At 39.3% G+C, this 524942-nt stretch overlaps 4 protein-coding genes, 1 long non-coding RNA gene and 1 other non-coding gene across 14 annotated transcripts; 2 read left to right on the top strand and 4 right to left on the bottom strand.

The window, feature by feature from the left end:
• Positions 1 to 1344: 1344 nt before the first annotated feature.
• Positions 1345 to 19786, bottom strand: LOC123649613 (putative neutral ceramidase C). The gene is made up of 9 exons (XM_045567760.1): positions 19633 to 19786; positions 18451 to 18545; positions 16765 to 16804; positions 15871 to 15966; positions 13069 to 13164; positions 11070 to 11216; positions 7311 to 7370; positions 3540 to 3628; positions 1345 to 1609 (listed from the first exon to the last, which is right to left on the bottom strand). Exons 1-9 carry the CDS (start codon positions 19771 to 19773, stop codon positions 1420 to 1422), a joined length of 954 nt encoding a protein of 317 aa, XP_045423716.1. The 5' UTR covers positions 19774 to 19786; the 3' UTR covers positions 1345 to 1419.
• An 83419-nt stretch (positions 19787 to 103205) lies between these two features.
• On the bottom strand, positions 103206 to 383540 carry SGMS1 (sphingomyelin synthase 1). 7 transcript variants are annotated; one of them, XM_045569232.1, is made up of 12 exons: positions 382160 to 382430; positions 347430 to 347524; positions 283305 to 283398; positions 259714 to 259835; positions 245078 to 245120; positions 239393 to 239536; positions 213882 to 213962; positions 142609 to 143461; positions 126158 to 126275; positions 112921 to 113074; positions 105579 to 105745; positions 103206 to 104933 (listed from the first exon to the last, which is right to left on the bottom strand). In XM_045569232.1, the coding sequence occupies exons 8-12, from the start codon at positions 143229 to 143231 to the stop codon at positions 104754 to 104756; spliced, it is 1242 nt and encodes a 413-aa protein (XP_045425188.1). In that variant the 5' UTR covers positions 143232 to 143461; positions 213882 to 213962; positions 239393 to 239536; positions 245078 to 245120; positions 259714 to 259835; positions 283305 to 283398; positions 347430 to 347524; positions 382160 to 382430; the 3' UTR covers positions 103206 to 104753. The 7 variants fall into 7 exon arrangements, with proteins under 7 accessions (XP_045425188.1, XP_045425187.1, XP_045425185.1 ...); XM_045569231.1 differs by lacking the exon at positions 259714 to 259835 and adding an exon at positions 177636 to 177855; XM_045569229.1 differs by lacking the exons at positions 259714 to 259835; positions 382160 to 382430 and adding an exon at positions 383518 to 383540.
• On the bottom strand, positions 222568 to 222707 carry LOC123650534. Its single transcript, XR_006739394.1, has one exon. It is a non-coding gene; the product is annotated as a U4 spliceosomal RNA (small nuclear RNA).
• A 63219-nt stretch (positions 383541 to 446759) lies between the features above and the next one.
• On the bottom strand, positions 446760 to 459260 carry LOC123649769. Its single transcript, XR_006739129.1, has 3 exons — positions 458485 to 459260; positions 452255 to 452474; positions 446760 to 446841 (listed from the first exon to the last, which is right to left on the bottom strand). It is a non-coding gene; the product is annotated as an uncharacterized LOC123649769 (long non-coding RNA).
• A 3-nt stretch (positions 459261 to 459263) lies between these two features.
• MINPP1 (multiple inositol-polyphosphate phosphatase 1) lies at positions 459264 to 524395 on the top strand. 3 transcript variants are annotated; one of them, XR_006739128.1, is made up of 6 exons: positions 459265 to 460005; positions 462784 to 462981; positions 468280 to 468377; positions 476409 to 476542; positions 494044 to 494503; positions 524113 to 524395. XR_006739128.1 is itself a non-coding variant. In XM_045567936.1 (5 exons), exons 1-5 carry the CDS (start codon positions 459369 to 459371, stop codon positions 494438 to 494440), a joined length of 1464 nt encoding a protein of 487 aa, XP_045423892.1. In that variant the 5' UTR covers positions 459264 to 459368; the 3' UTR covers positions 494441 to 495422. The 3 variants fall into 3 exon arrangements, 2 of the variants coding, with proteins under 2 accessions (XP_045423892.1, XP_045423893.1); XM_045567936.1 differs by lacking the exon at positions 524113 to 524395 and having other exon boundaries at positions 459264 to 460005; positions 494044 to 495422; XM_045567937.1 differs by lacking the exons at positions 468280 to 468377; positions 476409 to 476542; positions 524113 to 524395 and having other exon boundaries at positions 494044 to 494147.
• On the top strand, positions 522856 to 524085 carry LOC123649768 (complement component 1 Q subcomponent-binding protein, mitochondrial-like). The gene is given in 2 exon segments (XM_045567938.1): positions 522856 to 523736; positions 523738 to 524085. Coding segments are annotated over 2 exon segments (777 nt in total). The 5' UTR covers positions 522856 to 523169; the 3' UTR covers positions 523948 to 524085.
• Positions 524396 to 524942: the final 547 nt, after the last annotated feature.

The raw sequence follows: 524942 nt of genomic DNA, 5'->3' as shown, positions 1-524942 counted from the left end.
AAAGTATGATGTGGGGTTTGGAAATTTATTTGACAGTCTGGAAAGCTCCTAGTTAACTTAAATAATAATTTTGAATGCAATTAGTACTTTGAAGCAATTGATGTCAGATTGTCATACTTAATTCTTTGGGACATTAAGCTGGGTATTTCACAATGCCCCAAAATAACTTTTAAAACAGTATTTATCAAACTGTCTGGAGCCTCTTTCTACCAAAATTAGAGTATCCAACACAAATTATATGTAAGATGTGACTTGAAGATTACTGATTTTTTAATGCTTCCCCAGGATTTATATATCAAATTCAATATTTTCTCCTTCAGATTAGTCACCTTTTGACACTTACACATACATCCCAAATACAATCACTAATTGTCAAGGCCCAGGTACTAGTAAAATTCAGGGCATATGAGTAAGTCTTAATAAATATTCTATGATTGAATGGGTCCATGAATGAATGAGTAAGCAAGTGATAAAAGAAAAAAATGAATTTAGAACCCCCCTTTTAAGGACTTCCTTCCCAGCCAGTAATACTTTCATTTTAATATCTACACTAATGGCAAAGCTTTGTGGTTTGGGGTGAATTGGATTAACTAAAACAGTCAAAAATCATTTAGAATAAGCCTTGAGAATAAGAGACACAATCCATTGGGATAAGGACACTTAGGAAAACACAAGGCATGATCAAAATATTACAAGTCTGACTTTCTCATAATTGGGCTCTGAAGGCAATTCCAGAAATGATTCGAGCATCAACAACTCTGGACTAGGCATGTCAATTGCAGGGTGACTGATTGGAAAGGCTATGGTCATTTGAATGTAGGAAAACTGGCATGCTAATTTTCTATTCCTCTGATTAGGCTTATACATTTAGGGCCAAGGTTTACATAATATTTTGTAAATGTGATTGGGGCAAGGTCCTATAACCTTATTCTAATCTTAAATCCACAAAACCTCATATTTCCAATCTGTATAATGAAGAATCAAACTAGATTCCTATAAACTCCTCCGGTGCTAACATTCAATAATTTTATAAATAAATATGCTAAACATTGCTCACATATCTTCAACCATTTTTACTGTCATTTCAGAGGTTTTGTATTGAAGGAACTGCCCCTTAAACAACCCCAAGGCCTTAAGGGAAATCATGCTTTAAGCTGAAGACCACGAGGTACATGGCTGCCAGAGCAAGAAAAATGGGACAATCTCTCTTTCTCTCTCTCTCTCTTTCTCTCTCTCTCTCTCTCTCACACACACACACACACACACATCTCTGTCCCATTAGCAGCAAACTCTCTCTGTCCCCAAGCAGGGACGATTATAGAGGTCAACATGGTAATTCACTAGTTCACATTCATGTGAAATCACTTATATAATGTATACAGCATAAAGCTGCTCTTCAAATGATTTGTCAACTCTTCACTAAGTAGTTACAACTTCAAAAGCGGAGGAAGTGCCTTCAAATGAAAGTATGACAGCGGGCTTCAGAATGTCCTGCTTCCGATTGTGTCCGAAATATTTTATTCTGTAGATTCCAGGCTGGGCAGTGTCTGGAATATGCCATTCTATCGTTGCATTGCTCTGACCCAGTAATCCCTTGTGCCAATGAAAACTGTTGGTAGAAAACAAACAAGCAAAATCCAACTTTACTCTTAAAAATGTGTAATTAGAAAAATGCATAATTATTCATTTAATGAATATTCAGGAAGTACCTACCATGAGCAAGTCACTATTTAGACACTGAGGATACAGCAATGAACAAAACGGACATAAATACCTATTTTCTAGAAGAGAAACTTTTAAAAAGAAACAGCTATTTGTAGAAATATCTTTACTTGTTCTACCTTTCTAACTACCTAAATTCTATGCATCCCAGGAAGCCTTACCTGATACTCAGAACACAGGATGTCTCCTGCTTTGGAATTGCTACAGCATCCTTTTAGACCTTATCATACTCTGTGTCAATTCACACTTCTTTTCACATCTAGACTCATTTGTTAAAAATACATATTTAGTGAGCACGTGTGCCAGACTCTTTTCTAGAAGTACTGCGGATATAGTAGTGAGCAAGAGAGACACGGTAGAAAGTTTCATGCAGCTTATGTTCTACTTGGGCGGAGATGGAAATAAAGGCAATAAACAAACCAATGCATTTTAAAATTTTAAGAATGGTAAGTGTAATGTAGAAAACAAGACAGAAGCCTCTCTAAGGAGATTTCATTTAAACTGAGTCTACAGAGATCTGGAGGAAGGACATTCTAGGAAGAAGGAACAGAGAATACAAAGTGTCCAAAGCAGGAACAAACTTGGTGCAGCCAAGAAACAGAAAGCAGGTCTGCAGGTACAGGGAACAGTGAACTGTGGAATAACAGTTGAGATGAAAGAAACACATGGGGTCAGATCATGTTGGCCCCTGTAGACCACAGAAGAGAGTTCAGATATTTTTAAAGATACAGTGAGATACAATGGGCTAACCGATTGATGTCCTCAGGTAGAAAGCGAATTCCTTGGGCATAGAGAGCACACTCAACATCCTATGTTTCTCAATAATAGGGCAGTACTCTCAATACATATTTGATGATACTGCTACTAATGAAAAAAGCAGAGGTCTAAACATATTCTCAGTGTTCATTGCTATTCTGACTTTTAGCTTGTGAAAATAATCATCCTTTTTTTATTATCTGCATAACCTTTTTTTAACAGTAAATATCTATTACTTGTTAAAAACTATCCATTCTCTAGAGTTCTAAAGACCAAAGAAAAAATTATGCCCATGTTTATATATGACTATCAAAATGGGCCACGTGGCCAAATCCCTACTTTCAGTTAATCATCTGAACCAGACTAACATACAAGTAATCACTTAGTTTGAAGCAATCTGAATTAGACACAAATTACCAAAAACTTTTCCCACTTACATGCCACTGTTGTGTGGTGTGAAATTTATAGATCTAGGAACAGAAATGTTTTCTTATTTCAGCTACATTGTCAGATCTTCAAAATATCTATCCAGCATAGGAATTTAGTAGCAAAAGGCACAGAGATATGTCATATTATCTCCTCGCTTAAGTCAGTAAGAGTTAAATACCCAAGCCTCTAGTAACTCAAATGAAGAATCACTGGCCATATACAAACATGCCATACATGTCAGGTATAAATTCATTATTTTCCCAACAGAAATCTCAGGCTCTACAGAGATATCGCAACACCCTCACCCAACATTCCTTTCAACCAATTTGCAAGAAAGCTAGTTAGCTTTTTAGGAGTAGTACCTGTGACCATGGAAAAAAGACAGAACTAACAGATGTCTGTAAGAAGAAAAGCCATAACCTCATTAGCACCTAATCTTACATAAGCACACTCCACATTGTTTTGGAGAAAAACAGAATCAAAATGAAGTCTAATAAATCAACTAAATATGTCCAGAAGGCAGTTTGATATCATTAATATCATGTATTGAGTCAGCCTTCCCATTTATCTTCCCTGCATCACAAACCAACTGTTTTCAAGGCTTGAAAGACATATTTAATAGACATGCTCACCGGGTCTCCCAGGAGGCATCATTATACAGTGTCTGCCATGATGCTGAAGTGGCCTCATATTTCTCCACAGTGAGGAAGGTCTGATGAGTCTGAAATGCAATTAATACAACTGATCAGGAACTGCACAGTCACAGGAAGGAAACTGGTTTTAAATAATCCCCTTGTTGACCATATGCTAATTTACCAATACCTTGTGTGAAAATATATTTGCATTTCATCCAAATTCGTAGGTGTTCCTCTTAATATTCTATGCAGTGTCTTCAGAATGTTAATTTATCTAGTCTATTAAAAACCATGACTTTTTTTAGAAATTTGAAAGAACCGTAATTTTGGATCTGATTGCAAATTTTGGAAATTAGGGCAAAGAAGAGACTGGGAATAAAACTTGAGATTTAAAAAAGGCATAAGTCAAACTTTTTCATGACATGTTCATTGATCTGTATTCCAAGACTTTCTCTAGTCACCTCAAGATTTAGGAGGGAAAATGGTAAAATTTCATCATCTTTCCATCTCCAGGTAAATGAATCATTAGCTAATGTACCTCCCTGAGTGAAAGAATTGAAAAAAATACATAAATCTTTCTTGTCCTGGGGTTCTAAAGGCAGTCCTTATATTTTGTTGTAATGGATTCCTAGAAACTAAATCATAAGCAGATTTTATTTCCCCATTGGAAGATTGTTATAATAGAAAAATTTGTTTCAGATGAAGAATCAGTTTAAAATAAAGCACAGATGTGAATAATATGACAAGTTAATAGAGACAAAGGGCATCAATCTGAAGTATCCCTTAAAATTCTTTAGATTGTAGACCTTAAAGGCAGGAATTACGTCTAATTCACCTTTACCCATCATAGTTCTTTACACCTGTTATTTACTGCTGCTCAGAGAACTCTTGGGTGGATGGATCACTTATTTACAGAAAGGTCTTGTATTAATAATTATTTAAAATTCTTCTCTAATTATTCAACTGATGGATTACATTCAATAAAGACGTTTTCATAAGCATGATAACCTGTAAAGAAAGCTCTTTCTGTCCATTTAAGGCAAAATGGCATTGGGAAGGCCTTAGATGGAGCAGGAGATAGGGTGGGCTCTAATGAGTAGGTATAAGGTATAGAATGGAGAACAAGTCTAGGCTTCTGAATATCAGGGACAAAGCATGTGACTATCCTTTCCCCACCTCCCTAACCATAATCTCTTCCAGATGCATAACTAATTAATACAAGTTACTTAATCTCTCTAGGCCTCAGTTTACTCATCTGTAAAACAGGGATAATGAAACTTATTTGGTAGCAGTGAGGATTAAATTAGATTCATGCAATGATATACCTAAAGCACCTAGCCTAGTACCTGCAAATAGTAAACATTCAATAAATAGTGATGATGATATGATGATTACTAATAAAGGAGGGTACTGGAAATTGTTTTATACCCAGTCCCAGAGTATTCTTAGAAAATAATTTTATTACCATTATAGTGCTTTAATCATTTTGTTCTCCAGCTTCTCCATGACAATAATGCTGATAGAATTTTTTCTCCCTAAGGATATCAGATAATAGCCAAACCTAGAGTTTTGATATAACACTTTGATATCTTGAGGAAATATTATAAACATTATAACATCATATATTTATAATATGTAAATATTCCAGCATAGCTTGACTTCCTAGAGAAATTATTTCAAACAGGTGCATATTGTTTATCCAAGCAGCCCAACATTTTTCCCCAATGTTGTATTGGACAATGTCATATTGTCACAATTGTTATCATTGCAATAAATTATATTTTAATGAACAGAAATAGGAAGGCTCATTTGGAAGAAAGGTATTTTGGATTATAAGTGACTATGCCCTGGGAAGAGTAGCTCATTGATAGAGTAAATGCATCCTCAGCTATAGTAAAAAACATGACTTTGAAATCACAGTCATATGCCCACTCTCTTTTGCACTATAAATTTCTTTATTGTTTGAATGTTTACAACTAGATGTCCAATTATTGCTTGTATATTTATAAAAACATTTTAAGGAAGTTATGGAAGAGTAAAATTATTTTATTTTATTAATAGATATATATGCATATAATTTATCATGTCTATGATAAAAACAAAAGTCTGAAATGCTTTGTAAGAAACTGTTAACAGTGATTATCTCTGGAAAGCAGGTTTGTGGGTAGAGGGATATTTTTACATTCTATTTTATGCACTTTTATATTGCTTTTACATTGGACGTGTATTCCATTGTACCATTTTTTAAGATTAATAAATAAATGTCCTGTTAGTGCTAGTGGTAAAGAGTAGGGAAATGGCCAATGCAAGATAAAGTAAAGCACATGGGTCAGGATTCCAAACCAGGTGAGCATCAGGTAGAGAGCTGTGATCATCCTGCAACAGTAGAGGCAGGCCCAGAAGTAGCAATGCTGGAGAAGAAGCCAAAAAGGGAGGAAGGAGGCAAAGATACACTTCACTAGATTGGTCCTTTGGTTATCTGACCATATTTGTAATAATAGAGTTCTAAATTTGAATACAGTCACGTTAGATCTGATGGAGGGTAAACAGGTGGTAAGAAAGTGGCTAAGGGTGGAGAGTGGGAACTGAGCTGTAGCTAGAAACCAAATTCTGGCTAGGAACTGTTCCCTGGTGGAACATATGTGGTAAAAGTTCCTGGTAACCTTTAACTGACCTAGAGCTCATTGCCATCTAATTGGCATGGCATGGGTGGAGCATCATGAAGGATTATGGGGAAGACGTATACATAGAAAGGGAAACTGTTACATAACCAACTTGTTATGTACTTTGTTATATAACCTGTTATATAATCATAACCTGTCAATCACCCCAAAGGGCAAGAAATGACAACCAATCCAAGCAGGAGAAAGGCAGGACAAACTAATGAGCTTAAAAAAAGCAGCTTGTGCTCAGACTTTGGTATCTTCCTCCAAACGGGTGGAGACTGACCCGTTCTGCTCTCTCTGGGATGTATTTTCACTTTGTGTAGCTTCCTTCTTTACTTTCATTCTTTCGTTTATGTGATGAACTGTTTGTATGACATTGTTTTGTCTTTGTGATCACTCTGTCATTGGCTCTACTTAGTGTCAGTACTTATTCTTGACACTAGGAACCAGGGTACCAGAGAACATCCAGAAAAACCTAGCAGTCATGTCTTGGATGCGTATGGAAAAATGTGGCATTAGGTGATTTCATTATTGTGTGAACATCAAAGAGTGTATTTACACAAACCTAGATGGTACAGTTACTACACACCTAGCCTATATGGTGCAGACTATTCCTCCTAGGCTACAAACCTGTACAGCATGTTACTCTACTGAACACTGTCGACAACTGTAACACAGTGGGTATCTGTGTATCTAAACATATCTAAACATAGAAAAGGTAAATAAAATATGGTATTATAATCTTATGGGACCACCATTGGCTATTCAGTCCATCATTGACTGAAACATTATTATGTGGCCATGACTGTACATAAATGGGATTGTGTTCAAATTCACCTCTTCTTGAGAGAAAATTCCATTCTATATGCATTGTGCTATACGTGGTCCTAAGAAGAGCCAGTTATTTTTCTCCTGTGTGCTTTTTCCCAGACTCACTTCACATTAATTGTACCCACTGAAAATATTTTCACACCTACAAAATAAGATGGAAAACAAGTTGGCACATTTTATCTTTATATTCTTAACATCTAGAGGGATATTCAAGTGAATGAATGACTAAAAAGTGGATTTGAATTTGTAAAAGAAAATCATTGATACTTACCCGTTTCTCTGCTGAATTCTTCGGGTTAGCACCTACAAATACAACTTCAGCAACTTCTCCCTGAAAATAAAAACTCATTTGATGACTTTTAATAAAAGGATTTTTGCTGTATTCATATTTGAGGCAATATCTATTATACATTTAGGATTCAGGGTGCCTGTATGGATTCTATTCTACTCAATCAGTGAATTATCTTCTGAGAATATTAGAGAGAATAACCTTTACAATAATAGACACACGAAGTTGTGACTAGTAAATTACTCCAGAATTTTTGGCCAATGAATTTGCTTTTGGTAGACTCAAATACAGACAAAGACCTAGAGCGATAGTTCCTATTGGGTGACAGCACATTAAAAGGGCTTCTTTAGCCCTTATTATTTTCTTACACCTCCCTCCCACATAAATACGGGGGATTGACTGAGTCAAATAAGAGCAGTCAAAACCTCCCGTGAATGACTTACACTTACATTACACTTATATTTATAATTAAACTTATATTTATATAAGATGGAGTGACACCAACCAAACTGAAAAACGTCATCATTCAAAAGGATTTTACTTCAATATGTGTTTGGGGGTGGGGGAGGTGGTGCTAGGGGAAGTAGGGAAGGGATTTGCCGGAGACAAAAGCTGCCCTGGTCCTGCCTAAAAAGCTTAATAACAGGTAAAACAATAGGTAAAAGCAATGAAACTAAGAGCTAGTTCTTTGAAGACACAAATTTCCAAAATCAGGAAGAAAGAGGAAGTATCATTAACAACCCCCAGAAATTAAAAGAATTATAAAGAAATATTAATATTATGAACAACAAAAGAATAAATTTTATATTATATCAACAAATTAAATAACTCAGATGAAATAGGAAATTTCTCAGGAAGAGGCAAATTCCTAGAAAGATATAGATTCCTAAAAAGACAAATTAAATTCCTGGAAAGACATGTAATTGACTCAAGGAAAAAAAACTAGAAAATCTGAATAGACCTATAACAAGTAAAGAAATTGAATTAGGAACTGAAATTTTTACCATAAAGAAAAGCCCAGGTCCATATGGCTGTGCTGGTAAATCCAATTAAATATTTAAAGAAGAAATAATAGCAATCCTTTGCATACTTTTTAAAAAAATACAGAAGTAACCATTGTCCGATTTATGCTTTGAGACCAGTATTATCCTGATACCAAAGGCAGACAAAGACAACACATGAAAAGAAAACTGCAAGTATCCCTCATGGAGATGAGTAGAAAACTCCTTAGCAATATATTAGCGAACATATAGTATTACATGCCATGACTAAAGGGCATTTAACAACTGAAAATCAATTAATGCAATGTACCATATTAAAAGAATAAAAGACAAAACCACATCACCAGTTCAGTAGACACAGAAAACTATTTGTAAAAATTCAACACTCTTTCCTAACAAAAACCCTCAGCAAACTAGACATAGAAGGGAACCTTCTCAGCATGATAAAGGGCATCTATAAAATCCTAAAGAAAACATCATACTAAATGATGAAAAACTGAATACTATTCTCCTAAGATCAGAAATAAGACAAGGAAATCCAGTCTCACAACTTCTATTCAACATTGTGTTGAATCTTGAGCAAAAAGAACAAAGCTAGAGGCATCACATTTCCTGACTTTAAAAGATACTACAAAGCTATAGTGACTAAAACAGTATAGTGCTGGCATAAAAACAGACATATATACCAATGGAATAGAATAGAGAGCCCAGAAATAAACCCATGCATTTATGGCCAATTGATTTTTGACAATGGCGCCAAGAACACACAGTGGGGAGAGGACAGTGTCTTCAATAAATGATGTTGGTAAAACTGGATATCCACATGCAGATGAATGAAATTATACCCCTATCTCACACCATATACAAAAATCAACTCAAAATGGATTAAAGACTTAAACATAATACCTGAAACTATAAAACTACTAGAATAATACACAGGGTGAAAGCTCCATGACATTGGTCTAGGTAATGATTGTTTTAATGTGACCCTAAAAGCATAAGCAATACAAGTGAAAATAGAAAAATGGATTACATCAAACTAAAAACCTTCTGCACAGCAAAGGAAACAATCAACAAAATGAAAAGTCAGCCTAGGGAATGGGAGAACACATTTGCGAACAAAATATCTTAATAAGGGGTTAATATCCAAAATAAATAAGAAACTCAAACAACTCAATAGCAAGAAAACAACCTAATTAAAAAATGGGCAAAATACCTGAATAAACATTTCTCAAAATAAGAAATGCAAATAGCCAACAGATATATGAAAAAATGTTCAACATCACTAATCATCAGAGAAATGCTTCACACTTTTTTGAATGGATATTATCAAAAAGACAAGATATAAATATTGGCAAGGATGTGTAGAAAAGAAAACTCTTTGTACAATGTTGATAAAAATGTAAATTAGTATAGGCATTAGGTAAAAAAGTATGGGGGTTCCTCAAAAAATTAAAAATAGAACTACCATATGATACAACAATACCACTTCCAGGTATATATCCAAAGGAAATGAAGTCAACATATCAAAGAAATACCTGCACTCCCATGTTTATGAATTATTCATAATAGCCAAGATATGGAATCAAACTAAGTATCCAACAATAGATGAATGAATAAAGAAAATATATACACTATGGAATACCATTCAGCCTTTAAAAAGAAGAGAATCCTATTATTCACGACAGCATGGATGAACCTGGAGGACATTACACTTAGTGAAATAAGCCAAGCACAGAAAGACAAATACTGTATGATCTCACTTATATATGGAATCTTAAAAAGTTGAACTCATAGAAGTAGAGCAGAGTGTTGGTTACCAAGGACTGGGAGGTTGGGGGGGTTGAGGAGATGTTGAGCCAAGGATATAAAGTTTCAATTAAATAGAGGTAATAAGCTCACAAGATCTATTGTACAACATAGTAACTATAGCTAATAAAAATGTGTATCTTGAAAATTGCTAAGAGAGTAAATTTTAAGTGTTGTCACCACAGAAAAATAAGTATATGAAGTAATGATAAGTATGTGTGGAATGGCCATTTCACATTCATACATATTTCAAATGTATAAATGTATTACACACTTTTATACACACATACATATTTCAAAAGAGCACACTGTACAAAATAAATATATATGCTTTTTATCAATTTAAAAAACTAAATTAAATTTTTAAAAACCAAAACATTCTATTGGATATTCTAGCCAGTTCACTAAGAAAAAAAAAAAACTATAGACATCCAGAAAAGAAATCCAGAAAGAAATAAGTAAATTTATTTGCAGATGAGATGATACAATATGTAGAAATTATTAAGGAATCCATACCCTCCAAAAAAGTATTGGAACTAAGAAATGATTTAGCAAGGTTGAAGGACACAAGACTGATATAAAAGAGTAATGGTATAATTCCTGCTTCATTCTATATCATATGCTTTTCCTATCCTTGATTTAAGAGACAACTTAGCCCCAGTGAATGGTTCCATGACCATCCATTTAAGAAAAGGAATAAGTTGGATTTTAGAAGTTCAAATTTATACATTTACCCCCAGAAAAATAATTATTTTCCCATTCTCATTACTTTTTCAGAGTTCTACAAAGATAAGAACAATTAATTATCATTATCATTGCTAACAGCTGGTTTATGGCATGATTAGAGGCAGATGGTGACATTAAACAACATCCTTCCCCTCATCCCCAAAAACAGCCCTCTAAAGGATTCAGAGACCTCTGTGAGTCTTACCACTCTGTATTCCAGTTTTGCTGGCTGCAGAACATCCCCAAAAGTTCTGCCTATTGGTGCTCTATCCACAGTATTAGGAATTAATGAAGTTATTAGTTGTTTGAAAAATGGAGGCTCTGGACCTCTGCTCAGGTTGGCTACTGTGTCCTGGAACAGAAAGTATTTGCTTAAGGAGTGCACACACAGAGCCAAAGGGCTTTTCCCCAGCCCTTCACTCCCAGAAATGCCTTCACTGAAGGAAGTATGTGCATGCACATGCACGCATGCATGCACACACACACAAATACACACACACACACTCCAAGAGCCAACAACGTTTAACAAAATGTGAGGGCAACCTTGCTAAAATGTGAGCCTAGAGGTCCATAATTTAAACTTTCGTCATTAGAAGAAAATTTTGGTTATAGGTAACTGTACATTCCCCTAGGCAGTGGGGTTTAGTGATCCAAGTGCAAGCTTGGAAGCACACTGCTCAGGTTTAGATTCTGGGACAGAGAACTGTGTGACTTTGGACAGGGGCCTAACACATGATAAGCAAGCTTTCATAACATGACACAAATTCTCCTTTGAATTTTCAAAAAGTATTGAGCTTCTTTCACCCACAGTCAGTATCAAGCTTTTTTTTCTTGCAGCCTTGTGCTAATACAAGAATATAATAAATACTTTCTTTATTTAAAATATTTAAGATCAGCCTACATCCTGACTGGTTTAATCTATGTTTTCCAACAAATGTACCATTTTAATAGTGCCATTAAAATGCAAATCTCAATTTTTAAATAGCCCATGATATATATTTAATGTTCTTTAATCCTCACATTATATATTTAATTTTTACAACAGCATGTGAGGCAGGTATTCATTACCAGTCCCATTTTACAAATGAGAAAATGGGCTAGGAGATAATGGGTTTTTTTAAGATCACATAGCTAGTCTTAAGGTGTACAACCATAAAGTTGACTGTGAAACAAATTTCTGCAAAACGAATGCATTTTTTTAATCACTGAAGATCACTATAAAATTTGAAGAATTTATTTTTGTGGGAAGAACTATAGACCTATGACTGTAATGAAATTTAAACAGTGGCTATCTCTAGGGAGGGGTTATAGGGTTATACTTTCCTATACAATCTGAATATCATATAAGTAGGTTTAGCTTTCAGGATATAAATAAATAAAAATAGTTCTACTCTGGAAAAAATAAATGTTATTATATAAGGGTCTGTTTATTATTTTAAGCTCTTTATCCTGTTTGTTGAGTGATCCTCTGGCACCACAATTATAGCTTCATAAATAACTACATCCCAAAAAGAAGATTTCAGCAAGTGAAGTTGTTTTAAATCAAGTAAACTTGTTCAGCTTTATGTATTTTAGGCATATGCAAGGTGTGCATTCCAAGGTACTGCTGTACTTCAAATCTAAACCCCCATTGATTATAACAACTTACATTATTTCTTGAACCACTAAGAAAGTAAAAACATGCTACAAAACATAAGATTCATCGGATTAAAAAGTGCATCCCAATTTCAAAGATATTGCAATGTGGAAAGTGGGCCTTTCAGAAGTGATGACCTACTCAACTCTCGGAGGGCAGAAAATCTGGCAAAGATTAGAGAACACTGGTCCAAGTCTCGGTTACACTTAGGGTTATAGCTATCTTTATAATTACCTTGACCACTTATCTCCAAGCCCATTTGCTCACCTGAAAAATGGGGGAAAATGAGATCTCCTTACTTCACGTGATGGTTGTAAGGATAATAAGATGCCCTATCTGAAAAAAGCTGCCTCTACTAAAGAATGTTAACTAAATCTGAATTTTACTACCAGTAAAATTTCGTTTCTTTTCGTAGAGATACCACATTGCTATAACTTTTTTAAAATATAAAGGCTGTCAAAGAAACGGAACACTGAAAGCTAAGGTTCTCTCTCGCTTCACCATACATCTGCTCACCCTAACATCCCCCTGCCACACACAAACACATAGGCACACGCTATTCGATTACCGTAGCAATGGCCTTAGCAAGGCCTCTGAAGAGCTGGATGTAGGCAGACAGAGTGTGTGGCCCGTAAATTGTAGATGCTGCCTCGTACCGTTGCACCTGCAGGAGAGGGAGGGGAAGTTGTACATAGTTCTGCACCTTTCTATCTGTTTATAGTGGTGTAGCATTTTAGGTGAGGGTGATGCTTGAACATCTCACATAATTCAAAACTGACAGAATCTTCGAGATTGTTTATGACAAAAAAGGGTGGGCATTTCCATTTACCAGCCAAAGTAAATGGCTTCCATCAACTACTTGTTAAAGGCACTGGATTCTCTTTGCTTATGCTATTTAGACTGTCGCTCCATTTAATCTGAAAGAGAGTGCAAGCTCCTGAGCTTTGGTCAATTGCAAGTATTTGCAATATTGATGTTTCCCCCCAGGGCATGCATCAGGAGAAAAATCAAAGAAAAAAGTCCTAGTCACTCTTGGATAAATTGCACGCTGATGGTACTAACTGGAGAAGGACATTTAATCCATCATGGAGCCGTGAAAGAGAGCCAAATGCATCTCCTTTCACCGGCCTCCAAGCCTTTGGTTGTTCCACAGAAACCCTGAAGTCGTCTAATCTAAAACAGACCTCATCGTTCATCACAGACATACCAGCTTCCCCCCCAACATTCTTCACCTCAGTGAATGACTGAGGTCTCCCATGTGAGGATCATCTGGCAGTTACCTTAGACTCCTCTCTCTCTCTACATCCTGTAAGTTTCCAAATCTGGCAGTCCTACCTCCATAAAATCTGTTCAGTTCTTCCATTTTCCTGTCTCTACTGCTTTTCCCTTATTCAAACCCTGATCTCTCACCCAGATCTTAACTACAGCTTCTTAATCAACTCTCTGCCTCTACACATTCCCTTCCAATTCATTTTCTACACTGCCATCCTATTGTCCTTTCTAAATCATAAATATGATCAGAGAATTTTCTTGCTTTGAATCCTACTGCAGGTCCCCAAAGCCTTCCTTATCGAGTCAAAGCCCTGTAGCGTAGCTTATACGACTCCATCAACTAACCCCTGCCTCCCACCCTAACCCTGTCACATTAGCATCACCCTCAACATACTTACCCCATGGTACTCAACTAATTGTGGCCCATTGATGTGCTGAGTCTGCCCATCAAGACCTTTGCATATGTAGCTCCCTCTATATGGAACACCTTCTTAATTTTTATTTGCCTGACTAATCCTCACTTTTTCTCAAGAACTCAGACAGATGTTACATCGTCCTGAACAGTCCCATTCCTCAAATATCCAGTCTAGACTAGTGTTCTTTCTCCTTATTTTTCTATCACCTTGTGCATCCCTTTCATGGAAATGTAATCATCTGCTTTCCTCTGTCTTTGTACTAGACCATGAACTTCCAGTGGTCTTGAGAACAAGGACAGATTCTTTTCATTGTTATGTCTCAGAAAGTGGCTAGCACAGTATCTGTCACAACACATATCTGTTAAATGAACAAATTGGCTAATTAATAGTAATCCTTGCAGAAGCCTATCCCTCACCCAGGAGACAAGATAATAGGGGTTCTTAAGCTTGTTTGTGCTATGGACTTCTTTGGCAGTCTGTTGATACCTAAGGACCTCTCTCAGAATAATTTTTCTAAATGCATAAAATAAAATACATGGGATTGACAAAGGAAACAAATTAGATTGAAACACATCTACCAAACTATAATAAACCAATTTTGTGACATAGTAACTTATATGCTTCTTTATTATGCTACTGAACAACAAGATCTAGCTGTAGATCTATTAACTACTGTGATTTTAAAATAGCAATAAAAGATAGATCAACTATATGTGATATGCAGATATCCAGATCTGCAACTGTAGGTGATATGAAAATATCTAGTTCCTATTGGTGACAGTGAGAGGTACTGCTAATATTATTTTTTGTTTGTTGCCTACATTTAAAATTGAAGGAAATGCTAAAGATAGAGAATAGTGGGAAAAGGATGTAATTATTCCTATCCAAGTTCACCTCAGTTAAGACTTTATTCAACAGGATTTCCTAGAAGACAGGGACCTTCAGTAAAGCCAACAGGGGGCAGCAGGGCAGATTCCACTACTAGTATCACTGAATATTTGCCAAGAGACTGCAAATGCCTCTGTCTGGACTCCCATAATATTCCAGCAGATATATTAGAAGTCATTAATTGTGGGACTCTAGACTGTTTTCATATTTATAACTACTATGGTTAATAAGTACTTCGGCTGCTTTATAAGCATTTATAACTATTTATAAGCAAGGAAACATTACCAGCCACCATCCTCCACCAGGCTCTCTGGGACTCTGTTTCTTAATGTATGTCATGAATATAATAATACCCTACTTCAGGACATACTGTGAGGATTACTTAAGATTACACTGGCAAAGTGCTTAACTAGTGCATTCAATAAACAGCAGCTACCAGTAGGACTTTTCCCAGGTTCTATGAGACTTAAGGTATCGGATGCATTATGAATAGAGTTAGGAATATTGTATGGCACAAATCAGGCCTATTATCAGTGCCCCTGACAAAATAATCAATTTCAGGGAAAGTGGAAGTCAGTGAGACTAGAATTCTGCCTGAACTTGGAAATGATAAACTTGAAACTCCCAAATGATAAACGATAAGCTTCTGACTTAGCATTCTCTTATCTGTCCTACCTAAATACAAAGTAATCTCTCAGAAACGAGTTTGGGGAAGTTTAGAAAGAAAGTGCATTTAACACAATAGTCTTGATCAGGGTGCAATTCATTTAAATGATGAGAAATTTTTGCTTTACCTGGTATTCTTCATAAGTGGCAATGTAATGAGTATAGACATTGCATAGACCCGAAATAACGACAGTCATATTCTCCATCCCATACAATGAAAATTCCTAGGAGGGAAAAGTAAAGCCCAATAAAATTACTCTTCATCTTAAGAGTATATTATTATCCCAGTTATATTTAACACACAATCATTAATGTGAATTTTTAGTGTAAGATGTCTCTTTTAACAAAATTCTTCCCCATGATTAAAACTTCCTGGGAATGCAGAGGTATCAAAGAGTCCTTAATGAAAAAAGTTAGAGCCATAACACTGCATTACAGTTGGATAAATCAGTGGGTCTATGAAAATCTTAATGATCACATTTGCAGGTGTAGAATCTTCTTTTTGCTAAAATAGAGATTTTTTAAAATCAATTTCCTAAAAAATATAACGGGTAGGTATTAGCTAACCAGAATAGTTATTTTCAGCTCCAGGTAACAAGATATTTGTTAGGTCATTTTAGAAACATTACAATACTACTTGAATGTAAAAATAATCATAATACAGTACAGATAAAATACAGAATTCCCCAAATATGATATACTTTATTTAGACTGTTCATAGGAATTTAGGATATTAAGGTATGTAGGAGTTATTTACTATTTAATCTATAAAATAATTATCGTTTCAAATTATTAATACATAAATATCAATAGAATATTTTTAACATAATGATAGTTCACTTATATTTTTTAAGTTTGGTTCTTCTTCCACCAATATTTCATATTCATCTCTAGCCAATAATTTCAAGAAGTGTGGAAATTTAGTTGTCTTAGGAAGAATTAATTTAAAAGGTACCAGATAGGGAATTCTTTCTTCTGTACAAATATGAATGTGTAGATATTTTATTTCATTTTTAACTTACTGCTTGAACTGCCTCTCGAAGTCTCCGTCCAGACATGGTCCTGAGTCAAGAAGACAGAATTACGTAAATGCTTTCCTATTCAGAATGTGTGCAACGATGCAGAAAGACTTTCAGTGAAAGCCAAAAAGTCGCCCTGGCTCGTCACACAATAGTAAAACAAACGTAGGAATTCAATGATGATGCAGAGCTAACCTTGAGCTTTTTTCCCTGACTATCCTATCTTTAAAACAAATTCTAAACTGAAAACAGTCCACTTGACCAAAGGAGGGAAACAGAATCAGCGAACATCACTGGCAAAAGATTACCATCATTTCCCATTCTTGAGTCAACAAAATATATCAGTTGCATCCTATGTTATTAAAATAAGTAAGAGCCGAGGCAGGTAGAAAGTGTACTACTGTTGCTGCCTATGAAAGAACTTACCATTTGTTTCATTCATTGAATCCTTCAATAAAACACTGAGCATCTACTACATACCAGGCCCACTTCTAGGTGCTAAGGATTCAGCAGTATGGAGCTTACATTCTAGGGAAGGGAGATGGTCAATGAGCAAATAAAAAAGTGAGATGACAATAAGCGCTATGGAGAATAATCCAGCAGGCGAAGGATGAAAGGGAGGGGTGGTGGCCACTGTGGTGATGATGGTGGTAAGGCAGGTGCTGGTGTGGTGGTGGTGGTGGTAGGGGTAGGTGGTGGCAGTAGCAGTGGTAGGTGAAGACTATTTTATACAGGGTGAGCAGGACTGGCACCCCTGTTAGAGATTTGAGCAAAGAATTGAAGGGAAAAAAGACTTGGCCATGGGGACAACTGGAGGGAAAGTGTTCTAGGCAGAAGGAACCATAAGTTCAAAGGCCCTGAGACAAGAACATCCCTGATGAGTCTGGGAAGTACAGTGAAGTCAAGGTGGCTGCAGCAGAGGTGAGCAAAGGGGAGAGAGGTAAGAGACTGGATCAGAGAATTTGCTGAGGACCAGAGTGTGCAGGAGCTTGTAGGTTTGAGGGTTTACCTGGAATGAGAGGGGAAGCTGTTTTGAGCAGAGTAGTGGCATGATTTAACTTATGTTTTAAAAGGTTTAGTCTGGCTGCTATGCTGAAAAAAAAAAAGACTATAGAGGAGTAAGGATGGAATTAAGTAGACCAGATAGGAGGTTATTGCAATAACCTGGGTGAGAGATCATGGTAGCTTAGACCAGGGGGGAAGTGACAGAAAGTGTTGGGTACAATATACAAAATTTGCTGAAGGGGTGAAAGAGAAAAAAATAGAAAAATAGAGAATTCAGGGATGACTCCAAGGCATAGGGCCTGACCAGCCGGAAGGATATAAAATTGCCACTTACTGAGATAGGAAAGACTGCATAACCAGCAGGTTTAAAACATTCTTTCAAGTGCCTCTATTTTAATATTATTTCAAGTCTTTCTACTGACATAATAATTCATGGCATCATTTGCATTTGGAATATGTTTTTAAATTTTCATATTTTCTTCAAGTTACCCACCAGTAATAGGCAAATGGAGATTTATTTTTCAGAGGCCCCACCAAAAGAGGGTCGGAATATTTGTCATTGTTGCCAAATAGTTCAGTAGGATACCAAGAGGTCAGTAAAGAATTATCTTCCCATGATAAGAAAGGATTCCAATAGAAATGCACACAAAATAAACACACTTTTAACTAAGAAAAAGAACTTACGTAAGCTCCCCAGGAATGGCAGTTATGGCCAAGGACCCAAGAGTAATAATCTGAACATCAACAATATCTGGATGCCAGGGGTGAGGTATTGATAGCTAAGAACCCAAAATAAACAAAAAAAGTGGTGTTAGGAATGTTATTCTTTCTATGATGGTCACAGCAACTCCTTTATTAAAGCATTTGAAATGTCTCAAGCTGATTTTTGTTTTTATCCTATTATAGAATTTATTTCTAATTTATGATATAATATTAAACATTCTATATGGGTATTTATGTCCTGGTCCTAACATGTAAATCTCAAATGTCAATGACCCATTAACCTGGTCTCATTAATGAAGTTTTTGGCGGGTTTGTCATTATGCAATCACGATGTATAGCAGATAACTAAGGGTTCACCTAAAGTATTATGAGTGACTATCCTTATATGAGATAAATAAGGAATTCCACTTAGAGTAATTGAACTTAATGATTTCTCTTTTTACTCTACTAACACTTTAAGTTTACAGTTCCCAAGTCTTGCCTTATTTTCCAAGGTTTCTCCAAGAGAATCTACCTTTTCCATATTCAGATGAGTGTAGAGTCTATCCCTCCCTTCCTTCCTTTCCTCTTTTTCTTTTTCCCTAAGAATTTTAATAGATTCTGAAAAAAATCTATTTTTAAAATGTTTCTATTTCAACAATCCATGTTTTTATGAATACTGGAATGATATTTTGACATTTAGAATGTGAAAATATACATTCCAAAAATGTTAAAATTGTTTTAGTTAATAATGTTGCCTGAATTGTGAGAAAATTTGGACATAAACATGTTTCTTTTTATATGACCTGAGATGTTTTCCTCGGTGGAGTATTCTATGTTCCAGAAAGGACTCCCTTCCTAGAACTAACATAAATGAATTCTGAATAAAATAAATGTTAATCTTATTCTTCCTTTCCCATAATTCTAATTGTTTCATTTATTTATCAGAAATGCTATAAGGGAAATCAGTATATTTACTAACCATAACCCTTATTTCTTAGAGTTAGACTTATAGAATCCATATTTTTAATATTAAAAATTCAATTTGAAAATATCTAAATAGAACCTCCCATCTCAGTAGATGTCTATCATTCATTATCTGACAGTTCACAAATTTAAAAATAACATTATACTAATTTCACTATGATAATGAAAATGCATCACCTCTCCAGTGTGAAGGAGGATTGGCTTTGGCTTATGACATTCCTTGATTTCTTCAGATGGCTTGCCCAGGAGCTGGTCCCGAATGGTGTCCCAAAATGGATCCCCTTCTGTTTTCCCTATTAGGAATGTTATGATTAACATAATTCCCTGAAACAAGTCATTATTCTGATAAATATTGTACAATAATCCTTTTAGGAGTTTCATAGATTTTATTAAGGTTGTTGTTCAATGATTCCAAACAGTTTGAATAATATTAATACAAGAGACAGAATTTCCTGTGCATCATAAAATAAGAACCATTATTTAATTAGATCCTCAGTGTGGTCAAGGGAATAACAGAAGATATTTTAATCAATATGCTTAAAGTTTTATTTCTATTACTCTTGCTCATCCATGTTGCAGATAAAACAATCTGACATAATTAACTGTAGATTTATGAACTAAATCACCCTTTTCCTGTTTTGAGAACTAAAAATGACACCTCCAACTCACAATACCAGTTGTCTGACTTGTGTTCCCTGAAAGAACCTCTCCTGAATCCTTATTTAATTCAACAATAATAGTGGAACTTTCAATAAATCATTTTCAATAATGGATAGAACTAGGCAGAAGACCAACAGGGAAATAGAAAACTTGAACAACACTAGAAACCAATTAGACCTAATATATAGCCCATAGAATACTCCATCTGACAACAACAGACTATACATTCTTCTCAAGTGTACATGGAACATTATCCTGGATATACCATGTGCTGGTTATAAAATAAACCTTAATAAATTTTAAAGGGCAGAAATAACACACAGTATGTTCACAATTACAATAAAATGAAATAAATAAATAACAGGAAAAACTTGGGAGAACTCACAAATATGTAAAATTAAGCAGCATGATCCTAAATAGCTAATGATGAAAGAAGCAGTCAAATGAAAATCCAAAAATACTTTATCATGAAAGAAAATGAAGACCCAACACATCCAAACATATGGGATGTAGTGACAGCAGTGCTCAGTGGGAAATTTATAGCTCTAAATGCCCATATTAATGAAGAGAAAGATCTCAAACCAATAACCTAACTTCTACCTCAAGACAGGGAAAAAGAAGAGCAAATAAACCTAAATCAAGCAAAAAGAAGGAAATAAAGATTACAAAAAATTAATTAAACAGAGCATGGAAAAATAATAGAGAAAATTAATTAAAACAAAAGCTGGTTCCTTGACAAAATCAACAAAATTGACAAACCTTTAACTAGATTGACCTAGAAAGGTAGAGAGAAGATTTAAATTACTAGAATCAGAAATTAATATTAACTTTAAAGAAATAAAAAGAATTATAAAGGAATACGCCAATAAATTAGATAGCTTAGATGAAACAGACAAACTTCTAGAGAGATACAAACTATCAAAACTGACTTAAGGAGAAACAGGCAATCTAAATAGGCCTATAAAAAGTAACGAGATTAAATTAGTAATATTTTAAGAAAATTACCTACAAAGAATAGCCCAGTTCAGATGGCTTCACTGCTGAATTCTACCAAAGAAGAATTAATACCAACTTTACAAAAACTCTTCCCAAAAAATAGAAGACGGAATACTTCTTAACTCATTCTGTGAGGTCAATATTACCCTTATACAAAACCACACAAAGATATCACAAGAAAGGAAAACTACATATCAATGTTTCTTATGAATGTGCACACAAAAATCTACAACAAAATACTAGCAAAGTGAATACAGCAACATATAGAAAGAATTGTTATATACCATGCCTAACTGGGATTTATTCTAGGAATGCAAGGTAGGTTTAACATTCCAAAATTGATTAACATAGTATAATAAACATACTAATAGAATTTTTTTAAATCACATGATCATCTCAACAAACAAAGAAGAAAGCATTTGACAAAAATCCAATACTGTTTCATGATAATAGCACTCACCAAACTAGAAATAGAAGTCAATTCTTCAACCCAATAAAAGGCATCAATAAAAAACCCACAGTTAACATTATATTTGATGATAAATGACTGAAAACTTTCCCCCTACTAGCAGGACCAACACAAAGTATTTACTCTTGCCACTTCTATTCAACATTGTGCTGAAGGTTGTACCCATAAAAATAAATAAAAGACATCCAGGTTGCAAAAGAAGAATTAAAACTGTGTCTATTTGCATATGACATGAGCTTGTATATAGAAAACCCTAAACCGCGCATGGTGGCTCACGACTGTAATCCTAGCACTTTGCAAAGCCAAAGCAGGAGGATCACTTGAAGCCAGAAGTTCAAGACCCTATCTCTACAAAAAATTTCTAAAATTAGCCAAATGTGGTGTCATGTGCCTGCAGTCCTAGCTACTTAGGAGGCTGCGGATGGAGGATTGCTCGAGCCAGGAGTTGGAGGTTGCAGTGAGCTGTGATTAGGCCACTGTACTCCAGCCTGGGTGACAGAGCGAGACCCTATCTCTAATAGAAAAAAGAAGAGGAGAGGAGAGGAGAGGAAAGGAAGAGGGGAGAGAGACAAAAAACAAAACCCTAAATAACCCATAAAAAAAATAGAAGAAATGCATTCAGCAAGGTTGCAGGATACAAAGTCAATATACAAAATCAATTGTATGTGTGTATACTTTCTATGAAAAATCCAAAGATGAAATTAAGAAAACAATTCCACTTATAATAGTATCAAAAAGTATAAAATACTTAGAAATAAATTTAACAAAAGAATTATAAAATTTACACTCTGCAAACCGTAACACATTGTTGAAAAAAATTAAAGAAGATGTAAATATATGGCAAAACATCCATGTCCATGGATCAGAAGACGTAATATTGTTAAGATGGCAATACTTCCCAAATTAGTCTACAGACTCAATGCAATTCTTATCAGAATCCCAGCTGACTTCTTTGTAGAAATTTATAAGCTGATTCTAAAATTCATGTGAAATTACAAAGGACCCAGAATAGTCAAAACAATCTTAGAACAGAAAAACAAAGTAGGAGGACTCATACATTCCAATTATAAAACAGTGACCAAGACAGAGTGACACTAGCACAAAGCTAGGCATGTAGATCAATGCAATAGAATTGAGAATCTAGAAATAAAACCACATCTATGGTCAACTAATTTTTAACAAGTATGCCAATATTATTCAGTGAGTAAAGAATAGCCTTTTCTTTTTTTCTTTTGTTTTTTTTTTGAGACAGAGTCTCACTCTGTCACCCAGGCTAGGTAGGGGCTAGAGTGCAGTGGCATCATCATAGCTCACTACAACCTCAAATTCCTGGGCTCAATTGATGCTCCTGCCTCAGCCTCCCAAGTAGCTGAGACTATGGGTATTCACCACCTCATCTGGCTAATTTTTCAATTATTTTTATTAGAGACAGGGTCTCATTCTTGCTCAGGTTGGTGTTGAACTACTTAACTCAAGCAATCCTCCCACTTTAGCCTCCCAGAGTGCTAGGATTACAGTGAGCCACAGCACCCAGTGTCTTTTCAATAATGATGCTGGGATAACTGGATAGCCATATATAAAAATAACAAAGGTGGGCCCTTACCTCACACCACATACAAAAATTAACTTAAAATGGGTCAAAGACTTAAATCTAAGAGCTAAAACTATAAAACTTTTAGAAAATAGGGGTAAATTTTCATCACACCAAATTTGGCAAAAGATTCTTTTATATGCCACCAAACCATGAGTAACAAAAAAATAGATAATTTGGACTTACTAAAAATTAAAAACTTATGTGTTTCAGAGAATACAATCAAGAAGGTGAAAAGACGACCCACAGAATGGGAGAAAATATTTTCAAATCATACATCTGATAAGGGACTTGTATATAGAATACACAAAGAACACTTACAACTAAATAATAAGATTAAAAAATCCAAATTTAAAAATGAGAAAAATATGTGAATAGACATTTCTCCAAGGAAGATATACAAATAGCCAATAAGCATATGAAAATATGTTTGACATCATTAATCATCAGGGAAATTCAAATCAAAAGCACAAAGAGATATCACTCCACACTCACTAGGGTGGCTAGATTTGCTAAGTCAGACAATGACAAATATCGGTAAAGGTGTGGAAAAATCAAAACCCTATATATACACTACTGGTGGGAATAAAATGGTGCAGCCATCTTAGAAATAGTCCAGCAGTTCCTCAGATGATTAAACATAAAGTTTTATCATCCAGCAGTTCTACTTCTACATATATACCCCACAGGAAAAATGAAAACATACACTCACATAAAAACTTGTTTATGAATATTTACAGTAGCATTATTCATAATAGCCCAAAATGGAACAACCCAAATGTCAATCAAGTGAGGAATGTATAAACAAAACCTTGTATATCAATGGAATATTATTCAGCCATAAAAAAGGAATGAAGTACTGACGCATGCTGTAACATAGATGAACCTTGAAAACATTTGGTGATGGTTGCATATATCTGTAAATACATTAAAAACCATTGAATTATCTATGGTTGGATGAATTAGTGGATAAATTGAATTATGAATGGGTGAATCTCACTGTGAATGAATGATATTTCAATAAAGCTGTTTTTTAAAATAAATTATTGCTTCAAAACATTAGACCAAAATGGACAAAAGATTACCAGGAATTATGATGTCAAATATATCAACTTACAACTATACTCGTTAATTTTTAAATTAATGATTCCAAAATAAAGTTGACCCTTGGACAACATGGGTTTGAACTGTGCAGGTCCACTTCTGCATGAATGTTTTTCTGCCTCTGCCACCCCTGAAACAGCAAAACCAACCTTTCTTCTTCCTCCTCCTCAGCCTACTCAACATGAAGCAATGAGGATAAAGATCTTTATGATGATCCACTTCCACTTAATGACTAGTAAATATATTTTCTCTTACTTATAGTTTTCTTAATAATATTTTCTTTTCTCCAGCTTACTTTATGGTAAGAATACAGTTTATAATACATATAACACACAAAATACCTGTTAATCGACTGTGTATGTTACCAGTAAGGTTTCCAGCCAGTAGTAGGCTATTAGCAGTTAAATTTGGGAGGAGTCAAAAGTTACACACAAAGTTTTGACTGTGCAAGGGGTCGGTTTCCCCACCCCCCAAGTTGTTCAAGTGTCACTGTATACATATATAAAAGACAAGAATGAAAGGAGCCAAAATGATGCATGTAGGCGGTACTCTTCAATTTTTTTTCACTTTTTCTACTTTACAATGCATATTATTACAGGGATATTTCAGTCAGGGTAAAAATATAAAAGCTAAAATAATCAGTCACAAATTTGTGGAAATACATGCAGGAAGAGGACCTGAGGCCACATGCTTTAGGCTCCTAAAGGCCTCTGCCCTGAGGAATACTGGCTCCATTAAAGGAATCAGAGAGATACTACATAATGAGATGGAAAAGCCAATTCATATTGTTGAAGGTTCGTATTGTTGAACAACAATCTCCCTCCCTAGCCCCTCAACTCAGCCCAGCCCAGTGTAAAATTATTCATCGATACATTGAAATGCAAAGAGAATCTGTCTCTGATTATATTTGAATTAATGACAAGCTAAGTCACAGAGACACCTGTCCCTCGGAAATCTGGCCTGTCATGTACAAACCTGGAAAACCAGCAGACCTCTGAGTTTAAAAATAAAAATAATAAAGGTATTGGCTACAGTGAAACCTTATTAAAGAACAGAACCCTGAAGCTTCCGAATCTGGAACCACAGGTTTCACCAGACTTCACCTCACCCTGCGTAAAATTGAGGCCTCCAACTCCATCAATTGTGCCAGCTGCAAAACTGTAGCCCAGCGCTGGTTTACATGTTTTTGCCTGAAAAAAAGTTTTAAAAACAAAACAAACAAAAAGAAACAGAAGTTAAGCTGACAATAAATAAGGAGATCAACCCAGAGTTTTACCCTCGTGACATAACCAGTGTGACGCGGTGACACTTACCGTGTGCGTGGAATTGAGCCAGACGGTCACATCCGTCATGTTCACCCACTGGTGCGCCGATGCCAGTGGTCCGGTCACCTCCCGGGAGGCGGAGGCACTCAGTTCCTAGAAAACACACAGGCTTACTGTGCCAAGCAAAAAAGGTGACGTGGATACTACCAACTGTTCTCCATAAGTACCAGTGTGGAAAAGCATCTCTTCACAAAGCTGTTGTTTTGCTGGCTTCTTACAAACAGCCACCACCCAGGTGCATCTCTCTACCAACCCCAGTAGTCTCCCAGAAGCTTGAGGTCTCCCAGACTGTTGACCTGTATCTACTCCCCACAAAAATAAAATTCTAGCGATACAGGCTATGGTACAAAAGGCCCCAATCTCACTTGAAAGACCATCAAGAAGATTAGGAATAGGTGGGCCAAATTACTTGCTTTGCCAAAATGAGAGTGTATCCTAGGGTGTGCTTGTGGAGTCTTCCTCTCAGAAGCCTTCATTCTCCAACAGGACTGGCCCCTGAAAAATCAGGCTGGGAAGGCTTGAGACCCCATTTCATCTGCATCAGTTTCCCCGCCCACAATCCACCCTTTGGTGCTTTTGTTTTTGTTTTTTAATATGGTCAATTGATGCTTTTTCAATCTTTTGAGAAATGTGAGTCAAAACATGTTTAGAAACGTTCGTTTCTATTGGTCCGCATTATACAATAGGCAAATCCTGTTTCAGCACAAGTCCCCTTGCCTGGCACCTAGCTCATTTCCGCTCTGTCGCCACCCCAATTTCAAAAGTCACGTATGAGCGCTCAGGATAAATCATCAGCAACACCAGCTGCAGCCTGTCTCTCCTAATTAACAGGGAAGTTGTGCCTTGCTGAGAAGAGAATCCAGAATGTGGGACAAATCTCTATGGCTCCCGGGCCCAGAACGGGAACAAAATTTTTGACACTAAAGTGTGTCATGGGTGCATACTCTAAAGAGAATCTGTTAATTTAGAATAATCCACTGACAATACCACAGTAATTCAAAAGAAACTGCAGCAATTAGGCTGGCTGCTGCTACCAATTTTGCATCTGATGTTTTTAAAGGCGCTTTTCTTCTTTCTTAATTGCTCCTGAAACATTTTAGACCCCATGGGATAAATTATTTACTTAAACACAAACACACACACACACACACACACACACACACACACAACAAAGGTCTGAGTAAGCTATAAAAAGAAAAGGGTTCAACTATCGTTATCAGGGACATCTCAGTTCAAAGTCATCTTTTGTCTTTCATTCAGAAATCTGTCTCCACAGAAGCTGAAACAAAATATGGGGACAAAACGGTAGATAAAATTTAGGAGGGGGAGGAGGGTAGAGTTAAGTCATAGGAACCTCACTGGAAAGGTTGAAGGAGATTCTCCCTTCTTTTAAAAAGAAAAGAAAGACTAGGAACTAACTTGAATCTAATGGCAAGAACTGGGAGTTGTGCCAGTTCAAAGCTTTGCCTTGTCACCAAAGGAAAAGTTAAGAAACACTCGGGTGACTTTTGGCAGGCAAAAGCCTGAGAGACTTCTGAGAATCTGGATCAGTTTGGTCATATCTGAAGCCACATTAATTGAAAACTTTACAATCTACCTATCTTCCTGATGTCTGAAGCAAGCACTCTGGCTTTCTAAACAGCCTAAAATAGACTGTTTTCCTGATGACTTGGTTTTAGATGTATTTCCTGTAAGAAGTCAGACCCGAGCAGTCAGGGAGAGGTTCCCGTGTGGCTTTTGAAGGTGACCTTTCAAGCTGACCCTTCCAGACTCCCCTGCACAGCCTGAACTTTTACTGTCTTCCTCACAATTCTTAACTTCCTAATGAGCACTGTCAGTGGAACTTAAAGACCAATTTCAAAAGAAGATGAAAGGACGAGGCCCATGGCTTACCTTTGCTCTCTGATAGATGGCCCGTCCTATAATTCGTGTGCTGTCAAGCATGTCCTGTCCAGGTCCCATAGCCATACACATGCTAGGCTGGAACAAAATGAGACAAGGTGCATTCTTAGTGAAATAAGCAATTATTTTAGGGAATGGAAAATTGTATCTGAATCTACGCAAACAGGTTTTTTAAGCCACATTCTAGTATTTCTTTTCAGATATTAACTCAACGTATAGACTAGAATAAACAAAATCATACATGGAATTGGGGCAGTGACTGTCTTCAGAAATGATCTATTCCGGCACCTTTTAAAAATAAGAAAATTGAGGCTCAGGTGGGTTCAAGGGTTAGTTGGAGACAGTACAGGTAGCTAATGTCTGAGCTAAGACTTGAAGCCAGGTCTTTGCATTGGCTGCACATCTTTCTACTTGCTTGTTCTTGCCTGTGATTCTTGCTCATGCACCTTAAATTGAAACTCAGTTAAAATTATATTGGAGCACCAGCCTGAGCAAGAGCGAGACCACGTCTCTACTAAAAATAGAAAGAAATTATCTGGCCAACTAAAATATATATATAGAAAAAATTAGCCGGGCCTGGTGGCGCATGCCTGTAGTCCCAGCTACTCGGGAGGCTGAGGCAGGAGGATCGCTTAAGCCCAGGAGTTTGAGGTTGCTGTGAGCTAGGCTGACGCCACGGCACTCACTCTGGCCCGGGCAACAAAGCGAGACCTTGTCTCAAAAAAAAAAAAAAAAAAAATTATATTGGAGCAACTAGCTGACCCTCTAAAAAAAAAAAATCAATAAATAAACCTGGCCATATTTCCTACTTCTTACATCAGAAAAATTGAAGATTGATGGAACACTCAAATATTATAAATGAAATTTAAAAAGTACTAAGTGAAAATATGGGTGTGGAAGACCCTTCTAAAAATTATCTAGAACAGGCTTAGTTAAATGTGAGAGCTTAAACATTTTAAATATTTATATGGGGGAAAAACATAAATAAGGCTGAAAGACAACTGATAAACTGGAAGAAAAGTTTGCTCTGATTTGACAAAACTAAGACTTTAATATATTAGGAGCTTTAAAAAGTCAATAAGAAAAACATGCCCTTATTCATTCTTTCTTTCTTTTTTTGAGACAGAGTCTTTCTCTGTCACCCAGGCTAGAGTTCAATGGCATTATCATAGCTCACTGCAACCTCAAACTCCTGGGCTCAAGTGATTCTCCTGCCACAGCCTCGTGAATAGCTGTGATTACAGGCACATGCTGCCACGCCTGGCTAATTTTTTTCTATATTTTGTAGAGATGAGGGTCTCACTCTTGCTCAGGCTGGTCTCAAACTCTTGGCCTCAAGCAAACATCCCGCTTTGGCCTCCCAGAGCGCTAGGATTGCAGGCGTGAGCCACCTCACCTGGCCTACCTTATTAATGCCTTTTGATTCATTCATATTGAGTTGGGCTTTCTCTTACTTGTGGTAGAAAGCATCCTAATGGATACATCATAGCATATAGATGAAATAGGTAATTCATAATTTAAAAACAAATGTAAATTGCCATTCAGTATTAAAATAAGGTCCATCTCGAGAATAATTAAATGTAAATTTAAATGATGAAGAGATAACTCTTTGCATTTTGTGTTGCCAAAGATTACAAGAGTGACAAACCTGGTTTTGGTGAGGGTTTGGGGAAACTGTCACTCATACATTGTGGGTGGAAATGTCATTGAGAGAGTATTTGGGCAGTTTAGCATATGTTAAATGCACTTTCTCTTTGACAGCAAACTCACTTTTAAGAATTTATCTTAAGGTGAACTCGTGTGAAAATATGTATGATAAGAACAGCGATCATAGTATGCTTATATGAAGGAAGGATGGAAGATAGTTGGGAAAGACCATGTGAAGGAAGGAGGAAGTAGGAAAAGAAAATACCCATCAGTGGGAGATGGGTTAACTAAATTATGGCACTTAAAATAGAAAATTATAGAGTTAGTTTACACAGTGTTTTAAAGCATATTTCTTAGAAACAAGAAAAACAGGTCATAGAATTACAGTATCCCATTTATGTAAGTGTGTGCTTATATATATGTGATAGAGACATAAAAAGCTGTCTAGAAGGTTGTTTACTAAAATTTTAACAGTAGTGATCATTGTTGGGGGAGGGGGTGCTCCTTTGGGGTAAGTTTTTCATTTTCTGAACATTTCAATATTGTTTGAAATTTTTAATGAGCATATATAATTTTTTAAAACATTAAAGCTAATTTGTAAATTTTAAAAAAGCGTTTTTAAAGAAACCACATCAAAGCAGAAAATGAGGTAATGTTTGCCCATTTCTCTCTTTCTCTTTCTTAAGAGAACCCCAATTTTGTTCAGACAGCCATCTCTCTCCCTGTGGCCAAAGTGACTCAGAGGAAGCTGATCCCATTCCTAGTTCCAGATAAATCTAAGGCAATCATGGCAATTTCCTAGGCCTTGACAGACATTGTTTCAGGAACCCCAGCTTAAGCCAAACAACGCTTGCCATTTCCCAAGCAACTGTTTTCGCCCAGAGATGGGCATGTGACATAAATTGGCTCATTCAGAACAAAAAGAAGAACATTCGTTCCATGGTTCAAGGAGAAGTTTCCTCTCACTTCTACTGTTGGGAGCGGTGGGCATACTGCCTTCCTTACTGCCAACAGCCACCTGGCAAACCAAAGGGAAAACAATCCAACATGTGGAGGGTACAGAGGGAAACAGGATTCTATCATGGGGGAAAGGAGGTTTGATTTTGTTGTAATTTTTTTCCGATTATAAAAGTAAAGTATGCTCGTTGTAGAAAAAATGCATAAATGCATAAATAGGAGAATAAAACTCCGTCACAATAGTGACAAAAAGAAAAAAACATGGTTAACAATTCAGGATGTTTCCTTTTGTCTTTTTACTATAATACATGTATTTTAGAAATTTTAATAATAATGAATATATAATATTAAACCCTGAGTTTCTCAACATTGTGTACTATGAGCTTTTCCCTACATTATTCAATATTCCAATATAAGACATTAAGTTAATGCATAATATCTTATTGCAAATAAATATCATATTAATAATTTATTTAACCATTTAAGCTATGAATGTTGGAATTTAACAAGTAATCTTAAAATTTATCACAAATTAATAATGTGTGAAAATTTTGCAAATGGACAGCAACAAAGACTTGCAATATAAAAATAGTAACATACAAAAGTACAATTGTGAAACTATATTGTTCATTGGGTGAGGCTGACTGGGATAGAATAAATAGCCCAGAAATAGTGTATAATAAAAGTAATATTACAGATGAAACCTACAAACACAAGAATAAGAGCTGAAAAACTAATATCTGCTGTTCATATCAAAGTTGAAAACAAATGTAAATGAACACTGGAGGAAAGCAATTAAATAAACTATAGTGTAGCCTTACTTGTTGTCTTTAAAAATTGCTACACAGATCTAGACATAATTATAAAAAGATTTCTAAGACAAATTAGGTGGAAAACTCAAGTCCTGGACCAATAAAAATATCCATAAATAATTCATGAAATTTTGTTTTTGAATAAGTAGATAAATACATAGGAAGGGGTGTGAAATAGTAACTGCTGGGAAGGCCTGAGCAGAGAGGAAAGGAAAATGACTAGGGACTTTCACTTTTTACTACCCGCTATGCTTCCACATTGTTTAAATTTTTTACACCAATATGTTTTGTTTGTAATTTTAAAAGAAATGAAAAGGAATTTCAACCTTACATAAAAAAAACTATAGATTTTAAATCAGTGATAAATGTCTCAGGCAGACACTTTTTAGTACAAACTTGTGACTTCAGAAATGCCAACGCAAAACATTTCATATTGTCCAAGTTTGGGGAAGGATAGTTAATCTCCGACCCTTACCAAATTGTCTCACCATTCGAAAAACTTAACAGTCATTCATACAGAAAAATAGAACTTTACCAAATCAAAATTTAGTGGGTTTGAGTAGGTGCTTTTGAGAGGAGCAGATGCTAGAGATAAGTAGGCTAGTGTATACTTGAAGACAACATATTTGTAAATTAATGATAAATATTCAAACATGAAGCACAAATAAGATGAAAAAACAAAGATTTCATGAGCCATAATTACCTACCCCACCAATGGGACAAGTGCTATTGGCGTTATCACAAGACTCTCCCGTGTTGATGCAATGTGGCCCCAGAATGTTGGGGGACACATCTCCAAGGTTTGATGAAGCAAAAGCTGCTACATATGGTCCCTGCCAAAAGAAACACCCAGTTGCCTTTTATTCTTTCTTATCTTCTATAATGACTTCCTTTTAAAATGCAAACATTCAATCCACTCTGGTAAACTATTCAAACTCATTTTCAGACTCTAAAAAGAGGATATATAATATTCTGAGAATTTTTTTTCATTTCTGAAAAGGCTCCCAATGCAGTCAGTATACAGATTATTATTTAAAATATTCCAATTATCAACAAAACGATTCCAAGCATGAGGTTTCACATTTATGCCTCCAACAGAAACATTTTGACAAAATAAAACAGTGTGCAAAAACAAATTACAAAATGCTGACCCATCAATCTAATCTCTGGTGTTTTATCTGGAGTTCAGAGATCCATTTGGTCTTTAAAAATAAATATCCTATTGACTTAAAAGAAAAAAACAAATACAGACTTTCCTGTTATAAAACTGAACCTAAATATACCAGCCACCATCTGGACCTGCCCTCTGTGTATCTTTTCTTTTCTCTCTCACTTCAGCCTTAGAGCAATCAAGCCATCAGCCTCAATCCAACTGGTCTACCATTCCACCTCAAATGTCTTAAATTTTCATAGGGTAAGAAATAACAAAGTATTGGAGATCATATGTCTTTTCTGATATTAAAAAGATAATTTATCTCCAAGTGTCTAACACTCAGGTAGTGATCATAAATGGGAATCTCTTTTCTTTTCCCTACAATGCAGGCTAAAATGAGAAAATAGAGTGAGTTTTGTCAACAAAGCAGCTTGCTATGGTTTGGATGTGATTTGTGCCCCCTAAAACTCATGTTGGAATTTGATTTCCAACATGGCAGGACTGAGAAGTGGGACCTAGTAGGAGTGATCAAGTCAGGGGAGTGGATCCCTCATGCATAGATTAATGTGCTCCCACAGGGTGGGTGCATTCTCACTCTCTCAGGAATGTACTACAATAGCTCCCACAAGAGTGGGTTGTTAAAAAGAATCTGGCTTCCTTGGTTTCTCTCTCTTGCTTCCTCTCTCATCATGCGATCTCTTTGCACATGCCGGCTCCACTTTCCACCATGAATGGAAACAGCATGAGGCCCCCACCTGATGCAGCCATAAAATCCTGAACTTTTCAACCAACAGAATCATGAGCCAAAATAAACCTCTTTTCTTTATAAATTACCCAGTCTACGGTATTCGGTTATAACAACATAAAACAAACTAAGGCAGAGCTAAAAGTTCAGACTGAATGTTAATGGGAGCTAATACTTTTAGAATGGAAAATTAATTCTAAGCAAGGGCCCAGAACTCTCATCCTATCTTCTATTCTTCTGCATTTTGTGCTTGGATTGCTGGGGTCAAGCAGAGCAGGCTTCCTCTTCTCACTGATCTGTCTGTGGCCACTAATTTACCCAAAGATGAAGAGCTTCCTGGAGTACATGGAGTGAGTTCCTGCCCCCGTCCCATGTCTGATCCCATCATTCACTGAGTTTCAAAGCTACAAAAACAAGTGTGGAGGATTCAGCTCGTCTCTGACTTAGGCCTTATTGCAAGAAAATAGAGCAGGGTCCTTGAAAGGAAATTCACCACTAAGAGGGAAGCCTGGATGAGTGAAAAGGACACATCACCCATCCTCATTCACGGCTCTTACACAATTAAAAGGGTGCTTAGTACTTTCCCAGCTCTAAAAACAAAAGTAAACAACACAGTTTGTCATATTTTCAGCTTGATCAAAAACTACTATATTGCACAAACATCTTAAACTTGCCCTTCCCTCTTTAATTATAACTTTATGAAACCATCAATATGGGTAATATCTAACTCAAAAAGCAAATGGTTTATTACTTATTTTAATTTTTCTTTCCCTATTAAGGAGGATGGTGAATGCTTTCTATCCACACATATCAGTATGTGAGGTCCATCATGACACTTTTTCCCGGAGATTTGAATCAGCTATTCTGAATATTGCATGAAGCTTTCAATGACATAAATTCTCACCTCTCCAGGTAGATATCCTCTGTTCTTCTCTTGTTCAAAAAGGTAAGATGCATAGCCCACGTTGTCGCTATTTACAAGATGGTTGCTACTGTTCATGCTGACTGGGTGGATGGCAAACCAGCTGCAAAAGATCAAGAAGCCCTAAGTTAATCAATAGAACCAGAGAACTGGGGCCAAAAATGATGGCTAGGGAGCTTAAGTTTTCTCCAGCAAGAAAAAAAATATTTTAAATGATAGGCATTCCACATACTCAAGAAGTCTGATCATTTACTTAAATTAAAAATACAGAAGTCTATTTTCATGAATATTTCATTGTCATCACCTTCATCATAAGACTGGTCAGTTACTAGATGTTATACCTAAAGAATTGCATAGACATACACTTTGTCCTTCAAGAGAGGCACACGTAATAATTGTTCAAATCAATCCATATCAGTTCAGTAGACATTTACTGAGAGCCAGCTGTGTGCCAAGCACGGAATAAACTATGGTTTATGCTCAGAATCTCACAGAAGACAGAAATGTAAACAAATGGCTTTCATAGGGTGTGACAAATGTTGTAAAGAAACAGACATAAAGTGTTTGGGGACCACAAATGACTAGCAATTAACTCTTGAGAGCATTATGAGGAGAGGGAACAGCAGAGCAAATGCACAGAGGTGTGAAAGAGGATGTTATGCATAATTCAGTATACCCTATGCATAGTAATACATTAAATGTAGAGCTACACAGTTTACAAACTCATTTCACATCTGTTACCTTATTTGAACCTCACAGCAACCCTGAGAGATAGGCTGTTTTACCTCTACTATGTATAGGTGACACAGAGAAGCAAAATGATGGTCCATTGGACATTTCACACTTAATAACCTAATATAATCAGGGAACACAGACTGGGTGTTAGATCATATTAAGAGATCAATCTTAATTTGTTGGTTGTGATCATTGATTGTGGCTATATTTTTAAAGTCTTTATCTGATAGAGATGCACTTTGAAATATTGGTGAGTGCAATGCATGATAACTGGTATTTGTTTTAAAATACTCTAGCAAAACAAATAAGAAAGGGAGGGGAAAGGATGAAACAGAATGACAGAGTATTGCTAATTATTGAAGCTGGATGATAAGTTACATGGAGATTCATTACACTAATTACTCTATATGGGGATGTATTTGAAAATTTCTGTGTAGTTTCTTTTTTCATGTCGGCATACATTTTGAATTTTTTAAAACAGTGTCAGGCCAAATCACCAGTCAGTGGGCTGAATTCAGCCCCCAAGATGCCTATTTGCCCCTGTGCAAAGGAATAGAAGTTTATGCTGAAAGTATTCTAAGGTCATCCCCTAGAAGTGACTGGCAATATTTCTCAATTTAATAAAAATCCTTCTGTTAAATGTGTGTGTGTGTGCATGCATATGTGTGTGTGGTTTGTCTCTCTTAAAACTCAAGTGTCAGGGGAAATTCTAATCGAGTGTTTTCTAGTTACATGGATTTTGCTTTTTTGGAGTTTTTACTTTGGAAGGAAATGGTAGTGGCATGGCAGTTCCATGGTTTCCTGACCCAAATATTTCCGTTAGAAATGATCACACTGAGGCCAGCCAGATTTAGCCACAATGCAATCTGTCCATTGCAAATCAAAGAAAAAAACAGAGAACAATTCTCTCAACATTGACTACTATTTAGCACTTATTAGGCAAAGGATTTTATATACAGGAACTCATTTTATTCTCACAAGAATCCTTTGAGTCAGGTACTACCTTTATCCCCATTTTGCAACTAAGGACACGTTAAGTCTCAGAGTGGTGAAGTAACCTGACCTAGGTCACACAGCAGTAAGTCAAGAATCCAGACGTGGCATACTGTATAGATATGCTCTTCTCCACTAAGGGATACTGGTTCTGTCCCTTCTCTTCACTCACTTGCTCATTCACTGCATATTTAGTTATCTTTGCCTCTGTGTCAGGCACCGGGAACATAAAGATGAATGAGGCATCATCTAGGCCTTGAGAAATGCTTTACAAAAAAATATGACATTTGAGCTGGGTCTTAAAAGATGAGAAGGAACTTGGCAGAGGAATCACTAGAGAAGAGGCATTCCTCGCAGAGGAAATGGCATCTGCAAAGGCACAGAGATGTGAAGCAGTGTGGTGTGTTCAGAGAATAGATAGAGCAGAATGGATATGGGCAAGGAAAGATGGCAATTGTGCCATTCATTCAATCAATATGAATATATTGGGAGCCAAGTGTGTGATTGGCATTGTGGTAAATCCCAAGAAACATAAAGAGAAATCAGATATGTTCTCTACCACCAAGGGTCTTACAATTTGCCACAGTGGAGAAAGCAAATGCTAAGAATTCCAGCCTACTAATTAGGCCACAGACTTGATTTTTTCTTTATTTCGTTTATTTTAGGCCTTAAAAAATAAACTGAACTTCTTCTCTACAAAATTGAAAAAAAAATTAATTATTCAAAAAAAGTTATTTGAATTGCAGGAAAGTAAGATGTATTTTTCCTCCTCTGCCATTTGAAATGTGTGCTATTAAAATATCAGGCTCATCATGGCAAAGTATTATGGTAAAGGATGAATATTTATAAAAATATGCAGAAAGGTGGTCATTTTAGTTTAAAAGGCTGTACTTACAGCTTATTTTATATGGTCAAAAAATATCCTTCAAAGCAAAGTTCAAAAGAGAGGAAGAAAGGTTTAGTTAGTTTCAGGAGAAGTTAGAAAAAAGACATAAAAGGATGAATACAACCCTGATAATAAACATTTTTAAATAAAGATATCACAGCCAGATGTACAATAGGAAGCAGGGTTCTACGTGAGCAAGTATGATATAACTAAGAGTACCAAGGAAAGTCAAGAGATCGGGGATCTTATACTAGTTTGTAGTAAAGTTAGTTAAAATTTCTGGATCTCTGTTCCCAAAACTGAAAACTAATAGATTTCAACTATGCTTTGAGAATCAATAAGCATCATATTAATATAGAATATTAAAATTATGTTTCCTCCTGTGCAAATGAGGCATTTGGAGCAAAAGATCTCTAGGCTCTCTGTCAATTCAGACATTGTGTGTTTCCTACTCCAAAAAAGAAAATAGCCAAATGTAAAATAAAACTCCTTAAAGATTCTATAGCAGTAACAAATCCATCCCAGGTTCCATTTTCTCAGACCTTGGGCACCATGTCCAGTGTGCAGATTGTGCCCTGTACAAAGGTGACTGTCCAAAGGGTTAAGTAGAGGTTTAATTCCAGCCCCAGCACGGCTCACCAAGCCAGGAACCTCAGTCAGCCCAGAAAAGGCGGTGCCTTTGTGTGATTTAGACCAAGGCCCTATGGCCCTCTCCAAACTAAATATCCACAAATAAGAAAATAGAATCATGTACATCCAAAGTTGGTGTTCATGAAGATTAATGGGAGTAAGAGTAACATGGGAGCTCGTCCTATATAAACACAATATAGAAGGCTGTGGTGGGTTGGGTGGGTTGTGGTGGGTTGAATAGTGTCCCCACAAAATGCACGCCCATCCAGAACCTCAGAATGTGACTTATTTGGAAATAGGGCCTTTATAGATGTAATCACGGTAAAGATCGAATGATATTATACTGGCTTAGTGTGAGCCCTAAATCCAATGACTAGCATCTTTATGATGAGAGGAAAGGAACAGAGAGACATTCAGAGATATCAAGAAGAAAGTGATGTAAAGATGGAGGCAGGAAATGTAGTGATATGTCTACAAGCCAATGAAGCCAACAATTGATGGCAACCTCCGGAAGCTAGGAGAGAGGCATGGAGAAATTATCCCTCCGAGCCTGCAGAAGGAACCAATCCAGCCAATGCCTTGATTTTGAACTTCTGGCCTCCTGACCTATGAGAGAATAAATTTCTATTGCTTTAAGCCACACTGCAGTAATGTGTGGCTTCCCTAGGAAACTAATAGAGAGGCCATGTATTACAGTGGCTAAGCATACTACCTCTGGAGTCAGACACAAGTTACTTAACCTATTTGAATCTCAGTGTTCATATCTGTAACATAATGATAATAATAGTATCTACCTCACATCATATGACAATTAAAAGAACTAATACATGTAAAGTGCTTAGCACAAAGACTGGCCCATACTAAGACGTTGACGATGCTGATATTGATACAGCTACCACTGCAGCTAACGATGATAATTATGATGATGATAAGGAAAAGAGATAAAAAGCTCTGAGCATAAACATACATGTGATTCATAAGATTAATACAATGTTAAATACATGAGGGGTGTTCAACATATGCAACACATGTGTATTCAACCCATGCGATATGGGCATGACATGATTAAATGAGAATAACCTGCCCTCTTATGGCAGAGACTCGCGTGCTCACAAAACGCCCATGTGCTCTTCCATTTCCCAGTCCCAGGAGGAGGGTGGGGCCAGTAAATAGCTCTGACCAATCACAGGTGTGCAGGAGGACCACCCAATCTTTATTAGACCTTGCAAGGGTGGGAAATAAGCTTTTAATGTGCTAAGCCACTGGAATTTCACATTCTATTGTGGCACTTGGCATTAATTACTTTGATTAACACACCTCTTTTTCACTTCTTTCACAGTTGTCCTCGCCCCACCCCATAGCAAACCATTGGGGGAAAGAGAGAAAAGGGTGTTCCATTGTGTTATGCTGTAAGGATTATTGCGCCCAGAATTTTACCCAAAGGGCAACCTGCGGTAAATTTTAAACGAGCAGAAGTAATGAATAAAGACCAGAAGACCAGACTGCTCAGATTTAAAAAAGACAATGAGCTGTGGCCAGAGGAACCCTTCGAAGTTCCAGGTAAACCCGGGGCCAGCCTCGAGGAGTGTATTTCTAAGATCTCTGCTCCAGAGAAGAAATGTGCATTCTCAACTAATCCTTCTGTTATCTTTAAAAATGTGAATGAAAAAGTCTCTCTAGATAATAATATTGGAGGGATATCTGGTTTGGGTGGATTCCATTCGGTCACAGCAACCAAAAATTCTTGTGCCCTTATATGGTATGATTAAGCGATCAACAAAAGTAAGAGAGGAAATGGCCAACAACAGTATTTTTTTAAATTCAGCCTAATTACGTATTGAAGAAATACAAAGGAAAACAACAGTGATTTGGCTTTTTTGAACCTGTTACTTGGCAACAATTATAAAGCATAATAATACTGAAGTTGGCAAGAGCACGGGAAACAACATTCTGCTCCTGTCTGAGTAGCAGGAGTATAAACCAACAAAACCTTTCCAGAGGGCTGTTTGGCAATTTAAAGGAAAAGCTTTAAAATATAAGCATTCTCTTTGGCTCAGCAATCTCATTCTAGGAATTTAGCTTAAGGAAATCATTGGCAAATATATGAGATATCTGTTCAAGAATGTTTATCACAGTGTATTTTATGATGGAAAACACTGTAAACAACCTAAATAGCAAATGATTGCTGATTAGTTGAGAACATTATATTGCATATAAGAGAGTACTACACAGCAATTTTTAAATGGTGATTTTAAAAATACTAACTGGCATTGAAAGATATTCATAAGGTATGGCTAAATGGAAAAAAGAGAGAGTTGCCAAACTGTGTATACAGTAAAATTCTTTTGTAAAAAATATGCTTAGAAAAAAGTCTAAAAGGCTATGTAACAAAATGTTAAGAGAAGCTATCTCTGAGTCCCAGGATTACCAGATGATTTCTTAACTTTTTAATTTTTTTCTTACTATTGAAATTTTAGAAAACATATAAATGAAATGAAGAAGATTTTTAAAAAACCACTTGATACAACACCAAGAGGGAACCCTAAGGTAAACTATGGGTAATGATGATGTGTCAATGGAGATTCATCCATTGTAACATATGTACCATCCTGATGGGGGGTGTTGATAGTGGCAGGGGAGCTGTGTGTGTGGTAGGAGAGGACATGTATGAGAATTCTCTGTACTCTCTGCTCAATTTTGCTGTAAATCTAAAATTGCTTTAAAAAATAAAGTTTATTAACTTTAAAAATAATAAAGCCTATTTTAAAAAAACTATGCCTTGGCACAGCGTCACTTCTGCCATTTTCTATTGATCAAAGCAGTCACAGGACCATCCAAAGTTCAAGGCTGGGCGTGGTGGCTCACGCCTGTAATCCTAGCACTCTGGGAGGCCGAGGCGGGTGGATCGCTCGAAGTCAGGAGTTCAAGACCAGCCTGAGCAAGAGTGAGACCCCATCTCTACTAAAAATAGAAATAAATTATCTGGCCAACTAAAATATATATAGAAAAAAAAAAATTAGCCGGGCATGGTGGCACATGCCTGTAGTCCCAGCTACTCGGGAGGCTGAGGCAGTAGGATTACTTAAGCCCAGGAGTGTGAGGTTGCTGTGAGCTAGGCTAACGCCACGGCACTCACTCTAGCCAGGGCAACAAAGTGACACTCTGTCTCAAAAAAAAAAAAAAAAACAAAGTTCAAGGGCTAGAGAAATCATCTCCCTCTTTTGCTGGGGAGTGGCAGAGTCACTTTGGATAAAGCATGTGGAGGAAGAGCTACTGTGTTGTTGCGGCCATTTTGAAAACTGCCATCTGCCATTTGAAGATTTTTTTTTTTTTAATCTCTATCAATACAAAAAAGATGAGAGGTGAGAGAGGAGGAAAAAGAAGCAATGAACAAGTGAAAAAAACAGCACAAAGTGAAGAGATACAGAAAAGTCCAGATATATGATAAACGCAATCCCTGAGAAGAGACTGAATTCATTATTATAAAAGACAAAGATTGTCATAATACAAAACAAATAACTAAAGCTATACGGTATTCATAAGAGACGTGCCTAAAACTTAAGAACAAAGAAAGATTGAAAGAAAATAATAGAAAAATATATGTTGTAAATTCTAACCTTGAAAGAGCTGAGTCAGCTATATTAACATGAGACTTCATAGGCTTAAGACAACAAAATAATTATTAGACATGAAGAGGATCACTAAGAAAACAAGTGAACAAAAAACCAGCTTTATAGTCTCAGTACATGGAGACAGCATTGCTAACATTTTTTATGGTATTTTCCAGCTTCTAGTGGCCCAGAGTGAGTAAAACCAAGCAAGCATCCACTTTTACAGAATGACCTTTTAGTCATGCTTATTTCTTACTATATATTCCACATAGGGAAATGAACAGAAGCAAATGCCCCTGATTATTAACTATGGTTGATTTGAGATAGTATAATTTTGAGTTAATTCTTCTTTCTTTCTACTTTGTTATATTTTTCAAGTTTTCTATGATGAGTATATATCATTTTTATACTGAAAAAAAAAGCAACTTGGAAAACAATAATAATCTTCCAGGTATCTTCAGGTTAAGAACTTTCCAGAAATCCAACAATCAAGTAGGTCCAATATGTTCTGCCAACTGGTTTTTATGGCTTTGGTTTCTGAAACTTCGGACAATTTAAATTACACAAGGCTGATTTATCTGTTATCAGTCAGTTGTCATCACAAAGCCCTTCTTAAGCACCTTCACTGGGGATGGACCAGACACAGGCTGAGAGCTCCCTACACAACCATGGCCAGGCTCCACTGGAGAAGAACACAGACAAGCCATAGAAAAGTCAGAGCCAGGAAGATATCATCAAGCTTCACAACAACATAGAGGGGGCAGAATAAGGAAAAATGCAGTGAAGGATGTAGAAACAGAGAGCAGGGCTTTATGAACCAGGGTTAATGCTAATGGAGAAGGCATTTATGAAGACGAAGACAAGGTGAGATGGAGAAAAGAGAGCAGGTCAGGAACAGTTTGGGGAAGGGCAGTTTCTGAGGTTTCAGCATTTGTGATTTGGCTGGGGGTGGAGGTTAAGTGGACTCAGGGGAGAGTGTAGAGGGAGAAGAGAGGGAGCTATGAGAATAGTCAGATGTTAGAATTCAAGAAGTCATGCATCTATTGTGTGTCAATTAAAAACAAAATTTTTAAAGTGAAAAGATTTTTTTAAACAGAAGTTATGGTTATATGATAGAGATTTACATGCATTAACTGAGTTCTGTAAGTTAATATCATTTGAACAAACTGGTGTAATTCCACAAATTGGATTTTTCTAAGTTTGTACACAAATTATTTAAATAATATGCACACAACACTGCCCTTGTTGTTTTTAAAATGTGCCTTTAAAAGACCCCCTTACAAGACCCCTTTCTATAAGAATAGGATTTGCAATATATAAAACAGAAGGCAATGGAGCCATCATTCAAACACCTGCTGAGATCTTCCTTACTGCTCCAATGAATAGAAACCATGTCATACTGATTCCTAGAGGGCTGAGAAGGGGAGAAGGGAGGGGAGGAGGGAAGGTGGGGAGAGGGAAGTCCATTTCACTTCTGCAAACAAGGAAGAGAACTCGGCAGAAGCAAAGAGGTAGGCAAAGGGAAGAAAAGCAAGACAAAGCCTATTCTGTTGCCACATGCTCCAGGAAATAAGCCAGCCTCCCTGCACCCCACCGCCCCACCATCCTCCCCCTCTCCCACCCCTCCCAGAGCTGGCTCCACAAGGGTGGCTGTGTGAGAAGTGCCTCTGCCAATGACCAGATCTGCCATTCCGATTCTCCGCACTTGTGACTTTCTTTTTGATGCAGACATTTGTAACCTCTGTTTTGCTTTCTCCCTTCATAGTTTCTTCATACACACGATGTCTAAATACATCGGGGGATCTCTCAAGATTCCATTTCTTCTGCTCCATTGGATGGCAAACTCTTTGAGGTACCTTCCAGAGTCTCCCAAAGTGAATTTTATAAATGCTACACAGCTTATAGTTTAATTCAGAATTGAGAACATCCCAAACATGTTGCCCACGTCTGGAGAAAAAAATCACTTAGTGTTTTTGTGTAAGGGGAGAAAACAGGCACAAAGATAGAAATATTATTTTTATATACGCAGTTCAACTGGAGCAAATGGTGGCCTCACCATTGTAGAGGGCTTAATAGTTTATGGAATAGTTTCAGGAATATAGTTTTATTTCATTCCTCAAATCACTGCTCTTCCTAACCCTTCGACAGCCCTCACCCCAACCACAGCTTAAAAACTTTAATGATTTTCCATTCCTCTTGGTATAAAGACTGAAACCTTTATCATGCCATCTAATCTCTGGCTCTGACTTTATCTCACAACACCCCGCCCCACTGCCCTCTGCACTCCAGCCCCACTGACCTTCTAACAGTTCTTCAAATGGACCATGCTTCTCCGTCTCTGTACTTTTCCACGCCTCACCCGCATCCCATTTTGCCAGTTAATTCCTACTCTTTCTCCAGTTTTCAGCTCCATTGTCCATTCCTCAGGAAAACCTTTCCCAATCTCTCCGGCAAGGTCAAATTCCTGTAAGATAGCTCTACATATTTTCCTTTCTCAGCATCTAACTCAAATATAATTTAATTATACAATTAGATAAATCTTTGCACTTAACCCAATTATTAATACAATTTTCCATCTGAATGTCTTCCGTTCCCATCAATAGACTGTAAGTCCCATAAGGGCAGCAACTTCATCTATTTTTGCTCATCAGTATATCCCTAATACTAGCTCAGTTCATGACACATACATTCCACAGACATTTAATAAATGAATGAGTGAATAATAAGATCTGTGTGGAGACAAGGTCTTATATCCACATTTGAGAAATGTGGAAACTGAATCTCAAGGGTTTAAGGGGTTTGTTCAAGGAGCACAAACATATGCATTAGACTCAAAGGTATTTGATTGCTGATTTCAAGGCTAGGGAACTCATCATTCCAAGGGCTGGGAAGTATTTCATTGTAAGAGTAGGTGCATAGTGCAGAATTGTTGAATGAAGAAAGGAAAACAAAAATGAAAGGAAGGAATGAATTATGAACTCCAAAATGGTTTTCATTGTGAAAATGATAGTCTTAGCTGTGGCACTGGGCAGATCACATCACCTTTCTAGGCCTCTGTTCCCCAGCTCAAGGTTGAACTAGATGATCTCCATGCTCTGCAATTCTGAGTTTCTCTGCTTCCAAACTCCTCACACCTTGGGATTCTGTCTAACAGCAGGCACCTACATATGGTGGCTGAGTTACTTAGCAGCCCAGATTTAACTTTATGTTTTAGATCATTTTTAATGTATTCAAAGAGCAATTACACTGTGCAACAAGAGGCAATTGCAGGAGCAATTACATCAAAGATAACATATGGCAGCTATGGAAACAATGGGAAGTTATTACAGGGTGTTAAGCATAGCAGATGGAAAAGCTTTGCTATAACCTTGACAGTTGACCCTGGAACTTCCAGATATGCAATATAATTATATGTAAAGAAGCAAAGAACATCTGGTCAGAAAAATCATATTTTTGAGTTTTCTGTTCCCATCGTTAAATGACTCAGAAACTAATAAAAGGGAATCGTGAATGGCCTCAGTCATTTAGTCAAAAGTGAAATAAAAATTATAAAGGTACAGCCACCTTCTCCTCCCAACAAATTTGGGATTCTCAGTCTAACTAGTCAAGAGATGTAAGCTCTTATCCTGACTAATCGAATTCCCCACTAGCATGCTCCACAATCTAGAGCTGGCTTACCTTTCCAGGTCACCTCTCACGCACTTCCTGACCTGGCCCACACTCTGACCTCACAACTCACTGTTTTTCATGACTCCTTCAAGGTCCAGCTCAAATGGAATTTTCTCTTGGAGGCTTTCCACAATGCTCTCAAAAAGAACCCAGGGCTACCTCCTCCAAACTCCCACAGCACTTATTCACTCCCATCTGATGGCGCTGTTGGTCATCTCATTTATGTCATAGTTGCCTGTCTGTCTCTGTCTCCTCCCAACCACCCCGTAGCCTGTGAGACTCTTGAAGATAAAAACCATGCCTTATTCAGCGTAATATCCCCAAGCACACAATTGCATGCCTGACATTTAGAAAGCATGTTGAGTTAAATGCTAGACGGCAACTAATCAATAGATGAATTTATTGTAATGGAAGAGTGAGTCCTATTATAACAGCCCAAATAGCAAATTTTATCAGGGAGTTTTCAGTGACCCTCCTTCAAACCCGAAAGAGGAACTCCAGTGCTAAGAATTTCAAGCACTCTGGCATGCCAATAATGAAGTTATTTAGCAGAGGTAGAGTCTTATTCTATTCCTTACTTTTTAGCTAAAGTGAATAAACTCTTTTTCTGGCCAGGCACAGACCTAGGGCTCTGCATGCATTATCTCATTTAATCCTCAAACAACCCTATGAGGAGTTATTATTTCCATTTTCAAATAGGATAGTTGAAGTCTAAGTAGATAAATTACTTTCCGCAAGCCACAGGGTTAGTAAATGGCAAGCAGGGCTGAGATTTGAACCCAAGTCAACCTCGCTCCAAAACCTGAACTACTTATCACCATGTTATTGTCCATCTAGTCTCAGGACCAACCCTGGTGTGTGAACTGTGAATCATAGTGTCTAACGTTTTTCTTTACCACTGTGTTACTTTCAATTTACTGTTAATTTTATCCACATACAGTCTTTCACTTAGATATTTCATGATTCCACTTGGCAGACACTTCATCACTTTTATCACACTTATTATCAACATTTTAAAGGCTCAGTTTATCCCACAGTGTGCTCAGAAATGTTTAGGGAGGGGAAAACAGAGAAACGGAGTAGTCACATAACCTCTCCAAAGTCACAGAGCTAATAAGGGCGAGAGCTCAGGGTGAACCCAAGCTATTTGACGCTAGCACCCAAGCGCTATCCTACACTCCCTCAGGGCATCTGTGTATCACCTGTAAGTCCACAGGTCAAGGTGTCTGGCACTATGTTACACACCCAGTCAATCCCTGAGTCAGTCCAATTACAGTGACCAAAATCACATATGAATGCAAATGCCTTTTTTTCAAATAAAATAAAATCCATGTTTTCCTATATCTGTCACTGCCAGTTAATGGTGCTAAAATCTGTACCAAGATGTAATTTTACCTCATCCTCTTCCTTTAGGTGGTCTCAGTCCACTTTTATCCCTAATTGGCATTGTCCTGCATTAGACCTAATCCTTTTAGGAAAACACAGACAAATAATCTCAAATGTATCATTACTTCCCTGGTTGGTCAGATTGTTTTCTCATTGTACCAGGAGATAACTGTCCGCCACCATAGAAGTGCTACATATGAGAGCTTGATAAAGTGGTAAGTGCTAACGTTTACTGAGTTTTTATATCATACGCCAGATGCTGTGCTGAGCTCTGCACTTATGTCATCCCTCTATAACCTGATTTACAGGTAAAGAACTAAGCCCTGAAAGGCTGAGAGCCCTGCCCAACACCCCATGCCTGCATTCCAGTTGTATTTGACTCCAGAGTCTGGACTCTAAAGCACACAACTTATTCTCAGCATCTGTTGACACTTCTCTAGGCTCTTTTTTTCCCCTTTATTTAAGAAAAGCTACCCAGACAAAAAAAATTTTTTTTTTTTTACAAAAAAAGGAAATAGAGTACCTGATAAGGCCCAAGTCGTCTCCATTCAAATCTACCATTTTCAAGACTATCATTTCCTTGTCTGTATTTGAAGAATACCTAGTCAGCAAAACAAAGAAACTTAGTTCTATGTTAGAGTCTGACCCTCAAGTATGACAAACAGCAGAAGCTGACACAAAAACAAAAATACCTCTCGGTTAGAGAGGCTCCCTGACAAGCTGTAGTCCTAGGAACTGCATCCAGAACCTCACTCCTAAGCTGAGATGATCTAAACTTGCGATCAAAGTTTGGGGCACTAAGTCAACTAACTGGAGCTAAAATATATACTTTTTATGTAAGATATATATATTATGTAATATATATGTATTTCTTATAAAAAGAATTTATCTTTGAAATTTTTACTCATATCAAATTTTAATGGAATTTCTTAAAAAGAGCAGGGAATATGCAAAATCAAAAATATTCCAGACCCACAACTTAAGCGTTCTTTTATGACTTTTCAAAGTAAAACAGATTATATTTTCTAAAAATCAACTCCCTTTGAAAGCTATTGAAAAATATGCAGACAAATGTAAAATGTCAAGTGGCCAAGTTAAAACTGAGATATTATTTTATACTGCCATAGTAACCAAGTACTTCTGTCACAAACCTAGTTAGTGACTTAAAAAAAGATTTTAAAAAAAAGAAGATAAAATAATCATCTCCCTTAGTTGTTCCATTCAATTATGTGGGTTTTATTTCTTACTCTTCCGTCTGTTATATATTCTTTTATTTTTTTCTGTCTTGCCATACTCTCCTGGGCTAAGATGATTTCTTCTGCATAACACATAAAAGAGCTATTCATTAAACTCAAAACAATGTGTTATGTATATTTTTATCTCCATTTTACCAATAAAAAAGCTGAGAGGCAATAAATTAAGATAAGTAAATCACTAAAGGTCACATAACTAGGAAGTGATAAAGTGAAGATGACAGCACAGTTGTGGCTGATGTCGAAGCCCAGGGTCCTTCAGATATCTCCATGGGCTCCCATACCCAACAAAGTGGAAAGATACGGTGTTCTTTTCTACATTCACTTTTTGTTTCTACTTGTCTTAGGTTAGAAGTGTGGTTTTTTTTTTTATTTTAGTATATTATGGGGGTACAAAAGTTTAGATTATGTATATTGCCCTTGCTCCCCCTCTCCCCCCGAATCAGAGGTTAGAAGCATGTTTTTAAAATATTTTAGCTTTAATACTCTCCTAGGATCTCATCACATTCATCAAGTAACAATCCTGTACTTAGATTTTGTTTCTGTTCCCTAAAGGAAACGCAAGGATTCCTTCTCACCTTGCTCTCTCTGATTGAGGATTCTGAAGGTAAGAATAGGGGCTTCGGTTGATCTGCGCACCATCCACATTTCCTTTATTGATGAAGATTTTGCCTGGTTTCATATTTGTGTGTGCTGTCTCAATGCTCTGACGGTTTGAAAAAAAAAAAGGAGTCACAAGCTTAGAAATCCTGGTGGGGATGATGACTTAGTCAATATAAACAGAAGAGCCCTGTGGACAACTTCCTTTGTGGACACAATTGGACAGAAGCTGGAGAACCACATGGCTGGTGCCATTCAGGAGGTCAACAGAAACGGCTCTCAAGGGTGAGACGGAGGAAACACTGTGTTATACAGATGTGCTGAACGATGCCTGTGCTCACAATGAGCCCCACCTCCTTGCCTCTCACAACTGCGACGTCAGGCAGAAGTTGCCATTTCGGATGACCACAATGGGAGACTTGACTTTTGCCACCACACTAGAACATGACTGGTTAACATGTGAGTGTTCCCACCTCCCTCCCCTCTCCATCCCACCACCCTCTAAGGAAGAGTTTTTCAAACCTTTTTTACTAAGAGCCATGGTGAGAGATAACAGTTTTCGTCATAACTTAACACACGTCAACATACGCTTCCTAAAACAAAAGTTCACAAGCAAACTATACCCTTACTATGTGTTGTGCACTATGATAGTTTACAATTGATTTTATTGGAGGTCTTTTTTTATTTAATACTTCTTGTGACCCATGAAATTGATTTCATAAGCCATGAGTACATTGCAAGCCACAGTTTAAAGAAATTCTGTTGTAAAGAAATTTGCCTTCGCCAGCTAGATCCCTGATTTCGGGGCTGACTTTGTGAGAAAAAATAGAGAAAGAGTAAACCTAGAAGGCAACAAAATGAAGAAAAATATTAGCCAGGACTCTGTGTAAAAAATTAGTTATCTGGCAGACAGTGGGGAGGAGACTGCAAGCTACCCACACCAGGAAGGGGAGAGAAGTTGGAGGGTATTTGCTATAGGAGCACCAGGGAGGTCTGGAGCTGCTATAGAGGACTTGAGAAATGAGGATGCATGTTTATAAAGTAGATCCTCTTTGCTCTTCAGGAATACAAAAAAGAAAAAAATAGAATTATTTGTAATTGCATTTGCCCCCTTGATGGGTTCCTTTTTGTGTGACTTTGTGCAGAGAACAGACCCTGAGGAGCCCTGTAGTTGATAAGGAACCCCAAAGCAAAATTATTTCTGTCTCTTTAGATGATTCTATGGGGCTTACTGCGATAGAATCCTTCTCTTCCAATCAGTCAGTGCCTCCGGCCTCACAGCCCCGTAGTCAGGACCAGAAGCTCAGGGAGAGTCAGGGAGGAGCAAGAAAGGAAAGTGCTAAGACTGTGCTCAGGCCCAAATCCTACAGACACCCTCCATAGCACACAAACCTCTCCCAAAACCCCTGTAAGCCACGGGAACAAACAGCTGCCTCTGAAGGGGCTTTTCGCCTACCTTCATGATACCAGTGACCATGTACTCAAAAGTTCGATTGCTAAATCCTTCACTGGCAATGACAAAGACAGTGTACTGGAAATATCCCGCTGGGCCCGAGTGTGTGTGAGTGCCGCTCAGGATGACGTTGTCTCTTCTGTACAGGGAGCCATATTTACTGTGTAGTCTGTTCAGGACCTTCAGAAAAAAAATTGAACTAAGATAAGGGATAACATAGGAGCTCAGCATGAGAACAGGCTCTGATAAGTTTAATCACTGATCCGTACCAATGACATCACTTTCCAGTGGCCTTTCACTCTGTGTTGGAATATATCATCATAATAACAACAACAAAATAATAATAGCAATAGCTAACATTTTACAGATTCTTGCTATGTGCAAGCACAACACTGGGCATGTTATATACATTATGTCATTTAAAATTCTTTATGACAACATCAAGAGATAGGTATTATTAACCCCATTTTTCAGCTTAGAATATTGAAGTGCACAGAAGTTAAATAATTTGCCCATTAATCTAATAAATAGCAGAGCCAGACTCCAGATCCAAGTCACTTAAATTATAGAACCAGTACCTTTATTTGTTCATCATTCACCCATTGTATTAACATTCAGACATGTTCTAAGTACAAGGAGTATATGAAGTACTTAAAAACATCTTATGAAGATGCTTCCTTGTATGCTAAGGAAGGAGAAAGATAATAAACAAACAAATAAATATCTAATATTAAATCATACAGTGAATAGACAATGCAAAGGCCTCTTAGCTACTCTACTGCCTCACTTCCCAAGATGAAGAATTCAATATTCCCTGAAATAGACTCTGACACACACTGGTCTAGGGAAAGCCATCCACTATGATGGAAGGACACCCTAATAATCCTGTGGAGAGGCCTATGTGGACGAGGACCATCTTGTCAGCACTAACTTGTTAGCCACGTGGGTGAGCAAACTAAGCAGTAGATTCTCCAGCCTCAGTCAAGCCTTCAGACAACTGCAGCCCCACCCAACATCTGAGTGCCATGTCATGACACAGAAATGATGATGGGTGGCTCCTGTTCTAAAACAAGTTAGAATTGCAGAACCCAGCCACTCTGGGATTCCTGACCCACAGAAAACACGAGCAGCAATACATGATTATTGTTACTTTAAGCCACTAAGTTTTTGGATGATGTGTCCTACAGCAGTAAATGTTCATTGAATTAGTCAATCAGTGAATATCCAAATTCATGGCTAGTGTCTTTGTAAAGTGCACACACAGCAAGAACATAACAGAAAGAAAAATAATGATGTTGCTGAGTACCTGTTTCAGATTATGCTTTAATTAGATGCAACCTGAAGTTTGGCATTATTGTGACTTGTTTGTGAAAGATCATTAAAATGATCCAGCAAAAATGCCAAACCCAAAGCAATCAGTAGCAATGTTCACCTTGGCTATAGCATAAACAGTCAGATCAACTGTCTCTCTGAAGGAAGGAAAAAAAAAAAAGCCCTCATTTGTATTGTTTGCCAATTTCTGTGGTGTAAATACTCCCCCATGTTCAATTTCAAGCTACCAAAAGCTGAACAGCCAGTTCATAACATCCCTGAATATTTAACAATTGGCTCTCATGAGCTGGCACAAGCCAGTTCCAGAACACCACTGGGACATAGTGGAAGAGCAGTTTATGTGCTGTGTACTGAACATACATAAAGATGACCATTAGACCTCTTTAATTTTAGCTGAAGAGCTACACCACTCTCATTCCAGTCATGTGGTCATTGAAGCAGGAAGAAGATTTTGCAAACCATCCTGCCTTATTACTCTCTCCATGCTCTGAAGACTGATTGTTAAATTACTATGTCCACATAAACAATCCTGTGATACAAGGAAAATATGGAAAGAGAATATGATATAACCAGACTAACACCTTCTGTGTCTGTTTGATCCTAACTCCAGCCCCCAAAGCCTCATCACTTTCACAGCTTCTTCCACACAGTAACTACCACACTTATGAAGGAGAAACGTCTATAAAGAGAAGGGGAAATGATCAGTGAAAGCTGATTCCATGAAAGCTGAACTAAAGTCAAAAGCTGATGTTCTTACAATTCTGCAACTAAGATAGGAAGGTAGTGGAGAAAAAGAACTGCAAATCAACTTTAAAGCTCCCCTAACCGCCCCCCAATTTTATTCCTAAAGAACTATAACATGAGGATTTTAGACTTAAATGCATTTCTTTGCATTTAGTCAACAATCAAGTTCTTAAAACAACAGTAATTATGAGTCTTAAATTTTTTAAACAACAAAAAGACTATAAACAGCACACAAAAATTTTATTTTAAATCACAATCTCTGACAGGAAACCAGACACATGAGACTTCTAGGAAAAAGAAAAGAAAAAGAAATTAAAACCCCAATCATACAACAATGCCTGCAAATAGGCATTATAAATAGCATGTTTACCATTTCATGGAAGGAGGAGTATTTTAAGACAGAACAAAGCAGTTACATTAATATCTATAGCTCACTTCTTTGTCTTCTGTTTCCATTCCATTTCCTGTGGCTGACACTCCTGGGAGCATGACACAGAAAGAGTTACAAAGTCATTCTGTTTTCCTGCCCTGCTTCACTGCACAGAGATCTTCCCTAATCTTCATTAGATGCTGAAATTTCATCAATCTTAAAGCTGAGTCTAAGAACCTACGTAAAACCAGGTGTTATAAATAAGCTTAATGGCACTTATTTAGCTGCATTTATTTTTCCCTCCTTCCCTTGGGTGAACTTGGGATAACTAAGTGGGTTAATTCCAAGTCTTTCCCACTGGGTCTCCGATCGCATGGGGAAGTGAAACTAGGAAGAGACAGTTAAATGGTGCCCACTACGGCCTTAATAGCATCTACAAACCAAGACATTAAACTCCTCTCCCGTCTCCACTCCACCCCCAAAGTCTACCTTTTGACTCTTCTATTTCTGCTAATGACCCTTCAATGGTAGAGTCCTAATCAGAACCATCCCTGATTCCTCAGAAAAGCAGTATAGTGCAGTAATAATGAACATGGACTCTAGCACTAAGATACTTGTTTGAATCCCAGCTCTGACAATTCCTAGTTGTACAACCTTGGATAAGTGACTTGGTCCTCTGAAACTTGGTTTCCCAAGCTCCCAAATGATATGATAATGGTACTTTCCTCATAGAGTTGCTTGGAGGATTAAATAAGTTAATATTAATATGTATAAGGCACTTGGAACAGTGCCTGGCACATCATGAGTCCCATGTAAGTGTTAGCTTTTATGTATATTCATCTCCAAATCTCATTAGCATCTAATTTCCTACCCCCATGTAGCCTCACTGCCATCCCATTAAGACCTTTGTACCAGCCTCACCTCATATAGGGGAAATTGTCAGGCAAAGTAAAAAAAACACTTTTGGCAGCCTTAGCTTTGTGGCTGTCTTGTCTTGTTCTTTCAGCCTTCCAAAACCTTGTAAAACTCCCCTGCATGAAATCCCCTCCATTTGAAATACCTAGTAGGATTATTGCTTTCTTGACTGACCCTCACCAATAAAGCCTCAATATCGACTTAAAGAATCTGCTGACTTGTGTCCTCGCCTCTAGTTCCCCTCTATTCCAATCTATATCAAACATCACTGTCTGATTAATCATCCTAAAACAAAACTATGTTTACATCACTCCACCACTCAAAAGTTTTCTAAGACTCCGCATCACTCACAGAATTAAAAAACAATTATGACAAACACACCTTCCAGGTACATCTCCAGCTCTGGCTCTGTATGTCCAATAGAATCCTCTGTTCCCTCAAAAGAAAGCGTCTACATCCCTCCCTTGTGCTTCTCTGGGTTCATGCTGTCCCCTCCATCTGATCGCTCTCCCTCCCCATTTTAACCACTCAAAATTCTGCTCACTCAAGTGTCATTTCCTCTATGAAAATGTTTTCCTAATTTCTACTTCCTGAATCCCCTTGTGATGGTCTTAAAAGACTGTATGCCCACAAATTCTCCGATACTGCTCCCTTCAAGAGGTAAAGCTTAAACGTCCACCCTTGAATGTGAGCTGGACTCAGTGACTTGCTTAATGAATAGAACAGGGTGAAAGTAATGGTGTGTAACTTTGGAACCTGGGTCATAAAGCACTGTGATTCCCTCCTTGCCCATTATCTTGGGCCACTTACTCTGAGGGAATCTAACTGCTATGTCATGAGAATGGGAAGAGGGAGGAACTGAGGCCTTCTGCCAATAGCCACGTTGCATGAATCATCTTGGAAGTTGATCTTCCAGTCAAGTCAAGCCATCAGATGACTGCGTCCTTGCTGCAAGACAACCTAAGCCACCCAGCCAAGCCAGTCCTGAATTCCCGACCTACAGACCATGTGAGATACTAAGGGTTTGTTATTTTAGGCCACTATATTAGGGGGTAATTTCTTACACAGTAATAGATCACTAATACACCATTGTACTTTATTCCAATGAATGACAGCTGTCTGTGCATTTTGGTTCTAGGCCTTTCTTCTATCCACCAACTAGATAATGACCTCACAGGAGACATGGATTGTGACTCACTTAGCTATGTGTCCCCTGAAACGACTAGAAAAGTACCTTACAAAAAGCAGGTGGTCAACGCATTTTTCCCTCTAAGAATAGAATAATGTCACTTTTGAGAATGTGGGCTCTGGGATTCGGCATACATGAGTCCAGAATGCAGCTCTACCATTTGCTAACTATGAGAATGTTGGAAAGTTACCTACCTTCTCTAAGATTCAGTTTCCTCATCCATCAAATGTGGATAACAGAGCCATCTCCTAGTTTTGTTGTAACTGTAATTACAGGAGTGGGGAAGACACTTAATCCCCTGCTCCTCATGTCTCCAGAGATGGAAGAGGCTTCCTTCCATTCCACTCCACTCCCCAAGAGGAAGAGATGTTGGAGTGCTGTCTTTGGGCCACCTCATCACCCGTCTCACTGGCTCCTTCACACAGCAGGAGGAGCACAGTATTTAATAGGTGAGACTGACAGAACTTGACATTGCATGATTGACACTTACGGTCATTGTTCCAGTCACTGCTCCAGCCTCTCCTCTTTCTCACATTGGGGAATATGTGAGTAGACATTAACAGAACACATTCTCCCTTTGTGACCTTAACCCACGCAGAAAATATAACTGGGTCAGGGCTTAGAAATTGGCTTAGAGAGAGAGAACTGGAAATCGTGTCTATCACTCTATTTTTCTGTCCTCCTCCTCCTCCTCCTCCTCCTCCTCTTCCTCTTCCTCTTCTCTCTCTCCCTCTCTTCCCCTCCCTTTCCCGCTCCCTTTCCCCCTCCCTCTCTTTCTCTTTCTCTTCCTAATAAGGCCTCAGGCAGCCCAGGACCTTCCATGCAACTTTCTGCTAAGTTCAACTGTCTCCATAGGTCAGTAACAAGATCTAAATTCGGGGAAAATCATAGAAAAGCCTACCATTTTTTACAATACAGTTTAATTATTCAGAGAGCTGATGTTATAGTCTTGTTGCAGAAATTTTTAAATCCGTACAAAAACAATCAGGATAATATAATGAACCCCCTTGTGCCTAACACCCAGCTTCTGCAATTACCAGTTCATGGTCAACCTCATGTCAGTGTTGCATTTTAATTCTCATTTGATTCCTTGCATCTATTCTCAATTGTCTGAGAACTTGACAGAGAGATTAGTGGTTCATTGACTCTCTCCAGCTTCTAACAAGGAGGATTAAATGAGAGAATATATTGAAAGTCACTTGGAACATAATAAGTTTTCAAAAAAACATTAGCATTAATAATGATGATGAGCTATCAGCATAACTGAAAGCAAGTTTGGACCAAGATAACTTAGACTGAAATAAGGATCATTCTTGTAAGATTGTCTGCCAGTGTGTCAAGAACTTATAATGTTCAAGGCGGTACAAACCCACTGGATGAGAAACCAGCAGGGCTTAGTTTCTGTCACATTCACCCACAGACTTTCCTTTAGACCGTGTCATTTCTTTCTCCCCTCAATCACTTACCTCCAGCCTGAGCCTTTGGGATACCATGCCTATGTCGATGCTGACAAACAGTACTCGATTGGACCCATCAGGTTCTGCCAGGATGAAAGCACGACTGTACAGCCTCGTGAGGATTCCCCGTGCATTCTGGCCATTTTTGCTATAGCCCATCTAAAGAGGAAGAGAGAATCAGAGCCATTCTGCTCACTCCCCTGCTCCCAGGAACCAGGCACAAACCCATAAGTACAGACTGCTTCAGACAACCCCATTAAAAAGTGGGCAAAGGACATGAACAGAAACTTTTCAAAAGAAGATAGACTGATGGTCAACAAACATATGAAAAAATGCTCAACATCTCTAATCATCAAGGAAATGCAAATCAAAACCACAGTGAGATATCACTTATCTCCAGTGAGAATGGCCTTTATCAAAAAGTCCCAAAACAATAAATGTTGGCATGGATGCAGAGAGGTAGGAACATTCATACACTGCTGATGGGACTGCAAACTAGTACCACATCTATGGAAAGTAATATAGAGATACCTCAAAGAGATAAAGGAGAACTACCATTTGATCCAGCAATCCCATTACTGGGCTTCTACCCAAAGAAAAAAAGACACTCTATAAAAAAGACATCTGCACTCGAATGTTTATAGCAGCACAATTCACAATTGCAAAGATGTAGAAACAGCCTAAGTGCCCATCAATACATGAGTGGATTAATAAAATGTGGTATATATATACCATCGAGTTCTACTCAGCCACAGAAAACAATGGTGATATAGCACCTCTTGTATTATCCTGGATAGAGCAGGAGCCCATTCTACTAAGTGAAGTATCCCAAGAATGGAAAAACAAGCACCACATGTACTCACCATCAAATTGGTATTGACTGATCAACACTTATGCGCACATATAGCAGTAATGTTCATCGGGTGTCGGGCAGATGGTGGGGGGGAGGAGGGGATGTGTATATTCACACCTAATGGGTGTGGTGTGCACTGTCTCAGGGATGGGCATGCTTGTAGCTCTGACTTGGGCGGTGCAAAGGCAATATATGTAACCTAAACATTTGTACCCCCATAATATGCTGAAATAAAATAATAATAATAATTTTAAAAAAGAATAGATTTCTTCAGAAAGACAAAGAAAAGAAAATCCATATGACACTATGGCTCTGAATGAGATAATATATGTGTTTTCAAGAATTATAAAAAAGAAGAAGAAGAAAGCCAAAAGCATAAAAGAGGCTTTAATCTTCTGTGTAGAAAAACGCAAAGGCAAAGTATCGCTCGGTCATTGGCAGAAGCTATTCCCTGGCCCGTGGGCAAGGAAGGGGCTGGTGCGGCTCTGGAACCCTGTTGCTACTACACCAGAGACCTTTCGGGACCTTTCTGTTTTTTGGAATGAAATCCTTTCTCCTGCCTAAGGTACTAGAGAAGAAAATATTTCCCCTACCTCCACCCCACATTGCCCAGGAACATTCTGAAAATTGAAGGCCTTCTCAGGTTGGTTGTTTAGTGTGTGGTTTAGTTTTCTGAAGAAAACGGTGTCTTTCTAATTAAGTAATGTCTACTGAGGGTACCTCGCCCTGGCTTTTACCGTAGTGTCACTCCCTAAGCGAAGTCAGACCACTACGCTTACCCCAAGCCCCTTCTCTCGCTGTGTCATAAAACCCTCCCACAAAAGCGACACCCAGGTATTGAGAATAGCCCCCCTATTGTTTGCACTACCTCTCCTGGGAGTGTCCATTCAGGGTCACTGAACAAGCAGCTGGAAAAAATTCCTAGCATCTAAAGACTATTTGGCAGGATGGAGCGAATTCCATCAGACAACTTCATGCTCTGGTTTCCTAGGGAAGTGTCGACACAAATGAATATTTCCACCGTCATAGCCAAGAAGTTGCACTAGCGGTCAGTAGGCCACACCTGACATGTAGATGTGTTTTATTTGGCCTGCACAGTGTTGGTCCATACAAGGTTTCCAGTTTTAACTAGAGTTGCCCTACATTTTTGAAATGAGAGATTTAAATCTTCTAATGTTCAGTCCAGAGATTTTCTCACTTCTCTTGAAAAAACTTCAAGGCAGGGCAGCAATCAAGTAGAGCCATACACTTTACTTTTACTTTTTAATTTTTTTTTTGCCAACATTTTCTACGCCCCCCACCCCCACCCCGCGCCACGCAAACTGCAGATTCACTAGACATTTACCATCCTACGCTGGCCTGAGACAGTCATTTATGGTATCTGCCCCTGTAGTATTTAAGTTTGCCAACTCTGCCACTGCTGTTTGTAAAAAATGGCCAACTGACTTTATGAGGGAATTGTGGTTGAATAAAAGTTTCCTTCTTCCTTCTAGTATGATAATTCATAGCGTTAAATAGAAGCAAAGTCAGTGAAAACACTAGAAGAAGATGATGATGATATAATAATCAGGAATGAATACAGTATGCAAAAATAATAAACATTACTTATTTCACAGACTCCTTAAGAAGCCCATCATTTACTTACCAAATTGATATCTGCTACTTGTCCTGTGCAGTCAGCTCGCCCAACACCAATGTGATAACCACTGAAGTTCTGAAACAGAGGCGGCTCTGGAGTGCGTGTCACTGAGGAAGCCTGGGTGGCCATGGGACCGTGGGTGGCTGCGGGGCCCTGGGTGCCCGTGGGACCGAGGGTGGTTGCGGGGCCCTGGGTGGCCATGGGGCCTCGGGTGGCTGCGGGACCCTGGGTGGCCGTGGAACTCTGGGTGGCCGTGGGGCCCTGAGTGGTTGGAAAAATATGGCTTCCTGAATCTAAAACAGAGTGAGATTTTTGAGAAACAAGATTTCAGCCCACTTATTTGTCAGCGTTAATCAGAATACAGTACATAGGATGGGGTTCCTAAGGGAAAATCTTTGTGTATTTTTTTATATAGAAGATATGCAGTAAGAAATATGTTAGAAACCTGTTTGAAATCATAATCCTAAACAGGATCTTTTTCTTAGACTAGAGATATTTCAGAACAACAATCAGGGCCTCATGACAAGCTGTTCCTAGTCAAACTCACTCACATCCTGCTCTTCTTGTCCCAGCCAAACTAAACAGGTGTCAGATTTCTGGCGCATAACCCGCTAAGCCCAATCTTGGGCGATTGGTTTCTTCCATTCTCTCTATACAGACACTCATGCCTTTCCTCTCCACCAGCCAACCTCTAGCACCCACTTCAGAGTTGGTGCATTTCCATCACACCTAGATCCAGCCCAAGTGCTCATCTCTGGGACACCCCCCACCGTCTCTACCCTGCCTCTGACCCTCTTCGACCTTCTAAAGACTTCTATTTTTAATGCAACCTAGATCGTTGTACACTTGATGTAGTTTCACCTTATTTTAATTATTCTTATATCTATATATTCACATACAACTGTGTGTAAGCACATATATTCCATATTAATATGCATGTATCTATATTTCTCTCTCTCTCTCTCTCTCTCACACACACACACACACACACACACACACACACACACACGAATACGCAGGGAGGCAGTATGACATGAAGATTAAGAAAGGAGATGTCAGAAACAAACTGCCTGGATTTGAAACTTGACTCTACCACTTACTAACTGAACAAATTGCTTAACCTATTTCACCCCAATTTTCTCATTTATAAAATTGAGAGAATAATATCTTGCTTCCTAGGGCTGTTTTGAACAATATGTTCATATAGGTTAAAAATTTAGAACAATGGCTGGTATATAGCTTCGATTTGCTTTATATAGTTAGACATTTTATATATGCATTTGTTTGTTTCTTTGTTTCCACTGCCCAGACAATAGCCAGGAGTAGCTAAGGCAACAGATATCAGTGTCACAAGGCATTAGTTGTCAGAAAGTACTCAGGCAAGAGATTTACAGCTGATTCCTTCCGAGATCCTAGAATTTTGGAGCTCAAAAAAACTTACGGATCACCTCTCCTCAGTTTTACAGATGAGAAAACTAAAACTCGGAAAAGCAACAACCACGAATTTATGGCAAGCATGTGAAAAATCTAGTATCCAATCCAGATCCTCAAACTCAGAATCTGATGATCTTTCAACCAAATTCTAGGTGGAGTTAGAATCTATGTCTTCTCATCCCCAAGCCCACGTTTTCCATCAGATATTGCAAGGAGGGAAGCAGGCACCTTTGCTATCACCTCATTGTCACCAGCCTAGGAATGTCATGCCAACAGGAGCCAAACCTGGCCACATAGCCAGGGGCAAGTTATTTGCAATCTCAGAGTCGGGGTTTCCCCATATGAAAACTGGCACAAAAGCAAAAGGCAGGACTAGCACCTACCTTTATCGAATTTTTGTGAGAATTAGATGAGAAAATTATGTAAATGCCTTACTATAGTGCTCCACACAGAAACCATTCAACAAACAATAACTACTGCTATGAGAATAGTTACTGTAAGTATTAATAACCTCCCTGAATCTCAACCTCCTGAGTCTCTAATTTTAAGAGCTAAAACTAAATAAATTCTACAGATCCTTTCATTTCTATCAGTCCCAGCCCCTGCTCTGCCCACTGTGGGATCAGAGGATCTCTTTTCCTCTGTTTTCCAGGAACTCCAAGCATGGGAACATGGTAGAGAGTACACTGGAAAAGAGATGAGGCCACCAAAGGGAAAACTGAGGTGAAAAATGCCATCGTCTTTTCCATTTGGACCGAGGCCAGCCCTCCCTTTACTTTGATCAAAGCATTCAATCCCCACCTGTCCTCTCCACTCATTTTCCAGGCATGTAACCTAACACTGGCTGAAGCAGAGGCTCAGACAAAGACCCATTGCCAATATTGCCTGCAGACATAGCCTACAGAGTTTTCAAAAACTAAATTTGTTGCTAACATTTTTAAAAATCAGGAGGTGTCTAAAAACCCCAATTTCCAGCTTCTATTGAAATCTCTGGAGATCTGAGACCATGTGACATCATGACAACAAGCAGCTGGCACTCTGGGGAGCTGTGGAGCCCCTTCCCCAGAAGTGTACCTGTCTCCACCCTGGTCCACCTCCTCATTCCACCTCCTTTACAGAATTTGGTTGGAACCTGTAAGGATTTGAGTTGGAGACCCCTTTCTCTAAAGCTTTTCACATACTAATTGACATTCAGTGAGTTTTTTTTTCTTCTTTTGCCCCCAGGAAAAGATGATGCCAACAAGGAGGCAAAAAGAAAGATGAGAGGCTCGAGGTTGACATCACTGGGCCTTGAAGAATACTAGGCTGTGCTTGGATCAGTGGAAAAGCTAATGGCAAGCACGTACATGTCAGAATGCCTGTACAATGGCTAATTAGGAACAAAGGCAAACTTGATAAAAACTGCTACCCTTGCAGAAAGGGCAATTAATGTAAAGGGAGATGGCCATCCCAGGCTGCTTAAGTGCACATTGAACTATCAGCAGACACTGTTTGCCACCCTGGTGTCCCCAGTAATCAAGAAATTTCCTACAGGCCTAAAAATAGCATCCAAGAGAGCCCATGATACTTGCCTTTGTGGTTTTCAATGGTCCCACTGGTGATAAACAAGAGGCTGAGAAGAGCCACTGTGATGGCAGTCATCATTACAAGGAGGAAAATCAGGAACATCTCCAAGGTAGAGAAGGTGCGCTTGGCCATTTCTCCTGTGGTAAAACAGAGAGGCAAGAAGAAAAATGGAAGAGGAAGAAAAAGACTGAACTGTAAATTAAAATGCATAGGCTTCAAGCTGCCCAAGGCTAAGGTGTCTTAGCTCTTTCATATCAATAGACTGTACCAAGGATGGCAAGTACAGGGCACACTTACCACTAGTTCCACATCCCAAGCCCATGGCAGATGAGACCAATCAATTACAGAAGTCTTTCTGAAAAGCTTGGATGTGGATTCCAAATCCTACTCAACACAAGGTTCCTCCTGGCAGCCATCACTCATGATTTGGCATTGGCAACTGAGCTAAAATCTACTTGCATTCCTTAACCATATCATACTTCTTTCATTTATGGTGATGGTGCTATTTATGAGTCTGTACATGAGTGTGGGCTGGAAGCGCTTCTATCAACAAGGATGACTGATGCACCCATATTGTTTGTACTTGGTAGAAGGCTGGCTGGGTTTAGGGCTGTATGCTGTGGTCATGGAATAAGTAGAATTATCTTGTCCACATGGAGGGAAAACTCCTAACTTTGGCCTTTAAACTATATGTTCTAACTTTAGTTACTACCCGGTAAAAAAAGGGCATGGAAAAGGAGAATTAGCATCTCTGGTCTCAGGCAAGGCATTAGCAAAATTTTCCTCTTTGGTGATTAGAAGGATCCCACACATTTTGCAAACCCTGTATCAAAGGATGAGGATGAAGAATGCCCCTATGCTCCACAAAAGCATAAAATGTCCATACAGATTCTTGAAAATGTTTTAGAAGGAAAATTCATCATCACTCAAAGCAACTATACAAGCTAAAAACCCATATAATGTTAATGAAAAGAAGTATAATAGGGTGGTTAAAAATTGAGTTCTAAAGTCTGACTCCAGAGTTCCAATCTCATTTCTGCCACTTATTGTGTGACCTTGGAGAAATCCTCCCCTAATACTGAGCCTCAGTTTCTTCATACATAGATAGGAATGCGATGATGATCATTTTAGTACCTATCTCATAGAGTTCCTATAAAAATAAGATGAGACAATGCAGCAATACTTCCTTTGTTCCATGGAATGTAATAAGTGCTCAGATTGTTAGCATTTATTATTATATTTCAAAATAGCGAAGAGTCTGGGCTCCTTGCTATCCTTAAAGGGAATTTATAGGGGGCTAGTGATAAGGTATTATCAGAATCACAAATGCGACCTTTAGAGCCCATTTTCTTAACCTGTGCTTTAGGAAGCCTGAGCAGTGAGATGGGAATCCCAAGATTTGCCCCCAAAATGGGTAATTTGTGGCTAAGATGCTGGGATTCCCAATAGTTATAAAATGGCAACAAGTAAATATACTTAGTATGACCCAGATGATTTTTTGTTTCAATTTGATTTAGGTGACAAGATAAAAGATAGTATGTATTGTTTATCTGTAAAGATAGAGTTTACATTTACAAATCTGAGATTTCAAATTTTCTTTTAAAATTGTTCATAAAATATGGCAATATTGAGCCAGCATTCCCATGTGCCAAGAGTTTCCTAAAACTCAGTATCTGCTGTTCTCGTAAGATGGGGGCATTCGTTCTCCAATCTGCCAGTCTCTACCCAGCAGGCCTTATCCATCTAAGTTATTGCCTGTTCTGTGCAGGCATTTGATTTTGCAATCCCCAGACTGGAGGTCAAAGATCAGCCTCACAGCAGACACTTCAGAGGTAAGGCTGAAGTGGGAGTGGAAAAAGTGACTAAAACATCTTCCCAAATTTCCTGGTTATTGAGAAGCTTTCCTCATCCATTTCACCACCATAATCACCTTCACCACCACCAGATGGGACAACTTCAAATCTAGGGCAAAACAAATTAGGTCTACGCCTTAGTCTCCAGGAGTGAGGAAACACCTCTAAGATGTGCCTCTGAACTCTAATGATCTACAAATGTTTATTAGTCATTAGCTACTGTTTCACTAGCAAACCTCAAACCCAGTATACCTAGTTCTTGCTCAAAGTTTGAGTTTCTCTGAGCCTGCTTGCTAGCCAACATGATCAACAGCTGGACCTCCCAACCTCAGAGCATTGACCCCTGGATTGTGTATGCAAAAGTGGTCACGTGATAAGAGACTGCGTATCAAACAAAGAGGGTACAAAATAACACTCTTGTTTGTTTGTTTCTAGTTTTGCTCCACTGAACTGATCACTACTGCCAACCCCTTACACAAGTCAACAATGGCAATTAATTTCACCTTAGTTTCCACCTCTCATGTGTTTTACCACTCTGGTTAGCTGCCAGAATTACTGTTGACACATTACCATTCTTTTTGAACCACTTTAGCTGACTCTACCATCACCTTTAGGGAAATTAAAATTTGGATTAGCACTATTTATTTCTCATTTATGATTAAAATCTGAATTCAAATATTAAAGCAGATGCTTTGTCTACCTTCAGAATGCAAATACACCTTGGAGAGCTGAGCTGATCATTGTATCTTAAAGGATTCTAGATTTCATAATGGTTCCCATTCAACCTGTCATAATCCTGCAAGCTCAATAATGAGGTTCTCACAACACAATAGCAAGCCATTTGCCACATCTGCACCACACTGAGGTCCCTGGTTTTCAAGGTGACGGTAAAAAGTATTGATAATAATTTGGCAAAGGGGGTTTCCAAAGCTAAGAAAATGAGCTGAAGCTTTAGGGTTCCTTTAAGATCTCTGAGACATAGGATTATTCAAGATTCCTCCGATCCCTCCCTCCCCAAGAAAAAACAGTCATTCTTACCTGATTCTCCTATTCAAAAGAGCTTTCACATCTCAGGAAAGCAAACACCCATCCAGAACCTGTTCTCTTTCCCCTTGCACGTTGCTGGGCTCAGACTTCTTAGCACTTTCTGAAACCTACTGAAAAAGGATTTTTACAGTCAAGTCCAGGAGAGTTAAAGTTCCCATTAGCATACCTCTGTGAGCTTGGCACAAGGATAAGATTAAAGTGTATTGATAGCAAAAGGCTTATATACAAACTCTCTCCCAGGACAGCCTGTTATTGGAGGTAGAAGTTGCAGAAGGCCTGCTGGACTGAAGGTCATTTCAGCCTTGATATAACTCTTCCAGCGTGACAAGTTCTGTGTGAGGCCTATAACATGGATCTCAAAAAAAAAATGCACCTGTTTCATTTACCAATGGTCATTTTACCCGCAATCAAAGGGACATTAGTGTGGGCTACGGATACCACTGGGTAATATTTACAACAATTCCAGTACAGAAAAGTGATGTTAATTTTTAGGAATTCACATAAAAACCCAAAAAATTGTAGATTAGCTAAGAACGTGAATAATAAATAATACAATAGGGCAAAAATACTATGCAACCACTTAAAATTATACTGAAAAAAATTTAATGACATGAAACAATTACCAAATGTTATAAAACAATATGATCTCATTTTTGTAAAGTGTACATCATTTATATATGTGTGGTCATTGTTATGGTCTGAACCAAATCAGGAGTCTTTATTAGCTGGCCAGCAACTACTCCCGTGCTGCAGAGAGTATAGGCACAGAGAGCAGCCCTGAGCCTTTGAAACAGAAGGCTGTTATTGGGGGTGAAAAATCACTGAGGCAGAGCAAGCATGATGACAGCGGCAAAAAGCAGTGTTACATCACTCTCATGTCCTGGTGCAACAGGATCTGGGCAGTTTAGGGCTTGGTCATGCAGAACACGGGTGTTGCATTTCCACACTTGGGGCACTGTCCTTAGCAAGGAGTCTTACAGAAGCGAGATAGCAGGTTAATGATTTTTCGGCATGAAACTCACACTGTGGCATTACAGAAATAGCTTTGACAATGTTAAAATTTCAGCCTTTAACATTATATGGCCAAAAGTTATAACAGTCAATAGTCTTGAAGCTTTTGGCCCTTAATATTCATAAAGACTGAAAAAGTACAGCAAAATGTTAAGAAGTGATTATTTGGTGATCATGGGTGGGTTTTTGTTTCTATATATTTGCTTGATATTTTCTAAAATAGCCATACTATATTACTTTTGCAATGGGGAAAATAAAATGTTTTTCCTTCTCTTGAAAAATGGATACTATAAAACAACATGAAGTTAAACAATGGACCTCAAGAGACAAAGTTAGTCCTAGTAAACCCAAGCTGTCCAGCACGCAGTTTGCACAAAGCCATGAAGGCTGCTTAGTTCCTTTCAGAGTTTGAAGAGAGGCCCACAAAGTTCCAACTGAAATGTTAGAGGTATAAATGCCTTCAGACAGGGCATTTAGTAATGTATTTTAGATTCCTCTCTGCTGCTACAGAGGGGAACAGGTTAAATCATGGTATTGAACAAGATTTTTTTAAAGTACATTTTTGTTAGAATCCTTGGGTACAAGCAATGGAGACCAAAGCCGGCTAACTTAAGGCAAGGGGAAAACAGAGAGAGGAAAAGTCAATTCACCAGACGGCAGCAAGAAAAGCTGCAGATCCAGGCTCACGAAGGGCAGGAATTAGGACAGTCCCATGGATGTAGGCAGCAGGAGCCGTGGGACAGTATCTTCAGGGCATCACCACTGGGCAGGACGCCCTCCACTGCTGAAAGCCTTTGCGCTACTGCACTCAGGAGCCAGGTCCTGAGGACAGCATCTGACTGGCCTAGCTTGGGTCATACCCTTATCCTGTCCTCTGAGGGGTGCCTAAATGCAAATCTTAACAAGGACTATCCCCAAAGAGGGAAGGGTAGTTCCCTAAAAAGAAAATCAAGGTGGTATAGATGTTGGGCAGTAGAAATAGCAGATACCCATTGGTGACCTGCCATTGGATTTCCTTCTCACTCCCTTCTGCTTTGCAGTGGGAGGCCTCTGGACACCCCCTGTGATCTCTTCCAGACCTCTTCAGACATCTTCCTCCGCATGAAAAAGAGCCATACCACGGCCCATTCACAGGGTCCTGCTCAGTGGCCAATAATCTAGTCAGATGAGGTCATTTTAGGTAGGGTTTTAGTAGATGATAATGGCTTCACATATCACCTTTCCTAGATGACATTTGAAAGATCATACCTGAACAATAAGGGGCTGAGAATCCAAGCACTATGGCAGAGCCAGTGGAGAAAAGCTGCTCCTATAGCCAGGAATAAGACTAGCCTGGGATGAGATGAAGATACAGTCATTGCAAATATTTTAACTTGTGCACATATTTTATTTCTGTCTGAATGACCCCCACAGAAATCCTATTAGCTAGGATAACCGAACTGTTCTTCTCTACTCTCCACCCTGACAAAGTCACTCATGTACACATACTCCACCCATTTTTACAGACGAGGAAACAGACACAACTTTCCAGAACAGGGAAGAGTAGCTGAAAGTGAACGTGATCCTGCAGTGGTTATTTTAGGATATAAGCCTCAGTCTCCAGACTCCTAGAGAAGAGCTTTTCCCCCTCACCAAACTCCTACTGTCAACATCACCCTTACCTGGGCCCTGGCATGGCAGCCTCTGGAGATACAAAAGTCAATGTGTTCACTCTTTATTAGTTATGAAACAAAGCTATGTTCTCTATCCCTTGACACTCTATCACAGAGGGGAAAACTACACAGCACAAAGTAAAGGCAACTGGGGGAAAACTGTATTCAAGACATAAGAATACTTCTTCCAAAACACAGCTTCTAAACCATTAACCAATAATCACTAGCATCACAAATTTTCTTAATATTCTACTTATGCCTACCAGGTTGGACCCTTAAAAGGCACGGTGATAATTTCATACACTCCGTGCTAATGGCCACATTCTTCCATTCTTTAACTCTTAGAGTACTCAAAGATTAAATTGCTTCTAGAAAACGTACTATTTTATGTACATCCAGACTGTCATCTCTAAACACCATTTCTTGCTTAAAGGAACCAGAGATGCTTGGAAAAAATGCTGGGTTTGTGTATAGGGCAGGAATCACATAAACTAAACTTGGAATATTTTTATCATACCAGAAATTTTTAAAAGTTATCAAAACTATATCAAAAGAACTAAAGAGGCTCCAACTAACCAAAGAGCAGTTCATTGGAGCATCAGTTAAAAAAATATTAGTTGAAACATGTCATATATGCTTCAGTTCATGATGTCATAATGATACTTTTTAAAAGATGCTAGGGAATCAATTCGTTATTCTGAATATTTGGTTAAAAAAGTGGGGTGGGGTAGAGTAAGAATCAAGGGTGTACTCTGCTTTTTCCTGTATACACGTATCTTGGAAAAGCCAAACAGTTGATGAGGGTCAGTTCCTCTAGATCGAAGTATTCCAGCTAATAAACAAGGAGACAATGACAAACTTGAATCTCTGTATTTTCGGATGGATCTGGGCAAAGATTATCAACAGCTGCTTATGTCACCAAAAGAGAGACAACCAGATATAACAAGCCTCTGAACCATGTACACAACATTCTCAAGTATTCTTACCAAAAAGTGAAACCTAAACTGGATCTACCTCCAGATGTCAGTGCCTGTTTGTAGGACATACGAGACACATGCAGACATATGTCAGAGTACAACACGGGGGTACAGTAAGCCAAATCTAGACTTTGAGAAACTGTATGATGAATGAGCCAGTTTCTTTAAAAAACAAATGGGAAATGGAGAAGAGAAAGAAGGAGGAGCAAGAGGAGGAAAAGGGGGTGGGGCTGAGAGAGGCAAACAAGAACAAGCAAGGGGGGAGGGGAGAGAAGGACAGAGGACAGAGGAGAGCCTGGCCAGGGAAGGGTGGTGGGAAGAGGACAGGAAAGGAGAGAGATAAAAGCTCTGCACTGAAAGAGGCTTGAGAGACACGTCAATCAACTGATGATGTAGGCTCAAAACCAACATTGGAACCTGATCCAAACAAACTCTTTTTTTATGAGACCATTGGGGAAATGTGAACACTGCCTAGATATTTAACAATGTTAAGGGATTGTTGTTTAAAATATTGGTGTGAGAACGGCATTGTGATTCTACTTTTAAAAGAAAGTCTTACGTTTATAGAGATGCATTCTGAAACCCAGAATTAAAAAAAGATACTACAAGTGCAAAAGTAGGATGGATGGACAGTTAGAAGGACAGATGGGAGGGCAGATGAATAGATGTAAGATTTGTTCTTGAATCTGCCGGCTAGTGGGAGAGAGGTAGGTTAAAAGCATGGTAGCAGATACTGTGAAGTGGTTCACTCAACACTCATTGCAAATCTTTCTAGCATGCAGAAACTGAACTCCCATTTGCCTGTCGTTCCAGATGGAGTTTAGGTTCTGCCTTTCAGACACACTGGCATGAGACTTGGATTCAGAACTCAGCCACTTGGGGAGAGATGCAGGGCATGGGGCCTACAGGTTGCTGGCTTGGATCACGGCAGCACAGCTCTGAGTGGCAGCTGGGTGGCTGCTTCCTTATTCCATGACCGTGGCTGAGACAGCCTCCCTCTAAGCAGCTCAGTTCTGCCATTTAAGTTGGGGTGTTGTTCCTGAAAGCTCAGCCTCAACTGTCTGTCTTTGGCCTTCACAACGATTCTGTGAGTTATCTCTATCCCTTAATAAATCCTTTTCTTTTTAAGCAGAGTAGATTCTGTTATCTCTAACTAGGAACTTGGCCCAGCTAAATCTCACAAAAGTGAGATTCTATGGAGGATCTACACATTCCAATCAACTGGACCCCATGTGTGCCAAGCTGCCTCTGGGAACATTTCTAAAGTTAAAAGTGATGAGCAGTTTGACACAATGGATTTTTTTATTGGATCCAAAAAGAAATTTGTTTTAAGTACACAGGGCTGCTATGGTGATACCTTGACATCTCGAGGGTTTTGTGCAGGACTGAAAAATCCCTCTGAACTTCAAATCAGTTTCATATTCAATTAATGACAGACTCACATTTTCAAGGGTCTGAGTTCAACCTTGAACTCAACCAGCAAGCAGTAGGAGGGAGGCCTCTTCTGTTCCAAGCTGGAATGGTTGTTTCGTACTTAACTCCTTATGGATTCATCGTATGTTCAGCCTGAGACGGCAACTAGGGATGTGCCCCAGTGCGCTGGGGAAACCAGGTTGATTCCATGAGGGAGGTCCCGGCTCTAACCACAGTGGCAGGGCAAGGAAGAAAGTGGAGCAGGCCAGGGGGCACACCATGGCTCTCCTTCCTCCAGGGGATTTAAAAAGTCCATGTTCCCAGAAAAAGTAGATGATGACAATCCTTCTGCTTTTCTCAGAGAACAAGGCAGATAAACTACTCCAGGATTACAGAGTTTCTCTCGTCAAATTTACCCCAGTCCTGCTTTCAGTACAAAGGAAAAAGATAAAGGGAGGCATCGAGGGTATGAGAAGAACTGGCATTTAAATCCAAAATCTAAGATTTATATGTTTGTTTATTTGTTTGTCTTCAGTACCCTTAATCATTCTGAGCTTCATTTTCCTTATTAGAAAAAGAAAGACAAATAAGAACCTACCTTGTTAAAAGACCACACGATGGTATGTTTTTAAAATTACTCTGCTAACTCTGTAACAGGATGCAAATCAGTTATTATATTAATTATGGATTAAAACATCATGGGTACCCAAGAGTGGTAGGTTCTGTGCATTTTAAACTCTATAGCACAGTTATTTTTCCTTGGTGTATTCTTCATGCTTGGTTCTAAAGATCTTCCTACTCGAGTTGGATAAACTCAACCTTAAGGGAGGAGGAGTGTCTTTTGCTATTTTTGACACATACAGAGAGTTTAAAATCTAGATAAAACTGGAATTGGAATTGCAAAACTTCCCTATGTCTCTATTGTTACATAAACAGTAGGGGGGGGCACTGTATAATCTTTTTCAGAATATTTGGAAATTATTCTCTGATGATTTATCTTTTTCCAAAGGCACATATAAGAATTTATTTCATTTGGCAGTGACAAATTTGACCTGTTTGCTATACAAGATTACAAAGGCAGATTGGGAGGAAGCAGGCTGCAGCTGCATTTATCATCATTTCAGGGACAGAGTGACAGTATCATTTGATGTAACTCTTGCTCTCTACATAAATCTCAGCTGGTATGCAACTCCCCCTGTACTGTGCACCTGTGGGACAAGTACCACATGGTCCTTTGGTAAAGCTTGGAAAAGAAAACCACGAGAAGCAGAAGGCAACCTGATCGTATCAAGTCCACCCTGACACTAGCATGTTCTCTCTGCCAACTTGAGGGGAGAGGGAGGAGCATGTGAATGGAGCTTAGCAGGAAGGCGTATTGTCTTTCTTGTGTCGGGCAGAACCAGACCGGAGGAGAACTCTGCTGAGTAGGCATTGCTCCCTTCCCAGCCTGGAGCAAACTCACTGGCAACCAACCATTCAGGGAATCTCCCATTAGATCATCAAGAAGTAAAAAGGAAGGAGAACCAGACCATCCCTGTGCCAGAGGTGAACGCAAACCATTTCTCGCATTCTTTCTTGATGCAATTGTCTAAATCCTCCCCAAAGACAATCTACTTAACACTCAGGGAGAAAAGGAAAAAGTTCTTGTTAATATGTATTACCTAGAGGGTAATGCATACAGGAAGACTTAACATCTTGGGTTTGTCATTGATTTGGGATGGTGATAAGAGCCAGGTGACATCTGAAATACAAGGCTCAAAGGGTACAGTCAATGAAACGAAAGTGAGTGTCTATCCAATGATCCCACTTTGTGGAGGCCAAGACCACGCCTTTGCATGACCTGGAGGCTGAGGCATGGGTAGGGAGTCCTCAGGACTGAGGTTAGGGTAGGACATGCCAAAAAGTCAGAGGGAATCAAAGGTCAACGAGAGACAGCCAGAGATCAATGACAAGAGAGAAACCAGGCTGGAATCTTGAGCTTGCAGGAGCCAAAGGCAAGATCCCACTCTAATGTCAGAAACAAGACAGGGCCAGGCAGGGGTGGAACCTAAGCTAAAGCAGACAAGGCAAAAGTCCAAAGGGGATGGCAGTCTTGGGTCCAGGTCACCTACAGGTAGTATTTTTGACTCCATTTTATGAGTCAGTAGATTAGAGAGACTTGTGTGGGTTGGGCTGGCTTATCCAGCCAGGACAAAAAGGATGATAATTAAACAACAATTTATTGAGCTCTTACTATGTAGATACATATCAAGCTGGGGCAAGAAGGACAGTCACCTTTATAAAATAATAAAAAATAAAATGAAATTAACTTATTGAACTCTTAGTATATTCCAGACACTGCTCTAAGAACATTGCATGAATTACTTCATTTAGTTCTCACAGTAACTCTATGAGAGTAGTACTATTCCTATCCCCATTTTACATTTGAATTACAAAACAAAAACTAAGTCACAGAGAAATTAAAACAAATAGCCGGAGGTCATATAGCCAGTAAGTGATCAAGCTGGATTCAAAACCAGATCATCTGCCTTCAAAGTTTTTTAGCTTAACCACCAGCTACACTATGCCACACAAGCATCTGCCTTTTATAAGTATCAATATACTTCACATCTTTAGAGTAACAATAAGATAGTTTATGCAAAGTAGTCAAAACCACAAAGCTGTTATAAGAAGAATCAGGCCTTTAGACGCAGGGGAGGTGAGAAGAGGTAAGGATTCTGCAGTCCTCTAGGCCAACCCCTTTGGAGATAAAGCAAAGTTACCTGCCCGAGCTCACTGCGGTGAAGACTTGAGTGCTCATTCATAGCTGGTTCTGCAGTCCTTTACGACAATATGGGAAGGCTATGCTTTCTAGCCCCCTGGTAGTTACTGGCCAATGGACTGTGAGTGGCAGTGACATGTGTCACTTCTGGGTTGGAGTATTTAATGCTGAGGCATTTGAGAGGGGGTGTGAGTTCTGCATAGTGTCCCTTCCTCCACAGTGGTGACCCTGATTGTCACGAGCCCAGATGACAGGTTACAAGATCCTTGAGATACCACTTGGAAGAAGTATGTCAAGAGTTGCCAGACCAGGAATGGGCTTTGCATAAAGAGGAAATAAATGTTTATGTGTTAAGCAACTAAGATCTGGGGGGTTTATTTGTTACTACAACAAACTTCTGGCCCATCCTGACTCTAATACCATCACGATGCCAGGTAATGAAGATGACTCCTTGTCTAAATTATAAATCTTTTTAAGTTCTTTTGATCCAATAAACACCTCAAATCAAATGGTTTTGTTTCTACTTTTCAAAATATATTAAAATCTCTCTAATTCAGAGATCAAATTTCATGCAATCTCAACTCCAAAGCATAGTTAAAAATAGGAAGGAAGTAAATAGCAAAGGGCTCTAAGTCACAGAAATTCATGAAATAAGGTCCATGCATGTTATATGACAAGAGAGACTCCTAGGCTCCTTCAGATGGAGGAGAATTTTAATTTACATACAATTCCAACCAACTGTTCTTTCCCTTCCAATCGCAGAAAATTAGGACAAGCCAGGTTTGTGCAAGCAGGCACACAGGTAGCAAAAGTGGTAGATGAAAGAGACTCAAGTGAAAATGACTCCATCCAGGACAATAATCAACGGTCAGAGTGACAATCTGAGTCATTTTTAACAAGCTTTAAGACACCATGATGTGGAACACATTTGAAAACAGTTTCCTCCAGGATATTTTTTCTAAATTTGGGGGTTTGAAAGAAAGAACTGCAAGATTTAAAACTATCAGCCGTACAAAGGGAAAGACAGAGACAAGAGATAACCAGACTAATCCATTTCAAAATGCAACACCGTTTTATTAGAGTGGGATTTGGGTATTTTTTTTTTATTTTATGCATTTTACTTAACCATATTTTAAATTTTCCTGCAATAATCACGTATTACTTTTGTGATATAAAGGTAATGTTTTTTAAGGGATGAATTCGGGTAAATGCAAAAGTCACACAGAGTGTGACTTAAAGTGTAAATTTAAGTCATTTAAAGGGAATACATTAATTCCCCAACTAGGCTAAAAAAAAAAAAAAAGAAGTTGTCAACTGTACTAGCCTATTCTTATGCGTTCTCAAATGAATAATTACTACTAAAAACAGAGTTTCTGCTTCTTATATATATGAGGAGGATGGTGCTGACCTCAGAAGTCAGTGGTCTGAGTGCATGGGACTTTTATTTCACCAATTTAGTCAGGACTAATGGAACAGAGTGAGTTCTACTTGCTTATTCACATCACTAATCAGAGATCAGGTTCAGCTGCCTTTTCATGCCCCGGTGAGCTGAACCTTGGGTGCATCATAAGAGATAAAGGTTCTTCTGAACAGGATAATCATATCACTGTTTACATGAGGGATTTGATAACACCAGGTTGCACAGAGCTGTGACCAAGTTGCCAAGCCTGTTGCCTCGCAACTGAGTCCAAAGTTGAAGACAGGGTTGAAGACTAGTATTTTTTCCATTCCAACGTGTCGATTCCAGGGTTGATGTATTCAGAATGTGTAACTACTGGTTCAGCCTGGGCACTGAGCAATCAGCACAGATGCCAATGTAAACAAGTGGTAGAGTAGAAGTATAAGAATGAATTCCTGCTTAACATCAGCCAACCTTGGTGGGTTTCTTTACAAACCTGGAACTATGCATTGGCTAAAAGGTTTCTTCCTTCAAATGCTCAATCATTGAATTAGAAGCCTTGTGCACAGAGGCTGGTGCAGTGGCTCACGCCTGTAATCCTAGCACTCTGGGAGGCTGAGGCAGGTGGATCGCTCGAGGTCAGGAGTTCGAGACCAGCCTGAGCAAGAGTGAGACCCCGTCTCTACTAAAAATAGAAAGAGATGATCTGGCCAACTAAAAATATATATAGAAAAAATTAGCCGGGCATGGTGGTGCATGCCTGTAGTCCCAGCTACTCAGGAGGCTGAGGCAGAAGGATCGCTTGAGCCCAGGAGTTTGAGGTTGCTGTGAGCTAGGCTGACACCACTCACTCCAACCTGGGCAACAGAGCGAGACTCTGTCTCAAAAAAAAAAAAAAAAAAGAAGCCTTGTGCACAGAATGAGTAGTCATTAAAAAAAAAAAAAAAACCTTTGGTAGGCCAGGTGTAGTAGCTCATACCTGTAATCCCAGAACTTTGGGAGGCTGAGGCAGGAGGATCGTTTGAGGCCAGGAGTTTGAGACCAGCCTGGGCAACATAGCGGGACCCCACCTCTACAAAAAATAAGAAAATTTATCTGGGCATTGTGGTGCACACCTGTAGTCCCAGCTACTTAGGAGGCTGAGGCAGGAAAATCACTTGAGCCCAGGAGTTTGAGGTTGCAGTGAGCTATGATGATACCACTGTACTCTAGCCTGGGTGACAGAGTGAGACCCTGTCTCAGGAAAAAACAAAATAAAACAAAACAAAAAACACCAAACTTTCCTATCTCACCTCACACTGCTGAAAAATTACTTCAGTCTGTCATGGGGGGGATATGCCACCAACAGCAGTTTTACATAGAGTCTTAAGACATGAGACTTTTCTCACTAAAGGGAAAAACATCATAAAACTGGCATGATGTCCCTGGCAGGCCTGCCAACGCTGCTGGGTGTGGATACCTCCAGCCAAACCACAATTACTTCCATAACGAAACTGAATTACATGATGAAAGAAAATACCTTGCTCTCGTTCAGGCAGGTTATAAATTGAATTATCCTTGAAAGCCCTAAAGCGTAAATTGGGGAGAGAGAAAACAAAGCCAGTTTATAGGGGCAGAAAGTGAGACCACAAGCAATGGTTAAAATCTTGCCCAGAAAGAGGGAGGCTGCCTGCAACACGCCCATAGTAAAGGCCAGAGTTAAAACGTGGGCACATTTACCAATTGCTCTCCTAAGTGTTGAGTGCTTTACAGCAGGTAAGTGTGGGACGGAAACTTACAGATGTCTGCAGACAAACAAATGGCCAAGAAACAGATGAAAAAATGTTCAACATCACTAATTATCAGAGAAATGCAAACTAAGCCACAATGAGATATCATCTTACACCAATCAGAATGGTTATTATTACTAAGACAAAAAATAACAGACGTTGGTGAAGGTACAGAGAAAAGGGAACTCTTACACACTGTTGGTGAGAACGTAAATTAGTGCAACTTCTATGGAAAACAGTATGGAGATTTCTCAAAGAACTAAAAATAGAACTATCATATGATCTAGCAATCCCACTACTGGGTACCTACCCAAAGGAAAAGAAATCAATATATACAAAAAAATACCTGCACTTGTGTGTTCATCACAGCACTATTCACAATAGCAAAGTGATGGAATCAACCCAAGTGTCCATCAGTGGAGGACTGGATAAATAAAATGTGGTATATGTACACAATGGAATACTATTCAGCCATAGAAAAGAATGAAATCATGCGTTTTGCAGCAACATGGATGGAACTGTAGGCCATTATCTTAAGCGAAACAAGTCAGAGACAGAAAGACAAATACCACCTGTTCTCACAGGTGTAAGCGGGAGCTAAACTCTGTGTACACAAGGAAGCAGAGTGTGGAACAATGAACAATGGGGAGTCGGAGGGTCGGAGGGTGGGATGGGGTAGATAAGGGGAGGTTGCTTGGTGGGTACAACGTGTCTTGCTTCAGTGATGTCTGCACTGCAGGCTCTGACTTTACCACAATGCAATAGATTAATATCAGTGTAGCAAAATTGCATTTGTACCCCATGAATATATACAAATAAAAAATAAATTAAAAAATCAAAAATCAAATCAAATCATCAAATTTTAAAAAAATGCCAATAAAGGTTGAGGAGACAATGGGGATGACCCCGACTGTCAGGGTCAGAAAGTGTGTGCCCTGTCTAACGGGGACAGCCACCACTCATTGGTGCCATGTGGAAATGCAGGCCCAGAGTTGATGGATCTTCCCATTTTTTAACAAAAATCAATAATACAGGTGTTTTATCTCAAATGTCTTGATCTTCAAATGTAGGCCAACAATTTTGGGGATAAAACACATTTTTATCACTCTTTAGGTCAACACTATGCAGGACAAACTTGAACATATGCAGTCCATAAATTGCAACCTCTGATTTAATCCATTCTTTCTTTTATTCAATAATATTTCTGAGCATCTATGGGGTACCAGATACTGCTCTAGGACTAAAGAATATAATTCATAAGGCGAAGTTCCTGCTCTCAAAAATCTTACAATCAAATATAAAATAGAGATGAAGTCCAAGTAATTATGATACTGAACTATGTATACCTCTGGGGTCCATAAGAGGAGGCCCTATCCCAGGCTTGAAGGGGCTCAGAAAAGGCTTTACCAGGTTGGGACCAGAAAGGTAACTGTTAAGCAGAAAGGTCAGCTAACGTTGGCTGCGTAACAAAGCACCCCAAAACCTAATAGCTTAAAATAACAATATTTTTTGTTTAGCTCATGATCTCGTGGATTAGCAACTTGGGCTGGGCCCAGCTGGGCAGGTATGATCTGGGACTTTCTAAACTATCAGCAGAGAGGTTCTGGGCTGGTTGGGGGCTGGGTGGGAGCTGGTCTAGGGTGGCCTCAGCTTGGACGGTTTGTCTCTGCTGCGCGTGGTCTCTCGTTCTCCAGCAGGCCAGCCCAGGGTCCTTCACATGGGCAGGTAGGAAAGCTTCCAAGAGAACAAATGGAAACACGCAAGCCTTCCAGTGCCTAGGCTCAGAACTGGCACGCTGTTAACTTCTCTGCATTCTGTCAACCAAAGCAAGTCCCAGGGCCCAGCCCAGATTCAAGAAGAGGGAAAAGGGTTTCCACCTCTTGATGGGAAGTCACATTACATAGGTGTGGTTACAGGGAGGGGTGAAGACCTGTGGCCATTTTGGTGATGCGCTTCACCTGGTAAGAAGGCATGGCATGCACAAAGGCCTGAAGATAATTGAGAGAGGAAATGGGGTTCGGGAAACTCCAAGTTGTTTGGGATGACAGGAGCAGAGAAGGCAGAGGGGTTGCAAGGGGAAGCGTGGTAAGTGTGGTCAAAAACCTCAGACAAGGTCAGTCTGGAACAGCAATCAGGAAATGTGGGTAGCAATAAAAACAATATTGAAAACAGTTCCAGGAGATTCTCTGAGGTCCTTGGGGGCCTCATTTCTTGGCAGAGACCCAAGAAGCTCCCGTTACCCTCCTGAGCAGACACTAAAATTCTTCACGGTCACAGGTGCCATTATCTGCCCTGCCCTCCTGTGGCTTCGCTGGCTGCCATAATCTGGTGAGGGTGAACCCCCTGACCACTTCCTTCTCTTGAAATGTCTCATTGTGGCTGCAGCTGTTCTCTGTAAGGTGTGAGAAGAAGCCTCCCTGAATCACAGATACAACTGTTATTGGACCCCACCTTCCTGGAGAAATGTGGGACAAATTCCCTCATCCTGAATGGGAAGACAGCCGAGGAGAACAACATAGAGTCAAAGCCAGAAGTGTCCGTTGCTGCAGGGAGCTGGGGTGTCAGAGTTTCCTTTTTTCTAGAATGATTCCCTGACACTCAAATCCAGCGATATGGGGTGATCCCCGTTTCAGAGTCTTGATCCTGGGGATAGAGAACCAGCCATTGCAAAGCTTCTATTACCATTTTTTTTTCAAGGGTATCCGTTCCTCCCTGATGCCACCAAAACTCCCGGTGCCTGCCCTGAGGAATGGCCAGATTAGCTCGGCTCCTTTCCTGCCTCTGCATGATGTACATGCACTGGGGATCCGATGTGTCCTCCGCTTTTCTTGCTTATGATTGACTTGACCTTGCCTCTTTGCAGAGAAGCAGGCACTTCTTTCTCTGAGGAGGAAATACAGAGATCCACAAAATGTCACTGCAGAGAGAGGCTTTGGAAAGGTGCCAATTTGGAAGCTGTTTCAGAGCCAGCTCCTGGCTTTACCCGACGAGGCAAGGTTTCCAGGCATCACTCCACCTCACTGCTCTTTTCCTTTGTCATGGCCATGGAGGTGACTTCCCTCATCCTCCTACCAAGAGTCTACTTCAGAGCTGTGGAGCCAGCACAGACAGGATGTGTGTGATAGTGCTGTGTCAACAACAGAGTGTTCTAAAGATGTCATTTATTAGAATGGTGATCTCCCAGAGTTAATTGCCTAATCCATGTCTTCCTCTTAAACTTTATACACCCTCGTAATCTGACACTTAGTATTTGATGACTGTTTCTCCATTAAATGATTTGGAGTTCCTGTCTGTCTCCAGCACGAACTCAGAGCTTAGCAAACAGGATCCCAGTTCTACAAACGAAGCTACTGAGGCTCCAGAAAGTTCAAAGAGCTACTAAGTTGTAGATACAGGATTTGAATTCACCTCTTTTGAGTCCAGCTACGGCAATCACGCCACCCTGACACATGATAGGTGCTGAAAAAATGCCTGATGAATACATTACTGAATAAACCCTCCTGTTCTTTAACCCTTACCTTAGGAAAATTGCCTGCTTTATCTTCACATTACTAGGCAACTACTGAACACATCAAAAAAATCACCTAGCTGGTTCACACGAAGTGCTGTGGAGACTGACACAGGGCATTGCAGGACCCTAGAGTTGCGGGCAGAAGCTAAAGGATGCCGGAGGCACAAGACCAAGAGTAGACCGAGGGCAGAGGCACTTCCTATCAGAAATGGTTCATCTCACCTTAAGGATACTATACACTGGTGACCTTTATAAAACGCCCTAAAAGAATTTTTTATATCATCTACTCCTTTGCACATTTTTAAAGGTGACAACGAAAACTTTTATATGCTTAGTTAGTTGCAGAACTTGTACTAACCAATTTTCTGCATTGTACACATACGTTAAATCTATTTTGGCCAAAACCTTGAACAGCAGAATCAATCGATTAAACATACAGGGAATCTCCACCCCCAACCCTAATTAGCCAAACCAACTTCATCATCAAATCAGGCAGCCAAATCAAAATTGCTGTTAAAAATCATCTGACTTGATTTTTTGTTTTCAATAAATGCATTCATACATATATTCTAGCCCCACGATAACCTTCTCTCTCCTTACCTGTAATTCTGAGATAGAGAGCCCAGAAACAGAGCCTTTGGCACAAATTTGAAACGCGGACAGAATGAGATGTGGATGTGGTCTGCTTCTGTCTGCTCTGCTCTTACTTTACTCTCCCTCTGGAGCAATGTATACAGCAGTCAGCCCTTTGCGTGATGCCAGATTTCTCTGCACTTTGGGACAATGCCCCACAGTGAGATTCCAAATGTGGGAGAAGTTTGCCTTTATGTTCTGAAGCAGGAGCCCTCAGATGAGTTCATAGGGGGGAAAGAAATGTTTGGAAAGGAGTTCAAATGGAAACTGGGAATCTGGACACTGATTCCCTTGGATGCTAACTAGGCCCAGGCACCCCTGCAAGTCTTCAGGTGCCTTCACCTCTATCTGCCACCATGCACCGTGCTTTCCAGATCCTGCTCTCACATCCCCGTTGCCCTCTTCCCAGGACTCAGTATTCCTGAACTGGCCTTTTTGACCACTGCAGATGCATCTGGATTCTTTTGCCTGCCAGCCTCCAGCCCGCAGAGCCCAGGCTCCTAATTCCTTGTTCTCATCACCTTTTCTTCACTTTGGCAAACCTCCATGACCTCAGGGAGAGTGATTTTAAAGATGCATTAAACTGATTTACATGACAACACTAATGACTAGTAGCTTGCCCCGGTTTTGAGGTACTGTTTGCATTTTCCCAAAGAAACTTATTTACCAAAGGAGTCTCCCACTGGTTGGAAACTCAAGCTAACGTAAGAGAAGCTCTGAGCACTGAGGAGGAAATATTCTAGATGATTTCAAGACATTTTAAGACCAGTTTTGATCACTGTACTGGAAAGCAGTAACTTGTTAAGTAGGATCTAAGCCTGACAAGCAACATCCCATATGTTAAATCTGCATTGGGTGCTAACTGGGAAAAAGTCACCAATGTCCCATAGTCATTTGGTGGCTGATACTGCAGTGCCAGAATGGAGATAGAATGAGATCCACACAAACTTCACTTAAGTCCCTATATCCTTAGAAATGCCATCACATTGAAGTCTTTGGGGGTAGTTCTAGTCTACTCTGTGTCTCAGATATTTCTAATTGATAGAACAGAGAAAGACACCCAAAGTGTTGGGAAGGCCCAAGTGATCTAATCCAGGGGAGTCATTTAAAAGAACTGAGATTCTGAAGGTTATTTCCAGTCACGCTGCATACACTCGAGACCGAAGTTGTCAGGTTGTAAGAAAGAAAAAGGCCATATCCAAGAGGATGCTTCTCTTACTCAGGCATACGGTAAATTTGGAGAAGTTTGCTAAGTCTAAGGATTTGAATCTTGCCTTCCAAAATGTGGTAGGAAGATGGATTCATGCCACTTGGCTTCAGAAATTCAGCAAATAACTCTTCAAACCAAATCCATATCTCTGAATGTAAATATGAAGATTCACAGAAAGAACAGCAAAAAGATCATCTTTTGAATTCAACTGTGACCGTGACATTCAAATGACCTGACCACGCTGCACTGGAATTCAGATAGAATTAAAGAAAATCTGCCTTTGCAATCAGAAATAGAAATGAGTGTGAAGAATCTACTCCCCGGCTGCCTGCACCCCTGTTACTTATTTTCATGATAAACAGCAGGCTAATAAACATCTGTTCCTTCTCAATGTCCAAGGGATCTTGTTTGCAAACATGAACAGCCATCGCTTTGTTCTCTCGGGAGAAAACAAAATAACTATTAATCAAAGCAAAGCTACATACCCAAACCTGCTGCAGCAGCTGCTTGTTCAAAACCGCATGTCATTCCCCTGCAAGCCAGAGTGCCGGGACGCTTTGGTATCCTCTGCTCCTGCTCCTCTGAGCAGTGCTGCAGGTTAACTCTTGGAGGCTGGAGGCTCTAACCAGGGAAGCCAAGGCTCGCCAGCCAGCTTAACCACTTGCGTGCTGACTCATGCACTGGGCAGGACGCACCCCTGGGGGGCCCGCTGATGGACAAACTCCTGCACCATCCTTGGAAGGTCACACCTAAAGCTCGTCATTTTGCAGCCTGCACAAACCCAGCCTGGGAAACAGTCATTCATTTTCTCAGACAGACCTGCTTATCCGATTTGATTTGGAAAATACTCAATTCATTCCCTACCCTATCAACTACACACCGCTGAGAGGAGACTTCACAGGACAAATCAGCACAGAGATGTAAGTTAAGATCATTTTGGATGAATGAGTTAAACTCTGGGAGAGGAGACGCCCCCACTTTTCTAGGGAGATTGCAGCTAAATGGAGGAAATTGACTGCACACCGTCACCTTGGTAGTTTGGGGAAGCAAATAAGACAGTGTTTACATTTTCCCTGGAGTCTTATCTAGGCAAAACCAAAAATCAATTTCTGGCCCCTATTTGAATCCACGTGGAAGTTACTGGGATCCCTAGGGTGAAAGTTTGTTATTCTAACCCTTTTGGGCTCAGGTTAGCAGGTTTCAAAGGCAGGAGGAAAAAAGCAAACACTTTTAATGTCTGAACAGGTATCTGAAGTCCACTTCTTTCCACCCATGCCACCACGCAAGAAGCTCAGAAGCCCAGAATTCCTACAGAAAAAAAACAAAAAAATTGTGCTGCTTCTTCAGTTGTTGGTACATCACTTAGAATAACATCTATAGAGACAAAAACTTGCCTCCCAGCCTGGGGCTAGTCTCTGGTTTTCCTCAGGCCATAACAGGGTCCACTGTGGGACTCACACGGAAGGAGAAGTTGGGTGTGAGGCAGACAACAGTGGTACATGTGTTTGGTAAACAATGAATTGCTGAAGGTAGGCATGAAATAGACACGCGGCCCTGTGGGAATTGGGGTTAGGGAGTTACTGCACAGGTTCTGTCTTCTTCCCACTGATTGGAGCTACAGGGCTGCCTGCTGAGGTTTATTAGCTACTAATTGGGCTCTAAGGCTCTGGGGCCTCCTTTGCATCTACCTTGGGGGCACAAAAACTCCAGAAAAGGGAGTGCAAATCCATCTGTGCATAGAACACAGCTTGTAGGCTGAATGTGTAATAATAATAATAACAGTGATAACCACAGCAGCAGCTGCTATGTTGAATACTTACTGTATGCCAATAAATGGGGTGATTGCTTTACTTGCCTTCTATAGCAAGGACCGCTGGCTCTTCTTCAAAAGCTGTGTTTCCTCCTCCTTCCTGGCCTTCCCTGAAGTCAGGGTAGCTATGTAACGAAGATCTGGACAATGGAAAGTAAGCAAAAATGATATGCACTAATTCCATTCTTGGCCTATAAAATCTTCCCCATGTGTGATCCTCCCTGACCCAGGGACAGACGTGGAGGGAGAGATGCACCATGATCTTGCAGGGTATGGGAGGAAGAAAGGGAAAAGAGCCTCTATCAGAATGAATAATGACATGGAAGAGGGCTGCTGACTTCTGCAATTACTTTTAAATTATGGAGGAGAAACATTGGATGCCAACATAAAAATGTGTTTTTCCAAAATTCTTCTAGGGATATGTAAGCAAAACAGTTTGAAGATTGCTGTCTACAGAATACAGACTAGACTCCGTAACCAGATATTCACACTCACCCCAGCCCAAGCAAGCCTTTCGCTTTCTATGTGACTCTGATATCTCTCCTGGTCGTTCTCTCATTTCAGGCATACAGGTCTCTTTACCGTTCTTGAATGTATCTGTTCTTTCCCACCTCTGCTCAAACTCTTACTCTCCTCCAAAACGCAATTCCAACTACTCCCCTCTTACCTGAATCTTACCTCGCTGCTGAGACAGTTTAAAAACACGGCAGCAACATCTCTGATACTCCGTCCATCGAGAGGTGGGGATCTGACGTCTGTCCTCTCTCTTCAGTCTGTGTAGGCTGTGACTGCTTGCGACTATCAGTAGAGAATGTGAAAGCGATGCCAAGTGACTCTTGAGACTGGGTCACAGAAGGCCCTGCAGTTACCGCGATGCTTCCTAGAAAATTCACTCTTGGAGCCATGAGTCACCACGTGAGAAATTTGGAAATCCTGACGCTGTCATGCTGGAGAGACCGCATATATGTACTTTGGTCACTGTCCCAACTATACTCGTCCTTTCAGCTACCCCCACTAAGGTACCAGACATGTGAATGAAGAAGCAGTCTTAGCCCTTCCAAACCAGTCCATCTGAATACCCTGGAGTGAACCCTACCAACGCCACATGGAACAAAAGTGTCACCCAGCCAAGCTCTGCTCAAATTCCTGACTCACAAAGCCATGTGCTATAATAAAATGGTGGCTGTTAAAGCCACTACGTTTGTGGTAGTTTATTAAGTAGCAAGACATAACTGGAACATACTCCTTCAGGACCCAAGACAGGGCCATGTATTTTAAGAAGCATTTTCTGACCATTTTATCCACCTACATCACTCAGTTGTCCAGTCCTTTTTAATTCCAGTCTTGAATAATTTTTTTTTAAATAAGGAGTTGTCCTATTCCACCTGGAGTCCAAGCTCCTTTTATTTCACTATATCTCTTTACAACACCTTATATAATAGGCCTTTGGTGAATGTTCATTGACTGCTAAGAACACTACTCATGTGACAGGGGGCATATCTGTAACTGCGAGGTGGAGGGGCGGGTTTGGGGGATGGTGGTGCTCCCTGACTGCTTTTGCTTTCTGGGCGCCAGAGTCTTGACTGTAATTGTCAGGTAGTATTTACCCAATCTAGTATTTATTCACGTATTTACTAAGTGCCTACTATTTGCCTGACACTTTTTTAAGCCCCTGTGACAGAGTCATAAACAAAACGAAGTCCTTCTTTTCATGGTGCTTCTATTGTAAATGGAGAAACACAAACAAAAAGTAAAATTACATATGATTTGTTAGGTTATAAGTGCTAAGAAGAAGAGTAAAGCAAGATGAGAGGGAGGGAAGTTGTTTTGTATAGCATAATATTTTATATAGCATCATCAATCCTCTCTGATAAGGTGATATTTCCATGGACAACTGAAGGAAGTGGGGAGAAAGCTGTAACAGAACAAAACGCATGCTTACGCCTGGGGAAAAAACATTCTGTAATAGGGAAAAGGAGTGGCAGCACACAAGTCCCCAGACAAGACTGTGCTTGCTAGGTTGCAGGAAGAGGAGATGGCCAGGGTGGCCTTAGTAGATAGAGCAAAAGAAGGAGCAAAGGGTATGTGGTCAAGATGTACAAGGTGACATTCAGGGGATGGAGGCCAGGAAGGGCCTTGGGGAACAAGGTAAGGACTTCAGTTTTCCTCCCAGTGTGATATTAAGTCATTAACGATTTTTGAGCAGAAGAGTGGGACAATCTGGCTTTTAGAAAACTTATTCTATTATCTACTGTCTAGATTCTATGCACAATACACACTGTAGAGAGGCAAAGTTAGAAGCAGCGAGACTAATTTGGGGTATTTGCAACATCCAAGCAAGAGACTTGGACTAGAGAGCTACAGGTGGAGACGATGTGAAGTGGTCACAGTATCAACACGTTTTGAAGGATTTCCCATGGGGTTTAGGATGTGAAAGAGAAATAGGAGTCAAGAATGATTCCAAAGCTCTGGACTTAAGAACTGACAGAGTGGACTTGACATTGCTGACGTGGGGAAGAATGGGAGCGAAGTAAGTTTGCATTAAGAGAATCAAGCCTTGGCTATCTCTGCAAAACAATTCTGGAGGGATTCTTTAACTCAAGACCTTGTTAAGATGACTTACTGAGATTGGTGGAGAATGATCTAATATCTATAAAGATGATAATAGACAAAGGTACTTCCCAAAAGGTGACAGGTTTTTAGGTGGTACAAAGTAGACACTTATTTTAATTGTTACATATTGATTTTGATGTGAATTAGAAATATATAGAGTTAGGCTAAAGCAATGTTTTAATGATGCCATTTAAAGAAAAACGTTAAGTAATAGTCCAAGTTATAAACGTCATGGGAAAAAAATCACATCAGCTGTATGCTATGAACTTCGGGAAATACTGATGTTCAAGTTAATATCCAAGTAATTTAAATATCTTTAAGGTCAGTCTCTGCCACTCTTCTGATCCACTCCAAATTCTTATTCTTCCCCAGTTGGCCGATTGCATCTATGACTCCCACCACCAAATTTTTTTTTCCCCACACAAGGTCTGCTCAAGGGTAGTATGTCCTATACCAAAAGCCAAAAATATCCTTTGTAAGATTATTCTCACTCCATGTTTATTTGTAATTGCTCAAAGTTTACTCTCATTGGCGTCCTTATGATTTCATTGATTTCTAGAAAAGAGTTTGCTTTCTTCCAATAAACTCTGCACAGGGCCAGTTGCTCCCTCAACCCCTCTGCCCAGACAGCTAAAGGCTGCAGGCAGCTCTGCCTTCAAACCCCAGCAAGTGGCCCGTCTGGGTCTGCACGTGGCCCCTGTGCTACCAGTGGTTTTCAGTCTTTCAGCTGATGGCGCTTGGTGGGAAGAATCCTGTCCTGCTCAGGGTGGAAACTGGAAAGAAGTTATCCCAGGAACCAGAACATGGTCCTTGCTACCTACTGCCCGCTTAGTAATGTAAGCCCTTCACACTCGATCCCAAAGATGACCCTGTGAAGTAGATGCTATTATTCTACTCATTTTACAAGTAAAATAACACCCAAGATTCAAATAGCTGAGTGTCCAAAGTCATCCGGCCAGTAAGCGACTCACTTATTCTCTGACTCCTTAGTTTTCCAACCGGCTCAGTGGGACCATACGCACTTTGCAGGGTGACTTTATTATAGTAGCTCCTCCTCCCCAACTTCCCTCACCCTGCATCCAGGAGAAAATTCAGTGATCACTGTTTTAGCTAATTATAGGGCTTTTTGCTGTGCAGAATGGCACATGCAAGCTGAGAGGATTTGGAGAGAGAATGGGGAGAGAGACTGGATCAATAACACAGCAGCAAGAGGAGGCTTGGAGGAGCTAGGAGCCAGGGGCAAGAAAGAAACTGTGAGCAAGAGTGAGGGAGGTCTCATTTCATTTTTGTAGAGAATTGGCTTAATTTCTTCCTTAAATGTTTGGTAGAATCATCTACCGGTGAACCCATCCAAGCCTCTACTTTCATTTTTTCATTTCTAATTCTTGTGATGTGGGAGATACAGCCCCATTTCCTCAGGGCCACCCTGATGCTGATAATGTTCTGTTTCTTGACCTGGAGGCCAGTTACTGGAGTATATTCAGAAAATTAATCTGTATGTACTTTTCTGCACGTATATAACACCTCAGGAAAGTTTATAAAAAAATTTTACTCTGTAAAATAAAAAAAGAATCTCTGACTCAAACTGGCTCAAATAATAAGGAAAGCTGTTAACTCAAGAAACAAAAAGCCCAAGGAGGGCAGCCCCAGAGTTTGTTATTTCTGTGTCCAGTGACATCGTTAGGACCCAGGTCCTTTCTAGGTGTCAGCTCTGTCTGCAGAGCTGCAGAAGTCCTAAGCACCATATCTAGACACAATCTTGCCCAGAGGAAGCGGTTATTTTCATCAATGGGTCTCTTTTCAAGAGCAAGAAAAATTTCCTAGAAGCAGGTCTGGTAACTTACAAAATTAAACATACGTTTACTCTATGATCCATCAATCCTATACCTGGGTATTTATCCATGAGAAATGAAAACATGTGTACATACTCACATACACGGGTGCGAGCACACACATGCACAGACACACACACACACACGCACAGATACCCACACACATATGTATATATTCTTTGGAATACATATATATTTTCAATGAAATTCTTCTTTCTAATAAAAAAGAATAAATGACTAATACACAACATCAATGAATCTAAAAATATTATGCAGAGTGAAATAAACGCCACACAAAGAGTATATATGTGTATGTGTGTGTATGTGTGTGTATGTGTATATATACACATATAAAATACATGGTGGGAAAAAAAATCTATGATGGAAAAGAAGGGTAGATTCAGTGGGTATTGACATGTGGGGGTGGGGGAGTGGAGGGCTAGCCAGGACTGAGTGGAAAGGGGTGGATGGAACGTTCTGGGGAGATAGTAATGTTCTATATCTTGAGACATGTTTGGGTTACATAGGTGCATGCATTTGTCAAAATAGCAAATACACACTTAAGATTTGTATATCTCATTGTCTATAAATTTTACCTCAAAAGAAGAAAAAACTGTGAACAAATTTTGAGTTTTAGTTGATGATATGCATGCCAAAGGATTTAGAGAGAAGTGAACTGAGATCTTAAATTAACTTCGAAATACATCCAAAAATAAGATTAATTGATTGCTAGATAACAAGAGGACAGACAGGTTGATACGTGGTAAAGCAAGTGGAGTAAAATGAGATGGTAGAAACTGGGTGTGGCCACACGGATTGTCATTGTGAAATTCTTACAAATTTGGCATATACTTAATATTTTCATCATACAGAGTTAGAGGAGGAAAGGGTTTGTACAAAAAAGGGTTTCAAGGTCAGATAAATTTGGAAAATAGTAGTTTAATAAAATTTAAGTAGGTTTCTTTAAGGAAAGATTTGTCAGAGCCTTAAATATACTGATATTCATGCTAATTTTGTGTGTGTGTATATTCTCTAACACATTTTTATTTTCCATGAAAATCAAATTGAAAGGCTAGAGAGAACTGGAAACAAAACTTTGTGTTCTCTAGTACCTAACATTCACCCTCCAGCACCCTCAGCGGCCACCGTTCAACGATTCCTGTCTCCTGGGCTTCAGCTCTAATCCCACTAGCTCACTTTCCTTCGGTCCTGGGCATAGGAAACAAGCTTCTCTAAATCAGAACAGAAACCAGCAGGCCTCGCTAGTGAGCTTGGCTGCCTCTCCTCCTCTGACCTCCTTTTAGCAGCAGGAAGATTGCCATCAACTCCACATCATTTTTGTCAGATGAGAAAGACTTGGATTTGGGCCCCCTTCGTTTCCAACAAGAAAATGGATTTCCTGAGGCCTGGGCAAATTCATTGTTGTTACTGGTTCTAATTGGTGATTCAGCCCTGAACATCTTGAGAATTTAAGCCAGTTTTGATAGCCCAGATCTACAGGAAGCCAACTTGTCCCAGTTCTCCATATTTGCCATGTGTTAAAGTGACATTTCTGATACCTTCCCATCTAATTTTGGGGACTTTTTGTTTGAATTCGCACTTGGTGAATGTTAATAGCATGTGGGGGTTATGTGTGCCGAATACATTGACATTTTCTCTCCTGGAGGAAGAATCGTTTCTCCCTCTCCTCCCGCCCCCAACAAATTTTGTGGTGTGCTGGGTGTAATTGGTACAGAGGATTGTGGGACAAGACCTTCTGGCTATATTCCTTCCTTCCATCCCTCTGCTCTCCCGCAGCTGCATCCCTCTGTGCTCAGAAACCAGGAGCCCTGGGGGAAACCTCGTTAGGCAGCCACTCACCCCAGGAGTTTCAGAGCGTCCATCGTAAGCTGCGTGGAAAGGTGATGATGCTCTGTCAAGTCATCCGTCTGGTATCATCAGCTCATGAGCACAGGCATGTGCACCAGGATCCGGTGCCAGAGACACTTCCAGAGGACACGTGCCAGCAGCACTAATTGGACACAATTCCTTTGCAAGCCGTTTGCTGTCCATGTTCGTCCCTGGAGCCTGTGGAGAAATAGAGCCAGTCAACGCCTGCAAATGTATCTGCTGGCATCTGGGATGGAGCCCGTGAGGCTCACTGAAGTGGCTGTAATGTTGCCTGCTGTGAAAAGGAAGTTTGTGCTAGGAACACACTGTGTCCTCACCTCTTACCCCCTGCCGGGGGCCCCTGTCACTGCCAAACACCAGCCAGAGGTTGAAAGGCTCCCCTGGCCAATGAGACATGTAATGAACACACCTCCCAGTAGCCTGGCAATGGGGTGTGACTATGGCCTCTTCAAATTCAAAGCCAATGATCGCAGAGAAGCCTTCAAAACAAACATTTTTAACAGCCAGGTCACGCTTGTTCCACGATGATTTTTATTTTTTGCTTTTGTTTGCAAAACATTCTAAAATATCAGGGAGCTTTGGTACACATCCCCAAAGGGAAACCATCTTTTCATAGACACACGCCCTTCATTAAAGAGAGAATGCTTCAGAGATGGTGTGCTTTGGCCGAAACTTTTCTCACGGTGGTAAGTACTATTAGCAGAAAGCAATTCAAACACTACCAGTTCCTTCTTGTGATAACACAGAGCTGGCAAGAGGAGGAGAGTTTAAGTGCCAATTAATCATGTTGGCCACATGTTTCTGCTTCATTGTTACCCCATATGGGTGCTCTTCATCCAAGATCCTATGCCATGCTATTTCAGAGGTTGCCCCATGCACATCAGACTTCCACCATGCTAGAGCAATGATTGTACCAAAGGCAGTAAGATGTAAACATGTTTGGACTACTGATAATATATACCCAGAAGCTCAAATAAAGGTTGAGTACGGGCTTGCACTGGTTTCTTGCCGAGTCTAGCTCTTTCATGCTAGCTGGGGACAGTCTTCCCATTGGTTAGGACTTCTGTCTTGGCTCCACAGGGGCCTCCTTTCATTTCTCTCTTCTACTTTCCTTTCTCTAACAACAGTGGTTGTTTACTGAGCACTTAACCAGTACTCACAAGCCATGACTGCCCCATGTTACACTACGAGATAGGCTAAATGATCCCTATTTTGCAAGTTGAGAAACCTAAGGCTCAGAGAAAATAGTCATTTTCCAAGGGGCACAGTGCCTGTAAGCAGCAGAGTTGGGATTTGAACACACATCTGAGTTCCCAGTCCGTGCCCTTGTGGATACACCATACTTCCTCTATCTCCTTCTGGAGTTTCTCTTTTGCCCTGGGCAATTACTGTCAATCTTCATAATACAATGGAGCCATTCATTCATCAGTCCTTTTAGTTATCAAACCTTTATTCAGTGCCTAATACACAAGTTAAACAGAAGAAAGGTGCTTAGCTCACTTTCCAGGCAGAAGGTATTTCTTTTGACCCTGTTACTTTCTCTGTTATCCACTCCCCCAAGGCTTTTTGATTCCCACAGACAAGCAGGTGCCTACACTATCCACGATGGCCTACAGAGTCCATTTCATTCCCAAACGCACTGACTTGAAGGGTTTCTAGTTGTGAAGTTATGAACCAGGACAGCTTCCAGGTTCAGGAAGTCTCTAGGAGGTTAGATTGCTCTAGCAATGACCGGAATGATTCATGTCCTTTCAGAAACTACTCTGGAACTACTCTGGGTTTATACAGATGCTCCTCAACTTACGATGGGGTTACGTCCTGATAAACCCATCTTAAGTAGAAAATATCGTAAGTTGCAAATGCATTTAATACACCTAACCTACTGAGCGTGATGGCTTAGCCTAGCATACTTAAACGTTCTCAGAACACTTACATTAGCCTACAGTCAGGCAAAATCATCTAACACAAAGATTATTTTATAATAAAGTGTTAAATATCTCATGTACTTTATTGACTATTATACTGAGAGTGAAAAACAGAATGGATGTATGGGTAGTCAAAGTACGGTTTCTACTGAATGTGTATCATGTTCAAACCATCATAAAGTAGAAACATTGTAAGTTGAACCAAGGTTATGTTGGGGACTATTTGCATTTGAAAGTGACTACACCTCTCCAAGTACTGCCCCACCTTAGACTCAAGCTCATCTGAGAAGAGTTGAACAAAACCCTGGGTGTGAAAGAAAAGTAAATGTAGTATTCTGGTTGAAGCATTTACTAAAAATAATGCAGACTGGAATATCTAAAGAAATAACAACCACTGCTATTTCCTACTCACAGTGAAAAATATTTTGGGTCACCAGAGTTATTTTAGAGCCTATCTTGGGTCACCCAAGCCAAAAAAAAAAAAAAAAAGCTTCATCAAAAAAGAATGAGAAGAAAGCAATTGACTAAAAAAATAGAAAATATTGTACACCTAACTTTGTCCAAGCATTACACACCATAACATAGGCCAAGCATTCATTCTAGACTGTAGGCACCTGACATTTCCTCCTAGTGTTCTAAGTTCCTTCTAAGAAATTGGATTTGTTACTAACCAATGTGGCTGACAATTCTTTCCCGGGTACCAGCTCAGGATGTACCCACCCTGCTCTCAGACTACTAGAGTAGTCAAAAGAAAGAAAGAAAGAAAGAAGCCTGAGCTCTACGAAAAATAAAAAAATCAACCTGGTGTGGTGGTACGCACCTGTAGTCCCAGCTACTTGGGAGACTGAGCCAGGAGAATCGCTTGAGCCCAGGATTGGAGGTTGTAGTGAGCACTGTACTCTAGCCTAGACCCCCTGAAAGAAAAGAAAAGAGAAAGAAAGAAAGAAAGAAAGAAGGAAGGAAGGAAGGAAGGAAGGAAGGAAGGAAGGAAGGAAGGAAGGAAGGAAGGAAGGAAGGAAGGAAGGAAGGAAAGAAAGAAAGAAAGAAAGAAAGAAAGAAAGAAAGAAAGAGAAAGGAAGAAAGAAAAGAGAAGAGGAGAAGAGGAGAAGAGAAGAGAGAAGAGAAGAGAGAGAAAAAAAGAAAGAAAAGAAGAAAAGAGAAGAGAAGAAAAGGAAAGAAAAAGGTATTTAGGAACAGGTATGGAGTTACGGAGTTTGGGCTTTGCTTTAATGCTAAGTTTTTGACAAATAAACTATTTTCCTTGCTACAGACTTATTTCTAACCATAAGGGCCCACCTCTACCTGGAGTTCAGGACTATTGGAAAGAAATCTCTGGCAACCTCATTTTCTTAGTCTAAAATTTCCCAATATACAGGAAGCCCTGATAGTCATGAAGCTGCCTGAAAGGAATTTGCCATCAGTCTATGGAGATGGTATTTTAGATATTCCTTGCTAATCTTAGAATGACCCATATACCTGACTTGTTGATTTACATATCAAGAGAAAATGAAACTCCGAGAGAGCTCTAGTAGGAAGGAAACTAAAAGATTGAAAAAGTGAACTAATATGTGGGGAGAGGTGGCACCTGTGGGTAGTGAAGAGAAGCTGAACAGTAGCTTTAGGTCTACGTCAGGGATCACCTCCATGCTCTCCTTGGGGGCTGTGCTGTTAGACTGTGGGATGGCCGGGCCACGGGTCTCAGCGTGGAAATTCTTACATTTATGTGTCTAAGGCTGGATTCTATGGACATTAGACAAATGCAGAATGCAACTTCCAGGATATTAACATGTCCTTTTGGGAAAGGTTTGTCTGCAGTCTGGAGCAGAAGTAGGAATCCTACAGATGGTTCTCAAGACTCTCCTAAAGAAAAGTCATTCAACAAATTTGAGAACGTGCCCTGAGCACTATGCGAGGCACTGCAGGGAAACAATCCGAAATCAGACAATCTAATAGGGGAACTAGACACACTGAGCAACTAACTCATTAGACTTTTATCACTACAAATTCTCCCTCCTCGTCTGGGCTTAATCAGTAAGTTTTCTCTCAAGTTCTTTCATAAAATCTCTATTACAAATTGGATTAATGGGATATTCTGGTTGATCAAAATTTCCAGTTTAATTAGGGCTTATTCAGCAAACCTTTTTAAAATAGAAAGGTCTTTCCAAAATATCTATTGTCTGCTTTTGGAAACAGAGCAGAGTGAAAGCATTTAATTATTTCCTTGATGGCTAGCAGATATTCCAATGTCTGGACACGGATATTTTTTGTCCAATACTAAAGACACATACACGGGTGTCAAATTTCAAGAGCAAGCCCAGGGCATTCCTAGGAGAAAGGAAGGAAGAAATAATTCCATATGTCTGGTATATTTCTTTTCTTAAAATTCAAAGAATTTGGTAGAGTCCTCATTGAGTTTTACTTTACTACCCTTTGCAAATAACTCAGATCGTAAGCTTTTATAACGGCAGGCACCCTTGTCTGCTTAGTTTATCACCAGCTCCCGGTGTCAGCACAAAAACATTTGCTGAATGAGTAGAGGGAGGCAAAGAGAGAGGGGGGAGATGATTAATCTATAAATGATTGGAGGAATGAATGGTTAGCCTTGAAATTCACAGGGTTCTGTGGCCAACTTCAAACTTGGGTATCCCTTGTTGTCAGACTATTTTTATCCCTTTATTATCCAAGGATGCAACTGATCATAATTTGCAAAATCCCAAGGGTCTAAGAGGCAAACTAATACAAGGGTTAAGAAAGCAAAAATCAAAGATTTTGACCCCTCCACCCTCCAAAAGAAAAAAAAGCAGAACCATCCACAACCACAAAACCCTGTGAAGCACTGTATTTACAAGTGCCCTACAAAGTTAGCCACAAGAGGACACCAGAGGCTGCTGGTAAAAGTGTCATGCTGGGAGCTGGGCAATCCTTAGGGCTCGGCTAGGGTTCGGCTCCATCATGTGATCTCAAAGCGTGTTTGTTTTTCTGTTTTTTGTTTTTTTTTTAGCCCCTACCCAGGTTTTAAATTTGCTACATTGACAGTAAAACCACAAACCACAAAATAATGTTCTATTACACTTCTCACTATCAATCAACCTTGCATAAAAAGCCTGGTGTGTTGGGCTACCACAGAGCCAGGAAGCAGCGCCATGTTCCCACCCACTATTACAAGAGAGTTTTATTATCATGCAGTGACAATCCACAGAGGCCCAGTGAGAGCTGGTGTCTGATAATCAAAATTCTTGAGAGCTTCTGAGGAAGGAATTATACATCAGTCTAGAGCTGACCTGAACTTATTTCCACAAAAGCTTTTATTAAACAAAGGCTAACAGAAAGAATTAAAAAGAATTAAAAAAAGAAAGAAAGAAAGGAGCAAAAGAAAAAATAGAAAAAAAAGATAAAAAGCAAGGGTACAAATGCATACCCTAAAATTCTGCACAGTTGGCAAGGATGGACAATAAATTAGACTCAGATTTCCAAACACCAAGAAACACAATCAGTATAAAATTTAATGGCCATGAGATAGAAAACAATCAGTTGCAGAGAAGAAATTCAATTCTCCTTAATACTAAGGCTAAGAAAGATCTCTGCCTATGGGGTATAATATAGTATGTAGTAAACACAAGGACCAAATAATTTCTTATAATGGTCTTCAATGAGTTTTTTTGTTTTGTTTTGTTCTATTTTTTTTAAACTTAAAAGATGAGTTGTTATTCATCGAGTTTTAAAAGAGCCACAGTTGACAATCTGGCCTGTTGGAGGGGTGGTGTTGGTGATGGTGGTGGTATAGAATATCTTAGGGGGATTGACTTAGGTGATGGAAGGTTTCCTTCATAAAATTCTGTTTAGGTAGTAAAAGTTACAATTGGGCTTCTGATAAAAATGCAGTAGCTCAGCATGTGGACTTCTATTTTAACTTTGTGCCACAGATACTCCATGCCAATTAAAAGGCAGATCCATTTCTGCCTTTCGACAATCTAAAGGGAAAGGACAGAACTGACACCTGGGGATTCAAATGTCCACCAAACACTCTGACGTTTCTGAAGTGAAGATAGAATTGACATTGCCAGAGGCAGCCCCGGACATCCGGCTGTGGGCAGTGCTAAGAGGCCTGAACCCCACCACGAAGGAAGCTCACTCAGAGGACGGAACTCACCGTTTTTGACAAATGCTGCTACACTTCAGCATATATTCATGGCACCCAGCATAGTTATAAGGTATTTTGGGATTCCATTTTTAATTAAATCTCTTGAGAGATAATTTTTCCCTGACGAAATTATTTCTGGAATGTACATTTTTCATAGAGCAGCATATCCCCAACTAGCTTGTGTAAGTTAATAGCTGGTCACAATGCACATTAGCTCATTAAAGGCTCTGACAAGTCTCACAGTTAAGAAACCTAGAGAATGGCCTCGAAGTTCCCAATGCATGCTAGGTAGAAGATACCCAAACGAATCTCCTTCATTTTCCACTCCCGTGTAAATTTTTCTTGTGTTCTTCTAGACATCTGTGTTGAGAGTTGGAAGCCATTAAAGCAGACTGATAGATGTTTTTAGCTCTTCAACTGTTGGGACATAAACTCGTGCATCCAGTCATTAGAGACACTATATAGAAAACTGCTTATCTGTTGTCTCCCACATTTATTTGACCATGAAAACTATGTCACCAAGGTCTTCTGGTTTCACCTTCTACATATAAAGAGCTTGGGAGTCATCACTACCATCCGCACAATAAGAAAAAGCTAGACAAGCTGAAAAACAACCTTTCTTGGACCCATCACAGAACTGAGGTCATAGGTCCAAACACCATGCCCCAATCTGGAGACACAGGTGCATCCAGCGTCATGGCCAAGATCTGCTCACGTGGAGCAGAAGCCAGCAGGGCCACAAACTGAGAGGAACACCTATGCGATAACTGACAAATCGTGGAGGCTGCTCCTCCTGCCCCAGCCCTTTGGAGCTTTCCCATCTGATGTAGGGAGAAAAAACGTAGGCAACAGGGGTCAAGGCTTCAAGGAAATAGACCAGGGATGGTACAGTCAGGGAATAGCGTCAGGGATGGGTTTAATACCACACTTGTGTAGTTCAAGCCTGGAGAAACCGGCCCAACAACAGGCTGAGATTCACGACTTGGCTTCAAGAAGGCTGACCAGAGGTACCTGGTACCTGCCGTCTCCACAAAGTAGAACCAAGATAGTGAGTAATCACACTTTGAATAGATCACCTGAGGGAGAACACTGGAATTCAACAGAGACGTGACAGGAAACATCTCAGCCAGGATCAGCTGAGGTCTTGAAGAGGCTCCACAATGTGGGAAAGGGTGAGTGAGTGACCCTGTGGTCCACATTCCCACTGCAGACTTCTGCACTTCTTCCACAGGAGAGTCCCTTGACCCACGTGGGCCCTGAAACTAACATAGGGAGCTGCCAGGAGACTGTGCAATGGCATTGCTCCAGTGAGGGGGCTCACAACAGATTCCACACCCCTGCACCAAGTCCTAAGCAGCTATGGCAAGGAACCATTTTGAGAGCCTAGACTGCAACAGGCTGCATCGTGCCCAAGGGCTCAGCAGCCCCTGCATCTCCACATCACTGGAACCCCACTGACATCCCCCACATACAGCAGGGCACTGCTGCGGGCTGCTCCCACCACTGGCACCAACCCCACTGCCCTCAGGAACAGGGCCACTATGAATTTAAAAGTGCTCTAAGGAAACGTTACCCTGCTTATATAGCCACCACCTGGGGCTGAAGCATGTGCTCCTCAGCCACCTGGTTATAACTGCTGCCACTGAAAGAAACCCCACCTTCCCCAGGAACAGGCCGCAACACAGTCTCTGCTGCCCCCACCCAAGTATTCCACCAGGGGACTGGGGATCACCCTTCCCCTTCCTACCACAGCCAGCACACACATGTACCACTGAGGGGCCCATGGACATGCCTGCTTGGCCTAGTTCTACCCCTTTAAGTACCCGAGCACACTGTCTGGGGGCCTGTGGATTGCCCTGCCCCATCCACCACTATTGGCACTTGAGCACTCTTCCCAGGGACCTGAGGACAAACCCACCCAACCTGCCACTATCTTCACATCTGGCACCCACTTGCATGTGTCACCTGTGGGCCTGGGCACTGGCCCACCCAGCCTGATGCCGCCACTGCCAACACCAGCATGGACCACTTGGGAGCCAGAAGGTTGTCCCAGCACTGCTACTGCCCTTACCCACACCATGCCAACTGCCCAGGGGCCTGAAGACCCACCCACTTGTCTGGCCACCACTACTGTCAGCACTCAAGCAAAACACCTGGAGGCCCAAGAATCAGCCCACCTATACATACTAACACTAGTGCCAGCATATACCACCCTGAGGCCTAAAGACAGTCACACTGAGCCTGCTGGTGCCACCTCTGGGGACTGAAAACTGGTTCATCCTATCTCCAACAAAACTTCATCACATCCTCCACTAACAACCACACTCTAAGCCACTGAAGAAATCACAGATATTACTGGTACTATTTATAGCCAAAGAAATCATATGGAGACTACACTCCTGTATACACCCTGAACCAAAGCCAAAGTGCCCCACCCAACCAGCATCACAGATTTATACTCAGGAAAATGTCCTCCCTATGAAAGGAAATTGAAAAAATTAGAAGAAGCAACTGTTATACCAGATGTGCAGACAGCAACATAAAGACACAGGAAATAGCGAAAAGCAAGAAAATATGACACCTCCAAAGGAACACAATAATTCTCCAGCCACAGATTCCAAAGGAAAAGAAACTTAGGAAATCTCAAAGAATTCAAAACAATGATATTAAATAAGCTCAGTGAGATAAAAACTCAGAAAAAGAATACAAAGAAATCAGAAAAACAATTCAAGATATGAATGGGAAAATTACCAAAGAGATAAGTATCATAAAAAAGAACCAAACAGAAATTGTGGAACCTAAAAATACATTGAATGAAATAAAAAAATATATTTGGAAGCTTCAACAACTGACTAGCAGAAGAAAGAATTTCAGAACTTGAAGACAGGTCTCTTGAAATAACCCAGGCAGATAAAAATAAAGAAAAAAAGAAGAATGGAGAATGAACAAAGCCTACGTGACATATGGGACACCATAAGGCAATCAAATATTCGAATTTTTGGAGCCTCAGAAGGCAAAAAGAAAAAGGAAGGGTTAGAAAACCCATTTAATGAAATAATAGCTGAAAACTTCCCAAGTCTAGCAAGAGATTTAGACATTCATAAATAGGAAGCTCAGAAATCCTCAAATAGATAGAATTCAAAAAGGTCTTCTCCATGGCACATTATAGTAAAACTTTCAAATGTCAAAGACAGAGAGAATTCTAAAAACAGCAAGAGAAAAGTGTCTAGTCACTTATAAGGGAAGCTCCATCAGATTAACAGTGGATTTCTTAGCAGAAACCTTACAGGCCAGGAGAGAATGGCATGATACATTCAAAGTGCTAAAAGAAAAGAAAAAAAAAAAACCTGTCAGGAAAGGATACTATTAATATGCCCAGCAAAGTCATCCTTCATAAATGAAGGTGAAATAAAGTCTTTCCAAGACAAGCAAAAGCTGAAAGAATTCATCACCACTAGACCGGCCCTGCAAGAAATGCTTAAGGGAGTCCTACACTTGGAAGTACCAGCCCTGCAAGAAATGCTTAAGGGAGTCCTACACTTGGAAGTGAAAGGATATTATCCACCATTATGAAAATACACAAAAGTATAAAACCCACTGGTAGAGCAAATACACAACTGAGGAAGAGAAAGGACTCAAATACTATAGAAAACCACCAAACCACCATGATAAACAATAAGAGAAAGGAAAAAAGGATAGACAAAACAACCAGAACTCAATTAATAAAATAACAGGAAAATAATTCTAAAATCTGCATGGAACAACAAAAAAGCCCAAATAACTAAAGCAATCCTGAGCAAAAAGAACAAAGGTGGAGACATCACACTACCTGACTTCAAAACATTAATATATTACAAGGCAATATTAACCAAATCAGCATGGTATTGGTATAAAAATAGACACAGCCAATGGAACAGAATAGAGAATCCACAAATAAATAGATGTGTTTACAGTCAACTGATTTCGACAGTCAACAAGAACATAAACTGGGGAAAGGACACCTTTGATAAATGGTGCTGAGAACATTAGCTATTCTTTTTTTTTTTTTTTATAATTTTTTATTTTTATTTTTTGAGACAGAGTCTCGCTTTGTTGCCCGGGCTAGAGTGAGTGCCGTGGCGTCAGCCTAGCTCACAGCAACCTCAAACCCCTGGGGTGAAGCGATCCTACTGCTTCAGCCTCCCGAGTAGCTGGGACTACAGGCATGTGCCACCATGCCTGGCTAATTTTTTTTTTCTATATGTATTTTAGTTGGCCAGATAATTTCTATTTTTAGTAGAGATGGGGTCTCGCTCTTGCTGGTCTCCATCTCCTGACCTTGAGCGATCCACCCGGCTCAGCCTCCCAGAGTGCTAGGATTACAGGCGTGAGCCACCGCGCCCGGCCAACATTGGCTATTCAAATGCAGAAGAATAAGAGTGGACCCCTATCTCACACCAGACCCCTATCTCACACCATATACAAAAACTCAAGATAGAGTAAAGATTTAAATATAAGACATGAAATTATAAAAATACTAGAAGAAAATATAGGAAAAATATTTCAGGACATGGGCCTAGGCAAAGATTTTATGGTTAAGTCCTCAAAAGCACAAACAAAAACAGATCAGTGGGACTATATTAAACTAAAAAGGTTCTGTAAAGCAAACAATCAACAGAATGAAGAGACAACCTATTGAAGGGGAGAAAATATTTGCAAACTATTCATCCAACAAAAGACTAATATCCAAAATATACAAGGAACTCAAACAATGGCAAAAAAATTTTTTTTTTATTAAAAAATGGACAGGCCAGGCGTGGTGGCTCACGCCTATAATCCTAGCACTCTGGGAGGCCAAGGCGGGTGGATTGTTTGAGCTCAGGAGTTCAAGACCAGCCTGAGCAAGAGTGAAACCCCATCTCCACTAAAAATAGAAAGAAATTATATGGACAACTAAAAATGTATACAGAAAAAATTAGCCGGGCATGGTGGTGCATGCCTGTAGTCCCAGCTACTCGGGAGGCTGAGGCAGAAGGATTGCTTAAGCCCAGGAGTTTGAGGTTGCTGTGAGCTAGGCTGATGCCACAGCACTCTAGCCAGAGCAAAAGAGTGAGACTCTGTCTCAAAAAAAAAAAAAAAGGACAATGAACATGAATAGACATTTCTTGAAAGAAGACATATAGTCAATGCGTGTATGAAAAACAATGCTTAACATCACTAATCATCAGGGAAATGCACATCAATTAGAATGGTTATTACTAAAAAGACAAAAAATAACAGATGCTGGCAAGGATGTGGAGAAAAGTGAATTCTTATACAGTCTTGGTGGGAATGTAAATTCTTACAGCCACTGTGAAAAATAGTATGGAGATTTTTCAAAAAACTAAAATCGAACTACCAAATGATCCAGCAATCCCACTACTGGGTATTTATCCAGAGGGAAAGAAATAGTATATCAAATGGATAGCTGCACCCCCCCGCCCGCCGCACGTTTACTGTAGCCCTGTTCACAACAGCCACAATATGGCATCAACCTAGGTGTTCATCAATGGACAAATGGATAAAGAAAATGTGGCATATATACACAATGGAATAATATTCTGTCGTTAAAAAGAATGACATCATGTCATTTGCAGCAACATGGATAGAACCCAAGGACATTAAGTGAAATAAGCCAGGCCCAATAAGAATATCACATGTTCTCACTCATATGTGGGAGGTAAGCAAGTTTATCTCACAGAGGTAGAAGAGTATAATGATAGATATCAGACACTGGGAATGGTCTGTGGGTTGGGGTGGGAGGATAACGAGAGTTGGTTAATGCATATATACATACAATTAGATAGAAAATTTCTAATGTTAGATAGCAGAGTGACTATAATTCACAACAATGTATTGTGTATTTCAAAATAGCTAGAAGAGAGGACGTGAAATGTTCCCAAGACAAATAAATCATAAACACTCCAGGTGATGGATGTAGCAAAATATATGTATCCCATAAATATGTACAAATATTATGTATCAATAAAAAGGTAAATCTAAATAAGAAAGACTGAGATTCAATCAGATGGTTAGAGGACTCTCCCCCTACCAAACAACTAATCACCACACCAATAAAGCTACAGTAAGAAAAACAGTGGCTTGTAATGAAAAGAGATATAAGACACAGACTCTCTCTGAGAAGGACTATTAAGAGAAGTCCAAAGTCAAGAAGGGAGTTTCAAAAAAGTACACTAAAAGGCAGAATTTGGAGCCTCTGGCACTTATAGCTAGAGCAAGGCATTAAACACTGCCCAACTCCCATACTGATTAACAAATCCTCACACTAAAGACTTATTTACCTCAGTCCTCTTTCCTAATACAGTATGTTCATTTTTCAACAACAAAATCACAAAGCATGCCAAAAGGCATGAAAAAAAAATAATCTGAAGACACAAAGCAAGTGTCAGAATGAGACTCAGATATGATAGCCATGTTGGAATTAGCAGACAGGAAATTTAAAATAACTATCATTAATATTTTAAGGGCCCTAATGGAAAAAGTAGAAAATATGCAAGACAAAGCAGAGAAGGAAATTCTAAGAGCCAAAAGAAAATAATAAACACTGTAATAGAAATTTCTGTAATAGAAATGAAGAATGCCTTTGATGGGGGTCATCACTAGACCGGACATGGCACAGGAAGCAGTGAGTTGGAAGGTACATAAACCTCCCAAACAGAAATATTAAAAGAAAAAAGAATGGAAAAAGAGAACATCCAAGAATTGCGGGACAATTTCAAAAGGTGTAACATGTCATAATGGGAATATCAAAAAGGAAAGAAGAGAAAATGGAGAAATAGTAGAATAATGGTCAATAACTTTCCAAAATTAATGACATCCAACCACAGATCCAGGAAGCTGAGAACACCAAAAATAAATACCAAAAAAAAAAAAAAAAAAAAAAAATCCTGCATCTAGGCATGCCATATTCAATCTACAGAAAACCAAAAACAAGGGAAAATTTTGAAAGAAGCCAAAGGAAAAAAACATATTACCTACAGTGGAACAAGGATAAAATTACAACAGACTTCATATGAGAAACTATGTAAGCAAGAAGAAAGTGGAGTGAAATATTTGAAGTATTGAGAGGAAAAGGCCAGCCAACCTGCCCTGAAGAAAATGGAAAGTTCTTTAGGCACAATGAAAATGTAGGTTAGAAGCTTGGATCTACATAAACAAAACAAGAGCATCAAAGAAATAAATGAAATGCAAACAAAATCTCTTCTTTTAATTGATCTAAAAGATAGTTGCTTGTTTAAAGTAAAACTACTAACAATGTGATTACAGCATATGGGTGAGATGAATGACAGCAATGTCACAAGGGCAGAAATGAGGAATTGGGAATACATTGATATAAAACACTTGCATCACACTTAAAGATAGGTTTAGATTAGGAAAAAATGTGTATTATAAACTCTATAGCAACCATTAAGAAGTTTTTAAAAAGTGTATCTGGTATGTAGGAGATAAAATGGAATCATAAAATGCTCAAAACTAGAGGAAGACAGAAAAAGGGTGAAGAGAACAAATGCAACAAATGGATGAGTAGATATTCATTCAATTACATCAACTGTCATTTTAAACGTGACAGGTTCTTTTTTTTGAGACAGAGTCTCACTATGTTGCTCAGGCTAGAGTGCCGTGGCGTCAACCTAGCTCACAGCAACCTCAAACTCCTGGGCTCAAGCAATCCTCCTGCCTCAGCCTCCTGAGTAGCTGGGACTACAGGCATGCACCACCATGCCTGGCCAATTTTTTCTATATATATTTTTAGCTGTCCATATAATTTCTATTTTTAGTAGAAATGGGGTCTCACTCTTGCTCAGGATGGTCTCCAACTCCTGAGCTCAAACAATCCACCCGCCTCAGCCTCCCAGAGTGCTAGGATTACAGGTGTGAGCCACCGCACCCGGCCCAGGTCCTTCTGATGGCAAGGATCACTTAACTTCCTTCTGACTTGCATTCTGAACTAGAAGATAAAGTATTTCAGGTGCCAATAAATAGAACATCAAGTAAACAGTTTTGATTTGTTCAAAGCAAGTCTCTTTACCAGAGGAGAAACAGATAAAAGATATCAATATCTAGGGATCCAAGCAGCAAGTTTCCCAGTTAATTCAAAACCTGGTTGACTTTTTGTACATCGGTGGTCAAATTAAGGTTGGCATGCATTCTCATCTTACATGGCATTTATTACGTTTATGAGATATATAATACTTATCAAATTATCAATTTTAGTATGTGCCTGGGACAGAAAACACAGCAATTAGGGAACTGCAAAAGTCTCCTGTCACACCTCAGGGTGTGAATTTCTTGCCACTCAGTCCAAAGTCAGAGTCATTCTACTTAGCTTTACTATCATAGGCAGAGATTTCTCTCACTGCATACTTACTGAAGAGTTTATGAAAGCACACAGTATTGGTGGGGGTGGGGGAAGGGTAGAAACTTGAACTCTCATAGGATTTTCACTACTTACCAATTTCAAGTTAATATATCTGAGTCACCTTGGTTGGTGTTAGGTAGACAGCAAGAAATCTCTGGCCCCTCCTGGGGACAAAGGCAGGCACCGGAGCAATTGCTACATCTGGGGAGGAGGGAATGCCCTACGAATCTACCAATCAGAACTTAGCACACCTACTGCAAAAGAATGCAGAGGATTCTCTAGCCCATGGGCCAAGCAGCACAGGTACAATGGGGTCCGGAAGGTGATCTAGGACAACCTAAGGCTAGTTACCATATCAGTAGCTTCAATCTACATTGCGGTTCACCCTCCCAAATGGGCTTTCAGAGAGGCTCATGGGAGATCCGCATGCCATAGTAAGACTCAGGTCATATAACTCTCAACTGTCCATCAAAGTGGCTGGAGGGTGACTCTGAAAAATAAGGAGGGCCCAATCCAGACACTATAAAACAACACCCCAGACCATACCCAAGGCCTTTTTTCTTACAAGGGGTCCATTCATCATCCGTGTTAAATGAATCCTGCTCTTGCTCCATAATCTTATCTTTCTCCCCTCCATAAACCTTGTTATGTGCTTACCTTACTTTCAGGGTGACTGGCCATTCTCTGGGCAAGAGCACACCAAGGACCAACATTGTCAGACTGCTGACCCAACAAAAATACATTTTAAGGAATTGCATGGGGGGAAAAAAACACCAGATAATTACTGAAAATCCCACATCAAACATACAATGTCAGTGAAGAAATTCCAAAACCCATTTTCTATCTTGCTTTAATAATTCACATACGGCTTTTGTGAAGAATGTAAACACACTAGAAATAATAGCCATTTATTTTAAGTATCAGTTTTTATTAAAAAGTGCATTTTGATTAATTTATGATCTAGGTAAGCTGTAAGATATCAGTATATTCTCTGGAATAATAACTTTACAAAGATTTAAAACAAACAAAATTTTAAAAGCCTTTTTATTTCCTTCACCATTATTGTTTTACAATACAAATATCACCTTGTGAATACACAAAAAAACCCTACGGAAGATAATTCTGCTGCACGTAAAATACAGGATGGATATATATACTTCTTCATTCTTAAAAAACTATTTTGTTCTCCACGTTGGCAAGTATAGAATAGAATACTTCCCCGAACATACATATGTTAGGAGTAAAACTTAGAGTTACATGCAGTTTCTGCACAAATATATTTTAAAGAAATAGATCTCTTTTTTGTTGGTCATCAACAAAATTGTCATGAGAGTATGGATAACTAATTCATAGCTTTCAAGTTTTAGGTAAGTGATCATTTTCAAAACTCTCTTTTAAAAAAAGATATTCATGGCTGTTTTCATTGAGTAGTTAAAATTGAACTACCAAATAGACGATAAAATAATTTTAAGTGGTACATGTCATTGCTACCTGTTCACAATATGTGAACAGGCTCTGACTCTCCAATTAACATCCCCATTCTTCAGTTCACTGCAACTTTAAAACCGTCCACAGTCTTCTGATTTAATTTAGCTATAAATGCAAAATTGAGTAGTGTATACATACATTTATATTTTCAAGGAATACTTTATTTTAAATAAAAACATTTAAGATTGCCTACTGACCATACAATCAAGACAAGAAAGGCACTAGAAACATAGACAAATTTCTCTCCCAAGATGCATTTTTAAATTTTAACTCTCTTCTCTCTGACATGTAAAAATCTTTAAATTTGGTTTCATAACATCATTTTGAAAAATAAAGTTAGGAAATACTTAGAAAATCACTTTATAACAGAATCTTTTTTTTTTTTTGCACTTTTTGACACACCGTCTCTGCTGATTTTACAAAACGCAAAGTTACCAAACCTTTCTGTGTCTGTCATTTTTATTTGAATATCGGTGCAACAGGTAGAAAGATTTCAGAATCAAACCCCATTCAGGTACTTAGAAACCTTCATAGAGACATTTGCTAGAAAATGGCTTACAGCCCAATCTTTGGGGCAAGAGATATGAAAAGTATGTTTTCCCAAGAAAATAATACGCTTTATTTCCAGATGTGACTGGAAAGACCAGAACTTATGATATAAAAGCTTACATTTATGCTGTTGCATCATATACAAAGGAACATGGTGGTCGCAGGTTATGTAAATCCCAAACTTATGAACAGGAAATGTGTACAGTGCATGATAGGTTAAATTTTTCTTTATTGTTGTCCAACTCAGGTCCTTTGGAGAGAAAAAAAGATCACAGTGCTGACCAGGTAACTCAATAGGTTAAGTCAAGGTAATCATTGAAAGATAATAGGACTAGGGAGGTGTTTATTTTATGGCATCTTCTCTCATGGAGTTCTTAGCACTTCGGACAATTCGTCTTTCCCCCACTTTGTACAGCTGTTATGTGTCGTTCACCAGCCGGCTGTATTTAACTTGCCTACCGAGGTGGACGACTGGCCAGGGGAAAGGCCAATGGTAAGATCGAGGTACAATTCCTTGGACATTCTTTTCAAAGTACTGAAATGGCCTGTACCACCACACCCTGGCCAGGAGGTTCATCTGGGAAGCTTCCTTTAGCACCTGAGACAACAAAGAAACGTACAAACTTTTCTCACAATCTTTCACTTTAAGTTCAAATACTTCTCACGTTAAAATTCCCAAAGGTCCCCAGACGGGCCCCACGCCCAGCTTCTCTCTCACAGCACCATCCTGCACTCTGCACTCCTCTGCACACTGGGCCGCACCTCAGTAGAAAAACCACCCCGGTTCTGGGAGGAAGGGAGAACTGTAGCTCACTTGCCTCTTGCCTATCAATAAATACCTTGGTTAGCTCTTCAGTTACTCTTTTGCACTAAAAATGGAAAAACTTAATTAAATGTTGTTAAGCAGTAAGCTGGTGATGGGCCCGAGGCAGGGAGAAGAGGGTAGAAAAGCAAATCAAGCAATGGGGGGACGGACGCAGGTTTTCCATGGATAACAAGAGTGTGACACCTGTTCTAGAAGGAAGCAATCTCCTATGTCATTGTATTCACATACTTTTCATCTTGATTCTGAGGAGGATCAATGTCACAAAAGACAACAAAACCTTAGCTGAGTACCCCTTAGACAGAGAAGCTCAAGACATCCATGCATTCCATTCCTACTCCCCCCATCCCTCCACCACCCAAACCAGCACTGCCAAGCCAGGGGCAACAGAAGCCAGAATCAAATGGGAGCAAAACTCACTTGCTGATTGGCCATAGTGTGATACCACCAGAAGAGTCTCGTGGTGATGTAATATGCCACCACCACGTCCACAGTGTAGTGGTCATGCGCTAAGAGAATACAGAAGATTCCAACTACGCTGAGAAGCCAGCAAATCCAGTGATACCACCAGAGCCGTCGAGGGGAATCTGAAAAGAAAAGAAATTGTGATATCCCATTATTCAAGTAATACTAAGGGCACGTACCCATGCCTCTAATACTGCTTCTGAATCAGTTACCTTTGGTCTTTCTCTCTGAAAATAGATCTCTTGGGCTAGCAAATCTAAGGGCTTTTGCTTATCTGTAACCAAGGTTAAAATAGAAACAATTTTTTATGAAGTGATTATACCAGCAATAGTAATTCACATTTAGTGATTACCTGATTCATACAATCATAACCACAGTTTAAAAGATGAATCTAATCAAATAAGGATAGGTTAATGCAATATGCTCCATTTAAAAAAAACTGTCCATTGACATTTAATTAAATTTTCTTATAGCTAATCTGGGTTAGTGTTCTATACAAAAATCAATACCTATTAGTCCAAAGACCCTTACATAAGGATTAAGCAGTTATAATTGACATATCTGTCTTATTTGCTTTCCAAGTTCTGCAAATAAGATTAGTACACACTAATCTGAAAGTCTTTGGGATTTCCACTTCTCAAATACAAATAGTTTTCTTTTGAATCCAAATGCCTGAGAATTCTAGTTCAAGTGCTTCCCCAAAGGTAGGACAGTGTCAGATAAACACTTGTCTGTACGCTCATTTGGGAAATCGCCCAAGGGAAACATGAAAATCCCTATTACTGCAGGCCTTTCTGCCTTGCATTCTCAGTGAATAGAAATTCACAGGGTCTGAAATTCTAGGCAAAACATTTGAATGTGATCTACCCCTCCCACATCATTTGGGAAGTTTCAGGCTTTTAATGAATTCTCAAGGGGTCCAAGAATCAGTCATTCATTCAACCAACATTCATTGAGCATCTTACATGCCTGGGACAGGCACGGCTCTAGCACCTGGATCAATGAACAAAACGGGCAAAGAGCTTGTCTTCGTGGAGAGATCCCTTCCAGTAGGGAAGAGAGACAAGAGACAATAATTGGAATACATAAGGAAATTATACACTATGTTAGGTGTCAAAGGATACAGAAAAAAAAAAAAAATATATATATATAGTCATTAAATATGAAATGTCCAATTTCATATCAATAGTTTATGTCTTAAATAAGCAGTACAATTAATCAAAGTATGTACCTAAACTATCAGCACAGTTTTGTCATGTTAATGATAGCTTGTTTACGTCAACAGCGAAGAAGTTTAGAGAGTGAACAGCTTGTTGAGAATTGAATATTTTTCCTTGTAAGAAGTGGCCCAAAGTCTGGGAGAAGTGGTAGCCAGTTGGTGCAAGGTCTGGTGAATGCAGTAGATGATAGAGAGTTTCTAAGTCCAGCCTCTGCAGTTTGAACAGTGTTATTTGTGGGACATGTGGTTGAACATTCGTCTTGTAAGACGATTGGCCTGTCTCTAGTGACCAATCTCGGCTGCTTAATTGCAAGCATCCTCATCATTTCATCCACTGATTGTAGTAGACATCTGCTGTAATCGATTGACCAGGTTTCATGAAGCTGTAGTGGATAATACCAGTGCTGGACCACCAAACAGACATCATTAGCTTTTTTTGATGAATATTCGGTTTTGGACTATGCTTTGGCACTTCATCTTTAGCCAACCATTGTGCCGAATGCTTGCCATTGTCAAAACGAATCCATTTTTCATCACATGTAACAATACACCGTAGAAATGGTTAGTCTTTATGTCATGACAGCAAAGAAAGGCAAGTTTTGAGACAATTTTTTTTGATGCTTGTTTAATTTATGTGGTCCCCATCCATCCAGCTTTTTTATCTTGCCAATTTGTTTTAAATGGCCTAATATTGTTGGTATAGTAACATCAAACTTTGTTGTTAATTTACACGTAGGGCTGAGATGGATTTGCTTCTACTACAGCTCTGAGCTCATTATTATTCACCTTGGTCTCATGTTACCCACGTGGCTCATTTTTAAGATTCAAATCACCAGAATGGAACTTTCCAAACCGTTGATGTACTGTGTGTTCATTAGTCACATCTTTTTCAAACACTTTGTTGATTTTGAGCTTTCTGCACGATGAAACTCATATTTGAAAATAACAAATTTTTGACTTACCTGTGGTCTTACAAAAATTGTTGAAAAAAAACTTCGAAAGATAATCACAAGTCAAACTGTGTATTTGAAAGACTGAGGATGCACCTTCACAATAAAAATAAGACAAGCAGCATCAAAGCGAAATGACGGGATATCAACTGCTGAACTCAGTACTTAAGGAAATCAGACATTTCATAGTTGATGATTTATAAAAAATATGAGCTGGATAAGGGGGAGAAGGAGCAGAGGGGGTGAAGGGCAGTTTATAATTTTAAATGGCAGTTAGTGTAGAAATATATCCTAACAATAATTGTATTTGATGCCTTAACAATACAAGTAGCAGCTACCATTCATTCTCTGTGCAACTCCATTAGTGCCCAGAGATGCCATCCATTTTAATTTTAATTTTTATAACCTCTTCCCCACTGTAAAGTAGATATCAATATCTCAATCTAAAGATGAGAAAACTAAAACTTAGAGATGTTAAAGGTTTTCCTCAGGGTCACAGAGCTAGTAAGTGACAGCACCAGGATTCAAAATCAGAGTTTTGTGACCTTAATGCCTCTATGTTTCCCCATATAGCACACGACCTTATCATCACAGATAAGCCTTGATCCCATTAAAGGATTTCAGGTATCGACCAGCAGGGGGCAGGCTGCTGACATCTGGCCTACATGGGGCCCGCTTTCTACACCCAGTTAGTTATATCCTGGTACAAGCGCTAGACATACCCTTAAGATTCTGAATACACATTGCTAGAATGCACTATATTTGGTCACATACGAAGCATAAGCAGAAGAACATCCCTTCTCTCTTTTCTATCTCAATGCCCTAAAGTGCAACTTTTCCTCCCTTCCAGTACTCCCTTATCTTAGTTCGGGGGTGGAGAACCTGCCACCTTAATTAAGGCCATAGGTGGCCTTCTAGGTCCTTAAGTGTGACCTTTTGACTGAATCCAAATTTTACAGAACAAATCCTTTTATTTTTATTAATATATTTTTGTCTTTTATATTTTTATTTTTAAAATGAATGTATTTAAAATACCAAGGAACAAAATAAGTTTCAACAAAATAATCCTCCCAGATTCACCGGCACAATTATAACATTAGGAAGCCACGAGGGCTAAAGTGACGGCTGCTACGCCCATGATTTAGCTCCAGCTTCCCCCACCTGATTGGTGCTACAACCACACAACACTGGTTGGTGAGAGTTTATGGGGGTCGAGTACACCAGTCTGTTATTAGCTTTTGACGACAGTGCCCTGTGTTTCTATTTGAAGTGGAATTTGTGAATAGTTGCACAACTCAACAGTATTTTTTAATTCTGTCTGCTTAAAAGCCCATCATTTCAAAGAAGACTAAGAGAATGCTGAAGGAGGAAAACAGATTTAATAATATTGCAATATTATCTTGTTTCTGCTAAAGATAAGATGATTTGCTTGCTTTGTGATACTGCAATGTCAACATTAAAGAAATTCAATGCTCATCAGCATTACAACTCACAAGGACCACAAATACTTTAAATTTCAGGGAGAGGCATGAAAGGTTATATTGCAGAAATGAAAAGATAAAAAGCAAAAACAAAGACAATTCTTTCAAGCAGCAATAATACCTGGAAATAATGCCACACTGAAGAACTTATAAAGTAGCTTATATAATTGGAGAAAAAAAGGGAAGCCATTCAGTGATATAGAAATTTTGAAAGAATGCCTGATCGAAGTTGTAGAATGCTCAGACTCCAGTAACATTTCCAAGTACAAACAACTGCCTCTTTCAAGGAGAACCATGACTGATAGGCAGCAAGAATTAGCCTTCAACTTACCAGAACAACTTCATGAAATACTTCAAAAGGAAAATATGTATTACACAATCTCTTTGTGTGAATCAACTGATACTACTGACTCAGCGAAGGTTTTATCCTTCATTTGGGTCATAACAGATTTTCTTTTTTACGAAGAGCTACTTGCTTTGGGCACTCTTTTGAACAGAACATGGGGAATAGATATCTTCAACAACTTTCAAGATAAATGTCATGAAGTTGGACTGAATTTGGTAAATTTAGTGAGTGTATGTACAGACAGTGCACCTTCCATGACAGGAAAACATAAAGGGTTTATTGCACAGATAAAAAAAGTATGAACAGATCCAGATGCTCTCATTTCATTGTATCTTACATCAGCAGAATTTCTGTGCTAAAGCTACTATTTTAAGTGGCACTTTGTAAGAGTTGCAAATGCAACAGGGCATTGTCAGTTTCATAACATGCTAAAGTTGAATGATGTATTTGGTGTGGATTTGCCATATCATTCTAAAGTGCGTTGGCTATCACAGGGACAGGTGTTAGCCAAAATTTTATCTCTGTAAGAACAGATACATTTTATGAAGAACAGAATTGGCAATTTGAATTATTGAAAGCAGATTTCTATAGGAATGCAGCATTTCTGGGTGATATCAAATCAAAATGACTTGAATATTTCTTTGCAAGGTAAAACTAAGTCTATATATGTATGACATGTGGCAAAAACTCCAAACATTTCGGAAACTATCTTTTTTCAAAACACTTCTTCAAAAGGAAATTTCGGATGAACATTTTCCCCAGTTGCCAAAGGTCACTGATGAGCAGGATGATATATGTAAATCATTTGAAGAATATGCAGCTGTTATAGACCTATTAATTGGAGAATGCAATGAAAGCTTCACTGACTTTGAGAATCATGACATCATACTCAAATTGGCATTTCAGCCTCATCTCGGTATCACCAAGGCACTTGAAGAACTACAGATGGAATTGATTGAACTCTCGGTAGATGACATTTGAAACTCACTGATGCTAAGAAAGATCCGATTGAAATATGGAAAAATGCAGTAGAATGCCCACACCTTCGGGAACATGCTCGCAAAATGACTTCTTGCTTTTCAACCACTTATTGCCATGAATCTACATTCTCCTTCCTAACCCAAATCAAGAAGCCCTTAAGGGCCGGGTGCAGTGGCTCACGCCTGTAGTCCTAGCACTTTGGGAGGCCGAGGAGGGCGGAATGCTCAAGGGCAGGAGTTCAAGACCAGGCTGAGCAAGAGTGAGACCCCGTTTCCACTAAAAATAGAAACAAATAATATGGACAATTAAAAATATACATATAGAAAAAATTAGCCGGGCATGGTGGCGCATGCCTGTAGTCCCAGCTACTTGGGAGGCTGAGGCAGGAGGATCGCTTGAGCCCAGGAGTTTAAGGTTGCTGTGAGCTAGGCTGACACCACGGCACTCTAGCCAGGGCAACAGAGTAAAAGTCTGTCTCAAAAAAAAAGAAGCTCTTAAGGTCACAAATGACTGATACCCCATGTAGAGGATCAACTGAAACTGTGGACCTCCGGGCTGCAACCAAATATTCAAATGCTTTCCAACAAAAAGCAGACATAACAAAGTTATTAAAAGGTTAGTTAACTTTAAAAGTAACAAACAGTTTTCATTTTTTGAAATTATTAAGTATAGAGTAGTTAGATTTTTACAAAATAATGTACATTTTAAAGTATATCTAATTAAAGTTTCTTAAATTTGATTACAGCTAAGTTAATGCGGCCTTCCAACATGAAAAGGTTCTCCACTTCTTAGTTTCTCAAGACCAAAACTGGGCTTTTGCTCAGTCCACCACCTCTCTTCTCTACCCCCACAACCCATTCTGCTGACTCTCCTCTGTTCCTCTCTCAGGGCCTTCGCTTCTCTCCATCCTCGATGCCATCATGGTAGTTCATGCCACTACCATGCTTTTCCTTGATTGTGGCAGCAGCTGATCTCCTTTCTCCTGGTCTCCAATTTTGCTCCTCTCCAATCTATCCTGCAAGCTGCTGCCAGAGTGGTTTCCCTCTCTCTAAAGGACAAATAAGATGACGTCTCCTTGGTCACAATCTCTCAGTGGGCACCCCATGTCCATGAGATGGAAGTTCAGATTCCTTCTTACGGCTTAAGGCTCCCTCCATGATCTGATTCCTACCTACCTTTCTACTCTCATTGCTCATTATTACCCCAACTCTGATTCCAACCACATCAACTTCCAGGAGTACCATGTGCTCCCAAGATACCTCCAGAGGGCAAAGCGTCTCCCACCTCTGTGACACCACAGCAGCCTGGTTTTACTCAGCGTTTTTCATGGAAACTTCCTGTATAATGCTCATTAGACTGTTTCTAACAATTAAATATTGAGGACAACAGAATTTTCTCTAAGTAGAGAAATGAATAAATAATCTATGGTTCATTTATAGTACTGAAATACTAACAGCCGTTACAGTGAAATAACCAGACTCTTGTGTCTCAAAAACATAATTTGAAAGTAAAAAGTAGCAGAAGACTATATATATAGTATACCACTTATGTAAACTTAAAAGCCCCCACAAAACAATAATATACAAGTACAAAAACATGGATGGAAATGACACAGGAAAATGAGAGACGGAAGGAATGAAGAGGCTTTAATCATATATTAACATTTCCTTCTTTAAAGCATTTCCTTATTTGAAGCAAATACGGCAAAATGCTAATATACATTACATCTGACCCATGTATAGGGCTATCTGTGATATTATCTTGTCTGTGTTTCACAATAAAGTATTTCAAGTACATTTCTTAAGGGAAGTTTCCCATTTAGTGTCTGCTTTACCCATGTGTCCATGTTCTTCGTGAGGGCAGAGATGTCATCTGACCCATCACTGCACCCTCAAACCTACAGCATAATGCCACATGCTTGACAAATGACTACGGAGGCACCAATGACCTACCACCATCCACTCCGCCCTGACCTGGATTTCTGTGTTCTTACGAGATTTCCTTCTGGCTCTTTATGCAGCTGTACAACTGGCTCGTAACGCACCCTATGCACTGTGCTCCAAACTGCCCCCACCCCAAGGCTACAGCTGATGCTCCAGGAAACGAGACACCCCCTCCTCAAGAAGAGCCACTATGTCCTTCCACAAATTTCCCTGGGTGCCAGCTGCATCCCAGGGATGGTGACAAGATGAGGCTGCTGCCCCCCTGAAGCCTCCAGCCTTGCTTCAGCAGATTCCAGAAAATATGATTTATCAGGGGCCCAGAGACCATGGGGAGGTGGCAGGTGAGGAAATTATAACGCAAGCTGTTTTAAACTTACACTCTTTGATAAACAAGTAGGTGAGTGTTAGCATGACCGTGTGGCCGCTGTACAGGTAGTCCCCACACATGTTGTGGGAGCCAGTGATGGACAAGCCGCCTCCAGCAATGAGCTTCATTATTCTCCGCAGTTGGGCTTCCCAGTCTCCAAAAAGCTGGCGAGAAAAAAGTAGAGATTTATTTGCCCACGTGAAAGTGTGCTATGATTACTATTCATATCCAGAATTAAGCTTACATTAAAATCCCCACGATCAAGTTCACCCACTCAACATTTACCATTCCATGGGTAGTCTTCTGAAAATGTATGGTCCTACAGATGAATCATGTGGCTTCAGAACTTTTTTAAAGCACATTTTTGTAGATGTTTACATAACTTTTTTTTTTTTTTACTATACCAATAGAGAAAGACTACCTCTATCTGACTAGCTGAATAATCGATTTACCAGAACTGCCATTTGGAGAAAAGAAAATTTAAACCTCTAGTCTAGGAAAAATTTAGAGATGTATTTTTGCCACGTTTGGTCTAGAGGACAATTACTCTACTAACTTAGCTAGAACAGCTGGAGACTAGATAGTCAAATGCATGAATATTTTTGGTATGTAGATGTTCAGGGGCCAAATTGAAACAAGAGACATGCCTTTAATCTTCAGAAATTATGTGGGTAGTATTGGATGATTTTCCTTTTTAATGAGAGTGAAAAAATTTTATAAATTAATCTACCTGTCTATGATACAAGTTTAGGCTGGCACTAGAGTAATAAATGGCTTAAACAACTCACTCGTTGCAACTTTTATTTGCTCTGTCAAATAAAATGTTTTACAGTCTATATTTTATGCTTGTCAGCACTCTTAAAATCTCGTTGGCCAATTTAATCACCATGATCCCTTTTCAACATTTAACTGATAATAATCCAGCTTTGGGAAACATGTTTCATTATGATTTCCCTTTAAAAAAATTATCAAGATTTCTACTTAAAAGGGCAGGTTGAATACACCACACAGAAAAATATGAATTTCCAAATTCAAAGAGATTATTGAATGCCCAATACAATAGAAGAAATGGACCTACATAGCAATACATTAGTGTTGTGGAATTTTAGAAACTGGGAGCTAAGAAGAGACCCTAAGGCCTCCAGAGAGTAAAGACAAGCTTTATACGAATGAATGTTAGAATAAGACTTTTCAAACACAACACTGGAAAACAGAAAGCTTTGGGAAAATGTCTTCAAATTCTGACGGAAAACGATTTCCAACTTAGAATTCTATACCCAGCCATATTACCACTAAGCATAAACTAAGGATAAACTAAAGCCTTTTTCATATATGCAAGATTTTAAGATATTTATCACTTATATACTCTTTCCCAGGAATTACAGAGGATATGCTCTACAAAGCAAGGGAGTAAACGTGGAGAAAAGAAGAATCGGGACTTGCTAGGATGCCAAGGAAGGACAGATGAAGGACTACACAGTAGCGCCCATGTTCGGACTGGAAAGCAAACAGCCTGAATGCTCTGGAGAGGTGTTGTAAGGAGAGGGGACTAATAGAATACCCAGTGCCTCTGTGCATAGAAAACTTTTAAAGCATAACCTCTGATCCAGTTACATTGCTTCTAGGAGTCTACCTCAAGGAGAGATCCCAAATATGAAGAAAAGCTTCATGTACCAAAATCCCACTGCAACACTAGTTATGAAGGAAACGAACTGGCAGCAACCTAAATGGGAGCTGTTAAATGACTACTCCCTTCCTTGCTACTCGAAGCCTGGTCCGGGGACAGTACTAGTAAGACGGGGTTCTGCTGTAGATTCACCCTCAGGGCCTAAACTAGACCTGGTGAACCAGAATCTAAGCTGATTTAAATGCACATTAAAGTTTGAGAAGCCCTGAAAGAGGCTATAACTGCTATAATCATTAAAAAATAAGTTTACAATCATTGTGTAGTAAGATCATATCATAAATATTTTCCTTTATTAAGTAGAAAAATAGCAGATAAAATGTTTGGTATAATTATAACTGTTTTTAAAAAACTGTACTGAAAACATCTAGAATGTAACACACTCAATGTGAACAGGGTCAGCATGGAAACTAGTAGGACAGCTCCCAGTCTCTGTCCCAGGCCAGCCTCCTTTGCTTTCCTTCCTTGGAGCTCTGTCTGTCTGCATCTTGTCTGCAGCTCTGGGATTTGCGTTGCCTTTGAGTCCAGGCAGGAAACATGGGTGGAAAACAAAACAAAACAGGAAACTCAAGGGCTAGATCTTTCATACATTGCATTTTGGTTTCCTTCCTCAATCTGCTTGCTACCACTTACTTTTTTTTTTTTTTTTTTTTGAGACAGGGTCTTGCTCTGTCTTACCCAGTGGTGTCATCATAGCTTATTGCAACCTCAAACTCCTGGGCTTAAGCAATCTTCCTGCCTCAGCTTCCCGAGTAGCTGGGACTACAGGCATGCGCCACCACACCCAGCTGGTTTTTCTATTTTTTATAGAGACGGACTCTTGCTCCTGCTCAGGCTGGTCTCAAACTCCTGGCCTCAAGCAATCTTCCTGCCTTGGCCTCCCAAAGTGCTAGGATTACAGGTGTGAGCCACCGTGCCTGGCCTACCATTTACTTTTGAGTCCTCAAATAGCTGCTCCATATGTTCTGCCCAGTGTTTTCCTGGTTTTGTTCAATGGGAAAGGATGGAGTATGCTGACTCCACTGTAACTGGAGCTGGAACTTCACATGTCAGTAGCTTTTGAGTGTCCGTTTTTGAAAGCAGAGATAACTCAAGGGACACTTACATAAAAACTTGCAGTGGACACTACAAAGCTGTGATAAGAAAGTCTCATATCTACAATCCTATGTGAATTATGGTCCCCCAAGGTCATAGAAAACCAGTTTCCAATAAAAATAAAGCAATTTTCCTCAAATTCTAATGAATGGCCAAGAAATTCAGTAAATTGACCAAATCTCTTAAGCAGTACTCAAGCACAGAATAAAACTCAGAGCAGAAGGAGGGAAAGGCTTCTGAATGAGACACACCATCGGGTACATTTAGAACCAGTGAGCCTTGGTTATGAAAAAGCAGGTTTCCCTGAACAATTTTCCAATGCTGACTAACATAACGCGCTGTTGACAGTCTGTTCTCATCGCTCAGTTTGCAGATGCCGAGAGCATTTGCCTTCTCTAACTGCGTTTGCAGAGCAGGGGCATTTACTGCACTTTAGCCCCTCACTGGCAGGACAGGAGAACCGGAACTAAAACCCATCAAATAATGCTGCACAAATCAAAGGCTTTGGCATAGCTTTGATGAAAGGCTGAAAGTGAGTGGTAAGGAGAAGAAATGCAATTTAAAAGAATCCTTGACCCTCACTGACGCTGCAGCTTAGAGCAGCCCAGTAAAGTTAGCAAGGTAGATCCTATTAGTCCTAGGCCCCAGTGTCGTAGTGGGTTTGAAATCCAAGTCCTCTGGCTCCTTGTATGTAATATGGTCAAAATGACACGCTGCCTTGTGCACAGCCAGGCCCTCACAGGCTAGGTAAACCAGGAACTGGATACACATAAAGTATTACAACTTTTCCTTCAGCAGGCTAGGTACCTTGCAGAAGTAATATCATACTATTCCAACTACCATGAATAGTCAGGCAGCCCTCAAAGTACTCATTCATTCATTCATTCAAGGAATCTACCTACCAGGACAAATTATTTTGTCTTGTTCCTGAAGAACAGTCTTCCACCAAAACTGAAAGTTCATTATCAACCCTGAAATGCCAACAGAAGCTGCTCGTAAACACTCAGACCAAAGACCAGACCTGGAGAAGGAATCAAGCATCGGGAGCAGGACTGGCAGAGTCCTCATCAATCCGTGTCTCCAGAAGCCCATGAGAGTGACGTGCTACACGCCGTGGCCTCCCTCCACGTCAACTCCCCAAATGGACCAAAGCAGCAAATCCAGGCCACTTGCCAAATTTCAACTGGCACGTAGCCCTCCGTAAGTTATGATATGTCCTTTAGCCTAACCTTGCAGCCCCCACTGGGAAAGCAAGGCGTCTGAAAGTGTGATGAACGTTTCAGGTTTCACAATAGTAGTGAGACGCTCAAAGCCACCCCTTAAAATTTCTCCTGCCTCATTTTATTGTTACCTGTCTGGGCAGTTAAAAAAAAAAAAAAAAGGAGTGGTGAGGTGGCTTTACAAAATAAAACAATAGCTTTTGTTTGTATAGAGATTCCAACTTTTTTTTTTTGAGACAGTCTCGTGCTCTGTTCCCCAGGCTAGAGTGCCATGGCGTCAGCCTAGCTCACAGCAACCTCCAACTCCTGGGCTCAAGCAATCCTCTTGCCTCAGCCTCCCAAGTAGCTGGGACTACAGGCATGTGCCACCACGCCGGGCTAATTTTTTCTGTTTTTAGTAGAGATGGGGTCTTGCTCTTGCTCAGGCTGGTCTCAAACTCCTGACCTCAAGGGATCCTCCCACCTCGGCCTCCCAGAGTGTTAGGATTACAGGTGTGAGCCACCACACCAGGCCATTTGGGGGGTTCTTAAGTGAGAAAGCAATGTCTAACAGCTAACAAGTGAAATTTGGATGATTCTCCTTAAATACACAGCCCTGCAGGATTCTCATCTGTGGTTCTCTCTTGATCACTCGAGATTTTTCTGGATTCTTCCTCCATATGGTAATTGCTGTACTCCTGGAAATATATTATGCCCACCACAGCTGATCTGAGGTACAGAGATTTCACTATGCACTCCTCCTAGAACTCATATAGACAACTTTTAAAAAGAGTTTTCCCTCCTCTCAGCTCTGAAGAATTTGGCTCTCTCCATTTCTCCATTCTCAAATGTACTCATCAATTCCTACACTAAGCAGGCTGCTTTTAAGGGGGCTGGAGGTGTCTCTAGGAATTATCAGCAATAAAACACTCATCTCTACCAGCCTCTCCTTCCCTCAGCAAAAACTTTAACATTTTTTCATAGCCCCTAATAAGGAAACTTATCAAAGGCTTCATAAATCTAAAATAAAGGTCAGCTACAGATTCCCATTACCCACATTCTTATTGTCACATTAAAGTAATTCCAGTATTTCAGCCAGGGAACAGCTCCCTTTAACAGAATTACATTAGCTTTGAGTGTTGTGGGGGTGGGGTGGGGAATGCTTCAGCCTACCTGGTCAGGAAGTGAGACTCGGAAACAAAAATCGCCCCCGCCTTTTTACTTTGAACAATTCTAAATCTGAAGCATAGTAAATGAACACCCATAGACCATTCACTTAGGTTCATTAATTATCAACATTTTGCCACATTTTCTTCTCCTTTCTCTCTTTTTTTCCTGGGTCACTTGAGAGTAAGCTGAATATACAACAACCCCTCCATTCTAAACACAAAAACAAAGATATTCCCTTCCAAAATCACACTTACGAAATTTATCAATGATACAAGGCCGTCCCACTTCGTAAGTCCAGGGAGCCTCTAAGTGTCCCGTAGAGCCCCCCCTTCAGTCTCGGTTCCAATCAGAGAACACACATTGAGGTTACTTGTCATGCCCTGATAATTTCTTAGTTTACTACAGTTTTGCAGGCTTCTTTTTTCCTATGACATTGACATTTTTGTAGAGTACAGTCTAGTTTCTTTACAGAATGTCCCTCAATTTGTTTTTATCTGAATGTTAGCTTCCACTTACATTCAGGTTAAACACTGTTGGCAGGAATATTACAGAGCGATGCTACGTCCTCCTCAGGGCGTCACATGCAGAAGCATCTGATACCATTTGTCCTGCCATAGGTTTGACCGCTTGGCTATGGAAGTATCTGCTGTATTTCTCCACTAAATACACACCTTTGCCCCTTTACGACTAATAATCAATCTGTGATTTTTTAAAATTATGTAAACATTATGATCCCCAACTTTTTACCCAAAGGCTCTAGCGTCCATTGATGATTCTGAACTATAATTTCTGAATTATTACTATTGTGGTTGTAAAATGGTGATTTTCTATTTCTAAAATTTCTTTTAGTGAGGTGGAAGGATTTCCTGAGCTCAGGGGAGTTTGAGGCTGCAGGGAGCTATGACTGTACTCCAGCCTGGGAAACAGAGACCTCATCTCTAAAAAAATAAATAAATGAAAAGTAAATAAGATTTCTTTTATTAATTTTATTGTTTTATTAATAACTATTAGTTTTTTCTTTAAAGAGCTTCCTCTCACTAATCTTTAAGTGTTTTTATTGATTTATTACAATCCAATACTGTCATTATTCATTGTGATGCTCACATTGTCTCAACGTTGGCCAGTAGGAGCCCCTCAAGCAGGACCATATGGCTTTTGAATGGAACCTGCTGGTGGCCTGTCATGTCCGGGCAGCTCCAGACACCCTTCACCAGGATGAAAGCCCCACTGTCCACCCACCTGTACTCTGACACGGTGGGTACTGCTTCATGTAGAGTCACACACTGACACCTCTGAGGCTCTCTGGAATTCCCCAGGGAATGCTTTCCGACTCTGGTGGCCTCTTCACACTGGATGGCTGCTGATGTGTAGAAAATCTTCCTCACCTTCCCAGTGCCTCCCACACATGGCCCTCTCTTCCCTGGTCTAGGCCTTCCTCAGCTCTAATTCAAAAAACCATGCAAAAGCACCATCTGTCTCCCTCATGTGAAGTACCAAGAACAGGGGACTTGGCCACATTTCTTGCCTCTGCTGCTTAGTACCCATGAGACACATCAGGCAGGTCATTTAACTCCAAACCAACTGCAATTTCCTCCCACCCCCTGTTGTGAGATTAAATGAAAACAAAACATGGAGAATCATAGCTGGCACAAAACAGGTACACACAATTTGGCACCACTCTAAGTCCACTTCCCTCCCTCTCTCCCAGACACCCCACTCTCTGTATCACTGGAGAGAAATGTTTCTAAAAGACAGATGTGATCACATAATGCTACCTGCTAAAACCCTTCCTGGCTTCCTACGGCCTGCAGACAAAGCCCAACCTCCTTAAAAGGGGGTGCCAAGGCCCTGTGAACTGTGCCCACAACCTGGCTCTCGGGCTTTACCTCTGGCCACTTGGCCCATAGGATCCCATGTCCAGGCTCATCTAACTTCACCTCTTTCCCCGATTCCCTTCCATACCCTTTGTTTTCTCCATTTCCACCCAGCAAACTCCTACTCGTCCTTTTGAGACTTGGCTCAGAGGCACCTCCACAGCACAGCCAGCACTCCCAGCAGAGGTGCCACTGTCCTCTGTGCTTCCATGGCAACCGGGCTCACGTGTCTACTACAGGGAGCACCGAACAAGTCAGAAGTCACATGTCTGTCACGGCCTCTGGATGTCCGTTTGTGAGAGGAGAGCGAACTTGTCTTACACATCTGTGTACCCTCAAAATTGACCACTATACTCACATAGGGTAGGTTCTCTAGAAAGGTTTGCTCAGGAAATAAAGCAACCTGCTTGTTTATGAAATCACATCAACAATCTGGCTGCCTTCGGTGTGGGAAAGTGGTGTCTTCCTGTCGTCTTTTCAGTGAGAAAACCATTTAGAAAGGTTAGGGCTTATAAAATCAATGTAAAAATGCACATATCAAATGTTAAATGTAAGGAGAGAGGAATAATAAATAGCACCATCAGAATTATGTAAGAAAAATATGCATAAAGGATGAATATACTGAAATATTAATAGTAGAAAGGGCCATAAATGATTTTTAAAATCTTCCTCATTTTGTATTCTTTCAATGTATCTATAACGAATGCGCAGTTTCTTTAAAATAAAAAAAAAATTTTTTTAAGTGAGAGAAATAATTCAGTGCATTTCTGTTTTTTTTCTTTAATCTCTGAAAAAGGAAGAGAATTACTAGCAGTGAGAGAAAAGGAAAAGTGAAGAAGAGATTTGAGATGGGAATTGTTACTGGAAATTATATGCAAGAAAAAGGAAAAAAATAGACAGTAAATAAAAAGGAAAATTTTACTTACAATAAGAAACTGGGAGGCAAGCAGAAAATTATGTAAATCAAGCACTGACAATCAAGGTTCCACACAATTCAACAGGATGACATGAAGTTCTTTTGGTAATGGAACACAAGCCATATAGTGATAAGGTCAGCAGGAGCTAATCAGAGCATCAAACTGTGTCAGCGTGGAGGCACCTGGAAGACTCTAACTGCCACCTGGGGAAGCAGGAAAGAACTAAAGAAGGTTATAGGATCCTAAAGACCAATGAGTCTTTTGCCTTGTAAGACTGAACTCGTGCCAGAATGGGCGACCCGTTAGGCTGACGATTGCTACTACACAGCTCAGCTGCAAGTCAAACGAAGTGCTTTGATCTTTCTAATCCACGCGCTGCAGAAAAGCTGACAGTGGCAGAGGAGAGTATGAAGGCCGTTCTGCTGCTGCATTTGTATTGTATTGTTTCATTGAGCCATCAGCCTCCGATGTCACCCAGACATCACCCTGTCCGAAAGTGGCCTGTGTTCACACGTGTTCACGGCAAAAATAAAAAAACAAACATACTTTTCAAGTTCAAGAGAATCATTTCATTGAAAACTCCATGTCAGATTAATGCATTAGCCAGCTAAGTGCCCCTGCGGTTAACATAATCTTTCTCTTCTCAAAGGTTTTCAAATCTAAGGTCACCATGGAGACCATAAAACACACCCAAATATGCATCTCAGTTGACTGCTTAGTCACCAACAGATTAACTCCGATTACTAAAGTGAGAATTGAAAATGTGTAAGTTATTTCTTCTCTTCCATTAGGATTAGGCTGTCTATGGGGACTAAGGTAGGTGGTCTTTTTTTTTTTTAAGAGTTTGCTAAAACTCTTAGAAAAACTTTCCTACAGGAAGCTTAGAACACCAAAGAATTCTCAGGTGTTTCAGCCCTTTTTTCTTAGGAAAAAAAAAAAGGAATTATACAATAAAGAGTTGGGAAAAAGAAGAGAAGAGGTTGTTTTCAGGTTAAAACACATGCTCCTAAGAGAAAATCTGGGATGAGATTAACATGGGCTGATCAAGGTGTCCAAAACTTGGCGGCCTCTAGTTTAAGCCCTGTACATGGACACACTGGGATATGGAAGAAGAGCTTCCGAGAAATTGGTAATCTAGTAATGAAACACACCTACTTCCCTTTCCACTCCCTTTTCCCAGTGTCTTACCATTCTTGCAGCAAGGTTTGCTGGGAAGTCTGCTTTTGTTCCCAACTCGATCACCTCACAGGATGATTATTTCTCCAAGCTGTCACATTTTATGAACCAAAGAGTACACGGCCATCAAATGAATGAGTAAGACCAATTTTCATAATTACTGCTGCATACTTGTTGGGACATTTTTCTTAGAAACTGGACATTTTGAGTGTTGGCATTAACGGAAACATTAAGTACAATTATGGGGTTTAATGTGATGTTAGAACCAAGTTTAAGTTCATATGAGTATGTTAAACAGGAAGTTAATGTACTCTAAAGCTCAACTCTCCCTAGAGTTTAGTGATGACTAACTAACTGTAAGAGTATCCACCAACTGACAGGGCTTAACTGGTGTCTCAAATCACAGAATATCTGATAATATCTGATTCTGGAGGCATTGTACTTTCTATATCCTGTCTCTGGGCCTTCTCTTCCATACCCATAGCTTTAACCACTACCCAGAATATGATGATTCACAAGTATTTATTTTCTAGCTCTGTTTTTTCTCAACTTTATACCTACATTGCTAACTGTCCTGGATACCACTACTTAGATACCTCACAGGTATCTCAAACTCTATGTGTTTAATCCAAACTCATTAACTCCCTTTTTCTCCCCACCTTGTAATTATCCCAGTGGTAAAATCCAGTCTTTCAAATCTTTCCCTTCTATTCTCCTTCCCTACATGAAATCTATTACCGAGTTGCATCGATTTGGCCTCTTAAATATTGCTCAAACCCGTTTCTTCCTATCATTAGGGCCAGAGTAGCTTAGCTTGAGGCCCTTATTACAGCATTTATTACATAAGGTACAAGTTTAGACTAGCTGATTTTAAGGTGCTTTTCACAAAGTCAAGGATTAGCTCTACATGTACCTAAAACACGGTAGGTACTTAATTCATGTTTGTTAAATCAATTCTCACTGGATAAATACAAGTCTAGGGGTGGAAGGATGATGACAACACCAAGTTCTCTTCTTATTTCCGTATGGCACTTTACGTTGAAAGAGCCCCTATATATTGTCTCCTTTCCCACCCATGACTCCTTAAAACAGATACAGAAAGCGTCATTAGCTCTGTTTTGCCGATAAAGGAACTGAGGCCCTGAGAAGTTAAATGATCTGCCCAGTGCATGTGCCACACAGCTAGTAAGTGGCTGTACAAGACTGCCTTCACCCTGACCTCCGTGTTCTTTCCACTACCAGGTAAGTTTGTATTTTTACAGGGGTAATACGTTCCCCCTCTGTACAATGGTTGAGAGAGAAGCTGATGACGATTTGGTGGCAATGATGTTCAGACATCAGATAGAACATTAGACTGTGTGACCTTTAATAAGGTTCTTCTGAATTCTGATTCCCTTAGCCCTGGGTGGCTCTAGAGGGGCAGAGCTGTCATCTGAGGTCTCCCTAGCACCACCTTCTCTCCCTTCCACACTGGTCCTCAGCACAGCCTCCCAGCTCTGGCCTGACCACTGAATTCCTCAAGCTTTATCTGCCATCCGCAGGGCAGCACCAAGCCTTCAAGGCCTTTCCTAGCTCTCACATTTAGCTTCAGAAATCTTTCTGTCCTACCTAGGAAGAGTTCTTGCCAAAACAGTTAAAACTGAATCCAAGTCTCCAGAATCAATTTTCTACTCAGAGGAAATGTGGAAGAAAGAGGAACAAGCTGATACCACAGAAACAGAGAAATCCAGAACATGGTGGGATAGTTCACAGGACAACTAATCTGGCAGGGAAGAATTGAACCAGGACAACTGATCTGATCTCCACGAGCTACTGGCAGTGGGGAAAAAGGGGAGAAAGGAGTGCTCTGGAATTACAGACCTGACACAGACAGAACAAGCAAATGTGATACATAGACTTTAGATCTTAATTTGTACAAACCAACCATAAAAAGGGGGGGCACTTTAAGACAATCAGGATACTCTGTGAAGTGGTAACTGCCAATATCAAAGAATTACTGTCAATTTTGCTAAAAACCAACAGTATTATGGTTATACAATAAAATGTCCACAATTTCTAGATGCATACTAAAGTATATAGTGATGAAATGACACTGTCTGGGATTTGTTTTAAAATACTTCAAAAAGGAAAAAAAAAGAGATGAAACAAATGTAGCACATCTTGATAATTATTGAATCTGGGTGTTATATGAGAGCTCCTTATACTAGTTGAGATACATTTGAAAATTTTCAGAATAAAAAATTGTATTCTGAATCCTTTCTTCCAAGAGTCCTATTCTATATAAAAATAGTAATTAGATTTAACAAGTTTAAACTGATAATTTTTGCTAAGGTGTGCTAATAATTCACACCCTACAGTTTAAGATTCTAGCTCCCAGAAAATCATCACAGAATGATGGCCCTAGTTGGAATTCTCTGGCAACATAGTAAATGAGCAACATGTTTTGAGTTTGGTTTTTGTGAACAGTTTCTGCTATTACCTCTCTGCCTTTACAAACCCACAAGCTATTCTTAGCCACAGGATCTTGGTTAGATATGTTGATGACTCAAGCTGATCCTATAAGTATCGATGGCTTACCAAGTCTGGAATTGCCAGTAACTGCGTGGAGCTGCAGAAATCCTCAAGAAGAAACAAAGCTAGAACCAGAGTAGGGAGAAAGTACATAGTATAGCCCCTTAATGTTGGATACATCTTAAACCTGCGCTCAGCCAAAACCCATATTTACCCACTTCTTGGTAGCAAAATTTCCCAATACACAGGCTTTTATGAGGAGTGGAACTAAACTTACGTGAATGTCCTGAACTGTCACTTTACTACTTAAAACAGGCTGCTTATCAAGTTAGCCTCCCAGCAAGAGTCCACGTCACTGGCTTCTCAATGATACCTAGGTATTTCTTATAACTCAGGAGCTGAAGGCAAGTGCTTGAGAGCTTTTACAAGAATAAAAAAAGATGTGAGGGTGGCCTGTTTGGAAGGGCAAGGAGAATGCAGGGAGGCAAGACTGCCGATTGAGAGGAGTAAAAGGCTGGGAACACTCATTCTGTATGACAGCTTTTCTTTCCAGAGTTAAGGAAGTAGTATATAGCAAAAAGTAGAAAAAGTCAAATAAGAAACTAGCTACCTCTATGGCCATGGGGGACCACAGTATTCATCAAACTAAAGGGATTCAAAATTTAATATGATAAAGACACCATTTTAAAAATCCAAAGTGAATTTTTCAGCCCTTTTTCCAAAGGTTCCATCAGAGATAATGTGTCCTCTGGAAGAAACAGAAAGCACAAAGGGATGAGACTGAAAGTGTTACTCTGTTTCATCAGCACGGGCGCAATGCAAAAAATGGTCTGAAATCCATCACACTGTTTCATGTCTTCTCCTACCAGAATCAAGGAGAGAAATTAGCCTCCACTATTTCTATTGCATTAAAGAGCTTCAATGTAAACATTTTAAAAATTAAATCTCCTGTTAATTATTTTATGAAATAATTTCAATGATCTCCCTAGTTAAAAACTCTTTCAAGGTAAAGCTGAGGGGGTGAAGAGTGTTATGTGAATCTGATAGAAAGGCAGAGATAATGAGAGAGGAATAAAATTTATTTTAAAAAATACATCTAAGCTAAATAAAGAAAATCAGTAAGGCAATACATAACTCCAGAGAACAGTGATCTCATTTGGGTTGGTGGAGGATTGCAAGGGGACAGGAATACTTTCTCTTGCTTGCTCTGCTGTAGGGATTAATGAAAGAGGGAAAATGGAAAAAATACATCATTTGTAATTGAGCTTTCCCACTAAGAGAGGGAAAAAGCGTATAAAAGCTTCTGGATGCGTGTCAAGGGAACGAACGATATTTTAAAAGTTTGGCTAGAAACCAAAGAGCTACACCCACACGCAAAGCTTAACTGCTTCCCAACACGCTAACTAGACCACATATTTCCCCAGCTGGGAGGCATTGGCAGGGCTGGGAAATGGTGAGAAGGCTGGGGCTGCCTAGCTCTATTGCTTAGGAACACCCCCAGATGGAGGTGGAGGGACCTGACTGTATTCTGAAGAAATTTTCACCTTCAGCCTCAGTCAAAGGACCCCAGGGCAAGACAAGAAACAAACAAAAAGGGAAATTACAGTGAGGAATAGTTTACCTTGGGAGAACAGTTGAAATGCATACCAGGTACTGGGAGTGTAGTTACATACATTGTAATACACCGATACAGGTACAGCGTGCCAACTATGCAGAAAAATCTTCTGCTAATAATAGACCTAGAAAAAGGGAAAAACAGGGCAGATGCTCAGTCAAGAAATTCCGCAGGTTCATTTACTTTAAGTTTTCAATGACACAACAAAACAAATCCAAAAAACTGCTTGAGTGCTTGAAACCAGAACGAATATATGATGAATAGAACGATAGCTAGTAGCAGATTAAGGCAAAGATTTTGAGAATAATGTTCTGTTGTGCTTTTTTCGAAAAACATTAACTGGCCCAAAGAGCTTAAACCACTCTATATTGCTATTAATTTGGCTTCGTAAGGCCTTAAACTTGAGTTGACATTGAGTTGATGGACAAATGGAGCCCATTCTGACTGGTTAGAACTCAACTTTTTGGGGGGCTGGGGTTGGGAGGGCGCTGACTGTTGAGTACAGGAGTAGGAAAGGTAGCTGGGTCTGGTGTGGAAGCAGAGGTGGCAGGTCATGCCAGGGCATCTGGCTGCCAGGGCCATGGCCCCCATCCTAGAGGAATGGCACAAGCTCACTATGACAGGAGCAGCAAGGAGGTGGACAGGAGTGGCAATGTCCCCCCAGGACCCCGGGCAAGAAGTGGCAAATGAACTTGGCACAGGGGCCTGAGGTGAGGGGGACTGGGGTGTGGGTAGCCAGGGGGAAGGCTGTGGGGTACAGACTGTGGTGGTGGCTGCCCGGTCCCGGCACCTGGGAGAAGAGCAGAGGAGCGGTCCTCGTCTGGCTGACCCACACCAGCCCAGCTCACGCCCAGTGGTGCCACACCAGCTGCCAGAGCCTAGGCTGCCCGACACGCTGGCGCCCTCGCCCTGCTGCACTCCCAGGAGCAGCCCTTCTCACAGTGCCTGGCCCAGGTGAAGAAGGAGGAACAGGAGCCAAAGACCTGCCTGCAGTGGCTGGTGCTCAGGTCCTGTGTGTATGTGGGGGGCTGGGGGGGGGGTTTGCAGTGCACCAGGAAGAAGCCCACCAGCAGGCTGGCAGGCAGCAGTTAGACATTTAGAGAGTATCTTTTAGAGGGAAGATCTTCAGAAAATGAGAATGTCATTAGAATGAGAATTTAAAACTTTTATGCCATTTAATGAGTCAAAGACATTAAACATTTTACTCCCAGAAACTGATTCTCTGAGGCAACATGATGCCAAGGAAAGTACCTATCTGAAAGACAGCATCCAACCCTGCCCCACTCCCTGATGCCTAGGTGGCCTTGGGAGAGACTATCTACATCTCTGAGTCTCAATTTCCTAATTAGTAAAATAGACATAATAACATTAGAAATAATGTATGAAGAATCCCTACCATATAGTAGGCACAAATGGTAGCCATCAATTATATAGGTATGTAGATGAATAAAAATATAACCAAGAATTAGAAAGTTTTATTAGTGGTTCTAACATAATTACTTGATATTACATATACTGAAATTATTTGATACATACATGTATATTATAATCAAAATGCATATACATACATATTAATGAGTTTGATAACTTCTCCTAAGATCAAATTCCACATAATGGCCAGGCACAGTGGCTCACGCCTACAATCCCAGTGCTTTGGGGGGCCCAAGGCAGGAGGATTGCCTGCTTGTGGCCAAGAGTTCAAGACCAGCCTGGGCAACATAGCAAGACTTTGTCTCTACAAAAAATTTAAAAATTATCTGGGCATGGTGGCACACACCTGTAGTCCTAGCTACTTGGGAGGCTGAGGCAGAAAGATCACTTGAGCCCAGGAGTTCAAGGTTATAGTGAGCTATGATTGTGCCACTGCACTCCAGCCTGGGCAACAGAGCAAGACTCTGTCTCTCTTAAAAAAAAAAATATTCCACCTAAGTTTGTACAATATAAGCTCATTATACCTTAGTGTATTCTTGGACAAGCATGTTCCTTTCTTCTCTACTTTTCTCTTCTTCTACCACAGGCCAGAAGCATGGTTCTGTGGGTCTGCTCTTCCTCAACTTTGAAGAGTTCAGGTTTTCCTTGATCTGGGATGATCTGAGTTAATTTAACAAGGAAAGCCTGTGGACAGGCTTTCTTCTTAAAATACTGAATGTTCAATCACTCTACAATCATACAGTGTAGCTCTATTTTTATGCAGGACGGGAATGCCTGGTGAGGTATGGTAGTCAGAGGAGAATGTGTCTCATTTGTAACTTTTGTTTTAACAAGAGGAACAAAAAATAAGTAGCTTGATTACAAATTAATTTAAAAAAACAACCCGTGCAACTATATTAGCAGTTCATTCATACCTGCAAAGTCCATGCAAGTTATTTAGGTTTTATGAGTAGAATTTGGGGTGTCTTCTTACCTAGATTTTAGAAACTGGGTCAGAATTATTTACCATATGAGCCATCTTTGCTTATTTTCTCTTAGTTAAGCTGTGTATGTCACCTCCAAAGGTAAGAATTTATTTAGCATAAAGCTGCCTGGAGAGGTATATGCCTCTAATTTCAGTATAATAAAAAGCATAGTATAATTAAGCAATATAAAGAGAGACAATGCTAGAGAAAAATATTGGCCTATAAATGTCTTTGCCAAGAATACCAAAAGAGAAATACCTAAGTGAATTTTACATTGTAAGGTATCATGGTCATCTTTCTTAAAAAGAAAATGCCCATTCTAGCCATCCTGCTCAAACAAATTACTTGCAATTTCACTGGGACTATACAAAAAAACACCTGTAACCAGCTCCCCATTGAACAAATGTCAATGACACTATATAATCCTATCCCTTAAGGAACTATTTGACTTTTTGATTTATTTCCCGGAAATGGTAGATTTTCTGCAAGACAAAGGAGCTGAGATTCTGAAGGCCCCGGGGCAGACTTCCTGAAGCCAAGATTCACCATCTTCCACAACCTACCCTCAATGTAACTAACACCTTGTTAGTTATATCAAGACCTGCCCCAAGGCCTGTGGCCCCTCCTTTAAAAGCCCACGATCTCCTTAGCCAGAGAGATGGGCTTGAGGCTTCTCCTATTCTCTGAATAAGATCTCTTTCCTATAAAAATTTCTTGGTAATCCTCATTGTCTTGATAACTGGATCTTTGTGTGATGAGCAACTGGACATAGACTGAAAACCCCTTGCAATTTCGATAACACGCCTAAGAAAACTTTTAAATCTAGATCTGTTGAACTCTTTAGTGGAAGAAAAAGATTACTATCTTAAAATCACTTTGCCTGATTATTTCATGGTATACAAAAGATACACACACATACCCCCAGTAACTATTTCCATGTGTCAAACATGAGTCACCTGTGAGTACCAATGAAATTATTTCAGAATTATCTGGGAATGAAGTATATGAAAAAATAATAAAAGATGAATTTTTAAATTTACTTTTAATTAAAACATTGAAGGTTCATTCACATTTATTATTAGAATTGCAGTGAAAAAGTCAAGTGAAGTAATCCATATGAATTTGTCAATGTTAAGAATAAAGTAACAAGTTAGAAGTTTTTAAGAATTTTCTGATCTTTGGCATGTATTTTTTTTTATTTTAAACTAATCCTGTGAAAGATTATGATCTTTGGCATTTAATCCTTTTGAAATTAAGCTTAGAATGTCTTCAGTGTACAATGTTCAACAAGGATTTCCTACCACAACCTTTGAAAAGCAGAGTATAAAAGTGTTTCAAAGAATTGCATGTACTTCTGGCATTCATTCCTTTAATCAAAGAATCACACACATTTAGAATTCTTATTTACTTAAAGGCATAAAAGTTCAAGATCTGTTTTTAAAAAATAAACACAGAAGAAATGTTGAGATATTGCTAGAGATTAAGCAGATGTCAATAAGATGCATCATGTAATTTTCAAGATCACAATGGTGTTCTTCTCACATGCGATACACCTCTCCTTTCCTACTCAAAAGAAGCCAGTTTCCATCCGCTCACACTTTGCAATGACTGTCATCTCAGAGACTTGTATTTGGGCACAGATATCTATTTTTCTCCCAAGTGTTTGAGCACCGGGCTCATTACCATCTTTTCTGAGAGAACAGAGAAATGTACCTGTTCAATTTGATTATAAGGAAATAGGAATAAAAGTGTTAACATTTTATAGATAAGTATTAAGATGTGCTAGAATAGTATGTGATGTCCATTAACATAATGGTGGCCTTATTAAACTTTTTAATATCCGTTTTTAAAAAGGAAAAGGCACTCAGAACTTGATTACATACTATCAAAATCAGCCTTAAAACAGCAAAACTACAATGTTTTTGGCATCTGGTAGGACGATCTAAAATTCTAAAGGAAAATGGTGACAGAAGGAAATCAATATACTGGAAAGTAAAATTAAAATACCAGAAAGTTCTTTGTGTTTCCCACAAGTTGTCTCTCTCAATTAATCCACAGCAGCAAGACACAGACAACTCTCTTGGTGCTCAGACCTGCTCTCCGAGCTCTTTCTGGAAGCTGTTAGCTTTCAGAAACAAACAGGCCTTGATGCACAGCAGTGGAACGAAGCAACAACTCAAAACTAAGCATCAGTAAACAAGGGAGCGCACGTGGAGCCGTAACACAGACTCGGGGAGACCCAACCCTCTGGAGCAGTCACGGAGGCCAGAGCAGGGCTCGGGGCCCTGATTAGTGATTCCAGCACTGAACTGTGGACAACACAGCACTGAGCGGTATCTTCACTTTGATGCTAGTTCCACCTTTAACAAAGACTCACTTGGTGACCTTGACTATCTCAGTTAATTTCCTTGGAAATTAGCATCCTCACCAGCAAAAGGAGGAAAAGTACACCATTTTCATATGAGTCACAGAAAGGCTATGAAATAGTACCAAGAATGGGTACCAGAACAGTCATTTTTTTTTTCTTAATATAAGAGGTTGGAAAAATAAAGTAATTTTATTTAGAGCCAACTACCACACTATCAGAAAAAAAAAAGGAGTTTTTATTGAGGTATTTATTTCTTCTGGCATGGTACTAACAGCAGAAACTGTTTTGCCAGGATTCTCCTATATGCCAAGCTCTGTGTCAGCTTGGCAATGTGTGGCCACGATCCTAATTTTACAGATGGGAAAACTGAGGTTCAAAGAGTTTAAGTGGAAATATAAACGTATTACACAAGACAAAAATATTCAGGAAATTGCTGCAGATTGTGTAAGAAATCCCAATTTTGAGTGCTTGCAGATGAGGCAACATCCTATCACATTTCATTTACATTTCAAAAGCTACTTACCTCACATTTTTTACTTAGTTCTTTCATGTCATATTTCATACTGACCAGAACTCCATAAAATAAGCACTTTGAAAATAATTTAATAACTCCATTAGTTATTAAAGTACTGAAAAAATCCTTCTAGTATCATACAGATATCCACATTAAATGTGTCCATTTTTCATCACTGTTTGCAGTCTGTACCAGTCAGATTTGCTTATTACCCACCTCCCCATATATTTAATCAGTCACCCTGAAATGGCATCCATTTCTGAACCCTCCATCTCATCTAAACTTCCACAATCACCTTCTGTTGTCCCTAATACTCTTGCCTCCTGTTATGGTCTGAAAAATCCATATGCTGAAGCCTAATCACCAGTGATTAGGTCATAAGGGCAGAGCCTTCAGGTTTGGGCTTTGTGCCCTTATATTAATAAAAGAGACCCCAGAGTGCTAGTGCAACCTTCCACCATGTGAGGATGCAGCTAGAAGGCACCATCTATGAACCAGGAAGTTGGCCCTTACCAGATACCCATAAGCCTATGCCTTGATCTTGGACTTCCAGCCTCCGAAACAGTGGGAAATAAATTTCTATTCTTTATAAGATATCCAGTCTACGGCATTTTATTATAGCAGCTTAAACGGACTAAAGCATTTCCCCTCAAATTCATTCTGCATAGAGCAGCCAGGATCATCTTTTTTGAAACATTTAAACAGAGTATGTCTTTCAAAGCCTCCCAATGGTTGTCAAATGTATTTTAAATGAAATCCAAATCCTTTCCCAAGACCCTGATGCCTTAGATCTAGCAGCCTCTCTCCCACCATTCTCTAGGACTCCGCCTTCACCCCATGCCCTAGTGCTCTCTGAACACACCTTGCAAAGTCCCTCCTGCCTTAGAGAGAGCTCTGTGCAGGCCATTCTCTCTGCCTGTCACTGATTCTGCATCTGGGGTCATCTCCCAGATCGCCTGCTCTAGATAAGTCCCTGCTCCTCTCCACCCTACCCTTCTATTTTAATTTCTTCACAGCCCTCCCAACAATGTTCCCCACCCCAACATGAAGCTAACTCCAGAGATTCCAAAATCTGTCTTCCTCCCTTTAATTCCTTGCTACTAGCCCCTGAATTCCCTGAACTGTGACAATTGTTCGCAAGACCCTTCAAACTCCCTTCGACATGGCACTTCCTCAGTCTTTCCTTGCAAACATGAACCTCATTGATCTGGGCAAAGGGAGCCACTTATTGTTCCTAATCACAACCTGTTTCTTGTTTTTGCCTGCCAATCTTGTTCCCTGGCCTCTCCCATTATCCTGTCTGCTATAATCCTATCATCCACCACAAGCCTTCTTGATGTCCCCAATTGGACAGAGCTACTTCATCCTCCCAATCACTTTAGAATGTTGTTTCTACCGAGTGGTATCTTTAATAGTGAGACTATGACTATCACCACTACCAACAGCAGTGAAGTCTTATCCCCTCTATTAGAGGAAGCTCTCAAGAAGAGTTGTGTTCACTTGTCTTTTAGTTCCAGGGAGACTAAAATGGCACCTGTAATATGACTGGCAGTACTGCAGGAGGAAAAATTTCTGCACTTCAGAGCTTTACTTCTTACTCCTTCCAATAGTCCTTTCCTACTTCTTTGTATATACAGACACTTGTCCTTTAAAATCCTTTCATATATCTGCCAGGAGTAATCTGCCCTGATGCTCACTATCCCTGCACTCTGCATCTTTTCTGCACTCTTCACTTTTTCATTTAAAATGGAGCTGAGATTGCTCCATTCCTCCAAACAGGACGGTAACCCCCCCAGAGACTGGCACTGTGAGTTCTGCTTCCCTCCACCTCTCTCTCTTCTCCCTGCTGCCCTGGAGAGCTCCCCCCATCACAGCCTCAGGTACCTTAATGCAAACCCCCCCCCACCCCTGCGCGCCAAAACTCAGTTCTCAAGACTTTGAATTAGCTATTCTTCTCACTAGTGAAATTTTCAAGTTAAAAAAATTTTTTTTCTTTTTCTAAGCCCTGTGTAAAAAACCTGGAAGATAATGCAATAGTTAAGTTTAGGAAATGATCCCTACTTGTTTGGGGAATTTACAAAGAAGAGATCACATTATAAAACTGCTCCTGTTCCACCTGCTTTTTAAAAAAATATCATTTCCTGATTTAAACACAGATTATAACAGAAAGTAAAGGAAAAATGTTCCCCTTTTAAAATGTGAAAGAAAACATCAATACAATCTACTTGGGATAGTTATAAAGAATTAAAATCAAGAATCCTCCAGAAACTGCTATATAAAACTGCGTAAACAAAAGGAGTTACATTTCTTTGTTGGTATTTTAGGCTATTAACAGAAATAATATATATATACATGTACATATATGTGTGATGTAACTATATGAGTGTATACATACACAGAACACAACTATATATATAGTACAAATGTGTGTGTGTGTGTGTCTCTTCTCTCTATATATAGACACACACAAACACACCCAGGTCTCTCCTCATTCCTTCCCTTCATCAAAACTTACCCACCCTGAATCACATTCTTAGGGGCTTGTTCAGTCACAGCTAGCAGAACTGAACAATTAATATTTGCTTTTGGGCTAATGGATTACCCTTAAAAGTAAAACACTGTCATTTTATAGATGGTTTCCAAAAATATAGTAAACAAATACATCACTGGCAGTGGCTAACATTGAATTCTAAGCACAGGAACTAGCATAGTGTAACACTTAATAAATGTTAGCAGCTACTATTATTATTTATTCATTCACATAACAAATATATATGTGCTAGGCATTGTTTTAAGTATGGGGAATACAGTAGTGAACAGAATAGACAAAAAGCCTGCCTCGTGGTGCTTATGTTCTAGTAGAAGAGGCAGAAAAAAACAAGTAAATAAGTAAAATATAGAGCATGTTGGATAAGTACTAAAGGGTAAAAGTAAGGGAGAGTGTCACTGGGAGAAGGGAGGTGACAATTTCAGCTGGTCAGAGCAGGTCTACCTGTGCATGAGGGTCAACCATGAGGATATCTGCGGGAGAAGAGTACAGAAGCTAGGGTGTGCTGCTGTTTGTCAACAATCAAGGGGGTCAGGGAGCAGGGTGCATGTGGCAATGAGGTCCGCGAGGACCTCCTTGATCACCACGAAGACACTGGCTTTGCCACTCTGTGAGGCGGGAGAAGAGTGATATATGCTGACTCACTCCGTCAAGGGGACAAATCACTCAATGCAGTGGTCCCCAACCCTTTTGGCACCAGGGACCGGTTTCATGGAAGACAATTTTTCTGGAAGGAGGGTACAGCAGGATGGTTTCAGGATGATTCAAACACATTACATTTATTGTAGAGTCAAACCTCTCTGCTCATGATAATCTGTATTTGCAGCCGTTCTCCAGCGCTAGCTCCACCGGCTCAGCTCTGCCTCAGATCAGGCATTAGATTCTCATAAGGGGCGCACAGCCTAGATCCCTCGCATGTACAGTTTGCAGTAGGGTTACTGCTCCTATGAGAACCTAATGCCAACACTGATCTGACAGGAGTCGGAGCTTATGGAGCAATACCAGCAATGGAGAGCGACTGTAAATACAGATGGAGCTTTGCTGCTCACCCACTGCTCACCTATGCAGCCCGGTTTCTAACAGGCCATGGGAGCGCTACCAGTCCACATCCCAGGGGTTGGGACCACAAACTTAACAGAAGCAAAAGCAGGTTAACCCCGGTAAGAGATGACAGTGGTTAGACTTATGGCAGCAACAGAGATGGTGGGAAGATTTACAGACTGACCAGACGTGGGGTGGAAGAAAAAACAAGAGGAGGAAAAAGGAAGCAAAGTAGAGGCCTGCAAAAGGCTACAAGGTTCAGGTGATCTGGTAAGAGAAGGGGACAGGGAAGGTTCCCAGCAAAGAAAAAACAACAGGATCTGAGCCCCAGGCTCTGAGCCTAGATAGATTATAGGTTGGAATCACAGGGAGGAGAGAAAAGGTGCTAGAAACAAAAAGAAAAAGAATTAGGTGGGGCACCCCGGGTCAGCGGGCTTCAGTGGAGAAACTGATTGACGTTGGTGGCAAAGGGAACGTCCCAGGCTGGTGGTGAGTGGGGCCCACGCCACACCTTGGACGGCCCAGGACAGCAGTCAGCAAGGACAGAGCTAAGTACATTTCCCACAACCTACAGGGGAGAAGCAAGACGTGACAACTATCAGGGTTGGCAGGACCATCCTGGGGCACATACACACGTCTCCCAGATGGAACATAACACACAAACCTTATTATTAAAAACTGACCTGATCTGTTTTTATTCTACCTGTCCTATGCACGTGGAATCTATGCCACTATATCTGCTAAGAAAATGTATTTCCAGAGGACAGGTGCCTGGGAAATTTCTAGACTGGATTTATACTGAAGAGCCTTCAATCCCCAAAACATGCCATTGTGGGATGCTGGGCAAGTCAATAGCTTCTCCGCGCCTCAGTTATTGTTACTGAGAGAGAAGAATAAAACTAGTTATTTTAAGGTTTGATTGAATCAATGACACAATGCACATACAAAATTCTTGTTACTCAGACGTCATCTGGTTTGGAATCTGCCTCTTGAATAGGGTGATAATGATTTTTGACAATATGGATGAAGAAGAAAAACAGAATAAAACAGACTCTGAGTAAGCACATAATTGATGCAACTACATGTGCAAGGGGAAGAGAAAAGAGGGAAAGAGACAATCCCTGAACTCTTATCTTGCTTAATCGCTGGAGAGGAATATAACAACTTATCAGCCAATTAAATAATGGGAGAGCTGACAAAAAAACCTGCAGTAACATGAGAGAATTCTGTCTTTATGAGTTTTATACATGAATGGAGTCTGGACAAAACACTTTCAAAAACTGAGACGTCACTGTGAGACCAAACATTCCCCAGAATATAACCCCTATGCAACTGTTTTGCAAGCTGCTGTATCCCTAGCACACATTGTTGGTAAATAATGAACGTAAAGATGTTCTGAAGTTCCAGCAGAGACTACCCTTGTGGTCTACAGCATAAGGCTAATTTATAATAAAATGAAATGACCTTAAGAAAAGGCTCTTCTGGAACTTAGAAAATAAATTTCTATTGAATAGTAACCCAAGGGAGACTTGATTCCTATCAAATGCTCTATATTAAGCACTTTTAAGAACTTTACTTAATCACAACCATCAAAGACATAAAAACAATGGAAAAAATGTTGACAGTATCTGTGGTCATAAAATACTTGGGGAATAGGAGAGGAAAGAGTAAGTATTTTGATCCAATCAACTTAATGTGCAAAGAAACACTGATGGAATTAAAATAGGGTAAAATGAAAGATGTCAGTGGACAGTCTAATCGATTGAATAAAATACAAACTAAAACCGATCAAATTAGCATCTGACAGCGCAGTTGCCAAACAGCACAAAGGTTGTATCCTTGGAAATTAGATTCCATTCACAGAAGAGAAATGCTATAAACTTTCTTATGTTGGCCGATACCCACCTAATAATTAAGGTCGCCAAAACCACAGGCTTTATATCAAAGGTTAAAACATAAAATAAGTCTTTCCCAAAGTGATCTCAGAACATAAAATATGGAATACTGGTAAACATCTAAAAATCCATCCCGGTATCTCAGAGCATAATCCCAGAAAAGCCACACTGGAAAACTGTATCTATTCCTTCCTGCAGGATCATCAAAGCTCCTAGAAACAGTTCTAAACAGAGACGTCATGGCAGGTCCTAAGCAAGATCTGCTGCCATCACTTTGCTTCTCTAGTTCCTTCCCTTTTGGCATGGGATCAATTTTCAAAGAACGTAGTCAGTGACCATTTCTATCTCACCAGTCTCTCCATAAATCTATGCAACTGTTTATGCCAGAATGTTCTATCCCATCCCCCAAATGTATCTACCACTAAGCTCTCTCAATTCCATCCCACATCCCAACTGTCCAATGGCTCTTTTCTTTTTTCTTCAAATCTTTTCACCACCAGTGGACCAATATACCCTGCAACATTTATTTCACATTTATACAATCCGCCCCTTCCCCACCAAACTGACTTAAACTACTTTTAGGTAAATGTCTGATCCAAAAGCAGCTATGGTAGAAAACACATATCAGGATATACACGTGACTTGACTTTGCCCTGAAGTAAAATACAGTTAAGCAAATTTGTACGATTCCCTCAAATTACTGTTACCTCTCCATTAGATTCCATATACAAATCAGGGATTCACAGAGAGACCCGAAAACCTTGTATGAGAAAGATACGGCAACAGAAGCCAGCCCTGTAGCTATGAAAGACAAGCAGCTCCGAATGTAATAGAAGCCACAGCTTCTAGAAAGAGATCAGCCCTTCCTCCTAGACTCAGCACAAAATTTATTCATTGCACAAATGTGACCTGAGTTTAAGTCATGATCACCTTCTCCCTGGACTACTGCAATGGTGTCCTAACCAGGCCCCTTGCTTCAACTTCTGCTTCCCTAAGTCTCTACACTGCAGCCATGGCCATTGTTTTAAAATTCCAGTCTGTTCTTTCTATTCTCCCCTAATGACTTAATACCACACTGGGAATAAAACCCAAACTCTTTATCCACGGCCCAGACCTCACTGACCTCCTGTATCAGGGCTCTCCCCAACTCATTCGGCTATCCAGGCCCTTGACTGTTCCTCAATTAAGCCTCAAAACTCTGCACTTGCTGTTCCCCTGCCTGGACTGCTCTCCCCCAAACACCTGCATGAATCTCTCTTATTTGACTCAGGCGTCTCCTCAACGGTCATCTCATCAGAGGCCTTCTCCAATCATTCCATGTAAAATATCACCCCTCCCCACTAACTGCAACATTTGCTACCCCTTTATACTGCTTTATTTTTCTCCATTTCCCTCGTACTAGCTGACATATATTCATTTGTTTACCGCCTGCCTTAATCTGGCCAAATATAGGCTTCATGAGAGCATCGGGGTCCTCTGCTCATTGCAGCATCCCCAGGGTTTGTAAGTACCTGGCACTTAGTAGGCTGCTCAATAAATATGAATGAATGAATAAATGAATTTTAAATGAGCACTTTCTATATGCCAGACTCTGTGCCAGGCACTGGGATATAAAGATGAATAGGATCTAGTTTTTTCCCTTGAGGAACTTAAAAATCAAAAGAGACACATACACAAATAATAGAATGTAGTGTGAGATGAGCTTAAAGTGTTTGAGGAAAACTGTGCAGTAGCTAGAGACAAGGCAGGTCAGGCTGGGACTGCATTATCAAGAACCTTAAGCTAATGAGTTGTTTCACCATGTGCGTACTCGCTACGGAGCACTAAATAGGAAGGCGAAGAGGAGATGTATCTAATTTAAAATTAGAACTGACAGAACTTAGTGACTTTCTGGATGAAAGGAACTGAGGAGTTCTAGGTTTCTAGGAAATGATACCGGCCAGACAAGAGGAAGAACAAGTCGGACAAAAAAGATAAATCCAGTTTTAGATAAACTGAGTCTGAGGTACCTATGATCATTATACCAAGTCATAATGATTTCTTTCTCTGGTGACTTGGAAACTCTACAGTCCTCTCCCTTGGCTTTCTCTGTCAGGCATTTATAATGTCCCAATACAGCTGAGCCACACGTATCACACATAGGTACCACTGTGTTAGCCATGATTTAGCCATGCACGAATAGTCCTTAAGTCTTCAGGCTTTATAGAATCTGTAAGTTTAATATATTCTTTATCATGCTTTCTTAAAACAAGGGATACCTGTTTTGCAGTGAAGTCTGACACAAATGCAGAGATTTCCCAGGGATTTTTCCTAGTCAGTGGCTTGAAAGTCCAATTCTAAATGGGGAGACAACATTATTTACAATTTTAAAAACCAAAAAAAGTTCTCAAGGACAGGCATTATTGTTGCTTTCCACTTGATAATGTCATGGAAATCCCATGTGGATATATGTATACATAAACATATACATACAGGCATGAGGGGGAAAAGTTAAGAATGAAAGGAGGGGAAAAATTAAAGTACAAAAAAATCAAAACCTATGTTTGACAGTAAAGGACAATTATATACAACATAGGGATAAAACCAAATGTCACAATTTCACAAATTCAGCATCAAGGTTTTCCAGCACCTCAAACACTGGTTAAAGGATTTGCTGTTAGGGGATGCTGGCCAAATTCCAGTGATCTCATTTCTCAGTAAGTCATCCTCTACGGTTCCATCCCCTGGTTCTTCTCTAAAAAGTGGAAGAGGCTAAAGTGAGAAGGGATTGGCTGATCTTTTTTTAAAGGGCTCCAGGCCTCTTAAAATCAAAGTAAAATGCCCCACTGGAAATTACTATCCAAACAGGCTTAATTCTGAGGAGCTATGTAAAATGGGATCCTTAGTGGCAAAGCTCCTATGGAAGTTGTAGAAAGGTCAAGACACAGAAGAGACAAACACAGAAAGAGGGAGAGTTTAACTCTCTGTTAAACAGAATATCCCATAACCATAAGGATCCATTTCTCCAAAATACCACATAAATACAATGACTACACCGCAATAACCAATTAACTAGAAATAAGGGGTCTCTCTGACACTACGAAAGATTTTCTCTTCTTTATGAGAGCCAGGGGAAAGGTAGTTCATCCACACTCACTGCCTGACATGTCATCTGTATCCTTCTTCCTACCTCTTACATGCCTGGTAGGCCACAGACACTGACGAGAGGTCACAAGGAGAGCGATGGGAAGCCAGGGATGTACCCAATAGAGCAACAGGGTAGGAAGATGCTTAGGGTTATCAGACAACAGTCTCCTTCCATTTCTCACATTCCTATCCGCCAGAGTTGGAAACCAGAGAGGACTTTAAAGAATCCTTAGTTGGATGCATTCCGGATAAAAACACTGAAGCTAATAAAATTCAAACATAATTAGTTTATCCAATAATGTTAGAATCAAATAAAACACAGTTGTATAGGACAACAGAAATAACCCAGACTGAGAGGCCCTTGTTTTATCTGTGATAAAAACAAGGCTCCTAAGATTTTGGGATTCGCCCACACCAGCATGTTAGGGTCATGGCTGCCTGCATGCTAATATTGGGTTAATTTTGTCCAAGACACAAATCAACAATTTTACTGCTGTTGAATAATTTAAATGTATAAATGACTATAGTATTGGAAATAAGTACCAGGAAAACACAAAATTAGAAAGCTTAAAGATAAACAGATTTGAGGAAAATTCCTTTCTAGGAAAAACATACAAAATAATAAACATTAAAGAAATTAGTCCTATAGTTAGGACAATTTCTTAGAACAAGAATAAAATTACTTAAAAGCATCAGTTCTGTGAAAGATTTGGACTTATCCATGTTATGACTTACTCAAAATTATATTCTGGGGTAGTAAATTATTTGCTTGCATGTAAAAATTTTGATGAAAAACCAGAAAACTCGTAGAAACAAAACAACAAACAGGAAAAACCCAAGAAGCAAAATTTGAGCTGACCTTGCTTTGTAAAGGTAAAGTACTAGCATTTTTTTCCAATAAGTTTTTAGGGAAAAAAAGTTTAAAAGTCAAAAAGGCCAGGAATGGTGTCTCATGCCTGCAATCCTAGCACTTTGGGAGGCTGAGGTGGAAGAACTGCTTGAGCTCAGGAATTCAACACCAGCCTGAGCAAGAACGAGACCCTGTCTCTACCAAAAAAAAAAAAAATAGAAAAATTAGCCAGGCATGGTGGCATGCACCTGTAGTCCCAGTTGCTTAGGAGGCTGAGGCAGGAGGACTGCTTGAGCCCAAAAGTTTGAGTTTGAAGTGAGCTATGATGATGTCACTGCACTCTAGCCAGGGCAACAGAGTGAGACTCTGTCTCAAAAAAAAAAAAAAAAAAAAGATCAAAAGTAGGACTGAAGTTCGGCAGCCAAAAGAATGAAAATATTTAATAAATTTTGAGCATCTCATATTTATAAAGCCTATTCCTGTCTACTTAGCCTCTTAAAACTAAAGCAACAAAAAAGGTCCTTCACCAAATCAAATGCAGCCCAGACCATCAATTCTATTTCAAAGTTCGCTTCAACTATAGGATTGTCAAACCAGCCCTAAATAAACACTGCCCAGTTAAATTACTTCCTTTACACAAGTTAAGACAGTCCTTCCCTGTAAAAGAGTCAGGAACTGCTTTTATTTCCATTTGCAGATAATAATGTATAAGGTTAAAAAAACACAGTTCTCATAAAACATAACAGGAAAAAACTCATCGTTTGCTGTCCAAGAAAGTTCAGCATGAACTCTCAGTCTGCATCTGTTTTCTTGATTTAAGATGATTTCCTTAACATTCAACCATGCTGTGGGTCATGAAACACAGTCCATCAGCGAGAAACTCAGCTCCGTAACCAACCCTCCTCCAACCCCAATGCGTGGAAGCCATAAAGATGGTCCAAGAAAGGGAAAATCAGACACCAATGAAGGGCAATGTAGGTGTTTATTGGCTGTGGGTGACCCAAGTACACAGCCTGCCTGAGGGGTTCTGTGCTGAGTTTAGGGCTTGGGATGTGAAAGCCACTTTGGATCCACCTGAAACTAAATGGGAAATGCCTACTTAAAACCCTAGGAAACTCGAATGGGATAGCTGCATACTGCTTTAAGTGCCACACACTAGAAGGTGGGAATTCATTCAGGCCCATCTGAGTCCCACCTACCCTGAGAGTATCCTTTTCTCTACAACCCCAGCCATTCAGAATTTTATGTGTGAAACATCTTTAAATCCATATTGCCGGGGTTCCAGATGTCTGACTGTGTGTGGGAAACACTACACAGCAATTCACAGTGCTTAGAGGCCTAGTGTCAATAGTTTATTTAATGGGTTAATTAACCAACCAAAACTAGGTGGTTTATCTGTTGTTCAATAGCCTGCACTCTGAAGACATCTGAGGATTTTTCTTCTTGTTAAGTGAAAACAGAACACCATCTCTAACATTCCATCCCAGTCATCATTCTACATGAATCTTGTGCAAAACAAGCAACAAACACAGCATTTGCTTAAAGCTGCCAGAAAGTGAGTTAGTTCAATAGGGCATGTGGTTAAAAAAGAAAAAAAAAAAAAAGGAATTAGTATGTGTTGATTCCAACTACTTGATAAATCTCATTTCTAAATAATAATTAGATGTCGGGAGTGCAAACCCCACCATCGTTGAATCATAGAGCTTTTACTTTACTTACTTGTATTTTAAGAGCAGCCACTGAATTAACCAGAGTCCTACAAGGATCATGCCGTTAATTTCACAAATAGAAAAGGCCCACTGCACCCGGTTAAAATGGTCAAAAAACGTGTCCGGTAGTGGAGGCTGCACCTCCTTAGGAGGTACTCGTTCATGGACGACCGAGATCATCACTGTGGTGAGAACAAAACAGGAAAGTGCATAAAGAAAGGCCAGAAAAGTCTTGCCCCACTCCATGGGGTATTGGGAGCGCTCTGGCTCTGGCATGGGGATCTTTATCATCTCCTTCCTATATCCGTTTGGCATTCCGTTGGGTTTCACCTTGATGCTGAAGCTGCCGTCGGGTGTGGGGACGTCTACGCCGATGCTGAGGTGCCCGTTGGCATGGCCGTTCTTGTGTGCTTCCATGTGGTGTTCCATTTTCAGGGTCTCTATCATGTCCAGGAGCCGCTGCCCGTTGTCAGAGGAGACTCTGCACAAGGGGGGTTTTTTGAAATCTTCTTGGGTCAGGTTGATCAAATCCCGGCCTGTGAAATGTTCCAGAGGCTCACAGTATTCTGGCATAGCATTCTCCAGCAGCCAGTCTGCCACCTTCTTGGGTGACCAATACACCACTTCCTTCATGGTACTGGCAGACAGCAGGCAGGCCGAGCTCGCTCTCAGCAGGTCAGCAGTCACCGTTCCTACAGGGCAGGACGCCGTCTCGCCTGGGCTCACTCATCCTGTCGGGCCTCATGAGCAGAGACTTGTTTGGCAAGATGGTCAAGGAAGTTTTTAAACACCTCATGTAGCTCTCCAAGGTTCCTGAGTGCCCGAGCATTAACTCACCTCATTTTTGAATGGGACTCTTCCTTCTGTGGAGGCAAGAGAGAAAAGATCAGGATACTGGGATTTCCGGATCAACTCCCTCAAAAACCAAAGCCTTGACATGCACAAGGAAAATGGAAAACCAGTTACTGGTGAATGCTCCAGTTTTCAAACATGTATTTGTTACAGGGATGACTGATTTCCTGGTTATTAGTCTTCCATGACAGAGCATGACATTGTATCTGAAAATGGATAAGATCGAAGGAGACATGTTTTACAGGATTGCCATGGTGCCTTTTCTAAGAAATAATTCAACAGTGCTTTGGACATTGCTCAACATAGACCAGTGATTCTCTTTGTCCTTACAGGCTTCCTAAGATAATTTGAAAGAATATGGCAAATCTTTTAATCTACCATTCTATCTGGTGAAGAATGTTTAAAAATGTACATAATACACAGCAACTTAATAGCATAGACGATCATAGAAATGCTGAGCTTCAAGATCACCTGGTATAATAATTATATATCCTTGTACCAAAAAATCAGTGAAGCCCTTTTTCCAAATGTGCTTAAGCTCCAAATATATAAAAGAGTTATAAATGCAGCTGCCTGGTGGAAGCACCGGTGGAGTGAAGGGCCAAGCTCCTGCCTACTGCTGATCCTTCTATTCCCAGTCCCCAGGGGTTCTGTGGAACCCCACAGTTTGAAAATAAAGAATCTGATCAAATTCCTTCATTTGTAAGTGAAGAATCTGAGATTTAGAAAGGTCAAGGAACGTTCCCACAGTCAAATTGCAACCTGTATAGAAGAGTTACAAGTTTCTGAGTCCTAGTTCAGCATATTTATTTATTATTTGGCCAACTATGTGACAATAAACAAAAGGCATATGTGTAAGGAAGATTTGAAGGCAGGATTCAAAATTTTATAAATTTATGTATAAATATAAATATATATAAATAATGTATATATTATAACCACAATCGTGGCTAATGAATACAGGCAGAGCATCTCTAATCCAAAAATCCAAAATCCAAGATGCTCCAACATCCAAAACTTTTTGAACGCCAACAGGACACTCAAAGAAAATGGTCATTAGAGCATTTAGGATTTCAGATTTTTGGATTAGGGGTACTCAACCAGATGAATTCTGCAAATATTCCAAAATCCAGGGAAAAAAAGTATCTGAAATCTGAAATACTTTTGGTCCCAATCATTTTGGATAAGGAATATTCAACCTGTACAACATTGCATAAAACAACTGGAAAGAAATACATCACATATTAACTGAAGCTATACTTGATAGTTCTGGGGGTATTTTGTTTTTCTCTCATCTATTTTTCTTTAATAAGCACATTACTTTTATAATGAGCATTTAAAATAAAAAGAAAACTTAAAAGACCTAATACTAAAAAAAAAGCATCACAGTTAATGAAGCATGGCCTTTGGCAGGAGGCAGAGCACGGTTCCAACTCTCAGCATCGCCCATGTATTCATAACCCATTATGTGAACTTCAGCTTACTCACCTGTAAAATGGGATAATGACAATGAAGTATTTCTTTCATAAGGTTGTTGTCAGTACTTAACTAAGAAACCAGATATGAAAGTTGACAAAATATGACCTAGCTCAAAAAGCAGTGATTTTCAAAGGGGTCTCTATTGGCGTCCATATCCCTTTTATTTTCCCTTCTCAAACTGTCTATCATATCCAATAGCCACTGTCCACTATCTCTCACTAGGAAAAAGAGCTGCCAGTGGGCTATTTTTTTTTCCTCAAATGATGAATGTTATGTTAATTGCAAAAAGCTTACACAGATCTGGAGGTTTAAGAGCTGAAAATTACTGATGATACTATTTCCCTAAGTATGTTTCTATGGAATAATAATCTGATAAAATGTTTTGTGCTTTAAAAAAAAAAACAAACTCTGTAGGCAAATAAGCCTAGGAACTGCATACTATAATTTCTTTCCTGGGGCCAGCAGTACAACTAGGATGTTAAAAGCTCAAGAAAGTCTTCCAGTAGAGAAACTACTACCAGAATTTCTCAAATTGACTTCATCAAGGCTGTCCTACTCCCTGCCCTTTTTTCCACGGGATTCATCTCTACTGAACCCCAAAATCTGTCTCGGGAATGAGGATGGTCCATTCCCAGTTTTCTAGTCCAAATGATAACCAATCAAACGGCAATAATAGCTTTAAAAGAAATTCCAGACCCTGCAAAAGAACTGGGCATTCCCTCTTCTGAGCATCCGCACCGTCCGTATCACACCCTCTCGTGATTAAGTGTCTGTCTAGACCACCCCCACCAAAGCCCACCAGTGAGTGTGGACAAACTACAACCTCAGAACGTGCGCAACCAATACCTGCTCAATATCTTCAGAAATATTCCTTAGACCTAGCAATACGTAGCTGGTTTAATGGAAAACAAATCTCCTAAAAATGTCACTGATATTGAAAACTGCTTTAAAACAATTTGGATGGGCAAGAAGAAAAAGACAGGCATTCTCCAGAAAGAAATATAAAACCAAAGTGAAGCTCTGACCACTTAAAAACCACTGCAGAGGAATTTCAATTGCCACCAGTACTGCCCAGAGTGTCGAGAAGACACACACGCCAAATGGGAGTTCTGGCAAGAGGTCGTGCAGGAGAGGCGATCTCCTTGGCCTCAGACCCAAGGCCTCTCCTCAAATCCTCCCCAGCAGTAGAACAACAGCCAACAGAACCCTCAACATTGAGAAGTGGTTATGAGAACTCTAAAGAAAAGTCTTCAACGGAGTGTTCAGGCCCCTGACCACAGCCTATTCACGTAAGTTCTGCATTTTCCCCCTTGCCCAACCCAGGAAGTCTGCCAGGACGGGAAACCCCCACAGAACCACAGAGACCAGACCAAGGCCAAGGTGTTATTTCACTTCTCTCTGATGGGAGGAACAGTCATATCATCTCCTCTTAAGAGATAATAAACCTTAAAACAGAAAAAAAAAAATCAAATGGTAGAAGACAATTTAATATAAGCATCCACCTAAATGAAGGAACACTAATCTTGCAAAGGCAAGCCCAGCAGGTAGTTTCTGAGAGCCAGAAAAACTCTTGAAGGGATGGCAAGAAAAATTAATGGCTTCCATTAATTAACTAGGACAAAAAAATCATTCCTTCCTTAAGAGGTGATTCCCATCAACAACTTGGAATTGTCCAACTGCTCCTCTTCAACAAGTCCGGATACTTCCCTTAGTCTTTAAGGTCCTTCTCTGCAAAGCCTTACCTGGCCACTCAACTTCAAAATTCTTTGAATTTCTACCTGACTTCTTTACACCATGAATCCCTGTGACACACGATATAATTTAACAGTCTTGTGTTACATGGTATATAGAAAGAGCATTAGCCACATGAGTCGACAAGCCTGTGTTTGAGACCCAGCTTGGCTACTTCCCTTCTTGACAAAGTCCTTTAACCTTGCCAAGCCTCAGTTTCCTCTGGAAAATGGAATTGACAACTACCATACCTATATCTCCACACAGGCTCCTACTACTGTGAGGATCCAATCATGTAAAAAGAATACAAGCTATTAATTACTCCAAGAAGTATGCCCTGGTCTTTTTTTAATATCCTACTTCTTTTCTAATGCCCCACTGGGCCTATGGTGACATTTCATAAATATTTACCAAAGCTGCCACTTCCAAATGACATTTTTAAAACCCCATCATTCTGACACACATGAATAAAGCCAACCTTCCAAATTTCGTGAGGAAATAAATCTTTATTTTTCAAGCAAGTTTTGAAGCTTGAAAATAATGGTAGGCATATGTTCTCCTGCAGTTGATGCTGAAATCGTACAAAAGGGGAAAAGCTCACTGCTATGAAAGTGAACTGCTAGACAGCTACTCAGTGTTTCAAAGGCCACTGCTAAAAGGTGGAGACTTACTCAGAGACCCTAGAGCCCACCTGTACAGGGAAAAGTGAGAGTTACTTTCCCTGGGACCCATACATTCAATTTAGAATATATTGTGGTATTTTTGAGAAGGGAAAGGCAAAGTGTTTTCACATCTAGGCCCAGAAGACTGTATGTTAGCCTGGGCTCAGAACACAACTACCACCATCACCTGGAAAAGCTATCTGAAATCCATTATTGGGAGAATGTTAAAAAAAAAAAAAAATAACATACAGCCCAAATTATTAGACTTATTTCTCAGAACTGGGAAGAAATAATAGAGGAGTAAAAAATGTATATAAATTCATTATCCCAAAATATCACAAAATTCATGAGACAGAAGAGATGCTTAAACTCTCATTCATCTGTAATTTTTGGAAATAAATAGTTTTGTGAGATTGCGATTGGTCTAAAATCTCATGTATAGCAAAAAGTTGGCCTTGGGGCTAGATTGAGACCCAGGATGTTTTTCAGGGCTCTCTCTCTCTCTCTCTCTGCAAAATATTCAATGGCCTCACTGATTTGATAATGTATGAAAGATAGTCTTAAAAATCTTTTTAAAACACAGTGGTACACATTAGGATAAAAGGCAAGAACAACAGTACATGTTCATTATAGATTCTAAACACAGTAGGATTTTCTATCTGATTTGAACTTAGTAAAAAATAAATCTGCTAAATTAAATTTGGCTCCAATTCTTAAAATAGATATTCTGGTCTTTAATATTATAAAAGCCATCAGATAATATGCCATGACACCATATAAACTATTTATAGTTAATTATCAAAGCCAGGCAGGTCGCTAAAACAGAAAAATGAGTTAAAGTAATTATTTTGGTAATGAAAAACATTAACTAAGCAAAATCACTAAATACATCATTTCTGAATTTTTTTTTGCCCTTACTCAAAAAGAATCTATTATCTTGCTACCTGACATTGTCTAAAAATAAGGCAGTGTTATATTATCAAAAATCTACCATATGAATTACACACTGGATACAAGTTTAAGAATTAGAATATTACAAAATGCACGATACAACTAGACATGGAGCAACTGCTCAGAAAATCCAATGTTTTATCACTGACTTGTACTCCAATCCTAGTACCTCAGTCCACCAACTCATTCCATTTGATTTCCAAAGCAATACATAAAAATGTAAGAAGTCATTATACTGAATGTAATTTATTCTTTCCTTGAAGATTCAATAGACTTTTTAAATAAGTGCCATGAAATTAAGAATTGAATTCTTATGACTTTTTAAAGACATGAAGGACCCAAGATTGAACAAACAAGCCGGCATGTCAGCAAAAAGACTACCAGGAACATATAGGGTTTCAGATGTTTCTAAATGCTGACAATGACAAATCAAAGTAGGAAGTAGTACATACATAATTAGTCTTATAACATATGATGAACTACACTTTCTGCTTCACATGTCAAATCTCTAAAAACAAAAGCAAAAGTAATGTGGAGTATATACATGATTTTACTTTAATAGCTTATAACCAAGTTAATGCAAGATCAAAATCTGCTGGGCATGTAGCACTTAGCTCAAATTTTATAACTCCAAACTGGGCTTTCAGTATTTTCTAATTTCTCTGATAAGCACTTATTACTTGTATTTAGAAGGGGGAAAATGTCTATACAAATCAAGAATTGATATTAGTTTATTATGAAACAGACTGACTTTTTGGAAAAGCTTCAAGTTCAGATAAAGGTCTTTACATCGACTAGAACTTTCCATAAAAGTCAATACTAACCTAATTGCCCTTTTAAGGCAATGCAGCCCACTGAAACACTCATGAGATAGGTTTTTAATTTTTCTCTAATTTGGATAGCTCCTGAATGCTTTTCTCCAAACCAGTCTAAGCTGTAGATTTTTTTAATTTAGTATTTGAAGGGTTGAGTTAAATAGGCAAAGTTCATAAAATTGTATATATTTGAAGAACAAAAATGGTTAGATAATGAGAACATAGTTTCAGCTGAAGGACCTACATATTTATTTCAATCTACAGTTGAGGAAATTTTAGAAGATTATTTTTGATACCTTAACCTTTAAATTGTCCTTTATTTTAAATTGCTATTACCTGCAGTGCTCACAATTCCACAATCCAATTCCGAGCAAATAGAATCATCCCTTATGAAAGGGCCCCTTCACCTAAGTGTGTGCTGACCTACTTTGCTTAGATATGAGAAGAAGGGCCTGCTGAAGTGTACATATTTGCCTTTTCGTCCACTTATGCCGTTAGACATTAGGCTGTAGAAGAGCCTCATTTAATGACATCTTCTGGTCTCTTCCACACTTTATTTAATAAACTTAGATTTCACAATATCTGAAATGTATTCCTTCTAAACAGCTGCCTGTGGTAATGTACCCAATTGATAGCATCTCCTTCTACGGCCCCTATCCCAGAATGACCCATTCCAATACAGTAGCTTTCAATGTTCTAGAAGAGACAATATTTGGTAGACAAAATAGATATGACACAATGACAAAGAAACCAGCCATGTCAACTACATATCATAAATCATGTTGCTAGGTGTTCTCTAAAGGTGTGACACAGAAAACTATTTTATTCCTTTCACAGAGAGTCCTTCCACCAGCAACATCAGCTAATTCCTGAGCCTTCATTTGAGTTACTTCATGATGGAATGTTTGTAAATATTTAGTGATCAGAAAATCCAAAGAATCATTTATTACAGAAAAAAATTAGAAACAGTCTAAAAATTCTATAGTGGAAATTGATTAAATACATTATACAACAGAATACTAAGCTTCCACTAAAAATTGTACTGTATCTGTATTTCTATATCTACAGTGATATTTATATTTATAGTTTTGTCATATGAATAAACAGTTTACAAAACATAATGATATATTTTTTGTAAACACATATGTTACAAATATCCACAGGAAAAAAGTCTAGACGGTATACATCAACTTCATAATTCTTACCTTTGTGTTACAGAATTATAATAACTTCTGCTTCATTTTTTCAGTATTTTCTGATTTCTCTGATAAACATATTACTTATGTTTAGAAGGGGAAAAGGGCTGTTTTTCTTTCAAGCATATTCTATGTTTTCAAACATGTAGACTGCACTGTAAAATTAAAAATAAATGCTTACTACATTAGTTTTCTTTAAAAACATGAAATGAGCCTGCAGATTTCCTAAATAATTGGAACCTTTGCCTTTTGTGTATAATTAAGTTCCCAAATTCTTCATATTTCCAAAACATAATGGTTCAGGAATGTGAGCCAAACCACCAATAAAGATGAAGCTGAAATTCAAACCCAATTGCATAAGGAAATTCCAGTCTCAGATATTTCCCATCATTCCAGGAAGAAAACAACAACAAACCATCAGAATTCCAACTGTTGTAGCACCTAGGTTTTCTTCAATATCTATCTACCTAGGTTACTGCAAAATAGAAAAGACCATGTGAAAACTCCGTCTGCTGTCTTTACAATAAGGAAATTTACATAGCTCTACTGATAAGTAATCACCATTGTTTTCCCATGGGAATTTATTCTTAGCACTCAATTACCAGAAACTCCAGAGATAATCTATTCCCACTCAACTGATTAACTGCCTAAGTATGAACCAGCAGGGCTATTTTAATATTTGTCTGGTTAATCTGTGGAGCGTGGACACAGATTCACTGTAGCAGCACTCAAGAATGTAGGACACACTCAATGTTTCCAAATTCCATTAGCTCTCACTTGAGCTGATGTGCACTGTGCTGGTTTCATCTGCCCAAGAAGCCTAGGAAAGGCTAACCTACGCTCTCCATTTCTATCACACAACCCCTCCATTCCTTTCCTTTCTTCCCATTCTTCTTTAAAATGAGAGCCCAAATCCTTCTAATTTACTGCTCATTTATTGGGAATAAAAATATTACGTGCACTTCGGTATCCATCATAAAAGTAAATTAGGACTGTTAAAAAAAAAAACTCACATGGTTTAGGAAAAGGATGGGGCCAATGATTTACTATCCTCTGTTTTTAAGAAACTTCAATGCCGTATTCTAGGGCATATTGGCAGTGCCCAGCTTACTTAAACTGTCTCAGTTTACTCACCTATGAGGTCAAAGTAATCCTGTACTCCTATAAAGCTATAAGAAAGTTTGGAAATCTGACATGGAATTCAGTAGGTGCATAAAAACAGCTTTTCAAAGCATCTGTGGGAGAAGATTAGATCCTCCTCCTTTTGCTACCTTTCCCGCAGAAAATCCAATAGTGTTCACTCAAGGGACTGGGATGGGCATGGGGGTGGCAACTGGAGGCTGGGGATGGTGGCAGAGCCAGCATCAGAGGAGAGGAATGCAGTCACCCTACCCTCCATGCCGTGGCTCCTTGCTCACCCTCACCTGTCTCTCTTCATACCCCCGGAGATAAACAAGTGTAAATTTAAAAGGCTTTCCAAGGAAGTCATTTGACCACACCCTCAACTTCATATATCTTCAGGGACCAGGCACATAGAGTCAACCTGGGTCGCAGAGAATATGAAATGGCAAGGACTGTGGCAAACAGGACAGGGCAATCCATACACAGTGCAGTTAGAGTTCAATTTTTGTAAATGGCAAAACCAACCAACCAAACAAAAAATATCCAGGGTGAACATGGCCCAGGGGATTGCCTCTTTGCAACGTCATTGTTCTCTCATCCACTACATCTAGTCCACCACAAATTCCCAGAGATCCTACCTTGAAGATTCTCTCAAATCTGTTCTCCTTTCCTTATCCCCGTTTGCTTCTGCCTTAGTTTCTGCCTCCAGTCTGTCTCAGTTGCAACCCCCTGGCATACTGCTTTCAGATGGGCCTTTCCAGGGCATAGTCTGATCTTCTCACTTGATGTTTAAGGCCTCTGGTGGCTCTCACAGCTCCCAGGATGACGTCCAGACTCCCTGGCTTAGCTCCACCACAGGCCTTCCATCACACAGCCTATTTCTTTGCCCTGACCTTTCAGCCTTCCCCGACAAGCCCTGGGCCTGTGTTATACTCATAACTCGAGTGGTTCTGTAGATTCCCTCACAAACCAGTCATTGCATACCTCACAATTTGTTCTTTCTGCCTGAAATATTCTTCCCACCTTACACCCTCATTCTTTTAGGGTTACCACCTTCCAAAAGCCCAGTCACATTTGCATTGCAATCTCTAGAGCCTAATACACAGTGCACACTTAATAGACATTTATTGAATATATGACTAAATGAGAATGCAAAGGAGATGGCTTATGTTCCACAACACGGACCCAGTGATGTGTATCTTCTTTGTACATCAAGCGTATAAAAATCTACCTAAAATATAACAGCTGAAATTTTAATAGCATAATCGGTTTCAAAATAAGGAAAAGGAACTTCCCATGTATCAGAAGAATAATCATCTCAAAGCCAGAGTGGAAAGACACGCTAACACTTACAGCCCACAGGGACACAGACTTGGACTCTCATATCTAGGGGTTAGGTAGGGTCTTGAGAGCCCAGCCTGGGCAGGGGCTGGAACTAAGACCTCGAAAAAAGCAAGGATCACTGCAAGACCAGAAAAACTGGACCCATGAAATTGGCACACAATGATACAGAGTCCGGATTTGTACTACCTGTGTGGTGTGAGAGTACCAAACTAAGATATTAGTGTAAATACAAAAGAGAAATAAATGCAAAATAGCTCCTTAGAGACCCCTCAACAAACAAGGGTTCATAGGATTCCCATGGAAAAAGTAATTCTGCTGAAGATGAGTAAATAATTGAAAATTATACATCACATAAAGAAATGATCCACCATGAGGGAGATTTGACAGGTGTAGCAAACAGGAAGTTTACCAAACCATAAATTTGAGAAAATAAAACAGGTTGAAAGAGACTGTGAAGTGAGCATACTAAAGAGATGAAACAAACAACTGAAACCATAATGAAAGAACAAGATATGATTTTAAAAAAAGAAAAAGGTGTGTTTAAAGATGATACAGGGTAATGCTAGATTCTCTCCTCTGTGACCCTCTGGTACCTCAGGAGGAAGGGGAGAGAGAAAAGATTAAGAGCAGGTCAAAAGAGGAAGAGAAATCAGAAAAAATACGGACTATGTAAATGTAAAGACAATTGACGAGTTTTTTCAAACCTCAAAGATCTCAAACAATCCAGCACCCATATCTACTTCTGGGGGGCAAAAAGAGGAATAGAAAATAGAATACAGTCAATTAAAAGATGAACCAGATTTCAAAAAGATACCTAACTAAATATACACATTCCTCTTCTTTGCCTCCAAAAACTCCTCTGAAATGATAGTGGAGGGATTAAAAAAAAAAAAAAAAAAAAAGGATAAGAAAGTGAAAAGGGGAAGAGAGCGGAAGAACAGACGGGAAAACAGCAACACAGTTTAGGACATTGGGAAGCAGATGAATTAGTGGTGACCAACCTACAGGCCCAAGACAACAGAGCCCTAAGCCAGCAAAGGGGAAAGAGACAAGAAGCAGTCTGACCTACACAACAGAAGCCTTAAAAGTATGAGGACTTGTGGCATCAAGTACCTTGGAAAAGGCTGTGAAAGTGGAGCCAAAAATAGATTGGTTGAAAGACCATTGAAAAAGTTACCTCTGGATTCTCACTTTGCACAGCTGAGCAAATGCCTCCCCCAATACCAGAGAAGACAGGAAGTTTGTTCTCTGGAAAGGAGAAATGAAGACCCTTTAGTACAGGGGGCACCAAACACAGTTAAAAGCAGGGGTACCATGCTAAAAACAAGGGATTAAGTAAAAATTGCAAACAGATTAAGTAGGATCTGCCCTCATCCTTTACTTCATTAGGCATCCAGAATAACTTCCAGGTAAATGATCAATTTTTTTTTTCTGGAAACCTCAAAAATTGTAAGAAAAAAAGACAGAAGGACACTGATCACCTTGCACTGAAACCCATATAAACAAGTTCCTCTCATACAAAGCGCTTCCAAAGGCTTTATATTGGTGCCTATTTTAAAGTATGAATGGACAACTAAAAAAAAAAAAAAAAAATCACTAGACATTTGAAGAAACACTCTAATAAATATAAAAGCCAGAGATCAAAACAACAACAACAACAACAAAAACCCACAAAACAAAAGAACTTGGAGGAAACAGACTAAGTAGGCAAATGATAATATTAAGAAAAACTATTACTAACATTCTCAGAGGTAAGGTATCCAACAACATGATGGTACCAAAAAAGGACAGAGAATTTTAAAAATAGACCTCCTAGAAATTCATGGTAAATATGGAAAATTCAATAGAAACAAGAGAAAATAAAATTGAAAAATATCTCAGATGTAGAACAAAAAGAAAGATGAAAAACTGAAAGAAGAGAATAAAAAAGTAATCTAGAAGTTCAATATGTGAATAGTAAAAAACCATTCAAGAAAACTTCTTAGAACTAAAGGTGACATGAATGCCAGAATGACTGAGTTCATCAAGTATCCAAAAACAATGACTGAAAAAAATACCTTTCTGTTATTATTCCATACTAATTAATTATTTTAAAGAGAAAAAGGATAAAAATACCTTGAAGAATGCTCCAGTCCCATCCTGCTTCTCACCATCCTGGCTGTGTTTCCCTCCATCTCACCCCAACCAGCTTCCAGTCTCCATCCCTGACCTTCCTCACTGCAATTTCTGTCCCTAACCAGAGGAGCCACTGGAGACTTACAACACAAAGACAGTGTTCGTGATAACTAAGAGTAGAATTCTGATTGTACTTTCAATCAAAACCTTGTCATAGGCAATAGTGCCTCTTTAATAGTACAGAAAGTATGAGAATAATACCACTATAAAATTTACATAGTTTTTTATACACGAAAAATTTCCTCCAGATTTTCTAAGGCAGTTCAGATTTTAAACATTTTTCCTTTGTCCATACACTATAAAAATGTCCTATAAGATTTAGTATTTCAGTTTCTAAATTACTTCTCTCCCAGAATGCTACCCATAGTAGTTAGAAACTCTTGGTCAGATGTGTGCTGGTTACTTTTACTCAGAAGCATGGCCACTTCTAATAATCTATGAACTTTGGAAGACTGACTGGGTCACCCAGTCACCATACCTAACAAAGATAATCAAAAGCAACTAATTTAAAGAATACTTTCGGTTTTTAAATTGGAGACTGCCTAGTGTTGGCAACACACTGATAGCAGACTGCAGGCAAAGAATACAACTTCTGGATTAATATAAAATGTTTTTAAAAATCCTATCTATATTGAAGTAAGTTTTTGCAGTCCATTGAGGATTAGAAATTCCCATTAGCTGGGTAGCCAAAGGTTTTCCATTTCACTGAGAAAAGTCTATCAGACTACACTTATAAAAATAAATTTGACTCACTGAGGTAAAAAAACCTAATTTAAGGAACATGACCTTGGGAACTAACACCAAGTTTCAAAATTAACAACAATGCACAGGCCCAGATAGGAGAAATCAAGTTCAAGTCTATCTTCCAAAATAAATTTCTTATACTTATTCTGATAGCTAGAAAAGTTCAAAGTATTTTCAGATCAGAGAGCCTGCAGAGGGGTAAATTCTAAATTGATGGCACTTAAATGTATACCCTTTGGGCATCCCTTGCCATGAAGGCCCTGTTCATGTCCCCAGCATGTTTTGTTGGCCCATATATGGCTCTCCCTGCCTACTTATCTTGGCCTCCTGGAAGTAAAAAAAAAAGAATCAAAGATTTCAAGGAAAGCAAGTGTAGATCTGCTCTACCTTTTTCTCCCCCTTCCCCCAAATGCATTAAGGTTGTTTTTTTTTTCCTGACAGCAATTACACTGATTCATAAAAATGAATATCCATCCATCAATTTATTGCCTTCTCTCCACTCACCACTGACTGTGACTTCTTAATTCTAATTAGGGTCTGCTGATTTCCCAAACTTCTGGGTCCCATCTTCACTGAGCTTCTTTATCAAGTGACTGCTAGTTAATAGCACAAAGGTCAGCTATCTAGAAGGGACAATCCTTACCCATGAAGTAGGTCAGCACTGGAACACAGCATCATGTTGTAAAGTGACTACAGCTGTAGCTTTAGGCTCGGGTGGAATACCACCAGAGGGCAGCATAGAGTCTATGAAATTTCATCCTAATCTCAGCACTCTTCTCAAGCTCCTGGAGATAAGCTTCCAAAAGATGTCCTGGGCCCAAGTGACACAATTAGGTAATAGAACTGTAAGAACTAGAACCCCTGTTTTCTAAGCCATCAGCTGATGCCCTCTCCTCTATACCCACATGATTTTAATGTGTATCTAGTGATCTGACAATTAACAACATGGCCATTTCCAAGTTTTTCATGCATATCTGAGCTATCCTACAATCTCACAAGACCATGTCTAGGACCTCAAAGAAGTATAAAGATCTAAAAATTAAAGAGCACACAGTTTGCTAGAAGGACTAATCCTAAGACCATCACTGAAAATATTTATTCTTGCTTTATACAAAATTTTAATAAGCTTTATTCGCTGGCTTCCATAACTATAGCTTAATGCAACAAAATTAGAACTTTACAGTTAATGATGACAACTGAACTATAAGGAAATTGCATAAAATTACATAAATTGTAAAATTAGTTAACAAAAAGCATGATAAAACAATTTTAAAAGTAGATAAAAGACTTGAACATAGCCTAGGCTCTTTTGTATTAGGTCAAATAAGTTCTTTACTCTTAAAAAGAGCTAATTACATATCACTGTGGTATGCTACACTTTTTTGGAAGAACCAAAGTTCAAAATGAGTTTTATATAAAAGCATTCTCTCAAGTTCACAAGCATTACAAAGTGTCCAACATCAACATACATCTGACACCAAGTGTATAAACCATAACTTTAAATAAATAACCATGAAAAACTTACAGTAAAAATACTCCATAAATTAAAAGATAAATGACAACAAAGGGCAAAATATTTTTAAGTTTGTTATAGATTGCAAATATAAAGACCTCTTAAAAATCTGATAAGAAAAAGACTTTAAACAATTATAAATAGGCCAATCTCTCTCTCTCTCTCTCTCTCTCTCTCTCATACACACACACACTCCCCCATAAACACCAACAAATATGGAGGAAAAATAGTTCAATCTCCTCAGTTTAAAAAAAAAAAGGGAAAAAAATTAAAACAATGCCAAGATGCCATTCTTTAGCTATCGAGTTGGCAAAGATGAAAAAGAGCCATATTAAAAAGAACCAGTGTCACCAAAGGTCCAAGTTCTGCCAATTCTCTCTCTGAAGCATGTCATGAGTCCATCTACAGTGATGTGTCGCTTAATGATGGGCATACCCTCTGAGAAACATGTTGTTAGGCTATCACTGTCCAAACATCAGAGTGTACTTCCACAAACTGAGATGGTATAGTTTGCAACACACCTAGGCTGAATAGTACAGCCTGTTGTTCCTAGGCTACAAACCCATGTAGCATGTTACCATACTCAATACTATAGACAAGTGAGACACAATGGTAAGTATTTGTGTCTTTAAACATACATAAATATAGAAAAACACAGTAAATATATGGTATAAAAGATAAAAAAAATGGTACAGCTATATAGGACACATACCATGAATGAATGGAGCTTGCAGGACTGGACGTTGCCCTGGATGAGTCAGTGAGTGGTGCATGAATGTGAAGGCCCAGGACACTACTGTACACTGCTGTAGACTTTAGAAACACTATATAAACTATATGAAATTTATAAAAAATATTTTTCTTTCTTCAATAATAAATGAACCTTGGCTTACTGTAACATTTTCACTCTATAAATTTTTAAATTTTTAAAACTTTTTTACTCTTTTGTAATAATATTAATTTTAAAACACAAACACACTGTACAGCTGTACAAAAATATTTTTCTTTATATCCTTATTCTATAGGCTTTTTTCTATTTTAAAAAAAGTTATTTATTTATTTTACATTTTAAACTGTTTTGTTAAAAATTAAGACACAAACACATACACTGGCCTAGGCCTACACTGGGTCAGGATCATGAATGTCACTGTCTTCCACCTCCACATCTTGTCCCACTGGAAGGCGTGCAGGGCCAGTAACACGCATGGAGCTGTCATTTCCTAGGCTAACAATACTTTTTTCTGGAACACCTTTTGAAGGACCTGTCCAACGCTGTTTTACAGTTAACCTTTATTTTATTAGTAGAAGGGGTACACTCTAAAATAACAATAAAACATATAGTAAATATATAAACCAGTAACATAGCCGTTTGTTATCATTATCAAGTACTATGTACATAATTGTATGTGCTATACTTTTATATGACTGGCAGTGCAGTAGGTCTGTTTACGCCAGCATCACCACAAACACATGAGCAATGCCTTGCACTATAACCTGTGCACAGGATGGCTGTGTCACCAGGCAATGGGAATGTTTCCGCCGCATTATAATCTTATGGGACCATCATTGTATATGCGGTCCACTGTTGACCAAAACATTGTTGTATAGCACAAGACGGTACTTCACCTTCACCACAACCACCATGGTTCAGGCGATGTCCTTTTTCATTTCAATTACCTCCAACAGCCTCTTCAATACTGCTCCTGGGCAAACCCCACCCCATCCAAACCCCAACTGCATAAAGTACCAAAAGGGAACTTTTAAAACTATGTGATTCCCATCTTTGAAATCCTGCAATGACTTTACAGTGTTCTTAAAATGAAATCCACACTTAATTATCACATGCCATACAAGATCACTCCTGCCTTTGTACGGCTGAGTCCCACCAATGTACACTACACTTCCATTACCCTAGTCTACTTTTAGTTCCTACTGGCCTCACGTCCTCTGAACATGCTGTTACCTCTACCTGGAACACCATCACCCTATGGCTGCATATGATTGGCTTCCACTCAACTTTCAGGCCACAGATCGTGTGTCTTCTCTTCAAACAAGCCTTCTCTGATAATCCTTTGTCTCGGTCCATTTTGCACTGCTGTAACAGGACCGAAGGCTAGGCAGTCCAGCACCAAGGTGCTAGCATCTGGTGAGGGCCTTCTTGTTGCATCATCCCATGACACAGCAAAGAAAGGGAAAGGGTGGGGGTAACTCACTCCAGTGATAACAGCATTGATCTGTTCATAAGGGCAAAGTCTTCGTGACCTAATCACCTCTTACAGGTCCCACCTCTGAACATGGTTGCATTCAGGATTAGGTTTCTAATACGTGAATTTTGGGGGACACATTCAAACCAAAGCGCTCTTACCTACATCATCTTACTTGCAGAACGTCTTTCTGCCCTAAGAGAATGGAAGCTCCATAAGAGAAGGTCCCTTGGTTGTGTGTTTCATTACTGGATCCCTAGGAGCTGGCACAGTGCCTGTTAAATGGTAGGCACTCAATAGAAATACCTGTTCCATGAATGAAAAAATGAATACTAGAGAAAGAAGGTGGTCGACTACATTTGATCCTCAGAACATGTCTTAATTCCAGATTCTTCACAATACGAGACTGACCAGATTACCTTCTTAAAACTCGTTTTTTCCTATCTATAAAAAAGAACAAAACCTACAAACTATTTAGAGATTTCATCAAAAGAAAATTAATTTTTTAAAAATATGTAATCTCTTAAAAAATACAGCTAGGATTTTCAGGTGGGAAATTATGCTTCCTTCAATCATACCATTTCTTCTTTAGATTTGCTTTAGTAGGAAAAGAAAAAAGTGAGGCCTACAGGCCTCAGTAAAAATGTAATTTTTTAAGTATGTAAAGGGAATCAGCCATTCAATTGCTATACCTAAAGAGGTCCAAGAGAGGTTGCCAATTTTTTATTCTTTTCTATAAGCAAAAGAAACAAAATCTAGAGTCAATGCTCTAATATAAAAATGAAAAACATCCAAACAAAATTCATAATTTCATATTTGCACAATAATGAATTAAAAGAAAAATACTTGAAGTTTTTTTCTTCAAATTGTATACACACCTATCTTCCACCTAAAATTAAGCCTTCACACTTTTCACAGCTACCAAAATCCTCCGCGGTGGATATTTAATCAGATTTCTAAGGGCATCATAGTGGGAAATACGGCCTAAATATAGGACCTTACAGATGTTTCCCAACAGCCTCTGAAAGTGTGATAATTTTTCTACGTCCTTTATAGGTGAGTTGTTCATTAATTTGTATTAGCGACTGACACTCTGGTAGGGATAATAATACAGGCACACCTGAGCAACACAGTAACAAGATGGCAAGTGCCTAATTATTCCTTACCTGACACGTCCTAGACACCAAAACAGAACTGCAGGTATCACTGTCCTAAGTTGTCTTTTTTATGCCCAGATCATAGAATGCTCAATTTTTCAAAATTCTGTACACATTAATACCTAAACCATTTGATGAAATGTCATTCTCACATACAATGACAGCATTATGTTATCATAACCTGGGAAGGTGGCATGGCTCATTAAGAGCGTTTCAAAATCTTGTCAAATGATCTAAAGATATAAACTGTGAGATCAAACAATTTCACTTTCAAATGTCACAGGTTATTTCAGTATAAAAAAGAAACAAGGAACAAGGAAAAATATGGATTTAATTTGTAAAAGAACAGAACATCAGTCATGAAGATCCAAACTGGAAAAATGACTAAGAACAGCAATTATGTACTACTCCCCCCCTGGAGGAAAAGGGCCTCTCAGTAAGGGGGTAAAATTTAGCACCTAAAAATGCCCAACAATGACTTTCCAAATTACATCTGGAAACTACTTTCTTACCATAAAATAACAGTGGCAGTCCCATGGGTGTCTAGTCCATATTTTGATCATGTTCTACTCCTATGATAAAAGAATCGTACTTCACATGTAATACAAAAGTCTCATGACCTAAAGTAAGTTGTTCAATAGAACTAAGTATATATTATATAGAGATCCTGTTCATTTAAGGAACTTGATGATTAGCATTCAGAGAACAGATTATCAGAGCACTCTGGCAAGGCTATAGCCACATCAATTTCACTGAAGACACAGCTCAAATTTATCTTCTATTTATAAACCTAATGAGCTTTTCTCTTTGGTATAAAAAGAGCTAGCACTAAGAAGCTAAGGGCTGAAAACTATACATATTTATGGAAGCCAAAAATCACTGAATCGAAATAAAACCAAACATTTATTAAGCACCTACTATGTAAAAAGCTTTGTCTTGGGCATTCTGTCAGCCACAACAAAGCGTATACCATGGTTCCTGCCTAACTAGGTTGAAACATCCAAAACCAAACACCTGTTTTCTCCTCCAAACTGACTCCTCTTGCATGCCTTTTTCAGCTTAGTGAGTACAACATAAGACTAGGAAAGAGAGCAAAGAACTATCATTTGAAGAACCTTTTGCACTAGTCCCTTGGAACAGATTCTGACATATTCTGCTTGCTCTTTTACTCCATTTTCTGTTGCTATAGCAGAATACCCAAGACTGGGTAATTTATGAAGAAAATTCATTCATAATTATAACCAAATTATATACTGTACTACTAAAAACAACTAATGTTTTAAAGCGGCAGGTTTCCACCCCCTCCCCCTTTCTGTAATTTAAGACTGAATCTCTGCCACTTTATTGGCTGGGTGTCCAGAACTGATTGACAACTACGGTAACAAAGAACAAATGATATGCAAATAGCTATGTTACTTGGTCCCTGGTTCTGGAGGCTGGGAAGTCCAGGATTGGGCAGCTGTATCTGGTGGCTTCTGGTGAAGGCCTCAAACTACATCATAACATCAGAAGGAAGAGAGGGATGCTTTTGGTTCCTGAGAGGGAACCAAATTGACTTTTCTAACAGATTCACCCTCATGATAACTAACCCATTGTGATAACCCATTAATCCATGAACAGATTAATTCATTCATGAGAGCTGAGCCCTCATGACCCAATCACCTCTTAATACTGTTACACTGGAGAGTAAGTTTCACCATGAGTTTTGGAGGGGGTAAACATTCAAACTATAGCACTGATGGAAGACATTCTTACCATGTCTTCTAATCTTTAGATGTGTGGTTCATTACAGCAGCCACCTCCTTCCTGGTACCGTGTACTTCACGTAGATAAGATCTGGACTGAGGTGAGCTGCAATGGGTTGAGATTTGGGGGACCTTAGAATGACGTATTAATTTCCTGTGGCTGCTGTGACAAACAGCCACAAACTGGGTGGCTCTAAACAACAGAAATTAATCATCGCAGTCTGGAGGCCAGGAAGTCTGAAATCAAGGTGCTGGGAGGGCCACACTCCCTCTGGAGGCTGTGGGGAAGAATCTGTTTCTTGCCTCTTAATCATCTGGTGGCTGCTGGCTTCCTTGACATTCCTCGGCTTGGGGCCACATGGCTCCAATCTCTGCCTTGTCCTATGCATGTCAGATCTCCCTCTGCCCCTCTCTTATAAGGGTACATATGACAGCATTTGGTGCTTATCTGGAAAATCCAGGGTAAGCTCCTCTTCTCAAGAGCCTTAATCACATCTTTTGCCTGAACATGTTTGTTCCTCTATGAAGATAGAGACATTTTCAGTGATTCTACTTCTATATCAGATTTCTTTGGCCAAAATTTCAATTATCTCCTTCTAAAGCCTTAAATTTGTATTTATATATGTCACTTGCATCTTTTACACTAGCCTCTTTCCTGGAAAAATCTTTCACACTTGATTAATGGAGCCACCCCCATGTTTTTACTGATTCCTCTTAACTTTTCTTCTTTAGGGCAAAACAACCCAAAGAAAACAACTCTTTTAAAACTAAGGGCACGCCAGAGAGAGATGGGAGGGGGGAAAGAAACAAAAAGGCTATAATTTACCCATGTTTTATTTAAATTTTAGGACTAAGAATTTTAACTTTAGTTATAGTCTATAAAGCTAACCTGAAAAATGTACATTCTTCAACGCAAACATGCAGATCATAAACAGAGACTGAAACAAGTGAGTCTGAAATTCTATCCTAGGCAGAGATTTTTCATTCACAGACAACCATGGCAGTAAGATTAAAAATGTTTGAAGAACCACTCAAAGGTATACTCATGTACTAATTTGAAATTTTTATTCAGAAGTACTCCCACTTACATGAAAATATATAGTCAGACCTAAAACTTTCAGCAGATTAGTACGGCACTTAGCACAGAATAGGCTCTTAAAAAATATTTGTTGAATGAATAAGTGAAATTAATCATTAACAGTATCCAGTAAATGTGAGCAGTTCCTCTTAATACATTAGTTCCTACCTGATGGTTATTACCTACCTTTAAGGAATATTAAACAACTGCCTACAAGAATGACAGAATAACACATTGAACTTGGAGTTACTATATTATTTCCAAATAATTAGGGAGGATTTTTGCTTCTAAAATCCATACTGTATTGAACATGTACCATTAAAGCACTATGTATCCCCGACAATGAGCAATTCATAATCTAGGTAGGGAAGCAAAGAGAACACATTAAGGTAGAATATACAGAATAAAATTTGCTAAAAGTATGAAACAGTAAATGAGTACAAATAATATATACTCAGATTAAATAAAGGCAAAAATTAGTGAAGACTGTCAACTACCTTTATGTAAAGAAGGCAATGTGACATTATTTGCCAAAATCTATACTATACTTCATGTCCCAGAAATTAAATTTCTTGCTTACAGAAATATTAAAAAGTGAGTCAAAACATATGTTCAAAAATGTTTAGTGGCAGCCCCATATATATAAAGAATTTCCAAAAGCACCTAACCATTCTTCATTATGGTTTGGATAAATAAATTTTGTACCTACTTAAACAGAATACCACAAAATCATTTCAAAGAATGAAGTATATCTGTACATAATCAACATGTCTGGGCCGGGCGCGGTGGCTCACGCCTGTAATCCTAGCTCTGGGAGGCCGAGGCGGGTGGATCGCTCGAGGTCAGGAGTTCGAGACCAGCCTGAGCAAGAGTGAGACCCCATCTCTACTAAAAATAGAAAGAAATTATCTGGCCAACTAAAAATATATATACAAAAAAATCAGCCGGGCATGGTGGCTCATGCCTGTAGTCCCAGCTACTCGGGAGGCTGAGGCAGTAGGATCGCTTAAGCCCAGGAGTCTGAGGTTGCTGTGAGCTAGGCTGATGCCACGGCACTCACTCTAGCCCGGGCAACAAAGTGAGACTCTGTCTCAAAAAAAAAAAAAAAAAAAAAACATGTCTGTGATACAGAAACAGATATCATTTTTATTTTAAAATGTATTTATCACATATATGTGGGCATATATTTTTATATGTGTACATATGTGTGCATATGTATATATAAGCATAAAAAGTCTAGAAACATACACATATAAAGGCTATGGGGGAACAGGGATAGAGAATTGAAGATGATAAGTGAATTTCACTTGTTCATAAATGATTTATATATATAAATAATTATGTATCATTCTATGCTTTCAAAAAAATAAAGATTACAGAGAGAGCAGGAGAAAAGAGAAGAGGAAAAAGACTAAAGATTACCTAGGAGTTCTCAAGTCCAGAGCTATGTATGTTTTGTGAAATATAAGTAACCATCAATAAACAAGGCCCAGCCATCGTGGAATTCACCTCCTCTTGCAGCCGTATCTCCTTGGGATTTCCACTCCCCTCCCTCTTTTGAAAGCCAGGTTGCTTAGGACCTGCCCTGACCTTCCTGGCAGTGGCAGTTCTGGCAAGAGCAACAGGAAAGAAAAACAGAAGAGAAGCAGGACCTGGAGAGCAGCTCCCTCCTTTCCCCCTAAGCTCCCTGCAGGCACTGCCATTCCTCAGTCCCAGGATAAGCTCTTTCACCCATCCCAAGCCCCAAAGCTTGCTCAAGCGACAATTCCTAGCAGTGTGATCACTCTTCAGAAAGACCCACCCAACCAAGACCTAACATGGTCACCACAACGAACCTTTCTATCCATGACCTGAATCAAAAAAGAGAAGGGCAGTTGAGCACAGTGGCTCATGCCTGTAATCTTAGCACTCTGGGAGGCCGATGCCTGTAGTCCCAGCTACTCGGGAGGCTGAGGCAGGAGGATCACTTGAGCCCAGGAGTTTGAAGTTGCAGTGACCTATGATGACACCACTGCACTCTACCTCAAAAGAAAAAAAAGAGAGAGAGAAAGGCTTTTCTATAATGCAGACTTTTTTTTTATCCTCTCTCATTTTTAATGTTGTAAGGTGTAAAAACATCACCAGCAGAAGACTACCATCTTAGAGATGGGGCTACCCAGGTCTGCAGCATGTTCCTGGGAACCCAGACTAGAAAGAGACAAATCCTCGAGCTCCTCCGCAGCCCATTAGTAGAGTCAGTAGAGAAATCTCCATGTCACTGCCCTACTTGTCTCCATCCTTATTCCAGGGCAAAGCCAAAGCAATGGAGTGAGGTGTGGGCTACTTAAAGACCATTCAGAACCTGTTTCCCAAATATTGTTTACTTGTATCACAATTTATAACCTCCTTATACCACGTATACTATTATTTACCTAATAATGTTCTTTAAATTGGTTCACACTCTCTTTTTTAAACTAAGCCTTGTTCTAGGCAACAATATCTATGAAAACAGGTTTCAATGGCTATTTTTTTTAAACTAACAAATATTAAAACAAATGTATAACTGAAAATGTAAAAAGTGTTTGTCTGAGTTCCATGGTACATGAAACAGTGATAAGGAACAGTGTTCTGAAAGAAAGGAAAAAAAAAACATCCTGGGAAAATGTTCTGAGGTGTAAGCAAAAGCACTGCAAACTGCGGAAGCACAACCTACACAAAAGTGTGGTGCCGCTGCCCAAAACCACAAAATCTTTTGTCTGTAATGAAAACAGTAATTGGAGTAAATAAATGGAGAAAAAGGAACAATGAGAAAAAAATCCTTTTGTGAGTTTCCTCTGTCACTAATTTCAGTTGACTTTAGATCAAATTCTTTTGGCCTTAGGGACCTATTTTTGTTCTGAATCTAAATATTTAAAAGACAACTTCTGTTTGAAATGGTGAAAAAGTTCTAGAGAGGGATATTGGTGCTGATTGTACAACAATGTTAATACACTGAATGCCATTAAATCGCACACTTAAAAACACTTTATAATGGTAAGTTTTGTGTGTACCTGCCATAATTTAAGAAAAAAAAAATGTTTTTAAAAAGTCAACTATTGTCAGCCTGTGAGTCAAGAGGACCCAGAGGAGTGGCCTCAGGGTGGCCCAGCACAGCCGAGGCAAGCAAGTCTGCCCTCACCCTCGCCTTCTCCATCTTTTACCTCCTAGGGCTTTCAACACAGTGTGCAAGAAAAAATAGGGCAGCGTAGGGAAGAATGAAAGCCTAACCACTCTGCTGGCTAGATGTTAGCATCCTTTTGCTGCAACGTTTGACAAAGGAGAAAGTGGTACTTTGGGCCCCTCTCCAACTGTGAACAAAAGGGTGAAAGGCAGGTTGTCATTTTCTTCTTTTTTAATAGATTTTTCTGAGGTTACTAAGGTTGAAACCATTAGGTAAAATTAGACTGTTAGATCATATGTGGATACACACATATATCTCTTTTATATTTGGTAATTTTTACATGGTAGTAAGCTTAGGAATTAAGAATCGGGATTAAGTTTGACTTCTAACTTGTGCGATTCAGTTCACATAAGCCAATCTCAGGGTGGGGGAAAAAGTCCACATGTACAATAGGAAATTAATCAGATAAATCTGTACCTTTACAAGCAATTCTGCGCAATTGTAAATTATCTTCTTGGGAAAGGTTCAAAGATATGAAAAAATGCATGTGTTATTCTTTATTGCTAATTTTAAGCAAGCTTTATATTCAGTAAATGTATGGTTTTGTGATATCTATGTCATATATATATATGCACAGAAAATAAGAATTTAGGTCTACATACCAAACTGATGATTTAATAATTCTTCCTATCTTCTCATAGTGAAAAGTTTATTATAATGAATAATTACTTTTATAACCAATAAAAGTCTATAAAAATTAACAGATGTTTTAAAGATAGATGCCCTTTAAAACACACACACACACACACACACACACACACACACACACCCATCTCCCTACCTCTGACCAAAAAAACCACACGCAAGCATCCATCGTCTATTACTGCAGTCTCCAACCCCCCGGCTACAGACTTGCACAGGTCTGTGGCCTGATACGAACCCGGCCACACAGCGGCGGGGTGAGTGAAGCTTCATCTGTATTTACAGCCACTTTCCATCCCTCGCATCCCCACATAAGCTCCTCCTCCTGTCAGATCAGCGGCTACATTAGATTGTCATAGGAGCACAAACCCTACTATAAACTGTGCACGTGAGGGATCTAGGGTGTGTGCTCCTTATGAGAATCTAATGCCTGATGATCTGGGGTGGAGCTGAGGTGGTGATGCTAGTGCTGGGGAGCAGCTGCAAATACAGATTATCATTAGCAAAGAGGTTTGACTGCACAATAAATGTAATGCGCTTGAATCATCCCAAACCTATCCCCACCCCTCCCCCAGCTCACCCTTGGTCCATGGAAAAATTGTCTTTCATGAAAACCGGTCCCTGGTACCAAAAAGGTTGGGGACCGCTGCTCTATTATAAACAGAAACTGAGAGGAGAGACCTGGCAAGCTGACAGACTAAATTTAGCAGACAGATATAAGTAACAGATCCTCTCAAAAACAGCCCCTGAAATAGTTCTGGTCTTATGAAACTGAACTTCATAGGTAGGCCCGGCACTCTGGGCTTCATTTAATGAGCTTCTAGTTTTATCAAATGGCCACAGGAATTACATATTATTTCAAATAGCACCATAGTATGCTAGCTGATGCAACGACTTGGCAAACAGCAACTTGTTTTCTGTATTTCCATGAAATATCTGTATTTCTATGAAACATGTAAATCAAAATAACACAAGTCAAAGTCTTTAGAAGCAGGTTATTCACTTCAGGAGTCACAAACAACTGTATGATAGATTCTTCATATGAAAGAAGAAAAAAGTTTTTTAAAACAAAGAAATGTATGTTGAAGTCTTTTATTTGAAAGTATTTTATAAAATTATCTAATCATCTCAGCAAACATTTTATGTTAGTGCATTGTACCTATTTTACAGATGAGAATATAGAGGCTCAGAAAGAAAGTGATTTGAAGTTTGATCTTTGTACTATAATTCTAATCCTATCACACCAAAGAATTATCCGGAATTTATAATTAAATTGGTGAGGAACAGAGCCAAAAGATCCATTTCTTCTTTTTTTCTTTTAAAGTTTAAAAAAATTTCTATTGTAATTATATTCCATAAAGACTTTAAAATTTATAGAGAACTTTCAAACTTGCATTCTTCTTTTTGGACTAAAGTTTCAAAACAATCTATGTATTTTCTTCAAACTATCAATCTTTTAATAGAGCAGAAAGATGGTTTTCTTGTAGCCTTTGAATTAAACAATGCAAGCTTCCCTTGCATAACTGTGCCAACCGCATTCATAGAGAAAATTCTGGGAAAGCTGAGCAGCAAGAAGAGAGAGAAATATGACATTTGTAATTTGGAGATCTAGGATGTAGAAATTATTTTTAAAAATTATAAGAGTTTATAGTGACTAGTTTTTATTTTTCCTGATAAAAAATATAACTTTGATTTGTGTACTGTCTCATGTGGTGTTTTAAATTGCCTTAAATATAAAATTCTCTATATTGCTCTATTTATACACACACATAAAATACATATATATAAATAAAATATGTGCATTGCTTTTTAAAAACTAGGCTCAATATACCATTTTTCTCAGTATAAAATAAAGAAAGACTATCTAATGGAAATGAGATTTGCTTGAGGCTGATGTTTAACATAAGATAATCATAAAGCACAGCAGTTAACATGGTGCTATAAAACAATATTTGTGTTCATCCCCCACTCCAAATTCATATGTTGAAATCCTAACCCTCAAGGTGATATCAGGGAGTGGGGCCTTTTGGAGGTGATTAGGCCACGAAAGTAGAGCCCTCATGAATGGGATTGGTGCCCTTGTAAAAGAGGCCCCAGAGAGCTCCTTTGACCCTCCTGCCACACAAGAGCACAATGAGAAGACAGTCATCTGGAGGAAGACAGAGAACCAGACAGCACCTTGATCTTGGACTTCCTGGACTCTACAACTGTGAGAAATAAATTCTTGCTCTTTATAAGCCACCTTGCCTATGGCATTTTGTTATAGCAGACTGAATGGACTAAGACACGTGGGCTTTGAAATCTCTAAGACTGGGTCAGAAATTATCCTCCTTCCTTCACTAATGACTACCATTTTTATAATCTTGAATAAGTGACCTAACATCCAAGCCTCTTGTTTCCTCATCCTAAAACAAAAACAAATAATATCGACCTCAGAGGGTTTTAAAAAGTTTTTAGTTTTTATTTTGAGATAATTTTAGATTTACAGAAAAGTTGCTATAATAGAAAACTGAGTCATACCGTTCACCTAGTTTCCTCTGTATTAACAACTTAGATAAGGGTAGTATAATTATCAAAACCAGGAAGTTAACATTGTTATAACACTATTAACTAAACAACATATTTTTTTTTCAATTTTACCTCCTATATCCTTTTCTCTGTTCCCCTGATCATTTAGTTTTGTGTTTCTTTAGTGTCCTCTAATATGTGCCAGTTCCTCAGTCTTTGCTCACCTTTCATGACACTGGCAGTTTCAAAAAGTACTACTTATTTCGTAAAATGTCTCTCAGTTTGGGTTTTTCAAATATTTTCTCATGATCAGATTGAGGCTATGCATTTTGGGCAAGAACATCCCGGAAGTGATGATGCGTCCAACTCAGTGACCATACCAAAGGGTACGTGCTGTCCACCTGCCTTGTTTAAGCTGGTAACCTCAGAGACTTGTTTCTGTAAGCATGGTTCTGCAATACAGTAAGTCTTTAATAACTGACAGTTCTTACTGTGCTAAAGTTAGGTTTAAGAACAGAAGTTTTGGAATCCGATAGACTTGGCTTCCAATGCCCACTCTGCCAGCTCCTGTCACATGACCTTGGGTAAGGTTTCTAACTTCCCTAGTCCTCTTTGCTTCAGTGTACCATAAAAACAAAGCTACCTGAAAAGTTGTGACATTGTTATAAAATTAGTATGAAGATTAAATAATATATGTAAAGCACTCAGTCCCTACAATTTATAAGTGCTCCATGAAATCAATCACTATTATTACTTCTTAAGGGAGTCATTATTTTTCTGCAAAATAAGCACTGTGAACTAAGATAAAGGAGTCTGAGATTTGATAAGAAAAGTGATTTGGGGGCATTCTGGGAGCAGGATGGGAAGATGTCAGTGGAGCGGGGAAGGCATGGGAGAGCCTCAGCTGTGGGAGTGCCAACATCCATCTCATCCTTCCTTTGGATAAACAGGTTTTGCGATTAGAGCCTGAGAACACGAAAGACATTCATGCTTGATTTCTAACACATTAACTACATAATGCAAGAACTGAACCCCTGCTATACACTGTGGAGGGTTCTCTCTCGTAAAACCATTACCCTCTGCCTGCTGGGCTCTCCTGCAGGCAATCTTTAGGCTGTGACATAGGACATTAAAAATTTTTCTTCTACAGCTGCCTCTGGGGTTATATTTGAGTTTAGATTATAAGAGGGCAATTCTAGGATACCTAACATATGGTAGTTAAAATACATTACAAAACAATCCCTCCTTTTAAAATATAAATCTAACCCTGACGGAACCAGAAAATCAATTTAAAACTAACCCTAGGGGTCTGGAGAGGGAGGTCAAAATTTTAAGCACTTCTCTACCAGACCACATAAAGAATTATAAAACTAATTATTGCACCACAGCCTTTGTGGATTTAACCTCAACTTTGGAAATACACATCCTTATTTCTAAACATGAGAGTGTAAGATTTACTGCACTGCAGGATGGAATATATTACTTCATATCGCTTAGATGGTAATTACAAAACCATTACAGCATGGTTATGTGTTGAGGTAATTAGAAAATCAATGTGATACAATAACCTTTCTATGGGACACTGTCATTACTAGCCAAGCTCTTCAGCATCCACACCTTAGATAAGGACGTTAACAGCCACTTACGTTCTCTCAGTGCCAAAGTGGGAACCTGTATGCTACTAAAATGAAATGCGTGTGTAGCTCTCTGAACAAACCAATGTGACAGACAGGGCTTGATGCTCCAGCTTCCAGGCCAGGGAGAGGTCCACTGGCCCAGGTGACTTCCAAATTCCTCTGAAGAGCCTTGAATTTTCCAAGGCCTAAACTGCCTAGTAGTTTACGCAGAGAATTGAGCAGGGGCCAAGAGTCCAAGTTCTTTTCTCAGAAAGCACCTGGCCCACATGTGAGATAGTGGGTCTATCACTTCCCAGCTTTCTCAGCTTCCTATCCTCCTCCTCGAAGGGAGGAAGATGACAATAGCTACCATGTACCGAAAGGCTACTATGACCTAAGCTCATTAAACACAAATCATTCCTACAAAAAGGGATAGGAATACCTATTGACAGGTGGGGAACCCAGGCCCTGAGAAGTGAGGCACTCAGGGCCACACACTGAAGCGGAGCTCCAACAATGAGCTCCAACGCCTGAGCACTCCACCAACTGAGCGGTGTAACCCCAACCAGAGATGCCATCCCTGCCTTCGAACCTTGAGGTAATGCTGACAGGAGATTCGGGAACGTGTTTTCAGGTCCTTAAAATGAAGTGCACTGTAACCACTAGCATTAGGCAATCGTTATTATTAACAAATTCTACTCCCCTCCCTCCCCTTTCTCCCTGAGGCTTTCCAGTGTGTACCTAGGGTCAAACATTCCCCCACTCTGGGGGTTCCAAAGCCAGGCCTTCCCAACTCCTCTCTTTTCCTAGGCTAACATTATCCTTATTCCATTAATTGGGAGACAAAAGCAATTTTCCGGCAAAGCCCAAGCCAGGGACACAGCCTTCCTTACAGGCTCTGGAGTGTCCCTCTCACTCCAGAGCATCTTCTGCATCTACCAGACAGGCAATTCCAGAGCACAACTCACACTTTCCAACCTTGGGTCACATGTGAGGGCAAACTGCCTAGAGGAGGAAATTCCATGTAGTTTCACTTTCCTTAACCATTAAGGCAAAGGTATAAAAGGATTCTTCGGGGGTAAAAAAGCCCTCCACACACACACCCACCTCCCTCAACCCCTGAGACCTCCAGCCACAGAGGGAGTTATCAGAAAAATCAAAGATCTGATCTATATGTGTTTGCGGGCACTAATTTACATTCTATCTCTTTCTTCAAAAAAGGACTTTTCCACATTATCACACAAGCAACATACTCTCCCTATAAAAAGACTGAAATAATACAAAAGTACACAAAGTTAAATAGAAAGACAGACACTGCAAGCAAGCCTCCTCCACCTTATCCTTCAGAGATAACCAGTGTAAGGGTTTGCTTCACAGCAAATCTCACCGTTAAATGAAAAAAGCAAGGTGGTAGATTCATCTGCATTGTAGGCTGCCATTTGTGTAAAAGAGAGGGCAAGAGAGAGATATATATGGATTTGCTGACAGAAATATAAAATACAGCTTGAAGGCTTAAAAGCAACATCCACAGCCTCCAGGAAGTGGACCTGGGAGATGAGGGTGGGAAGTACACTTGCCTCTGCATATCTTTTCATATCATTTGATTTTTGAACCATATAAATGTATTATCTACTCAAAACATTAACAATTTAAATATTAAAACAAAGAGTCCAGAACAGTGCCTAGCATGTAGCAGGCGCTTGATAAAATATTGCAGAATGAATTTTAAAAAAAGTCTGTTTATTTTAACATAATTGGAATTATACTACTTAGATGGCACATGCTGTTTTAAATAAGCTATCACATAAAACAACAACAAACAAAAACACTTGATTACTGACATGAAAAGGCATCCATGATTAGTTCTTACAGAGGAATGGTATAAACTAAGAGCAAAAGAAGATTTTAGATCTCATCCAGCAACTGGCAAACGAGTCTAGACAGCTAATGTACAACATGAGGACTATAGGTAATAATAAAATCATACTGCATATGGGATTTATAGTAAATGAGTAGATTGTAGCTGCTCTTGCCACAAAAACAAACAAAAATGGGTAACGTGAGATGATGGATAATGTTAATATGCCTCACTATAGTTAACCTTTTTACTATCTTTATGTACCCTATAACATGTTGTATACCTTAAATATACACAATAAAACTTTTTTAAAAATATCATTCTGAACATTTTTTCCCAAAATTCCTATGGGTAGAATAGCCACCTGGAAGTCTGGGTGCACAGCCCTAAGGGGCTCTAATAAGAGGGGCAATTTTTATGTTTAACCATTACAAGTTTACCTTAATACGACATGTAAATTTTGTGTTTTGCTCTATAATATAATCATGGCTATGCTAATATCAAAACCACTGTCTTTGCCCAAATCTTTAAAAAATATGTGCTGTATTTAGCATGTTATTTCACATCTCTTGGCCTACCACCTCCTATCTGGGAGAATTCAAGCACCCCAATTTGAAAGTCACAGATTCTAGTTCAATTCTCAAATTGTATACAAACTGAGATCAACAAAGCAAAGAACTTTGCCCAAGGTCACAAGGCAAACACTGTCAAGGTTGAGACCCGGCCATGACAGCAACTTCCCAATGGGAGCAAAAGATTCCATTTCACTCTTTTTATCTGTCCCATTTCTCCCCTTCCCATGCACACAGCCACTAAAATAAAAGCCCTCTGACATCTCATCTGGTCCAGAAACTCACGTCCACTTATGGTACTGCTGTTTGACATCCCTCTCATCACAACTGGCTAACTCAACCTAGCTGCACCCACAAAACATAACATCTCTAACAAGCTCCACATCTCATTATACTTTCTATAAAACTCTTCGTATTTATAAACAAATCTATTTCTAAATACTTTAGTAATCATTAATGTACTAATTGCAAATCTGTTTTATTTACTTGTTAAAACCAAATGGTTTGACAATGTTTGATTAACCAACCATTTTGGACACTTTATGTGTTTGAAAATAGCATTGCCTATTTTTGAAAATATTCCATAATACATATTTCCCTTGATTTTAGCTGGCTTTCCCTTACTATTTCCAAAGCAATTTTGTATTAGAAATTTTATTAACCTATGTCATAAAGAATTCCTTTAATAATAAACAATGGTTAAAATATCTGCACCGAAATTATGTTCAATTCTTAAACTATTTGGTATTATAAATATGTGTAATGTCCCTAAATCAAAAGCATAAATCATGTTTTATGAAATACACCTGCAGCACACAAGACACTTCAGTAGGAAACCAATTTTAACTAATGAAAGAAAATATAAAGTATCTTTAGGAGAAACAAAGTGTACAAATTTTTAGATTGCTACAATATTTTCCTGAATAAAGCATAAACCCTGAAGCATCATTCCATTCCCAAAGGGAATTTAAGCCATTAGAATGTTCACATCTAGATATTTTTAAAATCTTTCTTAGAATTGCTCACTTTGAAAGAAATTGGGCAATTTGTTGCCTGAGCCAAAACTTCTAAGGGGGGGGGCGGGGGGCGGCGCAGGTAAAAGAATCTCAGAACAATCTCTCTACTAGATCAAATATCTCTAGTCTCCAGGAAAAATTCCAGACATTTTAGCCTCAAATGAATTCCACTCTGTCACAAAAATAACCAGTGCACCAAGGTAAAGGTCTCTGGCAATGGTCACAGCCTGAGTTTGGGGTAGCATCAGAGAGAGGTAGAAACCCACATCACAGGAAGAGGCAGTGACATCAGGAATCAAATGGCTCTAAGAGGAGCTGTGTGTGCTGCCTGGCCCTGCCATGGAATAGGATGCCAGCAGGAGTGCAGTGTGCCCCAGGCATCTGTACAACCTAGAGGTGTTGTGAACTTCCCAAAAATAAGACGTAACAACTGGATACAGTATAAAGGAAAAGGCATGTTTCAATTCCAAAATACATTCCAAAGCAACTCAAAACACATTCGAAAGAGAAAGACTTCCAGGCTAGGAGTAGAAGACCTCAAGTTGCGTCACTGACCAATGCCTTCTCATCTTCCACGTTTCTCTGACTTCACTCGGAGGAAGTTAATACTTTTCCTTACTTGCAGTGCTATTGTGGGACCAGTATAAAATAACCAACCTATATGGAAACCTTTAAAATCTGTAAAATGTTACATAAATAGATTATTATGTACTCAAAGGATGGTGAATTTATAAATGATTCTGCCTAGGTAATCAGAAAAACAAAATAGGATTTTGCCACATCCATTTAGAAAGTCTTTTTATTCAAAGCCATGTTTATTTATGAGCTTAATAAATAATACAAGTCATTATGACTTAGATGTGAGGTACTTCTTCTAAACATAACATCATATAAGGGCTGCCTACCCTTTCACCTAACTCCACAAGGTAGGAGGCAGCAGTCATACCTCTGGGTTCTACTTGGCCACTGACAGACGTGAACGCCCACACCAGCAGGGCTGTCCTCCCCGGTATCCCTGGAGACTAGCCCAGCGAGAACCGTGCAAAAGACAGCGCCACCAGAGTATGCACCTCTGTAACATCACCAGGGCATAGTCCAAGTGTCATTTCAGAAACAAGAGAAAGAAAAGTCAACAGACAAAAAGTAAATATAGCTAAATAACAAATATGAGAACAAAGTATTGGAGTGAAATGGTATCGCGTCTGAGATCTGCTTTAAAACACTGCTCCCCTTTTTTCCAGAACGAAGTAGGGGAAAGGGAGAGAGAGAACCCAAGAATCACAGAAAATTGATGATTGTTAATGCTGGGAGATAAGGATATGGAGTTCATTTTACTATTCACTCTACAGTTTGTGTTTTTTAATTTTATTTATTTATTTATTTTGAGACGGAGTCTCACTCTGTTGCCCGGGCTAGAGTGAGTGCCGTGGCGTCAGCCTAGCTCACAGCAACCTCAGACTCCTGGGCTCAACTGATCCTCCTGCCTCAGCCTCCCGAGTAGCTGGGACTACAGGTGCTCGCCGCCACGCCTGGTTAATTTTTTGTTTCTATTTTTAGTTGCCAGGCCAATTTTTTTTTTCCTTTAAAGAAAGCTTTATTTACTACACACATCCTAAGAATATACTGTAAATGGAGCAAATCTAAATAAAAGCTTTTCAAATACAAAGCAGCTAAAGATAACTAAACTACCAGCATGTTTGAAAACAGAACTCTACAGCTTTTGTTTTTTGCACATTTATATAGTTTTGTTCTTAGCCCTATAAAGAAAAAGTTCACATTTGAAGTTATAAACTTACCTCAGTAGTGCACATGAAATGGTTTTGAAACAACAGGAACAGACAAGTCCACAGATATCAGGCTCACTGATATCTAACTGGCTATGTCACCATTTGTGTCGTAATTTTTTCTATTTTTAGTAGAGACGGGGTCTTCTCATGCTCAGGCTTGTCTCAAACTCCTGACCTCAAGCGATCCTCCTGCCTAGGCCTCCCAGAGTGCTAGGATTATAGGCGTGAGCCACTGTATCGGGCCTATTTTTTTATTTTTTGAGAGAGGGTCTCATTCTGTTGTCTGGGCTAGACTGCAGTGGTATCATCATAGCTCACTGCAACCTCGAACTCCTGGGCTCAAGCAATCCTCCTGCCTCGGCCCCCCGAGTAGCGAGGACTACAGGCAAGTGCCACCACACCTGGCTAATTTTTCATAGAGATGGGGTCTTGCTACGTGTCGCCCAGGCTACATTTTGTGTTTTTTAAAACTGCCATAATAAATTTTTTTAAGCTGGAATTTAATCTGGTGTGACCCCGATTTGGTGAAAAAATAATACATGCACACTGTTACATTAAAGCACTCAGAAACAAAACCAAGAAAAAAAATGAACCACAAAATTTATGTTGGGTGGTGGGATGAAATCAAAGAATAAGTCAGCTGACTTCATGCAACTGCTAAGCAGAGGAGCCACCAGTCACAGCAAATAGCTCTTCCCACCAAGCCTCATACAGACATCAACGTTTAGCAGGGCCACCACCTCCTTAAGAACCTACCCATGCATAAAACACTCCTTGAACAAAGTGGGACCTCACCCTGAAAGGGCACCCAAATATTACCCTCCTAATACTCTCCGTGGTGGGGCTTTTACCCACTCACTCCTTCCTCAAAGAAAGAAAGAAAAAAAAATGTCTAGTTTCTCAGACTAAAGAAACCAGGTCAAGTTAACAGAGAAGAAAGGCAAAAGGATCAAACCTGACGCATAAGAATGCCTCCCATTAGACTGATGATAAAAACCAAAGCCCAAATCACTGCATGACATTTAATGGGAAGATAGGTAGTAAAGCTGGACTTTGTATTTTCTTACTCACCCTGTATCTTCTCACTTGCTCTCTATTTCCTTTTGAGCTCCAGGGGCAGGCAAGACAGGCAGGAAACATTCAAGACACTCCACAATGGCAGGAAAGGAGCCAGGTCAGCAATGACAGCTGTTCTTAGGAATTCCATTCCATAAAGGCACTGACTGCCACCCACTGACCGGCAGGGTCCATAACGGCACTGAGTTCTGAGACTGTGGACCTTGTCTGATACCTGTCCCTCAAAAAGACAAAAGACTGTCTTGGCAAAATATTTTTATATGAATATGGACGACCAAGATTCAGCTAACAGTAGCTTTGGCTGAACAGAACAGCTTAAAGGACTTTACAGGTCAACTGACAAAGGTCCAAACCCCAAACCAAGGGGATTCCTTTGATCTTACATGTTCTAGGGATACTGTGCTCAGTTTATCTTCCTAGAGCAAGGTACTCATTACCCAAATGTTCAGACTTCTGACCTTTGCCACCTGAGTCATATACCTTATCTCTATGCTGACACTACAAAAGGAGTGGAAAAAAACTGCCATTATGGACCAATTCTCTGGGCTTAAGAAGAAAATTATTAATATTTACATCTCATTCTGACATCTTTCCAAGCTTTTAAGAAAGGTTTGCTTTTCTTTTAAAACTAGTCAGTTTCCATCTTAGGGATAATGTGAATCTTGTGATGTTTCCAATTTTGCTTTAGCCACCAGGAATCTCTGAGCCAAATGTGCAGGGCAAATCTAGCAAATGTATTGAACCTAAAGATTCTGTGCTGGTACCTGAAGAGTCTAAGTGTCTCATGTACCCTAAAACAAAGCCTCCACCACCAGCCATGTGAATTCCTATTTAGGAAAGAGAAGAGTCAGAAATGGTAATACAAGGAATGGCATAAACGATGGTTTTCCCCTGATACTACAGACACACTCTGTAGCATATTGTATGACAAGGCAGAATTTGTCCAGTCTTGTTCAAGAATCCCAGTTGGAAACTCTATTTGCCATTCAATTATCCATAACTGTTAATATTGTTGGTTTTCTCAGAGAGTGTGGTTTTTAAATAGGTCTGTACAAATTCTGGTGCCAGGCACCATAAAATGGAAATTAATATAAATCTCAGGTTATATGAAATAAATATGCAACAACAAAAACCACACGTTTGTTTGTTTGTTTGTTTTAATAGCTGCCTATTCCTTTTGCTTTTAACTCACTTAACTTAATTTCAGGGGCAGGACAAGAAGTCAAGCTTGATCTCAACTTTCAGGCTGTTAGATTCACCCTAAGTTGTTTTTCCTCCCCTAAGTTTTTGTTTTTCATTCAACACCAAATTGTTTAGCAACTAATAATTGGTATGAATTATTTCTGCCTAACTAAAAAGTAAAAATACTTAAGTTAATGATTATGACTGCTTCTTAAAGTCGGTCAAGTGATGAGCCAGATAAACAGATCACTATATCATTACGAACTAATCATCATACACAGAATAACTTAATTTGCACAGACTCCTTTTAGCTTTTACATAATACGAAGAGCTTGGCAGAAGCTCTCTGGTGGCACTTAAAGTGAGCTCACATCTAACTAATGAGCTTGTCCCTTATACAGGGAGATATTAAGCCCTTGGGTGACAGCAAAATCCATCCCCTGCTCTCTCTGACCATATGGCTACCTTTTTGTGATTAGATCCCAAAAAACCCCACTGTCATGGGTTACTATTAGCTTATTAAGTATGAAATGTACAATTTCCTTAAGTTTGACAGTTCATATCTCTGACATATCACTTTGACACTTTTTGTTTTATTTTTACTGTGAAAGGACATCCTCAGTCTTTCTTTCAAATGCATATTTTGGCTTGTGATTATCTATCAAATTTTTTAGAACAATTTTTGTGAAACCATAGATAAGTCAAAAATTCATACTATTTCTGAATATGAGTTCCATCATGGAACCAATGCAGTACAGTTGGAAATATCAACAAAGCGTGTGGGAAAGATGTGGCTAATGAACACACGGTACATCGATGGTTTGAGACATTCTGGTGATTTTTATCGTGAAAATGAGCCACGTGGGCAAGCTGAGACCAAGGTGGATAATGATGAGCTGAAAGCTGTAGTGGAAGCAAATTCATCTCAACCTATATGTGAATTAGCAGCAAGATCTGATGTTACTATTCCAATAATACTGGACCATTTGAAACAAATTGGCACAGTAAAGACTGGATAGATGGGTTCCGCATGAATTAAATGAGTGTAAGAAGGGAAATCGTCTCGAAGCTTGCCTTTCTTTGTTGTCAAGACATAAAGGTGAACCATTTCTACCCTGTATTCTTAGGTGTGATGAAAAATGGATTCTTTTTGACAAGCACAGGCATTTGGCTCAAGGGGTGGATAAACACAAAGTGCTGAAACAGTCCAAAACCAAAGTGGTCCAGGCTTTGAACCACTTCTTGCAAGGAAAAACATTCAATTCTCAACAAGCTGTGGAAAATGCCTTTCGTGATTTCATCACCACTCACTCTGCAGGCTTCTTTGCTGCTGGCATAAACAAGCTACTGTTAAGATGGCAAAACTGTGTGACAGTTTGGGAGCATACTTTGATTAACTGTACTGCTTCTTGTTTGAGATATAATAAACTACACTTTTGGTTTGAAATCGGACATTTCATATTTAATGACCTAATATTATGATTAGTATGTTGAATGTTTAAAATTCCACATGCAATTCATTGTAAAAATCAAATTAAACAAGTTGTTGGGGTCCCTGGAATACATGTAATAGCTCCTTTAAGCCATTAAAGAGCAGATGTAACACTGTACCACCGCTAAAGTTCTCTTAACCAATCTCTACGTAACCCTCAGGCTGGAATGATCACTCTCTCACTCAGATTTACGCAGTAAGCCATTGCTCACTGTCAGTAGTATTAGCTAACCTAAGCCTGGCAACTCTGTTCCTGCTGGTTGATGTGCAATGCTTACCAAGACTCATTGTATTTGCTTCCAAACCTGTTTTTACAGGTTGTACTTGTTTTTCTTATTATGTAATTTAATTAAATATTAAGTGATCAATGAAATTTGAGTCTGAAAAGAAAGTGAGCTGTTATTTCTATAAAACTAGATTAAATGCTTTAGAAAGACTAGATAAAGGTAAATAGCTTTAAAAAAAAGATTGCTATAAAATTAGGTGAGGTTGAGACCACCTTACTATTCTGACAGGAAAAAGGTGACTGAAAATCAAGAAGGATTCCGTATCGGGCTGCTTTGAAAGTTTTGATGTTCTGGCACACTTTAAAGAAAGAAAGACTGGGCATTGTTGAGGCATTACAGGTGTGGTCTGTGCAGGAAAGACAACAAATGCCACAAATCAGAGGACCCAGGTTCAAAGAAAAATTCCTTGATACTACATACAACATCGACAAATCCTAAACATTTATATATATATTTCTAACTTTAATAAAGTGTTTATGGTGGGCATGTATTTTTTATTAGTAGTAGTATTTCTACCCTTAGCTGATTAATCATCCAACTATGGATCCCAATTACATTCAAAGAAGAACTAAACCAAGGTCTGGACCCTCCCTACTACATTTCCCTCCCTAAGTCCCTTAAGAGTAGGGCTCCCAGTCGCAACCCTCTGGTGGCCTAAACATTTCCCCCTTTTTTTTCTTTTTCAGCATCAGTTTGGTGGAAAAAGGTGGCCCAAATGTAAAGACAACCTCTTCTCTCTTTCCTTCCCGTGTACAACCCCCATTCTCTTAAATCCAGGTATTCTCAGCTAGGAGTTGAACAAGGCAAGGTAAAGGTCAACACACACTATAAGGTACATTTCTCTTCCCTAGGATGTTTGCATTCAGAGGATCTACGGTCTCCCATCTGTAAGTGGTACCTGTTCAAGAGTATACAAATAGGAAGTGAAAAAATTCAGGACCATGAAAGGGGAGATATTTTGGAACTAAGGAGAGCAGTGAACAAGATAAAGTCTTAAGGCAAATGAGTTACAAAGTAGGAAGAACTAGACTTAAACTCCATCTGTGACTTTGGGGAAGTATCAACCTTTCCAAGCCAGTTTCCTTTTCTATAAAAATATGTTTAACACCGCCTACCACTAAGATTAAATGATAAACAGAGCTTCAGAGTACCCAGTACAGTCTAAGCACACGGCAGGCGCTCTACAAGTCATTGCTGCTTTTAGCAGTCTACCTTCTCACATCCAACTCCACCCACCCCCAAGATAGTATTATTTTCCACATTATCGTCCCTCCCCCAATTTCTGCATCCAAAGATTCTCTTAGAAGTAGCTGGGTCCCCACCCCTCAGTGGCTCCCCAAAGCAGCAGCCTCAAGTGCTCTGTCATGAAGACACTTGTATGATGCAAAGGTGTTATTCACTCAAAATGTGAATAACCGTTGGTTGATTTATAGTATCAAATTTACTCAAAATTAACGTACAGTAAGATCAAAAGCAAAAAAGAAAAAAAAGTCTGCTTATTCTCTTGACATGAATGCCATAATACCAACCCATTCTCTTCAGCGAATCATCTAAGACCTCTAATGTGGTCGCTCGAGTTAGAGACGCAAGTTGTGCATTCTCATTCTCTACAAACAGCAGATCATCACCCTTGGGGAGACGGTTTGCTGCACTCTTAGACTGAGGGCCCGTTCAGGGCAGGGCACTCGACAAGCACCAGGTGGGTACATGGTCTCGGTCAGTGCCTGTGTGGACTGTCACTACCCAATTCAACAGAAGGATCTCGAATGTCAAATCGTACACATGCACAATAAAGCAAGATGAAGATGTTGAAGAAGACAAGAAAAACTAAGTATGGTTACCTCTTCTTAAATAGGAAGTGGACAGCCATGACACCACATCAAAGGAGACGGGGGGCAGGGAGGACACAACCAGTTGACTTGAGCAACATCCTGGCTACACATACAACTGATCACAGCTCACTCCCTCTCCATGAAGAGAAAGCCAGTTTTTACAAGTTCAGAACAAAGGGTCTGGGTTTATTTAGATGTCTACATCTCTTTGCCCTGTGCACATGAGTTACCTTTTCTGGAGAAGCATCAGTTGCTACATACTGTGTTCGTATTCCCTTAGAAGACAAAGCACAAGTTGAGGAAGCCGCCTTTCCCATTTGCCAAAGAGGTAAAATGCGACAGCTGTTACCTAAGCAACCATTTAAGTTTCAAAAGTATTGAAGATAGCTCTGTTATTTCCTTTAAAGAAAAGCTTTTTCTTCCTCAGGTGTTAATTACTGATTCATAAAGAAGTCACTAAAAACAAATGAGTTATGTGTCTCATGAAGGGCTGATGGGGACAGAACCTTCCTCGAAAAGGCAGGGTGGGACTGACAATTGTGATGCTAAACCATTTCATTTCTCTTCAGCATGTGACCTGGGGGTACCTTCTACTTACTAGGTATGTTTCAAAAGGCTGCACACAGCAACTTTTCCATCCCTGGATTTTGTACTCTGGTGTGCTAACATTTTAGAATATAGTTAATATCATTCTGAACATTTTCTCTCTGTAATAAAAAGAGGCAGGCAGTCTTGTTGGTTATTTTTCTCCTCTCTCTGAGCTTCTTAAAAAGTAGAGGTCTTTGGGACACAGCAATTATTCATTTGAAATGAAAATTAAAAATAAGTATGTACTTCGAACGGAAACCCCAAAGTAGACCACATAAAAACAATCAGATTCTAAACAGATCTATAAATGCTGGGCGTAGGCATCTAAAATACTTGCAGGAACTGAAGTCAGGTGACTTCAAAACTTGATCATATGATCAGATATTGAAATATTAAATACTGAAATGAAATCATCCTAAACTTTAAAAAATATCAGATTTTAATTCAAAATGGTTTATACCGGCAATAAAATAATATTTAAAAATTTTTGAAATTATTTTAACAGTACTGTTATTCAGTTCAAATGAATTACAAAACCTTTTAAAACAATTTCAAGCTAACACTTAGTACCAAATACAGGTTTGGGATGTCATGACTGAGAACTTTGTAGTATTACTTCTCATGGGATGATGTTCTGGTAAGTTCTTGCTACGTTTTGGTAGCAAGTCTTTTGTGAAATCAACACATATTTAGTTTTCAATCGAACTGAGCCAAGTTGCAATTACTATCAAGCCACCACATCAAGAAATTAAACAAACTGAAAATCATTCAACAGTTCATTTTTAATATGGCGAGTATTACTGTGGAAGCCTCACAACCATAGCAGTTTGTCTCTGTGGTATGAAAGAAATATATATATATATTATTATTATTATTCCAGACAGTACTGCGCCCTACCACAATGAACAATTCTAGTTGGGAGTTCTATGGGCTAAATTATTCAAAAGAATAAGAAAAGAAATATTACTCATGGATATCAAATTCTTAAAAGTGCCAGGTCATATGAAATGTCCCGAAGAGGCAAATCTATAGAGACAGAAAGTGGATTAGTAGTTGCCTAGGGCTGGCGCTGGGAGTGGAGATTAAATGTGAAAAGGTAGCAGAGGAATCTTATTGGAGTGCCAGAAATGTTCTAAAACTGGCTTACAGTGCTGGCTGCAGAACACAGTAAACTTATTAAAAATCACTTATTTATACACTTCAAAGAGGTGAATTTTATAGAATGGAAAATATACCTCAATGGAGTTTGCTTGTTTATTTTTTAACTAACAGAGCGATCATCTAGATTTAGCATTTTAACTGGGACTGAGAAGTAATTGTGCCAAGAATGTGCTCAAATTTCCGATTTTGAGAATGTTCATCCTTGTACCTTCTAATAATCTGAATTTCAAAAAAGAGGGATATTTATAGTCCTTTCATACAATAAAATGTGTGCAGTTATGGGAAATGATATAGAAAACGATGTGAAAACAATCTAAAGGAAAGTGGTACACTGAAAGAAATTACGGTATAGCCATCCTGCAAGAGTGGTGCAGTCCATACTGATTAGTCAATAAAAAGTGTGTTATACTATACACAATGACACATATAGAATATACTGACTGAAATATATGCACCTAACAGAACAACCTGTATGTGTGCAATGTTAATAACTGCATGTATATTTGGAAAGATAAATATCAAATTGTTCCTTATGCTTAACCCTTGGAAGTAGAAATGAGCAGAGGGAAAGGATTTCCCGTCAAAGTTAAGGACTCTAGAAGTATGTGCACCAAGGTGCCAAGAATGGTTGTCAGTGGATACATGGGATTTATATGGCTGTTTATGTTTTTTTAATATATGTTCAGTTGTAACTGCCTGTACTTTCTTATTTGAGAGGAAGGTTAGTATAGTGGTCAAAAGACTCCAGAGCTAGATGGCCTAGATTTAAATCCTAGTTCTTCTGATTACTTGCTGTGAGACCTTGAGCAAATTACTCACCCACCCTGTGCTGCAGTTTTTTTCCCTCTGCAAATTGAGGACAATAAGAGCACGTACACCACAGCTTGTGAAGATCAGCTGAGTATATTATGTACACAAGGCCCTTAGAACAGAGCCTAGCATACAATAAGTATTCTGTTAGCTTTCATCAGCATGGATACCACTATCTTATTGGTAAGAAGAAAACATTAAAAGCGGCTTTATTTTTGTAGGGAAAAAAGAAGTATAAAAACAGAAGTGCTGACTGCTCCTTTACTACAAGTATGTTCAATATCAGTATGTGAGCAGGATGTATCAGGCAAAGATGAAAGTTTGGACAGCCATCAGATCCTGTTTTATGGCCAACACTAATATAACCAACCTCCCAATGGGCCACACCAAGGCCAGAGGGCGCCTGGGCAGGGAGCTCCCAAGTGCCTGGGCTCAATATGTTGTGACCGACTCATAACACCGCCACCCCGGCAACGGCAATGCTTCACGATGGCGATAATTAGTGTGTGGCCAGACCAATGGGCAGGGGACTCTTGAAACACAAATGCTCCAATATAAACACTTATGCCATATAATTGACCTCAATGGGATTTATGGCCTCATCTTGAGACATACAACATAAACCAAGATCAATCACCTGACACTTGAGCCAGCAATGGGAAAAATCATTGTTACATTCTAATAAAACAGAGCAAATCTCTGCCTTGCTAAAAAACAGCAAGTTCTAAACTTGTCCCATTTCCCTTATGTTGTTAGAGGCATTTTAAACTTTGATAGTTCTGGAAATATTTTCCAATGGTCACCCTCTTAATGTAACACTACAAACTCTTTCCTAAAGAAGTATCACTTACATTTTGTTGAGTGATTACTATGTACTGAATTTATTTCTTTCAAAACTCTTTGAGGTAGGTATTTTAATCTCCATCCATACAAACTAAGAACACTGAGGCTGAGACAGTGTGTTCCTTACTTGGGTCCTCCAGTGAGTGGCAACGCTGAAAACCAAAGACAGAGGCATCCATTTCCGAAGCCTCTGCTTTTCTACCTACTGTAAATCTCTCTGGCCTGATTATCAAGTGGTTCACTCTCAATTTTAACTGCAAAGCATTCCTCCAAAAGCTCTATATGCCACCAAAATCTATACCACCTCACCAGAAATATCCCACGAAAGGCTCTTGAAATTTTCTTAGTATACATGTTTTACATTTGTCACCAGTGATATTAGAATTAGAATTCTATTTTTCATTTGCTTTCTTTCTCCAAGGTTGCCTGGTTTTCAACAAAGCACCAAGGTCTCACCCACAGTCCTGTACCCACTGAGTCTAAGAATTCACAGAAACTCCTGCTTTCAGAAACTCATTTTTCAAAGTAGATTCCATTGTCTTATTCATTTTTCTTCCTGTACAAAATGCCAAAGACAAATTCACAGATGAATTTCTGTCAGCCTTATTTAGTCACCTTGATTTATAAGCTAAAGATGCGAGGTGGGCCAAAGTGGTACAAAACTATTGTATCTAAGAAGTCATTTGTGAGCTTCCCTTCGACAGACATTTTAAACATCTCCATTTTGTTTAAAAAAAAAAAAAACTCCATTTATCTTTCATTTCAATACACTGTTTAGAAAAAAATTGCTATTACCAAACTATAATAATTTTGTCTGGTCAAAAACCTAATTAATGGCATCATTCATCAATTATTTCATCAGTCTGTATTGAAACGGATGCTTAATAAGCAGCATGATCATTCAAAACAACAATGACTGGTTCTCTAATGTTCTGGCACCCAATTATTTTTGCATTGAATGCCACTGCACAGTAACAAAAGTCAAAGCCCAGCATTAGCTTTCTCAAAAATAAATCGATTTTCCTACTGTGTGCTTTTATTTAAGTAAATTCAAATTAACTGAGTCAATTGCCTTCATAAAACTATGAAGACTAAATAATGCCATTAGACATCTCATCTCAGACCAAACAGCAAGAAAAAGAGACCATGATCCTACTGGAAATTAAGATTTATTGTCATTTTTAGGGAAGAACACTATACGCCAAACCAAAAAAACACACCACAATATTGCCCCTTATAGGATACCGCTAAAAGGCTTTCCATATGTATTAATAAGTATATAAACATAGATTATTTGAATCATTAGGAAATCCTTAAAAATCTTCTCTGGAGGTATGTAATTTCTGAGATTTAGGTGTTTTATTTTACATAGTATGTAACAGGCCATTTGTATACTTGATTTTTTTTAACCAGAACCATTTCAAATGTTCAAAGGAGAGGTTTGCTCTTTGAAGAGAAATCCATTCGTGATCTAGTATTTTAAAATCAGACAGCAGTTTTAATAACACTACTCACAAGAGAATAGACATGATTATCACTCACTGGCCAGTCTAGACAGATAATTATGTGAACATAAAAAGAGAAGAGGTTCAACCAAGTAACATTTGGCACAAGTACACTGTTTTGCACATTCAATGTTCAATGAAATTTATCAGATAAATAATGTACTATTATCTTAGAACCCAGCCTAGCTGTCCAGAAGCTAACTGAGTAGGGGTTATAAAGATAGGAAATAAAGTGTTCATAGCTCTAGGGGTACATTTGCCAGGCATGCATATATCTGGCTGACTAACATGTTTCAAACTGAATCTTCACCTGAGTTCGGTATTCCTGCTCATTCTCCCTCCAGAATCTCTTGCTCATCCTTATTTCCATTTTATTCATTCATTCATTCAACACATCATGTTTCATGAGTCAGGTACTATTCTAAGTGCTCAAGAGACAGAAGTGAGCGTTACCTACAACTTTTAGTGACCAGGAATGGTCTTACCTGGTGGCTAAATTCTGATTTTTGCAGACAAGGTTGTTCATAAGCTCACCTGCTCTTAAGAGGCCCAGAACTGGTGAGGGCCTAGGCAAATCCAGAGAGGAAAGACAGCAATGCCTAGTATGCCTTGAGAGTAGCCTTGGTACGAGTGAGACACTACAGGGGCTCCATGCATATAGGTCATACTAGGATCAGTGGGGATAACTTTTGGCCCCAAATTACAACTACTCAGGCCTTAAAAACAGCAGAAAGTACGGCCAACTTTTCTTAGCCTTCACCATTCTTTCATTTCTATTGTAAAAGATTTTTAATATTCCTTACACCAACATAAAAACATTTTTAATGAAAATTAAAAGAAGATAATGTGGGGAAAAGAAGTGCAAAACATATGACATAGGACTAATTTCCCTAATTTAAAATGAGCTCATACAAGTTGATACAAAAAAGACAAGAATATATAGGCAAGAAAAGAAGAAAAAAGGGGGGAAGAGCAAGAAGAAATCACAAAACAGCACATGAGCAGGCAGCTTACAGGAAGAAACTCAAATGGCCAATGAAACTACGAAAAGATCCTAAACCTCACTCAGAAGTGAGATAAGCAAGTGAAAACAAAGAGAAAACATTTTTAACTTATCAGATTGGCAAAAAGGTTAAAGCTTGGTGAATTTACAGTACTGGTGGGAGGGTGGGAGTGTGGGAAAGATACAACCTTGGTTTAAAAAAAAAGTGACCTTTCTGGAGTACAATTGGTGATGTTTATCAAAATTTAATATGCACTTACCTCTGATGTAGCAATCCTACTAATAGGAATTTAACCTGCAGGTATGTCAGCAAGATGTTTACACAAAAGTATTTACAGAAAAGGCAGACTGCAATAAATCCAGTTGCTAAATACTCCTCACCCCCATAATCTGGCAACTACTATTAATAAAATATCCAGAAATAATGCAAAGGTGAAATCAATTATTGTACATCCATATAATGAAATACTGTACCATCACTAGAGTTAATAAAGAAGATTTATACGTACTGATGGGAAAAATCTCTAAAATGTACTAGGGGAAGTACCCCTCCAAAAAGCTATAGAACAATATGTGTATTAACCCTTTTATTAAAAAATGTAAAAAGCACAGAGCCAGATAGATACGTGCCAAAAACATTTTTTCCTGGGAAAAAAAAAATCACAGGAAATGTAATAATAGTTAACATCTTTTTCTGTACCTTTTGATATCGTTTGTATACTAACCACATACATGCATTGTTTTTATTTATTTTCAATGTTGTCATGGTTACCTGAGTGTAATATTATGGACAATTATCTTCTCTCTTTACACTCTGTTTATCAACAAAATCTAATTTTAAAAATAAAACCAGACAATTTAAAGCATTTATAATAAATCTTAATATCAGAACCACACAAAATATATTTAATGAGTTGGCTTTTTAGGAGAGTTCTAAGGAAGAAAAACACAACAAAAATATAGTAAGAGATGAAGTAGAGAAAAAGAAGGCAATGCAGATGGAGAGGGATTGAGTATCAATCTGGGTTCAAGGACAAGGCTGAGTATTTCTCCCTTTCTAAGGTTTTAAACAAAATGATAAATTATGCATTGCATGGTGTTATAGAGCAAGAAGCCACAATGAAATCTAGTAGTTCAAAGCTCTGAAATGTGGAAAACAACCTAGAGAAAAAATCTTTAAAAAGCCTTTCTGGAAGAACAACCATCCCAATTTTTGAGGAAGCAGTAAAGAAATGTACTCACAAACTAAATAAAAAACCTACCTTGTACCAATAAAAACATAATCCTAGAATGTATTATGAAATCTTTGGCAAATATTTATAAAGCCTAAGAGATAAAACCCCAAAGTGAATTATTTCATATGCAACTGTAATTCTAGGTTGTGCAATCTATCTTCATAGGCATTAAACAAAAGCTTGGAATGTCATCTAGCTGAATGCCATTTCATAAATGTGGCTCCAATTCCTGATTATCCATATATTTATCCAAGGTTTAAAAAGCAAACAATAAAAAAAGAAAACTAAGAAATCTAACCCTTAACAGACCCTTAGTGATGAGTTACAATATGAAATAAAACCACAAAGCATTATAGTCTGAGGAAAATGATGATGTACCACTGGGGAAAACCCACTCAAATATGTATCTATCATATATAATTACCTAGTTGAATAAAATAAAAACAAAGGCTTTAAGAAGAAGGGTGGACTTTTTTTCCTCCTTGTGTCAGTTATCAGTTTACTGCCTCCCAGACACAAATTCACCCTTTACTGCCTGATCTGCAAAAATGGATCTGGGCCCTTTAAGCATTTTTCCACTTGCTAGCTGGCATGAGGTTTAAGTTTTGTCAACAGAAGATGCTGGGGAGACACTGCAGGAGGAAGGAGCTCTGCTTCCTCATTCTGGAGTCATCACACAGCAGGCTCCGCTGTATGTACAGCTTCTCTAGCACCTGTCTCCAACAGTTTTGTACTAGAGTGCCTCCAGTTAGATACCACTTCATCAACAGCTTTCCCCAGCACACTGAAGGATGGATTCTCAGCAAGATCTAGAAGGTAGGTTTTCAGCAAGTTCTACTGGTGTGGCACTACAACAACTCCTCTGCCATGCAGTGACCCAAGGCCATGTCCCCTCCAATGAGGTTTGGATAGAGGTCCGGATCTCAGCTCCGAGAGGGGTTGGGGCACGGTCTCTTCCTTGGGTCCTCTATCTCAGCCCTACGGGTGGTGGCTGCTCCTTATATTTCTATATTCTATTTCTATAGTTCTATATTGTATTTCCATAGTTCTATATTCTATTTCTCAATTCTATAGAATTCTGTTTACTTATTATCATTGTCCAACCCCTTGTTATAGCTAATGATTCTTAATATTAAACTTTCCCTGTTCAAACTACTATGTGGTTTCTGCCTCCAGTGAACTAATGGATACAACCCCTTTACCTACCAGCATTCCTGGGGTAGGCTCCATGGCAACGTGTAAAAGAAAGGGCACAAATTTGCAGTTTTTGCGTTCTGTCCCTAGCTACATGGCCTCTCTTGATTTGGTAGGTGATGTATAAAAATGTGCCAATAAAAACCTGGTGAAGATGTGCTTAATTCTCTGCACACCTGAAGGAGAAATGCAGAAGCTGCCAGAAGCACTTCTCACCTTACTCCCTTTTGCATCTCCTTTATGGCATCAGCTCCTATCCGCCCCTGAGCTCTAATAACAGCCTCCTCCAACTGTCCCTTCAGCCTGGGGTTGGTAATGACTTCCTGCAGTTGCTTACCTCTTGGTTTCTTCAATATGCCCTATTTGGCATTATGCTTCCACCTGTGGAAGTAACTTCACTAAATTCCCTTTGATATAAATAAAAGTGGCTTTTTTCCCTGCTTAGTCCCTGACTAACCAGTTATAAGAGTGGTTGCATATACACGTGCTGAAGATTCACTGTGTCTACTCTGGAAAGCCATCATGCTCTGCTAAGATCCAAATTTTAAACTTGTGGAAACCTAAAACAATATACTTTCATTTGGCCTAAAAGAGCCAGAGTTAAACCCCTGAAATGTTTTGATTTATACAGGACTTCCTCAGAAATGGATTCAATACTTTTAATAACTATTTTCTTTAAGGCTGAACTTTGGCTGAATCAACTGCAAATTTTTATTTATATATGGAAAAATTCACTTAAAAAAGTGGCTCCCTTATTTAGCCAGTGTGTATCACACAGTGCTGCCCAATAGAACTTTGAGATGATGGAAATGTTCTGTACATGTTGTACTCAACACTGTAGCCACCAGCCACACAGAGCTATTGAACACTTGAAATGTGCTTGAGAAATAAGATTTTTAACTTCAGTTAATTTAAATATCTGCATGTGGCTAGTGGCTATCGTATTGGACATCCAAGGTCAAGCATATGGTCATCTCTATTGGGGGAAGGACTTCCGCTGCCAGTGATGTTCCTGTGTACTTTGGCAGGAAACAGGTAGGTATAGAAAGAAGCAATGTAGAAGTGTTAGCCCCTTTATTCATTCTATTCACGGGTTAAACATATGATAACAACCCCTAGCCTACCTGACCCCACCCACCTGCGAACATGGACACATAACTTATTCAGATACTTCTGATAACAAATTCTTAGAGAATAAAACTCACCTGAACACAATAGTGGCGTGAGAATGAAGGGGTCTGAGGGAAATTCCGGTGGTTGAAGAGAGGTGTAGACTAGAGTCCAGACCCAGCAAAGGTAGACAACTCTCTTTGGAAAGAGATACCATTAGAATTCTAGCCTTGTTTTTTTCCTTTTTTGTTGATACATAATATTTTACATATTTATGGGGCACATGTGATATTTTATTACATGCACAGAGTGTGTAATGATTAAGTCAAGGTATCTGGGGTACCTATCACCTCAAGTATTTATCATTTCTATGTACTGAGAACACTTCAAGTCCTCTCTTCTAGCTGTTCTGAAATATACCTTATTGTTAACTATGGTCACCCTACTCTGCTATCAAACACTAGAACTTCTATCAAACTATATGTGTATGTGTTTCCTATTCTTCAACCCAGTTGGAATGATACCCTGTTTATTTCCTATTGAACTAACCCAGTCCATTCCTTACTCTTTTTCCAAGAGGATTCCCAGTCTTACTGGGACTATATGGTTTTCATACCACACCTATCCTGGCAGTGCTGAACCTGTAAAAGACATTCACTTTGACAGAGACTGATGATAACTAGTTTCTGGGCTGGAACATTTAATTTCACATCTCTGACCTTTACACAGACATAATCAAAATATATTAAATCAGGTTCCCCATTCTCCGGAGAAATTTGCTCCTAAAAGTAAACGCTAAGGATTAACAGTAGGAAACTGCTGCAGGAAACTATTTCAGTGTATCAGCGGGACTACAGGAATATTAAAAGGATAATCATAAACGAAGGAACTTTAAAAGTACCCCAGCTTCTGGAACCCAATGCCCAAGAAACTATATACTGTTTACTATCCTGAGAACCAAAGTATACTTCATGAGTCCACAAGAATTTTAGCAATACAAAACCACACTAAAAAATTTTGTGAAATTTTGGCTATGAACTGTTTTGACTGGGGATTTCTGTAGTTGTCTGGTAATTTGTTGAATTTAAATGAGAATTACAGGACATACCAACAAAGTCAGAATTAGTTTACCTTGTAATTGTAACTCTTAACAACATAGTCTAGTTTGCTTTACTCATGTTTACATGAGTCACTTGAAGAACAGAACACATTTCCACTGTGAATAAGCACTCAATGACGCTCATTTTTCTTCTCAACATTTCCTAAACTGCAGAAAAAGATAATGGTACTGTGATGATCATCACACTCTGGTGCTGCAAGTCGCACAAAAAAGGGCACTCACAGTGAAGACACGCAACCCTTGGGAAGCCAGCTGGTCCTTGGAGTGCAGTATCATCTTGGCGACTCATCACAGTCCAAGGCTAGCCCTTCCTTGATCTTGCACATTCATAAACATAATGATCAGGAAAGGGCTCGTGCTAACCACACTCATGGTGACATTAAAGTAAAAATACCAGCTTACTACTTTATTGTGAAAAATATTAATATAAACTATAATGTAGACTGGATGCTAGTATCTGCTCTTCAGTGTGTCTCTGCAAAGCATAACCACGTGAGGAGACCAAATTACAATCAGGAGGGTGCACAGTGGGAACAGAATGGAAACACTTTCTGTGGCTGCCCGTGTGGCCTGACACTGTGCACTGTGAGGGTAAGGCAGGCTCAGCGACGCGCACTGACGAGGGCGAGACTGCTCTCTGAGTCAGACGCGGAACCCAGGCAGTCTGATTGCAAAAGCCCACAGACAGCCCCACCACAGGGGAGCATCGACACGGTAACCTGTTAAGGCTTCTCTGCAGACAGACCAGTCTGGCCTCTCAATCTAAGTCTTCCATCCCAGTCTCCAAGTTCTACTTCTCTAAATTCCTCTTCAAACAAATTCTCCTTCAGAGTAACACATTACTGCCTTTAACCAAGTTATAATTCTGCCCTGAAAGCCATTCAATCTCTTTGCTAACTTTGTATCTTTACTGTGATCCACTCATTACAGGTTTGTTTTACAGTTTCTTTTAGAGTCAGGTTTTTCTTTCCAAATTCAGAAGAGGGGAAATGGCCTGTGGACCCTCATATGTACGGTACACACACCATACCTGTGATAGGAGCCAATAATAATTCCGGTGAAATAAAGGCTTTAAGAATTTCAAGGAAGAGGGAGGGACCTCTTTAAAAAAAAAAAAAGGGAACTACACCACACCTGTATTTAAAGAATTCATTAAATGCCAACCTTAAACTCTGAAAAATGCAAGCTAATACTGTTCCACTCTACCTTGACTTAAATCTCTTTGTTTCTTCTATGGCTAGCACATGTTTGGGCCTTTTGGTGAGACCCTTAAACATCAAAATGCAAAGAAATCCATCTTCACATCTGTTGACTCAGCACAAGCCTGACCTTTACATAATCAAAATTGGGATTTTGGTACCAAATACTGTAGAATTACAACAAATTGATGTCCAGGAGCCTTGCAAATACATAATTAGCCATCAAACATTTTCCACGACACTTCCAGCAGTACATGGTAATTTCTAGTCTCATCCACATCTAAGAAATCGAAGTGATGGAATACACCTAAGTGGAGAAATCATCTATCGGGTTTCAAGAGCTGTGGTCACTGGCACCATCTAAAATTATAATTTTCCTAAATCTTTCATTTATTTATTATTAAGCTGACTTTCAGCTTGGCTTGAACATCAAAGTCCGGGCTTCTGACCCCGTGTAGGTATTCAGTATTGTGTAACCAGTTCAGGATTCTGTTAGAATCACTAAGATTCTGCCATCACTGCTTACCCAGCAACTCAGGGGCAGCTTAAGGCCATGAGGGTCTGTCTGGAACACTACCACCCATTTCTGCACAATCAGGAGAGTTAAGCAAGCTTGAACGTTAGCTTAATGAAGGCCTCCAAGCACGAACGGGGCTTAGTCTGTGTTATAAATTTCCCAGGAGTGTGTTTTTATCCCCAAGCCCTTCCCATTCAACATGCCACTTACACTGTGGCTGCTGTACTTCCCCTTGGGCAGCCACCACTCTCCTGGGGTGAGTCAGCTGTGAACTCTCCCCACTGCTCCAACAGGAGAGATCTCCTGCCAGACACCCACAGAGAGGCAAGCTGCTGGGGGCAGAGGGTACTAACACTTGTTCCACCTGAGAGTTCAAGTCTCACGCTTATGTGAGGCTTACATAATTCAGTTCCAGTGCAGTAGGGACCTTGAGAAAGAAAAGTAAGAGCAAACTCTTTCAAAAAAACACTAACTTCAATTCTCCAACCTGAATAAGAGCCTTTTCCTGAGCCACAGAACTTTTCATTGCTGGGCCTCTTATTGGTACCCCCCCTGGGAAACTAACAGAACTGCAACACATTCTGCCTTTATAAGGTGGACAGCAGGTGAATACTCTGAAATCTTCCCATCCAACCCCTATTGCACACAGAAAGTCACACCTTTAAGTCAAATACATACACTGTCAACTGCTCTTAGGGATCAGCTACTCTATCTAGGCTGCTATAAACGTAGGAAAACAGTGGGGCACATGAGTGGTCTCCAGACTCCTAGTTCCACGGCTGATACACAAGTGGAAGTGACAGAAAGAATGACTGCATGAAAGCTTTATCTTCTGGGGGGAAGCTGAGAGGAGGGTACAGGAAATCACTAAGACACCAAAACTGACACATTTGAACATACATTGGCTGGGTGCGTTGCTTACATCTTAAAACCCTGGAAAATATGTTTAAGAAATCATAATATCAAGAGTAAGATGAAAAAACAGAATTATACTGCTTAAGAACAAATATTACAAGTTTTTACAGTGGAGCAGATCACAAACACAAAAGTTACATTCTTGGCTAGTTCCAGACTGACACGAAATAGCTGAGCAGACTCTTGTTTCCCATGCAACTTGTCCCCTCTCCCTACCAGGTACTTCTCACCTTAGGGCCAAAGTGACACCTCTAGAGACATTTACCTCCCCTAAGATTTTATCTCCTCTGGAAGATAAGAACCCTTTTGCTTTTCATCTTTTAACTATTAAAAATCTAATTTCCTTATCTACCCTCTTTCCAAATATTACATTTTAATAAGCACCACTGAATTCCACTACTCAAAGTAAGGCAAATTTTTTTGTTTTTTCAGCTTATTATGGGGGTACAAAAGCTCAGGTTATATATATTGCCCATGTCCCGCCCATCCCCCTGAGTCAGAGCATCAAGCGTGTCCATTCCCCAGACAGTGTGCCTGGCACTCACCATGTAGTCATACCTCCATCCCCTCCCCCCACCGCTCAGGTCCCTGTTCAGCACCAGTTTTAACTTACTACTGTGCCCAAGGACTGTGCTACATAATTTACATGTATATCCTATTTACTCCTCTAAACCCTATGAGATAGAGATCTGGTTTTTGCAGATAAAGAAACTTGCCCCAAATCACACAGCCGGTTAAACGGGTAGGTCTGAGAGTCAAGCCAAGGTTTATCTGACTCCCAAAGCACTGTAATATATTCCTCCAGGAAATGGAGCAAGTGACACTTTATTGTGCTGCTGAGGATAAAATATGTACACTGTATACACTTGCAGATTTCAGGATACATTACTCTCAAAGGCCCTTTCATAAACATAACTCTTAAAGCTACTTGGTGATATTGTTAAAACAAAGGTAAGTATTCAAATTTCACAGACAGAAGGGTTTCTCAACACTACTGACATTCTGGACAGGGTAATTCTTTGTTGTGAGGGGCTGCCCTCAGCACTGTAGGATTTTCAGCAGTAGCACATCTCTCCACACCCAGCTATGACAATTAAAAATGTGTCCAGATATTGCCAAATGTCCCTTGGGGGGCTAAAATTGCACCCTGTAAAGAACCCCTGAGTTAAACTAATTGCCCAAGAGTACACAACTGGTTAAAGACGGGACTGATTCCAAGAAAGCACTCTCCTAAATCTTAATTTAGTGGAGATTTCTCTTGTACCAAGCTACAGCTCCTTAACAGAAAGCATTTATTGAACTGGATGAAATGTACAGAATTCAGAATGTGACCACCTCTATTTTACCACACTGGCAGTACCAAATAAGTACTGTCTCTCAGTTTTTACATTAAGGTAAACATGCCCAGTATCTTCAAACCACTGTTCAAATAATAGTTTCTAGACCCTCTCTCCAACACCTGATTACCCCATTCAGGATACATGTTTTAACACAAACCCACAAACGTGCACAACACTGCCTCAAGCAACAGTAGTAAAAGTAGTAGCAACAAGACTAACAGCGAATGTATATAATTTACTGTCAGATTCTGCTTTAAGAACTTCACATGGATTATCTAATTTAATCCTTCAACATCTTCAACTGCCCTATGAGATATTATTATCTGCATTTTATAAATGAAGAAACTGAGGCACAAAGAGCTCAAATAACTTGCCTGGGGGTCTGCCTCCAGAATCCCTGTTCCTACCCACTATCTACAGTGCTTCAAAGAACTGCAGGACCATTATCTCCTTGGTTCTAAACACTCTATCTCTAGTAATGTGCCAGTGTTTTTCCCTCAGCTATGTCAAGTGCCCTCATCAAGGCACACTGCTGGCATCGTGCTCAAGTCTGATATCACTCTACTGATCAACCTTTGGCTACAAGGCACAAGCCCACTTACCTACACTACAGTGCAGCCCACATTGTTCCATCTTGACGAAAAAACACACATAGCTCACTCTTCGTTAAGTCTTTGCTGAAGCAGACATGTCATATATATGGCAATGCACTGATATACCTGTCCAATTAATGTTATCAAAAATAAGGTTAACTGGACATGAGTGATCCTTAGCAAACATACGCTAGATACTGATCATTGTCACTTCTTTTTCTAAGCGATTCCAATAATTCTTTTCAAAAATGTGATTTACAATTCTGCTAGATGCCAACGTAAGTCTGAATCTAAAGTTTTCAGAATTTATCGTCTCTCCATTTTTGAAAATCAAGTCTTATGGCATGCTTTCCCCATCTCCCTGATTTTTTCAAGATTACTCCCAAGTGGTTGGATCACCACAGTGACATGCTCTTTCAATACCCTCAAGAACAAGTCACCTAAAGCAGCTGGGAGTTAGAGAGGTCTAAGGAAGTGGTCAAGGTGTCCTTACTTGGCCTAGGAAAGTGGATGGGTGTTTTGTGAAAAATAGATGGTGAGGGTGATGAGTTGGGGGTGTGAGTAACACCCAGTCCTGGAATAGATGCTGTAGTCCATGGTCCAAGAAGATAGCACTGTCCTCTTGTATTAAGACATGCCAACAGATGCTCTAGCCGATGGACTCTCAGAACTGGCTGCCCCATCAGACACACTGAGACTTGCCCACTTGTAAACAAGTCAAGTTTTGGTGCGCAGAGTGTGCCTTTATGAACTTACCATCCTCAACAAACAGGTTCAACACTAATCTAGGTGCTAACATAAATTTAAAAACATTTTACTTAGCACATAAAATACTGCAGGTATGCACTCATACACAGACTATTCAACTGCTAGGAATCCACAGATCCAGCTCCTGGTTCCACAGTTAGAGAAAGCCTGAGTTGCACTTTGTGTGGAGCAGGAAGAATATACACACAGAGAACTAACAGGACGTCCACAAAAAAGTAGGAGAAAACCACCAAAGATCAGTAACTCTAAGGCAGCCACGTGTATTAATTAACAGGTTCACCAAGAGTAAGGCTTCCTCAGTTAATATTGGAAAACCACAAGCTTCCAGAGTAAATGCATCATTCCTTTAACTTTGATATTTTGGCACTGGGGCAATGAGGAGCTTTCAAATCTCTTAAAAATATGCTTTGAACCAAGAACCTCCCCTGGATCATTTCACACAGAAAAATCAGAACTATTTTAGGAGCAATTGGAGCCACAGGGGAAAAATAAGAAACCTTAAATGCTGACTTCTAACATAAACTACATTAACTAGCTGTGAAATTTGGAAGTTATATAACCTTACTGAGCCTGTTTCCTCAACTATAAAACAGGGACAATAACACCTCCACCTCTTGGCACAATTATGAATATTAAATGAAGTAATTCATGCAAAGCATCTCAGTATCTGATAAAAGGAGACCATTAAATATTTAGCTTTATTAAAAGTATTCGGTGAAACTAATGAAAATCCAAATTTAATTATCCCGTTAGATTCTAAACATCTTAGAGATTTAATAAAATATTTTCCCATTCTCACCACCTGAGGGGGCTTTTCCAAGTGCCTCAGTGGACTTAGGCCATTTTCTCCCATCATACTGTTTCCTTCACGCAGACGCATTTGCTCAGGTAAACACAAAGCAACTGAGCTTAACAGTGAGCCTGTGAATCTGAAAACAGTGTAAATAGGCACTCACAGGGTAACCTAAAGTTTCCAAAAAATTATTTTAATTATCTCATTTGGAAGTGATTTCTTTGCAAAGAAGTTTCCTTCAGAGACCCAAAAAAAGTAAGCTGCAAAGAAGTTTCTTACTCTCTCTATTACAGTCTATCTAATGATTGCATCACAGTCTGTATCTTCGTAAATGCATAAATGTAATGATACTATTCATATTCATAACTTCATAATTCAGTTTATAATTTTTCCCACCATCCTTTATCCTACTGGGACATCTTGAGCCTGCCTTTCCAGTACACAAGCAGTGTTTCTGACTGGGATAACTTCTGTTGCAGTGTGTAAGTCCTTAGTAATCACAAGATTCTGCTTTCCCTGTCCCCCACCTTCCTCGACCTCTTGCAAGAAAATATGTTACTTGCACCATACAAATGAACTTGCTGATTAATTTCTTTCATAGCAAATCAGACTTAAGAAGCTCACTGAGTTTATCTTTACGTAAATTTAAAAGTTACAACTCAACTAAATTAAAAATGGAATGATTATTTATAGCATTCAGGGGAACAGAACCTGGGTCTCCAGATTCCTACTTTGGTACAAGTAACAATTACACAGAGCAAAAACAAATAGGAAAAGGAAAGAAACAAATGCCACGCATTCTTCCCCGTGTATTTATTTCCACTCATTCCACAAGAGCAATTACCTGGCCACACTAAATAGAAAGCATAGCTATGCAGTAAACATGCTCACTCCAAAACATGGGGAGCACGTGCCTCCTCCTGGCACTTCACACAGAACTCACTCACCGGCTAGCTTCCAACCTGCCAACGGAGTTGGCAGGACGGTTTTGTACAGGGACTGGAGTTTGAGAAAGCAAGTACTTCCCGAAAACTTAGTAACCAAAGTGCAAATGCAATCCCATTCTTCCAAAAAACCCCACGAGGAGAGCTTTATATCCCCAAACACAAACCAGCCCCTGAGCCCTGGCTCTCGGACCCCATTAGTTAGGTTGGCATCACACAACCTTCGGGGCACTTGCGGCTTCAGCCTACCTATATCCTGACCCGCTGTTTCAGCAACCGCACCGAGCGTTCTCCGCTGTAAGTAGCTCTCGCCTATTTTGTCCTTAAAGCGGGATCCAGCAAAAACTAGGCTTCCCTTTACTTCACCACATAGAGGAAATAACACCGACTGCGATGCTGGGTGTTTTCTAGAAGGCGCGAATGGTTGTTTCTTCCCTGTTCTTAATCGGGTCCCGCCGTCTGTGAGAGCGCTTTAGCGAGCGCATCCCAGGAGCAACACTTACGGTCTCGTCTCCCCAGAGGCAGCGTCTCCGGGAAAGTTCTCGGGGCACCAAGTGTTGGCACAGCCACGGCGCGCTCAGGGAGCGCCTCGCCGGCCCGGCCGCCTGCACGCACCGCGGCGCTGCGGAGCCTCTCCCGGGTCAGCCGCGAGCGGGGACGCCCGGCCCAGGCTCCGAGGCTCCAGCGAGAGCGGCGGGCGCGGCCGGGCAGCAGAGGGTTTTTGGAATGCAGGGTGCGGCCCTCTACCCGGGCAAAAAAGAAATGAGTCAGCCCGTTCAATCCCAGCCAATAAGCAAGTTCACTGTCGGTTAAGGCGGAACTTGCCTTTCTTGATTTATACCAGGCTTAACAGCTTTTTCACAATCTATTTTTTTTAATCCTTTAACAATGGCACTACTTCTAGAAAATGGTAGGTTGCCTTTTGAAAACACTTAAGAAATGCGTTTTAGGATTAAGGATTAATCGTGATATGCTAGATACTTAATCAGTGAATATTCGTTAGTTTCTATTGGTAGAAGTTCTTGAGTTAGGCAGGGATTCTAGGTGCAAAGAGCATGGGATCTGGTGTCAAAGCAAATTCAGATCTGACTTCTGACTCTATATATGACCCTGAGCAAGTTAATTATATGCAATGAGGGGGATAAAATGCCCACCTAACAGTCTGAGAACACATTACAACAGTCTCTCTTACCCGAGGTTTTGCTTGTGAGGTTTCAGTTACATCCCCAACTGCAGTCCAAAATATTAAATAGAAAATTCCAGAAATAATTCTTAAGTTTTAAATTGCATAGCATTCTGAATATTGTTAAAATTGTTGTACTATGTTGTTGTTAATCTCTTACTCTGCCTAATTTATAAATTAAACTTTATCACAGGTATGTATGTATAGGAAAAAACATAGTATACATAAAGGCTCAGTATGACCTGAAGTTTTGGGCATCCACTGGGGGTCTTGTAACATATTCCCAGAGGACGGGGTGGGGCTACTGTATATGTAATAATACATGCAAAGCATTTAGCAGCCTTTGACATGAGAGGAGGCACTCAAAAAATGCTAAGCCTTGTCCCTTTGAATCCTCAATCAGAATCTCCAAAACTGTAGAAAACCGGCCATAATTTTTAAAAATTCTTTTCTATGTTAAATATCCAAAGAATTTTAGGACTGAAATAGTTCTTTGATATTGTCTGGTGTAAATCCCTTAAAGTGGTGAGAAACTTAAGAAGCTTTTTGGCTTAAGATTCTTGAATTTCCTATTCTTATTAGACAATAGAAATTTTATTGGTGGTAAGAAAATAAGGCTTAAATTGGAATGATTTCATTTAGGCCATAATTAAACCAATTTTTTAAAAAGTAAGTGATTTTGGAAATATTCTATCTGGGTCACTGTGCCTTAAATATTATTTTGGAATAAAAATATTTAAAAGAAACTACTTAGGAATCGGAAAATTATAGGAGCCTATAGAAGTGCTGACTCCTGAGGACCCATTAAGAAATGAGTCGGTTATTAGTGCCAACACAGAGTTTCTAGAGGAAGAAAAAAAAAATTGACACAAATTAAACCTTCTTTGCTTTTGGAGAAGATCTCCAGAGTTTAACATCCTTATATTTGTTTAGTCATTCCATAGGCCAAGATTTCTTCAAAATACTCGTTAGCCAAACATCTAAAGTGAAATCAAAGGCCTTTCCTAAAATGGTATTCTTTTCTCCAAAACAGCATGGGAGAGTGGCAAGAGAGCCAGGAATTCCCTTCCTGGTCTCAGCTCTGCCACTAAGTGACCAGGTAAACTGCTTCATTCCCCTCTGAGGATCTCCAAGAGTGTTTCCAGTTGGGAGACTAAGCTGTGGTCAAAAAGGGTGGAAGTAAGATAGGCCTATAGCCTAAGTTTGTCCTTAGCAACAAGCACCCAACATGTGAAGCTGGGCTGTTTCCTAGATGATAAAGCTGATACATGTCTCTAGACTCTCATATTCCTCATAAAGGTAATCTTATTCTAGACACTTTTAAGTTAAATCATCCAGGTGCCCTCCTTCTCTCTTGACAATTCACGATCAATAGGTGTAATATGAAGGCATCTTTTACCTCTGGACTGTTTTTTCCATTTCTGGTTCAGGTATTCATCTTCTCATGCCTGGGTCACTGAGGTTGAGAGTCTCCTGAATGAGGTTCCAGCTGGCAGGCCCTTCCCTCTGTGCCTCCCAACACACCAGCACCGTCATGACAAATGTCAAAGTCTTGCATGCCATCAAATCCTAAACCTTTCCTCTCTCATCAATTAACTACAATTTTATAGTAGAGATCAAAAGGAACACAATTTGCTTTATGGGAAACTTTGCTCAAACATTCATGTAAATTTAATGTGTATTTTTAAAAGCACTGATGTTCTGTTTACAAAACTATTATTCGCTGGGCGTGGTGGCTCACGCCTATAATCCTAGCACTCTGGGAGGCCGAGGTGGGTGGATCACTTCGGGTGGATCATTTGATCTCAGGAGTTTGAGACCAGCCTGAACAAGAGTGAGACCCCAGTCTCTACTAAAAAAAATAGAAAGAAATTAGCTGGACAACTAAAATATATGAAGAAAAAAATTAGCTGGGCATGATGGCACATCCCTGTAGTCCCAGCTACTCGGCAGGCTGAGGCAGAAGGATTGCTTGAGCCCAGGAGTTTGAGGTTGCTGTGAGCTAGGCTGACGCCATGGCACTCTAGCCTGGGCAAGAGTGAGACTCTGTCTCCCAAAAAAAAAAAAAAAAAAAAAAACTATTATTATTACAATGAATTATACTGTGCCAACTGACAGTATGTTGGCTGTTACACCAAAGACAGCAGCTCTTTTATGTAAGACAACTACATAAAACCTATGCATAGATGAGCAATTCAATAAACTTAACACTGCAATCTGAAAAATACAATTGTGTTCATGTGTGTAGACATATATAGATACTTTGAGATAATGTGACGGAGGAAGGGAAAGGCAGCACATATAGGATAGAGGGATGATCTAGCTTATTCCTATTGTTTAGGATCTGGTCAAGCTTAAAATTCAGAGTAGATGCTCCATCCAAGGAGAACTTCATAAGTATGTTCAGCTACAATCATAAAGCACTCAAAAGATGTTTCTAAGAGACTTTATGCTTCAGAAACAACAAGGATATCATTAACAATGTGGTTAGAACATTCTCCCAAGAGAAAAAGGATAATTATTTAGGGAATAAACAATTTTGTTGCCTAAAATTAAAATGCAAAGTACAAGGACTCTTAATATATAGTTACACCCAAAAAGTGACAACCCCACAGGCCCAGTGTTCAGATTAAAGGTTGGCTTCCACCTCTCGAACCCCATCTTTAAAAAGCCTCTGCCAAATAACCCATGTTGTTCCCCTAAAACAGCAGCCCCCAACCTTTTTGGTACCAGGGACCAGTTTCTTGGAGGACAGTTTTTCCACGGACTGGGGTGGGCGGAGGGAGCTCTGTGGCCCAGTCCCTAACAGGCCACATATCGGCACTGGTCTGCAGCCCAGGGGTTGGGGACCGCAGCCCTAGAGCGGCAGGCACTTTACCATCTCTACACTAAGAGATAGTGAGTGCTTACAATTGTATGTTGTCTTGGCATCCATTTTTAAATATGTTAAACTTTCTCATACCAGAAGTAAGGCTTGGCTACCCTTGACACAGTTTCCAGTACTATACACCCCACCTGAATGGCTCCAGCTGGTGGCCAGAGTTAACATGTAGAGGCATCTCTCCCCCACCTGCCTAGCAGGCTTGGCTCTTCACTTTCCTACCACATCCTTTAAATAGACCCTTCAAACATTTGCCTGCAAATGTAAAGCGACTACCTCTAAGTCACAGTGTGACCTCCTGGAACTAGTATCTGCTTGCTTTAAACCCACCAATTAAAGTTCCCCCTGGGCAACCTGTTTGGATAACACTCTGGAGCCAATACAGGTGCTGGCCCATGGTTCCATTCTATCTCTCTACCTGTGCTCCCTAGCCTACGAAGGGGAGGGAGCACAGTGGGGCCTCAGGTGTGCTGTGTACCCTTCCAGGATCTGTAAGTACTAAAAATTCTTAAACTTTTACATTGTGCTTGTGTCACTGAAGTTGTGCCCACAATCCCAACCTTGATGGAGAGGCTGCCCCAAGGAACCCATGCAAGTGGATCCCCTTGAGTCCAGGCCTCTCAGCTGCTGGTAGTTATCAGCTAAGTTGAGAGAGTTTCATTCAAAGCACTAAGCCCATACCATGCCCTCTGTCTGACGACCTGCTCTCTCATTCTTTTTACTATTTATCCCATTTCACACCCACTCAAACCTTTCCTTCTCCTGGAACCCCACACACTGGCCAAAGCCCTGGGGATCTCTCCTCTCACCCAGATGCCTACAGACCTTATTCTTTACACCTCCATTTCAGTTTCTTTCATTTCATAGCATCCTAGCGTCTTCTTTCTTTTTGAGATCCCTGACCTTTCTCTCTTACCAGATAACAAAAGTCCATCTGAAGCAGGGATTGTGTTTCAGAGGCTTTGTGTTCCCTAGTGCTTAGCAGATTCTGAATAAATAACCATTGTTGTTGATATAATGATGCTTAAGTTATATAACAGCCACAAAGGAGAAAGGGAAACTTTCCCTTTGATTGCTGACACATCAAGAATAAACAAATACTATGGCTGTTCGAACCAGTTGGCAGGCAGAACCCAAGCAGCAGATGCGTTTCTTTGCTCCTTATGACATGTTCCAACAATGCAGAATGCTACTGAGACGGCAAATCTCATGTTTCCTAGAAGGAAGTGGAATTTACAAAACATGTCGTCACATAAAATCTCAGTTCTCTAGACACTAACCCACTGGAGGGAACGGAGGCAATAAGCCATTCTTCCCTTTCAAGTAAGGAGCACATACACACATATTTGATAATCTTACAAAAGTACCAATTCCTCCTTAAATATAAACACTTCTCTCAATGTATGTGTTATAGCCACAAACTATCTATTTACCTAAAAGTGCTCCTAACCATAAATATTTCTTCAAGGCAATTTATAACTCCTAGAACCATCATAGCTACACATTTGTTAATGACATTTTCATTATATGCCATCGCAGGTATATAAAAGTTATATGATGTTTGCATTAGAGCAAGCCTTTGTCAAAAGAGTCATTAACACACACACGCACAAGTAAACTTTGATAAATTTCTACATATTTCTGCTTTCATGACAGATGGGAATAAACACTACCACTGTTCTCAAAAAGCTATGTCATAAATCAGCTATCCTACTATGCAATTAAATACTTTACTATAATTGCCCATGGCAAAGGCATTCATTTGCTAAATAAATATTCCAAGTATAAACAACCAAATGAATTAGTCAGCATTGTTTAACTTGCAGGTAACAGAAAGGGCACTTGGAGCCGCAAAGGCAAATGCAAGGGGAGACACACTGACTCTAAGCCAGCAACAGAAAAGCCATAGAAGTAGCTGGGCTTTAGGAGCAACTCAAAATAAACTGCACCAAGATGACATCTTTGATTCTATAGGCTCAATTTGTCCTCCATTCCCGAAGCCTGCCTTTTTCCCCTTAACACCCAGATTTGCACTAAGAGGGACTATTTCTCTTTTCATAGAATTTTAAAAACTCTCGAGAAAGGCCCAGCTTAGGGCCGCCCATGCACCCACAACTGGCTGGTCTACACTAGGACCACCTAGTTGGATTGGTGGGAGGAGCCGTTAAATCCTCCAGATGAAGGTGGTTGAACTTCTCAGAAGTGGGAAGAAAGGCTCATATGTCTGCCCAAAAAACATTACTATCAAGGAATTCTATTTTATACCTAATGTGGAAGCTGATCCAAGCAGTCCTCACCCTGATAATAAATTATATTCTACAAGTTCACTTCTAGAGTCAAAAGTCAGTGAACTCCAATTTGACACCTGGAGTGGCATTTCACTTGAGACAACATGTCAGAGCCAGCTTCAAAGCCATGCCTGACCCCAAAGCTGGGACTATTGTGTCTGATACTCAGAGCAGCCATACAGGGGTAGGCTTACAGATGAGGAGACTGAATGTTTTAGACTCTGTGTAAATACCTAAAAAGAGAAGGGACTAGTGGGCAATCACAGTCACTAGCCAGACTCTTTAACTTTCTGTTTCTTAAAAGAAGGTACTTCTCTGTGGCTGAAGAAAAGAAAACATTTCTCTAGGTAGGCTTTAAACTACCTTACACTTGTACTTACATGAAGATCATCTGAATATCAAGAATTTATAAATAGTATCTTCATAAAAAATTTATTTTATCCTGTTAAAAAAGAAATTACTACCTATATTAAAATACCTGTCTAAAGTGTTTTAAGAGAAAATTACAATTAAAAAAAAAAAACTGACACTAATGTGACTCAGATCTGCCAGTATAAACAATGGACACATTTACCAGCGTTAACTGTCTCATAGCTTTAAAAAAATTTGGTTATGTAGTATTTAATATTTACAAGTGAATACACTTAACATATTTGTTATGAAGCATAATGTTACAATCAACACACATGAACCTACCACCTACCCTAAGAGGCAGACCACATCCATAAAACACGGCAGCTGTCTGGGGGCTGCTTCCCCCGGCTGCCTGACGCTGACGACCACTTCTTTCTGTGCACGTTGAAAATGTTTGAAAGCCCCTGGTCCAAGATAAGGCTTTAATAATAAATTACCCCTGTGCCTTTTGACATTAAAGTAGACTAATGGCCAAAAGTAAATCAGATAGAAAATAGCAGAATTCAGCCATGAAGGAAAAGGAACAGCTAAATCAATTATACACTGGCTTAACACAGAAACTACCAGTCAGATGGACCTCTGTGAACTCTTGGTTTCACTTCACAGCCCAAAGCCAGGACTAGTCACTGGGAACCTGAAACTAAGTTGGATCTTCTTGACATAGGTCAGGTCATTAGACACAGGGCCTGAAATTATGAGAGGTCAACTCCAAATTATTCCAAATTGCGGTAAGGTATTACTAAGCCTTAGGAAAACTGGTTTTCCTAGGACAGAGACTTAAACACATTAGACACCATAAAAAGCAAAAGGAAAGACGCGTCTCAATGAACAACACTGAAGTGCATTTCACACATTGTGGAGAAGAAAACCAATAACTTGAGGGGGAAAAGTAATCAAATCAAACAATCAATAATTTACTTAACTTTGTTGTAACAGTGTGTTAAACAATTTATATGACAGAAGAAAAATTAATACATCATCTTTGAATTTAAAGAACTTACAATATATGTCAAAGAAAGGACATACACCCTAAACTGGTGAATGAGGCAGTATAAACTGACTAAAAACTACAAGTTGAGAACACAGCAGCCTAGCATGTAGCATAAATTAAATGGCATGGTAAATACATGCTATGGAAGAGGGGGAAAGGGAAGGTAAGCTGAAAAGGAAGCAATGGCACTAAAAGAGCATCTTATGTTGACGTACGACATAGTGGGGACACACATGAACACAGTTTGTCGCTCATCAAAGCGGAGCTCTTCTCTAGCACCCAGCACTGTCTGCCCTGTTTGACAGCTATTGGATACACAGCCTCTGCGCCACACTCAGATTCCTGAAGGCTGGGTCCTGGGCTTGGGTTACTTTAAACCTCTAGAAGTCCAACTTTTGTTCTACAAACAGTAAAGGGTCATCTTGGTCAACCCTAAATACCTATTTATTATAAACGCCTCATTTGAATTGGTAAACTCTGATGAAGGCTGACCTCTTTAATGCAGGAGGAGGACTGAGGTGCAGCAATTGATAGGGAGTACCACCTCTCAAGATAAAAAGGAAGCTCAGCTCTGTGTGTGTGCGTACATATGTGCCTGTGTACATGGCAGGTCTGAAAGAGAGAGAGGGTGGTACCTAAGGGGAGAAAAGGGGGTAAGTCAGTTTAGGTTAAATTATGCTGCAGGAACAAATCACCCCAAAATTTAGGGTCAGCAATGGAGAGAGGCTTATTTCCAGGTTCCTGTTTGGCTCCTTGCAGGCAAGCTGTGGCTAGGCTCCGTGTCCTCTTTACCCAGGGACCAAGACAGAAGGAGCACCCTGCTGGGACACGCTAGTCTTATGGCAAAAAGAAGAGAGAGATGACAGAACCAGGCCATGCCTATTAAAGTTTCTGCTCAGAAATGGCACATTATTGTTACATTTCACTGGCCAAAGAAAGTCCTATGGTCAAGCCAGCCAGCCATATGGGACCAGCATTCAGTAGGGTGGGAAAGTATAATCCTCTCACAGGGAGGGAGTTACTTGGATACATAGCATACGCACCACACTCTTACAGGGAGCAGCAAATGTTTTGACAATTAATACAAACTACCACAAAGGGAATGGAAAATGGCGAAAGCAGAGCTTTCTTCTCTCCTGTAATGACAAAAGAAGGTGTCATGTTATACAAAGCAGTCCCTCCATTTCTACAATACTTTATGCTGTTCTCAAAATCTTTCAGATACTACCTCATTGTATCCTCACAACCATCCTAGTGAAATTCCTGGGCTTGCCAAGGCCTCAGCAGTGCCTGCACTAAAACACCAAATCTGGTGCTCTCTCACCTACCTCAGGCAAGTCAACCATTGAGGACCTGACTTTGCCTGCAAAATGCAGATAATCCTAGACTCTTCCTAAGAAGGCTGTTGAGAGATTAAGTAAAACTATGTACAGACACTCCTCAACTTTGGATGAGGTTGCATCTTGATAAACCCGTCATAAATTGAAAATATCCTTAAGTTGAAAATGCATTTAATACACCTAACATACCAAACATCATAGCTTAGCCTAGCCTACCTTAAACATACTGAGAACACTTACATTAGCCTACAGTTGGGTAAATCATCTAACACAAACACTATTTTTTACTAAAGTGTTGAATATCTCATGTAATTTATTGACTATCGTACTGAAAGTGAAAAACAATGGTTGTATGGGTACTCGAAGGACAGTTTCTACTGAATACATTAGACAGGACATTAGGACAGTTTCTACTGAATCATCTGCACCATTGTAAAGTTGAAAAATCTTAAGTTGCACCATAAGTCAGGGACCATCTGCATTTAAAACACATAAACACTTAAGTTGCACCATAAGTCAGGGACCATCTGCGTTTAAAACACAAACACACAAACAAGTATAGCTGTGTGCTACGTAACAATGTGTCGGTCAACAATCTGCTGCATATATGACAGCAGTCCCATTAAGATTATAATACTGTATTTTTACTGTACCTTTTCTGTATGTAGATATGTTTCGATATACAAATACTTACCATTATATTACAATTACCTACAGTGTTCATTACATTAACGTGCTGTACAGATTTGCAGCCCAGGAGCAACAGGCTATACCATATAGTTGCTAGGTCTAAGTATACTCTATGATGTGTGCACAATGATGACATGGCCTAACAATGCATTTCTCAGAACGTATCTTCATTGTTAAACAATGCATGACTGTACCCAGTAAATAAAAGGTAGTATTATTATTAAATTATGACATGTTTCCCCTAATTTACATCTTTCCCAAATTATCTTTAAATTTTAATTATAATTTTTTAAAATTCCTTAATTGTAGAAAATAGAATTATTAGTGATCTTTCCTTCACTTTTCAAAACCTCTAGTCTTATAATTTTTCTACACACACACACACACACACACACTCTTTTCCCAGGACTTTTATTACTTTTTCATGCTCTGGTTAGTTTCTTAAACTTCTCAAAAGTTTAAAAAGATTGTTCTTGAGCATTTGGAAAGCAGAATTATTAATTTTTATTTCTTCCCAGAAAAAGAAAATTAAGGACAACTGAAGATATTCAGAGTCATTCATTTAAGGTATAATATATCTATATCCAAAATGGCTCCCATGTGAAAATGAATAAAAGACTTAGCATCAAAGACCCTCTATCTTCTTTTTCCAGCCTATTCAGCACCCCTTCCCTTCGCTCTTTGCATTCTACTAAACTACAATTCTAGCCTTTTCCCACAATGCAATCTTTCCTTACCACTTTGCCTTTCTGCTCAAACTGTTTCTTCTACCTAGAGTGTTCACTTAGCACTGCCCCTAACTCTGTTCAAAGATCCTGTCCAGATAATTAAGTGCGCCACGACAGATGCAGAAAGATGTGCATCATAGTGTTCTTTACAAGAAGGAAAACAGGAAAATGACCAAAATGTCCAGTTACAGGAAACATTATAGACCACATACACATGAATGCTACATGGCAACAACAACAAAAATGATGTAGATGTATATTTATTGATGTGGTATTATCTCAATATATTGTCAACTGAAGCAGATTTTAAGACAACTGTTATAACTTGACCCATTTTGGAGAGAAAAAAGCATGTATCTAATCTAGGCATAGAAAGAGTATGGCAGAATACTCTTTCTGACATATTATTATGGCAGAAACTCAATAATGGTATCTCTGGATAGTGATAATATTGATGAGTTTTTAAATAATTTTCACATTTTAAAGTTCTTTCCAATTAGCAATGTTAACTTTTATAATTTGATAAAAGGTATTTTCATAAAAAGGCATTAATCATTAAATACCTAATTCAAACGTCATCTGTTCCTAAAACCTTCCCTGATCTAGCCTCTTGCTACTCAGGTAATTTCTCTCTTCTGTTTCCTAAGTATTTTATATATCTTTTATAACATCTACCACATCCCGTTTGAAATTGCAGTTTTCTATATTCAGACATGATTCTCAACTCCTAAAGTCAACTCTAAAAGTGGAATAAGCCTGTCTTATTTGTACTGGAATCCACCCTCAAAACCCATGACTCCCTAGTATCTAGCAAACTACCGAGTTTCTTAATGTGAACATAATGCAAGACTGTAAAATTTACACATCTGAAGACTACACACCCAGCAGCTCTCTCATAAAAAATTCATCTATACTGGGGATGTTCAGAAACAACATAAGCCCCACTCTGGGGGGAGAGATGATATTAATAATATAAATCAGAACATTTTATCTGCAGTAAAATTTCTCTATTAATTATTATTCCAACGTTTGCTTTCAAAGTTACCACAGATACCGTTACTTAACTTGATTAAGCCACAGGTCAACATTTCATAATCCAAAGGCAAATCCCTCAGATTTTAATCACAAGGTTCCTCTTGAAATGGACAACAATTACTTTTGCAATAATCCAAGTCTATCCCTGACTCAGTGGGTACTATAAACACCCTTTGTGTTAAGAGGAAATAGGGGAAATGAGTGTTTTAAGATTATGTAAGTCTGGTTCAAAGAACTGACACAAACGAATGTTTTGAAATATCCAAGGCATTTTTTAAGGTTCAATAAAGAATGTGTTTTGAGAACTAGGTGGGTGAGATTTAAAATAAAAACAACCACCACAATCTTAGCTGTTACTTAGCAATTTCAGGCTTCAATTGTTCCCTTCTAAAGGGCAAGTTACAAAACTGAAGAAGAAACTGCTTCTAGAAGAAACATTGAGATATCTGATCCAGTTTCCTTGCTTTCCTCCATTTTACTTCCTAAAAATTTAATCAAGCCAAGATGAACTTTAAACTGCCCAGGTTTTGTTTTGTTTCTCTCTGGAGACAATTCACTTTTCATTAAAACTCAATTTTTGAATCAAAAGCAAAGCTGCGTGAGGGTTTAGCCCGGGAGGAACCCCGGCTGCTTGTCCCCCACAGTGCCACTACCTACAGGAATTCAGACTTGAGGGAGCATGGGAAGGCAGAGAAGAGGTTCAGAAGGTAGTCAGCAAACTGACCTGTCTCCACTGCCAGAATAGGCAAAGGATGCCAGGGGTCAGTTACGAAGCTTAGTCAACAACTCAAGAACTCCAGTCACACTCTTAAGCAAGTAGGTTTAAAGTCTAAATTGGTCTTGGTATTTATTTTCAATTCCAGAAGCTATGAGAGCATGACAACTTGGGTTACACCAAGCACTGATTCAAAAATCAACCCTGCTTTTATCAACCAAACTAAATTCTTCCCACCAGGGCTGAGACAGATAATTGAAGAATTGTGGCTTAGAAATGTCTTTATAACAGGAAACCTACAATTAGTGAGTGGTGTGTTGAAGCCAGCTTATACCAGTCCATTAGAGCCAATTGTTATATTCTCAGGATTTCTGGCAAGCTGATTGTTAAACACTGCCATCGTTAAAAGTCAAATTATATAAACTTAAAATTAAAATAAATTATACTAAAAAAAGGCAATAAATACTCAAAACTCATCACTTTGTAATTACTTTACTATTTATTTTTACTGCATCTGGTTGGTAGAAAACTATGTAATGGTGTGCTACTGCACATCACTTCCCATCCCTGGTTTCGGTGACTTTTGTTGGTAGCCCTGGTAGGAGTATTTACACCAGGGAAACCTGCAAACACTACAACCCCTCCTTCCACTTCAGCAACTTGTTAGCATTTAGCATACGCTACCTACAATGTTAACCACCACTGGACAGCAGCTGAGGAACTGGCCAATCTTTTGGGTCAGAATAAAGTCCTGTAAATTGCAAATCATGATACAAATATAAGGAAAAAGAGTACATTTATTGTGACCCTATAATGTACCAGTCATAGCACAAAGTACTTTCCACAGTCTTTCATTGCATGAGAGGTATTACCAAATCTAATATACAGATGAGTCAACAGAGGTTTTGAGAGGTTGAGTAACTACTAAAAAGCACGAGAGCAAGTCAGGCGTAGGGATGTCTGACTCAAAAATATATGATCTTTCCACGAAGCTACCCCATGTATTGACATTATCACTATCATAATGAAACCAAAGTCAACCACATGTAACTGTCAGATAATTAACAAACATCAGTGGCCTCCAGTGTATAAAAAATGACATCTACAAAGAGGGATATGGAGAAGGTGTAGACAAAGAACTCAATTTTATTCATATTTACCAAATTTCTTCATATTTACTTCAAAAATATACCCACAAAAGGTACTTAAGTAAGAAATGCAACCCAAGGAACAACTGGGACACCACATATCTGCATGTCAGACAGGCCATTCCAAGTTTAATTTAAATGCAGACCTTATGCAAGGAATCTTCTTTGAATTCTTCAAACACTTATGCTCTATCCACCAAACTGATGCACCCAACTTAAAATGACACACCCTACCAAGAAAGAATTACGCGAAAGTAATATTGCTCAAATGTTAGCATCAATTGTCTGAAGCGTTTGGATATTTACTTTATAAAACATTTTCTCTTTTACATTGTTAAGCTGTCTGTGCTATCCTTTTAGCATGGTTTCTTAAAGAAATAACAAAAATTTACTTACGGATTATTTAAAAACGTTCTTGTCATCTTGGCTTCCTATAAGCTACCAGCTTCTCCCATTGTTCCAGCACATTTCCATCACCTGATATAAAAAGAAAGAATCTGATTAGTTACATGTCTCATAAAGGCCATTACCTGGTTTCTACCATTAGTCTTCTTTTCTTTACACCCAAAACATAGAGAAAGGTACAGTCAAAGTCATTTCTTCTCTTTTTTTCTGAAAACAAAAAGGAAAGAGAAAATAATAACATAGAAAAATCACCCCAAGGGGAAAAAAATTAAAGAGCAGTATATTTCCACTGTTGAAGAACCCTTAAAATAGTCTCCATTATGTTTTCAGGAAGAGACTTTTAGCATGTTACCTAGGAGGGAACAGTATTAGAGTAACCTACTTCCTCTCTCCATCTCTCCTCCCCAACCCCCTTCTTACTTTTCCTCAAAAGTGAGGGATGAATCTGCCTGGGAGGACCGGAAGAGCCACTGCTCTGAGCCAGGCACCAAGGGCCTCCTTCCAGTTCCCTGCAGCACCTACAGCCTGCTGATTTCCACTTGGGAAGCAAGTCAGTGGCCCCTGCTCCTCGAGGGCCGGCCAGCTCCCTCTGTCCCAGCTTCTCTCTAGCTGTCACTGGAGGACTCAGCCAGGGTTGCTAGGGTCAAATCCATGTTTTAGTTGCAAAGAAGGTAACTGACGCTTCTCAGTTCTCTAATCCTGATTTTAACAGTAATTAAGCTACTAGATATGCTGATTCCCATTTGAATCCTTGCTCTATTTCTCAAATTGTTCAAAACTTACAGGAAAGTTGAGTAATTAAGCAACCGAAACCACCACCATCTACCAAAGGACACCACACATAGATAAAAAACAAAACAAACAAACAAAAAGCCTTGGTCCAAAATCCTACCACTTACTAGCCATGTGACCTTGGGAAAACCCATTCATCTTTCGCCAGCCTCAATTCCTTCAACTGTAAAAGAGGATCAAATGTCCCCTACAATACTATGTGGCAGTGAGAAATAAGTAAGATGAATGTCAAAGTCAAGTGTGTTTTGATCCAACAAAGGTATTATGCCACCACCAGGGACATCCAGTGCTTAATGATCAGAATTGCTACATTGTCCATATGTCTAATTCACCAAATATTGAAGATTCATATAATTCATGGAATAATGGGATATGCCCAGCAAAGTGCCTTCCTTTTTCTAAGAGAAAGTCATTCAGCACAATACGTTACTTTTTGGTTTTCATTTCTTAACATTTTAGGGTAAATAACCTAGAAATAGGACTTTCCCTTCTTTCCTTTCACAGAAGGGCCCCAAAATAAAAACACCCTACTTCTACCAGGTAGAATGCAACTATTGTTCATTTTATGTGAAGAACATGTGACTCCAAGTAGACAACACTGATCAAACAGAAGCCTAAGTTAGCTTTCATTGCCTGAAGTCTCAATGTTAATTCAGAGAGATGACATTAATAAAAATTGTGACATGGCTCCACTCATACACTGAGGTACCAAGAGAGAGAGCATCACCTCAGTTACTTGAAGAATAAACAGAAACTTCAAGTTATGCAAACCTTAAGCGGAGAAGAGCAGGCTAAGAAAGGACGGAATGGAACAAATACCATATAAATCTCCATATAAATCTAGAGAGCTTCCCTAGTAATAAAGAAAGAACTTGCCAACATCAATAAAAATAGCAGGGAAGAACTGAAGATTATACCCCACACTGAGAGGAACATGCTCACTGACTAGCTATGGATTTATGTGCCTGGCCACTTAGCATAAAAACCTTTTAAAAGCATGAGAAATGCAGTCAGGTTTGACATAGGTTTAAAATAAATAGGTTTGAACCTCACCTGTACTATTTAAAAGCAGTGTAATCTGTGCCAAGTAATTTACTCCTCCTAAGGCTCAGTTTCCAAGTCTTTAAAATAGGGACAATCATACATACCTTGCAGAGTAGCTATGATACACATAATGTATGCACAGAGTCCACCTGAAAATATTATTGCAATTATTGTGCTTACTAAAGCAATTATGGTAGAGAGTCTAATAAATTCACAGATTCTTTCCCCATGTGATCATTTTGGATATAGGTTCAAATCATACTTTTGACGGCAATATAAGACTCTTCTAGGCTGGGCACAGTGGCTCATGCCTGTAATCCCAGCACTTTGGGAGGCCAAGGTGGGAGGATCACTTGAGGCCCAGAGTTCAAGACTAGCCTGAGCAAGAGTGAGACCCCATCTCTACAAACAAAAAACAAAACAAAAAAAACCTCTTCTAAATTGGTCTGAATGGAGTGCTAAACAAGAAATCCCCACCTTAGTTAACAGTCTCTACTAACACATTCAAACAGAAAGCTGTAGCTATACATTTGCTAGCATTCTTCATAACAGTACTGAGTTTCTTTTTTTGATGACAAATTCTTGAAAGGAAGGAATGAATCATTTCCATCAGTGCTAATTCAGCTGGTACACGCTGTAGTGCTGGGCACTCAGTGGGCATCTGTGGGAGATAAAGGCCTTGCTGAAAACAGCAGGCAGCCTATCGCCCAGGCTGTCCTCAGCACCACATTGCATACAGCCTCATGGATGGCAGTATGCACTTCCCAGCGAGGGAGGGAGGGAGGGAGAGAGGGGAAAGGAAAAGGGAAATAGGAAAAAGAAAAAAGGAAAGACCCACCAGGTGAGGCCATACCAATTTTGAAATAGAAGAGCCAGAACTTTATGTTTGAGAAAAGCACTCCTTGACTCCTTCCCGGTCATCCTCTTTGGGCCTCACTCCAATGATACCTAATTCCTCAGAATAAGTTGAGTACTCTTCTTTTACCTTTAGACTCTGTGTACATGGTCACAAGAAACATTACAGTTTAGTTACCCTTTTTTCCTAACAAAAACTACTTTATTTGCTATAATGGAAAAATATTTTAATGGATTAGTTCAAAGACTCAAATTCAGCCTTGAAGATGGTAATTTACCACCACTGTGGGTATTCAAAAGCATTATAAGCAACTTCAACAACTGACTTTATTGAACTTCCCATTTGGCAGAAGACACTGTGCTAAGCACAGCGGGTGAGGAAGGCGTTATAAGGTGACAGAGATGAAGTTCATTTAAAAGAATGCATAATAATGGCAGTATGGCCAGAATATAAGCAATTAACTTGGCTGATGCAGTTAAAGAGAACAATCTGGATGCATGAATCCTGGTTGTGATTTTTAAAAGCCCAGTATTTCCTAATCATGCGTCATATACAATGTTAAGATTCCACAACAGTCACATAAAGACCTGGCTAAAAAGAATACACTGCTTTTTGAATGCATGCTTTACTCTCTAGGGTGCGGCCAAGCGTGCTGCCCCCAGGCTGGTTTCAAAAGCAACAGAGTTCAAAAGCTAACAAGACACTAAGGCTGCAGAAGAGAAGGAAAAAGATCTTGTGTCCATGAGACATGATTGTTTTGGATTCTTAGCTTCTTTCTCCCAAGGAACTAGTGCACTATGACGGGTCTGAGCTTCCTCTATGGGAGACAGTGTCCTGTGGTCATTACAAGGACGTGCTTTGCAGAAACACAGAGCTGAGTTCCTCAATCAGCCCTGAAGACCCTGAGCATGTTAATTTCTGTAAGCCTTAGTTTCTTCATCTCTGGTATGGGAATGATATCAGTACAACAACTAGATGTTGACTTATGGGTTAAAAGACATAATACCTACAAACGGTTTAATAAAGCTCATGGCTAGCAGTAAGTGCTCATTAAATATGCCATTGGAAAAAGGATATAATCCTCATCCTTAGGAAGCAAGGCAAGTACTTGGGTGAAGTTAACAACAATAAAAAAGAAGTATCCTCATAAGCTCAAATATGTTCCAGCCCAATTTGCCAGGAGACCAGAAAAGGGCTTGGGGTGAAGTTTCCTGAAGTAATAAAGGGCAAATAGTCAGCTCCTGTATCTGTGCATGTATCTCGGGAGCAAAGTGAGAGTGGCAGCAATTGGAGGCTTGAAGACCAGTGGGAAATTCAGACATGTTAACGTCAGCCACACAGAAACAAAACTGAATAACTTGTTCAAGATTACTTAGCTAATAAATAGCAGAAACTGGGTTCAAGACCAGGCAGTGTAGCTTCAGTCCTTGTTCTTAACCGCCGTACTACACGGTCTCCTCAGCAAGGAGGAAGAGCAATAATTGAAGACTAATAGATGCCAAAGAAAAGCAAGAAACAACATCCTACAGATAACTGGGGAGAAAAGGAAAATAAAACAAAAGAGCAGTTAATGGGGCCAAAGAGTAAAAGGACCCAAAGTGAAAATATTCTAAACAAAAATCCCTCAAGATAGCCATAGCAAGAGATGTCAAAAGGAAGACATTGTGAAAGTGAACAAGGTTTGGAATTCAGTGCTTGCATAAAAAGAACAGTGATCAGAAGACACAAGAGCTGAGAAGACCTCAATTAGGTCCTTTGCCACACTGGGACTTAGAGACACCTGCTTGGAGAACGCATCACACACTCAAAACACCAGTTGTCATGGGAGAGCTCCAACAGCATGAGTTGCTTAGGAAGGCAGAGTCTCCTGCTACCTTTTCCTTTGCATTTGTACAGCAGAAAAGACGAGGAAGAGTGACCCAGGGTTGTTGAATTCTTTGTAGGTCAGAAGGAAGGAAAAAAACAGAAAAGCCAAGAAACATCCTCCTAGTTAAGGAGGAGAATGCACAGAGAGGCAAGAATGAAGAGAAGCCATATTCCTGGCCACTTCAGGTGCAGCAGTCTCCAAAGAGACATGTCTCTTCTTACCCTGCCTTGGGGAATCCCCTGCCCTTGTGTGGGCAGGTCCTGTGACCTGATTGTAACCAACAGAGTGAGGCAAAAATGACAGGATGTATGTGATTGTAACATCCATTCTGCTACAAGTTTCTTTCCCTCGCAGCCTTTGAGAAAGTGAGCTGTCCTGTTGTGAGCTGCCTATGGAGACAGCCGCGTGAGGGGAACCTCCGGCTGACAGCAAGAAACTGAGGCCCGCAGCCCAAGAGCCCACAAGCAACTGAATTCTGCCAACCACAGGAGTTTAGAAGCAAATCCTTTCCCAGTTGAGCCTCAGATAAGACAGCAGCCCTGGCTGACACCTCAACTGCAGCCTTGTCATTCCCAGACTCCTGACCCATAGAACCTGCATATTATCTAAGCTGCTACGTTTGTGCTATACTGTTATATAGCTATAGATAACTAATACAGAAGGAAAGAAAGGTACTCATGCCACCACATGTCCCTCTGCAAGAAGAGGGGTCAGGGCCTGGGAGAGGGATTCTGTCTTTCCATTAGCACATACCCTCCTGTTCAACCATCTCTGGCTCGAACCCTCAGCTTCTTCCCTTACTACACAGGTCCTCTCATCGTATTCTTGATGTTTGGAGGATACAATGAAACGTACTTACCAAGGAAATAACAATCTTAGAAACAGTCACTGGGTTCCCTGGCCGGCCTTCAAAGGCTATTCAACACGCCAAACACTGACACATTCAGAAGAGCAAGGGAATTTTGGCCATTACATGAGCTGTATATGATGACCCTACTCATCATAAAATAATTTTAACAATAGTATTTTTAGTGTGACATATTGGACATAAACACTGTTTAAAACACGTTTGGAGAGACAAGTTGGAGACTTTTTGTACTAGTGGTTTTGAGAACTGAATAAAAATTAGAACCAACAAAGTTTCATCTAAATTTTCCTAATATGAGCTCTTTAAAAATCAAACATATATATTCTTAAATCTTCTGAGCAAATACCTGTAGCTTCTACAAATCAAGTAACAATAATTCTGAACCAGAGAATATACAGCTAAAACTAACTCAGCAAACCAGAGACCTCTCACCTCAATGGGCCAGCCTGCCACGAGCATAAACTGGTGAAGAAATCCTATAGTCACGTCATTAGGAAGCTGATAACCCTTCATTAATCTTCCAGTCCCTGTCACTCAGTGGACACATGATGACACACAGACCTAAAGACTAAGTGATTTGTTCAGGGTCACTCAGTGAGCAGCATAATTTAGGCCTCCTGTTTCCCAGGCTTCTTCATGCTCAGGTTACTGAACTTGAGCTTCAAAATGTGAAATAATGAAATCAATGGTACCAAATATTCTGTCAGGAGAAAAAAGATAGGAACTAACTTTTCTTGACACTATAAAGTTCCCACAGTACATCTAAAAACTAAGCTCTGTGGCAAGAGGGAAAAATACTAAATGTTCAACCCATTTTCAAAGGCAATGCACAATATTTGCTAAGTAAACTGAGATGCCCCTAGAATAGGCTGCCTTTTCTCATGAATGATTGTTGAGCATTAGGGTGGAGACATGAGAACCCCAGGAGCGGGACAGGACTTTGTCAAAGAGCAACCTGTGGACATGTCAGTTCATTGAGCAAAAGCTGCTCGGCCTTGAGGGCGACATTCCATAGATCAGGGAGGTCTACAAATGGACCCACCTTGAAGCCTGAGGACCACAGCCTGGAGGTCTGCAAATGGACCCCGCCTTGTAATCCAAAGGCAGAGAGAATGATCCAGGGATGTCAGCCCAGCAGGTAAGAGCAGTTTGCTATTTTAAGCCTGAGGCAACGTTCCTCTCTCTCTCCTGAGTTCATTTCTCAGTAAATGAGGAACTAGGTAAAGTAGAAGGAAGTGTGTGGTCTCTTTGTTCCCGTTTAGATTATACACTTTACTGCTAACCCACGACCTATAACATGAAAGAGAGAATAGAAAGGGGTGCTAGACTTCAATCAGCACCCCCTGGCTCACAGGAATGCTGGTGGTCCCCTGACTTCCCCACAACCTTTTACCTTAGTTTTTGTGTCCGTGCCTTTGTCTCTCCCATCTCTTGCAATGCACACTGCCCGGGGACCTGGTTATATCGGGGGTGTTGTGAACCCCCAATAAATGATCAGCTTTTTTAATGAATCTTAAGTAGGCAAGAAAATCAAAAAGGGCTGGCCCTAAAACTTGTGCAAGTATGTCTACTCCATTGCTTCATCTCTCTCCATTCCTAAATTCATCAGTTCATTCAACAGATATTTTGGGAACATCTGAGATCCCAAAGCACAGTAATATGTGCTGTAGAAGCAAATGATGCTTACTAATATTTTCAGCACAAGTAACCACATCTAAATAAGCAACCAAGGCAGAGAAATTTCCAGTATGTATTTTGGTAGGCTATTAGGAATGCAGACCATAGCTCTTTTTTCTCCTGGAAACTTCCATATTTAAAATAAATAGCAACTGTTTTTTCTGTGTAATGATATTGCCTTTAAGACAGCAGTGAGAGGTATCAAAACAAAGGGGTTCAAACACCCCCAGGTCACACTTCTCTAGAACTCCTGTTATGGAACTCTCCCAGCAGCCCACAACAAAAACAATTTTTTTTTTTTTTTTAAGGAAAGTGGCCTCTCACTCAACATTCTCCTTCCTAATCCCTTCCCCAGTACCAAGAATAAATATATGCTTAAAAGAAACCAAAAGTAAATAAAGACTTATTTTCTCCCATGTAGCTAGCAGTTTTCTCTCCTCAACATGAACTGAAACCTCTACAGTTATTACCAACACTGGACATTATTTAACTCTTCCGTGTTTTAAATGCATCTGAATGCTTTGACTAATAATTATTAGTAATAAGTAATACTAACATCACTAAAGGTAAAAATAGCACAAACTGTTTACCACGTGCCAGGCTCATCTCTGAATGTTTCAAGCATACTTAATTCATGTAATCTTAGCAATAGCACTGTGGGCATGTGACTACTATCCTCCTCTTACAGATGAGGAAGCCGAGATAGAGTTACTGAGAAAACAGACGTAGTCAGTCACCCAATAACCACTGCATGAAATGCACATAAGCTATCCATTTAACAGAGATTTATGGGAACCTTCACTCCCCCAGCTTCATGTTTTCCTCTGGAGAACTTTCCACTAGCCTAAGAATCCAGTCTCTCCCCCATCTTCTCCCTGGTGGAGGAGGAGGAAATTATGAGAACGGTGAGTTTAGGAGAAGGCCGAGCCTGCCCACAGGTAAGTGCCTTCCATCTGCTCTCTCCCATACCGTGAGGGGAAAGTCTGTCTCACTCAAGCACGAAGTACCGGAAAACTCCCTTGGCCACAGTCCTCCAACCAGCTTTATTTCTAAATCTCTGTATGTCTAAATCCTGTTGGTCTATCCATTGGTCCCAAAATTGGGTGAGAAAGAAGGATGTTATTCAACTGTCCACCCTCCCAAATTCTAACACAAATAACTTTTAATGCCCACTAGGTGGCAAGATCTTTGTGAAAAGGCAAATATTTCTTTGTTTGTTTTGTTTTGCCCGACCCTGTTTAGCTTCTAAGAGAGTAAAAACAAATACACAAACAAAAAAAAGGTAAATATTTCTTTCACAGAAAAGGAAACAAGGAATTAAGTTCTAATGTTTTATAGCACTGGAGGATGACTATAGTTAACCATAACATACCGTACAGTTTCAAATAGCTAAGAGGAGGATATTGAATGTTTCCAATACAAACAAGTGATAAATGTTTAACATGATGGATATGCTAATCCCCGATCTGATTTTTATACATTATGTGTATCACATCACTATGTACCCCACAAATATGTACAATTATGTGTTAATTTAAAAGATTTTTCTGTATTTATTATTTTTTTAATTCCGTCTCCGTAGAGACTGTCAAAAATTGCCAATGCCGACTATATTTCAAGTCGTCATGGCAGGGTATTGGGAAAAGTTTTCAATTAGCAATAATTGCACCTTGGATAAACCTCATTGGTTACGATACTGCCACATGCAAAGCTGATTTAAAAAATTTTTTAAAATACCGGAATCCAGTCACTCCTGACTACTTCCACCTCTTACAAAAAAAAAAAAAGAAACCAAAACTCATAGGTAAGTAAAAATATAACCAACTCAGTGCAACAAGGTGTCTGCAGAGGGGATCATGAATGAACCTGATCCTTTAACTCACTGTCAAGTGGCACCTAAATGACAAGATTATTCCTCTACTTTCTGCACCATGTTTGACCTGAAAACATTGTCTCCTTTCCAAACAAATAAAATGTACACAGGCAACCTTTTCTATCATAGTACTCTAATTTAAAGTAGTAGATAATTTCTTAGCAGTAGTCTCATTATCGTAACAAAACATGCAAATTATTATTCCAATAATGCACTTTATCTTCAGCCTGGAAAAGTCTTTATTTTTATCCACTGCCTAGATACTTCTACCATAGAGAAAGTATAGTGACAAAAATATTACCCACAACTCTGCCATCTAGGAATAAAAATTTCTGTAATTTCTAAATTTATCATTTGATCTTTCGTATCACCTTCAAGCCTCAAAATGCAGTGCTTCTGGTTTAAAAAATATATTTAAAAAGGCATTCATTCAATAATACTGATTTTTTTTGCTGTAGAGATATTTTAATGCTGACAATTTGAGCTTCAAGCTTTCCTACTCAAATCATATTTAATAAGAATGATTTCCTTACTGTTATCTGAGCAAAAATTTCAAAATAATAAAAGCCACATTTCTTCCACAATAAATTTAGAAGTAAAATTTACATTTTCACAAATGTACATAAGTGAAGGAAGTCAACCAGCACTCTGAGCTGTATGGAAAAGAACAAATGATAGATACACTAGCACTTACTTAGATGCTTTGATACTGTAAGGCATCCCTATATTCAGAAGAACCTGAGGCTCAGAGAAGTACAATGACATGCCTGAGTTAACCTACTTCCTAAGTGGCAGGGCTCAACTTTAAACACAGTTCTTGTACTGGAGCCAATCAATGTTTATGCTTTTTCTCCACCAGGCCACTATGAATGAAGAAATAATGGAAAAAGCTTCCGAGAATGAGCAGTGATCAAAATTTAAGTGGAAAAGATCCAAAAACAAACACTGAGAGTGATGCAATGTGATATGATGTAACGTGGTATGTCAGCCCCGTTTACTTACTAGCACAGATTGGGTTAACAAGTAGGAAAAGAAAGAAGAAATTGGACAGCAAAGATGACGAACAGTAGAATGGCTGTGGAGAATAAGAGAAGCAGCAATGAAAGAAAGAAAGAAGAAACTCCAAGTAGAACAGAGAAATTAATGTGAGGGCATTTGGTTATGGATTGTACCTAGACCAGAAGTCAGAAATGTTTTCTGTAAAGGACTGGATATTTTAGGCTTTTCAGAGCATGTAGTATCTTTTTACAATTACTCAACTCTGCTGCTATTATATTGAGAAAGTAGCCAGCAATAATACTTAAATGAATGAGTATGGCTGAGTTGCAATAAAACAGTATTTATGAAAACAGGTCTCTGGCCAGATTTGGCCTGCAGGCTGTAGTTTGCTAACCCCAGGCCTAGACAGCTACTTGGCCTCCACAGGAAGCCTGTGATATACTGAAGAGGCACAGAGGAAGATGCTACAGCCTACGTAAAAAATCTGGGGACATGCAGCCATTCAGCTGGCAACAAGTACCCTGAGGGATGCTATTCCCACAAGTGCCTAGTCTGTGGGGGGGCTCAGCACAGTCTTGTGATTAGGAGAGGGAAATGATGTATTTGTTCAGTATTCGTTTATACAAAGCAATTAGCAACATTCAAAGACCCATTCTACAAAATATTTTGACAACTGACTCACCGAACTGTTAAACTCTGTTATCACATATTTTACGTGGACAATTATAAGAAAAATCACCCCAATGTTCCAAAAGTAACTGACAAAAGAAAACTGTCAAAAACAAATGACAACTAAATGAATCCCGGTTTCTGTCCCTGACAGTTCTGCCTGGAAGACTCACCTTCACCTTTCCCATCCCATTTTTCCACCTAACTAACTCTTATTCCACATTGAGGTGCCAATTTAGTCACCTTTTCCTCCCAAACACTTAAACATCCCAAGTAAGGTCAAGACACCTGCATACATTTCTGTGACACCAAAGTTCTTCATTACTCTCAGTATCCGTATGATTCCTTGTTCACCGTCTGCTTCCCTGCTAGGTGATAAACTTCCGTAACACTACCCTGTTCAACTCCCAGGTACAAGGCTGGCAAGGAGAGACTGATTGAATAGAAGGCTTTGGCATTTCCAAATGACACGCTGTGCTCAGTGACTAAATATACAGGTGGTGGAGGTCAGCAAAGTATGACCCTGCAGAGCAGTTTTGGAGCTTTTCCAGCCTACACCATGGACAAGATGATAAAGGCAATGAAAGAGGCTCTGTTCAGTTGCTGGTAAGCAAACTGCCTTTAGATTTAAACAGAATAAAAGCAGGATACCCATTCTTAGGTGTGTTAAAGTAGAAGCCACAAAGGCGTTTCTCCAATGCTCTGTCACTTGAGAAAAGCAAATGTGGTTTTAATTAGTGATCAAATATTCATTATTGTAGGCCCTAGCATATTCAAAAGTATTTGGCTGGATAGATTTAAAACAAGTATCTGCACAATTTCTTTCCACACAATTTCTTTTTGTGTGAGATATATTTTTTCTAACTTTAATCAAAGTACATTACAAAATAATACAATGTTTAAATAAATATGCACAGCATATATAAATGCACACACACACACACATATAGAACTGTTTGAACTAATGGGGGAAAAAAGTAGTTTATAAAATACAAATACTATGACCTACTTTTCTAAATTAAAACAGAAAACTGACTAAAAGGATATATGTTCTCCAAAGTGGTTATACCTAGTAGAAGAATTAGGGTTAATTTTATTTTCTTCATTTTTACTTATCAATATTTTCTTCATTTTATATCGTAAACACATTTTCGTAAAGAGGTTTTTTTTAAGTTATTTCAAATAAAAAAATCTGCTGATTAGACAATACCTCAAAGCTGTTTCAAAGATACATTTTATATAAGGAAAATATGAAACAGGGAAATGTTATTATTTAACATAGCTTTGCTGACAGAGTAGAAATAAAGTGTTTCTGACCTCCTTAAACGTTGGTCCATGGCAACCAATATCATAATGATGACACATCCTACCACGGTGAGCATCAGCAGACAAAAGCAAAATAGTACCAATGCTGAGGGTGTGAATTTCAGTTTCTAACTGCACTCTTACCTTTCCTGGAGCATGATGTATTTTAAGTTGGCCTAATTTCTCTCTGCTCCTGGTCTCTGTGACCTGCACTAACATACCTGGCTGATTTTAGTGACCAAAATGCTTTGCGTACTGGTAAGAAACCTCAAAAGTGAGATCTCCTCTCTCTTAAAGATTATTTACACAGGTAAGAAATTGAAAACCAAATGAAGTAGTTACTTGATATTTATTTCCAATGCTTACACTGGAGTCTTTAAATACATATACTAAGTATTTTTACTTTCAATTCATTTGGTTATCTAACATCAGCCTATGCCTAAATCAGAGAAAGTACCAAATTTCCCATCTTAGCCTGTGCTTTAATCTTACATTCTTTTCATAAATACTGTTCTGTGTTTAAATAATGCTCTATTGGGCAGCAACAACAGTTTCACCTGTTATAAAGACTTGAAGACATTTTGAAACCCCAAAGAGGTTAAAAAGGCTTTGTAATGGCAGCGTTTCCCCTCTATCCAATAACAATTATAAACCATGGACAAATATAAAAATCAACTTTTTGAAGGCACTAGAGAACAACCAAAAGCAAGCAGAAAATGGATAGTCTATAGCCTTTCAAAGAAAGGAACTACACTGGATGATAATTTACATTTATACAGTTTATCCCGTGAAGGCACAATCAAGTCTGTGCCACAGCAGATGGAACTCAAGCAACAAACCACAGTCTTTTTGGTCTAAGGAGTCAGAATATGGGCCTGCCAAGGGATCTAAAAATTAAGGAAGAAAATTCCAAAAAGGAAGAAGTCATAGAGGGTGAAACCCCAAATTTGCAAATAAACTCGCTATACTCTTTGACTAACCCTATAACTCCACATATGCTGGGCAATACTCCAAGGATCCCAGGGAGAAAATAATAGTTGAAAAGTTTTAAAAAGCTGACAGACTCCAACAGCCACCCATCTCAAAGAAGCCAGAGTTTAAAGCTCAGAGTTTAAAGCAAGTTACAGGTGTCCCGTAAAGTCCTCAGACTTTCCCTTAAAATCACAGAAGCACCATAGCTTAAGGAATAAAGACCACTTACCCAGACTAGATGATACCTTCTGGAAAATATGGGCAAAATGGAAATAGCAAAGCATAATATTCAAAGTTCAGAGGAACCCAACAGATCTCACATTTTTACAATGTAATATCCACAATGTCCAGCATACAATTAAAAATCAATAGGCATATGAAGAAAATGGAAACTGTAACTCCACAAAGATAAATCAGTCCACAGAAACAAACCTAAAAATAACCCAAAAAATGGTATTAAGAAGACAATGACTTTAAAATAACAATGCTAAATATATTCAAGAATCTACAGAGAAAAATAGATATATGAATAAAGAAATAGGAGATTCCAGTAAAAATAAGGAAACTGCAAAACGAGAACCAAATGGAAATTCTAGAACTGAAAACTATTAATGCAACACCTGAAATAAATAACACATTGGATTAGATTAATACTATTTGGACACAGTAGCGAAAAAGGACTGGTGAACTTCAAAATATGTCAATATAAGGAATCCAGGCTGAAATGCAGAGAGAAGAACGATGTTTTTAAAAGAGCCTAAATGACCTATGGGGCAGTATCAGGTGGCCTGACTTACATATTAAAGGAGAGTAGAAAAACTGGGGCAAAATAAGTGAAGAAAAACTGGCCAGAAATTTTCAAAATTTGAGCCAGAAATTTTCAAAATTTGAGCAAAAACAGCAACATCCCTAAGAAGGAAACTCACCTACAAGAAAACCTCACCTAACCATGAAAACCAAAGACAAAAAAAAAAAAAAAATCTTAAAAGTAGCCAGAGAAGAAAAGACATATTATACATGATAATAAGAATCACAGAAGACATCTCATCAGAAACAGGAGGCCAGAAAACAATAAACAGCATCTTTAAAGAGAAGAAAGACAAAAAGACTAGCCACCTAGAATGGTACATAAAACAAAAGTATCTTTCAAAAATAAAGACATTTTCATTAAATGAAAATTGACAGAATCTGTTGCCAGTAGACCCACACTGTACAACATGCTGAAGGAGGCTCTTCAAGCTGAAGAGAAATGATGCCAGATATAAATTTGAATCTACAGAAAGGAATGAGGAACCCTGGAAATAATAAATGCATACATAAACATGAAAGATTATTTTTCTCTTAATTTAAAACATATATGACTGCTTAATCACTATATTAAAAGTATAATACTATATTGTATAGTATGTAACATGTATGGATATAAAATATATGAAGACAACAGCACAATAGATAGGGAGGGGAAAATGAAACCATATTATTGTAGGTTTCTTACATTTTACATGAAGTAATATAAAAGAAGATTTTTAAATTAAGAATGAATACTGTAATCTGCAGAAACACTACAAAAACAACAGTGCAAAGAGGTATAGTTGAAAACCTGAGAGAAATTAAAATGTAATACTAAAAAATATTCAATTAAACAAAAAGAAGGGAGGAAGGGAGATACAGATTTAAAAAATCTAAAGGATCCAACAAATAAGAAACACATTTGAAAACAGATCTAAAACTAACCATATCAATAATTACAATAAATGTAAATAGACTAACCATTCTAATTAAAAAGCAGAGATGGTCAGAATACATAAAAAAGCAATATCCAACTATACACTACCTGTAACAGATGCATCTTAAATACAAAGACACAGATAGACAAACAGAAAAAGATATAGCAGTGTGACCTCAATACAAAAACCATAAAACATATATGTGCAAAAATCCTCAACAAAATATAGTATTGGCCTCAGGACATATGACTAGAACAATGGCTCAGAACAGAGGCCAGAAATAGACATATACATATATGGCAAACTGATTTTTTTTTTTAATTTTTTTTTCTTTTCTTTTTTTTTTTTTTTTAAAAAAAAAAAAAAGAAAGCACTCTGCATTGCCTGGGAAAAGAACCCGGACCTCCCGCGTGGCAGGCGAGAATTCTACCACTGAACCACCAATGCTGCCCCCAACTGATTTTTTGACAAAGATGTCAAAGCAATTCAATGAGTATGCAGAAAATCTTTTCAACAAACTGGGCAGCAACAAGTAAATATTCATATGAAAAAAATTACTTTGAGAGAGGTCATAGAACAAATCATAAATGCTAAAACTATAAAGCATTTACAGGAAAACATAAGAAAATGTCTCTGTGACCATGAAGTAGGCAAAGCTCTACAGATAAAAGAAAAAACTGATAAATTGGACTTAATCAAAATTAAAACTTCTGTTTTTTGAAATACACAATTAAGAAAATGAAAAGGCAACCACCAACTGGGAAAAATTCACCATACATATATCTGGCAGAAGACCTGTATCCAGAATACACAAACAACTACTACAATTCAATTATAAAAAGTCATACAACCTACTTTTGAAAATAGCAAAAGGTTTGACTAGATACTTCGTAAAAAAAAAAAAAACACATGGATGGTCAATAAGTACATGAAAAAAAAATTCAGCATCATTAGTCATCAATGAATCACAGGAAACCATGGAAGACCACATCATACCCACTAGAATGCTAATATTAGAAAGACTGATAAAAAGCAAGAGTTGGCAAAGACTTGAAATATATCAGAGCGTCTCATACATTGCTGATGGGCATGTTAAATTATATAACCCTTTTGGGAAAATGTTTGACAGTTTCTTAATAAAATTAAGTACACACTTACTCAATGATACACTTTTAAGTACATATCTAAAACAAATGAAAACTTAGGTCCACAAAGAGACTTGTACAATAATTTTCACAGTACTTACACTCATAATAGCCCAAAACTGTAGCCCACCCACATGTCCACCAGTAGATGAATAATACATTGATACAGTGGAATACTACTCAACAATACTAGGGAGCAATCTATTGATACATGCAACAACAAGTACGAACCTCAAAAATATCTTTTAAGTAGAGCAAAAGACTCCAGACATACGAGTACATCTGGTATAATTCCATGTATTTAAAAAGTTCTTTAAGAGGCAAAATCTGTTGATAGAGATCCACATTAGTGTTTGCCTCTGGGATGGGACAACTGACTGAAAATGGGCACAAGAGAACTTTCTAGGATGATAGAAATGTTCTCCATCTTGAGAGAGTTGCTCTTTCACTGATCAAATTTGTGCATTGTACACTGTATAAATTATACAAATTTTAAAATAGTTAACCAAAAACATTTTCTTTGAATGACTTCTGGAGGAGATACGGTCTCTCACAGGTCAAAAATGTTTCTCTTCTGCTTATCTTGGGGACAACTTCTAAAGCTTCAATAACAAGTGTGTGTATTTTCTCAGGCCATTTTTTAAATGTTCACCCAATCAAAACAAAGGAAAAAGAACTATTGTCTGCTTCTCATCAAAATACTCTTTGAACCTTTGTTCCAACTCAAAGGAATTAAAAGCAATGTGTCCATTCGGTTTTGTTTAATTTTATTTATCCCATTAAAATTTAAAGGTTACTTGTAACAATGCAAAGGAAAAGAGACTCAAAAAGAAAATAAATATAAAACATAAATCCAAATGTTCTAGTGTCTAGAAAAATAAAAAACTGATGTTGAGGATTTCTCAGTCTGGTGGAAAAGATATACATGCACATCACATTATATGTTATCAGGCAAAAGCAAATTAAAACAACAATGATATATCTAGGCTCCATGGCAAGTGCATGTAGTCTCAGCTACTTGGGAGGCTGAGGTGGGAGGATCACTTGAGGCCAGCAGTTCAAGGCTGCAGTGCACTATGATCGGGCCTGTGAATAGCCATTGTACTCCAGCCTGAGCAACACAGTGAGACCCCATCTCAAAAAAACCTGTTATACTGCTGTACACCTATAAGAATGGCCAAAATCTGGAACTCTGATACCACCAAGTGCTGGTGAGGATGTGAAGGAACAGGAACTCTCATTCAGTGCTGGTAGGGATGAAAAATGATACAGCCAATTTGGAAGAGAGTTTGGGAGCTTCTTACAAAACTAAACATATTCTTACTATATGACCCAACAATCAGGCTATTTTTATCCCAACTGAACTGAAAACATATGTCTGCACAAAAACCTGTACACAGATGTTTATAGCAGTTTTATTCATAACAGAAAAAACATGGAAGCAACCAAGCTGTCCTTCAGTAGGTGAATGGATAAACTGTAGTACAACCAGACAATGGGATATTATTCAGTGCTAAAAAGAAATAAGCTATCAATATCAAACCATGAAAAGACACAGAAGAAATTTAAATGCATATTAATAAGTGAAAGAAGCCAAGCTGAAAGTCTACATTTTGTATGATTCCAACCATATGACATTCTGGAAAAGGCAAATCTATGGGGAAAGTAAAATGATAAGTGGTTGTCAGGAGTTAGGGGGAGGCAGGGGTGAACAGGTAGAGCACAGATTAGAGCAGTGAAATCACTCTGCATCAGACTATAACAGAGACACGTCATTATAAACCCATAGAATGTATATCAACAGTGATCCCTACTAAGTTGGAGTGAGAATGATGTGTGAATGTAGATTCATCAACCGTAACAAATGTACCACTATGGTGAGGAACACTGATACGGGGGAGAGACCCCATATGCTTGAGAAAGGGAGTATATGGGAAATGTCTGTACTTTCTGTTCAATTTTTTTATGAACCTAAAACTGTTCTAAAAAATAAAGTCTATTAAAAAAAGGTAACACCATCAAAATAAAGGCTATGAATAAAAGGAGACCAGAACTGTTGTTAAACACTACTACTACAAAGGCCAGAGAACCAATTACCAAATGCTTATGTATTTTGATATTAGCATTTAAAATTCACTCAAAATACACAAACATCTTTGGCACAAGAGTGTTTCCCTTGAATGTCACCTGAATTGATTCAGGACAATCTAACACTCTTTCTATACTTAAATCTTTTCTTATATGAAAAAAATAAATGGCCCACGCAAAGGACGATAATTTTACTTTGTCTACTCTCCAAACTTCAACCTTCACATTAATGTTTCAGTCATCCTCATAAACTGGTTCCAAAAGAGAAACTACACTGTAATATTTGTATTATAGTAGGTTCTTACTGCCACTGAAATTCAGTGAATTTGGCTAGAAAATCCTAAAGCAAAGCACTTTGGCCAGGATTCTAAGGATGACTATGAGGGTTAATGTTTAATACCAGAGTCACAATAGCAAAACAACACATTCATTGACAATTATTTTACCCAAGAATTTTGAAAAGTTTTTCTTCATTCTGGCCAAGAAAAAAGAGTAGCACAAATGGACTCAAATCACTGCGAATACTCCCAAATCCAGCCAGGTGGTGCAGAACTACAGCAGTCAGTAGCTACAGCTACAGCTACTTGCCATCCCACCTGCAGGAAATGTGAGAGGAGTGAGGTCTCAATACAAAATCCCATGAAGGTAGCCCACGTGGTACCTTCACTTAACCCACTACTAATTTAATGTTTCATTATTCAGACTTAGAAATGGCCTGCACACCACCATCCTGATGAATTATCTTTTCATAGGCTCTGCTTAACACTGTAACAAAAGAGGCAACTCCTCTTAAGAGAATGGAGAAGAATATGCCCCATCTCTTTTGCTGTCGTATACTCTCCCTTCTAAGCTACTGCTTGTATCTGTTTCTACAAAATTAGAAGTTTAGTCTTTTAAAATCTCACATATAAAACAAGAACAGAGAAATTTTAAAGCAAAGTAATATTTTTTTTAAAGAGAGAAAAAAAACAGAAAGAGTAGTTCCTAAAAATTATTTCTTAACCTTAAGAGTCCTGGGAAGAGGTTATAATTTTGAGGTTCACTAGTTGAGCACAGAAAACTATTTACCTACCTACCTACCTATCTGTTACTTTTGCTTGACAGCAGACATATTTAAATCTTCAGTGCTCGCAATTAGAACACATTTTGCTAGAAGCTGGAAAACTTCCTAAGATGAACAAAAATTCCCTTTTAGAGTAACCTAGGATAGTGGAGAGAGCGCGGGCTTTGACTATAACAAATCTGGGTTTGTACAAGCGATCCAGTGCTTATGATCTGTGTATTCTTAGACAAGGCTAAGCGCAGGTTTCCTGCAAAATAAGGAAAGTATCAGGACCTCTGTACTTACCCTGGCCTAGCCTTGCCTAGGATGCTCTTGCCCTAGATGTAGCAGGCTCACAGCTTCCCCTCCTTCATGTCCTTGCCTGGATGCTCAGGGAGGCCTTCCCGGGCCTCCCTACTTCAGATTACAGTGTAGGTACATGCACACACACACATATCCCACTCATACTCACACTCTCCATCTACTCCTCTGCTTTATTTTTTGTTAGCACCCTGACCATCACTTAGCATACATGTAGTTTACTTATTCATCTAGTTTATCATCTTTTTCCCACTAGACTGTGAGCTCCACAGTATAGGTTTTGGTTGTCCTTTTTTTTTTTTTTTTTTTTTTTTGGTTCTTGTGAATTTTGTTCACTGCCTAAAGTGTCAAAAGAAGGGCCTAGAACATGAAAGTGTCACCAAAAATTTATTGCATGAGGGAAGGTAATGAAGGTCCCGACAAGGTTCCAGGGTTTTCAACAGAGATCATGTAAATAAAGACCTGAGGATATAAAAGGCACTTAGTTAACAGTTGATGTTATCTTTAGAGAAGAGACTATATGAAATCATTAGTAGAGTATTTCTTAAAAAGCGATGAGAATAACAACGTCAAAGATGACACAAGACAGCTGATTAAGCAGCAAGTGAAAGAGAAATAACTGCTATAAATCCATGGGTGTGAGATCATTTCATTCTGGGTTATTCTACATGATGAGACTAAGAAATTTATACTTTACAGAAAACAAAGTTTAAGAGAAAAGTGAGCATGAAAGTAGATTATAAATTTCAAGTGGATGTTATTTATGTGTTCTTCACCCCCTGGCTACCCACGCCCCAAACTGGGCCCGATAACTGAAAAAGATTACTAAGTCAGTTTCACTTTACTTTGATTCATTCACTTTGACAGAGGAAAAAGCAATAGAATATAAGAATGTCAGGACAATAATCATGCCGTCAAATATTTTTCTTTAACAACTGCTTTTCTGACTGTGTGGGAGTTTGTAAGTGAATGCATTAATAATTAATATTTTTCCAGCAAACATTTTGGAAGAAAAAGATTCCATGAATGAGCTATTACTTATCAAATCTTTGTTTCTACTATGGTTTCTTTCGCAAATTAATACAGGAAGAAATAACTATATAAATCATTATAGAAATACTCAACACATTTTTGAAGGTGATATAAAAAATTTATCAAAATCACCAATATTAAAAACTCCTGCATAAAAAGAGAAAAGGGCTTATCCACACCAAGAAAGCTTTCTTCACTTTCCTGAAGGATTTCCTAAGAAGACCTTTAAAATCAGTGAACTTTCCTTGTCAACTTAAATTTATTCAACATATTAAAAATATCATTGATAGAATTTTCAGAATGAACTCATTCCATTAAAAATACAAACACCTGTGATAAGAAAAATAAAACTGAGTGAAGTTTATGTTCTCAAATTTGAGCAAAATAGAGGATGCTTCAGAGTAAATAATTTTAAAGCCTGAAAATATTCATAACATGGATACAATTTTCTTCCTTAGAAACTACTTCCAATTTAAAGTAACTGTTACAATATATTTTTTAAAACAACAATTTTTTCATGACTAAATGTAGAGACCTGTCATACCAACACATTTTACAAAACTAAAACTTTCAAACACAGCGACTCAAAATGCAATCATAATAAACATTTCTAAGCCCTCCAAATATTACTTTTAAAATTTCAAGTAATAATTTGGTCTTATGTAAGCATACGGCTGACAAATCATGCTATTAATCCAGCCAGCGTGCTTACCATGTTATATCTCTGGTACCTTTCATGGGAGATATTTAAAATATACTACTAACTTTCAAAATCTCAAAATACATTAACTATAAAAGCCAATCATCATCCCTACTCTGACCAAAATTTGAACATTTTACCAATTTAAATCAATGTTTATTCCATTTAATATTTGCTTAATACCATAGTACATTTCACAAAATTATTCATTAGCTTAAGTCACCCAAAATATATTGCTGTTTCTAAGAAATTATGTTCTAATGTAGGAATGCAGACTGAGGGGTGGCCAGGGAGGGGCTACTTGCATTAGAGCAGTAACATGAGTAGCAGGCCCCCTCTGCAAGATTAATATAACATGGGATTCCGGGAAAAAAAGAAAATTAAAGTTTGCAACAGCGTGTGACTCATTTGGGTGAGTGGCACATGTACGTGTTACACATTCCTAACAGATGGCAACGCTTCTCACTGTGTGTACCCGTATTTAGTGCTCCAAGAGTACAGAGTCAGCTGAATTTTTACATTGTAAAACTGATTCGGCACATTTAAACCATAACATTAAAAATATCATCTTGAGACTGGGAATTTTTGTTTTGTTTTGTTTTGTTTTAGAGATAAGGTCTTGCTACGTTGTCTAGGCTGGTCTTGAACTTCAGGCCTCAAGTGATCCTCCTGCCTCTCCCTCCAGAGTAGCTGGGATTACAGAAGTGAGCCACTGAGCCTGGCCGAGAGTAGTATTTTTTCTTTAATCATTGGCGTATTCTACGGATTACAACTATTTTCACTTACAAATAATATTCCACTAATTTAAAATCAAATGAAATACTAATGCTGAATGAAAGGACCAAGGTACATCAGAGCCTCTCTCAGAACATCATTATATGGACCCATGGCAGACATCATGTAACAAATAATATTTCCTTATAATTGGGTGCTACTTAGGGATCAAATCCTAATTAGAAGGGAAAATTATATGATACAGTAAAATATTAGATAATTAATAAATCAATCAACTGAAGTAAATCTCATTTCACTGAATAATATCTCCAAGATATCTCAGCTAACTCAGAAAGCACATTATAATACAAGGGATTATTTTCCACGTCACTCCTGTTCTAATGTGACTACGTACAGCAGATATTCAAATTAAAAGAAGAGGCTGGGCTGCACCTAAGTCTTTAATCTGAGCTCCGCCCTGTCTTCCCACCTCAGCTATTAGAAGCCCCTACTAAAACCAAAACAACAAAAATAGGTTTCCCACTTTTGCAGAATGATACACTACATACCTTAAACTACTCTCCTAATGAAAATAACTGAAGGGGAAGAATGAAGTATAATGTCTTTGTAAATGCACCCTTGAGGAGACAATGAAGTAAGGTCGGGGGTCGGGGTGGGGGGGTTGAAAATCTCCCTTTAGAATTCATAACCAACAACTACCACTCATGTGGTTTTGTGGTCCAAATTCATGCTGTGTGTTTCAAAAAACCTAAAGCAGAGAATTTAATTTAAAGACTGCCCAGACTGATAGTGTCTGCAAGCACCTGCCATAAACAAATACCACCTGGAAAAATCTGCCTTACACCTAGGCCTCAGAAAACTCGCACAGATAAAACTTCCAAAGAATATAAGCTCCCAGTCAATAAATCATAAAGACACAAGGAACTAAGTTACCATGAGACAGCCAACAGAAACACGAAAAATGAATCAGATCTGAAAGGACTCCAAATACTTGAATTATCAGCATAAAATAAGAATATTTAATATATCTCAATAAGTAAGAGAAGTTTGAAAAGAAGTAAAATTTTATCTAAAAAACTTACCATGCTCACTTGAACAGGGACCAAAAATAGTGGTTAAAAAATAAAAAACTCATATTAATTCATTCAACGTATTAATATATTTATTGAGCACCTATATACTAAGTGTTAGACCTTGGTCTAGGTTCTAGGGATAAAGCAGTAGGATAAAAAAATTAATTAAAATAAAATTTAAAAATATCAAAATCCCCTTCATCAAGGATAGTTTAAACAGCAGATTAGAAATAGCTAAAAAAAGAATTGGTGAATCAAAAGACAAATCCAAAGAAACTGTCCAGAACTGTGCACCTAAAGACACCAAAAATATGGAAGATAAAGTGAGAGAGTCTAACATGTCTTATTCAATTATTATCAATATACCAGAAGGAAATAATAAAGAGAATGGGGAAGGGGTATTATTCTAAGAAATAATGATAGAATGTTCCTAATAGCGATCTTCAAACCCAGGAAACCCAGAGAATCACAAGCAGCGAAGGAGGGAAGCAAGGAAGGCAGCAGGAAGGAAAGAGGGGGGGAGGGAACTCCCCCACTTGGATAGAAGAAAACCACAGACTACTCAAGACAGCAAAATCTTTAAAGCAGCCAGAAAGAAAAAAGAAATGATCTATTTAAACTGGACTTTGAGCATCAAACAGGATTTACACAGGCAAAAAAGGTAAGAAATGAGTTTTCCAGCAGTAGCTTGAGCAAAGGCACAAAAGAAGGGGGAACAGTGATACGCAGGTCCTATGGGAGGATGAAAAAGAGATAGATAATAGATTTTCACAAGGTATTAACGTCCAAGTTTCCATCATGCTTGTAATTCTCTTATAGTATCACAGTCCTTCTTGGGTTGGTACTTACTGTAGACCCTCCGGTTGGAATTCTCATAGACTGACCTGCTTTTAGGGCAGTGGTTTTCAGAGGCAACTCAGAAATGTTAGGGTTAGAAGAGATAAAGGGATGACAGCAGTGTTTGTTCCACAGCTCAGTTGACTGGTAAAGAATTTCTCTAACAATATTTTTAACCAACAAAGACTGAGGAGCTAACTAAAGGATTTGCAATGAATACAATAACTTACTGTTGGCACTCAGAATCTTTGATCAACAGTTAAAACTCCTAACCGTTTATTTATAAGACAGTTGAGGTAGGGGTATCAATATATAAAGACCTCACCATGAATACATATTCAGTTATTCAATGAATGCACTGCCCCATAATCAACTCAGTAAACACAGGATTGGCAAAGATATCAGAGCCTATGTTAGAAAGAGGGCATATTTTAATGTCTCATACCAATAATACATTCTCAGTGAAATTATGAAAACAGTAAATGTTGAAAATATTTAATTTTAATATGATGCAAATTAACGCACTGACTGCCACGCTAAAAAAAAATTTTTTTTCCTTGGGGCCACGGTGTTTTATTATGAAAATAGAAAAACAATTTCAAAAACAAAATAATCCTTTCTAACTTAATGAAAAATTTGTTATTTTTTATTGTTTTCTGTGAGTTATATGCAATTAAATTGCTAATATTAATTGTAACAATAAGAACATCAACAAGTAAGATTTTCACGAACCAACTGCAGTTACATATGTTTCAGAAGGCCCTGGGCTCAAAACAGCGTGAGTTAAATACAACTCGCATGGCAGTTAATGTGTTAAGTGTGATAAATATAAATTCAATAAGATGCCATGAAATAGGGAAAAGGTAGAAAATAATGGTGAAAAAAGTAGAGAAGAATATTAAAATTCCAGAAGAATTAGGATGTTTTTAAAACCCTGCTTCAGAAAGGGAAATAGCATGGCATACTATTTCCGCAGTGCACAGTTTGAGACAAGCAGGCCCAATGCTGAATCCCATTACCGCCACTTACTCTCTGGAAAAAAGAGTAGATCAGTCATTTAACCACTTGGAACTTCAGTTTCCTCATCTACAAAACAGGACTTATTTACTGCTTTCATGATGGTGTGACAATCAAAGACATGTAAAATACCTAGTGTAGGGTATATCTGTAGTGTTCTGTATTGGTAGAAGGAAAAAACCAAAAACCCTAAAGGATCAGGTGACATATAACATGACATAGGCTATGCCTTAGGAAAAGAGCCAGTGCCTCAAAAGCCAGACATCCACTGAAGGTCACAGAACATGCAATACTGGGTGACCCTGACCTTGATGGTAAACATTGTTGAAGAGATAAAAATTAAAGCTAAAAGCAAGAAAATGAAGTGAGCATTTCACAGGGGTCAAGGAGACAAGCAGGTCAAAGTAAATGACTAACAGGGAACTGGTCAATCGTCACAACCACCAGCCAATCAGAAATGGCCCTGATGACGTTCAGGGTAAGAGTAAAGACAATAAATAACAGTTCAAAGGACACACATTTGCTGAGCTTGGATACCGACTGCTCTACTGGCAGGAAAGGAGGTCTTTAGCTAGAAATTTCCTATCACTTTCATCTGACCAGAGCCTAAGGTTACCTCTGGCTTCTTTACAGTCCTTGAGGCACTAGGAAGGACTCTCAACGGGCTGAATCAGAGCTTCTCAGAGTGAAGAGCGACCATCCCACCACATAGTCAAATTTAGAGAACAACAGACACTCGTGTAGTGGAGGCCAGAGGGTTCTGCCCTAAGAACAGTCTCTCGTCCCAGAGAATGGCTCAACTTGACTCAGTAGAGCAGGGTGGGCTACATCAGGTTCAATACAAGCTCTCCATTATTACATACCTCCAACAGCTACTGTTTTGCGTTTATTGATAGGTTCCTTTAAAATTATTCTCATGTACGCTTGCTGAGGCGGGGTCTTGTCTTCTAGTTCATAAGTTTGCCAACCAGATGCTTTTGTGCATCCCAAAGAACTCAATGGTGTGCCTAGAACAGAGGAGCAATTTAGCTTCACCACTTCAAAATGTAAGCAAAAAACTCTAAAGCTAAAAGAGACCTTATAAATCCAGTACAGCTCACTATAAATAAACACATTTAAGTATTTATCAACTTGGAAACAAAAAAACTCACAACAGAGCATCCCTACCTTCCCCCATCTTTTCTTTTTCTTTAGCTTTATAATTTTTGTATTTTTTTATTATAGTAAAATATAAACAACATAAAACTTATTCCGTCTTTTCATATTAAAAACTAAGTCTTTAAGGTGTTTCTTTTGTAAATTTATCTATCTTTAATTGTCGATAAATAACTGATTATCAAAAATTAATATAAGTTTAAAGTTTCAGCTTAAAACTAAAAACAAAGGTAACTACTGAATTACCCTCTTTATAAGCTGACTGATAAAAAGGTAGTCATCTCTCTGGGCCAAAATACTGGCCTCATAGATGATATCTTTTATATGTGTGTAAATGGTATACATTTTCTGGTAGCTGAACTAGAGAGCTAATGTTTTATGCCTGATAAAGAATAAAGAAGGTTATTCACTTAGTGCCTCATTCATAGTAATTTGTACTTACATGTGAAAAGACTGTGGAATCTGATGATAGCTAGAGAGGCAGCATCTTTTATTTTGATATTTAATTTAATCAGTGACATTATCTTTTTTTTTCCTATAATAATCTGCAAGTGGGCTCTCAGCCCTTTCCAAGATCATATAAGCTCTACAGCATTGAGTATGTGATGAAAACTATGGCTATCCTATACACACACACACACACACACACACACACACACACACGCACACACTTAAATTTCAGGAGAATCATGAACTCCTTGAAGCCATCCTGGACCCCAAGATAAAAATCATAGGGGCTGCCAGGTACCGAACTGGACAGCTGACATCTTGAGCTAACTGACACACTTAATTCTATAAAGAAACAATTCTTAGGGAACAAAAGAAACCACACTCTTTATAGTCCTAGGGACCTAGGTATATCAGGCAATCTCCCCATTTAATTATTCTTTATCCTATTTGTAGATAAAAGTACTACACCTGTAAATAACCAAACACAATCACAAAGAAAACAGTTGTTACAAACTAAAACAAAATAAAAAACAAAACTAGGACTCTTGCCATTACATTAGCTTAAAAGTGTTCAGTTAAAGCTTTAAAGTAAAATATATTTCCATAAAAGAACATCGTCTCCTGATGACAACATCATACAGTTTATAAAGCCAAGAGTGCTTTTAAAAAAACAAAAATTATACCTCTGGAAATTGGGTGTCTCTGTAAATTCAAAATCTCACAAAGTCTCATATAGTAGACAATAATCTCAATCTATTTTGAATAATAAAATAATGTTTGGGAAAGTAAACTTGATCCATGCTAGCTGGGGATGCTTATGGGTCACTTGACAGAAGCTGGATAACAAAAAGGAAGCAAAGGAATAGATTTAACAGTTATTTTTGGAGGCTGGACCCAACAATAGGAAATATGAGATACCATTTTTTAAAAGCCTTTTAAATACCATTTTTAAAAGCTATACAGATTTGGGAGCTATAGATGGCCAATGGAATAGGCCTGTCTATCTCTGCTTTCCTCTAAGGCCCCACTAAGATGATAGTAAAGCGAGAAAAAGATATAAATCCATAAAGACAAAAGGAATAGAAAACTATATTAGAGCAGACAATAGACTTCAATGTGTCTAGAAAACAGAGGTGACTGCAGAAGCTGAGCAGAGCAGGCGGGAAGAACCTCACTGCCTGAGAAGCAGAGTCAGCTGACTGCTGCAGAAAAGGCTCAGGAAATGGAGCTTCCAGTTCCTCCAAAAGAAAGGTTGGGGACACGGGCGATAAGACTGAAAAGGAGGTGGCTGGCTGACAGTCTGTATAAAACAGTTAGACCTTTACCTTATGCCATACACAAAAGTTAACTCAAAATGGATTAAAGACCTAAAAGTCTGATCTCAAACTATAAAATTCCTAAAAGAAAACATAGAGGAAAAGCTTCATGACATTGGAGCTGACAATATTTTTTTGGCTATAACATTAAAAGCACAGATAACACATGCAAATAGGCAAATGGAACTACATCAAACCTAAAAAGTAAAGGAATAAACCAAGAGTGAAAGGGCAACCTACAGAATGGGAGAGAATATTTACAAACCATATATTCACTGAGGTGTTAATATCTAGAATATACAACAAACTTACAACTCAACAACAAAAAGCCAAATTAACGCAATTTAAAAATGGGCAAAGGATTTGAATAGACATTTCTCCAAACAAGATATACAAGTGGTCGAGAAGCACATGAAAAGATATTCAACATCACTGATTATTCATCAGGAAAATGACAATCAAAACCACAATGAAATATCACCTCACACCTGTTAGAATGGCCACTATCAAAAAGTAAATAAATAAAAACAAACAAAAAAACCCCCAGAAAATAGCAAGTGTTGGCAAAGATGTGAAGAAATTGATCGGAACCCTTGTACACTGTTAATGGGAATGTAAAACGGTACAGCCACTATGGGAATAGTCTGGCAATTCCTCAAAAAAATTAAAAATAGAACTACCATATATGATCCAGCAATCTCATTTCTGGGATACATCCAAAAGAAGTGAAAGCAGGGTCTTGAAGAGATATTTACACAACACTGTTCATTGCAGCATTATTCACAATACCAAGAGGTGGAAGCCACCTAAGTACCCATCAACAGATGAACAGATAAAGAAAATGTGGTATGTACATAAAACGGAATAGTGTTCAGCCTTAAAAAATAAGGAAATCCTATCATATGCTACATGAATAGATGAACTTTGAGGACATTAGGCTACATGAAACAAGCCAATTACAAAAAGACAAATACTACATAGTTCTATGTATAGGAAGTATCTAACGTAGTCAAACTAACAGAAACAGAGTGGTTTCTAGGTGGTTGCTAGGGGCTGGGGAGAGGAAGAAAAGGGTAGTTGTTTTCAGTGGGTATGGAGTTTCAGTTCCGCAAGATGAAAAAGTTCTAGAGATCTTTTGCAGAACCATATGCATATAGTTAACACTACTATTCTGTACACTTAAAAATTGGTTAAGATGGTACATTTTGTGTGCTTTTTACCACAATAAAAAAAACAGGGAGCTTATCCTGGATTATCTGGGTGGGCCCAATGTAATCACAAGGGTCCTTAAAAGTGGAAGAGGCAGACGGAGGGGGAGGTCAGAGTGACGCAACGTGAGAAATATCTGACCCTCCATTGCTGACTTTAAAGATGGAAGAAGGCTGGGAGCCAAGGAATGCAGCCAGCCTCTAGAAGTGAGGGAAAGCAGGGAAATGGATACTCCCCTAGAGCCTCCAGAAAGGAGCACAGCCTGTGGATGCCTTGATTTTTAGCCCAGTGAAACCTGCATCAGACTTCTGACCTACAGAACTGTAAGATAATAAATTTGTGCTATTGTAGGGAAAGGAAGAAAGAAAAGGCAATTAGAACCCCAACCTGGTAAAGCCAAACAAATCACCCCTACTGAGGTTACTCTCTGGAGAAAATGATAAAACAATACTTCAGACTCAAACACCAGATAAAGCTGAAAAGAGGCATTAGGATTTAAGCAGTCACAGGCTTTGATGCTAAGACCTCTGGCTCCCTTCCCCTGTGTGGCTCCCCCAAATCCTCATAGGCAGACTTGCTCCCCACAAAAAAGTAAACAGAGCATTCCTTTTTGGAGAAACTGAAAGGGCCAAGAAGGAAGATCTGCAGATTCTGATGCCTAAGAGTCACCCACTGAAGCGTCCAGGTCCCTGTTCAAAAACCCTAGAGTGAAGCTCTCAGGGAAACAAATTTCCAGTCTACTTTTTATTGTCTCACTCTTAAACATGAACAAACAAATAAATCCTCGTCATTCATTTGAGAAAAGCTTCTAATATTAAAATCAAGAATCAAAACAAGCAGATAAAAAGGGGCAACACACAGGAAAATGTGCAAAGAGCAGAAGAAAACAGCAAAATAATTCAATTCACATTGTCAAAGGAAATAAGAAAATATTGCATCTGTGAAACAAAAACAGGATCCTATTTTTAAAAAGGAAATATTCAAAGACCACAAAAGATTAAATTCAAAATTACAAACATGCTAGCAGAAATTAAAAATTCAATAGATACTAAGAAAACCTCTTAGAACATAAAGCAAAACCACAGAGACAGAAAATAGCTAAGAAAAAAACATAAGAAATTTAGAGGATCAAACCAGCAGGTCCAAATACCCAACTAAGAGATTAGTAGAAAACAGAGAAAAGGGGGAAAAGAAAATTACCAAAAAAATAGTATGAGAAAATTTCCATATTGAAAGACATGAGTTTCCAAGCTGAGAGTACCATGAACATCAAAAAACCATAGGAAAAATGGGCCAATATGAAATTTCAGAATTCTGGGGTTAAAGAAAAGCATCAGACATTTTCCAGAGACATGAAACAGTTCACAACGAACTGGGAAACAGAATGGCCTGAGATGTCTCAACTTATTTCACAGAGCTCAGCCACAAATAAAATATAGTCATAATAAAGGAAACATTCATATTTATTTAAACACAGCCTGTAACATGACTGCATCAAGAAAATGGAGACACAGGAAAAGTAGGTGTGTACTAAGAGTAAAAGGTAGTCTATGAGAAATAAATCCTCAGCAGGAAATCAATACGGAAATCAATGTAAGTCTAAAATTTTAGAAGTAATCAATAAATGGCACTTAAAGCATACAGTGTGGTGTTTAGAAATAGGCAGGTGAATACCAGAAAATACAACTAAAAGAGCTGAAAAGGACTATCTTTAGGCAAAGTGGCAGTAAGAATATAACAAGAACAAAAAATGGCTATTGTAGTACTACTGGAATTATTAAACAATGTAAATGTAATTACCTCAAAAATAAACAAACGGATGAAAGAGAGAGAAAGAGACAAGAGAGGGAGGAAGGCAGGCAGGTAGTTAAGTTGCCTGATTTAACAAAGCAATTCTACAAACTGTTATACAATGAAGATCTTCAATGTTCATCCACACAGAAAGAACGAAAATAGCAACTGTCCTAACATTATGCAAATGGTTACTTGTAAGCTTGGAATAAAATTTTCAATTACGGCACCATACATGAATTCCAAAAGTGCTGTACTGCAAATAACTAAAATGATAACATGCTGTGGAAAATAGTATTGAATGATTCAAAAATGTGACTCAAATAATGAAGACACTGATGTCAAACATGTATGTAAAGAGTTGGAAGAAAATTATTCTGGAGTAGGAAAAAAGCATTAGTCATAATATTGTTTTGTATAAATACATAATTATTCAATATACTATGTAACTAAATTAATTAAATGGTATAAATATGTATTTGACTATTTCATCTATATTCTCAAAGTATTCCTTATATATTCAAATTGGCCACAAAAAAATTATTTGTTTAGATCTTCTCACTGGGAAAACACAGAAAATAGAAACTCAGCATAAAAGGTACATAAAGAAATTAAAAATCCACTTACCTGAATCATGCTGTTACTTTTCTTCATCAGTCTTCCTTCCAATCTAGGAGAAAATAATAAGTAAATTAAAGCACAGTCTTCATATAATGAACTCTTTACAAGAAAAAACTAAAATCCAAGGAAACTATTATTCAGTACTTATCTATCCACAGGGAAAAAGAAAGTGTTCTTTTCCCAATTCCCAGCTAATTTCTGGCTATCATGGTATTCAGAGTAAGTTTATATTAGGCAAAGCCAAGCAAAAGCAAGCATGTAAATCTAATGCCAATAAAAAAACTGCACACCAAGTACATCTAATGGTATGAGTTTCAAAATGATGTACTTTTATAAATTATCTCCTCTCCATTCAGGTAAGTAACTGCTAATTGGCTATATAGAAAAAGATAAAGAAGCAAGAAAGCACATTTTTCAAACCGTGAGAATTACTACCCCGGGGGGTAAAAAGGGGTAGCAACATGTTTAAATGTTCAATGAAAATGCAATCAATAGCAAGCTAGGCAGAACAACCGCAGACCACATATATAAGTGTATGATCAAACAGTTTATAAATAGACTTTAACCCACATCGCCCTAAAGGCTTTAAAATGCTTCCCCATTTCATTTCATGAAAGACTTTCTCAACTAAAAATGAAATATTACCCTAAGTAAAATATACATGTGAAACTAGGGTACCCACAAAAAAGGGAAAAGGTACCTTTTAAAAAAATTAATAAGCTCAGAAATCCTTAGCAGCTTGATATATTTTCCTAAAGTGAACAACACTCTCCCAAAAGGTCACCATTGCTCTGACTTCAAATAGCACACTTAGTTTTGCCTGTTGGGCAAGGTGTTATTATTCAGGCATCTGTCTGGGAGGCTAAGAATCCCTGTATCTGGATCAAAATAAAATGCTTTAAGGAGAGAGGAGCAAGTAGTGGCTGAGTGCAAGGTGGTATTATTTCAGGAAGATATTAACGTGTCTAAGGAAGGGGGTTTGGTTGGTTGGTTGGTTGGTTGGTTAGTTGAGGTCAACCTTCAAGTTCTCCAGAGACTATAGGACAGAGAAGCTGTTTAATGATAGAAATAGAAGGGAAAGTGCCTTCCTATTGTCTAGATGAATATATTGCTGAAAGTAAGATGGGAGGAGGAGCAGGAGCAGAGGGAGAGGAAGAGGGGCAGTGGAAGGGGGAAGAGAGGCTGGCCTCCTTTCTACAGGTATAAAGACATCTATAAAATAAAAATAATGACCAAGTTGGTATGTGCTGGAAGCTAGACTAAGTTACTAATGCATCATCTCACTTGATCTTCCAACTCCTTTGAAGTTGGTTTTGCTATCCTCAAGTCGACAGATAACAATACTGAGTCTCAAGTCAGCAGTAAGGTGTCTAAAGTACACTTAGTAGGTAAAGCAAAGCTATTCCTCTTTTCAGCTTGTGTGCAGGGCTCAAGATGCCATCAACAAAAAGAGAGACGTTCACAGACACGAAGCCATGTAACTAGATACAGAATATGCTGTATTGTCCTTGCCTGTAAATCATTTAAAGGAAAAGAATCGAGTTATTCAGGACCCACAAAGTCTTCTGAATTACCAGAAGGTTGAATAGCTTTGTCACTGGTAAAGTAGGCCCACTTATCATTCTGTGCCTCAAAGGAGAAGTTTCAAAAGAAATCCTTACACTTCACAAGGTGTAATTTTCTGACATGTTAACTGGTTTTTTTGCACTGTATACTTTCCCACTGAAATGGGAGAAATCTCTGTCCCTTAGGGACGGTCACAGATGCAGAAAGGCAAATTACCACCATAGAAATATTGAGGAAGCTGTGATAGTGCCACCTCCAAATGACATGCCACACCTGCACAAATATTTAATTTCTATACATACTTTCAAAAAGCATGGGCCAAAATGGGAACACAGTTAAAAAAGGGAACTTTCCATTCTGCCACTTGAGAGAGAAGAAATAAAATATCTACTTTTTAAGACAATAGGTGATGTACCAAAGATGTGTAGCCTAAAAGGTCTTCCTGTATCCTCACTGGTCAATACAAAATCATTCCTCAGTAACAATAATATGATTGTCAGACATCATGAAATACCTTTACACTGAATCCTGCAATAACCCAGTATATGTGCGTTGGGGGGCAGGTAAAAGTCTTAGAATCCCCAACTTAATCAGAGGAACACCTTTAGTGTATCATGTTGAACATAACAGTTCTGGCTTAATGATGAACATATCCAAATCTGCTTTTCTATACCAAATCATTTCATTATCCTTTCACTGTTTTCCAGTTCCAAATTGCTTTTGATGTTGGCCTGAGTAAAGGATATTGAGCCCTGTGGGAGATGGAAGAAGTGTCTGGTTAGTGAGTGGCTTGATAAGAAACAAAAACAGGTCTGGAAAGACTCTTAGAACAGGTAACTGCTAAAGCCTCTGAGAGCACCCTGGTGACTTTCCTCATATGAGATCTAGCACAAGGAATGCATGGTAAAAGCTGCAGGCTTGATTTTGCAGTGGACACATGCTGTGAAGATACAATGCAAGAAGTTCTTTTTGGGACTATATGAGTAAGCAAGTTAACTATGCATAAGCATACCATGCACAGTAAAGCATCTGTGGACAAAGTTACCCAAATTATACTTAAAAGGCTGTGGCTCTAAACTTTCAATCAAGACTGGGTAAAAGAAGGCAAGAATCTTTGCAGACATTAACAATGACATTCAGAAGAATACTAGCAGCACAGAGGGCAGAATAAGGTATCTTGCCTTATTCCCAATAATTCTGGTATAGCAATATTCAAACCCCTATTTGTTTACTTCTAGTGACTTCCTCCTAAGAAAAACACACTAGAGTAGGGTAAAAAGGAATGGGCAGAAGAACAAAGGCTATTGAAGGAAAAGATTAAAGTTCACAAAATTTTTGCAAGGCACTGGCAATCCCCCACTTTACAAGTGTACATTTGTAGGGCCAGCCCTTTCAAAGTTTACTACTTCCTCTTAAACCAGCGAGGGCAGTGGTTTTATACTGGGGGCCAATCTGACTGATTGACAGCCAGTAGCTGCCCAGAAGCAATGCTGGCAGACAGTGCCAAAATCAACAATGGACAGTGCCATTGTCCACTATGGACACATGACATGGAAATTGCAGCAGGAATTCTGCATTTTTGACAGCCCTGTCCCAAACCCCATTATTAGAGTTCAATTGTTTCTTCTCAGGGGAAGATGGTATATAATTAGAAATGAATAATGTACAGAGACCAGTAACAGCATAAGATCGATGTAATTATATTTTTCTATTAAAACCACACTTTAGGCCAGGCACGGTGGCTCATGCCTGTAATCCTAGCACTCTGGGAGGCCGAGGTGGGAGGATCACTCGAGGGCAGGAGTTCGAGACCAGCCTGAGCAAGAGTGAGACCCCATCTCTACTAAAAATAGAAATGATTTGAACAGCTAAAAATATATATAGAAAAAAATTAGCCAGGCATGGTGGCACATGCCTGTAGTCCCAGCTACTCGGGAGGCTGAGGCAGTAGGATTGCTTGAGCCCAGGAGTGTGAGGTTGCTGTGAGCTAGGCTGACGCCATGGCACTCTAGCCAGGGCAACAGAGCAAGACTCTGTCTCAAAAAAACAAAACAAAACTGCACTTTATTAGAACAGCAAAAAACACTGGAAACTTTCTCATTCTTACTCATAAACAGCATGTCATGCATATTAGAGCTTCGTTTAGCTGAACACAAAATCCAAAGTACAAAGTTGGCATTATCTTCCTTTATACAAAGTTGGGATTTTCTTCCTTTAATGTCTAACTCTCAATAAACACAGCTTACCTGAACCTTTTCTTCCTTACCTCTGCTTGGAGTAGAACCTTTACTGTCTCTCACAAGGAACCTGACCACTGCTGCAAAGCCCCAGGCACGGCCTCTAGCTTTGGTGGCTGCACGTGGCCAGTCTCCCGCTGGAGTCACCCACAAGCTTCCTCCTGCCTACAGCAGGTGCCAGCTCTCTTCACAAGGGACAGGGAACTTCCACTACACTCAAGGAAAGCCTTCATCTCCCCCCTTCCCTAAACCTTACACTGCATTCTTACTTTTTTCTAGATTAAAAAAATAATGTAGAGAGTGAAGTGAATGTCTTGTCCCAGCCCTTCCTCAAAACTTGCCTCAACTTACAGCCAATCAGATTCTCTCAGGTAAGTCACAGGGCTCTCTTCTCTGAGCTGCTTGGCTGAGGTGTCAAAGAAAATACACAACATAAAAAATCATCTATTAACTACCCTGGGAGTTTAGCAACTTGCCAACCTGCCTCTCAAACCGGCTTTTCCTTTCCTATAAAACACATTTGAATAGAGGAGTTTAGAAGAACGGGTTCACCTAGAAGCAAAGCACAGACTTACACTTTATATACTAAAATGTGGGAGCCGAAGGAGATTTAATGGGGGATAAAATATTCCAGAGAAATATACTCTTAAGGAGACAGATACTCTAAAAGATGATAAACAGTGAAAACAACTATGCTCTAGGAAATGGTAAGACAAATTCATGAGAAGAAAGCAAAACTGATAAAAGCCTGGACTCTAATCCAGTTTCAAGAGTGACCTCAAAGCAAACAACGGCTCCTCTCTCCTTCTCTCCTTAGCACAACAGTGACCAAGTGCCTTCGCTTAGTGCCGAAGGTACTTCATCCCTTCATTCAGCAAATATTTATCGATCGTCAGGTGGGATTGCATAGAGATGAAAGACTGGCTTCCCTGAAGGAGCTCACAGTTTTGAAAGGAGAAAGAAAAACACATAAACCAGTATTTACATTTCCATGTGGTACCACAGAGTGATACCACCGAGGTAAACTTCAATAGAACACAACCATTTCCCCTCGGGAGCTGGACACAATTCCTGGACATTTTATATATTTCATTTGAATCCTTGAAACAAGCCTGTGAGACTGGCAAATACCAAAGAGAATTAGGTAGGGTGTGTGGGACCCACAAAAAGTTCTTTCAAACAAAGATTTTTTTTTTAATTCAAGTTAAATCTTCAAATTATGGCCCCCTCCCCGCATACAAATCTCAACCCCAATTTTACCATTTACAGGCTTCCCAGCAGTGTCTAAGCTTCCTGGAACTTCTCTTGAGAAGTTCACAAGCTGAAGAAATAACTTTCTCACATTGCAGGTCTTGTTATCAAGAACCACATCAATAATGCCCTGCCTCAGTTTAATGAGGCATTATATATTTGGTTGTTTATAAATCCCTATGCGCAGATGGTGTTTTGGTTGTTTATAAATCCCTATGCACAGATGTGCCAAAATAATCTTCTTCATATGTTAATCACAGACCACATTCTCAGTACCTAGGACAGGACTGGTAAGCGCCCAGGAAATCCTATCATATTTCTCTGTCACCAATCATCAAATCAAGCTTCTCAGTCACAATCAAGATCCCCCTCTACTTTCCACATTTACTCATTTATTTAAATTTATTCTTGTTTTTAATTGACCAATAATAATTGTACGTATTTATGGTGTACAATGTGATTTTTCATACATGTTTACAATATGGAATAATTAAATCAGGCTAATTAACAAATTCATGACCTCACATACTTATTTTTTGATGGTGGAAACATTTAAAAATCTACTCCTTTGGCAATTTTGAAATATATAATGCTTTTTCTTTTTTTTTTTTTTTACTATAGTCACCATTCCTTAGATCTCTTGAATTTATTCCTCCCAATTGTAAATATGTATCCTTTGACCAACGTCACTCCAATCCCCTCTCCCCCTTAACTGCTCCAGCCTCTGGTAATTCATTCTACTCTCTATTTGTATGAGTTCAACTTTTTTAGATTCCACATATATAAGTGAGATCATGTAGTATTTGTCTTGCTATACCTGGCTTATTTCACTTAGCATAATGTCCTCCAGGTTCATCCATGTTGTCACAAATGACATGATTTCCCCTCTTTTTTAAAGCTGAATTGTATTCCATAGTGTGCATATGCCACATTTTCTTTATCTATTCATCTGGTGATCTAGGTTGTCTCCATATCTTGGCTATTGGGAATACTGCTGCAATGAACATGGGAGTGCCGATATCTCTTTCGTATACTGAGTCAGTTCCTTTGGATCTATTCCCAGAAGTAGGATTACTGGATTGTATATTTTTAGTTTTCTGAGGAACCTCTTTTACATTCCCACCAACAATGCACAAGGTTTCCATTTCCTCTACACTAGTCATTATTTTTAAGACTAGATTACTATCCACCCTCAAGAGATGTATTGATTGCTAGGCGTTTCCTCCTGCAGTTCCCTATAATGTCCTTCCCCTTTCCTGCTCCCCACACTGTTAACCCATGCTCATCACCTGGCTTAGAAAGAACAATGGACATATGTTCCAAAAAACTGTGGATTGGGAATTAGGTAATTACCTCCACATTATATTTGAATACAATGTACCTTCCATTAAAACCATCTTTACACAGTCTTATTCCACTATCAAAAATTTTTAAACCAAAGTAGCATTAAAAACTGTGAATCCTTTAAAAAAATAGTTCTCTACAGCTGTGGTCCCCCACCTTTCGGCTGAGGAATAGTACTGGTCCCTGGCCTGTTAGGAACCGGGCCTCACAGCAGGTGAGTGGTGGGCAAGCGAGCATCGCCATCATTCGCATCATCACATAAGCTCCACCTCCTGTCAGATCAGCAGCAGCATTAGATTCCCATAGGAGCATGTGCGAGGGATCTAGGTTGCTCCATCCTTATGAGAATCTAATGCCTGATGATCTGAGGTGGAGCTGAGGCAGTGACGCTAGTGCTGGGGAGCAGCTGCAAATAGATTATCATTAGCCAAGAGGTTTGACTGCACAATAAATGCAATGCACTTGATCATCCCAAAACCATCCTCCCTCCCAACTCCTGTGGAAAAATTATCTTCCATGAAATCTGTCCCTGGTGCCAAAAAGGTTGGGGACCACTGCTCTACACTATGTCTAATCTACAGTAGACCAAGTAGCCTCTGTCTGAAACAGTAACACTGTCTCTCTAGTCAGGAAGTCCCATAAGCATAGGTTATGTCATATCCCAAATATAAAGTGTATAGTCCAGCAATTTAATAAATATTTTAAAAACTAATCTAAATGCCTTGCCTTTTGAGCCTGGATTCTTTTTAGGTATGGAAAAAAATAAATATTTATTGGAAATTAAAAGAACTCATAGAACAATGAGAACTTTCTAATTTCCTTTTAAAATACTTTGAAGTAACATTATGGCTTCAAAAGAAAATTCAGCATGAATCGTCAAACCAAGCTATCATAATAAACTTTGCAAGTCTCAAAACCTGTCTTTTGTGTTCGTAAGACAGGCATAATTTAGCTAACAAGAATATGTGAAATAAGAAACCCCAAGTTTATTACTCCAATGTAGAAACAAACTAAAGTATAAAACCGAATTCCAAGGCAGATTAGGAAATGTTTTTAACAGAGAATCAACTAATTTATTAAAATTGGATTTGCAGTAGATATATTTCAGGGTGTCTGTTCACCCCCTCCTATTTCTGGGGGACTCTGCCACATTCTCAGGCCCAGTTGCCTTTCAACTGCAATCTTCTGTATCACCTGACGCATGCACACAGCCATAGCTGATTGGACCAGAAGTAACACCTGACTCAAAAAGAGCCACTCATAAGCTGGCTAGAAGCCTAAGACTTGGGTTTACTTACCAGCTACAATTATGGGCTCAGCCAATCAGATTCTCTGCCTCAAGAACTGAAATCAAAGGTACCCAAGGCCTAGCCAGTCTCTGTTTAAGAAAATTTAACAAATACAAATAACCCCTGCCCCAGTAAAAAAAAAAAAAAAAAAAAAAAAAAAAGAGAACTGAAATCAAGAAACTCTAAAGGAAATTAATTGCCAGTTAGATACAAGAGTGAAAGGTCAAGAGGAACACTTAGGGTCAGGACAATTGTCATGGGCCAAGTCTGCCACAGAAAGCAAAGACTAGACTGGAGCCAGTTCGTAACCTGGGATTCTCAGGAACTCAACATCCTGACTCCTACACCTTTTCTTGAATGAGAATGACCTGGTTTCACAACCAAAAGACAGAACTCATGATAGCAACCTAAGTTAAATTTTTATGTAAAGATCTATTGACATGTTTAGTTAGGATAAAACCACCTTTTAGATAAATTAGAGAAAACAGTTTATATCACTTAGTAAGAAATCTGGGGTCAAGTTTTTAAAGAAATGAAGTTTTATTATTTTCAACTTCTCTCCTCTAGACTCTAGTTTCTCACCTATAAAATGAGGTCAATTTATGAGATGGTCTCTAAGTTCTCTTCTATGGTTTACAATCTCAGTACATACAGGCAGTCTCCAACAAAGGGTACTCTTTGTGGGCAAACAGTTTAGGCAGAGGGGGAAATTTCTCTACTACCTGGGCTATCACATGATGAATTCTCATCCTTTTAAATTCATAATTAGAGCTAACAAATTTTCCTATAAAAGTCCTTAAAATGAGTCAGTTCACAGGCTATCCCATTTTAATTATATTTAGTAAAATATTAGAATTTTTCATACTGTTGGATCATTCTATTTTTCATTTAAAATATACAGTTATACTCAATACCTTGCCTCTCCCTTAGTTTAAAGAAACTAAGAAGCTCAAAGAATGCTATTCAATTAGTCATTATGGGAAATATTTAGATCTGAAATTGTGCTATAATCTTAAACATAATATTTTCAATACTCTACTTTGGGGAGGGAGAGGCATGACAACAAAATAAGACATCGGAAATCCAAATATTCTTGTTATTCAGGTTTTAATATAAAAGAGCATTTATGGCAGAGTTTAAAATTGTAAAGCATACAGGCCGGGCGTGGTGGCTCACGCCTGTAATCCTAGCACTCTGGGAGGCCGAGGTGGGTGGATCGCTCAAGGTCAGAGTTCGAGACCAGCCTGAGCGAGACCCTGTCTCTACTAAAAATAGAACGAAATTATCTGGACAACTAAAAATATATATAGAAAAAATTAGCTGGGCATGGTGGCGCATGCCTGTAGTCCCAGTTACTCGGGAGGCTGAGGCAGTAGGATCGCTTAAGCCCAGGAGTTTGAGGTTGCTGTGAGCTAGGCTGAAACTGCTCCAAATGCATTTTTTAAACGATATCAGGAAAAATTGTCCAAGACTTGGAAATGGTCAAAAGAGACTCCTCAGTGTCTTTTCAGATTATCTGAGTCAATAGGGCTATGTACTTTTGACTGACTTTCTATTTCACTGGCAGTAATTCCAAATAATTTGTGTCCATTGCAATGTAAACAATTGATTTCTGCCTAGAAGAAAAAATAACCCCAAATATTACATTTTATTGCCTTAGAGATATTAACCAACTTTGTTACCTATTGATAAAGTTAGTTTAGCATTCCTGGGTTTTTTTTATTTTTTTTAGTTTTTCAAATTCCCCTTTAGTTCGTTCATTAACTGAGTTGAGTAAATCTTTGATGTTTGTTTTATATCTGTATTCAGCATATTTTTAACTTTTGAAAATAATTCTTTAACAGTGATGGTCTGTTTTTAAAAATCACTCCACTGTAACACCTAGAAAAGTGTATGCTATTGTTTACAGCAAGTGATAAATATATACCCCACCAGGCTATGAATAACTGGTCCATGATATTTGGAAGCCAGATCCTTACAATTCAGAGTGATACAAATGGTAATAAAGAAATGGCAATGACATCACAGCAATTTCACCAGGAAAGCAAGTTACATTCCCCGTCTCTTATGTGTTCTCAGTGGGCAACAACCGATGTACAGCCTTGAATTCCAATTGCATAGATGTATATCATACAGATCTTAATGGATACAATATAAATAAAATCCAAGTCAATGCATGTAGAAGATGTTATGAGTGTACATGTGTGTAAAAACATGTCTAAAAACACAGTTAGATCCATGCAATGAAGACAGCTGGAACACATAATAAACCAGAAAGTGATGAAACTCCATTTATTAAGAAACAAAATAATCTTATCCCCAATATGATTGCCTTGTCCTTAGCTTTCTGAGCTAAATAGGTACATATCTAAATTAGCAAAGCAAGGCACATATTTGTAAGCAAAATTTTTTAATCCTCTGAACCTTTAAACTTCCTAAAATAGGGGTTTAGGATTCTCTACCTATCCCTTGGTAAGACTTCCTTTACAGAAATACTACTCTTCTTTACAGAAACAGTGAGTAGGAGGCTAACTGTATCATTCATTTTTCTAAATGTTATAAGAAAATCCAGCAACTGAAAATCAACAGAGGAGTTTCTTGATATAAGTAAACCTGATGCATAAAAATACATTTACACAAAGGACTTACACAGCAGAAATCACAAAGATTCTTGCAAATAACAAGTCTCCTACTGAGATTTAAAATAGGGATTTATTTTTGTAATTTACAAAAATGCGATTTAAACACAATTTTTCAAAGCTACAACAATCTACTCAATCAGGAAACCATTTCAGGCTCCATGCAAACGTAAAACTAAAACTGCCCCTGTTGCAATCACATACTGTACTTAGGTTTGGAGAACTAAAAATTTCATGTTACTCCCATACCTGCAGGAACCACCCTGATCAATAAGGTCCCCTTCTCTTCCTCTTCAATTTTCCATTCTCTCCTTTCAGTGACCATTCACCCCTCCCACCAGTCCCTAGACGACAGTCAAATTCCATTAATAAACCTTTCTTTGGGGCTGGGTGCAGTGGCTCACGCCTGTAATCTCAGCACTTTGGGAGGCAAGGCGCCAGGATCATTTGAAGCCAGGAGTTAAAGACCAGCCTGGGCAACATAGCAAGACCCTATCCCTACAAAAAATTTTAAAAATTAAGCAGGTGTCGTGGTGCATGCCTATAGTCCCAGCTACTTGGGAGGCTGAGGCTGGAGGATTGCTTGAGCCCAGGAGTTGCAGGCTGCAGTGAGCTATGATCACACCACTGCACTCCAGCCTAGGCAACAGAGTGAGACCCCATCTCTTAAATAAATAAATAAACAAACAAACAAACAAACCTTTCTTTGGCTGCAATTAACATTGTGTTTTTGCTCCAGAATTTCTCACAGTCTTGAAAATACTAGTGAGCACTGTGACTCTCCGGTAATACACCACCTGTTGCTTCTCAGAACTCCAAGGGCTACGCGTGAAAATTAATGTCCTATTAAAACTGATTCACTTAGCTTGGCTCTCGGGTTCCCTTCATTGTGTGTATTCCTAAGCCAAAAGATAAGTGTCCATCCAGGCCAGCCATATGCAGAGACAAAGAGGGCCTCACTAGCCAGTGTAATGTGAGGTGCCCAAGAATCATTCGTCTGCACCGTTACTGCCCTGATGCCGTACCTTTGCATGGTTAAAGCAGTAACAACCATGGGCTACAAGGCATCGTGTCCCTTATGAGGTCTGGACTAAAACAAAAATCCTCAAATGGGGTGGTTATCAAACCATATATTGTAGACATAACTGTCTAGGAAGCAGAAAATTCTGTAACTTTCTGGGCTGAAATTTTTATTTTCTCTTTTAGTAAGTGAAAATCTTTCTGAACTGCATTACACTTTTATTTCTTACCTCCTATTTGCAAAAGTAATAGATATTCTTTTAAGAATATTTAAAAAATAAATACCATTTTGAAATACTTTTTACTGGCTTTTTTAGTGCACTCCCAGGGGAAGATCTTTGATTCACTGATGTGTAGCTTAAGCACCAGGACCAGTACTTGGCATATGGTGCTAAATTAAATGCTTACTTTCTGTATAATTTTTGTATCCCTTTTGCATTTTTTGCATATTTTGTATGCTTCTTATTTTTTACATCTTATACTTATTGTATAATTTCTTATTTTATAAATTCATTCATTTTATAAGCTCAGGACTATTTATACTGCTTCATAATCCTTTTCATATCACATCATATGGACATATTTCCAGGCTATTAAACTATGAAATATTCTTCTACATTTTTATCTTCTTTTTTTGAGAAATGGCTGATTTACTGTTTTGTGGAGAGTTGGGGTGGTTTTTTTTTTTCTTATAAGAGTTACTCAGGGCTGGGCGTGGTGGCTCACGCCTGTAATCCTAGTACTCTGGGAGGCCGAGGCGGGAGGATCATTTTAGCTCAGGAGTTTGAGACCAGCCTGAGCAAGACCAAGACCCCATCTCTACTAAAAATAGAAAGAAATTAGCTGGACAACTAAAAATATACGTAAAAAATTAGTCGGGCATGGTGGCACGTGCCTGTAGTTCCAGCTACTCGGGAGGCTGAGGCAGGAGGATCGCTTGAGCTCAAGAGTCTGAGGTTGCTGTGAGCTAGGCTGATGCCACGGCACTCTAGCCCAGGCAACGGAGTGAGACTGTCTCAAAAAAGAAAAGAGTTACTCAGGTTCACTATAAAATTTGGAAAAACAGAGTTGGATTTTACCAAATTGAGGGCATACATGAACATTATTTCACAAGTTGTTTTCACCAAATGTTTGCTGAACATTTTCTTATTTCCTTAAATAAACTTTTGGGATATTACCTGATTTTTAAAACAATAACCCCAGAACCCAATTTCACATGGTCTTCATGAGTCAAAGTCAACATTAAAAACATTGATTATTATAATACACTATAGCCATGGGTGCAGATGTGTACATAAATCAGAATGAATAATCCCAGGAGATGCCCTAAATCTGTTCTGTTTATTTTTTAAAGAAATTCTCTAATATCAAGTTTTGTAATCAATGGTCTCTCTCCCATGAATGTAAAAGGAACATGAAATGGTTCTCAATCAGTCTAGTGTCTACAAATTAAGTTAATAATTCAAATAAACTTTTCCCAAGTAACATTCCCATTCTCAGTGTAAGAATAAGAAGGAAAAGGAAAAAATTATTTTTCTATTATTTTGACTTGGGTGATTTCAAAACAACCTCTAAGATTTCTGACTCACAAATGAAAGGTCTATGTCAACAGCTTCAATTAATTTCTTTTACCCCCAGTAAGAAATGCATATCCTTCAGCACCTCCCAATTTGTATCAGGGGATCTGAGTTTCCTTCAAACCTGCCAGTTCTCTCCCATCATTCATCAGGAGACATTTCTGCACTGGCGATAGTTTCTTTAAGCTCTGTGGCTTAACTGATTTATTATGATCCAAATTTCAGGCCCAAGCAACTCCATGAGATTAAAGATGCTTTTCTAAAAGATATATTCATTTAGTGAGCTTCCCTGCATAATGAATCAACTTCTTCATGAAATCTGTTTCACAAAAAAACATTTCATATTCTGTAGACACACTATTAAACAAATGAGGCCAACAGTGTCAGGCAAAGAGGGGATATATTTGCAAGAACTGATCTCTAACCCTGTTCCTATAGTGTGGGCATGACAATTGTGTAATTACTTAAGTGGATATAAGGGGTGATTTTTTTAAAAAATTATCTTTCACTGAAGATACAGAAAGGGTATGGAAACCATCAGCACCATAAACAAAAGGCAAAATCTGTACCTGATCCATCCACTGAACTGACAACCGTGTCTCCCACACAACAGAGACATTCAACAAATTCTCTGAAACAAGTGGATGTTCTCAAATGATGAAATTTTTCATTCACCAAAAATTCTTTCCCTCCATGGGAACCTTCAGTACATACAGATTATTTAACCTGCCTCTTAAATACACTTAAATTTTGGCAGAGCCTGATTCAAAAACACCTGCTAGAGTGAAAGTGACAAGTCTCATGTAGGCATCCAGTTTTGTTAGCATTATACAATTGCTTAAGAGAAAGACCATATTTGAAGTAATTTTTCCAAAATAGCCACAAACTTGTTCTGTAGCTCCATGGTGTGCTGTTTCAACTCAATTACATCAACCCTCCAAATGTCTCCCTTTGAAAGGTCAAAATCCACTCATTAAAAAATAAACATGGCTCAGCCAAATACATTTGCCTGAAGCGAACTGGTAATGCGAAGCAATGGCCCCAGTATCAAATTCAGAGATATGGGTTGAGTCCAGTCAGCCACCAATTCGTTTTTTGACTTTGAGAAGGTCTTTGTCATCTCTGGGCCCTTGGACAGATGGAGGAAGGGAGAGAAGTAGAAAAGGAGGAGGGGTGGGGAGGGGAGGGAAAAGGAGGTGGGGAGAGAGAGGGGAGTGTGTGTTTTAATCTATGAAACAGGGAGTCATGTAAGATGCTATCTCTCATCTGATTCTGTATTAAATTTGCATTTACAATTATTCCAATTATTCTGACTATTCCAAATTATGAGCAAGAGTCGAGTCTGATTACTGTTGATTAAAAAATTGCCATGGGTGGCGATGTAGAATAATGGTAAGAGATAAGCTTTGAAATTAAGAAATGTAAATATGACACCTAGTAGAAGGCATTAGAACCATGTGGAGGCATTTCTAAAAGGCTCAGTCATTAGGGTCCCTACTGGCATTTAGTGGGTGGGGTCCAGGGAAGCTAAATGTCCTGAAATGTGTGGAACAAGTCCACAAGTGAGGTCCTGCCTTAAATAACACCTGTGAGTACCACTGAAGAATCTGGATTTCAGACACATGGTTTCTCATTAGCTGTGTGACCTTTAATGACCTATAATTATTTATTTCTAAGCCTCAAGTTCCTCAAAGATAAAATGGAAATAACATTACCAACCTCAAAGAGTTCTCCTGGAGACTCCAGTATAACGACATGGTGTGGGCTTGGAGCAAATCTATGCTCTACCACTTAGTGACCGTGGGCTCAGCTTTGCTTCTCTGGTTTCCTCATCCACAAAACTGAGGCAAAAACATTGCAGAGACTTGATGAGTAGTGGCTCAATACCTGTTAGCTATTATTAATAGAAGTGCAGGCCTAATTATTAATAGGTGCTCACTGGGCGCTCCCACTCGACGGCCTCTCGAGACCACGTTATGGGACCTAGATACACACGTTCAAAAGCTCAGGTAACTACACCCAGCTCAGATCACCCTTGACGAAAACAGTTAGTAAAAAGCAGTATGACTTATCCACTAGTGATATTAATTGACATTTTAGCAAACTGTCTTTCAAAACAAATTGGCAAACTGGTATTTAAAAAAAAAAAAAAGACATACTAATCGCATTGATTAATTAGGCACAGGAGACACAGCGGTCTCCAGGTATGTTCCACAAACTAATTAATAGCCTAGAGGATTAAATGGCAAAGCCGAGGTTCTAAACTCAATGTAAAGTGTTGAAACATCTAAGCCAACAACAACAACAAAACCCAGTATCAATCTCTTTAAATACCCTCACACCGCCCATTAGGTTTCAACTTTGGAAAGATGGTGAAAACTAAGTTTCATCCAGCAAAGTGAATGCTCCACGCCCATCACAGCCTGCAGTTCCTGGATTTTAATGGGGTACTGAGGAGTCCGAATCATGACTGTGCTCTACCTGTCAAGGAAGGGGGGCTTAATTAATGGTTAAGTTGTACCTCCTTGAAATAAAATTTGGCTGAAATACCTTAATTTTAGGAGAAAATGTTTAAATAGAATGTGATATATTTAATATGTACTTTTTCACAAATGTAAGTGGGATGGAAACCATGTTAATCAAGGTAAATTTTATAAGATGACTATCTTTCATTCAACAGATATTCAAAATCTAGCTTTACAAAGCCCAGTAGTAAACCTCCCAAGATTTTAAATGTGCATATACTTTGACATAGCAGCTTATTCTACAGATATACTGAGGCATGTGTGAAATAACAAATATAAGGATACACTTCTCAATATTGTTTATAAAAGCTTTAAGGTCTCAACAGAGAGCTGGTTAAATAAATTCTGGTCATTTCATACACTGAAATTATGCTATTAAAACAAGTGGAATAGATTTCTATGGGCTGATTGGAATCATCTCCAAGAAGAATTACAAAATGAAAAGAGAAACATTTGGAATGGTGTGCACATATTACACACAGAGTATGTTTCTATCTACATATAACATATATGGAAGAATACATAAGAAAACTGAAACTATCTCCAGAAAAGGCAAGAGAGAACTGGGATGAAAGGGAGGCTTTTTTACCTTCTAAAACTCCTTCTATGTTGCTTAGGGAACTTTTTAAAGCTGTGTGCATGTGTTTCATTTTTTAATTTTTAAAAATGTAACTTAATTTTTTAAAGTAAAAGAACAGGTGCTCCCTACTTGTCAGTTTTCCTTTCATACTGATTCCAACTTATTAAATGATAAGCATGATCAATTCAGGCAGATATTACAATTCCTTTCGTCTCTGCAAAACCAACAACTACCTTCCCTAAATTTAGTGGATGAAGCACACACTTTGCACAGTCACCTGCAGGAAACAAGTCTGCAAAACATTTGAAAAGTCTGTTTTTGTATTCTGGTATAAATAATTCTTTAATGGCTCTAAATGTCTTGCTGCCTTTATTATCAAGCAGGTAGTAGTGCCAAGCACACTGTTTTGCATAAAGTAAACATCGCAAAAAGCTCTCTGCTGCTTGACAGCTGCTCTTTACCCTCCAGCTAAATGCCTAAGGGACTGTATGAACCTGTTCACATCAAAAAATATCAACGTACAACTTACTCACTAAACAGAATCATACTGTGTATTCTGCCACCACTCCCCACTACCACCACCAAACACTACCCAGAAAAGCAAGGAGGCCCAGCACTAGTAAATGCCCCCAAGTGGCCCACTCCTCAACAAAACTCAGGCCAGCCCAGCTGATAATGGACAGCAGCTGTCATACATTCCAAGAAGGGACAGACACAGCCAGAGCTGCCCCATGACTCTCACACACCAGATAAAGGCAATGAGCCCCTCAGCCTTCCTACACCACATAGCAGGTGATCGCACGGCTTTGGAAGAATAAAAACAGCTCCTGGAAGACTTCCGGTTCCAAAACAGCAGCGTAGAAGCAAACTAGCTTCACTCTCCTCCACAGAAAACCAAAAACAAACATACAGCACTGAGATCATCACTGAGAAATATCCCAGAATGAGACAGCTCCCAGAGTCACAGAGAAGAGAAACACTTCAAACAGCTTCTCTCTACAAGCATCTAGGCCTGGCCACCAACCAGGATCCATTTATCATGAGCTGTCTGTGACCTTAGGCAAACTGCTTAGTCTCCCTGATCCCGGATGTCCTCATCTGCAAAATGGTGCCAGTAATGCCACCCACCTATATCTCACAGAGCTGCAGTGAGGATGAGGCTTTTGGCACGTAAGTAGCCCTCCACGCGTCAACTAGTATCATTACCATCATCTTTAGGCACAAACCCACGGCAGTCTCCCATTTAGTCTCCCTAATCGCACTCTAGCTTCCACCCATTAGTAAAAGTGACCATAAAAGCGGGGGAAGGACAAAATCATCCTGGTTACATCCACTCCCTTCCCCTGCTGAAAAGTAACAATAGCTCCCCCACTGTCATTAGAATGAAGTCCAGAATGCTCCATGCAAACTTCTCCAAGTCTCACTTTAACCACCATTAACTAGGGGAACTCTGGTTCTACCCATACCTCTGCCCTTCACAACAGATTAGCTAGATGTTCCCAATACTCTTCACACTTATACATAGGAAGTCGCCTAGTAAGGATGATTCTGTACTAGAGTGTGAGTTCCATTCACCACTACATAGGTAGTACCTTGCACAGTGACAACTCAAATAGCTGTCAACTAACTAGAAATGCCAGGACCCATCTTTTCAAGTATTACAATCCATACAACCCTTAATAGTTAAATCTAGATTGTAAAACTACAGAGCTGCATTGGTAAGTGGGTTTTAGTCAAATTCTAGATCTTTCAGTTAACCACTTCAGACCAGACGATTCATCGACCTACCATATAACTCTGTGCTAACCTGAAATGCATGACTTTCAGTTACAGGTTTCACTTAGGAAATATCTGTTTACCTATGATTGTGAGCACCAAGTTATTTCTGTATTTTGCTTTTCCTTCCAGGCTGAGAAAGCTGCTGCTAAAACACTCAGAGTGAAAGTAAACTCACAGCACCCTCCAAGGAATTCAGTTTCTAAGAAAAGGCCACTTGTTTCCTATTGAACAAGATAAGGAGAGCAAAGACTTCCAGCAAGTTAAGAATTAGGGAAATAAAACTCAAGGTATCAATGATTGCCCACCACCCTTGCTTTTTCAATAACCCTGTCTGGGTGGGTTGGAATAACTTAACGTGTGAAACAGGTGACTAGATAAAAATCCCTTTTACCCTTTAGAAAGAAGAGGAGTTTACAGTCAATCACTTCAATCCTTTTTTTTGTTAATTAGTATTTGTAACCTTGGCAAAATATACATAACACAAAATGTAACACCTTACTGTTTTTAAGTACAAGGTTCTGTGGCATTAAATACATGCCTGATGTTGTACACCATCATTACCACCTGTCTCCAGAACTTTTTCATCAAACAGAAACTCTGTATCCATTAAACTCCCCACTGACCCTCCCCTGGCCCATGGAAACCACCATTATACTTTCTGTCTCTATGAATGACAACTCTAGGTACCTCGTATTAGTGGACTCTACAGTATCTGTCCTTTTGTGACCTGGCTTACTTAACTTAGCATAATGTCTTTAAGTTCATCCATGTTGTAGCATGTGTCAGAATGTCCTTCCTTTTTTAAGCCTGAATTATATTCCATTGTATGTATATATCCTACTTTGCTTATCCATTCATCCATCGATGGATATCTGGGTTACTTCCACCTCTTGGCTATCATGAATAATGCTGCTATGAACTTGGGTATGTAAATATCTCATCAAGACCTTGCTTTCTTTTAGGTATATACCCAGAAGTGGGATTGATGAATCATATGGTAGTTCTATTTTTAACTTTTTGAGGAACCATGGTACTGTTTTTTCCATAGCAGCTGCAGTATTTTGCATTCCCACCCACAGTGCCCGAGGGTTCTGATTTCTCCACATCCTTGACAACACTTGTTATTTTCTAGTTTGTTTGGTTTTTTTTAATAGTAGTCATCCTACTGACAATCCTTTATTTTTTTAATTTGAAAACTGGCTAGTTGAATTAAACTTTAGTCCCACCTATGCAGCTGGCTAAGAATATTATAAAACCTCATTTTCGTGAGTATGGTGAGTATTCACTTTCTGAGAGGCAATTTTAATAAAGCAGCTGAGTTTTTAAAAAAATGAAAAGAAAAAAGTTTGGACACAAAACCATCTTGCATTCCAAACTGAAACAGCTACTTCTGAGGTAAAGTATATTCCCTAAACCTCAGTTTCCTCATTTGTGAAATGGAGTTGTGAATACCCATTTCTTAAAGTTCTTGGGAGAATTAAATAACAAAATTGTATAAAGCACTTAGCATGGTGCCTGGCACCTAATAAGCATTAAAAGACAGACACCTGATAATAAGGACAAAGGTTCCATTATTACTGAAATACCACTAAAATTCAGTCACGAAAAGGTCTCATGTTTAGCAATGAAATGTACATATCCTTTACTCATCTATTCAGATGAACTTGTTCTACTACGACTATAACTTACATGTGTATTACCCGAAGTTCAAGGTTTGTCACCGTAGCCAAGACAGCATTTTCTTATATGCTTTTCTTATCTATAAATAAACATAAATATTCTTTTCCAGAGTAGGCAGGATACTTAGGTATGACACTAAGCTGTGGTGGCACAGCACAAAATTACACCTTTTTTCACACTTTGAAAAAGTTGTAACAAGAATTTTTCACATATTTAAAATTATATTAATCTAGTTATAGCAGAAAAGTACAGTACATTGTAAGACAATAATGTTTTTCCCTTTTCCCTTGGTTAGTTAATTAAAAAGCTAATGCCAAAGGGCTATCTTTTAAACAAATGGCTTAGGATACATTCACGTAATTCACATTCATTTAACCACTGTATTTTAAAAACAAGCTTGATCTGTTGAAGACTAGTTATCTTGTACTTAGAATCTTTATCTGGCTCCTCATTTAAATTCACAGAACCTATGGGAAAGTCTCAGAAATCATTTAACCCAAACTCCCACCAAATAGCTGCTGTTAATTCTGTTTCTAGAAATTTACTAATAAATTATGATAAAATATAAAATACATGGGAACCTGAAGCAATTGTGAAAGGAGATGTATACATCCTTGACATTTAAACAAATCAAATAAATGGAAATAGATTTTAAAATGAAAGTTAAATCAAAAGGGTGCTAATTCATCCTCAAACACTTCAAGGTGCACTAGGCATGTTTTAAGCACTTTAGATTAACACTTTTAATTTCTATATAAGGATTCTGATTTGTGTTCCACTAATAATACAATGCATTTTAAATTACTACTTAAGACTTTGACACATTCCTTTATTTATATACTCCACTGAGAAATATTCATGTAAAATAATACTCCAAAACCTTAATTACATTACTGGCTTTGGGTTTCTAGGCAGCCTTCATCTTTCCATCTTGGCTGCTTTACGCCCATGCTATCTATTTCCTTCCACCCACCCAAAGAAGTGATTCAAAACATCAGGATACCCTGATAATGGCATTAGTTTACTAGGTTTATTAGTTCAGGAAACTGCCTCAATCATTGTTCCGCTAAAACACTTTAAAATTACTCTCTAATTTCAGTAATTAAGGTATATGAGCAAGTAATCTTAATCTTTCTTTGGTAGTTCAAGATTTTAATGCGGGATCTCAGTTGATTTTTCAAAGACCTCTTTAACCAATCTCAGGAAGGCTCAGGGTCACATTTTGAGTATCTATCATCACTGGGTCTTAGTGATTACTGGGGCCAGACAGAGGAAATTGGGCTGACATGCTACTGATGATAAAACATGCCTACTGAAAGGTGGCCTTACTAATAACCTATCTAATAGAAGAAAATAAACTATCAAACAGAAAGTAAGGGAAATAAACTCACAAAACATAATTGCCCCTTTGAAGAAAAAACTCACAACTACCTCCTTTGTTTTGCTTAGTTAAAACACATGTGGCCTAACTCATTATCACTAAGAGTTTGTTTCTCAGCCTTGAAGGGCTCTAAGCGGACAGTAGGGGTGCAAACTTCCTGCTCCAGCTCTCTGCCTCAGTTCCTGCCAAAACCACATCCCAAGGACAAACCCCCCTCCAGGAGAAAGAGAAAGAGGAAAGCCAACTCCCTGACATCTCACAGCTGCTTCTGTTGCCAGTCTGCAACAAAGAAAACAAGACAACCATTTTTACCTTTCAAAAGCCAGAGTAGCTTTTCCTAAACTGCTGACACCTTTCCACCTTCCTTCTTGCCGTGTCATTTTCCTTCTTTCTCTCTCTCTCTCTCTCTCTCTCCTTTCTAGAGAAAATAAACTTTTTACATCTTTATATCTTAATCTTTGTGTGAGAAATATTTCTCTGCCTGAGTACAAATTTCACACCCTTTCACCTATATAAATAAATTCTTGTATTTGCTTTACCACTCTAAAAAATACAAAGAACATACATTCTCTCCAAAACTGTATGTTTTAATATTTTGCATTTCTCTCTTTCTCGTCCTCTCCTCTGAGTTTCCACTGTGATTTGACCACCAAGAAGAAACCAACAAGCAAGAACACCAGTGCTAGCGTACAGGGAACCTCGTCAGTCACTGTCGTTACTTTTTGCCCCCATATTGGTTTTTTTGAAATCTGAATCCCATCTCTCAGAGGCAACATGAGTAAATCCCACAGTGCCCCTCTGCCTAGTAGTGACATCGTTCAGACCAAGTCCGCTGTTCAGATTTAAAGTTATGTAACAGCCACAGAGTCTCTGAATCTCAAAACTACAAGCTCTGAGAAGAAACCACAGCCACACAGCTTGGGAGGCAGACCCTCGACTAGAAGGCAGGTCTCTACGATACCATGGCAGGGTTCTTGCCCTTACACATCTTTCAACTGCTGCCCTGTATCCTGAGGCATGGCCCAAGGCACCCAGAGGACATGGCTTGTGAATCCTGACAATCTATCCAGAGAAGCTACATTAGGTATAAGTATTCTCACTTGCTCTTTGTCCCCAATCTTTTGCACATTCTAATATCGACTGTCTCAATGTCCTTTATAGCAGTCTCCCCAGACTGCATTTAGCTGTTCTTTCTCCTTTAAACTGAAATGGCTTTTCAGCTTTCATGTTTCATGCAATTAATATTCTTGAACAACACATGCCAGTTATTTTATTAAAGAGAATATCCTCCAGTTTGGATATTATATCTACTTCAATTTGTTTCCTCACAATTACATTCAGATCACACATTCCCGGCCCAGCTGTGACATAAGAACATTGCATCCAGCATATCACAGCCTACTGTCCTGTACTGGTGATTTTAATCTTGACCCCTTGTTTAGGATGTTATCCAATTTTCCCACTAAATTGTTACTATTTTTTTCCTTTTGTAATCAATTAACATTTTTGGAGAGAATAGCAACACTCTTTGACTTCAGAATCTGACCTATTCACTTGTTTGGTTAGTAAACATTTGCTGACCCCTGTTACTTTGCTAGGTACTACACTGGTCCTGAAGATACCACAGGGAAAAAAGACAAAAGCCCTGCCCTGTGGGAGTTTACATTCTAGTTAGGAAAGGCAGACAATGAACAAGAAGATAAATAAAGCATACACTGTGTGCTCTGGTGACAAGTACCTCCAAAAATATAAAACAGGGACAAGTGGCACAAGGAGGGCTGAGGGAGGAGAGATTTGATCTGCACCCGCTGTTGTGGCCTTCGGTCCACTATCCAAAACAGCGCAGAAGAGATCTTCCTAAGGCAGAAATGGCATCTTGTCACTTCCTGCTTAAAATTCAAAGAGTAAGTCTAAACTCTCCTGCAGGCATCCAGGATCTTCACGGAGCACCCCAGCCCCCTACAAACACATCTCTTGCTATCCTCTCGTACAATTTCTGTTCTGGCAATAACATCTACACTTCTCCCAAATGTGCCCTACTGTTTACAGACTCCCCTTATCCCACTTGGAGTAACCGCTCTCTTGTCCAGTCACAGCAACTCCCTTATGAAGTCTTTCAATACTTTCTGTTGCAGTACTGAGGGAAGGACGAGTCCACAAACCCTATCATTCTAAAAACAAATGAATAAGGGGCTTGCAATTACCTGAAAATTAAAAAGGCAGCTATTTACATTATCTATTTTCTATACTTTATACAAAACCTTGTGTTATAAACAAAAGTACTTTGTTACTTTTTTAATTATGTAGAGCACTTAGCGAAACATGTTTGACTTCTCCGTTTTATCTGAGTTCATTAAGGAAATTAATTTGCAGAGATAATTCTATATGATTCACACATAGACTAAGAAAAATCAGCAGGCAGTTCTTGAGCTTAAACAGCTTGTAAATAAACATCATGAATATGGAGAAAATGCGAACGCCCATAAGGCAAGTAGTGCAGAATGCCACCTACATAAATCTACTGAGTCACACTTTAATTCAACAAGTCCTCTCCAAGTCCTTTTAAGGTGCTCTGTCCTATGTTTGGTGCTGCAGTTTTCGCAAGGTATGAGATACGAGCCCCACTTCAAAGAGGTTAGAAAATGTCGTGGGATGTGAAAAATACTCGGTATCATTAAAACCTCAAGAAAAAAATCTGAGGCTTACTTTTACATAATGAGACATAATTACATAAACAATTACAATGTTAAGTATGGGTATTTAACAAAATTGCACATCTTACTTCACTGTCCATCGTTGTTGTATATATGTATGCTTATTGGGGGAAGGGAGGAGCTCGGGTTTTTTCATCTGTTTCTTTGAGCAGTGGGCTTGCTTTGTGGCCAGAGACTGTACTTTCACAACATCCTATATTTGCAATTTAGAAGTGTCTGGGTAGGCCCTGGCTCCTTGCTGTCAACAGAATCTGAGTGCCCAGGACGCTGGCTGTTCTTCCTGCAGGGAACTCCCGCCTACCCCAGAGGCGTCTCACCTGACAAGACATCAATCTGTAGCTGTGATTGATCGAAACAACTCACCTGGGTAATCATCGCCACTGCCTATAAAAAGATGACTCTTGAATTTCCACCTCCAGCCTCTCCCCACACAAAGATGCTTTACAAATGAGCAAAGGAAAAAAAAAAAAAAAAGAACAGCAAGAGAAGTCAGTAAAGAAAGCTGCAGGCCCGGGCTTGTCCCATAACTGAGCTCCCCAGGGAGGTACAGGAGAGGAGAGGCACAGGCCATTTCCCCTCCCTGTCCACAGGAAGGAGGAAAGCAACATATCTGCACACCGACAACCCTCCCCACCCTTCCCTTTTCCATCGGGGAAGTTTAGTCTTCGAGGCATGCCCACAGAACAACAAATACCTGCCCACATTTTCCATTTTCCTAAGGGGTTTTTCTTAAATTCACCAAAATTTTAGGATTCCACTCTTTAAAACTGTGCAGATACAAAATGTTGTCACAGGAGAATATTGAAAAGAAAAGAAAAATAAGAAATACCTTTCCTTACAGTCCCCCATCCTTAACTTAAAATGTATTTATGGGGATGCCCTCAAGATCTCACAGGCTTTTTCTAAAGGAAGTAAAACCATACAACTTTTTATAAATGTACATCGACTTTTCAACTTGAAAATAGCCCCCAAAAGTGGTTTGATTTGTCGATGGTCAGAAAATGAACTTATCACCCAAATTAGATTCTCAGCACAGATCAGTTTCTCCCATGATAATACAAACAGAAAGAAAGATGCAGTTAAGCCCAACCTAAAATGTAGTGAAGTAAAATATCCATACGAAACTGGGACCAAGATGAAATATGGCTGCCAGAGAAAATCCTTTAAGTCTTCATAGACCCATGTGAGAGAACAATCGACTCCAGCCTCGCCTGGCACAGGGAGTACCACCTTACTGAACATGAGAATCCTGGATTCCACAAAGAGGTGTGAACTCCATTTGTTATGTCTACAGAAAGCTCAGCCCTAGGAGTAAAATGTTAGATCTTCATCTTCCTTTGTCACCATTGGGGAAATGAGTGGTTACCGCCTGGGCCAGAGAGGGGAAATGAACTTGCAGGCTTGTGTGAAAACAACAAAATGCTGTTCTTCCAGAAGAGCTGATTAAGAACACTCTGTCCTAAGTGCAGCGGAGTGAGACGTTCCTTCCCGGTTCCCAGCTCTCAGAGAAGGGAGGAGCAGCTCTGCAGGCCTAACCTCTCAGAGAGACAAAGGCTGCAGTCGCTGCCACATGTGGACATGAGGTCCAGTCACTGTCACTCTGACAGCCTGATGTGACTGAGGCCTCAGAGCTAGGCAGGACAGAGGGCTGTCAACATCTGCAGACCATGTCACTGCACACATTTAACAGAGCACGTTATCAGATTATAGGAGTTTCGTAAAGAAAAAAAAGAAGGCCAGGACAGCCAAGTGACTCACTGGCTGACACTACGCTGTTTTGTAGCTACACATCCTCTCTTGTTCCTGGGAACCGACAGGCAGGTTCTACCTGCTTTGATAAGAGAGATTCTAAATAAGATGGCCTACATAAATAGTGACCATATTTCCTGTCTAAAAATTGGGACACAATCAGACCAGTATAAACATACATCTGGAATCCATCATGCAGTGTATATGAAACCAGGGCAGGTTTACAAAACCCAGGGTGTGTCTGTCATCAGCCTTCCTACCTAGCAAGGTTCCCAGGCCCCTCCTAGAGATCTGATTCAGTAAGTCTGCGTGGAGCCTGAGAATCTACATTTTTAACAAGCACCAATTATACTTTATAACACTTAGTTTTCTTTAAGATAGTTCTACCTTTAAATGCCACTTAATAATAGCATCATTTATGTCAGTATATAAATGATAACAATAATGAATATTTATCTTCTCATCATTTTCTAAATAATAATATAATTTGATAATATCCATTTTAAAGAAAGAGGTTCAGTAACTTGTGCAAGGTTACACAGCTGGTGAGTAACAGAAAGGGGATTCAAACAGAGATTTAGCTCCACCAGCTGTACTTGTAACCATTACTCAGCCGCCTGCACAAACATAAATTCTGTTCACTTTTTAAAAAGTAACGCCAGTTGATTTATTACCCAAAGTCAAAAAGATTTAGGAAAACATTTCTGAGTTATTAGTCTCTTCAAATTACTTGCTATATAAAGACACAGAGATCCAACAATATCTCCAACAAATTGTTTTTATCGAATGCTGCCCTCAAATTCATCCTTTGATGAAGTTTTGATCCTAGCCTCCATACCTTCCCCAGAAAGGGAAAAGATGCAATCAAAAAGTCAATGGCTACTCCCATAAAAATAATTAGTTTAGAGGAATTACAATGGGTTATAATTTAGCCCAAAAATCTAGTCAAGACTATATCATATAGAGGGCTAGATTTTTAATACCAATTTACAAAGAACAAAAAGAAGTGGTTTTCAACATTTTCCTAGCTGCTCTCTTCTATCATGTCCTACACTGAGATTTAAAAAAAAAAAAGAAAAAGAAAATCAATCATCAATCTTTTTAACTTCCTGCCTTAAAAAAAAAAAAAAAAAAAAAAGACTCGATATGTGAAATGAACACCACCCCTTCACCCTCTCCAGCCTCAGGTTAATTTAAAAATTCATTCAAGTTTGAAAAGGACACAAAAGCCACAACCAAAGTCAAACTCATGATTCATTCAACAAGTATTTACTGAGGGCTTCCTATACACCAGGCACTGTTCCCGGTGCAGTGGATGCAGCAGGGAATAAAACAGGGACCCCTGGAGCTCAAGGGGAGCTCATAGTGAGAAGTCTGTGAGGCTGGGATAGGAGCTGCAGAATAAGACAGTGGGGAGGGAGGGAAGGGTTGATGTAACTGAAGTGGTCAGGGAAGGTCTCCCTAAAAAGGGGCCACCTGAGCAGAGGCCTGAGGGAAACGGGAAGCAAACCACACAGTATCTGGGTGGAGAGCATCCCCCAAAAAGGAAGAAGAGTGCCTGCCCACCCCACCCCCACCCAACCCCCAATCCTCCAAATTTTTCTACCTGCATAGATGGCACCACCCTTCTCCCAGTTGCTCACGACTGAAACTGGGCTGGGATCCCACCTCTCCTTCTCCCTCTCCTTCTACCTGGAGAATTGCCTTCCCCATTTTCCTTGGCCTAAAATACTCTCCCCTCTCATCCTTCAGACCTCAAGCTAAAAGTCATTTCCCCAGGGTGACTTTTCTGATCTCCCCATTACATGCAGATCCTACATTGCATACTTAGTACACTCTGTGCTTCTCCCAGCGCTAATCATGACTATAATCAAATCATTATTTCTGTAATTTAATGTCAGCCCTGCCCCCAATAAACTAATCTCCATGAGGGCAAGAACCATATCAGCTGTACTTATTTTTGCATCTCCACTGCCTGAAAAATAACAGAGTTCAAGAAATATCAGGGAAGGAATTAAGCCTGCCTTCTCATGCTTCCGTGTTCTCTTCTCAAGGAAAACATACAGTTGCATTTTTTTTTTGTCTATGCCACACAGATTTTCTTCCTAACAAAAAAAAAAAAAAAAAGTTAAGAGCTATGAAAAAGCCATACTGAAACAATGAAGTGAGCTGTTCAGACTCTGTGTTCAGTTTCATTTCATGTTACTGAATTCTATTCTAAAAGGGAAGCTGCCCACTCCTAAGATCAGGTCAGTCACAAACACTCCTCAAGGAACAAATTAAAGTGATGTGCTGCTTGTCCATACTTATTCAGAATTTCTTTTAAAAATTAAAGATAATGGGAGCTGCTTACTCTGTGGCAGGAAGTGAAAGGACAGTGCTGCAAGATTCTCCCATGCCACGCAATTTAAACGTTAACAGCAGCCACCATTAGCTGTGCCCTTACCAGGTGCCAGGTACTTGCTAAGTGCCTTCCACACATCACCTCACTTAACTGAACTCAATCTTTGCAACCACACCACCATCCAAGTAAGTGCTTTGACCCCAGAATAGGAAACAATTCTCTCAGGCTCAAAACCTCTGCAAAGCTTGTCCATTATGACCCAGTGTTCTCGTATCAAATGTATTAGTAACCAAAGTGCTGGTGCTGAGTGTGAACCACTAAACTCCCCCAGTTTATAAGCACAGAGAGGGGAAGTGCCCAGAGAATGGCACCAGACCACATAGCCCGTTGGCAATGAGGTCTGGCCAACAGCTCAATCCCTGTCAGCTCATCCTTATGACAAATCGAACCACTCCTCACAGAAGGTCCCAAAACCCCTCAGAATAAATGTCCCAAATCAAGCTTTCCTAAGAAACACTGCAATGTTATAAAAATCCTAAAATATCATTTAGAATTGAGCAAAAGCAAAACAGAAGGACTTTAGCACTCTTCTTTCTTGCAGCTGCCACTGGTCTGAATTCACACAACAAGTCCCTTGTTTCTCAGCTCCCATGCAGCTCTTCTGAGTGACAGAAGCCCAGGAACACTGAGGCCCTGGGTCCAGGCCAGCCTAGGCTGAGCTAAACAGGCTAAAATGAAGGTGGCTCCAACAATCTTTTACCAAACACTCTGGAGTGGCAATTAACACAATTTTGCACACACGCTCACACTCGGTACTGGAGCAGAGCAAGGAGAATAAGGTGTAAGCCATGGAATTCACCCCTGCACCCTGAATAGCACCCTGATTTTTATGGATCCCTGTGGCAAATCCTATCATTTGCATCCAACTGAATTTACTATAGAATCCAACCACCTCTCCCATTCCCCAAATTAGCCAACAGCTAAAGCCAACAGCCTGGTACAATAATAACACTTAGCAGCATCACTGGGCCTGCCCGGCCAGACTAAGCTAGAAATTACACACACTTGCCGATATGAAGCTCTTATGGAGAAGTCATCCTAAATAGCTGGATGCTATCTCGTCAGGAGCTTCAATATGCTAATACCCTGCAGTGGCAATGCCTAGGAGAACTTCTGTTCTGACCAGGGGCTCCAAACCAGCGGCTCCTCTGGTGACAGTAAGTCCCCGCTCAGTCTGGGACGGGATGAGGCCTACTTAATCCCCCACAACAGATCCCATGAGGGACAATTTGCAGAGTGGGTCTACTAAAGGTGCACCCATCATTCCCCCGCAGTCCCCAGCCACTCAGGAGCGGCAGAACCGCCAGCCATCTCAGGCTTTAGGCAGTGCACAGGTCCCCCAAAAGTGCTGTGTGAAGCAATGCTCTATTGAAAACTACAGTCACTCATTCTGCGAGTTGTGTTTTAAGTCAAAATCAAATGAGAATGTACATAAGAGCACCTCAAACATTTAAAAAGCTAAACAATCTAGGAGTACTGGGAGTATGCCAGGGCAGTATATGCAATGTGGATAAAATGAATAAACGAACAGAACTTCCTGCCTTTAAAAGAACTTAGAGTGGAGAGAGATTCTCACACACACGCACAGTGAAAATACTATGCGTCAACGTAAAGTAAAAATGCAAGGCAAGGTTAAAGCACAATCTGGTTAAGCCAGAGGGGCAGGTCCTTGTAACTGGGCTCCAACCTCAGGCTCGGTATTCAAGGCCTTCCACAGCAACAGGGAGTCGTGGAGTAATAAGTATGTAACCAACAAGTTCTTAAAGCAGAAGAATACAAGGAAGACTCCCAGGGCTCAAGAACCTCACTGAAGACTACTTATCTTCTCCTTAGGTCAAAGTCTGGCCCAAAAGATACATGGAATTGGCAGTTCCTCATGGGATGTTAACTCAGAGACACTTACAAGCCTGTATCTGCCCCAAAAGGTTCTTTCCAGCCACCCGCCATGTGAGCCAAACTCTACCACTGGAGATCCTTTAGGTACACAGTTCTCCCTCTGCTTTAGACTTAGCATAATGAAATCCCATCAGAAAGGGGGGACAGAGTAACCCCTCTTTGGCTTTTGACTAGTGCCTGGCATGACCCTCTCCTCTTGTCTGAGGGAGCCACACTTATAAAATCTTTCAAGGCAAATTGCTCCCTCTCCCCTTCTAGTCTGTACATATTTTTATCCTTAGTCTCTAATGCTATTTGCTCCATGTCTCTCTCCCTGTTCTGCATCAATAGCCCCACCAGTCTGACTAACCTCTGTGTCTCCTAGCATCTGCACCCCAGCTCCCACGCACACAGTAGGTGGTCAATAAACATTCTGTGAATGTATAAGGTATGACTTTCAGGTTACAGTGTTCGCATTAGGGCTTTGAGGGAGTAGGCCGTGAGATAGAAGGGTCTTAACAGGAAAGACATCTATCAGAGGCACGGGACAACTGTCCACTTCAAGAAGCGTACCACGGAGTAGCTGAACATAACAGCAGGATGCCTGAGCACCCGAGAGAGGGCGGGCAGGACAGAAGGAGACGGTGTGAAGGAGTGGAAATAGACGTGCCCATACGTCCTAGAGCTCAGCACCTCACCAGCCTGGCACCTGTAGGGGGAAAAAGCAGACGTACGCTGGGGTGGAGAGGAGGGACAAAAAGGGCAAGCTCTGTCTCCATGACTTCATTTCTAAGGGCATCTGCCAAGAGCTAGGTTATGGGAGACCAGGAGCTCAAAAAGAAGAAAGTATTTGCAACAGCTGATATGGGAGTCTGCTAGGAATCAATAAGACAGAACAAGGGGGTCAATTTTTTTTTTTCCCAGAAAACATCAAGTTATTGATGCTTCTTTTGCCTCTTTCCAGAAAGACCCTAATCTTTCCTAGACTCTGTCACATACTGCCTCCAAAACCCTGTGGGGGCCCTCTGTGCCCAGGGCAATGGCCTGGGTTTGACAGCCTGCGAGGGCCGGCTCCCATCCTGCAACGCCTCCTGGGCCAGCTACCAGGAAGCTCGCAGGCCGCTCGAGAGCTGATGGCAAAAGAAGACAGCGCTCTTGGCCCTGTACTGGTTGAGCTTCCACACACAGAAACTGTTTAGTGATTTTTAAATACAAGAACTTCCAAATCAAAACACTTAATTATTTTACAATCTAAATTTTAAACTATCAGAAAATTATTCCAGCCCATGCTTCCAAAACTACTAGCTGTTATAATCACCACATGGCTTTTGAGCAGGACTTCCTCTTACCCAGCACCTTGACCTTTGCCACCCCACAGCACCCAGGGTGATAATGTGGACATCTGGAAAAAGGAGGGGGGCCCTGCACCCAGCCACGCTTCCCCACTACTGGAACACCTAGCAAGTCTCCAGGACAGCTAGTCCAGAGACCTCCTAGGTAATGATCTGAAACAGACCAAAAAATGAAACAGGAATGCCTTTCTACCAGTTTTGCTTATAGTTTTTGCATTATTCCCATATGTGGGTAATAAATGCTACCATGATGATGATATTCTCCAAAAACATTGAGCTTCTCAGATGCGAGGTATTTAGTACCAGCAGGTCCCCAGTCACACAAGTTCAAGCCATACCAACTGCTTCCACTCTCTGCCATAACTAAGGTTTCAACCGAGAAGCCCCTTGCTTCCTGGTAACACAGTGCATCCCTAGGGGAAACAGGAACTGGCCGCCGCAGATGGCTGTCATGGTCTCTGGGAAAAAAACAGCAAAGCAAGTAAAACTGCCCCTCTCAGCTCCAGTTTGGAAAGGTCACCAGAAACTGGTGTGGCCCTCTGGTCACCCAAAGGGCCTAGTTGTGGCTCCCAAACAAGTACCCCTTTCCCCTTCAAGTACTCAGACTTCAAAACTACCTTCACTGCTCCCTCTCCATCCCCATACCAAACCCAAACTGCCCTTCCCAACCAGTTCAGGACTTGGAGAGGGACAGGACAATCCAAGGTATGAAGGCTCTTTCTGACCCAGAGGTTGAAATAATAGCTCCAGACTTACCCAACAGGTATTACAATAATTGATTTAAAGATGAGAATAGCATTAAACACACACATATTCATCAATTAATGCAATCACCATTAAGCTTTATATTTAGCTCAAAATTAAGCCACTTACTTAAGCACAAACTGTTTTATTGTATTTATATACTTTTAAAAAATATATAAGGTACTTTAGCACAAATACTTCTAACTGCTATTTCACATCAGAAACTGGAACTGGGTTATTCTTCAACAACAGGACGCTGCCAGGGAGCAGCAGGGGCTGTTTACAAAATGACCCCAAAGAAAACATCACACTCCATGTATTTTCAAACCCGTGGAGAATAACTATGAAATCAAAGCTGAGTCTTAAATCTCATTTCAATTCCAACTTTCCTCCTACCAAAGGAAAGGAGGCATATTGTTAAGTTCAAAAGACCAAACAAGATATCAAAAAGCTGCCTGTGAGCACCAAACAATAGATATTTCATATAATTTATCTACAAATGCTAAAAATGCAATTCACTACAACTATGCCTCCGCCTACATGTCATTGTGTTTTGTCATAGGTATTTATAAATAATGCAGTCTGAGTGAAATGTCCATTTTTCCTAGCTAATACAGGGACAAGAAGGGAAATTGACATTTTGGTGACTGTCTACCTACCACGTATATCAAATTTTGATATAAGAGGTCTTCGTAATTGCTAAATGTCACTTAATATCCACTCTCCCTTTATTCCTTGTAACAGAACCCCCAGTTTTTTAACTGATACACAGAATAAGAACTGCAGTTCCCTTTTGCAGCTAGGTGTGGCCATGTGGCTGTGCTCTAGCCCAGCAGTTCTCAAAGTGTGGTCTGGGGACACCTGAGAATCCCTGAAACTCTTTTAGGTAGTCCATGAGGCCAAAACTATTTTCATAAGAATACTAAGACATTATTTGTCTTTTTAATGCTCATTCTTCCAAGAGTGTTCAGTGAAGTTTTGCAGAGGCTACATGATACATGTGATACCACAACAGACTGAATGCAGAAGCAGAAATGAAAACCCAGCTAGCTTCTCTTAAGCTAGACATTAAAGAAATTTGCCAATATGTAAAGCAGTGGCAGTTTTCTCATTTACAGTTGGAAAATAGTTATCCTTCATAAAAAATGTAATTTATGCTAACCTATAATGGGTTTTTTATTATTCTTAAATGAATATTTTTAAAATTTCTCATTTTTAATTTCTAATACGGAAAATATGTATATTAGTTTTCTATTGGTGCTATAACAACTACAAATTTGGTGGCTATGAAATAACACAAATTTATTATCTTATAGTTCTGGAAGTTACAAGGCCAAAAATGGGTCTTACAGGAATAAAAACAAGGTGTTGTCAGGGCCAATCTCCTCCTTGGAGGGTCTACAGGAGAACTGCAAACCTTGCATAGCTCCTTGGCTTGTGGTCTGTCTTCCAACAACAGCATTACTTCAACCTCTGCTTCAACCCTCATATCTCCTTCTCCGACTCTCTTAGAAGAACTTTTATGATTACACAGGGTCCACCTGGATAATTCAGGATATTCTCCCTATATCAAGATCATTAACTTAATCACATCTGTAGTCTTCTGCCATGTAAAGTAACATATTCACAGGTTCTGGGGATTAGGACATGGACATCTTTTAGGGCCATTATTCTGCTACCACATTATGCTACATATAATCCACATAAGCAAAGTTCTTTGGGGTCCTCAATAATTTTTAAGAGTATAAAGGGGTCCTAAAACCAAAACATTTAAAAACTGCTGCTCTAACATGTGAACAGATCAAGGTAGTTATTAGCTGGGAAAAAGAAAACTCAGAAAAGTTAAGTGATTGGTAATCAAAGTCCTACAGACTGTGAGTAGAACTTCAACTTGAACCCAGGTTGTCTGGCTACAATGAACCTAGTATGGCTCCCCCTGTGCCATGCTGCAACCCCTGAACTTTCTGACTGTAGCAAAGGAAAACAAAAATTATTCCGCAGGCATTTTTGCAGGCATTAAATAAAGGACATGACAGCAAGCATCCAGATGTGAATTTGGTGAGCAGGAGGGAAGACAAGTTGGAGAGGAAGGTGTTTAAAATAATCCTAACTTTTCAAAACCTTATTTAGAAAGATACTAATTAATTATCTCGTGTGAGAAAGGAGCCAAATGTTACAAATGGCCGAGTGTTCCAGTGCCAAGTCATACAGAGATGAATAACCATTCTCACTGCAGAGGAACACGATTATGACTCAAGCACAGGAGACACAGCTAGCACTGCTCTGGGTTATATGACGGGGCCTGATCACCAAAGGCAGATTCACGGTCTCTCGTCTTGACAATGACTCCCAGGCCCCAGTTTTAACACCCTAACTGACATGGACATCTGAAAGACCGCATTTTGGGGCTGTGTCTCTGCATCTTTTTGATATGACCAGAGTCACAACTTCACAGTAAGAAGGAAACTGCACTTAGGTGAACTCTGTTGAAATCATGCTAATGATCCAAATTACAACCTTCAAAGGGACACATTTACAGTAAAAAAAAAAAAAAAAAGAAAGAAAGAAAAAGAAACAGACAGAATGGGAGGCTCAAAGCGCCACTTCCTGCTCTGCCAAACGAGCTGCCCAGCCTAGCCCAGGCCAACAGAACTGGAGTGAAGGCAATCACATTGCTTTCCCTACTCCCCAGCAGTGAGCACTGAGGCTGATGGCCCCCGGGCCCAGAAGGCCAGGTGGGGGCCCCCTCGGGAAGCCCTGCCATCCCTGGCAAACTTCTCCAGTCCCACTTTCATCGCTACCCAACTCCCCAGGTGAGCTTCTGGGGTGCTCGGCTAACCCAACCATTTGGAATGCAAAAACCAACAGCAGTGCCTGAACTGACAGCCAAGAAAAACCCAAGAATAAAAGGATACAGATGTAAGTTATTACTCACTGGGATTTGCTATCCAAGGGGAAAAAAGCCACAGAATTTTCTAATATTTATATTTTACACATGAAAGTGTGGAGCCAATACCAGGCAATTCCTCAGAGAATCTCTATCACATAGCTCAGCATTTCCTAGGAATGTTTTCAGAGCCTGCCTTTTCTATGATTATGCTAGCATTACAAAAATCCTACCTGTAGCCTACAAAGCATAAAGACTTTTGCCAATTAGAGACATGCCTAACCTAGCACTTTCATCCCCAAATCTACACACACCTGTCAGATCTGTGTAGCCTCCAAAAAGGTACAGTTGCCTACAGGTGATTATTCTGCTGTAGAATGAATAAAAAAACTATTAAATCAGCAATCTCATTTGACATCCATTTTGAAAGAATTTTTTTCATGTGCCAAAGCCCAAGGCAACTGTAACATTTGATAGACCAAAAATGTCATGCTGCTTTCTATGCCTATTAAGGAGATGTAGAATGTAAGAATGTGGAGCTTACAGAGATGATGCCTCTAACTACAACAGCAAACATCTGTTTTCTGCACTCCATGTGAGGAAGAAAGGCATCCACAGGCAGAGATCCACAACTAAATCTTTCTCTCTAGGATTCTGGATAGAAAGAAAAATGACACTTTGACAGAAAACAGACTGAGAGACACAATAAATTGATGCTGAACAGGTACTCTGTTCTGATGAGTTATTCCAAGAGTAGTAATTCAAGGGAGTAAATATTCAATATTAACTAGAAAAAGAATCCAAGCAAATGTGTAAGGATATGGTATATGATGTGGTTTAGCTAGCTTTCAAGAAGATCATTATTTTATTATTTTCTTTATCCTTAGGTGAAATAAAGGAAAGTAATTTAAAGTTTAAAGAGTTTTAAAAAAATTGATAAAGGTCATGTACATAAAACTAATTTTTAAAAATTACTTGGGCATGTCTAATTCAGGAATTATGGTGGATTAGATATTTGCAAGGCCCTTCTGTCATACTATAATTAGATTCAGGATAAATCATTTTTAAGAACACTTTTAATGCATTGGTTAGCTCCAGGTAGAGAAACAAAACCCATGAGAATATGGCAGGAACAGTGCACTGGAACCTAAGCAAAGAGCACTAAGGAGCGAGCAAAGAAGAAAGCCAAAGCTGCCCTGGAGGCAACTATGAATACCAGCAATGAGATGGGGTTTCTAGACCTCCAGCTTTCAGCAAGCTGGGGAAAGCCCAATCTGACATCAGGTTTCCAAAGGGAACAAAAGTGGTCCTGGGTCTGTAGCATCCTCCTGGCTGCTAGTACAAACACACACAAATCTCAAGAAATAAATACCTGAAGATTCCAAGACATAATTATCATATAATCAAAACTTACCATGCACACTAGGAAAGAAGCACAAAAATAGATTTAGAACACCAAGGATTTCAGATACTGGCATTACCAAATACTGGATATAAAATAACTTTGGTGTTGTCTGAAGATATGAAAGATGAAGCAAAAAAAAAATGAACAAGCAAAAAGAAACCATCAAAAAATATCTAGGCAGAAATAAAGATTTTAGAAACAAAAAATATATGATATTGAAGTTACTCAATGGCTAGGTTAAATAGAAGATTTAACACAGCCGAAGAGAGAATTATTGAACTAAAAGCTAAATCTTAAGAAATTACCCAGAATAAAGCAGAGAAAAACAATGGGAAAAATATTGAACAAAAATAAAAAGATGTAAAAGATAAAAAGAGAAGTTCTAACATTCATTTAATCAAAACCAGAAGACAACAGAGAAAATGAAGAGACAGTATTTAAAGCATTAACAGCTGAGAAATTTTCAGAGCTGATTAATAAAATGAATTCACAGATACATAACACAAGAAAAATAGAAAGCCGTACATAGATACATTGTAGCAAAATTACAGAACACCAAGGACAAGTCAACAAACTTAGAATAAGTCAAATCATCTACTAAAAAATGGCAAATGAAAGACTAACAGATGTCCTTAGAGAAAAATGAAAGCTATAGAACAATGAAACAGTATAGTCACAATGCTGGGAGAAAATAACTGCCAACTAAGAACTGTAAGAGTAAAACAAAGACATTTCAGAAACCAAAATTGAGAGAAGTTACCACCAAGAGATTCTTAGGGAAAAAAAAAAAAATCTGAAAAAGGTAAATATCATCAGAGGAAAGGAAGGGAAGAGGAACAAAAAATGGTAAACATATAAAATTAAACAAATACCATCTCTAAACAATAACAATTGTCTAATTGGTAGGGTGAAACAAATAACAGAACTGAAATACTGAAAAGGACATAGAAGTACAGAAGGAGAGAGTCTTCATTAGGTGACCTTTTGTATTATTCTAGAAGGTGATTAGATTACCTTAAATACTGACTACTTTAAAACTGTTAAATGTGCACAGTGTACTTTCCAAGTAATCATGAGAAGAACAGAAATAGAATGTATAATTTCCAAATCATCAGAGAAAAAAATTGAATTAAAACACAAACCAATAAAAACGTCAATCCAAAAGAACAAAGATTAGCAATGAAAATGTACCACATAGTTAAAAGAGAATTTCAGAGTATACTTCAAAAATCAAAAACACAGAAATAAGTTGTATTAGCCACACAAGAGTGAAAATTTGTCTACATTAAAATCACTAACTCTGTTCTCCAAAGGATACTAAAAAGAAAGATGTTCAATCTCACTATTAATCAATGACAATAATACACTATTTTACACACGCTAGTCTGGCAACAAAATACCAAATGTTGGAGGGAAGTGAGACCACAGATGAACTGTGATAGACTCTCACAATAGAATTTTATTTAACCAGAAAAATTTGATACCATTACATGCAACAAGTAAAGCTTACAACATAACCAGGCAAAAAAATGCAAGTTGAAAAATACTACACGCAATATACCATTCTTTTCAAACTCAAAAACAAGCAAAACTAAGCAATATATTGTTTGGATATACATACAAAAATAGTAGTCACGTGCCAGAATGAAAATCAACAATGACACTAAAAACACCGTTTAGTTCAGCTGACTTTCATGTTCTAGATCAAACTCCATTTTACCTCATCTCACACTGGCACTCTGAGTAGCCCTGGCCTAGACTGTTCAACTCCCGAGAAGAGGGCAGACCTGGTAACTATAACATAATCTTCCAGGATAAAAGCCTCAATCAAAAGCAATTCCAAATTAAGGGAAAAGGTCTGGCCCCAAAAGACATCCTAGAACCTTTCCCACCTGGTTTATGTGACTCCAGATCCAGCAGTGCCCTTTTCTGTCATTTCCAGTGACTCAGTCTGATACTATTTCCTGTGTCCTTTGTTTTACACATTTCTACCACCCTGGCCCATGTTGCTTGCCTCCTCCAAGGAGGGAGCTGGCCTCTTCAATTCTTTTTCCTACTCTCCCCAAACCACACAGGCCTTTCCTTGGCTGATTTCTCCCTGGGGCACCACGAAGGCCTGAAGTTCCCCGTCCCATCAGAGCCTCACACTCAGTCTCAGAACTAAGCAGGAGCGATTACAAGGAACTTCAGGTCCATGCGTTCTTTGAGGATGGTGAAATGCTGATTTTGACTCACCTGTATTGCCTTTTATATACCCTCTACTGTGCTCCAACTTCACTGCTTTTAAAATTCAGAAAGTCCACAACTCCTTCAGTCACTGAAGCTTTGCCTAGAATAATAAGGACAGGAAATTAGGAAGGAGGCAACCAAAAGGAACCAAAGGGTCCACGGGGAAAGAAACTCCCTCATATAATCAATCAAGTAAAAACGTGATCTTTAATAGGAATAAAACCACCCAAATTAAGGAAAATCTCTACCTTAGTCTAACCCATTTTAATCAAAACTATTAATAGTAACTTAATGTTTGAAGAAATCATTATTATTTACAAAGAGCTTTCACATGCATTTTCTCATTGGAGCCTTAAGATCTTGAGAATAGACAAGTGTTATTTTAAGATGCAGCAACTGAAGTTCCCAAAGGTTAGGGAACTTTCCCCTGACCACTTAACCAGCAAGTGTCAAAGAATAAATTAGAACCCAGCTCTATGACTCATTGATCCAAACTCTTCTATGACACCAAATGGCATAATAATTTCAACTTGAACAGCAATATTATTATTTCTTCTTGCACTAGATATGCTTTCTTAGCCAACAGATATAGAATGGCTTTGCCTGCTAAGTGACAGAGACACTACCATGGGATTAATGTATCTACCACAAGCAACCCAAAGGCTAGAAAATCCACACCACGGTAAGAGACGACTTATCTTTTTCACATGCCTTCCTCTTCTCTTTAAGTTGTGGTTGTAACTGCTGACCTGTTTAAAATGTATCATTTGTAAATAATTTCAAGCTCATAGAAGAGCTGTAGAATCCTAATAGTACAAAGAATACTCGTGTACTCTTTTATCCAGATTTATCTACTATCAACATTTAACCCATTTACTTAATCATCCACTCACTCTCTCCACACACGCTCACTTGACTATTTTTCTGGGCCATATGGAGACAAGTTCCATACAACATAGCCCTTTAACTCTAAATACTTCAGAATTTCTTTCCTAAGCATAAGGATATTCTCTTACATAACCCCAACTTAGTTATCAACCTTAGTAAATTTAATATTGATATAACACCTTAATCTGCTACTATATTGAGTTAACCCAATAATGCTCTTTATAGTATTTCTTTTTCTTCCTATTCAGGATTCAGTCCAGGGTCAGATATTGCATTTAACTGCCATTTCTCTTTAGCTTCCTTTAACCTGAAACACACAGCTTTCCTTTGTCTTTTATGACATTAACACTTTAGAAGAAGACAGCATCTCCCCTTTTTTTATATTAATAGAACATTTCCATTTTGACTTGTCTGACATTTCCTCAGGTGATTCCTGATGATTCAGTTCAGATTATGCATTCGCAGCCAGAAAACTACTGAAGTGATGTTTTCTGTTCTGGATATCACATCTGAAGGCGCATGAAGTCTATCTGCCCCAGCGTGGTGACGTTAATAATTTTGATCATCCAAAGTGCTGTCCAATTTCTCCAATGAAAAATTACTACTTCTCCCCTTGCAAGTAATAAGTAATCTAAGGGGAGACACTTTCAGACCATGCAAATAACTTGTCCCGCATCAAAATTCCCCCCTAGATTTGCATCCACTGGTGACACTGCCTGATCTAAACTTTATACTGTGATGGGTGCAACATGCTGACTGTTGCAACTCCAGCATTCCCTCCATATTACCATTGATTACTCAGCATTCTACATTATGTGTTCATCTATTTATCTACTTAGGATCAGCTGGGATACATGAAGTCCTACTTTTTAAATGATTTATAATTCATACCTGTACTTAATTATTTTGATGTTCAGATTGTCTCAGACTTAGCCAGGGAGAGTCCCTTCAAGCTGGCTCCCATATCTTTGTGGCATACTCCATCTTTTTTTTATTTTCTTACTTTTATTTTCTTAGTTTCTGACATTAAAAAACAAAATTGTCCTGAGCTCATCTCGTACCTTCCCTGCCTCTACCCTGGATGTCATCACTTCTACAAAAGGAAGCTCCTCTCTGTGGAGGATGCTGCTAGAGACCAAGATCTGGTATAACACTATTTTACAGCCACTGTCTATTTCCACTGATTACTTTTTATTTTTGAATATGGGTCACATTTCCCTGCTTCTTTTCTATTATAAGGCAATTAGAGGGTGTTCAGTTTTGTTCTGGTGGCAGCTAAATTACTGGTGGATACTCCTGATCCTGTCAGGCCTGGCTTTATGCTTGGTTAAGACGGGTCTATTTCAGTTATGTCCTTAGTCCTAGCTTATCGCCCTTACTCTAAGGTATGGTCCTTACACATCCTGGGGGGGGTCAAACAGAAAGGCTAAGGTGTTCAGCAACGTCTCTCCACCCGGGCTAGGCCAGACCCCCACCTCTCTAAGTAATGCATGGCCTCTGGCATTGCCACCCTGTTCTTAGTCTGGTAGCAGCTGTTCTCTGCTAGGTCTCACCCTGGGGAGGTCTCAGCCCTCGTGAAGCTCCCTCCTCTCCAGTATCCTGCCATACAAATTCTATCCCCTTCAGCAGCCTTGAACTCCAATATCTGCCTTCTCAGTGCTATGAGACCACCACGCTCTGCTAGGGCTCACCTCCCTGTACCATGCAAGGGAAAGTGCTCAAGTAAAAAACCAGGGTAATTGTGGGCCCCTTCTCTCAAGAATCACAGTCCTGGCTGCCTATTGTCTACTGCCTCATAGATGGCTGTCCCATTTTCTAGCTGTCTACCACAGGAGGGTAAGACCAGCGACCGTTACCTCTCTTTTTCTCTTTAGCCTCCATCATTAAGTAGTGACTGAGGAACACTGTCAACATATAATAAATGCTCTTTATTTAAACATTTCAAAGAAACTCACTTTCTAACAATCTGTTTCTTAGACATGCATGTGCTTACTTTTACTGCAGCACTGTGGCAAGAGAAATGCTCTCTAGTAGTGAGGCCATTCCAAATAAAATGACAGAGAAATGTCTCTATTCGTTCCAGAAAGCCGATACTGACTTCAGATAGCCAGCTGGCTATCACCCTCACATACATTTGCATTTATTTCCATATCTCTTCCTCCAAATGGCATACAAGGCGCTAGAGTCTATCCAAAGCAATGAAAGTTAGTTAAGTTGCTGTTCTTCATTTTTCTTGTTTATGTACATGCACTTAGGGGTGCGGAGAAGATTCCTTTTCACATAAATCATGTTCTGGTGTATTTCCATTTCTACTTCTAACCATTCTTGAGAAAATAATCAGAAAACAATAGTCACAAAGAAAACTTATAAACCCAGTTACAAAGCTAATAAAAAGAAAACTGGCAAGTAAGAACAGCATTTTATCACATACTAGAGAAAAAGAGGATTCTGCAATCACAGGAAAATGGAGAACAGGTCTTCCCCCCACACAGACCAGTAGATTTGTGCCACAGGCACAATGTTCCAAACAGTGTGCCAGGCTGAAATGTGGGACAGCCTCTTGCTACTTCTTGAGCAGATTTTCTCCGTATTAGAAATTGCAGCCTATCTAATTCATTTTCTTAAAGGACTCAATGCATGACACGTTACCCCTTTCTTTGGTTTTTACTTCAGGTCTCCTGAAGCTCAAAAGCAAGGGTCTGATGTAAATACGGGGCTTAATTGTCCCTTTGCCCCACTCACTGTCCAGGAACTCCCCATCCTCTCATGCCTCTTAGCAAAGTCTTCTCACAGGTCTTGGGTGACTCCTATGGACCCTGTTGAATTCTGTTTCCTCAAGTCTGCATGTGTCCAGAGCCCTAATTAAGTATAAATTCTTCTGTGGGTCCTCATTTCCCAGGAATTCAGCCAGAGCCCCTGGGCTTGACAAAACAAGGACCTCACGATTGCTCTCTGCCCCCTTTTCCATTTCATCTCCTAACACTTTACTCATAGCCATTTCCCCTGTGGGAAACACCCTTTCTGCCCTTGACTAACTCACTGGGGCTTGACCACCTCTGGGAAATTTTTCGTGACCACCATTCAAAGATCCGTTAGTGTCCCACCTCATGCTCACTTTTTCAATAACTATCTTAACTGAGTGCTTTCCATGAGCTAGACACAGATGGGCACTTAACATGCATTATCTCATTTAGTGCCACCACGAATTCTGTAAAGTAGGTGCTGTTATCATCAGCTCACTTTACAGGTGAGCGAACATGCAGAGGGGCTGCACAGCATCCCTACGCCACATAGCTGCGGGTGGTCAAGCCAAACAGCTTACAGGCTTTTCATTATAAACTACATGAAACATATTTCATTGAAAAATCAACAGCATAACGTGTTTCCAGGAAAAAGGCCCAGAATGTCAATGGTGACCCCATGACAACACTACAAAGGATAAGAATAAGATGGAACTCATCAGAATCCTTCAGAAGAAGGTGCCATAAAGAGACCCATAAACTAACATCAATTATGATGCCCATAATAAAGACCATGACAGGGTAACCAGCAATTTCTAAGAGTCGATAATATACACATGGTTCAGGAAAAATAATGTTTAGAAGTGGTGGGAGAAATGGGAAGGAGGCTCTTACTATGGACCAAAAAAAAAAAAAGCGGGGGGGGGGGGTATTAAATCAAAGATTAATAAGAGCTTTCAGAGGGAAGAGTCTGGAATACTTGTAAAATTAAATCAATTCCGTTCAACAAGTTCTTATATTGTGTAACCAATAGGATCCTCTATTAGGGGTGACATGTTGGCTCCTACACAAATTGAATAAGTGAGGATTAGTCAATGGGCAAACACCTGCTGTGTCCCATCTGGGCCGTGTATGTCACTGATCCAGTATGCCCATTTCTGCTCCAGGTTGTGGAGCTGGGGAGCTAGCGGAAATGTGAGCAGGAATGTTGAGGACCAGCTGGCTCACAAATGCCACCCCGATAGTCTCATGAAGAGTCAAAGAGGATCAATATTTCAATACAGGCACCACCTCACACAGATTACAGACCTTGACTGTGAGGATGAAAACCTCATTTCATAATAAAAATCAAGCAGGGTCACAGTGATCAATGCTGGGCTCTACACTTTTGGGGGGAAATTGAAAAAAAAATAGAAAATAAAAAATAGAAATGTAAAGATCACTGAAAGTGAAGAAGATAACAACATATGAAATTCATAGAGAAAGTTTAATCTAGGGAAAACAAGGAAGACTATTTTAATATCATTTTAAGCACTACTCTGCTATGAGCAATGGATAGGATTTTTCCATTTCCACCAAAGATAGAGCAGTGAAAACTTTAAGCTAAAGCATGGGAATTTTAGCTTCAATACAAAGATTTTCCCAAAAACAAGAATTTTTAACTAAGGAATATGTAGTCTGTATACCCAAGACAAGATTGCTATGTTAATTATCAACATGCAAAACTCCCATATTGATATTCAAGTAGAATACCTGACTCTGCCTCGGGAGTCGCAACAATAACTGATAATACAACCATTTGTTGAGTGCTTTACTATAGACTAAAGGGCACTCAGGGAGACCTGAGGGGAAGCCCATTTCTGCTAGTGCTATGGGATTCACACCAGACCTCTTCAATTCAAAGAACAACCTCTTAACTACAAGGACAATGCATATGAAACTTACTATTTATAAAATGGGATAATACCTGCCTCATGAGGTTTGAGAAACAATAAGTTAATCATAATATATTTAGCCTGTGCCCTATCATATAGCAAGCACTTCATGCATCTTAGCTATTATTATTGACAAATAATTTTAACCTTGCTTGGGCCAACTTTTTCCAGTTATTCAATCCCTGATTCTATTAAAGCCAAGAGAGGGTTTAGATTAATGGAGCAAATATAACTTCAAGATGAAAAAGAACTGGCCACGTGTTCAACCACACAGCCCATCCATAGCCATCTATTCTCTCAACAGACTGGCAAAGCACGCCTACCTATCATGTGTGGGGCACCATGGTAGGCCTTTGGGGGGAAAGTGAAGATGAAAATGGCACAGCCCATAGCTGTGCTAAAAGACATCATCATCTTATCACGAACCACAAGCACTTTCAGCATACTCATTAGGTATCAGGCAGTGCATTATGCACCGTGTATATGGGGGGGGTGTGTGTGTATTCTTCTAAATATTTACTCTTTTAATCCTCATAACTCTTTAAAATATTATTTAGTATTCCTAATTTATAGATGAGAAACTGAAGCACAGAGAGGAAAAAAGGAACTTGCTCTATGTTACACAGCTTATACAGAGCTAAGCTGTGATTCAACTCCAGGCTGTTCCATTGCAGAGTCTTGGTCTCTTAACCACCCAATATACTGCCTCTCCCCAGACTTGTCCACTAAGAAATAGAGCAAAGACAGACTATGATAAGGACCCAGCAGGAATATAAATAAAGTGCAGTGCTCATGGGTGAATTGTGCTATCTTAACACATAACAGAAAGAACATGAGTCCTTAAACTCCAGAAGGATGTGTTTAAGCACACTGCAGCTACCCAGACTGAAAGTCATCCAAAAACACTTGTGTCTGTCACCCTGAAGGGCCACCTTCTCAGTTATTTAACACATGCTGCATGGAAAGAGAAGAGCTAAGAACCTGGGCTTAGAAGTCAGACATGCCTGGGTTTTAATCACAGGTCCTCTAATGACAGCTATGTGACCTTCAACAAGTAAATTACTTGACCTCTCTCTGTGCATCAGTGCTCTCATGGTGAGGATTAAATGAGGTAATTTATGTAAAGAGCTTAGTTCTAACACCTGGCACTAAGTACTAAATAAATAAAATAATAAAAATAAATGAATATTATTGCTGTTGCTGTTTTGCTACAAGACTCAGTCCTAAGCCATATGAGAAAACACCAAGTACACAATTTTGGTCTATAAACCAAGAAGGATGCAATTTATACAATTTGAAATACATTGTGTATTAAGATATTAAAAAGCATGAACTATTATAACTCAAAAAGTATGATAAATCTGTTTCAAAATGCTGGAGAATAAAAAATTCCTTTATCTTAAGAAATAAGAGCCATCGCTGTATCTTGAGGGACTAGACTACTCTGTCCTTAGTCCTGTAACAGGCACTTCACAGATGTTATTCAATCTTCAAAACCACTCAGGGGCTTGTCAAACGATCCTGATTTTACAGATGAGGATTCTGATCCTCTCAGGGGTTAAGTGATTGACTCCAGGTCACATTAACAACAACCAGCTGAAAGATTCACCAGCGAGACAATCGGAAACACAGCCATTCCACAAAGCATTTCCTTGGCACCAATCGGGATTTCACTGAATAACATTTAATGCAATCCATCTCTACATCCCTATGATGCATACTGAGCTTTAAAGAAGTCCAAATCCCTGAGAGGTAATGAAATGATATGCCACCAAAGTGACATACTACTATAGATCTCATTCTATCATCCAGTTTAGTCATAATGTCCCTTGGAAACATCCTCCGGTGTGGGTAATTTACAAATTGTCATGGCTATGCACAAGTGACTAGATTTCCACAGTGACACATTGGGTTCTAGAGCTGGGATACTGATGAAAACAAGGGAACATCAATGCCATAAGTCAGAGTATGAGTTTGGGGTGGAAAGAGAAGAAAAAAATAAATCAAAATATACTTTTCTAATTTTGTTGACAGCAGAGCATCCTTATCACAAATGTCTAAATCACTGGCATGTAAACTTTTTCACTTATAGTTTTCTATGCAAACTCTGTCCTCAGGAAAAAAGGAGGCAGCAAGAAATTTGTGTAAATCGTAAGACTTGAGCTTCTAATACTTCCAGAATATAACTGACATCCTGAGTGTAGGGTACATGTTTTGGTCACCACATGTATCCTTGGCACAATATACTGCCAGGTATGCTGTCGGCCTTCAATAATTGAATATGGGTGGATAGTCACACCTAGCCATAATACAAAACGTAGAGGAGAAAGGTGTGAAGGGTTGCCTGAGAATTACTTATCCCATTCAAACTGTTCTTTGGAATTTAATAGTCCTAGAAACACGGGATTACAAAAGATTAAATTTTCTGAATTATTGTTTTCATTTTTTTAATAAATACATACTTTGGGGGTGAAAAATGCCTCTCTACCACCTTTGAATATTCAAAATATTTGCCAATATTTTGAAATACTTACTGGCCTAAAAAACATGCCTTCTAACCTACTATTTGAGAAGAATGAATCATATATAAAAATTTTTATTGCAGCATTGTGTTTGAAACAACAGATACTAAGAAGAACAAGGCTGGGCCAACTATAGTTTAATGGAGAGACAGACTGTAAACAAATAATTACTATCCTATACCATACAATTAATTAGTGCTTTCAGCAAAGTAAAACCATATGCCCAGGGGCACAGAGGAGGAAATGACTAACCCTGATTACATTTCAATCCTACACAGTAAGAGAGGAGCTTTTTTTCCTCCAGTGTTCCTTTGTGATTTCCTTATCCAATCCTCGTTGTTTTTTAAGGCAGAAAAAAGCACAATCCATCTATATACTAAATATTTCTAAATAACCACCTGGCTCCTCAATCATCATCCCACCCCTTGAAAAGTTGCACACTACCTTAATGTACACTGGTTAAATAAGAAGTTTCTAATGATCAGACACACTGTAACACATAACTTGAATATTTTAGCCGAGCTTTATCAGTATTTTTTGGCCTTAGCATTACTTTCAATCAAAACTGTATGTGGCCGGGCGTGGTGACTCACGCCTGTAATCCTAGCACTCTGGGAGGCCGAGGCAGGAGGATTGCTTGAGCTCAGGAGTTCAAGACCAGCCTGAGCAAGAGCAAGACCCCCGTCTCTACTAAAAATAGAAAGAAATTAGCCAAACAACTAAAAACAGAAAAAATTAGCTGGACATGGTGGCACGTGCATGTAGTCCCAGCTACCTGGGAGGGTAAGGCAGGAGGATTGCTTGAGCCCAGGAATTTGAGGTTGCTGTGAGCTAGGCTGACGCCATGGCACTCTAGCCCAGGCAAGAGAGTGAGACTCTGTCTCAAAAAAAAAAAAAAAACCGTATGTGAGTTTCTACCCAAAAATCTTAAAGACACAGCCAAATGGATGGTCTATCTAAAATTATGACACCATCATTAGTAGTTCATTTTATTAAATTATTTCAATTTAACTTGGTAATGCTCTTGGTGTGACTGAACCTTAAAATTATTTCTAAATTTCTGATAGGACAGAAAGGGAAATGGGACAGGCCACATAATTCTGATCAAAGGAAAAAAGATAAAAGGGTTTTTCCCCCTAAGTAGTAGGAAACAGAATCCTCTTTTTTACAAAAGCAGTGTGGTTTCTTATATTTTTACTAAAAAGATGTGAGCGTAATATTAAAGTATGCCTCTGGGGAAAAAATATTAAAAGGGGAAGCCCTGAAAATGTAGCAATAAACATCTTTTTCTTATTTCATGGTAAAAAGTACTAAATAAGATAACTCAAAAAATTGTGCAGGAAGATATCATAAAGAGGTTTGTCCCAAAAATGGGACCTTGCAGGAAAACCATTTGGATATGGTCTTTTATGCAGGAGAATCCCAGAAATAACTGAAGTAAAAAGTTTTCTGAATTTTCAACAACTTCACTATTGGGAAAGCTGTCATCTCACTTGGCTGCAGCAGGCATTGTTTACGTCAGCCCAGTCACCTGCCTATACATTGATCTCAAACTTGTTATCAGTGAAGATCCTCCTGTCACCCACCTAACGGAAGGTAAGGAACAGTCCTAACGTGTGCTGATGGGTTTACTTCATATTCTAAAAAGAACATATCTATACAAACTACCTCTTTGTATCTTATTCTCTTTACTCAACTTTTACTTTTCTTAACAGTAACAAGCTAATCTATTTGTTTGGGGAAGTACCACACCTTATATGTTGATTTTTCATTATAAATTCCCTTATCCTCATATTCCAAAAGGACTCTATTCATTTCAAAGGGACTTAGAGCACACTGTTCAATCAAAATGATGCCAGTGTTTGTTACACAAACATGCCCTAGCTCCACAGGTCTGTTAGCATGCTCGGTACTGAACCAGGGGTAAGAGCTAGCCACTGCACTACGTATGTGACAAAAGCCTTCTTGAATCCCTGCAATGCCATTCAAACTAGGGTCTGCCTGACTCCAAAGCTCTTGATCATTCTACCACCTGCTCCACAAAGGGGGTGGGATTCACTCATCCTACTCAATGGTCGAACTTCTTTCCCCTGGAAGCAGACACTTCCCTACTTACCCAATGCTTGAGTGCATACTTAGGAGACTGTACTATCTTATAATCCCACCATCTCCACTTATTGAGCACTTGAGCTATGCCAGATAGGCTTAATCCTAGCAACAGCATGATAATGTAGGCACTATTCTCATCTTACAAAGACAATGAAATTCAGAGAGGAAGGTTCAGTAACCAGCTTGCAAGCAGTAGAGCCAAGATTGCAACTCAGGCTGTGAGACCAAATTCTGGCTTGGGACTGAATTATTTACATTCACGGGTATACAGCAGGTCCCCGAATAACGTTGTTTTGTTATAACATTGATGAGAGAAAAAAAAATGATTCCCTGGCCAGGCCACTGTCGCTGTCTGTGTGGTGTTTGCACGTTCCCCCTATGTATGTGTGGGTTTCCTCCTATATCCCGAAGATGTGCCCTTTACGTTCACTGGCATGTCTGCATGGCCCTGGTGTGAATGAGCGGGGGTGCGTGTGTGAGTGCACCCTGGGAAGGGACGGAGGCCTGGCCAGGGCTGGTTCCCGCCTGGTACCCTGAGTTGCTGAGATGGGCTCCTCTCACCTGAGACCATGAACTAGAATAACTGGGTAAATAATTATCTTGTTTTTATTAATCTGTCCTAAGTGTATATATAGCTCACATCTATTTCAACACTTACTATTAGAAATGTCTTGATATTTATTTAGAAGCTTGGTAGTGTTTTTGCGACCAGAATTATTCCATAGAAACTTAACTCTGGTTTATATCAGTTAGCCTGTGGGTAAAAATCAGTTTTGTTATACATCATTTCACTTAAAAGTTGCAGTTTCCGAGAACCTATTGACAAATGAGAACTTACCATAGTTAAACTTTGTACTGACTCAAATTATTTTTTAAAGCTCTAAAAATGCTAAAGGACTTTGGTCTATAAATTGCCTCCACAATCTTCCCCAAAATTCATGACTTGGAAGGCAGCTTTTATACCTGTACCCCTAGATGAAGCAGCCCATCTTTTTCTATTGCTACATGGATAAGGTTTGGATTTCCTGAACTTGCTATGACTGCAGAATAGACCGCTCACTGATTTCTTTCAACGTGTGATTATTTCAATTCACTTAAACAATCCACTGAGTGCAGTTACTGGCTACCAAGTGTTGAGTTAGGTTCTAAAAACAGTCACAGTGAGGCATGAACCTTGAAAGTTCCAAATCTAGTGGAGTATACACAATATGCCCACAAATAAATAAGACAGGTACCACATGAATCCAAAGGATAAGATATTGACCTCTATGAAAAGAAATACTAAGCCAATATATAGTAAAAATAGAATATTTTCAAATATTCTTCTGAGGGGATTAATGTCTCCATATAACTTTTCTAAGAATAGAAACACTATACCAAGTATTGAAATCTCAATGAAATCCTCAGCAAAGATGGTGAAAAATAAATAAAGAGATAATTTCCTCCAAGAAATTCTTTTATTTTACTTTAGGTTTATTTATTTTGGGGGATAAAACTGGCACAAGGCCAAGATTAGAGGAGTTTTTTCCCCTTAATTCAAAATATTGTTAAGATGAATTTATTACATTTTCTACTTTAATATGAGAGTGCTTCCTTTGCTCTGGTTTTCAGCACAGTGAATCAAAACTAGTCATAAGTATTGGTAAGTTGAAAAGTAGAGCTCGAAACTCTGAAAGGTCAGTGAACAAATATGTTTGATAATTGTATCAGTTTTAACATATGATTTAAAAAATGAAAAACAGGACCCTTTCTCTCTAACCTTATTTGAATCATTAATTGTTATATGGTATCTTGCTTTATCCAGAACCTTTCTAAAGTTGATTATTTATAAATACATACACACATATGGTTACACAATTTCCTAATCATGTATACGGAATAATAGTGATTTATTATTTTAAAAGAGAACATAAATCTATAAGAAAAACATGCTAACCCTTAAATAAAAATATATAGATATGCACACATATATATAACTTAAATAAGAAAATAGAAATGGCTAATAAACACATGGTTAAACCATGGTACATATGCTATCCTATGCACAAGTTAAAAACAAAAAAGGAAGCTAGACATGGTTGCATATTCCTTTAGTCCCAGCTACAGGAGGCTATGGTAGAAGGATCGTTTGAAGGAGTTTGAGACCAGCCTGAGACCATAGTGAGACCCCATCTCTACAAGCAAAAAAAAAAAAAAAAAAGTTAGCTGGGAGTGGTGGCACGTACCTACAGTCTCAGCTACTCAGGAGGCTGAGGCAGAAGGATCACCTGAGCTCAGGGGTTTGAGGTTGCAGTGAGCTATGATGATGCCACTAAACTCTAGCTGGAGCAAGAGAGCAAGGCTCTGTCTCAAAAAAATAATAATAAATAAAAAATAAATCTTTTATGAGATGTACTCATCTATCATTTGCCTAACTAAAAAGAAGTTAAAATATAGTACTGGGCACATTAAAAATGGACTAACAAATAGACATTGACTCAACGTCACCTAGTATTCAAAGAAAGGTAAATTAAACACATGCAATATTTTTCTCATTAAATTATCACTTAAAAGATATCCAATGCCAATGATGATAAAATAAGATGAATACTTCCCTACGCTGGGAAGCAATATGTCATTATGTATCAAGAGCCTTAAAAAAATTCATACTGTTTGATACAGTTCCAGTTTAAATATACCTTAAGGAAATAATTAGGAAGGAGAATAAAATTTTACACATCAATGTTATCACTGTTTTCACTACTAAAATGCAAATTTACCTAATGGTTCAAGAATAAAAAAATGATTTAAGAAATTACAAGATATCCACATGCAGAATAGTATGCAGCCATTAAAAATTGTATTCATGCAGAAATGCTTAAGATATTAAATGAGGAAAGCAGGATACAGCATTTTTAAAAGTATAAGATATACAAATATGTGCACAAAGAAAAAGAATAGGCAAAATACGAACAGAAAGCCCTCGTATTCCATATAAGTTAACAAAAAGTCGTGTTTTCACACCTTTCTTGTTCAGTTTTGTATCCACAGCAACTAGAACAGTTTCCAGCTTTTTGTAGGCATGCAGACACTGCTGACTGAATAATTTTCTTCACTAAAAAGAACAAATAACATCTTAAAAAGTCTCTAGTCTTTCTTTATTTGTGCCCTGGCTATTCATAAGAAATAGTCAAACCTTTGTAAGAAGAGTGCCTATTTGAAACACCACAGTGGGCAATGTCACTTGTCGGGAAGGAGAGATTTTGTTCCATCTGTTGGTAAAAAGATCACGTGGCAGGAATTATATTCACGCTCTTTTCCATCCCTTTACCATTGTGAGGGTAGACACAAAAAGTCAGCTTCTTAGGAATTTATCTGAGTGTTCTTGTAATCTCTAATCTTTGCTGACATTTGGAGCGCTGGATTCTACGGGTAAAAACAAGAGTGAGCTCAAAGGCCCTTTCCCTCTCTAGGCCTTGATTTCTGCATCTACATAAGGAGACGGTTACACAACCTAATTCTGAAGGTTCATCCCAGCTGTAAAATTAAATGAGTCTATGATCTAAGTATTCTCATCAGACAGAAAGCAGAAAGGTTGCTAATCACCCCTGTAGCATATATTTTATACACACACATTTGTGACTGGAACCACATAAGTATAGAATTATTAAAGGCATTAAGACCCATCTTAATGTTTAGTTATTAGTAATCTCTTATCTGGAACTACCTTTTGGGTAATGTGTTCACGTTTGTTTTACTGGGATCTATGGGGGGAAATGCTTTAATTAAAATATTATTTTTCAAGAATATATTGCTTTTAATTCCTTTCCCAGATTGGTCTCATTTGATGAAAACAGGACAACTCCTTTGCTCCTGCCAAACTCAGTTAAAGCTTAACTTTTCACTGCCTAGTAAAAACCTGTTCTTGGTCCACTTCCTTTCGTCAGGTACCAAAAGGGAACTTGGCTGAGGTTTTAGGCACGAAGGTGGTGAAAGGAGTGGCCTTGCGAGAACACAGGAAAATACCTAATCCTACAATTTCCCCAGGAACAGTTAAGATCAATGCTGTGAGTTGTCTAATTAACAGGCACCATACAGGAGCTCTGTTTTGCACAACTTCTGAAAAGAGCTGAATGGATGGAAAAGAGATGTAAATCTCTTTCAAAATTATTGTTTGAGAATCTGCTTTTACAGAGTTCCTGAGTAAACAGCAGAAGAATGAGCTACAGCCTCAACCATATCTTGAGGACAGAGTCACATCTCCTGTGATAATCCCTTCTCCAAAGAAAGGCAGGAAACCAGCTCTTGGACTTTGACATCCTTGAAGTTTTTGTTATTGGCCTACCACCAAGAAGAAAGAAAGGAGCGTATGTAGCAGTTTCTGGACTGTACCTGCCATTTTTACAACCCCCTTTAAAAAGCACCAATAATGGCTGGTTTTCGGTGCCAGCACTTTCTTCCTCTTTCCACCTCCATGCTGGTCCTTTTCCCTTCCCCCAGAGAAAAGTAAATAAACCTTTATCTTTCTATCCTAATCTCTGTCTGGAGAAATCTTTCTCAAAACCCACCTCACTGGCATTCTCCAGCCCAACAGGTGGGGGCTGCAGAGCAGGAGGAAGGGAGCCTGCAGTTTCAAGACCAGCCCCATGTCAACCTCCCAGAGATCTGGTTGTGTTTGAGTTGCATTATTGTTCATGTCAACAAAAGATACTCAGTCCTCAGAGTCATCGTTACGCTGCACTTCGATGGATTTTCCACATTTATCACACCCTGGTCACATCTTTACAAGATTGGAATTCTCAGACTATAGAGCCTTTTAAAATCAGAAGCCTCAACAATTCTTACTGAAAATATCCTTTTTCTATACTATCTTTCTACATGCCTGGTCTCCCAAGTTTGAGACCCTACAATAGAGTTCAAGAAATCTAAAGTCTTAATTCAGAGTTATCTCCCCAGACTTCTGTGTTGTAGCCCCAAGAGAATCACGGGGCGGTGGGGGGTATCAGGGGTCAAGGGCAGGAAGGTGACCCTGCAGACATCAGCCCCCAGCCTGAACCCACCTGCTCTGACTTTCCAGCAGGCCCAGGCACACTGATAACTCAGTGTCTCCAGCCCCACAGCAGGGTGGGCAGGGAATCATCGCCGGCTCACCAGCCTACTCTGCCCTCCCACCGCCTCCCTCCAGCATGTGGGAGCAGACAGCAGCTGCCAGGGACCCTTCATCTGCAGAGTGCTAGCAGGCTGCCTCTGCCTGTTCTTTCCAAGAGGAAATGGGTTGGAAAACCTGTACACCCATTGTTTTATTAATAAAACCTTTGGAGGAAGAGAGCTTTATACAATAATATATATTCACTGATAGAAAATTAGAAAAGGGAGGACAAGACACTAACATTTTTATGTACTGCTTGCCACTCTTGTCATTTGAGGGGTTTTTTTAAAAAAAACAAAAACAGAATCCTAGAGCATACCAGTCTTCATAGGTTGCTGATCACCACCTAGACAGACACTTCTCACCACTGTGCAAACTCAGGCCCCACTTCACAGCATCCTCAGAGCAGTATATCCCACGTGGGTGGAGAAGAACCCATTTCCCTGCGGGCTCACCCAAAGTGAGCACTGTAAGCTCTCAGCTCCAAATTCCAACTAGAATGAGGTTCTTCTGAACAAAAGGCCACACTACACTCACATATGAGAGTGTCCATCTTTGCCTTATACGAAAAAGAAATTTCCAAAGCTAACAAAATTAAGTAAACTCAGTGTTAACCCAAATTCAAAAGATGTCTTCAAAACAAGACTTCTGGAGTCCTAATATCTAATTGCAAGGTGTGACTGTGATGTGGAAGCAGGTGGACATGCTGACCTGTCTGCTCTGACTAACCTATCTGTCCCACCCACCCCCTTTTTCTTGTTTTCCCCCATGGAGCCATCTCATAAGAATAAGGTCCCACAGAGTATATTCTGAGACATGCTGCTGCAAATTTCCATAGAGCAAAACCTAAATTCCTACTGGGCTGATTCACTGACACAGCTTTGTGGCCTGCTGGACTAGGCCTTAGGCTGGAAACCTGAGTTTTCCGAGTGTCAGCTCTAGCACCTGGGAGGCTCTCACCCCTCTGATTCAGCCACTTTTTGGGTAACGGAGCTAAGCCCAGGCTTACTGGCTGTTCCCCAGCCATGCACGGACACAAGTGTATGACGTTTCAGTAGGGAATTTCCTAGGCAGAGTATCAAACTAGGCAAATGTAGCTGGTATTACTGTATTAGATTTAGTTTTTATACAGTCTTCTTAACTATACTTTCTTTCTTGCCATCCTTATGTCAGCAGTCCACAAACTTTGGCACCAGGAACTAGTTTCATGGAAGACAATTTTTCCATGGAGAGGGGTTGGGGGGTGAGGGGAGGTGGCTTTGGGATGATTCAAGCACACCGTGCACTTTATTTCTATTACATTATAATATATGATAAAATAATTATACAACTCACCACAATACAGAATCAGTGGGAACCCTGAGCTTGTTTTCCTGCAACTAATGCCACCTCTGATCTGACAGGAGGCGGAGCTCAGTAGGTGATGCGAGCAATGGGGAGTGGCTATAAGTACAGACTTCACTTGCTCACCCACCACTCACCTCTTGCTGTGCGGCCCAGTTCCTAAGGGTACTCCACAGCCTGGGGGCTTACGGACCCATGTCCTTCCCCCCATCCACATCCACTCCTTGTAATCAAAACCCTCATTTCCTCTGTGCTAGTGATCAATGAATTAAGAGTAAGGTGGAAGAACTGATCACTCCTTAGGACTCCTAGGAATATTTAGATTTAAAATGATCAAATATTTTATTATTTAGATTTTAAAGGATTAAAACTATCAGGAATATTTGGAGTAAAAGGTTGACAAAGCACCTTTTAATACATTAGATCATGCTTTTATTTACTGTATTACACTGCTTGTTTTAATTACAAAAATAATTACACATGCTCACAGAAAACATTTTAAGTACAGTACTAAAGCCCTAAGAAGGAACGATTACCTAGAATTCTACTACTCAAAGATAATCCAAGTGAACATCTTCATTAATGCCTTTCCAGCCCTCCCCCATGTTTAAATAGTTTCTTTACTGAAATACTAGTCTTATGTTTTGTTACAGCCTATTTTTCATACACTGCATCCCATGTCAATACTTTTCTTTAACATCATTGCCATAGTTATACAATATTCTATTGTATAGGTGAATTATACCATATTGATCCAACCTTCTTTTGGAGGCTATCTGGGCTGCTTCCAATGTTCAGTTTCAAACAATGCTCACTAAGCATCTCAAAGCTAAATCTCTGAAGACATCTCTAATCATTTCCTTAGAAATTGCTCCTAGAAGCAGCTCACAGAGACAAAGGGTCAACGCATTGCTTCTCATTCAGTCACTTGAGACCTTCTAGGGAAAACAGTCCACTGAGTCATTCGGCATTTGCATTTCTCTCAAGGTCCTTTAGTGGAATTTTCCCAGTCTGTTCCTGTTCTCTTTACTGTTAGTTGAATTACTACCTGGTTTTCAAGATATTCAAATCCTACATTCTATCAGACATCCTTAGTTCAACAAACTATCTGGCTTAATGTAGTATCTTAATCCTATAAAACTGCGGTTCCCGACCCCCAGGCCAAGTACCTGTACCTGTCTCTGACCTGTTAGGAACCGGGCCACACAGCAAGACATGAGTGGCGGGCAAGCAAGCAAAGCTTCATCTGTATTTACAGCTGCTCCCCATCGCTCGCATCACTGCCTGAGCTCCACCTCCTGTCAGAGCAGCAGCAGCATTAGTTGCAGGAAAACAAGCTCAGGACTCCCACTGATTCTGCATTATGGTGAGTTGTATAGTTCTTTCATTATATATTACAATGTAATAATAATAGAAATAAAGTGCACAATAAATGTAATGCACTTGAATCATCTGAAACCATCACTTCCCCACCCCCAGTCCCTGGAAAAATTATCTTCCATGAAACTGTTCCCTGGTGCCAAAAAGCTTGGGGACCTCTGCTTTAAAATATATCTGAAGTCATCCTGTCTGCTCATACTTTCTTATTCCTAAATTTTCATCCATCTCTCATATCTCTGCTATCTCTAACTGAATGACTGACATGTATCAACAAATATCATAGGACCCTCTACTATCCTTGTTTGGTCCTTAGTTCAACCTTTTTTACTCCCCACAGGAGCTTTCTGATCCATGGGCAAAGTAACCTTTTCTCCAGAAGGTTTGGGAGTTCAGAACCTGTGCCTGCAAATCTCAAACCCTCCTGCAGGCAACTCACCTGGGATGGTGTCAGTGGTAAAATGGGGAGGAGGAGGTTCTGAGCCTCCCACTCCATTTTGTGATGCTAACATTTAATTTACTTACTTAGTTAGCATCACTACATGCTGTGGTATGTTTTGAAACAGAAGTACTGCCTGCATGGGACAGCAGCTGCTCAGGATAATTCCCCAGGTCACAACTCTTGTCTACACTGTATCATCAGGAAGGGCAAAGCTGCAAAGGAGAATCCAAGAAGAGTGATACCTTCACTGTCAGAGCACAAAAGCCATCCAGGATGAAGGCTTCAATCATTTATTTTCTCTGCAAGTAGTTAAGTTCATACTGCACCTATTTAAGCACATGAATTCCATTACACATTAAACGTCTGGTTAATTCTCCAGAAGGCAATGGACAAGACGCAGACGAACCAAAGAGCTCCAGTGTTTCTCATCAGGGATGCCACCCACACTGCGGACAGGACAATCCCTCACTGTGCAGGACTGTCCCAAGTGCTGAGTGGCATTTAGTATCCCACACTCTGAAGACATTAAATGCTAATATAAACACCCTTCATCGTCACTGTGACCCGTGCAAATGTTCCCACACATTTCCAAACACCAAAGGAGGGGGTGACAATACCCCCCACTGACAACCTCTGTGTCTACTTGGCAGGACAGAATTAACATTCAGGAAATGACAGAAAACAATATTAATCTCAAGATGGAATTGTGAGGTAAAAGCTGAAAGTACCATAAAGACGCCAAAGGAGAGCCAAAAAGGAGCAGGGTAAGCTTTGATAAGAATGGGAGATGGAGACCTGTAACCTCCCGCAGGAATCCAGCCCAGGGTTACAGCGCTGAATTGCTGTCCCATCAACACCCTGATTTCCCCTGCTTTAAGCTGATTACAGGAGATAATACAAACACTGAACTCAGCGAGTAGCATATCCTACACACTTGGTAATGCCAACTTCTAAAACACTGGTATTGTTCCTGCCCCCCCTGTTCAGGATAAGTTTCGTCCTTGCACCCTGGGCACCAGGGGAGGGCAGGAGAAGAGTGAGAGCCCAGGTGGGGGGGAAGGGCACTGCGGCCTGCCCCTGCTGGGCTCCTGCAAAGGACTAAACCGCAGGCCCTGCCCATTCACTGCTGGACAGAGATCAGACCCCTGCCTAGTTCCTTCCCCCTCACGTCAGCTGTGGTCAAAGGGCCATTGTTCCCAGAAGGCCAGTGTGTCTAAACCCTCTGGGAACAATGCCCCTTGTTGATCTTCTGTGCTCCAGTTGAATAAGGTCATTGACTGTTTTCAACCTCAGCCGCAATCAATATCATCACCTTTTATTGTGCAGCGTTGGCAGTGATATGTTTTCTGATGACATCTTTATGCTCAGGTGAGACTGAAAAGGTCAGTAAATGAGCCATCTTTTATAGATCCTGCTCAAAATTTATTAATAACACACTGTAGACTAAGTATTATAGGGCTCTGGTTCCCAAACTTCTGGAGCTTAAAGTACAAAGCACTTATTTTAAAATGCAGATTTCTGGGCATCAGAAAGTCAGATTCAGTGAGTTGTGGGGCATGAACCTACAATTTAACCACCCCCATATGTTTCTGATAAAGGTGATCCATGGATGCACTCTGTGAAACACCGCCACAGAATGACAGCAAAATAAAAAAACCAGCATCGTCTTCCTGACATTTTATATTCTATCTCCTTGAAATGGATTTTCCACTAGCAAAATAAACATCAAGTAAAAATCGAATGGAAAGAAAAATCAACTTAATTCTGAAAGAAAATGAGAGTCCCTGCTGTAAGCCTCATACATGGATATGGTAAGCCTATGCAATTAAAATTTTATTTACATATACATAAAATTCACATTTTAGTTTCCATATAAGAGTAGCTAATCACAAGATGATTATTTACATCACGGTATAACAGATATGATTATACAACCTTATATTCGGGTAAGCTTTATTAACTTTTCAACACTTATTACTTTATCTTCATGAAAGACTATCTTATCTTTCCATCTGATGACTTCAGACTGGCATGAAAGTTAAGGCATAAAGAGTTTATGCAACACGTCTATAAAGGTCAATACAAGGACTTAAACGTCCGGAAGGCTGTGACTTTTTCTGCTAGATTAGAAATGCCAAATAGGTTTCATGCCACATGCCAATTAAGATAGACCAGTGGACCAGAAACTGCTGCCTGCAGTGCAACTCTAAGAAAGCCAGTCCAGAGGGAGTGTATGGTGGTAGATTAACAATAGGTTGGCTCATCTGCCAGGTAAGAACAGTGGTGGCATCTGTGCCACATATATGCTAGATATGCCACCTCTCCAAGTGTTCAGCAGCACTGGAAATATTCATATATACCACTACTTTCAGTCCTTCACTCAACAAATAGGATTAAGTGTCTACTACATGCCAGATCCTAGAGAGATACCAACAGAGTAGTAAGTGCTCTCGAGGGGGTAGATGTGATGCAAATGAGGTAGTTTCTAACCTAAGGCTTTTCCTGACAAAATGGGATTTAAGGTGGAACTGAAGAAAGACTAGAAGTCAACAAAATTTGAAAACAGAGAGAAGAAAGTAGATGTGAAGGCTATTTCAGAGGAACCGAAACTAAGCCACCAAGGTGCATCCAAGAGGGGCAACAGAGTTTGGGGATTAGTGTGCAACTACCAGGTCATGTGAGATTCTGAGGTTATGAAATTGTAATTTCAACTTAAGATCATGGGAAGTCATGGAAAGGTTTGGTGTTGTAGGTGTATTTGTGTTCTGTTTGGGGAGGGTTTTGTTGTGTTTTTTTTTCCTTTTTTTTTTTTTTGCAAGAGCAGGAGAATGAGTTACCAGATTTACATTTCACAAAGAGGGTGGAAAAGAGTCACAGCGAACATGATGAGCAACTGCAGTCACCCAGGTGACCACACCAGAAGCATGGCCAGAAGTGGGTGAATTGAGATACTTTTTGAAAACAGAATCAATAGAGACTTGGTTGAGGAAAGAATACAAACAACAAGAGAACAGGAGGAGGCCGAGACGCAGCTCTAAGTGGCTGGAACACATTCAACTGGAAACCCTGCAAGGTAACTGGACTAACCAACACTGGTGACCTTAGGAAAGACTGATTTGAAAATGTGGGGGTTTCAGGCACAGAAAAGGATAAGATCAAAAACACTAATTCTTTATCTTCTCTTTTCCAATTCTAGTTAAATTGTATAATAGTTATGCTGCTACACCTGTAAAGACTTAATCCAGCAGAGACATTATCATGTAAGTCTCTGATTTTCTAAATTATAGCACTTACAGCAATTTTTTACCTCTTAATAGCAACTTAATTCAGGCAACCATGAAACTCCTACTATTGAAAATACTTCTCAAACAGTACTGCACTTTCCTGCCTTGTGAAGTATGGCACACCAACATAATTTCATCTTTCACTGAAGATTTAATATCTTACATACCTTAAACATCCCCATGAGAACATTAATTTTGCCATTCAGAGCTCTGCCTACATGATGACTCAAGCCCCCCTCCTCCCCCGTAACCCCCAACGAAGGTCCCACGATTGTGTGAATGAATGCCTCAGCTTGCCATGTCACCTTGCCATACTCAAAGTGCACAGAGAGCTGTTGTAAGTTGCTCCACTTGGAGACAAGACTAGGGATGGGCCCGAGATCCTTGAAAATGGAATAACGACGCTGGTCCCTGTGGAGCCACCCACGCTGGGAGATGTTTTGGGAAAGAAAAGGGCTTGTTTTAAATCTGACCAAGAGAACCAGGTGGAGCCTCCAGAAGTCAAAACTGGAACCAAACTGTTAGGGTTCATTCACTTTAAAAACGGGATTTTTACTCCTGGAGCTGAAGTTTTCTTTTCTGATAAAATACAAATCTCCTAGGAAGGCACTAAAACTCCTGGCTGTTATTTCCACTTTGAGGAGACTTTCTGATTCTTTCCTACCAACAGAGCTTTAATAGGAAAATATTAAGATGTTGGGATTGGGTGGTGCCTAAAATCACCCTGGCAGGAACCATTATTTTCTATTCTTAAAATCCTCCCGCCATGCCACCACCACTGACATCAGACTCTCAAGACACAGCTTTGAAGTTCCCGCAACCAAATTAGACCTTTTCAGGAAAAAAAAAAAAAAAAAAACCTAAAAGGAGCCACACCCTATGTGACTTCCACTTTTCATACTTCAAAGACTTGTATGACATAAAAGAGAGGTTTGTAAACAAAATTTTCCAGGTTCTATGTCTCTAAAAATGGCCGGAAGTATGTTTACTATTCTCCTTGAAATTATTTTTAAAAATTCAAAAAGGATCTGACACATGTATGTATTTACAAGTCACTGTTTTGAAATGCTGCTGGTTTATTCTTAAACATTTGTTTAAGAACAGATTATGAGACACCTAAAAGACTGAGATAAAGGAAAAAACTAGAATTTCTATGATGCCACCGATATGCATATTTGTCCTTTAAAAAAGGAAGTTAAGAGAGTGAGAATTTATGAATAGCATGAGTCAAAGTAAAATGGTTAAAAACAAAAGGGAAACTGCCATGAAGCAAAGTTTGGGGGGAAACAGAGAAGCCATATACCTCATATTATAATATTATATATCACAATGATAAATATTAAATATTACTCAAAAACTCCCAATTTTTATTTAATTGGATTTTGTTTTTCAGCAACCATTCATGTAGGTTCTTTGATTATTGTAATATAATGCCAAGTGCAAAAAAAATAGGAAAGTTTTCTCTAATCTCCCATGTTTTGTTTTTAACATGCAACTTACCTGGCTTCTCAGACCAATAGCATGCCACCACTGGTTAGAGTTGGACCTGCTTCCCTCATACACATAGCTGTCTATACGGTCGCTCTCAGGCCGATTTTTGCAAGTGATGTTAGGCATCCACATCTGATCTTCCACAATCCAGAGAGTGCAGGGGGATAAAGTTAGCACCCAAACTATCTTGGAGATCAAGTGCTGACTTTGCAGAGCAGTGACTATGTCAAGACAAACTTAGATTTTCCATTACAATATGCACAGCTGAAAAAATTAATCTGTAGCAAGGCTGGCAACTTGACTTAGGAATTACTAAAGTATGTAGCTGCTTTGCACATCACTCGGGACTGTGACAGCAGTGACGTGAGGCAGTGCACATCAACATGTTCACAAACAGGAGGCCTGAGGGCTGGCTCTCAATCAAGTTGTTTCAAAAAGCCAAAGTGAGTAGATATACATGTTATCTAGTTAACGTATACATACACCTAGTTGTAAAAAAAAAAAAACAACAAAACACTATTAAGTGTTAGAACAAGGGTTTGGGATAAAAAACACATCTGTAAGAGATGCAGAAAATAATCACATTGATTCTAGGGAAAAGGAGTTTCTGTAGCAATTGTGGCCTGCAGGCCAAGTGAACCCCTGAAACAAAGTGTGGCTAATGTTCCACTTATAAAGGAGGCAGGATGGATAATGAGGTTTTGAGGTCAAAATAACCAGGTTTAGAGCAGTTGCTTCTGCAGAAAATAGATATGAACTACTGACTCCCAGAAGCGAAAGACCCAAAATAATCTGCATGTTAAACCAAAAAAAAATCAGCTTAGATTGGCTCAATGACCATACTTGTGAATAAACTTTTCAGGTTAAGTTTTTAAACCAAATTTTTTTTTACTTGAATTGATTCCAAATGTCTTTTACATTAAAAAAGAAAAAAAGAAAAGAAAAAGTTCAAACCCACATTCCCTTAAGGGACAAAAATTGGCTACCACAGGAGCCATATGAAGAAAGTAGTTATACATCCCCCAAATGCATTCTTCAGGGAGGCAGCCCCAAAACATCCGTATGGGCAGCGCTACCAAAATCAGAACTTATTTTCCAAGAGAGACCATTCTGAGGAAGAAAAACTTCCTTGGATGCATAGGTTCTGATACATTTATTTCTTAAATGTCTGTTATACTCACACATGCGGATATACAACTTGTGGGAATGTAATAACATTAACAAAATCCATATTGTGTAACAGCTACTGAATGCCAGGAACTGTCTGAAGTGCTTCATGAATTAACCCATTTAATCCTCCCAACGACTCTGAGGTCATTACTTTTACTGTCCCCATTTCACAGAGGAGGAAACTGAAGCCCAGAAAGGTACAGTAAGGTACCCGAGTCACACAGGGCAGCATGGACAACATGAACCACAGCCTGCTCTTGCAGACTCCATCACAAAACAGGAAGCCGGAGATCTCAACAAGGTATTTCTACATGTGTACACATTAACCAGGACACCATTTTGCTTCAATGAAGGTAAACAGGTTTAAAAGCCTTCTTTCCTCCTTTGCTTCACTTGCATGGTCTTCAATTTCTAAGACAGATTTTCAGCAGCAACTAAGAGTTTATTTTTTGCTCACATTCCCTATTTTCCTTAATAGAAAATTTAAATCAAAAGCTTTTACTGAAAAGCTTGGACAGACAATGTATCAGGTCGGACTAACTGAAAATTCCAAGAGAAGTAAAACCAAAATGGATCCTTTATGCAACAATAAACCAAAATGCAACCTTGCCATTTTAGAAGGTGAAATATTTTGAAGATATGAGGTAAACAGGAAAAAACGGAAAGTGTGGTATAAACAGAAGCCAAGCTGATGCCAGGGTGTGCTTGCAGCACACGTCGCCAGTCCTATAAACTCAGTCACAATAAGCCATGAACCCCAGGGATTGAGGCGTGCGCTACAGCTACCCCTTTTCATTTGCCCCTAGAAGAATCATGTACCGTTTATTTCCATTTAAGCGTCCAGTCTGGTGAAACTACCTTCATCTCCAATTTGTAGCTGGTGAATAATTTAGTTAAATTATTCACAGTTTGTGTCTAAAGGAGAAGAACAATAGATGCGAAATGAACACAGCACTGATGGCCTCTGTTGCTCTAAGGAGAAAACAGTGGGGTGTGTGCAGTATTAACAAAAGCAAGAAAGGAGGACACGGGGCTTTGAGGACGACAAAGCAGCTATTTCACTGAAGCACATGAAGAACATCACTACCTAGCTCAATAGGAGGAGCTTTATAGTATGAAAGGGAATGGTAAGGGCCCCTGTGCCCCCGCACATTTGAGATTCCAAGTGTTACGGGAGCACAGAACAAATGACTATCCTCAACAGTGCTTTAAAAATGTCTTCTCCTTCCAGGTTTCCATAGGCAGTAAATTAAGAAGGAAATGTTGACGTGTCCCCTGCCTAGTGATTCTGTTGGTTGGACAAGGTGGGAAGAGCCCAAATGATCTTTCTCTTGGTTCTGCTTCAGAAAGTTTTCCTGCTAAATAATCAGCATCAGTAGCAACAAACACAAGACCCAGCCACTGCAGCAAAACCAGAGACAGGATTTTTAAAAGCAGACTGTAACAAGAGACCCTGCATAGATCATGTGGCACCTGCTTTTCTTCATCATTTCTACCTACTAAGAACCTCACCAGGTAGGTATTTTTATCTTCATTTTACAGATTTAAAAAACTTGGAATTTCTCTTTAATAAAATATTATTTCCACCCCAAAATAGGTATGGCTGTTCAGAAATGAGTGTAACAGATATTCCTGGTTTACAGAAACATGCCAGTGGATGCACACACGAGGATATTCCGTTTTACTGAATTAACTGGATCTCACTGATAACTAAAGATTGATGAGGAAATAAGGCACAGGAGAGTTATTCTACTGTTTCTATTGAGCCAAATGTACACATCACAATATTTGAGGATGGCTGAACTAATAAAATAGGACTCTATTCCAGAATCAGTGATTCTGTGTCCAAAATAGTTTCAAGAGTAAAAGGATGATTTTATAAGTTTAGATCGTAGCCCTGACTTGGTGAATATGCTTTCCTTTTGATAAAACATATAGATTAAAGTGTAGTAGCATGTATACTCCCAGTTACATGCAAAAGAAATGACAAATTTAAAATGTCAGCAGCCAGCGAAACACAAACAAGTATTCCCAGGATCATTCACGCCACACAACTGAGGCTCAGTGAGAATCCCTCTCTGCCATCAGTTATCTCAGAAGCACCACAGCAATTAAAAGCTACATAAATCCACCATCTAACGAAGATAAAGCAGAAAGTTCAACCAAAAATAATTTTGAAATTGATTGACAGCACCTTATAAAAATCAAATTAAAAATGCAGACTCCATTAACTTAAGACTGTGTGATTTTCCAAACTGGGCCGAGTTCAAGTTTACCTTTAGATCTCAAAAAAAATGAAGACTGCACACATTAGTAACTACAGCAAGGCAGAATAGATATTTTAAGACAACCTACTTTTTAAAATTATTGTTTAAGTTTGTAAGCAAATTGCTTAATCACAAATTCCTCCCTTTTTCCCCCAACTATAAAGAAACTAATAAATGCAGAAATCCTTATTAGGCAATTAATGGTCCCCTGCCTTTCTTTACCCTCCTCCAGGCACCCATTTTTAACAGTTTCCCAGTGAAGCAACTGCAAATTCTAATTCCTCTATCTGATCAGTGTGAGGCTACAAAACTAACCATCCTGAAACACTGCTACAATACGCCCCTCCTGCCAGAGCCAAAATGCCTGGGCTGGGTTTTCAAGGCCAACACATCTGGCTCTAACCTTATCTCCTACCGCCCTTCCTTCCCAGCCCTCCCCTCCAGCCAGACTCCTGTACTATCTATCCCTGAACCTAGATTTACAAAGGCACACTGACCATTCTCCCACCGGAAATGCTTATCAGCCTGGGATGCCACCTGCTTCTCTGACCCCTCCCCCTCAACCTCCTCTGACAACTTTTACAGACTTGGAGTCCTACAACCGGCCGATTCTAGGGCTGGAGCAGGAAATACGCAAGATGAGCCTAAGCATCCCTAACACCATAAAATAAGACAGTACTAAAATATACATACAGAAAGAACTCCCGATGGCCAAAGTTGAATTATAATCCAAAGCATAAATATCCATGAATCCATAGTGAAATAAATGATCAACTAAATAAATGAGTGAGAATATTTGTACAAACCACCTATGCAGAAGAATTCCAAGTAATTTATGTAGATAGTCCATCTGCAAGGAGGAGCCTACTTCTTCCCTACTCCTTATGTGTGGGCTGCATACAGTGACTTCTTTCCAAAAGTATAGTACGGAAAAAGAGGGGAAAAAGCAACTTTACAATGGAGAAACCCGACCAACACCACCTCCGCTTGATCAGTTGATCAAGGTCAACATCAATAGTGACAAGTCATGTTGATACTACGTTCTACTCTAAATATACTATGATGAAAATGGCACTTCATTTCTGTGATCTTCTCACAAAAACCCATAACCCCAATCTAATCCTGAGAAAAATATCAGACAAAATCCAGCTGAGGGACATTCTACAAAATACCTGACTTGCACTCCTCAAGACTGTCAAGGTTGTTAAAAACAAGGAATGTCTGAGAAACAGTCACAGTCTAGGGCTCTAAAGAGACACAGCAACTAGACGTAAGGTACATTGGATGGGATCCTGGAAGAGAAAAGGAACATTAGGTAAAAATTAAGAAAATCTGAATAAAATATGGCTTGAATTAATAATAATATATCAATATTGGATCATTAGTTATGAATGTACCGTACTAATTAATGCAAGATGTTAACAGAACTGTCTGTACTATCTTTGCAAGTCTAAACCTATTCTAAAATTAAAAGCATATTTTTTAAAATTATCTTTGTCTCCTCCATCTCCCTTACTCCAAACCCAGGCTACAGTAGATTCTTTGTCCAAAATGTCTCTTTTATTCTCTTCCCTCCCATTCCCTCTGCCACTGCCCTAGTTTTTGTATTCTCCAATCCATTCTCCAGCTTACAGTTGCTAGAGTAAGCTTTCCAACACACAAATCTGAGGATAACACCTCCTTGATTAAAACCCTTCAATGGCGTCCCACCACTTAGATCAGGGTTGGCAAACTTTTTGTATAAAAGCCCAGGTAGCAAATATTTTAAGCTCTGCAAGCCTACTCCACTCTGCCGTTATAGCATTAGAACAGTCATGTGCAATATGCAAACAAATGGACGTGGCTGTGTTCCAATAAAACTTTATTTATAAAAACTGGCAGAGGACTGGATATGGCCCACAGGCCATAGTGGGCTAATCCCTGGCCTAAAGAGTCAAGTTCAAACTCAGACTGACATTCAAGGCACTATCCACATTACCCCTGAATCATTTAATTGTGTATATTTGTCTTGGTTTTATTCTTTCCAATCAATTTCAAGTATGTTTAAGACATTAAGTAACACAAAGTCAGTTAAATCACATTCCATGCCTTCAAAAGACTAATAGGTATCAATGAACTCAACTAGTGCTTCCTAAAGCATGAGATGTGAATAGATGTACCCTTTAAAAACAAGAGTTTCATAATCAACCACATCTGAGGAATCCTGAGTTTGACAAGGTTAAGTAAACAGCTTTCTTTGCCACAGGAATTCTCAAAGCCTTCATTGTGCATTGTGGATTCCCTTAAAGAGGGATATATTACACAATAACTCTCAAATCTGTTTGACCATGGCATTTGTTCACATTTTTAACATCTGTGTACTGCAAAACAGAGAATTGTTGAAATTAAGCATACTCCTAACAAGGCAGACTAAAAGTTCTATTTGCCACTGTAGTAGGCTGAATAACAGATATCCACGTCCTAACCCCTGGAATCTGTGAATGCTACCTGATATGGCAAAAAGAAAAGGACTGACAGATATGATTAGGGTAAAGATCTTGACACTGGGCGATTATTCTGGCAGGCCCTAAATCCAATCAAAGGTAGCCTTATAAGAGAGAGGCAGAGAATGACCTGCCATCAAACGGAAGAGGAGAAGGCAATGTGACCACAGAGGCAGAGACTACAGTGAGACAGCCGCAAGTCAAGGAATGTTGGCAGCCCGTAAACTGGAAGAGGCAAGGAACAGATTCTCCTAGAACCTGCCCTGCCAATGCTTCATTTCTGCCCAGTGAAACTGATCGTGGATTTCTGGCCTCCAGAATTGCCAAAAAATTAAATTTATTTTGTTTAAGTCACCAAGTTTGTGGTAATTTGTTGTAGTAGTCATAGGAAAGGAACACAAGCGTGGTGCCAATCACAGCCATGGTGCTGTGATCCACGCCAACATTAAATATTCTTACGTGAAGTCAGATTAGCCTTACCTACAATCAGGTCACAATTACCCTTGGTTAGCGAGGTTTCATCATGCACTTAAGAAAGTGTATAACTCAGGGGTTAACACTCTGGACCTACATTGAACTACCTGGGTTCAAATCCCAGCTTTAACATTTACTAGTTAAATAAATGGCATTGGTCAAGGTGTTTATCCTCCTTTTTACTCAGTTACCTCATCTGTAAAATGGGATGATATTCATAGCATTGTTTTGTGGGTGAGATCATATGCAAAAAAGCACTCAGTACAGTTCCTGACTATACAATAATTAAATGAAAACTCAAGGAAAAAAACTACAATTACATTACAGTATTACTGCTATTATTTAGACAAGAAAAAAAATCTACTTTCACCCCAAGCTAAATCTCATCATATTTTTTTCATTTTCAGTTTCACAAACAGTAAATCTTTACTAAATTTCTAGCTTAGGGCATTTAAAATGACCTCAGCAAGGTAAGGCAGGTGGAAAAGTTCATGCTTGCCTCTCTGAACCACTGCTTTTGGGTATCTGATCTGATAAATTATGACAGCTAATAGCTCCAAGACATGTGCTTAATGTGATGTGTTAAATTCATGTCACTCATTAAAAAGCCTAAAGTTACTCTTCTTGTATGGGTCATCTATATTAGTTAGATCAAAGGGCCAACAAAGGCCTATTTTCTAAGTTATATGCTGCTGATGCTCCACTTAGTCTTTATCTTAACGTTGAGCTTATGCTCAGAGCAACAGGTGAAACTGTTCTGACAAGCCCCCATAACGGAATGGCACAAGGCACCTGAAACGGCAGAGGAGATAAAGGGTGTTGGTATGATGCACAAAAGTTTTCCCACGTGTCACCCATTCTCTCCACACCTACCAGTCTCTGTCACCACCTAGGCACCACCTGCCACACCCTGCAGCATCTCCAGCCTGCATAGGAGCCACCATACAACATGCCTAATCTAAACAGCTGGAAGAGTTCCAAGTCACCAAAGAGGATAAAGAAAGAGTGACATCAACAAACAACCAACAAATTTCCCACCCCATCTCATCCCAAATGCCAAAGTTAGTCTGTACTTCCTAACACAAAGAAATGTTCAATGCCTGAGGTGATGGATACCCCAATTATCCTGATTTGGTTAATTCACGTTGTATGCCTATATCAAAATATCACATGTACCCTATAAAAATATACAACTGTTATGTACCCATGATAATTAAAAATTTTAAATTAAAAAAAAAAAAGTCTGTACAGTCAGGAGTAGCAAGGAAGCAATAGCTAAGGCCAGGAGGTGTTCAGGCAAAGCTTAACTCTAGGATTAAAAGAACTTTGGTGGCCAGGTACGGTGACTCACGCCTGTAATCCTAGCACTCTGGGAGGCTGAGGTGGGTGGATCGCTCAAGGTCAGGAGTTCGAGACCAGCCTGAGCGAGACCCCGTCTCTACTAAAAATAGAAATAAAAATTATATGGACAACTAAAGATACATATAGAAAAAATTAGCCAGCCATGGTGGCGCATGCCTGTAGTCCCAGCTACTTGGGAGGCTGAGGCAGTAGGATCGCTTAAGCCCAGGAGTCTGAGGTTGCTGTGAGCTAGGCTGACGCCACGGCACTCAACTCTAGCCAGGGCAACAGAGTGAGACTCTGTCTCAAAAAAAAAAAAAAAAAAAAAAAAGAACTTTGGAAAGGCCTTTGAGTCATCTGTGGAGGCTGCAAAGAAAAGCAGAGAGCAGAGGTCCCGGATGGCAGCTGGTGGGAGTCCTGACTCTACGCTGATCACTACACTCTCAGCTGTCCTCCCCAGGCAACTGAGGAGCTACAGAGACACAAGTCACACTTGTGTTATAGTAGAAACAAGCCCAATTAAAAGGCTGTGGAAGAAAACAAAAATAATTCACACTGGTGCCCACATTCAGGAAAGATGCACAATCACAAAGCGTACATCCATGTCAGTAAACATGCGCAGAAATACACACTGTCCCGGTCTGTTAGGGAAAGACTGTCCCGGGACACACCGAAACCTCATTAAGGCCTACTAATTTCAGAAAAGCAAGCCTAAGCTAATGACAAATTCAAATGTTAGTAATTTTTAAAAAGCATCTCCTCTATTTTTTTAATTTCAAAATAGAGGTTGTAAATCCAAAGGCCAATGGAGCCATACATGGAGGGCAAATGGTTACAGGGATGGGTATGTAAAAACAGAAGGTACCCACCTAATCCAAGGGGGCAGCCACCTCCCAGCTCAAGTCAGCTGCTGCCATGGAGAGCGTGGGGTCCCTGTGCAGGCACCCAAAATGGTTTAGGGTCTGCCCCCAGCATTGCTCAGCTAGAGAATCACACAACCATTGACTATCTGGTTGCTCTTCTCTTAAAATTATGAAAGTGATACAAGTGAATAAAATCTAGTTCCAAGGGGCATAAATTAAGAAGTAAAAGCCCTTCCCTTCTACTCCCCCAATTGCTAACAGATCAGATCACTACGTATTCTTCTTTTTCTAGACACACAAACTGTTCTACAAGTTGCTTTTCACTCAACGTATCACAGACATCCTTCCACATCAGTACATGCAGATCTACTACATTCTCTTTACCAAATGCAGTTAAGACAGAATTTCAACGCTGGGAGATGACCGACAGCCTCTAGGCCAACCTCTTCCACTTAACAGACGGGGTCCCCAGAGGTCCTGGACACCTCTAACCACACAGGAGAGAAGTCAGAGCCTCCCAACATGGGGCCACACCAGCAGGTGTCACCAGCATCATGCCATCATCTGTGCTTTCCAAAGGCCCCTGAGCTTCAGAAAGAAACGAGGCAAAGGCTTCCCATGTGGCAGTTGATAAGGGAGATAAAATTATCTTGGAGCAAAGTAATGAACCGTAATCAGTGAAGAACTTCACATACATCAAATTTGGTTTTTTTAATTAACAAATATCTGGAATCATTCTGAATTTACCCGAGTGACTACATTAGAATTCACTTAGCAGTCATTCTACCTACTTCCAAAACGTATCTGCAGTGCAGTCAACTCAGAATTTCATGAAGTTCACCATCTTCCTGCTTTGAGGCCTTAAAGAAACAGGGCAGGACCTGGATCACAAATAAGCTGCTTATCGGAGCCAGCCAGAAGATGCCAATTACTGGCTTCACGGGTAAATCCAGAGCTGCACTAGTGGAATAAAGGATGCAGTTGAAGCCTTTGCTTCAAAGACTATCCTTATACAAGGAAGCATTAAAAGAGAAGACTGTAAACTTGAAACTTAAAATATTAATTCTGTTAGTAACTCAAGGTACTGAGAAGCTAATTAAGTATTCAGACCTTCAGAAACTCTAGTTTAGTTCCCAGATAGGAAAATCTCTCTATCTAAAGATATAAACTCCCTAGAGGCCAAAGCCTTCCTGCATGGCTAGATTTTAAAACATTTTAGGAAACTTGACCTCAAACTAAAATCAGCATTTCAACAAGGGTTACTTAGAGCCTTTGAGAAACTACTTTTCAGATTAACACAAATTTCAGAAATAAATTGTTCTTTTAGTCTAGTAACATACAATTTGCTTTTTTAAAAAAATACTTACCCTTTTTCCAGAATTCTTTATCTTAGCTGAATGGAAAGACCATCTACCTAAATGCCAAGCTAGAAACAGAAAATGTTTCAATATTCCTCTTCTCCCCTCTCCTCCATTCCTAAACGAGATCCATCACTACCATGCCTAGCCAGCCTGTCTCTTGACTTGTTCTCTTCTACAACCCCTTGGTTTAGGAAATCCTAAGAGTCCATGGCAATAGCCTCCTAATGCATCTCTCAGTCACCAACCTTGTCTCTCTCCTATCTGTTCCCACAAAACTACCAAAGTAACCTCATTCATTGAACAAATATTTACAGAGCCTCCACTACGTGACAGGCACTGTTGCAGGCACTGAAGATAAACTCTATAAAGCTAAAGTCAGGGCTTTCAGTGTGCCCATAATCAAGACAGTGTTTATCATACCTGATGGGTAAGATTTTAGCCTTCCCCCCTCCCCTTCCCCCCCTCTCGCCTTCCTAGTTTCCAATGTCCTTTATGCCTTTTGGTGCCCATGTGCTCCCATCTTTCAGCTCCTACTTTTTAGGGAGAGCATGTGGTTGTTTGTTTTTCCATTCCTGAGATGCTTCACTTAGGATAATGGTCTCCAGTTCCAACCAAGTTGTTGCAAATGACATTATTTCATCCCTTCTTATGGCTGAGTAGTACTCCATGGTGGGTGGGTGGGTGGGTGGGTGTGTGTGTGTGTGTGTGTGTGTGTGTGTGTGTGTGTCTGTGTATCACATTTTCTTCATCCACTCATATATTGGTTGATTTCCAAATTTTAACATTTATTCAAACAATACCAGATAATGTTCAGAGGCATTTTCCAGTGTTTGAATATTCACTATAGGATATACTAGTGAACGTAGTATTTCTTATTTATTAAACAATTTTTTAGATATTCACAATGAGTAAATAGTAAGAAGAATGTTAGAAGTATTTTAAGAAAGATAAAGTAAATCAAATAGCTTTTTGCTAGATATATTTTAAATCACAGAAATATAAAGTATCATTATTAGTCACTCGGAAAAAAAATTCTTCTTTGAGCAGCATGCTTTTAAGAGAAATTAGCAATAAACTGCTTAAATACAGGAATAAAGATCTAGTATCCCTCATTAAATATTTAAGCAATATTAGTTGCTTATATGAGGTGGGAAAAAAACAACTGTTTTGCTTTGGCAAACAAAAATAGCTAGATTAAAAAATCTTTATTAAAAATTTTAGTAAAGGAAAATGTGCAAAAAGAAATGCAAGAAAATGTGTAAATGTTGCTGTAGAAATCAGAACCTGATCTAAAATCTGAACCAAAAAAAATCAATTTCAACAGCAAAACCAAATCACAGCAACCAGAAAAAATATTTGTATTATTTAAAAAAAAATAAATGAGTTTATATGAGCTTAGGGAACCCAAATCTTTCATAACAGGCAGTAAGCATGCCTGCCCTTTGCTCCGGAGGAAACGATACCTTCTATCTCTATAAATAAGAGAAATGCATGGGGAACTGTTTCCCAACCATAGGTAGGTTGACAATATGGAAACAAAGACAGAGAAAGAGGAAGAAACGTGGTAGGTTTTAAGGTTATAGAGGTAACTTACATGGACAATAAGTACCACACTATTCCAGCCAATAACTTATGTTTATTTATATAATCCTCACAGCCACCCTAAGAGACAGGTACTATTATTACCTCCTCTCATCTTAAAAATAAAGAAACTGAGTCACAGACAAGTGACGATACTTGTCACAGAGCAACTATGTGGTTGGAGCCAGATGCAAACCCAGATCCTACCATTTTCTGCCTCTATGCTTCTTCAACTGGACCCGAGGATCTCAGCGTTATGAATGGCAATTATTTGTGAATGGTTCAATGAACTTTCACTAACCTGACTGTTATTATTATCATTCATGTTCACATTTTTTAAACTATAAGGATATTTCATTTAAGAGCCCTACGTAAGCTTTCACCCTGATGTGCTCAGTCTAATTTCCAGACCGGAAGCTTCCCCATTCTGCCATAAAAAGCCAGCAGGTTACTACTGGCTGCTTAAATTTCATGACTGAAATACCCAAGAGAAGCAACTTGAAATGAGCCAAACACCACGATATAAAATGGCATCTGGCATCTTTTCCGGGTTAGTACGAGAGCTGGATTCATTTAGTGTTCAATAACATGGTATTTTGAGGCCTTGGACATGACATTCACTGCTCTCCCGTAAGTACAACTGACCCTTGCACAACACAGGTTTGAACTGTGAGGGTCCACTTATACGCAGATTTTTTTTTTCCACCTCTGCCACCCCTAAGACAGCAAGACCAACCCCTCCCTCTTCTTCCTCCTCCTCAGCCTCCTCAATGTGAAGATGCTGAGGATGAACACCTTTATGATGATCCACTTCCACGATGTTTTTTCTGCCTTATGATTTTCTTAATAATGTTTTCTTTTCTCTAGCTTACTTTATTATAAAAATACAGTATATACCGCACATAACTGTGAATTAAATAAAATTTTAAGGCTCATGCCCCCACCGGCTGACTGAATGGACCCCCTCCTGGCCAAAGGAATATCCTAAAACTAAATTGCCTGCCAGGAGGAGGGAGGTCAGACATGCCTCATCATGCCCCCCCTCCCTTTCTGAGGCACATCATTTGTAACCCATTAACAGGCCTAAGAGTATGCAAGACAAACCTATAGGTCCTCAATTTACACAACAAATCTATGTCCTGTGGCTTATCGCTGATAAACAGCTCCTTATGTTAAAACATTCCAAGCCTTTAGACAAAGCTTCATGTCTTCAGCCAATTACAAGCCAAAGAATATTTAAAGCCACCTATAACCTGTAAGCACCGCACCCCCCTTCGAGATGGCCCACCTTTTGGGGCCAAACCAATGTATGTCTCCCACATATTGATTTATGACTTTACCTGTAACCCCTGTCTCCTTGAAATGTATAAAACCAAATTGTAACCCAGCCACAGCGAGTCCACTTGCTCAAGGCCTCTTGGGCATGGCTCCGGGTCATGGTCTTCAAATTTGGCTCAAAGTAAATCTCTTTAAAATTACTTTATAGAGTTTGGCTTTTTTTTTCCGTTAACATAACATACAAAATACGTGTTAATCAACTGTTTATGTTATCGGTAAGGCTTCCAGTCAACAGTAGGCAGGCTATTAGTAGTTAAGTTTTGGAGGAGTCAAAAGTTATACACAGATTTTTGACTTCATGGGGAGGAGGTGGCACCCCTAACTCCTCCCTTGTTCGACAGTCAACTACATGTATTAGTCTGAAAGCTACTGAGGACTGGCCCACAGCAATCCATTCAGACAATACCTGGAAAAGAAAATCCTGACCTAAAACAGACCTCGATACTAAGGGAAATTGATAAACATGCTGCCAGGTGCACATCACATATCAAAGACCTGTTACTAAAACTACAAGGGTTGGACAAGGATGATACCAAAAAGGGTATTTTAACTTGCCACAATCTTTTAATTCAACTTACTTTTATTTCTCTAAGCAACATCAGTATCCAAACCACCAACCATGCAATCACACAGTCCACCCCCACTCAGCTGCTAGTGGCACACGCTAAACTATCAGTCCAAGTCATTTTCCATCACTTATCTATATGTGTTCCCACATCTCTTATCCTGTCCACAAAAGTAGTCACATACAACAGATACCCAGGCTGCTCTGGGAACGAAGAAGAAAAGGATTAAATATAGCTATCTTGGCCAATTCTCTGAGCAGGAAGATCTATCTTATACACTAGAATTAAACCCATTTTATTGGTTAGGAAAGTGAACTCTAAAGAACTTAATTTGAAGGCATGAGATGGAGTAGCAAGAAAAGCACAGAAAAGAAAAAAAAAAGAACTTAAGTAACTTATCCAAGGTCACACAAGTCTGAGTATAAACTGCTACCCTATTACCAGGAGGGCCCAGCAGCCTTTCTCAACAGGTTGACCCTGCCCACGGGGCACAGGGAAGATTTTTATCAGCAGGGAGAAAAGTTGAGTCTCACAGAGTGAACTCTGGGTAGATACTAGCATGTAGGGACAAAAATGTATACAGCCTACATCCCATCACTTAGGAGTTTTTAATAACAAAATCTACTCTCTTCTATGTAAAACTATAAGTAATTCCAAGTCAACTATGTAAACAGGAGGAAACATCTGACACCTCTTCCTTAAACACAGGAAAGGAAAGTTTGTTAAGATAGAAAAAAGGAAATAAGGCAGGCATAAATAGCTCAGAGAGAATGTGGTTTCTTCGTGGGAACTTTCACTATTTTTCCTACAATTTGTTATATGCACGCATAATCTTACATACACATACGTAGAGATGTATGTATATGCACTGTCTTATGCTTTTTCTTATTGACTCTAGCAATACAACTACCAGGTATTAATGCTGGACACTAATCAAAATGAGAAAAGAATATTTCAAATCCAAGTCAAATCTATGGAGTGAGAGAGGCCCTCTCCAAACATTAACTGGTGGTCCACCCTTTCAGTAAAAAATCTAACAGCAACAATCTTAAAAGCATCATACCCTTTGATCTAGTAATCCTATTCCCCTAACACGCTGCGATCATTTTAGTGAATTTTCCTCCACTCTTCACTTGTGTTTTCATCCAGTTCTGGTCACAGCCCACATACAGTTTCTACTACACACTTTTCATAAGTCATCTTGAAAGGCTCTATTACTTGTCAAAGGACCATAATCATTGGGACAGAAGAGTCCTGCTATGTCTCTTAATCTTTTGATGTTATAATCACATTTTGTTATTCAAAAATAGACTCTGAGCATTAAATAGAGCTCAATGTTGGAGCTTATATTGGGTGAATTAAATTTTTGAATCCATAGTTTAAGAACCAGTTAACTAGTCAGTTGATAGAAACAAAGTAAGATTAGGAGTTAAAAAGGCCTGGTTTCTGAACCTTGAGTTAGTGATATGACCTCAGGCAAATCAAAATTTCTAGGTCTGTTTCTTCACCTGTTATTTGTCATGTTAGCGTTTACCATATTTCAAGCACTTAGTCCAAGAATTTTGCATGTACCAACTTGTTACAATCCCATAACAATACTATTAAGTGGGTATCACCACCCTCATTTGACAACTGAGGAAACTGAGGCAAAAAGTAATATAGCTAGTGTCAACTGGCAGAGCATGAATGGAACTCAGGCCATCTGGCTCCAGAGCATAGTCTCTTAACCACTGGCACTGCTGGATTAGAGGATGTCTGGGATTCCTTCCAGCTCAAACATTCTATGATTCTGAAATTCTAAGAATGAGCTGTGCTTAGCTGGTCAAATTGATGCCAATTTCTTGAAGTTGCTCAATGTCCTTCACAAGTAACAAATCCTTAATCTTTAAATACTGGGAGATTTAAGGCAGCTACCAAAGACACTGACTTTAGACACTCACTTTAATGAAAAGTCAACCTAAAATAAACTGGAAATCCATGTGGTGCTTCAAATGCTTCTTGTTTATTCAACTCTTAGTTGATGTGGGAAGAACTAAGTTGACTGGCTTGAAAGTCAGAAGGATGCAAGGCAAACATTTTGCTTTTGGAACAACTGAAACTGGAAATTAACCACAACCAGTCTCACGGGGCTCACCAGCTATCTCTGCTCACTATTATTTCAGGTGAGTCTCTTCCCGTAGAGGACCCCAGAAGTTTACCCACCACCCTACTCTCTCAGGGCAAGGAAGGAGAGACTGCAGTGACATCTCCAAGCCACCACCAGAGTGCATATCTTCATCCAGGTTCAGACATTTTACAAAAAAGATGAGTTAAAATTTGAGACTCTTCCAAGAGAATGTGGAAAAACCCACCCTAGTTCATATGCATTTTTTTTTTTTTAAGATAGCGTCTCATTCTGTTGCCCAGGCTAGAGTGCTGTGGCATCAGCCTAGCTCACAGCAACCATATGCATTTCTTTTTTGTAAATCAACAAATAAATCTGAGGCCCACTCTTTCTTTTCTTTCTTCTTTCAAAGTCCCAGTCTCTCCCCAGTTCAACTCACTCCTCACCCAATGAATGCATGAAACTACCACTTTCTAGGTCAGAGATTCTAGGACCCTGCTATCCACAAAATTCAAGTTGTCTGATTAAAATGCAGGTTCCCAGCGTCTACACCCATAGATTATGGTTTGGTGGGTCTACGACGGGACTCAAGAATTTACATTTCTGACACATAAGCACATGTGTGCACACACACACACACACACACGCACACGCACCGCACTACCACCACCCCCTCTCTCTCCCCCACCCCCACATCCCTGCTTGACACAGGTGTTTGGTAGACCATGCTTTGAAAACACTATAGCAGATGCTTGAAGAGCAAAGTTACATCTCTCTTAAATCACAGCCTAAATATTGTCTCCACACTCTTTAGGAAAGGGAAGCTTTTCTTAGTATCCCTTTTCCCTGTGCATCTGCCCATGATTCCAGGTGCACCATCTTCAAAACAGACTTCCCTGCTCGGATCTGGTCATTGCTTTGGTGCTTATTAGGTGAGCTCTAGCTCTTCCTATAAAAAGAAATCCTCCATGGTAAAGTTCCTGAGAGCTTCATCAACTCATTGCCAGCACTGAACGCCCACCTAGAGAGCATCAGAGCAATCGTTTCCCTCATGAACTGGTAAGCAGCTCACCAGATGCTGGCTCTCTGTTTGGCCCCCTGGGGCATCCAGTGCATGTGGCAGTACAAGGTGGGCCCTACCTGGGCCTCGTGGTCAGCCCCTGGTCATCACTGCTTGTGAATCCACCATTCTCTCACCAGATGGGAGAGTGGCCTTACCACACTCCAAGCCCAGGCCTACAGGAAGGGGATTCTGCACGCACAGGGCAAGCAGTCTTGTAGCTGCTGAAATAAAACAGTGCTGATGGGTTGCTAATTTGATGAAAGGAATGTATTATATCATAGTTAAAATGAACTTCTGTTAAACACTATGATACTAAAAACTACATTTAATCCTCTTACATAAGAAACTCTTTTTATGGAACCCATTTCCAATGCAATCAGTCTCACAGTGACTCGGGTTTGAGTTACAAGAATCCACAGGCCCAGGGTTTCTGATTACACGTGTGTGTGCTTCGGAATGAAGGTACTGACAAACTACCTCCAAGTGCCAGCAGCGGCCTGGATAGTGGCTCCCAGGCTGTAGCCCTTACACCAGATCTCACCAGGTAAAGCCTCAGCCTGAAAGAAAAGCAGACACTACCTAGGGCTTGCATGACACCAGGCCTCAGGCTAAACAAAATAACCTCTTCTCCAACCTGATGTTAAAATGCAGATCACACCACCACCTACATACGTTCCTGTTCCAGCCACATATGCACAAACTCTAACCATGACAACAACTTGGGAGACTGTGTGTCAAAGCACTGGCTTTCCTGAACCCACCAGACAGGACGGAGTTACACACTACATAGGTGGAAAGGATTTGGCACAGCATGAGACAGAAGACACATGCTGCGAGGAAGTGAATAATAAAAGTCAGGACTGTGGCTACTTTGGGGGAAAGGACAAGGTGGTGATTGGGAAGGGGCACAGGGGCTTCTAGAGCACTGGCAAATGTCTCTTGGCCTGGGTAGTGGTAACTTGTGTTCACTTTGTGATCATTAATCTTTGTTTTATGTCCTTTAATGAAAGTGTACAGTATTTTTAAAAGGCACCTGCAAAATGGCTCTACTGCCAGACCAGCACTCTATCCTCTACTCTTGGGGTCACACATCCCTGACGGCCACTGGGCCAATCAGACCACAAGCACAGGAGACAGTCAAAACTCAGCAATGTTCCCAGGGGCGGCCACACACCCAGTAGGGTCATTTGTTTACAGAGCTCTCAAAATTCTGCAACTCAAATGCAGCAGTAGTTAATGGGGCACTTTATGAGCAAGAGAGAACATAAAAGAATAAGAATTACCCACAGTTAATGGATTACAATAAAATAATATTCTACCCATTGCAAAAATGTCATAGAGCAGCACAGAATGAGACAAAGGCACATAATCAAGATCATTAAAAAAAGGCTAGCTTCACGAGAGACAGACTTGGCCTGACTGCCCTTCCTGGTCTTCACATGCTCTCCCTATCCTCGGCTCGCTGCAGGCTTTGCCCCTTTCCTGGTACCCACTTTCCCCACCTCAATATTACAAGTAATATGAGGGTTGGGGGAAGGATTAGCATAAGTTACTTTCTTCTTTTTCTCCATGGACTTCAAACTTTTTTTTACCCTCCAAACCTCTCCCTTTGTCAGTCTGTTATTACATAAACAAGGTGTTTTATATACTGTTGCCTACCTTTTTCTTCTCTTTAAAGTAAGTATTGAAGGGGTAGAAACTGTCTTATTCAACTCAGGATCTCTGGGCTTAGTACACAATGTCTGGCACCTAGCAGACATACAGTAGGTGTTCAAACAATGTACTCTGGAAAAAGAAAAATCATTTCTATTCTGAGTTGGGTTTGGTTAAGAAAGAAAAATAAAAGAAAAAAAAAAAGAAAAATCATTTCTAAAAACTATGCTATTAAAAAATACTTATCACTCTAGGAGGCCAAGGCAGGAGGATTGCTTGAGCTCAGGAGTTCCTGACCAGCCTGAACAAGAGCAAGACCCTGTCTCTACTAAAAATATTAATAGAAAAATTAGCTGGGCATGGTACCTATAGTCCCAGCTACTCAGGAGGCTAAGGCAGAAGGATCACTTGAGCCCAAGAGTTGGCAGTTGCAGTGAGCTATGATAATGCCACTGCAATCCACCCACGGCAATGGAGCAAGACTGTCTTAAAAAAAAAAAAAAAAAGACTCTCATACAAAACCATATGTGTCAAAACCATCAATAGCCACTGAGGTATTTCCTGCTGCTGCAAAGTAGATGACAACGTGATCTACAACAGGACAGCACTGACTTCTGCATCTGCTTGGAATAGAAAGTAAGCAGCACCCTTTGGGTTGGAGATTGGGAAAGGATTTATAAATACTGCCATTTATGTTACATGGAAGATGTCTAGATAAGCAGCAGTTAAGAGCCTGGGTTTGGGAGTCAGGGGCAATGAGTTAAAATCTCAGTTCCATTAAATGTCTTGGACAAGCAACAACACATCCTCTCTGAACCCTCCATTTCTGACACAAGCCACCAAGTCCCAGGAATGACATGGCATCTGACTCCTTCACCTCAAGTCGGCTTCAGATGCCTCTACCTTCTTCCTCTGTGAGTGATTTTTTTTTCCTTTAATCAAGAACGGTACTGCCCAGGCTGGGCTCAAACTGCTGTGCTCAAGCAATCCCCCTGCCACAGCTTCCCAAGTAGCTCAGACTACAGGCACGCATCATCACACCAGGTAGGAGTGATTTAAAAGTCAACATAATGGTGCCCAGCATCTGAATCGCCTATGGTGGGGTGAGTGCTAGTGGGAGGGAACCTATGCCATCAGACATGCTGAGAAGGCCACAGCCTCCTCCCTCCCTGGCACCCAGTATGTGCCCACGACAAACAGACACTCCCAGCCAGGACTCTGAATCTGGAGCAAGCAACATAAAGAGGAGAGTGCAGCTGAGGGTTGTGGACACAACCGTACATTCAGTGTCTTCATGGTGCCAGCAGGGGCATCCTCACAGGATGTCCACGGCACAGTGGTGAATCACTGTTTCTGTGGTATAGTTTTTGCTGTGTTTCTGACAACCAAGTATCCTTTGGTTAACTGCTGGATACTCTTTCAATAAATGCTTTTTCTGCTTAAGGTCTCATGTGCAACCAAGAACACATGGATGGGGTGGGAAAATTCGGACAACCTTTAGCTTTCAGAAGTACAAGAGAATGACAAAAATAAAACATCAAAAGAAGTCAAGCCAGAGAAGTGATAGCTTAGAAAACAAAGCTCTGCAAAGATCCATACTACAAAAGAGCTATTCAGTGAGTCTGCCCTCCTCTTTTTTTACCTTAACCTTTATGTTAGCTCCTTTGTTTCTGAAAACAGATGCTTTCTCTATTTGCTTGACACAGCAAAGGAAGCTACAACCAGAAAACATATTGATTTTCTTTATTTTACTCTGCTGACAGCTTCTTCTGTTTTCAAATTTCTCTCTGATTCTCATACATTGGAAGGGTATGGGTTATTAAACTCCTTAGCATTCAGGTCAGTTTAACAAATCTTTAATAAAGGCCTACTGTATGGAAGGCACTATGGTGTGTATTTACAGCTACATTCATAACAAATCAAGACATTTGAATTCAAATTCAACTGGGAATTTTGTAATTAATGTTTGAAAATTTTTAAATGTAAAACAGTAATCATTTTTAAGCACTCTGGGTCATTTATATATAGTACAGCAGTCCCTCGATATCCTACCCACAGGGCATTGGTTCCAGGACCCCCAGCAGTTTACCAAAATCCACAGATGCTCAAGTCCTTGATATAACATGCTGTAGTATTAGCATATAATCCACACACACCCTCCCACATAATTTCAATCATCTCCAGATTACTTATATTACCTAATACAATGTAAATACTATACAGTTATAGTGTATTTTTTAATTTATATTTCTTTATTGTTGTATTATTATTTGGGTTTTTTTTTTCCTAAATATTTTCAATCTACGGTTGGTTGACTCAAGCATATGGAACCAATGGATGGAACCTGTGGATACCAAGGGCCAACTGTACATTCAAGTGATACAAAACCGAAAGGTTCCAAACTGATGACCCATGAGCCAAATGTAAACCATAGACAAGTTCTCTTTGACCTGCATGGTGTTGGTGTTAAGATTTTTAATCGGTTACTTTAAAACTTGGACTTCCATGAAAATTGGAAGATCATCTACCCACCCCCCACTTGGGCTGCCACCTGGCAACGAGGAACAGGCTCCAAGCAGCAGCTGCTCCTGTTACGAGGGGCAGGCAGCTCTGGTGTGCCACGGTGCCCAACCTCCACTGTTACCTAACATCCCACCCACTTTGCCAATCTATGTCCCCTGCCTGCCTGTGAGGGGCACTGGAGTTTGGGATTCTTGTTTTAGATACATTATAAAGCAAGCTTAAAAAAATAAACAGACACACATGTACACACATACTTATTTCAAATGCTTCAAAATTTCCTTTTTCCATGGAGGGGAAGTGTGGCAGGAAGAAAACATCCTTTCCCACATTAATCAAACATTCCCTGGATTTTAGACTTTCCAGAAATATTAAATTTCTAAACCACTATATATTTATGATTTCATCACTGTATTTTTTATTTAAACATTTGTTTTCAGGAAATGATGAAATTTTACTCACATTGCCACCTTTCGTGTGGGGAGGGGTTTGGGGAAATTTGTCTAGTTTACTAGAAGAACAGCAGGTGGGGTAAGACTCTCACGATTTTCTAAACACTTTTGCCTTGACCATCACATTTCAAAAATATACCAAACATCCTAATTTTATAAACACAAAGCCATCTAGTACTATAAGAGCAATATTTTTAAACAGTTGCATGTATATATTTTCATTTCTTCCAAACTTTCTTTTCCTCCCATTAAAAGTAAGCCAATAAATTTTCTCGCTTTTTGTTCTACATACTACTGAACAGAGCTTAAAAATAGTAGCCACTCAAAAATGCTTGGTAAAGCATGAATGCTTAAAGAAAGGGAGAAATGAACACACAAAAGAGAATGACACTATTTCTGAGCCCAGGAGAGCCACCAGCATCCCTTGCTGTCCGCGCTCCAGTTCTTCCAGCTGTCTGAGTTCCCTTCCTTCGCTATGGCTAAACCAAACCATCAGAATTCCCATCACTCCCATCCAATTCGTCATTCCTAGGCTTATCTTCCTAAACTTCTAATCAAAGTAAAGTTTAGTTTAAAATATATATATATATATATATATATCAGACACAAATTTATGTTTATGTCCCTGTGACCACTTTTCTCTACATTAACACAGGAAAACCACCTGCAGTGCACTGAGGTGGTGTTTCTTTGTAGAAAAGGGGCGAGGGGCGTAAGTGCTGCCTGGGGCACCTAAGGACATAGTAAACAGCATGGATTGGACATTCTTTCTTTCTGAAGGGATGAACAGTAAGGATGCCAGCAAATGGAGGAAGCTAACACAGCAGAAACAACACTGATGTTAGAGTCAGCTGAAGGTTTCTCTCTAGCAGTGAGGCAACAGCACGTGGTCGTCAAAAGCATGAACTTTGGAGACAGATGGACACGAGGTCAGTGCTGACTCAGCTACTCTCCTGCAAGCTGGACAGGTGGCTTCCTCTCCTAGAGTGTTCACGTCCCCTCCTAAGAAGCTGGGTGATCCCCACCCCAGGAGGCTGCTGTGAGCCTGTGACAAGGCCCCAGGATGGCATCCGGCACCCAGCATGCCTTGGTGGCAGCATCGGTGGTTAATCTTTTCCCTGGCTCTTTTTCAAGGCCACCTGCTGCCCTTCTAGGAATTTATGGTTACAATTCTTAAAACTATTTTACATTAACAAAGTACTAACTGTGTACCCTCCAGGGGAAAAATGCCATAAAAACTAATGGAAAGCTCCTCTAGGCTTCCCAGCTTCTTATTCCCAGAGGGAAGTTCTGGAAAAAATGGAAGATATTATCTGCATGGTCTTTACTATTTGAACCAGTCTTCTTTACTTGCAGAAAAGGTCACATGACAAACATGTCATAGTCTTGGTCCCTCCATACCAAACGTAATAAAGGGCAAGAGCCTTATTATGCAAAATCACTGAGTATAACAGAAACCCTCTCTCAGTAAATCCATTACTAAGCCTCAGGTCAATCCTTACGATGTTAATGATTCAAAGGAAATGGACATTCCTTGTGAACTCCAACTATTCTGAACATATTTTTTTAATACTCTTGAAAAAAGTCAACATAATCCGGGCCTTTATGAGTATAACTAGTACCACTGCAGTATACATGAATTCTTTTAAAAAGTGAGAATAAAAACCTTACAAATGAAATGAGAGACACACACAATCAAGGTCTTTTCACTACTGCCCTGTATCCCTGGTTCCGTTAGGGTCCTAATAACGTAGTACTGAGGGCCCTTCAAGTCTCTGCTTATTAAAAAAAAAAGTAAAAGAAACTGATGCTACCAGTGATCCTTCTGGACAAGCTTAACTGCAGGACAGTTCCTCTGGCAAGAATTTTACCAAGGCCAGTTGTAAACACTGGTTATCTTTTGCTGACCAAAGTTCTAATCAAACTAGTGAGGGAAAAAAAAAGAAAAACTAATGGCTGCCTAATAAATTCAATTTGTTTTATAAACAAATACTTAATCCTTTAGTCTCCATGAAGGAAAACTAAGCCTAAAAATGTAAAAAGATTAAGAAATACGTCTTTATGAGGCTATGCATCCAGTGCCCTGGCAGCTCACATTGCCCGCCCCAGAAAAGTGTCACAAACAGTCCAATATCAGTTTTAATAGTTAAGATTTTAAGAGAACTCAGTGGACATTAAGACAAAAGTTTAAGAGTCAGAAGGATATGAACTTAGAAAAGCAAATTGGAATCTGGCAAACAAAGCCTGGCACCCTTTCCATTCCCATAGCAAGCACCGTTATATCTGGGAGTGTGGCACTACACAGAGCCCAGCACATCACAATACTTGAGTATAATTACAGCATGATAATGCATAATAGTATGATAAAAATATCTGCCATATATTTAGCACTTACTATGTATCAGGCACTGTACTGAGCACTATACATACACAATGTGCATGTATATATGCATATATAACAGATATAAATATATATTTATATGGATATTAAGCCCACACTTTATACAGAAATCTTATGAATATATAAATACACATACACACATACATATGCGCTCATTTAATCCTTAAAATAACACTGAAGCAAATGACATTCCCATTTTGCAGAGGGAGAAAACTGGAGTTAAGAAGGTTAAGTAACCCTCCCATGGTCACAGTCAGGAAGATAGGGTCCACATCCATATCTGTCCTACTTCAAAACTTGGGTTCTAACAACAACTGAACAGCCACACAGGAAAATGAGAGAGAATCTACCACCATACATCTGGTAAAAGTTCTGACCATAAGGCCAGCCATCTATCTCTTTAATTAGAAAGAAAATTGTGTTGGGTATTCCCTGGCCAGCTGACCACACCTTGTTCTGTAAATCCAGGCTCCAGGGCGAAGGCCACCTCCTCCAAGGCTGTGTCCCTTCTTCTAGGCAAAATGAAGCAACTCTTGAAAGTATTAGGTTATTAAGTATGAAATGTCCTATTTCCTTAAGTACTAAGTTTGATAGTTGATATCTCCGATATTTCATTTTGACACTTCTAGTCTTATTTTTATTGTCTTGTAAGTGCATATTTTGGCTTGTGATTATCTTCCAAATTTTTTTACAGCAAATTTTGTGAAACCATGGATAAATCAAAAATTCATGTTGTTATTAAATATGAGTTCCATCGTGGAACCAGTGCAGCACAGACAGCTCAAAATATCAATGAAGTGTTTGGGAAGGATGTGGCTGATGTACGCACAGTACAGTGATGATTTGAGAAGTTCCATTCTGGTGATTTTAATCTTGAAAATGAGCCACATGGGCGACCTGAGATCAAGACGGATAATGATGAGTTGAAAGCTACAGTAGAAGCAAATCCATCTCAACCTATGAGTGAATTAGCAGCAAGGTTTGGCGTTACCATTCCAACAACATTGGACCATTTGAAACAAATCAGCAAGGTAAAGAAGCTGGATAAATGGGTTCCGCATGAATTAAATGAGCATCAGCAGAGAAATCATCTTGAAGCTTCTTGCCTTTCTTTGCTGTCATGACATAAAGGTGAACCATTTCTACACCATATTTTACGTGTGATGAAAATGGATTCTTTTTGACAATCACAAGTGTTCAGCACAATGGTTGGATAAAGATGAAGTGCCTAAACACAGTCCAAAACCAAATATTCATCCAAAAAAGCTAATGGTGTCTGTTTGGTGGTCTAGTGCTGGTATTATCCACTACAGCTTCATGAAACCTGGGTAATCGATTACAGCTGATGTCTACTGCAACCAACTGGACTACATGATGAGGATGCTTGAGATTAAGCAGCCGAGATTGGTCAACAGAGACAGGCCAATCCTTTTACAAGACAATGCTCAACCACACAAAAAACTCTGCTCAAACTACAGGAAGCTGGACTTGGAAACTGTCATCCACTATATCCACCAGACCTTGCACTGACTGACTGCCAGTTCTTCCTGGCTTTGGACCACTTCTTACAAGGAAAAATATTCAATTCTCAATAAGCTGTGGAAAACTTCTTGCACGATTTCATCACCACTTGCTCTCTAGGCTTCTTCACTATTGGCATAAACAAGCTACCATTAAGATGGCAAAACTGTGTCAACAGTTTAGGCACATACTTTGATTGTGCTGCTTCTTGTTTGAGATATGATAAACTACACTTTTGATTCAAAATCAGATATTTCATATTCATATTTCATGACCTAATAGCTTTGTAACCAAGGATACTAGTGTACTTTCAGTATACAAGGTAACCCACCTACCACAGGTTTCCCAAATAATTGAGAAATCAAAGTCTAGGTAGACCTCCTTCTGTACCTTGGGGAGGAGTGGTGGAGAGGTGAAATCCCACCTGCCACTCATTCTCTAACATTCTCAGTCATTCGCCAACACCTAAAAAATTCACAGTTCCATGCCTATGAAATGACAAGATTCACTGTTTCAAGTGTATTCTGTGGTATTTTAAAGGTCTCTTCAGGCCATGGTGGGAAGGACCAAAAGGGGTGGGAGGAAGAAGAAAAGGGAGGGGAGAGGGGAGGAGAGGAAGCGAGGAGGGAGTGGGAGGCGGAGAGGGGAAGGAGTAACAGGAGGGACAGGACCCTTCCACCCCAGCAGCTCCACAATCACCTATTTTCATCCTGGGTTGTTGCACTACAGGGTATTTGAAGAACAGTTTCCATGCTAAAACTATGACTATGACCTTGCCAAAATTAACAGGAAACAAAATACTGCAAAAATGCCTAGTTGTTTGTTGATTTTTTAAACTAAATGTTCATAATTGTGAATGCCTGCCAGTTAGAAAGAGACCCTTTTGTTTTCCTCCTCTCTACTTTCTCTATACTGTCTTCTCTTGTCCTATACCCTTCCCTCCTTCTCCATTTCTATTAATATACACAGTATGAAATAAACTATAGGACGTGTGTCATCTCATTCATTCATTTTTTAGACAGGGTCTCCCTCTGTCACCCAGGCTGGTATGCAGTGGTCTGATCATAGCTTACTACAGCCTTCAATTCCTGGGCTCCAGTAAGCCTCCAGAGTAGCCGGGACTACAGGTACACACCACCACACTCAGATAATTTTTTCAAATTTTTGTAGAGACAAGGTCTCACTATGTTGCACAGGCTGGTCTCGAACTCCTGGCCTCAAGCAATCCTTCTGCCTCAGCCTCCCAAAGCACTGGTTACAGGTGTGAGCTATGGCACCTGGCCATCCCCATTATTTAAGACAGAACACAGACCAGTGTTTTTAACACTGAGAGAATCCTACAGAAGACCCAGAAAACTAGCTTTCCTCTGCTTTCTGCCCTCTTATCACTGTTGCTGGCAGCATCATACTAGATGGCCCTAGAGAACACATTCTATGTACCGGAAAGCTAGGGCACAAATCACATGATCATCTCCATAGATTATCTCCCTAGATGCAGAAAAAGCAGCTGCCACAATTCAACATGATATTTTGAATTCCGTAATAAAAGCTGTCAATGAATTAGGTATTGAAGGAACTTAACACAACAAAGGCCATATATGAAAAGCCCACAGCTAACATCATACTAAAAGGAGAAAAAGTGAAAGCTTTTCCACTAAGATCTGGAACAGGAAAAAATGCCAACACTCACTTCTATTCAATACATAGTATTGGAAGTCTTAGGCCAGAGCAATTAGGCAAAAAAGAGAAACAAATGGCATCCTAATTGGAAAGTAAGAAGTAAAATTGTCTCTGTTTACAGATACTACTATCTTATATGTACAGAACTTCAAAGATTCCACCAAAAAAAACTGTTAGAACTCATAAATGAATTCAGTAAGGTTGCAAGGTCCAAAAATCAATACACAAAAATTAGTTGTGTTTCTATGCACCAACAGTAACAATCCAAAAAGAAAATTAAGAAAACAATCCCATTTACAGTAGCACCAAAAAGAATAAAAACCCAACCAAAGAGGTGGCAGACTTGTACACAGAAAACTACAGAACACAGCTAAAGGAAATTAAAGACACAAATAAATGGAAAGACATCCTGTGTTCATGGATTGGAGGAATAGTGCTAATATGTCCATACTACTCAAAGCAATCTAGATTCAGTGCAATCCCTATCAAAATCCCAAAGACATTTTTTATAGAAATAGAAAAAACAGGGCCGGGCGCGGTGGCTCACGCCTGTAATCCTAGCACTATGGGAGGCCGAGGCGGGAGGATTGCTCGAGGTCAGGAGTTCGAGACCAGCCTGAGCAAGAGTGAGACCCCGTCTCTACTAAAAATAGAAAGAAATTAGCTGGACAACTAAAAATATATCTAGAAAAAATTAGCCGGGCATGGTGGCATATGCCTGTAGTCCCAGCTACTCGGGAGGCTGAGGCAGAAGGATTGCTTGAGCCCAGGAGTTTGAGGTTGCTGTGAGCTAGGCTGACAACCACGGCACTCTAGCCAGGGTGACAGAGCGGGACTCTGCCTCAAAAAAAATAAAATAAAATAAAATAAAATAAAATAAAATAAAATAAAATAAAAAATAAAACAATTTTGAAAAGAAAATGTGGTATATACATACAATCGAATATTAGCCTCACAAAAGAAGAAAATTCTACCATTTGCAACAACATGGATGGATCTGGAAGACATTATGTTAAGTGCAATAAGTCAGTCACAGAATGACAAATATTGTACTACATGCTTCCTCTTATATAAAGCATCAAAAACAGTCAAATTTATAGAAGTAGACAATAAAATGGTGGTTACCAGGGGAGAGGGAGGGGGTATAGGGAATAGATATAATTCAATAAAGTTACAGTTATACAAAAGGAGTAAGTTCCAGAGACCTGCTGTACAACACAGTGCCTATAGTTAACAATAAGGTATTGTGCACTTAAAAATTTAAGAGGGTAGATTCTCATGCTAAGTGTTCTAAGCATGAGGTGGGGGTGTTCTTACCTCTCACCCCCACCACAAATAAAAGGATACAAGGAAATTTTTGGAAGTGATGGATATGTTTATTATCTTGATTGTGGTCATGGTAATGTACTTCTTTAACACAATAGCCAGTTTGTCCTCATTACAGATTCAACAGTAAATCTCTCAAACAATGTCCTAATGGTGGCCTCCACACAAGGCATTGCATACTGGGGTCTCAGGTGAAAAGCCGGCAACCTCTGAAACCCCTCACCAAGTACACTGTTCTCAGAGCCTCTTCAGAGTCAACCTTGCCCTTGCTATCCTCCCAGCAGCCACCACAGCTGCAGCTGCAGGAGCATACCCCTTTAGGCAGGATAGCCAAATTCCATAAATGCCACCCTTTCTTCTCATCCCGCTCCAAAAGCAGGGGGCGTCCCACAATAGACAGAATATTTCATTCACACTCTGAAGAACAATTTTTCCCAAGAGAAACTGGGTAGTTAGATTCTCAACCAGATGAGGAGTCTATTCATGACAATCTCAAATGACTCATAACAAGGCTGTTGTCTCTCTCACAAATTTTTCAAATCAAGAAGTCATCTATGTCATAAATTTAACCCTTCATTTCCTTACAGCACTTTTGATATCACTTTTGATTACACTACAATGTATATATATAAGCTTCTGCCAATAGAAGTTTGTTAAAGAATACAAATTATAATTACCACACACTAAGTGCCAACACTACGTTGGCAAAGGAACAGAATTTTAAATAATAGTTGTCCTGTGGGCATATAATCTAAATCCACTTGCAAACTGTAAGTATTTGGCTCTCCTTGGCTCTTTTATCCAGTAATCTATAAATACTGCATAGAGCTGGGGCTTTCTTTAAGCCCTGGGAGTGAACTAGTTCTAGCAAGATCAGAAACTATTAGTTTCTGCAAAGAACAGTTATAGCTCTCTTTTTCATAAAAAAAAAAAAAAAAAAGGTTTAGTTTCCTTTGCTGACCCTCAGAATTTAGAATAGTCTTTTGGAAGACCCAGGCTGCTTCAGTTAAGCTGAGGGTAACCAAAGAAATACGCTGCCCGTGCTTGGTCTAGAACTTCAAACATGGAAGTATAGCAGAGGCAGGCCACCGTGATAATCAATGGGCTGATGAAACTCAGGAAACCCAAACTGGGCATTGGCCAGCTAACCTGTCATCATCTGCAGGCTCCCTCTTGGCAGGAAAAACTCTGGTCTGTGCTAAGTAACGGACATAGCTCCTATAATTCATCTCACTACCATACATATTAAGAAACAAGACAGATTCGGAGGGTGAGGGAAGAAACAGAAGTATAGAGAAAAGGAAAAGCCACTAATTAAACAAAAAAGGTCCCTTTCCGAACTACAAGAATTCATAATTTATTTACATTTCGTTTTTTTAAAGAAACTCAATAACCAACCAGTCATCGCTGCAGTACTGTCCTTCCTCTTAATTCAGCCTCAAGACAATACCTAAAAATTGCTCCTAGATTGTCTGTGGCTTCAATGCCTGTGGCTTCAATAATGGCACTGTAAGCAACTTTCTAAATTTAGGAAACCTATGAATCTGATTTCCTCAAAAGTTCATAGTGTAAGAATAGGCCAATGCTTTTAAGTGGAAAGCAATTTCTCTGTTTTGCACACAGCCCTGCACATCCAAGGGGAAGTATCTTGGGCAAGCTTCCACAGCAATCAGCATGAAAGCAGAGAGATTTTCCTTTTCCTTCCCTGTGGTGAAGTTATAGCTATTGAAGAGCTGCTGCTGAGCATTGCTGCGAGGCTTGTGAAGAGGACTTCTCTTACCTAACCAACGCCAGGGCCAGGAATGACCATCTTGGTTCCTACACAATGACCAAGCCACTCCTCTGAGGGGCTGTGCTCCAGTGAGCTGGAAGCACAGACATTTGACAGAGGATACATCCAACATTCAGAGAGAACAGGAAGCAACTGAATTTATCACCACAAGGAGCAGATCATGAAATAATCCAAGGTCAGTTAGCCTATACAAAAAGAACCACTCTGCCCTCCTAAAAAAAACTGCCTAATTTTTGCAGAGACCTGCTGTCACAAAGGCTAACAATAGTTTTCTGTCTACTCTCTGACAGTCTGAGCTTGAATGCTTTGTTGAAGCATTTACTAGGGATCAAAATCACAAATACAGCCCCACCCCCTTTGCCATATTTATGTCCAATCTATTTAGCTGGCGGAAATGTCCTTTGTGGGTGGTCAAGGACAAATGGCATTAAAGCCTATTATTCAGCTTTTCATGTAAGAAGACTTAATGTGTCAGCTGCATTTTAATCTAAGGTTTATAACACTTACCCTTGGAAAATTCCCTTTAGAAACATCAATAAGGATTTTTTTCCTAGAATTCTTATTTTTTAATACAAGGCCTTAATTATCATTTATAAATTTACTGCTATTTTAGCACCTGAAATAACAGCCTTTATAGGAGAAAAAGAGGCAGCTGCTGCAGAGTTAACAAGAAAGCCAAGATCTCTGCTGAGACCATCTAAATATATATCATGCCTCAAAAAATAAAAGAACACCAAGCTAATGCTTTCTACCGCAGGTATGTGTCTGAGCAAATGCCAGTGCTACAAATCTTGACCTGGATTTTTTTTTCGAGACTTCTATATTGACTTCCAATTAAAGACAGTGGACAAACACACACATTTAGCTCTTCTCCCTCCTAAAACCCTAATATAACAACACGTTTCTTTTTAAAGGCATAAATCCACATGGACAAAGATAAAAGGAGCAAAGATTAAAATATTAAGCCTTTTAAAGCTATGAATCAGACAGACGATAGCAACTAAATAGACTCAAAGAACCCAATTCTTCCAATTTTTGAAGCCCCATTCTTAATCATGAACAGACATTCAAACAAATAAAGCATCTAACCTGAAAGACAAAAACAAACAGGAAGAAAAGCAACTTAAAAGAAACAAAATTATGCAGAATAAGAAAGCTTCAAAAAGAAAAAAAAAGTCATTAACCTCCTCAGAGAGCTAAGAAAAAATACTGTCACGAAATAACAGGATTCTATAAAATAAAAGCATTCGGAGAACAGCAACAATAAAAAAGAACTGCCAGAAAATAAAAACATGATAACAAACATGAAAAATGTAATAGGATTAGAAGATAAACTTAGAAAATATCCTAAGAATATTAGCTTAAATGCAGAGATAGAAAATAAAAGACAAGACAGTCATAGTGTAACATAGGTAAAGATCTGAAAAAGGGCAAAATGTTTTATGATTTGTCTCTTTAAAACCCCCACCCTTTTTGGGAATTAAAACCTGCATTCCTGCCCAAGGCCAGTAACCAAAGGGGCAGGAAAATGTTCTTTGCTGTTTGTTTTCTACCATCTTAAACCACAGAGGATGGCTCAACAGAATTGCTACAAAGGTCACAAGATGCTCACCAGGAGATAATGTCAACTGTAACCACCAGCTATAGTTGAACAATAATGGCCCAAAGCCATGACATGTGACACTGGTCACATAGACCCAAGGCCAACCACTGAAAAGCTCCCCTTTAAAAAGCACTGTTTTTCTGCTTCAAGTCAGGATGGTGGTCTTTTGATACGCTAGTCTGCTGCCCTCCTCATTTGCCAGCAAATTAATAAAATTTTCTTTCATTTTCCTCAAACCACTTCTCCTCATTCTTTGTTCTCACTGATTCAGCCTCAGGGACAAGTACCAAACTTTCAATAACAACAGGACAAGTAAGTCAACATGGAACAGGAATTCCAGAAAGAAAGAAAAGAGAAAACAGATGGGGGAAAATCAATAACAACATACTTTAAGAAAATTTCTAAAAATGAGGGATGTACGTTTCCAAATAATGAAAATAGACCCCCACCAAAGAATATATCATGGAATTTAAGAACACTAAAGATAAAAGAACTATGAACCCAAGAGAAGAAAGAAAAAATCAGACCATCAACAGTAAGTGCCAGAAGATGAAGAACAATGCCTTCTCCATTCTACAGCTCAGTGAATTCCAACCTGCAGCCACACTATAGGTTAAATGTAAATGTGATATCCTCAAATATGTAACAACTGAAAAGTCTTACCTCCCATGTGCAATTTGTTAAGATGCTTCCAGAAAATGTGCTCTGCCAAAATAAGGGAGTAAACCAGGAAAGAAAAGAATATGGAATGAGGAAAACAGGTAAGCCAATATAGGAGCAAGATACAAGAAATTCCCAGAATGGTACTGAAGAGAGTCCCAACATGTGGTGCACAGCAGGCCTAGAGAGCAAGAAGTCTGAATTGGAACAAAGCATGAGACTCAGGGTGAGATTTCTCCAAGAAGATGTAATTGATAAAATACCTGCCGTGTCTTAAGGTATTAAAAGGAGATTTACATGGAAGGCTGGTTGTAGAAAATTTTTAAAAAACAAGACAATTAGTAAATCCAAGGAAAACAAAATTTGTGTGCAGGAAAGTTAAAGTAAACAAATTATACTATATACAGTGCATCTGTAAATCCTGTTTGCATAGTATAAGGTAAATTCCAGATTAATGGGGGAGGAGGAAGAGAACCACGCACAATGGGGATTCGAGGTTTTCATAAGACGCCCTGTGGAACTACATAACCCTTTAAAAAACAAAGACAAATGACTGCAATAAAAACAAAATCTAAAATTATAAAAGAAATTACTATTACTATCTTTGCCTAGTATTTCTTTAGTATAGCACCTGACAACTTACAAATTACACAAATTACTTTCACAAATGTCTAATGATTTAACATTTACCACAAGTCTGCAAGTTAGGTTACCTGCTTTACAAAGAGGAAACCAGCTCAGGGAAATTAAGTTAACTTGATCAAAGTGACACAGAATAATAAGGTGGCAGAGGCAGGACTACAAAGAGCACTGGATGCACAGGGTGAGTTTGGGATTTACAACATGGTTGGCATTAACTATGTGGGTGGGAATCTAAAGGCAGAGGAGCCAAACTGAGTTTTAGAGCTCAGTGGTTCTCAAACTTGAGCCTGCATAGAAATCCACTTACAGGAGGTATGTGAAGTAGTCAAAATCACGGAAACAGAAAGTAGGATAGTGCTTACCAGGGATTGGGGGGAGGGAGAAAGGAGAGTTGTTTAATGGGTATGGAGTTTCAGATTTGCAAGGTGAAAAAGTTCTAGAAATCTGTTGCACAACGATGTGAATATGCTTAACACCATTGAACTGTACACTGAAAAATGGTTAAGATGGTAAATTTTATGTTGTGTGTTTAGTACAATTTTTAAAAAAGAATCACCTGAAAGGTTTGTTAAAACACTGCTCGCTAGACCCCACCCCCAGAGTTTCAATTCACTAGGTCTGCATGGGACCTAAGAATTTCCTCTTCTAACAAGTTACCTGACACCACCATCCCAGGGATCAGATTTTAACCACCACTGCTCTAGTTCAAACATTCTCAATCCTGAATGCACAGTAACTTCTTCACCTGAGGCCCTAGACCAAGCAAACAATATTTAAGGGGCGAGGAGTTATGTAACTGGACAGAAAGTGCTTTTAAATTCCTCAGGGCGATTCTAATGAGAGCCCCTGGCCTGAACACTGGCCCCTGCCAGTCAACAGTACAGTGTTTATGACTAGGAGCAGGCCTGTGGCCACTCAGCTATATCCTGGCTGTGCCTCAATTTCCTCATCTACAGAAAAATCATCACAGTTGTTGAGAATAAATAAGCTAATCAACTCAGAAGAACTCAGGGTGGTGCCTATCACAAAATGAATAATAATGTTATTACTCTCTTGCTGACATTACAGGAAATAAGGCTGACCCTGTTTTCTCAGATATAAAATGGGGTCAGGTTAAAGGCAATGAAGAAACTATTAATATTCAATCCCAGACTACTCATCAAGGCAAAAGGCTCCCAGGGAGCTGAGAACAAAGTTTAAGTGAGATTAAATCTAAGAACCTATTATGATTCCCACAAATATTTGGCAAACTTAGGGTTGTTTCTAAAGAATTAGTAACTAATCCTTTTACTCTCTAAATAGGTGCTGTTATTTGGAATAAAAATATCATTGTAAAACCAGGTGCTGGAATCAATACTCAAACACCACCTCCATCTAAAACAACAAAAATAATGAGGTGTGTTCGGGAAGAAGGCAACGGAAGACTCGGAGGAGAAAGTCTTGGAGACATCTACACAGTAAACAATTTGTCGGAAGAAATTGAAAATGAACACACAGGCATAGTTCACTCAAATATACCTGAGCACCTCCCACACAGCAGGCACGTGGCCGTAGGGGAGGACACAGCCCCCTCAGGGCAGAGTGTGGCAGGCAGTGAAGCCGGTGGGTCCAGCCATGTGGAAGCTTTGTGAATATTGAATAGCAAGCACCAATTTTCCTCAAAAGCACTGTAGGGAGAGCCAAAATTGTGTTTTCTGCTAAGTTTTTCCTTGCTTTCATAGCTGCATATTTTTGCGGTGTATCATGGATTACCCACAGTGATACTCCAAGCTTGCAATGTCAGTAAATACAAAAAAATCATTGTCATTGTCCTCAGAAAGCAACAGGACCCTCCCTAGCTGTCTGGGCCATACCAACGTCTCAGTCTCAAGGAAAAAAACCTCCTTCATTAAGTCATTTGAATAATTTCCCCACAAAAGATTCTCAACAATTGTGGGAAAACATTCTTAATGAGGAAAATAGTGTCTATTTGTAGACAGAACTGGCTAATGGCCTTGAGAGCAGCACTCAGCAACAGTCTGAACCTCTCAGTCAGTAATTATGTCCTCACACCATACTGACACATTCAAATCACCTCCTGACCACAAAAATGTTTGTCTCCTCTATAGCTCAGAATACTGGATCTGATTGAGCAATCAGAAAACATTTCCCAAGTGAGGGCCAACCCTGGGTATCACGGACTGTCCCAAGCATGTGCCCACCAGAATGGAGCAATGCCAGTGTGGCTTTCCTTGTAGTACAATCCCCTAAATATTCGGGAGGGGGGCACTCTCCATGCAGGCAGCTAAGGATGGATCAACTGTTAAGTAGAATACACAGAAACACTGCCCTTCTCATATATTTGGCTACTTCCCTAAAACAGGCCTACTTTGCAGCGTTTTTCCCTCTCTGCTTCCTTGATTTATTATTAACCCGAATGCCCCACAATCATAACACAAAAGCAAGTGTGAGGACAGGGAAATGAAAAGGACACGCTCCTCTACTGCCAGGGCCGTTTTAAAGGTTAACAACAGAAACAAGGGATATAGAGGTTAGCATGCATGAGGCACTGTGCTAAGTGCCCTGCAAATATCCACTAATTTGATCCTTCTTTAAACCCTATGAGGTAAATACCTTTATCTCCATTGTACATTTAAGGAAACTGAGCACAGAGAGCTTAAGAAATTTGTCAGAAGCTCACACAAGCTAATAATTGAACCTAGTCTGGCCCCAGAATCTCATGTTCTTAATCACTTCTTTATCCTGCCTCCCAAATACATCTTTCAGGTCAAAAAAGAGAATATACCTGAAAATGCTTTGCAAACCATAAAAAGATACATTAATAATTATTATAATAAACAGTGTGCCTCGCAGCACCACAACAGGTAGTGACCCTCCTGGTACCCTGATTTCCCTCTGCGGGGAACCATTTCCAGCTGTCAACTTGATGCTTCATCTTCAGCTGAAGATGTGCTAACCTCAGGCTCTGGGGTGACCTGGCAATCCAACCAGAACAGGCCAATGTCCCTGGCCACAGTGACTGGTCCAGCACCCAGGCATATGGCCCATCACGGCCAGGAATGTTGTTTGTGCAGAATCTTAATGATCACGGCAATGATGTGCACCTGAAGCTGCTGAAAGTCTCCATTAGAAGCCCAAGAACATGTGCCAAGAGTGACCCTCATGACCTTATCTGGATCCCCAGTCTACCCTCCTCCTGAACACAGATCCACACCACGACTTGCAATTACTTAAGTCCATATATTTTTTCACTTAAGATACTTTGAATTGGATTTTCTGTCACTTGCAACCAGGAGAATCATCCCAGTATTCTAAGACACTTTTTGTTCCATCTAGCTATATTTATCTGCACTTCAGTACTTTTTCTCTTTCTGAAAATACTACTTGAGAGACTGAAAAAACAAATTTCAATTAGTTAGTCTTGACAAATCAACATTCCTGAGGCTGGAGTTCTTGACAAGATGACTCTGTATTACATAAAACAGAAGATCCCATTTTTTTCCCAATGCCACAAAACAAGTGATTTGGCCTATCATCAAATTTCGTTCAGAAAACTTTATTTTTAATGCAAGGAGTTAGGCCTCCAGTTTCCAACTTTCTAAGGAAAACAACTATGATATTTATTTTCTCAGTCTTCTCAATTCTCATTTTCCCTCTAAATCTAAACTGTATAGAATTACTGAAATGAAGAACAGGATAGAATTTTTTAATACATTTCAAACCCAGGAAGTAGGAGACATCAATGAACATAAATCATTTCTTCCTCCTCCTAAAGAAGACCAACTACACCTTAACTTTATTAATTCTGACAATAAAACAAACCAGTTTGGAATTTTAATTACATTCATTAAACTAGTCATTGTACCAGCTAACATTCCTTGTCTGTGGTTTCTCCAGAAGCCTAACATTTCAGAAGAAAGCACTGTTGGTCACCTAGATCACTGCCTCAAAAGGTGGCAATCAGCACTACCTTTGATGTCCAATAGCTCCTGAGTCCATGTATAAACACAATCAGGGCTTCCTGAACTTTCACATCTTTGAATTATTGTACACAGCTAAACAACTGGAACTACAACACCCAACATCCAATCTCACTTCCTGAAAGACCTCTCAGGCTGAAAGAAGGCAAATCCAGCCATTGTGAATTATCATGGGTAAATGATACGATTCGACTGTTCCCTTTTTATTAGTCTGAGGACAGTCAGGGTGGTGAATGAGCAGTTACTCCCAGCCCAAGTGTCCACCCATGAAACATACATGAGCACATATGAAAATGCTAACTGGCTTAAAAAGATGTTAAAAACAAGTTTCAAATTTTCTAAAGAAATCTAAAAACAACTCTGTATTTTCTATGTTCACTACAATGCCCCAATAGCCTCCTATTAAGAAACAAACTTTTACAACTTTGAATAAGCAAACAGATAAACATACCACCAGAGATAGATTAATTTGTTATACTACATTCCAAACTCCATTATCTTGGTTTGCTTTCATTTCTGTTGAGCTTGATTATTTACTATTAAAGTAGCGTAAGATTGGCTGTCTACTCTGCTTGGTTTGGTTAGCACTTCAAAGCTCATTGGCCCTTCGCCAGACGTGGCTGCCTTCAAACACTTTGGTGTTACCACATCTAAACAATTAGGACCTTTACAACTGTAGTAATTTGTGCGTATGTCACACTGCATACTTCTCATACTGAAGTAATCATTAGATTATGTGGTTAATAAAGGTAGCCAACATATTAGTTTTAAATTAAGGATTTGGCAATTCTATTTCCATATAACACTTTTGATTTATAGAAAACACAATTCTACAATGGAAAGTCAAGTTCATAGGAGCCTCTTTTAAATCCCACAAGAACAAGAACCATATCTGATTATCACCATTTTATGCCTAAAATACAATAAGCACTCTGTAAATATTTGTTGGATGAATGAAGACCTTAACACTAAATTTAGTGGGGTCAGCTTATTACGTGACTACAGAGGTTATGATTACCATGTCCTTGCTTTTAGGAAGTAAAGCAGTAGTTGGCAAACTTTTTTGTAAAGGACCAGATGGTAAACAATTTAGGCTTTGTGGGCCAAATGGTCACTGTGGTAACAACTCAACCCAAGTTTCTTTTGCAACTATTCAACTCTGCTGTTACAGCACAATATGTAAACAAATGAGCGTGATTGGTTTTGAATAAAACTTTATTTACAAAAAAAGAATTTGCCCATAAAAACATCCAAATCCCCTGAAGAACACCTAACGGTTAGAAATTGGAAGACTTGCTGAGTCCAGCCAGACAAGTTTTGTTCAGTCAAAATTTGGGCAGGGGCTAAGTACTCATTCTCCACAGTGCCCACCACTCCTTACTGAGTTAACTGCAGTCACGATACCAGCGTGGCCCACGTAAGCCTTTGACTTTACAGCCCTGAATTCTATAGTACAAGTGCCCTCCAGGGATGGGGCCCATGTCCAGACCTGTGAATCCATAACTACAACACAGGCCCCTCAAAAGCAAGCTCACAACTTGCAATTCTTTGCTCCTCACCTGACATTTATTAATAATATCAACACCTAATGAACTTTAAATATTCATTGACTGCTTGTCATTTGATATGTTCTGCCCAGTCATGGCAGAGAAGAGGAGGTAGAAAATGTGCCAGCAGGGAACAAAGTGAAAAGGGACATGGTGAGTCATAGGAAGAGCAGCAGGAATCATTACAGGACTGAAGAAACCACACACACAGCTCCCAATTGTGTCTCAGTCTTCTATCTGCTGTCTGGATCCCTGCTTCACATCACAGCAGAAGCTGGGCATGACCTGGGACTACCTCCACTGTAACCATAAACCTTATTTAATCCCTATTTCTGGGGGAGGGTGCCCTGGATGGGTAAACCCAAAAAATTACCCACATCTAGTAGAATAAATAAATAGTCAAATTCACACAATGGAATGCTCTACGGCAATGAAAATGAATAACCTATAGCTGTATGTAACAATATGGGGGAATCTCTAATACATTATTGAATGAGAGAAGCCAGACACAAAAGAGTACAATTTGCATTATATATTACATGCGTGCATGCGCATGCGCGTGCATGCACACACACACACACACACACACACACACACACACACACACACAGAAAAGAAACAGGCAAAACTAATTTATGTTGCTATAAGTCAAGACAGTAGTCATCCACGGAGTGGGATACAGTTGACCCTTGAACAACACAGGTTTGAACTGTGAGGGACCACTTATATGAAGATATCTTTCAATAAATACGTTGGAAAATTTTTTGGAGATTTGCAACAATTTGAAAAAACTCGCAGATGAACCACGTAGCCTAGATATACAGAAAAAATTAAGGAAAAATTAGGTGTGTCATGAATGCATAAAATATATGTAGATATGTGTTGACTGTGTTATCAGTAAAGCTTCTAGTCATAGCAGGCTATTAGTTAACTTTTGAGGGAGTGAAAGTTTTACTCAGATTTTCAGTTGCATGGAGGAACCCCTGAATTGTTCAAAGGTCAACTGCAGTGCCTAGAAGAAGGCATGAGACTGTGTTGGTAATGTTCTGTTTCTTAATCCGGGTGCTGGTTACCTAGATGTGTTCAGTTTGTGAATTATATCAAACTAAACACGTACGTGTATTTGCTGTTATGTATGTTTCACTTCAATAGAAAGTTATAAAAAATTACCCTGTATCTAAGTGGTCTAGGGCTAGTCAGGGCCCCATATTTCTTCCCTTCGTTCATCCTTCAAAGCTTCTTCCATGCTCCTCATCTTTTCAAAGCATGAACAGAGGCCAAAGAGCAAAAAAGCAAACTAGACCATTCAGAGCTACCAATGATTCCAAACACAGCTCCTTCTGATTGTCAGAATCTTTCAAAGAGCCTTTACTACCATCACTAATCTTTTGTTCTAAATCAGAAATGAGAGTGTAAGAAGCCACTGCTCCCTTAAATGCTTGCTTACATAGACTTCTTTTAAAAGATGTCCTAAATGGGCAGCTCTCATTCATAAACATCTATAAAAAAATGCTTAGATACACAGGGACCACATGAGGAAGATACCGTAAATAAATTGTAACTGAGATTGGAACGTAGAACAGTCAACAGCCACCCTGCAAAAATCACAGGTAACTGACTGTGTAACTGGCCATAATGTATTTGACCTACAACTATAATCACAGCTGAACACATCTTTGAGATCTTATGTAAAGTTTCCATTCCAGTAGTCAAATTATGGGGCTAGAAATCATTTTTAATCTCTCTAATGTTGGTTTTAATATATTAACTTCAACTTCCTATTACCACTCATATTCTTTTCCACATTCTTCTACAAGATTAGGCTTTAAAAATCAATTAAGACACTTGATCACATTAGAGCACAGATATTGGGCTACTTGTGAATGCTGATGAGGAAGAAGGCAAGGGTGGTAATCAGATCCACTGACCTCACCATCAAACATGGTGGAGGGGGGGAGGGGGAGGTGCAGGGAATGAAGAAAGCACAGTAATTCCTCCCTCTTAGGGCACATGTGTAGTGCACATTCCATGTTTTTATATTCAGAAGTTTCTCATATCAAATTAATTCATATTGCTTATCTATCCACAAAATAAATCACTGTTTCAAAATTTTTTTAATATGACTTTATTTCTATCAACTATGAAGGGAGCATAATTCAGTTACACTCTTTAATAGAAAAGTATAACTGTTTAATTAAATGATTCTGTGTCACACAGCTTATGATAGTTCTGAAATGTATTTTAGGGGAGAATATCCTTATTTTTAAGAATTTAGGAGAAAATATCATGATGTCTGCAACTTACTTTCACATGTTTCAGCAAAAAAATGTACAAACTTACCTACAAACACAAAATGTGACAAAATGCTAACAACTGTTAAATCTAGGTAGTGGACATATAGGAGCTCATCGTACATTCTTTTAACTCTTTGGTAAGTTTGAAAATTTTTTATAACAAAAAGCTGCATAGAAATCTTTACTCACCTTCCAAGTGATGACCTTCTTCCTTCTCCTAATCAAAAACAAATGGCTAAATATGCCCAAAGGCACATCCAGGGACCATTCATGCTGCCTTCACCCTGCAAGAATAAGCAAAACAACATGTTATCACCAAGGATTTTTATTAAGTTAATGCTATTTCAGCTGAGAAAATGTGTTTAATCTATGACAACCCTCTAAAGTAAAATATTGCTATAACAATTTTTTTAACAATGAAGAAAGCGGAAAAAGAAAAAAAATCATCCCATCGCATATTAAAAGCAGGGAACCGTCAGCCCCACCCACTCTAGAAACTTCTGGAACAAAGGAACCCCTCAGGAAGTTTGTATTTTTCTTTTTTCCAGCTTTATTGAGGTATGACTAACAAATAAAATTGCATTATTTTGGGTGTATACCATGATGGTTTGACATATGTATATGTAATATAGGTCTTCATCTATGGCTCAAGGTTTGCCTCAGTAACTTTCTCTTAATTCACGGCAATTTCAGGGCAGTGAATTAGCCCAAACATCCACTCAAACAAAAATTGGAGCTTCCATGACTTGAGCTTCACTCTAATCTTGGCTTTCTGAGAGCACAGTCAGAAGGTATCCACGTACACTCTTGGAACCACACCACATGTGCCAAACCTCAAGTCCTTCCAGGCAAAGGTAATCAGATCTAATCTATAGCACGCTGGACTACAACACATATGTGCTCTACGGCAAAGTGGCATGGGGGTCTAAAGGTCATATTCCTACGGCCACCACATACCTTCCACTTTGGCATTATGTTGGATCCTCCCCACAGCCCTGTGAGATAAGCAGAGCTTAGTGATCCCATTTTCCAGAGAAGGCAGCTAGGTGTCAGATGATGTATGACAAGAATATTCAACTAGGAAACACCAGAGACGAAACTCCTACTTGTCTTCCAACCCCAAGCTCAAGGCTTATCTCACTATACGAGCCGTCCCCACCCTCCTGCCCCCCAACAGGATGCTTTCCTTAAAACCAACCCCAGAGCCAAACGGCCAAACGACACATTCACATGAAGGGAGTGGGTGCTGCAGTTCAGTTTGTTCCCTGCAAGTATATATTCATAATCACTCTTAATAGTGCCATTAATACTATAATCATTATTACCAATTACTATAATTACTATTAGCAATTATACTTCTCTTGTAGACATAATAATGCTTACTGTACTTTTGGCATTTTATATATACATACTTCATTTTTCTCCCTTCTTTCTCAAAAAAGCACATTGTTGGCAAACTGAAGTAAAATAAATATCACATTACACCCCTGGTGATTTTTATCCTTGCCCTAACAAAAAGCAAGTATCACTTGCTGTTGAGGATTTTCCTTTCATTTTTATAAAACATAAAATACACTAGCATATAATGGCACACACATAGCTCCACCAATAAAGATGGAAGGAGCATCAAAACTACAGTTGGGGAGAATATGATGTCTGTGACGGCCTAAAGTGGCTCTTCATCTGCTAATCACCAAAATCATACACATGCAGGGTTAGACGTATCCATGATTAACGTGTGCAAGTACTGGCGTACAAAAGCCTGAGGAAACCCAGTCAGGGACCCCCTGCTCCTGACCTTTAGGCCTGCCATTTGTTAGCTAGATTAAAAATCTAGAGAAGCTCTCCTGGCTGCTTCCTCACCTGAGGGTTGGAACACCTGCTCACAGGACGTTGGAGTCCACAAAGGAGAGACACTGTCACTCACTGACTCACAAACTGGAGCACTTGGGCCCCCAGGAATACTCACTAGAAAGTTATGGCAAGAGCTACACAAGACTAAGGGGGAAAGCATAATATACCTTCCAGAAACATTGATTTTACTCAAAGATTTTGGTGAGGGAATGTTAAACAAATGAAACAATAATTTAAAAGTGAATACTAAAACAAACATATAATAGAGAATGCAGTCATTGCATGAACTTTTAAGCTAAAACTCCTATCCTTACTTGCCTAGGTCCTTCCAGCCGCACTCTTGGATGTGGTGGTGGGGAGCAAGGGGTGCACTCCTCTCCTTTCTCATTCAAGACAGTCAGGGAGAAAGTACACGGCTGGCAGGGATTTTAATGTCACAATAGCCCTTGTTCTGGAGAATTCTCTTCAAAATCAAGGATTTCAGATTTTTGCCAGATCTGGGTACAGGCAGAATGAAGTCCAGGCATCTATCCCGGTGCAAGTATCACTGTGGTCCCTTTCCCGCCACTCCCCTGCCTCAGACACACTCCTGTCAGACAGGCTCAGGCCACTCAGCTACTTGGTTACTGAAATTCCTTTGTCCCCATACTGATTGGTAACACATTCAGTAATTACAAAAATTTTCATTTAAATGGATGTTTGCATCATTGCTAAGAAAATGAGATTACCAATTCAGTTTGTCTCTAAAAGATTTATATTGTGAAATGTATATTTAAGGGCGTGCAACTGTAACAGCCAGCCTCCAAGATGGCCCCATGACCCCCACCTCTGAGTACTCAAGAGCTTGTGCAGTCCACTCCCACACTGGATAGGGCTGGCATGTGCAACCACCACAGTACTGCTGAAAGGACACAGTGAGACTTCAAAGGCTAGGTCCGAAGACTTTGCGGCCTTTCCATCTCTCTCTGTCTTGGAAGGGAAGATGGCTATTAGGACCTGAGGACACACTCAAGAAACTCCGCAGAGGTACACGTGGTGAAGAAACGAGAACTCCTAGCAACAGCCATGTGCCTGAGCCATCCTGGACGCAGCTTCTTCAGCCCCAGCCAAGCCCCCAGAGAGATGGCGGCTGCTTCAGTTGACATCTTGACCACAACCTCATGAGAGATCCCAATCAGAACCACCCACCTCAGCTGCTCCCAACGCACACACAGAAACTGTGAAAGATAATAAACACATATTATTGTTTTCAGTCGCCAAGTTTTGAGGTAATTTGTTATGTGATGATAACTAATATAATAACATAGTGTCAACTTAAAGAATAATAAAATAAATCCCATGTACCTAATACCCAGTTGGTATTTGTTTTTTTTCTTTTTTCGGAAGCTCTGCATGTCCTTCCTGACTACACCCCCAACTCATTCGTCACCACCACCACCCCACAGACATTCACCGTGAGCCTGAACTTTGAGTCCATCACTCCTTCGCTCCTCTCTATGGTTTTGCCATATAATGAATGTATTGATTGCCAATGCACTGTTGCAGTTTGCTGGGTTTAAGCCTAATACAAATGAAACCATTTTGTATGTGTTTTTAAGACTTGCCTCTTCTCTTAAGATTTTGAATTTGAGACTCATCCCTGTTGACTCATGTGGCTGTAGTTCATTCATTTTTTCACCACTACATAGTTCTCGTCGTGTGAACACACCCACAATTTATGGCTCTATTCTACTGTGGAGGATCCTCTGGGGATTTTTCAGTTTTTTGCTATTTTGAATAATGCTGCCATTTACATGCTAGTGTTTGTCCCCTGGTACACACAGGCAAGAGTTTCTCCAGGCTATATACCTAGGAGGAGAGCTGGGCTTGGGACTGCACGTGTTCAACTCCTCTAAGTCATGCCAAATTGTTTTCCAGAGTGGTTGTCTACAATAGACTCTTTAGCTGCCTTTCCAGTCTCTCTTCAAGTAAGAGGCATGCTTGCTTTGCTAATTACCAGGAAAGCTTTCAACCAACAAAAGGGAAAGCTTTTCCTATTTGCAGCATCACTACTACAAATAAATAGTACTCCAAAGCAGTGACCCAGACAGCTGGAACATATTAGTCACAGGACGTCAATATATGGACTTCAGAATAATGATGCAAACCCAGCCACCACCACACACTGCCCACGAGTATAAGTCCAATTTGATTTCTAGACGTACAGTAAATTCAGAGACTGTTTTCTTCTGGTAGATTCACTAGAGTCCCACCTTATTGCTGTCATCTTGAAGAGGGGAAAAATATAACTCACATGCAACCCAGCCAAATTCAAGATTAAAGCAGGAGAGTCAAATCATTTCTTTGAAATAGTGGTATTTTTTTTTAAACAAAGAACTGGTTATGTGTTTTATATTTTCACCCACAACATAAAATTGTTATACCTGATTTTATAGCAAAAAAATTCTTAAGTATTTTCTATATAAAAAGATATCCTTTATAGATTTAGTTAATCCAATTTCTTGGGTAGCAATAGTAATTTTTAAGATTTAATCTGCATTTCTTATAAAATATGAGATAGCAAATGTTTCTATTGGTATTAAATACAAATAACCAGAAACTCAATTTGGACAGGAGGAAAGAAGAAATGTTATTATAAATTTCAAGAAGACTCATATCACAGAAAGAAACAATGATGCCAGATGACCAAAATGAGGTCATTTTTAACCCAACCTCTTAACTGTTCTTATTTGTCTCTCCTATATTTTTCTTTTTTAAGAGACAGGGACTCAATTTGTCACCCAGGCTGGAGTACAGTAGCTAAATCATAGCTCACTGCAACCTCAAACTCCTAGGCTCAAGTGATCCTCCAGCCTCAGCCTCCTGAGTAGCTAGGACTACAGGTGTGCACCACCATGCCTAGCTAATTTATTTGTCTGTTTAAAATCATTTCTCCCTATGAAGTAGGAACTGTTATTATACCCATGGTGGAGGAAACTGAAGTACAAAAAGGAATTCAGTTGAGCACAGTCACAGAGCTGGTAAGTGGCAGAACCAGGATTTGAACCCAAGCAGTTTATTCCAGAGTCCATATTCTTAATCACTGCTCTGGGCAGCTTCTTCAGTCCCCCAAGACCAACCAGAAAGCCCTGCAATGGTGACAACTGTACGTACCAATTACTAAGTACCTACAATGTGCTAAGCACTTGTTAATTATTCTACTGCATTATTTCTAATTCTCCCCACATCTCTACCGGGTATTTTATAGCTAAAGAACTTTAGGCTCTTGGAATTTAAGTAATTTGGCCAGAATTACAAAGGCAGTACAATAAAACCGTGGGGATATCACCTAAACCTCACCTCTGTCTTCAAAGTTCATGCTCTTTCCACAGTGGGCCTTCTGGACAAAATGAAAATACCTAATGCCAGGGCTTGTGGTAGGCAAGTGTTGACCTTCGGTCCCCCGAACAGTCTCCATGAAGGAAACGGATGGCATATCGGGGGGAGGTATGCTGGCCTTCCTAGTGATAGCAGACAGCAGCTGTCATGCTTCCATCACAATCAGGCTAAAGCAGAGTCACCACTGATGAGAGCAGAGGACTCAGACTGAGGACCAGGGCTCAACACCACCTCCTTACTGGGTTACACTGGGCGGGTCAAATGGCCTCTCCAGCAAGACGTTTCCCTCTGTAAAATGGGGATATTTTTTACTTCAAAGGGTTACTGTGAGGATTAAAGAGACTAACAGATAAAATGCAGTGTCATATAATAAGCATCAGATATATGCTTGACAATGAAAAGAGTAAAAGAAACTAGCTAAGATTAACCAGCAGGAAAAAAAGGGGGGGAGCTGATTTGAAACGTATTCTTGCTTCCATATACAAAGCGTCACATACTTCACAATGGATGATTCGATTATTTTTAAAAGACCATACTTGTATTATGATTTTTTTTTTACTAATATTAGAACTTCTTCATTCTGCTCATTCTAAACTACACTAAACACAATAACCTTGCCAATAAGATCAACCCTTTATGGTATTAGTAAAAGTCAGACACTTTTTACACAAACATCGTAGCTGGAATGGACTCAAAACATTTGGCTCACTTTTCTGTCACTGACTTTAGAACATCTTAAGCATTCATTTCAAATGGCAGCATCTCTTCAAACTATTTCCAGTTTCCTGGAAATCATCCCCAATTATTTGGCCAATAAAGAAAGAAATTTGATTAAATGACTTTATACAACAACAACAACAAAAATTCCAGCAACACTACATACATCATTGCTATGAGAGATAAGGTTCCTCAACAGTACCCCTTTCACCATACCTAAGATTAGGTGTATTAACACATGTAATGTGAATTTAGGAACAGAGCACCCAGGCTGCTACCAGTATCCTCTGCGGTAACCAGCCCTTTCTGCCCTTAGAGGAGGAATGAAGAAGTGGTAGCAACTACAGCATTTTAAGTCTGCTCTGCAAAATTAGTCCAATTCCATCTCTTGACTAACTGATGTAATCCATTAGTGAGCTACACAGAGGACCATGTTTCTTAAAAGAGAAAGGCTGAATCTTGTGCCTATTCTGATACATGATCCAGAGTGGAGTAGAAGCCCCTCAAGGGGCAATTTAGCAGAGAGGGGCAGAAAACCACTTCAGAATAGTACGTGGTGTTTGAAAGGAACAGAAGCAGCCACTGCTAACATCTTCTCAATCTACACCATAGGACAGAACTTCTGCTCAGCATGTTTCCTGCATTCTTCCTTAAAACCCCTCACACTCAACAACCCCGAGACAGTATACTGCAATATAGATCCCTATATAACAGAAAAGGAAATTGACTTATAGAGGTTAAATGACTTGCCCAAAGTCACAGAACTAACAAATAGATACAATAACTGGTTCATAGGATATGGTAGTATCTTTTGAACACGGAGTCTTTATTTCTCCACCTTAAAAACAGAAAATACGACTAACCTCATAAGGATTTTGTAATGACAAAATGAGAGTATGTCTATAAAGTGCCTACCTAGTGCCTTGACCTTGGAATATGCTGTGATAGGTGGGCAACAATGCTGATATAAAAAGCAAGGCATGATAACCACCTAGAACAGGGTTATGATAATGGCAATAAGTATAATCAAACCATAATGGGCAGAAGATATATGAATGCCAAATGAGCACATGAAAAGATGTTCAACATCATTAATAATTATGGAAATACAAATCAAAAATGTAATGAGATGCCACTGCACACCTATTAGAATAGCTGAACTTTAAAAACCGGCAATATCAAATGCTGGCCAAGATGGAAATCAACTAGGAATCTCACACTTTGTTGGTGGGAATGCAATGTGTGTATAGGTAAACAAACCAATAATAAGAATCAATGAGGCCAGGAAGGTGGCTCACGTCTGTAATCCTAGCACTCTGGGCAGCCGAGGCGGGTGGATCGTTTGAGCTCAGGAGTTCGAGACCAGCCTGAGCAAGAGCGAGACCCTGTCTCTACTAAAAAAAAAAAAAAAAAAAAAAAAAATAGAAAGAAACTATCTGGACAACTAAATATAGAAAAAATTATCTGGGCATGGTGGTGCATGCTTGTAGTCCCAGCTACTCGGGAGGCTGAGGCAGGAGGATTGCTTGAGCCCAGGAGTTTGAGGTTGCTGTGAGGTAGGCTGATGCCATGGCACTCTAGTCTGGGCAACAGAGGGAGACTCTGTCTTAAACAAAAAAAAAATAAGGATCAATGATACAAACAGACGAATCGCAAATGCATTATGCTAAGTGAAAATAGTCTCAAAGTCTGTATAATCCCACTCATGTGATATTCTGGAAAAGGCAAAGCTACAAAGACAGAGAACAGATAGATCAGTGTTGCCAGGAGTTCAGGGGGCGGGAGGGTTTGACTACAAATAGGCAGCACCAGGGAATCTGAGGATGATGAAATTGTTTGCGTGCTGTTCGTAGTGGTGGTTATATAAATCAATGCATGCGTTAAAATTCACAGAACTTGCTATGCACTGAATGTTTGTCATCCCCCCAAAATCCATATGTTAAAACCCTAATCCCGAGTGTGATGGTATTTGGAGATGGAGCCTTTGGGAGGTTATTGGGTCATGAGGATGATGAAGTCCCCATAATGGGATTAGTGCCCTCGTAAGAAGAGACAGGACAAGAGAGAGATGATCTCTCCCGCTCCTGCATGTGCCAGAAGGAGACAGCCCTCACCAGAATGGGACCATGCTGGCTGGCACTCTGATCTCAGACTTCCAGCTTGCAGGACTCTGAGAAATAAATGTTTGTTGTTGAAGCCACCCAGCCATGGTATTCTTGTTACAGAAGCCCATATGACTAAGACAGAACTACATACCTGCAAAAAGGGAATTTTACTGTTGGTAATTTTTTTTAATTACTAAAAAGTAGCATTTTAAAAATCACAGAAAAAATTGGCAGGTCTTGGTGAATGGCTGAATATTTGACATGTGTGGGGAAGTGGTGGAAAGGGAAGGTGGAATATCTCTGAAGTTCCTTGCCCAGAGAACAATAAAAGGGACAGGAGACCATCAGGAGTCAGTAGGGGGGAAGTCCACAGAGGCTCTGAGGTGCTTGGTGTCCAGAACCTTGTTTCTAGCATGATTTTACCACATGAGTGACTCTGGGAAATTATGCAAACCACCTCACCTCCCTGAACCTTAGCTTACCTAACTCTAACATGAGGCAATGAAGCAAATGATCTTGAAAGTCTTTTCCTGCTACAAACATTCTAAGGTCAATTCGTGTTTAAGCTATTGAGTTTAGGAAGACAACAGAAAAACTAAGGAGAAATACCCAGGAATGAAAAATATACCTCCACAAATGCCATGAGAAAACAAAAACAGTGAAAATCATTGATGTGTACAAGTGATAAGGTGATGGTGGCACAAGTAGCCAAGGAAAGAGAAAAGACACTCAGAATACCACTCTATTGCATAATGGAAACCAAGAGAAGAGAGGTTTCCTAGGGGCGGGGGGCAAGGGAACTGGAATAACCCAAGAACCAAATGGTAAAACAGTCAAGAAAAACGAGAACTGATAGAACAAAACTATACAGATTTTCACGTGATCAACAGAATGACTGCCAAAACATATAACAAAAAAGCTCCCATCCAAACCTTGCACGTTGTCTGTATGTCTTGGTTGCGTCCTGATTATTTCTGCCCTTGTATTTTCAATCTCACTCTGCCTTCATCTTTGCCACTATGAGCACAGAATTTAATAAAACATGTAGTTTCTCCATAAAAGCCCATTTCAGAGGCTGTAATTTGCAAAATTTAGAAATTCCTGGAAATTAAGAATATGGTTGTTGAGTGCTGGTAAGCCATTTTCTTATCCTACATAGGTTCAATGCAAAGACTCCCGAATACTACAATGGAAGAAACCACTGCATTTTTAAAAGAGTTAACAGAATGGGAAGTACACAACTTAAGAAGTACTAAGATTTTATTATTGTCACTTTATCAGTTTATAAACTGAGAAGATAGCTTGAAGTCAATAATGTTCCCAAACTGACCAAGTGAATGGGACAAATCCCTCATCTCTGTCCAGAGTGGGCCTCAGAACACTTTCATCAGCTTGAGCTATTTCAGCCAAGTGAAGGCAGTGAGACATAACACTCACCGCATTCACTTGCATACCACAGACCAGAACTGGAGGATTAGGGAAATTAACAGTTAAAAAGAATACCCTGGGGAGGAGGGGGAGGATGAAGAGAAGTGGGTTAAAGGGTACAAACATATAGTAAGATATAAGAAATAAAGTCAATGTTTGGTAGCAGAGTAGGGTGACTACATTTAAAAATGTACTGTACCCAGGTGATGGACACCCTGAATACCCTGATTTGATCTCTATGCATTATGTACATGTAACAAAATTGCACATGTATCCTATAAATTTGTACAAGTAAAAAATTTAAATTTTAAAAAAGAATACCTGCATGCAAAATTAACACACCCAAAACTTTTCCAACACAACTACCGTTGCCAATTTTCCTTTTTGATGATTAAATGTAAAAATATCAATTTGATATAACCCAGTTCTACTGGTTATAAAAGAGGACCAGAAAGAGCAGGGTACTTGGCCTTGAAGTCTGCTCTCTTTCACCACTAACAACTCACTAAGGGCAAATTTCTTCACTCCTTTTTATCTCCCTTTCTGCATCTACAAAACAGGGATAATCACATCCTCCATCTAGCACTCAGGCTGCTAGTGACACACACCAGATGAGATCATGTCTGTGGAAGCACTCAAGGAGAATGCAAATAAATACAAATAGAAGGTGTTATTACTGCTATTCTATATGGGGAAGGTGGGGAATGTATTTCAAACACAATCACATCCCAACTGCATCTTTCAAGTCAACCATATGCTTCTCTTCCATCACAGCTGGGCTGTTGAGCAGATGCTGAATTGATGGAGACAAAAAGGTGGTGAGAGAGAATGCTTCTGTCACCCAGCTCCAGTCCTCCTGGCTATGTGAAGATAGAGAAGTCATTTCTTAGCAATTTCTATTCTACTAATCTTTTTGAGAGCCTCCTATGTGTCAGACACCATGCCAGGCACTAAGAAGGAGATTTTTAACAAAACAGGCCATGTTCTCAAGAGCATTCACCCTGGAAACAGCCAACAGCTGAGTCTAGGAAGATGAGAACAAATCAGATGAGTGAAAGAGGGGTCAGACACTCACCCTAAGTAGGCAGAACGCAGATGAGGAGATAAGGGATGGACGACAGAGACCTTCTCCTGAGGGCCACAGAGCCACAGACATGTCTTAAGAGTGGACTAGCACAATCACCCTCACAATTTAGAAGACAGGACAAGGAAAAGCACTAAGGATAGCTGTAGCCAAAAACCAGGCAGGAAGTGATGGCGGCTGGAGAACACAAATGAAAACAAGAGATAAAAGAGGTAAAATGAACTTGCTTTGGTGACTGGAGGGATACAGGGTAAGAGGAATTATGGATGACTCCCTGGTTCTGTCTTAATGACCGAGAGGATGGTGGGCTTTTTCACAAGATAATGGAAAACGTGCAGATTGGGCAGACAAGGTGAATTCGCTTTGTATTGTGTCACTTTGTGAGTGACCTCACGTAAATGAAGCCACTTTGTACATTTGTGAGAAACCAAATAGTATTAAGTTTCTCATCATTTAGCTGCCTATTTCAAATTTCCGTAGGCAGGAGGACCTCTTAAGACAGAATGGAGGCCAACCATGGTGGCTCATGCCTGTAATCCCAGCACTTTCAGAGGCCAAGGCAGGAGGATCCCTTGAGACCAGGAGTTTGAGGCCAGCCTGGGCAACATAGTGAGACCCCATCTAAACAAAAATTAAAAAATTAACTGGGTACAGTGGTAAGGGGAAGGAACAAGGGGAGGGGGAGAGGGAAGACAGAATGGAATGCCTAGGCAAGAATCAGTTCCATGCTCTTAACCTTTCCGTAGCCAAAGTGGGAACACCCCTAACATCAGAACCGAAGCTCGGAGAGCTTGTGATTTACTCCAGGCCACACAGCCAGAAAAAGAGGAAACTAAACTTTAATCCAGGATGGTCTGCTTCCGGAATATTGGCTTTTCATCCACTATGCTATTCTGCTCCATTAATTAAAAGCCCAGTACTACTGGTCACATGTAGTACAGGCTAAGTATCCTTTATCTGAAATGCTTGGGACCAGATGTGTTTTAAACTTCTGATTTTGGAATATTTGCACATACATAATGAAATAGCTTGGGGATAGGATCCAAGTCTAAACAGGAAATTTACTTGTTTCATATATACCTTATACACAGAACCTGAAGGTAATTTTATACAGTATTTTTAACAATTTTGTGCATACAACAAAGTTGTGACTGTGTTTTAACTGCAACCTGTCATATGAGGTCAGGTGTGGAATTTTCCACTTGTGGTGTCATGTTTGTGCTTAAAAATTTCAGATTTTGGAGCATTTCAGATTTCAGATTTTTGGATTTGGGATGCTCAACCTGTAAAGGCCCAACAGTCCTGTTCTCTGGCCACTTTATTCTTCTCTTGACACTCCCTTCTGATAACAGAGCTCTCTGGGAACACTGTTCCCACTGCTGAGTTCTAGTTCAACAGTGCTGTCAGCCTGGAAAGCCCTGCCCCATCTCTGCTTCTTAAAGTTCATTCCCATGGCTACTTCTGATAACTAGACACTCTGTGGCTCTGCAAATGTAGGGAGAATGCTCTGGTTCCAATAGCAGCTAATTCTAAATTCATTTGTCCTACCTTATTAAGAGTTAATGGCATTAAGAGTTCCTTGAGGGCAGTCTTTATTTAAAGGACATATCTATCACTGGCTAAATTTAGCAGGATACTTCTCCCTGCTCAATAGCTTTCTGTGTTATTGTTACATCTGGGGAACAAGGGAGGAGATGGCTGCTGGAGAAGATACTGTGTTTATCTGAGCCGACCACTCACCAGGCACCAGCCTAGGCATGACAGAGCAGTGATCAAAACAGCAAGGACCCTGAATTTACAATCAACTGAAAATGTGATGCTTATTTTCTAAAATAAACTAATATAAAGCAAACACATCAAAATATTAGTATTTGATAAAACTGGGAGTTGGGTATGTATGGGTTCATTGCATTATTCTCTATATTTTTCTAAACATTTAGAATATTTTAATGATAAAAAGATTTTTAATGAGAAGGAAATAAATGTAAAGCCCCTATTCTCTGGGGAAAGAACTGTCTCATCAGACTAACTCATTTCCAAAAGGTCTGGATACAGAAAATTTTCCAGTAATGTATTTTGTTTTTAACATCATGCTCCACAGCTGGAAAAGCAATCAGGAGAAAAGATGAAAATGAACAAGTTTAGACAACTGCATTCAACTGAACAATAAAATAAGGTTCTTAGTGTAGACTGTCCTCATTTCTATCTATAAATCCTCTGGAATGGTAAACAATAAAAGAAAATAACAGAAAAACATAACCACTTTCCAATACCTATTTCCTTTTGGAGAGGAACCCCTAATCATAACCACTACCATTTTACTCCACACCTGCAGTGTGCTGGGGACTTTTGGGCATGATCCCATAACGAACCTGTAAAATGAGCATTATTACCCTCGCTTTCCAGATGAGGAAATTAAGATTCAAACAACTCAAGTAATGTGCTCAACATCCACTGGCCCCATTGCTGGTGACTGGCAAAGCTAGCATCCAAATCCACATCTGCCAAGAGTCAAAAGTGTTGGTTTAGTTTTCATTAAACCATGATGCATGCCTCTTACTATCTGATATTCCCTCTCTCGTTTCTCATAAACTTCTGGCTCCACAAAGGAGTGAATTTTTTTTAATTTATTTTTTCTCAGACTTTAGTAAGCACCAGAAAGAGAGTGAATCTTATAAAGAAACAAATCTCTAACAGGCAGTTCAGTAAATTAAAAAAAAAGAAATCCAAGAAATCACAGTCTTGTGACACACAGTTTCAGAAACAGTACCTCTAAATGTTAACTTAAGGCAATAAAGAAAATTGAGTGGTAAAGAAAACTAAACTATACAATACATGGCAGTCATTAAAGGAAACATAAGCAGGCTTGGTGCACCGGCTCACACCTGTAATCTAAGCACTTTGGGAGACTAAGGCCGGAGGATCCTTTCAGGTCAGGAGTTAGAGAACAGTCTGAGCAACACAGCAAGACCCCATCTCTACAAAAGATAACAAAAATTAGCCAGGCATGGTGTTGCACACCTATAGTCCCAGCTACTCAGGAGACTGAGCCAGGAGAATCCCTTCAGCCCAGGAGTTAGAGGTTGCAGTGAGCTGTGATCATGCCACTGCACTATAGACTGGGCAATAGAGCAAGACCCTGTATCAAAAAAAAGTGGGAAGAGCAGGAGGGGGGAAGAAACAAAGGAATATTGCGAAATTATTTTAAATTGAACAGTCTTAATATTTGTTTAAAAGGACCTTAAAGTTGCAGTCAGCAACAAACTTATGAGGAACTATGAATTGTTAAAGTCACTTTCTAATGCTACTTATCTTTAAACACTTGTTACTATGAAGAGTGTACACAATTTGTTCTCTACATGTAGAGGGGGCAGGACAAACTACAGCATGTGTGAGCACATTAAGATTTTATTATTTACTAAATTTTCAAAAATTAAGAACAGCATAAAATTTGAAATATATGCCATTGTTTATTCCAGTAGGAGTTACATTAACTATTCTAGAAATGAAATACAGATAAGAAAATGAGAAAAGTCAGATTTAATCTAAACATCAACACTTCTAAGCCCTAGAGTTTACTCCTAAAATAGAGGGCTCAGTGCAAAAATGGCTCTGTATTTTTTCCTTTTCCATCACTTCCTCCCACACAGTCTACGTTTTAGGGGCCTAAACTGCTCTGACCATCCTTCCCAGACAGTAAGGAAATTTCTGAATCAAAACCACATAATAAGAGCCCTCTACCAGCTGGACCCTTATAGTTCCACCACCCCACCCAAAAGAGAGGGGACTGGTCCCCCCATGTGAGCTTGCACATACCAAACTGCTCACCAGGAGGGCTGAACTGTGGGGTCCATTTACACATGCAACTCAGACAGAGGTGCCAGGGACAGAGCCTAAGAAGGAACTATTAAGAAGATAAGAGACCCAGAACTATAGAGAGTCTCAAAGACCAAACAGAGAAGAAAATGAAAGAAGGGTATTCCATAACAGTCCAGGAGGAGAAGGGTAAAGAAGAGTTCAATGTCACAAAAGCAATCTCAGTGGTGTGGTCAGGGAAGATTCAGATTAAAAGGGGCTCAGGAGAGGATGGAAGATATAGACTCTGAATAGAAATGCTCTCAGGACATGCTCATATTCCTCTTCCAACCATAATCTCCTTGAGAGTGGGGCCCAATTTCCCCTCACGTAGCCAGCAGCAGTAAAGACACAGATCACTTGGTGTCGGTCCATCAGAAGCACACTGCCAACCCCCAACAGCCCAAGCAGACCCACAACTGTGACTTACCCACATCTGTCCAATAATGCAGCAGATTCTACATCTCTGAAATCACACTGCTAGTCAGCCACTAAATGCATAATATAAAACAGACTTCAACTGCAAACAGGCAATTGTTTGCCTAGATGTCTGACGCAGTGCCAGGTTAATTCAATACATTCGAAATTTTAATGGTACAAGAGGACCCCAATTATCTTTTTTCCCAGACAGATTTCTTTGATTACATCTTGCATGCTGGAACAAAAAATTTATTCAAATGGTAATACGGTTATTCTTTGAAATGGAATATTTGATTGATTGCCAAAAGCAACTGACTAAATATATAAATCATATGACTGAGTATTAAACATGTATGTTACTCTGTTACAGAGGTCACCTATTTAAATCAAGGGCTTTTTAAAACCCACTCTCCAAAAAGGAAGAAAAATCATTAAGCCCTACAAATCCACATATACACTCATCAGTAAAAAGACCAAGACAGACCCAAAAAAAGTCTAAAAAAAAAGATCATACAGCAAGAAAACAGACTTTTAATATAAAAATACAACTCGCAATGCTGTCAGTAAACTTACAGATGAGTCTCTCCCTCAGATATGCCATGTGTCTTTAGAAGATGTGGGCAGCATAAACAGATTTGACTGGCCTGGACCACCATGAATCACATTTGATTCTTATCAGGCCCACAAAGATACAAAACATTTCACTTCTGTTACCACAAAACAGGAAGCTAACCTCAATTTCCTACACGTCCCCAGAAAAGTACCTACAGACTTCTGCTGCGGGCGCCTGGGCACCACAAAACCACTGACTGCCACATAGGGCCGGAAGAGAATCTGCTGGCCTCTATTCTCCATCGGGCCTCCCCTACTGCCCAGACTTATAAAAAAAGGTATAAATTAAAATCAAGTGTTTGCTGTGCAAACACAGCTTGTAGCTCAGAACCTCAGCCCCGCTTCTAAACACAGTATCATCCATAAACAGAAATTCCAGAGCTGCCGCAGTGAGACAGGCTCACGGACGAGCACAGCACTTAAATAAATCATATCTACATATCCAAGAAGGGTTCTGATGAGAATTAACCAGCTAAGACTGAACTGGGGAACCAAACGCTACTGCCAGATTTTCCCTCCCGAGTTACTGACAAGCAAGCGCTATCGGAGCAAAAGATATGAAAACACCAGGCTGTTTTCCAAGAACCCTGACAGGCCTTGCTCAAGGTTGCTGCCAAGTTTGCTGGTGAGACTGCTCTGAAGTATTGTGAAACCACACTCTCTCGACCTCAGGCAATACTAATGCCTTCAACTAAACACTGTTGATGGTGTTTGGGTGTTTTTATGTCTATGGAGTAGGCATTTCCTTGACCAAACTGGGATAAGGCAGCCCTATAGTAAAATTGATCACGAGAAGGCACATATTTTTAAAAACACTTTATTAAAGGAAAAAAATGGCTATTGAAAGATGTTTGACTCAAAAAGATTATCTGTACACCCACATTGATGGCAGCATTATTCACAACATCCAAAAAGGCAGAAGTAACCCAAGTGTCCACCGATGAATGGATAAACAAAATACAAGGGAATACTAAAAAGGAAGGAAATTCTGACACATGCTATAACAGGTATGAGCCTTAAAAACACTATGCTAAGTGAAACAATTCAAACACAAAAGGATAAATACTATATAATTCCACTATATCAGGTACATAGTTATTCATACACATGGAAAGTAGAATATTGGTTACCAGAGGCCAGGAAGAAGGAAGAATGGGAATTATTATTTAATGAGTACAGAGTTTCAGTTTGGGATGATGAAACAGTTCTGAAGATGGATAGTGGAGACGGTTGCACAAAAAATATAAATGTACTTAATGCCACTGAACTGTATACTTAAAAATGGTAAAAATGGTAACTTTTATGTATGTATATTTTACTATAATTTATAAATATAAAATACAAAAAATGTTTGTACTTTTTAAAAGCAAGTATAGATTTGGAATATTCTCAGTCACATCTTAGAAATGTTATATTTTAAAACTATATATGAAACACATTTTTCTATGTACATTTAAAAATCTACTGAAGGTTCTATACTTGCCCAAAATCTAATCTTCAGTCTCAGTCTGGAAGGCCAAAGAGCACAACGCATTCTTCAAATGTTACTTCTGGCATACCTGAACTGGTGTACAATTGATGATTGCATCACCATGTTAAGTCAACATCACATCAGCACGTCAATATCAGCAATATAAACAAGGCACATTATTTGAATATTTACTGTTAATATCCACAGGCTCATTTTCAAGTGTTGGTGAACAATCCAGATGTATACCAGAATAAAAATTTCCTCTAGACAGCAGCAAATTGTATTACATCCAAGGGATTTTGTCATGTACTTACACAAGATGTTCAAAGATAAGATGGCTAGTTATTATGTATCTTAAAAGGCTACTGGAAAAAAAGAAAGCTCTAGCTCTGTACTTTGTGGATAACAGCATTGGAACAGTACGCCTACTAACAATATCAAAGAACATGCTTACTAACAACTCATGGTTGCTTGCAGGGAAAGCAATTGTTGGAAACAGAGGGCGCCTCTAGAGAGCTAACATTTCTCACATATTACCTCTGTAAAGATTCTTCTGTCATTCTTCTCTAGGGAAGATGCCGAAATTAGTGTGCAGGCAGTGAAAGCCAAGATGCAGATGGAGATTCTGAAACAGCTCTGTTATCTTGAAAGCCAATTACATCGCTCCACTGCCACAGTTCTGGAGCCAAAGCTTAAGGATGCATTTTTCTCTCTACTGCTTGTGTGAAGCAGCAAGCGCGTGCAAAAGTATCAGAGGAAGATTTGTATAAGGACAACAATTTCACTTCTGCTTCTGAGATTATCCAGATACATTCTTTTCAAGCAGCATACAAAGCCGGGGTGAGGGATTACTTAAATGAAACTGCACCATCATCACCAAGGAAATCTTCAGGTTGAGAAGTCAGAGAGGAGGGAAGTCAGTTATATGATAAAAGTTTTAATAAGTCGGAGACAAGCTACCATTCGTAGTGTATTATACTGACAGAGCTAGCCAAAATAATAACACAAAAATAAACAAATAAAGGCCCTGCTCCTCCACCTCCAACTCAGCTCAAAGTCAACTCTATCCATCATCACAAATATTCAACTAATCATATATGCTAAGAAATTAAGTCCCTGTGCAACAATAAAAGAAAACTACAGACCAATATCCTTTATGAATATAGATGCAAAAATTCTCAATAAAATCCTAGCAAACCGAATCCAAGTGTTTATCAACAAAATAATCCATCATGACCAAGTGGGCTTCATCCCAGAGCTGCAGGGATGGTTCAATATACACAAATCTATAAATGTAATTCACCACATAAACAGAAGCAAAAACAAAGACCATATGATCCTCTCAATAGACGCAGAAAAAGCATTTGACAAAATTCAACACCCTTTTATGATAAGAACGCTAAACGAAATGGGCATAGACGGGGCCTACCTAAAAATGATACAAGCCATATATGACAAACCCACAGGCAACATCATACTGAATGGGGAAAAATTGAAAGCATTCCCACTTAGAAATGGAACCAGACAAGGTTGCCCACTGTCCCCACTGCTATTCAACATAGTGCTAGAAGTCCTTGCGAGAGCAATCAGGCAAGAGAGCAGAATCAAGGGTGTCCAAATGGGGACAGAAGAGATCAAACTATCATTCTTTGCTGATGATATGATATCATATCTAGAAAACCCCAAGGATTCAACCAAGAGACTCCTGGAATTGATAAATTAATTTAGTAAAGTCTCAGGATACAAAATCAACATACACAAATCAGAGGCATTCATATATGCCAATAACAGTCAAACTGAGAACCAAATCAAAGACTCAATACCCTTCACAATAACAACAAAGAAAATGAAGTACCTAGGAATATATTTAACTGAGGAGGTAAAAGACCTCTACAGGGAGAACTATGAAACACTGAGGAAAGAGATAGCAGAGGACATAAACAGGTTGGAAAACCATACCATGCTCATGGATTGGAAGAATCAACATTGTTAAAATATCTATACTACCCAAAGTGATCTACAGATTCAATGCAATCCCTATTAAATTAACAACATCATTTCTCATAGATATAGAAAAAATAATTTTACACTTTGTATGGAACCAGAGTAGACCCCATTTAGCAAAAGCAATTTTAGGCAATAAGAACAAAATGGGAGGTATTAATTTATCAGACTTCAAACTATACTATAAGGCTGTGGTTATTAAATCAGCTTGGTACTGACACAAGAACAGAGACACAGACCAGTGGAACAGAATGGAGAATCCAGATATAAAACCATCCTCATATAGCCATCTAATCTTTGACAAAGCAGACAAAAACATACACTGGGGAAAAGATTCCTTATTCAATAAATGGTGCTGAGAAAACTGGATAGCCACATGTAGAAGAGTGAAACAAGACCCGCACCTTTCACCTCTCACAAAAATCAAATCACAGTGGATAACAGACTTAAACCTAAGGTATGAAACCATTAGAATTCTAGAAGAAAAGGTGGGAAAAACTCTTATAGACATTGGCCTAGGCAAAGAATTTATGAAGAAGACCCCAAAGGCAATCACAGCAACAACAAAAATAAATAAATGGGACCTGATCAAATTAAAAAGCTTCTGCACAGCCAAAGAAACTGTCACGAGAGCAAACAGATAACCTACAGAGTGGGAAAAAATTTTCGCATGCTACATATCCTATCAAGGGCTGATAACTAGAATCTATTTAGAACTCAGGAAAATCAGCAAGAAAAAAATCAAACAACCCTATCAAAAAGTGGGCAAAGGACATGAATAGAAATTTTTCAAAATAAGATATAAGAATGGCCAATAAACATATGAAAAAATGCTCAACATCTCTAATCATCAGGGAAATGCAAATCAAAACCACAATGAGATATCACGTATCTCCAGTGAGAATGGCCTTTATCAAAAAGTCCCAAAACAATAAATGTTGGCATGGATGCAGAGAGATAGGAACGCTCATACACTGCTGGTGGGACTGCAAACTAGTGCAACCTCTGTGGAAAGCAATATGGAGATACCTTAAACAGATACAAGGAAACCTATGATTTGATCCAGCAATCCCATTATTGGGCATCTACCCAAAAGAACAAAAGACATCTGCACTCGAATGTTTATTAGCAGCACAATTCACAATTGCAAAGATGTGGCAATAACCCAAGTGCCCATCAATACATGAGTAGATTAATAAAATGTGGTATATGTATACCATGGAGTACTACTCAATTATAAGAAACAATGGTGATATAACACCTTTTGTATTTTCCTGGATAGAGCTGGAACCCATTCTACTAAGTGAAATATCCCAAGAATGGAAAAATAAGCAACACATGTACTCACCATCAAATTAGTTTCACTGATCACCACCTAAGAGCACATTTAGGAATAACATTAATCGAGTGTCAGGCAGATGTGGGGGCAGGGAGGGGATGGGTGTATATATACATAATGAGTGCGATGCGCACCATCTAGGGGATGGACACACTTGAAGCTCTGATTGGGGGGGTTGGGGGAACAAGGGCAATATACGTAACCTAAACTTTTATACCCCTATAATATGCTGAAATTAAAAAGAAAAAAAGATGTTAAAAAATTTTTTAAAAATCAATCAGCTGTAAAAAAAAAAAAAGAAATTAAGTTCCTGTACTACAACACCAAAGTCTATTATAATTTGAATGCTATTACTGTAATAATATTCACAAAATTTAAGATTTGTATCCCAGAAGTACATTCTAGGACAGTGAGATTTAGCTTTGCCTAAATTCCTTTTAGCAATTAAGCTTTCAGCATTTTGTCAAAATGTTTGGTGCACATCTGATATTTATATATTTACAGAAGAAAGATCAGAGGGATATACACCAAAAGGATAACAATGATTCTCTGTAAGTGATAGGGTTATGAATGATACTCTTTTACCTATATATTTTCTAAATGGAGGAGGGGCAAAAGGAAGCAGGGGAAAGGAAGTAAAAAGGGTAAGAGGAGAAGAGGAGGAAAAAGAAAAAGAATGTCCTTAAAGGAAAACCAATCTTTGGTTGGAAGGCAAATGCAGAGCAGCCTTGAGCAGTCAGCACAGGCTGTGCACTGCAAGACTCCAGGGTTGCCATTCACATAGACTCCCTACGGGGTTGGTGCCTACTCCTAAAGGACTGTGTCCCCGCCACCACACCCATATACTCAAGCAGCTTTGCACAATGCTACAAGAGAAAGGGCAGTTGTAAGGAAGATACTGTAACTATAGAGCATTAATCAGTATGAAAACTTGATTATTTACTTCAAGCTTTCTATAAAATCAGTGATGTCAGGTCAAAGATGTAGTTAATAACAGAAACACACTCAATATGACTATGCCAGTGGCAAAATTGCCTGTTAAGGGTGTCATTCTTTTCATTCTTTTTGTGGTCTTCCTATGAGTATAGCTGTACCTCTGTATCCACAGGATTTTGGTTCCTGGACCATGGAGATATCAAAATCCAAAGATGCTCAAGTCTCTGATACAAAACGCTGCAGCACTGTATTTGCATATAACCGACATATATTCTCCCATATACTTTAAATCATCTCTAGATTACTTATAATACCTTATACAATGTACATGCTATGCAAACAGTTATTACACCATATTTTCATTTTTATTTTATTACTATATTGTTATTTTTTCCTCAAATATTTTTGATCCACAGTTGGTTCAATCTGAGGATGTGGAACCTGTGCATTATTTATCATACAAATGTTATTTTATGACAGAGTCAATATGGCCTCTTTCCCTCTAGACTACATCTTTTTGAGGGCAAGAACCATATCTGCCTGGTTCATCACTGCATCAACAGTGCCCAGCAAGGTACCTGGCTGATAGCAGGCAACCCAACCAGCACCTTCTGAATATTTTTTTTTTTAACAAAGCAGTATATATCTTTTTGCACATAAAAATATTTCAGAACTTTATGATTATTCTTCTAGATAATATTTGAGGATTGCCTAGTATTCCATTGTGTAGATATACATATAACAACTTGTTTAACCAATCCCTGGTTGTTGGATACTTAGGTCTCCAAATTTTCACTATGATAAAGAGCTCTGGGATGATTATTTCTTAAAATAAATCCCTGAGAGTAGAATTGCTGGGTAAAGAGTATGTGTGCATCTGTGCGCTCCCTCTTCAAAGCTGCCCTCCATAGCCTTACCTTGAAAGCAATAGTCCTGAAAGTCACTATTCAGGTAAGCTACTACGGATTTCTAAAGCAGAGGAATCTCCTAAAACAGGTGCCTTTGACATCAGCAGCCACAGTCCTACACTCTCCTCTCCAGACCTATTTTCAGAGCCCATCAGATCAGAAATCTGAGAAGCAGCACCTGCTCCAAGGGGCCTCTTGCACTCCTCCCAATGGCTCAAGCTGCTGTTCTTGCTCACTGGAGGACAAAACCACACCGCAGCACCACACGCAGCTCCCCACCTTTGCTTCCACGACGTTAGCTGGTTTTCCAGTGCTGCCAGCCATATCATTTCGCTTCTCGTATTTCCTCACAGCAAAAACAGAACCTGTCCCACTCATAAGACACAGAAATGTCAATGAGGCTGTAGGGTGTGTCTGCCTCCCCCACCAATTCCCCAGTTTACGCAGTCACTTCCCATTAGTTCCTCTAAAAAGGAGAAAGATGGTAATGGGGAGAAACTCTCCATGGCATAATTTCATCACCCACTTTCATAAAAACAGACCTTTCAGACACCTTCCTGTAAAGTTTAATGAGAGCCTTGGGAACTCTCCCCCCAAAAATACACTCAAATACACCCAAAATGATAAGTTTGATTTTGGTGGCTTTGTGAAACCCATCCATGGACCCCAACAAGAACCTCTGGGCCACTGAGAGGGCCTTCGAACAAACGGGCAAAACGAGGCTTGAGAAACTCCTGAGCATGTCCCTGTTTCTAACATCAAAGGGAGGGAAAGCTGGGGCCCCGTGGAAACTTGGAACGCTGCCCAGCCAACTGCTTGTAACTTTGCAGAGCCTTTCAGAGTAACTCAGGTGTGGATACACGGACAGCAGCAGGAAAAAAAAAGTCAAATTACTGACCTTGTGAATGGGTGGCAGAGCCATTCAGAGGCATGGGATGGGGGAGGACTTGACTCCCGATCACCTGACATGCTACAGATTTCTTTACCCGATTACTGTCTGTCTGCCCCATTACCAAGAAAATTCCACACGGGCTGAGACTTTGCTCTGTTCACACCTATATACTATCCTTGTCCAAAGTCAAAGCTGCTGGTCCCAATGATTCTGGTGGCTCAGGCTAGAGACTGAGGCCATCCACGAAGACAATGACATACACGGGACATTCTGTGCACTGGGGATCTGGGGATGCCGAGAGTGAACTAACAACCAGAAACAACAGGGACAAGCTCTGGGTTAAGATCAGCTGGAAACACAGGAAGGGACTACACAGGGCAGTGGAAATCTCAACAACACTTGGCCAGTAAGTTGGGTACACATGGACAGTGGCTGTGCAATAGCTCCAAGTCTCACTCATGATGCATCTAGTCAGGTGACAGGTCAACAGGCCACCCCAGGTGAGGAAAGGGAACTGGCATGGATCAGCAGGGATCTCTGGGTCACCCTCTGCTGCCACTTCCCAAGGCCACCTCAAAACTGCAGAATGCTACCCTGTACTACTATGGCACACGCTACGGATCTTCATACCACAGCACTTGAAACATAGCGGTTATTATTCCCATTTCACATGAGAGAAAGCCCGTGGCCCCAAAGGGTTTAAACCCAAGCCCCTCTGTTCTTTATCACTCCCCAGATGGAGTCTCCAGGGGCCTTGCCTTCTCAGTTCCTATCATTCAGAGGACACTTGTCCTGCCATGTCACAAATGGCTCAAGAAGTTTTTTTACAACCTCACAGGTGTGCCTGGACAGCCAGCACATCTATTCCTCACGGGCCCTCCCTCCATCTCAGGTGGCCAGGCCAGCCTGGCATGAACCAAAGGCCACGGTCCTCCCATGCAGGCTGTTTCCTTCACAACCCCCTTCTGGTCCCGCAGCCTTTTCTCCAGCATACCAGCCACGTCTGCTCTCCTGCCCTGCTCCACCTCCCTTTGCACCTTCACCCCAGCCACTGACCCACCTGTCCTCTGTCCTCCACCCTCCCCTTTCCCTTCAGAGCCTCCTCAAGAGTAATAAATTCCTCTTCTTTTTTGGCCTCAGGTACATCTATACCCCATCCCCTTTTCAGACTTCAGCCCAAACCTCAGCCTGTGTCTGTTAGGAAAGAATCTGGGGCAGAACCTCCCTGCCCCTCCCGATCTCTGCTGCTGTCTTTGAGTGGGCCGGGTACCACCTTCAGCTAACCCTCCTCTCTGCCTTATGGGATCACTTTCTTGAGGCCTATTCTCCGCCACCCTGCTCCTCAGGACTTTTTTTTCCAATCCCCAACCTTCACTTCATCTATGACTCTGGGGAACTCCCTTCCCAAGTTAAGCATCATCCACCTGCCTGTCTTAGCTGAGGAGCCCCCACCCCACTACCTGAGATTAGTTACAACATTCCCTGTCCTTCATGGATTCACACAGTATACCTGTGTGAAACTTATAAGACTGAACAGCCACATTTTGCTCCTTGAAAAGGGACAGCCTGCCAGGAGCAGCATCAATTACAACCCGGGAAACACAGCTGAAGGATCAACCACTTATTGGTATTCCCACAGTGGTTTGACATGCAACTAAACAGGACTGGGGAAGGCAGTGCTGAAATGCGCTTCCTTTCTATTAACGGATAATAACTGCTGGTGATGTAGAGTTCCTGAGCCACTCTCTTTAGGTGTCCCCTAATCGCAGGAGTCACGGAATCCGGGGACTAGCTCACTAGGGGTCAGCTAATCCAATCTCTCCATTCACAGACATGGAAGCAGAAGCCCCCGTTTCCCCAGGTCACTCTGTTGGCACATACGGTATCTCAGTTTGCACATTATGTAGAAGGGTATTATTGGAAGGAAGGGAGGGAGGAAGGGAGGAAGAGAGAAAGGAGAAAATGAGAAACTGGAACCACTGAAAACAAAAATAGAAGTGGAATTTAACACTTAGTCAAAAAGTAAAGGAAAATAAAATTGTTTTTAATAAAGAGTCTTTCTTTCAAAAGCTAATTTACCTTAAAGATAGAAAGCTGTGAATCTTCTCCAGGTTTTATATTCCTAGAAGCTGGCTAAAATTTAGCCACATTTTTTAAAGTCAAAGAAAGTAAACTGTTAAGTGCTCCTATGACTTCCCAGGTGCAGTCCCAGTTCTGATTCTCCCTTTGCTAGCTGACCAATTACAGCACACACCTTCCTAGACTCCTCACTGGTGTCAGAGTTATCTCAAGAAAAACGGAAACTTCATGTTACTTTCAAACGAAATACCACTTCTGGCTCCATCTACACCATCCCATGGTATTGGTTCCCTTCTATGTGCTCTGACATGGGGAACTTGGAGCAGGTGACCTCCGTCCCACCCCTGTCCCAGGGGGCTTGGTGTGAGCTGCAAGGCTGCATTCACCACTTGGTGATGAAATTGTCTGTCTCTCCTCTAACCTCCCACGGACCAGACCCAACCACACGTATCTCTGTATCCCAAGGCTTACCAGGGGTCTGGGCCCATAGACAACATGCATTTACTGCCGTGGTCAATGCTGAGTTATAAAAAGACCAGGCTTGAGAGCGTCTCCATCCCTGAACAGGCCTCCCCAGCCTCCACAGTCTGTCCCTGGCAATCTCCCCCTCCTCTCTGCCCCCCAAGTCCCCTCACTGAGCAAATGCGCTGTTCCAGGCTGATGGAGTTCAGAAGAGCCCAGACAACTAGCACTGAAAAAAACCCAGACCAACATTTCTTCCCACATACAATTTACGGGCACTGTCCTCCTGGGTTAATTCTAAGTCCTGAATTCCTACAAAATCTTTCAATTCTAAGTTTCTCATTCTACAGTTTTATATACATAACACTGCTTGAATAGGAAAAATAGCCCGAACTGCAAAACAGAAAACTATTGCTGTTACAATAATAACAGTTCATACTTCTTGAGGACTTAGTTTGTGTAGCTCCTGTACCAAGCTTGGTACACATGGTAACTATCTGACCCCATGGCTGCTGGAGGAGAAAGTTACAAAGCTCTTTTTTCCTAGAAATAGTTTTCTACTATGATTAAACCAGTCAAATAAGATTATCTTCTGCCTCCACTGTCAAGCTATTTGTCTTAATTTTTAATGTTTCTGTGCCTAAATTTTCCCATGGGGATAAATGGTGAACAGAAAGTCTTTTTTTTTTTTTTTTTTTGGCCTATGGAGTGGGGAGATGATAAGAAAATAACAAAATAAAAATAAATCAGGCTGATGGCTGAGGAGTGGGGGGGGGGGGGGAATAACTAAACAAATCAGGCTGTCTTCCTGAGACGAGATGCACTGATGGCATATTCAGCTTTTTTCTTTTTGGAAACAAGAGTCCCGCTCTGTCACCCCAGCTCCCAAGCTAGAGTGCTGTGGCGTCAGCCTAGCTCACTGCAATCTCAAACTCCTGGGCTCAAGCAATCCTCCTGCCTCAGCCTCCCATGTATCCGGGACTACAGGCAAGCACCACCAAACCTGGCTAATCTTTTCTATTTTTGAGAGAGACGGGGGTCTCACTCTTGCTCAGACGGGTCTCCTGAGCTCAAGCCACGCTCCCGCCTTGGCCTCCCAGAGTGCTAGGCTTATAGGCATGAGCCACCATGCCCAGCTGGCACTTTCAGCTTCTTATGAGTCTTGACTTACATTTCCAAGTTTTCACTCCACCCTGGATGATCATCTCTCTGGAGCCATGGCAGAAACACTGGCGAGCAGGAAAAGCAAGTTAGTGCACTGGCTCAGACACCCCTCTGCTGTCCTAGATAAATAGGCCCACATGAGTTCAGTTTTTACTTCATCTGAAATCATCCCACCTGACTGTTAACCAGAACTAGGAGCAGCTGGCTCCTCGCTGATGTGGATACTGCTTATGGCAGGAGTTCTCAAAGAGTGGTCCCCAGATCAACAGCATCCACAGCACCTGGGGACACACTAGTCATGTAAATCACCTGCTGCCGCCTGCCCAAGCTCCTGGCCTCAGAAACTCAGGTAGGGGCGGGACCCAGCCCTGGAGCTCGTAACACCAGCCTTCCAGGTGATTCAGATAGAAGCTGAAATTTGAGAGTCACTGGCTTAGGCTGATAAACATCCAAGGTCCTGGGAAGGCCCTGTTCGGCTAACCTGTGTGTCACAATTCTATGTAAAGACGCTGGCTCCCCACCAACAGTACCTACAACCTGGCAAAGGCCTCAAGCACTAAACTCCTTCCAGGCATTCCTTCTCCTCCTTTCTTGGGCAAATTACTTGTGCCCCACTCTCCATGTCTCCAAGAAGGGGATAATGATAGTATCCCTCTCATAGGGGATACTGTGAGTCCCCCTAAGTCCACAGGTCAAGGACTTAGAAAGTGTCTGGCATGCAATTAGCCCTTAACAAGTGGGAATCCTTATGATTACTACCTCTGTGCCAAAAGGTCTAATCAGAACTAAGAGTACAGCAACGTAAAATTTGCTTCCTGCATGCTTACTACCTGACTTTTTCCCCCCACTCCATTCCAGAGCTCTGAGCGAGGACATCCTGGAAGAGAAACTGCACCTGGTTCCACCTGCTTTCAGCATTTACTCATTCAGTCTACAACCTGAGCGCCTACAACATGCCCGCTAATGTGAGGAAAACGCCCACTCTACAGGTCTTTCGGAACAAAAGCCAACCAACTCTGGGGCATAAAGCTTCACATACCTCAAGAGAGGTACAAGAGGAATATGATGAATATTAACAAAAGCAATCATCATAACAGCTAACATTTATATTGTGGTTACCATGCCAGGTATTCAGTGCCTTACAAATGTTTATTTATACAGTCCCCACAACAACCCTATAAGGTAGAGTTGGGGGGAACTGAGTGAGACACAGAAGGTCTGCATAAATAGCTCTTAAGTGGTGAAACCGAGATCTGAGCCCAGGCCGTCTAGCTCACGCCAGTGCTCTTAACCACTGCACTGTAAGACAGAAAGCTACTGCTTATCTAGGCATCCACTAGCCACTTATCACTGATTCCACAGCATTAATTTTAAGACACTTAAGTTTAGGTGCAAAACTACCATCACGGGGTTCAATACTGGGCCCTCAGCAGAAACGCTAATTAATTATTCTTGGTTCCTCCAGCCTCTCCTCTCCTCTCTAATCTAGTTCCACCCAAGTCAAACCAAAACTCTCACAGAGCAGGATTTCTCTCTTCTCACAACTCCCCTGGTACTGCACCACTTAACCCCTAATTATATACCATCTGTCACATAGAGTTCTCTAATTGTTCCTTATACATTAGCCTTTTCTTCCCCACTGGACTATAAAATTCTTTGGGAGTACACATACTTTCTGTGAAATCCAACAAAACTAGGCAGCAGCATGGGCTTGCACATGTAGACTCAGAGTTACACATTAATTGGTAAGCTATTCACTTTGCTTTCCTGACACTTCTTCATAATCAACCCTTAGAAACAGATAAAAGTATGCTATTTAAAGCCAGCCTTAGGGGAGGTATTCCACCAACATTCAAAGAGCAGCAACTCTGTTTCAAGATCTGTACTCCAAACCCCTCAGCCGCCTAGTGGGGGAGAGTGTTGTCATCTCAGTTTGAGGAAGGAGGAACCTAGGCTACCAGGGGTGAGTGACTTGACTAATGTCACTTAAGGTTGGTAAATGAAGAAAGATTTTAAAAGATCTGTTCCTAAAGCCCCTACACTGCCTACCTCTAAGGTGAGGACTAAGGGACCTAGACTCAAATTCTCTTCAAAGCAACAAATCGCCTTTGTAAAAAATGTTACGGTGACAGAGAAAATTTTAAACCCTATTAAAAAGTCATTTTAAACAGAATGAAATGATGACCATGTTCATGGATAGAATTACAATATTAAGATAGAAAAGGTCACTTCTCCCCATATTATACATTCAATGCCCAACACACTTCCTAGACTCTGTTGAGAACTTTACAAGCATTCCAAAATGTGTATGGAAGAACAAAGATCCACAAATAACCAAGTCAAGGTCTAAAGAAAAGCAAAGCAGGGGCTCACCCTGCCATATAAAACACACTACAAAGCTATAATTTAAAAAATGATAATTTGACATAGAAACAGATAACTGGAATAGAATTGACAACTATAGCACAGCCCTTCCCTCCTCCCCCCCCCCAAGAATCTCAAAAACAGTATGTTGAATTTAATGGAAACAGAGTCTCAGTTTGGGGTGATAAAAAAGTTCTGGAGATAAGTAGTGGTGATAACAAAGTGAATGTACTTCATGCCACTGAATTATATACTGAAAAATGGCTAAATGGTAAGTTTTAGGTTATGTATATTTTACCACAATTTAAAAAAAAATTTTAAATCAGTATGTTGAATTAAAGGAGCCAGACACACATAAAATTCTAGAAAATACAAACTAATCTATAGTGACAGAAAGCAGATCAGTGGTTGCCTGAGTCTGGGGACAAAGGGAGGGGTGGACTACAACGGGGCCCAAGGGAAATTTGGGAGTGATGGAAATGCTCTCTACCTTGACAGTGGTGGTTTCACAGGAATGTACATCTGTCAAAAGCAATCAAACTGTACACTTTAAAGGGATTCAGGTTTCACATGTAAATTATAACTCCCAATGAAACTGAGAAAATAAACTCGTGTTTGTGGGAACCTGACATATGGTAAAAGTTGCTCCATAAAAAAATACGAGGAGAAGAGTACACTGTTTAATAGATGATTTGGGAAAACTGTCTCACAAAATGGAAAGGAAAAACATAAAGCTGGATTTCTTCCTTATGCCACATAAAACAAACCTCAAAGAGATTTAAGCCCTCAATGTAAAAGGTAAAACTGAAAAACTAGTAGAATATAGAATATCTTTGTAATCATGGAGTAAGGAAGATCATCTTAAAAGACCATTCCTAAAGTGCAACACAAGGCAAAAATTAATGGATTGGGGATACATCAAAACTAAAATCTTCTGAAAGTTACCATTAACAAAGTTACTAGACAGATGATAGGATGGGATTAACACATAGGATATGCGAGAAACATCTGCAAATCAACTCATCAGAAAAGCAGAGTAAGGCTACTCAAAGAAATTGTAATAGATAACAAATATATTACAAGAGCTCAAATTCATTAAGAAATCACATAAATTCACATTAAAACAATGAGATCCCACTTTGTAGCCACCAAATATTGGTAAAATTGAGAAGCTGGTGAATATCAAACATTAGCAAGAATGTGGGGAATCAGGAATCCTCATGCACTGATGTGAGGGCATAAACCAGCTCAGCAACTCTGGAGAGTCATTTGGCAATACTCAGGAAAACCAGCTTTGTACTCTATATCCCACCCCTGGGTACATACTCTTAGAGCAGAGCAGTAGTTCTCAAATTTTCCCATGCATCAGAATCTGCAGGCTGGGCGTGTTAAAACACAGTTTATGGGGTCTGCCTCCAGAGTTTCTGATTCAGGAGGTCTAGCTTCGGCCCAAGAATCTGCATTTCTAACAAGTTCCCAGGTGATGCAGATGATGCTGGGAGTGGGCCACACTTTGAGACCCCCTACGCTAGAAATATGCTCACACAGATTATTAAGAAAATGCATACAGGATGTTTATCACAACTGGGCTCGCAGCAGCAAGCACAGAGGTGAGTTAAGCATCCATCACTAGGGAAATGGGAAAGTAAAAGCAGTGGACACATAACAGACCAGCCCTGCAATTCGGGAGTCATAGATAAATCCACACTAACAGGGATCTCACAAACAAAATGTTGAGATTCTTTTGACTTTCATGAATGTCTGCAAATTTCCGTAATAAAAAATGTTAATGTTGAATGAAAAAGAAACAGAATGAAATTTACAGCACAGTACCATTTATGTAAATTAAAAGCACTCACAAATTAACTCAACATCTTTAACAAGAATACGTACATACCCAAAAACATATCCAACACATGTGAGAAGTCTTCTCTGGTGGAAAGAGAAATGGAGTGGCAATGAAGGAGAAAATAATAAAACAAGCAAGCTTTTGCACAATTAAAGGATTCTGTGCTAAGAACAGAGACATGTTAACTATCAGCACCGGCAGTCTAAAAGGCAAAAACCACCCAAGTTCTCTAAATCCCCACTCACCTTCATTTACACACAGCAGTCATTTCAGTACAGCCCCCGTAGCTTTGCACCATTAAAAGGGGCAGATCAGCTTGCCACTAAAAGTAGAAAGGAATCTCTCTGACATACAAGCTTGGGGTGATTTTAGGTCCCCAGAATCCAACCTGCTACTAGGCCCTGGATTTTCCCTCTTTGACATATTAATTTAAAAAGAAGTGGGGGTTCTTGGCTTTTGGGCAAGAGTGTATGTCCCTACATCTCTCTGTGTCTCTCTCTTCTGTTTGTGTATGTGTCTATTTGTGTCTAGAGATCTGTGTGTGTCCCTCTCTCTAAATTTATGTAGGTTTATGTATGTGGTGTTGTTTATTTGTGGAGATAAAGTGGACCAGGGAGAAGAGCAAAACATTCCAGCAGAGACTGAGCTACACTTGTTCACCAGTCATTCAATTCAGGTTTTACTGAAACCAGAAGTCAGTTATAAAACCAAGCTATCTCCCCCTCCCCCACATCCAATGTTGCCTCCCAACCAACTCCCACATCCAAGTGGGCAGATCCAAAATAAGGTCCTCTTGTGATTGGGTAGCTTAATTAAGGTGACAAACTACAGGGACGCTCTTGGAGATGATAAATAACCATTTATCTTCCTGACCAAGAGCCTTTAACAGAAAAGCCAAAAATCTTTAAGACCAGGCATGTCATAATAATTTCTTCCAGAAGAGACTGTTGTGGCTTAGCTGCCATCCAAAAAAGACAAAGACAAAGCCTCTATAATCTGCCATGCCCCCACAAGGGCACACTGGCCACAGCTCTTTCCAAGAGCCACTGAAAAGTTTGCCATATGAAGTGGTAGGAAAATGCATGGGTCAATCAGAAAATAAAAATCACCATTGATTGAATTTATGTGAGAAAAATACAACAGATCCTTCTGGCAGCAGTTTCAAATAAGCAAGCCCAAACTAAGAAACGTCTTTAGGGCAAGAATAGCTGAATATCTAAATAAATGGAGGAAGGCACAGAACAGTGAAGATAATGGGCAGAATGAAGTGGCTGCACACTCATGCCTCCCTGCCAAAGACTTGGAGGCATTGTCCCCTGTATGCAAACAATCTGCAAGTTTTATTCCCAAAACACTGTTTTATCTTTTCTACAGCAGCACTTTTCATTGGATGGTAAAGGGTTAGGAATTTTACTGTTTTCCTGAAATGTATAAAATGAAGTTCTATAAATTAAAGCATATTTGATGTGCAACAGGAGCACTTTTTGTTTTTTAAGAAAATACTAATGGCTATACTCAGGAGTCCCTTAGATTTTCATGAGACACGTTAGCAAAGCATGCCTATTTTTCTAGCTGAGGTGCAGGATCTGCCACAAGTTCAAAATTAAAGGATTTAACCAGAAAAGGAAAAGAATTGAGTTTTCAAGCTAAAATTGAATGTCTACGGTCAACACAGGCAATTACGTCTTATGAACACATACAAAGTCCTTTAACTGTCAAACGTAATAGGCATTGATGTGTATTTTTTATTCTGTGTTGAAGGGAAACCCCGATTACAGACTTAAAAATAGATGAAGCAACAGTACACGGGTTTTATAAAATAGATGAGGAACATGGTGAATATTGAAAAGCTCTTCTGTTATGAAGACTTTAATTTCAGCTGAATAGGCAATTATTGTGTATTACAAGTTAGACACTGTGCTAGATGCTAGGGATCCTCCAATGAATAAGAAGACACTGTTTCAATGACTCTGGCCCTTTAATATCAGTTTAATCTATCCCTTGAGTTCATTTCTTTAAAAAAAATGTTTCTAGATATTTGAAATAGCTCACCACCAGCACTGAAAGAGCTGCAGAAATATATCTGACTATTTTACTAAAACCATAAATTTGTAGTGTTTGAAGCAGAAATAGAAGGAAAAGACTACTTCACTACTTTACATAGAGCTATCCCTTTCTGCAGAATAGCTACTTAAACTCACTGGTAGCAGCTGCCACTCCCTGCTACCCAGCAAGTCACAGAGACAGAGAAACTAAAAAATCTGCTACATAGCTTAACAGAAGCAGTAAGGAAACTCAAAAAAACAGGGCCTCCAGACCTACACAGGAAGCAAGATAAGGAAAGTGAGCTGCTGCAGGCAGAAGGCAGCTCCTGGAGGTTCCCCCAAAGCTGGCACCTCCGACAACAGGCACAGGCTGCTGCTTGCTTCCTTGCTTGGCCAAGGCATGTCTTCGGAGCTGGAAGGCTGCCACCTGCTGAATCACCAAACATCCCTGGGCTTCCCTTGGAGCACTGACCAGACAGGCACCCAACCCCCGCCTAGCTTCTCCCGTGGACATCTTACACTCGGACCAATGAAACGCCCAGCCCTCTCCCGTTCTGCACAGGCCAAAACAGCCTCCAACCCCGCTCCGTCTGGGCAGCCCTAGACAACTCCCATCGCGTCTCTACGTCACCAATCCCACTCCTCTCCTTCGGCCCACTGAATTGGTTCAAGCCCCAGCGCCAAGAAGCGTGGGGAGTTCACAGCACACCATAACAGGCATTCACCACCTCACATCCAAGCAGCCAACCAGAAACATCCCTAAATCTGAAAGCAAAATAACCTGTCCAAACAGCTTTAAAGGTCCAGAAAGGCAAATGCCACGGGAGCTGAAATAACAGGCCCCGTAACATAGAAAATAAACTTCCCTTTCAGAAAGCAGCCTTCACTCTTGGTTTCATAAGCGTGTACTGCTTAAGTCTGTACTGTCTGAAGGTGAAAAGAAACATCCAAGAAGCACCTGCCCGGATTCTCTTCGCTCGCTCAGACCCTGGCAAGCCTCATCCCGATCTTTACTTCGCGACACCCCAGGGAGAAACAAGCGTAAACCAGAACACGCCCGGCTGAATCCGTTAGCTGGACACAGGGCACCCTACCCGGCCCGAGAAAGAAAGCGACAAGCCCAAGTTGGGGAGACGCAGCCGCTGCTGTCGCTGCTTTGCCCTTGACAAGTCGCCTCGGAATCGCGCAGACCCCCTCATTCACGGAAGAGCCACGTCCTGGAGAGGCGGTCCAGCTCTGGGCGGCGCCAATGGCCCCTCCAGGCCTCACCCCTGAACACCCCCGCCCGGCAGAGACAGCCCCGCGGGGTCTCAGAGCCGCCTGGTGGGGGGTGAGGGCTGTTACCCCGCCTGGAGAGAAGGAGCTCTCTCCTAAGGGGAGTCCCACCTGTTATATCGTCGGGGGGCATCCGGAGGCCGCGGAGGGGGATCCCGAAACCGTGGGCGCCCGGCCGGCTGCAATCTGGCCCCAAGGTACCAACTGTCACGCCGCCGCCTGGGCCGTAGGGGTGGGGCCGCGATTTGGGGTCAGCCCCTGGAGGTCTCCGGACCCCGGGCGGGCCACTGCCCGAAGGCTCCTCGCCTGCCGGTCGCCCCCAATCGGACCCCAGGAAGCCTTCCAGCCCGCACGCAGCACCTCTGAAAAGATGCCCACTGACACCCCCTCCTTCCTCCCAGCCCCAACTTGGCCCGGGAGCCCCACGGGCGGCCCGCCCCCTCCGAGCCGGGATCCTGGCTGCCGGACCGCCCCCCGCGCCCACCCCTGGGAGCGGCAGCACTGGGGCAGTGCCCGCCAGGTACGCGCGCGGCTCCGCGCGGGCTGCGCTCACGCCCCCTCGCCCCAGGGCTGCCCGCCCGCCCCGCTCCCCGGCGTCAGGCCGGGCCCAAGAGACGCGTGTCCCATCGGCCCCCCGCGAACGCGAAGCCAGCTCTCTGCCCCCGCCCCACGACTCACTTGCTCGGGAGTCGCGGCAGCCGCCGGAATTCCGCTCGCCGAGCCCCCCGCCGCGGAATGAAATCCGGGGCAGGGCAGCTTCCGGGCTCCGCACCCCGATCGCGCTGTCCGGCCGGCTCTCCAGGCGCAAGGGGAGAGCAGCCTGCCCCGGCCGGCCCTTCCCGCTCCCGTCCTGCCCGCCGCCCGCCGCCGCTGCCCTGCCGCTGCCTAGCTGGTGCGAACGCTTCCGACTTGCCACAGCGAGCCTCCCGGGCTGCCGAGCATGCCCAGTCCGCTGCCCGAGCCGGCCCGGCTTCCCGCGCGACGCGAGTCCGCTCCTCCGGGTGTTCGCGGCGGCCGGGGGGAGGGCCGGGCTGGCCGGGCGGGGTCTGCGGAGTGCGCATCCCGGGAGCGAGCGGGACCCGGGCTCGCTGCGCACGGATGGACAGTCGGGGCTTGGACCCCTTTTGTTACTTTCAAGCCATGGGAAACTGGGGAGGCGGGCGCTTTCCCCAGCGACGAGAACGGCCCAGCCTGCGCGCCTTTGGGGGCCGCTAAGTCAGGGCGGACGGACGCCGGGGTTCACGGTCAGGGACGGTGAACCACCCCGGCAGAGCCGGAGAGCTGCGCCGCTGGAGCTGGTCAGAAAGCAGGGGTCGCGAACTCAGCCTTGCGGAGGCCGGGCTCGGGTGCGAGTTGGCAAACTACACTTGGATTCTCTTGCCCCACCAAGCCCAAGGGCTGCGACACTTGTGATTAACTCCTGATCGACCATTCGTAAAAAAGGCGCATCTCAGACTATACGGCCTGTTTTCAAACCTCAACTATAGACTCCTATCTTACACACACACAAACCCCGCGACGCCAGGAAACGCGGGGGAGGCCCGAGGGGCGTGAAGCGGAGAGAGGACCCGGCCGCCCCGCCCCTGCCGGCCCCACCCCCGCCGCCCCTCGCGCGGCGGCGAAAACCCGGAGAGCGGCGGCGCCCGGGCCGGAGCCCCGCGCATGCCCAGTAGCCCGACCTGGTGCGGGTCGCCCGAAGGAAGGTTTTTCCTCGGCTCCGGGCGCGAAAGCCCGGCTCGCGGGTTACAGGCGGACAGCGAGAAGAGCTGGCCTTCCGCCCCGGCGCGCTTCCTCCGTGGCCGAGAGGCAGCCCCGGGCTGTGCCTCCTGCGGGGTCCGGGACTCGGCGAGCGGGGGAGGGGGCGTGCGGCGATATCGGCGTGACACGTGACTGTCCGCGGCGCTCCGGGCAGCCATTTTCCGCCCGGCCATCGGGCCGCGGGCGGTCGCCACGGACCCCGGAGCCGGCGGGGCGCGAGCCGAGCGCCTTCTTCCCCCGCCACGCCCTCCCGCCAGGCTCCGGCCTCCGCTCCGCACCTGCCTCCGCCCAGCACTGGGGTGCCGGGATCGCCGCTCCGACCCCCGGCCCGCCCGGAGGACCGGCTCTCGCCCCGGCCAGAAGCAAACGGCTGCGAAATCAGGAGAGCAGAACTCCGGTGGTGGACGGTCCCCGCTTTTCCCCAGAGGCGGAAGTTGGAGAGAGGGGTCCCCCTCTGTAAGGCAGCGATACTGCTGTCCAGCTGCCTCCCTGTTCTAATCTGTTCCCTGCAGAGGAGGCGAGATGCATTGGCAGGGACACCTGAACGGAGGCCGGCGCTCTTCCCTGCGGTGCGATACCCCACGGGCCCTGCTGGTGGGCCGCTTGGTGATGTTAGTAGTGAACATGTATCGAGCTCCTGCCTCGAGTCACTTGCGGTCCCTGTTTCGGGACCAGCCGCGTCACCATCGCCCGAGAATTTGTTAGAAATGCAATTTTTCGGTCCTTCCTAGACCTAACAGATTCCAGCTCGCTACGTGAGGTCCTGCAGTCTGGTTTACAAGCCCTCCAGGTGGTTCTCATGGGCGCCTGTTTATTTCAACTAAGCCTTGCAGCGATCCATTTTAATAAGTGAGGCATTGAAAATTTACGTAGTTTGCCCAAAGCACCATTAGGAGCCAAGGATTCAAAAAGAGGCAGTGTGCTCCAGTGCAGACGTTTTGTTGCGCCCTGCATTCCCAACTTCTCTGGCTTCCTCGCCCCTGCGACACTTATACTGCTCTTCTCAGGAAGATCACGAAAGTACATTTGTCACGTACGTTTGTCACGTATGGCTTTAAAATAACAGCTAAATTCAATTCAGCTACATGTTTTGAGTGTGTACTGAGAGCAAAGCTCTGTGAGTCATAGTAGCTCTACCGGTTATTTTCGTCAGTTAGCACCTAAGAGGTGAAAGGAAGGCTTGCTTGCTTGCGGTGTAAATTTTTTCAAACTAAAGTGCCAGAAAACCGGCTGATTTCTCTCCAGTGCTGCTTATGCAGAATGTGCTGTAAGCTTTGGACTTCCTGAAAATAAGGTCCAAGTAAGCATCTGGTGTTTGATTTACTTTAAAATGTGCCCCCCTAAATGTAAAGATGACTAAATTTACATGAATTTTAAAATACAGTTCTTGAATGTAAGTGATAAGGTGCTCACTATAATTTTTTTCTTATTTTCTGTATATTTGAAATGTTTCACAATAAAAAGCTTTTTAAATTGTTTTCCATGACTAATTTTAGGATGATATATATATAGCACATGGAAAAAAGCAGGGTATAAAAGTTTTTCCACTTTGATTTCAATTTTATAAAATAATTCAAAGAAAAAGTCATAGATAAATACACTGTACATAAAAATACAGCCATACATAAATACAGAAAATACCTAAAGACAAATCACAAAAGCAATAAAAGAAAATTCTGAGTGACGTGATTATAAGACACACAGAGTTGGCTCTCCTTGAAATTAAATTTAGTTATGGTCCTTTAGTCATTACTACTTGCAATACAAAAAAAATTACTGATTAAAAATAATTCTCCCTCTCCAGTCCATACCCATCCTAAAGAATGTTACCAGTGCATTTCTCATTAAAATTTAAACGAGCATTATATTGTCTGATTGTAAAATTTTAGGATTCTCAAGAATATGAATTACATTGCTGTCAAGACAACTAAGAAACAAAAATGAATCACCTCCAAATCACAATCTGTCATTAAAAATCATGTTAAAAATAATACTAAGAGCAAATACTGAGGCGAACACTGCACATGCCAAGACAGCTATCCTGAAGTAGGTGGTTTGGTTTCAAATGAATGACTCTTCTATCTTTAGTGGGTAATCTACCTGATTAAAAATGTGGTGGTTATATCTAGTTGACTTGTAAGCAGTAGCCATCATTCACCAACCTGTAGTCAAAGTCCAATTGCTCAGGGAGCAAGGAAGCTTCTTTATATGTCCATGGAAATTTGTCTCAGTGGAAGGAAGAATCTGAAGCCACATAGCCTGAGTAGCAGGAACAAGACCTCAGAAGCCCCCTTTAGCGCTTTAAACTCATCTAGCCAACCCACAACCGGGGTTCCAACCCAAGGCTGACCAGAAAAGCCAACTACGGACAGCAAAGGTGGTTCCAAGTATTTGCCCAAAGGCTTAGATCTGATAGTACTCAACCCTCTGTGCTCATTCTTACATCTCTGGCTTTAATAACTGCTTGGCTTCTTCTATTGGTCAACAAAAAAAAAAAAACAAAAAAAACTGGAATTTATTTGAAGATACTGGGATAGATCACAGATGTAGCTAAGGCTCAGGACAAGATCAGAGCCAGGATTCAGAATGTTGACAGAAACCCAGAAAGTCTCCCTCTGTCCCCTCTGCATTTCTATTTATTCCCTTCCTGTGCAGGCTGGCTTTTTTGCCTCCAGTTCCCAACTACTTGAGCACTCTCAAGTTTATAACTCTTCCGGAGAGTAGCGGGAATGACCTTACCTATATTCATTAACCATTTTGTCTAGTTGAATCCAATTTCCCCAGATTCCCACTGTCCCTTAAACTATTCCTACTTATGTTTCAAGGTCCATCTCCAATTCCACCCTTTTTATAAAAGGTGTCTGCCTTCTAGGACACTGAAGCCTCCTATACACACATTCTGGCTCTTGATTATGTTTTTCACGGTTCTCTGTATATTTCTTGAAGGTAAGTCTTGATTCTCCAACTACATGTTAAATGCCATTTCAAGGATATGTATGTATCTTTAATCCTTCAGAGTACCTAGCATGGGACTTGGTGCCAAGTAGTCCACAGTAGTTATTGAACCGTAATTTATGATTTTCTTTTCTACTTTTTGCTTTGCTGTGTTTTAGTTTAAAAAGGGTAAACCACTAGGAATGGAAAGGTCCTTGCTATGTTATCCTTCTCTGAATAGCAATCACCCTTCACAATCTGCCATGTACATCTAAAAAGTATTTTCAAACTAGGCACTTATGACTAGGCACTAACCAGGGTCTGGTGAATCAATGCCATCAGCAGAACTCTGCCCTGGCTGGCAGACATGGCACCATTGTCAAGACTTGTAATTTACTCCTGGCTCTTCAAATAGTCAATGTGTAACTCAGGCAAGGTTTAATTATCACCTCTTAAAATAGGAATAACATAACCCACCCCCTCTTTGTTTCCGATGGGTATCATGAGAATTAATTAGGTCTTTAATTTGAATATATGCCTATAAAATGTTTTATAGCTAATTAGAGGTAAACATAATGAAAACATGAGGTACTGTCCAATGTATGGTGAATGTTTATTGTTGCATTTAGCAACCAGCTTCTTTCAAAGTACAAGTATTATAGCAAAAGCAGTAGGACACAAAAAAATGAATTCATGTTGGATTAGCATCTCCTCCAACTACTATGTGCAAATAAGTCCTGGGTGGCCAGAACTAACTGGAAGGTTGAGACAAAAAAATGTGTCTCCCACACTAAAGGAGGAGAGATTTACATAGTGTGATAACGTGAATTTCCTGGTTCCTGCATGAACTCTTCAAAGGCTTCAGATCTAGGAAGAACAGAAGCAACTGAAGACTGGCACTTTTCCTGGAACCTCAACATTACTTTCCTTGTTTTGTAAGATTTTGAAGGAACACACCAAAATTCTTCTGTCTGTTCTTTTACAGTACAGCAGATAGGAGACATTCTCTTTCCCTCATTTACACCTGAAAGAATCAGATACCCACACACTCCAAGACATGGCTGGAATAATTCGAGGAAGATTTGTTAAATCCTCTGCACTACCATCTAAACCAGGATTTCTCAACCTCAGCTCTGTAGACATGTGGGCCAGATAATTCTTTGTTGTAAGGGGTTGTCCTGCCAGTCATAAGATGTTTAGCAGCATTCCTGGCATCAACCATCTAGATTTCAGTAGCACCCTCCCCCCAGTTGTGACAGCTAAAAATATTTCCAGACACTGCCAAATGTCTCCTAGTAGAAGGGAATCACCCTCCATTGAGAACAAAAGTCAGCAACAGCAGTAGGTAACTGAATCAAAAAAGAAACTGGGATCTTAAGTTGATCAAGCATCCTTCTTTGAAGTCACGTGGCATTTTTATATAGTGTATTTATATCTTAGGTATCCATATTGCATCAATTCAGCCAATGTTGAGCTCTCTCAGTGGACAAGACACGAGATCAAGTCAGTACTTCTGTATATCCGTAACAGAAAAAGACAGGGTGACGTCCCAGTTCTCCACAGCAGCCACATACATCACTCCCATCCCTGATCAGGGTTATCAAATATTCCATGGGGCATAGCTGTACTGAAAAATTATTCATTATTTACCTGAAACTCAAATTTAAATGGGTGTTATGTTGTTGTTGTTGTTTAATTAAATCTGGCAACCCCACCCTGATAGACTCACGGTTTTATCCCTGTCTTTAGTTCTGGCTCTGTGTGCTTTATAACTTGACTTCATAAAAAATAATAAAGAAGAGTTATTTTTTAAAAAGTGCTGATAGAATGAGTGGTACCACTAAATTCAAGGATAAATTTCCTTTGAAAAATGTTTATTTTCCTTCTGAAAATTGTGGTAAACTCCTTAGAATCCATTCAAAGCCTGATGGGATTCATTGCCTGGTTTTTTTTTTCAAAACACTTCTGATGCTCACAGACTATTTAGCATTTACACAGCAAATGATGTTTTCTAGTATTCTTGCTGTGTTAGTCAGCATTTTGGAAAGACATGAGACTCACACACAAACTTCTCGTAACCTCATAGGCAGAAAGAAAAGTAACTGAAGCACAAACTAGCTTTACTTTTTGTTCAACTCACCTTCCCAATTCTCCATCATATCACCTAGGAACTTCACAATGCAGATCTTTACGACCCACCCCAGACCTACTGAATCAGAAACTCTGGAGGTGGGTTCCAGCAACCAGTGTTTTAACAAGCCTCCCAGATGATTCTGATACATGTTCATGTTTGAGAACCATTGCTTTAGAGCCCTGGTTCTCGACCCTGTCTACAGAGGGAAAACATCTGGAGAGGTTTTAAAATACTGATGACTGGATCCTACTTCTGATTTAAGTGGTATGGGGTGCAGCTCTGGCATGAAAATTTTTAAGGTTCCCTGATGAGAACCACTACTCTGCAGAATTTATTCTCAAATGCCAAAGGAAAGAGAAACTCTTGATACTGCAAATATAGTGCTTTCTACTCCTAGCCCACATCAACCTCACACAAAGGCAGAATGGACAGGCATTACATGTTTTAATTTGAAGAATACCAAAGGCCATCAAACCAGATATATGATCTCTTCCTCAAATCCCTTAATCTACTCCTTAAGGGCCAACTAGAGTCAATATGATGTAATAGAAAGAGAGAAAAATCATTTCCTGTCCACCAGACCCTGCCCAAATATCATTAACCTCTCTGGGCCTCATTTCTCATGTCTACACTGAGGATGATATTGACTCTACACAGAGTTTAGGGAATGATGAAAAGAGACTGTGTACATGAAGAAGGCAGGGAGATCAATAATCGTAAAACCTGAAGGGGCTTTGTCCCATTGAAATGAGAAAGAAAAGGGAGAAATTTAACAGGATAAGACTCAGTAAATTCACAAATCTCAATGTGTCTTTCTATAATAACTACTTAAATCATTTAAGTAGTTTACTACTTAACTACTTAAATCATTTAAATCTCTTTTAACCGCCTCACTTGTATGTGTGCCCCTGCACCCACGCATCCCATCATTTTTCCTATTTTCACTCATACCTTGGTGACCCATCTGTGTTTTTGGCCAAGCTATTTCAATGGCACTAAAAGTGGCAGTTTGAAAGACCAATAGTTACACACTGCTTGATTATTCCTGGGGCTATGACAAGGTTAACAGGACAGGGCTTTTTTTAACATGCCTGTCTGGCAAGTCAATTATTTTAAGCTCCTTGTTCATCTCAGGATGAATGTTAAAGGATTCCTCATGAGCTATCCTCACTGATACTAGGCTGCCCTGCCTGACTATGTGCATTAAATGGAACAATTCTGTACATGACTTCTTAATATATTAGGAATATTATAGAAGCATGTGTGAGATATGGACACCTGAGTTACCTGTTGCAACAGGGCATGCTGCTCCCCTCCCAGGATACCGCTGAGACCTAAGGGCTTAAACCCTCACCACGTGACCTTAGAGTGCTGGTCATGGTGGGCATCTGAGAGCTGGGAAAGGACATTGGAGAACTTTCTAGGGAAATCTGCCTGGCAAAAATGAAGAAACCCATATGGGTCATTGGCAGGAACCCTAGCTAAGGTCCCCTGGGCTAGCCCTCAGAGCAAACTGCAAGAGTGAAACAGAAATTCCTTCCGTGAAGTGCAGTACATCATGAACCAGAAGCCATGGAGCAGGGCCAGAGGCAATAAAGAAAAGGTCAAGAGGTAGAACCACAGGGATGAGGGTGCCAAGAAGGGCAGTGAGAGCAATACTCAGGCAACCAGAGAGACAGGAACAGAGCTGGGGATGAGGGGAGAAACCACAGTAGCTGGAGGGCAGAGTGGCCAGGCCAGAAAAGCCTCATGGAATCCTGGTTAACTGCATGTTTCTAGTGACTGAGGTCTCTGCTTAAGCCCCATCTTCTTTTTTATTTCAACCCCTATGGTTGAAAAAATAATTCTAAAATGGATTTATACACTTCTCTTATCATCCTGCAAGATCCTAAACATAATTATCTTTTCCTGCAGTGGTTCAAAGCATGGATTTTGGAATCAGAAGGTGGGTTCAAGTCCCAGCCCTGCTACTTATTAGCTTTGTGACATTGATCAGATGACTAAACCTCTTGGAGCCTTAGTTTTCTCATATGTACAATGTGGATCACAATACTTTTTTCTGGGGTTGTGACAATTACTTGATAATTAATATAAAGCACTTAACACAGCACCTGGCACACTGTGTAAGCATGCAATAAATGTTAACTATAATTCTAAGACAACACGTTGAGATAATCTATTTTTCCATCACTGTATATTTCTTTTTCCTTCTCTTCCTTCTCCCTCAAATGTGTCCCCATTTAGATAGATGGTTTTTCCTATATTCATAGCCTCTGGTGAAGGCAGAAAGCCTCCTAGGTTACCTGACTTTGTTTGCAAAAGTTTGAGTCCCAGTAGACTGAGACAAGATATCTTAGCCAGAAACAGGGAGGGAAAGGGGTGGAGCTTCTCCATTCTCTAGTGATTCCAATCACTAGAAAGAGATTCTGTTTGGAAAGAGTGGGAGGGGGGAGAGAAGGAAAAGGGTGCCATACCAGCTTTCCAGCACAGCTGTCAGGGAGAAAGCAAGACTAGAGAAAAAAGGGTTGCTCAGAGCATCTGGGCAGATGTAAATATAAGCAGCCCTATAAAGGTTCCCATGCCTGAACCACGGATCCAAGGAACGGAGCTGCCAGGCGTAAAATGCCTTGCTGATCTTCCACCCTCACAATGCTTTAGCCCTGGAAACCTTGACAATTGCAGAGAGAACTTGCAAAACACTCTCTCCACCAAAAATTTTTAAAATACTGTATATGAGTAAGTGAAATGATGCCAAGGGTTTAAACCGGTAAAATTTACCACCAGGTAGGTGGAATGGGTAGTGGCGGCGGTGGTGGTGGTGGTGTAGAAATGGAAATTGAGTGGAGATACTGAAAATAAAGTTATATTTCCCATACACTGATGCTTGTGGATTTGTGGGCTGAGATTCTTACAAAATTCCAGAACTTTCAATGTCTCAAGTAATTGTTTAAAACATTAATTATTATGCTTACACTACAAATGTTGATAGACGTGCCGGGGTAGAGAATGATGCACTTGCACAAAATCGGTATAAGCCCCCCAAATACCTTGGGATTTGCTGAATTCCACGTCTCTTGGCACGATTTTCTGGGCTCATTAACGTTAAGTGAGCCACTCCCTGAGCAGCACAAGAGAGACATTTTCTGCAAATGTGATTACCAGGTCAAAGACTGGGATCCGCCTTGCCCCCAGATTTTCTCCTTCTCTAAAATCTTTTTTTCATTTCTTTGCCAGCAGCGCCTTTAATTATTTTTTAGCTGCATTTAAAATGGTTTCTATTATTTCTGCATGAGTAAGAGTATGTGTCATTCCAGCCTCCTTGTCAGCTTCTGTTTCACTTTCATTAACGTTGTTGATTGAGTGTGAAAAGGGAGGTACTGTCATCATTTCCAGATTTTATATCATAGTTATGAGCTAGATCTCTCTTGGAGCAATGCTATGATCCCCACTGCAATTGTGTAGTAGAGCCCTAGAGAGACAGATGAGACCAGGGAAGTCTCCTTATCTCTTTCATGGGTTCAGGGAGGCAGCAAGAGAGGGGAGGAGGATGCTTCTATCTCTTCTCCATTCATTCATTTGCTCACAAATACTTAGCACCTCTGGGGTGGCAGACTCGGATTTAGGTGCTGGAGATGATAATGGAAAGCAAAAATAGGCCTGGTTTCTGCCCTCATGGAGTCTGTGGTCTGGTGGTGAGACACACTTTAATCAAATAAACACACTATTGAATGTATAGTTGCTCCCAGGGATCCTGATTCAATTGAGCTGAATGGAGTAGGGCCCAGGTCTCAGTAATTTTTATAAGCTCCATCAGTAACTCTGCCGGGGCTGAGAATCACTGCGCTAGACCACACAAGTTCTAATCACAAAACTTCTAATCAAGCACTGTTAAGCATTTTGAATTTATTTTACAAGGTATAGTGAAAAAACGTTCCTGAAGAGAGGTTGACATGATAAGATTTCCAGGGTTTTTAAAATTAAACTGTTTTATTTTGAAATAATTGTACATCTCAAATAAGAAGCAGTATAATTAATGAAAGTATGCCCCTAAACTGTAGACACAGTGTCGCCATCTAAATGGTAGCTTGCTTATGCCACCAGCAAGAAGCCTAGAGAGCAAGTGGCCTAGGTGCCATTGCCCAGGTACTAGGAAGTTAGACGAACAAGGCTCTACTAACTGGAATGCATATCTGTTATATGTGTGATATAAACAAAAATCAAATTGCTCCTAAGCAAAATTCCTTTTTTGTTTTTTGAGACAGTCTCGCTCTGTTGCCTGGGCTAGAGTGCCGCCGCGGTATCAGCCTAACTCACAGCAACCTCAAACTCTTGACCTCAAGCGATCCTTCCACCTCAGCCTCCCAGAATGCTACGATTACAAGTGTGAGCCACTGCACCTGGTCCAAAATTCCATTTTTAAATGAAATGCTCCAATGAGTAATCATATGAAGCTTCTTCAGCTATCTACATTGAAAGAGCATCACATGGCTGGGTCTAGGTAACTATAAAACAGTGGTTTGCAAACCCTGGCTGTGCAAGGGAGATTAAAAAAGTACTCGTGGCCAGGCACAGTGGCTCATGCCTATAATCCTAGCACTCTGGGAGCCTGAGACCGAGGATCGCTCGAGGTCAGGAGTTTGAGACCAGCCTGAACAAGAGCGAGACCCCCGTCTCTACTAAAAATAGAAAGAAATTACATGGACAACTAAAAATATATATACACAAAAAAATTAGCCAGGCATGGTGGCTCATGCCTGTAGTCCTAGCTACTCAGGAAGCTGAGGCAGGAGGATTGCTTAAGCCCAGGAGTTTGAGGTTGCTGTGAGCTAGGCTGACGCCACGGCACTCTAGCCCAGGCAAGAGAGCGAGACTATATCTCAAAAAAAAAAAAAAGTACTCATGCCAAGAATCCACTCTCAGAAATTCTCATTCTGTAGATGAAGGTCCAGGTTTGGATATTTACATTCTAGAGAGATATCACCATTCACTGGCTACGTGAAATGGGATCATTAAGCTTAAGAGGAAATTATCAGCAGCTATGGGGTTGCCACCAAACCTATAAAGCCACAAACCGTTGAAGTTCACAACCGTAGCTACTTCTTTCAATTGATTGGGAGCTTGTAAAAATCCCAAGGTCCAGGCTGCACCCTAGACAAATTAAATCAAACCCTTTGCAGGAAGAATTTAGGCATTGGCTTTAAAATCTTTGTAGCTGAGATTGAGAAACATGGCTTCAAATGAGTGGCTTTACTTTTAGAGATGTCCCACAAGAATTGGAATAGCAGATGTTGAGATCTTTGGTTCTTACAGAAACTAATCAACCAAAAACATTTCTTTAAATTTCTGCTGAGCTTCACTGCTTCAGTCCTATTAGCTGTCATTCTGCACCTAGGCTTTGTGAAAAGACACTGGTTTGGTTTCTGAAAGTTACTAGTAACTTCTAACATCTGAGATAGTGTCCCTTATGTAAGGAGTCTCTGTTACAAATTCATTAAGATTCTTAGGGTGGGCAAGGTGGCTCACAACTGTAATCCTAGCACCCTGGGAGGCCGAGGCGGGTGGATCGTTTGAGCTTAGGAGTTAGAGACCAGCGTGAGCAAGAGCAAGTCCCCGTCTCTACTAAAAATAGAAAGAAATTATATGGACAACTAAAAAAATATATATATAAAAAATTAGCTGGGCATGGTGGCACATGCCTGTAGTCCCAGCTACTTGGGAGGCTGAGGCAGGAGGATTGCTTGAGCCCAGGAGTTTGAGGTTGCTGTGAGCTAGGCTGACGCCACGGCACTCTAGCCTGGACAATAGAACAAGACTCTGTCTCAAAAAAAAAAAAAAAAAAGATTCTGTTGTGGCTGTGTTGTGAAGCACCATCTTCTCAGCATTGACTTAAATTAGACCTTTGATACAGAATTTTAAGACTATAATTTATTGTGTGCTTGTGCAATTAATGGACAGAACTCTCTTATGAAATAGGCAATAATGAATGGAAAGTCTTATTTTAAACAGATATTGCTATATACATGACCCTAATTAATAAATTTGCTAACAGCTCACTATTTTTAGGAACAACTAGCTATGCATAGCACTAAATCTACAATAGACTTTCCATTTTTTAAAAGAAACATTTCTTCATAAACGAGTGAATTTTTTTAATAATACAAAGCAATTTTGTGCGGGCATTGTTCAGAGCTGCTTTTGTCCTTTTCAAAGCCGTTAACACATTTTATAATAACCCTGAAAATCATTGTAAACCCAATTTATTGCAATTCACTAGCAGACCATAAATATAGCTTTGTCAGTGAACAACAATGAAAACAAAAGAGCACCCCATTGAGTGAAGATATCCAATGATAAGTTGGATTTCAAACTTAGAGAAAGGAAAACGGAGATAGAAATGCACTCCATTTTAATGTTTACCTTCAACGTGGATGGCAAAACTGGGAAGTAAGTCTAGATTAGTCTGTGGTTCCACAGCCTCTGGGAGCCTACCCAGGTGCTTTAAGCCTCTCTCCCAATTTCTCCTCTCCTTTCAGAAGCTGGTATCCTCCCCGCCTCAAATCTTACCTTTAAAAGGGGATTGATGGAGTATTGTTTATTTGTTCCTTAATAAGAATGTTCATTTTTTTTTAATGAACCCTCTTCCAAGGACATTTACATGTTAAGAATTTATTATTCTTATAATAATAATAATTATTATTATTGCTGTTGTTAAAAAGAAACAGTCATACCCAGAAGGAAGTAAATTAGAGTAACCTTGGATCAGTGGGTTTGTCTGTACTTCCAGACAGAGTTGCCTAGAAAAAAAATACCCATTATATCTACTTCTACCTTAAAGAGAAACAAAGAACTATTATTAAAATGCCTTGAAAGTGCCAATAGAAAGAAAAATGAATTTAGAATATTAAAAAAAAAGACCGGCCTAAATAAAGAGTAAGAGAGACTGCCTGGGCTATTATCTAGAATGAAGGTCTCAGAAATAAGAGATCTGGGAGCTCTGGGAGGCAATGATTATTACGAATTCACAAGGGTGGTGATGATACCATGGAGATGGTAGAACACAAATTAGACATTGATGGGATGGAAATTTTCATTTAACAATTCAGTCCATCTGCGCGTTTGGTTTCACACAGACTGAAAGTCTAGATGATTGACTTATTAAACCTATGACAAAATGGATTTTAGCTTTGCTTTAAGAAGATGCAGTCTTGGAAAGAATTGAGAAAACACTTGCTCAGAGGCAGAGACTTTTTGAAGTGAGAAGATATAAAGGAAATTAGTTTTGAGTAGTTTCAATCTATTTAGACAAGACCACCTGGTTTGAATGTTTGTCCTCTCCAAAACTCAAGTTGAAGTTTAATTCCCATTGTGGCAGTATTGCGGGGTGGGGCCTTTAAGAGGTGATGGGGTCATGAGAGTTCTGCTCTCATGAATGGATTAATGGGTTAATGGGTTATCATGGAAGTGACCGGAGACTTTACAAGAAGAGGAAGAGAGACTTCAGCTGGCACACTCAGCCCCCTAGCCATGTGACACCCTGTGCCACCTCGGGACTCTGCAAAGAGTCCCCACCAGCAAGAAGGCCCTCACCAGATGGGGCCCCTTCAACCTTGAACCTCACAGCCTCCATAACTGTAAGAAATAAATTTCTTTATACATTGCCCAATTCAGGTATTCTGTTACAAGCAATAGAAAATGGACTAAAGCGCTATTCTTTTAACCTGAGCATTTAATAAATATCAACTCTTGCTGCCTTCCCTACATTTGTGCATTAAGTACCTCCTTCTGGCACCCCGTTGCTTCATTCCTTCCTCTAATCGTTGCTTCCTCCGAGACTGTTGACCCCGTGATTTAAAGGCCTACCCTCTTCTCTTCTCCTTTCCCTGACAGTCACTGCCTCTAACTCAGAGCCTCCTGTTAGACTCCTTAAAGTCTGGCGGCTGTCACCACCAGCCTGGTAACATTGCTGTCTGGAAGAGAACGCTGACGGCCCTCTCCCAGAGATGTTAGCTGAGACGAAAGGACTAAAAGACATTGTTGAGTTACACAATGAAGGGGACTGGGTAGAGGAGACACAGGAGACAGCTCTGGTGGATGGTGGAGGCTCACCAAGAGGACGAACGGACAACACACACAGTGGGGACAGCCACGAGGCAGGAGATGACTGAGGGACTCCATTGTTACAGTAGCCATTTGTTATAGTAGCAAAATTGAAAAAGTTCTCTTATCTGTCCCACCCATGCCCAGAGCCTCACTGGTTTCCCTACTCCCAGCTTGTTCGAATGCCACTGTGGTTCACACTGAGCACTAGTCCCTCCCGGGGCCCTAATGGTCATCATTTTACCCAATTTGACCTTGTTCTACACTTCTGGCTTTGTCTCTCATGGTTTCTTTCCTCCGTCTGAAATTCTGGCTGAAGAAAACAAGTCACCCTGCCTCCAAACATGCACCACATCTTCCAATCTTTAGGTCCCTGCTCACGAGTGACCCCACCTCTAATGTCCAGCCCCATCTTACCATCTCCACCTATCAAAATCCTACTCATAAAAAGAGGGAAAAAAGAAAAAACAAAGCCTACCAGTTCTTGAAGCCCAGCTCAACTCTTTAAGGGGCCAATGCCTAACTGAATGAAGGCTCCCGCACGATCTCCGTCACAGCTGCACAGCCCAGATTCTCAGCAGGGCCTGAAATTCACCCGCAGTGCTGCCCTCTGAACAGATCAGCACCTCACAGTTTTCACCGACACCCACAGAAATTCCCATAGTTTAGATTATCAAAGGTCTGAAAGAAAATTCATGCTCCTAGTTCCCACACCCGAACCATAAATTTTTTTTTGCACATACAGCAGTTATCAAAAAGCACCCCAAGACTTTCCTCCCAAGCTACAAAGTCACAGTGCCCTGCCGCCTTCTGGACCCCGGCTGTATATTTTCGACTCTCTCATTTATTGAATTTAGCACCTTTCTTGCTCTGGTTTATATGACATAATCCTGTAGGTAATTAAGTAGATGCTTCCAATTAGATTCATTACAAGTTCCCTTAAGAAGTGATTAGGAAGGTGGAGTCCCAAGTGGCTGGTTCCCTCAGTAATACTAGCAGCATTTTCAGGGTGCTTGCTGACACCAGATCAGGTTTTAAATGCCACATTTACTCCTTGATCACCAGGGGATCCTTGGAAGCTTGCAACACTGTGAGTGTAACTGAGCATAAAGTGGTGCTTTACTGAATGCCTTCCTATGGCAATAGTGAGGAAAATAGCAATATGAATGCCTCATCGAAAGGCAGTTTGAGGTGGTGGTTAAGTAGTGCATGGACTCTGTAGTCAAATGGTACTGGCTTTCTATAGGACTTTGGGCAAATTACTTAACTTCTCTGAGCCCCGGTTTTCTCATCTGTATAAAGGGGGTAATACAGTAATAGGGCTTTTGGGATAGTTAAAGTCAGCACAAAATTTGGCACATAGAGTTCAAACAAATGGCAGCTATTGTCATTATTATGGAAATTGACATTCCAATGAATCATGAACTGCCTCCCATTTCCTTGACCATGACTTTGCAGTTGCTAAGCTATTTGTGAATTCTAGAGGCTGTAAGAAAGATGGAAAAGAGGAAGAGGTTTTCATATTCTCAGTAGGCTCCAGCCTTTGATTGCCACTAAGCTCTTTATACAAGTATAATAGAGATAATAGTTTGAAAACAGTTTTCTTTCCCTTTCTTTATAAATCTGGTTTCCCTGCAGCTATTCAGCTAATATGAAAGAAATCTTTAATCAGGATAGAAGAAAATCTGATGTAGATGAAGTTCTTCCTTCTGGCTTGGTGGGTTGTGGGGAAAATAACCGGAAGGAAATGGTGAGAAAAGCAAGTGGCAGACACCTGTGTCCTGGCTTGTCTCCAGGCCACAATCTGGGGGAGGGTAGAAGGAGAAAGGGTCCCTAAACTGGGGGAGAGCCAGACAAGGAAGCAGAGGGGACTTGTGCCCCTGGCCTTGTTCGGAACTCTGAGAAAAGAGTGTCACACAGAATGGCTTACACCAACCTGGAACTACCTACCATAGAACCAAGAAGACGGTGGGGAGGCATGGTTCAGCAGAGGGAGGCCTGTGTGCCCCCTCAAGCTTGCCTTGCTTCTTAAGGGGCAGAGAAGGGCTCCAGAAGTTCCCTGACTCCCCTTGGGGGACAAGGTAGGTGACAGAATTGGCGGCCTCAGGACCTGCTATAATGGGCCCTCTGTGGTTAGGGGTGACACAACCCAACATCAACACGGGGGAGCGGATGCTTATGCCAGGGGCTTGAGAGAGGACTTGGCTGAGACTTGGTGTGGTCTGTAGTTCCAGCGGAAGTAGAGGGGGTGGGTCTAACTGCACCTAGGAACAACACTGCACTTAGGGAGGACCATGGCCAGGCTCTGGGCACCTAACTGGATTAGCCACCCCATAGTAGAGGCACCCGACAAGACAGGCCCTGCACTCACATCAAGGCACATTTCCCCTGCCATGGTGGGACCCATGTGCCCAGACATCATCTGGTAGAGAAGCAGGAAATGAACACAGAGGAAATTGGAAAGATGGCTAATCTACCCTGTGTGGGAAAGAATGAACTCTGCACAAACAGAAGTTTGGCCTTTGCCCCTGAGAGGTAATCTTTAAGCCCTTGGAATGTCCTGCCTAATAAGACTGTCTTTGTTTACCTGAGGGCCTTAGGACATACCGGGTAGTCTATGCTAACAATGTGATTACGGTGGGGCTTTGGGCCATGCAGTAGCAGCTCACCCTCTGAAAGTGCTAGAAGCTAAGGTCAGCCACGCAGGTAGTCAACCATATCTATGTAATCAAGCCCCCTTAAAAACTCTGGACATCAAGGCTCAGGTGAGCCTCCCTGGCTGGCAATACTCTGTGCAGATTGTCATACATCATTGCCAGGAGGCACTCGGAACTCTCCTGGACTCTGCCCTATATGCTTCTTCCTTTAGCCAATTAATTTGCATCCTTTCACTGTAATACACTATAACTGCAAGTATAACAGTTTTCAGTGACTTCTGTAGATCTTCCAGTGAATTATTGGAACTGAGAGTGGTCTTGGGGAGTCTCCACAAACCCCAAAGAGACTGAACCAACTGAGTAGAGAAAGATTGCATCCATGAGAGAAAATCAAGAATCCTCGTTGTCATAGCGCATTTGAGTGATGCTTTGTGACTATGTGATCCTACTACTCAACCAAGTAAAGACTTCGTGCCACTCCAAATAAGGCATGGATGAAAGTACCATGGTTGGTTATTCTTTTTCTTTCAGAGTAAGAAAGGGGACACGAGCACTGCCTTCAAACATTTTAAAGCTATCATGTGAGAAAGGAGCTAGAATTAGTATGTGTCTAGCTAGAGGGTTATATTAAGCCCAACTGGTGGAAGTTATAGAGGACCAGGTTATAGCTTATTCTAAGCACAAACTTAGAGACAACCAGAGGCCTCTAAGAACACAAGGCACTGACTCAAAAATAGTTGAGTTCCACATCCCCAAAGATCTTGAAGTAGAAGCTACTGACCCCTTGTACTGAGTTTGTATGTGGAATGAGAGCTGATCAAATGTCCTCTACATTCCAAGCTAAGAGGCTGTGATTCAAATGTAAGAGAACATGGCAAAATGTCAATAATTGGTGGTGAGTCTACACATGGATATTTATTCTTTCAACTTTTGTATAGGTTTCAAATTTTTTTTTCAAGTACTCTCATGAAGTTGTTTGTAATTTTTTAAAAATTGGAAACAAAAAAGGAAAAAAACATTTTGGAAAACTATTTGGCGGCTGGAAATCCTCAATCATTCTAAAAAGGAGAATTTTTTTTTTAACCCGTTAGGATTAGAGTCAAGGATAATGGGTGTTGCATCTGGTGAAAATATGTGATAGTTCCTGCATTTTACCATTACCAGCACATCTAGGTATTTAGTCCTTTTCTACTTAGTGATTGCTATGAACTGAATTGTGTCCCCCTCCCCCAAATTCATATGTTGAAGCCTTAATTCCTGATGTGACTGTATTTGGAGATAGGTCCTATAAGAAATAATTAAGGTTAAGTGAGATCATAAGAGTTGGGCTCTCATTCAATAGGATTGGTGGCCTTATAAGAAGACAAAGAGGAAGAAAGAGATCTCTTTCCCCCATCTGAGGATACTATAAGAAAGTGGTTGTCTGCAAGCCAGGAAGAGAGTCCTCATCTGAAACTCCTACCAAACCTTGCGCCTGGACTTTCCAGCTTCAAGAACTTTGAAGAAACAAATGTCTGTTGTCGAAGCTACCCAATCTATAGTATTTTGTTTTGTCAGCCCTAGCAGACTAGGACAGTGATCTTTTAGTGATTTACTGACTTATTTCTTGCCTGTGTAATATTATTCGTATTACTATGGATCTTACATACAGTTAGGTATATACATATATCTTAGTATATTTACAGAGGTGGACAAAGCATTAATAGTGGCATTTCTGGGGATGATTTTTACATGTGCCACCTTGCAAGCACACAGGACAGAGAAAGTAATGGTGATAGTTATTATTGCAGGATTAACTCCAAAACCTCTTGTCCTAGGAGGAAATGGCAAGAGAAAATCATGGGTCTTGTAAGTAACAAGGCCCTGTATAAAATAAGAATGACCAGGTAGGTGACCACTGATGAAACTGAGATTAGGATTTGCTGTAAACACTGGCTTCTGTACATATATAAATATCTGAGAAGATAGGGTTGGAATTTTACTACAGTAGAAATCATATCAGTTCAGAATTGTAAACAGGAGAGATGGCAACAGAGGAAAGAAAATAATTTTCCAGTTCTCTGCTGGAACAGCACCATCTGCTGGACCCACTCAAAATGCAAACTTTCCAACCCTGCTGGAACGGAGCAGTTACCAGCCCCTTCTAGCTGCTCCTTCTCTGGACCCTGACATTCCTCTTCTCGTTTCCTGACACTTCCTTCCTGCGCTCACAAATATAGATGGCCTATTTATATTTCTTGTTTCCATTATGTTTCCTGGAGATTTGTTCCCGTATATAATGTATGTTAGGAGAATGAATGCAAGGAATCTGTCACGGAGTTTTTAATAATAAAAAAAAAAGCTAGTTTCTTTGATTTTACAGAGTAGAACCTTGAAAAGGAGAGCTAATTTGAGGGTATAGTGCTCCTTAAGCTCAGTTCATTTCCCAAATACAGTTGCATGCGCTAGTGTGTGTGTGTGTGTGTGTGTGTGTGTGTGTGTGTGTGTGTGTGTGTTAATGTATCACTTGCCTAGTTTCCTGCCTCTACCTGTAGCCCATTGACCAGACCTCTAAGCTCCAAATCTCCCTCCTCCTTCCTCACCCTTACTCGCTTCAGGCTCCGCAGACGCTGAGACTAATTCTGTCCTTAGCCTGAAGATCTTTTTTTTTTTTTTTTTTTTTTTTTGAGACAGAGTCTCACTTTGTTGCCCGGGCTAGAGTGAGTGCCGTGGCGTCAGCCTAGCTCACAGCAACCTCAAACTCCTGGGCTCAAGCGATCCTCCTGCCTCAGCCTCCCGAGTAGCTGGGAATACAGGCATGCGCCACCATGCCCGGCTAATTTTTTTCTATATATATTTTTAGTTGGCCAGATAATTTCTTTCTATTTTTAGTAGAGACGGGGTCTCACTCTTGGCTGGTCTGGAACTCCTGACCTCGAGCGATCCACCCGCCTCGGCCTCCCAGAGTGCTAGGATTACAGGCGTGAGCCACCGCACCCGGCCCCCTTAGCCCAAAGATCTTTAACGAGCTCCACACTCAATACTTTTCAGCCCTCTCCTTTACCCAAGTTCTAGCAGATGGAGTTCTGCCTTACCACGGAGCCCACTTCCCATACTCAATCCCCAGTTTCCATATTGAAGTTTGTCCTTTTTCCCACATGCCTGTATCCTTTTCTTGATTATCTGCCCAGATCTTCCATTTCCTGGGGCTCTCATGAGGAAAATTGTCAGGAGAATGATTTGAATGAGAGAACGTGTCAGGTTCGCTGGGAGATGGTTGACAAAATCAGGGGGGATGTGTAAGAGCATGACACAGCCCTGAGTTCCCCGGGGAGCCAACTGTGAGATGGAGACCAATGTGTAGGAGGCTCATTAGCTGTTCCTGTGCAATCAACACCCATGGAGAGAAAGCAGGATGGAGCAGAGAAACCAGACTGCGATACAGTCTCATACAGCCTCGACTGATCCTGTGGGGAGGTCTAAAAATGGGGCGAACCTTCACAGGCAACCTGACTGGGGCAAGAGGTCCCAACCTTCACACCCCTGGTGCATCAGCCGCTGGCTGCCTCCAGGGGGGGCCCTGATCTCCTGCAATCTCTCTTCAGCTGAGGCAACGCCCCTAGGGAGCTGACCTAGAGGGCTGTCGTCTAGGGCAAGGAGAATAAGTGCTGAAGAGACTTGGTCTTTCCTAAAGCAGCATAATCTTTCCTGAAGAGACATCTGAGCAGTGCATGCCAACATCTCCTACCCCACACCACCCCCAGGAAGCACCATCTTCTTCTCTGCCTGGCATACAACATTTTTCATTTTTCATCTCACTCTTAGTCTGGAAGTTATTCCAAACCCCAACCCCAAACACAAGGCAGATTAAACCCTCTTGGCACAAGCAGCCCCAGCACAAGCCGGGCGGGCAGTGCTGAGCAGGAGGAGTGCTTGGGGAGGATGCTGTGGAAGGGAAGCAGAGCCTGTTCCAGGCAGAGGGCATTCCACCGCGCAAACACCACAAAGGCAAAACCCGGTGGACAGAGCCAACTTGGACATTCCTGCAACTGGGAAATGATTGTCCCAGGAGATAACAGCCTAGAACACGACTATAATCAAAAAACAGGAAGAATAACAGAAAAGAAAACCAGACCAGATAATACATGAACAGAAACCATCTTCTTAGCCACATTGGGGGTAAGGGCTTTCCCTAAGGAAAAAGATAATTTCACAACTTTCCTTGTTCCATAAATGATTTGCTTTGGCAGATCCTTATACTAGAATCTGCTGCTTATTTTATACAATTCCTGGTAAATTGGACATAATTCTCTCCCTCTGTCATTGACATCGACAGGGTAGTTACTGATAATCCTTTGGTCATCTTTGTCGAGTCTGAGTTAAAGGCTCTTTCCAGTGTTCTGCATGTTCTGATCTGCATGGCTCGTTCACCAATTCTCTTCACCATCTAGAGAAGACCTACAGGAGGCCTCCCCTTACAGAAGGGCATCTTAACTGCATTCGCTTCTCCCAGAGTGGGCTGCGCAGCACATGGGCAGAAGAGAAAGGGCCCAGGAATGAAATCTCCATAAAGGATAATAATAAAAAAAATGGATAAAAGAAATCAGAAAGCTCAGTATTATCCATCACATATGGCTATAAGCAAGCTCACCCTCCAAAAAAAGGCGAGAAAATAATTCAAATGTTTGGCCCTTTGGGGCTTAACCTACGTAAAGGAAAAGCTTTAAAAATTTATTTAATTTAACTATTTTAAAAATATGCACCAGGTACTATGTGCTAGGTACTGGGAGAGCTCCAGGGATAAAGCAGACCCAAATGTCTGCCTCATGGAGCTTACAGTCTAATGGAGGGGAAAAAGGCAGTAAGTTAAAAAGAGGAATACAAAGTATGTTGATGGGGATGAAAACTATAGAGAAAAATAAAGCAGGAAAGAGGGAAGGCCGGAGAGAAGTAGGGTCAGTGTCAAACAGGATGGTCAGGGAAGGCCACATGGAGAAGGTGACCCTGAACCAAGGCCCTACAGGGGGTGAGGTAGCGAGCCATTTGGGTCACAAAGGAGGCGTGTTCCCGGCAGAGGGGACAACAGTGCCAGGGCAGGGAGGAGGACCAGCCCGTGTGTTGAGAAAAGCAAGGCCCCTGAGCAGTGAGCATGGGATGTGTGCACGAAGAGTGAGTGTGAGGAGGTCCAAGAGGCCACTGGCTGGGAGTGCGGATCAGGAGGCATGGCAAGCTTTCCAGGTGCCTCCAACAGAGGCAACATTTTAACAACATCACAACCAGTTTGCCAGCAGTACAAAGGGGAAGAGTCTGTTGTACTCCCAAGATCTCTGACCAAGGCCCTGGCACCTCTGTCTCCTAGCTCCCCTAAGACACTTGGGAAAGCTGTCTCAAGGGCAAACACACCTTGATTGACCTCAGGGCACCAGGGGTTGTTGTTCACTCCCCGAGAGAGAGAGTATAGTCAAGGGGAGTTGGACAGCCCATCTTTACCCTACATCCTGCTTCCTATGTTTACCAACTACAACCCCTTGGGTTCTGCATAACCAGCTCCCTGGCTCTTCTGGCCAAAGTTGGTTGCCATTCTGAAGAGAGACGGGTTGTACCACACCCTTCTACTGTCACATCCACTAGAAGATTTAACTCTTTGTTTCTCTAATAATCTCTTTTCACATTTAATTGTGAGCCCCTTAAAGGACATATCTTATTCTACTTATGGTGTCTTTTGTGCCTAAATATGCTGTGTAATACTTATGTCTTCTGAGGCTGAAATGTTTGAAAGGAATTGGGGCATCCATCTGCTGGGGCAGGCTAAGGGTAGACCACAGAAGACACTCCCTCTAAACCTTGTTGTCAGAGGTGACTCCACTGTTTGTTTACAAGGGCTTCTTTCAAAGCTGTTGGCAAGTGGGTGCAGAGAACTGCACTGGCAGTGTAAGTTTTTTAAGACTTTGCTTTCATTTACAAGATGTTGCATCATAAAATCAAATCCAAGTATGTTAATTTGATATATTTATTCTTCACTTCTTACTGGGGATGGGAGTGGGGAAGCTGGTACAGGGGAAATGTCTTTTATTTCACCTCTATAACAATGGCATAATCTGATAGGACATCAAACAATTCTGTCGGTTATTTTCCATGGATTCTACCCTGCCAGGAGACACAATAAATAACTTTTTGAAGCTTCATTCTTCAGTCCTGAAAGTTTTTACAAATAAAATGACACATGTGGAGACAAATTACATGCTTTAAAATCTGTCACTAACATCAGTTTTGCATTAAAAAGTACTAAGCAACTGTTACAGTGGCATTTCTTTTGTTGATGGTGGAAATAATGTGTGAATAGCTATGCTAATTTAGAGGCAATTTTCAAGATTCATAACTACATAAAAAAAGCTAAGAGCAGTTCAATAGGTAATATTTAGGAGGGAATTATTGGTAGACTTTCTTGCTGATTTATTATATCTTGACAGACTGGTATGATTGAAAGGAACCAAATGTTAGACATGCTTAATATTTTATATGCTCTGTATCACATAATAGAAAAGTACATAGATCACATTATTGACTGCCTTTGGATTTTAAAAATAAAGATTGCTATTCAGATGAATACCATTTCATTATTGCCTGCCTTGCCCTGTCAAATTAAAAAATATAATAGCTATCTTTATTCCCATTGTAAAGCATGATAGTCATTAAAATGTTGAAGTCAATCACAGCACTATATTAAAAAGAAGTCGTTTTAGTGGGTAAGTTATACAATACAGCAAGGACCTCCAACGAGAAAGTCAATACTGTCATGGAGATCTCAGAGCCTTAACAGACCTTCGTACCGATGCTTCAACCATTCCCAATTCTGTTCCTTCCTAGATGCTCCTCACCCCAAACTCGGGCAAATTTCAAGAATTTGTGTGCGTGTTGGGGGTAGGGGGACATTAAAAGTATCTCTTTGTCTTCAATACATACTTTAGCTTGTAAGCAGCAGAAACCTACTAAACCAGCTTATATGAAAAAATAACTTATAAAGATATAGGGGTGTTTCTACAGCACAAGCTGGGGGTGTAGTTTGGTCTCATGAGGGATTAAAATTTGAAACTCGAGTAATTCTGCCCCAAATGCCAATCTCCAGCTTAGATTCTGCTTTCTTGGAAAACTGACCAATGACAGTCACTAATACAAAGGATTAATATTTTTATATCACATTATGGTTATAAATCTTGAAATATTCCCGCTTGAACACTTCAGTAGTTAGTAGGCTACTGGATCTTGTTACTTAATATATTAATAAAAAACACTTTCCTATATCAAAAATTATTTTTAAATGTTTTAATAACCATATTTCCATATATTTAGTTTTCTTTGTTATCCCATGCATTTTATTTTAGGCATTTTGAAACATCATTCTGAGACAGAGTCCAGAGGCTTCACAACTGCCAAAAGGGTTCATGACAAAAAAAGTAGGGCTGTCAAGAACCCCTGGGAACTCTCAGGAGATCCCGTTTCTTCACAGGGCTCTGAGCACCATCCATATGCCAATGACTCCCTAATTGTCATCTGCAGCTCAGACATCACTCCTTCTCCATTGCTCCCCTGCCATTCAGCTGCAGCTCAGCCATAGCTTTAAACTGATCTTTTCATATCACCATTCCTCACTCCTATCCATTCTCCACACAGACATTGGGATGATTTAAAAAACAAAAACAAGAAATAACAAATATTTCTGGAGTTAATATTAAATAATAGTTAACATTCCTTAAGCGTTCACTACGAGCCAGATGCTCTGCTATTATACATTTAATCTTTTTAATAGGCCTATGAGGTAGGTACTGCCATTATCACTATTCCTCACATGTGAAAACTAAAGATTATAGAAGAAAAATAGCTTTTCCAAAATCACACAGCTAATAGTAAGTAGTAGAACTGAGACTATAATTTCAGAGCCAAAGCCCATTCTTTTTTAAAAATAATTTTGTATTATGAAAAATTTCAAACATACTCCAAAATACAGAGAAATGTATAATAACCCGCATGTACCTATCATCCAGATGCAAAAATTTTCAATGTTCTTACAATTTTATTTCATGCATCATCCTCTCCCTTGCCACCTCTACCTCTTTTTTCTTTATATCCAGAATATTTTAAAACAAACATCAGACATCGTAGAATTTCACCTAATACAATGGTAGACTTAATAGAGCCCAGGAGAACACTTCAGTAGAAATAAAAATGCTTTAAAACATTTTTCAGTAGAAACATGCTTTAAAACAGGAAATAATCATACCATTCCCTGTTTAAAATATTTGAGGAGATTTCTGTTCTACTTAGGATAAATCCTTCACATTACCTATAGAGTTCTGAGTCACAGGACTTAGTTCACAAACACACTCAACACTGACCTCTCAGTACCTCTATCTCTTTTCCATTGAGTCAGGGTCTTCCTACATCCTAAGCCTGGAAAGATTTTCCTTCTACCTATTCTCCTGTTCAAATGTCCCTTCCTCAGATTGTCCCATGCTGATTTAGATTCCAAGTTCTCCCCAGTCTAATTCTTCTTCAGCCTAATGCTTTCTTACAGCAGCCTGTTCTTGGCTTTCATCTCATTCCTCACAATGGATAATTTTTACATTTATTTGCATGTTTGTGTCTGCGACTGGCCTATAAAAGACTCATCAGTTTTGCTCACCAATCTATATCTAGTCTCAACATAGTACCCAGCACATAGTAAGCACTCACTAAAATGTAACATGTATGTGTGTATGTACATATATGCATCTTAGTGAGTATATTCTCATACATTCTCTGAGACCATGGGTGACTATATTCTCTGATAGTCAGTCTCTCTCTCAAGAGACAGAATAACTTACAGAGTTAAAAGTGTAAGTATAAAAGGAGCAATTACATTAAATTTTGAAAAGGATAATCTATTTTATTTACATATTTAATTCTCCATTGTTTCTGACTATATTAACAGGTGTGGACATTCATCAGCACTGACTTTGCGATCGTATCTCCCATTTACCTTTTTTGTTTTCCCTGCATTGTGTGTCCCATGCTGTTTCTCTGCAGTTTCACAACGCTGTTCTTGACGGGGAGCGATCCACTCATGTGTAGCCGTCCGAGTTCTTCACCTCTTTCTCTGGGAGCACAGAGCCAGGAGGTCACCTCTACTCTGCCATCTTCCTAGCTCAACACTCATCAGCACTGAGTGATTAAGGATTGATAAATTATTTCAGATCATCATCCACAAAAAAAGATACCCTCTTTCCAGCATATAAAAATCTCTCCCCATTGTTCTCAAGAGTTAGAACTTTAAAACATACTTTTATTTTGGTCCTAAAAATATAATTTTTTTTTCTCAAAAATGGTTTGGAAGTACTTGAGATGATCAATAAGAAATTCATGTGGCCTTCTTAGAAATGTTATGAGCCAGGTGCTAGAAACTTGTCTCTCGGGCAGTCAGTACAAAATAACCGTTTCCCATTACCACACGGCACTGACAGTCTGGCATCTATTTTAACTGAATCAACTCTCTGCTTCAGACTGCTATCTTGAAATATCATTCCGGGCTGAATATCTATTGCAGTATGTATAAAATGGAATTATAGCCCATTGCTACATTTGCTGCAGTTACTGGCGTGATGGATTACAGGTACTCAACCAGAGTGCATTTAGCATTATGATTTAATAAAGTAGCTGAAAGGGGAACATTTGTTCTTTTTTTGTCTTACAATAATATTTTCATTAGAAAAGTAATATATATACATCGTTAAAATGGAAAAATGCCAAAAATATAAAGAAGAGAATGAAAATTGCTAATGATCCCACCACCAAGAAATAATCACCCTTAATATTTTTGCTTATTTGCTTTCAGATTTCTTTCCATTATGAAATTGCTGATATTTGATCCCTTTGACCTATAAAATGTTAATTTCATATGATTTACCTTACTGTATCTAAATAATGTCATATACATATAATTTTATTTTATGTACTGAAGAGCATACTAAACCAATTGTCTTGTATTAATAGCTTGTTTTTCTCATTTAACATTATATAATTTAAGTATTTGTTCATAATATAAAAACTTTTTGAAGACATTATTATGAATGACTATTATACTCCAATGTATGGATGTACCACAATTTATCTCAGGATTTCCTTGCTATTAGACATATCAGTTGTTTCTAATTGTCACTATTACAAATAATGCTCTGATAAACATCTCTGTAAAATTATTTGTGTGTATTTTTATTTCTAGATATAGGATTCTTGGTTACAGGTTGTAAATATTTTCAAGTCTATTGATACATATTGCCAAGACTTTTATTTCAAGAAGAAACAATGTTGTATGAATGCAAAGGCTATTTGTTTTCACTCACCTCCATTTCCACAGTGGCCAGACTATTTTCTGTCACATTGAAGTCACTCAATAAAACATCTGTTCTATGGATTAATGTATGGCACCAGCCACTGAAACTAAAGGAAGTTTTTGGAAATAGTCAACATGACATGCGTGTCTCTTTTGGATTATCAGTGGCAATTCTACTCACACCTATGATAGTTGTTCTCAGGTACTAACAAGTGGTATTTTCCTGGTGGTTACTATCTTACTTTCCAGTTTCTCTTGTGTATGAGATATTTTACAGCAGTTGAAAATTTGAGCTCTCAAGTTATTAATATATAAATTTGTAGCTTAAATTTAGAGTCTTCAAGTCTTCCACTTAGTAGATCTGTGTAACCTTGGGAGTCATATAACTTCTCTGGACCTTAGTTTTCTCTGCTCTAAAATGGGAAGATTGACAGCATCCACCTCACTGAGATGTAAATGAGATCATTTGTATAAAGATGCATTATGGTGCTGAGCACACAGTAATTGCTCAATAAGTGTTTTCCATTATTGAGAAATTCTGCAATTACGTTTTTCTCCAAAAGAGGGTATGTACAGGAAGGTAATGATTCTATGTAAACCACTCAAAAATGAGTCAAGAAGTATAAATGAAAAAACACACCACTGTTAGAATTTTAAAAGATTGCATAACCTTTTAAATTCCTCATTGTTTGTTTTTATTATCTCAGGTCTATTTCCCTCTAATGATTGGCAGAAAAAACACAGGACAAAGGGCTTCTCTCCCAGGGGAGTATGGAAGGAGTAGCTGAAGAGATTGGCGCCCTTCCCCACAGCCAGTCCTCCTGGGGACACAGAGAGCAGGACTGGCAAGTGTCTGAAGATCTGTGGTATGTGGACAGGAGAGAGAACGCAGGGAGGAGGCAAAGACTGAGAAAGTAACTTGGAGACTTGAAGAGTTTCTAACCTGGACAAGCTCCTGGCATGTGTGCCTGGGTCGGGTCACAGCAGGATATGGATGCTGACTACTGAGTGAGGACCAAGCAGGTATGTGGTCAAGGGCAGGCAATGTCACACTGAGGACTGACTGGCAGCAAGTTGGCAGCGCTAGGAGAGGATTGGCCCTGGGAGAGGGGGTTGCTGATGTGAAAGCAACAACCAAATCAAGCCTTAGTTTTCTCAGATGTGCTAAGTCCAGTCATTTAATCTATGACTGTTATTGAGAGTCTACTATGTGCCAGGCACTGTCCTAGGCCCAGGGAGATCAGCAGTGAACAAACAAAAGGGCAAACATTCCACCCTTTCTGGAGTTGTATTCTAGTGGGAGGAGATAGACAATAAACAATAAGTATAATACATACCTAACTGATATCATATACTAGAAGGGAATGAGAACTTTGAAACAAAAGAGCTAAGTAGTGGGTATGGTATGTGTAGGTGGTGAAGGGGAAGTTTGCAGTATTAAATGGGGTTAGTAAGGGTAGGCCTGGTTCAAAAAGTGCCATTAAAAACAAGGTTTGAAGGAGGTAAGGAAGCAGGCTAGAGAGTATTCTTGGCACATGCAAAGGCCTTGATGTGGAAGTGTGTCTGTTTTTGAGGAGAAGCAGGGAGGCCAGAGTGGCTAGAGCAGAGTGAGGGAGGGAGAGAGTGGTAGGAGATGAGGGCAGGGAGGTATGTAGGGTGCTGGTTAGGGAGCCCACTGTAATGTTGGGTAGTCCTAGATCAGAGTTTCTCAAATTATGCTCTACAAATAACGTGGATTTTGCAAGAGGGTTTTCCTTAACCTGTGCCCAGGCTGTTCAAATGGAATGTGGGTACAAAGAATGTGCTCTTAAATCCTGCCACTTGGTCACTCTCCAAAGTCCTTTTTCCCTGTGATAGGTAGAGGGATTTGTAGGGAAACCCTGGGGAAATAAGTAGGAGGGGAAGGTGATGCCCCCATGGGTCCTTCCTGGGTATTTGCTTTGGGGGACTTGAGACATACTGTCAGTATTGTAAGGCTCTGCATCCTGGCTTCAACCTTCATGGTCATATACCTTCCGCTCCTTCAAGAGCATCGCTGGGGCCCCTTAGTTCTCTGGGGAATGTGACTCTCCCCACGTACCTCAGTACAGAAAGAACTTGCTAAGGTGGGAAGGTCTAATTCCTCAAAAGGAACCTGAAGCTGTGTAAGCCTTTCTACTAGAAGGATCTACTTAATGATTAACAAAAGTACTCATAAAAATGAAAAGGAGGTGGGCGTGATTAAGGACTGTAATTATTCAGGATCTCTTGATTGAGTAAATGTATTACTTAAAAATTCTCCAGCTTTGGAGTCAAAAGCTAAGGAATTTATTTACATTTTAAGATTTGGGGGACTGAAAATACATATTATGCTTTTAAGAGCTGGTTTATGGCTTTACCATTTCTTAGCCTTCTTATGTTTAAGCATGTGTGCTCTCTTTATGGAAACCCAAAGCTTCATTTATTTAAATTTCAGGGATGTTGAAACATTAAAATTAATGAAACGTTACATTAAAATGTAGAATCTACATTATGTACCTGTCTTCAATTCATGTAAATATATATAAAGTATAACTCTAAATAGTTGAAGAAAATATCAGAAAACTCTGCCAAGAAGTGGGTGTGGAATGAGTAATAATAGCAACCCATTAAGAATTAAGCCACTTTGAGGAGCTACTCTTTCTTTAACAGATCTTTCTTTGTTGGTGGGACAAGTTGCTGAGTTTAGATCTTAAACCCAACCCTTGGTTTCCCCTTCCAGCTAAAACTCCACGGCAGACTAGCTTGCTCAGGTACGATGCCTGCCTGACCACAACCTTCCAATCAGCAGCTGCACAGGGACAAGCCTGAAGTCACCCAAATGCTTGTCACATGTTGAGGACCAAATCATTCTCTCTGGAACATTATCTGCTCAGTCTTCTCATCTCAGGAAATAGAGCTACAATCCTTTGAGTTGCTCAGATTAAAAAGCTAGAAGTAGTCCTTGTATTCATCCCCACTACTACCACCATGCACATCTAATAAATCAGCTAATCCCAACAACTCCATCTTCAAAAGATGTCATGACTTTGCAACCTGCCTTCCATCTGCACTGCCACAATCCTGGTCCACACCTCTTCACATCTGGCCTCAGTTGTGATAGCTTTCTAAATGGTCTCCATGCTCCCAAGCTTGCCTGCCTAATGGCAACCAGAATGGTTTTTTAAAAACTCTATCAGATCATTTCACTCCTGTGTGTGAAATCCTCCACATCTCTCTTGGTACTAAAATAAAACCCAAATTCCTTACTTTCGCCTACAAGACTGTTACTTGACCATGCTCTCAGTTCCTTTTCTGATTTCATCTTTATCCCTAGCTACTATACTCTGACCACTCTGGACCTTCTTTTCATTTTCTGAACCCATTCAATTTGTTCCAGCCTTTGTATTAGGTGTTTCCTTCCCCTAGAACTGTTGCCTCTATCCCCTCATCCTCTCACGGCTACCTCCTTATCCTTCAGATCTCAAATACCACTTCCTCAAGGAGGCCTTCTCCAACCAGCCCCCACCAATCAGTCTCTATTCTATTTTAATTTTCAAGAGTATACTTTTCCTATTTATTTGTTTTTCTTTCCTAGCTGTTTCCCACCCATCCCTCGAATGTGAATTCTGTGACAGCAGGAATTTTGACCGTGCAGTTTTCCACTCTACTCCTAACACCTGGAGCAGTGGTTAGCAAGTAAAGGGTGCTCTATATATCTTGGGTGAATGAATAGAGTTTTTCTTGGTGGGATGGGTTCCATCTAAGAATCTAGCATGGGTTGGTTATCTTTATATTTAACCCATAACTCTGGATCATCTGTTTCTCCCTGGCCACTCATCTGATAGATAGATCGACATGGTCCCTTTGTCACTAGGGAGTCTGTCATAGGAAAACAGTGGATAAATTAGCATAAGTGGAATAGCCCCACTGAAAAGACTCCCAACACTCATGCCCTACTGCATACAAATCGGTATCATTATCTTTTCACTCATTAGAATAGTTTGCATTAATATATAGATGTTCTAAAAAATCCATCTGTTTAGGACTTTGCTATCTCTGTATAATAGGGCAGGAAGAAGCATTGCTCTCAGTTTCTCACTGATAAACTTAGAGAATACTGTAGAAATGATGTTAGAAGCTTTAAAAAAGCTATTTAAATGCTATTTTAAACGTGGAGAATTAAAATCCAGAGCTACATAATCTAGCAACCTAACGAAAGGACACATAACTTTGGGCTTGAATCATGAGAAATGTTAACAGAGGAAGTGACTGATGGTTTAAAAACTAGACCATAAATAGAGGCTAGTTTTACATTTTAAGCAATGTCTTCCATGAGTGAGTATTTTGATATCGATATAACCCCACCTTCTTTAGCTTATTAGTAATTGAATATTTTTTCTGATTATAATAGTAGTAGTGCATACTCATTGTATTTGGAAAATACAGATACAGTAGTAATTTGTCTGCACTAGAGCTAAGGGTGTGTTAAACTACTTGTAGACCAACACGTGGTATGAGACAACATTGGCCCCAGAAGTCGCTTGTATGCTGTGGGCAGAGGGGCCCATTCAACTGTTGGGGAGCATCTCATAGCTTGTTGAGGCTTGTGGACATTGAAGCACATCCTGTGACTTCAAGGGGTGTTAGGAATCCTGTGAGAGGGAACTTGGTGATCATCCACAGCGGGCTTCACTCACAAACAAACCTGACTGATGATCTTGGGCTCCTGCAGGAGGCTGCAGTGGAGGGAGAGTCATCAGCACCTGAGAGAAAACACTGTGACTGAGGCTCAAGTCTGCAGTGTCAGCAGGACAATGTTCAGAGGAAGCAGCGTTAGGCCCTTCCCCCTCCCAGCCCTACCTTACCTCACCATGCCTTTGAATGATAGAAAGAAAGGTGTCACAAGAGACCCCCAGAGAAGCAGCAGGAGCTGTCCTGGGGGCCAAGGGGAAAGAGAACACCATATAGGTCAGTGCTTCCAAGGAAGCTTCCAGAAGCACCAGCAGCAAGTTGGGAGCACAACACAATGGCCAACACAGGGGCAGGAAGTGGAAGCCTCAGATATCACAATAGGGGAGCTTAAGAGTACAAGAAGCTATTCTGACTTCATAACTTCATTCCTACAAGAAAAACCAGGAAGGGCTTCTCTGGACAAGACTAGATATTTACAGTAATAGAGGGAATGGGGCCTATGAGTCCTAGGATTTGTGTAATTACTATAAACGTGATATGGTTTTACTCATTGCTTGTTGATGGCAGGAGAAAGGGTTTTCACAGAACAGTAAAAGAAAGAACAGCCTACTTATAATCCAATCATAGCAAAACAACGACTTTTCAACATTTTGATACATTTCCTGGCAGTTTTCCTTCTATGCATATTTTGTACTGTATATAAAATTTCATTTCTTACTTGTTCATTTATAACATCAGCACTTCTCCTTGTTAATAAAAATGCCCTTAACTCTGTAAAACAGTTTGATAATTTTTTATGAATTTAACACCTATCATATGAGCCAGAAATCCCATTTCCACATATTATATCCTAGAGAAATAAAAACTTATATTTGCACCAAATCCTGTACATGAATGTTTATAGAAAATCTATGTACCACCAAACACTAGAAGCAACCCAAATATTCTTCAATGGGTAAATTGATAAACAAACAGTGGTACTTCCATGCCATGGAATATTACTCAATAATACAAAAGGAATGAACTATTGCTACATGCATCAACATGGATGAATCTCAAAAACTAGTTTATATGACATTCCTGAAAAGGCAAAACTACAGGTATAGAAAACAGATGAGGAGTTGCCAGGACTTTGGGGTTGGGGAAGGGCATAATTACAGAGAAATATTAATAGCAAGAAGGAGTGTTTTGGCAGGACGAAACTTTTTTATTTTTATATTCTTGGTAGATACTCAAAATCTACAAGTGCTAAAATTCATAGAACCATATACGCAAAAAAGTCAATTTTATTTTATGTTAATTTAAAAATAAAGTTAAAAAACAAAACAGGCTTAAGATGCCTGACAACATAATTTAAAGTAACTTTACTATACGTTTCTATGAAATTCATCCCATAATTACTCCTCCCTTCTGAGGCTGCCTGTTGGATTGTTCCTATCTCTGTATGAATAAAGCTGTATTGAAAATATTGGCAGCATAGATCTTTGATTGTATTTAAAATTTTTTCATTAGAATAAAATCCCAAAAATGGAATTATTGAGACAATGGTTATGAATATTTTTTATAACTCTTGATATCTGCTGCCAAATTGATTTCCAATCGGGGTGACATAAATTGCCCCTCCCACCAGCAGTGTCTGAGATTAAGTGGCTTGGGCATTCTCAGGAATGTGAAATCAGAAGCCAAGATGGCCAATTAGAGATAAAGCTTGTCGGACCATCCTGGAAGAAGAGTTGAGGATTGGGTACCAGGTAGGTGGGAGAAGGGTGGAGGGGATGGGTAAATTCACAGCTAATGAGTGTGGAGCACACTGTCTGGGAAATGGGCATGCTTGTAGCTCTCTGGCTTGGGTGGTGAAAAGGCAATACATGTAACCAAATTTTTTGTACTCCCATAATATTCTGAAATTTAAAAATAAAAAAAAGAATGTGAAATTAGAAGATATATTCAGGGTTGGTTGGGGAATTATCAGGATGTGGGGGGAAGAAAGAAAGAGAAGCAGAGGTGTTTGAGCAAGTAAACCAAGACAGAACTAGATTTTCAGACCTAAGGATTATCTGCTTCGGATTTTTGTGCTTTCCCAATAACTCCAACTTTCCTCTTCCTTTTAGGATTGATTTTTATTTTTTTATATTTTTATTTTTTTCTTCCTCCTCTCTTTTATCCTAGTGCAGAGCAAAGTTAGGCTACCAAAGTGGCAAGGCTATTCTCTATAATCAACCAAGCAATCTTTTTTAAACACCAACCATGTGCTAGCCACTTCTACCCTCAGGGAACTTACAATGCAACAGGGAAGAGTGAAGTTAACACTATTTCGCTAATGATGATGATGAAAATACTAACATCACTGGTACTGTTTAGCTGTTTGAAGAAAGAGCTACCAATTCAAGTTGGGTTCATCAAGAAACACTTCACAGAAGATGTGAAATTAAGTTGTGCCTTGCAAGATCAGTGCATCTCATTGAATGATTCCAAGAAGGGAAATGCCATGTGCAGAGGTGAAGGCCTTTGGTAAGGAGTATGGAGCTGTGACTGTTTCCCCTTAATGACCTTGTGTGAAAATAAACAAACAGCATTTGAAAACCTCCTCTCCCGAGGTGAATAGAAGCTGATTCAACAGCCCATTTCCATGCATCAGCTTGCTGGGGAAAATGGAAAATCCTGTTCCCTTAAAGCAGTGTTCCTCTTGCAGAGATAGAGGAATATCATATTATGTACAATAAATTGGGGAAACTTACAAAATGAAACATCTGTTCTGTATGCTTAAGCACCAAGGCACTCTCAAAATATGAATTTCCACTCCATATTCCAGGTGCTATGATGATCAGCAGAGAATGAGTTTGGAAGGTTCATCACTTTCCAATAAAAATATTCATCATGTCTCTCCAACTTTTATAATAATTATTTTGGAACATTTTAGATAGGAAATTGAAAGAGAGAGGAGGGACAGGATGATGACAAAACTGAAGAAGAATTGATGAAAGAGTCTATAAAACTAAGGAACATTGAATAATGGATTTTAATGATGGAGTCAACAATGCCTTCAGCTAATTTAACCAAGTCAACAAAGTCATTATATCGTATATATGGTGTTTATTTTGCTACAAATTTATGTAGAGTGAACGGTTCATTATGAAATGCAAAAACTTCCTATATTCAGGGTCTGAGCAACGGCATCGATGTTTGAGAAAACAAAACGTGGATATTCTTTTATTGAATGTTTCTAGAACAGAATGCTATTTTCCCCCACCCTATAATAAACATTTTATTCTTTCTGGATGTCCTCAATTTCCCCTACCAGGTGGCAGCTGTGTATTACTTTCTAACATACTGTTGGTTTTCAATCGAGACCAGCTCCAAGGTTACTCTTGACTTTATAATATACAATTACCAACTCATGAGTTCCACCAGGTGCCTGGGTATGAAATTTTTTGAGGCCAGTGTCAGAAATAGAATATTCTTTTGTCTTACTGTAGTGCTGCATTTATGGCTGCTAATGCCACATCTTACAAATTTCAAAGCCAATTTCCAAACATTATCTCTTTTGAACTTGATCAGAACTTGGAGATAGGCTGTGCAAATAGTTTTACCCACCATTCTATAAAGGGGGAAATTAGGGTTTGAAAATGACTTTCCCAAGGTCACATAAAGAACTAGGACAAGACACTATGTCTTCTAACACCTGTTACTCTGTTTTTCTATTGTGTTATATACTTCATGCTTGAATATAACCAGGCAGGTCTTTTTCTTGGGAAACTCTCAGGAGAAATGTTCTCTAGTCCCAAATGCCTTTTCCCTTGTTTAGTTTCTGCTTAAACCCATCTCCTCTCCCATTTCTCCTTCTTGTAGGCATGTGGGATCTGCAGGGTAGAGAAGGCTGGTGATGCCAACCAGGAGGATGGAAAGCCCCAAGGCACTTCCAGTGGTGGCCCGAAGCATTGCTCTGGAGTGTCTGGGTACACCAGCAACTGCTGCTTTGAGAAGTGAACTCTAAGTGGATAGAGACATGTAACTCAGGAACTGTGATGTGGGTAGTCTCACGGCCCAGGTCCAGGATGGACTGGTCCAACCACGTGGGCAGTGGTCAGAGGGAAGTGTTCAACCAGCAATGGACCAGAGTGGGTCACATCAGCAAGGTCAGCGCAGGAGCAAAGTGGCCACTGTGACAATAGAAGGACAATGATGCCCATGTCCCAGTGTGAAGGGGTGGGAGAGCACACATGTTGCTTTCTGTAGCACATGAGGGCACAGCCATTTCTCCTAACCCTGGGACACTAGGTCTACTCCTTTATTCTTCTCAGGATTCTCAGGTAGCAGAGGCATATGAGAAAAAGAGGAGGGAGCAGAAAGTAAAGTGAAACAGGCAGAGATGACATACAAGCCATATTCAATGAGATTGCCAGAGAGAAAGAAATAGATCCACCTTCCTTTGACGTAATTTTCAAATAATCATTATTATCAAAGAGCATTTCCCCCTTGAGGATGTTAAGGGGGAAGTAAAGGCACCACCCCAGTGCCTGACTGAGTCCATACTTGAGGATACCCCCTTAAGACACTGGATGTGTGTTTGGTGGGGGGCTGCGGTCTCGCGTTAGGTCGGTTGGTTCTTAAGAGCTAATGAACTTTGGTTCAAATTGTTAAAGTGAACTGATGCTGTTCCCCAAAGTCGAGAAGGCCTGGGTGATGCTTCTCAGACTTTAATGTGCCTAAGAGTCACTTGAAGCTTCTGAGTCAGTAGGTGTGGAGCGGAGCCTAAAATTCTGCATTTCTAACAAGCTCTAGGTGCTGCTGTGATGCTAGTCCACAGACTACCAAAGTAGCAAGGAACTGGGGGACATTCAGATGACACTGTATACGTGGTTTTGCACTCTGTGAATTTTTTTCTCAACCTCTTGAACACTTTTACATAACATCTTACGTAATGAATAACTGTGTAATATTTAGTTACTTGAATATGTAGTGATGTATTCAATCATTTAACTTTTGTTTGAAATCTAATATGCTTCCTGTTTTTAGCTGTCATAAATGATGCTGCCATGAGCATCTCTGCTCATAAGTCTGTCTGCTTCTCTGCACCAAAACTTGCAACCATGTCAGAGCATTCCATTAGGGCTCAAAAAACTTAAGAAGAAAAAATGTGTATAAAAGAAATTGAAAATACTGTATAACAACAAATATTGAACAAGCCTGTAATGTCTGTATCCAGGGCACTTGGTGACAGGAATTGCACAATATTCAGAGAAGCAGAGAGAGTTTTCTTTCACATTTGCTATAATGTGTACTTGGAAATTATGCCGTAAGATATAAAGCTCAAAAGTGGCTGGAATTTCTCCATAGAAACTATTGTAATTAGAGATTGTGTTCCAAGATTCATAATGAACTTTATGAAAGCAAAAATGCAAGCTGTGTAATATTGAAAATTAAAATTACAGACTATATCCTATGCAATGGAAATAAAATGTACCATATACATGGAATTTTTAAAAGCTACCATATCATAACTTTTCACAAAAACAAATAAAAAAGTTATATTAAATGAGAAATAGTTGACAATTTGGCCTGTCTTGTTCACTGCTGTGTCCTTAGGTCCTGGCTCTCATCACAGTGACATCTAGCCCATAGGGCACCTTTGAATAGAAAAAGGCACTCCTTCCTGAAGCACTTAACTTCCATGCAGCTGAAACTTATGTATATTGATTATGGTACGACAAGACACTGTACTGCCATCTGCTAGAAAATTGTAGCAATAAAATACAAATATAAAATGTCTACAATGTGAATGATACTTCCTTAGATGTTGTGCACAGTCTGCACAACCATAGGCATTAGCCTTATATAGGAATAGATATTTGTGGAAAAAATGAATGAATAAATGTATTCCATTGATCCCGGTTGTGCTTTGAAGCTGTCATCTGCCAGTACCTTCTTTTACCACTAGAAAGGAAGCTGGAGAATACGCAAAGTTATCAAAAGAGGGATAGTGGGAAGTTCTAAATTAGTGCTTCTCAAAATTTAATGGGCATATGAATCACCTGGGAATCTTGTTAAACTGCAGATTCTAATTCAGGTCTAGGGCCTGGGATTCGGTATTTCTGACAAGCTCCCGGGAGATAAGGATGCTGCTGGTCCACAGGTCACACTTTGAACAGAAAGGACTCTAAGACAATTGCTATCAGTCTTGGATTCCCTCTAAGGAAGTCTTTTCTCAGTAAAAACTGTTACTCTTAGTTCATTGAAACTGATTCAGTATTCTCTTTTAATTCCTGTGTTGAATCTTGGAATGGAAAGAAATTTCCAGGTGATTCTAATATGCAGCCAAGGTTGAGAACCCCTAGTCTAGTGAAAAGTCATGCACTCAAAGCATCTAAAGCTAGGGACATTCACAAGTGAAAAAATCAAATAACTGTGATTTTTAAATCTTTCAAAAATAGAGTTGTTAATCAGAGGATGTTTGATTCATCACCAAATGAATGATATACATTACTAAATGTCTAAGGAGTTTAGAGGCAGGGAGAGCCCTATGGGTGGGGATACTTAGGGAATGAAGGAAATGAGAGGGCACAGGACAAGACTCTGCCCTCCCAGAGTCCCAGCTGTGGCATGAGCACAGGGGACAGAGGCAATGAGCACCTGAGCTAAGGAGAGCTCTTCTACTCCTCTGAAATTGTGCTTTTTATGGAGTTGAGAAACCCACCCCACAACATTCTTATTTATGCCATTGGTTGGATGATACAGTAGTTTGCAACTCCAATCAATCAACATGCTTGTAGATTGTCACAATCCTGCCATTTTCCCACCTACTGTAATCACATGGCTGTATTTTAATTCAGATTTACTGAATTGTATTACTAGGAGCTTTGTAATTCCCATTTGAAAAGTTGAAAGCCCTCAGCCATTTTCTTAGTTAAAACCATTAAAGGTAGCTTTAGCTATGTTGAGGAATGTGTGGATGATACAGCATTTCTCCAGCCTGGACTAGTTTTCTTCCTGACTCCTGCTGCATTCCCTCATTCACCCTCCATCTCATTTTAGGCCTTCTTAGTTTAGCCTTTAACAAAAAGATTTTAGATTTTCTTTGGGGAAGTCAGTGCCTCCAACATTTGTGTGGTGGTTTTAAGGATATGTTCAACCAGGCTGTGCAACATAGTGAGACTCCATCTCTACAAAAAATTAAAAGAGTAGCCCAGCATGGTGGCACGCCCCTGTAGTCCTAGCTACTCAAGGGAGGCTGAGGCAGGAGGATCACTGGAGCCCAGGGATTCAAGGTTACAGTGAGCTCTGATTGTGTCACTGCACTTCAGCCTGGGTGACAGAGCAGGACCCTGTCTCTAAAAAAGAAAAAAAAAAAAGATATGTTCACAAATTCTTTGCAGTTCCTAAAGAGATGGAGCTTAATTCCCCCATCCTTAGTGTGGGCTGGACTTAGTGACTTATTTCCAACAGAAAACCGTTCAATTGCTGAGAAGTCCCTGGAGAACATGGCTGGCTCTCCAAAAGACTATTCTACTTAGAGCTGTTCTGCTTGCTAGTGTGAGATTTTAACTCTTCTCCACCCATTAGGAAAGAAGAATGAGGTCTATTTGCCCTTATGTATCAAAGAGAACCCATTTAGAGTTTCAAAACACAGGAGATTAAGCATGTAGGAGTGTGTGGAGGTGGTGGACATCTGCTGATTTTTTTTTTTCTTAAGCGGTTTCACTTGGGATTCTGACATATGCAACCAAAAGATCCTAATGAAGTTGGTTTTAAAAAGATACAGATTTTCATATCAGAAATATAGTAAGTGAGATTTAAGTGATTTTACTAAACTTTATGTTAGGAATTAAAATATTTTGCACTGGAGGATCAGTTCAAGAGCAAATCTATGCAAAAATGTACCAACGGAATCCTATGCACTAAAAATCACAGTGTGCTAGAACTAAAAGAGGCCTTAAAGAGCCTATTTAACTGGATTTTAAGTGAGGAGAAGCAACTTTTCATTTTTTTTTCTCTTTGAGACAGGGTCTTGCTCTGTTGCCTAGAGTGCAGTGGCATCCTAATAGCTCCCTGCAACCTTTAACTCTTGGCCTCCACCCATCCTCCTGCTTCAGCCTCCCGAGTAGTTGGGACTATAGGCGCACACCTGGCTAGTTTTGAAAAAAATTTTTTTTGTAGAGATGGGGTCTCACTCTGTTGCTCAGGCTGGTCTCAGAACTCCTGGCCTCAAGTGATCCTCACACCTTGGCCTCCCAAAGTGCTAGGATTATAGGCATGAGCCACTATGCCCAGCCCCTTTTCATATGTTTAATGGCTATTTGTATTTATCCTTTTGTAAATGCCTTTTAAAATTCTTTGACATTTTTCTATTGGAGAATTAATTTGTAAGCAATTTGTAAGTATTTTTATATGTGAATATAACTATATTGTCTGTCATATATAATATTTCCATGGCATAATGCTGCTTTTTATATATATGAAGTTTTTTTTGTAAATTTTCATGTAAATTGATTTATATCTCTTTTTTATAGCTATATCTTTGTGTTTATAATTAGCAAGAAGACTTCCTAACCCTAAATATAGTAAATACCCACATATTTTCAAAGTTATTTTATGATTTATTTTATAGAATTTTAAAGATCTATCTTTAATTTAATTATATATAAATCTTTAATAAATGTGGAATTTAATTTGTGAAGTAGGCCTCTAACTTTGTTTTTTCTAAATGGTTAGCCAAATGTCACTGTGCCATTTATTAAGTAATCCATCTTTTCCCTATTCAATTGAAATGCCACCATGAGTTAATATTGTCTTTGTTTATTTCAGGTGGCAGAACTGCTCAAAACATTTATTAGCAGAGAACAATGTTTTGTGTAATTAGTATTTGACTCTATAGCTCAATTTGAAGAATGGAAAAAATAAAGGGAAATGATAGATTCCAATACTATGAGCAATGTTTGTTGGGAGTTTTGAAGATAGATAAATTGGAAAAAAATTATTGTGCTGCTTTTAACTAGAAACTAGCCATTTTAAAGCCGCATTTGAGGACTTTATTTTCTCTCTGCATTTTCTCCTCTGCCATCTACATATTTTCTAGAAGACTTAACATCTGGCATTGAGGAATCTTCAAACCTGAGGAACCACTATCAGGAAGTTTTTCTGTGGATTAAGAAAAGAGGAGATTATGCATTAAAGATTGGAGGAGAGATGTTCATCCTTAAGGTTATAAACTCTATCCACAAAGCCCCTGGCCAGACTACTGGGTTGACTTGTATCCTTCCCCACCAAAAAGACATGTTGAAGTCCTAAGCTCCAGTATCTCAGAATGTGACCTTATTTGGAAATAGGGTCATTGCAGATATAGTTAAATTAAAATGAGTTCATACTGGAATAGGGTAGGCTTCAGGTGCAGTATGACTGGTATTCTTATCAGAAGATGGTCATGTGGAGACAGAAACACACAAGGAGAACGTCATGCCATGATGAACGCAGAGATTGGAATTATGCAGCTGGAAACCAAGGAACACCTTCTTATATACTTACTTTGTATCAGATTTGACTATATGCCAAAGATTGCTGGCAAACCATGAGAAGCTAAAAAGATAGGAAGGATTTCTCTACAGAGAAATCCTACAGAGATTTCAGAGGGAACGTGGCTCTACTGACCTTGATGTGCACCCAAATGCACAACTTGATGAATTCTGACAAACATAAACCTCAAGTTGCCACCACCATCATCATATTTGAACATGCCAAAAAGCTCTTTCTTGCCCTCTTGCTGTTGGTCCCCTTGTGCCCTCCTAGGCAACCGCTGATCTGCTATAACTATCATTATAGTTTTGCTTTTTCCAGAATTTGCCTTTTGAAAATTTTGCCAAAATTAGATCATACGGGTAGTTTTTTGTGTCTGGCTTCTTTCACTTAACATAATGCTCTTGAGATTAATCCACACTATCTGCCAGTAGTTTATTCCTGGCTAATTTTTAACGTCATGTTCTTTGGTGGCAGGCATCTCGTGGACCTTCCTGAGCTTCTCAGAAGGCAGATGGTTTCTTTTGAGGCAAGTTTGATAGCACAGGTGGCGGCACTGCATGGTGACAGAGAGCACCAGCTTTCTTAGCAGGACCACCTGATGGGGATGCAGGCTGTGCCACTTACCTCCTAGGGGGCCTTGGGCAAGCTGCTTGGCCTCACTCTCCCTGTTTCCTCAGCTGCAATTGGGATGATCAGCCCGCCTGCCTCCGGGTTGCTGGGTGATCACATTGGTTAATGATGTGAAAGGCTTAGCGCAGTGCCTGGCAGAGAGAAAATGCACAATAGACAGCACCTCAGCCAGGCTTTAGGAGCTGTAGGAGAAGCTGCCTCTCCAAAATGTCTCCAGCTTTCTTTTTTGTTTTCTAGTCAACCTTTAACTCAACTCAGCTTCCCAATCTGTAAATGTTAAAACTTTGGAAAAGGAAAGGAAGACTTTGATCGAGGCTTCCCTTTGCTTCTGAGAATTAAATGCTATGTTTTCCTTAATCTAAGTAGGTTAACTTGCACAGCCTTTTTGAATGCTTTTTTTATATTCACTTCCTGATAAATGACTCTGAACTCCTTTTCCTTCATCTAATTGCTTGTCTACATACAGTGCTTGGGGAAAAATAAATTTAATGGCCCCTAGCAATTGGTCTTCAGGTATCAAGTTTAAGTTCCTTTAAGCAGAGCATCAAATTGAACAGAGAATGAACTGGGATCATCATAGTGTATTTCAATTAAATACAAGCAGAGAGAAAGCAGGGCACTTCAAGTGGTGATACAATTAGAATAGCGTTGGGTGGCTTCTCTTTCTACTTAATCAACTCTCCCCGGATTCCGCTGGCTGAACAGTGGATTACGTTCCTGAACATCTTCCCCCTGTTGCTTCTATGATGCCACTTTATGTTCTCCATCTCACTGTCCACCCTTCCTTTACCTGCCAAACATTTAACTCCAAGTGTCCCAAACTTGTCTCATCACCTTCCCCTACACACCAGCTCCCCAGCCTGTTCTACTCTGATACAGGGGCTCTCCTGATCTCTTGGGTGAGAAACAACGGAGTCCTGTTGGCACTTTATTTCCATTCAAGGAACCAGACTGTTAACAAGCTTGCCACTTATTCCTTTGGACTCCGTCTTGAGTCCTTCCCATTTCTCTATTTTCACCATCACCATCACTGTGATGGCTACTATTTCCTGAGCATCTCTCACTCAGGTATGGTGCTGGGTGTACCACCTTACTTAATCCTCATAGTCACCCCATGAGCAAGTTAGTATTATCCTATTTTAGAAATGGATCACTTCTAATTGTTATGGTATAAGTTATTCCTAAAATGCCTTCCTTCCACATTCTTTTTTTTTTTTTTTTTGAGACAGGGTGTTGCTCTGTCACCCAGGTTAAAATGCAGTGGTGCAATCATAATTCACTGCAACCTTGAACTCCTGGGCTCAAGCGATCCTCCCACCTCATATTCCAAGTAGCTTGGATTACAGGCACATGCCACCATACCCAGCTAATTTTTAAAATATTTTTTGTAGGGATGGGGTCTCACTACATTGCCCAGGCTGGTCTCGAAATCCCTGACTCAAGTGATCCTCCCACCTCAGCCTCCCAAAGTGATGGAATTATAGGTGTGAACCACTGTACCTGGCCTCCTCCCACATTCTTCAAAATCCTTGCCCTTCCTTCAAAGCACTTAGGGAGCCCTGTGTTGCTTCTTTTTTTTTTATTTTTTAATTTCAGGATATTATGGGGGTACAAACATTCTGGCTACATGTCATGATTTTGCCTCACCCAAGCCAGGATTTGAGGCATGCCCTTCCCCCCATACAATGCTCACCGTGTCCATTAGTTGTGAGTTTACCCATCCCCATCCTCCCAATCCCCAGTGAATATTACTACCATGTGAGCACCTTAGTGTTGATCAATTAGTGCCAATTTGATGGTGAGTACATGTGGTGCCTATTCTTCCATTCTTGTGATACCTCTTGAAGCCTCTCCAGTTTCATTATCTCACCGTGGTCTCTCTTTTCACTATACATCCATTACACGGCACATCAGTACCCAAAAGTTAGTATAGAATTATTCTTTTGTTGTCATATATATTAAAAATCATTAAAAGTTCATTTTTTCCTCCTATTATGCTCATATTAGTACGTTTAGATGGTAGAAAAAAAACATCACTATCTAGACTGCTTTCCATTTAATCTTTATGCATAGTTTTTGGTCTGCCTATTTTTATCTTGTGTTTGTAACTTACTATTATAAATATGAATCTGCATGTTCATCATCAATGTTATTTACAACTATTGAATAATACAACAGCAAGTGGATTTACACATTTTCCATATTTTTGGATTATAAAGGAGATTAAGGTATGTGAAGTTAAATGAGAGTTATTTGACACATAACAGGTAATAAAAATATTATCACATAGTGTCAATTTATTTGTGTCTAATTGAAAGCTCCAAAAGGGAAGGGAGATAGTTTTATTTTTTTTCCCCAAATTACTTACTACAGTACTGTTCTCATACAAAGTATTCAATCATATTTGGGAATGTAACTATTTTTTTCTCATTATGAAATAAGGTGTGCTTGCTGCAAAATATCTAGAAAATAAAGAGGAACATACTGAGGGAAAGAATACTCCCATATATTCTCAGTCCTCAGAAATAATCACTTTAAATATTGTCAATGAGTTTTCTTCTAAGCTAGACTATTTTTCAGTGTTCTCCATGCACACAGACACATACAAACAGAAAGCTGAACACATATAAGAACCACATTTCAGACACTCATTTTCCCCCCCAAACACATTATGAAATCTTGTCCAATAGCTGTCTCCACAGTGGAAAATGTCTTTATCCTAAAAATAGGGTAATCTGCAATAGGGTCAGGCTCTTTCATGTAATAATCATGGTAAATATTTTCAATGTGAGAAAATTAAAACAAAAGACCTTCTGGCCTAGCAATGTTAGACCCAAATGCAAATTTAAGCACAATTATTTTATTTTATTTTTGAGACAGAGTCTTGCTCTGATGCCTGGGCCACAGTGCAGTGGCGTCATCATAGTTCACTGCAACCTCCAGTTCCTGGGCTCAAGCGATCCTCCTGCCCAAGCCTCTGGAGTAGCTGGAACTACAGGTGTGTGCCACCACGCCCAGATAAATTTTTTATTTTTAGTTGAGACAAGTCTTGCTCTTGCTCTGGCTGGTCTTGAACTCCTGCCCTCAAGTGATGCTCCCATCTCAGCTTCCCAAAGTGCCAGGATTACAGGCATGAGCCACTGCACCTGTCCTAAGCATAATCATTTTAAACAAATTTATCCTAGATTTAAGAGGTCCAGTGAATTCAACATTGAGGAGCAGTTTGAGGATATCAGCTCTTAAATTTTTAAGGTTTTAGAGCAAGTGGTTTCTAGGCTCCGAATAAAGTGAAACAGGATCTCCAGGGGCATGTGGTAAAGATAAACTCCATACTACGTGCAGCGTAGAGCTAAAAAGGAAGAGTGAGGGCATGCAGAGAAACCAGGTATAATCAGTCCTTGATGTAATCCCAACCACAATGACAATCCTATTTGCTTTCTGTGAAACAGACAATTGCAAATAATCACTAACATGGCTTTTTAAATTTCATACATACTTTAAAAAGATCTTGAAAAAGTCACAAAAAAAGCCACATTCATTTCCTAATACTTAACAATAACTGGTTAGAGAAGCCTAATATCTCTTCATATTTTTGTCTTGCTCCAGTCTTACGATTTCCCAAAATAGATATATTATCTGAATGAAGAGTTCATAGGCAAATGTCACACTTTTCTTGGTTCAGCTAATTATATTTCTGCTTTTGCTTAGAATAAGATTAATTTTCCTATTCTGCTAATAAACCATGTGATGGCAAAATGCCTTTAGTATTTATATGCTAAGAAAAAAATGCCTTTGGCATTTTCAAGAATTGGGAAGCTATTTCAGATAACCCATCATGTGCATGAAGATTAATTTATTCATATGAAATGTTCAATAACCAGAGAAGACTGATTTAAATAAAACCATTTCACTTCACAATTAAATTGTTTTCAATATGGACAGTTATTTCTTCTAAGAAATAAAGTGCCTGTCTACATGAAAAATAACTAAAATAATGGTAAACAAATATCAATTGGGTTCAGCCAAGTAAGCAGCATCTTTGGTTTTACAGATGTGATAACTTTGAACTATATATAACGTGCTTATAATGAAACCTTGCAATTGGCGTAATAGCTTTGTTCCTGAGTCTCATGAATATTTTCCAGCTCCTTTGTCCTGAATTTCTGCCTCATAATCACCCATTTCAAGGAAAAAAAGGACATAATAAGTAATAAATCCATACTGAAACATTTTTTAATCTAAAAATTCACACACCATCAATTTCTAGTAAACCTGGAAACTCCTAGAGAAAGCTGGAGGCATTAAAACCTATTAATAAGGAAACTGATGGCAACATATTTAAGTTGTTGTTACATTTTATAAAGATTTTCATTCATAGCCACTATGGCCTTTTTCTTTTCTTCTCTTTTGTCTGATTTCCCACAACTGACCTGTTTATTTACTTGAGGAATTATTTTGTATCCATCATCCCATTTAGAACATGTGCTCCCTGAGGGCAGGGACTAACTTTATTCCCAGCCCTTGTCATATTGTCTGCACTAAATTAATATATATTTTCAGGGTGCACTGAAAATAGTAGGGAGTATAGTAGGGAGTTTCTTAAAGTTACTGCTTTCACTTTATTTACTCAATTTTTTTTTCAACCTTCTAGAAATGTCCCTTCTTGTTATTCTATGATTTGGGGAGTGGAATTTGTCTCCTTGTCCCTACTATGCAAGGCTGTCTAGATTTTGACTGCACCCTTGGGTCTCTACCTTCCACATTGGTTGAGTCTCAGTGTTCAGACTTTTCCCCAAAGCAAGCCCCTACTGCCCTCATCAGTTTCTTTGGTTGAGAGACAGCAGCCACTATGTCCTTCTCAGAATTCTTGGGAATACCATGAAATAAAAATGGTGCTAATAATCCCCTATCTGTAGTCGCTCATGCTGCTCCCACACCTTAAGTAACTTCCTACACACTGGAGCGAAGGGTGGTGATTTGGGGCTGGTACAGGGCTTGCTGAGGAGGTTGGCTTGCAGTTCTTCCTCCAAACCTCCAGGGCATGTCTTCTCTTTTTCACCTCTCCTTCAGAATCTGCTTCCATAAACGATCCCATTTACATGGAAGAAGAAAGCTTTTTTGAATGTGAAAATTACTGTCCTGAAGTTATCTCAGGGTGGGAAGTCTCAGGGAGCTCTTACTGTGGGCATCTTTCTGGCTCTCCATGCTAATAACTCCCTGACGCTCCATGCTCTTAGTTCTAACGCTCTTTACTTAATTCCCTGAAACTTTCCTTTGCCCACAAATCCCAGCAACTGACCAAACTTACCAAGACTTTAAGACCTCCCTCACTCCGTTTTCTCCAATCTTCCCCTTCTCAGTGTTGTCAGCCTCATGGCCTCAAGGGCCCAGCATCCACATCGCACCATATCCCACACATACAAATTTAGCACAGATAGTAATAAATATTTCGTTTTTCACTTTAGCTTGGTGAAAATTAATACGTATTCAGGTATTTTCTAGGTGTGACTCCTAGTTTTAGTTTGTCTGTCTTTCTGATCCATCCTTACTTCTACCTTTAATTTATGTCCAGAGCTGTTTCTTCCAGCTCCTTTGAGACAAAAGACGCTAGATCCTAGGTCTTCCGCTCAGTTCCTTGATTAAATGATTCTCTCTATAGCTAACTTCCTTATTCTAGATTGAGTAGTTTTCTTGTCCTGGGAGACATTTTCTGTCTCGAACATTTGTCATATTGAAAGCGAAGTACTTCATTCACGCCTGTCCTCATCTTCTGTTTGACATGCTTCCTATGTTATCAAGTCATGGTATCTCTAAAACAACTCATATTCCTTTTCCTTATTAAAGTCCTTTTTCCAGAGTTATCCTCTGCAGCCAGTCTTTAAATTCTTCCTGGAAGTCTTATCTGCCAAATACACATCTCCTTTCAACACTTACCATTACCCAATTTAGGATGGAAGAACATTTTCTTACATTATACTTCTTTTATTCTTTCAAGAGTGAGCACTCTCATAGGTACCTACAACTGCTCACAGTGTTCATTGTAAGGACACTAATTAATAGATTAGGGCATTGACAGTTGATCCTTCCTGACAATGCTGGTCCAATTTTACAAACATACTGTTCTAATTTAAAAACAATCCCCCCAAACCCAATTAATAATATAAGAAATACATATTCATTCTAGGTTATTTAGAAAATAGGGCTAATCCCTTCACCTAGAAAGAATTACTTATCTTTTTCCTGTCAGTCTTTTTTTTTCTGTATACATATATTTAATTAAACCTATCTCTTTATTAAATTGTGATCAGTTATACACATAGTGATTTGAAACAATCAAAGGTTTCTATAAAGCTTGTGAGTAAAAATAGGAATCAAAAACCATTTTCAATTTGGCCTATTTATTCTGCTGTGTCTTTTCCTATTTTTTTCATATTTGTTTTGTTTTCCAGACTGGGCAGCAAAAATGTGTTTAATTTGTAAAGTTACTGAAATACTCTCTATTTTTAAAAATGATAAAAATATGCAATAATAATTTTAGTGACTAAACAAAATAGAAAACTAATAAAATAGAATAAAAATATTTACTTTGAATGTTGGAAATTGAGACAAAGCATATCTGATGTTCAATTGAATAAATATCAAGTGGTATATGGAAAATTTTATAGATACATGGTATTTTTACAGATTTTTTTTTAATAGTGGTACTGGTTATTGGGTTTATTTCACTCCAGAATTCCTTTTGCTCAATAGGGGCAAATCATTAGTACTAATTAAGTGTTGGTTGTATAGATCGAATATTGAAATATTTAAATGTTGAGTGATATATTGAATACTGAAATATATGTAATTCCCAAGTTATGAACACTTAGCTGGCAAAGGCTCTTATATGAATTATATGAATGGTTCATTACGTGCACTTTAGTTTTCTTTTTCGCTCTCTTGCTGTTCCAGGAGCAACCTTGCTATTCGTGCAGACAGCACCACCTATTGGCTAGCACCCAGGACCCATTGAGTATTTTATTTCCTTTCTTTTCCTTTTCTCAAGGTCATCATGGTCCTGCAGTGTTTGAGTCCTTGTCTTTCATTCTGGGAATCAGTTTATTTCACCTAAGACTGTCACACTTATCCATATATTCTTTTAAACCCCTTTCTTCTTACACCTCCCTTCCAAGGCTTGCCTGGTTACCTAAGTTGGATCTCACTCTTTTACTTTTTTTCTTTAATACAATGCTTCTACTTTGCTTCTGCTATTATCTCCTGTTTTCTAAGAGATTGATCAAGTTTTTTTTTCTTTTCTCCTCTTAAGTCTGATTTGGAAGTTATATGTTTCTTTGCATCCTTTCGTAGTTGCCATTAAAATATTTTTAATTGAATGTTTTATTTTGTTACCATTCCAGCTTTGTCCTTACACTTAGATTTTATTTCATCAAAATTTTGAAAAGCACATAGTTAAAATTTTCAAATATAATATTTCCTCATGAGTCTGACATCTCTCCTCACTTCCCTGAAACAATCATTTACATTTCTTTTTACTGGTCACATTGGTTTCTACTCCCATGTCTCTGTGGAACATTAATTTGCTTATATTTCTTGATTTTCCAGTTCGGGGTATTATCTATTGATTTCCCACTGTGGAACACGACTGCTCCCACCATATATGCGCCTTCTTTCCTCTTCACACCCTCATAATACAGTCATAGCTTGTTTGCTTCTGATATCAATCAATATGTTTAATTGATAAGACTATGCATAAACTATTCATAGCTGAGCCGTGTAGGAAACTAAGATTAATTTTTCTTTCCTGAACAGCTTTTCTCTTGCCCTGGAGATGTCTTGTTTTATCGTTCATTTAGTTTTCTAAGCACTTATCACTAATGTAATCCCAAATTCTTTGCCAGTACTCTAAGCCTTCTCTTAAAATATTCAGATGCATTGCTTTCATCTTCCTGATGAAATATCTTTCAGGTTCTTCTGAGGGCTTTTCTTTCAGACTTTACACCTGATTCTTAAGACACAAAGCTGTCACCTTGGGACGTTCCCTCAACATCATCCTGGCCTTACTATCTTTACTATCCTGGGTGTATCTTCTGTAACCCTGGTCTTCCACTTTCTTGGTTTAATTTATTTGGGTGAAGATGGCAAGTCTGGGCAGTTTAGTGAGGGAACCCCTTGTATCACTGCTTTTAGTTATTTCCTACAGGGCTGATCTAATAAGATTCTTCCAATCTCCCATCTGAAGAGTCACCCTGCTACTAGTATTCTGGAGCTGGGTTGAGCAAGATAGTGGGATGGAGAGGGCTTGGTATTCGTTAGGCATACATTTTCTTAATCTCTCTTATTTCAATAAGGGGTTCCCAACTTCAACCCTGCTGGAGATCCCCAAGCCAGAATCCTGTTTACTCTCCCCTGTGAATATGCCCTCCCGGGAAAGAGAAGCTGTAGTGTAGCTTCTCATGGTCAGAAGGGATCTAGTGAGCTGTTTGTTCAATAAACTTCCAATGAATCTCCTCTTCACCCCACTTCTAGAAGGATCTGATGTTGCCAATTCCTAAGACTTTGAGGATCTTTATTGTAGAGCAAGTTGCTTCTTGGCTTTCCTGCTGCTGGCTTAGTAATTTAAATTTGGGAGTCTGCTAAGTCTTTTATCACTCATCCATCATCTTTCAAGTTTCCAAAATTTTGTTATTGTCATTTCTTCGCCCAAGTAGGGCTTTCAAAAAATTCACTGTCATTTTAATTGGATTTGGGGAGGACCAAAGTTGATGCATATGTTTGATTTACTCCCTACACCTGGGAGCTCCGTTAAGTTTTTAACAAGCATAATTTGACATAATGAAGTCTAAACTGAATGAATATCTTTACCCTTCACCTAAAAGATACAAGGGCTTTAGAAGCCTGTAATTCTAATTATCTCATATTCCCTATTGATGTTTATTGTTTAAATTCCACCTTTTAGTTCTACCCCCATCTCCAAATTAGCCATCCCTTCTCCTGTTACTGTTGTTTCTGAGTGTTTATTTAGATATACTCAGATGTTTATAAATTTCTTGCGTCACCCTTTCTTTTTGCGTCTGACTCCTTCTTTCTGGGTTCCACGTTCTTCTCACCCAAGTAGATCTGTATTGAAGATGCTGTTGGTGCCCGGCCCAGCATCCCTTCTCTAGACTGGTACCCCCATCCCCTAGCTGAGAGTGTTGGCTGCTAACAGCTCATACTCCTACCCTGAGGATTGCCTTCCAGCCAACAATTCCAGAAAATGCCTAGAAGATTACACCCTTCTTCCAGGGGTACCTCACAGCCAACATCTGATTGAAATGGGGGCATAAAACTGTGGGACTACTCATGCTCCAGAACTCTCTGTGGGATCAGGCTGAAGCTAGACTTCAGCTAAACCTGCATATTTTCTAGCTTCTTTCCCTGTCCTATTCTGTGTCCCTCCCTCCCCTTCAGATGTCTTCTGAGAGCACTCCTCAGTCAGTCACTGGATAGGAATCTAGGTCTCCGGGTCAGGTTCAAGGGCCTAACCTAAGAGAGTTGACACCAGAAGTAGTTCTGTAAGTCTGAGTCTAAGGATGAGATTCTGGAGTTTGTAGCAGTTCTGTCGGAATCTCTTCATTGAAGATAGTCTCCGCCATGCAGCTATAGTGCAATTGCTAACACTGTCACTTCTAGTGAACCAAGACAGAATATAGGTAGATGTTTCCGGTATTTGATAGTACAGGAGAAAGAATAACTTGAAAGATGGTTGAGTTGGGAGGCTATTGCCAAGCATTCTGCTGCACTGAGAAGTATGGATGACAGCGTTAGATTAATTAAGACCAATTGAAACCCAGGTGTGGCAGTCAAAGGGCCTCCTTGGAAGCCTTTAAAGAGCCCCTCATCACTGGCAGCCAGAGGGCAGACTAAAGTGAAGACCAGGCACAAGTCTTAATTAAGCGTGAGTAGTACCACAGTTTTGTGACCCCACATCAATCAGGTGTTGGTTGATTCAGGGAAGTGAATTCTCAGCCTGGGCAAGTCCCCTTCAACAGGGTCGGGGTCCTGACAGGAAAGGAGTGGGATGGGGAGAGTCAGGATGGGGATACCTGTTCGACACAAGTAGCTAAGTATCTGGATCTTCCGGCTTCCTCTGAACATGTGAGCCTATAGAAGGTGGCCCACTCCCTTATTGGAAGATGGAAGACCCTCTCCTTGCTTGCAGCTTCAAATAAGTCAGGTGTCTTAAAAAACAGTGCTGGCTCTGCTGGAAATCTGCCCCCACTTCTCTCCTCGAAACCAGGCAGTACCAGGATCAACTTCCAGTATGACCCAGCTGGGTAAGTGCAGTGTCTGATACAGGAGGAGGGGTCTGTATGGCAAAGCAGCTGTAGGATCTGGCAACTTACACCAGCAGGAACCCGGAGAATATGCTGGAAGTGGATCCCCAGGGTGCTGGATCATCAAGAGGGTGGAATAGGAAGTTGGGAAAGGGACAGTTTGTTGGTATGGTAGCATTGTCCAGTGACACGGGATTTAACATCCTGACAAGGGCCCTGGATTGCCCCTTGGAAGCTTGGCTTTCCTACTATTTCTATGACATTAGTCACATTTTAACCACAGCTTCCTCATCTATTAATACAAAATGGAGGACTGTAACAATATTTATTAATCAATTGTTTCAACAAATATTTATTGACAATTCAACATGTAGCAGACACTGTGTTAGGCAGTGGGTCTTTAGTGTTCCAGAAGATAGATGTGGTCCTTGACCACGTCCTTGGAGCTTACAGGAGACACTGATAGTAAATAAGCAAACAAACAAAGAAGTAAATAAATAAAGTAATTCAGGTTGTACTAACCTCTCTGAAGGAAATACACAGGATGCTGGGAGAGTAACTAGAGGAAGAGAAGACCTAACTGAGCTAAGATGATCAAGAAGGGCCTCTCTGAGGAGTTGGCATTAAGCTGACAAGCACAGGATAAGAAATCAGCCACATAAACAACTTGGTTCAGAGCCTTCCAGGCCAATAGAAATACAAAGGCGGGGAGGTAAGAAGGAGATGGGTGTCTTCCAGAAACTGATAAAAGGTCAGAGTGGCTTGAATGCACTGACATGTTCCCTGGTGTTATTTTGCTTCTTAGGTTTTAGAACTCAGCTTAGTATTATGAGCTTTGTGATTATAAGCAAAACTGCCTTAGTTATACAGTATGAATATACTATTTTAAAGATATTACTATAAACTCACACAATGTTATTTTTTATTATAAACAATAACATTAGTTTCCATTTACTGAAGTCCTGATAAATGTCAAGTACTTTACAAATCCTCCTTAACTCATTTAATTCTCCCAACAATCCTGTAAGAGAGCCAATATTATTCCATTTTATAGATGAGGAGATTGAGGCTTAGAGAGGGCAAGTAACTTGGTTAAGGTCCCTTACTACCAGCAAGTGGATTTTTTTCCACTATCTGCCCCAAAAAACCTACCTGAAAGACTCAGTTGTGTATTTCCAAATGCAAAACTCCAAGGTTTTATTTTAATTTAAAGCCTTGGCCCCGACATGTAGTGTATTACTTTCTTTTTTTTTACATGCATATAATTTTATATAAATCAAGTAATACAGTATGTGCCTATTATTTTGCTACTATCTTCTTAAAATTTTGTCATCTTTCTGTATCAATGAATATAGGTTCATATTTTTGATGACTACATTAGAATTACATTATATGAATATATCATAATTATTTATCTTCTCTTGATAGATATGGATGTCTCTATTATTACTTTCTGATAGAAGACAAAAAGAAAACAGATTTATCTTGATGGGTACAATGAATACCAAGTTTGTTCTTCTAGACTGCATCTAACAATTCTCTTCTTAAGCTAATAGGCATTTTTCAACAAATTAGCCCAGTTTTTATTTGAATGGCAGGACTCAAAAACAAGAACAAAAAACACAACTTTGATTTATTACAAAAGTTAAATTCAGTAAATGAAAGAAGCAGGAACTATGCAGCAATAACAACAGCAAAAAAGGTAACATATACCAATAGCACATGAACTGTTTAAATTTTTTTTTTTTTTTTTTGAGACAGAGTCTCGCTTTGTTGCCCGGGCTAGAGTGAGTGCCGTGGCATCAGCCTAGCTCACAGCAACCTCAAACTCCTGGGCTTAAGTGATCCTACTGCCTCAGCCTCCCAAGTAGCTGGGACTACAGGCATGCGCCACCATGCCCAGCTAATTTTTTCTATATAGATTTTTAGCTGTCCAAATCATTTCTTTCTATTTTTGGTAGAGACGGGGTCTCACTCTTGCTCAGGCTGGTCTCGAACTCCTGACCTCGAGCGATCCATCCGCCTCAGCCTCCCAGAGTGCTAGGATTACAGGCGTGAGCCACCGCGCCCGGCCTAAGTTTTTGATGATTATGTCTGAGGAAGCCCTCAGTTTTTTATATTCCAAATAAATGTGACTGGTGACTTCTTAGAGAGTTCAGGAGAACACTAGAAAAGAACTCACAAATTAAACTTTTTAACTTTAACACATTGACTGCCACGCTAGAAAAAAAAATTTTTTCCCCTAGGGCCACAGTGTTTTCTTAAAACAAAATGGTCCTTTCTAATTTTCTGTTTTTTATTGTTTTCTGTGCATGAGTTGCATGCAATACAATCCACGTTTTGGGAATTAAATTGTCAATATTAATTGTAATGATAAAAATATCAACAAGTAAGATTTTCATGAACCAACTGCAGGGTTTTGCTTCACGAGGCCCCAGGGCCAAAACTAGCCTGAGTTAATGTGTCGGGCCAGTCCAAAGGCTACAAATACAATCATTAAAATTCAGTTGTGTATAAATAAGCAACCTTGTTGTGGGGCTTCAGTTTCTGAATTACAGAATAGAAAGTCAACATTTCCCTTTCAAAATTCCTGGGGCAATTACAAAGGACTAAATGAAGACAGATTTACATAGCCTAGAAATATGCTTGTCCAGTTAGTACAGGATCAAATTCAAAGGCTGTACCGACATGTATTGAGGGTAATAAAAGGGTAGATTTGATCAAGCAATTCAAGATAGTTGAAGAAATAGTGGCGGTTTCAACATAATAATGAAGAGAAGAAATGCTAAGAGGAGTTCTGTGTAGTCAAAACGAGAAACCTGTTGGTTTGGAAACTACTCCACCAGGAGCACCCGGTGGCTCCCCCTCCAAGCCCCTTCCCAGAGTGGAGCCTGTGGAACTCAGTGACTAGCAAGGTTAACTAGTTAAAGAAGTGGGACCCTGGGTTAGAGGGGCAGAGGAGAGCAGTGGTTCTCAACCTGGACTGTGCATTAGACTCACCCTGGGGGAATTTGAAGGGGGAAAAAAGATTCCTAAGGCTTCACTCCAGACCAAATGAGTTAAGAATTTCTGGGGGTGGGACCCAGGTATTAATATATTTGAAAAACTCCTTAGGCGACTCTAACGCATAGGATGGGGTGAGAATCGTGGGGTTAAAGGAACCCAGGGGCTGCGAAGCAAAGAGTGGAGAGGAGAGAAAGGGTACCAAGGGAGCGGGTGGCCTTGAGAGATTAGACTGAAGGAGCCAGCCCCTTGAAGGGCTGGGGGACAGGTCAAAGGAACCACCCTCCAGTCCCCCAACAGCCTACGAACTTTGTATGGTCTGGAAGATATAAGACTGGACCATTTGTGTGTGGCTGATTGAGATAATGTAGCTTAAGACTGAACCACCTCTTCCTTTCTGGGATTAAAAATTTAAGATAATAAATACAGCCTATTTTAGAGGAAATTATCAATGACAATTAAAATATCCCATATTTCTATGAGACCCTCCCAACATTTCTACTCCAGAGAACTCTAAGACACTCACCCTGGAATGCCCATCTTCCTCCACAGTGACTTCCAACTTTGCTCATACCCCAGAATATTTCTATGTAAATAATGCAAGCACTATTTTACATATGCAGAATGAGCTTGGACTTTATCAAGATTTAACAACTTAACCTTCTCAGATGCTCCTATAACTCCTTCACTTATTCTTCCTGAATCAATGTCTCCCATCCTCTGAGTCATTTCTCTTTAATTCTAATTTTATTATTTTGCTTTGCCTTTAAGTTTCACTCGCTTTCTGGTAAACACTTGAGATGATATTTTTCATGAAGGATGAATTATGAAAATAAATGATGCAAAGTAAGCCACTGACATGTTATATCATTGGGATAAATGATGGTAGGTAATTTTAGAGTTCTAATTTGATAAAACGGGCTTAGCCAAGCGATAAGGGTTAACATTAAGGTGTTCCAAATTGTTATATGTTCAGATTTAATTTTAGAAAAGTTATGATCCTGGAATATGCCTCAACCACATAAATTGATAAATTATCATCTCCAGTCAACCATTTACATCATTTTCCAAGATATGAATTTTAATGTAAGGCAAGGCAGCTTTATTCTGAGTCATGTGCAATACTTCTTGTTACTAGTGCCAAAGACCTCGTCAGCATTTTCATTTTTATTATAAATTCCAAACCATCAATAAAAGTTAAAAAGTCAATACCAGTTTATGAAAGAATGTGGAGAAGAGAAAAATATGTATTTTCTTGCATATTTTGGGATCATGCAAGAGAGAAAATGAATTTCTCTGCAAAGACAAGATTGAATTGGGCATTTTGAATACATGTTGTTGAGATAAGCAAAATTGTTTGGTCCTAGAAGCTGAGAGACTATGTTACTGAATGATTATTTAGCACTAAAGGTCTACCTTCAAGGAGGTCTTGAACTAAGAATATGTAATTATTTTTTACTTGAGTTTTAGCTGAATGGATTTTACTAAATTTCACTTATGCAAACATTTACTACTTACTAAAAATATATGCAACACCTTTATGAGACAGATTCTGTGTTAGGTATACAAGATAAAGAAATAAACAATGTAGAAGATCCCTCCTCCTGTGGAGTTTATGGTCTACGGCAGAAGAGATACATTAGATATATAATGTCCAATTAATTAATTAATTGATTGGCAAATATTTATTGAGGTATTGTCATGTGTTGGCATTGTTCTAGGCATTGGGACTATAGTAATGCGTGAAACTGGTAAAAATCCCTGTCTTCATGCAACTTAATTTTTGATTACGGTAAGTACTGCAGAAGAAAATGCAGGCTGCTATGGGAACATAAACCCTGTATACAGCTGGTTTAACCACTTGCTCAAATGCCTCAAAGAGAGGGTTGGGAAACTGACCCCTGCTGCGTTTCCTTGGGGTGATTTCAGACTACACTGGACTGGAGAGCCTGAGATTGGTGGAGGAGGACTTTGTTTATGCCTAAGGACCCTGTACCAGGAATATGCCAGAAATGGGTGTATATATGAAGGTGTGTGTGTGTGTGTGTGTGTGTGTGTGTGTGTGTGTCTATCTATCTAGGCCTGGAGAAACTTCTCTGCTTGCAGAGCATCTGATAAGACCTTCACTAAACAGAAATTATCATCTGCAAATATACATTTTGGGGGGAGGCTTTTAGGACCAGGAAGCTGCACACTTTGTTCTGTTTTATAAAATGTTGCCCATGTACCTTGATTGTGCTGACTTTCTTCTGTGTTCTTCAGATAAGTAAACTCTTAATTTCCAAGTGGTATCTATGCCTGATCTTTCCATCTACCTAAACCTGCTATTAAAGTCAGTCAATTTAATGGTTGTACAGCATAAGGTAGATTTAACAAATGATACATCATCTTTTAAATACTATTTTAAACATGATAATAGAAATTATGTAAGCACTTAAAAAAAACTTCTTAATTTAGGTGTTGCATCCTTCTCACTATAAAGTCTCATCTGAGAGCAAGAATAGACCATATCTGCATGGAATATGCAGCTAGCTTGGTGGATGATGTGAGGGAAGCTAAAGAAGACTTTTTTAAACAAAAACATTCCTTCCTATCTTAGTCCTTTGAGGCTGCTATAACAAAAATATCATAGACTGGGTGGCTTATAAACATCAAAAATTTATTTCTCAGAAATGTGGGAGCTGGGAAGTCCAAGATCAAGGCACTGGAAGATTCAATGTCTGGTGATGGCCCACGTCCTCATAGACTGCTGCCTTCTCACTCTAACCTCACATGGTAGAAGAGATGGGGGGGATGTCTCTCTTGGGCCTCTTTTTTAAGGACACTAATCCCATTCATTAGGGCTCTGCCCCCAAGACCTAATGACCTTGTAAAGGCCCCACTTTCTAATTCCATCTCCTCAGGGGTTAGGATTTCAAAATATGAATTGGGGGAGGGCAGACACAAACATTCAGACCATAACACCACTATTACTTCTTACTCAGGATCTATACTTAATATGCGGTAGGCGTCTTAGATTGAGTTTCCTCTAAAACAGTGCATCTGACAATGAGTTAGGAGCAGAAATTTTATTTGAGGGTTACCCTAAGAATCAGAAGTGAGATAGTGAAAGGAATAAGACAGGGAAGGGAGAAAAAGCCCAAAAAAGAATGCCTTATTGAGCTGGTTACCAGTGTGAGTGATTGGGGCTTAATCTCACTGGGGCCTCTCCAATGAATGGTGTAGAACTGCCCAGAACAACCCATCAAAGGATAGGAATGCTGGAGCTTTTATTCACTGAGTCCTATTCCCTATCGGTTGCCAGTTGCCTCCAGGGGTGTTAACTCCCCCAAACCTCAGAGCTGAGCCTGCAGGCTGTGAGCAGCCTTCCCAGGTTTCACAGAAAGCCTTAAAGCAGAAAAGCAAGAGAATCCAAGTTATGTGCTTGAAGTGGGATGCTGCCATGTGCATGGAGTTGTCCACCATGCAGGGCTAAAATCCAAGGAGCTGAGGAATGTGGCGTGAGGCACCCAAAGCATCTGTTACAGTGGGACAGGACCCTTTTTTTTAGTGTTTCCTAAGGACTGGAACACACTGACCTAAAGAAGCTGGGTAGATGGGTTCTGCGTGAATTAAAGAAGCGTCAGAAGAGAAATCATCTCGAACTTGCCTGCTGTCATGACATAAAGGCGAATCATTTCTACTCCGTATTGTTATGTGTGATGAAAAATGGATTCTTTGTGACAATTGCAAGCATTCGGCATAATGGTTGGATAAAGATGAAGTGCTGAAACACAGTCTAAAACCAAATATTCATCCAGAAAAGCTAATGGTGTCTGTTTGGTGGTCCATCTCTGCTATTATCCCCTAAAGCTTCATAAATCCTGGCCATCAATTACAGCGAATGTCTACTGAAACCAACTGAATGAAATGATGAGGATGCTTGAGATGAAGCAGCCAAGATTGATCAGTAGAGACTGGCCAATCCTCTTGCAAGACAATGCTCGACCATATGTCACACAAACATATTGCTGCTCAAACTGCAGAGGCTGGACTTGGAAACTCTCTGTTATCCACCATATTCACCAGACCTTGCCGCAAATGACTACCACTTCTTCCAGGCTTTGGACCGCTTTTTAAAGGAAAAATATTCAATTCTCAACAAGCTGTGGAAAAGTCATTTTGTGATTTCTTTTTTTTTTTTTCCTTTCTTTTTTTCTTTCCATATCAATAGAGATGGACAAGAACCTTTTGTGATTTTATCTCCACTCGCTCTCTAGGCTTCTTCGCTGCTGACATAAACAAGGTACCATTAAGATGGCAGAACTGTGTTGATAGTTTAGGTGCATACCTTGACTGCTTCTTGTTTGAGATATAATAAACTACACTTTTGACTCAAAATTAGACATTTCATATTTAATGACCTAACAAAACTTTCCTAAGCTGAAGAAAGACTCAAAGTTTTACAATGAAAATATTCTTTGAGTCAGGCAGCCACAGCTTGTGAGATTTCTGAACTCCAAAGATAAGAAGTACATCTTATAAGCTTTCAGATGGAAAGAATCAATTACTATAGAGTTGCTTCAAAGTCCCTGGGAATAGATTATGTCCTCTGTTAATTTTTTTTACCAGCAACTCTGCATAGCAACAGTTAAAGATCTAAAAAATGCCATCAGAGGCTGCCCAGAAGAACATGAATAAAAATTAAAATTTGTGCAGAGAATGAATGGAAGGGATCCCATAGATAATGTATCATTGGCATGCATAAGTAATTTGTGGCCACATTTTAAAAGAGGAAAAATATTAATTAGTGTAAGACTTCTGGTCTGTAATGATGGAGGTCAAAAGATAGTGCAAAAATGCTTGTAGAGCTTTGAGAGAAAAGATCTATGAGTCAAAAATCCTAAATGAAATTCAGATTATCATTTACATGCAAGGGTACAAGGAAATTTTTGAACATGCAGACATTTATAAATATATCCTCCATGTACTATTTTCTAGGAAACTAATGTTCAAAGAACATAGAACCAGAACTTACATATCAAAATAAAAAAAAGATAACTTGAAAATAAAAGGGATGAGATGAATCTTCTAGAGGATATGATGAGAACTGAAACAACCTAAAGCAACACAGCTTAATAAGATTAGGAACTGCCTCAAGTGACTTTACAAGTCTAAGAAATTCTTGCCCAAGAAGGTAAAGTTACAAATAATTCTTTTAAAGGAATTTCCTGAAAATCTATATAGCTGAAAAAAAGACTACTCATAGAGCCTTATTCATGGTAAATAGCCCTCTTTTCAGAACAATATCACTTAACTGGGCTTTTCAAAAAATAACTGTTTGCCCTTCAAGGCTGGCTTTATAATCCTTGCCTCACAACCCTTGTCTTGTCCAACAATCCTAAACTTTGCCCAGTCCTAAAGTTTGCCCAATCCCAACCAGGCCTCCATACTTCACATTGAAAGACCCACGTTAAAACCAGCTGCCGTAAACCTTACAAATATCCCACCTTTGACTCCCTATTCTGAGACTACTAAGATTATATGAAGACAGTAGTCTTCCTTACTGCAGTGTGACTCTAAGACTGTGGTCCCCAACCCCTGGGCTATCGACCAGTACCGGTCTACAGCCTGTTAGGGACACGGCTGCTGAGCTCCACTGTCACCCTGCTCTTTCCCCCGGCACTCACCGCCCACATCTGTGGAAAAATTGTCTTCCAAGAAACCAATCTCTGGTGCCAAAAATATTGGGGACCACTGCTCTAAGACAGTTTGATACAGAGAATCAGCCTCAATTTTCAAGCCAGGCACAGAGCTTAAGAAAAGGGGCTTTTGGGCCAGAGGTAGTAGTCACGCCTGTAATCCCGGCACTTTGGGAGGCTGAGGCCAGAGGATTGCTTGAGGCCAGGAGTTTGAGACCAGCCTGAGCAAATAGCAAAACCCTGTCTCTACAAAACAGAAAAATTAGCTGGGTGTGTGGTGGTGCCAACTGTAGTTCTAGTTACTTGGGAGGCTGAGGCAGGAGAATCTCTTGAGTCCAGGAGTTAGAGGTTACAGTGAGCTATGATGATGCCATTGCACTCTAGACCGGGCAATGAAGTGAGACTCTGTCTCAAAAAACAAAACAAAGCAAACATACTTTCCAAGGAAAAAAGGACCCTGGATCCTGCCCAGACTTGACGTTGACCCCTGATTTGCTTTGAGTTTGTCAAAACACTGCTTCATTTAAATTTCACTAAACTCTACTCTTTCCCAAAGTCCTATTATAACTATCTTTTCTTTGTTTGATGAGATGCCCCACAGTTCTGTGTGTGATCTCCCTCATTGCAATGAATCAATAAATCTGACTTTGTCAGACTATAAATTTGGTCCTTTTACTTGTAGGCTAATTGAGATAGAAGTGACACTTTTTCAAAGAGTCTTTTCTAATGTTCCCAAGACAAAACAGCTTCTCCTAATCTATTCTATCATAAGCACCTTCTACTTTTCCTTTATGGTATATTATATCCTTCAAGACCCCAAAGCAACTCAATAACTTAGTCAAAATATTTGATTAAAAATATTACCCAGTTATATCTGCTCTTCTCCATTGGTAATTGGGTAAAGTTGAAAGCAACCCAAATGTTCAATACTTAAAGTTTGAAGCAGTTTAAATGTTCTTTACTTCATACTAGCCCTTATGCTGTTTGCATGGTGCATAAAAGGTTTTAAAGTCCGTGGTAACTGAAAACATTAACTTTTGGCCAATTTGCAAAAGTTTTAAACAATTTAAGGAACATTCACAAGCAAAGCAGGCCTGATTGACTGAAAACGAATTAGAAAGAAAAAAACTGAAATGTTAGGAAAAAAATGTTACCACATTCTTTTCATTGTATATTTTCTTACATGTATTTTATTGGTAGTTTTTTCTTGTTATGAAAGCAAAGTGTATCACTACAACAGGAAAGCAAAAAGAGTATGAAAGACATAACAACTGATAATTCCACCTACTGACAGGCAGTAAGACCTTGGTGCTATTTCTTTCCTCAACACACACTCTCTGTCTTCCTCTGAACACAACCATCTTTTATCCTAAACAGCCCTGTCACCCCTGTCACTGAAGCCTTAATGTTATTAGTCTCTAAGCGCCAAAGCCCGAGGGATAAAAGAGAAGGTTGAAGCCTCAAGAAAGAGCACAGTAGAAAGAGGTGAAAGGATTGAAATGAAATTTCCTACCTCACAAGTTTGCCTTGGGTTGATTCTGAGGCCTCAAAACTACCAAGCAGCCACTCAGTAAATGGCTGTCGAATAAATGAATGAAGAGTTGTGTCAATAAGCAAAATTTGTTTAATACATGTCTATTTACTGTTCACTTTCTCACAAGGAGGTTATTCCCATATTTAGGATCAAAATTCAAAACAGCGTTTTCAGCTCTTGACATTGGTTCACGTGGGCACGTATTTGTCTACTGCCTGGTACCTTTCCTTTCTGACAAACTTCTCCTCCGCTGTATCGCGCTATCTGAAACAGCCATTCTGGGTGGACCTAGACCTTGTCACTTTACACTCTTCTCACGTCCTCTGCCCTGGCACATTGAATACTATGTTTAACCCTAAATACTCCAGTTATTGCTCATGTCAAGGACAAATACCTTGTCACTGGGAATTGGTCAAGGGCAGAAACTCCACTGAAGCTTTCAGATCAAACATTAGCAATCAAGAAAGGCCTTTATTGTTTCCAATACTAGCCATTCTTCATCTACATCCCAAATTATCAAATGTTTTTTATTGACTCTCTTAAAAATCTTGAATTTCTTAAAAAATGTTTTATTGTATTCAAAAGTAAAAGAGAGGATAAATACAAGTAGCCCAGTATGAATTACTACTGTTTCTTCAAAGAATTTCCTCTAGATTTGAATTGTTTGTAAAATGTATATATAACATCCATTATGTTTTTCAGTTAAACAAGTAATAACAATTACAAAAAAACTTCAAGTAATAATTGTGCCTAATGTGCAATGTTGCAATGTCCATTGTGAAGAAGTTTTAATACAGAGAACTTTCTTTTTCCAGAAATTTTAAGAAAGTAGATTCTTCTTTTAAGACCACTTAAGGCTTATAAGCATCTGACTTTCAAATACCCAACATAGAAATGGCTGGTTGCCTACTGCTTTCCTAAACTCCATCTAACTATGGCCAAGCTACACTGAACCAACCAATGTAAGGAATTGCCCAATCCAACACCTCTTTTTTTTCTCTGCTGATAACTACTCTTAATTTATCACAGGAAATACAAAAATAACTCCTTAACTCCTGACTTGCCTACTCTCTTTTAGCACATGCATATTTACATCTTCACAGTATGACCTTACATAATACTGTTTTCTGATCTGTAGAGGTGGATAATGATACCTACCTGAAAAGGTTGTAAAAATTTTAAAAATAAAGCATGTGAAGCTTTAGGCATATTGCCTTGTATTTGGCAAGTGCCTTGTAAATGGAAGTATTATCTACATCATCATCTTCATCAAGGTCACAAACCTTCTCAAACTCATAATCTTAATTGATTACAGTGATGTATTACTTAGCAACAAGGATACATTCCGAGAAATGTGTCATTAGGCGATTTCATCATTATGCAAATATCATACAGTACACTTACACAAACCTGGATGGTACAGCCTACTGCACACCTAGGCTATATGGTATAGCCATTCCTCCTAGGCTACAAACCTGTACAGCATGCAACTATATGAATACTGTAGGCAACTGGAACACAATGGTAAGTATTTGTATATCTGAACATATTTAAACATGGAAACGGTACAAAAATGTTACACCTGTATAGGGCACTTACCATGCAGGAGCTTGCAGGAGTGGAAATTGCTCTGGGTGAATCAGTGAGTGATAAATGAATGTGAAGACCTAGGACATTACTGCACACTACCTTAGACTTTATAAACACTGTACACTTAGGCTACATTAGATTTATAAAAAATATTATTTTCAATAATAAATTAACCTTAGCTTGCTGTAATTTTTTTACTTTATGACCTTTTAAATTTTTTTTTAACTTTTCTGACTCTTGTAATAACACTTAGCTTAAAACACAAACACACTGTACAGCTATACAAACACATATTCTTTATTTACATCTTATTCTATATTTTTCTTTTTTTCACTTTTAAAACTTTTTTGTTAAAAACTAAGACACAGCACCTGTAATCCCAGCTACTTGGGAGGCTGAGTCAGGAAGATCACTGGAGGCCAGGAGTTTGAGGCTGAGGTGTGCGATGATCTCACCGTGAGTAGCCACTGCACTCCAGCCTGGGTAAACAAAGCGAGACTCATCTCTAAAAAATAATAATAATAAATAAGACACAAACACACACATTAGACTAGGCATACACAGAGTCAGGATCATCGATATCACTCACAGTCTTCCACCTCCATGTCTTATCTCACTGGAAGGTGTTTGGGGGCAATAACATGCATTGAGCTGTCATCTATGATGATAATGTCTTCTTCTGGAATACCTACCAAAGGACCTGCTTGAGGCTGTTTTACAGTTAATTTTTAATAAGTAGAAGGAATACACTCTAAAATAACAATACAAAGGATAGTATAATAAATACATAAACCAGTAACATAGTCATTTATCATCAAGTATTATGTACTGTCCATAATTCTGTGTGCTCTACTTTTATACTACTGGCAGTACAGTAGGTCTGTTTACACCAGCATCACCACAAACATGTGAGTAATGTGTTGCACTAGACGTTAGGACAGCTAAGATGTCACTAGGCAACAGAAATTTTTCAGCTCCATTATAATCTTATGGGACCATCATACATGTGGTCAGTTGTTAACTGAAATGTTGTTATGCGGTGCATCACTGTAATATAAAAACAGTTCTTGTGATAAAACTGTTTTTAAGGAAGAGAAATGAGTTTGGAAGTAAAATTAGTTATTGTGTTAGTTTTGTATTGCTGCTGTAACAAACTACAACAAACTTTATGGCTTAAAATAACACACATTTATTATCTTATAGGTCTGGAGATCATAAGTTTAAAATAGGTTGGCGAGGATGCTTTCCTTCTGGAGGCTCTAGAAGGAGAATCCATTTCTTTGCCTGTTTCAGCTTCTAGAAGTTACCCACATTCCTTGGCTCTGGACTCTATGTCACTCCGACTTCTGCTTCTGTTGTCACATCACCTTCCCTCTGTTTCCGTCTCATGTTGCCTTTTTTATAAGAACTCTTGTGATTACATTAAGTCCACAAGATAATCCAGGATAATCTCCTCATCTCAAGACTCTTAATCACATTTGCAAAGTCTCTTTTGCCATAGAAAGTAACATTTACAGGTTCCAGGGATTTGCACGTGGAAATAAAGGAGGCCATTGTTTAGCTTACCACAGTCATTAAAAAAAATATTCAGGGCATTTAATCTGGAAACTGACCTGAAATCTTCCCAGAACCAATAGAAAACTTTCTGTTTTCTCATTTTCCACGCTAATGAAACCTGTTTTTCTTCAGGTGACACTAGTTGATAAAAATAAAACTATTTGTGATTCAATATATTGCTTTTCTTTTTTATTATTATTATTATTTTCTTTTTTTATTGATACATAATAATTGTACATATCATGGAGTACATGTTACATCTTGATACAAGCACACAACATACAATGATCAAATCAGGGTAATTGGGACATGATTCACCTGAAACATTCATCTTTGCTTTATATTGGGAGCATTTGAAAACTTCTATTCTGAAATACAATAAACTACTGTCAACTATAGTTGCCCCATCGTACCACTGAACATCAGAACTTCTTCCTTCTATTAAACAGAATTACCCCTTCCCACCACCCTTACCAATCTCTAGTAGCCACCATTTTATTCACTACTTCCTTGAGATCAGTATTTTTTAGGTCCCATATATGAATGTGAAAATGAAATATTTGTCTTTCTGTGCCTGGTTTATTTCACTTAAAATAATGTCCTCCAGATCTATCCATGTTTCTGCAAATGACAAAATTTCCTTCTTTTTCATGGCTAAATAATATTCCTTTGTGTACATATATCACATCTTTTTAATCCATTCATCCCTTGATAGATCCTTAAGCTGATTCCATATTTTAGCCATTGTGAATAATGCTGCAGTAAACACCGAAGTGCAAATATCTTCTGGTTACATTTTATGTCTTTGTGTCACCCAAGCAAGGTTTAGAGGCATGCCCTTCCCCTCTACAATGCTCACCGTGTCTGTGACCCTTAGTTGTGAGTTTGTCCCCCCAACACAGGTCAATGTTATAAGTAGTTGTTTGCTTCTCAATTTAGCCTATTTAACCCAGAAAACACATTTGCCGTGAAACTGTAGTAAACTCTCTTTCAAAACATTGATAATTAACCAAAACAGAAAAGCATTTTACATTCCCACCAACAATGCACTCAGATTCCAATTTCTCCACATGTTCACCAACACTAGTTTTTTTTTCTACCTATAGCCACTCTCGTAGGTATGAAATGATATCTCATTTTAGTTTTAGTTAGCAGCTTTTCATGTGCTTATTGACCATTTATATATCTTTTTTAGAGAAATGTCTATCAAGTCCTTTGCCCATTTAAAAACTTGAATTGTCTTTTTGTTGAATTGTAGATTCTTTATATATTCTGGTTATTAGTTCCTTGTCAGATACATGATTTGCAAATATTTTCTCCCACTTCATGTGTTGTCTTTTCACTCTCTTGATAGTGTCCCTTGATGCACAAGTTTTTAATTTTGATAAAGCCCAACGTTATCTATTGCTACTTTTGTCACTTGTACTTTGATGTCATATTTAAGAATCCTTTGTCAAATCTAAGATAATGAATATTTTTCCCTATGTTTCCTCTAAGAATTTTATAGCATTTATTTTTTAAGTGTTTTATACCTTTTAAATTTAGGTCTTTGATGCAAATTCAGTTAATTTTTGTATATGGTGTAAGGTAAAGGTCCAACTTCATTCTTTTACATGTGGCTATCTAGTTTTCCCAACACCATTTGTCGAAGATACTGTCCTTTCCCCCATTGAGTGGTCTTGGTACCATTGTCAAAAATTAATTTACCATAGCTGTGTTAGTTCTGGGCTCTCAATTCTATTCCATTGGTCTATATGTCTATCTTTGTGCCAGATCCAGGCTGTTTTTTGATTACTCTAGCTATGTAGTAAGTTTTGATATCAGAAGATGTGAGTCCTATAACTTTATTCTTTTTCAGATTGTTTTGGCTATTCTGAGCCCCTCGAAATTCCATATGAATTTGAGGATGAGTTCTTCCATTTCTGCAAAAAGTGCTACTGGATTTTGATAGCACAGTTTGATTCTACATATCGCTTTGAGTAGCACTGTCATATTAACAATATTAAGTCTTCCAGTTCATGAACATGAGATGTCATTCCATTTATTTGAGTCTTCTTTAATTCCTTTCAGCAATGTTTGTAGTTTTCAGTGTACAAGTCTTATGCCTCCTTGGTTAAATTTATTCCTAAATATTTTCTTCTTTTGGATACTACTGTAAATGAAATTTTCTTAATTTTCTTTTCAGATTTTTCATTGCTAACAGGTAGAAATACAACTGATTTCAGTGTGTTACTTTTGTATTTTGAAACTTTGCTAAATTTGCTTAAAAAAACTGAGGTTACTTTGCATAATTTCAGAGCTTTCTATATTCATGTTGTCTGTGAATAGAGATAGTTTATTTTTTTCCTTTCCAATTTTGACTTATTTTTATTTCATACCTAATTGGTCTGGCAGGAACTGCCAATGCTATATTGAATGTAAGTGGCAAAAGCAGGCATCCTTGTCTTGTTCTTAATTTTAGGGGAAAAGCTTTCAGTCTTTCCTTACTGGATATGATGTTAGTTGTAGGTTTTTAATATATGGACTTTATCATGTTGGTAAGGTTCTTTTCTACTCCTGGTTTATTAAGCATTTTTTATCATGAAAGAGTGTTAGATTTTGTCAAATGCTTTTTCTACATCAGTTGAAATGATCATATGTTTTTCCCCTCTTCTATTAATGTGGTGCATTACACTGACTGATTTTCATATGTTGAACCCCGCTTGGATTTCTGGGATAAATTTCACTTGGTCATGGTGTATAATCCTTTTAATATGCTGCTGAATTTGATTTGTTAACATTTTGTTGGGGATTTTTGTATCTACATTCATAAGGGATGTTGGTCTGTAGTCTTCTTGTATTTGCCTAGCTTTGGTATCATGGTAATGCTGGCTTCACATAATGAGTTAATAAATGTTCTAGTCTCATCTATTTATTGGAAGAAATTGAAAGATTAGTGTTAATTCTTTAAATGTTCAGTAGAATTCACCAGTGAAGTCATTTGGTCCTAGGCTTTTGTTTCTTGGGAGGTTTTTGGTTGCTGATTCAATATCCTTACTTGTTCTAGGTATATTTAGATTTACTCTTCCTTCTTGAATCAGTTTTTGTAGTTTGTGTGTTTCTAGGAATTTGTCCTTTTCATCTAGGTTATCTAATTTGTTCATAGTATTCTCTTATAGTCCTTTTTTATTCCTATAAATCAGTAGTAATGTCTCCTCTTTCATTTCTGATTTTAGTAATTTGAGTATTCTTTTTTCTTTGTTAATCTAAAGTTTTGTCCATTTTGTTGATCTTCTAAAACAATTTTTGGTTTCATTGATTCTATTGTTTTATATCCTTTATTTATTTTGGCTCTAATCTGTATTTTTTCCTTCCTCTTTATTGCTTAAAACTCAATGGAATGTAAAGCATTTGGCTGTTAATTTTTTTCTCAAATGCCTAAAATTTAAGAATAAATATGTACCTCTAGAGTCATCAGGAAAAGAACAGCCTGTTTGTTAGATTTACAGTTAATCCATTTGAACAGTTTTTATATAATTTATGGTAGGATACTATTGGTCCTTATTAAGACATCTAGGAAAGACAAGAGGTCATTGGGAAGAATCACCCTAGATGGAATGTTAAGGCTATCTTCCAGTCTGCAGGACTTGTGGCAGGCTGAGAGAACAATACCATGGACCTCTTGGGTGTTAACAGGAAAAACTGAAATCAACTTTCCCACTTTTAGATCATCATGTCATCATGAGACATGTCAGAATTTGGTCTGTTTCTGAAGAAAACAAGCATGATGAGAATCCTTTGATATCTTATGAACACTGATTTCTCCCCTTAAGAGAAGAACATGGATTTCAGTGATGCCATTACTGTAATGTGGGTTCCACCATTCTTCCCAAAGGTGTAGCCCTTATGTTCCTAAGACTGGCTTTCTAAGGACCTGTTCTGAAGAGGGGCTTTCTCTCTGATTTTCATTTGCATCTCCTGCTTAGCTTTCACACTTCACCCTTCCTACTCAACTGTCCTGACCCAGACCATCTCCATCACCAGACAGCTCATCCTACCCATCTACCTCCTGCTCTTCTCAGTTCTTCCCATGCTTCGTAAACCATAATCATGAGTTGCAGACCCAAGGTCATAGCTAAGGACATAGACACAGAAAATCACCATTTGTGATTTTCTATTATTTTCAATAAGTGACTTCAGCAATATCAAGAAAAGAAGGACAGCCTAAAGGGTGGGGGGTTGTGGTGGAGTTAATGGGTTAATAGTTACTTTATATTACTTTATACCAATTAGGAGGATTTCAATAGAAAACAATGAAACACTGGTTCAAATAGCAAAGACATTTCAATTCCTTACAGGAAGCCCATAGTAGATACACTCCAGGTTTAATCCATCAGCTCAATAGCATCATCAAGGACTCAGGTTCTTTCCACTTCTTGTTGTGTCATCTCAATGTACTGGTTTTGTTTTCCAGCTGGCTCCTCCCTGGTTGCAAGATGGCTGCAGCCGGTTTAGTCATCATATTTGGACATGTTAACATCCAGGGCAGTTGTCCTTTCCTTGTGCATTTCTCTCTCTAATTTTAAGAACAAAAGTTTTCAAAAAATTACATTTAAAATTATTGGCATCTCTGTGATGTCAACCTCTTTCATCTTTCCAAACCACTAATAACATCTATTAAAAACAAGACATCTATGTAAAATAATTTATTTTAATAAAATTCACTGAAAAGTTGCTGAGTGAGCAGGGGCCTTTTAGGGGTGGGGAGGAGGGATACATATACTGGTAGAAGGTGAGAAGTTAGTGAGGCTTAAGTCCAGTAGGAGCAAAAGTTTGGAGCAAGGACCTCCTTACCTTTAAATTATTTGTATTATATAACTTGCCCTGGCTAAACTTCCTTAATCTCATATTCTAAACTATTTCACTTAAATCAATAACAACTACTGTACCACTTTCAAAATATCAATTTTGATTGAGTGAATTTTATTCACTGAATACCATTTCCTTTCCTTCTAGACTATTTTACTATGTCAAATTCAATATTCCTGACTCAATAGGATCTCTAATCCACTGACCCTATCAAGTGTTGACAGTTCATTGCTCCATTATTTCTTTCTTACACAAAAAAAATCTTTCCCAGAAACTCCCCAGTAGACTGCTCCCCATATCACATTGGCTAGAAATGAGTTACATGCTCTTCCCTAAACCAAAACTGGCAAGAAAAACAGTTACGAAGATTGGTTTAGACCAAATTTGGATTTTCTCCTGAGGATAGGATAGAGTGAGCTTTCTGGGAGGTGAACATCTATACATTCCAAAGATTCCCCCCAAAAAGAGTAATTTTTGGGTGGTTAATCAATAGTAAGTGCTACAGTATTATGTACAAAATTTGTCATTTAAACCCCAAGTAAGAGTGACACCTTTTGAAGTCATTGTTCATTTAACAGGAATAGGGTAGATATCAGGAAAAGAAACATGGAAATAACTCTGTTTCCATCATTGCCATTCTAGAACTGGATCTGTAAGACTAAATACTTGCTGGACGACTTTAGGTAAGCACCTAGCCTCTCCTTGTCTTGATTGCCACATACATAACATGATATAAATATTCTGCATACATTGTGGAATAGCTGGGAAGACATAATGAGATAATTACACCACATGAATGCAAAACAATATTATGTCCACATTTTAGCCTCCCACACTGCCTATTTGTTCTATTTTCATTTGTTCATTCATTCATATACTCTTTCAACAAATAGTTGCTGACAGTCTACTTAATGTAACATATGGGATAAATGTTTTCACCATGGCCCTTGCATCTAAGATATTAACTAATGAATCATTTACCAGCACCTTAAACAGTTTATATAAAGACTTTATGTAGTTCTGGGCCCCAAATAAATATCAGCTACTTTTATTAAGCAGAATTAAAATGTTCTGTATTACTGCTTTTTCCTTAATCAAACAAACTGACAAATGGTCAGTTTTTCATAGATTTTTATTATCTCACAACTACATTAAATTATAGCACAGAATCAGGCAGTGTAGGAAGAAAGACAGGAAAGGTGAGGTGGGATAATAAGGGATGTTATTTGTGGAACCATAATGGTTGCTTTAATTGGAGTGTGAACTTTCTTATTTACTAATGGGGCTGCAACCAAATATGTGAATCCACAAGTGTCCATGTTGCTTTTCTGGCTTAGATATTATTTGGGTTTTAATACTTACTAATATATAATATAGACAAACCAACTAAACCTCCCAAATTGGGTTTATGTTACAACAAAATTGAACAAAACCTAAAAGAGGATTGGTTCATTCACGGGCCATTGAGGCAACAAGAAATTCACAATAATGGACTATACAGTAAAAAAATAGCCTTTTTGATAAAGAATAAAGAACTTTTGTTCTGAAAGTCCTCTATTCATTGGGACAAAAAGGAAACATTAGTTGCTTTAAAGCCAGCTAACCAATTGTCCTACAGATTCAATGGCTCAAAGAGATTTTCCAATTTTGGAAAACTAACATTTTAGAACAAAATAAGATGCTAAAACACAACTGCTATTAACTATGTCTGTTCTTAAAAAATACAGAGAAGAGAGAGATTTTTTTACTAGCATTTGGAAACCCACTATTTATGTTTGTGATGAGATAACAACATATTTTGGATGGAGAGGACTTCTGGAAAAAGTTATGTTTCTAAGCAACAATGCTGGTTTGTGCAGGAAATTCACTATAGAACAGGACTAGAAAGTATATATGTATGGTTTTTCTCCATTAAACAGGAATAGCAAAACATATAAAGAATTTTGATAATTTAAACCCACCACAATTTTACATCTGGTTTCTCAAATAGTTTTGTGGCTTTAGAGCCAACATTTTATGGGAAGAAAGAATCACCAACATCAAAGTTCTACAATGTGTCAGGACAGCAGAGTAGTTCTGTCATTGCAAAATAACTACTTTGGCAGAGGATGATAAAGAATGAAAGCAGCAAGTTACTTACTTCAGTGGTTGTATGTGGTTCATGAAGTTTTTTACATTAATTGAAGCACAACTTCAAGCAATTTAATGTAACTCTGATATGCTGGAGAACAACCTAGCGGTCAGCTATCAGTGATGGTATAGCTCCTTTTGAGCAAAGTTATCTTGTAATTTTAGAGCTTTTGATCTATACAGCCTCCACATTCAAGTGAGGTTGAAAGGACTGCTGTTGAGGGCTGGATCACTCCAGCCCCATCCAAACACATGAACCCCTCTTCTGTTGGATTCTTCTAGCTCAACAAAAAGCAAGTAAGCACCTACTGGCAACTGTTAAAAGAGAAATGACGCAACAGCAGGGCAGAAAGATAGTAGAGCTAAAATTATCTTGACACAGGCACAAAGTTAGTTGCTTAATGTAGTTGTGAGATAATAAAAATCTATGAAAAACTGACCATTTGTCAGTTTGTTTCATTAAGGAAAAAGCAGTAATACAGAACATTTTAATTCTGCTTACTAAAAGTAGCTGATACTTATTTGGGGCCCAGAACTACATAAAGTCTTTATATAAACTGTTTAATCCTCTCAGCAATCTCATGGCTAGGTATTATTGTCTCCACTTTACAGATGAAAAAAAAATTGAGGCAAAAGAGTTTAACTTACTCAAGATCTCACAGATAATAAGTGATAAAACTGGAATTTGAAAACCAGGAAGTCTAACTTTAGAGACCATGTTCTTAATATTGTGGCATCTCAAAGGGCAGTCAATTTACAGACTGCCTAGAGAATTAAGACATTGTCTGACATGAAAACGTGAGCAGGGCAGCGCTTTCTTAAAACTTTTCAAAGGCTGCCCACTGCTCTAAGACTAAGACACCCTTTTTAAGTGAGATGAGTGGATTTTTATCATTAGGAAAGTTATAAAATGATCTTTGATGCATGTCTTGCCTGTGAAAGTCATTCACCTTAATGTTCAATGGAAATAAGTGTAATCCATATAATTGCCAGAAAGATAAGCATCTTAGTGCAGGTATAATAATAGCATTGAACATTATTAATGATAAAAATACCATTTATAGCAGCTTATTATATGGATTTTAAACATACCATGTCTGATTGTCATGATAATCCCACAATGTAAATTTTAATATTACTAATTTTCAGGTAAGGAAACGAAAGCTCAGAGAGCTTGGGTAACTTCTCAAGGTTACTTCATTAATGAGCAGCAGAGCTTAGAATCTGGATCCAAAGTTTGTACTCTTTGTCCTCTTTATACTATATCTGGCTTTTTCCTAGTCAAAAACATGAAGGCATGGCTTACTTTTAGTTTTTATCATTGTCATCTTGGCATGACATCAGAAGAATTGCAGCTGATTAATGTAAGCATATAAAACAGCATAAAGTTAACAGATGAGAAATTGGGGAAAGGAAATAAAACCAAGCTGGGGCAAATTTAGTGTATAAAATGTGTGCCATGGGTTTTGTAAGTAGTTATAGTGTCTCTAAAGATTGCTTCATTAGGAAAAAGTGAATGATGCCTTTGGGAAGACTTGATACTCCTGAGGACTCAAAAGATTGGGCATGGCCAGGAGCGGTGGCTCACACCTGTAATCCTAGCACTCTGGGAGACCAAGGTGGGAGGATCGCTCCAGGTCAAGAGTTCGAGACCAGCCTGAGCAAGAGCGAGACGTCGTGTGTACTAAAAATAGAAAGAAAATATATGGACAACTAAAAATACAGATAGAAAAAATTAGCTGGGCATGGTGGCGCATGCCTATAGTCCCAGCTACTCGGGAGGCTGAGGCAGAAGGATTGCTTGAACCCGGGAGCTTGAGGTTGCTGTGAGCTAGGCTGACGCCACGGCACTCTAACCTGGGCAACAGAGTGAGACTCTGTCTCAAAAACAAAAACAAACAAAAAAAAACCTTAAAAACAAAAAAGACTGGGCATGAGAGATGATGATTATTAAGCACATATATTAAGCAAAATATAGTGAGATGCACCTGGCACAAGTCTATTAAAGGGGTGTAATCTGTCAAAGGATTAGAGTTTAAAAAAGAGGGAGGTTGATATTCACTAAATACTAATTTGAGCAAAGTTCAGCAAAAAAAAAGAAAAAAAAATCACTGGCCATGGGTATTTAGGCATTAACATTCTACAAAAGGCATATCAAAAAGAATATCTATTGCCCTAAAGATGGTTTCCTGCTGAGAGTACAGGCAATCCCAAACCAAGCAGTTCAGCAGAAATGAAGACAAAGTAGCCAATTACCAGGCTAAGTGGGCACCGAGGACTCCATGCTTCTAAGAGCACAGAGCCCCATTCCTTGGTACACACATTGCTTTTATTAGCATAATTCAAGAGGGAACAAAGGAACTCAAGGGCAGGAAAGAGATGGCCGTTTACTCCCTAATCTCTATATTTTGAGAATGATCTGTTCAAAGAAACATTCCCAGGCCTCCTACATGACTGCAGTCACTGGAGACATGGCTGTTTACTTCAATTTCTCAGGCTGCTGACCCCACGGCTTTCCATCAAGTCAGACTCCACTTTCCTTCGTCCACACCCATTCAGCATTAAGGAAACAGCCAGCTCACAGCTCCTGCTGCTACATTTCCTGCATGGAACATCTCAAATTTTTCACAATTCAAGTTGGAATCTATCCTGATTTTACATCCTTTTCTTCTTGGTTAACATTAGAGGCATGCCCCTCTAAACCAGATACTCACTTAACCAAAGAGGAAAGGAGTAAAGATGGTGATGGACTTACCAAGAGCAAGGCAATAATGTCTTCGAAGGGAAAGCTACAGTTAGAAAAACAGTCCAAATTTCTGAATTTGGATCACCATATGACTTCTGTAATACTTCTCTCAACTGGCATATAAACTGAAGTTCAAGTGAAAAAACCAGGGTATTATTCAGATTGATGATTTTTGGGGTCAGGCAAAGATTCTGAGATAACCTATATAAAGGAAAATAAAAAATCTCAGGACCTCAAACTCCTTCTGTCAAAGGGAAAGTTAAGCCTGGAGGCTGGGTCATGCAACATCCTCTTCCAAATGAATAGCTGCTACTTCACAACTCTTTGTCAAAACCAAACCCCAAAGGTAAAAGGCTTCAGGCATCTCTGGATGACTGCGCCCACAAATCATTCATAAGTACTGGCCTCCAAACCTTTCAAGATGTATATTATCCCACAAACAAGGATATGCCAATTGTAACCTAAGTCTAGCTCCTAAAACTAAAGCCTGTTCAATTCCACACTGATAATAGTACAAGCTTATCTTCCCAGCTGCAGAACAAAGGTAAGATGAGATCCCAGAGACGTAACTGACTCTTCCTTTAATACAATCAATCACCTTATCTTATGTAAAATGCAGATTCGCTGGGCATAAATAACTGAAGTCTCTCACCAAAATGTAGTCATACATCTTACCTACATGCCTTCCCCCCTTTAAGTAAATGAATAAATGATTCGTTTTTCTGGCTTAATAAACCTCCATTGACTGTCTTTGCTTCAGTCACGCATTTCGCATTTCGCTTAACACCTAAAGAAACCCAGCAACTGATTTGAGTATGTAAGTACATGAGAGAATACTGACCTGCAGTGGCGGTAAATAGCATGTTTGCTTCCAAAACAGATTAGTTCATACTTAATAATGGAGTAAATCTGTGGGGCCATGACCCAATGCGCCCAAGTTATCAAGATTGCTACATCTCTACTCTCCAAGTCTTTGGGATCAACAAACGCAGAACATTTAGGATGCTCACTGATGCCGGTGTTAGTTGGTAGTACAGGTCAAGATTGTACCAAAGACTCAGAATTTAAATTCCTGCAGAACTAAGCTCCTTTTCAGGTTCCTTTCTTTGTTGTATACTGTTTATTTTCTGACTCTCAAAGAAAAAAATAACCTCGCGCTTCAAGAGGCGTCTTGCACCGAGGCCCAGCGATTTGGATTTTCAACCACCGCCTCAGGTGGATTTTAAGCGGATGCCCAGAGATTACACTTTGAAAAACACAGCAGAACGGAGTACAGGTGGTGATATGAGAGTCATGTTAAAACAAGTTCTGTTTTGGCAGGCTGGGAGGCTACGGCTTAGCCTGGGATTCAGTCACACCCCAGACAGACAACTAAAAAAAAAGCGGGGGAGTCCTTGCGTCAACCCCCGCGGCACCTGCCAAGAGGAAACTCGCCCACGCTCCGAGCCAGCCGACGCCGGCTCCACCTAAGCCGTGGCTGTCTCAAGCTCCTCAGGGTTTTCCGCCAGCTCCACTTGAGCCACAGGGCCACAGAGTCCCTTGAAGCTTTCTGCCAGCACTCACGGGCCTTAGCCAGCCGCCGCGACTGCTCCAATCTCTGCGCAGAGGAGACGCGGCGCATCCCTCGGCACCGGCCGGAAGCGCCCTCCGTGCCCGCCCCCTGCCCCCGGACCCGGAAGTGGGGCGTCGCAGCTGGCGCGTTGCGCTCCGCGGCCGAAGCCCACCATGCTCCGCGGACCCCGCCGCCTCCTCTGGGCCTCCGTACGACCCGCCGCGGCCCTGGCTGCGGCGCTGCTCCCGTCACTTGTGCGCTGCTCTATCCTAGAGCCGAGGGACCCAGTGGCCTCGGTGCTCAGCCCCTACTTCGGCACCAAGACTCGCTATGAGGATGTCAACCCCGGGCTACTGTCGGGTCCCGAGGCGCCGTGGCGCGACCCGGAGCTGCTGGAGGGGGCCTGCACCCCGGTGCAGCTGGTTGCCCTCATTCGCCACGGCACCCGCTACCCTACAGCCAAACAGATCCGAAAGCTGAGACAGTTGCACGCGCTGCTGCGGGCTCGCGGGCCCGGGGATGACCGGGTCGGTAGTGCCAGCAGCCGCGACCTGGGTGCCGCGCTGGCCGACTGGCCTTTGTGGTACGCGGACTGGATGGACGGGCAACTAGTGGAGAAGGGACGGCAGGATATGCAACAGCTGGCGTTGCGTCTGGCCTCGCTCTTCCCAAGCCTCTTCAGCCCGGAGAACTATGGCCGCCTGCAGCTCATCACTAGCTCCAAGCACCGCTGCGTGGATAGCGGCGCTGCCTTCCTGCAGGGGCTGTGGCAGCACTACCACCCTGGGTTGCCGCCGCCCGAAGTCGAAGGTGCCCTGCCTCGGTTCTCCTCCCTTCCCTAAATCCTCTCCCGCCTCTCCCAGACCCTGGATTTCTTTCCCCCACCCCAGCTTCTCACTTTTCCTCTCTTCCTAATCCTTCATCCCTCAGGCTGCGTCCTGCCTGGGCACGCGATCTTCCGGACCTGGCTCTTTCTCTTCCCACATACATATGTTCATTTATTCATTCATCAGGTATAAATTTAGCACCTTCTCCATACTGCATGCTGTAGTACACATTGGGGTCCAACAGGCAAGAAGACAGAGGAGGTGTCTCCCGCACTTTTTGATCTCCCATTTCCAAATCGAATTGCTGCCTCTGAGCGCCAACCCATCCCTTTCCCCTTCCCTGGCAGCTAGTTTTACAGTTGGGCGCACTTTTTAAAAAATGGAATCTAGAACTTTCTTCCTCAGGCTTTGCTTCTGGTACTAGTTGGGTTTTTTTAAATTTATCAACCTTTTCAGAAGATGGTTCTGGACCTACACCCTGTTTTAGAAAGCTGCTCTTAAGTCTTCTGTATGCCCTGATTTTTTCTTGTTTTGTTCTTGTAATTTGCTATAGCCTTCCCCTCATTATAGGTGTGGTTCATGGTCACACAAAATACCTTACTCATTTATTCCATTAATTATACTTTTTCAAAATTTGAGAGGTCATCTAGTGAGGCCCTTTTATTTCACAGGTGAAGACGCTGAGCCCAAGAGTATGCCTCCTTAATTGCCTTTCTCTAGTTCGAGAACTAGAGTCAGGCCCAGAATCCAGGTCTTGTGTTTTCCCAAAATGGATTTTCCTTTAGAAAATGTTTTAATGTCACAGATAATGATAGCAAACACTTAATGCCTATTATGTGCCAGGCATGCCTCAAATTTATTTTACTAAATCCTTACAACCACTCTCTGAATTGTTAGTATTTTCCTCCTATTTCACAGATGAGGAAATTGCGACACAAAAACACTAAATAATTTGCCCATTTTCACACAGATAGTTATGGACCCAGGAAATCTGATTCAGAGCTTACTCTCTTAACCATTATACTATATAGCTTCCATTTGACCAATAGTGTACTGTTAAGAATAAAAACATAATATTTTTGTGCAACAGAGATGAACAGGTGTTAATAGTTTCTTGATCACGCTTAAGGTCAGACCTGAAATGTGAAACATCTTTTAGCTTCAAAGCCCAAGTGAAAAGCAAATTAGAAGTAGACTGGTTTGTCCTTTCTCGTGTAGCAGTTGAATAGTCTGCAAGGAATTTCTCCACTGACTTTGGTCATGTTATTGTGGGTAACTAATTTGGCTGACTTGTCTTTAGTTACTTGAATTGTGCTTTTTTAATTATAGCTATACTTTTTTCATTAACATGGATGAAAATTCTCCATAAATCTGTTAAATTAATTGAATGTTGAAAGTAGAGCATACTTTAACATAGCATAATGTATATGTAGTGACATCCTGGAATGAATGAATTTTTGTCTTCAGATGGCCTTGTGAATATTGGCATTTGTCTCAGAATACAAAGCCAGGGATCAAATACCTCGGTTCAGAATAAGCCTACCTCTCACCATTTTTAGTTTCTGAGATTAAACCCTTTTCCTAGCCTCTTCATTATTGTATGTAGACAATTGTTTTGCTGGTTATGTACATCTGGTCTTTTGAGAGCATCTAGCGAATTAGATTTTGTATTTTTGTAGAAACAGAACAGTGCCTTTGTTTCTGTTTAAACAGTAGCAATAATTAGGTAGTAACAAGGATGAAACGTTAAGATTCACTTAGGAAATCATATTTTGAGGGCACAAAAAAAGATGACAAAGTTCGCTTATTTTTCTAGTCAAGATATTTTCCTAAGAACCGTAATCCAATTTGCAATTAAAGTGGGCAAAATTATCCATTTCAGGAGATACACTTATATATATTATTTCACACACATATCCAAAGTAAAATGGTGTAACTATATTCAGTTTTCTCTTGTGTACAAAAATGATATACTTGGTGTTCTGTTCATCATAAATTATTGGAGTAATGATGATTGAGATGTGTATTTTGAATATGACTGAAAAAAAGGCACTCCAGTAGTTGAAGCATGAGTGTGAATGCTTTTCCAATGTTGCCACATTGGGAAAATAATGTAACATATTCTAAAGGGAAAGTTATCAGAAGATAAACCAAATCAGAAGCACCTGACACAATGAAGCACAGTAGAACTGAAGCATTAATGCATTTTGTGCTGTTGTCAGTAGTTTTTGTCCAAAGTAGGGTCTTTTGTAAAATAACACGAGGTTGGGAAAGTTAATTGGGAAAATACTCTATTTAGCCTTTGGCTTAGAGTGGAAACACATTTCAATCTGTTGAAACATCTCTCACCCTGTAATTGGAAACTTTGCTTATTTTTAGTTTGCTTTCTAAAGTTTTCTGAGCCTGATAGAAAGAGTACTTAGGTAACATAGTTGCACGCTTTTTATGATTTCCTTCAGAGGTCTCCTTATTGGTTCTAATTTTTGTTTTCTTTAGGAAAGTATTCATTTCAATTACCTTTGTTGTGTAGTATCGCTGTAACACGTTAGATGTGCTTTGTTTCTTTAGTCTTTTCTAGCATATTATCTCAAACATTACAATCATTACAAAATTTCACTCATGTATTTCCTGATCAGTATGTGCTTATTTCAGACATAGAGATAATAGGATGTTAGTGTTCGTTTTTTCCCATTTAAAACATTTTCAATAATTCAAAATTGTAATTTATGTCAATGATTTATATATGTAATTTTTTTTTCAGATATGGAGTGTGGCCCTCCAAAGATTAATGATAAACTAATGAGATTCTTTGATCACTGTGAGAAGTTTTTAGCTGAAGTAGAAAGGAATGCTACAGCTCTTTATCATGTGGAAGCCTTCAAAACTGGACCAGAAATGCAGAACATTTTACAGAAAGTTGCATCTACTTTGAAAGTACCAGTAAATGATTTAAATGCAGGTAATATACCTGTTATCTTTCATTTAAACTTCTGGTTTAAATAATTTTGAATTGTGGAAACAAAAAATAAGGAAAAAAATTTTTCCTTTTGAAAGTCCCACAATTGAATTTACATTAAGAAAATAATATGTTCTAGGTCAAGAAAATCATACACCTCATGCTTGAAATTTTTAGATTCATATTCTTGAGTGGTATGTAAATTAATGTACAAGATTCTTGCTATGTTCTGGCATAGTATATAAGGCAGAGTATATAAAGCCTCAATTCTAAGCATTATTTATAAAACAAAAATCATTTCAGGATTTCCTCTTCATAAAGTGATACAAATGGGAGAATCATATAAATTCTTTAGCTTTTGAAGCAGTTCAAAAGTGCATATTAATGTGAAGGGAATAAGTTTTACAAAGTCTAAACCAAACTAATATGAATTTTCAGTCTTTTATACATGGAGAGGCTAAGAAAATGAGCAGTTATGTCTGTCTTAATGTATTACAGTGGGTGGGTTAACTGCAGTTTATCAATTTATCTAAACTGGGATGCTTTTGAGTATGAAAGCGGACACTATTTTTAAATCAAATTTAATTTTATTGGTTGATTGATTTATAGAGACAGGGTCTCCCTTTGTTTCCCCAGCTAGAGTTCACTGGCACCATCATAGCTCAGTACAACCTCAAACTCCAGGGCTTGAGTGCAGTCTTCCTGCCTCAGTCTACTGAGTAGCTGGGACTGTAGGTACCTGCTACAGTACTGGGCTAATTTTATTTTTTGTAGAGATGAGGTCTTAATATGTTGCTCAGGCTGGTCTCAAACTCCAGGCCTCCAAGCAGTCCTTCCACCTTAGACTCCCAAGTCGCTGGGATTACAGGTGTGAGCCACTGGCCAAGCAAAGAACACTATTAATAATTATGGTGGGAAAACAGGTAGAAAACCAGGGCACATGGTCAGCTAGCAATGGGAAATTAAGAAAATAAGATTTTTTTCCTGTTTTCTATGAATTTGTAATTCATAGGGCAGATGTTGACAAAGCTACATACAAAGATTGTGGATTTCATTATATTGTGAATTAATTTCCAAAAGACTGGAGCTAGATGTTGAGGGGGAAAAATGAAAGTAGAGTAGAATCTGTCAATCATGGAACCTGGATGTTTTTTAAGGTTCAAAATAAAAAAACCTAGACGAGCATTTGAAATTGAATCTTTTTTCCTTCATAACCTGGCTATACATTGGAGTCACCTGTGGAGCATTAAAAATTGTTTATTTTATTGGGAAATAATTCAAACATGTAGTTAAGAGTAAAAGGAAATATAATGAACATTCATTTACCCACAATTTTAATATTATGTTTCAGTTAGTTGCTTTAGATAAATTGAGGTCTATTGGTCCTACTCCTGGATCTTATTTTTCCCTTTTTCTCACCAGAGTTAACCATTGTCATAAATTGAGCATTTAAATCATCCCATGCCAATTTTTATACACAAATGGGATATTGTTTTGCAGATTTTTAAGCTTTTAAGAATGTTAAAGTGTATGAGTCTGAAATTAGATTTTTATGCAACTTTGCATTTTTGATTTAACGTTTGTAATTCTAGCTGTTCTGTTAGTGGGCATTTAGTTTGTTGAAGAAGGATTTTTAAGAACTATTTTTAATCTCTGAATGGGCAAGGATTGTTTGTGTTTTACTGATGAGGTAACTGAGAGCAACTTTTTTTTTTTGAGACAGTCTTGCTCCGTTGACCCAACCGGAGTGCGGTGTCATCATTGTAGCTCACTGCAACCTGAGACTTCTGGGCCCAAGCAATCCTTCTGCCTCAGCCTCCTTAGTAGCTGGGACCTAGTAGTCCCCTACAGGGACTCACCACCACGCCCAACTAATTTTTTTATTTTTTGTAGAGATGGGGTCTCGCTGTTGATCAGAGTGGTCTCAAACTCCTGAACTCAAGTGATTCTCCTGCCTCAGCCCCCCAGTGAAAGCAACTTCTTTTTGGAGGCAATATAAACATAGTGGTTAAAATCATGGATTCTGGAATTGGACCATTTGTATTTGAATCTTGACTCTATTATCCTATTGAAAAACTAACTTTTGCCACAGTTGCCCTCTCTGTAAAATGGGTATAGGAATTATACCTGGCCTCAGGATTATTGCAACGATTGTATGATACTAGTTCATGCATAGCATTTACTACAGTGGCACAATAACTGCTCAGTATATACTTTTGCTATTTAAATATCTTTTTTTTAAAGTAGAGAGGTGAGGCTATGTGTATCTACTGTAATTTATTTTTACTGAACAATATATCTTTCTTACATACAGATCTGTCTCATTCTTTTAGATTGTGTTATTCCATATGATACATGCTTTGATTTCTAGGTTAATGCTAGTTAAAACTTATTTAACCCATCATTGAATTTCTTTTACTGCTGTAAAAGTCTGTAGCTAATACAGTGCAAATTCTTTTCATAGGAAACCATTTTCCCATTGAAATTTTTCTTGGTTTTTAATTCTTTTAGTCTGTTTTCTGCTCTTGAAAGTTTATAAGATAAATAACTAGGTGAATTGCTGGATTAACAAGCATGATTATTTTACATCTTGATATATACTTCCAAATTGTTCTCTAAGGTATAGAGAACAATTATGTTGTATCAGCATTATATGAGAATGTTCATTTTCCCATATATCATCCACACTGGATATTATTAGTCATTTTAGTCTTTGCCAATTTGATTAGTGAAAAATGATGTCATGGCCAGGCGTGGCATGGTGTGGTGGCTCACACCTGTAATCCTGGCCCTCTGGGATGCCGAGGCTGGAGGATCGCTTGAGTTCAGGAGTTTGAGATCAGCCTGAGCAAGAGTGAGACCCTGGCCCTACTAAAAGTAGAAAAATTAGCTGGATGTGGTGATGTGTGCCTATAATCCTAGCTACTTGGGAGGCTGAAGCAGGAGACTTGATTGAGCCCAGGAGTTTGAGGTTGCTGTGAGCTAGGCTGACGCCACAGCACTCTAGCCCAGATGACAGAGTGAGACTCCATATCAAAAAAAAAAAAAAAAAAGATATCTGGCTTTAATTTGCATTTCTTTGATTACTTTTGAAGTGAACATCTTTTTATGTGTTAGACATTTGCATATCTTCTGAGAATTGCCTCTATAACCTTGTCCATTTTCTATTGGGTTATTTTTGTGTTTTTCTTATTGATCACAGATACCCTTTATGTATTGTGGCTATATTAAATATATCTGAATTCTGCCTCTTGTTGCTTATCTTTTAGGTTTATGGTACAGAAGCTTACATCTTTTAAATAGCCATCTCTCTCTTCATTATGGGTTCTATGAGTTGCATTTTGCTTAGGAATCCCCTCTTACCCCTAGATGATTATATTTTCCTATTGTTTTCTTTTTTTTTTTTAATGTTTAAATCTCTGATCCACTTGAAATATTTTTGAGGTTCCAAAAGAAGATTGACCAAAAGTCAGAAGGGTCATAACAGATGGGTCAGAGATCATATGTCTGACCTCTTTACTTTTTTTTTTTTTTTAAGGTATGGTGTCTCACTCTGTCACCCAGGCTGGAGTGCAGTGGCCCCATCATTGCTCACTGTAACCTTGAACTCTTAGACTCAAGTGATCCTCCCACTTCAGCTTCCTGAGTAGCTAGGATTGCAGGCATACTTCACCACACCCAGCTAACATTTTTATTTTTTGTAGAAATGTGGTTTTGCTGTGTTGCCCAAGCTGGGCTTGAACTCTTAGCCTCAAGTGATGATCCTCCCACCTCATCCTCCCAAAGTGTTGGGATTATTGGCATGAGCCACTGTGCCTGGTCCCAACCTCCTTATTTTGTAGGCAGGGAAATTGAGACCTCGAGAGTCTAGAGTGCCTTGCCCAGGATTATTAGTGGCAGAGTCAGGTCTCTTAGGCTCAGTCTTCACTCATGCTTTTTCTTCGTATACTTCAAAGAGTTTTTTGGTGATTTTTTTTTTTTTTTTTTTATCAGAAAGCTCCTTTCCAGTTAAAGAACACAGCATTTAGGCTGACTTTCATAGTTTCTGAATTAAAACTTTGAGTGTAAATAAGCCAGGTCCTTTTGTCAAACATACATAATACTTAGAAACCAGTACATTATATTAGGTATTGGGATTATAAAACCTCTTCTGTACATAGATAAAGTTTTTGAATGACTTTTATGTGTATTCCCAATGAGATATATTTTTGTACTATATCCTGCCTTAGGGGAATTCTTTAAACTCAGAACTAGTGTGAAGTGCATGTAACATGAAGTAAATTTTGGTCTCATTTTCATTTGGGAAAGAGGGAAGGCAGTAAGGTAAAGAAAAATCAAAGCAATGGAGGCAACCTCTGCAGTTGACTTCTCTCTCTTTCTCTCTCTCTCTCACTCACACACACACACACATTAAATATCACACACTTTCCATTGACTAGAGAACAGCAGTGTTTTTATTTGCTACTGACAAAGACTACCTTTTGTAGCCCAAGCACTCATTTCCTTATTCCTTCTCCTCAATGCCCCTATGTATCTAAATGTAATCAGTGAATTAGCATAAAAATCTCAAATAACTTATTCTGAAGTCCACTTCTTAAGTCACTTGAGCAGCTAAATTTGGAAAACTGATACTGTTGCCAACCTTTCTTTTCCTCATTAATGTGTGATTTGTTTTCCTCTTTGTTCATTTCCTTGGCTCTGTTTTCCCTTTCTCCTTCCCGTTAGTTACTCTGCTCTTTCTTCCCTATCTTCTGTAGTCTTCTCTCCCCTTTTATATCCTCCTCTCTATACTTGCTATTGCTTATTAGTTATAAATTGTATAATTTAAACAACTGTTCAATGAATGTACTTTGTTATTCTTAGTTTTCATATGAGGTCTAAAACCTTTATAACTAGCTCCCATCCTCCAACCCTCTAAAATTAACAATCAAGTTATGTTTTCTATAGCAAGTCCTTGAGTTAAACTTTTTATTGGGTTTGCTAGGCAAACATACTCTTAACAAATAATTACTTTTAAAAGCAGAAAAAAGTTGCCATTTACAGAAAGCTTCTTAATTTTATTGTACTGAAATCTATACCTCCTCATGGTTTCTTCCTGATAGTTGTGGTTCTGCTCTTTTAGATTGTACAGAGCAAGTCTTAATTCTCTGATAGCTAGGAAGAAACTACTGTTTTTGCCAAACCAAACATACCCAGTTTCTTAAGCTGTGCCACACGTGGCTTTCTACAGGTATTTATTGAGCCTTTGAGAAATTACAGAAAATAATGACCCACAAAGTTTTACTTTTTCTTTTTTTCCAGATTTAATTCAGGTAGCTTTTTTCACCTGTTCATTTGACTTGGCAATTAAAGGTATTAAATCTCCTTGGTGTGATGTTTTTGACATAGATGATGCAAAGGTAAGTATTACTGTTTGCTGCTTTTTTTTTTTTTTTTATTGCTTGAAGCAGCTTTTCAGGAAATAAGCAGAGTTAGGGAACATAAACTGTTTCGTGACTAACTCCTAATTTTCCTTAAATAGAGATTAAATGTTCAAATAGGTCCCACCTACTTGTAAATAATTTGGGTTCATAAAACTCTTGGAAACATTTTTCCCATGGTGATTCAATTTCTAGGTCAACTGAGTTAAAAACTTACTTAACCTGTCATCAAATTTTATTGCTGGAAGGGGTTGTAGAGCTAGTATGATCCAAATTTTTCTTTTTATAGGAAGCCAAAGCTCAGAGAAGATAAATGATTTTCCAGAGACCTAGTAACTATTTTATAACAGTTTTCATGAGAATTTGAGTCCTGTGTTCTACCTGGTGGTGGTAGTAATTTGTCTACAGTTCCTATCTGCCTGCTTAATATCCTTTTTTTCCTCTTCATTCATAAAGCTCTGACTTTTAGACTCTAGAAAAAGAAGGAACAACAGGCCTCTGGTAACATTAAAGGAGATAAATTCTGGTCAGTTCTGGGGTGTGGAGGCAGAGGGGTGGGGTAGGAGAGTGTTGTTTTCTTAAGTGTTGTCAGTATGGATCATTCAGGGTTATGGACTTGTGAAACCTTGTTATCCCTTGTGTACATATAAAACCATTGTACAGTCACAATTGTAAGCTGAACTGTCATAAGTCAGGGACCGCCTGTATAGATAGGGTATAGTAGTGCACAAAGGAGGAAATTGATTTAGTGGCATCAGACAAATCTTTACAAAAGAAATAACACATGAACTAGATAAGTTTCTATATGATAGCTTTTTTGCAAGTTTGTATAAATCTTGTGTGTAATAAGTACATCTAGATTGTGTGTGTCTTCTGAGGTCAGTTTTGGTATTTAATATTCTATAGAAATTATCCATGTCATCCAGATTTGCAGAGTTTAACAAACTTACCTCTTACAATTAAAAAAATTTTCGTCTTTGTCTGAAATTTCCCCATTATTATTTTTTGTGTATTTTTGCTTTCATTACAGTAGTTTATTGTTTATTTTTTCCCCAATAAACAGTTTAGCTTTATCTGTTTTTGAACTTAACGTGATAGAATCACCCACTGTGTATTTTTTTGTACGCAGCTCTTATTCAACATTATGTTTTTAAGATTTATTCATAATGCTGCAGGTAGCTATAATTTTTATTTTCATTGCTTTATAGTATTCCATTATATGAATATTTAATAATTTATCATTATCTTCTTGGCAGACATTTGTTTTCATTTGGGGGCTATTAAGAACATTGTTGCCATGAACATTCTTGTATATTTCTACTGGGGTACATACACACATTTCTGAAGTTGTATGTCTGTGGTACAATTGCCTGGTCATAGGATATGCATTTCAAATTTACTAGGTAACACCAAACTATTTTTGGATATGTTTCTATATTCTTTTTTATATCTTTTTTTTCTACATTTGGCTTTCTTGTAGAGAAAAATTATTTTCGTAAGTCTTTGGAATTTATGATACTCTGTATCTTTGGTTCATTGCAGTTTTCATCTGCTCCATAGCAGAATTTCTTGGGTGAATGTTCTTTTCTGGCAGATGACTGCCTTTTTTTTTTTTTTTAATTTTTATTTCAGAATATTACAGAGGTACAAATGTTTTGGTTACATGAATTACTTTTGTATAGTTTGAGTCAAAGTTTAAGTGTGTCCATCATCCAAATAGTGTGCATTGTACCTGTTAGGTCTGAATTTACCCATCCTCCTTCCCACCCAACCTGCTTGATTTCCATTGAATTTTACTAGTGTATGTACATGAGTGTTAATCATTTACTTCCAATTTAATGGTGAGAACATGTGGTGTTTGTTTTTCCATTCTTGTGATACTTCACTTAGGGGGATGGTCTTCGGTTCCATTCAGGTTGTTATAAAAGGTATTACTATTAGTTCACCATTTTTTTTATGGCTGAGTAATACTCCATGGTATACATATACCAGATTTTATTAATTCACTCATGTATTGATGGGCACTTGGGTTGTTTTCCACATCTTTGCGATTGTGAATTGTACTGCTACAAACATTGGAGTGCAAGTGTCTTTTTTTATAAAATGCCTTTTTTTCCTTTGAGGAAATACCCAGTAGTGGAATTGCTGGATCAAATGGTTGGTCTTACTTTTAGCTCTTTGAGTTATCTCCATACTACTTTCCATAGAGGTTGTACCGGTTTGCAGCTCCACCAGTGATGTATAAGTGTTCCTTTCTCTTCACATCCATGCCAACATTTATTTTGGGACTTTTTGATAAGAGCCATTCCCACTGGACTTACGTGATACCTCATTGTGGTTTTGATTTGCATTTCTCTGATCATTGGAGACACTGAGCATTTTTTCATATATTTATTGGCCATTAGTCTGTCTTTTGAAAAGCTTCTGTTCATGTCTTTTTCCCACTTTTCAATGGGGTTGTTTGATATTTTCTTGCTGATTTGAGTTCTTTGTAGATTCTAGTTATTAGCCCTTTATCATATGTGTAGCATTCAAATATTTTCTCCCATCCTATAGGTTGTCTGTTCACTCTATTGCTTGTTTCATGGGCTGTGCAGAAGCTTTTTAATTTAATCAGGTCCCATTTATTTTTGTTGTTGCTGTGATCGCCTCTGGGGTCTTCTTCATAAATTCTTTGTCCAGGCTGATGTCTATAAGAGTTTTTCCAACCTCTTCTAGAATTCTTTTTTTTTTTTTTTTTTTTTGAGACAGAGTCTGACTTTGTTGTCCGGGCTAGAGTGAGTGCCGTGGCATCAGCCTAGCTCACAGCAACCTCAAACTCCTGGGTTTAAGCGATCCTACTGTCTCAGCCTCCCGAGTAGCTGGGACTACAGGCATGCGCCACCATGCCCAGCTAATTTTTTCTATATATATTTTTAGTTGTCCAGATAATTTTTATTTCTATTTTTTTAGTAGAGACGGGATCTCGCTCAGGCTGGTCTCGAACTCCTGACCTCGAGTGATCCACCTGCCTCGGCCTCCCAGAGGGCTAGGATTACAGGCGTGAGCCACCTCGCCTGGCCTCTTCTAGAATTCTTAAAGTTTCGGGACTTAGGTTTAAGTCTGTTATCCATCATGAATTAATTTTTGTGAGTGGTAAGAGGTGCTGTTTCAGTCTTACACATGTGGCTGGCTATAGTTTTCCCAGCACCATTTATTGAATAGGGATTCTTTTCCCCATTGTATGTTTTTGTCTGCTTTGTCAAAGATCAGATGGCTATATGATGATGATTTTATATCTGAGTTCTCTGTTCTGATCCATTGGTCTATGTCTCTGTTTTGTACCATGCTGTTTTGGTTACTATAGCCTTGTAGTATACCAAGTATACCAGCTTGAAGTCTGGTAAGGTGATGCCTCTTGATTTGTTCTTTTTGCTTAAGGTTGCTTTGGCTATTTGAGGTCTTTTCTGGTTCCATATGAAGCATGCAATTATTTTTTCTAGATCTGCAAAAAATGGCATTGGTACTTTAATGGGGATTGCATTGAATCTGTAAATCACTTTGGGTAGTATAGACATTTTGACAATGTTGATTCTGCCAATCCATGAGCATGATATGCTTTTCCATTTGTTTACATCCTCTGTGATTTCCTTCCTCAATGTTTCCTAGTTCTCCCTGTAGAGGTCTTTCCCCTCCTTGGTTAGTGTAAGCCCCCTTTTTAATTATTACTCATCTTTGTGGTGAATTCATTTTAGCTTTTGCTTCTCTCTAGCCAGCCAGCAGAGCTGAACAGCTATCCAGAGAGGAGCAATATTCCTTCCAATTTAGAGTTATTCACCTCTAAATTAACAAATAATTACTCTTAAAAGCAGAAAAAAGAGGGTCTTAAAAGATGGACTGTCAGCCTGTTACCTTGTAGTAGTGTCATATGTTGTCCAGGGAGGCTGATTCTCATTGTTTCAAGCAAGGGATTGTTTGTTTTGGTCCTCTAGGTGTACTGTGTGCTTTGAAGATCTGTGTTCTGCTGGTTTTACCTGAGATATTTTATTTGATTTTCACTGCATTTGGTAATCCTTCCTTATTTATGGTGGTGGTTCAGGGTACCAAGGTCTTTTAATTTCTTTGAAGAAGGCATTTGTATTTATCTTTTTCATTCTTTTTTTAGGGTGATTTCTGAGAGTAAAGGGCAGATATATGTTGATTCCATCATCTTAAAGTCAGAAATTTTGTTTATATTTTCTTTTTTTTAATGTGGCTGGAGGGGTGAGAAGTTTTCTTTATATTTTCTAAGTAAGAACACTCCCCCCGAACTTTATTGAGGTATAAATAACAAAAATTGTATATATTTAAGGTGTACAGCATGATGTTTTGATGCAGATGATACACTGGAAAATGATTACCACAATCAAGCTAATTAACATGTCTATCACCTCACATAGTTAACTTTTTATGGTAGTAAGAAAATTTAAGATCTACCCTGTTTGCAAATTTCAAGTATATAATACATTATTATTAAAGGTAGTCATCATTAGATCTCCAGAACATACTCATCCTACATTAACTGAAACTTTATACCCTTTGACCAGCATCTCCTCATTTCTCCCACCCTCCATACCCTGGCAACTATCATTCCACTATCTGCTTCTATGCATTCTACTTTTTCACGTTTTACGTATAAGTAAGATCATGTAGTATTTGTCTTTCTGTGTCTGGCTTATTTCACTTAGCATAATGTTCTCCGGGTTCATCCATGTTGTGGCAAGTGACAGAATCACCACCTTTTTAAAGGATGAATAGTATTCTGTTGTGTGAATATACTCCATTTTCTTTATCCATTCCTTAGTTGATGGGCACATAGGTTGTTTCCATACCTTGGCTATTGTGGATAGTGCTGCATTCAACATGGGCAGAGTGTTGAATTTCAACTTATTTGTGGTTCAGCTTGATCCTTTTGATGCTTGTTTCTGAGTTTCATACTGTGCATACCTGATCCTACAAAACTCAGAATGTAAGTGCGACTCTTACTGGGGTCTCTAGTGAATGCCCTGGATACTTAGCCAGTTCTCTCTGCTTAGGCTGCTTGGAACTTGAGTATCTCCCTACCTCGTGATACCTTTGGAATTGTTCAGCTTACAACTCTACAGCCTCAGAATCAGGGTATCCCACAGATTTATGGAGCTCTTTTTTTGTGTAGCTCCTTCCTCTCTGATATACTACCCTGCTCATCCAGCCTGGTTAGGCTTCACAGACTGAGCTCTGACTCCTCAACTCAGCAAGATTGCTGAGCTCTGCTTGGAAATCTTTTTCCTATGCCACAGTTTGAAAGTGCCAGCAGGCAGAAAACTGGGCAGTTGTAGAGTTTGCTTTGTTTCCCTTTTCTCAGTGATTACAGCTCAGTGATTAAATTGCCCAATGTCCATAAACATCTGTTTTATATATTTTATCCCATTTTCTAGTTGTTTCTGAGGGGAGGGCATGACTGGTGTGAATTACTCGATTATGGCAGATGATAACATCTTTTCAATATATTGCTGAATTTTATTTGGTAATGTTTTATTTCAGGTTCCTTAAGTCATGGCTATAGTAAGGTTGTTTTACAGCAGTGGCTGTCATTTGTAAAGGGTGATACTTCTGGTCCTTGCCTTACTCCTTTCCCTTTGGGGGGGTTTAGAAATATAAGAGTATTTTTGTTTAAAACAATGACTCAGACTTGTACTTGGCATTTAGTGGGTGAGGGCAAGGGATGCTGACTTTGTGGCATTGCAGTGGTCTGTAATTTTCTCCCCTCTCCCCTTTTCTTTGTTCAGGTTTGGCAGTAGGCCTCTATTAGCCTTATCAAGCTAAATAACAGAGGCTTTCTAAGAGAAACTGATGTTTATTTGGGAATAATTGCATTGCAGTGGGAATACATATCCATGCTATAGTAAACTGTGCATATTCAGGGAGGTAAAAGAAGACAAAAGTTTTTAAAGGAGAAATGAGGAGAATTACATAATTGTTCTGGAATGATTATCCTTGGCTACAAGGATCAGTAACAAGGATGATGCCAATCCGAGGTGGGGCAGACATATGCTGGCAGATGTCCTTGCAGAAATTTTTTTGTGTGAGTGTAAAGGTTGAAAGGGCCTTTGTGCAAGGTTGTGGTTTTTGCAGTCTTTTGTGATAGTTTTTGTTATCAGGCATACAAGTGTGCAAACCTTCTTTCGTAGCCTTCCTAGCTTTATTTGTCAGGTTTTGGGGTTTTTTTTTACACAAGTGATTCCATTTTGATTCTGACAACTTTTCACATCCTCCTTAAGTGAGTTTAGAATCTTTCCATCTTTTTCTGTTCCCTGGAATAGTTTAAATATTAGGAGCTAACTCTTTCTTGAAGCTTTGGTAGAACTCATGTTTAAAACCAACTATGCCTGGTATCCTTTAGGTAAACCCTTGACTATAGTTATTTTGTATATTCAGATTTTTCTGAGTCGATTTGGGTAACTTGTGCTTTCCTAGAAAAATCATCCATTTCACTTACATTTTTCAAGTTTAAAAAAAATGTGGTTTTAGTAGTGTGCACCTGAGGTTTTAAAAAATCTCCAGTTGCCTCCTTTTTCATTTCTAATACTATATTTTATTTCTTGAATAGATTTACCATACTTCAATTTTAATTCCACTTTTACTTTTTTAAATATGTACTTTGTCCCCTTTGCTAACTTTTTGATTAAATTGCCTCTTAAACATATTTTTTATTTTGTTTTTTGTGTATGGCATTGGCCTGCCTCTGCACTTAAAACTTACTTTGACTTGTAGTTTCTCAAGAGCTCTTTTGGAAACAAAGGCTTGTAACTACTGCGTAGTCTTAATCTTGCACCTCTTTGGGTTTATAGGTGTTAGTCTACTACTTATGATTTAGTTACAGGTTTTAGTCCTAGTTACAGATTTTAGTCCTCTACTTATATCTGATCAAATGGTACATGAATGCAAAGTTCAACCTTCAGATAAAGGCTGCCTTCATCACCAGCCCCAATTCTAGACCTCTTCACTGCTATCGGTGATGTGTACCTTCCTAACCCTTTTTATGCTTTTATTTATAATCAGCGTCAGAAATGTAAAGGGTGTAATGTATATTTGCATATATGTGTTTTGGTTAATAAATGGTATTATTCTGTATTCTTAATCTGCTCTTATTCAGCAGTGTGTTTTGGAGATCTTTCGATGTTAGTACATGTTGATCTATAATATAGAACTTTTTGATAACTGCAAAGCATTCCATAGTATGTGTATACCATAGTTTATTGAATCATCCATCTATTAGAGGAATTTAGGTATTTCTGGGAATTTTTTTGGCTCCTGTAAGCAGTGCTGCTGTGTAAGTAACATATTCTTCTGCATTATCCCTTGTGTTCCTCTGTGAATATTACAAGAAATGGAATTAAATGGGTCATAGAGTATGTGCTTTTTCATGGATTTTGCCACTTGCTTTCTAGAGTATCTATACCAATATACATGCCTTCCAGCAGTACCTATTTTCCCATATCCTTGGTGGACTTTTACTATTTTTGCCAAACTTACACATGAACCAAAGTAATTCATTTTCTATTTGATTTCTACCTTTTCAAAATTCTTAAGAATTTCTGATCTGCTGTTGGTATCTTTCTGTGCTGTAACGAATATTCTTCTGTGTATGTCTATTTTTTCTTCCGTATGTATCTTTGCTATCTGTCATCTTAATATAATTTTAGAAGAAAGGGGAAGTGAGCACATGTCCTTACCTCACTCTCCTGAACTGTCAGAATTCTTGGCTGTGAGCACTTACTGACTTGCTCTTGCACACCAGCCTCTACATACCCTTGGTCCAAATTTGTGATAAATCTCTTGTCATGGACCTTTGAAGCCAACTCTTACATGCTAGGAAAGACAAATGTAAACTGTGTTTTATGCAGAATGATAATTCAACAATGTAACCTTTTATGAGAGAATCATTAAATCAGGGAATCTGTTATAGTGATGAAAATATATTAAAATGATTTTTGAAATTTTCATTTTTAGGTGTTAGAATATTTAAATGATCTGAAACAATATTGGAAAAGAGGATATGGATATACTATTAATAGTCGATCCAGCTGCACCCTGTTTCAAGATATCTTTCAGCACTTGGACAAAGCAGTTGAGCAGAAACAAAGGTAAAAACTTTTTTTAAAATTTGAAGTACATTCTGTGTTTGGAATTAAGATTCTGGAAAATGTTTTATAATGGTTAATTTTTTTAAATAGTTTTTACTTGTGTTTTTAAAAATATTTTAATAATCGATACTTAGAAAAGAACTAGGTAATGTATATGTAAGTTATAAAACATATGAATCCTCCACTCAACCCAAGAACTAGAACATTACTAATAACTTGCGTTTGTTTATTTACATGTTCCTCAGATATTCCATTTGCCTGCCCCCCTTGCTCCCTCCCCCTCTCTTTCTCCTGAAACTACTCTTTTGAATTTTGTGTTGATCATTCCTTTGCCTCTTTAAAATAGTTTTTATTAATGTATGTTGTGCCCAAACATTATATTTGGTTTTTCTTATAATCATACTACTAATTGTCTTCTGGAACTTGCTTTTTTCTGCCCTCTCAACTTTACGTTTATAATATTCATCAAGCTATTGCCTATAGCTATAGTTTTTTTCACTGTAGTACAATATATAGTGATGTGAATATACTTTATGCCATCTACTCTTGTCAATGGGCATTTAGATAGTTTGTATCTTTGACTGTTATATATAATGTAATTATGAGCTCTCTTGTACATGATTCCTGGTATGAATGTGCAACATGTTTTATTTTAAAAGAGAAACGTCTTTGTTGTTAGTCATACTTTTCAAGTTTTTTTAAAAAATAATTTTATATGACTTGAACCTTCGATAGAATCTCAACTCCATTTTACTTGACAGACATGCTTCCATGAAGGCTTATACACTTAAAATTGGAGACAAAAATCATGCTCTAAAAATTAAGACAGAAAAGACTGGAGATGATGTGCTTCATTGTGTCTCCAGGACTAAGTTTTATTTATATAAATATATTGTGCATGGGGATGTGACTCCCTTTTCTTGGGTTTGATAGGAGTTAGGGAATAAAAACCAGATTGAGTAGTTTCTGTTACCAAAAGCATTTGTGAGGATTTCAGTCAAGGTGAGTACCTTCTTGGAGATGAGTTAATTTTTTTCCTGCTCAATTTTATGAATGATTTATAACCCTTACACTTTACAAGATTACTATTCATTGTTCATTGTTTGTCCCACTGTTGAATAAGAGGTATGGTAAACTTAAAACTGCGTCAGGAAGATTTTTTAAAATAACATTTGCAAGGTTTGCTGTTATAATTTGATTCTACATTTAAAGCTTAAGTAAGAAATTTATCATTGTGTTTTAGAATAAGTATATCTGTACACTGAAAACCATAAAACATTACAGAGAGAAATTAAGGATGTAGTTCTTTGTGAATGGCTTTTTTGACGTAGCATAATTTGCAAAGGTCATTGTCCATGTTGTAGCATGTATCGGTAGCATGTATAATTCTTTTTGGTGGTTGAATAATATTCCATTCTATGTACTATACCATGTTCATCCTTTTAGTAGTTGAAGGGCATTTGGTTTATATCCATTTTTTGGCTGTTGTGAATAATGCTGCTATAATATTTGCATTCAAGTTTTCCTGTGGATGTTTTCATTTTGCTTGGGAATGGAATTTTGAGGGGGGATTATTAATTTTGTCTGTCATTGATTGCTAAAGAATGTTAAAACTGTAGATGTATAGGAAATCTCTGACTTGCACTGGTTTCTGGACATGGTCTGAAGTTGAATCATTCTAAATTGAGGTTACTCTGTTTATAGTAATCCAGATCATCCATGAGGGGGTTTTATTTGTTTTTGCTTTTATCTTAAAAAGGAAGTTCCAATTGTTAGTTTATTTTCTTACAATTTGCTTATCTTACCCATAAGTAAAGTGCAGAGGGGGAAATGCAACTAATTGAGTACTCCATTATGTTAAGCAATAGCTAACTGTGTTTTTATATACTTGGAAGCTAATGAAGCTAAATTTCATGCATGGCTTGTGGCATCAGGTGCAGCAATATACTGAAGAGGCAATGTGATGTAGTAGGCAGATGTTTAGATTTGGTTTGAGTCCTGGTTCTCTTTTATTAATACTGCACATTCCTCACCTTGGAAAAGGGGAATGAAGGTTGACTACCTCCAATCTAAAATCCCCCAAAATCCAAAACTTTTTGAGTGCAGACATGATGCCACAGTGGAAAATTCTACACGTGACCTCATATGATGGGTCTCAGTCAAAACTTTGTTTCATGCACAAAATTATTAAAAATGTTGTATAAAATTATCTTCAGCCTATGTGTGTAAGGTGTATAGGAAACATAAATGAATTTCATGTTTTAGACTTGGCCTTGAGTTCATTTATTAAACTAATTTCCTTTTCATTGCAAGATGGAGAAAATCTTTACTTCTTTTGGATGATTATGCCTGTATTTGTGGATTGAAAAGAAAATTCATTCAACAGTATTTTAAGCAACTACTATGCTTTATGTCAGGCAGTGTTTTAGATACAGTGATGACTACTTGCACTTGTGGCACTTAAAATCTAGAGAAAATAAAGATGTTTTATAAAAGCTGTGTGTAATGATATAACTATTTATGTAAGATTGTAAGACAGTACAAAAAGTTAAACGAAGGAGAGTTTGACCCTTTAAGATGGAAAATCATTTCGGCCACCACTTCCTGTTCTGGGGAAGCAGAGAGTCAACAAGCATTGCTCAGCAGTGATTGTGAAGAAACTGGCAGATGGTTTTCAGGGCCTGGGTATCTCTGTACTAAAAGACTGCTTAGGATTGTAAAAGTTTTATTTAGCTGAATAAAGATTAAATTTTCGTAAAATGATAAAGGGGAAGAAAGGATACTTAGAGACTTCTATCAGATTTCTCTCCAAAAAACAGATTGACACTGAGCAATGCTGTGAGCAAGTACCTCAGCAAGCAGAGAATGAGTTTTTTTTTTTTAATTAATACTTTACTTTTTAAAATAATTTTAGGTTCACAGCAAAATTGAGTGGCAAGTAGAGAGAATTCCACGTACTACCCCCTCCACACATAGCCTTATGTATCAGTGTGGGAGAATAATAAGATTTTCATAGAGTATATTATCTTTGTACTTTTTTGATCTATCAAAGCATTAATCTTTTTTTCTTGCATGACTCTTAAAATCCCTTTTTGTATTTGGATGTAGAATTTATAAATGAGTTATGTCTATATTATGTATGTTTATATATATATACGTTTATATAGAGACAGTATTCTGTTATTGATATTGTCTGGGGAAATGACTTTCACTTAATTCTAGAGTTCCCAGGCTACTTCTTGCTTTCTGCATTCCTCCCTGACCCCACACTGAGATGGTAGTATTTATATAGGTTGTTATATTTTTATGTTAACATTAAAAATCAGAGACATTCTTCAATGCTACCGAATATTTTTTCAACATAATTTTAATAGCATAATTTTAGTTGATGAAAAAATTGAAGATTTTAAATAATGTTAATTGACAAGTGTCAAAATTTCAGTTAAATCTAACCAGCCTTTCAAGTTCAGCCTTCTTGACTTTTATTAGGATCTTGACTTTTATTTTCCTCCTTGTACCATCAACACAGTGATGGGATTAAAGTTAAAACCAGTAAATTTACTATTAAACACTTTGCCACACTAGAAAAAAATTTTTTTCCTTGGGGCCGCAGCGTTTTATTATGAAAATAGAATAAAAACTTTGAAAACAAAATGATCCTTTCTAATTTAATGAAAAATTTGTTATTTTTTACTGTTTTCTGTACGTGAGTTATAGGCAACTTGAAAAATAGTTCTCATGGCTCCCAAGGTGAAGAGATGTGTGTTACGCACGCTTCACAAGGCCCTGGGCTCAAAACTAGTGTGAGTTAAATACAACTCGCATGGCAGTTAATGTGTTAAGCAGCTGCGATTGGAAAGGCAGATTGAATTTACTGAAGAAATGAGATATCTCTGGATTTTATTCTACCCACCCCACCCCCATATCCCTGTTACTATATTATCTTTTTAGATTGAGGGAATTCCACAAGTTACTTTCTGTTTTCTCAAAGTAAGATTTACATCGGGACTGTAATTCTTGCCTCATGAGATCTTCCATTCTGTCGGGAATATTCCCAGACACCAAAATTAATTGCTGTAAGTAATATACTCTTATTACTGTCATTAAATAACTCTCAATATTAACCTTTCTTCTACCTTTTGATTGGCTCTCAAGACTTTGATATTTTTAGATTTTATAGTCTGATAAGGGTATGGCTTTTTTAGGCTGTGTAGTTCTATGTTTTAACATAAGGTGGCAGCATTGAAATAAATGTGTTGTGGCACCAAGTTATTAAAATAGTTGTTTGGTCAATTACTTAGCCCATTATAACAGAGGGAACCTTGTTTTTTTTTTTTTTTTTTGAGACAGAGTCTCTGTCGCCCCGGCTAGAGTGAGTGCCGTGACGTCAGCCTAGCTCACAGCAACCTCAGACTCCTGGGCTTAAGCGATCCTACTGCCTCAGCCTCCCGAGTAGCTGGGACTACAGGCATGTGCCACTATGCCCGGCTAATTTTTTCTATATATATTTTTAGTTGGCCAGATAATTTCTTTCTATTTTTAGTAGAGATGGGGTCTCACTCGTGCTCAGGCTGGTCTCCATCTCCTGACCTCGAGTGATCCACCTTGCCTCGGCCTCCCAGAGGGCTAGGATTACAGGCGTGAGCCACCGCGCCCGGCCTTGTTTTTAAAGTTCTTAGAAATGTTTGCAGATTCTAGGTCTTTCTGCTAACTTTTCAAAGTCAGAGTTCCACTGAATTTAACCAAGTGTAACAGGAATCTCTTTTAGTTCTAGGAATTTCTTTAGTGTTAAAAGATCCTGGCTAAATAAGTTAAACATTTATAACTAGCCCACCTATACTCTGAATTCAGATTCAAATATCCAACTGCTTTTGGATAGTCACTTATTGACTATCACTAGATTGTAGGTCTGTGGGATCTAGAACTTTGTTTCCTTCACTGCTCTCTCAGTGCCTAGAACGATGCCTGGAATACAGTTGATGTTCCCAAAATGTTTTGAAGGAATATCTGCAGTCCTTCTGTAGTTCCTTTTCAGTCAAGACATCCAGGCCACAAACCTATCTGTCGTTCTTGTATCCATCTCCCTCACCTTCTGCATCTACTCACTGCATTTCTTTTTGTTTCCAGTTTATGCCAGTTTCTTTCACTTTTCTCCATCCTCACTGCTATCACCTCAATTCAGGCTAATATCTCCTCTCTCCAGATTTTAGCAACCACCTCTTAAATGCTTCCCAGATTTCAGTGCACTCTTCTTTTTAAGATGTAAATCTAATTATATCTGATTCCTAATAGATCATTCAGTGACTCCACATTGACTACCAGGAAAAAGTCCTCTAAAAGGTTTTATGAGACCCTTCTGTTTCCTGTTTCCTTTCTTTCTTTTCTTTCTTTCTTTTTTTTTTTTTTTTTTTTTTTTGAGACAGAATCTCACTCTGTCACCTGGGCTAGAGTGCTGTGGCGTCAGCCTGCCTCACAGCAACCTTAAACTCCTGGGCTCAAGCAATCCTGCCTCAGCCTCCCGAATAGCCCGGACTACAGGCATGTGCCACCATGCCCAGCTAATTTTTTCTATGTATTTTTAGTTGTCCAGCTAATTTCTTTCTATTTTTTTTTTTTTTTTTTTAGTAGAGATGAGGTCTTGCTCTTGCTCAGGCTGGTCTCCAACTCCTGAGCTCAAACAATCCGCCCGCCTTGGCCTCCCAGAGTACTAGGATTACAGGCGTGAGCCACCACGCCCGGCCTGTTTCCTTTCTTGAAGGTGGTGTTGGTGATAGTGATTTTTTAAAAAATATTGCAGACTGTAGTTGGTAGCCCATTATTACTGTTTTTTGAAATTTGTTCTTACTGGAAGCCTTAGCACATTTCAAAATGATTTTGTTGCGAGATCAAAATCTATAATACATGCAAAAGACTGCATAAAACATATATGCAGTTTAAAGGATGATTAATTATAAAGTGAACAGTTACATGTGTATCAACTGGATCAAGAAATAGAACATTGCCAGCACCCTAGTACATGTCCTAATACCACTTACATTCTTAAAGAGTATCATATAGTTTGCCTTTATGTAAATGGGACCCTACTATATATCTTACTTTTGTCTCCTTTCACTCAACATTATATTTGCCTGATGGATTCATGTTATTTCAAGTAGCCAAAGTGTGTTTAATTTCTTTATTGTTATTAACTAGTTATACATTATTTATATACAATTGATTATCTTCCCTTCATACATATTTTTAACTTATTCTTATTGAATTGTATCCAGCTTTTTAAGAAGCTGATGAATTTATTGTCATGTGTTCTTGCCATATTTGGAGAACATATCTATTCTGCATTGACCCACAAGAGTAGAACTAGGGGGCAAATCTTGTTTCGGTTATTATTTAAAAATAAAAAACCTAACACAAAACCCCATAACTTTTTAATAACTATTGTTGATCATAGAATGGGCTGTTTTGTGAAGTAGTAAGTTCCCTGTCATAGAATTATTCTAGTTAAATCTGGATAACTGTGTTAGCGATTTTATAGAAGAAATGTTTCTACCAGCTAAGGGGTTAGTAAATGATTCCATGGTTCCATAATTAAAGGCTCAGTTCATTTCAGGTAGCTTTCTTTGAGCACTACAATGTGCTGGTTATAGTGCCAGACACTGGGAATGTATAAACATGGATAGGAAGTTATAACCTACTTCCAAGGGGCTCTCAGTCAAGTAAGGAAGATATCTTAAAAAAGTGATATATGGTGGGTGTGGTGGCTGGTAGTGTCACCTATGGTCCCAGCTACTCATGAGGCTGGGGCAGGAGGATTGTTTGAGCCCAGGAGTTCGAGGCCAGCCTGGGCAACATAGCAAGACCTTGTCTCTAAAAAAAAAAAAAAAGATTTAGACAAAAGTGTGTGGATGTTGGGAAAGGGAGTCATTTCTGTGGATCAGGGTAGTTGGAAAAGGATTCTTTGTGGATGTTAAGGTGTGAGTTGGGCCTTAATCACAGACAACAACCGATGATGAAATTTGCATTGGTTTTAGAGTCATGTTAAAATTTACATCCTTGTTCAACCTTTCTAAACCAAAATTTTATCGTCTTTAAAATATAGGTAATACTCATCTTTCAAGATATTAAGAAGGTTGAGTGAAACTATATATATATATATTATAGATACAAGTCGTTTGTCAGATTTATGTTTTAGAAGTATATTCTCCTAGTGTGTGGTTTGCCTTTTTGTTTTTTTAATAATATCTTTTGATGGGCTGATTTTGCCCCACTATTGAAGCGATTCCTCCTGAGTATTTATATGGTACCCGATGTATTTTGAGATTTTTCCTAGTCTGGCTTGGGTGAATACAAATTTCTGCCTTTGTGTTAGCTTTGGGAATTTTTTAACCTGTTTCTTTCTGAGGTTTTCTCCCTTTGATTTGGATAGATTTCTACATGCATATGCAGATGAGTACCAGCTGAAAACTTGAGGGAAACCCCTGCTGGTCTGCAGAGCATTCTCTCTTCTCAAGTACTTTGTCCTGTGAATTCCAGCCAGTATGACCTCCCTAAATTCTCACTCCCATCTCATCTGCTCATGGCAATTGCCATACTGTTTGGGCTCCCCCTCCCTGTGCCACGGCCTAGAAACTCTAGACAGAAAGCTGGGCCAGTTGTTGGGTTCATCTCATTCATTTGCCTGCCTTTTCTCTTACTCTGACTACTGTCAGGTATCTGAAAACTTCATACATTTTGTCCAGCTTTGTCGTAGTTTAAGGCAGGACAGTAAATCCGGTCCCTGTTACTCTTTCTTGGCTGAAAGTGGAAGGTATTTCAATATATTTTTTCTTGAGGAAAAAACTTTATGCTTGAGTCATTTTAGTTCTAGATTTGTGTTAAGCTGTGGAATTGATGCTTCTCCAAATACTCGCTGAAGCTGATGTTTCAATTAGATGAGCATAAAAAGATTTTTTTTAACTTTTTTCTTGGTAATTTTCTTCCCAAAGCATCTGGCAGTTCATGTTACTTACTTCTGTACTTATGTAAGTATGGGGATTATATGAGCTGTCTAAAGCTCTATTTGATATTCCTGGATCATGTTTAAAAACACACTCTGTGTAACATCAGTTGACTGTGAAACATGAATTAAGAGCTTATAAAGATCTAGTTGAGTACATTTGGGGGGAAACATGCAATTATAGTTGTTTTTCCAGTTGAGCTTTTTGAATGACTTTTAATTACTTGCTTTGGATCTTTTACCTACTTTGAACACACACATAGTTATCAACTCTCATTTAAATGCAGAACTTTAGACTTTCACTTAAAATTTGTTTTTGATTGAAAATTTAATAAAATTGTCAATTTATGTAAGTAAAAGAGTAGTATAATTTGAAGAACTGCATTCTTGCTGAATAACATTAGGTAGTTGACTTAACCATGTTGGCACTCTTACTTCTGAAATAAGAAGGATTGGCGAGATCCCAACCTTTATTAAAACATTGTGATTCTGACTATGTATTTCTATATAAACATTAATATAGAATGTCATATGTTCATTCACTTTCTTATGTTTGTATTAATAGTTTGTATTTTCAAGGATTTTTGAAAGCTAAAATGTATATCTTTTTCAAGTGGTTTTGTCACTTCTTGGAAAATGTAACATCCCAAGTTTAATACATTTTTATTAGAGGGAGAGAGCAAAGTTTAAGGTGTTCCATCTCCTGCCTGTTGTTTGGAATACTTCTGCTAAGAGTCCCAAAGAAAGAATAGTCATTACAGGTGAAGGATGTAAGTTAATTTGAGAAATATGACTAATAGAAGTCTGTTTGTCAATAGATCAGAATACAGAAAACACCATTAGAAACAGATTGAAGATAAATGGGAAAGTTCAGAGCACATTATAGAATATCTGAATTATTCTTAATTTGGTATTAAGCATGTAAATTTATTTCATTTTGTTTAGACATTTTAAATGTAGTATTAGTATAAAATTATCAGATTTCTCTGGAATATATGATTCAAGGGATATAAATCAATGTGGGATAGAATTGTAGATAAACGTTATTCCTCAGGGTGTCAGATTGTAATATAATATATAGCCCAGGGATTCTTGGGATATAGAGTCTGAAATCCCAAAACTATATTGATGTTTTTGTGAGTATGTGATTTTCTCTGATACAAAGTTCCATTCCTTTAGACAGATTCTCAAATGGTTTCCTGTCCCCCATGAAAGTTAAGAACCACAGATGCAATGGGTATTAAATATGCCTCATTACTGATTGCCTTGGCAGCCCTCCTTTAAAAAACATTTACATAGGCCGGGCACGGTGGCTCACGCCTGTAATCCTAGCTCTGGGAGGCCGAGGCGGGTGGATTGCTCAAGGTCAGGAGTTCGAGACCAGCCTGAGCAAGAGTGAGACCCCGTCTCTACTAAAAATAGAAAGAAATTATCTGACCAACTAAAAATATATATAGAAAAAATTAGCCGGGCATGGTGGCGCATGCCTGTAGTCCCAGCTACTCGGGAGGCTGAGGCAGGAGGATCGCTTAAGCCCAGGAGTCTGAAGTTGCTGTGAGCTAGGCTGACGCCACGGCACTCACTCTAGCCCGGGCAACAAAGTGGGACTCTGTCTCAAAAAAAAAAAAAAAAAAAAACATTTACATCTTCTGCCAAAAACTGCATTCTTTTTTGTTAAAGGAAAAACCTTAGTCCTTTGTGTCATGGTATCCTGAATCTCACCACTCTGTTTATTGAATGACAGTGACAAAGAAAGCTACATTGGACCATAGATAGCGTAGAATATAACAATCTTTGTGCTCTCAGCAATCTTAATGACAACTATATGCATAGGCCTTGTAGGCCTTATGTTTGGAATCACGTAAACTGAGAAGTAATTCCTTTCACATCCCATTCCCTTTTTGTCGTTCCATACCTACCTGCATTGTGTTTCTCTCTCTCTCTCTCTCTCTCTCTCTCTCTCTCTCTCTCTCTGTCTCTCTCTCTCTCTCTCTCTCTCTCTCTCTCTCACACACACACACACACACACACACACACTCTCTTATTCCCTCATTCAGACATATACACACACTCATACCTATTTAGTGTTGCCAGTATTTTGAGCTTAATCATAGGCCAGCTTTGGTTTGTTGGAGAAGGTTAGGAATGAAACCCAGAAAAGTTCTCATGCCATCCTTGGCACTTTAGTGTATTTGAGGAGAAACTGGAGATTTGGTTCTTTCAAATAGTGATTGGGCCTATGCTAACTGGAGTAAATCATTTCCTAGGCAATAGCTTAGAATCAGATTGAACTCTTAAGATTAACTCTCAGTATGACACAGCAAAGATTAGCATATTGCTAGAAATGGAACCAAATCACTTCTTCACAGAAATTACTGATTTACTTTATAAAATTCTGACATATACCTTTAATGGCTTCTGACAAAAATTGGACCATAAATAAATACTTTTGTGTATTCGTTGTGAGGTGTTCACAAACCCCACAGCTCTTCCAGCTTTCACCAGTTATAGGTATCCAAGTACCCATTTTTGGTGTTCAGATAAAATTTTGATAGAAACAAGATATGTTTTTCTATTTGACATGCTACTAATTTTGTCAAAATAGAAATGTGAGTAAGTCTTATAAAAGAGCAATCAGGAAAAAGCATGAGCAGCTCTTTAAGAGGTATTATATTAGCTCTTTGGAAGGAAAATATGCTCCTTTTGGTTATAGATATTTCCATGAAAGTAGTTTGGGTTTTTTTAATGTGCCAGAGTTTGATACTTTGCCAGTTGAGTTTCAAATGATGAAGTAGAAATCAGCTTATATATTGCTTAGTCATTCTTGTTTGTAAGAAAAGCATTCTGACAGTCTTAGCTGTAAATGGACCCCTGGTTTGAACCGTATAGTTTAAAATGACTAAAAAATTATTGGCTAAGCTCTCTTGGATTTTATAGCTTATTATACCTTAAGAGTTAGATGTTTTACTTTTGCTTTCTTAAGGAGCCAAATAATACATTATGAAGTAATCTTTATTATCTTTATTCTAGTTTTCACTTGGACCATTAAAGATTACTAAGTTGAATTCAGGCTAGGAAAAACAAAATAGTGAAGAAAATTGTTTATGTTTGAGACTTCAGTGATTTATATTCTGAGCTATTATTTAATGGAAATACTTTGAGATAAAGCAAAAATAAAAAATACTTCAGATTCTTTTAGTTGTAACTTATTTAAGAGCATGCTGAATTCTGCTTCTTACACTTAAAATCTCAACCTAGACAACTAGTGACATCTGTGGTTTTTTTTTTTGAAATAAAAAAATCAAGAATAAAGTTAGAGTTTTAGAATTGTATAAAACATGTGGATGGTTAAAAATAATTTTTAGTTCTCTTCAGGGTTTCAATTTTATGTTCATGTTGATATCATACTTTATAAAGTATCATAAGACATTCTTTTCTATTTTATAAGTTATTTCCCTCTGAGATACGATTTCTCGAAGCCAGATTTATAATAGTCTGCTTTCTTGACATTTTTAAAAAAGACATTTCAAACCAAGTGTCTTATTCTATGTACAATAGAGATTTGTGCATATACATTTAGAAATGATTTACACATATTCCTTAAAATGATCATTTGGTTTGGTTTAGGTATGTTATATATGTTTGTCTTACAATACACTTCAGCAGTAGTGATACCATTGGCAAAAAGCAAAAAATCATGCAGCATCATACTAACGTGAAACATCGTCTATTGTTGTATCTTGAAATCCAGTCTCATAGAAATGGCCAAACTGATTTTAGTTATATCTGGGAAATGAAAGATAAAGATGGAGAAATTGATTGGCAAGGAGAGGAGGTTCATATATGAAGAGGAAAGTGTGTAGGAAATATAAAGTAGATCACATTTAGTCTGGATACAACCTCAGAATCCTTCTCAATGCTGTGTTCCAGATAGCTGTTGCTTATAGATTGAAGATTTGGCCTAGATGTTGGTTCTATGAAACTAAAAATTGTCATTTATTGACATATTCCCTTTCTTCTGAGCCAGAATAAAAATTTAGGCGCATGCACACCATTTATTACTAACCAAACTGCATTCAATGTGGAAAATGTAGTACAACTGAATGCCTTAATTAATGATAGAAACTGGTATAGATAACCTCATGGAGGCATGGTATCTCTAATTTTAGGAAGCATTTGGTCATGTGGTATGTTTCTGATGCACAGTTTCTTGTCTCTTTGTCCTTGTTCATCCTCCTAGAGGCTTACATCATTGATAACCTGCTTTTTGTAGAATTGTATTTTTTGTTGAGTATTTTTCTTATTGCATATTCATTTGAGATTAAAAATCTGAGAAATGTGGGCTTGACCATTTGTATATTCTTGGAGAAGAATTGATGCCTTATTTAAGAAATAATCCATTTTCTTATTCTGCAGAATTTAACATGTATTTTCACCAAATTGCATGTTGCCAAAGAGGGTGTTTTGAGTTGGCCAATTCAGATTCATGTACTGGAAACCTTGTTAGCAAGCGCTAACAATGCATTCTTTTTCAGCCAGTATGTTAAAATACTGTGTTTTTTCCCCCAAATAAAAACTGATTTGATTTTAAATGATTTGAAATCAGTGACGATTTGAAAGTAAACATGAGTGACTCAATTCCTATATTTGCTCTACTTCAGATATACAAGTATTTTCTTATACAAAAGGGCATTGAGATTTTTCCAAGTAAACTTTTTTTGGTGTAAATTGTATCCTTCAAACTTGATTTATGGTATTGCCTGTATTTTTGCTTTTGTGTTGGAACCTTTGGTACTTTGGAATATCTGATGTTTTAAAATATACTATTCAATGAAATGAATTTGTTACTTGATACCATGTCTACCTTAAGAGTAAAGTGTTGTCTACTAGTTTTTTAGAAAGAGAACTGACCTGAACTCAACTCCTGGGCTTTAAACTCAGCACGACACCAATCTGTGTGACCTGGGGCACTTTGCTGCTGCAGCTGCTCTGGCTCTTGCTGCTACCATGGGGGTTTGCTATCACACATCGATCAACTGTTCTGTGCCAGCACTGACGTGTTGCTATGGCTCAAATCCAGCAACTGGGATTTGACTAATCCCAGGGAAGTGACTAATCTTCATTTTGCAGGAACCAAGGCTGGGAGAAATTCAGTTATTTGGCTGAAGTAGGTATGCCCCCTGGTTTTCAAGCTGCAGGAGCATGCCTCTTGCTTCCACTGTGCTTACCTATTTTATCAGATGCTCAATTTTTTTTTGAAGACTTGGACTGATACAAGGTTGTATCTAGAGCCAGGAGTTCAAACTAAAAATTTGTTTTTAAATAATTTCAGGTGTGTCCTGCTTTAAGAAAACTAATCTTTTGAAAAATTGAACTTTAAATCAGACTGAAGCAATTAATATTATTTGATGGGATCTAGGCTATTCTTTTACATTAAACTACTCCCATTAGTTTAATGGGTGGCATTTTCTAGTGAGTTTAATTGGTGGTTCAAAGGTAACTTAGGCAAGAATTTTTTCATCTCTAAAAAGGGTGATAATACCTTCATCATAGGGTGAGCCAACTATTGCACTTTGCTAAGGCTACAATGGGAGCATTTCTATTTTAAGACTTATTAGCAATACATTCATGACCCAGCTCAAACACCACCTCCTCAGGAAAGCCATCCAATTCTTCCTCAGATGGAAGGATTTGCTCTCCTTCTGTGGGTTCCCCTAACACTTAGACAAATGCTAATCTGCAAGAGCCAGAAATATGTTTTATTTGTCTTTTTGTTCTTTTACACTACTGCCCTTTCTTCTCCTCTCCCAATGCCCCCCCTCCAAAAAAAACAACCTAGCATGGTGCCTGGCACTTGGCGTGGAAAGATAAGGAGTGTCACATCTAACAAATTAAACAAATGGATCTTTGAAAAGTCTCTTCTTTATTATGTTTCGTAAAATTGAATGCAGCTATTTTGTCCAGTACCTTTTTTTGTGAATATGAACAACATCAGTCAGCTCCTTTTTCTTAAGTTCCAGGAGCATCTACTATGTGCAAGATACTTTAAGGCACAAAGGGTAAAGTAGAAAATTAAAAAATAATTACAAATGAAATTGTGTTCATTGTGCTCATTTCTCTCCTTTATATTTGGCATTACTTCACAAACTTAAAATATTTTTACTTGATTATTGTAAAAATATATAAAATATAAAAAAATTATAAGTTATTATTTCCTGTAGACACATTTGGATTTCTAACCAAAATCTTGTTCTAATTACATTTGGTGGCTCTATAGTTTTTAGTTTGTTAGGCTGTTATCCTTGTATTATTTTATTGGTGCATTTAACCAGACCTTTAAGATATTGTTTATTTTGTATGTTGCTAGTTTCTATAATAGAGATTGCTCTATATAAGAAGGTAATATTCATGCATTTATAAAAATTGACACTTTTTCTTCCTGTTGAAAATTGTCTGAAATTCTAGAATAGAATTTTAAATTTGGATTCATTAAATGGCAGAAGACAGTAATTATTTTTGATGGTACGGTTTTCTCTGTGAATCTAATATATAAACTTATTTGATTTCCTATAAAACTCCCAGTAAGCATTTTAAAGCACAATTTTCCTCAAGTTTCTTCTGAAAAATAGCTGATTTTAACATATGACTGATAGGCAGTCAAAAGAAAAAAATAGCGTTTATTGCTTTTATATAAACGTAAGAAATCCTCAAGTTTCAAACTTAAATTTGGGCCACAGAAGAGATTCAGTTTCTTCTATAGCTTCGATGTGATTAATGGAACTTTGAACTTTATAATTCGTACATAGCTTTTTTGGTCTCTTTCCTTCCTCCCCCAACGTTTTTCATATGCCTGTTTGTTATTTGTCTTGTATCTTTTCTTCCATTTGTTCTGTATTTGATCAGTATTTAAATCTAAGTTTGTAAGAATGTTCATATCACGGTCTATCCTGTGCTGTCCAACATGTGATTGGTTATTTAGCACTCGAAAGGGGGCTGGTTGGAATTGAGATATCTATAAGTATAAATTACATACTACATCGCCAATACTTGGTAGAAAAAAGAATGTGAAATTCTTCAATAATTTGTATATAAATTACATGTTGAAATGATAATATTTCAGAAATATTGTCTTCTCTCTTGTCCCCAGTTTATTAGAGTTCGTCAGTGGGGGAAAGAGAGAGTTACTGGCAGTATATTCTTTCCGTGAGACAATGAATAGATCTAGTGGACAGCAATAACTGAGTGTTGAGCCTAGAGTTATTCCTGGCTTTGAGGTTTTTGCCTGTTGGCTAAAAGACTTGAAATGTAAACTAGTATATTACTTGTTTTTCTTTTAACTTGTATCTCTATTAAATTCCATTATATTTAAATGATGGCAGTCATATAAGCTTTGATTTGCATGTACTCAAATGTTAAAAGGGGCAGGCAAGTAACAGCAGAATGAATTCATCTTGTGTTAGACAATGTGGAATAATAAATGTACTATGCAACAGGTATATGCCCTCTATAGAGGGTAACCTTATTTCTGTTCAGCTGATTGTCTTATGGGAATATATGCACTTGTGTTGCCAGATCTTTCAGATTTCCAAGAAGAGCCCCAAATCTGGATTTTTAAGAATCTTAAATCTGCCAATTCTTAAATATTGACAAATAATGCAAAATTTAGAACTACTTATGCAGATAAAACTAAATATAGCTGTGTTCTGAGCGCTACTGCTTTGTAACTTTTGACCTAAGGGGATGCTGCTTGGAAATAAACATAGATTTTTAAGTACTTTAGATGACCCAATTAAAGTATACCATTTATAAAGAGAGGCTTGGAATCTCCTGTTGATTAATGGCTTTTAATTAAGTTTTATACTTTTTAAAGAACATTAATCTCAAAATAGTAAATAATTATCTTAGTTTGTTTTGAAATAGTATTTGAGTATGTATTTCTAGCATACTTGTATTTTTTTTGTATGAATGTTATTCTGGTCCTTATTCTCTCTCTGACTTACTTTTCTGTAGTTTGTTTTAGTGTAAATTCAGTTTTCCTGAATGTTTAGAAGAAGGCTGTGTCAGACTGTTTTTCTAATTTCACAGAACCTCCTTTTCTGGTGTGTGTACTGTACAGAAATATGATGGGTTGCTTGCTGAGATTTCTTGACCATGTTCTCCTCCCCCCACTTTCATCTCCTGTTCTCAGATTGTTCAGATGCTCTGTGGTTTTCCTCTTCTTTCTTCAACAGATACTGGTAATATGCAGTTCTTGAGGCTATTGGTAGTTCATAGAGAATACTTTTCCACATAGTTACGTTGTAAATGTTTCCCATGGGTTTTTGAATTTGCTATCTAGTTGCTCCTTCTGTTTTTGTTTGGGGAATCAAGAAGGTCCAAAACGGCTGCTTCTGTCCTCCCAGAAAATCCAGATGCAATTTATAACCTGATGTGTTGGGTGGTAACCAAAAGTCAGATGGTTAGTTGCGTTTGAATAGGTTTATAAGATATATTTAAAAACAATAGTCATTTTTTAAATAAAAGTTGGGAAAAGGAACTTAAAGAAAAAAAAGATGACTGCTTAGCTCACAGTGTTAAATAGTTTGTGTTTCTGGCACTGCATAAACTCCTACTCCCAACCAGAGACACATTTTATCAGCTAGAATAGGTTACATTGCTACCATTTTGTGCCTCTAATTCAAATTCAGTGCCCAAATCAGATTTTGTAAACCACTGAAGGATTATGTGAATTACCATTTACTGTTCACATTTGATCATTTGCTGAATATTACTTGTTTTTATTCCCTAGAGAGATAAATAAATATGTATGTAGATAAAATAATAACACTTTATACAGAAGAGCTTCATGGAGTAATCTATTTACTAAGGGCCAGTCTGCCCAGTTTCATTCATAGAACCTGTTTCAGTTTCCTTAATCTATAAAACTCATACTCTCTAAACTTAAAGGATAATGTATGTGCACATTGGGTTCTGTGAATTTGCAACACTATAGTGATTGTGAATTTTGGAACTTAACTTTCAATATAAAAAGTTCAGTTCTCCGACTCAGGAAGCTGAGGCAGGAGGATGGCTTGAGGCCAGTATTTCAAGACCACCCGGAGCAACATAATGAGACCCTGTCTCTACAAAAAACATAAAGAAAAATTAGCTGGGCATGGTGGTATGTGCCTGTGGTCCCAGCTACTCAGGCAGCTGAGACAGGAGGATCGCTTGAGCCCAGGAGTTCGTAGTCCATACACTGAGCTATGATCATACCACTGCACTATAGCTTAGGCAATAGAGTAAGACCTCATCTCTTAAAAAAAAAAAACGAAAAACACAAAAAATTCAGTTCTCTGCCACACAGAATGTCGGCTATATCCTTGAGTTATGTATGTTAAGATAAAAAAGATGGGATTATTTAAACTTAAAAGAATGGGAAAGTTGGATACTACTTCTAAGTGTAGATATTATGTTCTATGACATAAATATATATACTTTTTTTTTTTTTCTCAATTTCTCTTTTAAGGTCTCAGCCAGTTTCTTCTCCAGTCATCCTCCAGTTTGGTCATGCAGAGACCCTTCTTCCACTGCTTTCTCTCATGGGCTACTTCAAAGACAAGGAACCCCTAACAGCCTACAATTATAAGGAACAAATGCATCGGAAGTTCCGAAGTGGTCACATTGTACCTTATGCCTCAAACCTAATATTTGTGCTTTACCATTGTAAAAATGCTAAGACTTCTGAAGAAGAATTCCGAGTGCAGTTGTTATTAAATGAAAAGGTGTTACCGTTGGCTCACTCACAAGAAACTGTTTCATTGTATGAGGATCTGAAGAACCACTACAAGGATATCCTTCAGAGTTGTCAAACCAGTGAAGAATGTGAATTAGCAAAAGTTAACAGTACATCTGATGAGCTATGAGTAACTGAAGGATGTTTTTAATTCATCAGGAATCTATACGGAGTGATTACATGCTTCTAATAGGTAGGCAATCCCTTGATTACAGAAAGCTTTTACATTACTTGAGTATTTCTGTCTTTTCACAGAAAAACATTGAGTTTTTTTGGTTTGGACATGATATGTAAGAAATAATTCTTCACTGGAGCAGCTCTGTTAAGGGGGAAAAATCTATTCAAAGAAACAGCACTGCAAATGTTTACAGAAATGAAATTCTTTCTATTTATATAAGAAATCTCACCCTGAGATAGAATATGATTTCAGAATGATACTTGAAAAGTGGAGTAACAAAATATGTCATTCGGACAATCCATAACTTGATTGAACTAAGTTTAGCAAGTTTACCAGTTGTGCTGCAGTTTAGTCTCTCTTTTCCTCAGGTAGGACAGTTCTGGTATTGTCTTTCTTAATCAGAAATATTGTGATAAACTGGGAATATCACTTTGGAAGAAAGCTATCATCTCTAGATGAAAATTTGAAACAATATTAAGAGACAGAGTCTGATCTTAAAGGATACCTTCACTCAAGCAATACAAAAAGTATAATAAATATTTTTGTTAATGTATTTATAAAATATTTGAATGCTTTTTCAGTAATTCATTTTAATCTAGTAAGTTTTGCAAGGCTATCTTAAATTACTTTATACCTATATTACATATATAACAATGGAAAGACAAAAAGGACAATTCGCAACAAGTCAGATGGGTAGAATCAAAGTTTCTTAAATCCATTGCTTTTCCATCCTGTCACTTGGCTTCTATTTTTATGTTTTCTATTATGTGAAATATATCTTTTGGTTGTTTGATTTCTTTTTCTTTTGCAAATAAAGACCTCTTCCCAGCTGGCTTAGTTTCACAGATTTAAACCTGTTTTAAAGAAATAGTTCTGAGTTCGGTCAAATGCCATGAAAGTATTTGCTGTAATAAACAAAATTCTTGTGACTTTACTACCAGATCTTTTCTGCTGTCCATATTGAAATACAGTCAATAATTGAGATAAAAGGTTGGTTGAGCAGTTTTGACCCAACCAGGAAATACAAAGCAATTTTCTTCTAATACAGATTTCCTCAAATAAATGGATTATTGTTAAAGCATTTTAATTCATATTCACTTCAAAGATGATATCTTTCAAAGAGAGATTTAAGATTTTTGTTGAAAATATGTGATTACTCTTACCAAACAATATGCAGTAAAATCTCAATTTACTGGAGTCTGCTATATTGATTTTTCAGTAATTTATTTTTAAGGGGAGAGACCATGGGAAAACAAATGTTAAGGGTATGTGTCTATGTACAAATTGTCATGGATGACTTGGATTAGGACACTTTCAGCCAAGTTTCAGCTGATAAAATTTAAAAAATCAGTTTTAGTCTTAAAAAAAACCAAACTGAAAATAGGATCTTTTTTAGCACCAAGAGTCAAAATATTTTCTAGTTAATGCTTAGTCAAGTAAATTTTTCAGTCCATAAATTAGTCATATCCTATTTTAGGGATAAGATAAAAAGATTTTAAATACTTTATCAGTAAAAATAAAACCTTGTCGCTTTCACTTTTGCAAAATATGACCGGGGGCACCTTTAAAATTATACTAACCATCAAGTTACATGACCTTGCCAATACCTTTTTGAGTAGATTTCCTGAAGTTAAAAAATGTAGCACTAATGAGTGTGTAAAAAAGACAAGTCAACAAACATTTGGGGGCTGTAAGTATAGCATATGTACTATGAAAAGATGAAGGACCATTAAGGACCATTTCAATATGGCATTCTCAGAAACTGAATTATTCCAGAATAGCAAGTATTCAGAATGGACATGAATATAGATTAATTCAAATATTCTCCTCAGTACACATGTTCTAGAAAGAAGATACAGATGTTACAGAGAAAGAATCCTGGGTTCAAGTGACATTGGGAAACTTGGGGTTCTCTTTCCTATGGAATGTCTCAGGCTTTTACCATGTTGGCGTGCATTGTTACTATAGGAGGCATTATAGTAGGTTCCTGTCTTATTTGGCATTTGAGCATTCTTTTTCAAGGAGAAACTCCTATGACTATTGTAAATGAGAATATACTTTGAAAATTTTGGGATTAAACCAACACATTCCATTTGGGTTTCTTTCAGGTGAGAGGAACCTGGCTCATGGAATTAAATACAAGTGGGGAAAAAATTATACTCATTTATAAATTAGATCAAATGAAATCGATGGGATCATTACAGTTTTATCTTTAAATACTGTTTTGTAATTTAGTTCTCATTTCTTAAAAATGGAAATGCATTTTATTAAAAATCTAAGAGTATACAACTGTATGTTGAAATTATAAAAGATGCATAGATCATTGATCTGCATATGAATGATGTTTATAAACAGATGATTAGCTGGTAAGTGCTGCTGCTGCATCAGTACACTCTATTGATTGCTTCTGCAAAGTTCTGGTGTTATTAAAAATAATTGTAAATGTGCAGACATGAAGAGAATAAAATAATGAGCACATGTATCCATCCTGCTCTATCAAAATTAAAATGGTAACGTTTGTTTTAGATCCAAATAAGCTCTTTTGTATGCCTCCATGATCCTACTGCCTTTAGTCCCTGCCTGGAGGTAGCCATCAACATAAAATTAATATTTACCATTCCACTGCATGCTTGGTTCTGGAAACTTGTAGTCTTGTGGGACCTTTAAAATTTTCTACAAAAGGTCTTATACTCTGTGTGTCATTCTTGAATGAGTAATTTATTTTAACTGCTGTATTCATTTTTCAAGACTTTTATTGATCTTGATCATTTGTTGCAAATTAATACCTTCAATTCATCAATGCCTGTTGAGTACTTTTTGTGTGCAAACACTAGACATAGTCTATGGGTGTAGAAAGATTTGTGAACCTAGTTCTTTTATTCAAGGAGTTTATCTTAAAAGACCTTAAAACAAATTTACTTGTCTGACACATTAACTGAATATTTTTGATTCTTTAATACTTTATAAAATATCAAAGACTATGAAAGTTTTATAGAAATTGCTAAATTTCATTGTTAATTAGGATTATGTAGTCATCTTTTGACTATATAAAGATGTATGTAAAAGAATTCATACAGAAATGTTGGATGGAAGGTAAGTGTGGTCCATTTTTGCTAGTGTTACAGAAGTTATGCTGTTATTCTCATTTAGGAAGTACTTAAAACTGAAGACTCTCATCAGAAAAACTAAAGATCTTATCCAGGATAGGATATATAAAGAGATGAACATTGAAAAATAATCTTTGGCTAACAAGGCTTCATTCATAATAGATGACCAAATTAGTTAAGCTACTGTTTTTTATGGTCATGTCATTGTTTTGAAGTTTCTGCTCTCCAACACATAGTCACTTAACTTGGTAGTGTTTTTGTATATAATCTTGATCTTAATTTCAACACTGAAAGAAAAACTCAATGTCTAAAGAAAAAGGTGGCTCACTTTTTCCAGGCATAATCAACTTTTATGATGCCCTTGAGTACTTTCCTTTTGTAAACTGCAAAAGTGCTGATGCATGCCCTTAAAGATTCAGAAGTTACATACAACCAAACCAGAAAAGAAAGTGTGAATTTTGGAGACAATTTCTCTAAGATGGTATTTTGTGTGGTTTCGTTAATGAAAGTTTGAATTTGGACTGTCTTTTGCCAAATGTAAGCTGAAAATAAATATTTGCATTACTATATAATTTGGTCATATCTAGCTATTGCCCTGAACTTGTGTCACAGATCATCTACTTCTTTTTCTCTCACTCACTTAAGCATTTTCTTCCACTCATCTGGCAGCCTATCTCGCTCTTAAGCATCTTCACATCAATCTGTTCAGCTATTTTTTATTCTTTATGTGTATGAATAACAGTATTTTTGAGAAAACTCTACAGCAGGAAAAGAGAGATCATGTTCTTCCAGTATTGGTAGTAAGTTGAAACGAAGATTTATAGTTTGAGCTTCATACCAGCCAACTTGGGAGGAGGTTAACTTTTAAAACTGTTTAACAATTTTATCATTACTGAAATAACACATTTTAAGATAGGATTCTTATTTCTGAAACTAGCCTCAATTCAACATCTTCTATGTACTACATTCCCAGATTTTAAACCATTCTTTAGACCAAAGCAAATATGTCCACATTTTTGTTTGTTGTTTTGGGAGGGTAAATGTTCATTCATTAAAATGATAGCCTTCTTCTTCTTCCTTTTTTTTTTTTTTATTGGAGACTGAGTCTCGCTCTGTTGCCCAGGTAGAGTGCAGTGGCGTCATCATAACTCACCACAACTTCTAAATCCTGGGCTCAAGTGGTCCTCCTGCCTTAGCCTCCTATGTCGCTGGGACTATAGTTGTGCACCACCACATCTGGCTAATTTTCTGGTTTTTGTAGAGATGGGGTCTCGCTCTTGCTCAGGCTGGTCATGAACTCTCTCTTTCTAGAAAAAAATCCAGTTTTGATGTAAATCGTATAAGTATGTAGTGGTGAAATATGTCTTTGGATACAAAGTTCTATTTAATTAATTTAAAAATGTTCTTAATTGGAGAGAAGAAGAACACTATCCACTGTGAGCTGATTTTTGTGAGGTGAGAGGTGGGGATCCAGTTTCAATCTTCTGCATTGATTGAATTTCCCAGCACCATTTATTGAATAGGGATTCTTTTCCCCGGTGTATGTTTTGTTTGCTTTGTCAAAGATTAGATGACAATTTGAGGATGGTTTCACGTCTGGGTTCTCAGTCCTGTGCCACAGTTGTATGCCTCTGTTCTTGTACCAGTACCCTGCTGTTTTGGTTACTGTAGCCTTATAGTATAGCTTGAAGTCTGGTAGACTGATCCCCTCCCAATTTGTTCTTAAGGTGCTTTGACTGTACGGGGTCTTCTCTGGTTCCATACTGGATTGATCCGGATAAGAAGCTTCTGGGGGAGCATCTTTTTGGAGCACTTAACCTCTACCTCAGCTCAGGGCAATAATAATCCACTGAGTGGATTATTATTGCTCTTGGATAATCCTATACTAAAATCTTGCTTATGACATAAATCAGGCAAATTGTTTCCCAAAGCAAACAAGTACAGGCTGTCTACCTGATCTTCTGTCTTGTGCAAGTCGCCTTTTTCCCCATTGAGATCAACTGCTAATTTTCTATTTTGGGCCAAATGACAGTCCCATAGCAGAGTGTGCGGTTTGCAATGTCTTGGAACTGAGGGAGAGGGGCTGAGGCTTTTGTACCTTGACTCAAAAATCTAAAGAGGCCTGGTGAAAGCCATCCCCACTTGGGTCAAGACGTTCTGACCTGGCTGTGACCAAAGCAAAACCAGGGACAACTCCAAGAACACCTCCTCCCTTGATGCCCTCTCTTATTTGCTGGCTGTGGATAATGAAACCTCTCTCCTCCCTCTTCCCTCTCCTTGACACCCTGGCTCAGGATGGATCAGGGTCAAGGGCAAAGGCATCAACATGAAGAGGGAAGGAGTTAAGCTCTGACTGAGTAGGGGACAGGTTTGAGGTGCAAGGAGTCAAGGGCTTGAGTTGTTCTTGTGATTATAATGAATTAACTTCAATCGGGGTCACCCTTGGGGTGAGGTAGGGTTTTAACATTTATAACCAGTGCCTAGCTCATAATAGGGGATCAATAAAATACAGTCAGTCCTCTGTATGTATCCATGGGTTCTGTATCTATTGATTCAACCAATGCGGATTGAAAATATTCTTGTTTAAAAAACATCTGTACTCACATGTATGGGCTTTTTTCCTTGCCATTCCCTGAACAATACAGTGTAACACTATTTACTGTAGCATTTATTAATACATTGTCTTAGGTATTATATGTAATCTAGAGCTGATTTAAAGTATACAGGAGGTTCTGCTTAGGTTATATGCAAATACTGTGCCATCTTACATCAGGAACTTGAGCATCCTTGGATTTTGTTATCTGTGGAAGGTCCTGGAACTAATCCCCCAAGGATACCAAGGCTAGTTGTATATGTTGAATGAGTTGAATGAGCTAAAGTTCTGAGCCTGGTAGAGTGCTTGCTCCTGGCTCTGTCTTCCGGCTTTTTCTTTCCCTCTGGCAGGCTTATTGAGGCCAGGAGCCACAAGGCTTGCACTCACCTCCTGAGAATGCCTTGACCAGCAGAGTTCTAGGTAAGCTACACCGATTGTCTAGAATATGTTGCTTCTTTGCTAACTTGCTGGTTCTTTCCAGATTCTCTTTTTCTTACTGTTAACAGTAGTCAGATCCAGAAAACCAGGATGTGGACTTTGGGAGGAAGGGGCTGGGGAGCTGCTTTGCACTTAAGCCCCAGGGCTGCTTTCAGCCATGTGAAAGGGATCTTCCCTACCCGCCAGTCCAGCTCACCAGGGTCCGCACAGGCATTCAGGCCAAAGTCTTGCAACATGCATTTGTTGCATGGCCTTGTCCTTTGTGCTTTTGTTTGTGTTTCTCTCAATAACATCAGGAGAGAAGGGGTTCAAGGTAAGGGGAGGAGAAGGAGAGAGGCATTTGAAATCCTGAGTCCCTGCCATCCCCCTCTATGTAAATGTCTGCTCCTTTTTATTAAATAACTTACGTTATTTATGGAAATCTGGGGGAAGGCTGTGGTCAGAAGCTGAAATATCGTCCATCTGCATGCCAACTTATGTTCCATTCATTTCAGCCGGGCTGGCAGGCAAGAAAGAATAGCAAAAGGAGTGAACAGATTGTGTGCTTACTCTGTACGAGGCCCTGGGTCTTTGAACTTCACGGTAACCCATGAGGTAGATACTGTTACGATCTCCATTTACAGATGAGGAAAATGAGGCTCAGAGAGGTACCTTGTCCAGGATCAGAATTTGTCCAAGGTCTAGGAGACAAATTCCAGCAATCTGACTCGAGCCAGTGTTCTTAGCCACCATGTTTGTCTCCCTCGTCTTCACATGCACAGTGAGGAACAGCCGACACGTGCTTACCGCGGCCCAGCCTGCCTGCTATACAAAAGGAGTTTGCTTCTGAGGGTGGAAAGAAGTTCAACTGCCTCGAAGAACACCAGTCACTCTGCACAACTGATGTTTGGGATTCCACCGTTAGGTTTCCTTTCGACTTAAAGCTTTGTCCAGTACATCAAGTGACACACCAAACTCCACCCATGATTTCCTCAGCATGAAAGGATCAATTAGATATTTTCCTGAGTGGAGTGTTTATTGCTGTTACCTAAAGAGAGTTGCCTTTTGGGTTTAATCATTATTTGTCTTCATAGAAATTACCTAAATCTGAGTTTCATGGTTTGTCCATCATTTCGAAACATTTATTGATCAGTATAAATAGCAACCTTTTGTAGCACTTATTTATCATTTTGGAAAGGACATTGACCTAGATAATTATTTTTATCTGGAAAGTTTCAGCAAGAGGGCTGAGGAATCTGACTATGGTAGCACAACCCAAAACCAGAGGGATTGTTGTATTTCTGTTCTCAGTGAACTAGTGTTTTGCTGGCACTAAAAATGAATTTCAGTCCAGGGTGATAAGTCGGTCAGCCAAGGGACAAGAATACCATGTTTCTTTTCAATCCAATGGGGTGCCCTTGGAAATCACTAGTGGCTGTCCACGAAGGAGGAAAGGCACAGAGAAGCCCTGTATTTGCCAGAATTATAATGCACATTAAGTTGATTTTTTTAAAAGTCCCTGGAATATATTCAAGGAACTATTTTAAGGAATAACATCCTTATATGCCAAGCACATATATCTTTAGCATATAAAATGACTTCGTTTTTCACACAAAATTGGCCTTTAAAGACGACTCGTTTGAACTTTGCTGAGCTAGAAGGGGGAGGCTCAAATGTTCTTCACTTCTCCCTCCTTTCCTTCCAGACATTTGTGAATGTCAACTAAAACGGATTCATTCTCAGAGGCTCCATCCAAGATACTGTGCAATAATACAAGTTACAACTATGTCAAAGGTTGCAGCAAAGTAGGATCATAAAGAAAAAAAGTAATTGGTAGGGTTGTTTCCAAGTTGAACAGTAAAGGATTTACTGTCCATCTCTGGAGTAGAGGTTAGTTTCTAATATTCATTTTCCAATGGCATTTTTCACAGAAAGCTGGGAAATCTATTGTTTCCCAGGTGGTAATCCCACACACGTTTTAGTAGAATTACTCTAAATGAAGCCTAGAATTTGAGCTTCATACTTCAGGCCTTGACTGAGAACTTACCAAGGCTCCACTCCCATGCTAGGCACTGGGAAAATCAAGACTTGGACCCTATCTCTGGACACTCCTGGTCTTCTGGAGGAGACAGGCCCTTAAGGAGGTAATTGCACTAAACTGTGCAAGTGCCGTAGTAGAGGCATGTCATGAGCACCTCTTCCTGGGATGCTTGGAGACACCTTCCTCCATCAGGCAACTCGAGCTGAGCTAGGAAGGCCAAGTAGTATTCGCAGGGTGAGAAGGGGCACGTAGCACCAGTCTCAGCGTGGTGAAGACCTGTGTTTAGGGAACTGCAAGAGTATTTCTATTAATCTCATGATTATAAAACTATAATACTCTTGATCTAGCTCTGCACAATAACAATTACTGCAATTATTAGTTTTCTTGAGAAGTATAAAAACAGGGCTTTGTGTTTGGACACATCTACCTTCCAATCCTGATTCTACTATGTACCTGCTGAGTAATCTTGAAACTCTTACGGTCTCTCTCTGAGCCTCAGTTTTCTTACTTGTAAAATTAGCTTACTACTTATTTTTTGTGGTTTTCTATAGGTAGCAAAAGATAGCATATGTAAAGACATAACAAGTAGGATTGCCAGATTTGGCAAATAAGACAGGACACCTGGCCAGGCATGGTGGCTCACACCTATAATCCCAGCACGTTGGGAGGCGGAGGTGGGAGGCTTGCTTGAGGCCAGAAGTTTGAGACCAGCCTGGGCAACATAGCAAGACCCTGTCTCTAAAAAAAAAAAAAACCTAAATAAATAAATTAGTCCTAGCTACTCCGGAGGTTGAGGGGGAAGGTCTCTTGACAGTGAGCAATGATTATGCCACTGCACTCTAGCCTACGTGACAAAGTGAGACCCTGTCTCCAAAAAAAAAATGACCCAAATATTACATGGGACATACTTTCACTGAACAATTATGTGTTGTTTATTTGAAATTCAAACTTAACTGGGCATCCTATATTATTTTATCTAATAATAAATGCTAGTAATATTTTATTTAATAATGCTAATAAGTTGAGTGAACTGTAACTCAATAAGTTACTGGTACAATCAGTAATTATTATGCTGGGGAAGAAATGGGAAGAATTGGGAAATCATTGTTAGGAGCCAATTTTTTTAGCAAAAGAGAAAAGACCTGCAACTCTGAAATCAAAGATATTAAGTAAAATATTTGTGATCTTAAACTTGAATTCGAAATAGTATGAACTTGTGATTTATTTTTTTCTCTCTGAAAAATACATGTTTTGGAGCTCTGTCCACTGAAAAGACCAAAGAACAATGATAACGCAGTAGCAATTACCAGATGGTATTCTCTAAATATCATTCCCTCTAGAAGGAATGTTGGGGAAATGGCTGATTCCTGGTCTGGAGAAGGAGTGCAGAAGATGAACCTGGCATATCATTTGTGCTGAAAGCAAGGAAGTGCTCACAGACAATGGAGTCATGTCAAAATGATTGGAGCCAATCCGCGGGGCCTTCAAACTGGCCATAGATGAGACAATTGAGCATCAAAAAGAATAACTATGATTGATTGAAACTCATTGAATATAGAAAAATCTATGAATTAAAAATAAGACTGAAAAAATACATATCCAAAACAAATGAACCAAGACTGTTTACCATTGGAGGTAGCTAGTGCTCTAACATCACACTTTGAAAATTGGTCATTAAAGGGGGAAGAAATGAAACACTTACCTTGCTTTGCACAAACTGCAGTCTTATTTGTGAAGCTGCCACACTCATCTGGAACTGCTCAATTGAAAACATTATTTTACATGCAAGAGAAGCCCTTCTGTGCTGAAGTCCCTTTGTTGGGTTTCTGTTATATACAACTGAATCTAATTGTAACTGATCCAACATACATAAATGGAACTCTCCATTTTTTGACAAATGAGGTTGCTTTTTCCCCAAAGAGCTAGAATCCCTTCAATCTTTCCTCACTGTACAGTTTCTTGCCTTCTGCCAATCCCCTTCATCGAAATAATAATTATAAATCAGGGGTGCATAATTTCAGCTCAGGAGAGGTACTGGACAGATTCTTGGTTTACAAGAATTAAGTAAAATTTCCATGGCAGCCTTTCCATACTGAAGGTATTAAGAGAAGATATAAAAAATGTATTTTAAGGATGATGGGGAGGAGAAGACTGGGGGTATTAACTTCAGATTCAGATTCAACTAATATTTAGTCAAAGATGCTTTGGGCCAGGCCTTTTGTTAGGAGATTTCATGTACATTATCTGATTTCATCCCCGGTGATTTAATCTCAGGACTCCAATTTAGCTATGTGTTTGCCTTTCCTTCATCAAAGTTTCATTAATTATAAATGAGATATTGACATTGTACCTTATTTTTTTTTTATCACTACCCTTCTCTAGAGGTGCTAATGAAAAGAAAGGTAGCAGAAGCTAAATCAGAGAAGCCCATTGTAGCAGGCAGAGTAATGGCCTCCCCAAAGATGTCTACAGCCCTGAAACCTATGAACCCTTTAGATTACCTGGCAAAGGGGAATTAAGGTAGCAGATAGAGTTAGGGTTGCTAATTAACTGACTTTAAGAGAGGTGTTATAGATTAGCTGGGATTAACCAGGTGGGCCCAACATAATCACAAAAGTCCTTAAATTGGAAGAGGAAGGCAGGAGAGGTCAGAGTGATGCACTGGCCTGAGAACTCGACCAGTAGCTGCTGGCTTTGAAGATGGCAGAGGACCATGTGCCAGGGATGTGAGTGGCTTCTAGAAGCAGGAAAAATTCTCTCCTAGAGCTCCCAGAAGAGAGTGCAGCCCTGCTGACACCTTGATTTTAACCCAACGAGACCCATTTCAGACTTCTGGCCTGCAGACTGTAAGAAAATAACCGTGAGTTGTTTTAAGCCACCAAGGTTGTGCTAATATTTTAGAGCAGCAGTAGGAAACTAATACGCCTGTGCATGGCCAGAAAGTGAGAGGAAAAAAATTATTCCACAGATGGCTAGCAGATTTGTGAAGACAGTGGAGTTCACAGCAGTCAATGCAATAGTGGCCTGTCATTACCGTACCTGAAAATTGTTGTCAAGATTTAATGAGGCACTGGCTGACAACAGCATTGGGGAGAGCCATTCTTTGTAGGACATAAAAATAAGGGGTAAGCAGATCAGAGAAGTCTAAGAAGTTACTAGAGATACCAGGTGCAACTCCTCAGTCCTAAAGCCAGGGCATGCTTTGACAATGAAGTACTGAAATAACCCAAACTTTGACACTATGTTGTTCTTTCTACAATCCTTCCTATCCATGATCACAACCTCTAAATGAGGGGTAAAAAATGTTTTATTTTATATCTACATTTTTTCTTTTGTAGGCCAGCTGTTTCTCCTTTATACAGAACACCTAAAAAACGAAACTAAAAGAAAAAATTTAGTAGGATCTGTCTCTATTAATTTTTTTCCTAGTACTTTTCATTTTCTGAGTACACGATGGGCGCTTGAATTCTGCACACTGTGGTACCTTTTCCTACCAGGAAAGTTTTCTCCTGCTGTTCATTTATTGCTTCTGTTTGTTTTGGCCTGTGTTTCAGGAATAACTATTGTCTTTCTGTTGAATCTCTAGTCGCTGCCCTACATATTCATCATATTTGCACCTCTGTTTTTTCTCATGCTTCTTGGGAGTTCTTCTGCAGGTTACTCTCCAAATCACTGCTTTCAGTTTTCTTCCCTGTCAGTGTGATGGTTTAATTCTGTGCTTGTATTTACAGTGTTCTTCAAACAATCATTCCGTTATCTCATACAGTTCTCTTGATTTTTGACTCATCTAGCCCCCTTTTCATGTTTGTTGTCTTATCATATTTCATCTTTTATTTCAAAAGATCCACATTTTCTTAAATCTTATTGAGAATGCAGATGTGGTTTTCTAAAAATTATAGTTTCCTATAAAAATATTTTCCTAACATTTATTCTTGAGTGTCAGATTTTCCATTGTTTATATTTTATAATGTTTTATAGATTTCCCCCACCACTTAAAAAATTTTAATTGTCCTTGAAGAAGGAGGGCTGTACGCAGCCCTGGTAAATGCCGGCCGTCATGGGGAAATGATCAGTGTTAGAATCCTCCATTTGCATCTTAGATCGGAAGACTGGAGTTGCAAACCACTTAGCTCATCTTTCTGATAGCTTGTTGCTTTTTATTTATTCTGCATCTGTTCATTGTAAGGGATAGATCCCTGAATTTTAGGAGATGGGGCTTCTGATCTTCAAAACTGATCCGCCCTGCCGCCAGGGAAGAAACATGGCCAGCAGTGTGTGGTTCAGCTGGTGTTCACCCGCACCCCGACTTAGAGCCCCTCTGCTAGTCTCTGGGCTTCTCAGTCCAGGCTTTGGTACATGGACATTCTTCCTGACAGCCAGCAGATGGCTGAGTGACATTTCTAGTTTTTAATGCCACCGTAGCTCTTTCATCTCCTTTCTTTGGGTCCATGAGTGTTTTAATAGGAAGAAAAAGGAAGGGCAGTCGATGCTGCTTGGTTTCTGCCCTCCGGAAGCCTTGGCTGAGAATCCGTGGAAACTTTTCTGCTGGGCTTTCAGAAACTTTTCCTACTTTCTAATTTGCCTTGACTCCAAAATATGAGCCCTTTGCTCAGCTATCCTGGTTTCTCCCCCTTCCCTCTGAAATGCCACCCTCATTCCATAGCCACCCTCTTCATAGAAGTTTCATAGGTTGGGCTTCTGCAAAGCTGACTCTGAGATAGAGATTAGGGTGCAGGGGGTGTACTAGGGAGTTGCTTGGGATCAACAGTTGTGGAAGGAACAGCAGGAAGCAGGATTAGGCAGAAGTCGAACTGAGATACAATCCTCACGAAGGCCTCAGGTTACCCCAGAAAGAATTCTGTTCGTTTTATTTATTTATTTATTTATGAGACGGGGTCTTGCTCTGTCGCCCAGGCTGGAGTGCAGTGGCACAATCATAGTTCACTGTAACCTTGAACTCCTGGGCTCAAGTAATCCTCCCAGCTCAGTCTCCCAAGTCACTGGGATTACAGGCATGAGTCACAACACCGGGCTGGGATAGCCTTTTAGATGTCTGGAGTTGGACAAGAAGCCAGGACTTTATATCCTCAAATGATCATTCTATAGATATGGGCTGCCCTTGAAGGAGGCATGACCTTAGGTAAGGCAGTTTAAACAGGGTTGATGCCACGGACTGTCTTCCAGCAGCACTCCTCGTCGCTCAGGGAATAAATCCTTCATTCCCGAGGTGGGGCCTCGGTGGTATAGCACAGCCTACACGAGGCAGGCATTACCTGAGACAGGCCAATACTTTGGCTTCTGGGGTCTAAAGGAACTGAGTTGAAATAACACTGAGTGCCACCCTTCATGAATTGATCAAGGTACAAGGGCAAGATTATAAACTTTTTGCAATAGATTAGAGTAAGATAATAACCAGCTGGCCTTAAATTAGAACCGTAATTGTTCAGAGTCCTTCAGGCTAAAAATATCTTTGATGACAATTCGTGAAGAAATTATAGGCTAGCACTAGATAAATATAATTCTCCACTAGGAAGTGGCTAAAGCTAATTAGCAGCCACCTGTTTTGAGAGATAAAGAATTAATACAGAGACTCCTGGGCTTTTAAGAAAACGTGTGTTATCTCTATAACCTCCCTACGTGTTATGCAAGAGTCAGGAACTGATCACAGACTTTAAGTGCCTATGGGATGGATTCCTACTGCACTCAACTGTAGGTGAATTCCCCATTTACGTGCTGTCACGCTGTGGGTCAGCAAGGCCACAACACATGGAGACTATGATTGAGTTGCTGGGTATGTGCTTCCTCAGAGGCAAAGCCTCCGTAAGCCTCAAGGCTCACAAACCCGCACACCTGCAAGGTCAAGGAGCCGCACAGGGAGCAGAGTGGCCAGTGTCCGTGATGAACTGCAACAGGGACATCCCATTAAGGGGTGGCCCTTCCTCAGCACCGGTTCCTCACTGTGTCCATGTGGGACATGGGCCTGATGCTGCCATATCCTTTGATTTCTCAAGAAAAACTGGAAATGCAGATTTCTATGTGAAATACCCAAATTTTTTTAGTGTAAGAAATTAATTCGGATTAAAACAACAGCAACAACTGTGTGAGCCAAACAATAAATGTCTGAAGGTGAAGTCAGGCCCGTGAGCTGCCAGATTATGACGTGTGAGTCAAATGTTTTATCAGAAACCTTTTTGGTGAGGTTAGTCAGAGTTAATGTATAAACAGAATGACGCCATGGTTTATGGTAGCAGCACACTGTTATTTAAATAAACGGACAACACCAAGAATGTTGGCAACGTGCATTATAAGGATCGTAACTCTATATTTGTTTATATTTGGCAATAATGCAGGTCAGCAAAAAACTTTAAGGCTTTTGAGCAAAGGCCATTATAAAATATTCAGAGACCAAAAATCTAATGCTATTTGACCTTCAAAGTCGGTAGTGGCATGTACACATACTATTTCATATGAGCAATCTCTTTGCCCCACCTTGATTTTCTGCTCATTATAGATTGGTCCGATCCTGAGTCCTGACCCAAGGCACACACATCAGAACTCCCTGAGGATGGCCCTCTCTGGGGTGATTTTTTCCCCCCAGTAAGGATCTGATGGCCCAGAAACTGAAGTGGGAAAATAGATAGCTGATCCATGCAGCGCTGGGGAAGGGCAAAGTCAGTACGTTGAAAAATCAGGGGATTGAGGGAGTCTAGCAAGGCAGCGAATGTATTTTTCATTTCTTTTTATTAATTATATTCTGGAGGTTTTGAAAACTAAATTTTAACACATTGCGGAAATGTGTGAGCTTTTCATTTAGCATGACAGAAGAGGCAAGTGAAGCAAAAATATGGGTGATGAATATGAAGGCTGAATTTGCTAAGATGCTTTGGGATGCCTGTGGTAAAAGTCCTTCCATGCTAACGTTAGCCAAAAGGGTGACTTACGGCCTCAAGCAGCTGAGAAGTCCAGGAGTGCATCCAGCCTCAGGCACAGCTGAATCCAAGGGCTCAGACAATGTCACCAGGGTCATGTCTTTTTCACCTCTTGGGTCTTTTCCCCCCTTCTTCTCTTATCCTGTCTTTCACTGCATTAGCTACATTTTATTTTTTCCATGCCCATCTTCTATTGTTTTATATATATGTGTGTGTATATAAATCCATAATTTGTATTTTCAACAAAGTCTAAATTTAATCAATATCCATCTTCAAACAATAAAGATGCTACTTTTACTTCTCTCCACACTCTTCCCCCCAACTCACATGTTACCTAGTCTCTGAAATTTTAGTTCGGGCTTGTTTTTAAACATGTAATTTTTTAAATACTTATTATTCACTTTGATTTTCCTACTCTATTTTAAGTTATTTTCTCACTGGGACTTTTTGCATTCTTTCTTTAAATTCATTTCTTTTCTTGCTGGAGTCTACCCTAGTGTAGTTCTTTCAGAGAGAAGCGTTGGATGATAAACAGAAAGTATTTGTATGCCTGAAAATATCTTTATTTTGTCTTTATACTTGGATGATAATTTGGCTTGATATAGAATTCTGGACCCAAAATTACTTTTTTTGCCTTCTAGCCTCCCGAGTTGCTGATAATGTCATTTTTGTTTCTTATAGGTATTGTATCTTTTCCTTCTGATAGTTTTTAGAACATTCCCTTTATCTCTGATGCTCTGGAATTTTACATGATTATCTGTGGGTATGTGCTCAATCTATTCTGCTATATACTTAATAGGAATCTTCAATTTGAAGACTCATTTTTTTTTTCCTTTAGTTGTAGGGCATTCCTGCTAGTACCTCTTCAATATTATCTCTTCACTAGTCTTTCCATTTTGTGCTTTGGATGCTCCATTAACTATATATTGAAGTGTCTGGATGTGTCCTCTTTGAACTTTTCTTTAGTATTTTCATTTTCTTTATCTCTTTGAGCTGCATTCTGGTAGATAAACGTTGTTTAACTTTCCAGTTTATTCATTCGCTCTTCGGCAGTAAAGAAGCTGCTCTTAAGTTCATCTATTAAATTTTTTTAAATTTTAATAACTGTATTTTTCACTTTAACATTTCTAGCTGGTTCTATTGTCATAATGCATGTGCTGCTTTCAAACTTCCTGGAGTTTCATGGCTTTTATTCCCACCTAAATTTATTTCTTTGAGGATTTTGAAAACATCCTCACCAGGGAGCTTGCTCTCCAGCATGGTATTCGTAGTTACCAAACAATAAAAGTTTGTCTATGAATGGATTAAATTGAAATAAATGTCCCAAAAGCTAGAAGCTTCTAGGGGAGGGAAAAGAAAAAAATGTCCTTCTCTTTTTCTGTTTTCTATCTTCTCAAAGGATAGCACATTGGAATGACACAGAGGGATTTCCAAAATGCATTTTACTTAGTTAGAAAATTGTTGTAAGAAATTATATTCTGGCCAGGCGCGGTGGCTCACACCTGTAGTCCTAGCACTCTGGGAGGCTGAGGCGAGTGGATGGCTCAAGGTCAGGAGTTCGAGACCAGCCTGAGCAAGAGCAAGGCCCCGTCTCTACTAAAAAATAGAAAGAAATTATCTGGACAACTAAAAATATATAGAAAAAATTAGCCGGGCATGGTGGCGCATGCCTGTAGTCCCAGCTACTTGGGAGGCTGAGGCAGCAGGATTGCTTGAGCCCAGGAGTTTGAGGTTGCTGTGAGCTAGGCTGACACCACGGCACTCTAGCCAGGGCAAAAGAGCAAGACTCTGTCTCCAAAAAAAAAAAAGAAAGGAAGGAAGGAAGGAAGGAAGGAAGGAAGGAAGGAAGGAAGGAAATAAATAAATTATATTCCTCCAGAGAAGAACTAGAAAGTTATTTTCCTTTTTCTCCCATTCAAACTGTGATAAAAAGCCCAAAGGATGCATAAACCAAGAAATGTCGGTCGTGCTCAAAAGTTTGTAGGTGAAATATTGTGACAAAGCAGACTTAGATAAGAAATACATACACACACATACACACACACACACAAAATGCACTGGTTATGACTCTTGGCATTCACAAATTTGCAATCAGAAGCTTCAATACCTACACAAAACCAGTTACAAGAAGTGAGAGTGGACTTGGTCTTTCACAGCTGAAATCTGAGGTCAGTAATCAGGAAGAGTCGTACTTTGAATTTGGAAGGTGTTTAATTAGCTTTTCCCTCTTTATTAACAATTTTAATTTGCCACCTGAGCCTCATTGGGAGGGTATACTAGTAATTGAGTTTCTCAAGGCTGCATCGAGAAGCCTCAAGTTTTGCTTTATTGTTGCTCAATATGGAATAAAACAAAACATGAAACAAGCGGTTCTGATCAGGTGGAATGAACATTTAGGCCTGCTAATGTGGAAGCAGCCTATTATAGGCAGATTTCACAAAAATGAAATGTATCGTTGCTCTGATAATTTCATCATTGCTAACTCTATTTCCCACCACATGGTATTTTACTCTGTAAAGTTTGATTTTCTTATTATTTGAATCATAAGATGTTTAGACATAGAACATCTTGGAATAATCACTGACAAATTAGACTTTTGTCTAACAACTTGGAAATACCATGGAGAAAGAGGGAACACCATTGAACTGTTTTGTTTGCTATGACTTTCTTGCTTTTGAGTAACTTACCTCCTATATCACTTTATAAGCCATGCATTTTGCCAGCAATAGATTGGCAGTATTAAATGACAGACTTAAGTGGCTGTTTGGTTTTTTTTTTCTATGTGTCTGTTGGAAAACTGTTCTGTCAAGAATTCATTCCAGAGAAAACAAATTTATCAAGAAGCAGGCAGCTTGCTTCATATTGTAACCAGAGGCACTATCAGAATATTTTAGTTAAGTGGAAAACCTGTTTTACAAGTGGATTTTCATTGTGTTTTGAGGAAATTTTTTATACCAAGTGAATCAGCAAAAATATTTTCTAAATCCTTTTGAAACCACAAATCAAAGTTACTAATGATATGATAAAATTTCATTCTGTTAAAAAATTTCTTCTGCAGTAAAAATGATGGATATATGTTCAATGTATGTATACATTTTATCTATTTAAGTGAATTGCTATGCTGTATGAACCACTGGCTTTACGCACCAGCTTAGAACACAGCTTTTCAAAGGTTTATTTTAAAGCCTGGGAAAACCAAACATACCCATTACCAAACTTTCTCCATCTAGTCTGTGAAGTGAATTGCTTCATTGAAACCTGAATGTTGTTTCTAACAGAACCCCTTATTATACTTTGGTTCTAAATGGTTAGTCAGTTTTAGAATTTTCCAAGGGATCAGAGAACTGACTCACGCTTTCTGAGCACTTTGGACTAGGGATGATTTTTTTATTTGACTCACAAACCTGAAATTACTCTGGTCTTGAATAGGGCCACCAGGCTTGCCCTGGCAGATTTGAATATTCGATTCATTGTATGAAACATGTACCAGACGCTGTGTTGAGGGAATAGGGTAGAGAGATGGCAGGAACAGTCCCTGCCCATAGTCCACAATAACCTCTCCCAACACTATGCTTAAAACAAAGTCTTCTGGCTTTAGCAACATAATAGACTGGGTTAATACCAGGTAAAACAAACATTGTTGTATTAGATAAATCTCCCAGTTATATGCAAGTAGAGAAGAGCCACATTATTTTGAAAACAAATACATAAACAACCTACAGGATTACCATGGGAATCTCAAGGAGCAATCATATAAGCACATAGTGCAAGGCCTATAATAAGCACATAGTAATAATTGGTTGAATACCAGTTCAGTGCCTTTTATGCTTTATAGGCTATAGCTCTTAGCTATTGCTGTATATTAAACTATGCCAAAACTCAGAGGGTTAAAACAATGACCGTTTATTATTGCTCAAGAGTCTGTTAATCAACTGAATGGTTCTACTGGTTGTGGCTGGACTCACTTATATATTTTCAGTCGGCTGTGGTACATTTGTTGGCAGCTCTTGTGATCTTTGGCTGGGCTCGCTCATAGGTTTGGGGTCAGCAGGATGGCTGGTTTAGGATGGACCGGGCTGGAGTGAATCAGCTCTGCTCGACATGGTGTCTCATCCTTCAGCAGGCCAGCCTGGGCTCATTCACAGGGCAGACACAGGCTTCCGAGAGAAAGACCAGAAGCAGACAAAGCCTCTTGAGACCGAGGCTTGGGACAGACACATCCTTGCTTCTACCACATCCTGTTGTCCAGAGCAAATCAGGCAGCCAGGCCGTATTCAAGGGAGTAGGGAAATAGACTCCACCTCTTTGTGGGAGGAGCTGCAAAGTCACATGACAAAGTGCCTATATATGGGGAAGTTTGGATAATTGGGGCCAGTTTTGCAATCAATCTACCTCTGTGCCCTCAATTATTATGAGAGACTGTGTGAAAGTAAGAGAGTTGATTTATAAGCAGATAAATAATGACGTATTTCGGGTTTCCATTTCCTTTAAATTTTAGGTTTGAAGCTTGTTGTTTGATTCTTTGGTGGCCTGCAGTAGGAATTGTGGCTAACAGGCAAGTACGGGTCTGGAGGATTTGACATGGCTCATGGAATCTAAGGCCGAGCTTCTGCTAGGGCAGGAACCCTGAACCACCTGGGATCTAGACGGTAACAACTAATAGTAGATACAGAGCACTGCCGTTGAGATTCAAATTTCCTGGAGAGAGAGTCCAGTTGGCCTCTGGGTTAGGTGCCCAGACCTCGGCTGGGAGAGAACCAGGCACCTTGACTCTGAAGCCTCACCAAGACTACATGCAAAGAGACTAGATAGCTCTTAAAAGTAAAAGGAGTCCAGTGCCAGATAGATTCAGAAAAATACAACATATCCTCTACAAAGGTGAAACAGCTTAATCCTAGAAAAATCAAATGTAGTTGTGGCCCAAGTTGTGTGGGCATGGGGGAGCCAAATGCCATTTTCCCCCTCGCCACCACTGCCCATGAGCGAAAGTTGGAAAGTAGCTAGAAGCAAAGGGTACAGATTATGCAAAGGGGGAAGGTAAATTAGACGTGGCTAGCCTCTACCCAGTCGATGGCAAGTGACCATTTCCTTCCTTAATTTAATTCTTTGTCTGCCCTGGCTGATCAAAGCATGTCGACAGACAACAGTCTTTGCCCTGCTTCAAAGAACATTAGAATTGTAGTGCCAAAGACAGAAGATATGTTTCTTAGGAGTTGTAAGTTAGGAATGCTTCTGGCTGCTGCTGACTTTACCCATAGGACAGTTATTGTCACTGAACAGGAACTCCCTAAGTGGTGGCCCAGCAGCTCACCAAGGTCCTCAAGGGCCCCAGCTTCTCCTTTCTTTCTGCTCCGCTATCCTCAGCATGGCAGTGGTGTTTCCCCTCGTAGCTACAAAACGGCTGCTGCTGCTCCCAGCCCTGTGTCCTCACAGGATGGTATCTCTAGCAGAAAGCAGAGAGGAGGGAGCAAAAAAAGCTTTTGCTTTTCTTATCTCTCTCTGTCTGTCACCTTTCAGAGGACTTCCCATTACATTTTATTGGCCAGAACATGACCATCTTAAATGATTCACTGTAGAAGGGGCATGAGAATGGTCTGTGGGCTTAGGCCAATTTTAGTATCCCCTCTCATGTTGGGCACATTGCCACCTGTCACTGATACTTCCACTCACATTTTCTTGGCCTTGTCTCTAGTCCCAGCCCCAGCTGAGGACTGGGCTGGCTTCTCAGGGCACGGGACCTGTGTAGTTGCACAGGGCCCTCATTTAGAAGGGCTCGATGCTTGGCTTAATGCTCTGGTGGTGCTGCCTTGAGATTCTTAATAATTTTTTGACAGTAATTTTGTACTGGGTCCTGCAAATTATCTAACCAGTCCTGGCTGGGGTGGACAGTTCCATGTGGACTTTGACTCATTTCTCCCTGGTGGCATCTTGCTTCAAGCACACACCCTTGCTTTCTCCCCTGAGCTTCCCCAAAACTGCAGACACCAATAGGTGCTCAATCTGCTGGTAGACACAGACAGTTTGGAAGGGAAACTTTGACCAGTGCAGGACAGGAACCAATGGAGAAATGTTCCTACGTCCCATCCTTCAAGGTCACTCTGCATGATTCTTAGTAGGTCTGGGGGAATCCAGCTCCATCGCCCACAGCAGTGACCTTGACAACACATCCTTCTGTTGATTGTTCTGCCTTCTCTGTCCCCTCTCCCTAGTCTCTCATTCCTGGTCCCTGGGTCATATTTCAAATAAACACTTGCATACTAGTCTTGTCTCAGGCTCTGCCTTCAGGGGAATCCAAGCTCAAACACCATCCGAATAAACACCAGGATTTCTTACCAAGAAGACAGGCATATGGCTGTTTGCCCATTGGTTAAGCAATATCAACAGTGCCAGCCACAGTGCTAGTTGTATAATTAAGGAGCCATCCAGATTCTGTATCCCTGACTTCCTAGACAGACAGCTAACACTGCAGAGTGCCTACTCTGTGCCAGCCACTGTGCTATTTTCAGACATGTTCTCTTATTTCACCCACACAACAGCCATTTGCAGTCGTTATTATTATCCCATTTTACAGATGAGAATACCAAGGATAAGAGAAGGCGAGTGACATCCCCAAGGCCAGTACGTGGAAGACCTGGAATTGAACCACAAGTTATCTGAATATTCTTCTCATAATATCACCCTGCTAAAGGGAAGGGTATTTGAGCTCTAGGCCAACTGGACTGGCTCTGAGATTTGTAGCCACTCATAAAGCTGCTCGTATAGCGCTTCCTGAAGAACAGCTAGTGGCCGGGTAGGTGTGCCAGCCGGGCGGCAGGCGCTCCTCTCAGCTCTTGGTCCCGGTACAAAAGTGTTCACAGCAGGGCTTCAGGAACAGAGGGCTGTGGCCAGCACATAGCTCATGAGTTTTCTCTAAACCAACAGCAACCTGGCAACTATATTTTCCAAGCCTGGCTAGACAGGTCATTCTATTCTGCTTTGTCACTTTCAAGGGAGTATCCTGCCCCTTCACAGACTCAGTGCTGTGTGGCAGACTACATTTACAGAGTGTTCTGGATAATGAGGTCAGGCAAACATTTGAAGAGACAGATCACAGACTACAGGGACACCACTGTCTTTTTCCAGGACAAGCTGGGAAAAGAAATTGGATGCTGGTCCAGACGACAGCGTGGTAATAGCTGAATCAGTAAAAGGGGCCAACCCCTGGCCAGCAGTCAGGGACATGACTGAAGAAAGAACTGTACCATTATTATTCTCAAAGGATGTATTTTTAGTACACAGTACAGAAGTCTGACCCTCTTCTATGCAGCAACACAGAATGGAAATTCACTTAATATCAAGTTGCCGGCACATGATGCGGAATTGAAGTGACTTAAAATTCATAAATTGTGTATACAACTTCAGAGAATGTTCCCTTAGGGACCCTCACATTTATTTTCATTTTAATAATGTACACGAATTACCTCAGTATTCTTAATATAAGATAAAATTTGGTATGTCTCTACCTCTTGCTGATTTTCTTACATCACTTTCCCTGAGTTTTTTCCGTCATTTAACAAGACAGTGAAGCAGTGGTTGTGTCCCCCATCAAAAAAGCCTCCAATATATCTCTAATGTATGCATATTTATGTATTTATAAATTATATCTCTGGACTTTTACATTAATGTTTTATTATAATATAAAATAGGCCAGAATTAAATGTTAAAGGAGAAGGTAAAGATAAATGATCTTAAAAGTACTTTTAAATTAGTAACACTGCAAAAACCACTGCATTGGCTAATGAGAGTAATATGATTAAATAAACTTTTCTTTTAAAAAAACATGATTCACCACCCAGTGATACTTTTATTCAAAATTTTGGACTAGATCCATTTATTACAATACTTGGTGATTTTTTTACATTTTTTATTGAGATTTTATTTCAGTAGTTTTTAGTATATACACAAAGTTGTACAGACATCACCATTGTCTAATTTTAGAATATTTTCATCACCCCAAAAAGAAACCCACACTTGTGAACAGTCACTCCTATTCCCTTCTACCCCTATCCCCTCACCAACTACCAACCTATTCTCTGTCTCTATGGGTTTGTCTATACTTGACATTTCATGTAAATGAAATGATATAATATGTGGCTTTTTGTGTCTGGCTTCTTTTATTTAATGTAATGTTTTCAGGGTTCATCCATGTTGTAGCATGTGTCAGTATATCTTTCCTTTTACGGCCAAACAATATCCAGTGTTACAGCTATACTACAGTTCTTTCTCTCTTCATCTGTTAATAGACATTTGGGTTGTTTCCACTTTTGGCTGTTATGAATAATGCTGTATTGGACACTTATGTATAATTTTTATGTGGACATTTGTTTTGATTTCTCTTGGGTAAATACCCTAGGAGTGGAATTTCTGGGTCAAGTGCTAACTCTGTGAGTAGCCATTTAAGGAACTGTCAGCCTATTTTCCAAAGTGGCTGCACCATTTTACAATCCCACCAGGCAAGTTACGAGGGGTCCAATTTCTCCACATCCTTGCCAATACTTGTTACTGGTCATCCTTTTTGATTGTAGCCATCTTAGTGGATGTGAGTGATTTGATTTACATTTTCCTAATCACTAATGATGTGGAGCATCTTTTTATATACTTATTGGGCATTTGCATATCTTCTTTGGAGAAATATCTATCCAAATTTTTTGTCCATTGTTTAAATATTTGTCTTTTATTGTTGAATAATAAGTTCTTTTTATATTCTCTATGTTAGGCCTTATCAGATATATGATTTATACATAGTTTTTCCCATTCTGTGGGTTATATTTTCTCTTTCTTGATACTGGCCTATTGAAGCACAAAAGTTTTTATTTTGATGAAATTGAATTTATCTATTATTTTTCTTTGGTTGCTTATGTTTTGGGTATCATACCTAAAACACCATTGCCTAATCCAAGGTCATGAAGATTTACATCTATGTTTTCTTCTAAGACTTAACAGTTTTAGCTCTTACATTTACCTTGATCCATTCTCAGTTATTTAGGTTATTAGGTATGAAATGTCCGATTTCCTTAAGTACTAAGTTTGACAGTTGATATTTCTGACATTTCACTTTGACACCTCTTGTTTTATTTTTATTGTGAAGGTACAGCCTCATTCTTTCAAACACATAGTTTGGCTTGTGATTATCTGTCAAATTTTTTTAAGAGCAATTTTTGTGAAACCATGGATAAGTAAAAAATTTGTGTTATTTTTGAATATGAGATCCATCGTGGAACCAGTGCAGTGGCTGACAGCTCAAAATATCAACGAAGTATTTGGGAAGGATGTGGCTAAGGAACGTGCAGTACGTGGATGGTTTGAGAAGTTCCATTCTGGTGATTTTGATCTTGAAAATTAGCCACATGGGCAATCTGAGACCAAGGTGGATAATGATGCGCTGAAAGCTGTAGTGGAAACGAATCCATCTCAACCTGTGCATGAATTAGCAGCAAGGTTTGACATTACTATTCCAACAATATTGAACCATTTGAAACAAATGGGCAGGGTAAAGAAGCTGGATAGATTGGGTCTGGAAGCTTGCCTTTCTTTGCTGTCATGACATAAAGGCAAACCATTTCTATACCATAATGTTATATATGATGAAAAATGGCCTCTTTTTGACAATTACAAGCATTTGGCACAATGGCTGGATAAAGATGAAATGCCAAAACACAGTCCAAAACTGAATATTCACTTGAAAAAACTAATGGTGTCTGTTTGGTGGTCCAACACTGGTATTATCCACTATAGCTTCATGAAACCTGCTCAATAGATTACAGCAGATGTCTACTGTAACCAATTGGAAAAGATAATGAGGATGCTTGTGATTAAGCAGCTGAGATTGGTCAATAAAGACAGGCCAATCCTCTTGCAAGACAACACTCGACCACATGTAGCACAAACAATGCTGCTCAAACTACAGAGGCTGGACTTGGAAACTCTCTGTCATTCACTGTATTCACCAGACCTTGCACCAACTGACTACCACTTCTTCCAGGCTTTGGACCACTTCTTGCAAGGAAAAATAGTCAATTCTCAACAAGCTGTGGAAAACGTCTTTCGCAATTTCATGGCCGCTTGCTCTCCAGGCTTCTTCACTGCTGGCATAAACAAGCTACCATGAAGATGGCAAAACTGCGTCAATAGTTAAGGTGTATACTTTGATTAATTGTACTGTTTCTTGTTTGAGATACAATAAACTAAAGTTTTGATTCAAAACTGGACATTTCATATTTAATGACCTAATAATTTTTGTATATGGTACAACTTTAGGTGGAGGTTCAACTTCATTGTTTGAAAGTGGGTAGCCAGTTGTCCCAGCATATGTTGAAAATACTATTCTTTCTCCATTGAATTGTTATGGTACCCTTGTCAAAAATCAACAGACCATAAATATATGGGTTTATTTTTAGACTTTAAATTCCATTCTATTGATCTATAAGCCTAAATACTTGGTTTTTAATATATGTCCCAGCTGAAAAGATAACTTACAAAGATTAATAGATCAAATCCAAAAACTGCATTATTATCTACCTTTACTAATAATTTTCTGACATGTCTGCCAATTATGTAAATGTTTGGCTAGAGATTTGGCTAGTGAGTTTCCATCTTTTCTGACGTCTGTGAGTTTTTCTTGCAAAGCAGCAGTAAGGTATTGCATTTTTTTCTTTGTAACACATACGTACAAAACTCACTGAAACTCTTCCTGAAGAAAATTTTAAAATTTTAACAAATTCTTTTTTTCAGGTTTTCAAAAGTACAACTAAGAGTTTTTTAAAGGCGTTATACTTTTGTAATTTTAGCAAAAAAAACTTCAGGCCAAGGAAAACATTTCCAAAGATTGATTTACAAAATGATCTTTTCATAGCTCAAGTTTGCTAGTTTGTTGTTTAGAAAGGCTTGATTTCTTTTGGAAAGTTTGTACTACAGAGTATTAGAAATGTCAGGTCTTCAATGTTATGGGTATTAACTTGTGTTTACACTATTAGCATCCTCCTCAAGCTGTGATTTCTTTGTAGTAAATATTTTTAAGCAACATGTCCATTTTGAGAGAGTATGGTAGTTAAAATTACATAATCTGTTGGATTTTTTCCTTTTTATTTAATCAGTTTCTGTGTCTAGCATTATTATTTCTTTCATTATACATTTTTAGGAGTAATTCTGGTGTTCTTTCTTGAACCTCCTAAGTTGGATGTTATTAATTTTTAGACTTTCCTTTTTTTCAAATGTGTTGAAGACCGTAAACTTTCCTCTGGGAGCTACCTTAGTTGTATCTACAAGTTTTGATAGTATTTTCTTATCATTCACTTTCAAGTATTTTCTAATTTCCAGATAATTTCTATGTTGAGCCACAAGCTAAATTAAATGAATAGTGTAATTTAAAAATTTGCTATGGTTTTTTAAAATTTTTTGTTGATATTGATTCTTAAGTCAGACGCTTTGTTGTCATAAAAAGTGATGTGCACGCTACTGATTCTTGACGTTGTTGAGGCATGTTTTGTAGTTTAACACATGGTTAATTTTTGTAAATGTTTGCCTAGGGTTAGCCAACTGCAAAATTACAGGCACAGTCTCCACAAGACTGCCCTCACGTCTGACACCAACTACAAGGGGTGCCAGCCAACTAACTACAAAATTAAAGGGAACAGTCCCCAAGATTGCCTTCACTTCTGACATCAACTACTTCAAGGGGGCCTGAAACCATGCTCAGGTTCAATAATTCACTGGAAGAACTCCCAGAACTCACTGAAAACTCATATACTTATGGTATGGTTTATTACAAGGAAAGGATAATGTTTTAATTATATCTTTTGAAAATAATACATATCTGGATTTCAGTTTTTTGTACATTCTAGGAGTCCATGGCTTCTAATTGAAAAATTCACACCTCTGCTGTCTTTCACAGAAAAAACAATTGCAAAAAAGATAAAAAGAAAATTCACTCCATTGAAGTTTTTTTGTGATTACTGACTTATTTGGGTTCATTCTTGCCACTTTATTATATGCATATATTATATGCTCTGTATTCGCCTTGCTTTCCCCCCTATATTTTCCTTTTCCTTTCTTCCTTTTGGATTAAAATTTTTTTCTCATTCCATTTTTCTGCCCTTTATGAGTTTGGAGCATATACATTTAATTTGTTTCATTTTGGTGGATACCCTTGGAATTTTAACATATAACTTACAGTACAATTTTACAGTATAAATGTTAGAATACCTAACTCAAAACAGCCTGCTCCAGGTTTACTATTATTGCCCAGGCTTTTGTTTTCTCTTTTACTCTTTTTACCCCTAAAATGATACATTAATTTATATTTACTGTAGGCAATGTTTATTTCTATTTATCTACATGTATTATTGCTCCTTAGGATTTATTGAGCTTTCTAAGCCTGAGTCATTCATTAATCCTTTATTTCTTTGAATATTTTATGTCCCCTGGTCTCTCCTTTATTTCATTCTAGAAATCTGATAAGACATAAATTGACCCTTCACATGCTGCCCTCCGCATCTCAGTCTTTTCTGTATGTTACCTCTTTGCCTCTCTGGGCAGCATACTGAATATGTTTTCCAAATCAGTCTTTGAGCCCCGCAGTTCTTACCGGAGACTGAATTTACAAAGGACAATAGCCAGACCATACATAATAGGATTCTGATCCTCATGAGAAGCCCAGGAAGCCAAACCACAACTTCCATAGCAATGCGTCCGGAAGAGTCAAGACTTAGTTGGCGATGGCCAACTTTCCTATCTTTCTTTCCCTCTGGCTTCCAGCTGAGCACGGACCAGGGAAGGCCAGACATCCACCCCAAACCAGTCACATGAAATGCTTGCTTCTAGCTGGCCCACTTCTAACCTCCACAACAGCCAACAGCCTCCAATCAGAGGATACCTGGAACCTTAACTTTTGGTCACTATAAAGCTTTTCCACATCCCTGTTTGTCTTAGAGTCTGCGCCAAGCTTAAGCGGTGGTGGCTGACTCTTTTGTTACATGGTAAGCTCTGAATAAATGGTCTCTGTTTTTATCTGGGTGGTCTTCGTTTCAGCACCAGTTAGGGCTATTCTGCTGTTTGATGCTTCCACGTGGTTTTTTTAATTTCAACTTTGTTATTTTTTTCAGTTTTAGAAGTTCCATTTGATTCTTTTTCTAAACTGGTTGTTTTTATAACTTCTTGTTCTTTTGCCTTCACTTTGATTTCTGTCAACATATTAAAGGTTTCAGCCAATGATTCCAATATCTGAAGTCTTTATGAGGGTGCTTTTAATATGTGTTGTTTCTGCTGTCTCTCATTCGTGGTAGCTTATTTTCTTGACTGTTCTTTCATTTTTTTTTTTTTTAATTGTGAGCCCAAATTTGTTGTGCTGTCTGTGAGAGTTGCCTGAGGTCTGACCTGAGGACAAGTTTTCTAGGAAACATTTGCATTTGCTTCTTCTAGGCACCTGGGGGCATCCAAAATTACATTCTATGAAGTTCTTTGGGGGAGGCTCAATCCACATTGTGACGTGTGCACCTACCTCCCTTTTGAGTGTACTACGTGCAAGTGAAATCTCGTGTCATTGTCCACAGAGGAGAAAATGGAGATGTGGCCAAGTAGATCCCAGTCTGGATCCCAGATTGAAAGGGACTTAGAAAATTTCAAGGAAGTTAATTCCAAGTGTGGGGACCTGAAGGGGCCGGGCTGGGGCAGAGGCCTCCCATGCCCTAGTGTAAGGGCAGGTACCACTACCAAGAAATGTTTCTTTCAAAAATGCTGGCCCCGGCCATGTGCCCTCCTGCAGCCTCTGGGGCCCTGCAGCTGTGGTGGCAGCATGCTGCACACGGAAGGAGACAAAGCTTGTTTTGAATTCCCGAGTGATGAAATTAAGGAGGAAAAGAAAATCCAGAAGCATAAGTCCCTCCCCAAGATGTCTGGCGTTTGGGAGCTGGAAGTCAATGGGACAGAAGCTAAATTAGTACAGAAGGTTGCCAGGGCAAAGATCACTGTCACTTTCAACATTAACAACAGCATCCCACCAACATTTGATAATGATAAGGAGCCCTCACAAGGGCAGAAGGTTGAAGAACAGGAGACTGAACTGACATCAACTCTTAATTTTGTGGTTGAAGTTATTAATATAAAGAATGATGGCAAGAAGTCCCTTTGTACTAGATGGTCTTTATCCAGAGGATGAGGTTGGACAAGAAGAGGAGGCTGAGGGTGACATTTTCACTATCAGGAAAGTTAGCTTTCAGTCTCCCAGTGAGTCTGAATGGAAGGACACTAATCACACACTTGAAACCACCCTTTATAAAATTGATAAAAGGTCGCAAGGTGGTAACTATGGTAGGGGCCTGAACTCTGCAAAGGTATAGGCATAGTTAAAAAAATAACCAGCCATTGTTCCCTAGCTTGCTTTCCTACAATTGTTTAGAGTCACATATCCCTGATAGCCATGGGATTGGTAAATTCTCTAATTGCTTCTATATATAACATCACTATTGTCAAATCTAAGACTGGTATTTTGGGTTTTTTTCCAGACTCTGGTGGACACCAACCAGACCAGTGGTCATACATGGGAACTGATTCAACAGGTCCTGTGACCCTCTACCTGGGAATTGACTCAGCACAAGAAGACAATTTCTACTTCCCAGCCCTATGAGTTCATCCCCAGACAGTCAGCAGACCCAATTCCCTAGCCCTTTGTCCACCAAACTATCTTCAAAAACCATGGACCAGAAATCCTCAGGGAGATGGATTTAAGAAATTCCTTCCATCTCCTTACTCAGCACCCTGCAATATTAAATTGTTTCTCTGCTGCAACCCCTGCTGTCTCAGTGTATTGGCTTCCTTTTGAGTACAGGCAATAGAACCTAGTTGGGCTGCAATGTAGTCAACACAGATTCCCTGGACTGGGCCTTGTATGACCACCTAATGTATTTCCTTGGGGACCTGTGGACACCACTTTTGCAGATGATTTGGTGGAGCTCAGCACAGCCTTGGAACACCAGGAGTATATTACTTTTCTTAAAGAACTCAAAAATTTTGTCAAGAGCCACTGGAGCAGACAGAAACACTGAAAGCCTTAACATATTGACTGCCACAAAAAAAAGTTTTTCCTTGGGGCAAAGTGTTTTATTACAAAGACAGAATCAAAACTTTGAAAACAATCCTTTCTAATTTAATGAAAAATTTGTTATTTTTTATTATTTTCTGTGCTCATAGGTATGGTATGTAAGGTAAAGAGATGTATGGGTCACATATGCTTCACGAGGCCCTGGGCTCAAAACCAGCATGAGTTAACTCCAATTTACGTGGCAGTTAATGTGTTAATTTTATAGAAGGCTTTGGCCAGTGAACAAATCCTACT

The sequence above is a fragment of the Lemur catta genome, chromosome 14 (assembly GCF_020740605.2).
Source record: "Lemur catta isolate mLemCat1 chromosome 14, mLemCat1.pri, whole genome shotgun sequence".
Lineage (NCBI taxonomy): Eukaryota > Metazoa > Chordata > Mammalia > Primates > Lemuridae > Lemur > Lemur catta.
Note: the sequence above shows the minus strand (reverse complement) of the source record. Positions and strands in the feature narration are given on the sequence as shown.

Excerpts from the sequence above, each read along its gene's own strand:
- LOC123649613 (XM_045567760.1), bottom strand. The coding sequence starts at position 19,773 with ATGTTAATCATAACATTCCTAATAGGGAAAACAGAAGGGGATCCATTT. Across the intron at positions 7,371-11,069 it reads CAAAACTGGAATACAGAGTG|GGAGAAGTTGCTGAAGTTGT; the intron begins GTAAGACTCACA and ends TTTTATTTTCAG. Across the intron at positions 1,610-3,539 it reads GATGCCTCCTGGGAGACCCG|TTTTCATTGGCACAAGGGAT; the intron begins GTGAGCATGTCT and ends TTCTACCAACAG.
- SGMS1 (XM_045569229.1), bottom strand. The coding sequence starts at position 143,231 with ATGAAGGAAGTGGTGTATTGGTCACCCAAGAAGGTGGCAGACTGGCTG. Across the intron at positions 105,746-112,920 it reads CTACTTGTTTATCAAAGAGT|ATTCCCCTCGACGGCTCTGG; the intron begins GTAAGTTTAAAA and ends TTTTCTTTTCAG. Across the intron at positions 104,934-105,578 it reads ACACTATGGCCAATCAGCAA|GTGCTAAAGGAAGCTTCCCA; the intron begins GTGAGTTTTGCT and ends TTGTTGTCTCAG.
- MINPP1 (XM_045567936.1), top strand. The coding sequence starts at position 459,369 with ATGCTCCGCGGACCCCGCCGCCTCCTCTGGGCCTCCGTACGACCCGCC. Across the intron at positions 462,982-468,279 it reads AGTAAATGATTTAAATGCAG|ATTTAATTCAGGTAGCTTTT; the intron begins GTAATATACCTG and ends CTTTTTTTCCAG. Across the intron at positions 468,378-476,408 it reads TTGACATAGATGATGCAAAG|GTGTTAGAATATTTAAATGA; the intron begins GTAAGTATTACT and ends TTTCATTTTTAG.